Source organism: Phalacrocorax carbo, chromosome 20, assembly GCF_963921805.1.
Source record: "Phalacrocorax carbo chromosome 20, bPhaCar2.1, whole genome shotgun sequence".
Classification (NCBI taxonomy): domain Eukaryota; kingdom Metazoa; phylum Chordata; class Aves; order Suliformes; family Phalacrocoracidae; genus Phalacrocorax; species Phalacrocorax carbo.
The window spans coordinates 7,921,796-8,414,316 of record NC_087532.1 but is presented as its reverse complement, the minus strand read 5'-3'; the positions used below and the strand labels follow the sequence as shown (position 1 = coordinate 8,414,316).

Genomic DNA, 492,521 nt, shown 5'->3' with positions numbered 1-492,521 from the left:
CTGGAGCAACGCCTCATGAGAAATACAGTGGTTTTGCTGCCAGCGAGGCAGTCTGGTTGCTGCAGTGATTTGTAGCACAACTGTAACTTTACGCTTTTCTGGCAAAAATTTAGCAGAGGGTAAGTATGAGGTGTCCGGGCCAGGTTTCATACTGAGCTCCCCACGGTGGAGAGCTGGGGAAAGTCGGTGTGTGGTGTACGTGAAAATTGCCAATAGCTCCTGTGACTAAAGCCTCGTCTATACTCAAACCAGCGTGGACGGGGTTGTTAATTTTATTCTCTTGTTAGGGATGTGTTGGTTTGGAGATATGCCTTGTGCTCATCAGAGGCCTTTGCTGGCATGGAGATACAGCGGACCAAGAACCTGGCTGTTGGGGATGTTTCCACGTTTTTCAGGTTGGCACACCCTGCAGGACTCGGAATTACTTTTCTTTGGCAGTTTAGGACAACTGAGTGAGAATTACCTTGTGAGCGCTGAACTTTTACACCCCTCTGCTTTGGACTGAAGAGTAACTGCAACTCCATCCATGAGGTTTCCAAGCTAAACAAAACCAGAATTTCCGGTGCCAAAAAGCAAGCGAGTGATAGAAACCTCTGCTCCTCCTCCGTGAGGGGGGAGACTGCAGCCTTTCAGGCTTTCCTATTTTCCTGAAGAGTTAAAAAGCTGCATCAAGAGATCTGCAGAGGTAACGTGAAAGCCAAAGCTCGCTGAGAAACTGTTCTCTTGTGCTGTATTGCTGGAGCGGTTTGTGAACGCAGCGGGTCTCGATGCACAAGTATTTTTCTTTTGTGCCTTCCTCTGAAGTGAAAAAGCAATAACTGTGCAAACATGCTCTGTTTAAAACACCATCAAGTTGCTTTGGTATCAAAATGATGTTTGGCGAAACAAAAGCTCTGACGGTGGCTGGTCAGTATTTATTTTGTGCTGGGTGTGCCGATCGATCCAATGGGGAATGTAGGGAAGAGCAGCCTTTAGCTCACGGGTTTGGACTGGGGATTTTGTGTTAAACCCTTGTCCTGCAATGTCTCCAGCATAATTTCTGTGATTTTTTTTTTTCCTGGGCGTTGCACGTGGGGCCTTTATGTAGCGGTCCTGCAGCAACCAGGTGTTAAAAATGGGAGTACAGGTGATCTATCCTGTCCTAGGGTACTTATATCCTTTGCAGTTGTCATGTTCAGGTCTCAAATCACGTGGGGCTGGCTTTTGCAGCCTGTAATATTTTGCAGCCTGGAAGACTGAAGTCCTCTCTGTCTAGCTGGCGAAATGCCGTGTTTGGGAAAAACCCTTGCGAGGTGAGCAGCTCTTCGGTGTGTAGTCGCACAAAAGTTGGGGGGCAAGGGGAAGAAGGGCAGAAGCTGATGCTGCTGGGATTTTTCCCAACAACAGGTAAAAATAACCCCTAGGCATTAATTCTAAGACATCTACTACAAGTGACCCAGAGCAAGCTCTTTTGTGGTCCTGCGACAGCACATGGTGTTTTGGTTGCAATCGCATCGGACTCTGCTGCTGAAGAAAGGTCTGGTTTTGTAAGCAAAGTATTTTGAAGAGAAGTGAGCTTTTATATCTGTACGAATGGGTTCAGTGTAAACCACATTCCAGGGGCTCCTGAGCTGTGTTCACTGCTCTGCAGAAGGTAACTGGTGCTAACCCACCGGCTAGAGCGGCTGTATTTTGTGGCAGCCCCTATCCCCAGTACTGTGTGGATAAGATCACGACCATGAATTCTAGTGAGGAAGAGCTTTTGAAAATAAATGACTAAATACTGCATTTCAAAAACATGAAGGGAGTTTTTTGGACAGAGGCATCTTGTCATGAAGATTCAGAGCACTGACTGATTCAAAGAGGAAAGAATCAAAATCAGTAGTTTTATTAATACAAATCCCATACTTTGTGTTGCTTAAGATCCAGGCTTCGTGTCCAAAGCGTTATCAGCGTGTAAGCTGATATCCTCTGTCTTGGCAACAAATGAGCCCAAATATCAAACAGCACCAGTTCCTTCTTGGAGAAAATTATCCGTTGCATAAAACGTAATGGGTAAGCAATAAAATTAGGCCAGTAATTCAGGCTGGCTTAAAAATGAGATAAAAGCCTAGCTAGCAATTTGATATTCAGCTGCCTTACCATCATTTTAATAAATATAGTCAATGAGCAGGAAAGGCACGTAAATAACATTTTAGAATGACAAGATGGTGGCTGGAGCTGGCCGGCTTGAACAAAGAAACGCTCTGAGTGTTTCTAGCGATGTCCGAGAGCGCTTGTCCGGGTAACCTACTGTGGTTCTGTAAAAAGCAAAGCAAGCTGGATGTATCCTGGACACTGGTGGGGAATAATCGTTGCTAATGTGACCGCTCTAATTTGTGTCTGTCCTCGGTCGCAGTAGCTGGTCGGTGTCCCCAACTCCGGGGAGATGCGTAATGCCTCCCTTCCCACCTCCCTTCCCCACCTCCCGCTGCGCTGCTGCGGGCACAAAATGTGGAGCTCTTGCTAAGCCAGGAGCAAGTGTAGGAAGTCACGGTCTTAGCGAATACAGCCCTGGTTGCTGTCCTTGTTTGGTATCTAATCTTTGCTTTTTTAAATGTTTGGCAAGCAATCCCGGCGACACGTGGCAGCGAGCTCCGCCACTTGGGTAAGACGCCGCATTAAAAATGTACAAACTTGCCTTTTCAAGCGTTGTCTGCTCACTTCTATTTATTGACGATTCCTCCTCGATGCAAAGCTGTCTCTGGCTGTTTGTGTGGACCCCAAGGATGTTTTCTGATTCTCCTGCCCTTTTTTTTTTTTTTCCTCTAAACTGGAGAGCTGCTAACTTTATTAGCTCCTTATATGGCAGCACTGTTTTCTCACGCCTTTAATGGCTCTCTTTTGATCTGTCCCGTTCTTGCTTTGCTTTTCTTGACGTGAACATACTGTTCAAGCTGAGATGGGTTTATAACCTGCTCCCTCTTTAATATACGACCTAGGCATTTTAATCTACAAGCACCGATAAGAAACGTCCAAATGTTTTAACTGCGGGGTTGGCCGAGATGCCTGGCGATAGCCAGCTTCTCGCCTACACCCACCGCCCGGGTGCGAGTAATTTAAATTGTGCCTCGCAGTGCGCCAGACCCTGCCCTTGCATCTCCTGAAGGCCAAGGGCCATCGGGTGATGGAGAGCAGCTGAACTCTCCTCTTCCTCGGCTCTTTGCCCATCTGGGAAGGGCAGCAAGGAGGGATGCGTGTCCGTGTCTCGCCCTTGGATGCTCGTCGTGTTGTCACCAGCAGCAGGGCAGCAGGCTGGCGCCAATGCTCGTCCCTTCTGCGGCAGCAAGGCTAGTGTTGGTTGCTGCCGCGTGAGACTGGTCCTTCGTTGAGGCCTCTCTGGCCTGCTGAGAGGAGGGTTACGTTCGTTCTGGTCTCTTAGCCTGGGTCTGTGTTCTTTAAAATCTTGAAACGAGTTGGAGGGATCCAGTTACAGCAGCAGCACCACTGTGGTCGCGTGTCGCAACTGGGAACAGTTTCCCCCCAAAGCATTTGAAAAGTATCAGGATGCTCCAGAGTTTTGTTTTGCGTCACCGGCCAGGCTTTGTGCTCCTCTTCCAGCTGGCTTTCGCGTAACAGGAGCCCTTCACTCGTTTCAACTGTCTCTTCTGTCAACAGAGACGATGGCTTTGTTTGCGATCCCTGGATGTCCCTCCCGGCCAGCCCGCCGGCATGATGGCCGTGTGACGGCACTCACCCTGCACAAGGTTTCTCTGAAGGACCTGGGAGCTGCCGTGGTCTTCTCGTGTCCCTTGGAGGTGCCGCCCAAGCAGGGAGGGAGGGGAAGAACGGTTGGAAACAGCTGTCGCAGCAAGCACGCTCGAGCGGAGAGGGGAGAATTCGGCATCGAAAAGCTGTTTGATGCATGGTTTGGGTTTCTCCGAAATGGGTGCCTGTAGAGGCTGCTCAAGGTAGAGACATAGTGACTGCTCTTTGGGCTCCTGACCGGTTAAAAACAGAGAGCTAAACCCACCTCCACAGAGAAGAAACACGTGGTGGAAAGCACCGGTGGAGCGTGCTGGCAGGGCATTTTCTCCTATGCACGTGGCTCCGTCACATGTTTTAAATAATAGATTGTTTGCGTGCAGAATTGTTGGGAGTTTGGTGATTTTAAATAATCAGTAGATCTCAGGTTGGCGGAGCGGCAAAACGCCCGTCATCGCTGGGGAAACTGAGGCACGGGGCTGTGAAGGGATGGGCTTGCAGCCACCCGGCAGCACTAGAGGTGACTTGGGGTCCACCGAGGCTCGAGTCGACAGGCGTCAGCGGTCTGATTAAATGAGGAGATTTGCATGTTTGTTAAGCCAACTAGGGCTTGATGGCTTTGACCAGCGGTGGACTCGGGTGGCAAAGGCAGCAAAGCCGAGCGCCGCTTGCCCCGACAAATAAAACATGGTTTTAATCAATTGAAAAGTGCTGTCGGGAGGCTTTGGCCAAGGAAAACACCTAAATAACGGTCTGTTCTCTGTGGTGAAAGGGCTAAATGGCCTCTAAAAAGGAAAAAGGACTCATGGTCCTGTGTGCGTGTTGAGTTTTATCCTGACCTCACGCTGCTTGGAACCTTGCGGTGGTCATCGGCTGGGTGTTCTCCTTTTTGGGCTTAGAAATGTGTATTTTTATCTGTGCGGAGGCACGTTTTGGTGGAAAATGAGACACCCCCCAGCTTGAAAAAGGTTTAGCTCCCCATCGCGAAGCTGCCTTCTGAGCAGGGACGGGCGCAGCACGCCACTCAGGTAACTCTGCAAGCAGGGTAGTATTCACAATGAGCATTTTCTTTGCCCCGTTTTAATTAAAGGCCCCTAGAAAAACTTGGGGGAAGAGGAGGGGGATGACCCGCATCCCAGTCCCCTGTCTCTGCCAGCAGGCATTTTAATTCCTGCCATTCTTGGGGTGACATGGCCTCCCTGTTTTGGTGGAGGGGGAAGTATTTTGGGCAGGTGGAAGGATTTGGTGAGCTCCCCCCCTGCTCGGGGTTACCTATAGCTCTGAACTTTGGAGCTGTTACTGGTAAACCGGGCTACAGGCACCCGAACGGCCGGGCACAGAATTTTTATCTTGCTCCTGCCCATGGCAGCGAGCTGGGTTTTCATTCACCTGGGGGCCAAGGCGGTTTGTGACCCCCCAAGCCCGACTGCAGACAGGGTGCTGGGTACGCACAGGACATTGCTCTTGCATTGCAGCCTACCTTTATTTTTTGCAATGTGATGCCTTTATTTTTTGCATAGGCCTGTAGTTTTTTTAGTGCAGCCCCCTTTATTTTTTGCAAAGCACCCCTTTATTTTTTGCAATGCACCCCTTTATTTTTTGCAATGCACCCCTTTATTTTTTGCAACGCGGCCCCCATTTTGCATAGCACCTTTTTGACAATGCAGTCCCCCTTCATTTTTTGCAATGCACCCCCTTCATTTTTTGCAATGCAGCCCCCCTTTTTTGCATAGCTCCCCCCCTATTTTTTGCAGTGAACCTCCCTTTTAGTTTTGCATAGCACCTCTTTATATTTTTGGCAATGCAGCCCCTTTGTTTTTTGCAGTGCAGCCCTTCTTTATTTTTTGCATAGCACCCCTTTTTTTTGCAATGCACCCCCTCATTTTGCAGTGCAGCCCCCTTTTTTGCCTAGCCCCCCCTTTCTTTTTTGCAGCGCACCCCCTTTATTTTTGGCGGTGCAGCCCCTTTACCTTTCCCAGTGCACCCCCTCATTTTTGGCGGCGCAGCCCCCCCGCCGTCCGCGCCCCCCCCCCAGCTCCGCGCACGCGCAGTTCCGCCGCCCCCCGCAGCGGAGCGGGGCGTTTGCATTCCCGCGCTCCGCCTCCCGGGCCGGGGCCGCGGCGCGCGCCCCGGGGCGCAGTGCGCCTGCGCGGGGGCCCCCGTGTGGCGCTGCGAGAGGCGCGGGGAAGGGATAGGGGAGGGGGGGGGGAGAGGAGAGCAAGCGGGGCCGCCAGAGGAGCGGGAGCGCGGAGGGGGGGAAGGAGGAGGAGGAGGCGGCGGCGGGGGGGGGGGGGGGGCGCCGCGCTGCCGCTGACGGAGGAGGAGGAGGAGGAGGAGGAAGCGGGAGCGAGCGAGCGAGGGCCGCGACGGGGGGAAACAGGGAGGAAGCAAACCCGCGGCGGAGAGGGAGCCCGCCGCCCGCCAGCCGGCCCGCCAGCCAGGGGGCCCCCCCGGAGGGGATGGTGTCGTCCGCCGCCGCCGCCGCGGGGGGAGGCAGCCGGCGGCGCTGAGGGCGGCAGGGCCCCGCGGCGGAAGAGGCGGAGGGCGGCGAGGAGGAGGAGGAGGAGGAGGAGGCGGCGGCGGGCGGCGAGCGGCGGCCGGCAGTGCTGCGCGGGGGGAGGCGGCGGCGGCCGGGAGCCGGGGCAGGGGCGGCGGGCTCGCCCCGCGCCGCGCAGCATGGTCCGGGAAACCAGGCACCTCTGGGTGGGCAACTTGCCGGAGAACGTGCGTGAGGAGAAGATCATCGAGCACTTCAAGCGGTGAGTGGGGAGGGGGAGAGGGAAGGAACGGGGTGTGGGGGGTCTCCGCCGGTCCTTCTCGCGTCTTCGGGCCGCTCTCCCCACCCTTCCCCCGGGGAGGCCCTTTCCGCGGCTTCCCCGTTCCCCCTTCCCTGTATTTGAGGAAAATGAGGGGAAAAACCCACTAAAAAAACACGAAAAAAAGGGGGGAGGAATGCTCCCGCGGCCTGTGGAGAGGAGGAGGAGGAGGAAGAAAACAAAATCGTGTGAATCCCCCCCGCGCCATGGCGAGGATCGTCCGCAGAGGGCTGGCGGCGTGGACGGACCCGCGGGGCGACCTGCCGGAGCGGAGGGCAAAAAAACCCCAATAATAATAACAACGACTAAAAATAAACCGCAAAAAGACGGAGGAGCAGCGTGTGGAGGCTCGGCTTTCTGCGCGGAGTGGATTTCACGGCGAGGGGGGAGCGCCGTGCCTCGGAGGCAGCCCTACGCCTGGCCATCTTGCTTCTCCATTGCCTTTTTTTTGTTGTTGTTGTTTTAATTATTCAACATTTGGAGTTTTATCTCCTCCCCCCCCCCCCCCTTTTTTTTTAAACTGTGTTTTCCTCCGTCTGGAGCTACCCCGGCCCTGAGGATGCTGCCTGTGTCCCCCTCCCCGAGGTGCCGCGGACGGTGGGAACCGAAGCGCCTGCAGCTGCAAAAACGTGACTCTCAAAAAAAACCAAAAAACAAAAAACAAAAAAAAACCAAACCACACCACAATTCCACGAAGAAAACACCTCGCTCCCGGGATCTCTCCACGCGGGAAGCGCTCTGGACTCCTTATTATATTGTTTGGTGTTTTTTTTTTTTCCCTTCCTCTCTTTTTTCATTGCATAAATTAATCCTGCTCATAAGGAAGTAGTAGTTGTTTGCATGGTTGTATTTTTTTTTTTTTCTCCTCCCTTCGTCTTTTCGTGCGAGGAGGAGGAGGAGGCTTCTCCCCCCGCCGCCTCAGCAACACCTTTTTCCTCGGGAAATGCTCTCGCACAAAGTTGATGCCCGGCACCCCACGCTGGAAGCTTTTTTTTTTTGGTCTTTTTAGCGGGAGGGGAGGAGGCTAACGAGCCCAGGGTGGCTGCTCAGCTCAGGGTTGTTTTAACCCCTTCCAAAAAAAAAAAACAAAACCCAAAAAGGATTTTGAAGCTTCCTTTAATCTTCCTGCGTTGGAAAAATTATGGAGCGTCCTTAATAATGACTCACCATGGGAAAAATAGATGCGGTGACACGGAGGGGGGGAAGGAAGGTCCCTGCTGCCCCTGCCCGGCTCCTGGGGTGCGGAGGGGCCGGGGGGTTCCCCCCTCCCCCCCGGAGGTGCCACCCGGGCTCTAAAATGGCGGCGGGTCCCGGGGTCACCCCGGGGTGTGGGGGGGAACCCCCGGGGGTCTCCTCCGCCCTCCCGGCCTGAGCTGCAGCTGCAGCAGCAAAGCCCCCATCCCGGCGACCTCAGCGCTCAGAAATTACCCTATTTTTTAAATTGAGCTTCACCTTTTATTTTGTCCTCTTGAGCCCAGAAGGTCCGGGCCAGCGCGAGGGACGGGGCTTCTGCGTTGGAGGTGGTTTGTCTTGTCCATCAGTCTGGGTTATGTGACCCAGCGTTGTACAAAGAAAGCGTTTTTGGGGAAAGAAAAGCAGCTCTGGGTTGTTTGTTTAATTCCAGCTGTAGCTAGCTGAAGGAATAGGCACTCCGAAGTGGAAATTTGACATTCCTGGGTCTTATTTTGTCCAGTCCTCCTCCTTTTGTAAGATGTATTAAAGCAGGAAAAAAGTTGCTATGGTACTGTTGCTTAGAGATGGATGGGAAAAAATGGCAGGCGCTGAATTGTTAATTACCTTATTTTGGTAGTTTGTTTTTTTTTTTTTTTTTAAAACCTTTGTGAGTTGTAGTTGGAGGTTTGGGAAGGAGATTTGCAGCCAGGCAAACCCCCCTCATTTCTGCAATTTCTCGCTGTTTTTCAAAACTGATTTTATTTTATTTTTTTTAGCCGGGATTTGGGTGAGGCTGATCTCATGCAAGTAAACACAGTTAAAATAGGCTTCAAAACATTTGGCTGCGGGTGCAGGTACTGATGCACGGGGAGGGGGAAATGACATGCCACCTCCGCAGCCCTTTTGGGGATGGAAACACCTCAATATCTGTGGCTGGGAAAGGGGGTGTATGCCGAGTCGGGTCTCGGGCTGGATGTATAGGTGCTGTAGGTGGACAATGGAGCAAGGCTTTCTTTGTATGCTGGTGCTCGCCTGGGGGAAGGGATACGTTTCGCAGCGTGGTGGATATATCCATAGGGAAGGCGGCTGCCTGAGCGCGGAGGTGGGGGTGTGGAAGGCTACCTCCTTGGAAAGGACAATTGAGTTTGGAGAGAAAGTCTTTTCAGATGGAGCTGGGCTTGGCGAAACCCAGTTCCCACCCATCCCCCCAGCCTGAGAATAGGGCGAAGAGAGTGCGGAGGGGCTGAGCCATGGCAGCGGGAGGAGGAATTTGGGGGAAATACCGCTTAGAATCTCAGTTTGGAGGGTTGGGGAATAGTGTTACCCCTACAGCCCCCGTGCAGCCCACGGGAGTGTTTGTTTTTCCACTTCGCTTAGGAAACACTCTCATTTCCATATTAAAGCCTATACCCAAGCGGTCTTGCTGTTGCACAGTCTCTGCTAGGGGCAAGTTTGAGAAACAGAACCATTTTGTTTCTAAAGAAGCAAAAATTAAGGAAGACTCCTAAAACTTAAAACCCAGCAGATGTATTCAGTGCAAGGGGTTTGCTGCTTCCCCCCCCCCTTCAGTTAACCAGTTTCTGTGGGAGCCTTGCTTGGGTTTGCAGTCTCACAAGTAATTCTTTTAAGGAAGGAATTAAGGTGAAAGAGGTGTTTTGCAGAAACTGTGGGTTTTTGTTTTTCCAAACGCACTTGATATGTTTTGTTCAGTGTGAATTGAAATAACGCTCTCTGCTTGGGAATCCTCCTCTCAAATGAGAGAATATTGAAGCTGGTCTCAAGAAGCGCTGGCTTATGTGAGCAGTGTTATTTTTTTCCTTAAAAGCCCTTTTTTTTTTTTAATCTATTGTCTTGATATTAAAGGGTGTTGCGAAAGAATGATTTTCGTTGTGTTTTAACAACTTATGGGCTTTCTGTTTGGTACCCAGATGCTCCCTTTTCAAAAACTTATTTCTTAAGTGCTGTATTTTTTTTCAAATGCCTTAGTAAGGCATTCCCGAATATGAAAGCAGTCGGTGCCAGGATTGGAGGTCTGCCGTTAAGATGGAATAAGCAGCAAATCCGTGTTAGGATAGAGGAGATGAGAGCTCGGCGCTCGGGGAAGCAGTGGTAGCAATCATTTGGGTTTGCCTAATTAATGCTGTCTTGACTCGCAGGAAAAAAGTCATTCACCATCATTGAAACAGATGCTCGGCAGCTTGCAGAACAAGGCGACTAAATATAGTAACAGTTGTCCCCAGCCCAAGTGCTGGCCTTCCATATTTTTTTTCCCCTGTGTTTTTTTTCCAGTTATCTGAAAGAACGTGGCTTTGTCCCTTTATTGGTGTTTTAAAGGGCAGGAGGAGTAAAAGCCTCTTGATTATGAGCCATGTGACTTTGGTATGCCATCTCTTATTCTGTGGGGGAATTAAGATGTTCAGAGAGGCGACCAAGTCCAGGAGAAGCCCTGGGTTTCAGGAAACAAACGTGCTCCTTTAAAATTGTTAGAAATAAGTCACAGATCAGAGTGGTCTCGGAGGAGACAAACGACTGTTAAGGTTTCTCTTGGGAAGACGTGCTTTTTTGGCTGCACCTTGTTCTGATTTCTGTTCTGAGGAGACGCAGGGGGTACCTTCAGGAGAAGTAGTTTGCGTTTTAAACACAGCTGCTCTGAGGAGCAAAAAACCTGTCATAAGGGCGAGTACATGCTGGCTTTCGATAAGTTCTAGAGAACATTTGGTCAGTTTACAACAAAATGTAATGTCTTGATGGCTGGGAGTGTAAATTTGGCCTGGGAGCATGACATCCCTGTGCTTCCTTGCTCGGTCCGTTGCCACTACGGACACAGGTGGGAGTAGAGGCATTTTGGTCAGCTCCGCTACAGATTGTGTGCGAGGCAGAGCGGCTAAGATCGCTGCTGGTGTGCTGGCCTCGAGCGCTGAGAGGAAAAACCTCCGTGCCTAGTTAGGATGGTGGCTGTGAGAAGAGTGCCATTTCTGGTGCCTTTTTCCCACGTATGACGCCGGTGGGTCTTGCAGTGCCTTTCCGCGGGAACAGGCTTGAGTCGGAAGTAATAGCGCTCCGTTTTTTTCTAGTAAAACTCTCAAATATGTTCCCAGGGTTTTATTGCTTATAATTGAGTAATGGTTCTTGGATATCACTTGGGATGCAAACACATGAATGGTTCTTCTGAATCAGCTTCACATATAGCGATCTCTGTCCAGATGTATTTTTATTTGAGGAAAATACAGAAGTAAGGCAACAGAACGAACTATTGCTGTTTTTTTTCTTGATTCATATAATTTTTAAGTGAGGGTGTTTTGATAGATTAGGTACCTGCCTCTTCAGCGCAGAGCCTTTGAAGGGAGGGGGAAGGTAAAAATTATGCCTGTGCTTTGCTGAAGCCATGTCTAGAATGTTGGGCAGTATCAGGACATTTTTGTGCTGTGTTTTACAAACATCTCCAGTGAGGTAATCTTAGTTTTGCAGAACGTAAACCCCAAGAAAACGATGGGTGGACGGTTGGCAGGGGGATTAGGGCAAGGGAATTAGATTAATTGCCAAGAATGAGAAGGGGAAGAAAGGCGCGGAAGACAGGAGGCGAGTCCTGCCTCCTCGAGTCTCGGTCGGTTCTTAGTGAAAGTTGGCCTTGTGGTGTCTTGCCATTCATCAGTCGGGTGGCTGATGGGGGAGGTGCTGCTGCTGGTTCTGGTGGTGGCTTGTGTCTTTGTTTTCCACTAGACCTCCTTCAATAATTCTGATCCTGGCATAGGCTTACCACGCACCATAAAGCAGCCCAGGCATCACCTCTGGGGTGTACCGGGGGTGTTACCGAGCAGTGAGTGTCTGCAGCCACCTACTTCTTTTCCCGAGACTGAGTCACGCAGAGGATGGCTCCTCAACAGTTTAAGATTCATGAGTCCTCTGGCTGCTCCGGATTCTGCTCTTTGCATGCACTTGAGGTGGCAGCTTGTTGACGCCACGCTGGCCAAGGAAATGCCTATATAATTATTTAAAAGAAACTTAATGAAAAGCTGCGAAGAGCGCAGATTCAGACTAAGCTTCTATTAAGTGTTTTTATACACTGGGCCCTGTGAGGAAGACAGTTGATGTCACTTGGTTACAAAATTCTGTCATCTGCTGAACCTTTCTGGCACTGTTTATACTCTGAAGTTTTGTCAAAGGTCCTGGCTGTGTGTGTGTGTGATTTGACGAGAGCAGCTTCTCTCAGTTGTTGCTGAGAGCTGCTCCAAAGTGACGCTGGCTTTCAGTATTTCTTGCCCTTACTCTGAATTGCTTTGGTATGGTGATACTGTAATCGTAGCGCCCTTTGTCACAGATTGCAAGAAAGCAGGCTTTCGTGTTGAGAACTCACAGGCCTTGGGAGGCTTATGCAGCTGTTAAATCCACTCACCAAGTTAGAAGATGGGGTGAGAAAAGGCTTAAATTTGTTTTGTGATAGCCTTGTTGACTGGGTTTTTTCCCTCCTTGCTTTTCATAGGACAGAAAGTCGTGCCAAGTTCTCTGGCAAATGACCTTATTGCCGTCGTAAGGTGCGTCCAAAATTAGTCCTTGTCTTTGCTGAGGGCGAAGAGGTGCTAGCTGGCTTTTCATAAAAAAGGAAGTAAACATCCAAATAAGTAGAGGGCAGGTTGCAGGTTTTGGCTGAGTCGGTGAGTCAGGGTGAACCTGGGGCTCCTCAGGAGTTTTGTTTTGTGTGTGTCGCAACTGCAGGCTGTCTTGCTGTTGAGGTGGTTTCATGCTGTTGTAAGCTTGTGAAGAAGAGGAGGAGATGCTTTCTGCATATGAAGACACACCTGAGGAATAACGAATATTGAAGCAAGGTCTTCTGAAGCTGTTTGGGAAGGGGTGACCCACCCCTCTTGGCTGGTTTTAGACAACTAAGGGTTTCAGGAGAGTTGCTGGCAACAAGGATTTAAGTTATTGAGCTCCTAGTGGGGTGGGTATGTTCTGGTTTTGGTAGCTTCCAAAAATAAGAGCTTGTGAGATATTTTGCTTGTGTTTTTTATTAGAGTTCAGTGAACTTGCTGAGGTCTAAGAACGCCCTGAAACCAAAGACTGCAAGGGCAAACACTCCTAAACAATGAACTGAGGAATAAACTAGAAAATATGATTACTCTCTGTAATAACGTTCTGAGTTTAGCTGCATCTTTGGCATGCTGATTTGAAATCTCGTGGGAGGAATATGAGCCTGAAGATGGAAATTCACAGTATACAACCAGCCTGGCAGCTTACCTTTGCACGAGCCTTTGTAATGTTCTGAAGTCTATTGGAATGGTTAATGAAAATCAGACAAAAGCTGCTATTTTTTTTTTGTTGCCCGAGCTAACAAGTCAGTAGTGTTTCTGATCTTGTGCATCTTGGGGTAACGCAGGAGGTTTCACCTTTCTGTCTGCCTGGTGAATAATGGCAGCTCTGGTCTCCTTGAGTCTGAAAAAAACAACTCCAGTGCTGTTCTGCAGTAATATATTAAGATGTGATGACGACTTCTGTACGATGAATAGAACACAGCAACTGCTTTGGTTTCTGCATTTCCATAGTTATTGTTTAACCTACTAACACTGTGTAATCGTCCCGTGCAATCTGTAAAATCCTGCAGTGTGAAGATAACATCCTTTAATAAAAGAATAAACATTGTTACAGACTTTTCATAAATACACCAGGATATATTCCAGGGCCTGCTGCAGTCTGATCTGTTAGCTGGATAGAGTGAATGTGAAGGCAGTGACTCTGAATTTGGTTGAAACAATGTCCTTCTCGGGACAGATTTTTTGGAAGTGTGTCCTGTAGTGTTGCGTGTGGCTGGCCCTGGACTAGAGTTTGTATATTCGTGCCTTGTCCAAGGTCCAAACCTTCTTGGAGACTTGGGTGAGAATGCAGCAGAATTCGGATGTGAAAGGAACATCAATTTTCCGCTCAGACAAACTAATCATGGGAGATGAGCAGCAGCCTGTCTTAATGACCGCTTTTTGTTTAAAGACTCAGGCATCTTTTGAGAACAAAAGGGAGCTTTTTTTGCTTCCTTTCTCTTCCTCTTTTTAATTAAGCTTAGCAACTTAAAATTCAAAGCACTTAAGCACTTCTTTTTTTTTTTTTCTTTTTAAAGCACACTTAGATCTGAAGCTGAGCTTCCAGATCTGATCAGAATGCCCTGAACGTGCTCTCCTCTCAGCACTGAAAAGCCGGATAAGTCCAAGTGTTCTGGAAGGAGTGTGAATAGATGACCTGCACTGCTGTCTGTTGGATATCACAGGTGGCAGTGCCATCACAGTGTGTGTATGTTCCTCTTGGATATCCCCCTAGCCAAGCAGAGGAGTGTGGATGCCTCTTGTTATCCCCTGATGTGGTAGGAAACCAGACCTGGGTTCAGACCAAGTTCTTGTCACAAAGGTGGTCAGTTATGCAGTCAGAGCTGGATTTGAAGTATCTTTTAGCTCAATAAAAAGACTACTTCTAGCTTGTAGATTTTTTTTTTTTTTAGCAAGTGGTGAATCACCTTCAGTTTTTTTTTCCAGGTACAAAACTGAGCTGGTTGTATTGTCTATCCATGGGATTCATGAGAGTAACTTGATGTCCCTGTCACAGATTTCCCCAACTGCAGTGTACGTGTCTTTGGTGAGATGCTCGCCACTTCCGCGCGGCACAAAGCACTGAGCCGTGGTCCATCTGCTCTTGCTGCTGGTGTGAATACCTCCTGTCCTCATTAATAGTGACGGCTGCCAAAAAGCGCATAGAGGCTTATTTAAATGTTCCCTCTTTAGGCTCTCTGTGGCAGCTGTGGGTGACCTGCAGTAGTTAACAGGGCAAAATAAGGAAAATAAATTGCCAAGTTGTATGCTTAAAGTCATCGTCTTTGGAGGAAAAACAGTCTTCCGGCCTCATTAGCATCCTAACTGTGAGGAGAATAAAAGCTCAGGATGGATAAGTTATCTCCCTTGTATATGTAATCAACATCTGATTTAATTTCAGGGATCTGTGCTTGTATGTGTGAGACACTGCTTGTGGAAAGCCAGCCAGTCCACATCTCGACAGCTAACGATGTGCACAGTAACCTCATTGTAATCAAAGTCTAAATAAACCTTTGGTCGTAACTGAAACAACTTGTTGGAAGTATTAGTAGCAGAGAAGCTTCGCTACCTTTAAAAAATAAAAATGGCTTCAGCGCTGATGTTGTAGACGATACGCTGGTTGTGGGTACGGAGATACGCTGGGTTTTGGCAGCAGCTGAGCTCAGGAAGCATCTCTTCCTCTACATCCATTCAGAGATCACACTGTCTCGGTTTTACTGGCAGTTCGTGCTCTTGCCTAACTTGTGTCAGACTAATTTTTGAAAAGAAGCATTTAAAGGTGAAACTGCTCTTTGAAACTGCATAAAATTAGGAAGCAGCTTCCCTGGCAGTTACAGTGATGTGCCGGCTGTGTTGCGGATGGGACGATGTATCTGGTTGCTACTTAAACCGCAGGAGGAGCCCGGGAGGCCTGGTGGTGCCCACACACCTCGAGAGAAGGGTCTGCTGAATTCTTTGGTACGGCGAGGCCTCCTTCAGGTTGCCTTGTAAAAATGAGGTGAAAAACCTCACCTGCCATTGTGATGAAATTCAAGCTGGCCTGTCTTCAGCTCAGCTTTGCAAAATCATGACTTAGAGTTGCATCAAAAGAAAAGCCAATAAAATCTGGCTGGCCAAGGAGCTCGGTTGTGGAAGGTTTTAAGCTCTTGCCTGTGGAGAAACCGCCCAGAGCACAAGTAGTCACTGCAGGCGAAACACCTGAGTGTGACTGGCTCTTATGGGGCGCCTGTCGGCGGGGAATATGAGTTTCCTTGGGCTGACACCTGGCTCACGCTGAGTATTGCGCTGCCAGTTGCTTTAGTCAGAGGAACGAGCACTTTCTCCAAGGTGATGGTAGCGGTGAGTCACAAACCAACTAAATAACATTGGCACATCTGTATTTGGGTGACTGGCTGGCGTGGCAGTATGGGAGCGGCTGGCCAGCTTAAATACAGGGCTTGGTGGAGGAGTCTGGATGGGCTGGGAACTGACCTTTTTTTCAGGGTGGTGGGACTTTTTTTTCCTCCCTGGTTTCAAGATCGTACCCTTTTAGGAGTAGGTGAGCTGTTGGGGTTGTGACTTGGGACATATGGCTGCGAGTCCTTGGATCCAAAATGAATTTACAGTTGTCAAACGGAATTGCAGCGGGTCGCTTGTGCAAAGTGAGTTGTGGTTCAAGGCAGAAAAGGATCCAGTCACTTGGGATGGTCGAAGAAACAGATAAACTCTATTGTCTTCTGAAATATCATTTTCTGGAAAACGTACAAAACCTTGGAGAAGAAGTTATAAAGTTAGTGTGTGACTAGAGAAGTATGAACCAGGACTTAAAAAGCCTTAAGATGATACATATTTAAAATACTTTGCAGCGTGGCAGGGAGACCATAATGTTATGACTCTGCATTTTCCTCCATCTGTTGCTGAATACATGCAAAGCAGGGCTTGGAGAAGCAAGACTGAGATGGGGGATTACCCTTTCATGTAAGAATGTAAAACTTGATTAATCAAGAGATTCCCCTACAGTTGCAGTGCAGCATGTTCTTAAAATCGAATCCAAACAAATCCTAAAACCAGTCACACAAAAGATCAGGCTTGAGCAATTCCTCTGCAGAAGGCATTTCATGTAGCCTATCACCACTGGTATTTTTGAAGCAAATCTGCAGATTATGCTTTAAGCTGGAAGAAAAAATGCCCTGGAGATGAAATTCAGCGGCTCCGTGTCTAGCACGTAGTAACGTGATGCTGTGCATCTGCGTAGGTTGGAGGATGAAGAATCACAGTGCATCGTACTTGATACCACACAGCTGAACATGCAGTTTCTATGAATTTTTGTAACCTTTTCAGGCTTGTATGAATAGTCATATTTATCCTCATCTGCTTGGAGAGCAAGATTGATGTGATCTTGCCGTACATATATATCTTCCCTAATCAGTTTTGAAGCTGTTAGCCAGTTTCAGCTAAACTTGAAGGCAAAGGGGGTACTCACAGTCTCAGAGATACAACGTTCCTTTGAGTTTTGTGAAAACAAAGCAGTTTTAATAGAGGAGAGAGACCTGATTAGCGGCCCCATGGAGAGAAAAGCTGCAGCGAGAGTGCAACCCTTATTAGACATTAAAGAATCCACATGGGAGAGAGGTGTTCCTGACCGTGGGAAAAGCTGCAGTGGGAACTGGCAGTTATTGGACACCGGAGAATTCGACCTCAAGACATGCATCCATAAGAAATGAGTCTTTATTATTTCTGCTCACAAAGCCACTTTGATTTCTTTTTTTTTTTAATAACATACATACCAACAAGCCCTGCTGCGGACGCTTGCGTGCTTAATTGTACAGAAGTGACAACGAGGAAAAGTTCCTTAATAACCGAGCTTCTGCTGCTTTTCTGGCTGGCCGAGGTGGCCATGCGAGTGAGAAGCTTCTATCATTCAGCTACGTTTACACAACTTTAATGTGGTAATTTTGCGTTAAGCCCTTGATTACAGTTCGGTCAAGATTTGCCTTCTGACTGCAGCCTGCGGACGGTCTGATGCAACGCTGGGTTCGCCTGACGTTGCAGGCAGCGGAACTGCTGACTTGGGCAAGGATACTAAATGCAGCCCAGCTAGATGTTGCTGAGGTCAAGCTGAGGCTTTTTTTTTCCCCCCCCCTATTCATACAGCTTCGTGTAATCCCAGTGTCCAGGGTTCGTCTTCCCCTGTCCTCTTCTACAGGTGGAAATGTTGCCGGGACTCCTTCTGAATGCCGTTTCGTGTTGCAGGGGTGTTGCGGTGGAGCTGATCTCTCTCTCATGGGTGTATCTATATTCAAGTTTCACCTGGTGCGTACGCGCTAGAACACCTTACCTGTGGCAAAAATTTTTGTCATGAGGATTGTGGAAAATTTTCCTCATATGTTGACTGTTGGAAGAAGTACTTGCTACTGACAGTAGCAGTCCTGAATAAACGGTTTTAAATCCTCTGTTTCTATCCTCTCTGGTGGTACATAATAGTTTCTTTCATTTGTATATTAATACCTCAGTAGTATCCAAACGGTGACTTTGCAATAAAGACTTAAATAAAATGTCTTAATTAGGGATCACTCATACTTTGTGTCTTAAAATGGAGCATTCGGCTGAGCTGTAAAGCAAGAAGCGAGCGCTTATTTCAGCACAGAGTTATCTACCAGACTATCTGATATGTCGAGCATGTTGCTCTTAAATAACAGAGGTATCAGAAGTATAGGTGAATGTGCCTATGCTAGCTTTTTAATTTCCTACTTGGTCATCTCTGAGGGAGGGATTACGAGCGTAGACAAAGCCCTCGCTGTTCTCAGTGCGTGGCAGGAACACGTGCTGTATCTCATTAACAAAACCCCCGTTTGTAGCTGGAGTTGGGAGATTTCCCACTGAGTGCTGTTGGGGGCTAAAGGGAGCTGCGAAGCTTAACAGAGCTCTGGGTTTGACTCACCTGGGCGCTGGGGCAGGAGGGGAGGGTGAGGAGCATCGTGCTGAGGACTCGCCCTGCGCCTGTAAGCTGTCTGCCTGAGCTCTGTAACCTGGTCGATGGTTTCTGCTCCTGAATTTTGAGGTTTCCCTTGAAGATCTTTGTTGCTAGGAGAAGAACTGCGGAGAATGCCCTGGAGAATGTTGTTTTCCCCCTCCCAAAGGTCGCAGAGCCAATAAAGATCACTCTAAACAGGTTTTAAAGCATCTCAGATTGCAATCTAGAAAATTACGGGAGCTCGGTAATTAGGGCATGTTTCTGAATCATTGCTGTCACAAGGTCTGTTCTCGGCGTGGCTTGAAAACCAGCACTCCTTGTGATAGGAGGAGCATGTATTTTGCCTGGCGTTGGGAAGATTTTCAAAGCCTTGCATCCTGTGGATTTATTGCTTGCCGACGAGCTTTCCTACTCATGATCACTCAGAATGCTGTCCCGGCCGCTCATGATGCCTTATCGTTACAGAAACAGTAATTTTGTGCCGAGAAAGGTAGAATTAGAGAGACATTTAGTTTTATTTTTAGCAGCCTTTAACATGGCATAGCAGCTGCAGATAAGGAGAGCCAATACCATACGTTGCATCTCCTCTAGAGGCTGCTGGAAGTGCTCCATACGTTGCTGGCAGCCTTTGTGCTGGTACCCTAGTGGGTTTTGCCACTTAAACCTATTTCTTCAGAAAATGGGGGGAAGATCAGGTGTTTGGAGGAATGTTATGAAACTGTGCAGGTGGGTTCCTCAAAGAGGGGTGTGTGCATGTATATTAGGTAAATATTCACAGTATTTTTACCACAGTCCCAAATAGCCAGTTTTCAGTTTTCCAGCCAGATCTGGAATGCCTGTGCGTTGATGTGAGGGATTGCTGGTGGCCTGAGTGTTCCGCTGTGCCGGCTCTGTGCGGAGCGGGGTCCGGTGCCCTTGGGAATGCAGGCTCCTACCTTCAGCCGTGTTTGGATCAAGTCCTCGGTAATGAGATGTGGCATCGAGTTGTTCATAGTAAATACTGCTTTTGGTCTCCCTGAAGCGCAGCTGCCAGCGGAGGCCGGCGGCCCTCTGTACATTGCCATATTTGTCGTTAAGCATTTCAGATATCATTTGACAAATTCTCCGGAGTTGAGTGACACCGCTACAAAGACAAGCGACTGTAGTTCATCGGGTGACAGTTCCCTACGTTTGCTAAAGTGGATTTTAAGTGTAGTTTTCCAGGACTCTGGAATTCTGCTTCTTGTTTCTACCAAATATATTTCAGTTACGTGGCATTATTTTCATCCCAGCCCCATGCACACATATCTTTATGGTCTGTCTTCGGGTTTGCTGTCATACACCTGTATGTATGAAAGAGCCCAAACCCTATAATGCAGTCCGTGCATTTTGGGGTACCTTTTGTTTAAATTCCTTTATTCTTCTCTATCTATAAGCTCCCGAGTCTTCCTTCCACACTAGGCACATTTAAAAAACAATAATAAAATTTAGAAGTATGTAAATATTTTTTGTGGCAGTAAACTATGTGGCTGTAACGAATATGAAGCATGGAATATGGTGGTATGTAATTTTCTTAGGCCAAGCATATTATAACTATTATATGGTCTATTTTATTTATTATAGCAATGGCCTCATTATGATCGATCACAGCGCCTTGTTCTTTCAAACGCCTGTGTAAAGGCACAGGTCCCTTTGTGTTACTGGCTTAGGAACTCTCACGGGGTGAATATTGAGCATTGCTTTTGGAGGTGCTCTGGAAGGGATTGTCGCTGTGAAGTACATGTTGTTGGTGATACTGGAAGCTGGCGGTTAGATCGGAGCAGGATTTCTTTGGGATAGCTGTTGCCATGGCTTGGTGTCCGCAGTGTGGTGGGTTCTGCTGCTCTGCCACCGTGTTATTTTTTGTATTACACGGATGGGAAGTAGGTGCACGTGCTGTTGTGGTAGGGCAAGTTCTTGCACTATGGAGCGGATGTCCACGACAGCAGAAAACCCCAGAACTGACGTTAATGGAGTTCAACAGCCATCGGCAGTCTGGCTGAAAACTGCCGTGGAGCTGGCGACAGCAGTTTCCGCATCTGCACGTGGTGCATTTCCCTGGATCTGGAGCAGACCTGCTTCATGCAGGGGGAAAAGAGAGGGCCAGAGTTGCCCCAGCGCGGGGTCTTGGACCGATTTGGAGTTACAAATGAGGAGAAGAGACACAGACATCTGGAGAAGTATTATTTCAGGTCACATCACTTTGTTATGAAATAACAGCAATGCGAGAGGAGCGCGATTGGCCAAGAGAAGCTTCAAGCTGTGCGAGTGTTTTACTGAATAACGCAGGCCGGGGCTTGCCTGGGTTATATAATAATGGAGGAGGAAGGAGTTTGAGCGTGGCACGGAAAAACCATCCCTGCTTTTCAGATGGCTAAAGATATCTGGCTTTAGTCAAAGTGAATCCAAGCGGATCCAAAATACTCCGATGTCCTGCTGTATCAGGACGTCTTGTCAAATCATGCTCTTAATGAGCGGTGCAGAAACAAGCACAAAAGCTCCCACGTTATTTTTGATCTTGCAATATGTCTTGCATTTAGTAGTATCTGGAGCGTAACGTCGTGCCGACTTCTAAGTAAAATCTGAAGTTTTTGTGGGCTGGGATGTAACTGACCTTCAGAAGTGTGCAGTAATGGAAGGGGCAGGTGTAAAGGGTCCTCAGGAGCTCAGGGGCAGATCAGCATGAGAGCTGAGCAGGTAATAGGGTGTAAAGTGCAATTCAGTTGAAGTTAAAAAGGCGAACTGCCCTGATTTTGACCTACCATTTCCTATCGTGTAGGTATCATCCTGTAAAGATCCTAATCAGTTTATAAAATATTGCAGCTAACTGGTAACATTTGCTTACTAAACATCTGCTGGCCTGCTTTCTCCTAGTCCGACCTTTGTTTAAAATGCTTTTGCTCGGCAGCAGCAGAGACTGTGTGGAAAAATGACTGTTTGGAGTAAGCACCGGAGGTGAAACGGTTAACTGGAAATGGAAAAGCGAGGGTGCCGAGGGTGCAGATACCCCACGCAGGGAAAGTTGTAGGGTGAGGGATGACTCTGGCTGTGTCTGGGTGACACGCGCCCCTGGGGAGGAGGAACCAGCCTGGCCTTGCGTTGGCGGAGGCTGCGTTTCCCAACCCGGCCCCGCTGTCTGCTGGTACGGGAGGAAGAGCTGGGGAGGAGGAAGGGCTGGAGAACGAGGGAAACATGCCGAGCAGCCATGCCAAGAGCCCAGAGACATTTCAGCTGCTTGATTATAGAGGTGCTTTGATCTACAGTGAATAAACCGATAATGCTTAAATTATGAATTCCTTTTCTTTGTCTGAAAAGCTGGATTAGCGTGGCTTTGTTCGAGCAGTGATTATCGAGCAACTTTTTTTTTTCTGAAAGGGCCGCTAGGTCTGTGTTTACAGCTGGGTGCTGTGATCGTGCTGCGCTGGTGGAGGGGCTTGGTGACATAACAGCTCCCGCACGTCCTCGTCTCCTCTGCTTCTGGTTGGACTGTAAACCCCTCCGAAAATACGGCCTCGGCCACCTTTGTTACGGCGTGGAGCTAATGATTAATCGGCATGAGTTGCAGACGGGAAGAGGCACTAAAAAGCCTTGTTTTCGTTAGGGTCTGTGGATTCGGAGCTGAGCAAACGTGCCTCTTTGTTTTCTGTCGGGTCTGCCAGCAGTTGTGAAACGCAGCCTTCTTGGAAAAGGCTGACGCACAGGTATAAAGATACGAGGCGAAGGTTGAGAGGAGCTGCTCTGCGAACGTTACCAAAGGTCGTGGTGATGCCTCCCCTTGTCTTTTGTCCCCTCTTCCCAGCCCTCGGGATCCGGACAAAGGTTGCTCCTCCGTGTTCGCCTCCATCTTGCCTGAACATGCGATCCGCATAACAAAACGTGGCATTATCGCCGCCTCTCCTCCCCCGACCCTCCAGAAGTAACGTTTTGGTTGTGTGGTTTTTTTTTTTCTCTCCTTGTAACGTATTATTCTGCTGCAGTAAACCCGTCTGGTGATGCAGCACTGCAGATCTCCCCTCCTCTCCCCTCGATGCAGTCCTCCTCCTCCTCCTCCCAGCAGCATCTGCCAAGACGGGAGCAGCTCGGAGAGACGCCAACGGGTGGGGCTGGGTCGGATCACCAGACAGATTAATCTTCACAGTGGGGGACTGAAGGATGTGTGTAATCACAGGACCACGTTGGGGCAAGGAAAATGCAAACCTTCCTCTCCCAGCAGCTGTCCCTGAATGCTCAGGGCTCTCTCCTTGGTTTTCTTTCATCCCCCTCCCCCTGCTCCCTTTCTCCTCCCCCCGCCTGCCTCCCTCTCTTTCAGCAAAGACGATTGTCACAGATTATCCTTGGGGCTCATCAAGGGGACGGTGCAGGACGCCAAAGCGCAACACATATTTATATACCTGGATAACGGATGGACTAAAATGTGCCATCTCCGAGTGGGGTGGTTTAGGACCGTGGCTGCAGTAGAATACGGTAGTAGCCTCCCCCACCCATTTCTGATTTAGAGGAAAAACCACAAATAATTTGTTAATTAATGGTAACCAAAGTACATTTCTCCCAGTATAAAAATTAAGCTCCGGCCACAAGAGTTGTGTGTTTGAAGGGTGATTTTATTGATACCTGGGGAGCATATCACGTCAATGTTCTGTATCTTCTGCTCTTTCTGGGCAGCATTAGCTCAAATATTTGAACATTTTAATGCATTTCTGGATCTACAGCAGAAGAAAAATAGTTGGGGTCTGCACGTATGTTATAATAACACGTACGTGTTATGATTTCGGAATGAGGAAATAAAAGAATTGTCAGGATGGTGAGTGGGAAGAGTCTTTCAGAGCCCATTTCTGACGTAACTGGCAGGCAGCACTTCATCCTGAGTAGGCTGTGGTGACTGCAGTCGGAAAGCTCCATTAGGATCTTAGGTTTTCGGAGCAGTGCTAAGACACTATTTTTTTTTCCCCCCTGAAGACTGTAGACAAAATATGGGCTTGTGTTGCCAGAAACCAAATGTGTAAACACTGAACGAAAGGGAAGTCCGTGTTCTAACCAGTCACTTCTGTAACTACGTTATTTAGAAGAAAAACTCAACGGATGTGAGAGTTAGAGCACTCTGTCGGGTTACACCTTTCCCTTGCTGTCTGTAGAGAACCGGCACCGAAACTCCTGTTAAAGGGTGATGCTGACTCGGGCACCCAGTTATTTTTCATATTTTTTTGTCACGTTCATTCATGGCGTGAACATTTTTTCAAGCAGGCTCTTTCCTGTTTTCCTTCCACCTTCTTCCTTATTTGTTTCTTCTCTCTTTACATGTGCCACATCCAATTAGGCCATTTTTTTCACCACATAGGCTTTATTAACCATATCCTCTACTTTTCTGTTTTTTCTGAGTCTTGCCTTCAAGGTAAGATAACCTGATCCAGCCTTAGCAGAGTGCAGACTTTGAGAATTCTCTTTCCTTCAGTGCCATTTGCTGTTATTTGCCCCTTGCAGCTTTTAATGAGAATAAAAAATGACCAGTTTGGTGTCACAGGTCAGGAAACTCCAGAGAATGACATGGCACTGTGCTGTCCCCGCCGGTACAAAGGTGGCAGGCACAAAACGGTCAGGTGCAGGTGCTGACAGCATTGCTCCGCAGGCAGCTGTGTTAGCTTTTTCCTGTGTGTAGCTGAAAACAGCTTTTCTTTTTTAAGGTCTGTTTACATCTGTTCAGCGTTGTGCTGCCTTTGTGAATCGAAAGATTTTTTGCAGTAATTCTTCATAGAGTTTACAAATATTTCTTGATTAGTTTTTTTATTTGTGTGTGCCCCTTTCCCATTTGTCAGTGCACTCAAAAATACGTGTTTTGCCTCTTTTGTCATGGATTAACAGCTGCAGTTAAAGCCCTTGGGTGAGAGAGATGAGGACCCAAAACACAACCTGCAGTTCTCAGCCGTTTTAAAACATTGCTGTGTTTGTACTTTCCGCTTTATCCTTTCTGCTATGAGTTGACGCAAGTTATTTAAAAGCACTTTTACAGCGTGTTTTCTCATGTGCACAAACATGTTTGTTTGTATTTATTTTTTACGTAGACATTTACTCATCCGTAAGCGCCTGTGTTGCAATTACTTAATTTGACATACATTAAGTAGGGTGGTGTCACGTTCCCGTCGGCTTTCCTCAGTGTCCTGTTGCGTAGCTTGGTCTGTGGCCGGGGGGGCGTAAACCTGAACCCCGGAAGCAGCCCAGTCCGGGGGGGCCCGTGTCAGCCACGCTTCAAAAGCGCCCTTCGAGACAGTTGTGAATAAATGGGTCTGAGATCAGGAACGAGGATCAGAATGAAGTGTCTGGTTTTGGCGCTGAATGGATTAAACATAGATCGGAGTAGTGGAATTGCTATGTCAAGGTCATTTTTTTTCTTGAGAAAATTGTTGGGATGTCTTTATTTTTGCTTGTTGTGACACAGTTTGGTTTTAATTATGTCTTGCTCGTCAGATTAAAAATGAGGAGGGCTGCTCTAATTGCAAATACCTTTCTATTTCTTTGGCTGCTGTTGCTCTGTTGTTATAAAAAGGGCAATCTCGTGGTAGGCTAACCAAAAGAGAGGAGTTTCAAGTACAGCTTGAGTTGAGTTGAGAGATAATTACTATGAGAAGGTGTAAATGGCTTTTCCCCTCTACTTTTTGAAGACACACCTGCCAACCTCTGCTGTGCTTTGAGATTGATTTTCCTGCCATGTGGGAAGGGCAAAGGGTTTGAAACTGGTGTTGATTTTGCACGAGGCGATGTTATTAAACACAGTCATTTTCTACCAGCACTAACATACGTGCTCTGCTTTGCTTTTCTTCCAGATATGGACGTGTCGAAAGCGTCAAAATACTCCCTAAGAGGGGGTCGGAAGGCGGAGTGGCAGCGTTTGTGGATTTTGTGGACATCAAAAGTGCGCAGAAGGCACACAACTCTGTCAACAAAATGGGAGATAGAGACCTACGGACGGATTATAATGAACCAGGAACCATTCCCAGTGCTGCTCGGGGATTGGATGATACAGTTTCCATAGCATCTCGTAGTAGAGAGGTTTCTGGGTTCAGAGGAGGTGGGGGGGGGCCCACTTACGGTCCCCCACCATCACTTCATGCACGGGAAGGACGTTATGAGCGGAGACTTGATGGGTAAGTTCCAAGGTTTCTCTAGGCAGGTATTTTGTATTTGATATGGTGAGAAACACAAACTCATATCTAGGGCCCCCAGATGGATTTAAAATTTTGGGAATTATCTATGTTTCCTATTTTGGGTTGGAAACGGAAGTGATTTCTATCCCAGTGGCTGGTACCTTGTGGATCCATAGAGGATGTTTTCTGCAGCTGGTTGGATATCTACACTTGAAGTAAGGTGGTTTTAAGATGGAAGATTTCCTTTGGCCAGCATCGATATTGGAGTTACTCTTTTCTAGAAGTAACGATTCCATTTCTTGGATAATATTAAGGCCTTGCTCGGATGTATCCCTGCTGCCAGATGGAGCTATCTTACTCTACAACATGTGGTGAAGTTCTCTGTGGAGTATCTTCGGAATACTAGAACCTAAAATGCTGTGAAAGCTCGCTGCCTAGCTCTCAGTTCTCACTGTACGCAGTTGGTATGTTAATTGGATTGTCATCACAAAATTTCTAGTAGACTTTAATGATGCGGCCCCTTGGATTCTACAGACAACTTTTAGCCATGGAAATAACGCTTGGATGGAGAAGACCGAAGGCAGCTTGTGATGGTTCCATTTTGGATCTACATCATTTCCAAGTTATTGGGATTATTCTTTCTGATGGTATTGGCAAAAAGAGATGATGGACATTACTAAATTTTGGAAATTATAGTGTGTTTTTTTTAAATGCTGGGATAAGAACTACTGCCTTGAATTTATTGGATGGTATACAGTCAAGACGCCAGTAGCCATGGGGAGTGGATTACTATCTAGTCTCTTAAAAAAGCTCTTTGCTACTCCACATTAAACATACTTTAGTTTTAAGGACGTGGCACTAATACCAGTTTGTGGATACGCCAGTGAGAAATGACTGGGCTGGATGGTTACAAAGGCGGCTAGAGGATGCCTGCTGGCCAGCAGCGCCGAGTGCCCTCGTGCATTGGGTGATCTTCTACCAGCTGCTTGATTCAGACATAGGGCTGGAAATTAAAATAATGGATCTATTTAAGTGCCTTCTGTCTCAAGAAAGAAGTCTGGGGGTTTCAGAGTTATGGTTTCAGTCTGGGACTACTTCCTTCCAGTGGAATTTTTTTTTTGTCTTGTCACTAAGATTTTTTTTTTCTTGTTGGTTCATCTAAAATATCATTTGACACCCTTGCCCATTAAGAAGGTGGATTACCCCTGTAAGAGGGGCCAAAATTGGGGAAGTTATGTTCACAATTCTCTCCCTAGATTTAATTGGGAATATAGGTCGTGTTTCCACACTTGGAAAAGGTTGGTATGTCCTGCCCTGTGTATATTAGCCCCTCTCCTAACCCAAGTCAAACCCTCTCTTTCCACTAACTCCAGTAGCACTTAGTACTAATAGATAAATCAAAAAAGCACTGTAGCCATTAGATTTTCAGCTCTGCTAGTTCCTCTGTCTGTCGTCTGTGTCCTTTTCATGGATAAGGACTTTGTTCTTTTATGTCAGCTATATAGCAGTAACCCTCTAGAAAATACTGCTTTTTCTCTTACCTCATTAAATCAGCTTTCACTGATTAACACTTTGTAGGATGCTAAATGCAATCGTTGATGAAATTGTTGATCTTGGTCCTTCAAAAGGGGGGGGGGGGGGGGGAAGGAAAGACATGTTTCTGTGCCAGATCCTGAAATATCTTTCAAAATGCCATTGTTGTGAGCAAGAGATAATAAAAATAGAAAGGCAACAATGAATTTCAAGCAGATATATAAGTTAATGACATTCTGTTGCACTGGTTAGGTAGTTTCTTATATATAATTTGAGAGGAAAAATGCAGGCAAAAACATGAGCTAGCTCTGTAGAAAGCTTGAAAATGAGTTCTAATTGAACAACAGAGGATGAATATATTTAGGGGATAAAGGACCTAGTGATTCATTGGAGAAGAAATGGAAGTAACTTCCTGAGATGCTAATCAAAAAAGATGCGAATTCCATTTTCAGTTTATAAAAGATACCTGAAATACTTCTGCCATTTTAAATGGAAGACAGACTCGTGATGCAGGAGAGGAGGAGGAGGAAGCGCAAGGCAGAATTGGGTTATTAGGATTTGGGGGATTGAAGTGACTAATAATGGATTCTGAAGGAAGAATCTGAGAGAGAAGGCTGGAAAAAAAGGTTGAAATGTCCTTCATAAGATGGATAATTAAAGTTTTAAATTAACTTTGACTACCCTGACATATTTAGAATTTTGCAAGTATTTTTCAACCATTCAATGTAATAATTTTTCTATTTTGCGGATGTAACTTAGCCGTACTGTCCCAGTACTTGTCTAAATTAGACTACAAAACTATTCGTAATGTTTGTTTAACTTTATCTGCCAGTTTTACTATCTCTTTATTTGAGAGATTGCGCTAACTTTCGTAGAACATAGAGCCTTTCTCAATTGACTTACACAATGTTGGAAATACTGAAACAAAATGGACCTCAGCTACGTGCGGGTAGCGTGCTTGCGAAGGCAGACGTTCTGTGATTGCAGTAACAATAGCAGTCTCAACAGACAAAAACACCTACCGAAAAATGTGATTTATACTCCTTGCCTAGGGTCTTAGCATCTTTTTGGGGCCTGCGCCCTTGCAGTTTAAGTATTCTGACATGAGTAATCGAGAAGTTTCCTGAGGGTACGCAGCTTTGATGAGCATCAAGTGTAGCAGCCCGATAAAAGCAAAATTCCCTCTAAGAGGATGAAATATATAGGATGAGAACAACCACAAGAAACCCCCTGATTTTCTGGGCCTTCTCTATGGGTTATGCTACCCCTTTTGAAAGCAGCTTCTTACCTCTGGGTCATGCTTTGCACGGAGGCTTTCATGGCTACAGCCCGATTTGCAATGCCATTTTTGCAGAAGGATAATTAGAAGAGCTCCAGTAATTACCAAATTCCAGAAAATTTTTTTGAAGCTCTTAAGCAAAAATGGAGGGGGGGGGGAGTTAATTATGATGTCCACAAACATGAAGTTTTTCTTGTTTACTGAATTTAAAAGAAAAAGAAAAAAAACCAAGCACCACTTAAATGAGGATTCTGCACTGGAAAGCAGCATTTTTTTCCCGTGCAGGCAAGACGCTGGTCATGAAAGCCCGATATTGTGATTAAAATGAAATAATTGCTCAGCTTTATCGTATACGATTATAACTTTGGAGTCAAGTAAAATGTTTTTAAGTTTGTCAGTGTTTGCTTGATAGGTTATTGCTGTTTAGTGGAGAAGCAGTCGCAAAAACAAGTTCAGTGCTGACATGAATGTTTGCATGATTTGCTTTTAGTTGTGCTTGCCCCTCTCTGATGAAATATTTTTCCCCCTTCCTAAATGCAGGGCTTCAGATAACAGGGAGCGTGCTTATGAACATAGTGCCTATGGACACCATGAGCGGGGGACGGGAGGATTTGATCGGACAAGACATTACGATCAGGATTACTATAGAGATCCTCGAGAGCGGACTTTACAACACGGGCTCTATTATACTTCTCGGAGTCGAAGTCCAAACCGTTTTGATGCTCACGACCCCCGTTACGAACCTAGGGCCCGGGAGCAGTTTACATTGCCCAGTGTGGTACACAGGGATATCTACAGGGATGATATTACACGGGAGGTACGAGGCAGAAGGCCAGAGAGGAATTACCAGCACAGCAGGAGTCGGTCGCCGCATTCGTCCCAGTCCAGGACGCAGTCCCCGCAGAGGCTGGCCAGCCAGGCGTCCAGACCCACCCGCTCCCCCAGCGGCAGCGGATCCAGGAGCAGATCTTCCAGCAGCGACTCCATCAGCAGCAGCAGCAGTACCAGCAGCGACAGGTAAGGTCACGGCCGGTTGTTGCCCGGCCCAAAGCGACTGTCCCTTGGGTTTTGCGGGTTGTTTTCTGAGGCACGGCGAGGAGTTGTGAGCCCGGGCTGTGCAAATACGCGTTGCGTGGCAAAGCGTTACTCATTGACGTAGAAGTAAACTGGCGTGAAACGTAAAAAGATGAAGTTGGCATGAAACAGATCGGCAGGGAATGCTGTTGCTGTTGTTAATTATTTTCCATGGCGGCTCTGGGCAGCGTCCCTGAGGTGCTGGCTGGGCAAAGTGGGGGTGTATGGAGACGAGGCCTTGCTACGTCCCTGGCTGTGCAGTTGGAGAATGGGGCAAATATTTTACTTCCTTAAGTGAGGGAATAAGCAAATTTGAAGGTCCAACTACTTAATACAAGGATATATTTTAAAGTGCTGGGAAATGATGAGTGTTATTGTCCAGTTTCCTCCCATTCCCTGCTGCCACTAACACTGAAAAGGTTGATGTGTTGCTTTGCCATTCCTTTCCCACTGTTGCCTTGCAGCACAAAGGGCAGACCTGGAAGAATTAAAAAACCCCAAACAAATCCAAGTATGCATGTCCTAGAGATCCACCCGTGTCCTTGGTTCTGTGATAGCTGCGGTAGTTCTGTATTTGTGTGACTTCATCAACTATGTACAGGAGGAAAAAAGAAGAGTACTAGAGCGAAGCACTGGATTTCTTTTAATAATTTGAAAATTCAGGTTGAATTGTCTCTGAGGTATTTAGCTTTTTAAGCGTAAGTTCACCCTAAGACCGGAAACCAACAAGCTGCCATTGTACCTGGAAATGTTTTATGCTCTGTTTGGTGAAGGGTTTCCAGAGTTGGAAGTGTTTCCTTCACATACCAGTTCTTTTCCAAAACTGAAAATATCCATTAAGTAAATAAGTATATCGGTGTTGTGGTTCAGCCCCAGTCAGCAGCTAAACACCACGCAGCAGCTTGCTCATTCTCCTGACCCTGTGGGATGGCGGAGAGAATCGGAAGAGCAGAAGGAAAAAAAAAACCTTACGGGTTAAGAACAGTTTAATAATTAAAAGAAAATAATAATGATAATAAGTGATTATGATAATAACAATAATGATAATATAATAAAAGGAAAAGGGAGAAAAGGAAAAAATACCAGAAACACAAACGATACAACCGCTCACCACCTGCCGACTGACGCTGCCCGTCCCTGAGCCGCAATTGCTGCCTCCCTCCCCCGGCCAGCCCCTCCCAGGTACCGCACTGGGCATGACGTTACATGATATGGAATGTCCCTTTGGTCAGTTTGAATCCACTCTCTCAGCTGTGCCCCCTCCCCTCCCGGCTTCTTGTGCCCCCGGCAGAGCATGGGAAGCTGGAAATGTCCTTGACTAGTACAAGCACTACCCAGGAACAACCAAAACATTGGTGCGTTATCAACGTTGTTTTCATACTAAGTCCAAAGCACAGCACTGTGCCCGCTGCAGTGAAGAAAATTAACTCTATCCCAGCTAAAACCATGACACGGTGTAATAAATACTTGGTGTTCAATTATCACCAGGAATGGAATTTTACCACTGGCAGCTCTCTAATCAAGGTAATTATTCTCATTAAATCTTACCTGCTCCAATGTTGGACCTTCTGGAAGGGTTCGATGGGCTGACACTGGGGAGGGTGTGCAGAAGTGACGATGAGGGAATCAGTTTCTCCTCTTCTGATATCCCCCACCACAATGTCTAGAGAACCGTGCAAAGATTTATTTACTACTTCTTTTAATTATTGTTTTTCTCCTGGATTTAAAAATCCAGGTCCTGGCTTGGCTGGTGGAGAGAGGCGCACCTCTAGAATATTTGAAAAAACTTTTAGGCTGCTTGAAAGCCTTGTTTATTTCCAACACCTCTCTCTTTGATGATATCTTAATGCTTAGATAAAGACAACCTTTTGCCAAAGATCTTCATACTTACTACTGCTTAAAAAACATTGGTGAGACTTCCAGAGGTCTCAAAAAAACACAAACCCTATCCTAGAGAAGATGAATTGAAAGGAGGCCTGGTTATATTTAAGGTTTAAAAAAAATCCCAAGCTGGGAAGTAAAAGAATATCTCTGGTGTGCATTTGCTCGTTGCAGAGTGGATAGAAGGTGGTCCAAGAAACTCGTAATATTTTTAAAATGTCATTGTTGGAATGTCGAGACAGGATGAAATACTGCTCTGCATTTGAGAAGACTAAATATGATCCCACTGGAACAAAGTTTCAAGATTTAATCAGAAGATAAGCAGTGTCTGCTGTGCTTTAGCATTTCATTTTCTTGGCAATTTCTAGTTGTAGTAATGGAAAACTAGATGATGCTCTGCGAGGAAAGGGAAATAAACTTTTCTTATTAATACAGTAAATTCAAATTTAGTAGAGCAAGTAGTAGAATCTGGTGGATCATACTTCATTTTGAAGGATCAGAAAGGAGTTTCAGATGTTTCTGAACAATGAGTTAGATATTCATAAACATTTAACCATACCTTTAGTTTGTAAAGCAAAACCCCGCCTGGCCTTGAAGCCTTTTAAAGCACAAATGGATTCTTCTGTTTAATTTTTAACCCACTCTGAATTTAGCAACATAAATACGCAAGCCCCTCTTACCCGGTGGGGAGGGAAAGCTACCTCGCCCCTTTTTCCTGGCAAGGTGCTCACCCAGGCTGTGCTGCGTATTCGGGTTTCACACACCCAGACCAGGCAGAGATTTATTTGCACCTCCATACCCTGGGCAGTAAATTCTGGCTTGTCATCCCTGGATGGATTTACCAAATTTCCTATTCATTTTTTCCTTTCTAAAGTGGAATTTGTCTGGAACAACCAAGGGCAGTTTGTTATTGTCTGAAGAAATGTTTCTTGCAATTTCTGTAGTATTTCTCAGGGGTTTTAGCAAAGTGGAGATCCTCGTACGGCTTTTATTTTAAGTGGAAATGGCCAATTTTGTGACGCTGTGCAATTATTAAGGTCTTCATGACGCTGAATTCTTCTGAAATTGTATGTCTGGAAGAACTTTGTCACTCAAGTCTTGTCCTGTCTCAGCTGGCAGGGTGGAAAAGGCAAAACCAGTTGTGTCCACCTCGAGAGGTGGGTCTCTTACCCACGTTGCTGTGAGCGTCTGGGGACAAACACTGGAGCCTGTGAACGCCTGCGGGCGTTAAACGCTTGTGAGAATTTTTGTGCATGGCACCATCTGTCAGGTGCTGTGAAAAACGAGCAGAAAGGTGGTGAAGTTTGGGCTTCGTTCCTTGTGGTTTTCAAATAGCTTGTGTGAAGGAAATACGGCTTTCGTTAAAGGGAGGTGAGTTTCCTGGGCAGGAACATGAGGAAAGATGTTCTGCAGATTGTTTAAAAAAACCCCAAAACACACACATGAAAAAACCCCTTTATTTCAGAAAGGTTTGGAGTTTGTTGTTGGGTCTCAGCTAAGCTTAGCGTTAAATGTCCATTTGGAGGCCTTCACAGGGGATTTGTAATGGGAACTGCATAGTAGTAAGGTAGAAGATAAGACCAAAAAGAACATGGTAAAAATAAACCAGGTTCTCCAAAGCTGGGCTTTATTTGGTGTGTTTTATGGCCTCTCGGAAGTTGCCCACCAGGCCGAGGTGGGGAGGCCGGGGGCCATGAGCGCTTTCTGCGGGAGCTGCTTTCTCCTATGGCATCACCCGCATGGCTTTGAGGAAGAGTTTGCATTTTGAAGTTGTCTGAATGTTGAGTTTTTTCATTCCCCACCCCTGTTGTGGAAAAGGATCGTTGGGTTTTGCTTTTTTCGATCCCCTTGAAAGAGTAAAAAAAACCCTCAAAAATTGTATTTTAATTTTCTGCCACCAGAAGCCTTCATTTCTCTGTTTCGTTGATTCAAGCACACACCACAAATGACATATTAGCAAAAATATTTTCTGTACTGTGTCATGGAAGAAGCTGAACCTGCATGGAAGCTGTGGGATCCCATAGGAAACAAGCCAGATTCTGTTTGTGCCCTGCCCAGCCTCCTGAAAAAAACATCCCCTCCCTACCCCCACTTTTTTTTTTTGGTAGAAAATGATCTTTTCTAGGCTGCTTGTTGAGGTGTTGCAATGTACTAAAAAAAATTTTCAGTGCATTTTTAGTCAGTTTTGTAATGTCAAATGGCTTTACACGTTTCTTAGTGTTCCATGTGTTAGCGATTATTTTTAAAGCTTTGCTGCAGCAACGGATTGAACCGTGTGGCGCTGAGCAGTGGGACGTTTCACTCTTAAAAGCTGGGCATGTGGTGAAGTACCTTGTTGAGACGGGATTTAAACTTATTTAGAAAATCCTGGCAGAAGCATTTGATGTCCTATAGGTGATGTCCAGAACATGAAAAGTGTGAACACAGCATGCGTAAGTTTACAGATGAGTGACCTGAGATTTCCTTCTGCTTTCTTTTTTAAGTCATTTAAAAAGAGTGCTTATTCGGTTGTCTGATGTCAAGGATGCTGGAGGATTTACAAGTTAGATTAATTATTTCCTATAGCTTGGAATGTAAAATAGATCTTGCTGTGGAATTAAAAAAAGCAACTTCAGCTCAGATGCAAAGTCACTTCATTTTCACCAGGATTTAGGAGAGCCTAGTCATTCCCGTAGCGTGGAATTAAAGCGGTGGTAAGAAGTTGCACATATAGAAGTCTGAAAATGGATTTTTTTTTTTTTGGTAATGGTGATAGCTGTACTTAAAGTTTTAATGACAAGTGGGCAGGGCTTACATAAAGTAAGTAGAGATTGTTTTTTAATTGTAGATTTGTCTGTGATGAAATTCTTTCTGGAGCAATGAGTTACAGTTGGAAAGGAATACGTATGTGTTATTTTATGTGTCTTAATATTGAAATAAACTGATGAAAAATACTGCCAAGAGAATTTTAATCATGGGAAAACCAGGCTCCCTGAAACCTCCCGTGGCGGCTACAGTGTATTTTATTTTGCCGGGGACTTTCTTAGCCTGTCTAAACAACTGAAGTGAAAGTAGAAAAAAGTGAATTTAGTTTCATGACATAATGCAAACCTTTCCCTACCGTTGTCTTCATCTCCTCTTTCCCGCTTAGTTTGTCTGCCAGCAAGTGATGAATCACTGACTTAGAATGGGATTTAGGGTTTTTGAGTGGGTTGAGAGATGCCTCTGCTGGGGCCAGCTGAAAAATCAGGAGGAAGGAGGTTAAAATGTAGCTCTTCAGTCTTCATTTAAGAATCGGTGAGATGGCCTTTGCTGATAAGTAATTCCACATAAATTTTGCACTGTAGAGATCACCTGAATATTTTCTAATCTTTTCTGGTAGGATGACAGGGTTTTGAGCACGTTCCTATTTGTATGGGAAAAAGAGTTAGGCTAGGATATTAAAAAAAAACCAAAAACACACAACATAAAATTGCATAGAGTAGAAAGCCTGCTTTTCAGTTACCACAAAGGCAACAGTAAATCCTGCAAGAGTCAGGTGAAACACCTAATCTTTACCTTTTGTTCACATAAAGCCGTGTGCTGCTTTGATGTTCTCTCTGTGCAGGGGAATGTGGATCAGGGAAAGGAAAATTTTAAAAATCCAACTCAGATATTCTCAGGTTTTTGTTACCAACTGTCGAGCATTTTCACTTTGTTCTTTCTTGTGTTTCTGTTCATGTCAGCCTGGGCTGCTTCTCATCTAAATATAACCTAGATCATCCTCTTAAACATTTTTTTTTTTTTACTCTTGGGAGTATATCAAGTTTCTTGAAATTGCACACGGGCAGAAAATCTTCAGCTAGCTTTGAAAAAAGCCATTTTTGTGCTGAAGAGATTAACTACAGAAAGCAAACCTTTATACCTTCTCAAAAACGGCCGAAAAAGACTACCTGCACGCCCACTCATGTTTACACATAAACAGATCCTCCTGTGGAAGGAAAAAAAAAAAGAAAAAACAAAAGAAAAAACAAAGAAAAGTAACACATCGCCCGGGATCTCAGCTCTCCTCGCAGCTGGCGAGCAAATGGTGCCTCCGTCCCCTCGGGACGGGAAGCAGCGACAGCCCGTCCGTCCCCTCCGCCCGGAGGGAGCGAAGCCGCGCTCTCCCGCCCGAGCCCCGCCGCCGCCGCGCTGCTGACAGAGCGGCTGGGGGAGGGCGCCAACTCGCATTACCTCATCTGTATACTCTAGAGTAATCTATTAAAAATGTGCGTTGCATAATAAGATTTTTATCTCGCCCTGAAAATCCACCGCTTTCGGTCGCCTCCATAGACTCTGGTGGCGGCGAGGGCCAGTCCCGGCGCTGTAATGGCGGCGCGGCCGGGAGGTGCAAGGCAAGGCGGCCGGGGGACCGGAGCCGCCTCCCCCGGTGTTTCGAAGCGAAAGGCGGGTGTTTTCCTCCCCGCCGTGCCTTTGTGAGGGGCCGGGGGCCGGGGGCCGCGCAGCCCCGGGCCGGCGGCCGCCTCAGCCAGCGGGGCGGGTTGTTTGTGCCCGAGAACCGGTCTGAACCGGCGGGAACCGGCCGGGCCCGCCGCCGCGCCGCCCTCAGGGCGGGGCCGCCCCTCAGCCGCCCTGGAAACCCGCCGGTTAAAAATACCTCCGCTTTCTACAAAACCCCTTTTTTTTTTCCCCCTCCCTTCCTAAATAAAAAAATCCCCCCAGCCCCTAACGCTGGAGCAGATTTTGCTCTTCGGGGATGGTTTGTTTTCTCACACAGCGCAGGAAAGCACCGCGGCTACGTGGTGGAACAGTAGTGCCTGTGTAAAAGTGAGGTCTGAGGGAGGTAACTGGGCTCTCTCAGTCTCAACCTTTTAAGTTTTAGGTCGCTTTTTTATTTTTGAAACCTTCTTTCAGCGCCCGACGATCTGCCCGCTCTAGAAGTGAGCACTGGTTTCCCCACAGGAGGAATGAGCCCCCCAAACCCCCCAAAGGGGGTGGCTTTGGAGTCTGCCCCCACACCCTAACACCACCACTGCTGTGGTATGAGGCGGGTAGGTAGGACGCAGTTGTGAAATAAAAAGAAATTTCAACATTGTTAGCCTCTCTGGAAGAACCCATCCCCCATCTTTTATATGAATAGACAATAAAATCCTTTAAAACGTTATAGTCAAGTGGCTTTTTTATTTTATTCATAGTTTTCTTTGCACAAGCTGCCCAAAATAGAGTGGACGTTTTGCTGCAATTAATAACCCCCCATCCTCCGCAGTACTCCCAATAATGGTTGGTAATTGCTGGCTCTAAATGACAAAGCAATTAAGCCTCTTCCTAAATTTGCAGAAGTAGGTGTTTATCTAAATCTGCTCTGACAGTCTTTGTTTCTGTAGCAGGACCTAGAAGCCTAACTGCTGCTGCTGCTGCTTTTTCAAAGTGCATTTGGTTTCTTCGCCTCTACGGGCAGAGAAAAAAAGATTTACGTCCTTTTCCAAATTAATTTCAGGTCGGGAGTCTTAAAGGTGCACTGTGTTGGGGATGGATGCAAAGGAAGGGGGTCCTACAAAAACAGTCTGTTTTATTACAGTGATAACTATCAATATAATCTTGAACAACTTTATTGTTTTGCATTCTGTTAAAGAAAATTGATTTTTGAGTGCTGTAAAGGCTTCTTGCAGTTAGATCAGAGTTTTGTTAGCAAATATGAGGGTTTCTGGTAGCTAAATCCAGACCCTCATGTGAACTTGCCTTCTCCTCTGCAGGGGCAGGAAGATCTGTGTTTTAAAAACAACATGTTTAAGTCACCTGTGGACAGCTGCAGGTCTGCAGGAGCAGGAGCCGGTATCTGGTGTGAGGTTTGGCAATTTCAAGTCTTCCTAACCTCCTTTTTTAGGAATGGTGGGAAAAACCTGTTCTCCTCCTGAGCTTTGCATCGCGCTGTTCGTTAAGCTCCCGAGAATTGAATTTCTTCCCGCGGGCATGCTGCAGCCCAAGGAAGGTCTGGTGCTGTTGGTGGATTGGGTTTGACTTCGGGGTTGTGCACGCACACATTAACAAAATGGTCACTTCTAATTGCGTTTTTAAGGCTTTGATTTCCTTCCAAGTATTTTGCTTAATCATCTTGAGTAGGCTGAGGGAAGGAAAGAATTAGCTGAGGTCAGGGAAGTTGACGCTGCCCGTGTTAGTTCTCAGAAGCCAGGCTTAGTCGGAGGGATCCCGAAGGCAGGAAGAAATCTGCCTCCAGTTCTCTTCCTGCTGTATGCCGAAAGAGCAAGGGGAAACCAAACCCTGAAAAAGCCAAACAAAACAGAGAAACGGCGTAGTGCGATACACGGCTGCGTTGGGTGCCTCCCTCTGCGCAAATGGTCCAGATTCCCTTTTCTTTGAGAGAAATACAGCTCGGATGTGAATCATTGCTAAAATAGATTAGAGGGATCATAGTCTAGAAGTGCTGCTTGTCTCCACTGATGATGGAGTCTGGGCAGCTTGCATGGAGACAAGTCCATGACGGGCACCAGAAGGTGGGGGAGAGGATTCCCATCATAAAGACCTTTGCAATAACGGGCATTTTAATAATTTCTAATGAGTATTCACGGAGAGGGATGAGTAGCAAAAGAGGAAGGCTGTATTGAATGCTTCCTGAAAAAATACTGGTCATTATGATGATCAAACGAAAAACCCAGCCGCCGCCAGTGTTCAGTCATACGTGTTTCCATTAAAGCGTAGACGGAGCGTCTCTTTGTGTCTTAAAGGTCAGACTTGCAAATACAGCAATTTGGGTTTTTTCCCCAAAGAGGATGTTTCTGGCTCTGCCAGAGGCGTGGATGCAGGCACTGTAATGTCTTCGGGAGGGCTTCCCCTTAAAAGCGAAGGACTGGGAGAACAGCTGTCCTTGAGGTGTATTTGTGAGACCTTAAAAACGACTTCAGGTAGAAGATGCTGTGCTTAAACTAAGGTCACCAGGATGTGAATTAATGGAAAATAAACCTTATTGGGGAAAAGAAAAAAGAATATAGTCCGTCACTCTTTGCCCATTGAATTAACCCTGTAACGGATGCACTTAGGTTTGCCCCTAACGTCCGAGCATCGGGCGCAGTCCGGCTGCGGTGTTGCAAGCGCTGAAACCGCTAATGATGCCACCATGGTTTTAAGCATGAAAGCTTCTTAGCGGGTGATTAGATATCCCCCTCCAGATCATTACGGTCAGCTGGTAATGCCGCTCAGAGGAGAGGATGTGGCATGTTTACGAGTGGAAAATCACAGACTCAGAGAGAAGTGAGGGCTTCAGTGTTGTATAGAAACAATTTATATGTGCCAGGACGTAGTCCTAATTTTTTTAATCTTTAAGGGAAGCAAAAGCTGGGTTTCCAAGAGGAGGCAGAGGGAGACGTGCCCTATATAGATGCCATAATAATAAAAACCATGAAAACCTTGCATTATTACTTACTAAGTGCCTAACACAAGAACAAAAATAGCCCTTTTGGTGCATAGGTCATTAAGAAACAAGACTTCTCCGTGAATTCTTTCTCCTTGCAAGAATCCTGTGACAAAGGTAGGGGCCCCGTTCTTTCGTTTCCCGATGCTTACTGGGTTTCAGAAACACCCTGTCTCCTTCCAACTGCGAGCCCTCTCTCCTGTTTGGAGAAGTGAAACGTGGAGCCTTTCAGATACTTCTCTTTTGAAAAATGTCTGGGGTTCAGGGTGCAGTCGCATTATTCAGCTCAAAGCAATGTTTTTGGCTAGAAGACACTCAGAACTCTAGGATGGCAGCAGAAGTACCTTTTGGAGAATCCTTTCTACGAGAGGGAAGTGGTTTTCAGGGCCGTCTCATTTCTTCCACAGTTGCCTAATATTTTCCACAGATGTCCAGAAATCTTCATTGTTTTTATACCTGGGGAAAAAATACAAAAGCTTCGTCAAACACTTTAGAAAGGGGAATAATTAAGGCACATCTCCAGCAGATCCTGGCAACAAGGGCAGGCACCTATTTTATTATCTTTCATCCGTTTGAGAGTAGAAAGCTTCCCTAGCGAGACAACGTGTGAAAGAAAGGCGCCGTACTCCTTCTGAAAGCGAATTCCCAAGAATGAGCAGCACGGGCTCCCCACGGACAAATGGTGCCGGACTGGGCTGATGGAGAGATGCAAAGTGCCCTACTTAGTCCGGCTGCTGCAGGTTTGACCTCCTTGTATCATCTGACACCTCGTTTGGTAAGAGGTTGCTGCAAGATCTCAAACCCTCAAATTATGTAAGATTTACCCAGTTGCTTTGAAGTTAGTCCCTCCCTTCAATGTTTGTTTACCACCTGGTATGTCCTGTTGTCTGGATTGTGAAGGATGAATAGTCACAGAGAGGAAGCTATCGGGTTAGTACAAATTTTCTATTCCTCTTCGCTTTCTAAATGCGCGTGGAGCTGTGTTTATCCCTGTGTCGGAGTCTGTGAATACACCGAAGACGTCCTGTGCCGGTCGAGGCTTTGCTGGGTAAATGCTGGTGTGTAAATTTTCTGTTTGTTTGTTTGTTTTGAGATGGAGGGAAGTGAGGAGTGGCTTGTCGTGTTTCTTCAACAAATAGATGCTATCTAGCAATTATTTCAGAAGTAGTTTATGTTGGGTTTGCTTTTTAGTATGCAGTTTCCCTGCAACTTTTAGAAATCACGTGTGAAAGAAGGAAGGTGCTTAATTAATACTGTATGTGTGGCTTGCAGACTGTGCCTCGCTGTGCTGCTATGCTTTGGAGGTTTTAAAGTCTGCTCTCTGTCGGCGCTAAATCCCATAAGGGAAGCACGCAGGTGGGGCACGTGGGCTTTGCGTGTGGGAATTCCTCGGAGGACTTTTCTTCTGTCCCGTATCTCCAGCATATCAGCTGCATTGCCTCGTGCTGCTCCTCCTTTCCGAGCCCTGGTAACTATATGCTGCCATGTGGCGTGGAGGTCATCCCTGTAAAGGCAGTCAAGCTGGGGAGTTGTGAGGACATAGGGCATTTTTCATTTGCGTTTTTCCCTGCTTTTGCGTTTTTCCTGCCAGTATCTAAGTCCTTGCCCTTTGCTTTATGATCCCCGGTTGGCATGATGGAACTGTCCTAGGCTTTTTGGGGAGGGCAGCAGGATGTACATCTTAATGTGGTGGTCAACAAAAATGTCCCTGGATGTCTGCCCATGTGGAGGTTTCATCGTTAAATCATAACAAATACTGCTGGACTAAATTGCAACAGGATGCTTTTTCAGAAGTTACTCTGAAGAGACAAATGCGAGGATCACTCTCGCATATGATACTGGTTTGGTTTTTTGAATTTCTAAGGCTGGCATTACTCTATAGAGCTGCTCAAAAAAACGTTAAAGACACGCTTTCCCCACCAGTGTGATACATGTTCACTAGGCTGTAGCGCTTTACCTGCTTCATGCAAAGATCGTCCATTTTCTTCATTTTTGTGACTTAAGTGTTTTCTACCCGTATGAAATTTCACAGAAAGTTCTACTTTTAGTTGTATTTTTATTTGCATGTGGGCAGAAAATGAAGTAATTCCCAAATATAGTCCTAGCCAAAAGATCCATCTGTTCTCTGCATTTTTAAATGGCAAATTAATCCTTAGCATACAACTCATCAAATGTCTTCTCTTTTATAACGTATGCTGCCTGAGATCACAGAAATGACATTTTTTTTCCCAGGCCTTCCATTTTAAGTAGTCCTTTTATGTGAGAATAACAGCTACCGTTCCGGTTTGACACAGTGCTTGTGAGCATCTTCCAGTTGCTGTAGTTGCTCTAAAAAAGGGTATTAAAAAAAAACAACACAAAACCCTCTGAAATTACTCTTCCCTTCATCTCTTTCATGTTTCTTTAAAAGGCTGTAGAAGATAGAAATTCTGTTCGAAAAACACCCTTAATAAATGTACTTATTTCTGGTGGAGAACTAGGGTCGCTTTGTCCGTTTTCTCCTAGATTTTGCTCTTTGGACAATGGTGACCATTTTTAGAAGTACTAAACTTCCACAGCGTTATCTGCCGTAAATGGAATTTCTATATTAAGCTTTGCATGTTCCCAGTTTTACTTAAGAGGCATTGTTTATCAGCTGTGTATCTTGGCATGCCTTTCATTGCAACTCCCATCCGAACAACAATTCTATTTGTTTGTAAGAGAGGATGCACCATTTCAAAACTGCTCTGAATCAGGAATTTCAACAAATGGCGTTTTGTGTAACGCTAAAACAGTGCCTTGAAGAGAGAGGCGATGATCTCACCCGTCGTTTGGCAGGGCAGAGCGCAGGGTTAGGGGCTCGCCGCCTGCCCAGGCAGGGAGAGCGGCCCCGGGGAGTGGAAGGTAAGGAGCGGCCGAGGGTGGAGTGAACGGGGCATGCATGGGGCCAGATGGCAGACAGATGAGAGCTCTCAGGGATGTAGGGCATAAAAATAGTGCCAGGTTTGGGGTTTTTTTAAGGTAAGTTGTGATGCTTTTCTAAAACACGAAGACAGAATGAATCCTGTGGGTCTGTTTGCTGTGATCTGCCAGCAGCTTTATGTTAAAAAAACATTTATACCTCTCCAGGGCTGAAATAACCTGGAGGCGAATCAGAGCTGATGCTTTTTTGTTTTTAGCTTATGTATGAAAAAGGCTTTTCTGAAAAATGTCCAGTGCTCAACACGATGTCAGTGTAGTTAAGAGCAAATGCTTCTAACATCATATGAAGAAGTGTTTCTTCCTGGGAAATCATTTCACAGCGCTTTTAAGGCAAAAGAAGTTCCTTTTTACTCAAGTAAACATGTAGTAACATACTTCAGTGCAGTAGTGGTTGCATTTTAAATGACATTTTACTCTCCTGGCTTATAGACTGTACTTGCAGTAGGGTTGGTTTTGTTTGGTTTTTTTTTTTTTTTTGAAGATGCTTTGTAGATCCCTACACGACAGCAGTGCAGTTGTTGTTCAGCAAGCTGCCTTTAAATGTTGCTTTCTTAGTATTTTGAAAAGATTTGGCCTCCTGTGAGCCAGGAGATCAAGTTCCTCAGCCTGCTCCCTCAGTGATTCATTGAATGACCTTGGGCAAAGCCCTTGGCCTCCTCTTACCTTATTTTTCCATCTGCAATGCAGGGATGTTAAGACATACCTATCTCCCATGAGTCTTGGACTAAAATGTTGGGGTTTGGTTTTTTTGTTAAAAAAAGATTTCATATGCTCTGAGGTGACGCTTGCAAAATATTAATTTAGATCATGTGCAGAGAGCTGACAAAAGCTGTTTACTTTAACAGTATTACGCTAATTTTGGCCAAAGGGTTGAAAGCAATTTTACTTCGAGACCGAACAAGCTGTTCCTCTGCTGTGGCGGGGAACTCTGTTTTCTTTTAAAAGCCGCCGCGATCGCAGCCTTATCGGTGCCGGCAGCCTTGAGCGGCAGCTCTTCTGCAGGCAGATCCTGGTGGTGCTTGAAATAATTGGCTGAAGCCCAGTGTGGTCAGAGGGGGTGGGAATTTAGGGTGGCTGCAGCAGGACTCCTCACAGGGGCTGGTTCTTGACCCAGGGCTTCCCTTGATGAAGGTAATGTTAAAAAACAGAGGCTCTTCGGGCTCGCACATTCTCACACCTACCCTCTTTCTTCCCTCTTTGCATGGATGGAAGTGTAATTGTGGGAAAGCTACACCAAAGAGCTGGCTTTGTGCTTCACCCTCAAGGCCTTGATGACTTTAATCTTTCCCAGCACCAAGCTCCACCACCGTCGCTGTTTACTGAGAAAGCATTTCCTCCGGAGTTTCCTTTTTGAGCGTGAGCGGTCCCACCGTTTCCCGGGAGCATCCGTGTTTCGACCAGGCGGCAGCCGGGGAGGCAGGCAACTCCAGCTGCTCCCAAGCTCAACACCAAACCCATCCACGGCTGAGTTAACAGCCAGCGCGGGGAGCAGAGGGCTTGGATAACATCTTCCCAGCAGTAGCAAGCTGTTGTGGCTGCTGAGTTGGCTGTTTGCTACGTAGATAGGCTGATGTGTTTGTAACCAAGACATTTTGTTTTTTCCAGGTTAGTGTGTCTGATTTTTGGCTGTGTGAAGTTCAAGCCTGAGGACAGAGGGACGTAGGTCGAGGAGCGAGGTGATAACACCAACTGTGGGTTGGGCGCAGTCTCCAACAGCCAGACGGCGATTAATATAAACATACATATTTTTAGTGATCATAATAGATGATTTATTTGCAGGAAAGAATTAAAAGAAGCCCATGGCTGTCTTGAAGCTCTCAGAGCATGTGGCTCCAGGGGAAGGGTGGTTCTGGGGGTGAGGGTAGTTCTCCATCCTTCTGAGCAACATCTGTCTTTTCTGTGATTCATTTCAGCCTGCTGTTTCTCATCAAAGTTCAGGTGTCATCATAATAAAATGACTAAATATATTAATATTTATATATTAATATGTTCTGTCACAGAAATTAAAATGTGATATTAATAAGCTAGTCACTTGATGTGGGTTAAATACATAGCAAATATTATCTGGAGACTGTATCTCAAAAAACTTACTGGTCAAAGACTGAAAGAAGTACTGCAAACAGCCAGTGTTACTTGGCCAGCTGAAAGGCAGTGCGTTGTCACGGTTGTGTTGCTTTCCCATGGCCTTTAAACATAATTTAATTTAATTTCTTTCGATTTAGGATTCCAGCCTAGCAGGAGATTTCTTAAGTCTCATTTCTGGGTGTGGTAAGACAGAAGAAGTTGAGGGAAAGAGCATGTCCTAATTTCACTTGTCTGTAATATTTAATGCTCTTTCTTCAGAGCAGTAAACTCTTTGCTTTAATTTGTGATGTGCTTTTTGAGACTGTTTTCTGCTTACATGCAGCAGGTTGGGTTTTTTTTCCCCTCAGTAGGTTGTTTTATTGTAGCTGTGTGTTGTTAAATACTTCTGAGGCTGTGTGTGTGATATGTACAAACCAAAGTTCCTTGGGTGGCGAGTTCTCAGCGGCTTGAAAGGGTGCCAAGAATGTCATGCAGTCGCATCCCGGCGTGCTTTGTACTGCGAGCTCCAAAGGTGCTGGAGGCCGGGGTGATGGGCACGGGGTAATTACACCAAGAGGATACTAGGTGTAACACTCTGCTCTCTGGCTTGCTTTCTCCACCCTTTCATGCTGAGCGGACAGAGTCTGCTTATATACTTAGTTAAAATGTAAAGCTTTGTTAGGAAGTGGAAGAGCAGAGTTCAAGCTCTTTGTGGTATGCGCGTGTGGGCTGAGCCCCTTCAGCTGCTCGCCCATAGTCTGCAAAATATGGTAACGACTTGTTACCTCTTGATCTCTTCACACAAACAAACTTCAGATGTTTGACTGCATTTTCTGATATCTTTACCTTCAGGTTCTACAGCTCCTTTTAACTAAGGAAAAAACCTCCATATTTATTTCCGCAGACGTGAGAAATGTTTTTTTCTCCTTACAAATACACTGATGTGTGCAGGATGCATTGTGTGTACGAAACAACTACCTGCTGCTCCCTTGCATATTTAGGTCAGTGTTGGAATCAGCTCCAGCAAAGAGGTGCTAACCCTCTGCCCAGACCTCTTGAATTTTCATCGTGGTTATTCCTCCTCAGACGTGGCAGAACAGCCATCTGGACTGCTGCAGTGACCTGGTGTGGTCTGAGGGCTGGGTGTCGGCTGGCCATAATCGGGTCTTTTTAATTCTAACTTTTTTTTCCAGTCAAGATATTTGTGTGTTCAGGATACTTTGACCAATTTTCTGGTGCTGTTTTCCCAGGTCCAGGAAATCTAACTGGCAGTTTCTTTCCAAAGCCTATTGATGATATCTAAAGTATGACAAGGATTTGTGTCTTCTGGGTAGAGCTGATGAGCACACAGCGCTGTCACTAGCTGACTTTTGCAGCTGGTGTTTTTTGCATAGAGATCATCTATGGTGACTTAACTCGGATCTGGAAAGGGAGTGACGAGAGAAAAAAAAAAACGTTCCTGTTGCTTCTGACTGTACATTAACTTTGGATTTCCTGACCCGTCCTGGGAATCTGCTGCTGACATCAGCCGTGAGAATAACCTGCCGTCAGCTGGGACGCGTGCTGCGGGAGGTTGTCCTGTGTTATTGTCCGGAACAGATCTTTTTAGGAGATAATCTTTACTTAGAGATTATTTTGACAGGGTATTGAATCATAGCTGGTCTAGGCAGAGTTCCTGATGTCAGCTAATTTTGGCAGGAGAAAAGGTAATCGCTCTGCATATTTCCATAAAAAGACTCCTGGGTCATTTACCAGTTCTGGTTAAACATTTTTGAAGGCAGGTATTAAAAAAAACTATTTTATTTTTACTTTTTTCCCCTGCTGAAATTGGGCACACGGTGCCTTGAAAAATGAAAAAGGTTTCCAGTGATTTTAGGTGGCTTGTTTCTCAACTTGCCCTGACAATTGGAGGTTGGTTTGGTTTAGTTTTGTTTTTAAACCTGAAGTTCGGCCGCGCATCACCCATGGTGCACGTTGGTGCTTCTTTCTGCCTTATTTTCCACAAAGGCCACCGTGTTTCCTGCTTGCCACAAGGATGGTAGACACCAGCCTTACAGCTGACTCACTGTTCTCAAATCAATTCGCAGAAATGACAATTGTCCCACATTTTAAAATTGCAAAAGGGTAGGGCAGGTTGTGAGATCCCTTGATTCAGCGCAGCTGCCATTGACGAAAAGCAGCGGGTATCCTGTGACATCGACTGGTTTGGAGTCTCTTTTATCTCCTTTTTGCTGGGGAACAAAGAGAATGGCTCACTTTGTATTCTTTGCTCAAGTGCTTGCATTTTTTATGCATAAATGGAATGTAACTTCATAGTTACTGGAACTGCAAAATGCAATTACTTGAAAACGAGGTATTTCTGTGGAAACTGGTTATATGGGATGTGTGCACCAGGATTTGAAATGTCACCTTTGTAGTTGTAAGTAAGAAAAGGAAAATTCTGCGTGCTAGATTAGCTGCATGTACCAAAACCAGGCATATTTGGGGCTCATTTTTGTGAGCTGAACCCCATTGCTAGGTTCTCACACGTTGAATCTTCAGGATGCAACCCGTATGGATAAAATCTGAAGACTGGGTTATTAATAGATTTTTATATTGGTTAATGCACAATAGATACATAGATAAATACTGTGAGTAAGGCGGCACACATTCGATATATGTGTAAAACACTGTAGGCAATTATGTAGGGCAGATTAATATTTTAAAAGGGCTCGTAAACTGCTTGCAGTAGAGTGCACGCTTAAGAGAAGGATTTCATGTCCACCTCCTTATTAAAGTAAGAATTATCTCCAGCAGTAAAATCAACAATCTCTACTCTACATTGCTATGATAAAAGCTGGAGTGAAACTAATCTTAGAAGCTTTCTGTGCTGGACGAAAGAGCATCTGAAATCCTTCCTGGTTAAAACTTCCAAGTTTTTCATAAATGAGCGTACGTCACCAGAAAAAGTCTGCAAACCACCAAAGAGGCAACTGAAGCTGTAAGCCTGAGGTGTTTAAAAAAGCAAATTCCCAGCACAGGCTCCCTCTCGTTGAAAGGCGTGTGTTGTGACAGCTCAGGAGATCAGTTTTGCTGCGTGCTGGCATTCTGCTCCGCTGAGTTTACATGGATGTTGAAGAGCAGGTTTTCCCGTGTTGGGAAAAGGCTGTGTGCCAGAGCACGCTCTGCTTCTGGAAAAAATCATCACGCTTTTAATACTGTTAGCGGAAGTGCAAAATGAAGTTACAAAGCCATTTTCTTTGTCTGCCCCAAGACCTATTGATTACTCGAAATACTTTCAAGAAGGAGGTTATCAGAGCTGTTGTTTTAACCTATCTGTTATATTCCCAGGTTACAATTTCCCCAAGTTGTTTCTTCTAAAGTAAGGTTTGCTAGAAGAATTTTTAATAACTTACTTTCTGCAAGTTGGCAAAGGAGAGTTGTTTTCAAAAGTACTCACAGGGAGAAGAAAAGCCATATTCTCCTTTTAGTGTTCTGGGAACGTGTCCTTGTGCGGCTTACGTGCTTTAGCTTTGTGTATTTTTAAAGCTGGGGAGGTTGAAAAAGAGTTCTGTTTTCCTGCTTGAGACTACACATAATTCACTGTCAGATGCTTTATTTTGATTCTGCTCTGTGCTATAACGGGATGACACAGCATCTATAATTAACTCTTCCATCATTCTTCTGTTCACAGAACATAAAACCTTTGACTTTTGAATTATTATATCCACGTTTCTTCAATTGGAAAAGTGATGAGGCTTTCCCTGAAGAAAGGGGAATTGTTCTTGCTACCAGTTTTTTTTTTTCTTTCTAAAAACAGAGTCAGGAAATAATGAAGTTTTTTTCTGGAATGTCTCAGAAAGTCTTGATTTGCTGAGGGACACGTATCCCTAAAACTCCCTGGGGAAGTGGAAATTATCAGCATGATCTTTGTTTCTCGAAGTTGTGTGGAATTCAAACTCTTGTTGTAGAATTTGTCACCCTCTTAGACTGCTCTTTCATTGCTTGGATGTCTTACGGTGTTACCTGGAGATCATCTTTTTTTACCCAGTGGAATGCTGGGAATTTAACAGCATGTTCCATATTTTAAACATCCTCATTAAAAAAAAAAAAAAAAAAAAAAAGCTAAAAATAGCCTGTTCCCATTTTAAAGCACTGCTGAAATAGAAATTCAGTGCTGCCTCTTACTTAAAAGATACAGTCTTAGTGAAGTAGAATATTTAAAGTGCTTTAGGAAGTACGTAGTTGATCATAATACCAAGCGTCAAGACATGAGAAGGGAAAGTTAAAATGCACATGGGGCAGAGGCTGGCTGTGGCCCTAAAATCTTATTTTAGCCCTCCCCAGGGGAACGGTAAGCCACGCGGTACTGCTCTCAGCTTGGGAATTATTTTCAGATTCTCCCCACACGCATTCTCTGACTATATTTGTGTATTAAACTAAGTTTCTCTATTCCTTGCCAGTTTATTTCGTAGTAGAAGGCAATTGCTGATGTTACCCCGTGAGACTACTGAGGGGCTGTTCATGTGGGGCTGGGTTTGTCCTCCTTTTCCCAAGATGCTGTAGAGAAGTTGTTCAATTTAATGAGGACTTGAGGTGATCCAGCATTGCCAGAGTTAGCAGAAAGGTAGGAGGCAGCGGGAACGAGGTAAATGGGCAAAAGATGAAGAGTGAGCTGCAGCGTGCTTCACTTTTAGCAATGAAATAGTTTATTCATGCAGAGGGCCTGAAAGCAGGTTGCACAAATACAGGTGAGGCAAAAAGAAAGGTGGTTTACAAGTCTGGAAGGAAAATGAGGCAGCGGACGGGCATCTTGGCAGTAGGAAGTTCCAAGCTGAGAAGCACAAGGGACTGCAGGCTGGAAGGGGAAACACTATTGTAGATGAGGGAACAGGTTGGGTGGTGCAGGGCGGCTGCCCCGTGGCGAGCGTGTAGCTGAGCTCGCCTCGGAAGAGAAGGGCAGAGGAAGGGCTCAGTTTTTCACTCCTTTTCTGGCATGGCTTTATTTTCTCTCCACTCCCAAAGCAACGCTGAACCTTCCTCCTCCAGGGATGGAGGAGTAGGAGGAGAGTGTGTGGGAAAGGCACCGACCTGTGAGGTGGCTCGATGTCAGCTGGACGGGAGGGTTGTAAGGAGAGGGTGAGACTGCGAGGAGAGTTTCTCGTGTTTATGACTACTTCTGCATTTTTGACCTTTTTGTTTGGTTTTCTTTTGGTCTGCCGTGTTTTTATATCCTCCTTCCATTGTTTGTAAGCGTTTCAGGACAGAGATTGCCCTCTCTTCTGTGCCTCCAAATATAATGGGGCCAGAGCCCAGGGGCTTTTAGTAATGTGCCACAGCTCTCGTTACACCAAGATGTTCAGAAAAAAAAGCAGTTTTCTGGAATGTTTTAAGAAAAACGACTCTGTCGCTGTTACCCTGGCGTTATATAAACAGTATACCCGCAAAAAAGGAGTGTAGTAGAAGAGGTCACAAAATCAAATAATGAAAATGATTAGAAGCCTGAAATTATTTCCCTGAGAAAAGGCTAGAAAATGTTAAATGGTTTAATGTGAAGGGGGAGCATAAGAAGCCTATCAAGTAATTTAAGGTAAAAACAAAGAGAAGCTTGCGTCTCGTTTTTCTGATATGGTGTGGAGAGGAACATAAAAATTAGATGGAAAATAGCAAATTTAAAACTGACGGGGTTATTTTTATACGTGGCACATCTCCCCCCTCCAGCCTCCGAGCTAAAATTCCAGCAGAATTTTTTAGATGGCTGCTCGTGTAATGGAGAATGAGAGTCTCCAGGGTTATGTCAGACAAAATTATTTTTAGCGATGTTCTAAGCCCTCATGCCTCGGGGAAGAAATCAGCCACTGAAGAAGATGACGTGTCCCCACTGGGCAAGCTTTAATAACATTATTCTCTGTATTTCTTACTCTCCTGCGAAGCATCTAATGATCTGCACTGTCAAGAGTCGGCAGACTAGATTGACTCCCTGTATGATCTAATATGCAAATCCTGTTCTGCCATAATTATTGTTTATAAAAGATGTTCTTGGATCTGAATTCTTCATACCCTGAAGTTGGCCGTTGAGGCTGAGCCTGTAAATGGTATTTGCTGGTTCATACATTGCCTAGGTTCTTCTTGAGCAAAAACCTGCTGCGATTTTCACGCGTGAGCTTTTCCTATCATCAGAGGTACGGATCTTTTTAAAAAGATGTGCAGGAGGCAATAAGGAGAACTCTAGGGTTGACTCTCAGATTGACAGCAGCGCCTGAGAGCATGATAATAGTTCTTTTTTTTTTTTTTTGTACATGAGAGCTCTGAGGATTTTTAGGCTTTGGCAGACCTGCGTACCCTCTCTGTATTTCTCCAGTCTTCCCACACAGCTCCTAGGCTGATACAACATTGTATTACACTTAATTAAATCTCCGCTATTGTCACGGCGCGTAACAGGATCTGTCTGACATTTTACCCGTATTCTGTTTCCTTGACTGTCTCCTCTGAGGGCTTCGTAGGAGAATATTTGTAGAATGACTCTGAATTCCTGTGTATAACTGGGATCTGTTATGGAAACTGGATTTTCTGCATCAAGCAAAGGAGAGAGAAAGGCCTGCAGATGAGCAAAAACCCTGACATTTTGCTTTTTAATTAAACTACCTGTGTCCTCTGATCGCTTTGCGTCTCCGTGCGTTCATCTGTCGTTTCCTTCATGCTGTTTATAGCAGCGACTCCAGCAGCAGCTCCAGTGACGAGTCCCCAGCACGGTCAGTTCAGTCGACAGCTGTCCCAGCACCCGCGTCCCAGCTGCTTCCATCTCTGGAGAAAGATGAACCCCGGAAAAGTTTTGGGATCAAGGTTCAAAATCTTCCAGTGCGCTCAACAGGTAAATTCACTTGGGAAAGTGAAATAGGGAAAAAAGGACTAGGAAGCAGGTTAGGGACTGGTGAAATAACCTTTATTGTATCTTTGACATGGCAGCTGTGTGGTGCCTCCAAGGACAGGATTCTCTCTCTGCTTCTGCCTTGGTGGGCGAGTTGCTTAATTAGTGACCATCTGTGAGAAGTCCTGCGGGTCCCTAGTGCGGGTCTGGGGCTTGAGCGCTTACAGCTACTGGAGCTGATGCTTTGAAAGAGTAATGTGGATTTCCCTGGGGAAAATCCTGAAGCATCTCAAATTTTTCACTTAAAACTCGGGCTGTTTAGTCTTGCCGTGCCTCAGTTTCTTTCTTAATACAAAAATGCCAGGGTTTTCTGTTGCAGGGTTGAGAGCTGTAAAACACCCATGAGCATATTCATAATGGCATTGAATATTGCGTGGTAAATAATGCAAGAAACCACACACTGAGGAGTGCCCATGATCATTCTCTGTTCCCTGTGCTGAACGCAGGAGAGATCCCACAGAAAAAAAAACCAGCATGAGATCATTTGTAAAACAGTTGTAATTTATGGATACAAAGGCACTGACTGAATTACCATAATATGTATTAACTTCGAGAGCGGCATACCTCGCAATGTTAATGTTCTTTCTATAGATCTCATTTCTGTAGTATTCCTTTCATCTCTGTTCCAGGTGCCTCATCCTAGCTTTGGAAAACTGCTCTACGCAGTATCCATGTGGCATTATTAGTGAAGTAACGACGTTTATTTCTTCTTCAACTCGAATTGGATGCCTCTTAGAAGTAATAACCATACCCTGCCAGCTTTAGCAATAGACACCTTGCATGTGTAGTTTCTTGGGTTTAAAAATCAAGGCAAAGAGAAAGATCAGCCAGAAGCTTTTGACAGTGGCAAAATTAACACCCAAAATTAAAAAGGCACTTCTGTTGAACACTGAGATTCAGGTTAAACTGGGTGAAGTCACATTTCAGAAGGAAGATCAGATTTCTTTATGTCTTTTATTGTGGTATTAAATTGGTAAAAAAATATGTTTTTATAGTACTAATGTCTATTTGTTGGTTTAGATACAAGCCTTAAAGATGGACTTTTCCACGAATTCAAGAAGTACGGAAAGGTGACGTCGGTGCAGATTCACGGGGCTTCTGAGGAACGGTATGGACTGGTGTTCTTCCGACAGCAGGAAGACCAGGAAAAAGCACTAAATGCCTCAAAAGGAAAACTTTTCTTTGGCATGCAGATTGAAGTCACGGCCTGGATAGGGCCAGGTAAGGTCCATGCCCTTCTTGCACTGGACACGTGGCTGCTCTGGGCTTATTTGCGGACTGTTGTAAAGAGGCAGCATAGGAGTAAGAAATGTTAGAACTGCCTCTCTGCAGAAACATAATTTACAGAAACTGGGAAATACGCCAGAACAAATTCCAGAGCAAGATGAGTGGATGCTCTTAGGTCAAACAGGGAGAGAGTTCCAGTCTGAAACCTCAGAGAAGGAAACCTGCCATCCTCTCAAACAGTGAGATCTGTTGGCTGCTGGAAGAAACAATCTCATCTTCCATGTCTCAGCAGAGCAGAAGCCAGTGGGTGGTGTAAGCACAGCACTGAGTCCTCACAGGCTTGGTTTTTCTGCTTTTAATTAAAATGGCTAACGACGGCTGCATTTTTGAGGCTAAGGCAGCATAGCCCCAATGACCAACCAGTGAAGACTATAGCACTGAGCACGTGGTTGTTAGTCTGTACTTCAGTTGCTTGTTTAAAAATTGATTCGTGAAAACAAACTTCCATGTGCTGTTCCCTCCCAAGTACAGTGAAGTCTTATTTGAATGCATGGTAGGTGTTAATATTTGTTAAAAGAATACATTTCTAGAGAAGCACTTGGAGTATGCAGCTGCTTTTCTCCTGAGGATGCTCAGATTCCTCAGCACTCACCCAGTGGTAGGATGCAGAGATTCCAAATTCCATGTAAATAACAGAATTCACAAGTGTAGTACTGCGTATTTTTGTCAAAGACACTGGTTACTCTCGTTCAGATCGTATCTGCTTGTCAGGAAGTAGACTTGAACAGCCAAATTGATGTGAACTGAACCCACATGAAAAACACCTCCGTGCATTACAAACGCCTTGCATTCTTTTGCTTCTAGAAACGGAAAGTGAGAATGAATTTCGTCCTTTGGACGAAAGGATAGATGAATTTCACCCAAAAGCAACAAGAACTCTTTTCATCGGCAACCTGGAGAAAACAACCACCTACCATGACCTTCGCAACATCTTTCAGCGCTTCGGTGGGATAGTGGTACGTGAATTCTCTCTGCTAGGTGGGGTGTCGCTGCCCGTTCATGCTGCACAGACCTGTAAAATGCTGCCAGCAGTGGTAAATCTTAACGTCGGTGACAGATAATTCAGTCTTTATATAATAATCTGAGTCATTCGTCTTGATAGAATATATCTGAAAGCTTTTCTTTGTGTTTAGAGTGAAATCTTAGCTCATTTATATTGAGGGGATAACTTAGCAGTAGAAACAGTCCTCAGAGGATTTACAAGAAATACGTCTTCTGCTAGCTCAGAGTGTTTGCAGAAAAGCCTAACCAGGTAGCTGGGACGTGAGTATGCCTGATGTTATTTTCATGTTGAATCAGTGCAACTCTGTGAAGTCTCAGTTTCCTGTTGATTTCTGAAACAAAGGGTTTAGCTGCTGCGTGTGGAAGTAGCCATCAGCTCGCGCAGTCTGTGCCCTGACAGTAGGGCAGAAGAGGCGCAGAGTGGATGGATTAGCGACGACACCTGTGGGATTTGGGGTTTCAGCTGAGCAGGCCTATCTGAATGATAGAGCAGCAGTCATCCCCCTCTCCTCTCCTCATGCCACTTTCTATCAAGTCATATCAATACTGCATTTAAGAGAAATTTTCCAGAAAAGTAAAGTAGCTATCCACGGTCAGTTTAATTAATTGAACCTAGGCTGCAGCTCCGATAGTTTGTTTTACACGCTCACTGTGCAATATTATTCTGGTAGCTGTGGCTGCTTATGAACATGCTGTGCCTTATTCATTCTGCTCTGAAATACTTCCGTAACCATTGAGATATCAGTCACACGTACCAGGAACCCCATATATACTCCCCCCAAAAAAGAAGGGGAGGTGTGCTTCCGTATATGATGTGGACACATAAAATATTTACATTTTATGATGTCTGGCAGCTCTCATGCATCCAGCCTCTGCTCTATCCTTGACATTAACACTGATTTATGAATTCATGCAGTGTCTGTGGCGGCTTAAACCCATTTCTAATGTTATACCAGGAGAGCTGTCCTGATAAAGATGCTTATCAGCGGTAGTGGACTGTCGTGTAAATTGGCTTTTCTGTGAAATAGTGCTGTCCTGTCAACACCATTAATCAGTCAGAGTTTGGCAGCAGTGCTGCCTTGCACAGTTTCCATGAAAACTTACAAGCTCAGGTGCAAAAAGGACCAGCTTTATAACCTTTCTGATGGATAATGAGCAAAGTAATGATGTTTTATTTGCCTGTCAGAAGGAATTGCTTGCCCAGGGTGAGTGGTCAAGTATAATTTGCCACGGTTGCAGTAGTGCTTCAGACTCCTGGAAATGCAGTCCTCTATTAGTATTCCACTTAAAGCATTAGGCCAGGGCTATAGAAGTCTAATAGTTGTGTAAATCTCCCTGTTTACTTCTGTTTTCCCAGGTAAAGATCTCTTGGGTGAGACTCTACCAAACTTCTGCCTTGTGCCTAAATTTATTAACCATGAAATTAGCCTGTCCTGGATGTTGGAATGTTTGTGCTTAAATTTGTGTGCTGGCATCGGCACGTAGCTCACAAAGGAAACTTGTGCTATTTAAACAAATAAAACGAAACACTCCACCTTCTATTTTCAGCTCTGAATGAATCATAATATCATGAGTTTGTTCAGAGGCTTTCGGTACGTTTGCCAGAACTAGTGTTGAGCTTGAATGTTAACCAAAGGTCAACTCCAGGCTTGCTGGGTTTTAAAAATTGATTAAAATCAGCCTTTATTAGGCTTTTGTAGCTTTCTCATGACTGTGCTTACTTTTGAACGGGCCTGTGGTGGCTTGGGATCAAATACCAGCAGCGATAAAAGTTGAGGATCTTTTTTGCCTTTGCCGTGTCAGTGCCAAGTTGGTTCGAGGGACGAGTCCGGCATCACTTTCTGTTTCTAGGAACAGGATGGATCGTGTTTATTTGGAAAAGAAACCCTGCTTGCCTCTTGGCTCAGAAATGAGGGTCGGAGCAGGTTATTCTCTCTTCAGCTTTTGTGAGCGAAAATTAATCTGTATTTCTTTGATTCTGAGTTGTCTCTTCTTGACGTAATACTAACAAATGAAAGCCGCCATTTGTCGATCAGGTCAGGCTTACTTCTGTGGGGCTGAATTTAAATCTGCATTATGAGGAGCTTTCCCTGCGTCAGTAAGGATTTGGTTTTTGCCGTTGAGTGAGATACAGCAGAACAGTGAAGTTTTTAACTGCCTTCCATTGTTTAAATCCTCCCTCTGAAGAAAATGTTAATTAGAGAGTGCTTGCTATGCCGTGTGTGTGTGTCTCAAAGAAAAGTCCACTTAGATCTAACTGACACTGTTGAATGTCCTTTTTGGCCTGTTGCTGACTGTCCGTTGTTCTGTTCTGTGTTTTTCCCCAGGATATCGACATTAAGAAGGTGAACGGTGTTCCCCAGTACGCATTCCTGCAGTACTGTGATATTGCAAGTGTGTGTAAAGCAATTAAGAAGATGGATGGGGAATATCTTGGAAATAACCGGCTCAAGGTAAAGAAATCCTCCTGTGGACTGTATCCTTCTCCTCATTACTTCGGTTTACAACATCATAGGATATTTTGCAGCAGCATCGCTTCTGGAAGAAAAGTGTTTTTTAATGTGTGGGTCAGATCAGGGCATGGTGCTTTCAAGCACCACCATAATTGGGATTAATCAGCATTTTTGTTGGCTGTCTCAGCAAGGAGCCCCAGGATTGAGTAGACTCGGGGACTGACATGCCCTGGCCTTGAAGGCCCGCACTGGCGAGGCTGTACGGGGAGGCTGTACCGGTACGGATGGTAAAGAGAGGCTGTCAGTCCCCAGAGCCGTCAGCCTGTCACTTTCCAGACATTCAAATCCTAGAAGAAACAAATGTTGTCAAACACTGTATTTGTTTAAGCATGCAGAATTATTTTCATTAATTGCTATTTGATTTTTGTCTTGCTTGCACCTGCGCGAGATGCTAATTTTAGAAAATCGGTACAAATGACTAGCTTTCTTCAAATAACTCTTTAATTAGGCGTGCTCTGTTCAGTTAGTTTAACGCTTGTGAATTGTACTGATGGAAGTTTTGCCCTTTTGTGTTCAGCTGGGTTTTGGAAAGAGCATGCCTACAAACTGCGTGTGGTTAGATGGTCTTTCTACAAACGTTACGGATCAGTATTTAACTCGACATTTCTGCCGATACGGGCCTGTGGTAAAGGTAGGTGGGAGGCTTTGGTGTGTGGTTTGAAGTTGTTACTGTCTTCCTTTCTTCCCATCCTGTCCTTTCAACCCCAACTGTCCAGGGCTTTATAGCTCAGGTAGAGAAATTCTCTCTGGGGTGTAATTTGGCCGACAGGGCTCCGTAGCTTTGCACCCTGTTGATCCGATACGTAGAGCAGTCGCTTCTGGTGTTTTGAAAGCAAACAAAAAAAAAAGTCTTTTGAATGAGCCGAGATAATGAGTATTGGAAACCATTTGTTGCTCTTGTGCAGTACAGTCTCTCACCAATAAAATTTGTTTAGAAGGCTAACACTGGAGGAACAGCAGTCTAATTACGTAGTTACACGCATGCGTGCTAATCACATAATTAGACATAACTATACTTTTTTCATCAGACAAAAAAAAAAAAAAAAGACTTTTTAAAAGCAGTTAGGACAGTCACGCTGGCAACAGTACGTGAAAGACGAGAGAAAGTCGATGATTGTGCAACGCACCGGCATCACACAGCGGGAGCACGTTACCTGCCCCACTCTGGGTCGGTGCTAGAGGCTTACGCACATGCTTAAACTTAAGTGTGTGGGTTGTCCCGTGTATTTCTGCTGGACATCGATGTGCTTAAAGTTAAGCAGCGTGTGTAAATCTTTGCAGGATCAGGGTCTTGCCTCCTTAAAGGATTTTTGTGGGTTTGTGTTGCAGCTTTGACATTCTTTGTTGTAGCTGTTGTTGCCTGAATAATAAGTTTATGTTGCTAAAGGAAGCTAATGTTTGGAAATTGGGCATTTAGCAACTGACGAGTGGTACTGCAGACTGTGATAACAAAAACTGTTTCCATTTTGGGATTAAATGTTCCCTTTACCTTTTTTCCCCCCTAAAACACATTGGAAATTTTTCAAAAAACTGAAAGTAAACAAAGAGAAACTACAAAACTCAGTCACCAAAGGAAAAAAAAAAAGTAAAATACAGAAAAACAAAATAAAGGCATAATATACCTCAAGCCACAATATCCACAATTCAAAGCAGTCCCGTGTCCTTTTATTGTCTCTTCATTACAATATGCCTCATCAGAAAAGCCTGGAAATTTACCTTGCTAAAAATTATTTTCTCACTGGTATCCTCATGACTTAGGATTTTGTTGGGACTGACATTAAGTCCTGTGGATGAGGCTCTTATTTGGTTTTTGTTTTGTTTTTTTGTTTTTTACAGGTGGTGTTTGACCGCTTAAAAGGCATGGCCCTGGTTCTCTACAATGAGATTGAATATGCACAAGCAGCTGTAAAAGAGACCAAGGGGAGGAAAATCGGTGGGAATAAAATTAAGGTGTGCAGAATGACCTCCAAAACAAAACAAAAACAAAAAAGAGAGAGAAACAAATTGTATTTAGGCCTTACCCCTTAAATGCTGGCATTTGCAGACTGCCAGTCGAAAGGAATACTTAGCGGGACACGTATGTCCCACACATCAAAGGCTGAAACTAGTTTTTTTAGACTCGGCTTATCAAGATGTTAGGGTATCTTGAACTGTTACTTACAAAGCCTTTTCCAGTATTCTGCCGTTTGTTTCACTGAACTTGTCTCTCTAAGCTCCTGAGTGTTGGTGTCCGTGTTACTACCTCATTTACCCAAATCCAAGGCAAACTTTTGTCCGTTGTCAGGTTAGAAAAGCAAAATCTGAGGGTGCGAGTTCCTCCGGGGTAACACATCGCTGCATTTCAGCAGCTCCGTGCTGATGTCCAGGCTCTTGGCCTGGCCGAGGCGGTCTGCAGTGCCTTGTATGCCGTAGTCTGCTCTTGCAGTGGCAGCTCCTTCCTTGTCACAGATTTAAAAAAATAAAATCACTACTTTAAAAGAAAGAGATAGAAAGTTCTTCTTTCTGGAGCAACACTTAATTCTTACAAGGATGCCTTGGATTTGGGAGAATGTGGATATACCTGTTACAACTGTCCCATCAGTTCCACTAACTGGGGACGTGAGGTGTCAGCCAACCCTCTGAATTATCTTCCTCCTCCTCCTTTCTTCTCTCCTAAAGAGTGGGTAACGATTTCAAGCATGATCTCTCATCTGGTGTATTAACCCAGCAACTTCATACCCGTGGGGGTTAGGAGTTGGATATGCTGTAGTTTCTAAGCATGGTGGTTGAGTATAAGTAGCCTTTATACGCAGTAAACTGTGTGATCATTTCAGAGTTTCATAGCTTGTGTTTGTGGGTCTTGCTACTTAGCGACTTCGGAATAAGCAACACCCTTAACATGTGTATGTCTGTGCTCCGCTGCTGTGGTTACGCAAATGTCTAGGCTGATCTAAAAAAAACAAAAGAGGAACTAGAATGTTAAAAATACTGCATTATGTGGCATACACATAGCTAAATCCACTCTAATCCTTAATTTTTTGCATCAGCTATGCCTTTAGCTTCTTAATATTGTCACCCTTGGCTAGAAAACATCAACTCCTCGAGTAGCTAGAATAGGGAGCTGCGATTCAGGAGGCTTGGTTACCTTCCCATCCCTGCTGTTGCCTTGCTGTATTACCCCAGGCAAACCTGCTGTAGCACTGCGTTGAGGTGAAAGGGACTTTGGAACTGTAATTGGAGTCATAGTATTAAAAATGTCAATACCACGGTAATAAGGTATATTTTTCCTGCTGGTTTACTGAACAGAAGGCTCTGGCCTGGCAGCTACAACGAAATACCCCAGTAAGGAGGTAGTTGAATAGCACCACGCAGCTGCACTGAGTTAAGAGGGAAAGGTCTTTATTCCTGGGGATGCGTAGGAGCAGTCCTGAGAAGGGTTTGACTTTTTATTTGTTAAATATTATCATCCCCATTTTCAGTTCTGCTCCCATCTCCAGAGTCTGCAGCAGGCAGTGAAATGTTGTCAAAATGGGATGTTTCTCTCACTGAACGTGGTTTACCTTTTATTTTTCAGGTGGACTTTGCAAATCGAGAAAGTCAGTTGGCATTTTATCATTCCATGGAGAAAACGGGTCAAGATATCAGAGACTTCTATGAAATGCTGGCAGAAAGAAGGCATGTGTCAATATCTTTATCACAGTCCTTTACTTTTCCAGCATCGTCTCAAGTGCAATTAAACTTTCTTCAGGCCATAATTATTAAACACTTGCTTTTGTTCCTCCTAACTTCATCCTTCTCTCTAAAGTTCTATTAACAACATTTTAGGATATTTTTAAAGTCTTTTACCTCTTCAATATGGTTTTTTTAAAAACAAATTTAGGTGGTTAGACTTAAACTATGCAGACTAAAAAAGCAGGATATCACACATCTGAAGTGTGGTTGGTTACTGAAATTCGTACTTGGGAGGAGGTTTCGGCCGTCTGCCTGCTCTGTGTATTTAGTATCTGGTTTCTGTGGTGTGTCGCCAGGACACAGTTGTGAGCTGGTCATCATTTCTTAGGAACGCAAAGAATAGCTTATCTGTAATACCTTCCCGTATCCTCAAGAGAAGTGCATATGTTAATGGGTGTATATATAGTCTGATAAACTACTGCTTCTCGGCTGCTGAGCAGAGAGTAAAATTTGGTATTCCACCTACCCCTTTTCAACAGTTTAGTTTGTTAACTTGATAAAATAATTAAATATGAGTGAGGCTGCAATTTGGTTTTTTGCTATTTGGCATGAAAAATGTGTTGATGTCCTTGTGCAGCATCTGTCATGACAGTGTTGGGCCATTTTGCACATGCTGCAAAGGCTTGTCTTCCCCCTGCACGGCTGCTTAACCTCCGCAGACACTGGCTGAGAGCAGCCTGGCACAGAAGCGCTCGCATTTAGTGCTTTTTTTCCTTCAGTGGCTGAAAAAACACCCATGTTTTTATTACTAATGACTATGGGAAGCATTTTCTTTTCGTGTGGGTGCATTTTTTATTACCCTCAGAGGCTGGCTTAATTGTTAGGGTTCTGGTTTACCTATGAGTAAGCCCAGCGTGACACTGATTGTACCTGTGAGCTAAATAAATTCATTGGATTTTTGCAGCAAAACAGATTGGCCTAACACATACGCAAAATTGCCAGATTTTAAAAGCGAGGAGGGTTTGGAAATTGGCAATCAGGATTTGCAGAACAGAAATGAATGTGTGTGTTCCCCAGTCCTTGCCAGATGTTGTGATGTGCCAGCAAGCAGTCAGTAATAATTTCCTCTGAACTACACCATATTCAGAACAGAGAAGTGCAGTATCTTTTAAGGCACAGGAGTCAGCTGGGCTTGTCTTCACTGTGAAATGATTTCTGAGTAGAACACTGATTTCTGGAACAACGTGATGCTTGGGTACACGTTAGTCTTGCTTTTCCTTTTCTGTCATTATGCTCATGCAGTCGTAACGAGATACTTAGGAATAATGAATGAATCACGGAGTGACTGAGCAAGCTCTGCAGTGAGTCTTGAGATTCTGCATCTTCTAGTCCTCCTCCGAGCTCCTCCTGGCAGTTCATGGTCCCTTGCTAACATCTGCACTAACCAGTTCCTCTTAGGTTGTAGTTGTAGCCCTGTCTAAATAGGAAAAAGAACCACAAAACCCCCAAACAAGAAACATGATTAATTTTTTTTAACTTCACAGCTGCCTTTCACAATGTCCCACTTCTCTTGCAGAATGAGGTTTTTGTCCTCCATGTTTTGTTTCTTTGTGTTCTTTTTCAATTTTGTACCTGTGTCAAAACGTGAAGCTGTCAGCTTTTAACATAAAGCATAAACTGTGAAGCCAAAGAAAAGTATGTGAAATAGAGCGTGCAAAGCACTGTAGTGGTGGAGAATTGGAGCACCAGCTCTATGCCACCCCTATGCCAAAAAGGCAAGTTCAGTGTTATAAATGGCTTATTTTTGCTGTTTGGAGATATTGAGATAACGCTAATTCCTTGACTTTGCTGAATGCTTCCCGTGGATTCACCCGCCCTCATAAACAACCTGATTTTTTTTTTTTTTGTGACTTGGTCTGTAAATAGGCAACGTCAGCATGTCACATGCAGCGGAAGAGCTAATTTTGGAATTAAATCATCACTTACAGGGTTTAGCATTTTCAAAGAAATCTTGTTACCAGTTTACTGCTTAGTAATGGAGAGGTTCCGATCTCGAATTTTGACTTGACTTGTGTTTTCAGAGGTAGGTTTCAGGTTCTTGGATGGGGCGGTCTTCACCGTGACAGACTGCGCATGGGTGCACAAGGTGCTGTGTGACCTGAATTGAATGCGAGATTTGAACTTGGCAAAAACAAAGCAGTGAGGGTGGTGAAAAGATACTGGGCAGAGCCGTCAGGAAATGACCCGTTAACTCCTTGCAGTGTCTGATAAGCTAACGAAGTATTTAATCCACTGCAGACTGATGCATTGTTGTTAAATCTCTGAATGCAGCTGTGTACAGTTGCCTTGATGTGTGTATGAAGAAATTATCATAAAATGATAAAGAATTGGTAACACAGTACGTTGCTTGCGAAGGAAAACTAACACCTCTATTCTTATATTTAGCAGAGATGAAAGAAGAGGATCTTACGAATATGCCCCTGATCGTACTTACTATGAGACTGTTCGGACTCCAGGGACATATCCTGAAGATCCTCGGCGAGAATACCCGGCTCGAGGCAGAGAATTTTACGCAGAGTGGGATCCCTACCAAGGAGACTACTATGACCCACGATACTACGACGACCCACGCGAGTACAGGGATTACAGGGGCGATCCGTATGAGCAAGACATAAGGGAGTACAGTTACAGGCAACGGGAGAGAGAGAGGGAGAGGGAACGGTTCGAATCTGATCGGGACAGAGACCACGAACGGAGACCCATTGAACGGAGCCAGAGTCCGACACACTCCAGGCGTCCGCAGAGTCCTGGAGCCTCTCCCTCGCAATCGGAAAGGCTGCAGAGCGATTCGGAGAGGAGGATTTACAGCAGGTCATCGGATCGCAGTGGCAGCTGCAGCTCTCTGTCTCCTCCACGATACGACAAGCTCGACAAAGCCCGCGTGGAACGTTATGCAAAAAACGAAAAAACAGAGAAAGAGCGCGCTTTCGACCAGGACAGAGTCGACAAGGAGAAACGCTTGGTGAGAAAGGAGAAGCCAGAAAAATTAGAAAAGGAGAAAACCGATAAGCAAAAACGAAAAGCAAAAATCCATTCGCCCAGCTCTCAGTCTTCTGAAACGGATCAAGAGAATGAGAGAGAGCCCAGCCCTGAAAAATTGAAGGGCAACAGCAAACAAAGTAAAGAGAGAGGTGACAAAGAAGGGACAGCTAAAAACCGCCTGGAACTAATGCCCTGCGTTGTGTTGACCCGAGTAAAAGAAAAGGAAGGGAAAGTTATTGATCAGCCGGCTTTGGAGAAACTGAGGGCAAAGCTTGATAACGACACTATGAAGTCCCCACTTCTTGAACAAAAAACACAGACGTCTCAAGCTGAGCAAACCAAGTCTGATCAGTCTAAACTGGAACCTGTCAGAACCAAGGTACAAAAAGAGAAAGCCCTTGCCAGTCACGTAGAAGTGGTGGATAAGGAGGGAAAACTGAAGCCCAAAAAGCACTTGAAGATAGAGCAAACTTCTGAGGGGGCCAATGCGGTAGATTTAGACAAGTTGGAGGCTCGTAAAAGACGTTTTGCTGATGCAAATCTGAAGCCTGACAGGCAAAAACTGGAAGTAAAAAGAAGCAGCCAAGATGAGGAAGATGCACGCATGGTTTTGAAAAAGCAGCTTGATGCAACGGCTTCGTCTAGAGAAGCGACAATGTTAAGGGAAGGAGAATTGGAGAGAAAACCCCTGCGGAAGGAGGTGCTTAAAAGGGAATCTAAAAAACTGAAACTGGAAAGACTTCTTCCTGTTACTAGTCCCAAAGAAATTCAGGAGACTCTTACTGTTGGTGGGATCGGCATGCGTCCTACCCTAGATCTGCAGGCGAGGTTAATGGAGACACCCGATGAACCAGCGGAAGTTCAGGAAATCTCTTCTAAAAAACCGAATCCAGTAAAACCCCAGCATAAACAGGTGCAGCTACTAGACGACCAAGGAACAGAGAGAGAGGACACAAGGAAGAACTACTCTGGTCTTCCTGAAGAAACACCTGACCATAAACTTGGCCAAGAGAAGCCTCAGTCAACTGATACGGAGGAGAAAATTGGCATTGACATCGACCACACGCAAAGCTACAGGAAACAAATGGAGCAAAGTCGCAGGTTAAAACAGCAGCTGGAAATGGAGATAGCGAAGTCTGAGAAGTTTGGCAGTCCAAAGAAAGATGTGGATGAATATGAAAGACGGAGCTTGGTCCATGAGGTGGGAAAACCTCCACAAGATGTCACCGATGACTCTCCTCCAAGTAAAAGGAAAAAGACTGACCAGTTTGACTTTGAAATTAGCACTAAAAGAGAAAGAAACTATAGAAGTTCTCGTCAGGTGAGTGAGGACTCCGAACGGACATCCTGCTCCCCTAGTATCAGACACTTCCCTTTCCACGAGGACGATGACACGCTCGATTCTCCAAGGCTAATGCCGTTAAAGGAAACCAAAGAGTCGCCTAAAATAGAAGAAAAGGGCCTTTCGTACTCCAACATGACTGTGAGGGAGGACTCGCTGAAATTCAATCCGTACGATTCCAGCAGAAGGGAGCAGATGGCAGAAATGGCTAAAATAAAACTATCCGTGCTGAGTTCTGAAGATGACTCGAGTAGGTGGGAAACACAAGTGAAGCAAGAGCCTGGTAGAGTTGATATCAGCTTTCCAAGCAGCATCGTCAAAAGAGACAGCATACGCAAGCGGTCTGTCCGAGACCTGGAACCCGGGGAGGTGCCTTCAGATTCGGATGATGACAGTGAAAACAAACCCCATTCCCCGAAAGCCTCATCCTTGTTAGAGAGTTCCAGGTTGTCTTTTTTATTAAGGGACAGAGAAGAGAAGTTACGTGAAAGAGATGAAAGACTGTCAAGTTCCTTAGAAAGAAACAAATTCTACTCTTTTGCGTTGGACAAGACAATCACACCAGACACAAAGGCCTTGCTGGAAAGAGCTAAATCTCTCTCTTCGTCCAGAGAAGAAAACTGGTCCTTTCTAGATTGGGATTCAAGATTTGCTAGTTTTAGAAACAATAAAGACAAAGAGAAGGTTGACTCAGCTCCGAGACCTATTCCATCTTGGTATATGAAAAAGAAAAAAATCAGGACCGATTCTGAAGGTGGGAAACTGGATGATAAGAAAGAAGATCATAAAGAGGAGGAACAAGAGAGACAGGAACTGTTCGCTTCTCGTTTTTTGCATAGTTCAATCTTTGAACAGGACTCCAAGCGCCTGCAGCATTTAGAGAGAAAAGACGATGATCTCGACTTCATTTCTGGTAGATTGTATGGGAGACAGTCTTCCTCTGATGGGACTAACAGCGCGGCAGATTTGGTGCAAGAACCGGTGGTTCTCTTCCACAGTAGGTTCATTGAACTAACGCGGATGCAGCAGAAAGAAAAGGAGAAAGATCAGAAACCAAAAGAAGCGGAAAAACAGGAAGATAAAGAAAACCGGCCGAAAACACCAGAAACGGTTCCTGACAGTAAAGAACCAGAACATAAAACTTCCTCAGCGGTTGGTCCCTCTTCAGTCGCTGTCCTACCACAGGAACCAGCACCGGTTGCTTCTGAGAAGGTAGCAAATGAAAAGGTAGTGGTGGAAACAGCTGCTGTGAAAGAAGAAAAACCATCTGAACCAGCTTCTACAGCGGAGGAACAAAAACCTTTTCCTGAACTTGCTGCTCCTGTCAAAATCGAACCACCCGAGCAAACCGAACCCCTGCCAGTCGCAGAAGCTAGTAAAGAAGTTGTTGCTACAACCTTGGCACCAGAGGAGGATGCTGTGGCAACAGAGCATCCTTCGTACTTGGATACCAAGCCTCCTACTCCCGGAGCTTCGTTTCCCCAAGCAGACATCAGTGTAGATCCAGAACCTGATGCTGCCCAGTTGATCCCACCTCCGCCCAAGCTAGTTCAGAAGTCCGATGAGGCTGCCGAACCTAAAGAAGAAAACCCTCTGCCTTCTGCCAACGCTGATGCTAGTGCGAGTCAAAAGGTGGAGGCGGCTGCTGAGGTCCTGCCGCCCGTTTCTGACAATGATATGGAAGTCGAACCTCCAGTTGTTGTAAAAGATAAAAAGTCCTACAAGAGTAAACGCTCCAAGACTCCCGTGCAGTCGGCTGCAGCTAACGTCACAGAAAAGCCTGTCACGAGGAAGAGTGAAAGAATTGACCGTGAAAAACTCAAAAGGTCAAGTTCTCCCCGTGGGGAGATGCAGAAGCTTTCCGAATTGAAAGTGGAGGCAGAGAAGGTTTCGAGGAATGCTGCTAAATCTCCAAGTTCTGCTGCAGAGCCAGAAAACGTGGAGCCAAGCTTGCCAATAGGCCGGACTAGGCGCAGAAACGTCAGGTCGGTCTACGCTACCACTGGGGACAATGAAGGCCCATCTCCGGTGAAGGACTCCATGGAGGTCACTAGGTCCACTAGGAAGAGAGGGGAAAAGGAAACGCAGGAGACGGTGACAACTGTTCCTACGACCCCGAGGAGGGGAAGACCTCCAAAGACCCGCCGTAAGCCAGAGGAAGACATCTCACCAATAAAGACAGAACCGGTACAGCAAGAGCTGGAGGAGGCTGAAACTAAAGATGCTGTGGAAGCTCCTAAGCCTGCAGAAGGTTGGAGGTCTCCTAGATCCCAGAAGCTAACACACAGTCACTCATCAGCTGCTACCAGCCAACAGGGGAAGAAAGGGAAGAACGAACCAAAAGCTGATATTGCGGCTGAATCTGAAGATACTGCTGAAAGAAGTGGTCAGGAATCGAGCATTGGTGACAACGGTAATAAAGCAAAAGCCACTGAGAAAGAGCCAGCAGTGAGCGAGCAGAAACGTGAGAGGAAAGAACTGGATGCGGAGAAAAACCAGCTAGAAATCCCCACAGTTGAGATCATTGAGAAGAAGCCGGTACCGGAAAAGGTTACGAAATCCAAAAGGGGAAGGTATAAAAATACCAAAACTGTTGTAGATAAAGCATCTGTGTGTCTCAAAAATGTAGAAATACGCCTCAATGTGGACGAAGTCAAGGGCGCCCTGCGGCCAACTGAGGAAGAGGCAGAGCCGGTGGCAGTGTCGCCAGCCAAAATGAAGAGCCCCCAGAAAGATGACATCTTGCCACCCCATTTTGCTAAGAATGAGGTAGAAGATTCGTTCCCCGAAACAGAAAAGGAGGTGATGCGGGAACCAAAGCAGTCCCCTGAAGCTGCCCAATTAGCAAAACAGATCGAACTCGAGCAGGCCGTGGAGAACATTGCAAAACTCACCGAAACTCCTCCATCAATTGCTGCCTACAAAGAGCCGACGGCAGATGTGCCTGAAGTTCGTCAGGAGGAGGAAGGAGATAAACCCGCTCATCAGGCTAGTGAAACCGAGCTGGCAGCGGCCATCGGCTCCATCATCAATGATATTTCTGGGGAGACAGAAAGCTTTCCTGCACCCCCGACGTATCCCGCTGAATCAGAAGCTGAAATCCCCGCAGAGCCCTTGGTGTTACCGTCGCCTCGGGAGGAGATGGAGCCCGAGACTGATCAGGCAGTGAATAACATCTTAGAAACTGAGGCTGCCGTCGAGCCCACGGTGCAGACGGTTCCCAGCTCTGCCCCGTCGGCTGTAGAGACAGAGAGCAAGGAGGCCGAAGTCAGCTTCAGCGAATCATCCAACTCTGCGCAGGAGGCCGAGACCTTGCAGGAGGCTGAAGTTGCTCGGAAGGAAAAGGGCCGTCAGAAAACCACGCGGCAAAGGCGCAAAAGGAGCACGGGCAGAAAGGGCGACACTGCTGAGGTCAACACCTTTGAGCCGGAGAGGGTGCAGAGCAAGTCACCCCCCGCCAACGAAGTAAAGACAAAACCTGAAGAAGCCTCAAAGGAGGAAAAGCAACCTAAAACCACAGCTCAGGTGTCCATGGAGCCAAGCGTTCCCGATGCCAGCAAGGCTGCAGCCGCTGACGTTGTGGCCGTGCACGAAGCTGTCGCTGAGAGCAGCAACTCTCCAAAAGCGCCCGCTCCGGCTCCTCTGGACCTGGCCACCCCACCGGTTCCCCTCGATGAGGGAAGTCAGAGTGGGTTCAAGATACGGTCGCCCATGGAGAACGCACCCGTCACGCCGCCGAGCGCCCCAAATGCAGCCCTTCCTGCTGTCCCTTCAGCCGTGGCCGCGGCCAAGCTGCCCACCCCGGTGCCCACCGCCATCGTCCCCCTTCACTCTGGCGCTGCCAAGGTGCCAGAGTGGATGGTAAGGCACGAGGAACCCCGTGCCCATTCCACGCCCCCTCCCGCTCTCCCACCAGACACGAAGGCATCAGATATTGATACAAACTCCAGCACTTTGAGGAAGATACTTATGGAGCCCAAGTACGTCTCAGCGACGAGCATAACCTCCACGCACGTGACGACAACGCACGCTGAGCCGGTGAGTGCGCCTCGTTTGGAGGAGGCACCCCTCCACCCCGCAGTAGAGGCCATAAAGCCAGTTTCAGAGGAGAAGCCAGCAGTTCCCGTCACCAACGCCTTGGACCCACCAGTGGCCGAAGCACCGGTGTTCAGCGAGAAGGAAAAGATAAGTACTGTGATTGCTCCCAAAGCCACTTCTGTTATAAGCAGGATGCCCCACAGTGTGGATCTGGAGGAGGCTCCGAGGATCGCCTTGGTGAAGCAAGCTCCCCAAACCCAGACGTGTCTCGTCAACGCCCCCTCGCCGAAATTTAAGCAGAGGTCAAGCACAAATGATAACAGCAGGTTTCATCCGGGGTCGATGTCTATTATCGAGGAGAGGCCTGTAGAGACTGGGTCCAGTCCGGGGCTGCGGGTGAACACCTCGGAAGGTGTCGTGCTTCTGAGTTACTCAGGGCAGAAGACGGAAGGCCCTCAGCGAATTAGTGCCAAGATCAGCCAGATTCCCCCAGCCAGTGCTGTTGACATAGAGTTTCAGCAGTCTGTATCCAAGTCTCAGATTAAACAGGAACCTATCACGCCATCTCAGCCAACGCCGAAAGGCTCCCAGACCTCGGCAGGCTACGGGACTGTTTCCACCCATTCTTCTTTGGTACTAGGAACTCAACCTTACAATACATCGCCTGTTATCGCCTCCGTTAAACAAGAGCGCACTGCGCTGGAGAAGTCTGACTCATCCCACCTTTCTGTCCAGACTCCAGCGTCTCAGCCTGGTAAAGTCCTCACACAGACTGTAAACACTCCACCCGTACTCGTCCACAACCAGATGGTTGTGAACAAAAAACTGTCCGATCCAGCTGCCCTGAAAGTGGAGACCAAGACACTGCAGCCCTCCAACCTGAGTCCTGGAGTTAGTCCTCACCATCCTTCCCTCTCTGGGAAAATGCATCCGGAAGCAAACCACGTCAGCTCAGGACCCAGCACCCCAACCGACCGGGCTATTTCCCACTTGGGGGTCACCAAACAGGAGCCGCACTCGCCGCGTACTAGCGGGCACTCGCCATCGCCGTTCCCCCGGGCTTGTCATCCCGGCAGTACCTCATCTCCGGCTCTATCGAGCAGCACCCCGGTCATGCTGGCGCCGGGAATTCCCGTTCCTCAGTACATATCCAGCATGCACCCCGAGCAATCTGTTATCATGCCCCCTCACAGCGTAACACAGACTGTGTCCCTGGGCCATCTGTCCCAAGGCGAGGTGAGAATGAACACCCCTCCTCTCTCCGGCATCCCTTACGGCATCCGCCCTGAAGCGCTCCACTCCCCCCGAGCTGCTCTGCAACCCCAGATAGAGATCAAACCTCAGCGATCCAGCACGCCCCAGCCAGCTCCGATACGGGACATAGTCATGCCTCCTTTGTCTTCTCAGCATGCCCCCGAGGAGGAAATGCACTACCACCACACCACGGTGTGCAGGGGACCAGCCCCCGTTCAGTCCGACGTCCTGGTGATGCAGCCAGATTACCGTATGCACCCCACGAGCATCAGGCTCGACCAGTACAACGTCCCCCGGGACGTGAGGATGATCATGCACCCGCACATGGCCGCTGTGGGCGAGCACCACTCGGAAACGAGACAATCCCGAACGCCTGAAGGGGCTGTGAAAACTCCCCCCGTCAGCAAGACCCCACAGCCCGGAAAAGAGACACCAAAATCCTCCGAAGGCAAGATGGCACACTCTCCTCACAGCGAACCCCGGCTCCTCAGTGTCCCTTCCAGCAGCCAGCTGCCTGGACTGCCTTTGACGCAGCCGGTGGTGGTACCGCACGGGGTACAGATCATGCACCCCGCGGGGAGCTCCTTTCACGATTATCGGTCTGTGTATGGAGACATGAGGAATTACCATACGGCGGCGCAGCTCGGGCATCCTCAGTTCCCGGGTGCCTCGCCGATCGGGTTGCCTTCCCGGAGCATGACCCCATCTCAGGTGAGAAGTAAACCCCTTTCTTCTCCCTCTACCTGAAATCTGGAGTGCTTTGAGCTAATTACAGCCCCAGTGTGGCTCTGCACGGCCACAGGAGCCGAGTTTAGCTCTCTGTGGTTAGTCTCCAAGCCCTGCTTGAGTTCACAGCACAAGAGGAGCTATTTTTGTTTGGGAAATAGGGTTTGAACACTGCTTAGCTTTAGAGGAAGCCTTTAGCTTCCATTTTCTTAACTACACTCTGACTCCAACGAGAAGGTGTGAAGCTGCCTAGAGGTTCCTAGACGTAGAGGGGCTGGAGGGAGAACTGCCAGCATCAAGGTGCCACATGGGTCAGACACCCTTGGATGATGGCGTGGCTAAGGACAGGCTTGGGGCAGGATTCAGGGGATGCGTTTCAGCTCTCAGCTGTGAGGGGCTGCTGGGGTGGCTTTGGAAGGAGAGGCTGGTCCAGGTACCACCACAGCAGGGCTGGTTTGGTGGTGCGGAGACGCACTCAAGATTTCTCCAGCAGCAACCTGCTGGCGTCCTGGCAGCCTTGTTGAATTAACGAGTTCCAATATGCCCATGGCCTAAAATCTTTCCTTTTTCCCCTGCCATCTGCTTCGCAGGGTCTACCGGAGGGCGAACACTCGCACCCTAGCCAGCCGGTACGCAGCAAGACTCCTCAGATCCCCCAGGATCCCAAGGGCCCGCCGGCAGCAGGGCCTGAACAGAGTCACCACCCCACTGTAAATAGGCATGCGGCACCGATAGACCCTCATGTCCACCTTCAGAGGGCACAAGCGGACACGGGCCAGACCTCCTACCCCTCCCCCGTTGCCATTTCAATGAAACAGGAGCTTCCGTCACCACATCAACCTCAGGCGGTGCCCAAGCAATCCATGTTCATCCCGACGACGTCGGGTCCCGGGGCGCCGCCGGGGCTGCCCCTCAATCGCCCTGAGCCCCAGTCTGCTCTCAAACAAGAGCCGTCTCCTCACCCCGTTTCGCAGAGACCTGTGGATATGGTTCAGCTTCTGACGGTAAGTGTCACTCCGTCCTCTTCTCCTGGCCGAGTAGCCTCGTGCTCCTCATCCGGGGAGAAAATCTGACCCCCTTGCATCAAATGCTTCAGATGCGGAGAAGGCGATCGATCTTCTGTCTGCTTTCTGGGCTTTTTCTGTCCCCAGTGAATTTTAAGCTGTGTTCACGTTCATATGGCGTTTCCTAGAGTGTCAAGATAAGGCGCTGCTAATGCAGAGCAGCCCCTGTTTCTGTCATTATTGTTTCAAACAGCCTGCAGGCTCAGGCAGGCAGTGCTGCATCATTTTTACTGTCAGCTGTTCCTTTGGAAGGTTTTCTTCATGGGCAGGAGAGAGTGATGGTGTATTTAATTTGAAGAAAAAAAATAAAAGTCTCCCAAAGCCTAGAGTCTGAGGTAGAGGGAGATAGTAACAGGCACTGACGAGGAACTGAGGGTTGCATTCGGTGCTGAGTATTTCACGTGTAACATTGAGCAACTCTCCTGCTGCTGCTGTTTCCCAGTTCTCCCATTTGTAAAAGAGAAAACAGTGTTCGGTAACAGCCCCGCTCTGCCTCGTGCCGTGTGGGAGGCTGAAAGACTGGGAAGCGCTCTGATGTTACGATGAAGGGAGCCACCCAGGCATCTTAGCCAGCTGGAAGAAAAAGGACTGAATTACTGATATAGCAGGACCTAACCCAAGCCCGGATCAGCGTGTACGAGGAGTGATACGATCTTACGTCTGTACCAAGTCCTTAAAGCAAAGCAGTGGTGTCTTAATTGCCATGAAAGTATCAGAGGCAAATGAGCAGCTCAGGCGGGATTTAAGATCCCACTGTCCTTCATTTGCTTTCAATATTTCTTCTCTCTCTCTTTCCAGAAATACCCGATTGTCTGGCAGGGCCTTTTGGCTCTAAAAAACGACACAGCCGCTGTTCAGCTCCACTTCGTCTCCGGTAATAACGTCTTGGCGCACCGGTCCCTGCCGGCGCCGGAGGGAGGGCCACCGCTGAGAATCGCGCAGCGCATGCGACTGGAGGCTTCGCAGCTGGAGGGCGTCGCGCGCAGGATGATGGTGAGGGGTTGGGCCGGGGTGAGGACGCATGTTTGGGAAGAGCTAATACCTGCGTGCTGAAAGCTGGGCTGCTCTCACCAGCCGTGTAACAAAACACCACTGATTCTCCCAGAAACTTGGGCTCCTGTTGCTTGTGTCGTGTTATTTTGGGATTCTGGTAATCGCTGCGCGATTCCCTCGTCCCCAAGAGTGTGAAATACAGACCGCAAGTCGTGAGCTGTAGGTATTGCTCTGCGATCACAGAAAAGGGAATGGTGGAGTTGGGAAACCTTTGAAGTCACCTGGCGCCGGAATAAATTCCTGCGGGCTCCGACACATGTGAGTGAGGTGGAAAGCGGAGTTCAGGCGGCCGTAGAAATCACTGGTTTTCAGCCCTTACCACAATCTAGGCTGGCCGAGCTTTCAGCACGTCTTTTGTAACTTCGAAGGAGTTCAAAGCGAGGATTTTCCTCTGCAGATCACGAATGTGCGTCAGGAACGGGCCTGTTCCCAGCAAACATTTGAATTTCTGTATTTTCGTTCCAGGTGGAGAGCGATTACTGCCTGCTACTGGCCTTGCCTTGTGGCCGAGACCAGGAAGACGTAGTGAATCAGACGGAGTCACTCAAGGCTGCGTTCATCAGCTACCTGCAGGCGAAGCAAGCTGCAGGAATCATCAACGTTCCCAACCCCGGCTCTAATCAGGTATTGGCAGGGAGAGCCCTGAAATGCCGTAGATAAACTAAACTGATAAATAACAGGACCTACGGCCTTCCAACCCAGGTTTTCACTTAAAATTGTTGAGGTGCCTGTCTTTATCATCGAAATACAGCCCCCACGTTTACCATGCTGGCTCGTTACGTCACCAAAGTGCACCGACATAATTGATAAAATTAATGAAGACGAACTGCAAAGCCAAAAAAACCCACCCTAAATGTACGTTCTGTTTTTCACAGCCCTACATCTTCGCTGAAAACAAGCCAAACCCATTTTGCAACTCTTCTGGAACTAGAGCCCTTCTTTCTTCTTCACATCATACCCTGATTTTTCCAGGACACCTGGAGTTTTCTTGCTCTTTGCCACATAATGGCAAAATGTTTGGGTTTGGTGATGGGGAGCATTTATTCCGGATGCGTTGGTGCATTGAATCAGCTTGAGTCTGTTCCCTGGGTGTAAACAGCCCAGAATGAGGCATTGGCGTGTGGAACAACTGCTGAAATGATAATTAATGGGAATTATTTTTGTCTTTTGCAATAAAACCAGTTCTTACATCCCTGGTGTGGAAAAACCCCCCCACCTCAGGACCCACACCTGAGGCTGCCAGGCAGCCTCTCCCTTTTCATATGAGTCTGTTCATTTATGAGCCTTTAAACACCCAAAAACCATCCGAATGTCCCATTTTCATAGAGTAAATCACAGAATCACTAAGGTTGGAAAAGACCTCCGGGATCATCGAGTCCAACCCCAAACCCAACACCCCCAGGCCTCCTAAACCATGTCCCCAGGTGCCACGTCTGCACGTTTCTGAGCACCCCAGGGACGGTGACTCCCCCACCTCTCTGGGCAGCCTGTGCCAGGGCCTGACCGCTCTGGCAGGGAAGACATTTCCCCTCATCTCCAACCTAAACCTCCCCTGGCGCAGCTTGAGGCCGTTCCCTCTCGCCCTGTCACTGGTGACCTGGGAGCAGAGACCAGCCCCCCCCTCACTCCAGCCCCTCTCAGGCAGCTGCAGAGAGCGAGAAGGGCTCCCCTCAGCCCCCCCTTCTCCAGGCTAAACCCCCCCAGCTCCCCCAGCCACCCCCCAGCACACTTGTGCTCCAGACCCTGCCCCAGCCCCGCTGCCCTTCTCTGGACACGCTCCAGCCCCTCCAGGCCCTTCTTGTCCCGAGGGGCCCAAACCTGAGCCCAGCACTCGAGGTGGGGCCTCCCCAGGGCCCAGCACAGGGGCCCCATCCCTGCCCGGCCCCTGCTGGCCACACCAGTGCTGACACAAGCCCGGGGGCTGGTGGCCTCCTTGGCCACCCGGGCACTGCTGGCTCATGCCCAGCCGGCTGTCAGCCAGCCCCCCCAGGGCCTTCTCCGCCGGGCACTTCCCAGCCCCTCTGCCCCAGGCCTGGGGCGCTGCCTGGGGTTGGGGTGACCCAAGGGCAGGACCCGGCACTGGGCCATGTGAAACCTCCTGCATTTTTGGCCAGCCCTCACCCAGCTCCTCTCTGACACACCTTTCTTTCCTCCCTCGCAGCCTGCCTACGTTCTGCAGATCTTCCCACCCTGCGAATTTTCGGAAAGCCACCTGTCCCGCCTAGCCCCGGACCTCCTCGCCAGCATCTCCAACATCTCTCCTCACCTGATGATTGTCATCGCGTCGGTATGAGCTGTTTACCGGTTACTGACTTAATTTTTTTTTCCAAGGCCCTGCAGCAAAAAAAAAAAAAAAACAACAAAAAAAAAACAAAGCCCACAAAAACCACCAAAAAGATTAAAATAAAAATAAATAAAAAGAGAGAAAGAAAGTAATGAAACAAGAAAATGCTGCCAGACTACCAGCCTCCTGCCCTAACCGGCCTCGATCAAACTGTCGCTGGGTAGTGGTTCCGCTACCTTGTATGTTTACATATTGCTTTAGCTTACGGACAACTGATGCACTCAGCAGGCGGACTGGTATTGGGTTTCTGTGCCTCCTTTTGGGGAAAAGATAAAGGATGGCTTATTTTTTTTAACAAAAAAAAAAGGAAAAAAATAAAAAAGAACCTGAACTGCCTTTGCACTAAATTAGTGACTCGGACCTTTGCACAGTTGGAGACACGCTGTGACGTTCTGGATGTCTTGACACACATTAACACGCGCCGTGGACTAAACGCAGGACCTGGGGACTTCTGCTGAGATCTGTGGGTCAAGGAGCATTTCACACATTATCTTTTTTATTTTATTGGTTGGTTTTTGGTTTTTTTTTTTTCCCTTTGGGGTTTTTTTTTTTGTTTTGTTTTATTTTTTTTTTTCTGGATGTGAACCTTCCTCTCCTCCACTTGCCCCTGCTGCAGCCGTCTTCTCTTCATCTGGGATGTACAGTTTACACTGAAAAAAAAAAAAAAAAGAAAATAGAAAATGAAAAAACAAACAAACAAACAAAAAAAACACAAAAGGGAGAGCTATTTTCCTTCCTGGTGGGATATGCAGAACTCAGTGGGTGTGTGTATATATAAATATATATATAATATATATAAATATATATAATACTGACTTTAAAAAAAAAAAAATCAAATCCCCACAACATACATTTTTTTTTAATCTGTGCCAAAAATGTGTTTTCAGAGAAAATCTTATTTTCATACTCAGACTTTGTATTGTCACTCATTTGTAAGTGCGCTTCATTTAAACATGCCCCCCTCGTCTCATGAGCTGTGGAAGTGTTATACACTTGTACAAAAGACTTTCGCCCCCCCCCGCCCCCCCCTTCGCCTTCCCTAACACTTATTAATTTATGGAACTGTTTTTTTGGTTTTTTTTGTTTTTGTTTTTGTTTTTCTCAGCGCAGTTTTGTTTTGTGTGTCCATTGGATTACAAACTTTATTAAAAAATACAAAACACCTCGGCGCTCGGATCTCGTCCCTCGGCCGCTCGGGATGGGGGGGAGAGCGGAAGGACGGTCGGGGGCTCCCCCAGGAGTCGTCACCGCGCTCTTTAAAAAAAAGAAGAAAGAAGAACATTTTCTCAGCGGAAACGCAAATCTTTGGTTATTTTCCCTCGCCTGTTGGAACTAATTTGTTGGAAAAAAACAACAATGTTGCTAATTTTTTCCTATAAAATTCAAAGTTTAATTTCGCTACGCACCAACTACCCGCAAAAAAAAAATTCCCCGAATTCTGATATTCGCAGGCCTTTAAAAAACAACAGCCAGACTTCACGGTTCCATCACTTTTCCACCCAAAAGCGGGCCGTGCTCTGGCACAGGAGGGAGGCGGCGCCAGGAGCTGGTGGGAGCCGCCAAAACCCTCGGTTGCGTCACTGATGCTGCTGGGACTGGGTTTGAATCAAGAAGATCTGGTAAAAAAAAAAAATTTAGGAGAAAATCTGGGGTCTGGGCCCCGCCAGAGCGGCCAGCGGGGGTGGGGTGAGAGGAGACCTGCGCCCCTCCCCCGCCCCGCTGAGGGCCAGCGGGCTGGCGGCAGAGGAGCCTGGTTTGGGTTAAAAACCAGGACAAAAAGGGGATGTGTGTGTGTGAAATTGCTGGGTTTTGGAGCAGGGCCTTTGGGGCAAAAAAAGCCCGTTTTGCTGTGGGGTGATGCCAGGGTGAGGAGGCTGGGCGGGCGTCTGTCCGGCTGGACCTAGCGCTGTCCATGTGTCCCGCTGGGTGGCTGACCATGGCTGCATGTCCTGGCCATGTAACCTGCTCCCGTCTGTGTGTCCATCTGTCGGTGCCTCTGTCCCCATCCCCTTCCCCTGACCCAAGGCGGGGGGGGGGCGGGCTGCAGTCACACCCCCAGCTGGACACACGGATACATGCCCATCCAGCTAGACAAACGGACAGGTGTACATCCAGCTAGAAACGGGGCTGGGGCACAGCTGGTCGTCCAGCTGGACACACGGACATTTGCATGTCCAGCCAGACACACGGCCGAGGGGATGGATGGGTGAGTGGCTGGTGGCAACCCACAGCTGCAGGGGCATCCGGACACACGGACAGCTGTATGTGCAACCAGACACACAGACGAGCACAAATCCAGCTGGACTCACAGCAAATCGCACAGACGGACAGTTGCAAAGACTGACGGACACACGGACGGGCGCGGTACACTTGGCTGTGCGCTGCTCTTGCAGCAGCCAGACACACAGACAGCTGTGCGGCCGGCTGGATGGACAGGTGGCCACGCAGACAGATGCCTGCCCATCTGGTCTCGCATCACCATCCCCACCCTTCCCAAAAATGGGCTTTTTTGCCCCAACGGTCCCACTCTGAAAACCAAAAACCCTGCCCCCGCCTCCGGGCAGGGTCGGACTCCTTGCGATGCCCAGCCCCACCCCCAGCAGCCATGTGTCTGTCTGTCCGTGCCTATCTGTGTGTCCATCACCCATCCCAGGGATGGGGCGGGGCAAGGCCAGGCCTGATCTTGGCTCCAGACAAACGGATGGGGCACAGACAGACAAACATTGGCAGTGGGGGGGGGCAGGCAGTGAGTGTGCAGCTGGATGGGTGTCTGTCCGTCCAGACAGACATAAAACTAGCTAGACGTACAACAGTCGTGTGTCCAGCTCTACCGGTGACTGTCTGGCTGCACAACTGTCCCCATGTCCATCTGGCCACACGCCTGTCCGTGTGTCTGGATGGCTGTGCAGCCATCCATGTGTCCGGCTGGACATGCACATGGCTGTGTGTCTGTCTGTCCCCACCCCAGGGTGCTGAGAGGTTCTGGGGGACAGAGGGGGTTGCACGTCCAGCTGGATACGCTGACAGCTGCACGTCTGGCCGTGCGTCCATCCGTGCGTCCGTCACCTCCCATGGGGAGGGGTTTCAGGCCTGACCCTGACTCCAAGGGCCCCAGCCCACCCCCACGGTGGGTTTGTGCCCCTGGTCCTGCCCCGGGTGCCCTGAGAAGAGCCTGGATCAGGCCCCTTCCCCCCCACGGGCCCCGGGCCTGGACCTCCCCCCTCAGCTCCCCCCACGTTGGGGTCACACAGCCCCCCCAGCCCCTGCTCTGAGGGCAATGGGGCTGGAGCCAGCGCTGCCCCCCAGAGGCCTGAATCCTCCCAGCTCCCGGGCAGGGCAACAGGGACAGACACACGGACAGACGCACAGCCCCTGGCCCCCCTCAGTCCCCGCCTCCACCACAGCAGGTCATGGGGGAGACCCCAGCTGCGGCCCCAAACTGCAGGGCTGGGCTCTCAGCCCGGGGAGCCAGCAGCACCTTTCTGTCCTTCTTTTAACCCAAAAGGGGCTCTCTGCCTGCGGCCCCGCTGGCCCTGGGCGGGGCTGGGGGCGCAGGGTGAGGGTCTCCCCTCTCTTTCACCCTAAAAGCCCACTGGCAAAACCTGAACCACCTTTTCACCTCTATTGTCTCAATTATCCCCCTTTTCAATCCATCAAGCCCTCATTAGCAATTAAAGGAGTGTTTCGGTAACCCCTCCCGCCCAGCCCAGCCCAGCCCAGCGGCTCCGGGCCTGGGGGACCCCCTCCTTCCCCCAAAATCCTCATCTTGGGGGGGGGGGTCACACTGTGCCTGCAGCATCATCTCCCCCCACCCCACGAGCATCAGCCGTTAGAAAATATTGCAATTTATTCCATTTCTCTCCTTCCAGAAATACACTTTTTACACCATTTCCAAGCAGCTGTCTTTTAAATAAAGGCGAGGGGGGGTCACTCGGGGGGCGGCTGACCCTCCCCGGCTGTGGGCGCAGGGGCCAGGGGGGCGGCGGGGGGCTCGGGGGGGCCGTCCCGGGTTCGGAAGAGCAGTTCTCCAGCGGGAATGACCTGCTCCGTTTGCCAAGCGGCGGCGGTTCCGTATTGCTGGTAAAAGTCCGTGTCGGCCTGGAACATGACGAGGGCTTGGGCCGTGTGGATGCGGACGTGCTGCGCCAGGCTCGTGGCATCCAGGAATTTTTCCCCGCAGGAATCGCAGGCGTAGAGGATCTGGGTGTTGGGGTCTGCAAGGGAAAAGGGGAGGCGCTGGGGTGAGGGGGTGGCGGGGCAGGAGCCAGCCGACCCCCCTCCTCTCGCTTCCCCATCCCCGTCTCACCTGCTTCTTGCACTTGCTTCACGGCTTTGGTGATCTCGGCTTTAAGTGCTTCGGTCTCGTCCGCCGTCACTGCGGCCGCTACAGGGACCACTGTGGGGGGAGAGGAGGGGGAGGCGATGGCGAGGGGGGCACGGGGGGAGACCCCTGCAGGAGCAGGACCCTGGATTGTGCCCATCACGGTATTTAGGAGGGGACTGGAGCCAGGCTGTGATGTTTCCCCGCCACGGCAAAGGGTGCTGCACTCCACGGATAAGCCTCCGAGCCTCTTTGGAATATGGCTCTTGGGATCCCCAAGCTGCGCCCCGTGGATAAGCCTCACTTAGGATGGCTTTTAGGCCCCCAAAGCTGGACCCTGTGGATAAACCTCCCTTTTGGGAAGGCTCCCGGGACCCCCCAGCTCACCCGTGAGCTGCGTGACAGCGGTGGCAGCCAGCGCCTCGGTGGCCAGCGTCACCATGTCGTCGGAAGCCACCGTGACGATGTTGACCTCGTCTCCTTCCTCCGGCTCGAGGATTTTGATGCCCGCCTTGCCCTGGTGCACCGTCTTCACGTGGGAACGCAGGTTGTCCACCCGGTTGAAGCCCCGGCCGCACTTGTCGCACAGGAACGGCTTCTCCCCTGGGGATGAGATGAGGAATTTGAGGGTGGTTAGAGATTTAGGGGGTGGTTAAAGATGATGGGGGGGCTGTCGGGGAGCCCTGGGGATACGCACCGGTGTGGATAATGATGTGTTTGGAGAGATCGCCCACGTTGACGAAGGCTTTGCTGCAGACGGTGCATTTGTGGGGTCGGATATTATCGTGGTGGCGGATGTGGTTGGCCAGTTGGCTCGACTGGACGAACCTGGGTGAGGAAAAAAACCCCACACGTTCCTCACCACGATCCCCGTCCTCAGCGGTAACACCCTGGCACCTCCACCCACCCTCCACGGCCGTGGAGGTGCCCCCCAACATTCACGTGGTGGACCCTCACCTCTTGCCGCAGCGTTCGCAGACGTAGGGTTTCTCCCCCGTGTGCTGGCGCACGTGGGCGATGAGGGAGCTCGCTTGGGTGAAGGCTTTCCCGCAGATCAAGCACTGGCACGGCTTTTCTCCTGGAAGAGATGGGGGAGGGTCAACAACACAGGGATGGGGAGCACGAGGCTCCCCCAAAATGCCTCGGGGGGAAAAAGGGGGTGGCAAAGCTTTGTCCGTACCGGTGTGGATGCGGACGTGCCGCTGCAGCGCCCCGGGGTCGGCGAATTGGCGCTGGCAGTGGACGCAGACGTAGGGTTTCTCCCCGCTGTGGATCCGGAGGTGTCGTTTCAGGTTGCCTGAGAGCAGACAAGGCTCAGCCGCAGGGTACAGGGACACCGGCACCCTCCCTCCCTCCCCAGCGCCCCGGTAGCCCCATCGGGAAACCCCATCGCTATTTACGGAGCGGGGACCACAGGAGTGCCGCACCGCTGATCCCCAGCGCCGAGGATCGGGTGGCAACACGGCAGCGGGGAGAGCCAGAACAAGCATCCCAGTTCTGAGGGCACAGAGAGACGCTTCAGGCTCATCCAGACCCATCCAGCTCCACAGAGGATTGGGGAGATGGGAGGAGACGTCTCTATCCCTAGAAACTGGATCAAGGGCTCCTTCCAGGAGTGATCCCATGGGGGACGCCAGCCCGGCCCCACAGAGGGGGAGAAATTCATGCACCACAACCGTGGCACCGCAGTGAGAGGTTTAAAACCTCCCGTGCCTGGGATGAAATCCTTCCTCCGGCTCCGATTCCCCCACGGAGCGGTCCCTGTTCCCCCCAGGGCCAGCCAAACCTCCATCACCGGGACCCCGCCACCCACCAGCCCCGCGCTACCTGAAGTGGTGAACTGTTTGCCGCACTCCCGACACTTCAGGGGCCCGTCCGCGATGTGAATCTTCAGGTGAGCCTTCAAGTTCCCCACCTGGGGACAGCGAGAGGGATGCAGAGAACCCCCCCAACATCACCCCCACCTCCCTCCAGAGGGACCCGAACTGCCGTTGGGTCCGGCTTCCTCCCCCCCCCCGCCCCAATTCACCTGGTTGAATTTCTTGTCGCAGTGGGGACACTTGTGCTCCTTGTCGGTGTCGTGGGTCTCCAGATGCCGCATTTTCGAGGTGGGGTCGGAGAAGGAGCGCCCACAGTAGTCGCACTGGTACGGTTTCTCCCCGCTGTGCACCAGCTGGTGCCGTTTGAGGTTGCCGGAGGTGGTGAAGAGCTTGCCGCAGTCGTCGCAGCGGTATTTGGCCTCCCCCGTGTGCCGTTTCTTGTGGAGGTTCAGCAGGCTGATGAGGCGGTAGCTCTTCCCGCACTCCTCGCAGCCGTAGGGCTTCAACGGGCTGCGGAGGAGACGGGGCTGTCAGGCCGCGGGGAGGAACCGGCGTGCCGAGCTCTCACCGCCCCGATCCGAGCTCCACCACCCCAGCTAGACCCGTCGGGATCCCACAGGACGTCTGGGAGCAACGCAAACGGAAAGGACAGGGGCGGAAAGGTAGATCTCCCCCCAGACTACCCCACCACGCTGCCGGATTCACAAAGATTTGATGTTTTGCAGCAAAAGCCACATTTTTTAGGTGCTGCCGGCGTCTTTTTGTGGCTGGCGCCATCCAAACGAGCTGCTGGGAGCTTTCCAACCCTGCAGCGCCGACCTCTCCAGACCAATGCGAGAGGCAGAGCGATGCTGGCTGCGTACCGACCTCTTGCTCAAACCCCGATGCCCTCGGCCAGCTGCTGGCATCGTCACAAGCCCTTCTCCACCCAGCTCAGCCCGGCGGCACCTCTCAGTCCCCGGCGCTGCCGTACCTGTGCGTCTTCTCGTGGGCTTTGCACGCAGCCGGGTCGGAGAAGGCTTTGTTACACTCCCTGCAGGCGAAGGGTTTCTCGCCGGTGTGGATACGGATGTGCCGCTTGAAGTTGCCGGTGTGGGTGAACTCCTTCCCACAGTCCTAGGGATGGAGAGAGACAGGCGCAGCCGTGACGCCCGGCGGCCCCGAGGGACCGGAGAGCCCGCCCAGGCCGCGGCCGGCCTCACCTCGCACTTGTGCGTGACGGAGCCGTAGGCTTTCGACTCGGTCCTGTCGCTGTAAGTACCCAAACGCAGCAGACGGGTTTCACCCGAGTTCTCCTGCCCGGAGTCGGTGCTTCCCGATTCGTTATCTTCAGCATTTTCTCCGTTTTCTAAGCGGGGCTGCTCTTCCTCGGGGATTTTAACCTCCTCTTCGTCCTCTGGCATCATCTCCCCCTCTTCCTCCTTCCCTTCCAGCTCCATCTCTGCAGGCATTTAGAACACAGGGATGCTAGGGATCGGGAGCAGCATCAGAGAGACAAAACCCACCCGTATTTCCCAACTCTAAGCCTGGGTTTAAGGCTTTGGGGATTAGACCTGCCCTAGTGCACTCAGGGAGATCCCGGTACTCCATCGTACCACACAGGTGCCAAGACCTCTGCCTGGAGTCACTTTGAATTTCCAGGTTATCAGGCCTAAAATCCAACAGCCTGTGCAGAGAGAAGAGCATTTCCCAACCTCTCCAACCTCTGCCCCACAGGCAACCGCTCCTGGGGGTTCTGCGACTCGCAGGAGACACTGTTTGCACAGCAAGACTCAGGCTAACCAAGTTAATTACATGGAAAACAAGGGTTCAACCCTTGCCCTGCTTTATTTCAGCCCTGCTGAAGGGAGTGGGTGGACAGCAAAGTCTGCAAAGACCCAAAGACCGCCCCCGCTCACCAACACACCTCCCATTTCGGCACCCGGAGAGACGCTGCCCTTCGTCGCGGGGCTGCCACCGATCGTGTTCTCCGCCGGCTGCGGGTGGCTGGGAAATTCAGCGTTGGGGCCCTCCTGGATGGCAACACCTGCCCCTACAAGCAACGGAGCGTCTCGGGCATGCTTGAGGAGACATCAGGCTCCAGGCAGCAGAGCCTGGCAGCAGGACAGGGTGTGCTGGGGGAAACGATGGGGGATTTTGGGTGTCATTCCCTTAGGGGCTCACCTTCTTGGCCATCCATGTACTTCGCCTGTGCCTCGGGCTGTGCTGCTGCAGCCACGGGCATCTCTTCCTTCCCCTCCGGGTCGGGAGGAACCAGTTTTGTTTTGTCAAGATCACCCAGTGCTTCTGAAGTCGGCCTCTTGTCCTCAACAGTCACCTTGTCAGCCCCTGCGAGGGAAGAGGCAAAGCGCTCCAGCATTTGCCGCCTGTGCAGGGGCGCCCTGACGGCTGCCAGAGGGTTCCCAAATCCCGTAAAGGTTCAAGGAAGCATCAGTTCTTCAACTGCTGATGCTTCACAAGGGGATGAAACCCTGTCCAGACTCCCTTGCGCACCAGAGGTGCCTGGGCCATGGGTTTGGGCGGTGACCAGAGAGCGTGGTCGCTTCAGAGGGCAACTTCCAGCCTCCCCAGCTGAGGGATAGCGAGGAGGTTACGTACCGATCTCGGCGGGGGGTGGCTGGCTCTTGGCGGGGCTTTCTGCCGGCACGGTGAGGGACTTGAGAGCATTGCAAGCGCTAACGATCTCCTGCATTTGGAGGAAACCTGCCACAGCCAGCACATCTTCCACATTGTCGGGGTTTAGGCTTAGCTTAGCCGTGTACATGAACTCCAAAACCTGGCCCAGGCCTGCAAGGGAGGCGATGCAACCAGAAATAAGCTCTCACATCTCAGCTGTGCAATTTTGAAAAGCCCAAAGCACAGGAAATAACAGGCCGAGGAGCCTCCCTCAAACCCTGAGCACCAAACCGCTTCATTTAAGCGGCTCAGAGGGATATTGGATAACCCTCTGCCTACCTGCCGCATTGCTGATGTCGAGGTGCACAACGTCCTTCTGGTCGACAAAGAGCATCCTGAAATACTCGCTGCAGGCTGCCAGCACGGCTTTGTGGGCCTTGAAGTCGATGCCGTCCACCACGAAGGTGCAGTCACACAGCAAACCCAGCTGCCGCTGCTGGTTCAGCTGTTCCAGGACTTGCTTGCTGTGCTGGGGAAAATCCATGGCTGCGGGGAGAAAAGCAAACCCCAGGAGGGGCGTGAGACGGGTGCCGAAACCCTGATGCTGCGTCGGGAAGGGCCACGAAAGAGGACCACAAACAAAGCCATGGATCAACTGCAACCTGACCACCCTGTCTGTTAAAAAATGTGGCCCAAAAAAGCCTGATTTCAGCTCCTCGCTACAGCCACCCGCCTCCCCCATTAAATACAACCCCAAAACCTCTCCTATAACAGGCACAACACCAGCACGGGGCTGCAGAGACCTCACTGAACAGTCAATATATTTGTTTGCCATCCTAACAGCATTTAAAATACATTTATTGCTCTTCATCCGGCCCAAGCTCCGAGCGGGAACCCTGCTGCCTCTGCAAACGTGTCCCTTCAGTGAGCAGGTTGTGCCACCACTCCCGCCGAGGGCGCAGCGCGAAAAGCGTTCATGAAAATCTTTGAGCTCCTGCTCATTTTAGGCACTCGCATCATGATACTGAGATTTTAGTATTTTTATTGTGTGTTCGGAGGGAATTCTCCCTGTTCGAAGCACAACTTTGGCCGAGGAACGCTGGAAACTCCTGGGAACACTGTGAAAGCCCATTTTCCTACGAGGTCCTTGTTGGCAAAGGTTGAGGGGCACCACAAGCTTCAACTGCTGCCAGGCGTGGGGTTTTCTCCTGGGCTGCGGGGTAGAGAACGAAGGGTTTTCACTCAGCTTTGTTTTCAGAAGATTATTCCTCTGCAGGCTGAAGGGAGCATTTCATTCCTTGCTAGATGAGCGACGAGCAAGGAGGGAGGAGAAAGCAAACGGGGACTATCCACAGTTCTTGCTCAACCTGCCAAGGCCAGGAAGTCCCTAAGGCTCTGGATGCTGGAAGAAGCAAAGTTATGGCCAGAGAAATTCTTGGTTTCAATGCGAAGTCGATGCTCAGCGTCTCTCTGAAGGTTTCCAGCCCGTAACAGTTGCTTTTCCACTTTACCAGCTCTTAAAAACAGCACGGGTAGTCTCAGGTCGGGGAAAGGCGACAGGTTTGGATCCAGAAAACCGGTCGCTTCCAGGCAGCCATGAGCACATCCCTCCTCCGGATCCATTCGAGCGTGCCCAAGCACGCAGCAGGCGAGCACCGCGGGCAGAGGGAGCCTCCTCCTGTCTGCAGCGGGTGCTAGCAACGCGCTCGGTGAAGATCTTCCGCCCGAGGATCGATTTGGCTTCCAAAGTCATTCTTGGCAGGGATGGGAAGCCCAGACGCCTCCGACAGCATGCACGGAGAGAGAAAGTTTCACTCCCAAAAGATGCTGTTTATCTTTGCAATTAATAACCCGCCACAACTTTCCCCCAGCTCTCCAAAACATGGGATTTTTTTTTTAACCAAACACCCACAGCCTGTCCCAAAATACTTCCCTCGAGAGCCAGAAAATTCAATATTTGTATTAAAATCTGCCTAAACCCACACACACTTATGACCCTGTAAGGTTTGCAAAGGAAGCTCTGGAGAAAAAAAGTGGGGAGGATTTTCCCAGCAGGATAAACAACGCTGCCTCCCGTGCTTGGAAAGCTCTGCGCAGCAGGATCTGAGAAATCACGATGGTTTGATGCACTAAAAGGCTATTTTCGGTAATTTGTAGGAGGCACTTTGCATGTGAATGATGATTTTTATCACTCTCCAATTGGCCTCGCTGCAGCATCATGCCCGAGCTTTGCGAAGGAAGCAAAATCCCAAGAAACTCAACTCTTCCCCAAAAAAACTTCATCTTTTCTGCAGTTTCCTCCGCAACGTCACGTTACAGCTTCATCAGAGCAGGCGAGTGCAGCGGGGCAGAGGCTGGGGCGAGCTGCGTATCGCCCTCGTACCCGAACCCAGCGCCCCCCAGCAGCTGAGATGACCTTCGTACACTAAGATCACTGACTCCAAGCCTTAAAAATCCCAAATATCTGGATCAAAACACACACAGTGCACCCGAAATGCCGCCCTGGTTCCTTGCCACTGCTCGGGCAGGGCCAGTTTGTGGTTCCAGAGCCGAGATCTGTCTCCATCCCCGGCCAAATGGGATGTGCCAAGGTGGGGATGGATCCAGGGAGGGCAGATGCCAGATCAGGCACTGCTGCTCCCCCCGACACCAGACGAATTAGCCCCTGTTAGCGCACACCCACCGCTGCCAGCTGTTTAAGGTAGCGGTGCTATCTGAGGGCACATGACAGAGCTCCTCACCTGAAAAACAAAGATAAGCCAGGATTGGCGCCCAACCTCACCCTTGCGCCGCAAGGAGCCGAGGTATCCGGAGGACAGAGGCTGCGGGCGAGGCAGTTGTGGGTCTCCTCCAGAGTTTTCCCCCCTCCCGGTGCTCAGGTCAGTCTCTACGCAGCCATCCTGGGAGAAACGGGATGAAAAGCTCCATTTAAAAACCCGAACCTTGCGTGTTGAAGGCACCAAGGTCCGACGTCACTGACTCAGGACCAGGCACCCTGATTTCACCTTGTCAGGGGCAAACAAATGCCGTGTCCCCTCCCAACCTCTCCCCGATGTGGCTGTCGAGTCTCTCATTACCTGATTAACCACAGAAAAGCTTCGTTATGAGAACACCCACGCTCGCAAAGATAAATACAGCAGCTACTGTCCCGAGGAGCTTCCCACATGAGCTCTGCTAAGCTCCTTCACTTCTTAACAACACTAACCTCTCCCTGTCTCCCCATACCTGCCACCCGAGCACCTACCTATTAAAAACCACCCCAAAGCCTTGATAAATTGGAAAAAAATAGTGGTTTAAACATTGCCTTTCAATGCTGTCACCATCTTACGCTGAGAAGATAAAAAGGAAGAGGGGGTTTACTTTCTGCCTACCGTCATCTCCCTTCTTGTGTGTCAGCTCAGGGAACAAAGCAGCCCTAATCCTTTCAGTCTCTGCGAAGAGGAGTCTGTCCTCATTTCCAGTAACCGATTCTGCAACATTTTCAGTTAAAAAAAATAAAGTTAAGAGCTGATCTGACATTCAATGCCCAGATGTACTAATAATCCAAACTATGAAACACAGAAGGGCTCTGGAGTTCACGATCAGCAGCAAAACTGGAAGGTGAGCTGGCATTCAGCTGGAAGGGGGTGGAAAATAAACACAAGCAATGACAGGCTGGAAAAAAATGTGGTGGAAAGGAAATAAAAGGAGAAAGACACGAGGAGGGAGATGAGCAGAGATGCTCTGGACACCCCCCAGCAAACAGACACCCCGCAGACCCCTCAGTTATTTAGTTTTCAGGCACATGGATACGCTCGTGCAGCTCCTGATGCAGCTGTGCAGGCAGGGCTGCCCGCAGGTAACCGGAGCCCCGGGCTGCAGCGGGCAGGGAGCCAGCAGGGCTCCTGAGACGTCGCAGGACCTTGAGCTCTGCTGTGAAAACCGCCTGTTTCTACAGTGCCTAGGTGATGAACTCTGAAACCTTTGTCTTCTTGCAAAAAACCCTGCCTTTGGAATGCTGCCCGATCTCTGAAACTTCAGCAGAAGCTTCTGATGCAGAAATGCAATCAAGGAAACACGGCTTGTCCATGAAATGGGCCGTCTGCACCCAAAAAGCGATCCCTGCAGAGGGCACGTACAGCCAGAACGGGCTGTCATCACGCTAAAAAAGATGCTAGATGAGGAGGAAAAAAAAGCCTTTTTGCCTTGAGCTGCTGCGCAATGCTTTGAAGTTGGTGATGTCCTTGACAGACAGCTCGTGGGGTGCCAGGGGACTCGTCTCACGTGGCGTTGGCTGTCGGGGTGGCGTCCCCCACAGATGTCTTGCCGTGTCCCGAGGGAATGGCGGCTGCCCCACGCGTGGTGGGTCTCCTAAAAACTTTTCAGGCTCCCCTAAAATTCGCTCCTGACCTTGCCTCGAGTCACCCCACGGCTGCGTGGGGGGAGACGACACACATGTCTCCCACGGCAGATGCAAGCACCGTGGCCGGGGGGGCTGGCAGGACCCCAGCAGCCCCCCGTTCCCCCCCCGACAGCCGCCCTGAGGCTCAGCACAGAGCCCGGCAGCGGCTTGGGGGTGGGGTGGGGGGCTCAAATCAGGGAGAGAGGGGAAAGGGCTACCACAGCCCTCCTTGGGGTGCTAAGGGGATGGGGGGACACCCACGCAGCCTCCCCTCAAAAAACCAGGGTTCGCGCAGCGGGGTGACCCCAAAACCGGCTCCTTTTTGAGGGGAGGGGTGGCCCAGGCAGGGAACTAGGCCGCAGCTCCCTTCTCCTCACAGCCCCCATGCTCCCCCAACCCCTCCAGCCCCCCAGCTCCTCCCCGGGATCCTCCCCGGCCCTTCCCACCGTTACCTGCCATACCGGGCCCGGCGGGGGCCTCACACCGCCGCCCGCGACGCTCACCGTGACACCGACCAGACAAAGGGCGCCGCCATCTTGGCGCCGGGCGGAAGCGGCGTCGCCCTCCCCCGCCCACCGACGGCGCATGCGCGGCTCCCCGCGCCTCTGCCCGGGCCGCACATGCGCGGATGGGGTGGCGGGGCGGGTCACGTGGCTGTGCGTGTCTCCCCCGTCTCCTCAGAGCGCCGCCATGACAGTGCGGGGATGGCGGGCGGAGCGGCGGGGAGGGGCTGGCTCCGGGGCTGACCCCAGCGAGCCGCGGGGTTAAAGGGCCCTGTTCCGCCACGCTGGATGCCCCTGAGGGGTTTCGTTCCCCCCATAAGGTTGAACACATTCGGGCGTGTCGGTAGGCTGAGGTGTCAGGCAGCTGCTTGTGATGGTGGCTGGGTGTCTCCACAGGCTGTAGGCCCAGCCTTGTGTTCCCGGCAGGTCAGCGCAGGCCAAGAGCTGAAGATGTTGCCTAAACTGGGGTCTCTGAACAGGCAAACCCCTTCAGGCCGGTGTATAGGGCCTGGTGGCATGGGGCTTTGAAGGCAGCTGCTGACTGGCGTGCATTGTAAGGCGCTGGTGCGTTGGGCCTGGTGCAGGCAGCAGGCTGGAGAGCACACAGCCCCAAAAGCGTAACATTCCTATTCCTATCAACCTGTTTCCCCCTAAGGCTGGATTTCCCAGCCATCCTGTGAAAAATGAGCCCAAAGCAGGGCCATGCTGCTGTGGGGTGTGGTCAGTGCTCGGGCTCTGAGCTGTCCCTTCACCCGCTCCCTGGCCTCGAAATCCCCGTGCAAAACTAGCCGGCTTGGGGAGAAAAAGTAAGTTTTTTTTTCTTCCTCCTTTGGCTGGAGCTTGGTGGGCGAGGGCCACCCGGCAGCCTGTCGCCGCTAGATGGCAATCTGTGACCGCGGTGGGTGGCTCCCTGGATGCTGGGGGGCCCCGGGCACCCAGGGGTGGCATTTCGGGGCAGAGCAGACGCGTCCCATCGCAGAGGATCGATGACAGGGCATTGCCGCTGCTCCTTGCCCCCATGGCTCCAGTTTCCTAAGCTGGGCTGGGGGCTTTTATAGCCATTAAGAGATTTTTTTAATAACTTAAAAGATTTTCCTTCGCAGCGGCCTGTGGCAGTGAGTCCCCCGAGTGACCAGCAGTGCCAATAGGCAAACCACCCGAGGACACGATAGAAAAGGCGCGTGTGTTTGTGTGTGTCCCCGACGCTGCAGGTGTGTTAATGCAAGTCACGAGTCGTTAAGGGACGAGCTGACCTCAGAGCTGGAGCAGCAACACAAGTGGGGGCGGCGTGTGGTAGCTATAAACAGCCGCTCGCCCTGAACGGGCGCCTCGCTGTTGTTTGTACACACGGGGAGATGGAGCTGGGCCCTCGGGGGGGCGATTTGGGGGAGCATTTAGGCCCCCAAAAAGAAGCCCCTGGGTTTGGCAGCCAGGCTGGGACCTGTTGTCCCAGCTCATGCCGCTGCCCAGGTCTTCCCCTAGGGCGATGGGTGCGGGTGGGCGAGGGGAGGAGGAGGATTTGGTCACCTTCCAGGTGGGCCGGCGGCCGAACAGCTGAGGGAATGGCTCAGAAATAGACCGGCGGGGAAGAAATGAGTCACCCCAGGCTGGAAATAAATGGGGCCGCGGGCATGGAGGGGAGCTGGGGCGGCTCCTCGCCCACGTTTTTGTCAGGAGGGAGGAATCGCTCGTGGTACCCCTTACTGAGATGCCCCTTGGGGCTAAACCCACAGTTCTTTTGGGGGAAAAGCATCAAGAAAACCTTAGAAACTGAAGAGGCAGCAGTCAGGCGTTCTCAATAATTTATCATCACAAGCTGTATATACAGAGACAAGCTCTGGCAGAAGGTTGGGGAAGGGAACCTCGCTCCTGGTGGGGCTCTTGGCACGCTGGATCTTCCCCATCAACCCTCTCTGGCTAAAAATCACCAGAGCCAGGACTCCCCTCCGGAGCTTCTCCGGTGGGTGACAGGATGCGTCTCTCCACGCCGACCCCCTGCCACAGGTTGCACCTTGCAGGGGGAGCGTTCCCATCCCCTACCCCACATCCCACCTCCTTCCCTAATTACCCAAATAATTAACAAGGAGAAGCAGGGGAAAAAAGGGACCCCGGAGCCCTCAGATCTTGATCTCAGTCCGGAAGGTTTGCTGGACGTGGTCGGTGTGCTTGGCGGGCTGTCGCTGAGCCCGGATGGTCAACGTGCCATCGTCCCCCAGCGAGGACGACACCGACGTGGGGTCCACGTCTTCGGGGAGCTGGCATTTGTGGGTGAAGGTGTTCATGACGGTGCCGTCCGCGGCCAGCTGGGGAAAAAAAAATGGGTGAGAGAGGGTGATTTTGGGGTGCAGGTGGGGTAGGGGCTTGTTGTTCCCTGCCCTTGGGTGAGGCTGGCAGTGGCGCCTTGTATGTGGTGTTAATATTTATCTCCCCGAGGGGATGGGTGGGATGTGGGTGGCAGCTGGGGGGGACAAAGGTGCATTATTTCGGTTCCCACCCCTCCGGGAGAGGGGTGATTACAAGGCACGAGTTTGTTGGGTCTTGTGGGCTTCACTCCTGCAAAATACGGGGCGAAGATGAGGAAATGGTGAATTAAACCCCATCAGGGTTATGGCCAGGGCTGTTAGGAAGTCACGTGGGAGTCAGCTGAGGATTTTGGGACCCCCCCACGCTTTGGGGGTGAGTGGGGAAGGGAGGGAAGCACCCACCTTCTCGGCATGCACCTCGATCTGGTTGTTGGAGGTGGTGACGATGATGTCCTCGGGGGCGAAGTCACTGACGTCCACTGTGAACTGATAGGTGTTGCCCAAGGTCTTCACAGCGCCGGTGTTGCCAGGCCGAGCTGCTGGAGATGGGGGGGGTCACAGCCACGGTTTGGCGGCAGGGGGATCCCCCAAACACCGCTCTCATGGCTCCGATTCTTGCCCAAACCCTCCGGGACAGGGATGTGCCGGCGTGGCAGGGGAGAGGAGGCATCGCCGCCCCCCTCCTTTGCTCCCAGCCCTAAAAGTGGGGTGTCCCCCCCTCCCCAAACTCACCTGGGAACCCCAAAGTCTCGCCGCGGGGCCGGACGAAGCTCCCAAAAAGCTCCATGGTGCCAGCGGGCGACGCTGAGCGATGAAAGCTGTGCTCCGATGGGAAAGCAGCCGAGGATTTCACGGTCATCCACTGTGTAACCCCCCCACCTCTGACCCCCAGCTCCCGCCGGGGAGGAAGAGCAAAGCCCCCTTCCTCGTCCTCCTCCTCCCGGCAAAGCGGGAGCGGTTATTTCGAGGGGGGGCAGCTTGACGAGCTTTATAAAGCCTCGTTAAGGCTCCCGGCCGCCTGCCAGACCTCTCGTAAAACCGGCTAAATTTAGGTCTTGCGCCTGAGACGGTGGAAATTTTTCCCTTCTCCATCCCCCCCTTCAACGCCATGGAATGTGATGCCGGCATTCCTGCCTATTATTAAGGAATAATAATGATAATTAATTAAAATACTTATTAAATACTCCCTGCCCTGGGTTGTATTTGAGGACTGGGAGGTTGGAGGTGGCGGGGGGGGGTGGGCAGGACAACAACCCGGCTCGCTCTGGCCTGAGCGGGTCCGGCAGCTTCGTCAAGGTCGTTTTTAATGAGCTCGTTTGCAAACTCAGTCCAGCAGCAGCGGCCGAGGTGGGAGGACCGGTGAGGGGGTGCCCAAAAAAAAAGAAAGGAGGGGGTGTCCTGCCCCCCAAAACATCCCTGGGATGGAGTGCAACATCCCAGGGGGGCTGCGGGAAGAGGAGAGGGTGCTGGTGTCGGAGCAGAGCTGGAGACCCTGCCCCGAAGCCCGGAGGAGGCTCCGAGGTGAGACCCACACCCAAAGTGGGGGGATCTTGGGGGGTTGGGGTGATTTGGGGGGGGGTCATCACCCCGTTGCCCCCCCTCCCCCCCGCAGGGTGCCTGGAGTGGGTGAAGCGGCAGCTTTTCCGTGTCGGGGAGGATTGGTATTTCCTCTTCGTCCTGGGGGTCCTCATGGCCACCATCAGCTTCGTGATGGACGTGGTCACCTCCAGGCTCTACCAGGGTAAACGAGGGGCTCCTGCGGCAGAGGGGGGGCTTCACCCCGTGTTTGGGGGGTCACCAAGGTTGGGAGGGGGGTCTGGGGGGGCACATCTTCCCTCCCAACTCTTCTCCTCCAGCCCACCTGTGGCTTTACCAAGAAGTCGGTGACATCTTGGCGCTCAAGTACCTCTCGTGGAGCATGTACCCCACAGCGCTGGCAGCCTTCTCCACCGGCTTCTCCCAAAGCATCACCCCGCACTCGGGAGGTCAGCCAGCTGCACCCCGACCTCCCCAGCCACCCCCCCAAAACAGCCCCGCCCCGGGAGCAGGTGGACCCCTAAAATTTGGATACCCACCCCCAGGCTCTGGCATCCCGGAGCTGAAGACCATCCTGACGGGCGTGGTGCTGGAGGACTACCTGGCCATCCAAAACTTCGGAGCCAAGGTGGTGGGGCTGACCTGTGTCCTGGCGTGCGGCAGCACCATTTTCATCGGCAAAGTGGTGAGGAATTCCCGCCCCGCCCCCCGGCCCGGCTCCTGGTGTTGCCCGCGGTTTCGGTCGGCACCGGGGCGGTGGGGGGGGCACACACACTCAGCGCCGTGTCCCCCCGCCTTGGCACCCAGGGGCCTTTCGTCCACCTCACCGCCATGGCCGCCGTGTATTTGGGGAAGATGCGGACCTCGGTCACAAAGGAGTATGAGGTGGGGATGCTGCCCCTTCCCCAAAATTAATGGGGGCATTTCCCACATCCCCCCAAAATTGGGGGGGATTTTATTTTACACCCCTAAAAAAATCTGGGTTACGGCTAAGCCCCCTCCTCGCAGAACAAGTTCAAGCAGAACGAGATGCTTGTGGCAGCGCAAGCCGTCGGGGTGGCCACAGTGTTCGGGGCACCTGTCAGCGGTGAGGACCCCCCCCCATCCCACCCTGGGGACCCCCAAAGCCTGTCTTAAAGGGGGGGTGGGGTGTCCCCCCATTTTTGCAGGGGTGCTTTTCAGCATCGAGGTGATGTCCTCCCACTTCGCCGTGCGGGATTACTGGCGGGGCTTCTTCGCCGCGACCTGCGGCGCGTTCATGTTTCGCCTCCTCACCGTCTTCAACAGCGAGCAAGGCAAGGCAGGGTGCGCGCCCCTCCCCCTTTCCCCTTTACTTCCCCGGGGTTGGGGGTGGGGTGTAGCATTTTTGGGGTGCTCTCCCCCAAAACCACGTGCTCATTCCTCTCCCCCCTCCCCAGAAACCATCGTTGCTGTTTTTAAGAGCGACCTCAGGATTGATTTCCCCTTCGACCTCGTGGAGACCTTCTTTTTTGTGATTTTGGGGTAAGGGGGGGGGCCTGCCTGTACCCCCGCCTGTACCCCCACCTGTACCCCGCCTGTACCCCGCCTGTACCCCCACCTGTACCCCGCCTGTACCCCGCCTGTACCCCGCTCTCTCCTCCGCAGGGCCGTTTGCGGGCTCCTGGGCTGCGCCTTCCTCTTCTGCCAGCGCTGGCTGCTGGCGGCCGTCAGGGAGAACCGGCTCACAGCCAAGCTGCTGGCCACCGAGTCCGTACCGGGCGTCTGTCTGTCTGCGCCCTGTGTGTCCGTGTGTCTGCCCCATGCAGCCTGCCTGTCCCCGTCCCCCCATGTGTCTGTGCTGTGCAGCCTGCGTGTCTACCCTGCGTGTCTGTGTGTTCCCCCCCATGCACCCTGTGCGTCCTTGGGTGTCCGTGTGTCCACCCCCTGCACCTTGTGCATCGACCCCGTGCACCCTGCGTGTCCGTGTGTCCATGCTGCACACCCCATGTGCTGTGCGTATGTCCACGCACCCACCTCATGCACCCTGCATGTCTCACCCATACGCCTTGGTTGTCCATCTGTCCACGCCATGCACCCTGCATGTCCTTGAGTCCACTCCACGCACCCTAAACATCTACCCCGTGCACCCTGGGTGTCCATATTTCCCCCCTTCTCCATGCACCCTGGGTGTCCGTATGTCCACCCCGTGCACCCTGGGTGTCCGTATTCCCCCCATGCCTCCATGCACCCTGGGTGTCCTAGTGGCTGCCCCATGCACCCCATCTGTCCGTCTGTCCCTGCGCCCCCAGCCCTGCCTCTCCCCCACTCCAGCAAGCCCATCTACACCGTGCTGGTGGTGCTGCTGTTCTCCTCCATCACCTTCCCGCCTGGGCTGGGGCAGCTGATGGCCTCCAGGGTGAGTTGGGGGGAGCGTGGCGTTCCCCAGGGCACCCCAACACATCCCAGTGGGTGCTCAGGACGTCTGTCCGTCCGCCCAGCTCACCATGAAGGAGTACCTCACCTCCCTCTTCGACAACCGCACTTGGGGCGCGCTGGTCTCCAACGCCACCGACCCCACCGGCGTGGACCCTCGGGGGCTCTGGCAGGAGTGGTGCCACCCCTCCGCCACCATCTTCGGCACCTTGGCCTTCTTCCTGCTGATGAAGGTAGCCGTGGCCCCCCCCAGTCCCTGTGGCCCCCCCCTCCCTGAGAGTCGGTCTCCCCATGGGGATGACGGCCCCCCCCTTTTTGGCTGGGCTCTGCCCCCCCCCCCCCCCCAGTTCTGGATGCTGATCCTGGCCACCACCCTGCCCCTGCCCGCCGGCTACTTCATGCCCATCTTCATCTACGGTGAGTCTGGGCGTCTGCTGGGGGGCAGCCAGCCCTGGGGGGGGATGGGGGGGCAGCCAGCCCTGGATGGGGATGGGGGGCAGCCAGCCCTGGGGGGGGATGGGGGGGCAGCCAGCCCCGGGGGGGGACGGGGGGGCAGCCAGCCCTGGGGGGGGATGGGGGGAAAGGCCAGCCCCGGGGGGGGATGGGGGGAAAGGCCAGCCCCGGGGGGGGAGGGGGGGCAGCCAGCCCTGGGGGGGGACGGGGGGGCAGCCAGCCCCGGGGGGGGACAGGGGGGGCAGCCAGACCCGGGGGGGGGACAGGGGGGACAGCCAGCCCTGGGGGGGGATGGGGGGACAGCCATCCCTGGGGGGGGATGGGGGGCAGCCAGGGATGGGGGGGACAGCCAGCCCTGGGGGGAGATGGGGGGGGCAGCCAGCCCTGGGGGGAGATGGGGGGGGCAGCCATCCCCGGGGGGGGATGGGGGGCAGCCGGGGATGGGGGGGACAGCCAGCCCTGGGGGGGATGGGGGGAGCAGCCAGCCCCGGGGGGGGACAGGGGGGACAGCCAGCCCTGGGGGGGGACAGGGTGAAAGGCCAGCCCTGGGGGGGGACAGGGGGAAAGGCCAGCCCCGGGGAGGGACATCCAGCACTGGGGTGCATCCAGGATCCAGGGGGTGCATCCAGCCCTCGGAGTGGGGTGTACAGGGGAGGCATCCAGCCCTGGGGGGGGGGCAGGAATCTGGCCCTGGGGGCGGTTACAGGGGTTGCATCCAGCCCTGGGGGTCAGGGGGTTGTGTCCTGCCCTGGGGGGGCTGCAGGAGGGTGGTCACCTCCAGCTGCACCATTTGGGGGGGGGGGGGAGGCTGGGGTCTCCCCACCCTTCTTCCTCCCCCCCCCCATCATTTTAGGAGCCGCCATCGGGCGCTTGCTGGGGGAGACGGTGGCCCTGCTCTTCCCCCGGGGCCTCCATCTGGAGGGGGACCCGCGCCCCGTCATCCCTGGCGGCTACGCCCTGGCCGGTGAGTCAGGGGTGGGGGGGGACACCCGCGGGTGGGGGGCACCCAGCACCCATACACCAACCGCCCCCCCACCTCCCTGGTTCTCTACGACAGGCGCGGCTGCCTTTTCGGGCTCGGTGACTCACACCATCTCCACGACTTTACTGGTGTGTGAGGCCACCGGTTACCTGGGCCACCTCCTCCCCGTCGTCCTGGCCGTGCTGGTGGCCAACGCCATCACCCAGAAGCATCAACCGTCCTTCTACGACGGCACCATCATCGTCAAGAAGCTGCCCTACCTGCCCCGCATCCGCAGCCGGCACGTGGCGTAAGCCTCCCCCCTCCCCAAACCCCCATATTTTGGGGTGATTTGCTGTGAAATGGTGGAAATTTGGGGGTTTTTGTGGCTCACCAGCTCCTACGAAGTGGTGGTGGAGGAGTTCATGGAGCGCCGGGTGGTGGCCTTGGCCAAGGGTAGTGGCTTCGAGGAGGTGCTGGTGGCCTTGGATGCCTCCGCCGATGCCGAATACCCCGTGGTGGAGACTGCAGGTGGGATGTGGGGCGGTGTTGGGGGGGTGACCGCACCGGGGGGGACATCACCGGGCTTGTCCCCGTGCTCCAGGGTCACCCACGCTGGTGGGCACCGTCAGCAGAGCCCAGCTGGTCGCCTTCCTCCAGAGCCACGAGCACCCCCGGGCACCCCCGGGGCAGAAGGTGAATGGCAAGGCGGGGGGGGAAGCACCCCTCTGCACCCAAAAATGCTGTTTGTCCACCCCAAAATTAACATATCACCTTCCTCCAGCTGGCCACAACAGGGACGCTTGGGGACAACTGCGCCATCGAGCCCGTCATGCTCCAGCTCTCGCCGTGGACCTCCCTGCACCAGGTTTGGGGGGGGAACACAGGGCCAGGAGCCACCAAACCGCCCCCCCCCAGCTCTGTGTCACGGCGAGGGGACGTGGCGGGGGGTGGCTTTGTCCCCACGTGTCCCCGTTGTCACCTCCCCAAGGCCCATCACCTCTTTGAGCTGCTGAAGCTGCAGCGCATCTTCGTTACCCGCTTCGGGGAGCTGGTGGGAGCCGTCAGCAGGGTGGAGGTGAGGGGGGGACAAGGGGAGGGGGGACAAGGGGGGGACACAAGGAGGGGACGGGACCCCAGCCCACCTCCTCTGTCCCCTTGCAGCTGCGGAGAGCGATCGAGGAGCTCACCAACCCCAAGTGATGACTTCTGGGGACCCCAAGGGACCCCTCCCCAGGGATGTCACCCCTGGAAAGAGGAGGGTCCTGGCCCCCCCCCCCAGGGTGATCCGCTGCACCCCGCCAGGGGACCCCAGGAGTCCAGTCTGGGGCAGGGTGGGGATATTCTCCGGCAGAGTGTGCTCTTACATTAAACACATCAATCCACCAATGCACCCTCTTCTTCCTCCTCCTCCTCCAGCCCCGTGGGGTTCATTTGGGGGGGGTGTCACCCCCCCGATACCACACAGCAGCACTTGAAACCCCCCAAAATCGCACCCAGCCCCAGGACATGCACTGAAGTCCCCCAGTCTCAGTGACGCCCCCCCTGGACTCCCCCCTCTAATTATTGGCACATAATTATCCTTAATTATTGCAATTAATAAGGGTGATGGGTGCTTTGTGACTGCAAGATCCTGGGGGAAATGGGGGGGATAAGCCCCCTGCAGCTCGTGGGGCCCCCCCAGACAGGGGCACAGTGGTTTTGGGGGGAGCGGAGGGTGCGGCAGGCGCTAACGAAGATGTAATTAAGCCCGCCAGGGTGATTAGGCACAGCGGGGCAGGTTGGGTGAGGCGGGCATGCCCAGGCTCAGCCGGAGGAGGGGTGAAGCGGGGTCAGCACCAGGGAGACACCCCAAAAGGAGGGCGGGCGCTGGGCGAGGCGCTGGGGTGGGGCGAGGCCCTGGGAGTGGGGAGCAGCACCCACGTGCCCCACGGAGGGCGCTCGGTGGGCTGGGGGGGACCGCAGCACCCCCAGGTCACGGCACGAGGGTGCTCGTAGGGACCCCGGCACCCCAAAGGCCCCGCTCGCCCCCTGCCTCAGTTTCCCCATTGCCCTTACCCGGCCCCGCTGGAGGCCAACAGAGATAAGGTGGTGCCGGGTGCCGCCGCCGCGACGCACCCAAACCCGGTGTCTCGCCCTCCGCCGCCTCCCCGGGCGCTGCCGGACTTTGATCCGGGACCGAGGGTGGCGGCGGGGCTGAGACCGGCGAACTTGTGACACGCGTGGGGCCTCCAGCGGCCCGAAAGCCCCGGCGCAGGGCAAGACCCCACCCAAAGCGCCGCTTTCGCAGCGAGAGGCTGGTGTCCCCCCCCCCCGAAACCGCCCGCCCGTTTTTTTTAATGGTTTTGGAAAAAAAACAAAACCCAAACCTTTTTCCGGCTTTTTTCCACCCGGTTATTTGGAGGCACCGGGCAGCCGGCCCCGCTGCCGCTGCGGCTTGGCTTTGGCTCTGGGGGAGCGGCAGGTGATAAAAAAGCCAAATTCCTCGTGGGTTTTGCTGAGGAAAAGAGGTCCCGCACGGGAAATGCGCCGCGTGCAACCCCTCAGAAATCTTCATAAAAAGGCCCTTAAAACCCCTCTAAAAACAAACCCTTAAAACCCCTTTTAAAACCCTTAAACCTCCCTCTAAAATCCATTAAAACCCCTTAAAAACCCTCTTAAAGCTCCCTAAAACCCCTTTTAAAAACCTGAAAACCCCTTAAAACTCCTTTAAACCCCCTTAAAACCAGAGGGGAAAGCGCCCCCCCCCCCCTTTGCCCCCCAAATTCCTGCAAACCAGTGGGAAACAACGAAATTATAGAAAAAAAAAACAAAAAAAGCACATTTTTATTTAAATCAAAACCCCACGAAAATCCCCCAAACTCCTGAAAATCCATGAAAAACAAGAAAAAACAAAAAGGGGTATGGGATTTTTGGTGTTTTTTTTCTTTTTCTTTTTTTTTTTTTAAATTTTTCCCCTTTTTGCTCTCCCAGATCTGACAGGTCCTTTGCTTCCTCGCAATAAATATACAAAAATAGAATAAATTAGGTTAAAAAATAAAAGGTAACACTGGCAGATCAGCATTAAAGTGGGGGGGGGGGGAAACCCACCACATCCAAAAACCCGACGGGAGAGGAATAAATAGGGAGGGGGAAAAAAAGGGAAAAAAAGGCAAAAAAAAAAAAAAAAAAAAAGCCATTCTTTCGTCTGAAATGTGGGGAAAAAAAAGAGAAAAACACCCCCTCCCCCAGCCCAAAATGAGCTTGAAATTTAATTTTCATGATTATTTTGGGTTTTTTTTTTTTGCGGGGGGACGACGGGGGGGTGACACCAGCTTCATCCCCAACCCCGGGGATGGCAGTAATAATAATACTATTAAAAAAAAACCCCTTAATAATAATAGAAATAATAAATAAACCCCTCGGGAGGAGGGGGGGTGTCTTCATTTGGTTGTTTTCAAGTACTCTGAGGGGTGCGGGGGGGTGTTAGATGGGGACCCCCCCGGCGCCCGCCTGCTCCTGCAGCCCCAGCAGGCTGTAGGCGATGCGCTTCTGGTGCCCCGGCAAGCGCACCCCGATCTTCTTGATGTCGCTGGGAACGAGGGAGAGGGGAAAATAAATTAAAAATGAGGGTTATTGGGGCGGAAAGAGTCCGAAAAGGGTCCCGGTGGGAGGGGGGGGGTTGGGAGCATCCCATGGGGGGGGTCGGTCCTGCCCTGAGCGCCCCGTGGTGCTGGATCCAGCCCCAAAGACCCCCCGGAGATGGGGCCAAATCCTGCCCCAAAGATCCCCCCAGGGATGGATCCAGCCCTGGGCACCCCGTGGTGCTGGATCCAGCCCCAAAGACCCCCCGGAGATGGGGCCAAATCCTGCCCCAAAGATCCCCCCAGGGATGGATCCAGCCCTGGGCACCCCCCCGGTTTAGGGGAGCCCATCACTGCCTCCCCCCCCCCCGAACTGGGCCATTCCCGGGGGACAGACAGCCGGACGCAGCTCATCCCGACCCTCCAGCCGGACCCTGGCCAGGGAATGTCTAATTTTATCCCCTTCCCTCGGGCCAACAACGCCGACGCCACGGAAGCAGTTGCCTTTCCCAGCACGTCCCTGTCCCCGTGGGAGCCGGAGGGGACGCCGTGGGGACGCCGTGGGGACGCCGTGGGGACGCGGACTCACTCGCTGGTCATCTGCAGGACCTTCTCGATGGTGCCGTAGCCCGAGGCCATGAAGTGCTCCGTGTACTGGGGCATCCTGATGGACTCCAGCCACTCGGGGACGGAGCGGAAGGGGACGCCCTCCGAGCCACTGGTGCTGGGCAGGCGGATGGAGACCCTGCGGGGGGCGTGGGGGGCGTGAAATGGGGCGGCAATGGGAGGGGGGTGGGTGGGTGCAAAAACCGATGCAGAAATGGAGGGGTGCAAAAAGTAATGCAAAAATGGAAGGGCGCAAAAATCCACGGAGAAATGGAAGGGTGCAAAAGATCGTGCAAAAATTGAAAGGGGCAAAAAACCCCCCAGTGCACCAATGCAATAAAGCAACCCCAAAGCGTGAAGACGTGGAGATGCACGAAACAACGCCCCAATGCAAAGATGCAAAAACTAAAGGCAAAAGTCTGACGCAAAACGGCATGCAGGAAAGCAAAAGCATCATGCAAAGAGTGCTGAAAAAAAAAAATATGAGAGGAGATGCAAAAATGCCCAGATGTAAAAAAGAATGTGGAAATTTGACGATGCAAAGAGTAATGCAAAAAGCGGAAATGCAAAAAATAAGGCAAGAATGCTGAAAAAGCAAGAAACAATGCAAAAATGGCACAGGGAAAAGAAAAAGCTAAAATGCACAGATGCAAAGAAACAGGAAAGAACGCGAGAATGCAAAACTGCAAAGCCAAATAAAAAATGTGAAGATGTAGAAAAGGATGCAAGAATGTAAAATGGCAAAATCAATTTAAAAAAAGCACAAAGGCAAAACGCGCAAGGATCGAAAGACGCAAAAAGCAACGCAAGAATGCCAAGGTGCAAAAAGGCGCAAGAACGGGGAGATGCAGGAAGCGATGAGAGGATGCAAAAGCAATGCAAAAGCAATGCAAAAGTACAAAGATGCAAAACGGAGCGCAGGAATGCCGAGATGCAAAAGAGCACGCGAGAACGCAAAGGTGCAAAAAAGCAATGCAGAAAGGCAGAGACGCACAAAGCAACGCAATAACGCAAAGGTGAGAAAGAGGGCAGGAACGCAGAGATGCAGGACGCGACACAAGAACGCAGGATGCACTGAAGTGCCCGAATGCAGAGACGCACGAACCAATGCAAAAACGCAGAGATGCAAAAAGCAATGCAAGAACACCAAGGCGCAAAGAAGGACTGCAAGGATGCAAACCTGCAAAATAAAAAACCGCGATGCAAAAAGCAATGCAAAGATGCAAAAGTCCACAAGAGCACGCAACAGCGCAATACTGCAAATTGCAACCCCCTTCCTTACCCCCCCACCCCCGCCCCCTTGCCCTGCCCCGGCTCCCTCCGTAGCTCACCGGGGGTCAAAGTCTGCCAACGCCTTGAGGGACTCGGGGGCGCGGATGAGCTTGTCGAGGATGCTGACGATATCGGCGAACTTGGGGCGCCGGCTGCGCTCCTGCTGCCAGCATTGCATCATCAGCTGGTAGATGGCGGAGGGACAATCCAGCGGGGCAGGGAGGCGGAAGCCCTCGTTGATGGCCTTCATCACCTGTGAGGAGGAGGAGGAGGTTGAGTGATGCTCCTCCAAAAAAAAAAAGCTGTCTGTTTGCAAGAACACCCCCAAGAATTGGTGTCGGAGGAGGGTGGACGCTCACCTCGTGGTTTGAGAGCTCCCAGTAGGGTCGCTCGCCGTAGGACATCACCTCCCACATGACGATGCCGTAGCTCCAGACGTCGCTGGCGGAGGTGAACTTCCGATAGGAGATGGCTTCGGGCGCCGTCCAACGGATGGGGATCTTCCCACCCTACGGCAACACTGGGCTCAAACCTACGCCCCCAAACCCTCCCCCAGCCCATGAGCGAGCACCCCGCCTTGGTGGCGCTTACGCTGGTGGTGTAGGTGGCTTCAGGGTCATCTTCCAACACCCTCGAAAGCCCGAAATCGGACACTTTGCACACCAGGTTGCTGTTCACCAGGATGTTCCGGGCGGCCAGATCCCGGTGGACGTAATTCATGTTGGCCAAATACTTCATGCCGGCGGCGATGCCCCTCAACATCCCCACCAGCTGGATGACGCCAAATTCCCCCTCTTTTTCCTGGGAAAAGGGGAGAATCCGGCCTCGAATCCGTCTCTTGTCCCACCTTCCATGGTTCCACCACCCCGGTAATCCTGGCCTGGGGGGGGATGTTGCCACCAGGCGTCACCTACCCGCAGGAATTTATCCAGCGCACCGTTCTCCATGTACTCTGTGATGATCATGAAGGGTTTGCCTGTACAAAAAAACCCAAAAAGACCCAAAATGGGTAACCCTCCCCCCAAAAAATCCTCCCCCAAAACCTCCCCCTGCCCCCCAAAAAAACACCCCCCAAATTAAAACCACCAACCCCCCCAAAAAACCCAACCCCCCAAAACTAAAGAAGCCCACAAACCTACCAACCCCCCAAAAAACCCCAACCCCCCCAACCTCCCAACCCCCCCCAAAATCTCCAACCCCCCAAAAAACCCCAACCCCCCCAACCTCCCAACCCCCCCCAAAATCTCCAAACCCCAAAAAAACCCAAACCCCCCAACCTTCCTCCCAAAATCCCACAAAGAAACCCCAAGCCTCCCCAAAACCAACAAAAAACCCCAACTTCCCCCCTACACATTGTTGCTCAAAACACTCTTTTTGTAGAGTGTTTTCTGGGGTGTTTTGCAGGGAAACTGGGGGTTTTGGGGGACACACACGCAACACTCACACTTGGAGACGACCCCTTCCAGGCGGATGATGTTGTGGTGGCAGAACTGGCCCATGATGGTGGCTTCGCTCAAGAAGTCCACCCGTTGCTTCTCCGTGTAGCCCACCTTCAAGGTCTTGATGGCCACCGGCACCTCCTTCTTACCACGCTTCAGGGTCCCCTTGTAGACCTCCCCAAATTCACCTGCTCAGAGGAAAGGGGGGGGACACACATTTAACCCCCCACCCTGGTCCAATTTTGGGGCATCTTTGGGGTGACGAAGCCACCTGAGGACCTACCGGCGCCGATGACCTTCTGGCGGGTGATGGAGGACGGAGGGATCTCGGTGGTGAATTTGAGCATGGCTTGATTGGGGTCTTCGTAGGTGTGTGGGTCAACGTAGGTCTTGAGGGGCTTCAGCTGGTCTGTGGGGTGCCGGGTGGGGGGTCAGCATCCATGTCACCCCCGACCCATCCCCATTCACCCCACCATCCTACTGCTCACCTGACTTGGAGAAGTAGACGTCCTCGGCAGACTGACGTGGCCGTGACCTCCGCCTCCTGTGGAAAAGCAGTGTTTTGCCCCCCAAAATCACCCCACGTCCTTCTTTGGTGGTGGAAAAATGGTATTTTGGGGGGTTTTTTGGGGGTTCTGGGGGGGTGTTTTTTATCTCCTTACCGCCGGAGGACGTAGAGGAGAGCAGCCAAGAGGAGGAGGACGAAGACGACACCAGCCACGGAGCCACTGATGATGGCAGTAGATGCCATGGCCTCGGCACCTGCCGGGACAATTTGGTGGGGGGTTTGGGGTGAATCATGCCACCCCCTGGACCCCCCACCCCAAAATTCTGCCCCCGCCTTCGGTCCTCACCCTCGGGCAGGGTCTCGAACTCGTGCTGGGGGCTGTAGGCCCCGTGGCCGTCCGGGGTGAGCGCCTGGACCCGCACCACGTAGGCGGTGGCAGGGGACAGCTTGGGGAGGGTGACGGAGGTGCCCTCGCAGCGCAGCACCGAGTAGCTGTTCTCATCGACCTGGGGACATGGGTGGGGGGTACATGGGTGGGGGGTACATGGGTGGGGGGGGACATGGGTGGGGGGGGACATGGGTGGGGGGGGACATGGGTTTCGGGGTGGTGGGCTGAGGGCCTGATGTGGGACGGACCTTCTTGCTGTAGGTGACCTCGTACTTCCAGACCCGGCTCTGCTGCCGTGGTGGGACCGTCCAGGAGAGGATCAAGCTGGTGGCTGTCCGTCCATCCAGGCTCACCGATGTCACCCGGGGTGGCTCTGCCATGGGGACAGGGGTGTCACAGAGGTGTCCCCAAGATGGAGGGAAGGTAGGGGAGATGCTGGTGGTCCCTTACCTGTCTGGTTGACGCTGATGGTGGTAGCGGCTACGCTACGGTGGTGGCTGTACGATGACACCCCGTTCCGGGCTTCGACGGTGAAGGTGTAGTTGACGTGCGGCTCCAGGTCGGTGATGGTGACCCCCGTCCCCGTCAACCCCCGGGGGGGCTGCGAATAGCGGACCCCCCCGTCGCAGGGACGGCACTCCCCGCTCTCCGGCCAGCACTGCTCGCAGGTGATGCTGTAGGTGACGTCCCCACGGCCACCCTGGTCGGCGGGGGGGGACCAACGCAGCTGCACCGTGGCCCCCAGCCCCACAGCCGTGACACCTTGGGGGGGCGAGGGGGGACCTGGTGGGGCGGGGGGGGACAGAGAGCAGAGAGGGGGGGTCAGGGGAGGGGAGTGGCTGCACCGAGCCTCAGTTTCCCCTCCCAAAAGGTCACTTACGGGTGCAGGGATCGGCGGGGGGGTCGGCGGGGGCGCGGAAGAAGCCGTCCTGGCAGGGGCAGGCGGTGGCGGCAGCAGGGGAGGGCAGGGTGTGGGGCGGGCAGGGCTGGCAGCTGCTCGGGGACACCGTGGCCTTGAAGGAGCCGGGGGCACAAGCTGCGGGGGGGGACGACACACAATGACATCAGTAAGGCCCCCGAACCCCCCTCCCTACCCACTGCATCCTCACCCAGGTGGGCTGGGGGGGGGCAGGCATGAACCCACCCCACCGCCCAGAGTAGGAATTTTAGGGTATTTCACCTTACTTTGCAGTTTCTTTATTAATGGGGACCCCCCCCGCCCACCCCTCTCCCAGCTGAGCCCTACTGCACTCGCTGCACTAGTGATGCTCAAGGGGGACGATCCAGGATGGGAGAGTTTTGGTGCTGCCACCTCATTCCTCCAACCCCGATCAGGAATTTTAGGGTGTTCTACCTTATTTTTCAGCTTCCATTATTACTGTTGGGAGCCCCCCCCCCCAAGCCCCCCCCTCTCCCAGCTGAGCCCTACTGCACTCGCTGCACTAATGCCACTCAAGGTTGAAGATCCAGGATGGGGAATTTTGGGGCCAACACCTCATTTCTCCACACACCCCGCTGCTTCTATCCCCTGGCATGCACTGAGCTGGGGCATCCTCAGCCCCACCGGATCCCCCCAACCATGGCTCCTCACCCCCCCGCAATGCCAGTTTACCCCCCCCCGCCCAAGCCCTACCTTGGCATTTCTCTCCCACTTTCTCGTAGCCGGCGCGGCACAGGCACTCCCCGATGGGCACCAACCACTCGCCGTCGGCGTTGCAATGCAGCACCGGGGCTTGGTCGGCCACCGCCTCCTCCACGCACGTTCCCCGCACCTTGGCCAACGTCTGCGAGTCGACGCCGGCCACCGTTTCGGGGAAGCGAGCCATTCCCCGTAGAACAGCCGGGCATCTCTTGTAATAAATCCGAACGGAAAGCAACGCCACGCAAGCTCCCAAATCCTGGAAAGCCAAGTAGAAACCTTTCCGGCTGAGAGGTCCCGCCGACCGCACCTCAGTGTTGAGTTTAACGTTCCGGGAAGCAAAATCGTCCTGGACAGTGATTTCATCCGGAGCGATGGTGTCGATCTTCTTGAACTGTCTCTTTTGGAAGTTGGTGCCGTAATCCACGTCGGATTCGGCGTAGTAGAGGTTGAAGGTCTCCTTGCAGGAGCCGCTGCCGGCGGTGGGGAAGCTGTTGCAGTCACGGACGGTGAACTGGAGCTCGATGAAGATGCGTTGGGCCACCCCGCGGTAGATCCAGTTGGTGCGTAGCCAGTTCTCCTGCTCGCCCTCCAGCACGTTGCACACCGAGTAGATGTAGATCAAGGAGTCGTTCAGCACGTTCTGCAGCAGGTCCCACTGCCCCCCCCGAGAGAGAGAAGCGGGGTCTATGGGGGGGAAACTGAGGCAGGGTGGGCACTGCCTCCGCTCCCCATGGAGGCACTTGTCCTCATCCCCGTCGATGTCCCTGTCTTCATCTCCATGAGCGTCCCCATCCCCATGGATGTCCCCATATCTCCATGGAGGTCCCCGTCCCGATCTGCGGTCCCCATGGATGTCCCCATCCTCATGGGTGTCCCCATCCCCATCGAGGTCCCCATCCCCATGGAGATCACTATCTCAATGGAAATCCCCATCCTTCACTCCATAGGTGTCCCCGTCCCCAGGGGCGTCCCCATCCCTATGGAGGTCCCCATCCCCGTGGGTGTCCCCATCACCACTCCCACAGAGGTCCCTGTCCCCAGGGATGTCCTCATTTCCATCCCCATCCCCATGGAGGTCCCTGTCACCGTGGAGGTCCCTGTCCTTATCTCCATGGAGGTCCCTGTCCCCGCAGGTGTCTCTGTCCCCATGGAACCCATCCCCATCCCCGGTGTGGGCTCTTGGGGAGCTGCTGCGCGGCGGGGCCGGACGCCTGGGTCCCCGGTGGGTGCTCACCCCTTTGCCGTAGGGCTGGGTGAGCCAGCCCAGCTCGCCCTGCGCCTTGGCGAAGTCCAGCAGGACCACTGTGGGGAGAGGAGAGGGGGCGTTAGTGGGGTGGGCGCCAAGCCTGCGAGATGCCACCAGGACCCACGAGCGGCCCCGGGACATGCAGATGCCACCAATAGACCCAGATACCTCTTGGACCTGTGGATGTCCCTGAGACCCACAGATGTCCCCCAGGGCTCAAGGTCGTCCCTCAGGACCCACATACGCACCCAGGATCCATGGACATCTCTGGGACCCACGGATTCCCCCAGGACCCACAGATGTCCCTAGGACCCATGGACATCCAGGACCTGCAAATACCCCCGGGACGCACAGATGCCCCTGGCCCCATCAGATTCCCCTGCGACCCCCATAAGAAGACCCCCAGGGACCCTCCCCACCAAAAAGAGGGGAAACCGAGGCAGAGCTCTGCACCGTGCCGAGGCCGGGCAGACCTGCCGCGGCACGCCGGCTGCCCCGGCAAGGGCGGTGGCCAGATCCAGCGCCCGGGAGAGGAAGAGGAGGCCGCCGAGGGCCGGGAGGGAAGTGCTGACGGGTGGCCCCCCCCCCTTGATGAATCACCCCCCAGGAATGTGCCCGGACACCAGGTTCACTGGCAGGATGGGTCCCATGGGGGTGGGGGAGTCTCAGGGACGGATATGCCCCCCCTGCTCCGGCCCGCTGAGAGCAGGCAAACTCATCACATGCCCCAAGAGGGTAAAGCCTGGGGAGGGGGGAACCCCAAGGACCTGGTTGGGGGGACACACACGTGGCTCTGTCGTCCCCCCCGTCACCATGCCCGGGGTCAGGAAGGATGCCGGGGCGGATATCCCGGCTTTCCTGTGGCTGGAGATCCCCCCCCCACGCCTCCGGAGAGCGGAAAGCCGGCGGGAGGCTGGCGCGTGAGCTGAGTTGGTGGGTTCTCTGCAGGGTGTCCCCTCCCGACCCACCCTGGGGCTGTGGCGGGGCTGAGTCAGGGGAGAAACCCGGGGCTGCGGCTGTTGAGTCAAGGGGTGCAGCACCCACGGGCGCGCCCACGCCCGGGGCCACCGGTGCTGTTGGCACCTCCGGTGCCGTCACCGTCGGCACCTGCACCCCCAACCCCAGCGCCGCCTGCGCCCCCTCTGCTGTTGCTATTGCCATCATCGTCATCACCGTCACCATCCTCACGGCCATCGCCATCACCACCTGCAGCCCCTACGACACCCTCATCTTCCTCGGCCGCGCCTGCGTTACCACCTCCGCCCCCAGCCCCACGGCCGCCTGCAGCCCCTGCACCGTCACCGTCCCTGTTCCCTCCGCACGGGCACGGCTGTTGCCACCACCACCGCCACCACCATCACCACCACCGCACTCCGCAGCTGCATCCCCGTCCCATCCCCGGCTGCATCCTTGTCCCCGTCCCCAGCTGCATTTTCATCCCCGTCCCAACCCCAATCCCATCCCAATCCCATCCCCGTCCTCATCTTAATCCCGATCAAGTGCACCCCAATTCCCTCCCACTCCCACCCCAGTCTGAATCTCAACCCCAGTCCTGTCCCCACGCCAATCCCAATCTGAACCCCAATACCATCCTGTTCCCCCCTTACCACCCCCTGAACCCCCTCCCCACCCGGGGACACCCCAAACCTCAGGCCGGGCCGGGCAGGATCCGGCTGGGGCACCCAGCACCCCCCAACCTCCCCTTCCCACCAGATTTCCCCCTTTCCAAGCGATGGGAAGCAGCCCCCCCCCCCCCCGCTGTTCTCCCAACACTTTCCCCTTCTTTGCCCCAAACACCCCGATACCCCCAGGGATCCCTCCCGGGAACCGGCACTTCAGGAACGCGCCTCAAACCCTGCAGCGTGTCGGGGTGGTCGGGGGTCCCCGCCACAGGGACCCCCCCGCCGCCTGCCCCCAGCATTTAAAAACTCCTTGTTTTATTTTTTTTTTAACCCCATTTCTATCGTTATGGGGAGTGTTTTCCTTCCCAAACCACCCCCCAGCCCCCGATTTATTTGCATCGGGGGCCGGATCCTTCCATCTTTCCCTCAAAAAGCGACTGCTTAAACCCTTCAGACGGAGTTTTTAGAAACATTAATTTTCAAAAAATTAAATATATATTTTTAAAAAAAGTTACTTTTCCCTTTTTTTAAAGCAAAACCCCCCAAACTGAGCCCAAAAGCCAGCCGGGGGAGGGTTGTGAGGTGGAGGCCGGGACGTTCCTTGTTTTTCCCAGCACTTTTTGGGGTTTTCCTGACATTGTTTTCCAGCTCTCCGGGCTGGATCCTGCCCGGCCCATTGCCGGCCATGGGAAACGTTCCATTTTTGGGTGATTTTCCCCCCCTTTTATTTTTTTAAGTTTTTTTTTTATTAATCCCCTCTTCCCAACCATCCCGTCAGACTTTTTTTGGGGGGCGCCCGGCAGGATCCGGCCCCGGCTCGTGAGCCGGCTGCTCCGCCTGGGAAAAGTTGCCCAAAACTCTTGGTTTTCCTCCCATTTCACCTTTCCCCTCCCTTATTTTGGCTTTCCACCCTCCATTTTAGCTCCCCCCCACTTTAGCCTCCCCCCCCAATTTTAGCTTCTCCCCCCCCCCCATTTTAACACCCCCCAGTTTTAGCTTTTTCCCCCCAAAACGGACCACGGCAGCCGGTGACTCACCACCGCACCCATGGGTGCCCTTTGGGAGGGACGGGGGGCACCCCCCAATCACCCTTTATTTTGGGGGGGCTCCCCCAGCCCTCCCATACCTCTCAGCCCCCCAACACCACCAAACTTTCCCCAAACCCCCCAAACTTACCCCCAAATCCCCCCACCCCTTTGGGTGCGCGCCCAGCACCCCCCCACTCCCCCAGCACCCCAATAAGTGGGCTTTGGGGTGCCTCCCCCACCCCCCAAAGAGCGGCGCTCACCTTCTTCGGCTGCCAGGGAGGTGACGGCGGTGAGGAAGAGGAGGGTGAAGGCCGGGGGGGTGCCCGCCATGGCGGGGGGGGGCGTTGGGGGGCCCGGTGTGCACCCCACAACCGGCGGCACCCAGCGCTGTGGGGCGTGTGGGGCTGAGCACCCCGCTCCTGTTCATTCATGTCCGAGTGATGTCACCCGGCCACGCCCGCTCTTAAAGGGACAGGAGCTGCTCCCAGTACCCACCAGTATGGAACTGGGAGGCCGCGAGCCTAAGGATGGGAAGTTGGGAAGTGGGAAGGTTGGGGGGGTGGGGGGTGGGACACTCCCGTGCCGGGGGGTTTGGGGTGGGGGGGGGGCCCGGATCCACCCCGTGGCGCTGGGCTCCCGATCCCTCCCGCAGCACCGTGTCCCCCCGGCCCGGCCCGCCCCCCAGCTCCGGCCCCGAAAGGGTTAACGCGCCCCCCTCCCCCCCAGCCCCCTCCCCTTTCATTCATGAAGCGGCGTGGGAAGGGGGGGGCCCGGCAGCCAATGGCGGCAGGGGGCGGAGCCAGGCGGCTACTACCGGCTCCTCCCCCCGCCCACCAGCTAGATGGGCAGGGGGGAGATCAGTTGGGGTGCCGGCTGGCCGTCCGTCTGTCCAGCCCTCGGCCCGTCCGTCCCACCCCCCGACAGCGCGGGGGCAGGGAGGTTGGGGGAGGGAACCTGGCGGGGGGCGCTGCGTGGCGCCCCCTTTTCCCGCACCCTCCGGGCCGGAAAACGGCCGGACCCAAAATCGGCTTTTTCCGGCCTAAAAATACTGCCCGTTTCCCACCGCGCTGGGGAGGGGAGTCTACCCAGCCTGGGGCGGGGGGCTGGATCGGGCCCCAGCACCCCCCAAATCTTTCATCACCCGTAGCGGCCCCATCCCCATCATCCTGAAGCACCCCAAATCCCCCAGCACCCAAAATCCTGCAGCACCCCCTTCCCCCTCACCCCACAGCACCCCAGATTCCCATCAACCCCCATCCCCCCAAACACCCCGCCAGCACCCCCATCCCCACAACCCCGTTGCACCCCAAATCCCCAGCACCCCAAATCAGGTGAACTGGGGCACTGAGGGATCTTTTTGGTGGAAAAACATGGATTTTGGTCAAAAGGCACATTTTCACCCCCCACAGGAGGGGAGTCAGGCGGGGGGGGACTCCTCGTCCCCCGGGGTGACGCCAGCAGTGATCTGGTCCCGACGCCAGAGCCTCTCAGCCAGGGCGTCGAGGAGGGGGGCGACCCTGGCCAGCCCCCCGCGCCCCGCCCCGGCCCCCGGCCTGCTGCCCGCCCGCAGCACTGGCAGCCCCCACGTCCCCTCGAAGGCTGCCACGTCCCCCTCCGTCACGTCCGCCTGTGGGGACAGATCGAATCTGGGCAGGGGGGACACAGTCAAGGGAGACACCGACACCCTGGAAAATATCACCCCAAACCCCATAAAAGTAAGTGGGATCTGCCAACCCATCGGTGTAACGAAGTATGCACGTTCTCATCCTACCAAGGTATTGAGCGACAGGGTGCAAAACCGCTGTGCGGGGGACAAACGGTCAAGGGAGACACCGACACCCTGAAAAATCCCCCCTTGGGCAGGGCAAAACCCCCTAAAAATAAGTGGGCTCTGCAAATCCATCGGTGTAACGAAGCGTGAGTGGTCTCAGCCTCCTGAGGTGCCAAATGGTGCTAAATATTGGGGTGTAAACCCACTCATGGGGTGACACAGACCCTCCCCCCAGATTGCCCCCCCGCCCCGAAGGATACTTGGTGCCGACGACCACCCTGACGAGTTTTTCTTCTTCGGGGCCGACCACCCGGCTCACGTGGGCTGGCAGCTCCTCGAAGGACGAGCGGTCGGTGAATGAGAAGAGGAAGAGGATGGCGTCCGCCTCCTCCTTACAAGCCTGGAGAGGAGGGAATGACCACCATCATGGGGGCAGGGGGGGGTGTTCTCTGTGTCCCCCCCACCCCAGTTTGTCCCCCCCCCAGTTTGTGTCCCCCCCCCGTGACTCACGGGCAGGAGATGCTCAAATTTTTTAAGGGCTCCGTCTCCGCAATCCCAAAAATGAAGCTGGAAGATGACGGGGCGGCCGCTGGCCCGCAGCTTGGCCGGCCAGTACACGGTGGTGACCTCTATGCCTGCGGAGGGGGGGGGACAGACACACGGACGGTCACCCCGGCGGGACACGGCGGGGGTGCTGTGTGTCTGCCCCCCCACCCCGTGACGTACCCAGGGTCTCGTGGTGGACGGGGGGCACGGGGGTCCCCGCCAGCGCGGCCACCAAGGCCGTCTTGCCGACGCCGCTCTTGCCGGAGAGGAAGAGTTTGTAGGGGACGGTGGGGGCGGCCAAGGCGGGGGGCAGCGCTGGGCGCTCCAGCAGACCTGGGGAGGGGGTGTATGTGTTTTTGGGGGGCTGGCACCCCATTTTTGGGATTGGGGGAGGGTGGAAGGCAGGGTGCGGGGGCTCACCGAACACTCTCCGCTGGTTCTTCTGGAGGATGGAGTCCAGGTAGGGGCGGCCGGCGGGGGAGAGGAGCCAGCCCGGCTCCAGCACGGAGCCCCCCTGCACTGCCATGTGCCCCCCGAAACCTGGGGGTGCAGGGAACCCCCCCCCGCCCTTCCCCCCATGGGGTCAGTGCACCCCACAGCTTGGGGGAGCAGGGTATCCCCTTCTGACCCGGGAGCCCCGAGCCCCCCCAGGGTCCCAGCATGGTCCCAGGGGGTCCTTAACCCCCCCGCCTGGGGTCTCTGAACCCCCCCAAGGGGTCCCTGCCCCCATCCCCGGGTCCCTCTGCCCCCTTGGGGTCTCAGCATCCTCCCACGAGGTCCTTGACCCGGCCATGGGGTCTCTGCCCGCCCCCCCGAGTCCTCGCCTCTCCTTACGGGGTCCCTGCCCCCCCCGGGGTCTCTGAACCCCCTCATGGGATCACTGCCCCCCCCCCGCCGCGGGGAGCTGTGCCTCCCATGGGGTCCCAGCATCCTTTCATGGGGTCCCTGAACCTCCCTTCTGGGGTCCCTGACCCCCACCCAGGTCCTCGTCCCCCCTTTTGGGTCCCTGCCCCGGCTGGGGTCCCTGTGCCCCCCGTGGGGTCCCAGCATCCTCCCATGAGGTCCTTGACCCCCTGGTAGGGTCCCTGAACCCCCCCCGGGTCCTTGACACCCTCCCATGGGGTCCCTGCACCCCAAACCCTGCGGGGGGGTGCAACGCAGTGTCCGTGTGTCCCCCCCCCGTGTCTCTGTCCCCCCGTCAAATGGCTCGCTGCTCCCCCCAATTGCCTCCCCAAACATGCAAACGGCGTGGCAACGCAGCTCCCCGCACCCCCCGGGCTCCCCGCATCCCCCCAGAAGCTCTCTGCACCCCAAACCCCGCGGGGGGGGGATGCAACGACCCCTCCCCGCGCCATGGGGCCCCCCCCTTTCCCGCGGTCCCTTTAAGACGCGGCCCCGCCGCCTCACCTGCGGCGGCTTCCGCCTCGGGATGATGTCAGAGGGGGCGTGGCCTCGCGGCCACCCCGCCCCCTGGTCGCAGCGCATGCGCGGGAGGGGGAACGCGTGGAGCGGGGCAGACCCCGACCCTATAGCTTATGGGGGGGCTATGGGGGACCCGGACCCTACAGGTTATGGGCGTTCCCAGTCTTATAGGCGATGGGAGACCCCAGCCCTATAGGGGATGGGGGGCAGCCCTGTCAGCTATAGGAGACCCCAGCCCTATAGGGGATGGGGGTTGTCCCAGCCCCATACTTTGCCACGCTTTGGGGTCCCAACCCCTGATTCTGGCGATATCCAGCACCCCCCCTTTCCTGACCCCCCTTCCTCCCCCCAGCCTCATGCCCCCCTTTTTCCACCTCCATCCATGGCTCTGACATTCCCCGGTGGAAATACTGCCCTTTTTTGTTGCTTTTTTTACCTCCGAAGACCTCAAATCCCCCCTTTTGCCCCCAAACACACAGGGAGCCCAGCAGGGTTTCCCTTCACAGCATTTCCACCCCCCCGACCCCCTCCCCAAAAGGACCAACCATCTGTTTCTTTTCCTTTTTATTTGTTAAACTGCTAAAAATTAATCGGGATCGAGGGGAAGGAACCCATTAACAACCCCCCCCCCCCCAAATGTACACAAGATTTTAAATATCACCAAAACCCTTTTCATTCCTACGCTCGGCCGAGCCGGGGGCGACGAAGTGGGGGAACACCTGAGTCGCAGGGGGGGTGGGGGGAACCTCGCTCACAGCACCAGCAGCTCATGGGGAGGGGCGGGGGTGCACCTGTCAAAATTTGGGGTGAATTTATCATTACTGGCGCAGAACATGCCTTTCCGCGACCGACAGGGATGGAGGAGGGAAGGCCCCGGCCGCTCGACGGGTTTGGGACCAGTCGGGGGGATTTTGGGACCGGAAACCACGTAAGTGTTGGGAAAACAGCCCTTGAGGGGCGCTCCTCGGAGGGAGGACGTCAACCCAACCCGATCCGCCATCCATCCCGTTTCTGACTCTTCTTTATTAGGGTGGATGATAAGAAACGTGCAAAGGGGAGGAGGGAGTTGATGCTGAAGCCCCGACCGCCTTCCCCGCGGCAAAGCTTGAAGAGGAGAAGAAATGTTTCGTAGATCACCCTAGGTGCTCCTGAGGTTTTGGGGGTAAAAATTGCGTTTTGCCTTCCCTTAGGACAAATCAAATACGTTCGGGATTGGCGCGGGAGAGCCTGGATTGAACGAGAGATTTATTTACAGAGGTGGAAACGCCACAGCTGAAGTAAAGCCCTCCCCATCCCCATGCGGCTGGGATGCGATTTAAGGCTCCAACCGGCAAAAAGCTCAGTGGGGACGGAGCGGGTAAATAAAAGGGAGGGGAAAAGTGGCCACGTCATGGCACTGCCGGTTTGGGGAGGGTCCCTGCTTTGGGTTGTTGACCAAAACCTGGCAGAATCCACCCATTTTTCCACCCCCCCGATCACCTCGAGGGGAAAGGGAAGGAGGGAAGCGGTCCCAGAAGGACACACAGGTTCAATCCCTTCGGCTTTTCATCTGTTTTAATCTTTATGGAAGGAGGCACGTGCAAAGATGAGATGCAGTTACTGCTACCGGGGCTGCTCAGGCCCTCAAATTTACCAATAGTCATTCTTCTGGCTGCAAAAAAAGCCCCTGTTCCCAGGCTACAAGGTGCTGGTTCAGCCTTGAACAGGTTTGGGCTGTTGAGTGAAATGATGCCTTCAAGTCTAGAAGGGAACAGGCAGCCAAATTTCTCAGCTTTGGGGGAATAATGGATTTTTAGAGTAAACGGGGTGCTTTTTTGCTGATCAGGAGGGATCAGGGTTAATCCCAAAGCCTGATCCAGCACAGGGCAGGGAGGGGAGGATACCAACGCCCGGCTAATTCTTAACATTTTTGGCATTTTGACACAAAAGAACCTGTCCTTCCTTCTTGCGGTCCTGTACAGAGGACAGGAACGAGAGTGCCAGGCCGAAGGAGTGAGAGGCAAGAAAAAAAAAAGGCATCGTGTTTGTGTCGAGCAAAGGTTCGCAGCGCTGGAAGATTCCTGGTCGGGTATTGCTGTTGTTTTCCCTTATGGAGTCAAGCACGGAAATAATCAGTGCGTGCAAGCTAGCAGCCGCCTGCTGCCGGGGTTTGGTTTGTATCAAACCACTTTTACTCACATCCCGTGAGGAGTTTTGGAGACGTACGAAGCCTCTCAAACCCCTGGAAAATAAAACCAGCCTCGAGAGGACACCGGATGGCAGATTTCCCCACCTGCTCGGGCCAAAATCCTTGGCTTAGATGGCAGCGGCACGGGTCCTTCCCTGCCTGTAAACACGATTCGCTTTACTGGCGTCTTACCGGGAACCGGCGGGGCAGCGCTGGACGTTTTGCTGGGACTTTATTGGTTTCTTGCTCCCTAATTCACAGTTTGAACGCCTGCGTGACAGAGTAAGGGCTTGGGAAGGAGGGGGAGGAGCCGCGGGGAGGGAGGGGAGAAGGTGATGGCGGCGAAGGGCTCGGGCCGCATTATCTTTTTGCTCGCACAAAGTACAAGGCATTTGTTTTGGGATAGTATTTGACGTTTTGTTTCTTGTCCATGAGGCCACCGAATATGATTAACTCCCCTCTACCTTGCACCACCGTGTGTAAACTGGTTTCGGGCGGCCCCACCACCGAACTGCTGTTGAACACTTTCCATTTCACTCGTCCTTTTTCCTTGGTGTCTTTAATGTCCAGCACGTACATCTGCATGGGTTTGCAGTTCATGCTCTGGTATAAAGGCTTCCCCACGTTGAGGGACTGGGGAGGGTGGTGGCCCAGGCGGCGGGCGATGGGAGGTAAGGAATGGCCGTCACCTTGGGTAGAGCCCGGACGCGCCGCTGAGCCCGTCTCGGCACTCGGGGACCCCGGGGAAGAAGCCAGGGGAGGGCTCAACGCCGCAGAAGCTGAGGAGCCTTTGGAAGAGAGGGCTTTGACGGCCTCCAGGCTCCTCCGGAGCGCGCTGGGGGAGACAGCCCCTGGAAGGGAGCTGGCGACGTGGGGCGGCGTGTGGATGCCGTTGGTCTGCTCGGGGGGGTTCCTCACGCTCGCACCGACTGTCCTGCCCTCCACACCGTCCATCTGGCAGATGATGGAACCCGGTTTTTGTTCCCAACTCAGGTCGACGGAGCCCAAACGCAGGTCTTTCTGCTCCGGCAGCGATCCCCGTCGTGGCACCAGGGCGAGCCCCACTTTTAGGTCGTATCCTTCAGCCGCGGAAGGCGTGCTGGGCGATACGACCTGCACGGGGCTGTCCAAGGAGGCACCGCCGGCCACCGTGGCTCCGGGCGATAAACTCCCACCGTTGAGTACAGGGGAACTGTCCCCTCTGGCTGGGGAGAGGCTGCCTTCCCGGGATCCCGAGGGGGTCTGCCGCTGCGCTCGGGGTCGCAAGGTGCCCCAGCGGCCGTTGACGCAGGGAGCCTCGTCCGTGTTCCTGACGGGAGACTGAGAGCGGTATTCCCGCGTTTCGGGCACCAGGGCGGGCGGTGTGGCACTGATGGGAGAGGGACGGGAGTTCAAGCTGGGACTCAGCGGGGCTCTCCCGCTGGGAGCTTGGCTAAAGACCACAACGCACTGTCCTACCTGAAAGAGAAGGGGAGATAAGAGGTTACAAATGGCAGGATGACCCTTTGCACTGTACTGGGAGGGGAAAATAAGGGGGTACGGAGCATTCTGGGCAGGCAATAAAGATGAATGGATGTATATGAGAGAGCAGAGACCCCACCATGTCCGTACCCTGCAGGCAGGATGGCACCACAGCTCCGGGGCTCCGTGGTCTTCATTCTCCACCTTGAGCGGCTGCCACGTCCAGGGGTTCGCGTGCATGTGCAGTAACCAGGCGTCTTTAAACAGCTGGGAAGAAAAGCGTGACAGATTTAGAAGCCCAGTTTGAGATTTAGGAGCCTGGTTTGCTGCTGAGATCACTCCATCAGAGGTAGGAGCAGTGCTTTGCTGCTGCAGACAGACGAATGGTGACCCAGATCAGGATCTGACCACACAGGAGCGTCTACACCCTACTACGGCCATGGACAAATCCCTTCATCTCCATCTTCTACCCCAGTATAAAATCAGGGCTAATTCTTCCAAGGCTCAATTAACTTCGGCTCAGATAGCGCCTGGGGTGCTTTTTTCTTAATTAAAGCAGCTCTAGCAATAGCAAGACAGCTTCTCTGGAAAATTTACCGCGTGGGTGCCCAGATTTGCAGGATAAAATGCCACCCAGGTAACGTGCAGAGTCCCCCCTCTCCCCAATCCAGCACTCAGGGCTCAGTTACAGCGAGACGCATGCAGTTCATGCCCACGCTCCCCCCAGGATACTTACTGCATTGGGACCACCACAGCCACCGAGGATTAAAATGGTTTCGTTGTCTATCACGATCTGGAGGGGACAAAGAACAGCGTTTCAGGCCGGGAGAGATGTGAAGCCGCCCCTGGTGCTTTCGGCAAAGCCTACAAGTGCAGGCAGAGCCAGGTTACGGCTTCTCAGCCGTGCAGACGCTGCCCAATTTTGCCTGCCCTGGGATGAGGAGTGGAGCTGGGATGGAGAGCCGGTTTTGCTGGGCCCGAGGCAAAGTGGGATGCAGGGTTCACCCCACTGCCTTGTCCCAAACGGCTCACAAACCCGTTCCTCCTACAGAGGCAAGCAATTACCCTTCCTGAAGCTGAGCTGAATGGCAAGGGACTCGACACCCCTCTTCACTAAAGAGGTGAAGGTGGAAGGATTGTCTGGGGGGACACATGCTTGCAGCAATATTGGTTAGATGCTGGTGGTGGGTAAGCTAGTCCCTTAGCCTCCTCTTCCAGTGGATGGAGAGAAAGGCACGTTCAGGCACGACCCATCCGATCTGTTTTGGGTGCACTGCTAGGCCGAGATGATCTGCATGCTGGGCACCACTGACGGTCCTCTTGGGGACCCATAAAGGGAAGGCAGGGGTGCCAGCTGTGATGGAGACACCTGCATCGAGCTGGGTGACTCCCACGAGCTCCCTGCCTTGGGCAGGCAATAAAACAGGTGCTGCCAGACCTGTGCTTTGAGCGGGTACAACCCAGAGTGGTTCGAACTGAATCAGGAGAGCAGAGCGATCAAAAGGGCCCCAGGCCAATCCAACTTGTGATAACACTTCATTGATCTTAAATGCCACGGGGGATGATCGCTGGGTGAAAACAGCAATTTGTTTTCTAGAAATGCTCATTAGAGTTCTGAGTCATGTGCAAGACACGGCACAGTACCTGCCTGAGTGTTAGGGAGATTAAAAGTGCACCCTCATGGAACAGATGGCTAGAGAAAATAAGAGCCTGTCGGGCAAAGGCTGCAAAGATAACTTGGAAATTGGGCGCTAGCTTTCAGGCAACCTGCAGAGAGCTGCCTGGAAGCTGGAAATTAAGCCGTGTCTGGCTTATCTTTGGCAGCGTGTGTTGGTGCTGAGCTAGTGAAGGAGAGCTCACCTGAGACTGGCCACCTCGCGGGTGAGGGCTGGGCCCAGAGATGTTGGGCTTGGACCAAGCCCACTGCTCGAGATCCAGCACCCAGACGTCGTTGCTCCTGCAAGGATGAGACAACAAGCGTTGATGATACAACCAGGCCCTCCAGGTGTCTGAAGCATGGGTTCAGGGCAGAGTTTTAAGGCAGAATTAGTTTTTCTGCAGGCTGAAGCCTCAAGGGGATTTGCTGAGAGATGTGAAAGGTGCGCTAAGGCAGCCTGCAGGCCCCAAAACGCTGCAGAGATTTCCTTCCAAAACGCTACAAGCTACCCTGGAACCACTACAACACGCTTCTCACTTGCAGGAGCATTTGTCAGACACCCTCACCCCAGACTTACATTTGCCGAGATCCTAGCGAACCCCCAAAGACGATCATTTTGTCTTCGATGACACAGGAGGAGTGTCCCGCCATGGGAGGGGGGCCGTGGGTGGTCACAATGCAGTTCCACCTGGGGAAAGAGGGAGGAAGACATTCACCGTTGGGTCGGAAAGTGAAGTGCCAGATGAACAGCAAAATAAAAAGTCCCAGGGGCTGGCAAAGTCCTCAGGAATATTTTACAGAGGAAAACCTCTGGATCTTTGGAGGTTTCCCTAATAATAACGAAACTAATTAGAAATACAAATGTACTAAACATTTTTAAAGCATGACAAAGTCACAAGGCCAAGTTGGAAATACTGCCCCTTTCAATTAAGTTTGCCCTGAATTATTTCCAACATGGTTTAATTACAGCGTCCTAATGACACTGCCCAAAAGTGCATTGGATAATTGACACTTTTGATGATGAAAAGTTCTCAATGAAAGGGGAACAGGAACCATCGCCGCTTTGATACAGCATTTGCTCCTTTCTCACACACAAGCATCAGTGAGAAAGCCTGGTCTAAAACCAGCTGAACAGTGTTTAAAGGGAAAAGGAAAATTCCTGCCATCTCCGTGGTCACTGCTGGATTCTTTATTAAGAGTCCAGGAGCTGTAAAGGCAGAGAGCTTACTGAAATGGTGCAGGTACCTGCTTTATCACGGCTCCCTTGGAGGGCCACAGGAGCTTTGAGTTTGGACCATCGCTAAAAGCAGGACATCCAGGAGTGAAGGCTCTATCTCCTCCTTTCCTTAAAGACCTCTCTGTCTTGCAGCCAAATCGATTATGTGTTTAAAACATCCACATCCAGATTTCCCACCTGGCTGGAGGGGAACACTTGGGGAGTCTGGCACATTTTAGGCACAAGTCGAGAGCCATATGAAGTAACCACCACCCAAGAGGTGCCAGACAGGAGCGTGCCAGGTCTCTGCTGTTCTCTTGTATTCTCTTGTATTTATTTTTTTTTGTTTCAGTAAAAGCATTGCAGACACACCTAGGAGACCAAGCTTTCCTACAAGCCAGTCCCAGAAGGACACCCTCCAGCATTCCTCCAGCTGCATTACAGACAGATTTTTACAGGATCAAAGCCTGGGTTTCGAATCCAGATGTGCTCTTACCAGTTTTTGGAGGGTGAGTACGTATGGATTTCATCGAAGAACCTCTCTGGCTGGTGCAGAGGGTAAGGGCTTGGCCGCGTCCACCCACCGAAAAGCACAAGCAAGTCCTTGTAGACCACCAGCGTGGCCCCAGCCTTGGGCGAGGGGTACGAACCTGGGCAAGGATAGAGAAGGGGAAGGTTAGAAAACCACGCTTGAACAAAGCCACCGAACTCTGCGTCCATTTTACGGAAGCGTGACAAGACAGAGACTCCACTTCTAAAAAAAAAAAGCAGAAAAGAAGGCAAAATTAGAGTCGGGAGCCTGGGAAAAAAACCTACTGCCAATTTGTGTCATCGTAATTAGTAGGAGCCTGAAAGCACATCTCATGTATGGCAAAACATCTGCCACTCACTGGCAGGAAATTGCTAGCTTTCTAATGTATCCCTTGAAATTATTGCTTTAGCACTGAATAAAAGCAATAATTACCTCCAAATACCTAGTAACTTCTCCCCAAGAAGGAGGGAGAACGAATACCAATTCTAATGCATCCGGAGTCGCTCACGGCAGATCGCTCGGGCACTCACACACCAAACCTCATTTTTCAGGAAGCAGCATGATTAAACCCTGAACGCTTTGCTGTGTGAATTGACAGCCACTCCTCAAGTCCGCAGAAGGAAGCGCTCCTCTAAAAATTATTAAGAGATTTTTTGCCTTGTTCAAGGTTCAAAAGGCTGTGCCTGTGCCAAGGACCTCCTGAGCAGGACCTGCACAAGCAAGACGATGCGACTTGGGCTCGGTGCCATTGCGATTTGCTGTGCTCAGACAATGCCGTACGTCCCGAAGGATTTCCTGCAGCGCAGCAAAGCGCTGAGCTCACCTGCCAACCTGCTGCTGCTCCGTTACGACCCCGCTGCCCGTGGTCTGTGCCCTGGCCGCTGCATCGCTCCTTAAGCAGCTTGGAGCGAGAGCAACTTCAATGCAAGCAGTCCCTTTGCGAGGGCAGCTATCAAAGGATGGGGTCCATTTGAATTTATGTCAGGAAATCGGCCATGGTCTGCTGCAAAAATACAAACCCTGCCTGCTCCAGCAGCCAGAGGTGCTGTGTCACTACCTCGCTGATGTGTTAGGCACTGAATTACTTCCCAGGAAAAGCTAAAGGCTCTCCAGCCAGGGCTCGCGCCTGAGCATCCTCCTTCCCACGGCCGTCACCAGCACCAGGCAGACTCCTCCACCTCTGCAGTCACACGTTCAAAATAATCACAAATACATCACCCAAAAAACACGGATGCGCGTGCCCAGCTGCGGGAACCAGGGGCAGCTCAAGGGCAAGGCCGTCCACGTGGCCGCAGAAGCACCGTCACCCTCCCAAAAAGGCTGATACACCAAACCGACCTCTCTCCTCCGACGTCCTAATAGGACTCTGAGAAACATTTTTAGCAGGTAATGACATGCAGAACAGACTATTTTTAAAAGAAACCAGAGCAGCTATTTTAAGATGCTGCAGCTGAGAAAAGCAATTTGATTGCGATGGGTTCCAGGTGGTGGGTGGTAAAAGCCCAGCCAAAAAGCAAGCCCCGGCCAGACGCAGAGGAGATGGCTGCAGGGTCCCTGAGCCTTTCTCCAGGGACAAAGCACACCTTGCTGATGCTCTCAGGTGTACGGCTGTGGGGGAAAGAGGGAATGAAGTTCTGCAGGAAACAATTCTTATGCTGGGGCAGATATATAGCGTGGCCAGGGACTCCTTAAAGACTGCCAGAAGAGGGTCACATTTGGTTACTCTTTGTTCCCAGATTCCAGTTGTCCTGGCTTGTTCCGTGGCTGCACGCAATTCGTTAATCCACACCAGCAGGTTTCCAGCCTAAATATTTCCCCAGCAGAGCACAAAGTTGCTCTCCCAAGCCTGGCATCGCAAACTAGATCGCTAGAAACGATCCTATGTGACTTGTAGAGAATTGGCTGGCTGGGCTCCTCCATCGAGGATGCCACAGGGCAGCAGGGGGTGAAAGGTGCTGGGTTTCAATTTTTAAACAAAAAGGTTTAGCTAGAGTCATCCCAGGATGGAGAAGCAGATTGGTACTTTGCTCAGAAAGGTCTGGGTTGCTGCAGAGTGAGAAAAGCCACCCTCCTACTGCTGTAACCTGAAGGTCAACCCCAGCCTCAGACACCCAGACGGTTCCCAAATGAGTCAACAACGTAAACAGCCCAAGGCAGAGGCTAGCCCTGGTTTTTCAGGAAGCTTTGCCTGTTATTGGAGGTTGTATGGGTGTAAATGAGCGGAGTTTCATTCTGCAATGCAGGAAAAATTTGAATTTTACAAGCTAAGGAAGAGTTGGCCTCTCAAAGCCACCTCCAGCCAGACAGCTGGGGTATCTACAGATGCTCTCTGCAAGAGACGCACCACAAGCGTGTCGTACCAGAGGTGGCTTCAGTGATCGGTCCTTGAGTAGAAACGGGGGGACAAAGAGCGGCTGAAGCCCGGAGAATTAACACCACTTATCTCTAAAGCAGGGCAGAGCTGCTGGGTGCTGCTGCTGCCGTCCCCGGGAAGGGCAGGAGCATCTCGAGGGAGGCACAGCAACCCCTGCCCTGCCCAGGCGAAGGGGGAAGGCGACCAACCGGCAGCCTTTGTGACTTCAGGTTTCAAGTATGCGGAGGAGTGCAGGGACAACGGCAGCAGGAACATCAAAGGGACACGGCTCAATTACGTGGGGCCCCGTAACAACCTGCTCAAAGTCCGAGCTCTTTAGAGGATGTGCCGAGCCGCGTTTCAAAGGCTTGCAGGAACATACTTGACATGGGAGGGCTGCTTCCTCTCTGGGGTTACGCTTGCAAATGAAACGGCTTCTGTTCCTCACCACGGACCGAAGTGCCTGCCGAACATCGATAGCTGGCTTCGATGGCTTCACCTGCTCCCTTGGTCAGAGCGCAGCGAGGACCCTTCCTGGCTGGGTTTCCAGGCTCCACACCCTGATAACGCCATCCAGTCCAACATCAGATTACCTCTCCTTGGGGATAAAAACTCAAGCATGCAGAGGGTGCAGCACAACTAACTACTCCTAAACATAGAAGGCAACATCTCTTTTCAGCTGACACTGTTTATTCAGTCGCAACGAGTAGCTAAAAGCTGGTCTGAGCTATTTTTTTCCAGTTGATGGATTTTCCTGGCTCACAAAGCAGATACATACTTTTCAAAAAACAAACAAACAAAGATCTCTGGCTTCCATGGATGTTTGGAAGGGAAATGCTAGCCTCTGATCGCTTCTGACACAAGCTCTGGATGCTATTTAGTTAGGATCTGTCCTTATAAGCATTTTTTTAAAGCCCGTTTATTCAGCCCTCTAATGCAACCAGAGCAGCACACACAGAGCTCTGCGACCACAAAAGAAAAACCTGGCTGTAAGGGCACACGTAACATGAATTTCCAGACCAGCCTTTTACCTACAGTAGGCGCAGCCCCAAGCAACTCCACGAACGGATACCATGTGGAGCTTACAATAAAAACGAAGGGGGGCGGGGTGGGGGGAGGGAGAAATCACGCAGTGCCCGATTTGATGGGATTACCCAGATGAAAGGATCGGTTCAGATCGATATAGTTTGGGGAAATATTGTAAAAGAGATGCGCTGGAGCGGAGCCAAGGGTTCGCACAGTCTTGGGGGGAAGGTTAAGATATGGCAAGAGTTCTGGGGTTGTGTCAAGGGGATAAATTTTGGGGAATTTTATTACAGCAGATTTCTGGAGACAGGCGAGATGAGAGCTACTAATAACAACTGGGGGCCGTTACTGCCGGATCTGATGGATTTCTCAAGCCGCCTTAGCTCCAGCGAGACGATGCTATTCTGCCTAGACTCCCGATTCACTTTACACGCAATACCAGGATAAACAAAAACAGGCCCACAGCCACGTTTCCAATTTCAAAGCTGAGAAATTAAAGCGAGCTCCGTCCAGCAGCCAGTGGATTTCAATGAGTAAAGGAAGCCAAGCTCCCAGGTTCAAAAGCCGCCCGCAATCTGCACACCAAAGGCATAGGAAACCATCCTGGGGAAGGGCTCAGGGCTAACAGCCACTACCTGCACCAGCAAAAAAGGGGGAAGGCGATGGTCCTGCTCCATTGTGGCTCAAGCCACGCTGGAAACACAGCAGCTGCCGGCAAAGCCAGTCTCTCCCTGCGAACAAATGATGTTTGTTCAACAAATTATGTCCCGTCACAAGGATGCACTTAATTTGGTGGGTACAATATCAGTGGAGCACATTATAATCCCAAAGAAAAAAGCCAGAGGGAGACGCTGAACCTGCATAGTCAGGTATGAACAGCAGCATTTGCTGGTGACCAGTGCTCGTGTTTCCCAAATGGTTTGTACCTCTGCAAAGTCAGAGCGTTTCAGTAAAACCCATCTGCAGAAGAACAAAAAGTTTTGCGGGATTTCACCCCGAGGAGCTTGTGTTGCTTAGGGAGAGTCACAAAGAAGTGGTAAAAAGCAAATTCCTTTTAAGAAGGGGAAAAAACTGACCCAGCTGTCACAGCAGAAATGAGGCTTAAAAGGATGGCTTGGACTTACTGCACTCTGCCTCTGACTTACAAAAGCCCTGTCTCAGGCCTTTCCTCGGGGGAAGAGCTGGCTGTCCCACCGCTGTTTTAAACCATGTACATCTCTGGGGGAGCGGCATGCAAAACAGAGAGCTCATGCTCTTCCCTGGTGACTTGGCAGAGGGTGAAACCTGCTGCGCTGCCTCCGACTGACTGGCAGCAGCCAGCCCGATGCTCAGCCTGGATTTATTAGCCTGGCTTTTAGGGCTGGCAGAGACTTAAAGATGCCAAATCAGAGTCCTAATCCGGAAACCTCATCCACCCCAGCACCATCATCTGCCCCAGCCGAGGGATTACCTTAGCCTACTCTCCATCATGTGAAAGCCCGTCCCAGGCTTGCATGACAGCATGAAATCCCCAAATCTTTCCCCTTCAATGGGAAGGGAAACCAGAGAAGGAAAATACATCCCTCTGCTTCCCAGGCCAGCCGGGATTTTTCCGCAGCAGTCTGCAGATTTACCCAAAAGCTTTTCCCTTGCCAGCTCTTCGTGAGGTTTCACGAAGGGAAGACGAAGCAAGCCGGGGAGCAGCGGTCCAGAGGCCAGAATATGGCACGACCAGCAGAGGACGAGCATCCTGGCAATCCCAGCATTAGCATCAGATTTGGGAGATGCCAAAGGAGCGCTCCTATGAGAACTGCAGACATCTATCTCCTTGGCACATTGCACACTGGCTCTTTCCCCAAGTCAAACCCCAATATTTAAGACTCGCTGGTCAGCTGCCTCGGATCCAGCATCTGACAGTCACCTGTTTTTATCCCACAGACATTCAAAACAGGGCATTAGGACTACAAATGTTTTCAAGACCGGCTTTGACTGGGTCTGCCTAAACCTTAAAGCCTTTAAAAGCCAGGAAAGTATCATTTTCCCTTACCAAAGCCACATGTGATTTAGTGTTCCCTCAAATCTGGCTTAAAAAAAAAAAATCCCTGTCTACTTCCAAGCAAGGAATTCAGCTTTGCAAGAGTTTAAAAGGAAAATTGAACAAGATCCGATTTGTCTCCCCAACAGGGACAAAAAACTTTTGCAGGCCTACAAAATACCTCTCAGGTAGTGCAGGAGAAATATCTGTGCACCACTGCAGAGGTTTTTTTGCAAGTTAGGGGGGGTATGTAACCAAACCACAGCAGCCCCCTGATGTTTACACACAGAAAAAGTTTCCACCACGCTCTCGGTGGTGAATTTCCACCCTACAATGACACAGGCTCATGGTATAAGCCCAGTCAAACCCATGGTGTCGAACCAAAGCTCTGGTTTCTTGCAATCTTTACAAGGTAGAGGCAGAAATCCCCACCGGGGAGGATAAGTCACCTCCAAGCTTTTGCAATGTCAGAGTAATTTTTTTTTTTTTTAACCTGGGAAATTCTTACACGCCACGACTCCGAGCTGGATAAAGCTGTTGAAAAGGAGAGGCAGTGCCCTCTGAACCCTGTGCAACAGGATTACTGAGTCACTCTGTGCTAATGCTTGGCAAAAACGTCCTTACACAGCAAGTTGAGCAAACAGCGAACGAGATAAGAGTGCCAGAATGCCCCAGGGCTTTGCCCCCATCTCTCTTAATAGCTGCAAAGGAGGATGGCTGCAATTCATGCACCTCGATGCCACGGGAGAGGTTTCATTAGGTCTCTCCTGAGTGTTTCTCAGCAGCAGCATCACTCCAAGGTGCCAAGTACTCGTTAGGGTGAGGTCACCCCCTATTCCCCTTCGAAATCACCTCACCTGGTTTTGGGAAATGCAAATTGGGCCCTACGGTAAAGGGTGCTGCTGTTGCAAAAGCTGCCTTTCCCTCTAGGTGGGTGGAATCAAAACGCCAGCCAGCGATCCACCCCTCTCTGCTTTAATACTTGTTGTTCCCCCCCACCCTTAAGTGATACTGTACCCTGCAGACTTTCAAGCGATTTGAGTAACAGTCTGACATCCTACACAAAACAGCGCTGATGCTAATTAAAGAGGTCAGTGCTCAGAGAGAAAGGGTAGATCAGCTCCTGCGACTCCTCTTCCCTCCAGGAGGCAAACGGAGAGATGGAAATTGCTGTATCAGACTACCCAACGCCGTAATAACCGGCTAATTGTAGGGAAGGGACCGAGGTATGTGTGGGTTAGCGGATGAGCGTGCCCCGGCTCTGCTGAGCTCCACACTTTTCGCTCAAGTCACGCTCCTGTTTTGTTTGCCACAGCACGAGGGAGGCAGCAGAGGCACTGCAGACGTCGGAGAACCCCAAAATTACTGGTGTCTCAGGAAACGGCTACTGTATAATTTGGTGAGGTTACAGCTACCACGGGGCTAAAAAAACCTCAACCATCCTTTCTTTAAAGCATCCTGTGGGCATTCAGAAAAGTCTACTTGAGTAGAGTGCAAAAAGCTCAGCGTTAGGAAGAGCGGGGCTGTGCTCATCCTGAAATTTGCTGCAAGGAAAATGCAGCTACTTTCTGGAAAGCCTAACATCTACCTACGGAAAGCCCCAGTACAACAACACACAAAGGGATATTCGGTCCGGCTCTTTGCATCTCCCTTTTAACCAGCCCTTCTCTTGCTCGCTGTCCTCCCCCTTACTTTAATTTTCAAGCCATTGCTTCCTGCGCTATGCTTTCTTCACACAAGGAGTACGCTTTTCCCCCACTTGTTTTGGTAAATCCGGCACTTAATGCCAAACTCGCTAAATATTTCATGTCAGGAATAAATATTCACCTTTTGGACTGCTGACAAGCATGAGCTAGAGCTTTGTCATTCCGCATGCCTACCACATTTAAAGAGATTTTACACCAGATGCTTTTGTGAGAGATGTAAAATCAGGCTACGCAGTGCGAGGATTTAAAGAATCTTCGAAAGCACATCGTGCTGGCTAGGGTGTATACTGCAGAGTGAATATTGCATATGCCATCTTGAGTATTACATACATACTCTGGGTGGACAGGGTCCTTAAGGCAAAGGCACAACAGCAGCATCAGCTTAAAGAAGTAAAACCCTGAGTCGGGACGCATGCCTGCTGGCTGGGCTGCCTTGGAAGGAGCTCTTGCCGATAGGTGTCAGCACAGCCTGCCCAAAGCCTCCAAGCAGGACCTTTCCGAAGGCTCCTCAAAGCTCCTTCCCAGATGACAAGACTTATCGAGCCATGGGATAGCAGCGTTTTATTTCACTGACCCCAAAATGGAGCTGGCCCAGAAGGCGAATGGAGCTGCCACAGAGGGATGGTTTTGTGAGAGACCCGGGAGCAGGAAGGAATAACTCGATATAAAATGACCGGGGAGCTCATGGTCAGACAAACCTCCAGCACACCTCAGCACCTCCTGCACCTCTCGCTGAGGGCAGCGTCCGGGAAGACGGCACCAGCCTCGGGCAGGAGCCTGAACCAGCTATCAGCTTCCTCTCTGGTGCAATGCGTTAATTATATCTGAGACAACACCAATGTAAACAACCAGCATGTGCGGCTGGAGCGCCTGTTTGCATATTCTTAAGCCTCCTTTCCTGAAAAGGAAATAAAATAGGGAGATTTTGCAGATGCCTTGGCCAGTCTCACAGCCTCCTCACAGCTTGCAAATACCTTGGCTCCAGTCAGCCGAACTTGGATGAGCAGGTATCTGCAGGAAATTAAACTCTCCACAGGGCTGTGAAATCAAGCCTCAGGAAAAAGTCAGACCCCTGAAAAGAAAAAAAATGCTTATAGAAAAAAAAGCCTCTTGCAAAGTCAACCCTAACTTCTGCTTAGGGAAGTGCTGGCTTTGCGAGGCGGATGAAGGAGTACTGCAGGAGAGAGGTTTCTACTCATCATTTCAACAGCAGGTGCTCAAAGTTTCACCCAAATCTCAGGCATATGAGACATTCAAGTTTCCAAACTCACTGGGAGCTACTACTAGATGCTCAGCACCATTGAGACATAACTACTTATTTGTCTATATAAGGACTCTCAACCCCAGGAACCTATTTTTGCAGATCACGGACGACTTATTTACCAACAGGGCTGCAAATAGTTTTCCCCAATTTTAGTATAGCATGATTGTCAGCAGTATTTTCAGATGGCCCGGGGTCATGTTTGAAATGAGTGTGTACTACCCACAATGCTGAAAAGTGGCGTGCATCAGCCAGCCCTCGACAGCCAGCCGCCCTCTCCCTGCTCGAGGCTACCTTTGTGCTTCGCGAACGGGGACCAGGCTAAAAATTCTCTGCATCCGTCCCGGAGGCCGATAAAGGCAATAGTGGGAAAAATTCCTCCGTTAATCTCTGGAGGGATCTGCGCCCAGGGAGCTTCTCTCTGAGAATCTAAATCAGAGAAGGTTAAACCAACAAAGCCATTTTTCATGCCTTTCTGCTCGATCCACGCTGATAGTGTCTTAAGAAGGGCTGCTCCACCCAGAGAGACACGAGAAAGCTTCTAGACATGAATGCTGTACAGGCAGGTTTAAAGTCCCGAATAAATCTCCCTCCCTCCCGTCATCCAGGAGACAAGCGTATTACCAAAACCACTCCTTATCAGAAGTCTCTTGCTCTCTTGGATGCGCAGGCTTGCTGGTTTTACCACAGCAAGGTTGCCAGCTCCCATTTGAGCGAGCACTCCTGAAAAACCCCTGGCAGCTCTTCTGCCCAGCTGGGTGTCTCGTTTTGAACGTGAGCAAGAAAGGGTGGCAACCAGCTAGCTCTGGAGCGCAACAGGGAAGGGAAAGAAAACCAGCCTCTTTCAGGGCTATCTTGAGTGCAGCCTACACAGAGCCCCAGGCCCTCTATGTCAGAGATCTCAGTGAAAGAGATCCAGCATCCTATGGACTAAAACAAACCCACGGGCTCAAGGATGAACAGATACCTGAGATCTCCTCCTGCAGACTCCGTTTCTACACCAATGTACAGATGCTGGGCTCCTCCCTTGCCTTACAGGGAACCGCAAGTCCCCGGACTTGCATTGAGGCAAGAGGAAAACCAGATCATTGCTTAAAACAGCCATTTCCCACTTTTGTCCCAGCCTCCTCTGTTGCCTTTTCTCCTCCATATTCCCCCCCTACACATTCCTTCCACGTCAGGCCAAACTGTCCGAGGCAGGACAGGAGGGCGTCCAAAGGGTAAAGCATCTTTCCCTGTGGAAGCACCATGGTCAGAGATACACGCCTCGCTGACCTGCTGACGAAAGCAGGCGAGCCATCGCGCCGAGGAGCGCATTTCCCACAGCTGGGACTGTTTTTCCCCCCATGTTTTGCCTGCAGATAAAAATTTGCTGAACTTCCAACTATCACGGCGCACCGAGAGCGGGGAATGGGGGAGAGAAACCACCAATTGCTTTCATCTGCTGATGCAAAACCATCTTTACCAAGTCTCAGCACCACCGTGACAGCTTATTAGATGCAAGCCGGCTCTGCTGCTGCCGGCCCTGAGCCCTGGGCCCGTTCCCACCTCTGCGTGCGGGCGGGCTGGCTTCTTTCAAGCAATTCCTGCCTGCCTCCGGCATCGCATTCCTGCAATGCCACGCACTCAGATGCCGGAGAGGTGATGGCAGCAGCATCCCAGTGTCCCTGCAGACAAGGTGAGGACCAGTCACTCCTTATTTTAATTGCTGAACAAACTCTGCCCCCCACCCTCAAGCTGTAAGAGAGGAACGAAATTATGGAGTGACTTAATGACCTTTGCAGACACTGGGAGCATTTGGAAACGCTACGGGAACCCGGCTTGGGTGCATCGATAAGGATAACATACTCAATGTCGGCTGGGGCAGGCTGCAGCCAGGCACGATCAGGGGCAGGGGGAAGTGGAGAAAGCCATGCAGTGAGATAGTTTTCACATGCGGTGCTCAAGAATAGGAGGCACAGGTGGGTTTTTTAACCCTGGTGGCAGTATTCCATATCCATTTCCCATCACGCTGACCAGCTAAGAGTTTAAGGGCTTGACTTCTGAAGCATTTAAACAACCGCTCTCTCCAAGCCCTTGCCTTTTTTTTGCAGGGAGCAGATTACCAGGCAGAAAGCCTCCAAGAGCTCTACAGACCCCCAGGAAGAAGAGGAGAATCTTTCAGCTTTTCCTGCCTGGTTTGGCAAAGGTATTTGCAGGATAGATCCTTGCAAACAGCAGATCACACACCCAACTTGCATGTGTTTTCTACCTCTGCGTCCCTGGCATAATTCATGCAACGCTGCTGGGTCCATGGCGGCAGGGTGTCCATCCCGAGGGGCAAGAGCTACCCCGCATCCAGCGACGCTGGATGAGCGTGGTTCAGAAGACGACGGATCCAGGCAACAAAAAGCTTTCAGAGGTTAAACTGGAACAGCCAGAGAGGCCGCGAGACAGAGGACAGCGCCTGGTAAATCAAGGGGAGGGTAGATGCCTGTTGTAAACCTAAATCCACTCAGATTAGGCATCTAAACACCACCACAGAGCAATCCTACCGAACCCACACAGCGATGGATTAGCCTCCTGGAAACCAGCCCTCCATGCCCAAGCAGTGCTTTTGGGGAAAAAAACCCCAACAACAACAAAAACCCCCAAACAACTCCCCCAAACCCCCCACAAAAACCAAACCAACCAAAACCTTCACCTGCTGATTTTTCACCTCTTGCCCTTGAAATATGTCACAACAAAAATTTCATTAGAGGTATTTTTCAAAACCACCCAAGTGAAGAAAGGAACAAATTAGAGTCCCGTCTGCCTTGCACGGACTAACCGAGGGACTGAAAAAGCACCAAGAAACACCCGAGCTCTGTGGAGCCACAGCTCAGAGCCTGCCAAACAGGCTCTGGGCTTGCTCTCTGGAAGGGCAGTAATGAAGTTGAAACTCTATATTCAAGGATGTTGCTTCCCCTTTGGAGAGCAGGGCGTAGCTTGCTGTTTCCACACACAGCAAACCCAGCTGCCTGTGCACTCCCTGCAAAGTCGTGTTTTGCAACAGAAGTTGTTCAAGGTTTGCACAGGCGCTGTTTTCACCTGGGAGCAGCAAACTAGCACCCCACGTACCTGCAGCACGACGACCCTGACGTGCTTTGCAGCATTTCTATATGTACCACCAGCTAGCTTTAGTTACCAGGATTCTGCTTCAAAAGATGCACTTTGCCTTTTATTTCCACACTACAGCTTAACATTTTAGAAAGGCTTCATCCCTCAGTGCTCCTCGGCACTCCCAGCCCGAGAGAACACCAGGCTGGAGGATACGGCTGTCAAAGGCTACTACCATTCTGCTCCTGGTTACTCATCTCCTTGTAACCCTGTGGGCCCAAAGAGGGGAAAAAACCCTCAATGTGTTCAGTCAGAGAAAGCAATTCCAAGCAACCCATGCTGGGACAGCATCCGTCCCGAAGGATGGCATGAATGAAGCCCAGAAACTCGTGTTTTTGTTTCAGAAGAGCAGAAATTAGCTGTGCGATAAGCAAGCTCCGGTCAGGCAGCAGACTCACCGGAATTAAGGCAGAGTTTCCAATGGGGTCAAGTCACTCTGGGCTCGAGGGCGCAAAGAGCGTTTTGATGGCGGTGGGAAAGTCAGGGATTTTTTCAATGATAACACGGAAAGTTTTAGCTCTGCGAAGGCAGAAATACGCGCTACTGCTGCTGAACTCAAGGGCAGTAAGGAAGAGACAAACCAGATCAGGAAAAGAGCTGGAGAAAAAGTTTTCCTCTCTTCCAGGCTTTGTTCAATACCACGACAGCAGAAAGACGCCGTACATATTGTGAGGGATTTCCATCCGTTTCATTAACCTGTTCTACTTTGAAGTAGCAGCCACCCGCAGCCAGTAGCTGCAGTCATAATTAGAGACGTTATCCTGTGCCAGGTATCAGCTTTTCACTCCTTTTGATTCCCGGGAGGCCAGCAGCTACGACATGGCTTCAGCGTGCTCAAGGTGATCCCAAGATTTTAATAAAAAGTTAAGATGTGCCTTCAATTAAAAAGGGCCGTTCAGCACCGCAACTAATTCAGAAACACACGGGTACACGCAGGGCAGTTTGCAGTCCTCCCCTCAAGGGCTGCTGCGGAAATGAGTTGGGCTAAATTTTGAGAGTTTATTTTCAAAACCTGCTTCTCCTGGTTTCCTTCCTTACGTACATGGGAAGGTGTTTTGTTTGCTAAGAAGCATCTTGCAAATGGTGTCTCGGGGACCGGCGGCAGTCCACAGACTGAGAAATGCCCCTCTGGAGAGGCTACTGGCACGGCCAGGCCAGGATTTTGCAGGGCTTTTTTTTAATCCCCAAAGCAAGGATGTGCCGTAGGTCGCTCGCTACGTTACCGCAAGGCAAGTCACTCTGCAGTGGGAGCGGGAGAACTGCGGTACGGGGTCAGAGCGGAGTGTTTCAGTAACGAGCCTCAGCTGGTTAGCGCTATTCAGATAGAGAGATGCAAAACACAACCAAGGACTGAACAACCTGCACAATCTCAGGAGATCTTCAGACGCAGCAGGTTTTAAATCCAAAAGCGAGAAGGTTTCCACTAGTCTAACAACTGTTTCCTATTTAGGGACCCCAACGATCCCCTGGACTGCCCTGCAGCCATGGCTCCGCCGTGTTATTTACGCCGTGCGCGAAGGCGCCTCACCGACTTGCGGAGGCAGAGGGCTGGGTGTCTGCCGGCTCGCAGCCGCGCCACCGTGCCCCTTCCTTGGGAAGCCCAGTCCTTCGCTGGGGGACACATCTCCTTTCAGCTCCACAAATCTCGCATCACCGAGGAGGCCCTGAACAAGTAAGCTCGCCCTGGATCGGGACCAGCATTTATGAAACTTCACCGACTGTTTTGAAAACTTGCCCTTGTTTTCTAGAAGGAGATGATGAAAACAAGGCTTGCTTTTTTTTTTTTACCCCGCTCAGGGCAAGGTTTTTGCACAGCTTCATCAAGGGCAAACTGTTCTCCTTGCGTTCAGTGACTAACGGGCAGGTTTTTGGCTCCCTCAGCCAAGAGAGCCTCCCACCGCAGAGGGACCACATCTGATACAACCACCTCGGGCAGGTGACAGCAGAGTCTCTCCTACCTCCTTTAGGCTGTTAGTTTTGTTGACACAACACCATCAAAGGCACCTTCCCCTCAGCTCACAAGGGGAAACCCGATCCTCAAACTCCAGCGGCTCCCACTCAAAGCACAGAGGGGACCTGGGGGAAGAACAGAGCCAAGAGGAACCGACTTGGGAGAGGTTTTTTTTGCACACTTACTGCGTCGCGTTAAGGCTACCCAGGAGGTTTTAAGTGCAAACTTCGGGCTGAAGGTCTCTACTCATTTTCAGGCTAAAGCAGGGAGGATCAGCTGCTCTGATGTGGCTGTGTCTTGATGCTGTGAACATGGACAAAGAGGATCAGAGCATCTAACGGAAGTTTTGCCTCCAAGCCTGGTTTTATCCTGAAATCTTGAGAAAGAGCTGGAAAGCTTTCCCACTTCCCCAGCAAAAGTGAATGCAGCATAACTGCAGGGAGACAAAAACACCAGGAAACAAGTCCAGGGGAGCTTTACCCGCCCCGGAGGAAGGGTGGACGCGGGGCCGGCCGCATGGCGAGCCTTTTCGCAGCAAACAGGAAAAGCGGAGCCGCAAGTCTCCTGAACTCTGCTGATATCGGAGCGGGATATCACAGCCCGGCAGTGGGAAAACACGCGGCATCGAGGGAGGGAGCAGGGTCTTTGCAGCTCTCTTGCCTTCCCAAGGCAGCCATAGGGAAGATGGTAGCAAAGGGGATCATGCCTGGCTGAGGATGATGAAGCAGAAAAGGGAGGATGCAGAGCCCGCAGGACTTCAACTAGTGCTCCTCTTCCTGTGAAGGCCAGGTCTTTATATCATCATTCCTTACTTTATAAGCACAGTAAAAGAATCTGTTGGTTTTTTTTTTTAAATAATAAATCTTTCCACCTCTGTCCTGTAAGCCCCTGGGAGCACAGGCAAACTACCGACATTTTTCTCCCTGATTTAAAAAAAGGTATTTCCCAGTTTAGTGTAGGGTTCTGGCAGCCAGAGGCCAAGTGGAGGGCTCCTGAGGAATATAAACTAACAAATACAGGAAGGGAGAAAGTTTGCAGAAACACAGTCTGAAATAGCACAGGCAGGCCAGAAGGATAGCTGCCTGGGGATACGCTCTCAATTCTGCCGATAAATTATCCGCTGCAGCCTGAGGATGACACAAACAGGAGAGACAGATGACGGTAAAGGGCCTGGGTTAGTGCTGGTGGCTGAGGAAGCCTCTCCGAGGGCCTGCCAGCAGTTTTCATGACAGAGAGGTGGAAGGGATCCCATCAAGAGTGTTTCACAGACCCGCACGGAAATAGGACAAACCTTCCCTGCCACCGGCACAGCAGATCCAGGGCCAAACCCTGGGTTAGCAACTCCAGGCGTCAGCAACTCCATGCCAAATCCCTCACCACGGGAACCCCTGCAGCTCCTGCGTTACTCGTTGCATTAAGTCCTGGGAGTCTCCATTTCAAACAGGTTTTTATTTATTTCCTGGCTGTTTCAGCTGCACAAGAGCTTATTTCTTGGGAGCACCAGAGGTCTAGTGCTGCCAAAGTCAGTCTGCCTGCACCCTTGCTGCAAGAGCGGCGTGCTGCAGCTTGAGTTACAGAGGAGTCGAGACTAACCCTTGCCTCTAGCTGGATAAACAGACTCTAGCGTAAACCACCTCCAGTCCTCCATCAGTTCAGAACCGACACAGTTCTCTGTGCAGATAGGCTAAAAGTCAAAGAAGGGCCCAGATTAATTATGCAAATAAAGGCAAAGAAAGCATCCCCAACACACAGAGAAAGGCACCTGCCTCCCAGGGACCACCTACCCTGGGATAACACTGCAGGCTTCCCACATAAATACAGGCCATTAATTATTGACTCCCCTCCTGCTCCAGCAACTTGTATGTGGGAGTGAAGGAGGTAGAAAGTAGCTCCAAAGTGGCCAGAAGAGCTTGAGGGAGAAGAGTTTAGAGGCATTCCTGTTCACGTTCCTAAAATAGAGATCCTGCTGCCTTACCCTCCCCTGTAGAGCATTAAGCCCCACCTGTAAAAAGCGCTACATAAAAGCTAGGCATTAACTCTCTTGTTCTGCTCCAGCCTAATAAGCAGAAAGCAAATGCCATTGTTTTAGATCTAAGCAAAAAAATACTTTGAAACCTCAAAAATTAGGGTTTTTGGAAGCAATTATCTCCCTCCTTCGTCTCTGAGACTAAAGAAACATGGGCCAATTATTTCTTTGAAGGCTAAATATTTACTCCTAGATGAAGTGCAGCAGCTCAGGCTGGAGATGAATTACCCAGCTCTGATGTCATCTAATGCCCGCAAGTAAGAAAACCCAAACGAAAACAGGTATGAACAAACAACAACAAAAAAGGGTGTTTTCTCCTGGAAAAGCCCTTCAGAGAAGGGGAATGGGACGAAGCCGTTTCAGCTCACCTGAGCTGCGTCCAAGGCATTTAGCATGGCCCTGGCACCACGTTGCCGGTTCCTTTAGGCAGCCCTACCCAGGTCTCATTAGACAAGATGCCTGTGCTTAATGAGGACACAAGTAGAGCACAATCGAACCTCTCCAAGCTAGAACTGGCCTTATGGAAAAGGCACCATCTTATTCTGGAGCAAGACGTACCCTAGAGAGTCCATAGGGCCAGGTGTGGGAACTCCTCCTCAACCTCCACAAGCAATTAGCCCGCACACACATCAAGCATTAATCAATGTCAGCTTTTTTTTTTTAAAAAACCAAAAGGCAAACCCTCCTGCCTTATTTACATCTGACTCCCAAGTTTCAAAGCTCTCTGCTTTTGCCCCCTCCAGTCACTATTCTTTCCCAGGCAGCGGGTGCCAACCCTTTGGTTAAGGGCACCAAAAAGTAAAAAAAAAAAAAAAGGCAGCTATGTGTAAGAAACCACCACCGGCACAAGCGCAGGGTGACTCATCCCCTCTGAGGACGGAGGAACAAGAGCGCTCTCTGTTCGGTGAGACTGCCTGAAGTTTCAGTTGCGATCCCATCTCGCTCATGACAGCATACAGAAATATTTCCTCGGGGGATCTTCCCATGGGACTTAACTCTGACACATATTCCCACAGGACTCGTTCTTTTAAGAGTGTTATTTGTTAGTAAGTCAGTGGGAATTTGACTTTGCGAAATACCAAGAGAGTGACTGAGCAGAGCTGGGTGCCGGCGGCTGGACTCGTTAACGCGACTGCGAGTCGTGCCCTGCATTCAATCCGACGGAAGAACTCGCTGGGCTGCAAGAATAGATGTCCTGGGTCAGAGCAGAGGTCTGCATCGCCCGGTATCCTGTTTATGCTACCCATGGCCTCTTCTCCACCCTTAGCAGAGGGAGAGCTCTACGGCAGGGAACATGGAAGAGCAAGAGCTGGTTTCCACATCCATGTAGGCTGTGGTTTGTTTTCTTCCTCCATTTTAAGTCCATGACTGCTTAATCCTCACCTGTAGCCATCATATAGCGCATGTGTTGACGCAAAAATCAAACCAAAATATTAAGAGCTGTGTAGGCTGATATCCAGCGAGCAGCCATCAAGCACCAAGTTACAGGTTAACATTTCAAAGAGACATCCGACCAATTCCCACCAGTTATCACACCAGTACACAGAAACATCTGGATTTTGGAGGACTTCGTGTAAGTAGAAGTGTCAGACAAGAAAATATGACTTTAAACACTAACCGAGTAATCCACAGTACGTAGAGCACATGAAGCAGGGTCAGAGGGAGTCTGCACCCAAGCAGACAAGTCAGCGAGGAGTGGTTGGTGAATGCTGAGCTCCTCCTCTTCTTCCTACTCCTCATTAGATGTAAAGCTTTTGCTGAAATGGCTGATTTAATACCAACTTCCCCCCTCTTCCTCCTTTTCCTTTCGTACTTCCCTTTCTCCATCAAAACGTGAAGCTTTTGCCGAAATGGCTAGCTTAATACCGACCACCTCCCCCGCCCCGAGAGCTTCCCCCAATTCTTCTGCTTTTCTCAAAGTTATTTTAGTCAAATTCAGAAATATAAGGAAAACAAGCATGCCATGTGTGACATTTGGAGTACAAAAACCAGTGTGGGAAATCATTTGTGGCGTTTTCCTGCCCTGCTCAGAGCGTGTGGACTGCAGGAATGTACCTGTTTTCCCACGCTCTCCTGGTTGCTGTGGGTAGCCCGCATGGGCATGTCTCCTCCACTCCTCAAAATACCTGAAGTGGCAGCCACCGAAGTTATTAAAAATGAAATCTCAGCTTTGGGACAACAACCGTTACCCACGCCGGCTCTCGTGGCCGCAGGTAAGTGTCACACATCCTGTGTGGCACGAGCGCTGAGCAGCTGCTCCAGACTAAGAAACAACCCAGCGCGGTGCTGCAGGCACAAGGATACGCATAGTCTGCGGCAAAGAAAAGAAAGGATGTAACCTGAAAACCGGTCAGACAGTGATAAAAGATGTGGGGGAAACCAGGTTCATACCAGCCAGCCCTGGGGACGAGGTTAAGTTTTGATAAAGCGATGGGGGAGTTGCCCATCTGCCACCTCTCACCTGATGCCAGGGGCCGGATCCACTCCTTGCTATTCAGGTCGAGTCTCCAGAGGTCGTTGAAGGCGGCGTTACAACTGCTCTGCGTGCAGCCACCGAACACGTACATCGACTGGTTAGCGTCATAGTAACACGCACCTAGACAGAAAACCCAAACACGCAGGTTAGCCAATTCTCTGACCTTCATGTTTTTGGGTGAAAAAACCCAATCGTTTTCTTTCCCCTCCTGGGTTCCAGACGAGAGGAAAGCAGACAGGCTGCTGCAACTTCAATAAAACCATGGGCCAGCTTAGGAGTATCCCTGACCAGTGTAAACCTCCAGCAAGAACCTCCTGAGACAATTATCCCCTCAAGCAGAGCTCCTCATGAAAGTGCAAAGAAAGCCGCCTTAGAAGCTTGTAGTTAATTAGATTAGCTACGATTAACGCACTCAGCACACTTACCTTCTCTAAGCTAGTTCGCATAGTTTATAGAGTCGCCAAATTAGACTAAGAAACTGGCCTGTGTACTTAGACCTGGTCACTTATTCTCTTTTTCCAAACCTGACAGCGTTTCATCCTACCTCATTGCAGAAAAGCTCCACTGAAAAACACGCCTCTTACGCGAGCATTCCCTTTGCTCCTCACGGGAAAGGATTAGGCAGCGAGACCAGGAATGGGGAGGGAACGCGACACTTGACAACTCCTCAAAGACACTCGGGGAAATAAAGAGCTTTTGGCCCCAAACCAAACTCCGCAGCAAAAAAATATATGCAGTTTGGCAGTTAGCGTCCCGTGGTACCCAGGCACCTCTGACGAGAAGCAAATTAAACATAAGATAGAGCAGAGAGGACTTGCTTCTCCTCCAAGGCAGATAAGCTGAGCAAGATTCAAATGTGTTCAGAAAGTTAAACCCCTGCAATTTCTGTGTTTCCCTCCTCAAACGCAACAAGCCCCGCTGACTTCGTACAACGGCCCCTTGCCTTTCACCTTCTCGAGATCCCTGCAAGGCAGCGGCATCTCTTCCAGCTCTTGCCTCACGCATGAGAAGCGGGACGAGTGCCCGATGGCGATGCCGGAAGAGCAAGCTCGTCCTTTGGTGGCAGCTTTGACAGACAAACTCACGCCAGTTCCTAAGCTTGCAAGTGGGGACTGACGAGGGAAGGTGACTTCAGCTCCTGGGCTGGTCTCAGCCATCGGGCAGCAGGTTCTTCTGCCTCTGCACAACCCGATCGGCCGGGTGCTGTGCGCTCCGCTGACCTGCACACCACGGCAATGCGTTTGAAATTCAGTCCTCCCTTGACCTGACACAGTCTGAGAAATCTCAATTCTTGGGTTTTCTGTAATATTCTTTCCTTTCTTCCCCCAGAGCTTTGGTAAAAAGAGTACAGTGTGGCTGGCAGGAAGGGCAAGCTTGTTTCTGAAGCCTCGAGCTGTCTGTTGGGGTGTAGCTCTGCTCATTACTGCGCCTCCCAGGACGTATTTAATGGTCTCCAGCCACCAGGAATTCAGCAGCACACATGCGGATGGTCCCAAAACACTAAATCCTGCATGCAGGCCCTTAGCACCAGCCAGGGGAGCACCGGCACTCATCTCAAAGGACTCGCTGCCTGAATCCCACTGAGAACCAAAGCACCTCTCTGAAAAGCCCAGCTTCACACACAAGTGCCCTCAAAAAAAGTAATAAGAAAATTTAATATAAACCCTTTCAGCATGAGCAAGGCCTCCCCAGTGATTCCTCGAGCATCTATTATCAAGTCTAGCGAGGCGAAAACCTGCAATAAATCACATCTGTGCACACATGCGCCAGTGCATAGTAGAAAGCCGCAGTGTTTTATGCTCTGGGAACACTGAAGGGTACCAGCTGGGGCTCGGAGGGAGCAGGAGTCATCACCCTCGCGATGACAAGCGATATATTGCCCAACACGAAAAGCAAGAGGAAAAGTCAAAGTTCAAGTGGGCAGCCCATGGCCCCAGGCAGCATCTGGCCCTGGGTCTGAGACGGAGGGGAGAAGTACTTGTGGTTCTGCAGGAGCCCCTCCGCCGAGCACCTCCAGGTTGGGGATCACGCGCCGTCGTGAATAACCAGCACAAGGGAAGCGACAAGGTGAAGGATTAGCCTGCAAGTACAGCGGCTTCGATAAAAAGCACCAATATTTATTCTGTGCTGGGGCAAAAGCAGAGGTAGGTGCATGGCAGGGGTGCAGGTTGGCCGTTCCTTCCCTCTCTTTCCACCACACGTATGTAGCTGTTCACCAGTTAAAAAATAAAAATAGATCCAGATGGGCTGACCTGAGGGGACACAGGACTGCTCCAGAGCTTGTACAGACATAAAAGGCTTTTTATCTTTTTAAACAGCAGCGAGAAGATAGAAGAAAAGCCTAAAAAAGGAACATCTGGAATGAAAGGCTGAGAATCTACTTTTGGGAGCAAAAGAAAACGATTCAGAGCAAATCCCCATGTGAAGATGTCCCTGCTTCCAGCTTCGCTCTAGACCAGTATAAGCACGCCCCTGGTTTCCAATGATCCAACCCCGCAGCCCTCATTTTGCAGGCTGGAGGTACGTATTTCCAGCGTTAAAGAGCTCTCTAACGCAGCCCACCCATACGTATGCCAGCGATATTCATCCCGCTGCTCTGAATGAATCGCAACGCCGTAAACCGGCACATTCAAGCGCCTGCAGACAATACCATGGCTCGGCGGGGGATACGATGACGCCTGGTGGCCTTTGCAGAGGGTCCCTTTGTCTGACCTGGGGCTTGTCATGCAGATCCTCTATTGAAAAGCCACCAGCCCTCGTGCCCTTGGCTTTTAGTGACAAGTCCAGGGCGTTCTGCTGACCACACAGCAGGACAGGGGAGCTGGAGACACGGGGGGTGCTCGTGGGGTGAGACCACCCAGCTCTCCCCAGTGTGCATCCACGAGACATCCTTACGTGCAAGCGAACCGTCTCCATCTCAGCCCACATCTTGCCAAACTCTAATACACACCTACATGCCACGGCACATCGTTCCGGAGAGCTCTCTGGGGTGGAGGATATATAAATAGTGATGTAGTGGATTTACCTGGGCTGGGATCGAGGAAGAAATGCTGATTAACAGCATTTTTATGGCTCCTTACGGTTCGACTCCATCTCATTTTTACACGGTAAGACCCGTTGTAGGCTCCAATGTCACCTCCACCCAGGAAGGAACCAACCAGCACTTTGCACCCTAAGGACGTGCAATTAAAACCTGGTGCAAAGCAATGCCGCTGTTTTTCTGCTCAACCTTCCTTGAAAAGTTTAGTTTCCTTCGAAATCTAGTCACTACCTAAACCATGACAGGTTGAGAGCCTCCTACCTCCTCCCCACGCCAAACCTGTGGCAAGCACGGCTTTCACGCAACAGCACAACTCACTTCTTATTTTTTGAGGGGAGGTGGCAGATTTCTTCTCCTCTATTTGGATTTAAAACAGGCCAGCCAGACAGGCACCATGACGTCCACATGGCGTGTATTTTAATCCTAGACCAAAATAATTTAAACTGTGCTTTCGGACTACTTCTTAGCAAGCTGTTTAAAGCTGCTGAAGCAGAGGAAGACAGATCAGTTTGGGAAGGGGTGGGGGGGAAATTAGAAGAAAAAAAAAGCACAAGTGAAAACTCCAGTTTATACCAGCCTTGCAAAGGTGTAGAACAAGTTGGGGAGGAGAGTGCGAGTCCCTGGCGCCTTTAGCTCTTTTTTTGCATGGAAAACAACCAGCTGGAGACCTCTGGGTGGATTTTTAGTGGTTTGGTTTTTTTTTTTTTTTCTTTTTTAAACACTTAAGTCCCAGTAAAACTCAGCGTGTCCCAGAGTTTTAGTATTGCAGAGGATGGTATATCCTTTTAACTGGAAATGAAGAGAATAAATATTTCTGGTGTTTGAAGACACTGATACCCAAACAGATCGCAAAGCCAGCTTGATTTGAACGCATTCCTCTTTGCCCTCTCCACTGCACAGCAAAGCATCAGGGACTTTCACACGGAGCGCAAGGTAACCAAAGTAAGGATCAACTGCGAAGGGAAAACTGAATGCAAAACACATGCCCTTTGCGATAATTAAAGGGCACTGACTTTTAAAACCTCGACTACATCAAATAAAGTAACCCATCCAAGTTCAAAGGTCGTATTCCCCATCGGAGAGAGGGGAAAGAAGCTCGGCTATTGAAATACCATTGCTAAGCAGCCCTCGGCTCAAAACAGCGCCGCAGCTTTGCGGCTAAAGGTTGACAGCCCTCGGTGTTGGCGTTCCCAGGAGGACCCTGCCAAGCTGATGCTGCAAGCGTTGTACGTTGAACTGCTGGCACCGCTTCCTCCAACGCAGGGCTGGGTTTTGGAGGTAACCTCTCCGCGCCCAACCGCGCTTGGCACGAGAGCCGGCAGGACGGCGGCACCGAGGAGGTAGGGCTGCAGATGAAAGCGCCCGGTCCTGCCGGCTGGCACACGTGTTTACACCAACTACGCCGCAAGTTACGGCACGATAAAAATGCTCCAGATCTCAGAAAATTCAGCTCTGCAACTGCCTCCATGCCTTCAGGGTGGGGGAAAAAAAAAATCCTACATCTATCTCACTCTCTAAAACACTATTTTCCTGCTCCTTGGAGTCCAGGGACTCAGTGCAGCCAAAAGGCAGCGATATATCGAGCAAGGCTAGGTGATATGAAGAGCTGTAGCTCTGGTAGAAAAGCAGCCCATCCTGTAAAACAAACAACATTCCAGCTTTTACCTCTCCCCTGCCTCTCAGGGTAAACCCACGAAATTGCTTTAATTAGTCATCATGTTGGTGCCATGCTCCCCGGACTGCATGGAAAAAAAAATAATCAGTATTTAAAATTAGTCACTCTTCCATCAAAGGATCAATATTTCTGGCACAACGGTCAGCATTCCTCTGCTGCTTTTCCGTTTCTGCATTCCTGCGCCTTCCGACATCGCTTTCTGATTGCGGCCAGTTATTTAACCACATGAGTCATCGCCCTGCTATGGTATTCGTAGGTTCATACGTTAGGCCTAAAAAATGAGATGACTACTGCAAACTATACCTGGTGTTCGGCTCAAAACCCTATGCGACCAAGTATTTCTTTCTGTAAGTTTGTATCTAAAAAAAATAGCATTATTGATATTGTATGATGTTCTGCAGCTTCAAATCCTTTAGAAAACCTACGGCTCATCCGTAAAGTTTGTTATCAGTTGTTGTCTGATCAAAGACCTTGCCAAACCCTCCCTCCCCGTGAAACGTCAGTAACTGCCATTAATTATTCCTTATCAAACATTTTTTCCTATTACTCCCTTCGGAATTGATAGAAGACATAGTGACCTCTAACTATTTAGAATTCTTTTGCTTGTCCTTTTATGCTCCGTACCAGCACTTCTGGGATACTCCTAATAAATCCTGGGGGAGTGAGCGCCCAAGCTGCTTCTTTGATGCCAGTTACCGTTGCCTGTTGACTTCAAACGACTCATGCCTGGTAGATGACCTCTTCCCACAAAACCTGGCACGTTACTCACCCCTGAAAAAGGCATCTGTGAATCCTCCCTCACTCCCCCCCCGCCCAAACTCCTTTTCTTACTTCACCTTGGCTCATCATACCTTAGTATTTTAGGTCATAGATTTAGAGATTCAGTTTGAATTTTTGCTTTTAACCATTTATAGCTTTAATATTGGAATCTACCCACAAACTCACACCATTTTGCTGTAGGGGAAGCAGATACCGCAGATCTGGAGAACTGCTTAAAAAAAATGAGTTTAATTCAGCAAACAAACTTAATCTAGATTAGCTTTCTGTGCAGAGAGTGTGTTAATGATGCTTCTGTAGTGACCAAGGGCCGACCAGAGCCAGGACACTGCCAAATAGCAAGGCTAACACAGATTACACGCTCCGAGGGCAGCAGCTTTGGTAAGACAACTCATTTTGGATCAAGTACAACAGCGGCATGCTCAGAGGAAGCCCCCCGTGGGCAGCAGAATAAAGAGCACACAGCAGCCTTTGGTGCAATATTTGGGCCCTTTTTCAGGTCATTTCCAGCTAGCCTTAAAGCTCACCAGTTGCAAAAAGGTTGCAAAAATTGTGGGGGAAATACATGCAAATCTGCAAGTCATCAATAAGCGCTTTATTAGCACGGGTGCTTAAAAAAAAGCTGTAAGCAGTGGTGTCTTTTTTATTCTTTAGGAGGACAAGGAGATCTTTGAAGAGCACAATGACTTCACCAGAGCTTCCTGCAGTGTCTCCTGTACTTGTCTTGGCAGGAAGCTGCACATTGGTTGCTTCATAAATTATTACTTGGGAATATGAAAATTTTATGCCTGCTCGTTCTTGGAATTGCACCGCTTACACCACGTTTATTTACCTTTAGAAAAATGAAATTTGCTTTCTGGAAGAACCACCTCCTGGAGGGCTCAGACCCAGCGACGAAGCCACAAGGACTGAATTTTTTGTCCTATTTGACTATGTCACCTGGCAGAGCAGGCTGAGGCAGCTCGATGCTATTGCAGTACAAATAACAAGATTTAAATATCTTTCCCTCAACAGGAATGCTTTTTCTGTTCTCTTCCAGGAACTTGGAAGCAGGGCAAAAATTCACCCATACGTTAAGCGGCGTTGTCGACCGAATTGCTTACTTCTATCGGCAAATACGCCTGCCTCAACGCTTCTCGCGTGCAGCTCTGTGTTTTATTTTGAAGCAAGCCACACTCAGCCTTCTCCAAACTGTATTGCTCACAGATGGAGACGACCTGCTGTAAAAGCAGCCAGCGTACATCCGAGTGCTGCGCGTATGCGGACTCGCTGGCTTCCACAGCCACTGGACTCAAGTCACTACCGAGTGAGGGGACACAAAGGGGAAGGGGGCACAAAGCTCAGACTCGAAGGGGAGCTGCAGATGAAACCTGCACATAAAACGTGCGAAACCAGAAAGCACAAATCCCGCCCTAGCTCCATTAACACCTCCTAGGAGCAAGGAGCCAATAACCATGAGAAGCAGCTACCGAATCCCTGTTCTTGTGCAAAGCGCTTGTGTTGGCAGAGCTGTGTGTTACACCCACCGGTTGAAACTCCGACGCAGCGGCAGGCACGTGTGGCACTGCTAGATCGCGAGTGACACAGTGCAAACCCCTCGTTACAGCTTTCTGGTGCAAATCAGAGCTGAAGAGGGTGAGCAGAGCTTTTCCCAGCAGCTACTTACTGTGTGAGAAGCGTTGTGTGATGGGGGTGCCAGGGTAGGGGTAAGTGCGACTCTCCCACTGAATATTTCCTTCTTGCACTGCTTTGATAAAGCCGTGATAACACTGATGGGCCACACCTAGGGAAAAACAAGATGTCAGCAAAATTTGGGGCACGTTAGGAACAAACTATGCCTGCACAGTTGCACAAGCAGCGTGGCAGCAATTATAAAGAAGCCCTGCATTTAGATCATAAATACGCTGGTGGAAATTCAGAGGATTAAAGAGAAGAAAGAAGAGGGACTCTGCAAATCTGGAAAATCAGCAACATTCACTGAACAGATTCACTACATTTCCGGTATCTGTCAGCTCTAGCTTGGTAAAGCAAAGCCTTTGTGAAAGGTAAGCATGTGTGATGCCTTTGCAGAGCTGGTTTTCAGCCTCATCTGCTGCAGCACAAGCCTGCTGTCCCCTAATCACACCCCCAGAGGAGCAGCTGCCCTTCTCTTAATGGACCTTTGAGGACAAATATCATGCAATCATAAAGTTTTAAGAGTGTGCACGCAGCTACTCTACAGGAATCTAAAATAAATACAAGAGGAAACACTGGTGATAAAAGTCAGCGTGTCTTAGGTGAAAACATCCCTTCTTAGCTGTGTGAGGGAGTGGATTCGGCCGACGACAGCTCCTCCGGCGGAGCAGGCCAGCCCCAGAGCTGCAATTAATTCTGCACGTGGAGTACATGTGTCTGCGTTTGCGCCAAGAGGGGTCAGAGACTGCTCCCCGCGGAAAGAGAAGGGTCAGGTGAAGATTCATGGCTGCAGCAGCTCAGCAGATGCTCGGTGGCATCCGCTACGCTACGGCGGCCCTCACACTGAGGGTGCCACAACCCGCCAACGTTTTTTCCCAAGGATTTGCTTACTGAAAGCCCTGTGCCAGGAACACCACCAGCAAGAAATCACACTCTGGGATATAAAGCAGGAAGTTTTTTTTTTAAAAAAAAAAAAAATAAATTGAAGCCTGGGGTCCTCAAGCAGCTGGTCCCCGAGAGTCACACGGGAAATGTAATCCGAACTATAGGATTTCGTAGCAGATGTATCCTGACAAACAGGAAAAATTAACCAGAAGAAAACAAATCAAGCATTTGCCTCAAGTGACCTCTCCGCTTTGTGGAGAGCAGGTTAGCAATTACACTCCCTTCTTTTTTTTTTTTTTGCTATGATTGCTGCAAAAATGGCACGGCTGCCCAGCACCACTCACCCCCTGAAACCTGAGACTCTGACAACTCACTGCAACGCCATGCTGCGCCTCAGGCCGCTCATCCCTCCCCTCTGCTCCAGGGATGTTTCGCAGAGTCTCTTTTGGGGTGAATCACCAGGTGCTTGTTCATTCCAGCTGCATCCTTTGCATCTCTGAAGGCCACTCCAGGAAAAAGCACTCGTGAGAAAGTGCACCCAAGCAGCGACTCAAGGGCTGCGGACACTTGAAAAGCCTTTCAACAGGGGTGCGGGCTGCTGCTGACCCAAAATTATGCAAAAGGAGTAATTTTGTGCGATGCTCCCTTCTGAAGAAGCTGTGTTTTTTTTAACCTCCGGCCTGTTAAACTCTGGGCAAGGCAGAAAATGCCTGGAATCTGAGCAATGCTTTTACATGTGCAGAGAAGTCCACAAATTAGACATCACCCCACACACCTGCCAAAGGCGTTTCTCACCCGACACTCGCTCTGCATTTTCCAGAAGAAACAAGTTACCCTTGCGCAGCAGCGTGCCTCATTTCCTTCAGATTTAACTGTGGTCTCCTCTTAAACTGCCTGTTTTTTAATTAAGCTTGCAATCAAAATGTGTGTCCCCAACAGAAACGTAACAGAAATCATGCCGTGTATGCAAAAAATACTGAAGCAGATAGCTTTGCCTGTATCCTTGTCCCAGCTTTACCTACCTATTTGTCGTATCATATATATCTAGCATTAAAATATCCCCATAAGGCTTCAGAATTAATGCTGCACAGAGGCAAAGTGAAGTATCTGTATCTCAGGGCTACTCTTTCAGGAAGCGTGAATATGTAGATCTATATTAATGTAGATTTTATATACCACTTATCTTCAACAGAGCTGTAAGAACCAGACACGGTTTTGTTTCCAGCCGAAAGCGTAAGCTCTGGGAATGTTAATTACCGAGCAAGACGCAAACGAAGCACAATTACAGCCACATTAGACATGGGATGCCGGCAACGGGGGCTGCTGCGTGGTAGAGAGGAAGCCTGAATGCAAGGTCAACAGCGCTGCACGTCAGCAGCGCACAGGGAACATTCAAAAGCAACGTAAGCGAGCTGCTCTGTCGCGGGGGTTTGGGGGTTTCTCTCTTTTAAACTACAGGCGAGGCTGAGGGGCCCAATTCTGCGCCATTATTAGCAGTGCCTTCAGCAAAGCAAGCGACCCGACGGCTGTAGCTATTTTTCTGGCATTTTGCAGAAGTTGGATTTCTGAGTTTGAGGGGAAAACAACAGGCGAGGCAAAGCAAAGCCAAGAGCAGCTGGGATATGAATCTGTGTTCCCACAGTTAAAAAAAAACCCCACGCATTCTCACTACACCTGTTTGTACCTTTGATTAGTCGATACCACTGTTTGCAGACAAGGGCAGCAGTTTTGTGCTCCTGATAGGGTGAAAGGAAGGAGAGGATATATTCCAAAACCTCTTCTGGGAGCTCCAACATTGATCTGTTATGCCTTGTCTCCTCGACCTCCAGCTCAGCGTGCGGCTCATCGTCTTGCTCCATTGTCCCTTCGACCACGGCGTCTTCTGGATCCACAGCCATGAAACCGTCATCTTCACTGTCCGAGGAACTGGCCATGGCATTCCACTTCACAGCTTCACGGGGCCGAGGTGGGGGGAGGAAAGACAACAGTAAGGTCACAAAGAAAATTAATAGCATCAGATATGCATCTGCAAACCGTGCGTGTTACATCAAAGGTTATTGAGTTCTGCCCCTGCAAATTCCAAGTCGAGGACGTGGCTCGTGCAACGCTTTGAAGGAGCCTGCACATGATTTAGGAACAAGCCGTTCTCCATCAGTGCAACATTTTCCCGGTCCACTTCACCTCTCACTGCTCTCAGCCCTACCGTCGCCTACAGATGGTACCAGAGAGAGCAAAAAAATAAACCCGCTGGCGGAATTGCAGCCTCTCGAACCCCCGCTGGGCACGAGAAGGCATCACGCTGCCGCACGGGTGGTCCCAGCTGCTTTGCACCGCGGGGCCGGGCAGCGATGGGGAAAGGGATCCCCACCGAATCGAGAGCAACCCAAGGTGAGATCGACACCTTTGCAGCCCCTCCTTCCCTGCGAAACCAGTTTCACCAGGGAGCCTGCTTTACCCCAAGCAGCTTCTCAGCAGCATGCAGGGGGGGGAAATCCTTGTCCCATTCTCCCTTAACACCCCCCCCCTTTTTTTTTCTATTAAGTACTTGCATGCAGTTGCTTACTGACAGTAGGTGAGGAAAGAAATACTCCCACGGGATTTACTGCTGATTAAAGAACTGGAATATCCAGTATTGTATCTCCAGCTATTCAGAACATCTTAAGTATAAAATAACGTACCAATGACAAACATGCAATGAAATAAATCCATCTTAACAAGCGGCTGTGTCCAATTTGACCAGTTGGCGTGGCGTGCAGTTAAACCCATGCGCGTCGCTGCACAACAAATCCCTGGACCCTATTTCCAAGGACGCAGCCGACCTGTTTTGGTGAGAGCGGCGACAGTTTCCCCTTCCAACGCCGCTGGGTGAAGACCAAGGAAAGCAACTGCTCCGTGACTGCACATGCACCGACAGCTCAAAACAAACTAACAGCTCATGAGGACAACACAGGGGCTTTCTTTTCCAGAAACTGCAACCACAAATTCCCTTTTTATAACTTTTCCTAGCACAGCAAGTTGTAATGAAGGACCCAAAGCAGGGCCAGCTCTCAGCTCTTACGTTGCTCAGCACCAGTTTCTCCCAGCTCCATGAGGCAGAGGCTGCCCAGCCATCCCCAGGTCCCAGATCAACCAGGACGGTGGGATGCAGATCAACACAGTCCCACCTGCAGCAAGCCCAGGAAGCAAACCTGCTCCTCAGGAGGGAAGACCAGACACTGCTTTTTGCTCAACATATTTAAATACAAGAAACTTGCACCATGTTGGTCATAAACCCCATTATTTTACTTTTACTAAACACTCAGTATCGCAGAAAAGATGGCTGGAAGGAATTTAAGTTACCCATCTATCAGGAATAAATGAAAGCTGTTACAAGCTTCCAGTGATGCAACCCATCTTCCCCAGCTAAACCCAGGGTTTCCCGTCCCGGCACACACCAAGCTGGAGAGCCATGGGAATAGCAGACGGCAGAGACGCGGGACAGAAAAGCTTGCCGTGACAACTAATTCATGCTCAGAGAAATTACGTTCGACAGCATTACTCTCTAGTTTTGTCAGGTTCCCTGATGAAGCAGCTTCAGAAAATCCTAGGGGCTGTCAATCTGCGGCAGAAACCACGTCAAAATTAAACTTACAGTTATCATCTTAACAGATGCTCCGCGCGTTTTCCCCGTGTCAGAAATCCTTCTTAGAGTCAATATTATGACAGAGAAAGGCACAAGCGCTGCTGCTGCCAGCAAACTGCATTACGCAGCAGATAATACAGAAATTCCCAAAGATTAAGAAATGGAAAACTAAAGGGAAAAAAAAAGCCGAGCTGAACTAAAAATATAATTAAAAAACAGAGAATCAGGTCTTTCCCAAGGCAAAAGCATCTATCGTCATGAAGCGTATGTGCTGATTTCCATCTTGACACAGCATGGCAGGAAGCCAAAGGCTGCTGGTACTCCAACCTCGGGATGCGGTCTCGCTGGGAGCTGGGGAGGTCGGGGGAAGGAGGGCTGGTCCCTAGCTCACAGCTTGGGAAGACAGAGCAGCACATCTACCCAGGCGGAGCAGAAGGCGTTTCACACCCTAAAAACGTGCTAGAGAACCAAACAGAAGTGCATTTGCATCCAAATCAGGTACAATGGGACACCTGCGGGTGACAACGCCGAACATAAGCCTTGGCTCGACAGGTTCACACAAGACATCTGTTGTGTTATTAAGGTTTAAAAGCAAAGATTATGTGTGTTTCCCAACAGCTTTTATTTACCCTTTAAATAATGTCCAAAACCTGCTGGAGGAAGTCAGCTGAGAAGTGCAGGAACGATCACCCAGCTGGGAAGGGTTTCACCCTCCCAATTACTAAATCCCAATTCCAATCCTCTGGAGCAGACTTGGGAACGACACAACACAGCAAGTTAATCACAGGCACAAAACAGCTTGGGGGTTAGAAAAGCATCTCTAAGGCCAATTTAAAAAAGGCAGAAGGAACAGGGAAAGCCCTCAATGCCTCAAATAGCATGTGCTCGTGCAGATCTGGGGATGGAAAAGCTGCACCGAGTTTTCCCTGGTCTTACCAGACCACCAGATATTCCAGGTCTTACCACCAGATTTCCCTGGTCTTACCAGACCACCAGATATTACATGATCAAGTATAATATTAGTCAAATGCATCTACTTTGCTAGGTCCTTGCCTTCTAAACATTTGAGCATAAAAAATAACCATCCTCTATGTTTTCACACCCACGCCATGTTATTTTTCTTAAGGAAAACAAGACTAGCACTAAACTCAACTCCCAAAAGGCAAGTCGTCGTCAAAATAACCCCTCAAGCTTGACCTGCCACGGATGCAGATCCTGCTCTTATGGCACAGGAACAGCGGGCTGGGAATAGCCACCCCTGGACTGCAAAGCAGCAAAAGCCCTGTCCTATAACCCTGCTCCAACATCGAAAAAGGGAAAAGAAAGCCAGGCAGTCAGTAAGACTAAAGCACCCCAGCCAACTCCTGTTACCAATTATTCAGCAGATCCACAGGAAAAAGTCCCACACCAGTGTTTTTACTAGTAATCTGACAAGCAGAACAGAGCGTTTCTGTCCTGTTGGCATTTTGGGGGGATGCAGTAGGTGCTTTCTCATTCGTCCTGGCACTCTCTGCCTGCACCAAGCTGGACTTCACGAGCTGTACACGGGCTAAAATGGATCTCCCAGCACTTAAAAAGCCGCAGCGAAGGGATTTAAAGCAGTTGTGTCTCGTCCAAAAGTACATGCAATTCAATTAACTTGCCGGGACAGATCCGGGAGCCCTGTTCTGCTCGGATCGATCGCTGTGAGGGCCAACACGAGCCCCTTGAAGCATCATACTACACTTTGCACCCTACACCCGTCCTGGTCCCAGAGAAGTGCCTTTATATTCCAGCGGCAGAATAATTTTACGGCATTCAGAAATTAGCCTAAAGCTCTACCAAAGAGGAATCGCAGCTGCTTAAAATAATACGTGAAGAAACGCTAGAAGGGCAATCGAAACAGAGCTCCGCCAGTGCTGATCAAATTTGCCTGGCCCCGTCCTAAAAGCTGTGTCTCTGCCAGTTGGCAAAACATTTTATAACTCTTTTCCTCCTTTCAGAGCACTTCAATTTTCCCTCTCTCCCCTCCTGAAATTATTTAAGAGCTTGCTATTTATTCTGCTAAAGTAATTATCTGCTGCAGTGGAACAAAGAGATGAAAAATATTAAATGCAGGCAAAAAAACCACCAGGTTTAAGCACTTCTCGAAGCCTGGTAGAGCCATCAGGCAGCCAGGAGCCTGCTCCTGCAAAACCCCTCTCGACCCAAGAAGGTTTTCCTACCTGCAGGCATCTCTGCCGGTCCCATGGACCCCAATTCACAGGCGTGGGTGGCATCAGTGGTTCCCATCCTGAACTACCTCCTCGTCTCCGCAACTCTCAGCTGTTTTAAGAAGTGCTTGAACCCACAGGGGTTTTGACCTGGCTTTTTTTTTTTTTAAAAAAAGAAGTCAACAGATTTTTAGGGAAAAAAAGCCTCCAAGGGAAAGTTCTTGAATGAAAACAAGAGGCCGTGTAATAGTACTGAGTCAGAGCACATTAGTCATAAGGGAATGCTCATTTTCACATGCCACAAAAAATTCTCTCTCCAAACATAATCGTAGGAGCTCTGTTCTCACCCAGGGAAGGAAAAAAAAAAAGGTGTACGAAAGGGGCCAGCCCTGGCTGGATGACTGCTTCTGCTGGAAGGAGAAAGGGACTCTGCAGAACAGAACAATTAATTGCACTTGGCAACCAAGAGCTACGGCATTATTTTAGGGGTGGAAGAGAGCAACTCCTTCTAACCCACTCCAGACTCTTCCTCATTCTTTGCAACTGTTTATTCTGCTTCTCAACAGCCCCATCGGCACGGTGGGGTAGCATTCATGGAGACTTTTAGACCTTTTAGGCTTATTCTCTTACTCGGTTTAAAAGAAAAAAAAAGCCTATTCCACCAGATGGACACATTTAATATGAAGTCTTAGGCTGCTTTCCTTGAAAAAAATCCCTATCTGTATTGGAAAGGATTATTTTTGCATGATGTTTTATTGCTTGTCTCATGCAGCCGTGCCATCAAGGACTTCAATGGCAGCTTCCACCCCCAAACAGTTCAGGTTTTGCTACTACCGGTTGCCCAACAGAAGCCCCAAGCCCTTTTCTAGTGATCTAAGAGGAAAAATAAAGCACTATTTCCTAGGTAGAAACACACTATTTTATGAAAGCAACAGCACAGGGAGCAAAAGGTATGCGGGAGCCATGGGATTCAGGGAAGGGATAAACACTGTTAAATAACATGATGTTTCCAGTCCTCTAAGACTTGTACCAGTTAGAGCTCACCCATTTGAAAATCAACTGCTAGACAAGTTCAACAATGGGGGGAAAAAAAGCAGATTTTATTCAAAAAAAGAAAACAAAGCCTCTGGGAAACCGAACGATGAGCAATATCCTGTCTGCACTGCCATCGAGCATCGCGCCCAGATGAACGAGCAAGACCGCAGGGACACCTGCACCACGCTTTGCTTCTTATCCCTCCAAAACAGGCAATTACAAGTTCTTTGAAGCACAGCTTTTCCCTTTAGCTGCCTTTCAACAGGAAATTGACTTTTTTTTTTCTTTCATATAAGACCTAGCTTTACCCATGAAAATAAAGGTTTCTTAAATTCCACCTGCAAGTTTGAAAATTCAAATATATAACTTTCAGCACTACCTCCCTGCCGCGTGTTTTGCCTGTTAAACCAGTATTTTTCTATAGAGACTCCAGAGACGAATTCAAAATTACACTACTTCATTTTACAGCACCATATAACCTGCACCATACTGTAATGAAACTGCATGATTACAACTGAATTTTAATTGATATTATTGTAATAAAAAGGCTTAGAGAGTCACCAGAAATCCCTCCCACCCCAATGATGGGCCAACCGTCAGCTATTCTAGATTCCTGCTCATTTTTACTCTGAGCTTTCAGAAAAACATAGTAATGTAACATTACGCAGCAAGATTTATTGCACAAACAGCACAGCAACCTAAAAATAAATTCTGACTAATCTATCTTCCTACAAAATTAAAATAGTGAAAAGGAGAAAGAAAATTTGAGGTTTATTCTGGATTATAGGAATACAAACCTAGGTAGTCCATGTTCTATATATTTGTCTCTAGTGCGTGGTTCATGAGAACAAGAGGAAACATCAGAGGTTAATGGCGCCACACTTCAGGTGTACATCGCAAAATCTGTCCTTCAAATTCTATAATGGAGTAAACAGGACAAAAACCTCAGAACTGGCCTAAAAGCTTAATAAAATATTAACAAACCAAGAACCAGACCAAAAAGCAAAGGCACCAAGACTGCCTCCAGATACCTGTGCAGAATGCTGCTGAACAAGCCGACATCTCCAACATCCAGCAAAACCCCTCAAATGCATCCACAACAAACGGGATTTGGAGACTTTCTAGTTTCTTCTGACAGTATTATTACCCTTAAGCCAGCTTAAGTTGTTTAAAACCTGCTGAAATCTGGCTTGATAAGTGCTAGCAGCACAAAAGCAGCTGTTAGATTACTTATTTAGGTACTGCTTGAGCTCACACACATAGTGCTGGCCAACGAGCCTCCAGTTGAATCACACTGGGCATTAAATGCATTTATCCTTAGGTTAAAAGGTGATCTGGGTGGGCGAGGCATCTACACACAGGGCACCACCTCTTCGGGTTTCCCTGATAAAAATTCAGGCTTCCACGTGCACGCCTCCAGCTCTGAAATCTCAGTAATCGCTCAACGACGTTACATCCCTGCAACCAACCCCATAAATTCGCAAGTCTGAATATCAACCCTGGCTGGGGTTCTCCCAATTGAGAAAGGGTCATTCCAGCCACTGAGACCCAAATTTGGCCCATTTTACAAACCGTTCTGCTCTGGTGCAATAGTCGGCTGGACCGTATCTAGGTTTGCTCTTGTGATCCATCCGCTCTGCTGAAATCACCCTGAATTTTGTAGGGACGTAAATAAGTAGTATTTTGGGCTCACACACTCCCTCTACCGGCTCCCTGCAAGCTGATAATTAAAATTATTCTCGCCTGAACTTTTTCTAGCAAAACAAATAATCATGATTCATTTCAAAATGAAGGCAAAAACTGCATGCTAGCCAGAAAATGAGAGTGATCTCTAAACAAGCGAATATAATGCTTTGAGACTTGAAAATAGAGGATTTCACAAGAAGACATGCAGATGCTTCTGTTATAACACACACTGTCCAAGGATAAACAGTTTGCACAGCGGCTGTCCGGATAAAAACATCCGATGCAGTTTTCAGTACCTATCCAAACCTGCCTGCAATAATTCGTCAGCAAGAACTCCTGCTCAAAAACGCCAGGCAAACACACGATGGCAGATCCTGGAAGTAATTGTCACCTCCCTCCTTCGCTAAGACAGCGCAGCAGGTCTGGAGCTCATGGAAAGCTGCAGTTAAATTAATTATTTTGAGGAAAGCCTGTAAAAACGACACAGCACTCCTTAGTTTCTAGACACATGTTAAACCTACCAAAGCCACTAAGACTGGTTAATCTGTCTAAAGGTTTCAGGCAAACGAAGGCAAATTTACAGCCTAACCCTGAGGAAAACTGATCTAAAAACCAGTCTAGTTTTGACTGTATGAAAAATCAGTCTGAAAACACAACTCTGAAACATCATTTCGGGATTTATGTTTCCATATAGCCCCATTTCTATGTCCAAACAGCCCAGAAAACCTGCTCAGGCAAAATAACACCCTGGAGAAGGGTTTGCTGACAGAACCAGGAGGTACCCAAACGTGTTGGGTGACCTCATTCCCAGTTTTCTGACAGACTGCATTAGACACTTATTCAGTGTGGTTGGGATTTTTTTTTTTAAATAAACTTTTCCTTGCGCAGTGTAACCCGATGAATCCAAACAGCTGCTCCCAGCACAATTCCCACTAAACTGCTGCCCACGCGGAGGAAACCGCAGTCCCCGAGGTGCCCACGTGTCAAGCAAACACTGCCACAGGAAAGCAGCCCGCGGCAAGTGTCAGAGTCCGACCCGGCGCGCGACTTCCTTGGCCGGGAAAGCCCTGGATCGCGTCCACCTCCTCCAGCTCAGCCAGCAGAACAGGCAGCTCGGGAAGCAGCAAAATGTCATTTCCTACCGATGCATCGCTGGCGGGTGAGCTGCCGCTGCCTCTGCGGTCACACGATGGGGGTCGGACCTTCTTCCTCCCAGGTAGCTCCTCTGGTCTCCAAGATTTGGAGCTTTCTTGCCTTTGGCAGGATCTCTCCTCTCCCTTTCCTGTCCCATGAAACTTGGGGGAACTCTGGGTCTTTGAGACCTTTATCTTTTGGTTGAGTCATGCAGAAGGGGGCAATAAGATCAGGAATTAGCGTGAAGTTGTTTCAAAAAAAAAAAAAACCACACCTAACCCAAAAAACCAAAAGCCTGTTGAGAGACACGCAAACACAATGCGCTGCTCCATGCTACTTCCTTCAGAAACTATCAGCACTTCAAGAGACCTAAATAACCACCGGTATTAGCCACGCTGCAATGCTGCCCATGTAAATCAGGCAATCTCTTGTTGCTTTGAGCAGTAGGACAACCAGTCAAGATTTAGGTTTCCCACACTGCTGAAAACTCAGGCTTCATGCTTTGCTGCGGGAATGAAGAACACAGTTTTAGCGCTCAGGAAAATTAAGTTAAGCAAATGTTAGGTCAAGGTCGGGGTTTACCAGCGGGGCAACTTGTCATGCAAGGGCTCACATTCAAGCCTCTGCTTCCCCTGCCGTGACATGGTCTTTGGCTTCTCACACACGTGAGGGAGGAGGGGTGGGGAAGAATTTAATGTTTGTGATAGAGCAAAGTTATTTTGCAGTCCGGATTCACAAACTGCAACGCTTCTCTACAGACTAAGAAATATAAGTCATGAGCCTCCCCAAGACATTTCATTTGAAGACAAGCTCAAGGGTACTGACTTCCAGGCCAAAAAAAGAAGGATGCACTGGGAAAAGCCGTGTATTAGTGCAGGCTCGGTAGCCAAGGTTTAATTTAAATCGATATCCACAGCTTTCAGACAGACTGCTGACTTTGCAGCAGTTCGCTGATGCAATGTTTTTATCTTCGTTAGCAAGCAGGGTACCAGATATTAGGTATCTAATACCATCTCGACACGGATATTATCAGCGTATGAGCACTGCAAATGATGCTCTCCTCCCGATACCAGCTCCTAGCAGATGAGCTGGTCGGCCGTAACACGTACCGCGTGTTTTTGCAATGTCCACTTGTCTAATAGCATCAAATAAATTTGTATGCCACCTCCAAACTAGTTCGTGTAATTCCCAGTACAAAGCCTTTGATGAAAGCTGCCAACTACCGAGTTAACCATCTAGCAAATATTGCCCAGGAGCAGGGCTGGATCACACCAAAGAGAATTTAAAGGCAGATCTATTTGCTAAACAGCAATTGCAACAATATAGAAAATATTTTCTCTCTCAATGGTAGAAAAAAAAAAAAAAGGCATTTACATCAATATATGCGCACCCGGCCAGGAAACCCTCCGGCCACGTAGCACGTACCTGCCCAACGCAACCTTAAACGCCTTCACACATTACAAAAGCACAGTATCGGCGGGTGTCCCAGTGCCTGGCTCGTAAGCACCACAGCGGTAATTAATCCCATTTTATAGGTAAAGGAACAAAAGCTCCAAGAAGCCAAGGTCAAGCAAGCCCTCGACAGCACTGGGATTACAATACCGGAGGTTTCTGGCTCCCTGACCTGCGCTGAAGAAATCAGACCACCGCCTCTCTCTTAAGATGAGTACGCAGATAGCGCCAAGAGCTCCGTTTTATTTTTGACGGGCGAGCTGGAAACAAAGATACGCTAATCAAGACATAAAAGGCTGATGGAAAAGAGTAAGATTTATGAAAAGCAAGCACAGAGCTTAAGCGCTTGCCTCAACACCGTACAGAGGGCTCGAGCATGTGAATTCAGAATGTGCCTGAATTCGTAATGGGTTTTTTAGCAGAAGATATTAACTGGGGAGGGCAAACACCCGTCGTTCTCTGCAAATGTAAGACTACGTACCCCCTCGTCGCACTGTGTGACGCGGATGAGAGAGGAACTGTGCCTAAGGGTCCACGAGCACGACACGTGCGTGTCGGTGAAGGGCATCGCCAGAGCCCGGCAAAGAGGCAAACGGCGGCTTCAAGGCGGGACTGACTTTGAGGCAGCGTGTCTTCTCATCACTCAAAACCCCACGGAGCCGTCCTTAGCTCAGTGACTGGCAGTCTAGACAGCGTCTCTTTTATTCACTGTCAATGTGGTGTTGGTGGCGAGCACACGCTAAACACATTTCTTCCATAAACCAGCATCTGGGTGGGGGGGGGAAGCCAACCGTCTCCCAGCAAACAGCGGTGTCATTTGAAGCAAGCAGCGGAGGATTCCTTTAAATCCTTCAGCAGGTGAAGCAGATGGGAAGGGAAGGATAAATACTTTCCTCTTTGGTGATACAAGCGTGCACAACAGCCTGCAGGGTGGTGGTGATTGTAACCCTATTATTATAAAACAGGAAGGACTGCCCTACGTCCCCTCCGACACCAAGGCTTGAGAGGACAAAGAAATCGGGCTCAAACCACAGGGAAGATCCAGGCGCCTCAGCGTGAGGGGTTGCACCAGCAACACCACTGAGCAAACCTCGCAAGCAACTGAGCCACCTACAGGAAAATACAACCCTGTAATTCAATTTAAAACAGATTTCACAAGAGCTAGGGTTTGACCCACCCAGCAGACTGGATGAGGATTTGCTGCTGTTTCCATGCAGTTTAAGAATTTACGTTCCTTTTTCATAGGATTTTTTATTTTATTTTATTCCTCAGCTAATTAAAAAGGCAACAACACACTGAGAAGTGGAAGCATCGCCAAGTTAGGGGTGCATCACCACTGAGAAAAGTAAGGGTTATCTTTCTATCCCATATGCTGTACCTTAAGTCTAGTTGTTTAGTGAGGCTTAAAAATACTAGGTATTAAATACTAAGAAAGGAAAGAAAAACATAGATGTCAAATCCACATCATGTTAATACGGAAACAGAAATTCACAGAAATTGTGCTGGTTTTAAATTCATCCCTACCTCTTAACCATAAACTCAGCTTCCCCCCCCAGCCCAAGATCTCCCTTCGTTAACATCCCAAACGAGAGCGCTCCCACCACCCCAACGGGCACCCCTTTCTACCTGAGAAGCACATCCCGGCATCGTACCAAGCACAAGAGCAGGGCAAACCACGTATTATCACATACTATGAAACCCCAGGATTTCACAGCATCCAAGACTCAGATCCAGAGCGGGCTAAAGCGTCCCACACGTCCCCTCCTGAGCTGCAAAGCGCGGCTGTGTCTGCGGATCTGGTCACCACCGCTCCCAGACCAGGAGGTTTGCAGGAGTCCCCAGCAGCAGCTGCGATGGGGAAAGAAAACAGCCGGCCTAGAAACAAATGCAGGAAGGGCATGCACTCAACAGGACAGATTGAAGGTGGCTGCTCGACGGAGGAACTGAACTAAGTAATTGCGGAATGGATGCGACAACAATGGTAGAGAAGTAGCTGCTCTTTGGTTTTCTTGTTTAAGGTGTTTTGGGCAGGCACCTTTGCATGTTCGCAAAAGAATCCCACGTGCATCCAACAGCAGTGGAAAAAACAGAGATTCACTGAAAATATTTGACTTTTGCAGAATTATGCTTTTTTAAATAGGTTTGATACCCTGCATATGCTCAGCCTCCTCCCCTGGAAGCTCACCACAAGGGTAACTGCATCTAAGGTCTCCGTGATCGTTTGTTAAAGTGCAGATAAATCACTCATATCATTGCAGGCTCTCCAGCGTGATAAAAAGCCAGCTGTAACGATTAATACACATCACAGATTCCCCGATGCAAAAAGTTCTAGGATGGACCGTTTCTTCCCACACTCACCCCGACTTAGCAGCAAGGTTTTTATATTTATGAGCTGCTTTTTATCCAGACAACCCGAAATCTCTCAGGAAACCAGAGATGATCTTTTGCCTGCTGAAATATGTCACTTGCAGACAGACCGCACAGGTGGTAATGGCAAGAGCAATAAATTCTGCAGCTTCACCGGGAGCTCTGCTTAGGCAGCACGTATATCACAAAGTATGGATTTTACTAAGGTTACACTGTATTTTTTGGTAATGATTTGCAGCGTTCAGCGACAGCCTCTTGCTTTTACATCTCCAGTACGAGGCAGCCCGGCAGCAGGACACGTCCTAACATCGCCCCTTCGCAACTAACTCAAATAAAAGCATCTTTTCACCAAGCACGACTTGCTGCGGAGACCTGGGGTGTCCTTAAAAGCATCTTAAAGTGCCGACGGAGCTGTGGCCGCTGATCTGAAGTTTGACAATACCAGGGGCAGAAGGAAGCATTACCACAGCACATCAATATTAACCTAACGAGAAGCCCCAAATAAATTCCAGTAGCTTTACCAACTTACCTTAAGCCTTCAAAAGCCCACATTACTACAAAATTTGCACAAGCATAGAACAAGATAAGCCAGGCAAGCATGTCAAAATGAGTCTGAAACATACAAAGAGATACAGCATGTTCTGGCTGCCTGAACTATATTGGGGGGGGAATGAACATTTTAAGTCACAGATGTTTCAGTAGGTGTTCAGCTCGCAAAGATAAATATTTTAAAAATTGCCATAGAAATGAGGAAGCAAATACAGTCCACAGCATGGTCTGATGTGAATTAACCAAAGCTCTAGAAGAACATTTGCAGCTCTTGAAATAGCAAGCTCCCGAAGGCAAGATCTGTGTTTTCTGCATCTTGCTCAACACATGCCACAATTTTCAATGCGGATGTGTCACGCCGCTCTCCTTTAATCCAAGACACAAGTGAGTTCAAAAGGGATTTTGACCTGGATTTCTAAACTACATCAAAACCCTGCATTAGCTGTTAATGGCAGCACAGCCCAGATACCTTGATGTGTCTCTCGGGGAAGTCACCAACTGCAGACGGTCCCACTCAGGTCAGAAAACACACTCCAAAAGGAGCTCTTACCTGGAGAAACACCCATCGAGCACATTATCAGGGCCAACAGAGTCCTCTTTTCACAAGCTTTTATCTAGATTTGGCCCAAATCTGAGCCTAGCTGTGACTCTAACACCTTTTATAAGCCTTTGCAGACATCCCCACGCGATGCTGCATTTCAAAAGCCAAGGGTTTGAAGCTTATTTACGTTCAACTTTAAGAAAATTTGTTAGGGCAAAGCCTGAATCAATATTTTACAACAAAAGCCTGCCATGACTAAATAGACAGGGAAAAATAACTTCCCTCAGACACACAGCTCTGTTTACTCAGAAAGTGGGAAGCCTTTTCCAGCAGCACTCGCTCACATCCTGTGGAAGTGGCTGGAATTGGCAGCGGGCGAAGCAGGCTGCACCGAAACCCAACACCTCTTCGAAGCCCTGAAAACAGACCCTTACAACTCAGTCGCGTGCTGGGAACACACAGAGAACAGACCAACCCCATCCTCCCACTTCAAAGCTACAGCTGGTGTCCCTTCTTCTTTAAACGTGAAGGTTATATACATTAAACTTCCTGAGATTAAGGACAGGACAGTTGAGCACATCCTTGCTATCCCTGGGAACAAACACCCCCACCAGAAGGAGCCCGATGCAGCAGCCAGCAACACCAGTGGATTGAAATCCCCAAGTCAAAGGTAACGCATGTTCAACAGTGGCAATAACCCATCCCGACCCTTATACCAACCACAGGCAGGACAATAACGTTTGTTCTGCAGGCGAGATTTCTTCTAGGGCTTCTCCGACAGCCAAACAGAGAAGTTTTGAGTCCCAGAGGCTAAAGGCTGCAGTAAACTCAAGTTAAAATTTAAAATTCAACATACTGCCTTTAAAAGTCCATGCGAGTAAATCAAAGCAGGCTCGTAAACCAGTGCAATATCAAAACTGTACAGTGCCTTTCAAACCCAAGCGTTTCACTTCCCACTATGGAAAAAATGCTGCTTGGGTGGAGTCACCCGTCAGTTAAAATACCAGGTAACACAGCAGGAAAAACACACGCAAACATCTTCACTATGCGAAAACAACTGCTGGATGCAATTCTGCTTCTGCTAGAAGCATGCGGATACAAAAGCCCTGGTGAACAGGATTGAACCCGATGCAGTAACAACTGTAATTTCTCCCTCTGCAAGTGAGGCATCATCCCGCCTTGGAAATAGCTCATGATCCCACCCAGGATCTTGCTCTCTTCCCTCCCAGTTCTGACATCAGGAAAAGACCAACCCCAGGCACAACCTGAGGGACACAACCCAAGGAAAAGCCACCGGTATTTGGCTTTTCTCTGGCACCAGCGGAAGGAAAAGGAAGGAGAGATGGTGGTGGGAACTAGCAGGGCTACGGAAATGAGAAAATAACAGCAATTCTCTCTTAACTCTTCAATTAACATCCAGCTCAGAGATTTGGCTCTCTAGAAGGGCCAAGCCCGGGCTGTGACCGCTGCGTTGCGATATAAAGCAGTTTGTTAGGACACTGCAGTGTCATCACTGATTCGGGGCTTCACGAGGCCACCCGCGAGGCAGCAGATCGATTCAGGCTTTGGGCTCCACTGCTCTTGAAGGGCAGGGCGGGTAAAAAGACGTCGTTACACCCAGGTTACAAATTTAGGTCAGCAACATCTCAAATGTAATTTACTTTAACTCCCATCCCCTTTAGTAAAGGTGAAGACTTCCAGTTGCAGATCTACAGTATAGGCCAGTCTCACCAGTAATAATTAAAGCCATTTTAATACAAAAAACATCCCCTGCAATCAACCGGGCTATCTGACAAACAGAACACAGTCCTCACTTTAACCAACTGATTCACAGTACTGCAGACAAGCATTTCAGTTTGCACGACTTCTCTTTTGTTCTTCCTCTGAACATTAATTAGAGTTTAGCTTATTAAGAGCAAGATACCAAGGCTCTGCTCCTGCACTCCTGGTTCCTAAGATATGCCCTGTCCAATCTGAAGACCCAAACAGGCTTAAAGTGAGGCGCTTCACCGCACAGAGGTTTGGGCAGCATCTTGCAGGCAGTATGAGATAATCCTCCTGAGCGAGACCCGCGCATTGAGACAAGCCCCTGCAGTGTCTGCTCAGCCCAGCCCCATTGTGACAAAAAAATAGTAATAAATAAAGCCATTATCAAGCTACCGACTGGAGATTATCAGTGAAGACAATGGGGAGTAACACCCCAAACCCTCTTGGGCTGATAAATACCAAGCTCTCCACCACTACGGATTTAATACAATGCTTTCAGGACCAAAACAAACATATATATACACGTATACAGCGAGCAGCACGCGAGGCAGGAACGCGGATGTGAGTCGAGATGCGGATCTGCATGGAGTTATTTGGAGAATAACTGGAGACGGAGCCTCACCTTTGTTTTTACACACGGGAGACGTGATCCTTCGGGGCAGCCACCGGACTCCACACCCTCTGCCTTGGCGCTGCCCAACGCCAACGCAGGATTTTTGGGGTAAACCTAAGGATTATTTTTTTTTCTCTCGGTGGGTTTTTTTTCCGGGGGGGGGGGGGGGCGTGGGTGGGGGGATCGGCAGGTTTTGCACAGCCCCGGCGCTAAGGAAGACGCCGGGGCTGCCTTCGCCTCCCGCTCCCCTCCCAGGGCTGCCCCAGGCGAGCAGGGAAGGGGCCGCCCCCCCTCACCGGGACGGGCAGCCCCCGATGGGGGGGGCTCCAACACCCCGGGGGCTCTGTGCCCCATAGGGACCGTCCAAACTGAGGCAAGGGAGGGAAAGAGGGGCTCAAGCCCCCAAATGGGGGGTCGCCCCGAGGCGAGGCCTGTCCCGCCCTGAGGGGCCTGACCCCGCTCCCCGGGGAAGGGGCGCTGCCCGCCGCCGCTCCCGTCCTTCCGCGCCCCCGGGGGAGCCGCAAGGCGCCGCTCACCTGCCGCCGGCCGGCGCCCGCCGCGGCTGGGCCGGGTCCTCAGGGCCGCGGACCCCGGGGCCGCCGCGTCGCCCGGGTGACGGCTCGAACCGGCGCCGCCATCTTCCCTCCCCGCCGCCACCGCCGCCGCTCCGGCCGCGGCGGCGAGCACACTACGCAAGCGCAGGCCGGCCCCGCGTCACATGATCGCGGAGAGGGAGGGGTGAGAGGGTCACGTGGCACAGGGGCGCCATGATGGGAAGGTCAATTCTCCGCCCCATCCATAGCAAGGAGACCTTTCTCTGGCGGGGAGGCCGCCATGTTTGGAAGGTCTCGCCGGGGGCACGCGCACCGCACCGCCGCCATGTTGGAAGCGACGGGCGGGCGAGGCCGCCATGTTGGGCAGGTCGGCTGTGTGGAGAAGGTGGCAGGGCGGCTCCCTCTTCCCCCCGGCCGCCTCGCAGGCTTTGGCTGCCGCCCTTCTCACGCCTCAACCTTTCCCGAGCTCCCCTCCGCAGCCATCATCGGCTGGGGCCCGGGGGCCCTCCCTGCCCCCAGGGCCAGCACCTTCCTCGTCGCCCGCTGCAGCCCCGCCATCTCCTTGCCTCTCCACAGAGGCATGGCCACCTCCTGAGGATGGGGGCGAGGCGGGGATCCCCAGCAGGGAGAGGAGAGGGGACCCATTCCTAAAGGACAGACAGCGGGTGCCGGTTTCACCACGGCGTTGAGGAAGGGAGGTAGCCCTTGGTGCTGCAGGAGCCCTTCCCTGTGGGGGTACGTATCTGGGTGCACCGGGGTCTGTGTTGTGACACGCGGTCGCGCTGCCGAGTTGCGGGGTGACATTATTCCTCTGGGGAAGGGGCAGAGGAAGACGCTGCCATCCTCTCTGTCTTCTGCTGACCTGCATCTACCCCAGAGCTCAGCATCTCGGACGTGTTCCCTGCCGGATTGGACGCCCCAGATGCCTTGCGGGGGGGCTGGGATTACCTGAAAGGAGACGTGGAATTCATCGATAAGCGTGTAAGTAACCCCGAATTCACCTGGGCGTGTGTGTGCGACCATTAAGTTCATGTTCCCAAAAGATCCGCGATGCTCCCGCACAGTTTTGTGGGATGCTCTGTCTCGAACTGCCATGGCCGGGAATGGGATTTCTTACAGTGTGGGCAAAACCGGCAGGATGGAGGGAAATGTCCAAGAATAATGCCGCTGGGATGCTGAATAGGCTGTGGATCGAGCCAACAATGCCGGGCACTGGCTGCTTGAAAACATGGTTCCTGTTTCCTTCTGGAAAAATCCCAGAGGATGGGTAGGAGCAGCCCGAGGCTGCTGCACCCTTTCCTCCCACCCGCGCCGCTCCCGTGAGCCCTGCACCTCTCCCAGGGAGGAGAGACGCTGTCTCCCACCCCTCTAGGGTGCCAAAAAGTTTGAAATCCCAGGATATAAATCCCCCGGAGCGCCGTACGCCCCGCAAGACCCCGCTAGCGGCTCCTCTTTCGATAAACAACCCCCCAAAACTTGGCTGGGTGGGTGCTTGGTGGTTCCCTGCCCAGATTTTGGGCTTGGCAGGGGAGGGAGAGGCCGGGTGGCTGCAGAGAGGGCGAGGGCAAACCGCAGTGCTCGTGTCAGGATTCTTTTTTTTTTAAGCTGGAGTATTTATTTTTTTATTTATTTATTAAGAAGCCCGTCGCCATCTGCCGGCAAGCTGTGGTACTCAGGTGGGGTGCTTGGGAGAAAATGTAAGGATTTAAGGGCAGTTTCTGTAGCTCCCTATGCGAACGTTTGATTTTTTTATGGTGCGGGAAGGGGGGGTTTAACTTGCTTGGAACAAAATTAAATGCGATCCTCACCCCAGATACCTTTGTATCGCTCAAAGTAACATGTCGGTGTGGTGAATATCCTGGCTACAAATGAGGTAAACATAATAAATTAGTTTTATTTTGGGGGAAAAATAGCTGTTTTTAAAGATTGGAGCTGAAGAGGTCTCTCCTGCGCCTCTGGAGGCTTGAAAGTAGCTGGGGGCTTACGTGAAAACACGGTGATGGAAGGACACACAGAGACCTCAGTGCCCTCAGGAGGGACGCTGCGGTGAGTAGCCGGATCAACGGACAAGATTCACTAAAAATAGAGTGGCTCCTTTGGCCAATAACCCCTAAATTAAGGAAAAAAAGCACCAAAACCGCCAAGCCGTTTGAGCGTGGAACCGTACGCGCTGCTGACGCCGTTTGTGCACTGCTGCACCTTGGCGTGGGGTGCTGAGAAATGCGCTGGCTCCGCAAGGCGCGAGCCTGCAAGGCGCGAGCGTGCAAGGCGCGAGCGTGCAAGGCGCGAGCGTGCAAGGCGCGAGCGTGCAAGGCGCGAGCAACACCCCGCCTTTTCGCCCGGTCCTCCCGCCCCCCAGGGGGCGCAAGTGCGCTGCGCTGCCACCGCCCCGCCGCACGTGGCCGCAGCCGGCCATCGCGCACGCGCTCGTCACCATGACGCCTCCCGCGCTTTGCTCCGCTGTGCGCAGGCGCGCCGGGCTCGTGCCGGTAGGCGGTGGCGGCGCAGGCGCGCGGTGGGTGGGGGGGTGGCGGGTGGCGCGCGCATGCGCGGGGCGCGGGCTGGCGGCGGCGGCGGAGGGGAATTAAAATGGAAGATGAGGAGGTCGCGGAGAGCTGGGAGGAGGCGGCCGACAGCGGGGTGAGGGCGCCTGCCTGGGGCGGTGCGGGCGGGCCGGGGGCGGCAGGGGCAGAGGGGGAGGCGACGCGACGCTGGCGGCGCTTCGGGAAGGTGGTGGGGCGCGGCGGGCCCGGAGCGCCTGATAGGCCTCTTAAAGGGACCGCGGCCTCGCTCAGCGTGGGGTTCTGCAGCCCGGCCCCAGCCCCCTCTGCTCGTCTCCTCTCTCTCTCCCCCGGTGGCGGGGCTGCCGCGGGGAGCCCCTCCCTGCCCGTCCTTCTCCCGCTTTCTGCTGGGCTCCAAACCCACGCCTCTCCTCCCCCAGCCGTGTGGGGCTGCGGGCAGGGCGGCAGCGGCTGGTCGGTGCGGGTCGCGGCCGAGCCCCGAACAAAGCTCCCGCTGCCGGGGAGCGTGCGGTGGGCGCTGGGGGGATGACGGGTGGCTTGCTTCCTCTGCCGAGGGGCTCTGACAAAACGTTCGCCCTCGCAGGGCCTGTGGGGAGCGGAGGCTGGGCTGCGTGGCCGGGGTTCACATCGAAACCCATTTCTCCCCCTTGCTCGAGGCGAATGTGCTTCGTTAGGACAAAACGCGGAGAGCCTCAGCGTGGCCCAGCGTAGCTTCCAGTGCTGTAGCTGAAGTTCTCACTCGCTTTCATTAGCTGGCTCAATACCTGAAGTTTTCGTCACGTCTCCCCTGCTGGGGGACTCCGAAGCACTTCTGCGTGTTGCGCCTGCAGAATAAAATCATTATTTTAGCAGGAGCGTGGGCGGGTGATCTGCAGGGTATTCACAACAGCGTGACGAGAGAAGGGAAACCATCTCTGCCAGGCAGTCTCCTGTTTTATTAAATTCAGTGGGCTCGTTAACGATCAGAGGGCAGAAGGGCTTTGTAACAATGACTTGGTGAAAAGACCGAATTTGATTCTGGTCAGGAGATTGGGTTAGGCCTGGCCAGAAAGAGGGGAGCAAAATAGAGCCTGTAACTCAATGCCTTCGCCCAGGAGCATGAGAGATGCCAGCAGCAGGCTGGCAGCGCAAGCGAAGCGCTCGCCCTCGCCTCTTGCCAACACTGTGAGACTGCAGTCGTAGGAAGCCTCGTGCCGGGTGGCAGAGTTAATTCCAGTGCTCGTTAAATCATTCCATGAAGGGACATAGCTTGTGTCTCGGGAGCTGGTGATAGCTGTGGCCTTGAGTAATGGTTTAAAATTGTAGGGCTGCTCAAATCCCAGCCATCGGTTGTCTTTCCTCTTTGTCCTTTCAGCTTGTACCTTTTAGGTGTTCTTTTAAAGCCCTTAGAAGGAAAAAATCTGTCACCTGCTCCTTCTCACATCCTTTTCCAGTCCAAACTGCTGAGAATCTGTGTTCATAAACTCAGTGCTGTCTTGTGCTGCTGAGCAGAGAGATTTCCTGAGGAGCCACCGCCACGCTTGCAGCTGCTTTTGCAGTTGTTGGGGCTTTGGATGTCTGCAAAAGCAGTTGGAGCAACAAGGAAAGCGAGCTGTCTGCGGCAGGAGCTCCTCTTATGTAAGAGAAGAGATGAGAGCTGCCTTCTGGCATCTGTCATGGTTTAGAAAGGTTGTTTTCAAACCGTGACAGCAGGAAGGAGACCCTCTGCTGCTGATGGTGGCTGCAGGCAATGAAAAGCTAAGCAGGATGGAGCAGAAGAGAGCCCAACCTCGTTTTCTGAGGACCAAATAGATGCTGGCGCAGCCAGGGACCGCGAGCTCTCTGTGCTGCTACAGAAATCAAAGCTACTGGAGGTAGGCAGGTTGAGAAAAGAGGAAGAGAGGGCAGGAAGAGGCTCTGCTGTAGAGCAGGTGGCGTGACCGACTCGCTGGTTAGCAGCCGAAAGAGATTTCGGGTGCACCTGCTGTTCTCTGCGCCTGAAACCTTGCTGCAGTCATCGGGCCGGTGGGCCTTGGAGCTGCCCCGAAGAGATGGGCCTGCTGCTGAAGGGGCGAGAGGGAGAAATCATGCGCAGGAAAAGCGTATGAACTGGCCTAGTCCTGTCATTGCAGGGCTTTTTTTTGTTGTCTTAGGGAATTCCCTTTACTTTCTTCTTCCATCTGTATCTTATTTGGCATGAGGTGGCACGAGACAGATGCCAGCATAAAGGTGAAAGACACGACACTCTTGGTCAGTGCTCAGGAATAATATGTAATAAAACATAAAAGACACCAAGGGGCAGCTTTAAACACATAATCTTCTAACACTTTATGCAGTTGAAAACCTGAGTTGTCAATTTTTTAGACCCTTCAGCACACCCCTAAGGAAACAGCAGTGATGTAGCAGGAGATCCGTGGTGGGCTTCTGAGATATGTTGCGTCTCGGTGTGTAATTTTTTAATGTTCCACCCAGAGAGTTCTTTAGGACAGAAAGTACATCAGATTTTCAGCACTGGTCCTTTCTTGTGTGTGCAGGTGTTGGTGTTAGGCTGCGAAGTTCTGCTCTAGATCTTTAAAGAAGGTACTTCTTAGCAAGAGGCAGTTCTGGGCTGACCAGAGGTGCCATGGCCTCCAAGTTATAACATCACTTTGCTTACCTCTTGCAGATCTGCCTGCCAAAGCAGGCAGCACTAAAATCTCATTAGGTTGAGGGAAAACCCCAAAAAACCTGACACAGACCTTCCACTTTGGTTCAGTCAGTCAAATAGCTGTAAAACTGATCCTCAAGCATTTTTGTTTCTTTGGTCTTTAACGTGGCTTCTGTCTTTTAGCCTCTGTGTCACCAGAATTACCCAGTGCTTGCCAGAAAAAGGAGCAGCTCCTCGGGTACGTGCCACCCCCTGAGTTGTGCCAAGCAGATGCCTTCTGCTCCGGCAGCTTCACCAACCCCTGGAGTCCCGCAGGCACCGCAGTGTTGATGCTGGTGTAGTGGAACTCTCTGGGGCCTCTGGATCCGTGTTAGCTAAATGCTTTCTGATTAAATCTTCGAAATGACTGTGAAATAGGGAGGTTTTGCTTGTCTGTGAGTTACAGATGGAAAACGGGTGTGTGAATAACGAGCAAGTTGTCTAAGTTATGAGTAAGGATTGAAGCGCCAGGCTTCAAAAACCCAGTCTGGGTTAGTAGACACTAATATGAGTGGCTGCGTGGCTTGTTTTTTTCTTTTCTTAAAGGCTAGCTGGCTTTAGGGAAGAGGGAAATCACAAATGAGAGGTCTGCTTGTGACGCCTGAGTTTTTTTACCTGGTTAAACTAATAATTACGCATCAAGTGGGAAGCTAGGCTCCAAAGCTGGGTGGAAGCCCCACGTCCAGGGCCACAAGTAATTTGCAGCCCTGAATTGGCACTCTTCAGCTGGATTGATTGCTTATTCCTTCGCTAACTAGAATTTGAGTGCCTTCTTAATTAGTAACTTATTTCAAGTCAGAATCCGTGTAGATAGAAATATTAGCCTGGCAACCTTACAATAGTTTAAAAAAAGTGATCTCCTTGTGTCTTGTCTTTTTTTTCCCTTCAGTTTGCTGATGGACAGCTTGCAGGGCAGTTAGCTCCCAGCTGCTGCCTGCAACCTCCTCGCTGGTGCTTAAAACTTACCCTGCCGCAGCCCAGAGTCTAAGTCCCTTGTTTAGACTGCGCTTTGCTTTGCTGATCGCCATGAGAAAGAGAAAAACCCCCGACCACCTGATAACCGACTGCTCGGGGAGGATGTGAGCAGCCAAATGTGGGTGACTGAACTTTGTCCCTCGTGTGCGGGGATGGGGATTGTCGCCTGCTTGTGTCATGGCACTTGAGGAGGACCGTTCACCTGAGGTTTGCAGAAACCCCCTCGTTTCTATCGTCTCTAAATTGGTCGGTGTGCGAGTGGCAGAGAGGGCGGCTCGCCTTGGATTTCACCCTCCAGCAAAGGCACTGGTTATAAAGGGCCGAATTGAGGTTTTCCACTGGTATTGCTTTGAGTTGCTAAATATGATCAAAGTACAGAGAAGTCAAAAGTGAAATATTTCAGAGTGTAACGCTGTGACCTCCGGTCTGGTAACTGCTCGTGTGATCAGAGGCTGAGTTAGCGGGGTTTTAGCACGCAGGAACTGTACCCAGGAGGGAACCTGTGAGGATAACTGCTGATTTTTTGATGGTTGGCTGTGAGGATGGGTTTTGACTTCACGGACCAAAATGATTTTTGTGAAACTTTTACTGAATATTTGCTTGAGGTGTTAGTAATTGGTCAAAAAATTTTGAAACTGGGAAATGGAACTTTCTGTTCCTGCTGCTCCATGTTGCTTTGGCAGAGGTAGTTTCTCTGATGAGGCAAGTGATACTTGTAGGTCGAGAATGAACAGGCGCCATGAGACGGGGAAGCGAGTCTCGGTTTGGGGATATTGCAGCAAGTCCTGTATGGCCCTGCCCGGGTCACTTGGGGGCGGTCTCTGTTTCGTACCTGCTCTCGCAGACCTTGACAAGCACCTGGATGTGCTGACTGACCCCGTGCAGGGACGTGGGTGCAGAAGGCAAGGGTGACCCTGTGCATTAAGGAATGTACCAATGCCTTTGCAAAACAATGTGGAAATGAGAGGGCTTTTGGTACATCTTAGCCTCTTTTTTTTTTTTTCTAGATTCATAAGGGGTGTAAATATATTCCTGATCTGGATCTCCGAGGAGTGTCCGTGCAACCCGCCTGCCGCACGAGGTGCGAAGGCTGGGGAGGGAGAAGGAGCTGTGGCCCTCCTGAATGCCTTCCCCCCAGTCCATAACGTGTCTGCGGTGGGAATACCGTGTGGCGCCTGCCAGGCTTGTTCCCAAAAATACTCTCGTGTCTTGTTTCTCAGTATTCTAGCTGCCGAGAAGTGTTATCTACCTATGGAAGATGCAAATGCCAGCGCAGCTTAAAAGCATCTGTGGCTTTCTTGGGTACAGTCCACTGCCAGGATTTAACGTAAGCACGGTATCTTGGAGAATTAATTAGTGGAGCAGTCTGATTCCCAGTCGCCTCAGGAATTGGAATGTTCCAGTAATTAATAGAAGATTAATTTATCTTCAAAGGAAAGAAATAGGTAACTAATGAGGAGTCAGCTTGGAGATGTTTTAGGATTATCTACTGCTCTTTCTTGATGGTGTTTTTGGTGAAGCAGCGAGTCAGATATCTGCAGCTGTAAGTTGTTGGGTGCCCATGAGCAGCTTTGGTAACCTCAGATGTTAAAATCTAATTTCTAAAGAAGAGAACATTAGCCAGGCCTTGAAGTTTATCTCCTGTCCTTTAGAAAATGCCAGAGCATCTGGTGGTGCTTTTAATAAGCAGGTGAGGCTTTGTTTTTAGCGTTGGTGTGGGAGGCTGCAACTCTAGCCTAAACTCCCTCTTTCTGGGTTTGATCTTGCACGTTATTTGTGAGTGAGCGAGGGTAGAAGGCTGTGTTCAGGAGTAATTTCCAGTAAATACATCAAAGAATGTGGCTAATGGTTTTCTAGAGCTGCGTATTTGAAATGTTATCAAATTTCTAGGAGAGCACAGCTTCCTTTATCAGTGGCTATCCTGTGCTCTGGCAGGAGGGCTGGTAAGTATCTCCTCGACTTCTGCAAAGAAGCCAAATTTTGGAGGTAGAGGGCGAAATAATCCTGCTAGTGTAAGGGATCTGTAAGAAGCCCAAGTCTCTGCCTTCCTTCAGACATTCAGTTGTGGTTACTCACAACACTTGAAATAAAAAATAGCTAGCAGTTATCTTGTTATTCCTTTCCCCCATATCAGCAGAGCTTGGAGCTGCTCTTATTTAGTCTGTTTAGAGAGTCTTTGCTGGCAATGACGTGCAGGGTAATTCTTTATACGTGTCTGATGCATTACAGTTGTTCCAACAAAATTCTTTAGATGACAGCTAGGGCTGACTCGGGCCTCTCTCTGTTTGTGCTTTGCGATACACTGGAGAACCAGGTTCGCTTGGGATGGTGCCTAGACCCCCCTGTGAAGCCGTGATCCATAGGAGCCGACCTCCGCAGGGGCATCCCCTCCTGAAGGGCACGTTTCCAGGGTGTTGGGGGGAGCATTGATCTCCAACTCACCAATAACATTGCAAAATTAGCAGCTGTACTAGTGGGTTCTTATTTAGGATGACAGGCTGTGGGATCTCAGCAGCAGGTTTGTGTCTTAGTGTCTGTGTCTGTTTTCAAAGAGGTATTTTATTGATCCTTCTATGCATCGCTCTTTTTTCGCAAGGTTAAAGGGTAGGAAGGATGGCTATGATGGGGCTGGAATTCAGTTTCCATTACGTCCTCATCTACAAATGCGCCTTAAATGTCAAAGAACAGCGTCGTCTTCATGCTGTTTGTTTGAGTCCTTTTTAGCATCTAGACATAATAGCACTAAAAATAGTTTGTCAAGATTCTTTACTAATCTTTGGGGAGGGTGTTTTGAAGGGGGAGTGTAAATGAGGCTTACTTTTGGGTTATATAAATAAGTTTGTTTGGGAAATGAAAGCAAGGAGAGCCTCCTGAGAAGATTAATAACTGGGTTTTGTATGGTGTGACCTGGCCAGCTACTGGGTACGTGCAGCGTGATGTCCTTGAATGCCAAGTCTAATTGCCTCTCCTGTGAGCCGTGCCTTTGGGTTGTTGCAGCGCTTCTGGCACTTGCCCTGTAAGTCAGGTCCTAATTTTATCTCGTTACTCACACAGCTTGGTGACAATGTGACTTCGCAGTGGTAAGGGAATGACATCAGGAGACGAACAGATCTGTGGAGAGCGGCGGCAGGGATTTTCTTTTTTTTTTTTTTTTTTAATTAAAAGCAAGCCATGTCAAGGTGTTTCTGCTTCTCAAGCTTGTGAATTCAAGCAGTGCAACCCCTGTCACGATCTGCTAGCTGTGTGAGGCTGCGAATGTCTTGGGTTGTTTTTGCGGGGTGATTAGGGGCTGCCCATTTGAGCTGGCAATGCTCTCCATGTCTCTGTACCTACAATTCCAAACACAGTAGTATTAAACACCAGGAGTTTGCAGTACTGTGGCTTTTGTTGAGAAAAGATGGGGTCAAAAAGAAAACACAACTTCTAACACATCGAGAGGGGTGCGTGTGAGGTGGGGAGCTGCTTTTTTATGCTAGCCATTCACTTTGAATGCAAAGGAAAACTTTTTCTACCCAAGAGTTCAGTGAATGTCTGGAGGCAGCTGGAATCTGGTCAGCAGCACCGGGAATTACGAGGATCATGTAGGACTAACAGTTGTTTGGATGGGTTGAGAGTGATACGTGTATATTTGGTGGGGAAGATTGTTTTCTATTATCCTGCCAAGATTTCTACGTGTGGAGGAAGCCTCTTGTTTTGGAGAGTACATCGTGGTTCTAACAGCCGCTCACGTTAGAATTTAGAGGATATTTTAGCGGCCTATTACTTTGCTCCTTGGTGAGGAGCTCCCCAGGCGCAGAACAGCTGTTGAGCCTGCATGCGGTGGCTTATGAACCAGGGCTGCACATTCGCTTAGCGACTGCTGGTGATTACGGAGGGGTGAGAGGTGAAAATATTGAGTATTCTGCAAGGAGTGGTCTGCACAGGAGGAGGAAGGAGTGAAACAGACTGTAAAGGGCTCATTTGGCGAGGGGTGTCACGATGGCAGAGTTTGAAGGACTCCTTTGAGTAAGTGTGCATGTGTTGAGCAAATTAAAGAGATGTTTGGGTTTGTGTTTTTTTTTTCTGGTAGGGGAAGCTGCAGGTTCTGGTGTCAGAGGAAGTCTGGCACGTGTGAGGGCGTGGAGAGCTGTCCAGCAGCGCTCAGAGTCGGTGTGACAGTCGTGTTAATCAGAGTGTTTTTCAGATGCTGAGGTTGAACTGACGCTTTGCAATTACAGGATCTTGTAGTCTGATGTACGAACCGCGACTTTAGCCCCAGGGCTGACCTGCAAAGCCACCAGGAATGTAGAGCAGTGGCTTTTGTCAAAGCAATCTCTCCTCTGCCAGGAAGGAGAGAGGTGAGAGCGGAATGGAGCCTTCCTCGTGGCTACCATGTGGATCGTCATGCTTTGTGCCCCACAGTCCTCACTGTGGGCTGTTGAGCTTGTCTGCCCCAGTTGAGTGGTTCAGCACTGTGGTTCTGAGCCACAGCTGGCTTCGTAGTCACTGCAGTGCCGAACACTAAGTGAAATGAGTTGAGAGGCGCTCGAGTGTGCTTTCCCCGCCTCTCCGCCCTGTCTTCCTGTTGTCCCTCTCCCCCACGCGCTGAAGTATTTAATAAGGGATATTTAAGGAAGCCTCCATCCAGTCCACTGCTTCCAGGAGGCCCTGGGGAGGCACGGTTAACTAGTTGAGTTTGAAAAAGTATTTTAAAGACTCTTCTATAGCCGGATGTAACCTCTTCTGGCACGGTGTGGACAGATGAGCTAACCCCTTCCCCTTAATTGGACTTTCATTGTTTGCTGCCAGCCACTCTACGACGTCTCCATCCTTGCCGGGATATCCGTTTCCCTGCTGCCTGTCCCCGGACAGCCCTTATTCTGTCTTTGCAGGCAGCTGATGCGCATTTTCTCCACCCTCCTGAGCAGCATTGGGTTGGGATTTTCCTCCCAGTCCTCTTGAAGGAAACTGCAGGTGTGTTTGCCCTCAACAGGAGGCTCTAGCTGTGACCTGGCCTTCAGCTCAATGCCACACCAAGGCCCTGGCTGGTTTTGTCCTTACAAATCACCCGTCACCTCCCACTACAGAGTTTCATCAAAAATTCAGCCTCCCACCCACCATTTATCTTCCCTGAATGATTTGTGACTATTCCCTTCTAGGTGGAGGCTACCGTGGGCTTGTGTAGCTGTGTGACCAAGAGCAAACACCGTGGTTTGGTATTTGGTAGCGACTTCAGTTCATTTGCTGCTTACTGGGATTTCGGTGAATTGCCGTGCAAACCAGTTTCTTTGCTGGGTTGTGCCTGCTGTGGTTTTTGACAGCAGGGTAGGCTCTGCTGGCATCGAGCTTTCAGTGTAGTTAAGCAAACCGGCCTGAAAAGTAGAGCAGGTGCATCCTGCCAGAAGCTTGGAATTTCCTTCAGTATTGCCAGTTATCAGCTGGCGAAACTAGGACGCTCTCAGGTAGTGTTTTTCCTTCATTGATGATTAAATAAAACACATGACTGTCTCAGAGGCTCTTTTAATAGCGTCACAGTCGTGAGAATCTAAAGATACCAGCGAGGTTGGGGAAGGTTACCTAAAGAGAAGACTGGGGCTGAAACCTGGCTTTATTTTTCTATTCAGCGAGGTTTCTCTGCATAATTGCTCCGATTGCAAAACCTTTGCTAAGGCAGATGCGAGCCTCGGACAGAAGTTGACACGCTTAAAGCCACACTCTGTTGGCATTTGGGGGTGATTAATACATCTTTCCGCCGATTGATGACTCAGCAGCTGTGTTGCAAAGGGAAGGAGAAGCACAATAAGGCTCTGCTCAGCTCCTGCGAGTCCCTGGGTGCATGTCAGGCGGGGCAGGGACTTTTTTGTGAAGGAGGGTTATTGCTGCAAGCAGCAGGAATGCAGACCTGCCGGCTAGTCCTCCAAATGGCTTCAGGCTCTGGGGCTGAGCTGCCCCGCTGAAATCAAGCGTGTGGACTGATGTGGATCGCCCCGGCCGGCGGCTGCTGCTGCTGTTTCTCTGCCGGAGAGGTTTGGCGCTGGTTCCTGCTCGGATCTGGGAATACCTTGCTGTGTATTCCTGTGGCTCTTTACCCTTAATAGAGCTTTCTTGCCAGCCGAAGTCCTTAAAATGAAGGATGAGCGCCTCGCAGCTGCCCTTTCACCGTGATACGCAAAATCCACAGCCTGCTGTAGGTGTACTAATGGCGACGGTAGAATATACGTGGCAGCTTTGCTTCTCTCTGCCTCTTGATTTGCAAGTCATCCTCAGATGGAGAGACACGCTCTCTCTGCCCTCTTTATAGTATCGCTGTACAGGAGAGTGAAGCTAAATGTGTGCGCACACAGGCTCTAACTCCAGTCTCCAAGATGAGCCTTCAGGTTTTGATTTTTACTTCCTTCTTTTGTAGGAAATAGACAGACGGTTGGAAAAGAAGCTGAAGATCACGCAGAAAGAAAGGTAATGATGCTGCGCGGTTCGGTTAAAGAAGTAAAAACAAAACAAAGAAAACCCAACAACTTGTTTCCTGAGGTGCTGTTGGACGTCTGAAGGCCTGGGGAGCGGGAACAGCAGGGAAACAGCTTCAGATTGAGCAGAGCGCCCTGGGTTTGGGTTCAGAAAGAGGAAATCTCTGTCGTGCCACTAGATGGCCCTTTCGATCCATAGCGGGGTAGCGGAAAGCTTCTTGAGAGGGATTTTATTTCAGAGCAGGGTCTTCCAGACTGGATGTAGCTCCAGCTATGGGGAAGCCATTTGAGAAAAAGGCACTCAAAGGAAGAAATGGGTGAGTCAGGTAATCCCAGCTCGCAGCCCTAAATTGGCTTGCCGTGCCTTGCGTCAGTAAGACCTTCTTTTCCTGCTTACTTTGGGTTGGGGCAGGGGTGTGTGTGTGTTGTTGTTGTCTTCTAGCAGAAATATTTCTAATCGCTCCTGATGAGTCTTTTGTTGTTGGGATATTTTTTTTTCCCCTTTGATTCTTATTAGGCCACCTGAAGAGTCACAGCATGGCTTCTCTGGGACTTCCCCACAGAGAAGGGACCATAAAAAATAAAATAAAATAAAAAATTCAAAGGGTGAGATGAGGGTCAGGGCTGGCTCTGAGAAGTGAAATGGCAGGGCTGCAGCGGGAGACCGGGCATCCTGGTGAGAGGAGCCCTAAAACTCCTGGCAAGGAATGGAATCAAGGTGCTGTTACCGATATCTTTGAATAGAAGTGCTAAAACTTTTGCCAAGTGTCTGCTTCCCTTTGCTTCGGTCGAGTTTAAAGATGTCGAATGCAGCAAGGACTGGTTTTCTGTCTCTTCCTGAGCTAATCTGCAAACCTGCCTGCTGCTCTAGTTTAGGGTTACAAATATAATGAGGTCTTTAATTATTACAGGCTACCTCTTAATCACAGGAATGACATCTGACTGAGAGGAATTCACACACACAGTGAAAAACATGCTTGCTGTAGAACAATAAGTACCAACCAAATGTTTTTCTTTTAAACAGTAGAAAGTCAAAATCTCCTCCTAAAGTGCCGATCGTGATTCAGGACGACAGCCTTCCTGCAGGTCCTCCCCCGCAGATCCGCATCTTGAAGAGGCCGACGACCAACGGTGTGCTTAGCAATCCCAACTCCGCCAGCAGGCCGGCCTTCCCTGTGAAATCCTTGGCGCAAAGGGAGGCGGAGTACGCGGAAGCCAGGAAACGAATATTGGGCAGCGCAAGCCCCGAAGAAGAGCAGGAGAAACCCATTCTAGACAGGTGAGAGCAGCTTTTCGTGCTGCAGCAGCTTTGCCTGCGCTTCTTGCAAACACCTTCCTATCAGAAGGAGGGGGATGAGCCTCTTGAAGGGTAAAGTGAGGCCAGCCAGAAGATAGGAGTGGTTTGTTAGCAAGTGAGGCATCATAAATCTCAAATATGCAGGACTTAAGGGAAGTGCAAGTGCCTGATAAGGCTATAGAGGTTATCTTAGAGCCTTGGAAGAGCGTGCTGGGGGTGTAGAGAGGAGTGCGGACAACCAGAGTTATCCTGGCGGGAGATATCCTCGTCTTTCCTGAGGTTTTTGACTTAAAGGAGCTGCTGCCTGTGGGCAGGAGAGAATCACAGAATGTCCTGAGCTGGGAGGGACCCCCAAGGGCCATCGAGCCCAGCTCCTGCCCCTGCTCAGGGCACCCCAAATTCACACCGTGTCTCTGAGGGCCGTGTCCAAGTGCTTCTGGAACATCACCAGGCTGGTGCCGTGATGCCCCCCTGGGGAGCCTGTGCCAGGGCTCCACCACCCTCTGGGGGAAGGACCTTTCCGTAATGCCCAGCCTAACCCTCCCCGGCACATCTCTGCCATTCCTTCAGGTCCCAAAGACCTGAGAGTCAAGCATGAGCACTCTTAAATGAATGCAGGTTATTTGAAGGCACCAAGCTCGCCCTTTTCTTTGCAGCGCGGGTGTCGGCTACTCTTTGGAAAGACATGAAGTGCTGGTTTGGTTTTAGTGCTTCCCGTCCCAGGGAGCAACACGTGACGATTGTCCCGTGGCAGCGCCTGCCCACGAAGGCGTACAGCGTGCGCGGCCGTGCTTCCCCTGCCTCTGATCTCCTTTCTCCTTTCAGGCCGCCAAGGATCTCCCAGCCCGAAGACACCAGACAGCCCAACAATGTGATCAGGCAACCCCTGGGTCCCGATGGCTCACAAGGCTTCAAACAGCGCAGATAAACGCGGGCGAGCGATGCTGCTGCGGAAGGCAGGGTCCGCCGCCACGGGTCGCACTGCCGTGGCGGACAAACGGACTTGAGCAAAGGGAACTACCTGGTTTATTTGCACTGTGATCCCCTTTGCTCTGCCCACTGTGACCTTCAACCCCACGCACTGTGACCTCCCCTCTCCACCCACTGTGACCGGCAAACCGAGAAGGGCTGTCCCTGAGTCGCTGTGAAAGGAAAGGGGCTGAGGGGAGGGGGTTATTAAGGACTCGGAAGGGGTGCAGGGAGTCGTGTGTGTGCCACTTGGGTTGAAGCTAGCGCCAGCAATAACGTTTGTTGTACTCGTAACCTGGGATTTAAGGAAAAAAAAAATGGGAAGCCTCCCCAGACGCGCACGTTGTCCTCATCACTTTAAGAGCAAGTTCTGTTTTAAAGGATCTCTTTTATTTTAATTCCTTCCCCCCCCCCGTTTGTTTTCTGTACGTCAGACCAACGGAGTGCATGGGAAGGGTTTTAACTGTTTGTTTTAATTGAGAGAGGTAGTTAAGTGTTTGGAAAAAAAAAAAAAGTTTCAATGGATTTCTGCGACTTTAATGGTTCGGGTTTGGCAAGCTCTTGCTTCTCCTTCTCTATTTCTCCCACTGCCAAGCGTGTGGAAGCGGACTCCTGGATACCTGGCCTTTCCAATCGTCTTGGGAGCTGGTGGAGTCCGACCTAGTTTACGTCTCGCACCTGTTAAAGCTTGGCTAGTATTGTGTGCTGGCTGTGAGGAAAAGCTTAAAATACATCTCTTTTTTTTCTCTCTTTTTTTTTTTGTATTTGGGGAGAAGGGAATATAGACGGATCCCATGAAAACGCCTGCTGCCCGGCCGCTGTTTGTGGCAGAGGGCGAAGAGTTAGGGCTCCATTCCGAGGAGAACTGCCGGCACCGCTCTGGTCCGTGAAATAAATACGTGGGGAGGAAGCCCCGCTCCGCACGGCGCGCGCTCGTTGGGCAGCTGCCGCCCCGACAGGGAGCAGGATGTCCCAAGGGTCTGAACCCGAGTGGCTTAACGACGGAGCGAAGGCTCTGATCGATCTCTCCGTCACGGTACGTGCTGCGTTCGCCTCCGGAAACCACGGACGTCGGGGGAACAAAAACCGCCTTGGATAAAGTGGATGATTCCTTCATGGCAGCAGCTGGCTCCCCGCGAGGCTTCAGGGAAGGGATTTTCCTCCTCTGGCTTCCAGGAAGAGGACAGGGAGACCAGTGGTCCGCCAGAACGTGGAACTTCATCCCCCCGGATGAAGCTGACCTACCTTAATATCACTTAATATCGAGGGATTAGACGAACACTAAATGCTCTTCTTGGAGGGGACGGTACCTAGAAAACCATTTCTGGTTATCGGCGGATTATTCTGTACGGGCGCAGCCTTCCCTGCTGTTTTGTGCTCAGTAGGTTCAAGGGTAAACGAGCAAATCTTTGTCTTCTACCCGAAGGGAAGCGACCGTACAAAAAGATGTGTATGGAAATACGGCTTAAAAAAAAGCAACCATTACTGGTAAAATAAAACTACCTGTGTATCAAAAGTATCCGCTAGAGCGTTAATTAGCTGATGAAAGCTGATTAAAGCACCGAGGATGGTGGGGACGGGCGGGCAGGCGTCCCCCGGGGAACCCCAACCGCCAGTGCTTTGTTTGGGGGGGGGCGAGTGTCTTATATTTATCCCCCCACCCCCCTCCCGAGGCTGGGGGTCAGGGTGAGCCCCTGGGGGGGAGCGGGAGGGGAGGAGGCCATCAGCAATAACCCGAGTCACCACGCCTTTCCTTAATTATTACTGAAAATAGCTTTTAATGGCCAAAAAGCACCCCCCCAAATCCACCCGGTTCCTGGTATAGCTGGCTGGTGTTAAAGCTGCTGCCTCCTCCGGCACTGAAATCTCCATCTTTGGCACCAAAATCTCCCAGCTCCTCCATCGCAGCGACCAGGATACGTCCCGCCCGCGGGCAGGGCTCGGCGGCGTTCCTGCAGGAAGCCCCTTCATCCTGGGGAAGGTGGAGGATAAACACGGTACCGCGTGTTTTCACCCCAAAACGTGCACCGAAGAGAAAATGTTTTATAAATTGTATTTTAAATAAATGTCTTTAAACTTTTAATGACTTTTTTTTTTTCTTTTCTTTCCTGTATCCCCGTCTCTCGCAGGGGCTGCTGCAAGAGGGACATTTCCCAGCGTGAGTAGATGCTTAAAAATTCATCAGGAAGGTAAAATCTGGGAGAGTTTGGCCATAATTGGTCCGGTATTTACCCAAAAAGATGAAATTTCCCCCCATTTTTAGTATCGCTGGAGAGATGTGCTCTGAGAAGGGTAGGAAGTGGTGATGCTGGGAGGGAAGATGTGGTTTCCAAACCTGGGCGTGAGCTGTGACTGTGCTGCCTCTTGCTGTGGAGGGTAAAAGTGGGTTTTATTTTATTTTATCTTGTTATTTTTGCCATGTGGTGGCCTCCCTGCTCAGGTGTTGTGCTTTCGGGGTGCCTCCAGCCGAGGCGGGGAGGGGTCGGGGGGCGCTGGCAGCTCCCGCAGGCGCTGACTCCCTTTTAGTTCTTATTCGTAGAATTCTTTTAAAATGTGAAATCAGGAAAAAAATGTGATTTTTCGTGACTCGGAGTCAGGAAGCGGGAGGGAAGGTGCTGCAGCAGCGCGCCCTGACGGGCCGGCCTGGGAGCTGACCGTGCGGGCTCCCAGCTCCCCGCCCGCCGCTCCCCAGCACCTCCCTGCAGTGCGGCCTCCCGCCCGCCAGGGGGCGCCGCCGCGGCGGCTGCGGGAGCGCCTCCCCTCGCCCCGCGGGAGGGAAGGGCGGCGGGGCTGTGGAGGCGGGGCCGTACCATCGAGGCGGGGGCCAGAGCGGCGGCGGGCGGAGTTCCGCCGCGATGGCGGCCATGGCGGCGGAGGAAGAGGATTACGAAGCGGTGCTGTGCGTGAAGCCGGCCGTGCACGTCTACCGGGTGCCGCCGCGGGCCTCCAACCGCGGCTACAGGTGGGGTCTGCCCCTCTCCCATGGGCCCTGTCCCGCTGTGGGGTGCCTCTGCTCTCCCTCTCCACCCCCGTGGGTCATCCGGCCTCTGTCCCTCCTGTCATGGCGGTGTGCGGGGTCCCCCTTCTCCCCGTGGGGTGTGTGGGCCCTGTCCCCCGCCGTAGAGCAGCAAGACCTGCCTCTCGTGAAGTATTTCTGCCCCCCGTCCCGGCCCCACGCCCCAAGCGGGGTATCTCACTTCCCCCGTGTATTTTGGGTCTCCTCTCCCCTCAGTCCTCAGCCTGGACTAAAGCCTGTCCTAGCAGAGCCAAGCTGTAGCTAACGTAGCTCAGCACCTCCAAGAAACTGCTTTCGAGCTGGAGATTCTGCGGAAAGGGAAGCGAAACCTCTTGTGCAATTCTGGCCCAGTCGCTGCTGGGACCCGATGCCTGGCTTTTGCAGGGGACCAGCTGGTTTCGGGTGAAACGAGAGGTGTCGCGACGAATCCACCTCATTGTGCAGCGAGCGTAGGTGCAAGCAGGTTGTCGCTTGTGCTGCTTCGGTACTGTTAACGAGGGGAGTCAAGCGGATAACTCTGTGGCATGTTATAGGAGCATTAAAATAGGTCAGTGGTGGTGCCTGGCACGTGAGGGGCAGCTCAGACATCAGTTGCCATTTCCTCTTTCTCCAGAGCTGCAGAATGGCAGCTGGACCAGCCGGCGTGGAGCGGCAGGCTGCGGATCACGGCCAAGGGAAAGATCGCGTTCATTAAGCTGGAGGACAAGACCTCGGGTAAGGAGGAGGGAAGGTGACAGCTCACGCCCCTTCATGGGGAGGAAGATGGTGCAGAGACGTTCCGTTGTGGCATTGACCCACTCCCATTTCGCTTTTTCAGGAGAGCTGTTTGCCCAGGCGCCGGTGGAGCAGTTCCCTGGCATCGCTGTGGAGAGCGTGACGGACTCCAGCAGATATTTTGTCATCCGCATCGAAGACGGGAATGGTACGTCATGATACATGGGGGCTGGTTTCGGGGAATCGCCTCAGAAAGTCTTCATTGCCCTCGCTGCTCCTACTTGTGAAGGATTTCTGCTTTCAAGGGATAAATATTCCCTGGCTACAGTGGCAAAGGGACAAATTATCTCACTCCCACACACCAGCTGCACTCTGTCCTTCACCATGAATCAAAACCAGTTTAATTTTGCTACTTGGCGTTAGTGTGAGGATGCCTCTGTGTGCAGGATCATCACCGTGGTGCCAACCTCTGCTTTGACTTGTTTATATTAATTGAAAATCTGTTTTTACTAAGCCTGTACATGCAACCAACGCACCAAAGGTATCTTCGGTCCCGTATCTCAGTCTCCAGAGCTCCAGCTCCAGGTGGAGAAGGTGGCAGGCACGAGGGTGTGCGGGACAGGGTATCCCATCCCTCTTCCTCTGCTGCTTGGCGATTCCAGCCCTTACTCTTCCTCCTTCCCCAGGCCGCCGAGCTTTCATTGGAGTCGGCTTTGTTGACCGAGGTGATGCTTTTGACTTCAACGTGGCTCTCCAAGACCATTTTAAGTGAGTTTGTGCCTCTCCCTGTGTCCTCTCAGCTTGAATTTTTTTGCGGGTGTCCCCCAGAAAGGGTGGGGGAGAGGAAGCTGTGAGCTCCTGTCGCGCTTGAGCGGGCAAGCGTGGTGTAAAGAGGTGGAAACACCCGCTCCTCTGCGCAGCCTTTGTACAGGCAGCTCTCCCTCTCTCAAATATTGCCCTGCAGGCTCTCAAACTGGGCTTCCCAGGCCAAAATTGGGCAAATTCCCCAATTCCTTTTCATTTCTTCACTTGCCACCGCCAAGGGGCTGCTCCTGAGGGGCTGGGATGCTGCTCTGGCTCCTGGCGGGCAGTGGGGCTTTGGGGCAGGATGGGATGTGCTGCTGGCTGGAGGATCTGTGCGGCTCGAGCACGGACAGCTGCTCTTAGGAATCATTCCCCTGGTGCTGCCCAAAGTGTGCTGCCTCATCAGGCAACATCTTGGATCACATTCAGCGCCTTTAAAGAGCTGCTGTCAGGCAGAGGGGGATGATCTGGGTCAGGATTTGTCTGGGAGAGCCTCAGGCCGGTGGTTCACGAGTCCTTTTCTGCTTATTAATCCCTGCAGATGGGTGAGGCAACAGAGCGAGCTGGCCAAACAAGCCGAGAACCCTGATCAGGGGCCCAAACTGGATCTGAGCTTCAAGGAGGGGCAAACCATCAAACTCAACATTGCGGTGAGGGGCTTTTCTGGCTAAATCCACTCCCAACCTTTGCCTTGGGTGGCACAAAAGGAAGCAGCGGCTTCGCCCTGAAATCCCCGTGCAGGGGGAAGCCCGGTGCAGAGCTCTTTGTGGTAACGCCACATGTGGTGATTTGTAGGGGGGTTGTGTTACAGTTCCCAGTTACAGAACTGGGTCTGTGGGTTCACAGTGGGGATTTGGTGTAAAAAAAAAAAAAAAAAAAAAAAATCCTTGATTTGACCCCTCGTGTTCCTCCAGCGGTGGGATGTTGCAGCACAGGAGGTTTTTTTGCTCCAGAATAAAGCAATTTGTGAGCTGTGGCTGGGAGGAATCGCACTCTGGCTCTGGAGTTAAACATGATGCCACCCAAATTCCCTCTCTTCTTTCAGAACATGAAGAAAAAAGAAGGAGCAACAGGGAACACCAGAGCGCGTCCCGCGGGTCCTGGGGGCCTGAGCTTGCTCCCACCACCCCCCGGAGGAAAATCTTCTGCTCCGGTTTGTCCTTCTGGAGAGCGGCCGTCTTTGCTCTCTGCGCCCACCCAGCTCCCGGGCACCCCCATCACAGGTCCGTGGTCACGCAGCAATGGCTGTAAAGCTCTTTAGAGCCAGTTTCATCCATCAAAGTTGGGAAAACAGAGGGGGAATCTGGGTATAAGAGTGGGAAGTAACTCCTGATATTTGTTTTCTCTCTTCCCGACTTCCCTGGCTGCCAACAGACTCCCTCTTGTCCTGGCCGCAGCCCGCTGCTGCTCCCTCTGCCACTGCCACCGACGTCTGGGGAGACTTTGCCAAAGCTTCGGGGTGAGGCTGTGGGGGGTTTGTGGCGTGGGCGATCCCCACAGCGTTAGAAAACGCCCGTCCGGACCAAATCCCGCCGGTTTTGCTGAAAACCCCTGCGGGGCTGGGGGCCCTGCCCCATCCACACACCCGTTTGGGATTTGAAAGCAGCTCTGACAGCGCATGTTGCAAACTCCCCGAGTTCAGGGCCGGTCTGCGGGCGCTGCCTTCCTCTTTCTCCGAGCGCTGGCAGCGTGCCCCGTCTTCCGCCGCTGCTCTGGGCCGCTCTGTGCAGCGGGGAGAGTTTTGGGGTGACCCTGGAGGACCCATTTCTGGCTGCCCAGTTCCCTCCCTGTGTACTGCAGTCCCTTTTGAAGTCTAAAACCTAATTTTTCCCCCTCTTGCTCTCTCCCTCCCTCTCTTTCTCCAGGTCAGCTTCTAACCAGACTCAGGCGAACGCAGGCTGGGTTCAGTTCTGACCCTGGCCCCTCATCCACTCTTCCCCGCGCGGGTTCTGGGATCGTCACGATTCCTTCAGGACCAAAGCAGGGGCTTCGGGACACCCCGCTCCTGCCCTTAAATCCCACCCCCGGCATTGAAATGCCGAAATAAGTGCTGGAGAGCAAACGAACACGTGCCTTAAAACACTCCATGCCAGCTCCCTCCGCACCAGGGGGCCTTTTATTGTCTACCTGGATCACAGCAAACCCCTGCGGCTTCTCTGCTGTGCAAAAAAAGCCATCAGCTTCATCACCTTTCCTTAATAACGAGAGGTTGAGCGAGTGCGCAGAGCAGGAGGACTCTTGCTTGCAGCGCTGCCCCGATTCAGGTAATTCTCGCTAAAGGTTTATGCGATAGAGCCTCCTCGGAGTCGTCTCCGCTTTCTCCTCACGTATTTGGGCTGGATAAATCCTTCCCTCGGCGGGGAGCGCCCTCCTGGGGACGTCTCACCTGCGAAATCCGGATGAACGCCCCGCCGAGGTGCCGAGAGTCGCCCTGAGTCTTTTTCTGAGCGCTTAAGTCTGCGGTGCGGGAGGCGGGAGCCGGGCCGCTGCGTTTCCATGCTGAAATTGCAAATTCCTTGCTCTGGGAAGTTGTTTTATTTTTTCCTGCTCTATTTCAAAGGCAGATTTTTTACTTCTTTCTGCGGACATTTTATTAAGCGATATATGCAATGAAGGACAGAATGGAGTTGGTCTCTTTGACAGAGCTGGGGTTGAAATTCCTCTTTAAAACAAATAAATATTTTCTTACCTATTTATATTAAGGCCTTTCAACGTACAAAGTCCTGCTTATTTTTTGTCAGTGCCTCGGATTTTTATTATTTCCAACTGGATGACGAGCGTTTCCGTTTCAGAGCTTAACTTTGCCTGGCAGTGAGCATGCGAGCCCAGGTGACAGATGTAACGCTTCAAAGCGAATAATAAAATGGTTTTGATGCCAAATATGAATATTTCCCCCCCGCCCGTGCGGGCTCGGAGGGGCTGTGATGAGCTTTTGTGTTTCCCCCTCCTCGCTGGTGTCGAGGAGACGGTGTCGGCCAGCGAAGCACAACAGACGCTCGTTGCTTAGCAGTGGTTTTCTGGTTGTGAAGGACTGCGGGAGGGGAAGGTAAGGAAAGAAACGAGGGGGGAAAATGAGGTTTCTTGTGTCCCCAAAGCGAGGCGGGGGAGCCTCGCGGCAGCTCCTGCTTGGCCGGAGGGACCCAAGATGCCGCAAATCCTCGGTCCCGTCTGCCTGCGCCGCGCTGTCTCTCCCTCACCGTTAATCTGTGGCTCTCGGGGAGGAGAAAGGGCACTGTCCCGGGCTGCGGGGTTGGGAGGAGAGCGGCTGGGGGACGCTGACCCTCTGCAGGGTCGCTCGGGGTCAGATCCGTGGCTTATTTCGGGAACAGGATACCTCCAGCCCCCAGCACGGGGGATTTTGAGCTCGGGTTGGGGATTTTCTGGTGGCTTTCCTTGCTGGAGCGGGGGCAGGAAGCCCTTAGTTACCCCAGGGGGTAAAATTTGCTGCCCCCGGGGTGGCCGCGGAGGCTCGGGCACAGGGGTGACGCGTCCCCGGGGCGGGGGTTTAATGCCGCCTTGCCCCGTAGCAACCCTGGCACGCTCCACCCCGAGGCTTTTCCTGCCAGAGCAAAACCTCTGGGCTTTAATGAGCTTAGCGAGGGCCAGGATTTAACGAAAGCGCTGGCTTACTCTCTCCAAGGAGCTCCTTTCCCCTGGGGGAGCCAGCACCATCCTGCCTGGGGGGGACAGCGCAGCAAAGTAAGCACATTTCCACTGATTTTGGGCACGGGGAAGCGCCGGGCGTTGCTATTTTTTAATATTTTCCTTTATTTTGCTCATTCCCCCCCCGCCAAGAGCCTCGTCGGTTGTTTTTGTGTACAAAGCCCTGCTCGCCGGGGGGAGCATTGGGTGATATTTTTGGTGGGGGATGCTAAAACGTTGCTGCTCGCGGCCTTGCTGGAGGCGTTGGGACCCCCGAGGCGGCCAGGAAGAGGAGGGTCCCCAAGTCCTGCCGTCACGCCGGGAGGGGAAGGCGAGGATTTCGGGATAATCCCGACCACGCATCCGCTTTCCGCTGGCAGGCAACGAGCCGAAACGGAGCCCCAAAAACCCCACGAAGGGGCTTCGGGGCAAGGAGGCCACGGCAAGGGGGTGCGAAGGGCTCGGCGGACCCCGCTGGGGAGCCCATGAGTGAAGCGGAGCCCTCGGCGGAGGCTGTGGTTGAGGTGGGTCCCCCCCCACAGCGGGAACTGGCGGCCGCTCTCGCGGGAGCAGCCGCAGAACCACGGCGGGGGGGGGGGGCGGCAGGTTTGCGATTGCAAATGGCACTTTTGCAGCGGGTTTTGCAAGTGCAAATGGCACTTTCGTGATTGCAAATTGCAAATTGCAAATCCGCCCCGGCGGTTCTGCGATTGCAGCCGTGAATCCGTAGCGCTCTTGTGATAACAAGCACAAATTTGCAAGAGGTTTTGCTATTGCAAACGTAAATCTGCAGCGGTTTTGTGATTGCTGCAAATCTGCCGTGCTCCTGTGATCGCAAACACAAACTTGCAGGGGTTTTGTGATCATAACTGCAAATCTGCCGTGCTCCTGTGATCGCAAACACAAACTTGCAGGGGTTTTGTGATCATAACTGCAAATCTGCCGTGCTCCTGTGATCGCAAACACAAACTTGCAGGGGTTTTGTGATCATAACTGCAAATCTGCCGTGCTCCTGTGATCGCAAACACAAACTTGCAGGGGTTTTGTGATCATAACTGCAAATCTGCCGTGCTCCTGTGATCGCAAACACAAACTTGCAGGGGTTTTGTGATCATAACTGCAAATCTGCTGTGCTCCTGTGATCGCAAACACAAACTTGCAGGGGTTTTGCGATGGCAAACGTAAATCTGCAGCAGTTTTGTGATTGCAGCTGCAAATCTGCAGAGGTTTTGCGATGGCAAACACAAACTTGCAGCGGTTTTGCGATCATAACTGCAAATCTGTGGTTGTTCTGCAGTTGCAACTACAAACCAGCAGTTCTGCGATTGCAGCTGTAAATTGTAGCGCTCTTGCAATTGCAACTGCAAATGTGCAGCAGTTTTGTGGTTATAACTATAAACCTGCAGCGCTCTTGTGGTCACAAACACAAATTTGCAGCGGTTTTGGGATTGCAGCTGCAAAGCTGCAGCGGGATTTTTTAATTGCAGCTGCTAACCCGCAGTGCTCTTGCGATTGCAGCTGCAATTCTGTAGCACTCTTGCGGTCACAACTGCAAATGCGCAGCAGTTCTGCGATCGCAAACACAAATCTGCAGCGCTCTCGTGACTGCCATGACAAATTTACGGTGTTTTTGTGATCGTGACTGTAAAACTTCAGCGGTCTTGCGGTTGCAACTTCAAATCCGCAGCAGCTTTGCCGTTGCAAACACAAATTCGCCGTGTTCTCGCAACTGCACACACAAATCCGAAGCGGTTTTGCCGCCGCAAACCGCGTCGCTCGGCATGTCTGAGTTGCACAGGGCGCAGCGTTTGCAGCTTTGGGGGGGGGGGAAGTGCTTTTTGTGGCCTCGGCCAAGTGCGTGGGGAAGGCTCAGCCCAGCCCCCCCTCCCCTGCCGAAGGAACAAAGCAGCTCTTGGCTGCAAAGGGCATCGTGGCTCCATCCCGGGGCCGATCCCCGTCCCGCCGCTTCCCGGAGCCGCCCTGAGCGCCGTCCCCGTCCCGCAGCGGCCGCGGGGGCCATGTCCTCGCTGCTGTCCCTCCAGGAGGAGAACCGCATCCTGCAGCAGGAGCTGTCGCGCGTCGAGGACTTGCTGGCTCAGAGCCGGGCCGAACGCGATGAGTTGGCCATCAAGTACAACGCCATCAGCGAGCGGGTAAGTCGCCAGCTGGGTTAAACCCAAACCCACCCGTTTTAGCCCCAGAAATCAAGGCCATACAAGCCGTAACCCTTGCAGTCACCACGCTCACAGCGGAAGATTCTGTGGCATCTTGCAACGTCCCGGCGACGGGGATTTCGCTGCAGCGCACCCGGCTTGTCCGGACCCGTCCCGGCTTGCCGGGGCTTGCCCTGCGGGATGCACAAAGCACCCTTCTCCCTATTTTATTTATCCCGCTGCTTTTTGGGAAGAGGGGACCCCCCCCACGTCCCACCCCTCGCTTTTGCATCCCTTTGCTGTGGCAACGGGGCAAAATAAGGGCTTTGGGCAGCGGCCAGATGCTGAGCGTGGCTCCAGGGGAGACCCGCATCAAGGGGCTGCTGGGCTTTTTGGGGGGCAGCCCTTCTGTTTGTGCCTGATTGTTTACCAAAAAAAGAGCAAATATCAGGAAAATACCCCAAAGCGAATCGCCACCACTGTGCCCACGGGCCCGTTATCCATCGGCCAGCCTGGTGCAAAGTGGGATGGGGCTTTGCCAAACCCCCCCGGCTCAAAGTTGGGTTATTTTTAAAAACACCCCCAAAATTTCCTATTAATCCCCTCCCTGTGCATGTAAAGGAGGAGGGATGCAAAATTTGTCGGGGGGTCTCAGCTTTGGCTGGATGGGGGTTTGCCGTAGGACCACCCTGAAGCGATCGCTTTGTCGGGGGTGGGGCGTTGTGGGTGAAGTCGGGGGGCGCTCGGTGGGTGCTGGGGGGGGGGGGTTTCACCTCCCGATGGGTGGGTGGGATGTCCCGGGATCTGCCGCGTCCCATCGCAGCTGGAGCAAACCCTGCGGCTGGAGACGGGCGAGCGGGAGGCGGCGGAGAACCGGAGCTTGGCGCAGCACAACATCGAGCTGCGGCGGCTGCTGGAGGAGGAACAGGCCGCCTACAAGCGCAAGCTGCAGGCGTACCAGGAGGGCCAGCAGCGGCAAGCCCAGCTGGTGCAGAAGCTCCAAGCCAAGGTAAATCCTTTTTGGGGGACACGGGGACATTTTGGGGACCCCCACAGCATCGCCCACCCCATCCGCCCCGCCCAGGTGTTACAGTATAAGAAGAAATGCGGCGAAGTGGAGCAGCAGCTGCTGGAGAAGGCGACGGAGCTGGAGCAGGAGAGGCTGACGGTGAGGGATGGTTTTGGGGGGGTGCCCCTGCGCCAACCCCCCCCCCAGATTGGGGTGATGGCGAGCGGGCTGGTGACCCTGCAGAGCCAGCTGGATGTGAGCGGCTCGCAGCCCGAGGAGGAGAGCAGCAACGAGCTGGAGAACGCCCTGATCCGGCTGGAAGAGGAGCAGCAGAGGTGAGCGGGGGTCCCTGGGGAGCTGCGGGACCCCCCCGGGGGGCTGCTCCGGCCGCGTGTGACACCCCCCCCCCCCCCCCCAGGAGCACCAGCCTGGTGCAGGTGAACTCGATGCTGCGGGAGCAGCTGGAACAAGCCAACGTGGCCAACGCGGCGCTGAGCGAGGACATCCGCAAGCTGACGGCCGACTGGACGCGGGCGCGGGACGAGCTGGAGCAGCGAGAGGCGGAGTGGAGGCGCGAGGAGGAGGTTTGGGGGGACCCCGGGGGTGTGGGGGGCCCTGGGATGCGGCAGGGAGCAGGACGGGGGCTGGCAGGGAGAGGAGTGCGAGGCAGAGGGACGTGGCATGAAGAGAGATGCGGGGAGGGATGAAGGATCGCTGGGAGGGGTGCGGGACCACGGAGGATGTCGCGTGGAGAAGAATTTGGGGGTGCAGGAGGTGCAGCACGCGATGGGAGGTTGACGCGAGGCAGAGGGGTGCAGGGATGTGGCCTGGGAAAGGATGCAGGGGGGGAACGTGAAGCTGCGGGGAGGAATGTGGGGCCATGGGGGACGTTGCACAGAGAAGAATTTGGGGGTGCAGGGGACGTGGCATGGGCTGGGAGGGCGACACAAGGCAGAGGGATGCATCCCCCATCCCTCTCTGTTAAGGGTGGAAGGGAATCGGGGTGGGGGGCCGCTGGCTGCGGAGGACCCACGGGGAAAAGGGGTGCAATCATGGAGGTGTTGGGTGGGGGTTTGGGGCCCAAAGGGAGAGGGATGGGGGCCGGGGGAGGTGGGGGGGGCTGGGGGGGCTGTAAGGCAGGGGTGGCCGCGCGGGGAGGGCCCCCCGCTGCCGTGGTCTGTGACTCGGCGAGCACCGACGCCGCTCCGTCCCGCGGGCAGTCCTTCAACACCTACTTCAGCAACGAGCACAGCTGCCTCCTGACCCTCTGGAGGCAGGTGGTGGCCTTCAGGCGTCACTTCGGGGAGATGAAAGCCACCACCGAGAGGTCAGGGGGATCCCTGGGAGGGTGTCCCTGGAGGTCCCCGAGGACCGGGGGCTTCCCCAGGGATGGCCGGGCCCGATCCTGCGCCTGCCAACGCAGGGATCTATCGGAGCTGAGCCACGAGGCGTCGCGGGCGGGCAGGGCTGCCCACGCCGCCTGCCTTCACCTGGCCGCCAACCTGCGGCTGGCCGAGAGCCAGGCCGGCGCCGCGCGGGAGAAGCAGGCGATGCGGCTGGCGCAGCTGGAGGAGCAGCTGGCGGCGCGGGCGCGCGACGCCGACCTGGAGAAAGCCGCCCTCAGCGCCAGGTACCGCGGGGGTTTGGGGCGGGGTGGGGGGTCACAGGGGATCCGCTGCTGCCCGGTGTCTCGCCGCAGGCTGGCGGAGCTGGCGGCGACCCTGGAGCGCCTGCGGGCTGAGGATGCCGAGAAGGAGCGGGCGGTGGAGGCGCTGACCCTGCAGCTGCAAAACCTGGTGAGCGCAGGGCATGCTGAGCCGGGGGGCGCAAGGGTGCGCGCTCGGGCAGGGTGCGTGCCGAGCCGTGATGCGCGCTGGGGTGCAATGCATGGTACACGCCAGGGCAGGGTGCAACGCCCGGGGCACGGTGGGGCAGGGTGCGTGCCAAGCCATGATGCACGGTGGGGCAGGATGCGTGTTGGGCAGGGTGCGTGCCGAGCCGTGATGCACGGTGGGGCAGGATGCGTGTTGGGGCAGGGTGCGTGCCAAGCCATGATGCGCGGTGGGGCAGGATGCGTGTTGGGCAGGGTGCGTGCCAAGCCGTGATGCACGGTGGGGCAGGATGCGTGTTGGGGCAGGGTGCGTGCCAAGCCATGATGCGCGGTGGGGCAGGATGCGTGTTGGGGCAGGGTGCGTGCCAAGCCATGATGCGCGGTGGGGCAGGATGCGTGTTGGGCAGGGTGCGTGCCGAGCCGTGATGCACGGTGGGGCAGGATGCATGTTCGGGCAGGGTGCGTGCCAAGCCATGATGCACGGTGGGGCAGGATGCATGTTGGGGCAGGGTGCGTGCCAAGCCACGATGCGCGGTGGGGCAGGATGCGTGTTGGGCAGGGTGCGTGCCGAGCCGTGATGCACGGTGGGGCAGGATGCGTGTTGGGGCAGGGTGCGTGCCAAGCCGTGATGCACGGTGGGGCAGGATGCGTGTTGGGCAGGGTGCGTGCCGAGCCGTGATGCACGGTGGGGTGCAATGCATGGTACACGCCAGGGCAGGGTGCAATGCCCAGGGCACGCTGGGGCAGGATGCATGCCAAGCCATGATGCACGGTGGGGCAGGATACATGCTGGGGCAGGGTGCGTGCCAAGCCATGATGCACGGTGGGGCACGATGCATGTTGGAGCAGGATGCGTGCTGAGCTGCAATGCATGATGCACCGTGGCAGGATGCACGCCAAGCTGCAATGCCCAGGGCACGCTGGGGCAGGGTGCGTGCCAAGCCATGATGCACGGTGGGGCAGGATGCACGCCAAGCCAGGACGCACAGCGGGGCAGGATGCATGCCAGGGTGCTGTGCATGATGCACACCGGAGCGTGATACCCCAAAGCCAGGGGTGCGGTGCACACCAAGCCCTGATGCATGCTAGAGTGTGCTGTGCGATGCAGGCCAGGGTACGATGCATGCAGAAGCGTGATGCACGATGCCTGCTGTGCTGTGACGTGCACCGGGGTGTGACGCACGGTGTGTGTTAGTGTGGTGCGTGCTTGGGTGCAATGCACAGCGCACGCTGGGCCGCACACCAGGACGCAATGGATGACGTGTGCTGCAGTGCAGCGCACGCCAGGATCCGATGCACACCGTGGCGTGACACGTGCTGAATTCTGATGCTGCATAGAGGGTGATGCACGCTGATATATGATGCACGCTGAGCCACGATGCACGCCGGGGCACGGTGCGTGCTGGGGTGCAACGCACGCTGCGTGCCAGGGCACAACGCCACGTTGATGGGCTTTGCAGGAGGCCTCGCGCGCCAAGGAGCCGTCGCCGGCAGAGGTGGAGGCCTTGCGCTCGGAGGTGGAGCTGCTCCGTCAGAGGCTGCAGGACGTCACCCAGGTGCTGGGGCACCCAGCCAGGGGGGTCTCCTTCCCCACCTCGGTCTCCCCTTGGTAATGTTGGGGGGGGGGGCTGTCTCCCCGTGCCCTCGCAGGTGGTGCTGGCGGACGACCCCGAGCAGCCACCGCCGCCCCCGGAGTCCCCCCCGCGTGCCCCCGGGTCCCCCCGCCGCAGCCCCTCGCCCAGCGCCGCCGCCGCCGCCGTGCACGCCGCCCTGCGCCGCCGCCACCTCCAGCTCCAGGTGGGCGCCGGGGCGGGACGCAGGGTGATGCTGACGACGAGGAGGGTGATGAAGGCTGACCTCCCCTTGTCCCCAGGACGCCCGGGGCCAGGCGGAGGCCAGCCGGGAGGTGGCCGAAAGCCTGCGGCGGGAGCTGGGGGACAGCGAGCGGCGGCTGGAGACCCTGGAGCGGCGGCTGGAGCAGCTCAGCGCCGAGGCCGGGGGGTGCCGGCGGGCGCAGGATGAGGCCCTGCGCGAGGTGGCCCGCCTGCGCGCCGAGGCCGAGGTCCTGCGCAGGTACCCTCCGTCCGTCCGTCTGTCCCGAGCCCCGGCTGTCCCCGCGTGGCTGCCCCTGTGCTTGCTTCCTTGTGTCTGGCTGTCTCTCTGCATCCTTGTGTGTCCGTCCCTGTCCACCCATCCCATCTGTCTGTCTGTCCATTCCTGTGTGTCCCTGCATGTCCATCCATCCCCCTGCATCCTGGCCTGCCTGCCTGTCTGTCCATCTATCCATCCCCGTAGGTTTATGTCTGTCCATCTGTCTGTGCGCATACCTGTGCACCCCTCCACCCTGGCGCACCCACCCGCGTCCGCCCACCCCCACCTGTCTGCCCGTCCGCCTGTCTGTCTGTCCGCCTGCCCACCCGCGTCCGCCTGTCCCTCAGGGAGCGGCTGCGGGCGGAGGAGGCGCTGGCGGGGGAGCAGCAGCGAGCGGGCGCCCTGCAGCAGGAGCGGGCGCAGCTGCAGCGCCGGGGCGAGGGGCTGGAGGACGCCCGGGACGAGGCCGCCCGCGCCGCCGAGGCCGCCCGCCAGCAGCTGGAGCGCAGGTGGGGGCGCGGGGGGGGGCAAAGGGTGGGTGCTGCAAGATAGCGGGTGCTGCAGCGTCCCCCTCCGAATGACTACTGCAAAATAGTGGGTGCTGCAACGCCCCCCCTCCCCCGAGTGGGTGCTGCAAAACCCCCCCTCCATGGGTGCCCCCCCGGGTGCCGGCAGCCAGCAGCAGGTGGAGGAGCTGGAGGCGCAGCGGGCCGGGGCGCAGCGGGAGCTGCTGGAGGCGCGGGAGGCGCTGAGCCGGGCGGCGCTGGAGGCCGAGGTGGCGCGGGGCGAGCGGGAGGCGCTGGCTGAGGCGCTGAGCAAGGTGGGTCCCCCGATCCCCCCTCGTGCCCCCCAGAAGTGGGTGCGCCCAGTGCACGAAGGGGTGCAGCAGGCGCACCCCTATGCAGCGGGTGCATCCCCCAAAGCAGCAGGTGCATCCCCCATGCAGCGGGTGCCACCCAAAGCAACAGGCACAGCCCATGCAGCGGGTGCATCCCCCGTGTAGTGGGTGCATCCCCCGTGTAGTGGGTGCATCCCCCATGCAGCAGGTGCCACCCAAAGCAACAGGTGCAGCCCATGCAGTGGGTGCATCCCCCGTGCAGCGGGTGCATCCCCCGTGCAGCGGGTGCCACCCAAAGCAGCGGGTGCATCCCCCGTGCAGCGGGTGCATCCCCCGTGTAGTGGGTGCATCCCCCATGCAGCGGGTGCATCCCCCGTGCAGCGGGTGCATCCCCCGTGCAGCGGGTGCCACCCAAAGCAACAGGTGCAGCCCATGCAGTGGGTGCATCCCCCGTGTAGTGGGTGCAACCCCAAAGCAGCGGGTGCCACCCAAAGCAACAGGTGCAGCCCATGCAGCGGGTGCCCCCCCCATGCAGCGGGTGCCCCCCCCATGCAGCGGGTGCCCCCCCAAGCAGCGGGTGCCCCCCCATGCAGCGGGTGCCCCCCCATGCAGCGGGTGCATCCCCCATGCAGCGGGTGCATCCCCAAGCAGCGGGTGCCCCCCCGCGCGCTGGGCGCCCCCCGCCCTGGGCGCTGCAGCGGCGCGGAGCCCCGCCAACCCCGGTCGCGGCGGGTGCCCCGCAGGCGCAGGGGAGCTGCGGGGAGCTGGCGGCGGCGCGGCGGGCGGCGCAGGCGGAGGAGGCCCGGCTGCGGGACGCCCTGGCCAAGACGAGCGAGCTGGCGGCCGGGCTGGCGCGGGAGAAGACGGAGCTGAGCCGCAGCGTGGCCCGGCTGGAAGCGGAGCGGGAGAGCGGCCGCAGCCGGGCGCGGGAGCTGGGGCGGGAGCTGGCGCTGCTGCGGGGGCGGCTGGAGCGGGGGCGGCGGGCCGGGGCGGCCGAGCGGCAGGGGCTGGAGCGGGCGCGCCGGGCGGCCGAGGAGGGCTGCCGGGGGCTGCGGGCCGAGCTGCGGGGGCTGCGGGGCCAGCACCTGCGCCTGCGCCAGCACCTGGGGCAGGTGGGTGACGGGCAGGGCCGGGGGGGCAGCTGGGAGCGGGCACGGGGCGACGGGGAGGGGGCAGGAGTTAACTGGGCAGGGAGGGAGGGCGCAGGGGGCAACGGGAAGGATGCGCAGGGTAGCTGGGAGAGTGCATGGGGCGACTGGGAGGGTGTATGGGGCGACTGGGAGGGTGTATGGGGCGACTGGGAGGGTGCATGGGGCGACTGGGAGGGTGTATGGGGCGACTGGGAGGGTGTATGGGGCGACTGGGAGGGTGTATGGGGCGACTGGGAGGGCGCAGGGGGCAACTGGGAGAGTGCATAGAGCAACTGGGAGGGTGTATGGGGTGACTGGGAGGGATGGGGAGCATGCACAAGGCAACTGGGATGGTGTAGATGTGACTGGGAGGGATGGGGAGCATGCACAAGGCAACTGGGATGGTGTAGATGTGACTGGGAGGGGTGGGGAGGGTGCATGGGGTGACTGGGAGAGTGCATAGAGCAACTGGGAGGGTGTATGGGGCGACTGGGAGGGTGCATGGGGCGACTGGGAGAGTGCATAGAGCAACTGGGAGGGTGTATGGGGTGACTGGGAGGGGGCAGGAGTTAACTGGGCAGGGAGGGAGGGCGCAGGGGGCAACGGGAAGGATGCGCAGGGTGACTGGGAGGGTGCATGGGGTGACTGGGAGGGTGCATGGGGCGACTGGGAGGGCGCAGGGGGCAACTGGGAGAGTGCATAGAGCAACTGGGAGGGTGTATGGGGTGACTGGGAGGGATGGGGAGCATGCACAAGGCAACTGGGATGGTGTAGATGTGACTGGGAGGGATGGGGAGCATGCACAAGGCAACTGGGATGGTGTAGATGTGACTGGGAGGGGTGGGGAGGGTGCATGGGGTGACTGGGAGAGTGCATAGAGCAACTGGGAGGGTGTATGGGGCGACTGGGAGGGTGCATGGGGCGACTGGGAGAGTGCATAGAGCAACTGGGAGGGTGTATGGGGCGACTGGGAGGGTGTATGGGGCGACTGGGAGGGTGCATGGGGCAACTGGGAGAGTGCATGGAGCAACTGGGAGGGTGTATGGGGTGACTGGGAGGGTGCATGGGGCAACTGGGAGGGTGTATGGGGCGACTGGGAGGGTGCATGGGGCAACTGGGAGAGTGCATAGAGCAACTGTGAGGGTGTATGGGGTGACTGGGAGGGTGCATGGGGCAACTGGGAGGGTGTATGGGGTGACTGGGAGGGGGCAGGAGTTAACTGGGCAGGGAGGGAGGGCGCAGGGGGCAACGGGAAGGATGCGCAGGGTAGCTGGGAGAGTGCATGGGGTGACTGGGAGGGTGCATGGGGCGACTGGGAGGGCGCAGGGGGCAACTGGGAGAGTGCATAGAGCAACTGTGAGGGTGTATGGGGTGACTGGGAGGGATGGGGAGCATGCACAAGGCAACTGGGATGGTGTAGATGTGACTGGGAGGGATGGGGAGCATGCACAAGGCAACTGGGATGGTGTAGATGTGACTGGGAGGGGTGGGGAGGGTGCATGGGGTGACTGGGAGAGTGCATAGAGCAACTGGGAGGGTGTATGGGGCGACTGGGAGGGTGCATGGGGCGACTGGGAGAGTGCATAGAGCAACTGGGAGGGTGTATGGGGCGACTGGGAGGGTGTATGGGGCGACTGGGAGGGTGCATGGGGCAACTGGGAGAGTGCATGGAGCAACTGGGAGGGTGTATGGGGTGACTGGGAGGGTGCATGGGGCAACTGGGAGGGTGTATGGGGCGACTGGGAGGGTGCATGGGGCAACTGGGAGAGTGCATAGAGCAACTGTGAGGGTGTATGGGGTGACTGGGAGGGTGCATGGGGCAACTGGGAGGGTGTATGGGGTGACTGGGAGGGGGCAGGAGTTAACTGGGCAGGGAGGGAGGGCGCAGGGGGCAACGGGAAGGATGCGCAGGGTAGCTGGGAGAGTGCATGGGGTGACTGGGAGGGTGCATGGGGCGACTGGGAGAGTGCATAGAGCAACTGGGAGGGTGTATGGGGCGACTGGGAGGGTGCATGGGGCAACTGGGAGAGTGCATGGAGCAACTGGGAGGGTGTATGGGGTGACTGGGAGGGTGCATGGGGTGACTGGGAGGGATGGGGAGCATGCACAAGGCAACTGGGATGGTGTAGATGTGACTGGGAGGGGTGGGGAGGGTGCATGGGGTGACTGGGAGAGTGCATGGGGTGACTGGGAGGGTGCAGGAGTTAACTGGGGAGGGAGGGAGGGCGCAGGGGGCAACTGGAAGGATGCGCAGGGTAGCTGGGAGAGTGCATGGGGTGACTGGGAGGGTGCATGGGGCAACTGGGAGGGTGTATGGGGTGACTGGGAGAGTGCATGGGGTGACTGGGAGGGAAGGGGGGCATGCACAAGGCAACTGGGATGGTGTAGATGTGACTGGGAGGGATGGGGAGCATGCACAAGGCAACTGGGATGGTGTAGATGTGACTGGGAGGGGTGGGGAGCTTGCAAAAGGCAACTGGGATGGTGTAGATGTGACTGGGAGGGGTGGGGAGGGTGCATGGGGCGACTGGGAGGGTGTATGGGGTGACTGAGAGGGTGTAGGTGTGACTGGGAAGGGTGGGGAGGGTGCGCAGGGGGCAACTGGGAGAGTGCATGGAGCAACTGGGAGGGGTGGGGAGCATGCATAAGGCAAGTGGGAGGATGCAGGGAGTAACTGGGGAGGGAGGGAGGGTGCATGGAGCAATGGGGAGGGTGCATGGGGTGACTGGGATGGTGTAGGGGTGACTGGGAGGGATGGGGAGCATGCACAAGGCAACTGGGATGGTGTAGATGTGACTGGGAGGGATGGGGAGCATGCACAAGGCAACTGGGAGGGTACAGGAGGCAGCTGGGAAGGCTGGGAGGGTGCCCAGGGCAACAAGGGAGCGGTGGGGAGGATGCACAGGGTAGCTGGGAGGGTGTATGGGGCGACTGGGAGGGATGGGGAGCATGCATAAGGCAACTGGGAGGGGTGCATGGGGTAACTGGGGAGGGAGGGAGGGTACCTGGGGCAAGTGGGAAGGGGTAGGGAGGATGCATAAGACAACTGGGAGGGTGCATAGGGCAGCTGGAAGAGGTGGGGAGGATGGAAAAGGCAACTGGGAGAGATAGGGAGGGTGTGTGAGGCAAGTGGGAGGCATGGGAAGAGTGTACAGGGTAACTGGGAGAGGCAGGAAGCATGCATGGGGCAACTGGGAGGGTGAAGAGGACAACTGGGAGGGATGGGGAGGGTACACAGGGTAACTGGGAGGGATGGGGGGGGTGCACAGGATAACTGGGAGGGTGCATGGACTAACCAGGAGGACCATGGTGGATGCGTGGGGTAACCGGGAGGCTGGGTGGGGTAACTGGGCGGTGGGGATGCCCCGGCAGGCGGTGCAGGAGCAGAACGCGGCGGGCGAGGCGCTGGCGCAGGCGCGGGGGGAGCAGGAGCGGCTGCGGGAGGAGCTGCTGCGGCTCAGCCGGGCCCGCGAGGGGCTGGCCAAGGAGGGGGCCAGCCTGGCCGTCCAGCTCGCTGCTGCCCAGCGCCATGGCCAGGATCAGGCCCAGGAGGCGGCCGGGCTCAGGTGGGTGCCAGCGCAGGGGTGCGAGGGTGTCCCTCTGCCGCCAGACCCTGGGTTTTGGTGCTATGGCCAGTGGCGTTTCGGCAGGTCGGAGAAAGAAGGGCTGGAGAGCAACATCTTCCAGCTGCAGCAGCAGCTGGCCCAGCTCGACACCCGCAACCAGCAGCTGGAGGCCGAGGGCCGGACCCTGCTCCAGGCCAAGGAGGCGCTGGAGGGTGAGGGGTCCATCCCCAGCCCCCAGTCTGTCCCTGGCCATCACCCTGGCCAACTCCATCCATCCTCATCATCATCCCCCTCTTCGTCTATCCCCATCCATCCCCATCTTCATCTCCATCTCCAGCCTCATCTCTATCCTCATCGTCATCCTCAGTCTCATCCCCATCCACCCCCGTCTGTCCCCATCATCATCCTCACCCCCGCCAACCCCCATCTCTCCATCTGTCCCCATCCCCCTGCAACAGGGTCACAACAAGCCCTCTGCCACCGCGTTCCCCGTGTCCCTTCTCCTGTCACTTAACCCGTGTCCCCGCTGCCCTCCCGGGGGCCCCCCCCGACGGGGCGTGGGGGTCTCCCCGCAGCGGAGCTGGGTGCCGCGCGGCAGGAGCGCGAGCGGGAGCTGCAGGCCCGGCGGCAGGCGGTGGCGGCGGCCGAGGCGGCGGCGGTGGCGGTGGCCCTGCAGAGCGCCCGTGACGCGCACCGCGACGAGCTCGACCGCCTGCAGCGCGAGAAGGTGGGCGCGGGGCGAGGGGGGCGGTGGGTTTTGGGGTGCGGTGGTGGTTGTTGGGCAACAATGCTGATTTTTGGGGTGCAATACCGATTTTTGGGACGCAGTGTTGACTGTTGCGGTGCGATACCGAGTGACGGGGCGCAGTGTTGATTCTTGGGATGTGACCCTGATTTTTGGGGTTCGCTGGTGGTTTTTGGGGGGAGCAGGAGGAGCTGGAGGCTGAGCGGGGCCGGCTGGCGCGGGAGCAGGAGGAGCTGGCGGCTGAGCTGGCAGCAGCGCGGCGGCAGCGCGAGAGTGAGAAGCAGCAGGTGGGTGGCTCCGTCGTGTCCCCCCCATCCCAGCTCCATCGTGTCCCCCCCATCCCAGCTCCCTTGTGTCCCCCCCATCCCAGCTCCCTTGTGTCCCCCATCCCAGCTCCCCTGTGTCCCCCATCCCAGCTCCCTTGTGTCCCCCATCCCAGCTCCCCTGTGTCCCCCATCCCAGCTCCCCTGTGTCCCCCATCCCAGCTCCCCTGTGTCCCCCCCATCCCAGCTCCCCTGTGTCCCCCATCCCAGCTCCCCTGTGTCCCCCCCATCCCAGCTCCACTGTGTCCCCCCCATCCCAGCTCCCCTGTGTCCCCCCCATCCCAGCTCCACTGTGTCCCCCATCCCAGCTCCATTGTGTCCCCCATCCCAGCTCCATTGTGTCCCCCCATCCCAGCTCCATTGTGTCCCCCCATCCCAGCTCCATTGTGTCCCCCCATCCCAGCTCCACTGTGTCCCCCCCATCCCAGCTCCACTGTGTCCCCCATCCCAGCTCCACTGTGTCCCCCATCCCAGCTCCATTGTGTCCCCCCATCCCAGCTCCATTGTGTCCCCCCATCCCAGCTCCATTGTGTCCCCCCATCCCAGCTCCATTGTGTGTCCCCCATCCCAGCGCCATTGTGTCTCCCCCATCCCAGCCCTGGTGTCCCCCCCTGTATCCCAGCTCCGGGGTGTCCCCGCCGTCCCAGCCGCGGTGTCCCCCCCCGGCTGAGCCGTGTCCCCCCCAGGCGCTGGCGCTGCAGGAGGAGGAGAGGGCAGCGCTGGCGGAGACGCTGGAGGGGCTGCAGCGGAGCCTGGCCGAGGCCACGACCGAGCTTGAGCAGCAGCGGCGAGAGGTCACCAGCCACCAGGAGAAGGAGCAGGTGTGTGGTGGGGGGTCCTGGGACCCCCCCTGAATGGCACGGAGCCCCATGTGGCCCCCACTGCAAGCCCCTATGCCTGGGTGTCCCCCTCATTGCAAACTCCGATGCCTAAGCAACCCCTTCCCGCTGCAGCCCCCATGCCTGGGCATCCCCTATGGCCCCCGCATTGCAGCCCCCCAATGCCTGAAACTCCTTGTGAGCCCCCCCATTACACCCCCCCCACTTGCAACCCCCTCAACGACCACCCTTCTTTCAGCCCCCTAATTGCAAGCCCCCCCCCCGCCCCCACTGCAAGCCCCTTGCGATGGGGATGCTCAGGAGTGGTACCCGAACATCCCCATCCCTGCACCGTCCCTGCTGCAATCCCCGCCCCCCCCCGAGACCCCCTGTGCCGCTGGGGGGGCTCAGAGCTCCGTGCCCCCCGGCAGCGCCTGGCTGCGGAGCTGCGCAGCCTGCGGGCGCAGGTGGAGGAGGCAGCAGCGACCCACGAGCGGGAGGCGAAGACTCTTCGCGACCAAGCGACAGTGGCGGCCAAGCAGCGAGACGGTGCCCTGCGGGAGGTGAATGCACCCCACCCAGCCCCAGACCCCTTCCCACCCCCCCACATACCCCCCGCTAAGCCCCGGGCACCCCGGCTGCAGGCGGAGGAGGCGCGGGCGCAGCTGCGGCTGGTGGCGGAGGCGCGGGCGGCGGGGCGGCGGGAGCTGCTGGAGGCGCAGCGGGAGGCCCGGGAGAGCCGGGAGGGCCGGGAAGCGCAGCGGCGGCAGGCGCAGGAGGCACGCCGAGCCCTGGGAGACGAGGCGAGGGAGAAGGAGGCCCTGCGGCGCTCCAACGAGGAGCTGCGGGCGGCCCTGCGGCGCGCCGAGGGCGAGCGCATCAGGTGATGCTCGGGGTCGGGGGATGCATGGGGTAGCGTGATGATTTGGATGCTCGGGGTCAGGGCGGTGCTCAGGACGCGGGAATGCCCGAGCTGGGAGCTGCAAGTGGTGACAGAAACTTAGCTTTGTTCAGGGGCAGGGATGGGGCCCCTGTGCTCGGCCCTGGGGAGGCCCCACCTCGAGTGCTGGGCTCAGGTTTGGGCCCCTCGGGACAAGAAGGGCCTGGAGGGGCTGGAGCGTGTCCAGAGAAGGGCAGCGGGGCTGGGGCAGGGTCTGGAGCACAAGTGTGCTGGGGGGCGGCTGAGGGGGCTGGGGGGGTTTAGCCTGGAGAAGAGGGGGCTGAGGGGGGCCCTTCTCGCTCTCTGCAGCTGCCTGAGAGGGGCTGGAGTGAGGGGGGGGGTCGGTCTCTGCTCCCAGGTCACCAGTGACAGGGCGAGAGGGAACGGCCTCAGGCTGCGCCAGGGGAGGTTTAGGTTGGATATTGGGAAAATGCCTTCCCTGCCAGAGCGGTCAGGCCCTGGCACAGGCTGCCCAGAGAGGTGGGGGAGTCACCGTCCCTGGGGTGCTCAGAAACGTGCAGACGTGGCACCTGGGGACATGGTTTAGGAGGCCTGGGGGTGTTGGGTTGGGGGTTGGACTTGATGATCCCAGAGGCCTTTTCCAACCTTAGTGATTCTGTGTTAAAACTAAAAGGATGCTAAACTATCTTTAATCAGAAGAATAGACACTCAGTATCCTTGAAGAAGGGCTGAGAAACTGATAAAACTCACTGCACACAGGGTGACAAATCCGCTTTTCAGATAACACAGGGGACAGTGGGATGCTTGGGACAAAGGGATGCCCAAACTGGGATTCCTGTGGGGCGGCGCAGTGCCTCGGAGGGCGATGCTCTGGACAAGGGGATGCTGGAGTTGGGAGATACATGGGATAGTGCCATGGTTCATAGGGTGATGCTCGGTGTCGGGGTGATGCTCAGTCAGGGGGTGCTCAAGTTAGGAGATAATAGGGTGGTGCGATGCCTTGGAGGGCGATGCTCTGGGTCAGGGTGATGCTCATGGCGATGCCGGGGATGAGGAGGTGCTCAGGGCCAGGGTGATGCCCCTGGGGGGGTGATGCCAGCCCCTTCTCCCCCCTCCCGCAGCCTGAAGCGTGCCAGTGAGGAGAAGGAGCAGCAGCTGGCGCTGGTGGAGGACGGGCGGGCGGCAGCGGACCGGGAGGTGATGGAGCTGCGGGCAACCCTGCGGGAGCTGGAGCGCGCCCGCCTCAATGCCCGCCGCGAGCTGCAGGAGCTGCGCCGGCAGGTGAGGAGGAGGAGGATGGCGGGGACCCCCCCACCCATTGGGGTGCCACCGAGCTACCCCGTCTCCTTCTTGGGCAGGTGAAGGACCTGGACAGCGAGAACAGCAAGAGGAGCAAGGAGGTGGGCGAGCTGCAGGCACGTGTGGCCCTGGAGGAGCAGCGGGAGGAGGAGAGCCGCCGCGAAGCCTTCAGCCTCAGGCAGAAGGTTGCAGAGAGCGAGGCCGATGTGGAGGCCGCCAGGAAAGAGGTAGGGAGGTCCCCAAGGGTCCCCAGTGCTCCGTTGCTTGGTGCCGCGCATCCCAAAGCATCCCCCATCACCCCATGTCTCGGTGCCTGTTGTCCCCAAGCATCCCCATCGCCCCATAACTAGTATCCAGTGTCCCTGGGTGTCCCTGCCACTCCCTCGCTTGACACCTCGTCCCTGCGTGCCCCCGTCACCTCACTGCTTGGTCCCTTATGTCCCTGTTGCCCCACCATTCTCTGCCCTGTGTCCCTGGGGGGTCCCTTGTGTCTCTGCTCTGTCCCGTGCATCGTCCCTTTGCTCTGTGCCTGGTGTCCCCATCACCCCACCACTCTGTCCCCTGCATCTCTGGGGTCCCCCATACCCCGTTGCTCCATCTCTTACATCCCCAGGCATCCCACATACCCCATTATTCCATCCCCTAAACCTCTGGGGGTCCCCTATACCCCACTGCTCCATCCCTGGGGATCTCCCATTACCCCATTGCTCCATCTCCTACATCCCTCGGGGTCTTCCATCGCCCTGTTGCTCTGTCCCCTGCATCCCTGGGGTACCCCATATCCCAGTGCGCCATCCCTGAGGGGGTCCCCATTACCCCATTGCTCCATCCCCTGCATCTCCATCACCCTGTTGCTGTGTCCCCTGCATCTTTGGGGGTCCCCCATCACCCCATTACTCTACCCCTTGCATCTCCATTACCCTGTGCTCCACCTCTCCCATCCCCATCACCCCATCTCTGTGCACTCTGCACCCCACCCCTCCCCATCACCCCCTTTCCACCCACCCCAGCTCCAGCAACTGCAGCGGCGACTGTTGGAGGTGGAGGGCGAATTTCAGCAGCGGGAGAAGGACCTGGCCCGCAGCTTGGAGGAGGCTCGCGGCAACGAGAAGAAGCTGCTGGCCGATGCCCGCAACCTGCAGCTGAAGGTGGAGGCGGCGCGGGGCGAAGCGGCCGAGCTGAGCCTGCGTCTGAGCGCGGCCGAGGGTCGGGCGCAGGGGCTGGAAGCCGAGCTGGTCCGGGGCGAGGCGCTGCGCCGCGCTGCCGAAACCCGCCTGGGCGGCATCCAGTCTGCCCTACGCCGTACCATGGGCATCGGCCGGGCGCGGGCCGGCTCCCCGGGCAAGGGTGAGTGTTCCTGGGGACGCCCGGTGCCCCCACCTTGCTTAGGGGAAGGGGATGCATCCCGCTGCGGCACATCCCGCTGAGGTGCTCCATTCCCTGCACCCCTGGGCGTCCTCCATATCCCATTGCCCCATCCCCTGCATCCCTGGGGTGTGGGGGGGAGGTTGTCCCCATACCATGTTGCTCTAGCCCTTGCATCCCCATCACCTCACTGCTCTGTCCCCTGCGTCCCTGGGGTCCCCCATACCCACTGCTCCGTCCTCTGCATCCTTGGGGGTCCCCCATACCGCATTACTCCATTCTCTGCTTCCCTAGGGGTCCCCCATCACCCCATTACTCCATCCCCTGCATGTCCATCACCCTGTGCTCCATCCCTTGTTCCCCATCACCCTGTTGCTGGTTCTCTTGCACCCCTGGAGCCCCCCATAGCCCATTGCTCCATCCCTGGGGGTCCCCCATCACCCTACTGCTCCACCCCCTGTGGCCTTGGGGGTCCTGCATCACTCCATTGCTCCATGGGTGCATCCCATTGCAGCACGTCCTGCTGTGGCGCATCCCACTCCAGCTTGCGATACTCCCGTGGGTGCTGTGCCCCGTTCTCCCAGTGTCACCCAGTTTGTCCCCAACCAGGAGGGGGACCGGAGGCGTTGGGGAGCCCCGGCTCATCCCCGGACCCCGATGCAGCAGCCGAGCCCGAGGCAGTGCGGGCGGCCCTGCGGGATTTCCTGCGCGAGCTGCAGGACACGCAGCGGGAGCGGGTACGCTCTGCCTTCCCTCCCCTCCCCATCGTCCCCAAAAAGCCCCTTTCTCACCCTGTTTTCTCGCCCCAGGAGGAGCTGCGGGTGCAGGTGGGCAGCCTGGGCCGGCGGCTGGCGGAGGCAGAGGAGGAGCGGGACCACGCCAGTGCCCGGGCGCAGCAGCTCCAGAAGCTGGTGGCTGAGAGCGAGGAAGGTGATGAAGGGGTGTTTTGGGGTGATTTGTCCCATGCTGGCGCCTCTCCAGCGAGCAGGGGCTTTTGGGGAGACTGAGGCACGGGGGTGAGGACGATGCTGCCAGGGACTGCAGGATGCTCAGTGGGATTTACCCCATGCACGGCCCCAAAGATCTGGTAAAATTGGTAAAATCTCCCATGCAAACCCCATGAACCCCAGTAAAACCCCCCATGTGTGCCAGTAGACCCCAACAAAACTGGTAAAATTCGCTATGGATCCCCCATAAACCCCAGTAAAACTGGTAAAAGCCCCCCTGCATTGCCTCTAAAACCCAATAAAATGGGTGAAACCCCCCATGGATCCCCTGGAAGCCCAGTAAAACCCCCCCCGTGGATCCCCTGGAAGCCCAGTAAAACCCCCCATGGATTGGCTGCAAACCCAGTAAAACTGTTAATGCTCCCCATGTATCCCCCATAAACCAGAATAAAACTGGTAAAAGCCCCTGTGCATCCACAGTAAACCCTAATAAATCTGGTAACCCCCCTGTGCTTGCCCCATAAACCCCAGTAAAACTGATAAAAGTCCCCTGCATCTCCCAGAAACCCCAATAAAACTGGGAAAAGTCCCTGTGCGTCCCTTGTAAAACCCAGTAAAACGGGTAGAGCCCCTGTGCATCCCACATAGCCCCCCCGTGCGCACCCCGGTGCGGCGGGTAGCATCGGGGTGGCTCCGGCAGGGCGTCGCAGCGGTGGCGGGGAGCTGAGCGGCGCCCAGGCCTCGCTGCTGCTGCAGGAGGAGCTGCTGCGACGGGGCGAGCGGGAGAGGCAGGTGCTGCGGGAGAAGGTGACGGCGCTGGAACAGAGCCTGCACGCCGCCGAGGGCGAGCGCCGAGCCGCCCAGGTGGGCATTGCCACGGCGGGGCCGCAGCCTGCCCCTGTCCCCGTCCCTGACTGCTCCCTGCCAGCCCTCCGGTGCCTTGCAGGAGAGGATGAGCGCGGTGCGAGCCGGCGAGGCCGAGCTGGAGGACGCCAAGCGGCGGCTGGAGGTGGCGGAGAGCCGGAGCACCCGCCTGGAGCTGCAGCAGCGGGTGCTGGAGGGCGAGCTGCACCGCGCACGGCTGGCCCTGGGCGAGCGGCAAGCGGAGGCGCGGGTGATGCAAGACCGCGCCGAGCTGCTCCAGAAACAGGTGACGGCGCAGATTCCTCCAAATCTGTATTGCACGGATTTATTTTTTTTAATTTATTTTCTTCCGAATGATCATATTTAATTTTGCGATCGTTTTTGGGGTGTAGCTAGCGGAAAGCGAGCAGCGCGCCGGCGCTTTGCAGCTGGCGATGGAGCGGCTGAGCGCGGCGTTGGCGGAGAGCGGCTCGAAGGATGACGGACGGAGCGTGACGGCGCCGTTGGCCGATGGCACCGCGGCCCACGAGCGGTTGCTGCAGCTCCAAAGCGCCCTGGCCGCGGGCGAGCTCGACCGCCGGGCGCTGCAGGTGGGAGCGGGCACCCTCGGCTGAGGGGACGCCAGGGTGCCTTTGCTTGGGGGTCACCAGGGGTGTGTGTGTGTCCCCCATCCCAGGAGGGGCTGGAGGTGGCCCGGCGAGCGCTGGCGGAGGCGCGGGAGGAGAAGGGAGTGCTGCGGGAGCAGCTGCGGGGGCTGCGGGAGGAGCAGGAGGCCCTGCAGCGGAGCAAGGAGGAGCTGGAGGCACAGGTCCAGCAGCAGCAGGAGGTGAGGGGTGGGGTGGGTGCACCCCACGCTGGTCAGGGGCGGGTGAGGGGGGTCCCCAAATTCCCTGTTCTTTGTCCCCAGGCAGGACCCTGAGCCCTTTTGGCCCTCCTGGGCAGCACCTGTTGCACCCACACAGAACCCTTTGCCTACCCCCATCAGCAACTTTTGCCCCACCTATGCAGCCCCCTGCACACCTTTGTGTCCCTGTACAGCATCACTCCCCTTCCCCCCGCAGCATCACCCTATGGACCCCCCCAGGTAGCTCCAGCAACCTCTTGCCCCCCCCATACAGCATCCTTCACCCTGCCTTGTATCACCTTATTGCCCCCATGAAGACCCCTGCACCCTCCCCCCTGCCCCAGCACCCTATTCCCCCCATGCAGCATCCTTCCCCCCACCCTATGGACCCCCCGCAGCCCCACGCCTATGGGGGGGCTGTGGCTGACGCCCCCCCCGCCCGGCGCAGGCGCTGCGGCAGCGGCAGGAGGAGCACGGGGGGCTGCAGGAGCGGGTGGGCAGCCTGCAGCGTGCCCTGGCCCGCACGCAGGGCGAGAGGCGGGAGGCTGAACGCGTCGCCCTGCGCCTCGAGAAGGACAAGAGCGCCCTGAAAAAGACCCTGGACAAGGTGAGATGGCGGGTGGCACCCTTGGGTGCCCCTGGGGGTGGCCCCGTGCGGAGCATCATGTGATGCTGTGTCCCCTGGGGACAAAGGAAAATGCATCCTTGATGCCAGCACTGGGTGCAAATCAATTATAAAGCCCTAAAACCAGCTTGTTTATAGTGCGTTATTATTTTTCAAGCATAAAACATACTTTTTTAATATATCTATATACGTGCTCCATGCTGCTCCACGGGCAGAGTCTAGATGCACTTAAAATAGATCTAATGCATATACTTATATGTAAAAATACATATTTTATCTGCTATATTTTCTATGTAAAAAAAACCCACCCTATATTTTATCGGCTGGAGCAAGGTGTTCAGCAGCGGGGGGGGGGGAGCTGTAAAGCACACCCCAGCCCCCCCATTTCTGTGCCCCCCTCTCCCCCGGCGTGGCGGGGCGGCAGGTGGAGCGGGAGAAGCTGCAGACGCAGGAGGACTCGCTGCGGCTCTCGGCGGAGAAGGGCCGGCTGGATCGCTCCTTGGGCACGGCCGAGCGGGAGCTGGCGGCGGCGCAGCAGCGCATCCAGCTGCTGCAGGTGGGTGGCCCCTCGCTCGCCCAGGTGGGGTGGGGGCAGGCGGTGGCACCCGTGGGTGCTGCTCACCTGCCTGGTGCAGCCTTTCCTTGCAGCGCGATGGTGCCGGGCTGCTTTTGGGCTCATCCCCGCTCGGGGAGATGCTTGTATGGGGATGGGGCTGAGCTCTTTTTTAGGGCTCACACCAGTTCGGGGAAGGTGCTGGTGCTTGTACTGGGACAGCACTGGGCTCGTTCCTGGGCTTGTCGCAGTTTGCGTTTGCCTGGGGGACGCTGGCACACCAGCATGGCGCTGGGCTCCTTTTGGGGTGCTTCCCAGCTTGAGGAGATGCAGGTGCTTGCACCAGGATGGTGTTGAGCTCCTTTTTTTGGGGGGTCGTACCAGTTCAGGGAAGATGCTGGTGCTTGTACTGGGACGGTGCTGGGCTCATCCCAGTTTGTAGGGATGCTGGTGCTTGCACTGGGAGGGCCCTGGGCTCGTTTCTGGGGCTCCTCCCAGCCAGGGGAGCCACCGCTGCCCAGTTTTGGGGCGACAGCCACCCCTGCCTGCCCCAGGCGCAGGTGTCGGTGCTGGAGCAGCCGCCCCCGCCGAGCCCGGGGCCGTCGCCGGAGCTGCAGCCGGAGCTCGACCGCCTGCGCGGCGCCCAGCTCCAAGCCCAGCGGGCGCTGGAGGCGCGGGAGCGCACCTACCGCCACCGCGTCCGCGGGCTGGAGGAGCAGGTGAGCGGGGGGACCCCCGGGGGTGACACACGCGTGCCCCCCCCCTGCTCCCCCTCTTTCATCCCCTCTCCCTTTCCAGATCGCGCTGCTGAAGGGGCAGGAGCTCCACCGTCCCCCCACCAGCATTTAAAGCCCCTCCGCACCACCCGCAGAGACCGGCACAACTCAGCTCACTGGGGGAGGACGGGGGGGACGGGAAGCCACCCCCATGCTCCAAAAAACAAAACCACACTGATTTTTGTCTCATCATTCCCTTTTCTAAAGCAAAAAGCTGCACTTTACCAGCGAGATGACGACACTCGTGTATTTTTGATACAGGTTGGGGCCCAATGGGTGGTTTTTCCCATTTTTCTATTGCAATTTTTAACAAAAACTTTGGAAATACTCCTTTTTTTCAGCCCCAGGAGAGCCCTGTCTCAGCACCAGCCGAGCCACCTGATTTATTTCCCCCCAATACACGATGCACCTCCAGCCCTCACAAGCCCCGACATTCACCGGAATCTTAATTTTTCCCATTTTTCTAACAAAAAAAAAGCTACTCGAGGTTGGTGGGGTTTGGGTTTTTTTTGCAAATAGCAGGTTTTTTTTTTTATATTGCTGTTTTTGGAGTTTGAGGTTTTTACTGGTGCTACTGGGCAGCCCAAGGCTGGGGGGCTGAGCCAAGCTGAAAAACGCAGGTCGGTCCTGGCACTATTAAACGTGGATAAAACCCCAACCTGGCAGCCCATGAGGTTTTTTTTTTGGGGGGTGGGTGGCGTTTTGGGGATGCCCAAATGGGTGTCCATTAGGATACCAGGGTTGAGTCAGGTTCCTGAATAATAATAAAAACCCATAATAATAAAGAGTAATTAATAATAATAATAATATTACCACCACCACCGTGGAGGAGAGCCGCAGGGATGCATCGGAGCCATTAAGCATCATCCTTCTGGAGAGCTGCTGCCCTCCCTCTCCTTGTTTAAGCCTTTTTCAGGGGGGTTTAAGCCTTTTTGGGGGGTTGAGCGCCAAGGGCAGGACAAACCCCTCCTGTCCCCGAGGCTGCGAGCATGGGGAGGGGACGGGGAAGGACGACGGAGAAAACCACACCGCCCCCCCCCCCCCCAGACTCTTTGCTCTCGGCTCCAGGCAGCCCCCAGAGCTGAAACCCCTGAGAATGGGAGTAAAATCCCCCAACCCCCAACGCATCTGCCTGTTTTCTATAGAACTGGAAAACTGCCCAACATTAAACACTGCGCTGTAAAATAAACACCGTGCCCTAGAATAGCCCTGCACGCCCATAAGGGACCATCGACTCCAATGGGAGCTGCACCTTATAAAAACCGCACTACGCCCTGTATATACCAGAGACAGCCGCGCTATACATAAGAAAACTGCAGGCAGGAGAGAGCTAAATGCTATAGGACTATACAGTGTAGGAGACTTGCACCCTATGTGAGCGCCACGCTATGAGGAGAGCTGCACGCTGTACGGGAACTACATCAGGGCTGCCCCCTGTGCAAGAGCGTGCACCATATGGAGCTGTGCACCGTATAGAACTACACATGCTCTGAGAAATCTGCGTACTATACGAGAACTGCACGCTGTAGGCGAGCCCTAGACCCCTGGCTGCGCGCTGTAGGGGGTCGCACGAGAACCGCGCGCTATGTGAGACCGCCATAGAGCTGTGCCTGCTCTGTAAGCGCCGCACAGCATAGCGGGGCTGCACGCTATGTGTAAGAGCTGTGCGCCCGGGGTGAGCGTGCGGCGCAAAGACAGTGACACCTTACGGGAGCTACGTGCCGTACGAGAGCCCCGCGTGCTCTGTAAGCAAGCTACACGCTCCATAGGAGAGCTGCAGCCTATGCGTGAGCGCTACGCTACGCAATTGCCTGTAAGAGACCTGGAGAAACTCCCCAGGCCAAACCCTTAAAGCCCACACTATTATAAGTGACCCAAACCCCAACCTCCACCCTCCTTTCTATAGGGGAACCCCAGCCCCAAACACAGCACAGACCCACCCTCCACCCTTTTCTATAGGGGAACCAGGCAACACCCCAACTCAAACCCCAAAACACCCATTATTTTCTAGAAGAGATTCAGAAATTTGCCCCAAACGCCTACATACCACACTTTTTTCCATAAGAACTAGCCCCCCCAAATTAAGCCCCCTCCAAGCTGTGCTTTTCCCCCCAACATCTGCCCCCAAATCAGACATCTTACAAACCTCAAAACACCCTAAAGCACCCCAAAATCATCACTCACAGCCCTTCCTCCTGTGCCCAGGGCTGGAAAGTTGGGAATTGCTCAAATAATTGGAAAATACCCTGAGAAATGGGGAAAAAAACCCCACCCAAAATATTATCCATCCCCCAAAAATGGACACAACCCCTCCAAATAACGAGCCAGGAGCCAGAGCGACCCTTACGCTTTATCTCTTGGATACTCTACGTAGAAAATGGGGTGGCGGGGGCTCGCGCCACCCCCCCTTTACAATATAATAAAGAAAGTAATAAAAATAATACCCCCCCCTTTTTTTTTTTTAATTATTATGTGCACAAAAAATGGACTTTTTAAATGCTCTTTCATGCACAGTTTCTTTAGCACCACGGTGAGGATCCAGAGCGGGACGGGTACCTGGGAGAGGAGGGTGGGAAGGGGTTGGGGTCCCGGGGCTGCGGCCGGCGGAGGGGGGTCCCCTCGAGCTCAGCATCCGCCGCAGCTGCGGGCGCAGGACGCGACCACGGTCTGGCAGAGCCCGCTGGTGGCCATCACCCCGCACTTGGAAAACTTGTCGCGGCAGAGGTCGGCTGCGGGGATAACGGGGAAGAAATGGTCCGTGGGTGTAGGAAAAACAGAGGGAGAAGCAGCGAGGTGACCCCGCCGTGGGGACAGAAGGACGCTGCAAACGGTGGCTCAGCCCCCTCCCCCCCCCCCCCCCCCAAAAAAAAAAGGGGATCCCAGTTTGGCCCGCTGGTTGTGGAGCGATGCCTGGAGCAACTTCATTTGGTCCCTGGGATTTCCACCCCCACCCCACCATGGAAAAAGGGGTGACCTGGATGGGGACAACCCCAATTTGGGGCGCATTCCCCCCCCCCCCCCCTTACCTCGCAGCAGCTCTTCATGCGCGCACACGGTGCGGACGCAGATCTCCTTGTTGATCACGTAAACCCGGCGGAGGCTGGATGTGGGGAGGGGGAATAAAAAAACAAAGATTGGGGGGGGGGGGGGGGGGGGGCGGTTAGTGCAAAAGCAAAGGGGGTGCCCAGAATATAGAGGTGGCGGGGTTGGGGAGGCTCCCCCATGCTCGCCTGTAAAAGCAGATCTCGTTCAGGCACTGCTTGCAGGGCTTGTGCACGGAGTAGAGCCTGGTGCAGGGGTATTGCTCCTCCCGGCAGTCTGCAAGGAGAAAAGGCAGCTGGTTTCTAATGCGGGGGGAGGCCTGACGCCCCGGGGATGGGCTTCGCAGCCACTCCATGCCTTCCTCCCACCCTAATTTTCACCCCGGGGAAGCAAATCCTTGCCCTGGCCAGGAGGATGAACGCCCTCCGGGGAGCAAGGAGGGGGGATGAGCACTCACCGAGGGGTCCTGGCTCCGTGGGCTCAGTCTCGGGGACAGCAGCTGTGGGGAGAGTGAAGCACGGGGGGAGCAAATTTAGGGATGGAGCAAAGCGTCCCACTGCCCTCTCCCTGGGTTTTAGGGCTGAAGCATCCTTATGCTGGCGCCCGTGCAGCTGCGCCGGGGGGAGCACGGCTGGGCTAAGGGTGCGGGGACAGGACAGAGACCCCGAGCCCTGGGGTGGGGAAGGGGCCGGCGGCTGCCACCCACCTGGGGTCGGGGCCGGCACGATTTCCTGCTGGGATTGCTGCTGGGACTGGTACCGAAACTGCTCCTCGGGGGCGCGGGGGGTGACATCTGCAAGGACAGAGACAGTGCAGGCACAGCCCGAAATCCTGCCCCCCCCGCCCCGCCCCGGCATCCCGCAGGGGAACCACTTACCATGATAGTCGTAGTAATCCTGAATTTCTGGGGAATAAAAGAGAAAACAGAGCAGAGGCTGAGGATGGGTTTTAGGGAGAAAACATACCCCATGGGGGCCAGGACTTGGCAGTGAGCGCCCCAAAATTTTACAGTTGGTCTGAGTGACGGGAAAACACCCTCCAGCCACCCCAGAGATGAACCTGGGCAACATCACACCAAGGGCTTTTTCAGCCTAATAAAGGCTTAATAAATAATTGGCAGTGCGAGAAAGGGGAAAGGAGGCATGTGTATAAGGGGGGAGATGGGAAGGTCTTAGGAGGAGGTTGGAAATTTAAGGGGCAGGAGGAAAAGGATGGAGCAAAGGATATCAAAGCAGAAAGAGGCATCAGACTGATGTGTATTTGGCCAGAGAAAGCAAAAAAAAAAAAGAAGAAAGGAAAAAGGAAGGGGGAGAGAGATGAGTTCAGGGTGCTCTAACCTGATTGCTGGTCGTACTGGGAATATTGTACCGGCTCGGGGTAGGTGATGCCTTCAAACCTGCTGTACTGTCCCTGGACCAGGAGCGCTGCTGGGGAGACAGAGGTGGGGGGAGAGGCATCACTGGAAGGGGCACGGCCACCCCCAGCCCAGGAGTTTGGGGTTCCCTGCTCTGCCTCCACCTCTCCAGCTTCACATTGTCCCCCAAAATATTGTCCTGGAGTTGCCCGCAGGGGCACGCTGCCCGGAGAAGGAGATGGGGGGGGGAGGGCGGGATGCTCACCGAGAGGTGACCAGCACCAGCCCAGGATTCCTACGGTACCCAGGGGCAGCTGGGGGTGATCCCGGGCGATCCCAATGTCTCGCAGCACCCGGGTACCACAACCCCACCCGGAGATGGGGCCAGCACCCAGCTGCGCCCAGTGATGCTCCTGATACCCTGGGGTACCAGGGCGTCCCTGGCATCCCGGGGGGTTAATCCCACTGTGGATCCAGGGGGGCAAACGGGGTTCAAAAGGCACGAGCCGATGTAACCACGCCGGCAGCGTGCTTTGGGGTGGGGGATCGGGTCACCCACCATCCCCAGGGCACAGCAGGGACCCATTCCCGGGACACACTGCGATGCCCCGCGGTCCCTCCAGCCGCCGCATCCTTGGAAGAGGCAGCATCCGTGAGCAAAGCACCACCAGGAATGAGGCTGGGAGAGGACTTATCTTTTCTGCCCACTACCCCCTGTGCTGCCCCCCCTTCCCCAGGCTCCCTCAGCCTCGCCTGCTTAATGTTTTCCATCTGTTCGTTAGCCTTTGTGCCGAGCTGGTTTCGCCCAAAGTTTTCCTGGCTCCAGGCTCCCGGGTCTGTCACCTCCCTCCTCGTTTCCATCCCGCCTTTGCCAGCCCCGCAGGGGGTTACAAATGCAATTCTTCTGGATGTCATCCCAGTCCCGAGGTGCCAGTTTTGTGCCACCCCATGGTGCCACTTCCATGTCCCCAAGAAGGACTCACTTGGTGCCAAACCCCTTGTGCCCTCCGTGCCCCCCAACCTAGAGCCAGTCCCAGCCTAAATAGGAGCCTAGGGTGGGGTTTTGGGTTAATTTTGGGGTATAGCAGGGGATGAGGTGATGCTTGCCCCAAATGGGTGCAGGCACCCAAGCATCACGGGGTGGTGGCCAGCTCCTGGGCTTTAGTGGGGTGACACCTCGCCTTGGGGTCCCCCGGGGAGGGGGCGCTCACCTGGCAGACACAGCAAGAAAAGCCCCACCGCTCTCATCCTGACAGCAGCGATGGAGGAGCAGCGCGGGCCGGGATGCAGCCGGAGGCGTCTGGATGGGGCAGAGGGAAACAGAGGGGTTAGCGGAACAGGGGGTGGGACATGTGGACCCCCCAACCCCTCGGTTCCCCAGCCCCTCTCTGCCCCCCTCCCAGCACGATGCCCCTCACATCTCTGCCTGAGACGCCCCCAGGGGCTGACTCAAAAAAAAAAAAACACCCCACAAAAAAACCAAAACCCAAACCCTAAAAAAATAAAAAAACTTCCCCAAAAAAGGAAGGCTGGGCTTCCCGCCCCAACCACGCGCTCCTGCGGGAATTGCGAGGACCAAGCCCTGAAATATCCCGTGGGCAGGACAAGGGATGAGAAATGCCGGGATGTCTGAATCACCACCATGGGGGGAGGCATCTGGACCCCCCCCGGCGATAACAGACCTGACGAGCTGGAGGTTTGGGGCTCCTTTCCTGGGGTTTTCAGCCCCGCTCCTTGGCTAAGGGCTTGTTTTGGGGGTCCCCACCGCCGGGGGATGCTGCGTCTCTTCGGGCATCCCCTAAGTCCAAGGAGATGTGGAGGTTTGGGGGAGGGAAAAGCCACTTTCAAGAAAAATCCCGCGCCGGCCCTGGGGTTTGGCAGCCTTGGGCGCTCACGGCTCCCCGACGCTTTCCAAGCGGCGATTTGCATGTCGAGCGTCTGCTTTCCCCGGCGGGGAGATGGGCCAAGGCCGGCTGTGCCGCCGGTGAGCCGGGCCCCCTTCCCCGGCGCGGGCTGGCAGGGATGCCGGCTGCCCTTCCCCCTCGGCCCGGGCCAGCTCCAGGGGGAAAACTGGGGGTGGGGGTGGAAGAGAAATTATTTCAAAAAACCTTGGAAATCCAACCAAATGCGTTTTGCTGCCGAGGATGAAGCACATCGGCATTCCCGGCGCGCCGAGATGCCGCAGGGATGGGGAACCCCTCCTGGCACCCCCGGCCCTGCTGCTGCAGCAGGAGAACCAAGGCGCGGTTGGGAATAAGCGGAACCCCTTGGGATCTCACCCCTGCTGAGGGGGAACATCAGCCCCCCCGTGCCAGGAGGCACCCAGGCACCCACCCGGCTCAGCCACAGCTGGGTGCAGCACCCGGGATGGGAACGCAGCTCCGGCCCCAGCACGGTCCCTGCTGGGTTTAAGACCACGCCGGGGAAGGTGGGGTCAACGGGCCTGACTGCATCATCACCCGAACGTGGCATCCTCTAGCGACCGTGTCCTCACCATCACCAAAGCATAACACCTCCTAGGGACCACGTCCTGCACCACCACCGTAGTCCTGCATTTTCTAAGGACCACATCCTGCACTGCCACCCAAGGGGAGCACCTCCTAGCCACCACGTCCTCACCATCACCCAAGGGGAGCACCTCCTAGCCACCACGTCCTCACCATCACCCAAGGGGAGCACCTCCTAGCCACCACGTCCTCACCATCACCCAAGGGGAGCACCTTCTAGCCACCACGTCCTCACCATCACCCAAGGGGAGCACCTCCTAGCAATCGTGCCTTTGCACCACCACCAGAGTTGCACCTTCTGGGCACCACATTCTCCTCCATCCCCAGGCTCGCAGGTACTGGAGATGTTGACAACTTACTTCCAGACTCTTCCCAGCTTTGGGAAAGCCAGGAAGCTGGTCCCTACCTGAGCTGGGATCAGCTAACCAAGCTCAGCCTACAGCCAGGGTTTGGTGGTCCCAAACAAAGCGCCCAGCAGCGCTCCATCGCCCACCCACGGCTGCGCCTCGCTGGGACCCGGGTCCCCGCAAGCTCCACCTGCTTCCCACGGCAAAGGAAGCCCCAGACCCAGGTTTAACCGCGGCTAAATGTGTCCTGGGATAAAAGGGATTGCACGGGGATGAGCGAGATCAGCGCGCGGCTCCGGGCTTGGCAGGCGCTTGGGCAGGGGACTGGGAGGCTTTATCAAGCCTTAGCGGCTGCTGGCAGACCTTGGGTTTGGGAGAGCAGCTGGGTCCTGGCCAGGACTGGGCTGCAACGGGGGACTGGGAGGTTTGGGGCTATCTTGAGGTGGCAGAAAGGGGTTGGAGACGACCATCCCGACCTTCGCCGGTTCTCCAGATGCCGGGAAACCACAGGATGCGGGTGCCGACACCCTGCAGCCCCAAATCACCCTGACCCGGTGCTTGTATCCCACCCAGGACAGCCTGGGGCCGGGCGGGCACCCACCTCCGGAGGCATCCCAAGCCATCCTCCCATCGCTCCAGCGATCCCCAGGACACGGCCACACGGCTCAGGATTAACCTGCCCTGCCAGCCCCTTTTTTTGCCCCACAGCAATCTGCAAGCGCCCAAGGCTTCTCTCGAGGTCTAATTCCCCCTGAATTTCCCCTGAACTCGGAGATCTTGGACGGCGCTCGCGAGGTTTGGCCGTGGAACGGGGACAGACGGGTCACGTCTTCCCCCAGTGGCGATGCCAACATCTTCTCCTCCTGACGGAGGACACCGAAGCGCCCGCCGCGTCCCCCAAACCCAGCTGGGAGCGATGCCGAGGGTCGCCGCGACATCTTCCTTAAGCCCAAAAGTCTGCAAAGAGGGGACGGGGCCACCTCCAGCCTCCTCCTCCCCCCCCCCGGCTTTTCCTACCACCAAAGCAAGCCCGGTGAGATGCCCCGGCAGGGACCCGAGGTGCCCCCCCTGCCCCAAGCTCCTCTCCCCTCCGCGCAGGGGTCCGGCGACTCCAACCGCGCCAGATGTTTTTGTAACTGCACATCTGGGAACAATCAACCCCGGAGAAAGAACACCACAGTCTCTCCCTTTCATTCTGCTAAACCCCACCTTCCCCCAGCCTTTCCCCCCTCCCCCTGCTTTTTTTTTTCCCTTTTTCCTTTCTTTTCTTTTCTTTTTTTTTTTTTTTTAAGCTCTCCAGTTGCCAGAGAGTGGGAGAACAAAGGGAATACGAAAGGATTCAGATTTTTTTTGGCCCCCAACCAAAGGTGAAAAACTTCTTTCCCCCATCCCCGTTTTCACACATCGCTTTTTCATTAGGGTCCCGTCCCCCCCCAGGGGGGGAAAATAAATAGAAATATTAAAATAGCCCTTTTCTACAGTCTCTTTCCAGGATGGAAAAATAAAATATATGGCTTCCTTCAGACGTTATGGTATTTTTAGACTTTTTGAAGTGGTTAAAAATCTACTACAACAGCTGTCAGCCTGCAAGGATGGGGTCCCCCCTGCAGCTGCTGGCTCTTCAGCACCCCAAAAATAAGGTGGGTTTCTTTTTACAAGATTAAAAGGTTGAAAACAGCTTTTGAGAGCTCGCCTGCCCCGACCGCTGGAGTTTTTAAGGCAACTTTGCAAAGCGCCAAAGATGGGGTTCAGCCCCATCCGCCGCTGGGGGGGTCCCCAGCATCCCTGCCTGATGCGGGGGGCTGGGATGGGGGGGATCTCTCTGCCCTGCTCCTTACCGCTCTGGGTGTTAGTGCTGGTCCTGCCCTTGCCCACCGCCTTGGTCTCTTCTCTCTGCTTTCAAAAACTCTGAAATGAGAGTTAAAAAAAATCCACACTCCTACCTCCAACATGGGGGCTCCGCTGGGTCCTAATGCCACACCTGGGCCGGCCCCTTCCTCCTCCCAAACTGCTGCCTGCTAGGGGGAAAAGTTATAATAATTAAAAATAATAATAAAAAAATCAATAAACACATATCGATGCGATGGTTGTCAGGGCCATGTTTTTTTCTTTTTTCTTTCCAGCCAGATGAATTTTAAATTGACTGTAAAAGCAAGGAGAGAGGAGGATTTTGTGCGGCGCCAAGCACGCCGGCGCAGTTTAGGCCGGGTTTTGTGCTGCCGGAGGGTGAGATGAAAGGATCATGTCAGGGCATTGCTTTATGATCTCGGATAAACCCCCCCCCCCCAAAATATTTGGGATCCTGGGATCCCAATCACATCTCCTGGCTCCACGCTTGGCGTCAGCGCTCGATCTGCCCTCCCAGCAGCGCGGAGCCTGCAACCCCGCAGCAGATTTAAAGCTTTATTCCAGGATGGGGCGGGGGGAAATCCCCTTTTTTCCCACCCAGGCTGAGGATGGCGGAGCAGATCCGCAGCCCCTGCACGGCAGCGGAGCCAGCCTTGCTGACCGTGGGGCCCTCTTTTCCCCGGCTTGCTGGCGGCTTTCCGGAGGACGCGGGATGCCGGCTGCATCCTGGCGAGGCTGGGGATGCTCCCCGAAATCCCCCGCGCCCGGCGGCGACACCCAGCCCGGCGCTGGTGGTTAAAAACCTGCAAATTTTAGGCATGTTCAAAACCAGTAAGGGAGCAAACAGGGGGTGCTCAAGGGCTGGGATGGCGGGAGAAGCTCTCCAGAGATGGAATGCACAGGGATGGGGATGAGCAACGGGGAGATGGTGATTTTTCACCTGTGGGGCAGGATTGCAGCATTACACCAAGTCCACGACCAGTTGCGCCGAGGTACGAGCATTTCTGCAGCCAGGAGGGGGTCTGACTGCTCTGAAAACGAGGAGAAAACACAGTTTCAGACTTGAAGGAGAAACAGAGGGGTTTTTAAGGTGTTCCCATCTCATATGAAGCCTGGTTTTCCAGGCTGAAGGATGGATAAAACCATCCAAACGACTCCAAACACATCTAATAGCTGCTCCCATAAAGGTTCTGCCTGCCCCCAAATTCAGCATCGTCCTTGTCTCCAGCCCTGTTAGCCTCTAGCTAAGGGCAGGAGCTGCCTGGTAATAACGAAACGGACTTTGCAGACCCCCGAGGCTGGGAACACCCTGCCAAAACCAGCCAAGCAGAACACACTGGTGGAGGGGGAGAAACCAAGGTGCAAATGGGTCCCTCACACCCAGGTCCCTTTTGCTTTTAAAACTGCCAAGCACAGGCAAAAAATCTCCGAGGGTTGTGTGGGTTCCTTTTTTTTTTTTCTCTCTCCTTTTTAAGCTCAGGAAGCCTGGTTTAATAACTCAAGCCTTGGCTAGGATTTCAGGAAACCTCTTACCTCTGCTTGTGCCTCATTTCCTGATCTAATCCCCAGCTCCCGGAGGGCAGAGAGGCGCCGCTGGCGCTCGGAGGGGTTTAGACTTTCCATGCAGGCAAGTCCCCGCAAGAACCAGCCTTCAGTCCAAGAGCCGGGCTTGGAGGTGGCCGAAAAAGCCTTGGAGGGCGACGCTGACAGCGCATCCCCCTCCCTGGGGATCGGCTCTTCCCCTTTTGGGATGCAGCATCTCCATCTACCGGCTTTTCCTCCGCTGAAGGAGCGAGGTTTTGCAGTCTTGGCAAGGACACCTAGGTTTTTCCAGCAACTATTATTATTTTCTAGGAAACTCCAGCTGGAAACAGGCTCAGGGGTTATTTACTCGCTGATGCTCGGTCTGGGCTGCCGAAATCCCAGTGGTGCCGTCCCTGGGTTCGCACTCTGCTTTCAGGCATCGAGGAAAGCATCTTCCAGCCCAGATGTGGAATGAGGTGACCCTACTCCGTCTTTCACCTGCTCCCCATCTCCATCCAACACTCACCCACGCCGTCGACGCTGTCCTGCCCCAAGCAGTCCATCCACGCCAGGCAGCACAAGCAAGCGGTCAAGAAAATAGTGTTAATTTATTAGACAACGCTCACGACAGCACCATACAGAAACCGAAAGCCATTCTCCCGACTGCACTTACGCTTCGATGCACTGGAGTAGAGTTAAAAAATAAAAGAGATTTGGGTTCTTTTTTTTTTTTTTAATGCTACAAAGGTCCTGTCCGAAAGCAGAAGTGCTCTGCAGGAGCATCGCAAGCAGAGAGGGTGCCTGTGGCTGGTCCCCGGGTGCTGGGGCTTGAGCAGCATTCTTGGCAAGCCGGGGACGGGGCGGTCTGTAAACAGTTCCTACACATCTAGGGCGGCCGCGGGGGGAGGCGGAGGGGTTTTTTCTTTCACAGTGAGCAGAGATGCGGGGCTGGGGTGGGTGCCCTCGCCATGAGATCAGGGACCCTCTTCTTGGTGGTTTTCACCAGCCAGGAGAGGAAAAGAGAGGCAGCATCCCCCCTGCAGAACAGTACCGGTGCCCAGCACAGGGAGACGGGTCTGAGGCCAGCATGGAAGCAGGAGAGATCCTGGAGGAAGAGCTGAGCTGGACCATTTCTCCTCCTCTGGACTTTCTCCCCTAGTCTGATTCTCCAGCATCTCCTCTCGGCCACGGCTGCGGGACCGGTGTGTGCGGATTCACAGCTGCGATGCTGAGGGTCTGCCCGCGGGAGCCTGCCCGCGGCACCCCTCGATTTACCGGGATAAATAAAGGAGAGCATCCAAGGGCTGGCAGGCAGCGCTTGCCTGCGGAGCGGGCAGGAGGGAAGCCCGACGTGTGCTATCTAACGGTGATGGACATCTTGGGCGTAGCGAAGAGCGGTTCGTTAAGAGGCGGCCAGGATGGCTGCTGCTGGCTCAGCTCTTTCTCCAGCCTCTTGAAAAGCTTCTTGGACGCCTCCTTTCGGCGCAGCTTGCGGAGGCAGCTGAGCAAGCCGTGGTCCAGGGCAGTCTGCAGCAAAGATGTGGGGTTGGGGAGAGTAGGTTTTGAGGAGGCTGCGGACCCCGAGGAGAGGGCAGCGCTAATGCCAAGGTAAGCCCTGCCCCCTCGTGCCCAGTGCCCACCCTGGGCTGACCTACCTCCAGCACAAAGGCAGCAAAGAAGTTGAGGGCGGCGATCCCCAGCAGCAGCAGCTTGAAACTCAAGTCGTCAATGCCCTTCAGCTTCAGCAGAATTTTGGGGAAGCCCAGTGGGTAGAGGGTCAACCATATCATGAGGCCAAAAAGGAGGATGAGGACTACCAAGAAGAGCACTGAGGGCGAGAAGGAAGAGGGTTGAGGAGGAGATGAAGGTTTGATGTCCCGCCACCCACGTGGCCAGCATCATCCTCACCGTTGGTGTAGAGCGGCTCCCGAAACGGGTACCCTTTAGACATGGCGACGGCCAGGATGAGGTACTGGAAGCCCGTGACACAGAAGAGGACCGTGTTCTCGTAGTTGGGCAGGTTCTGGGGAGCCGTCACCGTGCTGTTCAGCGGCACGAACCTGAGCCGGGCAGGGGAGAAGGCAGGGGTTCAGGCGAAGCAAGAGGCAAGGAGAGGGTCTAAACGCCGACCCTTTGTTCTCCAGGAGCACACGGGAGCTGTTTGCTGCAAGGTGGCTGGATGCATCTTTGATGCCACCTGGCGTTGGCCAAAACCAAGGACAACCGGACACCTGGGCTTTGTTGCAGTCCTCTGCGCTGTTCCCATCACCAAACCCACACGAAGCCGGGTCCCTTACCAGCTCTGTGAGACGGTGATGAAGTAGCTGAGGACTTGCACGGTGATGAGCAGAGCTGTCTGGAGGAGCAGGCTGCCCAGCACGAGGACACTGATCAATGCCCCTTGGGGACGCTCCACCCCCAGCTCCTGGGCAGGACCAGTCCGACCCATCAGCACCGCCACGGTGGTGGTGATGATCAGGTCGAAGAAGAGGAATTGGAAGTCGCTGAGGTTGGTGTTGATCTGGGAAGGAGAAACCACCCGCTCTCAGCTGCGAGGACCCGTGGAGGGGCTAGGAAAGGCCCCGGGTTCAAACCCAGCCACGACAAGGTGACCCAAAGGCATCCCTGAGCATCGCAGGCATTCGGGCAACCGCGGGACCCACCGTGTAGAGCAGCAGGACGGACACGAACTGCACCAGGCTGTACAGGGCCATGTACTTAAAGACGCCGAAGGAGGTGACCAGCGAGCACCTGCCCTCGCTGCAGAGAGAAAGCGAGATTCACCCACCAGCCACAACACCCTTTCCATCAGTTGTCCCAAAGAGGGGACAGGGGCACTCACGAGAAGCCCCCGCCTTGGATTTTTATCTCCCACCAGCTCACCGGATGACGGTGGGCACGCACTCGATGTTGGCCACGCGGGAGGTGAACGGCGAGGCCACCGATGCCTCCGCCTCCGACAGCGAGATGCCCACGTCGGCTGCTTTCAGAGCCCCGCAGTCGTTGGCGCCATCCCCACACATCCCCACGCAGTAGCTGCGGTGAGAAGGGATCTGGTGTTTTACAACAGATGGGGGAAAGCCCTGGATCTTCAAGGTTGCACCCTTGTTTTTAGGATAACCCCACATCTGGGAGGGCAGGATGCGATTTCGCAGCTGCCAACCACTCTGGCACACACGAGATGTCTCGGGGCAGAGGACCAACCCCCTTGCCCTCCTCTCTCCTCCATCCCTTGGGGCTGGCGGGGCTTACTTGAGCTCTTGCAGGCTGCACACCAGCTGAGTCTTCTGGTCAGGCGACATGCGGGCGAACACAGTGGCTCGGATGAGGATCTGCAAAGAAGGGGAGGCTCCGCGTTCGTATCACAGCACCCCGCATCCCTGCGCACCCAGGAGCAGCCTGGTTATCTTCAGCTTTGCCAGCTCAGCAGGGCAGAGGGCATCTCGCACCGGCAAAAAAAAACCCTCAGGGCATTTTATCTTGGAGCTGTGAGGCTGCAGCATGAACCCCCAGTGAGGTCAGCCTTGCCAGAGGATTCCCCGCTGTCGGACTCACCTTCGGCAACACGTCGGCAAAGTGCTCGCAAACCACGGCGAAGGATTTGCCGTTCAGCGCGAAGTGGCAGGGCTGCGGCTGGAGGAAGCAGCCGTCCCGCTGGTGCGGACCCTGCCAAGGAAAACAACTACTTTTTCTGCAGCAGGGCTTCGACTTGTGCTCAAATCCCTGCTGAGCCCCTGGGCAGCGGTCTGAACTGGCATCCTCAACCCATGTGGAGCGGGAAGTAAAGTGGCTTCCCTTAAACCTCAGTTTTAGGCATACAAATGATGGTATTTTGGATAAAAAGTTTGTGTGACTGAGCCTTTCATGCCAAGCCTGGAGCAGGACCTGAGCAGCACGGTGCAGGCTGCATCCGATGAGGGTGTGTGCATCATCAGCTCCAGCCTGACGTGCTCCCAGGGAGAAACAGGAGCAGGTTATCTTCTCCTAAAGGAGGCATTTAATAAGGGGCAGAATTGCACCCATAATTCAGAGAATCACAGAATCACTAAGGTTGGAAAAGACCTCTGGGATCATCAAGTCCAAGCCCCAGCCCAACACCCCCAGGCCTCCTAAACCATGGCCCCAGGTGCCACGTCTGCACGTTTCTGAGCACCCCCAGGGACGGTGACTCCCCCACCTCTCTGGGCAGCCTGTGCCAGGGCCTGACCGCTCTGGCAGGGAAGGCATTTTCCCAATATCCAACCTAAACCTCCCCTGATGCAGCCTGAGGCCGTTCCCTCTCGTCCTGTCACTGGTGCCTTGGGAGCAGAGACCGACCCCCCCCTCACTCCAGCCCCTCTCAGGCAGCTGCAGAGAGCGAGAAGGGCTCCCCTCAGCCCCCTCTTCTCCAGGCTAAACCCCCCCAGCTCCCTCAGCCGCCCCCCAGCACACTTGTGCTCCAGACCCTGCCCCAGCCCCGCTGCCCTTCTCTGGACACGCTCCAGCCCCTCCAGGCCCTTCTTGTCCCGAGGGGCCCAAACCTGAGCCCAGCATTCGAGGTGGGGCCTCCCCAGTGCCGAGCACAGGGGCCCCATCCCTGCCCGGCCCCTGCTGGCCACAGCAGTGCTGACACAAGCCCGGGGGCTGGTGGCCTCCTTGGCCACCCGGGCACTGCTGGCTCATGCCCAGCCGGCTGTCAGCCAGCACCCCCAGGGCCTTCTCCGCCGGGCACTTCCCAGCCCCTCTGCCCCAGGCCTGGGGCGCTGCCTGGGGTTGGTGTGACCCAAGGGCAGGACCTGGCACTGGGCCTTGTTAAACCTCACACAACTGGCCTCGGCCCATCGATGCAGCCTGTCCAGGTCCCTCTGCAGAGCCTTCCTGCCCTCCAGCAGAACAACACTCCCGCCCAGCTTGGTGTCATCTGCAAACTTACTGAGGGTGCCCTCGATCCCCTCGTCCAGATCTTTAATATCTTTATCAACAAGAACTGGCCCCAACACCGAGCCCTGGGGACACCACTCATGACTGGCCGCCAACTGGGTTTAGCTCCCTTCACCACAACTCTCTGGGCCCGGCCATGCAGCCAGTGTTTTACCCAGCAGAGCACGCCTGTCTAAGCCCCGAGCCGCCAGCTCTAGGAGACAGTGTCAAAACAGAAATTGTCTCTGAGGGCAACAATGCTGGGAAAAGAGAGCCCTGCAAGGGCACGGGCGGTTTGGGCTTTACGACCCCGCCATACGTTGCCTCGGGACTCACCTCCGGCTGCTCTTCGCCCTGCGGGTGCTCGGCGAGGATGAATTTCAGAGCGGCGGGTTTATCGTGGCTGGGCGGGGAAGCGTTGACGAAGATCACCCGCTCTTTCGGCTCCACCATGCGGCAGCTCCTGGCCACGTTCACCGCCGTCAGCATGTTGTCTCCTAAGCAGGAAGAGGCGGTGGGGCTGAGTAACGGCAAGCGGTGTTTGCTAGCCGGCGCTGGCACGGTCTCGCGCGGCCGCAAGCCGAGGGGAGCAGCTCAAACCTGCCCTGTCGCCAGTCCCAGCCACCACAGTGACATTGGGGGTCCCTTTTCTTCCCTGTGTTTTGGGGGAGAAGTCCAAAATCTCCTTTTCTGCCCTACTCCAAAGGCAGCAGCTTCAAACCCTGGCAGTGCTGCTCGCCTTGCTCCAAAACACCTGAAGATGACTCCTACGTCCCCCCCATTAGCTGTGCAGTTCAGGGTGCTCATGAAACATCGACATTCGTGTGATCAGCAGTGAGACAGTAAGCAGTTCTACTGTTTAAACAGCCAGTTCCAGGTCTGCAGGTTTGTGCTGTATCCATGAAAAAGCAGCCTGGACCCCTCCACACCTGCCCGCTGCGAGCTCACCAGCAAGGCAACGCAAACAAGTAGCAGGGATGCATAAAACCAGGGTCCGGGAGCCCTCGCTGTGCCTCCCAGCTGCTTCAGGCCACCAGTTGCTGGTGGAGAAACCCTTCACCCCTTGCACAAGGGTCGTCCACATCCCATCTCTTCCCCGAGCCCAGCGACCCCGTTCCCCTCCGCGGGGTCACCTGTCACCATGACGGGGCGGATGTTGGCGTTCCTCAGGAGGTGGATCACGGGCGCAGACTCTGGCTTGAGGACGTTTTTCATGACAAGGAACCCCAGGAAGGTCAGGCTGCTCTCCACAGAGTCCCTGGTGGGATACAACGAGCCGCTCAACACCATCTTCAACGCAAGGCAGAGAGGATCAGTTGATATAAGCAGCTAAAACTCCATCTGGGGGTAGCCAGCAATTGCTTTGGTACGGGTCAGGGTTTAATTCCTTGCAGGCTGCTAGGAAGGGGCAGGCTACAGGGCAGCAAAGCATCCCGCAAAATGCTTGGAGCAAACAAGATCTAAACAGAGAAAAAAGTTGTTGGCACCAACCTTGGGAGCTGCAGGGCCTCCTCAAAGGTGGTCACTGTGCTCAGGGGTCTGCAAGCCAGACCCAAGACCCGGAAACCATCCGTGGTATAGTGTCGCAGCATCTGGGAGAAATCCACGGGCACTGCCAACCGCGAGGGGAAAAGCCAGGTCAGCCCAGCTCCTGAAGGAACCCGGGCTGCGCAGACCCGCCGAGGGGAGCCAGGGCTCGAGCTCCCCAAGGGCTGAAGGGCTTTGGATGCTCATCCAGGCTCCAACCCCCCCTCCCTGTCTTCTGGCTCCTATTTTCTTCCTGCCACATGGCTGGAGCTAATCCAAAGCCCTGTGCCTCTGGGAACTGCCCCGTGGCACCGCCGAGGATAATTCCCTCTGGGGACGAGCTGCAGGGATGCAGAGAGATGACAGAGCAGCAGGACCCGCTGCTTCTCAGCTGGGGAGCGATAGCGAGCCCGTCCCCCAGCACGTACCCGTCTCCTTCCTGCAAAGGCTGGCCACCATCTCCGGTGCACCCTTGATGTAGGCGTGGGCTGAAGCTTCACCGGGCAGCTTCACCAAGACGCTCATCCTCTGCAAGGAGGAGGAGAAGGGGAAACGCCGGAGGATCCCCAAGGGCAACTGGTGCTTCTGTGGAGGAGAGGGAGCGAGCGTCGGCCAGGCAGGAACCTCTCTGGGAGGTACAACCTCCCCAGGGGCTGTGAAGCACAACCGCTCTTCGGGGGTGCAGACCCAGTGACCTGAGTCACTCTGGTCCACGGGACCTACCCTGTCTCGCGGCTGTTCTTCCTCAGGCGGAGGCTTCATCACAGCCAAGACCTTTGTCCCGAACTGCTGGAGGGTGGGCAGCTCACCTTTCTCCTCATCCATCATCTCCAGGCTCTGAAACCAAGGCAGATGCCGAGATGGCAAAGCCCTGCCTTGCAAGCCCCCAGCCCCATCCACCCCACGGATAGTTTTAAACACCCCCTCTCTTGGCAGAGCAACGTGTGTGACACCTCCCTCTTTATAGATACGCAACTTCGCCCACCGCTTGTCTTACCCAGCCAGTGGACTCCACCATCTTGAGGTCCACGGGGTCCCCGCTGGGCTGTGCCTGCAGCAGCGAGATGGTGTGGCAGGTGGCCAGAGAGTAGAGCAAGGGACCGGCGGGGAGGCAGCGGGGCTCGTGGACGATGGGCATGAAGTGGTTGTTCTCCAGCGGGACCACCCCCCAGACATCCAGACCTTCCTCCGTCAGGGTTCCCGTCTGCGGGGAGAGCGTGGCGGGTCCAGACCAACCCCCCGAGCTGGAAACTGTGGACCCACGGCGCTGCCCCAGACTCACCTTGTCGAAGCAAACCAGGCGGATCTTCCCGCAGAGGTTGATACGGGGAGGGCTGATGCAGAAGATGCCGTGTTTCTTTAGCCTGTTCTGGGCGTAGATGGTGCCCACCGTCATTGCAGCTGGGAGAGCTGGGGGCACGATGACGGTGATGAGGTCGAGGGCACGGATGATGATTTGCCCCGTGGGGACCTGGCAGGCGAGGAGGAGGAGGGGTGGGCACTCTGATAGCCCTCACCCATCTCCACCCGCAGCGCCAGCCCTGCGCTCGAGGATTCACCAGCTCCAACAACCCTACCTGGTTCTTAACCAAGATGAGGATGCTGTACAGCGTGCCGATAAAAGCTGTGCGGGAGGGAGAACGGGCTCAGTTACAAAGCAAAGCAGATGAAGGGTGGGTTCAACCATTTAAGAGGAGTTTGGCTGCTCCCGGCCGTGCCTCCACGCTCAGACGTACCCAGGACAGAGAGGAACAGGACAAACTTCACAGCATCCTTGTAAAACTTGAAGCTCACAGGTTTGGGGTAGAGGATGGAGCTGATGAGATCCCCTTTGGCTGTGCAAAACCCTGCGGGAGAGGGGCAGAAGGTAAGCACGTGCAAAGTCACTGCTCCAAAGTACGTGGCTTAGTCCTGGTTTTCCCCTCCATTACCTGTGCGGGTCACCACGGCCAGCACTTCTCCACCCACGTACGACTTGGCTTGGATGACCTGCGTCCCGCAGAACAACGTGTGCCGCCTGTGCTCCTCGGGGGAATAGACGGTGCCAGCTGCCTGGCTGCCAGCCGGGAGAGGGGTTTTCATCACCGGCACGCTCTCCCCTGCGGTGAGGAACATCATGGAGGGAGGTTTATCACCCTGGGCAGCCAGGATCCAACCAGCCTGGATGGGAAGGGGCTGGCGTAGGGACACCGAGATATGAGGCTCGTCCTCTCCTCCAGAATCCCCAGCGAAAGCCGGGGTGGTGGAGGGGTGCAGCCCACTGGGTGCTGGGGCTCGCACCCGTCAGCATGCTCTCGTTGACCACGCACTCGCCCGTCAGCAGCGCGGCATCACAAGGGACCAGCATCCCGTCCGTGGGGAGGCTGATGCAATCGCCCGGCACCAGGTCCGCGGAGCTCACCATCATCTCCTCTGGAAAGAAGTGCGGCCGTGCTCAGGCACGTCATCCCGGCACCGTCCCGAACGGCTTCGTGCCTGGAGCCCTTGCTCGTCGCGGGCATCACACTCACCTCCGCTGGGGCGATGGACTCGGACACTGACCGACATCTTGGCCATGTTTTGCAGCGTGGTGCTTTGCTGCAAGGGAGGGAGCAGTTAGAGCTGCCCAAGGGCAGCTCAAAAAGCACAGCAAAGTATCCGTAAAACGGGTCTCAAAGGCTTGGGAATGTGGACGAAGGACAAGAAAACCTGCCCCACCGTCAGAGTATGGGTTGTCCTCACCCAGCTGGGCTCAGAGGGAGTTCAGCATCAGCACAGAGGTCAAACGGCATCAGAAAACGGGCTATTCCGCTAGAGCTGCTTGTCCCAAATAAACCCACCACCAACCTTCCTTGTCTCATAGAGCGACACCCCTAAGGAGATGGTGGAGATGAGGAAGATGCAGGCAGCGTAGTAGTAATAGGCGTCACAGACCCACAGCACGATGCTGAACACTTGGAAGATGTAGAAGGGATTGAGCACCTGGAAGGTAACAAGGAGAGAGAGCAGGTTTGTGGCGGGGGACCTTCCTCCAGCCCATCGTGAGACCTCCAGGCTTCCTGAGGAACAACTGCTTATGCAGAGGAGAAGCTGGCCCTTCCGTGGGGATGGACTAGCTGACTTCTCACAAACCCCACATCCTCCCCCACGCTTGTGGTCGGTCCTCCTGGAGATGCTCAGCCAGCTCTGCAGCTATCTGGGGATGCTCCTGCCTGAGCTAAGAGGCAGGACGGGTCCCCTCCACAGCTGTTTCAGCTCTGCCTTCTCTGGTCTCTGCCCAAGCTGCTTCTCCTGAAGTCCTCTCCTCGCCACCAGAGAGGGAGGGCCCGCAAAGCACTTGCGGTGAGGAACGTGGAGCAGGGGAGGGATCTGCCCTGGGACCGCTTGGTCTTTCAAAACACAGCCCGTGGATGCACACCTCCTCCACCAACAGCCTCATGTAGGACTTGACTGGCACCTCGATGAGGTTCGGTCCGTAGATCTTCTTTCTGCAAAGGGAGAGAAAAAGCAAAGGGGAGGCAAATGCGTGCTAGGGAAAGGCTGCGTTTCCAACCCAGGGGGCCCTCACGCTGCCCAGACCTCCACGGGAGCCTGGTTACATGGAGAGGGCAATCCAGGGCAACCCAGCACACCCGGCAATCCTCTGGTTTGAGGGCTGGGTGCAAGAAAAACCCCACGCTCCAGAATTTACTGGCCCCTGGAAAAGCCTCAGCTGTGCAAGATCCCCACCTGGTGTTGTGGTCTTGCTGGTCGAGCCCAGCCTGGAAGCGGTGGAGATCTGCGCAGGTCCAGCCTTCATCCAAGACGCTGGCAAGCCCGAGGGGAAAGAAAAATGGAGAAACGGAGTCAAAACCAGCAGGAGCCTGGCCTGGCAGAACAAACACCAAGTCCTTGGTGACAGAAAAGAAAAAAAACCCCTTGGGAAAGGGAGAGCATCTTGTTCCTCGGCATCCGCCGCAGCTCGCGGGCGCCAAGGAGGGGGAACAAACGGGGCACAGTTCGGAGCGCCGGGAGCGGCACAGCGTGGCGGGACCCTCCAGCACGGGGCAGCTGCCAAATGACTTTGCCCAGTTTCCTCGGCCCTCAAAGACGGGCAACATCAACAGCTTGGGGGAGAGCGGCAGCATGGCTCCCCCCGACCCAGCGCCCCGGGGGTGGTCTCCAAAGGCTCTGCAGCGCAGAGAAAAGCTCCAGCGCGGTGATGTGACTGCCAGCTGGGTCAGGACCGTTTTGGAGGGGGCTGAGGGGCCAAGGAAAGCGGCGGAGAGATGCAGAGAGGATTGCTGTGGCAGAGGGGACAGAGAAATACCTGACTTTGCAGTACGCCTGTCGCTGTTCGATCCAGATGTAGCGCATACCCTCGAAAAGGTAGTACCGCAAGGTGTTCTTCTGAGCAGAGCAGGATGGAAAAAATAAGGTGTAAGGGGGACACAGGGGCAGCTCCTGCCAAGGGAGAGGATTTATGGGGCGGCGGTGGGAAGGGTTGCTAGCCTTACCTCTTCTTTCTCATGGAGCCGGATGGTGTCCCGGCTCTCCTCCTCATCCGACATGCCGATGGCGATGCTGGTCCTCCGGTCCTCCAGCCTGGCCCCGGGGTGATGCTCCAGGCTGCTTGGGGTGCAAACCCGAGCATCAGTCGCTCCTCATCCGCCAGCGTCGCTGCGAACGCCCCCCTCCCTCGAAGCCAAAAGCGCACGCGAACCCCTGCGTGCCAGCATCGCCGCGGGGACGTGAGCTCAGCTCACCTGCCCTCGCCCAGCGCCTCTGTGCGCACGCGGGTGGTGAAGCACTGTCCGAATCGGTCCTGCAACACAGGCATGGGTCTGAGCAGAAGGAAACGGGGAGCTCATCACGTGCCCCCACTGCTCCTTCAAACAGGGTGAGCGTCGCGGGCAGGTAGGGAGTCCCTGGCCACCCGTCCCAGATGACAGCTGAGTTTCAGGGACAATAAAGAGAAATGCAAAGCCAGGCTGGCTGCTACGGAATGGGAAAGCTCAAAATTATTCCAGGAATTGTAATTTTTCCTGGAATTATTTGGCTCTGGGGTAGCACATTGCTTGATGCAAAGGAGATGTCAAACACAGTTAGGGAGGCGAGGGTGGCAAGCGGCAAGGAACATGCCCAGGGCCCTCCTGGGAAGCTGGTGGCAGAGCCCAACCTCAGACCCTTGGGGGCCCTGGGCCCCTCCGGGGACGTACCCTGATGATGACCCAGTCGGCCTGGCCGAGGGCACAGGGCTTGCACTTCGCCTGCACCTCCAGGCTTGGCTTCCAGTGGAAGAGGATGAGGAGCAGCCCTGCTGTCAGCACGGAGCAAGCGTGGCACAGCACCACCCGCCACAGCTTGGTCTGGTAGCCCGTGACCTCCTGGAAGAAAGGGGGTCACCTTTACGGGGATGCTTATTCATAAAATAAACTGAAATTATAACTATAAAGCATCTAAACCCTAAATTAATAAAAGCCCTAAGCCTCCTGGCGCGATTGAACACCAACCAAGTAACTTTTAGGCTGGAAAAACACCGTCCCGTGCTGGTGTTGCAGATAACGTGCGATTTTTGTGCCAGCCCTTCCCGAGCGTGCCTTCCTCCCCGCAGCAAAGCCCTCAGACCTACCATGCGGGATTTATCAGCGTCTCGCTGCAGCGTCCCGTAGCCCGGCCGCTGGTCCCCCAGCAGCTTGTCTGCAAAGCCAAAGAACAGGGAATCAAAAATAAGAGGAGCTGATGCGAGGGGTTATTTAGGAGATGCCACAGTGCAGCGATGGCATCCCTGGATGAGCCCTGGAAGGCGGCTGGACTCGGCGACCCCTCTGCCATCCGCCCTGGGCTCTCGGCAGAGCTGCTCGGGGCCACCTCCGCCGTGCAGGGGGATGCTGCGGGCACACGGTGCCCCAGCACTGCCCCGTCACCCTCCCGCCGCACGTGATGGTCACGTGGACGATGCCAAAGGACTCCGGGGAGAAAAGCTGGCACAAAACCAGCGGCTTAGCCGCTGGGGGAAGGGAGCAGGGCTGGTGCAGAGCCAGGCCAAGCGCAGGGAGAGCTCTCCCAGCCACTTTTCATGCTTGTTTGCTCGTTGTGTTTCCCCCCTGCACAGAGGACATGGCCACAAAATTTGCTTTTTCCACTTTTAGTGACGCCCAGCGTGGCTCAGCACCTCCCATTCCCACCGGTCTCTGCTACGCCCCGATGCCCAGCCTGGGAGAGGGGGATTGCCAGAGGCATCACTGTCATCACCCCAGGTGGGATTTTAATCGTCACCCTCCATCCCATGAAGTCGAACCCACTTATCCCCTAACTCCACTCCGGATTACAAGCCACGGTGTCCCAACTCTAGGATCTTGAGGCAGCAGCGGGGAGGTAACACGTGGCACAAACACCAAGCCAAGCCGCTAGTTCCCGTCCCTGGAGCTGGCAGGGCCAGGTTCACGTTTCCAGGAGGACACTCAGACAGACTTAATGATTTACACGCCGGGAGGAGGGAGCCTATCCACTCATCCTCTGCTGGAAAAGCCACCCCGGCTGGATTCCTGCCGCTCCCCGGTCCGACCCCAAAGCTCATCTGCAGGTGACAAAAGCAATTAATTAAAACCATCCCCTGGTTTTGATGATCACTAGGGCCAGGGTCTCCACCTCGCCAAGCAACCCAGCGGGAAGCTGGCTCCCAAAACGCGGCCAGTGCCACTCCAAGGGATAAGTTTCAGGTTAAGGAAGGGGGCGGATGCGCCGTGGGGATGGTTTATTAAAACAAAAGCCCTCCCAGGAGCCAAAACGAATGGCTGCGAAGCTTGCCAAGGGCCCGTGAGGAGGGGAGATGTCAGATCTCCCCGCTGCCAGAGTCAAACCCTGCAAAAAGCATCGACTCCAGGTTAATCGAGGCTGGGGGCAGGCGCGGGAGGGCGAGGAGGAGCGAGTGCCGCCCTTCAAAAGAGCGGAACAAAGGAGAGGGCAAGGGGGTGCCTCGCACAAAGGCTTTTCCCCAGTGACGTCTGCAGGGTTTGCAGGAGGTGGAAAGCATCCAAACAACCTGGAAACAACCCAGAAACAACCCAGCTTGCTTTCTGCACCTCCCCGAACCAGGCTGGGTAGCAAAAAGCACAGCCCACCTCTCCGCCTGAACTCTGTTGTTACCAACAACAAAATTATCACGACTTTCTTGATCCTATAAGCAGCAAGTCTTTTGGGGGAGCCCAGGAGCACGGCCACAACCGGCTCCGTCCTGCAGAGCTGTGGCTCTTGCACCACCCCATCCCCATCCCCGTAGGTTTTCTCACCTCCCGCTCCCATCCTGGCTGCTCCCCAAAACACGGCGAACGAGAAAGGGCTCTCGCCTTGACTCACCGCGCCTTACCCCACCGCTTGCGCAAGCGGAGCCGTCCCCGGTTGGGATGGGATCGCTGCAGCCGTCATCACCTGCCTGCCAGCGGACGTGTCCGGGAAGCATCCGGCGCTGGCGGAGGGGAGGGCGGAGAGCCACGAAGCTGCGCTACCAGTTTGAATCGCTACTAGTGGCCGCACCTTGTTGGCAAACACAGCGCAGGGGCACCCGGCCGTCTCTCCTTTGGCTCCCAAAGTAGGGGGGTTTTACCCCTGAGCTCATCTGGAGAGCCCTGGGAAGAGATTTGCTTCTGTCTCTGCTGCTAAAGGGGCATTAAAGGGGGTAAAAGAGCCAGGAGCGGCTGCAAACTCCGGGAGGGGTCAGCGATGCACCAGTGTGGCTTGCAAAGGGAGGAGAGGAGCCACGACTCCCCGCTGACGCCAGGTTTGCACGGCCAAAATACTGCCTGGAGTCCTTGCAGCTGCCTGGCTCCGAGAAGACTTCATGCCTTGTCTTGCTCCTTTCAGAAAACCACCACACGTTCCTGCTGTTGAGATTTGGGGGGAAAATTAGGGAGAAAGGTGCTCAGGACGCCCTGACATCTAGCACTTGTCCTAGCAGGGGAGGACGTACCCTCTGACACCAGGATGCGGAGCTGGAAACCTCAAGCCCACACGTCTCGTAGCACCGAACACCCCTCTGCAAAGCAGCCCCAGCGGGGACCGTTCGCACATGCCAGCACTGGTTTTTGCCCTGAGCTTTTGCCCGAGACGCAGCCTTTCCCCCCAGCAGCACACACCCCCCGAAAGCGGACGCATGCTGGTCCCGGAGACCTTCTCCACAAGCTCTTTTGCAGCCACAGCTCTTTCACAAGCACCTTTCTCAAAACAAACCAACCCCAAGTGGACTTTTTAGGTGTCCCTTCACTCTCGTGGTCCCTGCTGGATGTTCAGGGCTTCCTGGGCAGTGTCTCCCTCTCTCTATCGTCCCCCATCCACGCGTGCGGGCTAGAGGTCGCGCGCAAGAGGAATGTCCATGCAGGGAGGTTCCTGCTCCAGCCAGCAAGGTCTGGGGCTGTCTGGTTGATGGGATGGGGCTGGCAAGGTCAATCCAGGCCCTTGGAGACAGGGAAATGAAAAATCAGGAGGAGACAAAAGGAAGGAAGGAGGGATAAGGAAAGGAAAATGGCGTTTGGGTCACGTAGGACGAGATTTAACTCATGAGGATCTTCCAGAGCAGCCTTCAGGCTCTAGTTTGGGATGGGAGACGTCACGGCCGGCTGCAAGCCCAGACCCAGCGAGGGGGTGAGGTGAGATAACATCGCTTCTCCTGCCCTTTCCACCAAGCCAACATGAACTCGCCCGCGCGAGCCAACTGGAGAGAAACGTGTCGCCCTGGCCGCCACGCAGCCGGAGCAAACGTGTTTTACCAGGCGGTCTGGTCCTACCCAGACACGGCAGCATCCACAGGGGGAGCGCAGCCGGAAAAAATTCCAAGGCTGGAAGAAACAAAAGGATGAGACGGGCGCGATACAAGGTGGGGATGTGGAAGACAGGGATTCAGGCTCTGCCGTTGCCAGGAACCCCGGGGGGAATCGTTCTCCTGCGTCAAACCCTTGAGATGGGTGAGAAAATCAAGCCCTTGTAGGCGAGGTGCCCTCCCAGCAGCCCTGTCCACCTCAAACTGGTTTCAGTTCGAGTTTGTAGGGAAGGGTCATCCGTTGGGAGGAAGCTGACAGCACGGTCAGCATTTGCTTCACCACGTGCTGACGACAGCGGCTGAGGCAACAGCGGTCAACCCCTTCTGATGAGGCGGGTTTCTCCCCCGCCCTGCGCAGGCATCGCTCTAACCTCTCCTGCACCCGGTTTTGCAAGACCTCGCTGTACGTCAAAACCACCTGCCAAGCTGGAGAAAGCACTCAGCAGCTCCAGAGAGCATCCTCGCTTGGGCAACCACGGGCGAGGGGCTGGGGGGAAGTTTTTTGTATCCAAAACCTCATATTTTTCCCAAACTCTGGCTAAACAGAGGGCTCCCACTTCCCTTAGGAAGAAGGCTGTGCTCCTCGCAGCCCATCAGCCCCGTTTTGGTGTGTTAAGCCAGGATTAGAGCACCCCCTGCCTCTCAGGCCAGCCTCCCAGGCTGGCAGCGTTAAACCTCGGTACCCTTAAACTAAGAAGCACAGGAAGAAAAAGGGGTGAGGTTTAACCCCCGAGCGCTGCTACGCTGCAGATCTGGAGCAAAACATGAGCCAAGGGGGTCTGAGGGGCTGGGAGCGGGGTCAGCACGGCGGCAGGGACCACGACCCCAGCCATGGCGCAGCCGGGCAAGCCCACGGAGCGGAGCCCAGGCACCCAAAGAGCCTTCCGATGGGTGACCGGCCGCTTTGCGGTCACACTCCTCCCTTTCCTACCACAAAGCTCTTCCTCTCTCACCCTTGCGCCGCCTTCGAGAAACTCCTCCGCGCCAACTGGGGCAAATTCAAAAGGAAATGGGCAAAGGCTGCACGGGTTGTGCTGCTTCCGTATGCCCTGGGAAAGAGAAACGCTGCGGACACGAGGGACGCGGGGCACCTCAGACGCATTCTCCAGCGCGATACCGCATCTCTCAGCCTCTTCTGAGTGCCTGGGAGGCCTTTTTCTCCCTGCCAGCCTTGACCCTGCGAAGGGTCTTTCGGTTTTAAGATGACGCTGCGGTCAGCAGCGGTGCCGATAAGGCGCGCTTACCCAACATCACGTTACATCCTTTACTGGAGCACGAAAGCCCCGGGATAGCTCCGCTCACGGGGTCAGAAAGGCAACATGGTCCTTCACAACCTTAAAATCCACCCCCGTCTCCACGACGTCGACTGCAGAGGGATGCTTCCCTCCAGCTGCAGACCTCGACGAGCTCGGAGCCTCCCCGAACGCCGAGTCAGAGCAACCTGCTTGCGGGGAAGCGGCCCTTGGCGGGCTGCAGGGATTCAGCCGTGGGGTTCGGTGGTCTCGGAGCATCCCAAAGCAACGCCTGGGTTTTGCTTCCCCACATTTCACACGGATCAATCGGTGCACGCCTTAGCGCAGGGCCCCTGCGCCGATGTCGGCGGGAGCGGGGCAAAGAGCTCGGGTCCCAGCGGGATGCCGAGCACCCACTAAAGGCTGCAACATCCCACGACAGCAAACGCACAGACCTGGTTAGCCGCGGCCTCACGGAGCGTTTTCCCCACCCGCAGCACCCCGGGGCGTGCAGGGGAACTGCGGGGCACTGCTGTGCTCCCCCCTCGGCTCTGCCACCCCCAAACCGGCGATGCCAGGGAGGCGACAGCACCCCGCTCTGCGCCATCCCCTGCTCCTCCTTTTGCAAACCTTGCGGGAGGATGAAACAAAGCCAACCACAGCAAAATACAGCAAAATAAAGTGCCGCCTCCCCTCCCCGCGCAACCCAGCGCGCAGGCACGGCTGAGGGGGGATGAGCGCAACCCCCGGGGGCCGCGCAAAACGCAACGGTGGGGCCGCGCACGGTGCAACCCCCGGGGGCCGCGCAAAACGCAACGGTGGGGCCGAGCACGGTGCAACCCCCGGGGGCCGCGCAAAACGCAACGGTGGGGCCGCGCACGGTGCAACCCCCCGGGGCCGCGCACGGTGCAACCCCCCGGGGCCGCGCAAAACGCAACGGTGGGGCCGCGCACGGTGCAACCCCCGGGGGCCGCGCAAAACGCAACGGTGGGGCCGCGCACGGTGCAACCCCCGGGGCCGCGCACGGTGCAACCCCCCGGGGCCGCGCACGGTGCAACCCCCCGGGGGCCGCGCACGGTGCAACCCCCCGGGGCCGCGCACGGTGCAACCCCCCGGGGCCGCGCACGGTGCAACCCCCCGGGGCCGCGCAGGCAGCGCGCAGCCGGAGCTCCCCGCTGCAAGCCCAGGGGGAGGGGCGGTGCATCCCCTCCCCCCCCGCGCGTGGGCCCCCTAACCTGAGCTCATGGCGGGCGGTCACGCGTGGGCCCGGTGCGGGCACCCCGCGGCCGGAGCCCCGCGCGCACCCAGCTGCGCGGCGCGCGGCGGAAGGGCGGCCCGCGGGGGCTGCTGGGACTTGTAGTCCTTTAACCCCCACCCCCCCCCATAAAGCAGGGAAACACCCCGGATTCTGCTTCCCACCCGCGGGGCTTCGCAACCCCTCCCTGGCCGTGCAGGTCACACGGGACTCTGCCCCACGAGGGGGGGCTCTGCAACCCCCCAAAACAAAATACCCGGCGTCTTGCCCCAAAAAGGGCTTTGCACCCCCACATCTTGCAGGGAAACGCACCGGGCTCTGCCCCCACAAGGGGCTTTGCAGCCCCACACCTTGCAAGGAAAAGCACACGGTTCTGCTCCCAAAAGGGGCTTTGCAGCCCCCCTTGGTTGCACACCCCTGCACGCTCACCCAGGGGTCAGCAGCTCCCGCTGCACCAGTATTCCCTCTCGGAAAGCTGCAGTAAGGGGATTTGGAAGTCAATAACCAGGTGCAGACCCAAATCACACCCCTAACGCAGACCCCTCCAGCTGAAGCTTGGCTTTTTGGAGCTCCAACTGCTGCAAAACCACTGCCAGAAACACCCAGCACCTGCAGGAAGGGCTGCTCCTGCCCACCACCACACCCCACTGCAGCCAAAAAGCAGTTGTTCTCCCCTCTGTACCCATCCTTGCACAAGGGAGTTTTGGTTTCTTTCACGGGAAGGGAGATAAAAGCCCATGTTTTCTCTGCACGTGCCTCAGGTAGAGCCTGTGCTTCCTCTCAAAGCCAAAGGTGAAGCAGACTTTGTTAATCAGAAGAGAAACCCCTCAGCCGGTGCAGCAAGAGTCAAAAGGCAGGAAGGGGCTGCCCTCGCGTCCTCCGCGCCCTGCTGCATTTCCATCCAACTCGCCTCGGCAAGCACGCCTACTTTTTAAATAAAATAAGGCAAAACCCGGTTCCATTTGTGTTCAAACCACCCCCACACAGGTTCCCTAAAGAGAATAGTGGGATGGGAGGGGTATCAAAGCTCTTCATTCAAGCTGCTGATGGGAACTCTCTGGATTTAAACGGGGAGATGAGATACCGGAGCGCAGGGATGCAATAGGTGTGGGAATAGCAGTGCCCCATCGGCAGCGGGGTCAGGACCCGCACCCAGGACCAGCCCTCACCCACCCTTAACCACAGCTCGCTGGAGATAGAGAAAATAGGGGCAATTCGGGGACAGGGAAGAGCAGCCCAACACACACGGGTTTTAAGTGTTAAAATATCTGACCTACAGAAGTCCATGTCACGTAAGCTCTCAGGAACGAAGAAGTTCGCTCCAGGAAAAGAAATAAGTATTTCTGTAAGTGAGAATGAAGAGCGCAACATGAGCTTTGCTTCTCAAGACAGCTGCAAGGCTCCCGTACTGCAGGATAAATAAATGTATGGGGGGGGAAAAAACAGGGTCATTCTTGGGGTAAGCCTTCCCAGAGCCACCTTTTATGCCACCTCAATGTGCGCTTGCTGCCCGCTGGCAGCATTCTGGTTACCACGACATCTCAGAAGCAGCATCATGATGTTTCTAGAAGTTTCTACTACATCTAAACAAATAAGTCTATCGAGCAGCAGAACAGAAAACCCTTCCGATCTCCCCACCCCCCCCCAAGACTGCAAAGAGCTGCTTCAAGCAACAACCCACCGCAAACAGCACGAGTTTGAGAAATCTGGAGCTGAAACACCTTGTCCTAGAGGAAGGAGAAAAGATTGAGCCCCGCTCCAATAAATCTCATCTACTTGAGGACTTGGGAATAAAACTAAGCATCCCAGCAGGGCAGTGGCAAGACACCTCTTTCCTGGAGGCGCTGCCGCCGGTATTTTGCCACCAGCCTGCACCTTGCGAGCTCCAGATCCTCACTTTGCTCCTCACCAAGGAGCCCAGGGGATTTCAGAGCAGGGCGAGGCTCTTCCACCGTTCCCCTTTCCCAGCCACTTGCACTGTTTTCTTGCTGATCGCCACAGGGCTTACTGCCTGCAGGTCTCTTCCCACACAGGCACTCGCTTTAAAGACGTGGGATCAAGGTCATTCCAGAAATTTGGTCTCTGTTCGTCTCTGCTGTGGGGCCACTTTCACATCCTCATGCCACAGCAGAGCCTCCGAGGGGACCCCAGCTGCTCACACGCTCACAACTGCAAAACCACAGAGGTTTGGGATTCTACGATCGAGGCAGAGGCAACAGTTCAATACTGTTAATAAAGTAACAACCCTTATTTGTTCTTTACAGTATGTATTGTGCATGCAAACCTATGGAAAAAACGCCAGCTTCCTGCTGGAACCTTCTCTTGGTAAATCAGGTATAAATGACTCTCACACAGAGCGCGTTTCTGTGTTACACTTCCAGTTAGGGAACAGTATTACGCAGCGGTCGCCTTCTCTTTGTAAGTTGCCATCATCTTCTTGATCTCAGCAATTGCTTTGCCAGGGTTCAAACCCTAAAAAGGAAAAGTTTCAGTTAGCTCCTCTGGAAAGGAGGACCATCCTCCCCCCCTGGCCTCGCTCATGACTCAATCATGTGTCCCGAGTCACAGTACGCTCACAGATATGCTGCTGCTCAAGAACAGCTGGCAGAGGACACCCTTTTGATTCCAAAAAGCCGGAGCCCAGCCTAACACTGCGCTTCCCTTCAAGCGCTGGGAGGTTACAGGATCCTGAGGGCCAGCTCTGGACAGCCTGCTCCAGGCGGGGTGGGCATCGTGGTATGCAGAACCCCTCGGTTAAGGTGTGCTGATGCAGGTTTGCTGCGCTCCAGCCTCAATTTACAAGGGAAGAGCGGGCCAGCCCGGGGTAGGGACGCAGCGCTCCAGCTTGGAGCTCACCTCCTCTACCTGGAGGCTGAACCGCCAGCACTTCCCACTGCTTGAAGACGCTCATTTGATTTTGGAGGACTGGTTTTGATCAACAACACGAGGATCAAAGGCAAGAACGGGCGGCTGAGCGATAGGAATTTTTAATAAAGCTCAAGCGGGACTGAATTCAACATTTTGTAAATGTCAGGAGGTGACTTCTGGCGGCAGGGAACTGCCCTGTAAAACCTTGACAGTGACAGTACAAGGGATGTGGTTTTTCTCCTTGTCTGAAATAAAAAAAGCTGTGCATTGGAAGACCCCAGGGAAGGGAGCAAGAACACGAACTCACAGGATGAAAATGCTCCTCACACAAAAGCCAGCTAAGCTTTCCAAAGAAGGTTTTCTACAGTGTAGACACACATCATGTTGCAAAGGCCCTTAATCCTGCAGCACTGCTACCAAACCAAGCATGCCTAATCTCAAAATGAGAGGAGGATCACAACTGCCCTGCTGTATCGCCGTGATTACAGCAGCAGCGCTGCAGGACAGGGAAAAAAAACACACAGGAAATCACCCGGGTACACAGCTCGCCATGCAGCCTTTTCAGACAGCAGCCAGGATTAGAGCATGGGAGTGGAAGCGTGTTATTAAGCATAGATGAGCCTCAAACGTGAGACCCCAAGCCTCAATGACTATTTCCTTGCACTACGTGCATTCCTACATGCAGCCAGATCTTCAAGCTGAACCTTCACTTTCAGCTGAACTGGGGCTGACACCAGATCACAAGCTAGCTCCTGCACAAAGGGGGAGTTATCTGTAGTTGGTGAATCACTTTAGAAAAATCCACCAAAAAAAAAAAATCAGCTTGCAGTGCTCCTGGCCTGTCAACCCAGATCTCCAAGATCCCCTCTCCCCCTGTCTGTAATCCACTCAAACATTTGCCTTCATATTATTTCACAGCTCAAGGAGAATTACTCCCCCACCAGGTGCAAGCAAAGGCTGGCTAAAGAACAGCACAGCTGCCAGGAACCAAAACTTGAGATAATCCACCTGACAACAGGCACAAGGTCATTGCGAGACAAGGAAGAGGCATGCTCCGATTTGGGAGGGCTTGCTCAGCTCCCAAAAGAAATCCCAGAGAGAACAGACCACCTGGGAAATGCCCGACAGCAGGACACCAACGTAAAACACAGCCCCCCGGAGCACCGAAAACTTGCTGTAGTCTTCTCCATTACGCAAGTTGCACAACACACCCCAGCGAGCTGCCACTGTTGGCAGGTTAAGGTTGCACCGCGCAGGGGTTAAGCGCATTAGTCGCAAGGCTGACACTGCTGATCCGAGTACGCGAACTTCCCCGCACCACTTCTGGCAGCGTCCCTCACACGACCAGTGCCCCGCCGTCGCGCTTCCGAATCTCGGCAACTGGTTGTCAGAGTCACTGCCTCACTCACGAGGAAGAGGTGTTCCTACGATGTGTAATACAAACCCGGCCCCATCCTCTCCTACAGTCACGATCACAAGCAGGACTGCTGGTAACTCACTGTGTTCCAAAAGGCTAACGCTTGCCTTGGTTTGTTGAGGAAAACAAAAACCTAAGCCGATATTTTCCTATTGGTTTGAAACAGGGTGCTTGGAAACAAGCCAGTAACCCCAGAAAGGACACAGCGCAGGATGTAAACATACCTTAGGGCAGGTCCTTGTGCAATTCATGATAGTGTGACAACGGTAGAGAGAAAACGGGTCTTGAAGCTGTGCCAGGCGTTCCTCTGTGTAGTCATCTCTGGAGTCAATCATCCAGCGATAGGCCTGAAAGTCAGTGGCATTTAACACCCCAAATTCTTCAAGGTGTTGTAATCAGTGTGAGGTTTTAAAAGGAACACCTAACTCAGGAATTTTGGTCCAGGATCTGGCCTACATAATACTATCCCACCCGTGCTTGCAAATATTTGTACTGCTTCTAGATGTGGAGTCCCTCAGCAGTCCCACGTGACAAAGGGGGACTTTGTCCTTACCTGCATCAGTACCGCAGGCCCCAAGTATTTGTCCCCGTTCCACCAGTAACTGGGACAGCTGGTGCTGCAGCAGGCACACAGGATGCACTCGTAGAGTCCGTCCTGCACGGGGGTGGGAGAGCACAGTCAAGCCACTCCAGAAACCCACGATGAAGCCTTTTATAAGGAGGGGATTTACAGGGCACATGCTTCCCTCACCACCTTCCCCTCTAGCGACTTGCCACAAGTGGCTCCGAAAACCTTAAGCTGCAGAAGCGCTGTCACAAGGACATGCATGTCCCCTAAAACAAGACACATGCAACCCTCCCAACTTCACCACTATAATAAAGTACAGTTTGAACAAGAGGTGGCGGGGGGGAAGCACTAAACTGAAGAACAATGTGAAAATTCCTTGGTGTTCCTGCATTGCCTCCTTCCAGCCTGTCCCAGTAAGTGGCTGAGGAGAGGAACAGATACATAACTGATTAACAGTTTGAGGCCGTGTTACAGAGGTGAAAAGAGCAAAGTCTGCCCAGCAGCCTAGGGGAGAAGTTAAGAGCTCACAGATTAACATGTGCTTTGAGGGGATTCCCCAAGCCCTTACAGAACAGGAGTGGTGGGAGCCTTTAGCCACATCACCATTTTTAGGAAGATGAAGGCCTTTTTATTTCAGGGACTGAAGAAAAGGAAGTTAGAGCTACACGGAAGTGACACTGGGCAGAAGACAGTTAAACTCCGAGGAGCAGAGGTCTCCCAAGTCTCCTAACTCCATCAGCATCCCCAGGCTAAAACAGTCCAGTCTGGCTTAAATTATCTATTTGAAAGTTGCTTTTTGGTACAAAGGTCGCATTAAATTTAGTTTAGGAAGACACCAGATGCCAAAAACTCCTGGGAGCTTGTAGCAAGTCTTAGAGGAGGACTACTCCAATATGCTTTTGGAAAGACTTGCCAAAGCTACTTATCTTCTTGCTCTAAATTTTTCTTATTCCCGACTGTAACACTGCAAATGACTGAGGATTTAAAGAAAAAAGGCAGCAGTTTTTCAGCTGACTTTGTATCCAAGTTTCTCCAGCGCACAGGCCGTTCTCCAAGCAAGAGAAACTTCACAATGAGAGAACAAGCAAGTTTAATTGTGAGAAAGATTCAGGCAGCTCTTGCAGCCTCTTTTAGGTCTGCCTGTTTCTACCTGAATGTGATTTCAAGGATGCTGCTTTACGAAAATGTGACAGGAGAGTCCCTTTAGTGTTTACACACAAATCAGATAACATCATGAACTGGTGCAGTAAACGTTGTCCTCGGATAGAGATTCTTTCAGACTGTAAAACCCTGCAGTTAAGATGTCACAGCACCCGTCGCATGGTGCTGCCGGCATCTCGGGCACACGACCGGTCTCTTCATCGAATGTTAACTTCATGGCAAAGAGACATAATGGAAGAGTTTCAAAGATCGCTGCAGAGAATTAGGCTGCAGCTTGCGTATTTTCATTGAATCCCATTTAATCAGCCTTCCCCTTTGCTGTTCACACTCACCCCTCTTTTACCACTTGCCAAAACCTAGGCTGCCTGCCCACTTTGCCCCTACTCAGCGACAGCAGCGCAGCAACGATCACAGGGGAGCATTGACAGGCCGAGCTTTGAAGCGTGAAGCGACTGATGGATTCATCAAGACAGGTCAGAGGCAAAAGAGAAACTGCTGATTCAAGGATACTTACTGTGGCGGCCAAGGAAATCCAGACAAGAACTTACCTGCACTACAAGCTTTTTAAAAAGCTATTATCTCCCAGCTGTTCAAATGGTTCCTCAGATGCCCTTCAGCTTTATGCAGAAACTTTGGACCAATAACACTACGTTCCCTGAAAATTCCCTCCAAATAACAGCGCTTAAGAGAGACATCCAAAGACTTGCACTAACACATCACGCTCGTGTCTCCACATCCAAAAGAGTTTAGCTTTTACCATTAGTTTTTAGGGCTGTAAAACCCAGCAAGCGGCAGCAAGAGCACTACTTAGCGTGCTGCAGCTAGACCAGACAGACAGCGCTGAGCCTGACAGCCTACGTGCCAGCATAAACTGCGGCGCCTTATCTCCCCTGGGACGTTACAAGCCTGTAGCCTTCGCAGTGTTTTTACAAACACACAGAGTTTTGCAGCGCAGACAGTGGAAATGAGATCAGAGTCCCCGTTGCAACCATGAACGCATTTCGTTAGTGAACGCTACCCCTAGCAATGCAGGCATGCCATGACACTGCATTTCAGGAAGCAGATTCCACCTACGTTGGGTTTTGCACCAGGTGGCTTTGTCATTAAAGGACCTAGAAGCTACTGCATATAACATTTAACCCTGGTCTTATCTGGAAAGGATTTCAACGGCAGAAAAGAGGCAGTAACCAGTTTTTGACGGTCTTCTATGGACTGCAGGTACTGCTCCTTGCCCTGTTTCGACTCATCCTTCTTCTTCAGGTAAGGCTCGATGGATTTGTACTGTGCGTAGAAGTTACTCAAGTCCTGGGAGTCAAAAGGCAAAAAGGTCACATTTATTAAGCTGGAGTGAGGCATGGGAGATTGAAAATCTACTACCACTCCAACAGAAGGCGGCATTTTGTACCTCAACCTGCCACATTCCTCCAAATGAGGACAGATTTAGTCACTGCTGTGAAGCTCAGACCCACCCAAGCCAGAAAACACAAGCAGGAGCAACGTGAATGATGAGACCTGATCTTGCTTGGGATAACGTCCCAGCGTTACCCTTTCCAACCCCATCTGAACCCCACACTGCCTGGAACGGTGTCACCCATGGTTGCAAGCTGACAGCAGCAGATACTCACTGGAACAAGGTCCTTCACCACATACATGTGGGGGAGAGGGTAGATTTTAGTGACCTTGTTGAGATCGGGATCAATTCTTTTGATACAGGCCAGCGTGTTTCCTCCAGCAATGTTCATAGCGCAGGAGCCGCAGATGCCTGAGTGGGAGGGGGAAAAACAAAAACAGAATAAAGCATTAGATATTTACCCTCTTATCCTACTTGAGGAAGATCCTCTTGGCCTCAAACACGCCCCCCGGCTGCCTTCAAAAAACCCTGTACGTGACGAGGAAAACGCCAGAAGTTGCCATTGGGCCAAATAGGTTGTTATTTAAATAAAGAACAAACACAGGAGTCAACTTTCATTAAAGCCTAAAACACATTCTCAGCGTTGAACTTCCTTCCACAGCAGAAAACAAGCGGCTTGGACACTTCATCCCTTTTGCATCATTCATTAGCTGTACATGCTACTTAGGGTGGGGAGAACATTCGGCTTTGTTCACAAGTTTGAAGCACAAGCTTGTATTGATGCAAAGCAGCTAACGCTAAGATTGTAACATGGGAACCAGGCATATCCCACATCAGCCCTACAGTTACGGTCAAAAGCATCCCTGAAGGTCAGGAACATAAAACAAAGTCCCTAAGACAGAAGCTTCTTCCGTGCCTTCCGCAGCAGGGTAGAGCGATGCCATAAACTGCATTAATTAACTCCCAAAGGTGAGAGGACAGACACTCGCCAGAACAAACAGCATATAAATAGCTTAACAAATAGATTAAATGACACTACTAATGATCTCCCAGTAATAGAAGGATCAGATGTAGCCGAGGAAAGGCCAAGGTTTACAAGAAAAACCGCTGCAGAACCGTCACGGATACTGCTCAGGTCAGGAGCTCGGGTATCCAATTCAGACTGATGCCTAAAACATCGTATTAGAAAGAAGACAAATGTTGAAAGGGCAAAACTTTAATTTCAGAGGATTTGACAGATATCAATTGATATGAGTCAGAGAAATGCCACTGCTCCTCACGTTGGCGAAGCTAGCCCGCCTCAGCGCCTGATGCGTTGGCAATCCTTCCCCTTGCTGCCAGATAAAGGCTGGCACTTGAACAAGGCTATTCCTCCCACTCGAAAAATGGTTACAAGTATTTTCCAGACAACTGGAGAGAGAACCGGGGCTGCAGGCACAGGCCCACGACCATGCGACAGGAACGCGTGTCTGGATTTTTTTCCCCTGCATGGTAGAAAAGGGGCAAGATTGAACCAGTCCAGCTCGAAAATCTGTCTTCAGGTTCTCAACAAAAAGTATTCAGAGCAATTAGTTCCAGCTGCTTGGGAACAGTGTAGGCTATCCAAATATCAGACACCGAGAACAATCACACCATATGAAATTCCTCTGCCTGCTATGCAGATTCTACAGGAAACAGCTGCGTTAAAGAGTGCTTTTCATTTAGATCCAAGTCAAAACATCTTTAGGCATCAACTGCACCCAAATTTCGCGTACTCGCAAACCCACCCAATTAAATCAAAAGCCATTCCATAAAGGCATCCTCCATTCCTGCATTTCCACAACTATCATTTCAAGCTCAGCATCCCAACATTACCCATTAGGGTTTTTTTTGTTTTGTTTTAAACAGGGAAAGTCCCCTGGACAGGTAAGTTTTAATGCAGTTAAACAGATACGCTGATTTGTACCTGTACGAGAACAAGCCGGTAGCTCTGCAATGTAAAACCACCAGATGGCCTTTTCCTCAATCAATCATTTAGCTTAGTCAAAGGGCCAAAAAAACATTCCTGAAGCTATTCCTAGAAGTCATAAGTACTCTTGCAGTTACACCCTTTCTTATTTCCACAGCAGCACTAGATAAAGCAGCCCCTACAATTCATTCCCATTCGCCACATCTGCCCCCTCAATTTTGCTGTTGTAATCTCTCTTGCTAGATTTCCCTACGCAGTCCATCACTGGAGGGCAGCAAGATGAACAAGATTAAGACAGGAGCGACTGGGGCTGTTTAAGCATATTGCTCATAGCTCGGTGTTGTGCGATTACGCCCTGTGAATACGAGCTTTAACTTTACTATTCGATTCACTAAGGTATTTCATAGGCAGCAGCTGGAAGAGGACAGTGGTACGCTGCCATCTGCCCTGAGATCTTCTAGTAATTACACATACATTGTCAGCAGCAAACCGTCTTCAAGGGCAATCTTCAGTTTAGCAGGTTGGAAAATCCTTCTTACCTTCCCTACACGATCTGCGGAAGGTCAGAGTGGAGTCCAACTCATTTTTGATCTTGATCAGAGCATCGAGCACCATAGGCCCGCATCTATAGCAGAAAACAAAGTCAGCAAACCTGGATAATTCCCCCCAGTCTCAGGGCTTGATCTCTGGCATCCCAGCTAAGCAGCTCCTAAAAGGACTTTGATCAACTATAATAAAAAATACACCATTTCTGCCAATTCCAGGCAACAAGATGGAGCTATCTTGATCAGCAGCACAACCCATTTGCCTCAGCACACCTCAGGGTCAGTGTGGGAGAGAAACCCTTTCTTTTGCTGAGACCCTGAAGATCTGGCTCAGCTGGAGAGGGTTCAGACAGCACAACCGTAAACAGAGAGCTTTGCTACCAGTTCTCTCCCTTTGGGTCAGGTTTTAACAAGTCTGCCCATCCTCATTAGTCACAAGAAGCAGTGCTGCACACAAAAACAGTCTTGGATAACTTATGTAATTTTATATACAGCAGACAAGGCAACACCCAGAAATTATTAACTGGTGCAAGTCACACAAAAAAAATCTTGAGTTCTCCATCACATGATTCTTAAGTCTGGAGCTGTGTGGCTTTGAATCTGAAGCTTTCAGAAAGGGCTCGAGGTGAATTCCTCTGGCAAGATTACAGCAGCAAGCTGAGCTCAAGGAAATCAAGGCACATGTGCCTATGGGAAGGTTTCTGCACCACAGGGAAGACAGCAGCCCTTCACAGAATCCCAGAGAAGTAAGAGCTTTCTTGGTGATGGCTACATCAAAGCGTGCAGGTGGTTACTGCAAGTTTAACATAACCTGCAAATGAGAAGTAACTAAGTGCGAAGAAAACTCTGAGAAGAGTTGATAAAGCTTCCGCCTTATCTCCCAGGCCTGCGAGCTACTCGTAAAACCATTTCCTTTTGGAACATGCCCCAGATTCACCATGTAAATAAAGCTCATTCAAGCCACAAACACATTGAAGTCTTCAACACAACTGAGGGACACAGGTAAAACCTCACAGAAGTCTCAAAACAAAGTGACCATTTTACCCCCGACAGCTATTGAGACACTGGCATTCAGAGTACAGTTTTTATTTGCCACACTTGGCACTTACAGGTGAGGGAGGGGAAAATAAGCCCATGTGATCATAATAAGATTTGCTTTATCAGGAAATAACATTGATCTTACCCGTACTGAGGGCAAGGTGCTCTAACACAGCTGAGGTACCACCTCCCTGGCCACTCCAACAAGGTTTTAACAGCCCCTGGAGCTTAATGAGACTGCTGACAGCTTTAGTTGTCAGCTCAAGTGCTCCTCAACCACCTTCCGTTATCACTCCTCAGATAATCTGCATGCACACTCAGCCCCAGAACACCTGCCCGGCAGCAAAGTCTCTCCCTAATGGGGCATACTCACTTATTCAAATCCACTTCATACGTCTGCATGCGGGGCTTGTCCCCAGGCTTATCGGGATCCCACCTGTAGATGGCAAACTTCTTGATGCGGGGCGCCACCGCAGCTGCTGTCTGCGCTCCCCGGCACATCTGTATCCAAACAACAACAAAACAGCCCTTAGGTCCCTTCGGGTGGCTTTAAGCCAGGCAACAAAATGACCTGAGGCCACATGCTTTGGGGGCAAATGCTGCAGGACCTGACACTGTTTTGTGCTTGGGCACTCGTACTGTTTTTGGAAAATCCTCCCACGGATTTGCTGCAGTGCTGTACCCTGGCACACGCAACCATCTCGGTGCCAGGAATACCTTCTCCTCCTCCCCAAGGCAGAGGAGATAATCCTAAAACTAAGGGGCAACCCACAGGTGCTCCTGCAGGACCTCCTTCCTCCACAGCCCTAAGACTCTCCCTGCCCCAAAACTGCCCTCAGGAGCTCCCAGCCACATCTCTACCCAGTGCCAGGCCAACAAACCACCTCCTCCCAGCATTCCCCCCAGAAGCTTCTTCCCCTTCCAGACCAGCTGCCCCTTCTCACCTCTCCCCAAATTACTCCACATCACTATTCCTCCTGTTCCCACACCTCTCCCCAACCCCCTTTTTGGCTCTCCCCCAGAAAGAGATTCTGCACCCCCCGCAGTCTCCTACTAATCTTTATCTCCCCCTAAACCCCATCCCAGACCCCTTCCCACTCCTTTTTGCCCCAGATCCTCCCCAGCATCCCCCTCACACATCCCCATGCCCCCCCCTAAGCCCACCTCCCTTTCTCTTACCCACTTTGAGTCTTCTTCCCACCCTGTACCGCACCCTGGACCCCCTCCTGCCCCCCAGGCCCCTCTGCACCACCTCCAGCTTCCTCCCAGCTCCCTCTGCAATCCTTCCTGTCCCCCGAGCTCCCTCCCGCTTTGCCCACCCCAAATATCACACAGCCCCTCCCGCCCCACCACCTCCGCCCCCCTCACCCCTTCGGCTCCCTCCAGCCCCCCATCTCCCCCCGAAGCCCGAAGCCCCTTGCCTCACGCCTCCCCCGAAGCCCCTCGGCCCAGATGCCCGGAACAGGCATGCCCCAGACCCCTCACCGGCCGCGGGCCGCCCCGCAAGAGCCGCCCCGGGACGCTACGCCTCAAGGAGACTCCCACCACGGCCACCGCCATCTTGGCGTTACGCAGTTCCGACCCCGCTGCCCCCCGGAAGCGGAAGAAGCCCCCGTAGCGCGCAGCCTCTAAGAGGAAGGAGGGGCGGGGCTCTACGAGCAGCCATCTTGAGTGTGGCGGCGGCCGCACGGGAGGCGCCATGTTGAGTGTGGCGCGCCCTGTGGCAACAGGCGGGATGGCGGGACCAGGATCCCTGGATCCCCCTCCTTTTTGGGGAGGGGGAGACCAGTGCGGCCACCCATTGATTCCCAGCCAAATTCTTTCCGCAGGAGAGGTGTTCAGGCCCTTCTGCCTGCCCCAACACTGGTCAGGGCAAAATGGCAGGTGCTGAGGGCCACAATGGGGTCCCCCCACCCCGCCTCACCCTCCCTGAGGGCTTCCCTCCATTTCTCTCATGATTATCGCCCCTAATTATCTAATTTCCCGCCTCATTCCTCACAGCAAATTTATTTATTAACTGAATCGCAAGCAACACACGCTGAAAAAGCCACTGGGGGCGAGGTTGGAGGGGGAAGGAGGCCCCACTATGGCGTTACGTGCCACCATTTGAAGGCGAAGGGCTGCCGCTGGACGTTGGTGCCGCAGCGGACCTCCCCGAGCCTGCCGTCGTAGGAGGCCACGTCCTCGAGGAAGTGGCAGCGTAAGCCCAGCGGCTCCAGGAGGGAGCGGGTCTGCCGCTCCAGGCAGCATTCGCCACCCACCACGGGGCCGAAGGGTTTGGGGATGCCCAGGTCCTTGGCCAGGACGATCATGGTGACCTGTGGGATGACACAAAGGGAGCATCAGGACAGGCCTCTCCGATCAATAAAGCCAAGGGGAAGTTGCCGGCCACCCGCCTCCATCAGCCTCACCCCCAAATGGGGCATCAACACCATTTTTTGCAGCTGCCCTCCACCAGACCTACAAATTGATCATCATTTTCTGCCTTTTTATCATTAAAATACATCCCACGCCTTGCAATTTCACTGCTTTGAGAAGTTTTTGCCTCAGAACTACCCAACCACAAGCAACATGAAGCCACAAAGTTGTGTTCGACCCAGGCTTATCAAAGCCTGGCTGGAGATGTTTTCTTTTTCTGGGCAGCTGTAGATACTGTGCTCTTTTGGGATGACTTTGGGGACTCATCCTCGCTGAATAAGCTGCTTTTGGGGGAGGACCTGAGGAGCGGGGAGCCCCCTCACCATGTTGGGGAAGTATGGCACAGCTTTGCCTTGCTTGTCAAGCTTGAAGAGGGCTGGCACGTCGATGATGTCCTCCTCCATCAACCCCAGCTCCTTCTTGAGGATGTCCCTGTTCCAGTCGATGCAGCGCTGGAGGGGATGGAGAAGAGCAGGTTGAGGGGGCACGGTCCCCAAAACCATCTTACGCAGGAGGAGAGACAAAATGCAACACTACCCCTTAAGGGTTTGCACCACCCTGGGGTGGTTATTGCAAGAAATATGGATTATTACCAGAAATATTGGTTATTACCTGGACATACTGGTTCTGCTGCACCAGGATGTTATTGGAAAGGACCTTGTTAATGGTGACCCGTTTCGTGTCTGTCCCCGAGTACCCTGCAAATGCAACCCCCTGTCAGAATGAATCGGCACTGGTAGGAGCCTGGCTTAAAACAGGGCACAGGGGTGGAAAAAAAACCCCAGATCCTGATTCCCTGAGCTTGGGGTTAAGAATGCTGGGAGTCCCAATTCTTAGTTTATTGGGAAACTGCGTGGTAGGAAAACCTCTGCTCGTTGCAAAGAGCATTGGAAAGGTCCTATCATCCACCCTCCTGCCCACAGGAGTGGTTAGCTCCTAAATTTCCCTACTCAGCTCCATAAAACCAGAGCTACCACCTCCACCCCTTGTTTGGGGATGTTGAGTCCCAGGCAAGTGGCAGTAACCCAGAGGGACCGGCGGAGGTACGGAGGTCTTCCCCCAAGCCTGTCACAGATGGATAATGTTCAAAACCACGATTAAAGGGTGCCCAAATTGGCAGCCAAAACATCATTGCTGCAGGGAGGGAAGGCTAAATGAGAAAAAATGGTGTTGATTTGGGGTGACATGAGAGCCCCCCGGCTGTCCCTGCTCTGAGCTGGAGCTCTGCTGGCATTTACAGACATGATCCATCCCACCAAGCAAGCATCCCCTCCATGCTGAGGGCTTTATCCCTCCCGTCCCACTTGCTTTCCCAAAATAGGGCTTAAGGAGGCTGGGAATGGTGGGCAGGCGTCCCGCTTGCCAGCTGTGAAGGGCAACTGGGTGGGAAAAGGTCCTCACGTCCCCCCGATACCCGCACGTCGGTCAGGCGCTGCCGCCCTCAGGCTGGCTGCTCTGCGGGGCAGCTCCGGCTGTCTCAGCCCACATCAAAGCTCGGCTGAGGTTGCCCGCTGTCCCCTTGCCTTTGAACATGGAGGCTTCACCCTGGCCCTCCTTCTGCTTCTCCCGAAAGAGCTTGTAGCACGCCACGGGGCTGGCCATCAGCATCCGAAATCGCTGGGGCAAGACAGAGGGGAGAGCAGTCACTGAAAGTGGCTTATCTGAAGCCTTGGGGGACCTTGAGGGCTTATTTTTGCAAGGAACCTGAGCTTAAACTTTTAAAATTAGGCATCTTTGCTATTATTTAGTGCCTTTCTTAATGCAGTGCTGAGGGGATATAACTGACCGAGGTGCTGTGATTTATGCTGTTGGCAAATACCCACCAAACCACCCCCAAGGAGTTAAACTGCTGCTGGGCCAGGGAGGAAAACTGCAGCCTGGATGCAGCTGGGCCCAATCCTGCCCACCCCAGGTGGAGTGCATATAAACCCCTGGGAGGGTGTTTGTTGAAGGTTTGGATGAGTTGAGAGGGTGATTGAGGATTGTGGAGGGGTTTGTGCAGGGTGTGTGCATAAATACTCTGTTCCTGAACCATCCAGGTCAAGGCACAATTTCCCCAGGGGGAAAATCTTGTGTCAGAAGCAGTAAAAACTGGGATAGAGAAAAGAGGTAGTTTCTGAAAGCATCTAGGGGATGCTGAGCAGCTGTGAGCCCTGGCCAGCCTGTGTGAATATGGAGGTTTAAATTTCTTAGACTACCCTTGCAGGCCTCTTTTTTCTATCTGTGTAAATTACTGCTAAGCAAGTCCTATTTTGTGTTCAGAGCCCTAATTTTGGGGACAGGGTTGAAAACCCAAGCAAATACTGGCTGGGACTGTCAAAGAAACGAGCTTTGGAGTTTTCCCTAGGTATTATTCCCATTGGAAGAGAAACCATGGAGCAGCTTGGGGTTTTGGGGTACCTTTGCATCCGAGGTGGGCACAAAAGTGATGAACTCGTTGACTTGGCCCACGGAGAGCCAGTCGGAGTAGAGCTGCACGGGAGCCTGCACTTGCTGGGCATAGAGGAAATCCCGTACCACTCTGGTCATTCTCCTCCCTGCGGGTCTGGGGGCGAAATACCCCCAAGAGAGGGGATAAGGGGAATAAATATTTATGCAGCAATATGTATGTACAAAGGAATTGCTATCAAGGTGGAGGAAAGAAAGGAGGGTGCAAATGTGAAGGCAGTGATTGGGTGCACCCACTTTGTAGGGTACCAGATTTATAGCTAGCCAGGGAATGGCTAATTAAGGCCTTTAATGTGATTTTTTGGGATTATATTTAGGGGCAATCATGGTTCCTTTGCTCCCAAACATGTAGGTTTCCCATCTCTTACGTGGGGAAGCTGCTGCCGATGAGGATCCTGCCCAGGGGATACTCCTTCCCTGCCACGGTCACAGGCGGGCTGACCTCCAGGTTGCCGAAGGAGTCGAGACTGGTGATGGCTTCAAAGAGGGGCTTGCGGGTCACGTAGCCAAAGTCGGGGCCCTGGGGAAAGAGAAATTGCTGTGGGCTTTGCCCTGAGTCCCTGCTGCCTCGGTGCTTTTGCGTTTAACCTCCTGCTGGGCTCAAACCTGTTCCAGTGGGTGAAAATATCAGAGTGAAGCCTGTCCAGGGATGGGGAGAGGCTAAATGAAAGGCAAGAGGTCTCTGGGTCATCTGGGCTAAGTAATAAATGGCAAGTGCCAGGGCAGAGCTGGGGAGAGATCTCCTCTGCTATCCTGCAGCCAATATTTAAGTGTCTGCATTAAGTTAATTAGGTGCTGGGGTAGCCCCAAAGCTGAGTTTCTTGATGGCTCTTGTTGAGTAAAATGAACTTCAGGCCTGGAGGGTAAATCCACCCCAGGCATAAGAGCCACCCAAGGGGCCATACTTCACTTCAATCCTATTTAAGCCCTGATTTTCAGGACTTAATATATCTGGGATTTAAGGTGTTGTGCCCACAGGGGTAATTAACCCTTGGTTGTGATGTACCAGGGTCAAATGCCCGAGGGAGAGATTGCAGTGTTAAAAACAGGGTAAAAATGGTAGTGGTGGAACAAAAATCTTGCCTTGACCCTGTCCTTGCTCTCCGGTTCAAGTCGGTGTGGGCTTGGAGCTCACCCCATGGAGCTCATGACAGCCCCTGGGGCAAGATCAGGTGTCTGTTGGGTTTGCATTAAATCCCAATCACTCATTAGTGTTGGGTTTCCTTAGGGGTAAACCAAACATACAGGTCGGTAAAAATGAGCAGGGAGACCTGAGGGTGCATGGTTATGATCTAGAAGTTGCTTTTTTTAAAAAAAAAGTGAAGGTGTTTGGAGAAGCAGAGGGCTGCTGCTGCCTTTCCCTGAGGCACCCCATGCCTTTTTGGGGTGCATATCTGGAGGATGGCTGAGGGTCGGCTCTTTTCCCTGGGTGCTGCAGGAGGGACTGAGCATGAAACACCTGCTCTCAGCTTATTTCAGTTTAATAAACCACAGAGCTGGTACGGTTTCAACTGTCAAGACGCTGGATCATCCCAAGTTTGCAGGTCGCATCTAAGTCCTATCAGTTCCAGACTAATTTTGAGGGGCTAATTCCCTCTCATCTCCTTTTTCCCTGGCGTGGGGTCCCAGGGGCTTAGGGCTTGGCCTGGCCTCCTTAGGGAGGACGCGTGCATGTTGTGTTTGGCTAAGTATTCCTAGCTGGAAAATGAGATTGGAAAGATAGGAGTGGGGATTAGGGGAGGCTTCAAAGCAGAAATTGGAGTTTAATGTGTTAGCAGCTCCGAAGGCTGAAATTGCTTCTCTAAAAATGAAGCAAAACAATTCCTAAAGAGGGAAGGTAGGAGTGGTTGCCCAGCTTATTTGTGAAGGATTGGATCAGTGTGCTGTTCCCATCCTGCCTGATGAATCTGGGACTGCATGTACTCGTTTCAGGCATGAGAAATTATTTCAATGCTTTTGAAAGCGCTTAACCTTCCCCAAAGTGACGTGCAGCAAAAAAAAAAGGTGAGCTGTCCTCTTCTCCTATTACTGTTGGAGAGAAGACCAGGACTGAGGCTGCTGCCAGGCCCGGGCCAGGGGTATGGGCAGAGGTTTGATGGCTATTTGGGAGTGCCCTGTCCTTTCTGCATGTTGATACCTCAAAGGGACTGCTCAGTCCATTTTTTTACTGTGCTTGTCTTTGGGCTTTCCCAAATCACGCTGGCCAGGGTCACTGCTCTCCCAGGCAGCTTTCTTTGCATGCCCTGCCTGTGGCTGACCCTTTGCCTTGGCAGAGAAGCCCCACAGGGATGTTTTTGGCAGTTGGCTGCATCTTCTTCTCTTCCAAGCAAGTAAATTGACCCATCTCACCCTTTCCTTTCCTCTCCTGCTCAGGAGCTGCTGTGTATTCTCAGCTGCAGAAGAGGAAAGGAAAAACCAGCCCAATGCTCAGATATTCAGGGTGAAGAAATCCATTCCTGTCCCAGAACTTGGTGGGAGTCCTTTGTCCCCAGAGGCGTGAGGTCTTTCTTGCCCCTCTGATCCAGCACCTTCTGGATAAAAGGTTTTCCAGATGGCTGGGATGAGGATTAGGCTCTGATCTTTGGTTTGGGGGTGGGTGGGTGGGGTGAGGCGAGGCTGTTGGTGTCCCCCTAGCTGGAAATGGATGGGGTATTATCTCCATGCAGTTGCATGCAGTGGTGTTAAGCTCTAATTTTTTCAGGCAATTCATTGTAGGGCCTCCAAGGAGCCAAGTGCGAGTAGGATTTTAGGTGTGAAATAGGTTACGCATAAAAAGCTGCAAGCTGCTCCTCAGGCAATGTAAGCAAATCCTGCTCTTACCAGCAGCTCCTTGATGGGGAATTGCTCCAGTGGTCCATCTTGAGGGGAGTCCAGCACCACCGGGAAGCTTTTGTGGGGAGCGTGAGTGTAGCCAAACTCGATCTCATCCTAAAGAAGGGAGGTAAACCCACACGAGGCACATCAGCATGGAGGGAAGTCTTTGCCCCTTCTCCAGTGCCCGCCTACCTGCATCCAGCGGTCCCCACGGTTGACGTAGCCGAAGCAGACCTTCAGCTCACAGCCAGCCTTGTTCACCAGGTTTTTTATCTCCTTGACGAAGAGGTAGTTATCTTTCATGCTGGGAAAGCAGATGGCAGGAGGGAAGGGGATGAAGGGCTGCTGGAGGATGGGTATACCCTGCAGGCAGCTGCCTTTCCCTTTGCCCATCGCTTCCCCAGCCTCTCTTAGTGTCTCCGGGGAGACTGGGGAGCTGATGCTGGTTTGGCTGGGAAGGCATCATCCCTTGGCCTTTACCTGCAGACAAAGACGTTCACCGGTGCCAAAGTGTTGGGGGTCATGATCCATGGTGCTACCCTGAACACTACTGTGTCGGTGAAGATAGGTGTGGGGGGGATACCCTAGGGGAGGCAAGCAGAAATCAGGACTTTCTACACCCTGTTTACCACTGTTCCCCCAAATATCCTACCCTTCAGGTTATTTTTGGGGTAACTTAATGGGAACTGCTCTCCATCGAATCCCCATCCCCTCCTTCATGCCCCTTGGGCTGTTACACCCCTTCTTGCACCTCCTCTCTGCACCGTTCCCTCAGACCTCAGCCAGGGTCTCCAGGAGGCTGACGTGGATGGAGACGAGCCCAGGGAAGGTGTCATCGGGAAAGCGGAGCCCCTCGACGAAGAGGTCGAGCTCAGCAGCCCCACCGGGGTACTGCACGGTGTGGTACAGCTTCTTCTGGCCCAGCACGTGGATATAGCGCTGCCTGAAGAAGGGGCCTACAAGAAGAGAAGGGGGAAGGTGGGCAAATTCTGAACTTTCAGTGGTGGTTTCCAGCCTATTTTGCTTGTGTGCGAGGATGTACAGCAATCCCTCTGTGCCAGAGCTTCTCTGCCTCTGTGGGTTGATACAGCTTCATCTGACAGAAGTCCTTAAAACAGGAGCTAAGGGGCTTGCAATTTGCAGTCATGCACAAAGGTGGGAAAAATATCTCAGCCTTTCCTTGGATGGAGCAGTCATTGAGAAGGTGTTTTCATGGGGTTTCTGCCCCTGTGGTCCCCTCTGACCGGCCATGGGATGACAATGCCACCGACCCTTCTGCTGACAGACTGCGTCTGCATGGAGGGACGAGACCAAGCTACTTAATGGCATGTTTCTGGGCTGGATGAGGGCTTTTAATCCCAGTGAATAAACCACTGTGTCCACAACAAGCAAGATGGAGGGGAAAATGTGTTGTAGAGCATGTTGCCATCATGGATAAAGCATCTGGGTGTCAGGACACATGGCTTTTTTTTTAAATGCTACTCCTTTGCTGGATGACCTTGGATAACTGCCTCTATGTCCCTGTGCCTCTGCTTGTTAACCTCCAAAGTTTTCCAATTGATTGAGAAGAGAGAAAATTCAATGCCAGAAAAATTTGGAGAAAGGATGCTGAGGGCATGATTAGCAAATCAAAGCGCAATTCAAAGAGAGGACAAGGTCAGAGATGGAAAGAAAAGAACTTGCAGGGATCTGAAAAGCATCACAGATGAGGAGGAAAGGGCAGAGGAGGAGGTGAGGAAGGACTTACTCTGCACATAAAAGACTCCAACTTTGTCAGCATCGGAGACGGGAATATAGAGAATGATTTCGTACCCCCGGGGCAGGTGCTGCGGCCCTTCGGTCCTCAAGACCATCCGAGACATGTCCAGCAATTCTGGGTGCAAGCAAGAAAAACTGGGTGATGGGTGATTGCACCATGCGGCTCTGGCTGGTTTGCACGCTCCCTCCTGGGGTTTGCTTCTCCCATGCCAAGAAATCTGCTTTTCCCTTGCTACCAGCCTTCGCAGGCTGGAAAAACAACCTGCGGTCCTGCTAGCGAAGCTTGTGGCTTCTGCTTTGAAACAAATGCCTCCCACCCCCAGCCTTGGCACAGCTGGTCCCTGGCCTCAAAAAGTCGATGGGCACTGGCTCCGCGTGGTTTTAGTTTTCCAGGAACAGGCGGGTGTATTCCTGCCTGCCGGCTGCATGCCTTGCCCCGAGCTCCTTTCACCCGCACGGAGCATCCCTGGGCCAAGCTCTGCTGTCAGTGGCACCTCTGCTGTTTTTCTGGCCGTGCTTCATGCTCCTGCTTGACCGCAATTAGTCTGCATGGCATTAAAAAAAAAATTCCCATGTGGGAAGCTTACTCAGCAGCTCGGTGGAGAGCAGCTCATGGAAAAGTGGTTCCCAAGCAAATTTTCATCTCCGAAAAGGTTAAAGAGTGGGAATAACGGAGCATTTTTGGCTTATATGATATGTTTGGTTTTTTTTTAAGCTCTGTTACCTTCCTTGCTGAATACCCTTTCATCATTGCAGTCCGATGCCGGAGTGAAGGGCCTCTCCTTGTCACAGCTGACGAGCAGGATGGCCCTGTGTCCCTCGGGACCCCAGGTCCAGCTTGCCTAAAACACCCCGCTGGGGCTTAGTGAGCTCAGACTCTTGCAAGCCCGTGGACTTCCTGTGTAGTGGAAGAGGCTGAATTACCTTGTTGGGGTTGTCCTTCTCCACCACTCCGTCCCGATCGGCGTCGACGTCCAGAGAGATCCCTGGATGGGCAGACCCCGCCGTCACCCCAGGGTCAGGCAAGGTTGGGTGGGTGCAAAACCCCCCCAGACCCAGCAAACCTGGGTCCACCTCTGCCCCCACATCAAAACACCCCACTCCAAGGGACCGAAGGGTTGAAGAAGAATTGCTGCACTGCAGAAGCCTTCGTACTCACCGATGCCGGTGAGGAAGACCCCGGCTTGGTTGATGGGCTGCCCTCCCTCTGCATAAAAGCTGACTGTTACCTGCAAACCCCCAAATCCCTGGTTGGGGAAGGATGGTCTCCCTCCATGGATGTCCCACACCCCAGCACCCCACTTCTTACCTTGTTATCGTTGACCTCGGTGCTGGCCTGGCTCATGCTGAACCTCAGGACTGTCCCCTCATCCAGCGGCCACCGTGTCCCGCTGCTGAGGGCTGACCTGACCTCTGCTTGGCCCCGGCATGCCACCTCCACGCTCACCCCCTCCGTGTGCTTCACACCAAAGGAAACTGCCCCGGCCGGGGCCGCCCTGCCAAAATCATGTTGTATTTTGAGGTTTGCACCGAAAACACCTGGTTCTCATTGCAATTAATTTTACTCCCCAAAACAGCCAAGACTGGGCATGCTGGCGTCTCACCGCCGGCACCTTTCTGCCCTTTCCTTGGTGCCTGGGAACTCTCAAAGTATATTTTTTTGTTGTTTTTTTTAGGGCAGAGCATGCTATTTTAGCAAAATGAGTCTATTTTGTAGCCATTGGTGCAGATTAGGATCTATAATAATCACAGCTGAAGCACTCAGTGCCACTGGAACCCAGCTCTGGTTTGCACTTTAATGGAGGAATCTGTGTTTATTTTTCAGCTGGGGCAAACCCGGTATTTGACAGCTCATTGTAACAGTGTGGCAACCCAAATGAGAGACTTTACCATGGGAAACTCTAATTTTCAGGGTAATTTTATCCAACCCCGAAGCAGCTGGTGTTGCACTGCTCCCAGTCTGATGTGCCCTTGCTCTTCTCCAGCTGCTCTGCGCATCCCCTTACCCTCTCCTGGCTCCTTGTCCCTAATTTCCCCATCTTTCTAGGGCTATTATTTTTGGGATGCTTACGTCTCCCGAGGTGTGGGCTCCCTTTGAAGATGCACGCTCCCGACACCTGAGAGCTTGTGCCGTATCACTGTTACAGCATCGTTTATTGGGTTTCTGGATGCTGGCAGCCCGGCCAAACCCCCACCGGGGGGGGGCAGGAGAGGAAATCTGAGCACTTGTTTGCTGCTGCCTGGGCGTTTCTTAAGTTGTCAAATTATATTTAATTATGCATGGAAAAACTGGTTTGGTTTCCTGGTTTCTGGGTTTTGGGAATCCCACCGGGAGGAGATTTGACCCGGAGAGATGGCAGATGAGTTGTAACTGCTCTGCTTGGCTTGGATGTCGAGGGTGAGATTTGCAAAAGCAACAAAGACTAGAATTAACCATGAAATGAGCTTTTAAACTTTTTCCTTTGGGGGAATAATTATCTTGCAGTGCAGCGTTAGGTTGGTTTTAGGGGTGCAGGGCTGGTGTTGTGGGGACTTGCATGCTTTCCCAGGACGTTGCTTAGTCACTAGGTCTCGTTTTCCTTCCCTCTCCCAGCTGCGTCCCCTCCTTTGCAGTCGATCCCCGTGGCTCATCCCTCCGCTCTCCAGCAACTTTGAGATGGCACTAGATCAGTTGACTGCAAAGGGATCAAACCCATCACCGTCGCAGACCCAGGGTAAATACCATATCATGCAAATGTGGATGCTCGAAGCTTTCCTGGGACTTGTGCAGATTTGCAAAGCTCAGGGAGGATTTTGCCCACAAATTGCATTAAATCACAAGATGAGGGCTATGGATTTTGGGGGAGCAGGGGGAAAAGTGAGGAAGGGGGATTTGCAGAAGGAGAAATGGGGGGTAAGGGTGAGGAGAAAGGTGGAAGTGCAGAAATGGAGGGAGGAAGGGGAGCGTTGGGGTGTCACACTCACCCGTAGACATCGGTGGAGATGTGGGTGCCCAGCACGCACAGGGCCTCGATGCGGTTCCCGTGCTGCAGCCGGAGCGTGCGGTCGCCCAGCATCTCTCCGCACAGCAGCCCGGATGCCCTGACGATTGGCATGCACGCCCTTCCCCACCTGCTCCAGGTGGCACTGAACCCCCTGGCAGCACCCAGCTGCTTCTCCTTCCTCCCTGTCTCGCCTCCCTCCTCCTCGACTGGCCCCGGAGCAGATCAGTCGGCTTTTGGAGCTTGTAAAGTTTGCGATGGCAGATTTGCAGCCCCCACCCCAGTCTGAAGGGAGGGGGCGGTTGGATTGGACCCTCTAAAGCCCCATGAAAATGATCTCTGAGGGAAGGGATGGAGAGGGAGGGCGGGCGGCTGGCCTGCTGCCCAGCCAGCTCCCAGTCCTATGTAAGGAGCTCCCCCAGCTGTCCCCAACTCCCTGTGCCTCTGGCATCTCCCCGGCCCCAAATGGGGACGAGCAGCCCAATGGGGAGGGGATTTTACAGCGCTTTGGGTTTTGGTTGGCATTTACATCCATGGGGTATCCTCTCTTTTTTCTTTTTGCTCTCTAGGGAAAAGCTCTGGCTGCTCTCGGGAGGAAAAAAATACAATCTCCCACCCCTTAGGCTAGAGCAGGACACTCCTTTTTTTATTCCTCTGCTTATTTTCAGAGAAGGTGGGGAATGAGTTGCCAGCGAGGGGAAATCAGAGGTGGTTTTGCATGGTGAACCCGCTGCTTGCCACACCACAGCAGAGCACGTCAGGAACATTATTGCTGCCCACGCAGGCGTTTACATTATTTATGAACATCAGGTTAAATATTCATTTTAAAAACCAAACTTCTGCCCCAGATTTTGGAAGCCACAAGCAATTAGTGAGGAGCAGAAATGTTCAGATTGATGTTCCCTATTTATATCCCTTTCGGGCTCTTTTTTTTAGTGCTCTCTTCCCTCTGTGGCTGGGGTGTAGGAAATAAGCTCAAATCCAGTTTCTCATCTGAGGTAGATCCTGGTTTGTGGGGTTTTTTTTTGCCACAACTTGAGCAAATGTGAGCGAGGACTTTGAGTTGCTGAGCAAACGCTTGGGAACACACACAAAAAAGGCAGGTTCGCTGCTTTTCTACACATGTGAAAGAGATTTGTGGCAATGGGGAGATCTTATTAAATACTGTAGATGTTCTCCCTGAGGAATACAAGAAAATATAAACCACTTTCTTCCCAGAGCCTGCCTTTCATAGAGCATCGTGATCAGGGTGGCACCGCTGCTGTGCAATATGTGCCGGGGGCTTGTGTTAAATGACCCCCGGTTTAGACACCCTGACCCAGGAGCTTATCTGCTGGCAGCTGGAAGATGTTCCTTCTTCTGACAAGCGGCGTGATTTATCTATTTAACACCTGTCTATTTAAACCACCAGTAATAAGAAACACTGGTGAAAGGGGAACCAGAAAGAGAAATAATTTAAAAAGAAACACAAAAAGAAACAAAAAAAGAAACTGAAACTGCCTCATCTTTGCACGGACGGGCTCTGCTATCCAGCAAAGTATGAGACTTATTTTCTCTCTTTTTACCCCAAAGCAGAGCCAGCAGCTGGCATCGCGTGGGCTGGGGTTGGCCTTACCTCCCTGTGCTTTCCTGGGACCTGCGGGCTGGGGAAATAGAGGTGTAAACCCATCAGTTTGGAAGCAAACAGGGAAAAAGCATCTTCTGTCTTACCATTTTCACTTCCCAACTCCTGTGCCAGAGGATTTAGTGTTTCAGTTGTCAGGAAGGAAAACACATGCTATTTAAGTCCTCTTCTTCCAAAAAAAAACCCAAAACCCCAACCCCAAATCCCTCCCAACTTACAGAAAGATCGTGAGGTCACCCATCACTTGTGATTTTTTGGTTTTGTTTTTAAATTGATTGGAGTGTTTCTAGCAGCCCACAGCATTTGTTTGATACAGCTATATAGAAATATAAGTGTATTTATATCCCCTATGGTCCAGCTGAGGTGATGGTACGGGTAAAAGCCCCTGGCACTTGTCAGGCTGAAGGAAACATGTGGATCCTTAGGAGCAAGTGTTACCTGCTAGCAAATATGGGATTGAAACCCTGCTGGCTCTGGGGATTTTTGGGTGATCCTGGGGTTTTTGTGTGGCCCTGGCTGCCCAAGGGGATAGCAGAGCCTATTTGCTGCCACTGCACAGGTCCCTGTCTTTGAGGGATTGGTGTGGAAGGAGAATAGGGTCTTTGCAAGCCTTCTGGGGTCTCTGCAACCTTCCTGGAGACTCTGCAAGCCTTTGGGGTTCTTTGCAAGCCATGCAGGGTCTTTGTAAACTTCCTGGGTTCTGTGCAAGCCTTAGGGGTCTTTCAAAGTTTCTTGGGGCCTCTGCAAGCCTCTGGAGGTCTTCGTGGAGCCACTGCAGCTATGCTGGCAGTGCGGAAAATACCAAATCCTTCTTGCAGAGGCTTTGGCAAAGCGTCCACCCGTTGCAACATCTCATTTGGGGAGGAAGGAGTGGGGCAATCACGCTGCGGAGAGGTGGCTAAGGCATCCTCTCCATATCTGCATCCGGTGCTGGAGACAAGTATAAAGGACCTGCCTGTCCCCATCACAGCGAAAGCCTGGGCGACTCGCCTTGCGAGTTGCTAAATAAACCTCGGTTTATGCTGCAAGAACAGGATGTTTCAGGAGGCAAAAGTGCTGTTCGTGATGCAGGCTGTGTTCTGTGCTATCAGGTGGAAGATCAGACACGGTAAACCATCACAGGACGTGTATAGAGATATATATACGCACACTTGTAGATGTCTGGAGGTTCGTGGTTTCGTGGCTGTAGTCAATCTGGTCAGGGGAGTTCTGGCTTTTTTTTCCCTCTTTTAAAAAATCAGATCTGCCAGATTAGGAGCTGCTCTGCATAAAATTCCCCGCTGCTGATGGATCTCTGCCTGCCCTAATTTCGAGGACCTGGCAACAGATCCCAGCACTGAAGCTCACAAGCAACCCCAGCATGCTGATTCCTGAGGGTTTTCACGTGCGCATCATGTAGCATCTCCTCCCTGAGGACCGAGCCAGTGGGTTTTAAGCTCCGTGGGTTCTTGGTGAGGGGCTTTGGGGTGGTTTTGCGGCTCCCTTCCTGCAGGCACGTGCATTATTGCAACGAGTAGGAGGGAAATGTTTCCCCCACAGAGTCCTTTCAAGCTGACCTTTCACGTTTAGGAGGTGCAAACAGGTGCCCATCCCAGTTGAGCCATGAGGCACTGCCCGTTCCTGCCTGCTCTGGCTTTATTTTGGAGGAGGCGAAACCAACCTACAATCAGGGGATGAAGGAGCCTGGGCAAAGCTGAGCCTACCCGTGGCTTTATTGCTGTCTCTGGGGGAGGTATCCAGCGTGCCCCAGGGAGGGAGATATTTATAGGGCAGCAAATCTAATGCAAAGCTGGGGGAGAGTGTGGGCAGGGTGAGCGCGGGGTGCGTGCATGGCTCCAGCCCCAGGGCGGGGGGAAAAGCAGTTTTATGGGGTGCTTTGCTCTGGGATTGCCAGGTCTGAAGTCTCCCAGCAGGCAGATGCCTTTATTTTGAGGAGAAGAAAGAATGGAGGGGGATTTTTAGTGCCTTCTCACCCAGGAGAAGGCAGTTGCAAAGTCAGCTCTGACAAGACCTGGCCGTGGATGTTTTACCAGGAGGGGGACCAACCTCTCTTGGGTTTTACTGACTCTAAAAGCATTTTTTTACTGGTCCAAGCCTCCTGCCCTTCTTCCCTGGCTTTCAAGTGGGATGGAGAAGGCAGGTCCTGCCTGGGATGCACCTGCTGTGCTGTTACAGTGATGCACCTAAAGAAAATAAATCCTCATGCAAACCTGAGCGGGACTTGATAACTGGTTCCATCCCTTGCCCTATTGCAAGTAATTAGGCTGACATGGCTCTTAAAAGTTCCTGCCTAAACTTACGCATGCAGAGTGATAAATAAGGTGTAATTATTGGCTTAGGGATATTATCAGACTTTCCTTGATGCAGTGGCGGTGCAGGATGGGTGAGAAGAAACATCCTGAGGGAGTCTGGACTATTAGAGGGGTTGCTGGGGAGCACTGGGGGGTCAGGTCTTGTTCCATCATGGCTAGAAACAGACTGAAATTGGTGAAAAAGGTGAAGTGAGCCCCAAAAAACCAACGCTGACCAAGCTCACTCAATTTGATGGAGAGGCAGGTTCTCATCTGTCGTGTACCAAGGGATCCTAATAGCAACTTCTAGGGACAAGGTGTTATTAGGAAGAAACACTCAGCTCTGAATGGGCTAGATGACTTAAAATTGTCATTCTCCCTGTGCACGGGCATGTAGGTGCTAATAGCAGGTGGAGGAGGAAAAAGATGTGAGTGTAGGTACCACCCAGTGAAGACGAGGTGTGTTGGGCTTGAGCGAGCATCCGCAGTGACCGTAGCGGCTCAGAATGTGCCGTGACTAAACTTACAAAAAAAAACCCCAACCAAACCCAAAAACCAAAGAACCCAACCCCAAAATGGAGATGAGGCACTGTGTATCCATCCTTTCTGGCAGGTGTGATCCTGGGTGGCTATTGAGAAGCATATGTTCTCAAACCTTCTGTTGAAGCCCTCGTGCTTATTGGGAGCCCAAAACCACCATCCTCCACCTCCCTCCAGATTACAGACTGTACCAGCCTGACCCCGTGGGGATTAAGGTGTGTTCCCTGTCCGGTACAGGGCTCAAACCAGCCAAGCAGGATGTGATGCTAAAATCACAGCAGGCGGCAAGCTCAGCACTGTGCCCAGTCCAAACCAGTGTGACCAGCAGCCACGAGTGGGGAAGAGAACTTGCAGCTCTCTCCGGTAGAGATGCTGCCATCGCCAGACTCTTCCTCAGAGCATGTGATGAACTCCTCACCCCTCGTGCCAGCTCTGCTTTGCCTCAGCTCGAAGGGTTTTAGGGGTGTGTGAAGGCTTGTGCTCCCCTGGGAGGGCTTCAGAACCAACAAAATGCACGAGTCTGTGAACATCAGCAGTTTGGCTCATGCTGGCTTTTGGGAAACAGGATTTTATTTAAAATCTCAAGCAAGGCAAGGTCTTAGAGAGCCTGGAAATGCTGCTAGCACTCCCCACTCGAGCATCCTGGCTGTCCCAGCAGGCTTCCATGATCTTATTAAAGCCATGCTCACGTACGAGACATGGTGCTGTTGTTTTTTCTGCTGCAATTAAAGTCAGAAGGAGCCCTTTAATGTAGACTGGCCGGGAGATGTTTAAAGCAGCTGGTTTGATCTTGCAGGGGAAGCTGCGTGCAGGTCGCTGCTCCTCCGGCTGAGGACATGCAGCTCGGTGCAGTGGTGGGGACCGGTCCTTCTAGCTCCACTGAGCTTGCTTTGACCTTTTCAGCTTGCAAGGGGTCCTGCCGCTTGCAAAACTGGGTTTCTCCTGGCTCCAGCCCTCTCCCGCTCATTGCTTCGCTAGTGTGACCACACCGCCCCGTGTCCCCCTTGCTACAAGGATGAACCTTGTGTCAACGGGGCTGTCGGCGCGCTCTCCATCCCCATGCTGCCTTTTTCCTCCATCTTAACTGCCGCCTCCGTCCCCGAGCGTGGCAGAGACCTCCCGCCCGGCTTCAGCAGGATCGATTTCAACCCGTTTCCCTCTTCGCAGCCAGCTGAAGCCTCCTGGGATGGCCCGGAGAGAGATGGCTATCTCTGGTAGACAACATCTTCCAGTGATGGGAATGTTTCCCGTGGGAGCTTTCCTGCGTGCCCAAAAAACCCCAATTCCCCCAAAACACAAGGTCCAGGCAAAACACTGAGAACTTTTAATTTCCATGGAAAGCCTCTTGTTATTTTGTTGTTGTTTGTTTTTTTTTCCTCTTCCCTGCCTGCCAAATAACTAGTTTTCCCTGCACCCATTCCTGCCTGTTGCACTCCTCGGGAGTTGTTATGATGGGAAAGACTGACCTGAACAAACATTTCCTTTTGTTAGGCTTTATTCGGGCATTCCCTAATGGGGTAGCCGGGGCCGTGAGTCACCTGCGGAGAGGCTAGATGGAACATTTGGGTCGTTTTAAAGAAAATGCTTTATTTTAATGATACTGTATATTGTAATAACCCTAAACAACCACGTTGCACAACAGGAGGAGTTGAAATGTTTAATGCATTAATCTTCTGGGTCCTTATATGGAGCTGTAAGGGAATAAAACATTGAGAATAAGTCCTGAAAGAGCTCGCTGTTGAGCATCCCAGGGCAGGGCTGGGTGTCACCCACCCTGTCCTGCCCTTCTGCCCCTTGTCCCCTCCCTGGAGCCGCCTGTCCCCCCAGGGGGCTGCCTTATCGCCTCCATCTCCCCGAGCGGGGCGGCAGCTTGCTGGGTGGCGGAGGTGGAGACGGCAGGGTCCCCTGGCTGAGCCCCGTCATCGAGGGAAGGAGGAGTTAAATTCCCCTGCCTTTTAATCCAGTCGTGCTGGTTTACCTACAAAGTCAGGCAGCAGCTTCCTTCGCATGCAGCCGCCGTCCCCGGCACATCATGCCCCAACGTCACGTTGTGCAGATGTCCACCAGGCATGCCACCTACAGCGTCTGCGTGTTGGGTACCGAGGTCTTCCTCGATACACGCCGGTAAGGCTTGGGGTCGGGATATCCCCATGGTTTTCCATAGGGCTGATGGGTTTTGGGGCATCCCAAGGGTGTTTTTGCTCTTTGTTTGGAAGAGAAATGGGTGCTAGGGGAAAAGTCTGAGCTCATTTTCAGCCCTCGTCATGAGTTCATTCAAGAATTTGGCAAGCTTTTTTGGTGCACGTGGGACACATCCCGCTGGGTCTGTTTTAGGGGACAATGTCTCACGGGGAGCTGCACCCAGAGGAGGGACATCGGCTCTGGCAAACGTGAGGCGTCGAAGCGTAGCTGAGCCGTGACGGTTTGCAGGCAAAACCCATGCACACCCCAGCTAAGCGGGATCTATTTCTGGCTGTGAAAATATTAGGCAAGAGCAATTCAAGATGAGCAGCTTGGCCAGAGCTAAAATGGAGTAAAGAATAAAATGTGTGGCTCAGGCAGAAAAAATCCACCAGCAGGATTTGCATGGGCAATTTAACAAAAACAGATTTTTCCAGCATTAAATATGGGGGTTGCTTTATTGGCTAGATATCAAGGCTGCATTTACCCTGCTGTGACATTGTCATTATTTAATAAATCGCATTTATAATGATAGAGGCTACAGGTCAAGCCAGTCGGCATCGTATCCGGGGCAATTATCGGGGTTGTGTGTTGGAGGTGGGCCAGGACATGCCATTGTCCCCCCGAAAGGCTTCAGACTAAGCTAAAAAAAGTATTATTTTTTGCCTCAGCCAGGTGGGAATATATAAAATCTTTTATTTGCCTTTTTTTTTCCTCTGGATTTGGACTTAAAGCAAGCTCAGTTCCATTTAAGCATGGGGCCTGAGCCCCAGAATGGGCTGATTTGGCTCCTCAGTAACAAAATCTGAGCTTTGGTCCAAAAAAGCAGACGACAGATGTTCTTTCAAGTAAAACTATTGGATCGTGTTGTTCCTGGAGAGCATCGGCTGGGGGGAACTTGGTGATGGATGCGTCAGATTTTGACTGTGGTTTGCTCTGTTTTGGGGCAGAAAATGGAGCATGGTGGGAATCTGGTAGTGATGCTGAGGTGTGAGGCTGTAAAATCAGGACACATAGACCCAAATTCAAGAGGTCATGACATGCAACAATGTGCAGGTGGATTTCTGACGTTACACAATGTTAAATATGAGGGGTGACAAAGGAGATGACGCTTTGATCTCCCCTTGCAAGCTGCTGCAGGCACCGGGGATGCCATGCCAAGAGCAACACCGGAAATAAACCTCTTCTGTGTGTTTGGTTTTGTTTTTGTTCTCGCCGTTAAAATTTACCACCCTGTCCCTTTTTGTGCGTGGCCGGGGAGGCTGGCTCCCGATGGCAGACAGGTCGGAGCACTCGTGCTCCTGGGATGGAGGTGCTGGGGTTGTAATGAGCAGGTAGGCAGCACTTCAAAGGCGAGGGATGTCATGCAGGTGGGGTGCAAGTTCTCCATGCTCGGATTCAGGCTCTGCTTCAGTTTGGGCATCTCTTGAGTCAGGGCATGGTCCCCCGATAACCATCTCCCCTGGATGGTTGATATCAAAAATTACCCTGGCTCTTTGTTGGGGTTTTGTCACAGCATGCTGAAATTTTGGGGGTTTTCTTGCTGTTGTGGAGGGAGGTTGGATGCCCAAACTTCAGCAATTTGCAATCTAGGCTTAACCACGGACGGACGTGCCGAAGCTCCAGTGGGAGCTCTGCTTGCTCAACACCGCCACAGAGATAATACATATAAAATTCAGACGACGCGTTTCATCACCCGAAGATGGTTTCTGAGTCCTTTCCACCCAGTTAAGGTTGGATTTTAATTCCAGGTTCAAGTATTTGGCTCCACCGAGGAGAACAGGAGGGACAACTTGGTCTATAACCCAGCGCTGCTCTCTGTTTCAGGTCTACCCCCAAAGGTGCCACGTCATTTGATGTCCATGCCACCTCCGCGGTTACAGTCCACATCATCCACAGCCCTGTGACAAAACCCATGATTAACTCCAGGTGGCCCCTGGATCCCGATATAGAGGTGGTGGTGACCATTGATGTCACCAGTAGGACCGTCAATGACAATAAGGTTAGTTGCTTTTTATGTACTGAAACTAGAAAAGTAAGTAAAATTTTCTAGGAAAGAAGGAAGGATTATGGGCAGGCTTCAGCATTTCTAGATAACCTGTAGCTGACATCAGGTTCATTTCCACAGAAAAATCTCAGAAAGAATTGTGTAACTATTGTGTACAGAAAATGAAACTGAGAAGGAGAAGGATACATTTTGTGCCCTAAATATGAGACACTGGTGGTTGCAAAAGCTCGTGTCAGACACCCGATGCCAGGCAGCAAAAATACTCCAACTGTTGCTTTTGCCATGCCTGCTTTTGTGCTGAAGCAGGCACAAATGGTTCAGCTGAACTATGATTAATGGAGAATGGTTCGGAGGAACCCTCCAAGAGCTTGTTGTACCACGTTTGTTTGTCAGCCCTGTGAGTGGAAAGACTACTCAGCATGATGGGGCACTGGACTTGGGGCATGATCTGGTGGTGTCTTTGCAGGTTAAGATTTCATATTACGGACGGGAAGACAACGAGCTTTCGGTGGCTTGGTTGTATCTCACTTGCGTAGGTAGGTGTTACAGCAACGCTTGTTCAAACCTGGTCAACCCTTTCTGATGCCAAGATCTAGTTGGGTTCATGGGCCGGGAGTTAAGTGGGGGGCGCGGGCTGCCCATCTGCAATGTACAATGAAGGTTTGGGTGTTGACTGATGCTGACAAGCAAGAGGGAAATAATTAAAACGTTATTATCCTGCCTTATATGGTGCAAAAAAGACACAGGCTGGGCCGTGTCCCCACCCAATGCACACATCGAGCATCCTCCTCTGCTTGCCAAGACCATTGCGTTGGCGGAAGATGATCCAAAGGAGACCATCTCACCCACCTTTGGCCGGCTTCCCCCTCCTTGACCCCTGTTGCAGCTAGTGGAGAGGAATAGGCACCAGAGTGTAGTTGTGTGACCTATTTTAGAAGTTTAGGATGAGGTGAATCATTCCCTTGAAATGCCTATTTTCTTCTGCTGACTACAAAGGGAGTCTAGACAACCAGTCTGGATGCAGAGCCTTCCACTTGGATGGATTAATTACCCTAAATTTGGGATTTTCTAATGTGTTCCCATGACAGTCAGACCCGTGTCCTGAAGACATGCATATGCCTCCCAAAATTGCCCCTGAAGAGGCTGATGGTTTCCCACGTCCCACGACTGATGGGCTCCACTGGAGCCATCTGGGGTCACTGCTGTCCACAGGGATTTTGCCTTACAAATGCTCTTTGCCTGCTTAAATTTAGAGCTTCATTTCTAGCTTCTCCATGTCCTCCTCTCTGCATCAAGTAGGACAGCCTCTGCTTCAGTGCCTGTAGTTTCCACCCGCTGTATATCCGATTTGGAGGCGTTTCTGTATTAAGATAGGCTTAATACAGATTTAGGTAGGGTTTAGATGAGGTTGCTGGTAAACCTCTGCTCTATTGCAGCGGAGGCAGAGATTTGGGCCAAAAGAGCTCTGTAAGAGAAAGTCCTTCTCAAATGTTGCATCAAGCCTAGTAATTATTTAGGTGTCCACTCACGCATGGTGAAAATGCTTTCACGCCTCCGCCGTGTTTCGGCTTCATGAAAACACTACAGTCAACACGAAATTGGTGAAAACACAAAATATGCCATGAAGTGGGTATGCTCCTGCTGGGGGAACCAAGATGGGAGAAGATAAGTGGAGACCGAAGGGGGAAGGCCATGAAAAAGCCATGGGTTGGCTTTTCTGTCAGCATTTTGTTGGAGATGTTGGGTCTGGAGCCCCTCTGGGGCATGAAGGTGGGGTTGGTGGTGGATGACTCATGGCTAGCACTGAGAATGAGCCCAAAATGCCACCAAGAGCTCATTCCCCTGCCAGTGGCTTCCTTCTCTCTTGATGTTTCAGATGTATCCCTGGACGTGGACTTGAGCCGTAATGGCAGAGTAAAGAGCAAAGGGAAGGACAAGGTAATGAGAAGCTTTGCTGTAGGCAACATATGGAGGGTCAATGCAGGGTGTACCTGTTTGCAGACTCTTCCCCAAAAATCTCCCAGAGGGAGAGGGACTTGGGTGGTGTCGCTGGTGTCTGAATTAAGGCAAATAACCCGGCAAATTCTCAACCTACTAATTGAGGAGGAAAAGACTTTATTTTCTCATTCCGTGCCTAAATATCCTCCTCTCTAGTCCAGCCCCAAGGGTCATGTAGGAAAAAACACTCTGGGTTTTTTTTTTCCCCTTTTCTCTTTTCATTTTTGGACTTGAAACATGCCACTAAATGAGTCAGCTGCAAGTTTAGCAAACAGCAAGAGATTTGCCCCTTTGGCAACAAATCTGCATATGCCCAAGGACTTGCACCCGGGTAATGAGCCGCAGCCCAATCGGCAGCGCAAATTGTACATCGAGATGAGATGCATTTCTAGAAATGGCATAGCGTTGTCCAGATGAGGCCCGGCAGATAATCTCTGGCTTGTTAGAAGATAAGATCTGTTTGAAATAGTCTTTGCTGGCCCTGCTAGAAGTTGAGGTTAGGAAATTTAGTAGCTTGAAAGCATCGCTGCTGTCTCCCACCAGCCCAGACAGCATGCTGCGGGATGTCCTCCGAGCGTGCTCATGGCCGTGGGGTTTTCCCTGGTCCAGGGGGAGGCTGGGATGGGGGAAATCTTGCTCCCGTCCCCTTTGGGTGCTTCTCCTCCAGGCCAAGTGGACGTGGGGTCCGGATGGGCAAGGTGCCGTGCTGTTGGTCAACTGCGACCGGGACAGCCCCGGTGCGGGGGGCACAGACAGCAGTCAGGTGGACATACGGACCACTGCAGGTAGGGTGTCATTTGCAGAATGAGGGGACCCAGAAGGTCTCACTGGGTTGTTTCCCACTTGCAACGCCTCCATCTCCTCACTCCATGTCCCGTCTTGCCATCCTTTTCCCCTCCCCTAGACCTTCAGGACATGTCTGTCATGCTGCTGCGGACTCAAGGTCCCAGCGCGATCTTTGCCGACTACCAGGTGGTCCTGCACGTCCCTGAGTCGGATGCGGATAAAGTGCGGGTTTTCCACGCTATCCGTAAGTATTTCCTTCCTTCCCAGATATCTGTGCATGACCCTGAGGTGGGCAAACCCTAATTTTTTTATTCACAAAGGCTAAGGGCTGGGCCCCTCCGATTGCTGGAAACACTCATTTATAGCCAAAGCAACTCTGCTGTTGTAGAAGATGGGGTTATATGGAAAAACATCAAGGAAAAAAAGATTTTAAAAGGCTTTTCTCAGTGGGGTTGCTGAAACTTTGACGTTCCCGTGGGGCAGATAACCCCCACGTGGCTGCTGGCATCTTTTTGGTGCGGGTGATGACCCAACCACCAAAGCAGCCCATCTCGTCGGGCAGCGCATTTTGCCTTTGAACACCCCGGCAGCTGGATCCCCAGCAGCTCCCCGCTGAAAATCAGGTCAGGGAACCCAAGTATATCATTAGATGCTTAACTCGAGCCACACACCTTGAAAGGGTTGGACCTGAGGGTATAGAGTCCTCTTTGTACGAGGAAGATCAAGTGTGTTCCCCAGAGAAGAGGAGGCACACCCACTCCTCTGCAAACTACGCTGGCATCAGCCACCTCCTTGCTGGTGCCTCCTTCCAGCCCGGTGGACAGGTTGGTCACCCCGTCTTGGGTTGGGTATTTCGGTGTTTCTCCAGGAAATGACTCACACCCCCACTACAAACCCGTGTTGGGGCCGGACAAGCTCTCCTACGTGCTGGACCATGTCGGCAGTGGAGAAAACACCTTCTATGTTGAAGGGTTGGCTTTCCCTGACGTGGGCTTCTCCGGCTTGGTTTCCTTCAGCGCCAGCTTGCTGGAGGTACCCCATAAGGTACGTGAGATTTGCCCCATCCCCTGCAAAGTCCCTCAACACTGGGGTTTTCAACTGCCGCTCCCCGGCGTTTTCACCCCTCTCAGAATGCGCCGGGCACCCCAATTTTCACGGATACGGTGGTTTTCCGCGTAGCGCCCTGGATAATGACGCCCAACACCCAGCAGCCTATAGAGGTTTTTGTCTGCAGGTAAGAGGGACGTCAACCCCTCTCTCTCCTACCTTGGGGGGCCCTCCAAGGAGGAGCTTTTGACCGTTCCTGGCTACGTAGCAGCTCTAGGGTGAGCCAGACTTTATGTATGCTATACTAGAGGCAATATTTGGGTGGGGAGCCTGCTGGCACTGCTCCACTCATTGCAACCCCAAGGAGAAAAGCTGGAGGACCCTCTCCAGGGTCTAACCTCATGCAGGATTATTACCCAGCACATTTGGGAATGAGGAATGGGCTGCACGTTTGGGTCTGGGGGGTGTTTCTTGTGATCCCCCCTTGCAGCATTTGCTCCTTCCTCTCCCTCCAGCATCCAGCGGGGTCCAGAGACCAACGAAGTCTTTCTGGAAGGGCTCCGGGTCCTGCTGAGGAAAGCCAACTGCAAGCTGACCATCTGCTCAGAGGTGGAAACCCGCAGTGACCGCTGGATCCAGGTTATCAATCAATGCTTGTAATATGCAGCTCTCCTGGTCCCTTACAGGCTCCTGGGGTGTGTAGGGTGTTACCCTATGGCTGGCACCCCTGGGAGGAGGGATCAGCTGCATTGCTCAGGGAAGCACATAGGTGCTGAGGGGAACCAGGCAACTGTGAACTACAGCACAGGGAAATGCTGCTGCTGGTGGTGGCAACCAGCACAGACAGGGATGTCGTCCGGGAACCCAGTGGGGGTGTTCAAGAGGGGCCCCGTTGCAAGAGGGACCCCATGAGACATTACAAGAGGGATCCTGTGGGGTGTTGCAAGAGGTACCCTATTGCAAAAGGGTACCCCATTGTAAGAAAGACCCCATGGCATGTTGCAAGAAGGACCCCATTGCAAGAGGTACCCTGTGGGGCATTGCAAGAGGGACCCCATTGCAAAAAGGGACCCTCCAGGACATTGCAAGTAGGTCCCAATTGCAAGAGGGACCCCAGAGTGCATCACCGAAGGGACTGGGTGTGTGCTGGCTGGCCGTGCCCTGTGCTTCCTGCAGCATGCCCAAGCTCTGCCGTCCCGCTTCCCTGCCCAGTGTCGCCTCGCGTTGCTTTCCCAGGGGTGACCCGCGCCAGGTGCTGCAGTGCCAGGTGGGATGACACCCCCACAGGAGAGCAAGGCAGCTGCCTTTCTTGGGGTTAAGGGCAAGAGCTGGGCTTTGCCAGGTTTGTCCTATTTCCCGCTCCACCCTCACCACACGCATTGCGGAGATAGCTATCACCCTGCCAGGAGCCTTCCTCCTCTTCCTCCTTCTCCTCCTCTTCTTCCCACAACAGGATGAGCTGGAGTTCGGCTACGTGGAAGCACCACACAAGACGTTCCCCGTCGTCTTCGACTCCCCCAGGAACAGAGGCTTGAAAGATTTTGCTTTTAAAAAGATCCTGGTGCGTCATTGCATTGCCAAACCCCTTTTCTTCCCCCCAGATCCCCTGCCCAGGGGGTTCCCGTCACAAGCCCCCTCTTCCCCAGGGCCCTGATTTTGGCTACGTGACCCGCGAGCCCCCCGGGAAGAACGTCTGCAGCCTCGACTCCTTCGGCAACCTGGATGTCAGCCCACCGGTGACGGTGCGAGGGAAGGAGTATCCCCTGGGCCGGATCCTGATCGGCAGCCCCTTGCCTTGGTGAGATGCAGGGGTGCTTGAACCCCCCCTCTGGGATGCGGGGAAGCTCCGAAAACCCTTGCATAAGAAAGGGTTGCATGCCTCGGAGTGGAAGTTTGGGGCCAGTTCCTATCAAAATGGGAATCTGGGGCCAATTCCCATCAAATCCCAGTTTTAACAGGCAAACCGCATCATTATTCCTTCATGCCTTACGAAATGCTGACACCGCTCTGATTTTTACCCCCTCCCAAACCACTGGTGCTTTTGCTCCCATCGTACAGTGTTGCAAGCATCCGGGCTTATTTACCCCCGCCCTGCCCCGCTCCATTAAAAGGAAAAGCAGGGGAATCCAGGAAAGGGTAAAATCCTGAATAACTGGAAATTGTTTTGCTCTGGGCAGGCAGTGCTAGGCAGCCCTGCGGGAACAACAGCGCCCTGCAAAATCCTCCACAAAGGAGGTTATTTTCCTGGAAAAATAACAACGGGGACGAATCCAGATGGGGTTTGATCTGGGATAACAAATGGGGTGCTCCTACCCCAGCCCCGCTGCCAGCCGGGGGGCTAGCTTTGGTTACGGCGGCGGGTAAATGGCATTTTCCCAGCCTCGCCAGGCCCATAATTATCCCTTATTACAAGAAGTTTAATTAATGTTTTCCCAGCCTGCTGCTGTCTGTCTAAGAAAACTTCACCCCAGTGCAAAGCGCTGCGTAAGGAGCGATTTGAGATTCACAGGGATGGGGGAAGTTAAATCCAAAGGTGCCTGAGCAGAGAGGGGGATGCAGTGCACAGGTGTCTATAGATATGTATGGGCTAGATGTATAAAATTATATATAATATAGGTGTATTAATATATTATTATATCGCTATGTTGTATTAATATATAATAGATGAATGGATAATATTTTTGTATACATCAATATATTATATATTAATAGACAATGTAGCTAAATTAATAGATAATATATTTGTATATATTTATATAGATAATATAGATATACGTTGCTCAGGCTATTTCCAGCCTCTTCCCAGTATTTCCCATCAAAATGGGATGTGCAGGTGCATCTCCTCCCCTTGGCATGATGTTCAGGGGACAGGCGGGGGTAAATCTTGCGGAGGGGTGTGATGGCCGCCCACTTTCTCCTCCTGCCTCTGCTCCCCAGGGCGTCCGGCCGGCGGATGTCCAAGGCGGTCAGGGATTTTCTTTACGCCCAGAAAGTGCAGGCGCCGGTAGAGATTTACTCGGAGTGGCTGAGCGTGGGCCACGTGGATGAATTCCTCACCTTCGTCCCCGCTTACGACAGGAAGGTACCGGTCCCTGGAGCCATCTCCGCTCCTGCACTGGGTGGCTTCTGCAAATGCAACCAAAAAAAAAATAGCCCTTTTTGCGATGGCTTGTCCTCCCCGTGGAGGGCTGGGTGACGCACCTTCTTTTGGGGTGGCTTCCTGGAAAATGGCAAGTCCCTGGGTGGCATCCCGTGCACCCTGCGATGGTGGTGTCCCGTGCACCCTGCAACACCCGGGGCTGGGTTTGGAGTCAGCGTGGTGTCTCTTGGCAGGACGGAGGGATAAGATATCCCACCACCAGCAAAGTATCAACCCCTGCGCTCTCTCCCGCAGGGTTTCCGGCTCCTCTTGGCCAGCCCCAACGCCTGCTACAAGCTCTTCAAGGAGAAGCAGAGCCAGGGCCATGGTGAAGCCACGCAGCTTGTTGGTAAGGGAGCGGGCGAGGGCATCCCTGCGGCGTGGTGGGGACCACCGGCACCCCTCACCGGTGTCCCTCACTGCTCTGCTCTGGTCCCCACGCAGGGCTGAAGGGCACTGAGCGGAGGAGCATCGACGACATCCTGGCGGATGAGTCGCTGAGGAATGACAACAGGCACGTGCAGGTGGGTGTTTGCCCCCGGGGATTTGGGTGGATTCGCCCTCCTCGCTTGCCCATCTCTGCCGGGTGATTTCTGGGTGCGGGGAGCGTTTTTTAGGGATCCTGGGGAAGAGAACAAAACTGTGGCATGAGCTGCACCGTGCAGTGTGAAAGCAGATGGGCAAGAAAAGCAGCCATGAAGAAGCCAGACGCCGTTGGGTCACCCCAACCCGCTGGGAGATGGCTGCAGAGGTGTCAAAACCAAAGGAGAGAAGTTGCTGGGGTTGGGGGCGGGTTCAGGAGGTCGCTCAGAGGGGTGGGACGGGGTGAGATGCAACGGAGCAGGTGAGGAGGCAGAATGCAACAGGGGCACGCAAGGGTTCGTGCATGGGATCTTTGGGGGCTAGGATGGCCTGGGGTGGCAATTCCAGGTCCCCCCTCTCCGCAGCGCTGCATCGACTGGAACCGTGACCTCCTGAAGCAGGAGCTGGGCCTGAACGAGCAGGACATCATCGACATCCCCCAGCTCTTCATCCTGAAGGGCTCGCGTGCAGACGCCCTCTTCCCGGACATGGTGAGACCTCCGGCACCTCCTCCCCTCCCACCCCTCTTTTTCCATCCACACCTGATACAAACACACCTTTTGGGGGGAAAACACTGATTTTTGGTCCGGCTGCAGGTGAACATGCTGGTGCTGGGCAGGCACCTGGGCATCCCCAAGCCCTTCGGCCCACTGGTGGGTGGGCAGTGCTGCCTGGAGGAGCGGGTGCGGGCGCTGCTCGAGCCCCTGGGCCTCACCTGTACCTTCATCGACGACTACTTCTCCTACCACGTCCTCTCCGGCGACGTCCACTGCGGGACCAACGTCCGCCGCAAGCCCCTTGCCTTCAAATGGTGGCACATGGTGCCCTGAAGCGGCCGGGGATGGGCTCAGGCCCTGCAACCGCAGGTTAAAGGTGCATTTGGTGCATCAGAAAATGCAACAAAATAAAGTGTTTCGCCAATAAAGCTGCATTAACACTGAGGGCGCAGCTCTTCCCCATCCCCTGCCCTTTCTTCCTCGGCTGTTGGGTTGAAAATATTGTTTGAAACCTTTCTTTTGGTTTTTTTTAAGCGCATGATTGTTATGGGAACGGTGGTTTTATGGGATGGGGACAGCTACGGTGGGCGGAGGATGGACACGGAGCGTCTTCGGGAGCACGGTGCGTGCGAGTCAGCAGGCAAGGAGGCCGCTTTGGGGGTGTGAGGCCCCATCCCACTGCTAAAGGGTCTTATAGTCCCTTATCCCAGGCTTGTAGCTAATAATCCCCCTCAAAATTTCCTTATATCGGCGAAAAACCCACCTCCCGTGGGGGAGGCTGGCTCTTCGCCCCGGCACGGTGTGGGAGGCAGAGCCCCGTCCTCATACGAATCGTTTTACACCTTCCCCAATGAAAAAATTTCCTTTTCCCTTTGCAGCTGCCCCGGCCACTCTTTCTCTTCCTCTTTTCATTGCAAACAAAGCCTGGCATTTCCCTGTACCAACCTGGCACCCCTGCCCGCCTCTCCTGCCTGCCTTGCCCTGGGCATTGCCCTGTCCTTGTGCAACCCCCGCAGCTAAAACCACTTTTTTTTGTTGTGGCTTTGTTGTTATTTTTTTGAGCAATTTGCTTTTCTAGCAGTATTTTGTGAGGTGTAAAAGTATAGCTCTGCCTCGGTACAAACTGCGCGAGGCCGTGTTTGCAAGCGGTGCTGGAGAACCGAGGCGGGGTGTGCTCCCAAAAAAGGCCACGCATCCTGCTTGGCACCCCTTTTTTTGTACCAAAAAGATGATTTCTAACCCCAGAATCTCTCCGTTCCCCATGGTTACAGCTCTGCTGAGTTTCCCCAGCTCCGAGGAGCGATATTAAATTCCAGCAGCGCATGACCCTGCAGGGAGTTGGTGGGGGGACAGCTGCATTGGCAAAGGGCTCTCCCACGCCGAGACAATGATTTAATTAAAACAAAGACAATTAAAGCCGCGGTGGGGTCTGCTGTCCCCGCCGCAGGTGACATACCGACCCCCTGGCCCATGCAGCACCCAGGGGATGGGGCAAGCACCCAGCTTGCACCTTCAACCCCCTTAAAATAAGAATTAAAGCCAAATTTTCCAGCTAGGCAAAGGAAACCCTTTAGGAGGAGAAATAAAACCCCTCTGAGCCCGGCGCTGGCACCTCCCCAGCTCGGCTCTGGTGTCACACTGAATATTTAACGGCGTGGGTTTGAGGGTGGCCGGTCACATCAGCGTCTCTTTGTGCTGAGAGGGGAAAAAAACCACCCCTGAGCTTCTTAAAAAGAAAAAAACTCCTCGTGGGTGTCTTGGGGTGCTTCTCCCCCCACCGCTGATTCACGCTCCATCGCCGGGAAGCACGGCCGGGCGCCGCGCACACCCAGGCTGGAGGCTGGGAGCCCGGAGGTGGGATTAAGCCGGGCTTTGGTTAATCCCCTCCCAGCAGCCAGGCTTTATAAATCCCCTCGTGCCACCCGTAGCAGCACCCAAGGGTGCCCCAGGGGCCCGCCGGCATGGCCCAGCAGCGCCGTGTCCAGCTCTCCACCCAGCATCCCACCAGCACCGTCTGTGTGCTGGGCACCGAGCTCTCCCTGGATGTCTACGGGTAAGCGGCCACGGCGCTGCGCGGGGAAATAAAATCTGCTTTATTTTCCTGCTTTTATCCCATTAATCAAGCTGATAAAAATAGCTCGGGGTGGGGTGGGGGCGATGCGATGCTGCTGCTTTGGGGTGCTTTTCCCAAGGGGTGCGGAGCCCCGCGAGGAAGGGGACGCGGTGACCCCTCCAAGGGGGACATTGCAGGTTTTTGGGTGCACAAAGCTCCCAAGGGAGCTTTCGGCGATGCCCCGGGATGAGGTTCGCACCCCAGCTGGGGGCTGCTGCGTCCTCCAGCAAAATGGGAGCATGTCCCCATTTTGGGGAAGTGCGGAGAGTGAAACCACCGCGGTGCTGCTGGCCCCGGCGTCACCTCCCAGCACCGGCTGTTTTAGCTGCCTCATTGGCCCCGGCCCAAGTTTAAGTGCTTTTTGGCAGCAGGTTTTGCTTTCTGCTTCCTTAAAGCCCAGCTCAAGCCACAGCTTAGTTGGTTTTTAGATTTTCTTTACCGCATCCAAAGCCATGCACCGTCCCATCAACGCCGACAGCGTCCCGTCCTCTCCCGCTGGCCCCAGGGTGGGTTTCTCCCCTCCACCCTGGGGACGGATCTGTGCTTCCCTCCTCGAGGGCTGGGATTTGTGATCCTTGGCCCATCGCCCGTGGCCTCTTGCACCAGGGCGGAGCGATGCGAGCTGCAGCCTGCCTGATGGATCGTCGCAGCTTTGCTTCACTCTTAAGGGGGTGCACCGGGTCAGGGCTCGCCGCTGCCGTGGGGTGAAAGGCAAATATTTGGGCAGCCCCATGCCAAAATACCCCCCAACCGGCTCCAGGGTTTTGCTGCGATGGAATATCGCAAGAGTTGTTGCAATTGCACTTTGTAAGGTTTGTTGTGTTTTGCAGGATTTGTTGCAATGACGTTTCGCAGGATTAGTTGTGTTTTGCAGAGCTTTTGGGCAGGATTTGTTGCAATTGCATATTGCAGGACTTGTTGCATTTTGCAGGATCCGTTGCAATTGGATATTGCAAAATTTGGTGCATGCTGCAGGGTTTACCGCAATTAATATTGAGGGATTGGTTGTGCTTTGGTGGACTTTTTGTCCTGCTTTTGCCGGACTTGTTGCTTTTTGCGTCGTTTGATGCAACTGAATATTGCAAAATCTGGTGCATATTGCAGGCTTTGTTGTTAATTAATATTGTGGGATTTGTTGCCGTTCCTCTTGCAGGATTTGTTGCCTCTGGCAGGATTTGTTCTAATCGCCTCTTGCAGGATTTGTTGTAATTGCCTTTTACGGGATTTGTTGTAATCACGTTCTGCGGGATTTATTGCATATCGAAGGACTTGCAGTAGCTGCCTCTTGCAGGACGCATCGCGCGTTGCAGGATTCATTGCAGCTGCGCGTTGCAGGACGGGCTGGGTTTCGCAGGAGTCGCTGCAGCTGAGCTTTGCGGGATTGATCGCCTTTTGCGTGACCGGTCGCAATTGCGCCTCACGGAATTTACTGCGTCCTGCAAGTTCGTCTGCACGTGGCGGGACCGGCGTCGCCTGCGGACGGCTGCAGGCTGTATTATCCCCGCGACGCCCCGCACCGGGGGGCTCTCACCGGGCTTCCCCCCCACCCCCCAGATCTGCGCCCAAAGACGCCGTCGCCTTCCACGTGCAGGGGACGCCGGGCGTGAAGCTCTACGTCGTGCACGACACGCAGAGCGTCAAGTTGCCCTCCAGCGTGTCCCGCTGGCCCCTGGCCGCCGGCGCCGAGGTGCTGCTGGCCATGGATGCGCTCAGCAAGGACGTGGGTGACGAAAAGGTGGGTGCTGCTGCGCCGGCAGGATCCCGCCCTCCTTGGCACCGTGGCGAGCACCCCCTTCTTGTTGCAGGTCAGGATTTCTTATTTCGGGGAGGCCAGCGGGGTGCCTGTGGGCAGAGCCATGCTGTACCTCACCTGCGTGGGTAAGTGCGTGGTGGGGACACCCCCCACCCCACCCCCCCCAAACCGTGCTGCTGGTGGGGAAGCTCCCCCCACCCCCCAGCATCCCTCTCCCCGCAGACGTCTCGCTGGACACCGACGCCAGCCGTAGCGGGGCGGTGAACAGGACTCTGCTGGATAAGGTATAAAAGAGGGGTGGGAGCCCCCCAGGAGCTCCGTGGGATGGGGGGGGGGGGTGATGGCTGGTGGCCCCCAGCCCCGTTTCGCTTCCCCCCCCCCACTCCAGGCGACATGGACGTGGGGTCCCGACGGGCACGGGGCCATCCTGCTGGTGAACTGCGACCGCGACGACCCCAAAGCCGAGACGCCAGATAACCGCGACACCGCCGTCCGCTCCTACGCCGGTACTGGCACGTCCCATACAAGAAACCCCATTTTCCTATGTTTTTCCCCAAAATTTTCCTTTCTTACACCCCCTTTTCCACCCCAGACCTGAAGGACATGTCGCAGATGGTGCTGCGGACCCGGGGTCCTCGCACCATTTTTGCCGGCCATCGCCTCCTCCTCCACGTGGACTTCAGCGACGCCGATAAAGTCGGCGTTTTCTACGGCGGCAGTGAGTGCCCGGCGCCGGGGTTTGGGGGGGGCGGGTACCCCAAATTATCGGGGTTCAAGCAAAACGCTTGCAGCAGAGCAAGCATCTCTCCCGCAGCATCCAGCCCACATCCCACGGGTTTTACCTGTTGCACCGGCTGATTTTCCTCGCCCTGCGCGTGCTCCACGGGGTCAAATATGCCTTTTTTTGCAAGGTTTTAGCAAAAAAATTGAAGGTGTAGCGGTGCAGAAAAGGGGTCGGTTGTTTAAGGGGGGGGTCACACGCTGCTTGCACCCCCAGACAGCGTCGCGCTGGAGGAGTACAAGCACGTGCTGGGGGGCTCGAAGCTCGTCTACGCTGTCAAACCCAGCCGGCATCAGGAGGAGAGCGTCTTCTACGTGGAGGGGCTCGCCTTCCCCGACGTCGGCTTTTCGGGGCTGGTGGCTTTCCACGTCACGCTGCTGGAGAGCCCCGAGAAGGTACCAGCTACGGCGGGGTGGGGGGGTTTCGGGGTGAGCTGTAGCGGGGGGGGGGGGGGCAGCGGAGCCCAACTGCTCCCCGCCCCCCCACCCCTGCCCCGAGCCCAGGGTTTGCTGGAGACGCCGATTTTCACCGACACGGTGGTTTTCCGCGTGGCTCCGTGGATCATGACCCCCAACACGGCGGCACCGCTGGAGGTCTTTGTCTGCAGGTGGGTGCTGGGTGCGCGGCCGCATCCTGCCCGGTGCCGCGTCAGCCCCCCACATCCCATATTTCTTCCCAGCGTGGCAAACAACGAGGATTTCGTGGCGGCCGTGGGCGCTTTGGCCGAGAAAGCCAAGTGCCCGCTCACCATCTGCCCGCTGCTGGAGAACCGCCACGACCGCTGGATCCAGGTGGGTGCAGGAGGATGCCCAGCCCCATCCTCGCTCCAGCAGTTCCGGGGCGGGGGGCTTCCCCTCACCTTCTCCATCCCTCCTCCAGGACGAGGTTGAATTCGGCTACGTGCAAGCCCCTCACAAGACCTTCCCTGTCGTCTTCGACTCGCCCCGGGATGGGGGGCTGAAGGATTTCCCGGTCAAGAGCATCCTGGTACCTGACCCTTTCCTCCTCCCTTCCCCAGCAAGGCGTAAAGCTTTGCAAACCCATAAAAAAATAGACTAAATAACTTTATTTTCTTGCATTTTTGGGAAGGGAAGAGCTGGCACAGACGATGATTTGGAAGTGCTGCATTTTGGGTGCTTACAGCTTTTTTATTAACCATTATTGCCTTTTTTTAAAATATTATCACCTGGTTTTTCCCCATCCAGGGCCCTGATTTTGGCTACGTAGCCCAGCAAGCGCCGGAGGGTGCTTCCAGCCTCGATTCCTTCGGTAATTTGGAGGTGAGCCCCCCCGTGACGGTGCAGGGCAAGGAGTACCCCTTGGGCCGTATCCTGATCGGCAGCAGCTTCCCCAGGTGAGATGCGGGATTGAGGTTGGTTGCAAGCAAAGCATCACCTTGGACACCCCAAAACGGCAGCCCCCCATCCCCCCCCCCGCCTTGTGCCCTCCCAGATTCGGCGGCCGACGGATGGCGAAAGCTGTCAAGGATTTTCTCGTTGCCCAGCAAGTGCAGGCGCCGGTGGAGCTGTTTTCCGACTGGCTCTATGTTGGCCACGTAGATGAGTTCCTCAGCTTCGTCCCCGCGCCCGATCGGAAGGTAACGAGTCCCGGGGGTGGGGAAGGAAACTGGGGTGCTCCCTTTATACCCCCTCAAAAATCATCCCTTTCTCCCTCCCCAGGGTTTTCGGCTGCTCCTGGCCAGCCCCAACGCCTGCTACCAGCTGCTCAAGGAGAAGCAAGAGGAGGGGTTCGGCGAGGCGGCGATGTTCGGGGGTAGGGGGGAGGAGGAAAATGGGTGCATTTTCCCTTTTTCCTGCAAAATGCAATGGGGTGGGTGGATGCGTGGCACCCCAACCCCCAGCTAATGGCTGCAAAGTGCTGCTGGCAGCAAGGGGGGGGAACAGAAATAGGCAGAATTCATCCAAAGGCTGCGCAGGTTTGGTTTCCCGGGTTGGGATGGAGCTCGCCGCCGGCGCGCCCTGAAACGGGGGAGCTCCTGGCGCTGACCTGGGGCGTCTCGTCCCAGACGAGCTGGGGGAAGAATTCCTGCCCGGTTCTTTGTGCTGCAGGGCTGCCGGTGGTGCCGAAGCCGACGATAAACGAGATTCTCTCTAATGAAGCCCTCCGGAAATTCAATAATTATGTCCAGGTGAGGAAGGGGAGCAGGGGGCTCCTTCCCAGCCCTGCCTGTCCCTCTGTCCATCCCTCCCTCCATACACCCACGCCTCCCTCCCGCCGTCTCTCCACCCATCCCTCTGTCCATCCCTTTGTCCTTCTGTCCATCCACCCTTCCCTCCGTCTCCCCATCCCTCTGCCCCTCCATCCATCCACCCACCCATCCCTCCCTCGTCCATCCCTCTGTCCATCCCCCCATCCTTCTATCCCTCTGTCCATCCCTCCACCCATCCCTCCCTCTGTCCGACTGTTCCTGCATCCGTCCACCCCTCCCTCTGCCCTTCCCTCCCTCCCTTTGTCCAACCGTCCCTCTGTCCATCCCTGCACCTGTCCCTCTGTCCACCCCTTTGTCCTTCTGTCCATCCACCCCTCCCTCTGCCCTTCCCTCCCTCCCTTTGTCCAACCGTCCCTCTGTCCATCCCTGCACCTGTCCCTCTGTCCATCCCTTTGTCCTTCCGTCCATCCACCCCTCCCTCTGCCCTTCCCTCCCTCCCTTTGTCCAACTGTCCCTCTGTCCATCCCTGTACCTGTCCCTCTGTCCATCCCTTTGTCCTTCCATGCATCCACCCCTCCCTCCCCATCTCCCCATCCCTCTGTCCTTCTCTCCACCCCTCTGCCTCTCCATCCACCCACCCATCCCTCCCTCTGTCCATCCCTCTGTCCATCCCCCCATCCTTCTACCCCTCTGTCCATCCCTCTGTCCATCCCCCCATCCTTCTATCCCTCTGTCCATCCCTCCACCCATCCCTCCCTCTGTCCGACTGTCCCTGCATCCGTCCACTCACCCCTCTGCCCCCCCCCCTTGTCCACCCATCCCTCTGTCCATCCCTGCACCCGTCCTTCTGTCCCTCTGTCCCTCCGTGCCCCGGCACCGCCGCTGACCCCCCTCCCTCCCATCAGAGCTGCATCAGCTGGAACAGGGACACCCTGAAGCGGGCGCTGGGGCTGGCCGAGCCCGACATCCTCGACATCCCCCAGCTCTTCCGAGGCGACGTGGCCTCCGGCGCCAGAGCCTTCTTCCCCGACATGGTAACGCCGCGCTCCTCCTCCTGCCCCGACCCCCCCCGGCGGGTGAATTTGGGGCGAGATTTGCACTCTCAGCCCCACCCCCCCGCGCTGCAGGTGAACATGCTGGTGCTGGGCAGGCACCTGGGCATCCCCAAGCCCTTCGGCCCGCTGGTGGGTGGGCAGTGCTGCCTGGAGGAGCGGGTGCGGGCGCTGCTCGAGCCCCTGGGCCTCACCTGCACCTTCATCGACGACTACGTCTCCTACCACGTCCTCGAGGGCGACGTCCACTGCGGGACCAACGTCCGCCGCAAGCCCCTTGCCTTCAAATGGTGGCACATGGTGCCCTGAAGCGGCCTCGGCACCAACGTCGTTCCTCCTCCTCCTCCCCCCCAAACCCCTCTCCCCGGCCCCCCAAGTGCCTTCCGTGGCGGTGGCCCTCGGCCCGCGTTTGAAATAAAAAAGGGCTGCAGCTTCCCGCTGGCCTCCCCCTCGCTGGGTGCGAGGTTTGCAGCCCTCTCTCGAACGGCAAGAGGGTTTTTCTCCACTGGCTGGGTGACTCTGGGTGGCGGCCTGGCACAGGGGCATCACTCGCCCAGCACAGCAGTCGCGATTAAACTGGGTTACCGGGGGGGAGGGGGGGAAGTGGTGAGTGGGCTTATCCCGTCCCGTCTTGCTGCAGTGAGCCGCACGCAGAAATGCACGCGCAAAGAGATGCATCTGCATGCCTGAGCACCCCCACGTGCACAGCCGCGCGTGCGCAGAAACGCGTGCGGAATGCACAAGCACGCGTGCACGAACCCACACGCAGAGAAACGCACGCGTGCAAAAAACCCCACACGCGCACGCAGAAGCCCCACACGTGCACGCAGAAGCCCCACAGCGCACGCAGAAGCCCCACACGTGCACGCAGAAGCCCCACACGTGCACGCAGAAGCCCCACAGCGCACGCAGAAGCCCCACACGTGCACGCAGAAGCCCCACAGCGCGCACAGAAGCCCCACACATGCACGCAGAAACCCCACACGTGCATGCAGAAGCCCCACAGCGCGCGCAGAAGCCCCACACGTGCACGCAGAAGCCCCACAGCCCGCGCAGAAGCGGCTGCGTGCACAGAAGCCCCACAGCGCGCCCCAAACCCTGTGCCTGTGCACAAGCGCGCACACACGCGCCGAGGGCGCGCGCCAAGAGCCACGTGTGCACCACCGCAGGCGTGCACGTGCAAAAAGGCACGTGCAAGCGCAGCACGCGCCGGCGGCCGGGCACAAGACGCCACGTGCACGCTTTAACGCACGGGTACGCCCGCGCTGCCGTGTCTGCACCCCCGCCTGCAAAACTGGAGATACTGGGGGGGGTGGGGGGTATATTTTGGGGTGCCGCTGGCAGCGCGGTGCCCTCTGACGGCTGTGGATTTGCTTTTGGGGAGCGCGGGGGGGACAAAGCATCCCCCGCACGCCCCTTGTGGTCGACTTTAAATGTAAAACATTCAGAACCGGGGGCGGCTGCAGCGCGCGGCGCGGGGGTTATACACAACGACGGCGTTTATTTAAACATTTACTCCAAGAAGTATAAAAAAAAAACCACCCCACCCCATGAAGAAGAGTTACAGCACCAACCCAGGACCCTCCCGGCCGAAGGACCGAGTCCTTCCGACATCCTCGTGGCTTCCGACGATTTCCTTCCTCGAGCCTCCGCCTCCGCGCGCCCGCGGCCGGGACGGGGCGGCCGATGGGGGAGAAGTTTAATTCAGCCTAAAACTATTTTGCTGGCGGGCAGGATGAAGCAAAATGCTTTTTTTTTTTCCTTTCTTTTTTTTTTGAGGGTAAAAGTGGGGGTTTGGCGATTTCTCCACCACGGTTTATCGGAGCTGCGGCGTCCGCTCGTGCCACAACCCCCCCCAAAAAACCCTAAATATTGCTAAAAAAGCGGAATATTTGACTTTTCCGCCCAGCTGCTCTCCCTGTCCTGGATATTTTCTAACCCCCCCCACCCCGCCCCCCAAAAAAAACAACCCCAACCCCAAAGCAAATGAAAAAAAAACACCCCAAAAACTAAAAAAAAAATAACCAAACCCCCCCCTTTTTTTTTTTTAATTGTGAAACTCCCCGACCGGGCGCGAACGCGGCCCCCGAGCGCCCAGCGCGACCCCCCGGGGAGAGCGGAAAGGACTGTAAAAACAAAACAAAAAACAAAACACCACCAAAACCCCAAAAGAATTCAAAATAAAACCTAAAAAGTGAAGAATAAAAACAATAATAATTAAAAACAAATCCGAAATCACCCTTGGGTCGCGTGGGGGCAGAGCCGGGCTCTGCTCGAAAAGGCACCTCGTTTCTCCAGCACAGTGCACGGCGTCGCAGGAGGGATTTTGGGCCGATACCAGGCGGAAAGGATGAAGAATTACCGCCAGTTCGGGCTCCCCTCGTCATACCTGAGATCTCCCCGGGGGCGGGGGAGGGCTGCGACAGCAGGGAGGGGCGCCCCAAAACGATGCCGGGGACGGGTCTGGCCCTGGGGGGGCGGGGGGGATGCGGGATGGCGGCCCTCTCCCTGAATCCCTCCGGGGGAAGGGATGCTTGCGGGGGGGGACGGGGCACCCCCCACCCCCAAAAAAAACAAATACGAGAGCAAAATGGGGGGGGGGATTTGGGAAGAAAATGCCAAAAAATTGGAATAATGGGGGGAAAAAAACCAAAAGAGGCGTTTTGCAGCTGCTCTTCAGGTCCCCGGTTTGACCCCGAGCCAGCGGCCGGGAGTATTCGTGGCTGGGAAAAGGGGAAATAAAAAGCGATGCAGAAAAATACAAATAAAATTAAAATAATTAAAAAAAAAATATATATAGCACCCCCCACCCCGCCCCCCAGAATAAGCCTGGATGTGCCGAAAGATCCCGCCACGGTCGGGGGCCTCAAAAAGCCGTGGAGGGAGGGGGGCAGGGAATAACCCCCCCCCCACCCAAAGGCTTCGGAAATGGGAGAACGGGTCGTTCGAACCGCGGCTGGCTTGGGAAAGCGGGGGCTCGGGGGTGGGGGGGACACACACGCCGGGTCCCGGGGGCGGGGGGGGGACGGACCCCTCAGATGGTGCGGGGGTTGTACTCGGGCAGCTTGCGCAGCTTCTCCTTCTCGGCGTCGGTCTCGTCGCGGGCGATGAGGAGGGAGTGGGCGTAGCCCATGGCCACCTGCGCGCGGGGCAGAGGGGGGGAGGCTGAGGGCCGGGGGGGCCGCGCGCCCCCAGCCCCGCTGGTTCCCCCCCAGCTTTCATCCAGGGCTGTGACTGAGCACCCCATGCGTGTGATGAGCTGCGCACGGCCTCAGCCACTGTATTTCTTTCACGGGGGGCCTCACACCCTCCCTCCAGCATCCCATGGGTGTCATGAGCTGCATACAGCCTCAGCCACCGTATTTATTTAAGGGGGGGGGTACCCACGTGCCCTCCCTCCAGGGTCCCCCGCTCACCTGCTCCGTGTAGATCCCATCCAGCGTCTTCACCTCTTGGGCGGCCGTTGAGGATTTGGGCTTGTGGTCCCCGTAGCCCTGCCAAGTGCGCCCCATGGGGCGGGGGGAAGTCAGCAAAGGGGGGCGGGAAGCAGCCGGTCCCTCCCGCTAGCAGCTGGGGGTCGGTTTTGGGGTGTCAAGGGGGTGGGGGTCCCCAGTAAACCCTTCTTACCAGTTCCCCAAAGGTGGGCGAGGGACCCCAGCTGATGGTGCTCTCGTCCGCTGCCACGATGATGCTGCTCTTCCTGCAGCGGGGCGCAAGGCAGGGTGACCCCGTGTCCCCCCCAGCCACCCCCAGGCGGCTGCACCCCAAAAAACCAGGAAATTGGGGAGTATTTTGGGGGGGAGGGGGCAGGGTTTGGACTTACCCACAGGCCAGGCTGCGGATTTTCCAGCCGCAGAGGTCCTGCACGGCTTTGGGGTACATTGTGGACTCCCGCGAGGTGTTGGTGGCACCCCAAAAAAACAAACCGCCTGCAAACCCCGACACTGCCCGTCAAGCTACGGCACCCCCCGAGCACCCCCCAACCCCCCGCCCCCGCCCCAGACAGCAACGCATTTGCGTGAACGCCCCGAAAGCCCGACCTGTCTCGCTGACGGCGAAGGAGCACGTGTAGCCGGCGTAGATCTGCGCCGCCCCCCGCCCCGGGAAGTCGAAGAGCTTCACCAGCCGAGGCACCATCTCGTCCTTCTGCTCGGCGTGGCCCAGCCGCCCGTAGCCCCCGAACCCCCAGGAGAAAACGCGCTTCTGCGAGTCCAGGACGAGCTGGGGACGGAGAAATGCCCCACCCCACCATGAGCGGCTGAGCCCTGACCGGCTCGGTGCAGGGAAAGCTGCAGCAGCCACGATAAATGGCATCGATCGCCGTGTATTGCAAGGGCACCCTGCGAACCTCCGTCCTCAAACGCACCCTGCAAACCTGTCCTTAAACGCACCCTGCAAGTGTTTCTCCTGATATGCATGCTGCAAATATTGATCTTTAAATGCACGCTGCAAGTATTATATCCTTGCGCTCCAAATCCCGACCCTCTCACGCCCGCTCCAAATCCCGACCCTCTCACACCCGCTCCAAATCCCGACCCTCTCCCGCCCGCTCCAAATCCCGACCCTCTCACACCCGCTCCAAACCCCGACCCTCTCGCGCCCGCTCCAAATCCCGACCCTCTCACGCGCCCGCTCCAAATCCCGACCCTCTCACACCCGCTCCAAATCCCGACCCTCTCACGCGCCCGCTCCAAATCCCGACCCTCTCACACCCGCTCCAAATCCCGACCCTCTCACGCCCGCTCCAAATCCCGACCCTCTCACGCGCCCGCTCCAAATCCCGACCCTCTCACGCCCGCTCCAAATCCCGACCCTCTCACACCCGCTCCAAATCCCGACCCTCTCACGCGCCCGCTCCAAACCCCGACCCTCTCACACCCGCTCCAAACCCCGACCCTCTCGCGCCCGCTCCAAATCCCGACCCTCTCACGCGCCCGCTCCAAATCCCGACCCTCTCACGCGCCCGCTCCAAATCCCAACCCTCACGCGCCCGCTCCAAACCCCGACCCTCTCACACCCGCTCCAAATCCCGACCCTCTCACGCGCCCGCTCCAAATCCCGACCCTCTCACGCGCCCGCTCCAAATCCCGACCCTCTCACGCCCGCTCCAAATCCCGACCCTCTCACGCCCGCTCCAAATCCCGACCCTCTCACACCCGCTCCAAACCCCGACCCTCTCACGCCCGCTCCAAATCCCGACCCTCTCACGCGCCCGCTCCAAATCCCGACCCTCTCACGCCCGCTCCAAATCCCGACCCTCTCACGCCCGCTCCAAATCCCGACCCTCTCACACCCGCTCCAAACCCCGACCCTCTCACGCCCGCTCCAAATCCCGACCCTCTCACGCGCCCGCTCCAAATCCCGACCCTCTCACGCCCGCTCCAAACCCCGACCCTCTCACGCCCGCTCCAAATCCCGACCCTCTCACGCCCGCTCCAAATCCCGACCCTCTCACGCCCGCTCCAAATCCCGACCCTCTCACGTGCCCGCTCCAAACCCCGACCCTCTCACGCGCCCGCTCCAAACCCCGACCCTCTCCCGCCCGCTCCAAACCCCGACCCTCTCACACCCGCTCCAAATCCCGACCCTCTCACGCCCGCTCCAAATCCCGACCCTCTCACACCCGCTCCAAATCCCGACCCTCTCACGCGCCCGCTCCAAACCCCGACCCTCTCACACCCGCTCCAAATCCCGACCCTCTCACGCGCCCGCTCCAAATCCCGACCCTCACGCGCCCGCTCCAAATCCCGACCCTCTCACGCGCCCGCTCCAAATCCCGACCCTCTCACGCGCCCGCTCCAAATCCCGACCCTCTCACGCCCGCTCCAAATCCCGACCCTCTCACGCCCGCTCCAAACCCCGACCCTCTCACGCGCCCGCTCCAAATCCCGACCCTCTCACACCCGCTCCAAATCCCGACCCTCTCACGCGCCCGCTCCAAATCCCGACCCTCTCACGCCCGCTCCAAATCCCGACCCTCTCACGCCCGCTCCAAATCCCGACCCTCTCACACCCGCTCCAAATCCCGACCCTCTCACGCCCGCTCCAAACCCCGACCCTCTCACGCGCCCGCTCCAAATCCCGACCCTCTCGCGCCCGCTCCAAATCCCGACCCTCTCACGCGCCCGCTCCAAATCCCGACCCTCTCACGCCCGCTCCAAATCCCGACCCTCTCACACCCGCTCCAAATCCCGACCCTCTCACGCCCGCTCCAAATCCCGACCCTCTCACACCCGCTCCAAATCCCGACCCTCTCACGCGCCCGCTCCAAATCCCGACCCTCTCACACCCGCTCCAAATCCCGACCCTCTCACGCCCGCTCCAAATCCCGACCCTCTCACGCCCGCTCCAAATCCCGACCCTCTCCCGCCCGCTCCAAATCCCGACCCTCTCACACCCGCTCCAAATCCCGACCCTCTCACGCCCGCTCCAAATCCCGACCCTCTCACGCCCGCTCCAAATCCCGACCCTCTCACGCGCCCGCTCCAAACCCCGACCCTCTCACACCCGCTCCAAATCCCGACCCTCTCACGCGCCCGCTCCAAATCCCGACCCTCTCACGCGCCCGCTCCAAATCCCGACCCTCTCACGTGCCCGCTCCAAACCCCGACCCTCTCACGCCCGCTCCAAATCCCGACCCTCTCACGCCCGCTCCAAATCCCGACCCTCTCACACCCGCTCCAAATCCCGACCCTCTCACGCGCCCGCTCCAAATCCCGACCCTCTCACACCCGCTCCAAATCCCGACCCTCTCACGCCCGCTCCAAATCCCGACCCTCTCACGCCCGCTCCAAATCCCGACCCTCTCACACCCGCTCCAAATCCCGACCCTCTCCCGCCCGCTCCAAATCCCGACCCTCTCACACCCGCTCCAAATCCCGACCCTCTCACGCCCGCTCCAAATCCCGACCCTCTCACGCCCGCTCCAAATCCCGACCCTCTCACGCCCGCTCCAAATCCCGACCCTCTCGCGCCCGCTCCAAATCCCGACCCTCTCACACCCGCTCCAAACCCCGACCCTCTCACGCCCGCTCCAAATCCCGACCCTCTCACGCGCCCGCTCCAAATCCCGACCCTCTCACGCGCCCGCTCCAAATCCCGACCCTCTCACGCCCGCTCCAAATCCCGACCCTCTCACGCCCGCTCCAAATCCCGACCCTCTCACGCGCCCGCTCCAAATCCCGACCCTCTCACGCCCGCTCCAAATCCCGACCCTCTCACACCCGCTCCAAATCCCGACCCTCTCACGCGCCCGCTCCAAACCCCGACCCTCTCGCGCCCGCTCCAAATCCCGACCCTCTCACGCGCCCGCTCCAAATCCCGACCCTCTCACGCCCGCTCCAAATCCCGACCCTCTCACGCCCGCTCCAAATCCCGACCCTCTCACGCCCGCTCCAAATCCCGACCCTCTCACACCCGCTCCAAACCCCGACCCTCTCACGCCCGCTCCAAATCCCGACCCTCTCACGCCCGCTCCAAATCCCGACCCTCTCACGCCCGCTCCAAATCCCGACCCTCTCACGCCCGCTCCAAACCCCGACCCTCTCACGCGCCCGCTCCAAACCCCGACCCTCTCCCGCCCGCTCCAAACCCCGACCCTCTCACACCCGCTCCAAATCCCGACCCTCTCACGCCCGCTCCAAATCCCGACCCTCTCACACCCGCTCCAAATCCCGACCCTCTCACGCGCCCGCTCCAAACCCCGACCCTCTCACACCCGCTCCAAATCCCGACCCTCTCACGCGCCCGCTCCAAATCCCGACCCTCACGCGCCCGCTCCAAATCCCGACCCTCTCACGCGCCCGCTCCAAACCCCGACCCTCTCACGCCCGCTCCAAATCCCGACCCTCTCACGCGCCCGCTCCAAACCCCGACCCTCTCACGCCCGCTCCAAATCCCGACCCTCTCACGCGCCCGCTCCAAATCCCGACCCTCTCACGCCCGCTCCAAATCCCGACCCTCTCACGCGCCCGCTCCAAATCCCGACCCTCTCACGCGCCCGCTCCAAATCCCGACCCTCTCACGCCCGCTCCAAATCCCGACCCTCTCACGCCCGCTCCAAACCCCGACCCTCTCACGCGCCCGCTCCAAATCCCGACCCTCTCACACCCGCTCCAAATCCCGACCCTCTCACGCGCCCGCTCCAAATCCCGACCCTCTCACGCCTGCTCCAAATCCCGACCCTCTCACGTGCCCGCTCCAAATCCCGACCCTCTCACACCCGCTCCAAATCCCGACCCTCTCACGCCCGCTCCAAATCCCGACCCTCTCACGCCCGCTCCAAATCCCGACCCTCTCACGCGCCCGCTCCAAATCCCGACCCTCTCGCGCCCGCTCCAAATCCCGACCCTCTCACGCGCCCGCTCCAAATCCCGACCCTCTCACACCCGCTCCAAATCCCGACCCTCTCACGTGCCCGCTCCAAACCCCGACCCTCTCACACCCGCTCCAAATCCCGACCCTCTCACGCGCCCGCTCCAAATCCCGACCCTCTCACGCGCCCGCTCCAAATCCCGACCCTCTCACGTGCCCGCTCCAAATCCCGACCCTCTCACGCCCGCTCCAAATCCCGACCCTCTCACGCCCGCTCCAAATCCCGACCCTCTCACGCGCCCGCTCCAAACCCCGACCCTCTCACGCCCGCTCCAAATCCCGACCCTCTCACACCCGCTCCAAATCCCGACCCTCTCACGCGCCCGCTCCAAACCCCGACCCTCTCACACCCGCTCCAAATCCCGACCCTCTCACGCCCGCTCCAAATCCCGACCCTCTCACGCGCCCGCTCCAAACCCCGACCCTCTCACACCCGCTCCAAATCCCGACCCTCTCACGCGCCCGCTCCAAACCCCGACCCTCTCACACCCGCTCCAAATCCCGACCCTCTCACGCCCGCTCCAAATCCCGACCCTCTCGCGCCCGCTCCAAACCCCGACCCTCTCACACCCGCTCCAAATCCCGACCCTCTCACGCCCGCTCCAAACCCCGACCCTCTCACACCCGCTCCAAATCCCGACCCTCTCACACCCGCTCCAAATCCCGACCCTCTCACGCGCCCGCTCCAAATCCCGACCCTCTCACACCCGCTCCAAATCCCGACCCTCTCACGCCCGCTCCAAATCCCGACCCTCTCACGCCCGCTCCAAATCCCGACCCTCTCACACCCGCTCCAAATCCCGACCCTCTCCCGCCCGCTCCAAATCCCGACCCTCTCACACCCGCTCCAAATCCCGACCCTCTCACGCCCGCTCCAAATCCCGACCCTCTCACGCCCGCTCCAAATCCCGACCCTCTCACGCCCGCTCCAAATCCCGACCCTCTCACGCGCCCGCTCCAAATCCCGACCCTCTCACACCCGCTCCAAACCCCGACCCTCTCACGCCCGCTCCAAACCCCGACCCTCTCACGCGCCCGCTCCAAATCCCGACCCTCTCACGCCCGCTCCAAATCCCGACCCTCTCACGCCCGCTCCAAATCCCGACCCTCATCACGCCCGCTCCAAATCCCGACCCTCTCACGCGCCCGCTCCAAACCCCGACCCTCTCACGCCCGCTCCAAATCCCGACCCTCTCACGCCCGCTCCAAATCCCGACCCTCTCACGCCCGCTCCAAATCCCGACCCTCTCACACCCGCTCCAAATCCCGACCCTCTCACACCCGCTCCAAATCCCGACCCTCTCACGCGCCCGCTCCAAATCCCGACCCTCTCACGCGCCCGCTCCAAACCCCGACCCTCTCACGCCCGCTCCAAATCCCGACCCTCTCACGCGCCCGCTCCAAACCCCGACCCTCTCCCGCCCGCTCCAAATCCCGACCCTCTCACGTGCCCGCTCCAAACCCCGACCCTCTCCCGCCCGCTCCAAATCCCGACCCTCTCACGTGCCCGCTCCAAATCCCGACCCTCTCACGCCCGCTCCAAATCCCGACCCTCTCACGCCCGCTCCAAATCCCGACCCTCTCACACCCGCTCCAAATCCCGACCCTCTCACGCCCGCTCCAAATCCCGACCCTCTCACGCCCGCTCCAAATCCCGACCCTCTCACACCCGCTCCAAACCCCGACCCTCTCACGCCCGCTCCAAATCCCGACCCTCTCACGCCCGCTCCAAACCCCGACCCTCTCACGCCCGCTCCAAATCCCGACCCTCTCACGCCCGCTCCAAATCCCGACCCTCTCACGTGCCCGCTCCAAATCCCGACCCTCTCACGCCCGCTCCAAATCCCGACCCTCTCACGCCCGCTCCAAATCCCGACCCTCTCACACCCGCTCCAAATCCCGACCCTCTCACGCCCGCTCCAAATCCCGACCCTCTCACGCCCGCTCCAAATCCCGACCCTCTCACACCCGCTCCAAATCCCGACCCTCTCGCGCCCGCTCCAAATCCCGACCCTCTCACGCCCGCTCCAAATCCCGACCCTCTCGCGCCCGCTCCAAATCCCGACCCTCTCACGCCCGCTCCAAACCCCGACCCTCTCACGCCCGCTCCAAATCCCGACCCTCTCACACCCGCTCCAAATCCCGACCCTCTCACGCCCGCTCCAAACCCCGACCCTCTCACACCCGCTCCAAACCCCGACCCTCTCACGCCCGCTCCAAACCCCGACCCTCTCACGCCCGCTCCAAATCCCGACCCTCTCACGCGCCCGCTCCAAATCCCGACCCTCTCACGCGCCCGCTCCAAATCCCGACCCTCTCACACCCGCTCCAAATCCCGACCCTCTCACGCCCGCTCCAAACCCCGACCCTCTCACGCCCTCTCCAAATCCCGACCCTCTCACACCCGCTCCAAATCCCGGCCCTCTCACGCCCGCTCCAAATCCCGACCCTCTCACGCCCGCTCCAAATCCCGGCCCTCTCACACCCGCTCCAAATCCCGGCCCTCTCACGCCCGCTCCAAATCCCGACCCTCTCACGCCCGCTCCAAACCCCGACCCTCTCACGCCCGCTCCAAATCCCGACCCTCTCACGCCTGCTCCAAACCCCGACCCTCTCACACCCGCTCCAAATCCCGACCCTCTCACGCCCGCTCCAAATCCCGACCCTCTCACGCCCGCTCCAAATCCCAACCCTCTCACGCCCGCTCCAAATCCCGACCCTCTCACGCCCGCTCCAAATCCCGACCCTCTCACACCCGCTCCAAACCCCGACCCTCTCACGCCCGCTCCAAACCCCGACCCTCTCACGCCCGCTCCAAATCCCGACCCTCTCACACCCGCTCCAAATCCCGACCCTCTCACACCCGCTCCAAACCCCGACCCTCTCACGCGCCCGCTCCAAATCCCGACCCTCTCACGCCCGCTCCAAATCCCGACCCTCTCACGCCCGCTCCAAATCCCGACCCTCTCACACCCGCTCCAAATCCCGACCCTCTCACGCGCCCGCTCCAAACCGCGACCCTCTCACGCCCGCTCCAAACCCCGACCCTCTCACGCCCGCTCCAAATCCCGACCCTCTCACGCCCGCTCCAAACCCCGACCCTCTCACGCCCGCTCCAAATCCCGACCCTCTCACGTGCCCGCTCCAAATCCCGACCCTCTCACGCGCCCCCTCCAAACCCCGACCCTCTCACGCCCGCTCCAAATCCCGACCCTCTCACGCCCGCTCCAAATCCCGACCCTCTCACGCGCCCGCTCCAAACCCCGACCCTCTCACGCCCGCTCCAAATCCCGACCCTCTCACACCCGCTCCAAACCCCGACCCTCTCACGCCCGCTCCAAACCCCGACCCTCTCACGCCCGCTCCAAACCCCGACCCTCTCACACCCGCTCCAAATCCCGACCCTCTCACACCCGCTCCAAACCCCGACCCTCTCACGCCCGCTCCAAACCCCGACCCTCTCACGCCCGCTCCAAATCCCGACCCTCTCACACCCGCTCCAAACCCCGACCCTCTCACGCCCGCTCCAAATCCCGACCCTCTCACGCCCGCTCCAAACCCCGACCCTCTCACGCCCGCTCCAAATCCCGACCCTCTCACGCCCGCTCCAAACCCCGACCCTCTCACGCCCGCTCCAAATCCCGACCCTCTCACGCCCGCTCCAAACCCCGACCCTCTCACGCCCGCTCCAAACCCCGACCCTCTCACGCCTGCTCCAAATCCCGACCCTCTCGCGCCCGCTCCAAATCCCGACCCTCTCGCGCCCGCTCCAAATCCCGACCCTCTCACGCCCGCTCCAAATCCCGACCCTCTCCCGCCCGCTCCAAATCCCGACCCTCTCACACCCGCTCCAAATCCCGACCCTCTCACGCGCCCGCTCCAAATCCCGACCCTCTCGCGCCCGCTCCAAATCCCGACCCTCTCACGCCCGCTCCAAATCCCGACCCTCTCGCGCCCGCTCCAAATCCCGACCCTCTCCCGCCCGCTCCAAATCCCGACCCTCTCACACCCGCTCCAAATCCCGACCCTCTCACGCCTGCTCCAAATCCCGACCCTCTCACGCCCGCTCCAAATCCCGACCCTCTCGCGCCCGCTCCAAATCCCGACCCTCTCACGCCCACTCCAAATCCCGACCCTCTCGCGCCCGCTCCAAATCCCGACCCTCTCACGCCCGCTCCAAACCCCGACCCTCTCCCGCCCGCTCCAAATCCCGACCCTCTCACGCCCGCTCCAAATCCCGACCCTCTCGCGCCCGCTCCAAATCCCGACCCTCTCACGCCCACTCCAAATCCCGACCCTCTCGCGCCCGCTCCAAATCCCGACCCTCTCACGCCCGCTCCAAACCCCGACCCTCTCCCGCCCGCTCCAAACCCCGACCCTCTCACGCGCCCGCTCCAAATCCCGACCCTCTCACGCCCGCTCCAAATCCCGACCCTCTCACGCGCCCGCTCCAAATCCCGACCCTCTCACGCGCCCGCTCCAAATCCCGACCCTCTCACGCCCGCTCCAAATCCCGACCCTCTCACGCCCGCTCCAAATCCCGACCCTCTCCCGCCCGCTCCAAATCCCGACCCTCTCACACCCGCTCCAAATCCCGACCCTCTCACGCGCCCGCTCCAAATCCCGACCCTCTCGCGCCCGCTCCAAATCCCGACCCTCTCACGCCCGCTCCAAATCCCGACCCTCTCGCGCCCGCTCCAAATCCCGACCCTCTCCCGCCCGCTCCAAATCCCGACCCTCTCACACCCGCTCCAAATCCCGACCCTCTCACGCCTGCTCCAAATCCCGACCCTCTCACGCCCGCTCCAAATCCCGACCCTCTCGCGCCCGCTCCAAATCCCGACCCTCTCACGCCCACTCCAAATCCCGACCCTCTCGCGCCCGCTCCAAATCCCGACCCTCTCACACCCGCTCCAAATCCCGACCCTCTCACGCCCGCTCCAAATCCCGACCCTCTCGCGCCCGCTCCAAATCCCGACCCTCTCCCGCCCGCTCCAAATCCCGACCCTCTCACGCCCGCTCCAAACCCCGACCCTCTCACGCCCGCTCCAAATCCCGACCCTCTCACGCCCGCTCCAAACCCCGACCCTCTCACGCCTGCTCCAAATCCCGACCCTCTCCCGCCCGCTCCAAACCCCGACCCTCTCACGCGCCCGCTCCAAACCCCGACCCTCTCCCGCCCGCTCCAAATCCCGACCCTCTCACACCCGCTCCAAATCCCGACCCTCTCACGCCCGCTCCAAACCCCGACCCTCTCACGCCTGCTCCAAATCCCGACCCTCTCACGCGCCCGCTCCAAATCCCGACCCTCTCGCGCCCGCTCCAAATCCCGACCCTCTCACGCCTGCTCCAAATCCCGACCCTCTCACGCGCCCGCTCCAAATCCCGACCCTCTCACGCCTGCTCCAAATCCCGACCCTCTCCCGCCCGCTCCAAATCCCGACCCTCTCACGCGCCCGCTCCAAATCCCGACCCTCTCACGCGCCCGCTCCAAATCCCGACCCTCTCACGCCCGCTCCAAATCCCGACCCTCTCGCGCCCGCTCCAAATCCCGACCCTCTCACGCCTGCTCCAAATCCCGACCCTCTCACGCCCGCTCCAAATCCCGACCCTCTCACGCCTGCTCCAAATCCCGACCCTCTCGCGCCCGCTCCAAATCCCGACCCTCTCACACCCGCTCCAAATCCCGACCCTCTCACGCCCGCTCCAAACCCCGACCCCTACACGCCTGCAAATCCCCTCGGGGGCGCCGCGCCCGCAGCGCTGGGGGTCCCACGCCCCCCACCCCGTACCGTGTGGTTGGCCCCGCACGCCACGTCCCGCACCACCACGTTGGGGACGGGCAGGATCTGCCCGTCCTTGGTCTTCTCGATGAAGATGGCCACGCGGCGCGGCACCAGCTCGCAGTCGTACTCTATCCGCTGCGCCCGGGCGATGAACTTCCCGTCCGAATTATGCCCTGTGCGGTTGGCACCGGCGTGAAATCGGGGTGCCCCGAGGCTGCGCCCCGTCATTTCCAAGCCGGCTGCGCAAACCCCCTCTCCGCCTGCAGCCCCCTCTTTTACTTGCGGCTCCCACCCCGCTATGTTCGCTGGAGGTAAAGGGGAGGGATGCTTTGGTTGCCCAGATGGGGAAACTGAGGCAGGGAGCCTTTTTCCTCCCCCTCCAACCCTGTAACACACATAAAATTGTAGCAAAGCACCCCAAAAAAGCACCGTACCCAGCTGCCCGTACTCGGGGCACCCGAAGGAGTAGAGGTTGCCTTTGCAATCCATGATCATGCTGAATTCGGCCCCGCAGGCCAGTTTGGTGATGGGCTGCCCGTTGTACATGATCTGCAGGAAAAGCAGAAAACAGGGTAAAATAGAGAAAAAAGCCAAAAAAATAAATTAATTTCCCGAGGGGGGGAACCCCCAAAATCCTCAAATCTGGGGTTTTGTTTTAAATTCTTGCGCTTTATTTTCCCGCCGCAGCTGCAGATGAATCCCCGCCCCCGAGGGACGCTCTCGCAGCCCAAAGGGGTTTGGGCTCCGCTAGGGATTTTTCCTTTTTCCCAGTGAGAACCCCCCAAATCCGCCGTTTTCCCCCCCAAAACCGCGCGAGGCGGAGCAGAGGGAAGGAGCGGCGGTACCTGCGTAGGGCTGGGCACGGCGTCAGTCTGGTTCCCCAGCCCCAGCTGCCCCATTTTATTCTCCCCGAAGGCGAACACGGAGCCGCTCTCTACAACGCAAAAAAAAATAAATGTTTCGGGGCAAAAAACGGGCCGGTTTCGGCCAATTTGCCCCCAAAATGTGAGGGGTTCGGGGTTTTTTTCCCCCTCTCCCCCCCTCCCCGATACCTGTAAGCGCCAGCGTGTGGTTCCGGCCGCAGGCTGCCAGCACGATGGCTTCGCCCCCCAGCACCTCGATGAGCTTCGGGGCTTCCACCCGCTTCGTGTCGCCGTGCCCCAGCTGCCCTTTCTCATTGCGACCTGACCCCCCCCCCAAAAAAAAAAAACAACCCCCCAAAAATCCCTTTTTTTGCAGCAAAACGGGAGGACGAAGCCTCCCGGCGTCACGCCACGACGCACCCAGGGGGGGCTGGGTTTTTTGGGGGTGCTGCCCGCCCGCCCGCCCCCCAGCCGCTCACCCCAGCTCCAGAGCTTGCCCTCGGCGGTGATGAGCAGGCTGTGAGCGGCGCAGGGCCCCGACACCACGCTCCGCACCTGGATACCTGAGAGACACCCGTACCTGTGCGGCCCCCACAGGTTCTGGCCCAGATTACGATACGCAACTGTATTCCAAAAAAAAAAAAGGGAAAAAAAAGGAAAAAAAGAATGCAAGTGAAAAATGAATTAATAAAAAAAATTAATTAACTAGAAACGCGTTAAAAATAAGCAGGAAAACCACGGCAATTTAATATAAAGGGATAAAAAATAAGGGGCGGGTTCATTTCGCTTCGCAGGAGAGGCGGTGCTCGCCAAGTTCTGGCCCAGGTTACGACGCCCGACCGTAACGCCTCCCAAAATTAATGAATAAAAACATGAATTAAATAGAAAACGCATTAAAAAAACCAAGCGGGAAAATCTAACGCAATATAAAGGCGTGAGAAATACGCAGCGCCTTCGCTCTGCTTTGCCGGAGACCCGGCGCACCCCGAGTTCTGGCCCAGGTTATGCTACTGTAAAGCGAGCCCCCAAAAATATTAATTAATAAAAATAATAATTAAATATAAATGCATTAAAAATAAGCAGAAGGAATTCATTAAATATAAAGGCATTCAAAAACAGGCAACGCCTCTATTTTGCCTTGCAGGAGACCCCGCGCGCCCCGCGCCCCCGACGGCAACGCGCAGCTGGTTTAAAGCAACCCCAAATATTAATTTTAAAAAAATATTAAATATAAATGCATAAAAATAAGCCCCCCCCCCGAATTAATTACAACGTTAAAGGCATAAACAGGGGGAGGCGTCGCCCTGCGGCCCCCCGCCCCTCACCTTGCTGCTTAGGCACTTCTTTGCGGCCGATCAAGTCCCAGTTGGTGGCTCCGAAGATGAGGAGCTGCCCCCGGCACTTGGCGCCCTCGAGCTTCTGCAAGGGGCCGCGACGCCGTCAGTGACTGGGGCGCGGGGGGCATCGGGGCGCGGGGGGGCATTGGGGGCGTGGGGGGGCATTGGGGGCATGGGGGGCATCGGGGCGCGGGGGGGCATTGGGGGCGTGGGGGGCATCGGGGGTGTGGGGGGCATCGGGGCGCGGGGGGCATCGGGGGCGTGGGGGGCATCGGGGTGTGGGGGGGCATCGGGGGCGTGGGGGGCATCGGGGCGCGGGGGGCATCGGGGGCGTGGGGGGGCATCGGGGGCGTGGGGGGCATCGGGGCGCGGGGGGCATCGGGGCGCGGGGGGCATCGGGGGCGTGGGGGGGCATTGGGGGCGTGGGGGGGCATCGGGGGTGTGGGGGGCATCGGGGCGTGGGGGGCATCGGGGGTGTGGGGGGCATCGGGGCGTGGGGGGGCATCGGGGGTGTGGGGGGCATCGGGGCGCGGGGGGCATCGGGGGCGTGGGGGGCATCGGGGCGTGGGGGGCATTGGGGGCGTGGGGGGGCATCGGGGGAGTGGGGGGCATCGGGGGAGCAGGGGGCATCAGGGGCGTGGGGGGCATCAGGGGCGTGGGGGGCATTGGGAGCGCGGGGGGCATCGGGGCGCGGGGGGACACCGGGGGCGCGGGGGGACACGGGGGGCGTGGGGGGACACCGGGGCGCGGGGGGACACCGGGGGCGCGGGGGGACACCGGGGGCATGGGGGGACACCGGGGGCGCGGGGGGACACCGGGGGCATGGGGGGACACCGGGGGCGTGGGGGGACACCGGGGCGCGGGGGGGACACCGGGGGCGCGGGGGGACACCGGGGGCGCGGGGGGACACCGGGGGCATGGGGGGACACCGGGGCGCGGGGGGACACCGGGGGCGCGGGGGGACACCGGGGGCGTGGGGGGACACCGGGGGCGCGGGGGGACACCGGGGCGCGGGGGGACACCGGGGGCGCGGGGGGACACGGGGGGCATGGGGGGACACCGGGGCGCGGGGGGACACCGGGGGCGTGGGGGGACACCGGGGGCGCGGGGGGACACCGGGGCGCGGGGGGACACCGGGGGCGTGGGGGGACACCGGGGGCGCGGGGGGGACACCGGGGGCGTGGGGGGACACCGGGGGCGCGGGGGGACACCGGGGGCGCGGGGGGACACCGGGGCGCGGGGGGACACCGGGGGGCGCGGGGGGACACGGGGGGCATGGGGGGACACCGGGGCGCGGGGGGACACCGGGGGCGTGGGGGGACACCGGGGGCGCGGGGGGACACCGGGGCGCGGGGGGACACCGGGGGCGTGGGGGGACACCGGGGGCGCGGGGGGACACCGGGGCGCGGGGGGACACCGGGGGCGTGGGGGGACACCGGGGGCGCGGGGGGACACCGGGGACACGGGGGGACACCGGGGCGCGGGGGGACACCGGGGCGCGGGGGGACACCGGGGGCGCGGGGGGACACCGGGGGCGCGGGGGGCATCGGGGCGCGGGGGGACACCGGGGCGCGGGGGGGCATTGGGGGCGTGGGGGGACACCGGGGACGGGGGGGACGGGGGGGGACATCGTGCAGTATCAGCCCACCCCCAGCCGCCCCCCGCAGGGCCCCGCCCCCCCAGCGGGTGCCCCCAGGGCCCCGAGGCAAAGCCCCCCCTTGCAGAGCCAAACTGGGGGGCCTCTGCTCTTGGGCCCCCCAAAATGCACCAGTCGGGGGGGGGTCTGGAAACGGGGGGCAGGAGGGGCGTGGGGTGCAGCCGGCTGCACGGGGGTGACACCTTTGGGAGGCAGTGCAGGAGCACCGTTATGGGGCGCAATTTGGGGGGTGCAATTTTGGGGGTACATCTGGGGGGGGCCGGGGCCGTGCTGCGAAGGGGTGCATTAAGGGGGTGCAATGATGGGGTGTTTTGGGGGGTGTTGGGGCATTAATGGGGTGCGTTAAGGGGTGCAATGGGGGGGTGACGGGGGTCACTAAGGGGTGCAACGAGGGGGTGCATTAAGGGATACATCGGGGGCTGCAAACGGGGGGTGTAAAAGGGGGGTTGCATTAGGGGGTGCAATGGGGGGGTGCAACTGGGGGCGCAACAGAGGGGTGCAATGTGGGGTGCTATGGGGGGGTGCGACTGGGAGGCGCAAGGGGGGGTGGCATGGGGAAGTACATTGGGGGGGCAGTGGGGGGGTGCAGGGGGGTGTCTAATGGGTGTGTGTTAGTGGGTGCATTAGGGGTGCATTGGGGTGCAGGGGGGTGTAACAGGGGGTGTTAGTGGGTGCATTGGGGGGTGCAGTGGGGTGCAGGGGGGTGTAAGTGGGTGCATTAGGGGGTGCATTAGGGGGTGCATTGGGGTGCAGGGGGGTGTAACAGGGGTGTTAGTGGGTGCATTGGGGGTGCATTGGGGTGCAGGGGGGTGTCTAATGGGTGTGTGTTAGTGGGTGCATTAGGGGGTGCATTGGGGGTGCAGGGGGGTGTAACGGGGGGTGTAAGGGGGGTGTTAGTGGGTGCATTAGTGGGTGCATTGGGGTGCAGGGGGGTATAATGGGGGGGTGTAAGTGGGTACATTAGGGGGTGCATTAGGGGGTGCAGGGGGGTGTAACGGGGGGTGTTAGTGGTGCATTGGGGGTGCATTGGGGTGCAGAGGGCTGTAAGGGGGGTGTTAGTGGGTGCATTAGGGGGTGCAGGGGGGTGTAACGGGGGTGTAACGGGGGGCGTTAGTGGGTGCATTGGGGGTGCATTAGGGTGCAGGGGGTGTAACGGGGGTGTTAGTGGGTGCATTAGGGGGTACATTAGGGGGTGCAGGGGGGTGTAACGGGGGGGTGTAAGTGGGTACATTAGGGGGTGCATTGGGGTGCAGGGGGGTGTAATGGGGGTGTTAGTGGGTGCATTAGGGGGTGCATTAGGGGGTGCATTGGGGTGCACGGGGGTGTAACGGGGGGTGTTAGTGGGTGCATTAGGGGGTGCAGGGGGGTATAATGGGAGGGTGTTAGTGGGTGCATTAGGGGGTGCATTAGGGGGTGCAGGGGGGTGTAACGGGGGGGTGTTAGTGGGTGCATTAGGGGGTGCATTAGGGGGTGCAGGGGGGTGTAACGGGGGTGTTAGTGGGTGCATCGGGGGGTGCGATGCGGGGGTGCCAGGGGGAAACGCAAAGGGGCTGCCAAGCAGGGGGGCAAAGGGGCGGAGTGAAGAGGGGGAGCAGAGACGGTGGGCTGGGGGTGCGTCCGGGGGCGGGGGGGGGGGGGGGGCAGGGGTCGGGGGGGGGGGGCCGCCCTCCCGCCGCCCCGCTCACGATGCGCTCCTTGCTGTGCTCGGGCTCGCAGATGACCGCGCTCTGTCCTCTGGCCGCGCCGCCCCCGGCCCCGGCGGCCCCTCCGCCCGCCGCCCCGCCGGGCCTGCCGGGCCGCCTCCCGCCGGGGCTCCCGTCCCGCCGCCGCCGCTCCCGCGGCGCCTCGTCCTCGCTGCTGCCGCCGCTGCTGCCGCCGCCGCCGCCGCCGCCGCCGCCGCCGCGCTCGGGCCGCGCCCGCCGCCTCCCGCCCGCCGCGCCGGGCCGCCGCCGCCCCGCCGCCGCCGCCGCCGCCGCCCCGTTGCCCGCGGCCGCTTCCCAGGGCGGCCCCGCCGCTTTCCTCCGGGGCATGGCGCCTGCGGGCAGGGCCGCGCCGCCGTCAGCCGCCCGCCGCGGGGCACAACGGGGGGGAGCGGGGGGATCCCCCCGCCCGCGGCGCGTGGGGAAAGTGTAACCGGGGGGGACTGGGGGGGCGGGGGGGGAGGGGCGGGGGTGCAAGGGGGGTGCAAGGGGGGGGCGCAAGGGGGGGAGGGATGGGGTGCAAAGGGGGGTGCAAGGGGGGGCGCAAGGGGGGGTGCAAAGAGGGGTTGCAAGAATGGGGGTGCAAAGGGGGGGAGGGATGGGGGTGCAAAAGGGGGGTGTGCAAAGGGGGGTTGCAAAGCGGGGGTTGCAAAAGGGGGGGCGCAAACGGGGGTTGCAAAGGGGCGACTTGCAAAAGGGGGGGTGCAAAGAGGGGGTGCAAAAGTGGGGGTGCAAGGGGATTTGCAAAGGGGTGCAAAAGTGGGTTTCAAAAGGGGGGTGCAATGGGGGGTTGCAAAGGGGGGTTTGCAAAGGAGGGGTTACAGAAGGGGGTTTGTAAAAGGGGGGTGCAAAAGGGGGGTTACAAAAGTGAGTTTGCGAAGGGGGGTTTGCGAAATGGGGGTTGCAAAGGGGGGGTTGCAAAGGGGGGGTGAAAAGGCGATTTGCAAAGGACGGTTGTAAAGGGGGGTCTGCAAAGGGGGGGTTACAAAAGTGGGTTTGCAAAGGGGGGTGCAAAGACGCGGTTTGAGAAACGGGGGGGTTGGAAAGGGGCGATTTGCGGGGGGGGAATTTGCACGTGGGGGTGCAAAAGTCGGGTTTGGGGGTGCTCGGGGGGAGTGCGGGGAGACTGTTTGTAAAGGGGCGATTTGCGGGGGGGCGGTGCAAAGGGGGGGTGCAAAGGGGGGGGTTGCAAAGGGGGGGTGCGGAAGAGGAATTCACAAACCGTGGGGGGGTTGAACGGCAGGAAAACGGCCCGGAGACAAAAAGCCCGCCTCCCCCCCCGCAAGGGAAGTGCGGGGAGCTGTGCAGCGGGGGGGGGCACACGCGGGATCCCCCCTCCCTTCTCACCCCAACCCCTCCCCGCACCCCCACACCTGCTCTCGGGGGGGCCCCGCTTGCGCTCCTGCCGCCTCTGGCCTTTTTAATTTGCTTGTTTTAGGGGGGCTTTTTTTCCTTGGGGGGGGGGGGGGGGAGGGAGATGATGTTGGGGGGGGCGAAAGGGGGGGGTTGCAAAAAATAATCCCAGCCCCCTGCGCGGCCGGGGCCGCCCCCCCCGTCCCCATCATCCCTCTCCCTCCGTCTGCCCCCCCCCCCCTTTTTTTTTTAATTTCCCCTTTATTATTGCTGGTGAACAATGGGATCTCTGTCTGGCCCCATTAAACCACGTGGATCCGCCTGCCTTCTCTCGCTCTCTTTTTTTTTTTTAAAGGCTTTTTAAGCCCCCCCCCCCCATCCCTTTTCCCCTCCTCCTCCTCCCCCCCAGTTCCCTGCCTCCCCCCCCCCAGTTGCAAACCTGATTTTAGGGCGAAGGGTGCAGCATAAAGAAAGCAACAACTCGGGGCCTTTGCAATATTTTTGGTGGTGTTTCCTGTTGCAGAAAAAAGGAGGTAATTTTTTTTTTTCCCTTTCCTCCCTTAGCGCCCACCCACCAGATGCACTTAAAATGTAAATATGAGCCGCCAGAACAAATGCTACAATACAAAACAGAAACACATGTATGGGCAGGAAAGGGAAAAAAAAAATCATCCTGCTTTGGAGAGGAAGAGGCTGCAAAGTCCAGCTCGGCACACACAGCTCCATCTTTAGGACAGGAAGACTCGGGGAGGGTGAAAGCAAAGAAAGAGTGCAGAGGGATTCCCCTCCTGCAGCAGCAGCGGTGCACGCTCCCCGCTTCTTGCGGAGGGAATTATTTTTTTGCAAAGGAAAATGCACACCTCGTTGCAAAGAATAAGGTGGGTTTTTTTTGCCAGAGCGAAGAGTTGCAAAGGGTTTTGTTTTCCGCAAGAAATAAATGCACTCATTGCCTTCATTGCAGTGTTTTTTTTTTCCCCCAAGAAATAAGTGCACGTATTCCCTTATTGCAAAGTGGGTTTTTTCCCCCAAGAAATAAATGCACGTATTCCCTTATTGCAAAGTGGGGTTTTTTCCCCCAAGAAATAAATGCACGTATTCCCTTATTGCAAAGTGGGTTTTTTTTCCCCAAGAAATAAATGCACGTATTCCCTTATTGCAAAGTGGGTTTTTTCCCCCAAGAAATAAATGCACGTATTCCCTTATTGCAAAGTGGGTTTTTTTTCCCCAAGAAATAAATGCACGTATTCCCTTATTGCAAAGTGGGTTTTTTTTCCCCAAGAAATAAATGCACGTATTCCCTTATTGCAAAGTGGGTTTTTTTTCCCCAAGAAATAAATGCACGTATTCCCTTATTGCAAAGTGGGTTTTTTTTCCCCAAGAAATAAATGCACGTATTCCCTTATTGCAAAGTGGGTTTTTTTTCCCCAAGAAATAAATGCACGTATTCCCTTATTGCAAAGTGGGTTTTTTCCCCCCAAGAAATAAATGCACGTATTCCCTTATTGCAAAAAAGTGGGTTTTTTCCCCCAAGAAATAAATGCACGTATTCCCTTATTGCAAAAAAGTGGGGTTTTTCCCCCAAGAAATAAATGCACGTATTCCCTTATTGCAAAGTGGGTTTTTTCCCCCAAGAAATAAATGCACGTATTCCCTTATTGCAAAGTGGGGTTTTTCCCCCAAGAAATAAATGCACGTATTCCCTTATTGCAAAGTGGGGTTTTTCCCCCCAAGAAATAAATGCACGTATTCCCTTATTGCAAAGTGGGGTTTTTCCCCCAAGAAATAAATGCACGTATTCCCTTATTGCAAAGTGGGGTTTTTCCCCCAAGAAATAAATGCACGTATTCCCTTATTGCAAAGTGGGGTTTTTTCCCCCAAGAAATAAATGCACGTATTCCCTTATTACAATAAAGTGGGTTTTTGTCCCCAAGAAATAAATGCACGTATTCCCTTATTGCAAAGTGGGGTTTTTTCCCCCAAGAAATAAATGCACGTATTCCCTTATTGCAAAGTGGGGTTTTTCCCCCCAAGAAATAAATGCACGTATTCCCTTATTGCAAAGTGGGTTTTTTCCCCCAAGAAATAAATGCACGTATTCCCTTATTGCAAAGTGGGGTTTTTTCCCCCCAAGAAATAAATGCACGTATTCCCTTATTGCAAAGTGGGGTTTTTCCCCCAAGAAATAAATGCACGTATTCCCTTATTGCAAAGTGGGTTTTTTCCCCCAAGAAATAAATGCACGTATTCCCTTATTGCAAAGTGGGGTTTTTTTTCCCCAAGAAATAAATGCACGTATTCCCTTATTGCAAAGTGGGGTTTTTTTTCCCCAAGAAATAAATGCACGTATTCCCTTATTGCAAAGTGGGGTTTTTTTTCCCCAAGAAATAAATGCACGTATTCCCTTATTGCAAAAAAGTGGGGTTTTTCCCCCAAGAAATAAATGCACGTATTCCCTTATTGCAAAGTGGGTTTTTCCCCCAAGAAATAAATGCACGTATTCCCTTATTGCAAAGTGGGGTTTTTTTTCCCCAAGAAATAAATGCACGTATTCCCTTATTGCAAAAAAGTGGGGTTTTTCCCCCAAGAAATAAATGCACGTATTCCCTTATTGCAAAGTGGGGTTTTTTTTCCCCAAGAAATAAATGCACGTATTCCCTTATTGCAAAGTGGGGTTTTTCCCCCCAAGAAATAAATGCACGTATTCCCTTATTACAATAAAGTGGGTTTTTTTCCCCAAGAAATAAATGCACGTATTCCCTTATTGCAAAGGTTTTTTTCCCCCCAAGAAATAAATGCACGTATTCCCTTATTGCAAAGTGGGCTTTTTCCCCCCAAGAAATAAATGCACGTATTCCCTTTCCTGCAGGGAGTTTTGGCAAAGGAACGGGGCGCTCCTTCCTCTTACTGCAAAGATTTTTTGCGGGAGCAAAGAGGCCCTCACCTTCTTGCAAAGGAAGGTTTGTTGCGGAGGGAAGGCACGCTCTGTCGCAACAAAAAAAAGAGATTTTCTTCTCGCAGGAGGGAAGACGCGCTCGCTCTCCTCATTACAGTAATTTCTTTTCACCAGGAGAAGATTGCCGTGCTGGCAAAGAGTGATTTTGCAGGAGGGGACAGGCGCGTCTGCCCGAAGCCCCCTCAGCAGCTTCACGCGGGGACAGGGCGCCGTCGCCGCACGGGGCGCGGCTGCGGTTCGTGGTGCCCCTGCACCCCCGGGGGGATGCTGGTGGGCGCCCCCCGCCAGACCCCCGCCAACCCCCCGCCAACCCCCCGCCAGACCCCCGCCAACCCCCTGCCAGCCCCCCGCCAACCCCCCGCCAACCCCCCGCCAACCCCCGGCCAACCCCCGCCAACCCCCCGCCAGCCCCCCGCCAACCCCCCGCCAGACCCCCGCCAACCCCCTGCCAGCCCCCCGCCAACCCCCCGCCAACCCCCCGCCAACCCCCGGCGTTATTTCCGAACAATAAAACCCTGGTGGCGGTTTAAAGGGGGTTAAACCCAAATCTAACCTATTACTTACTGGATCAGGCGCGAAGCATCTCGGCGCGGCGATCTCCTGTCCCGCCGACGCCCGGGCGGGATTTGGGAGGTCAAAGGTTGGATGCGGAGGAATAGGGCGCGATGCGCTCCCCGGGGAAGGAGGGGAAGAGGCGCCGCGGCCTCGAAGCATCGGCACCCAAAGAACGCCTGAGCCGGTGCGACGTCGGGGTTTTTAAAAGGGCTTTTGCTGAGGAGGAATAATTTGGCGGTGGTGATTCCCCTCGCTGCCGGGATGGGTTTCGGCGTGCAGCCCGAGCGCCCCGGCCAAATTCCCCTCCCGTTTACCCCCTCGCCCCTATCAACCCCCCATTTTTGCCTTAAAATCTGGGGTATTTTAGGGACTGTTTTGCACTTTTTGTCCTAATTCCAATAAAAATGAAAATTAAAAGCATCACTTCCAGGAGGAGGGTGGAGGCTTCGTTTATTTCGGGATTTTCCGTGATACCGATAACAACGTGGTGTAATTAAAATGCTGCCAGCGCTGGAACCTGGCTGGCTGTCCCTAAAAATGTAATTTTTCCCCCCCAAAAACGCCCACTGGGTTATACAGGGTGGGTGGGAAGATTTCGAGGCGATCTTGGCAGGTGGCGCCAGGCTGTGGGTTAAACTGGTTTTTCCTGGGATAAGGTAAAACTGGTCTTACCTGCTAATTACTGAGGGTGTCTGGGATGGGAAGCGACTCACCTTGAATAACCTTGGCCTTGCTTTGCCTCCCCCAGTCCTGGCGCCGGCCGCGGGGCTTGCACCCCCGGCCGATGATATTTGGGGTATCCCTGGGGACGGTGATGTCTGGGGTGCACCCGTACCGATCGGGGAAGGGGGTTTGCAGCAAGACCCTCTGCAAATATCACCCCTTCCCGGGGGGCGGGTGGCTTTGGGTGCAGCGTGGGAATGGGCGCCGGGGAATTTGCATGCTCTGCCTGCAGCGAGGGAGCGAAAAACCAGCTGGTGCATCCGGCAGGAGATCTGCTGCAATAAATGCAAGTCCCTTCTCATGCTCCTTCTGCAGCTGGGTTTCGCTGCTGGAGGTTTGTAAGCAAGTTGCTGATGCTCTGGGAGGTGATTTATCCTCCGGGTGAGGCGTACGTGGAATTTTCCCAAGCGCTTAGTGCAAGCGAGAGGGGAATTTAAGGTCTGGCTTGCCTCCGACCGGCGGGACGTTGCAGGCAGGTGGAGGCTTGGGAGGGTTTTGCTGCCAAAAGCCCTGTTTTGCTGCGAATTATACAGCGGGGAGATGTGGAGGAAGCAAGGGATGAGCTAAAAAACCTGACCGCATGCCTTGCAAGCTTGCATCCACATGCCTTGCATGCTTGTGTCCTCCCCGGTGCGGGTTCGTGCACCTCTGAGGGGTTTTCGGCTGGGAGGCCAGCGAGTAAAACCAGCCCAGCTTCTCTCTTGCCTCCTTGCACCGTGCACCAAGAGGTCCGGCACCTTCGCCCGGGGTTTCCAGCAACGCCGTGATGCCACGGAGAGCGGCTTGTGGTGCCTCCCTGCAAGGTCTTTCCAAAGATACTCTGGAGAAGTTGGGACAACTCTTGGAGGAGGTGTCCCAGAGCCTTCCCCGGGAGGATGCCAGCAGAGGGCATCCCTGGACCGGCTCCGTCACCCCAGCTACACAGATCTCTAGAAATATATATATATATATATTCCCATGGAATGGTTGTACGTGAGTGAACACCCTCCCACGCGCACACCGCCCTGCCCCGTGTCATGGACAGGCGCACGGCGCATTCGCACAGGTATTGAAATGCCAAACGTTAAAAGTTCCTTCCACGCCCGTAAAAACAGGTTTATTGAGTTCCTGTCACATTACAGATTGTAAAGCTTTGTGGGGAGGGCATAAGCCTGCACAGGGAGGGGGGTTTTAATTTTTTGCTGGGGCAGGGTTTTGCTTGGGGTTTCCATCTGAAACCAGGCGTCGGGGGCTCTGGCAGGGGGTGGCGCAGGGTGAGGCCAGCTGGGCTCCATCAGCAGCACTGGGAGGCGAGGAGGGGCTGCTTATTTAAGGGCTGAGCGTGGCTGCAAGCTGCTTGCTTGCCCAGATATCCCGTGGGTCCTTTCCTGGAGGGGTGGAGGTCTGGATCCTGGATACAAAAAACCCCTCTGGCAGGCAGGATTGAATCGCCGTGACCACGGGTGGGTGGCCCCCGTCCCGCGCTGAGCATCCCCGATCTTTTTTTTTTGGGTGAATAAAACCACTTTGCTGGAGTTGATGGGCTTTTTTTTTGGCTAAATGGAGGTTACCCTGGGTGCAAGCAGGTGGTGTAGGAAATTGCTTCCAAGCAAGGAGCTGGAAAAGCACCCTTAATCCTTGCAGGTGTTGGCAGTCCTGCTGGTTATACGCAGCCCCGCATCTCGCAAAGGGGTCTCGGCTGGTTGCTGCAGCCAGGAGCCCCCTTGGCCTTGCAGGGGAGGTGATCTGCAGGGTGGTATTTTATTTTTAATTTATTTTTATTTTTAATTTATTTATTTCTGGGGGTTGTTTCAGCTCCCAGCACCTCGGGGTGGCCCAGCCCTGCTGACGCCGGCACCCACCCCTGGCTGAGTCAGCGCTGCCGGCGCGCTGGGCGCTGCACCGGTGCCAACACGCCGGCCGCGAGCGAGCGGCTCCTATTTTTGCTGAGCGCAGGGTGAGTTTTGGGGTGGGGGGGCTGGGGACACCCTCTGGGTGCCAGGGAGGTTAATACTCGGGGGTACCCCGGTGCACCCTTGCAAGGGGGGTTGCAAATTGCAGCTGGGTGCGCTGGGCGCCCGGGGAGGGGTCGCGCGCGTGTGATTTGGGGTGCGCACAGACTCGCCCCCTTTGCCAACACGAGCGCGCCGGCACGCCGTGCCATCGCCAGCCAGCGCTCGCTGGCCGGGAGGGTGGGCCCCCCTCTATCCGTGCGATGTATGGCGGTACCGTATAGACCCGGCTGCGGGTCCGAGGTCCCCCCGCCGCGGGAGCCCCTCTGCTCGCTGCTGCGCGCGCCCCGTGGGTTCATTTTCGCTCGGCCGGTGCCGAGGCAAATGCGAGCATCGTGCGAAGGGGTGGGCGCTCTGGGTGCCCTTTGCTCCCCTCTCTCCTTGGCGCGGCCTTTGCAGAGCTGCTCTTGGGGTGCAATAGCCCCTCGCTCCTTTGGGACGGCTTCGAGCTCTCGCTGCGAGGTTTCTGGGGCGGGGAACCTCCGGAGGGCTGATTCGTGGTGGAAATTCAGGCTGAAAGACTGGGAAAAAAATAACTTGGAGTTCCGTGATTGCTGCTAGGATGCTTTTGCTGCTACCCAGCCCCCCAAAAGTGGCCTGTGGAGGATCTCCTCCCTCCAAATACTGGGGCAGAGATGATAAAGTCCTCTCTACCACAGTGCTTAGGGTTTGGGTCCTGTTGCCACTTGCAGAGCTTTCCGGGCAGGGCTCAGCCCCTCCAGGGGCAGCAATACCTGGCAGGGCAGGGTTGTCATTACCCAAAGGAAAAGGTGGGGTTTTTTTTCCAGCTGCCTCCGAGTCATCGGAAGGGCACTGGGATTATTTGTCTTTTTTTTTTTTTGTATTGCTGGGCTTGTTCGGCTGGTTTTGAGCTGCAATAAACCTGACAGCTCTTCGGTTTGTTTGCAAGGGGTGTTTTCCAGCAGGGCCGGGCGGCGGGAGCCGGGGTACGCCGGCAGGTAACGCCGTGGCAGTGGCAGAAAACTCCTTCCCAGCAAGAAAAACACAGCCCCCAGCACGGATGGAATAGGTAAGACAGGTGCTGTTCATAGCGAGGGTATCGCATTTAAATAAATGCACGCGCAGGGTGGGCCTTGCATTGCTTTAGCTTGGCTTTTTGGTGTTTTTTTTTTTTGCTGTACAGTGTATTTTTAGGGGGGTTTTGGGGCCTGAAGAGCTGGCATGGGGGAAGTAGCCTTGAATGGGGATGTGGAGCCGTGTCTTGGGGCTGCTGGCCCCGCAGCAGGTGGCTCGGATGTAAAATATCCCGGATAAAATCCTCCTTGTCAGGAAATTTTGGAAGCTCCCGCTGCAAATCCTGGGCGGGTTTTGCACAGGCGAGGGGGTTAACAGGTCTCCCTGGCATACACGGGGTTAAAAGGCAAGGAGGGGGACAAATCCTGCTGGGGGGGGGTGTTATTTATTAGGATTGGGGAACACCAGGGGTGTAAATCAGAGCTGCCTGGGAGGAGGAGGAGGAGGAGGAGGAGGGGGGAGATGCTGCCCAAAATCCCGGCATCCCTCGGTGCAGCCGCTGGACTGCGGCTCCCATCCGGCTGCGAGCCCTCGGCCGCTGGGATCTGGGGGGGTTGGGGCGGGTGGGGGGTGCCAGCTGGGTGTCACCCGCCCTGGGCACCCCGTTGCGCCCGTCGGTGGGATTCATCCCCATCGGGCTGGGGTACTTTTCCCCCCTCCCCCCGACGTCGCCTCCCCGCCGGGGGCCTGCGCGGCCGATGCGGACACAAAGCCGGAGGAGACGCGGCCTTCCCAGGTCAGCAAAACCCACCTCCCCTCCCCTCCTTGCCCAGAGATCCCTGGATAGATATTTATATAAGTCCATATATATATATATGGGTATATAAAATGCGTATCTATAGGTAATTGCACCCTCTTGCAGGGGGAGGAGGTCATCCTTCACCTCCCCGCTGCCGCCAGCGACTGGGGCTTGTGTTATATATAGATATTTTTAAATTGCTTCTAAATATAAAAGCAATGGGGAGGGAGGAGAGCATCAGTACATTTTTATCGGTGCATCAGGCTTATCCCGCACCCATTCCCGGGCTTTTTCGCCCCATTTTCTTCCAAACTCTGTGATGGCTGCAAATCCCTCCCAGGTTTTCCCGGCTGGGGTTTGCAGCACCTGCGGGGAAGCTGCAGTTTCAGGGGGCTGAAAGCATCTTTCAGGTGGATTTTAACAGCGAATAATGGCAATTTCCCCCTTTTAGTGATAGTTTTTGGCCGCCGATTCCATCGGGGTGCAAGGTGCACGCTGCAGGGGCTGCAAAGGGGGCGAAGTCGCTGCAATAATTTTTTCCCTCTCTGTTTACACCAGTTTATTATTATTTTTTAACATATTCAGTGTGTTTTCGCGAGCTGCCGGGTTGCAAAGAGCAGGTTTTGCCCCAAAATACCAGCAAAAAACCCTAAATAATCCGCATTTGCAGCGTGGAAAACCCCAACGTTTTCTGGGGTGCTTGAAGAGGTGTTGGCAAAACAGGGAGAGAAATTAAGAATGCTGGGGAGGGTGATCTCAAACCCCGTGGTGTCACCGCTCGGTGCTGATTTTTGGGTCGCTTTTCAGCCCCAGTGAGGTGACCCCAGAGCACCAGCGAGAGGGAAAATCTCTTGCAAAGGGTGGGACGGTTTTGATTTGAAATTTTGCATTAAAGCAAACCCCGAAATTGTTGGGGAGTTTGAAGCTGGAAACACTAATAGGAAAAATAACAACCCAATTTTCTGCTTTTTTTCTTGTTATTTGATTAGAATTCTCCTCCCTTCAAATTCTTTTCTGGGATAGTTTTGCAGCGGGTGAGCTTTACAATTACTTTGCAAAGCGTTGAAAAGTGCAGATTGGGATGAGCATCGAACGGGGGGGGGGTTTGTTTGTGTGTGTGGCAATAAATAAGGCTTTTTTGTTGCGTTTTGGGTCTGTTTGCAAGAAATCTTTGCAAAACGGGCTGCATTTTTTTAATTTAAGTGCTATAATTCTGATTTTTTTACTGATTTCCCCCCCTTTTTTTCCCTGCATTTGCACTTTTTGCGGCGTGAGCTGGACAAGGGATGGATTTTTTCCGGTTCGTCGGTGATGTTGAAAAGGAAAACGGCGGCAGTTTTCCAGGTCTTGGGTTTTTAACTGGAATATTTGCAGGATGTTTGCCCAGAAGAGCCCTTTCGAGGTGAAAGAGGGGAAACACTGTGTTCAGGAAGAGCTTTTCCCATAAGCTGATGCCTTTTGGCAAGAATTTGTATAAGAAAATAATCACAAAATCGCCTTGAAACTTGTATTTTCACGGATTTTCTTCTGGGAAAAACCTTTATTTTTGGGGGGAAAAGTCCATATTTTGGCTCTTTTTAGAGGGAACTCCCCATCTTCTTGCTCTCGTTTCGTTCCCGCCGCTTGCCGAGCTGTCCCTTACTGCCGCCTCCACCAACCGCAACCGCGTCGGAGCACCCGGTTTGGAGGAATTTTGAAGACACGGGCTCATTTTTCTTCACCAGAGCCCTCATTTCCGCGCTGACGCCTTCAAATCTCCGCAATGAATTCCTTGGGAAACCGGGAAACAAACCGCTCTGCCCGTGAGGCACCGACAACAGGCTGCACCGACCTGATTAGGGCTGGAAAAAACTTTTCTTGCAGCAAATATTTGCTATTTTTTTTAAATTATTATTTTAAAGGACTGGGATTTGGGGGCGAAAACATCCCTGCTTTGCTCTGGGGACCGCGCCGCTCTCCCCGGCATCCCACGCGCTGGAAATAATCGGAATTAATTCTATTTTTCGGCCGAGGTGATGGTGGAAATCATTCAGGTGGCGAAATAAGCCATGAAAACACAGGGGCTGTCGGCTGGAGGAATTAATAAGGAGTCAGAGGAAACTCTTGGGAGACAAACTAATTCCTATTCCCCCCCCTCCCCATCCCTTATAAATAGCGCCAGGGTTATTTATAAGGAGGGATTAATGTGGCGGGGATGCGGAGAGGAGCAGGAGGGATTCCCAGGGTAAATCCTGGCTGCATCCTGCTGTGGTATTATGGATTTATTTTTTTTTTACCAAACCCCTATATTTAAGAAAAAAAAGGGGGTCGGTGGGATGGGGTGGGGGGCGCTTTAAGCGGGGACCGCTCCCCCGCGGCTGGCAGCCGCCCCCGGCAGCTGGGACCTGTCGCTCCGTCGCGGCGGCTAAAAATAAACAAAATAAAGCCAAATAGCTGCCAGCTTGCTAGGCGAAGGGTCGGGCTGGGTTTAGCAGATGGCCCTGCTTTTCTGCCTTTATTTAGATCGAGCTCTATTTATTTTCCCTCCCCGCCCGGGGTTGGGAGGGAGACGGGGCTGAACCACGGCTCGTGACGCCGCCTCGAGCTGGCTGGCGGCAGGGTGAGGCTCCTGCGGGCTTCAAATCCGTATTTTCCAAGGATGATATCGCACCCCTACGTCCTTCTCGGATGATATCGCGTCCCCACGCCCTTCCTGGATTATTCTGCATCCCCTTTTCGCTCTCCATGTCTGCTCCGGGGGCACCTCCTGGGCAGGGCGGCTTTTTCCCACCGGCTTTTCCCTCCATCCCGTGGGATGCATTTGGGTACTGGGATACTCCTACCCCCGCCAGCAGTTTTACTATGAAAAATTATGCAAAAAACCTCTCTTTTTAATGTCCTAAGACTTAATTAAAGGTCGTGGTGGGTTGTTTTGGGGAGCTGGTAGTTCTCCTCGGCGGCAGGCGCGCTCACAGCCGGAAAAATAGCCGGCCCTGGGACAAATCGGGCTGATGGGAGCTTATGTCAACTGTCAAAATGGGAAGTGACCTTCTCCTGCCCCTCTAGCGGGATAAAATCGGGACCCAGCTGCAGGGCCCGGCTGTCTTATCGTCCTCCCGCTCCCCTCTCTCCGAATGCAGAAGCGGTCGGGCTGCTGGAAGGGTGAACCAAACCAGTAAGCAAACTGGTTTCTGGGTAAAACCATCTCTGCTGGGTTTATTTTACCCGGGCGTTGTTATTTTCTCCCGGCTTTGCTTGTTTCTGGAGGCATCGCTGCAGAAATAAGGCGCTTTTCCCCCTCAGCTCCGTCGCACCTCCTGGTGGGGCCGGTTTATTGTGGATTTATGGCTTGGTTGGCATCGCATCCATAGGGATAAAACCCGGAGCTTGCGAAAGGGGGAGAGAAGGGAATCGCCTGCTCCCACGCTAATGGGAAGCGGATTAGGTGACATGTGAGAGCAGCCTTGGCTGCCAACTGCTTTCTGTTTTGAGGGCCAGAAAAAAGAGGTCAAGGAGGAAAAATAAGTGTCGCCAGGTCCTCCTCCCAACTAAGTCCCTATTCATGTGTTCGCGGAGGCAACAGGCTCCTTGCAAAAGTGGCTGGAAGAGGATATTTGTGGTGGCAGCGCAGGAGGGGAAGAAGGGATTTATTTTTATTTTTTTTATGGCTGAGAAAGGGTCAGTTGGGTTTTTAGCTCGGTGCTTTTGGGGGGTTTTTGCTGTGGGGCAGGGTTGAGCTTGCTGAGCACTTTGCAGCCCGGCAGCGTCGCGGCATCAGCTTGCCCACGTGCTGCCGTTGCGAGGGGTTTATAGCTCATTTTCCAGGTGCAAAGGCAAATCTGGGAGGCGATTCCGGACCTCAGCTCCCTCCTGCGGTGCTCTAGACCTACAGACAGGCACATACACGCGCTTAAATATGGCCCTGGAGCTGTATGGCTTGATGCAAACTCACACGGGGCAACTGCACCCGCGCTGCGCTGCGGCTCAGAGGGGTTTTGGCACAGAGGGAATAAGTAGATCCAATTTTTTTTTGGATCATCCTGGGTCTGTGCATCTTCTGTATCCCCCTCCCGGGGGAAAGGAGGGAGAAACGGTTGCTGCAGGTGGGTCACGGCCCTTTGGGGCAGGGTGGTGGCAGCCGTTGCGCACCAGCTGCTGCTTAGTGGAGTTTGGTCCCGTTTTGCTCTTTGCAGCCTCTCGGGCACCGTTTCTCTCCGCTGCATCGTCCCTGGAGCACGAGGGTCCCCGCGCCGTCCTTCCTCTTCCTCCTGGTGACCTTTCAGGGCGTCATGCCGGCTGTCTCTAGTTACCGGAGCGGATGAGCCATTGATCTCGAGGAGGATGCTTGGCGCTTCCCACGCTCCGAGACCTTCAAGCTTGATGCTTGGGGCTGGATTTGCTGCGCATGGGATAAATTTGCTGTGCACGGGGTGGATTTACTGCGCACAGGCTGGATTTGCTGTGCAAACTGGGACCTGGGAGCAGCATTTCTGCTTCCTTGCAAGCTTTTTGCAGCAGCCAGAGCTGGATCCGTCCGACCTGGGGTCTCCTCATGTCGCTTCCTCTCCTGAGGATGGACATGGGGGGCTGATCTTCCCTCTTAACCCATTTCTCCTCCTCTCCTGCAGGATAGCCGTGGGGAAGGGCCCAGGCGGAGCGTCCCGACCCCCTGCATCATGGCTTCGTCTGAGCGGCCCCCTCACCCCGCAGTAGGTACTGTCAACGCCCTGGAGCTGGGTTATTTTGGGGGGGGGCGCACCAAGCCTTGTGCAGAAAGTGGGGTGCATCACCCGGGGACATCCTACACGTCCCCATTGGAACCTCTCAGGGTCATGAAAACGTGAAGGGCTGTTGCATCTTGCGGGTTTTTTGGGGGTGATGCTCTCCCCTGTCCCCCGCCCCCCTCCCTCCTTGCTGGGGTACAGCAGCACCATGGGGGGACGCTGCGTGACACTGTTTCTGCTTGCAGGTGACCATCTCGCTCCAGAGACCCCCAGCCCCCTGCCCCAGGGGGAGGAGGACCTTGGCGAAGCCTTCGACTTTGAGGACAGCGAGGAAGAGGAGGAGGAAGAAGAAGACTCGGCCGAGCCGAGCGGCGAAGTGGTCCTCCGGGCACCCCCTCGCAGGCGGCGTGCTGCCAGCTCTGGCGTTGGTGAGGAGGGCAGGCGGGGGGCCCCGATGTCCCCGCCAGGTCCCCTTTGGGTGCCCAGGGTGGCACCGCTGCAAGCCTGGGGGCCAATGCCTTTTCCCTTTGCTCTTCCTCTCCACAGACGGGCTGGTGCCGGAGACCCAGGAAGGGTACGTGGGGTTTTGGGGGGGTTTGAGGGGTTTGGAGTGCCTTGAAGGGGAAAAAATAGCTTCGGGGTTTGTGTGTCGTGTCCACCCGCCCTGACTTGGCATGTTGCGGCCTCGTGCTGTGCCTCAGTTTCCCCAACTTCTCCCCATTGCTGGTGAAAGGGACTGCAAGCAGGGGAGCCTTGGGGTTTTGGGGTGCACCCTGCAGCCCTGGGCATCTGTGGGGGCTTTGGGTGCCATTGGGGGTCTGTGCTTCACTTGGGTAGTGGAGGCTTCCTCAAGCCCATAGTTGAGGAAAGTCACTGGGATGGGTGTTCGAAGCGGGCTGGTGTTCACCCCAGCTGCAGATTTGGGGTGAAAAGATGCGAATTTGGCTACGAGGAGAGCTTGTCCCCCCTGGTGGAGCATGCTTGGGGCATGGCGACAGGGGCGGGACCCCCACCAGGGATGGGGACCCTCTCCCCGTGCTACCCGATGTTGGTGCAGCCTCCTGCCCTGCAGCAGCAGGACCAAGGATAAAAAAAGCCATTTTGGGGTCTTTTGTGTCATCCCTGCGTGGGCTGCCCAGACTTATTTAAAAAGCCATTGTGACCCTAAAACCCAGGACCCCCCAAATCCATGAAGAAGCCGACCTTTGGGCGGGGGGGGGAGGGTGGCACAAGTACAATCTTTATTCTGTGCTTGTGAACCTCTGTAATAAGAACAGGGGGTGATGGGGGGGGGTGTAGGGCCTGGGTGCACCCGATCCCAGGGGATTTGCACCTGATCTGGGGGGGTTTGCACCCTGGGGTGCTCCCTGACCCCCTTCCCTGCAGGCTGCCAGCAGGGGTGAGCAATGGGGAGGCTGGTGGAGACCCCCACGCTGGTGCCCAGACCTGGAAGAGGAAAAGTGGCCGCCGAGGTGGGTTAAAATGCCAGCAAAAAAAAACCCTGCCAAGGCTTGGGAAGGATTTTTCTATCCTGGCTTGATCCTTGGGTGCTGACCTGAGTCCCTGGGGGGGGATTTGACCCCCAAAGGTGAGCACTTCGAGTTCCCGGTGGTGGAGGACGATGTGATCTATGACGATGTCCCCTGTGAAAACCTTGATGCCGAGCAGGACGGTAGGGACAGACCTTCTCCCCCAATTCCCCAGGGACCATGAGCCCATTTTCCAGCCAGGCAAACTGAGGCATGCTCCAGGAAGGAGAAGCTCATCCTAGAAGAGGATGCAGAGGGGGATAACCCCGGGAAAACCACTGGGATTTGGAAGGGATGAAGGCAGATGTGTTCCCAGAGGGGTTGCAGGACCCTGAGGATTTGGGGCGTCTCCTGTGGGTCCCAGAAAATTGCTTTTCTGGAAGGAAAAGGAGCTGGTTTTCGCTTGCCAGGCCTGGGGACGGAGCACAGCCTGATCTACGAGGAGGTGCAGCGCGGCGAGGGGCTGCAGATGAGCGAGGATTTGGGCTGGAGCTCTAGCGAGTTTGAGAGCTACAGCGAGGATTCGGGCGAGGAAACCAAGCCAGAGGCTGAGCCCGCCAAGCAGAGGGCATCCTTCCAGCCCAAGGTAATGCTTGAATTCAATTTTTTCCAAATATTATTTTCCTTTTTTTTTTTTTCCCTCCTGGGTTTGCTTGCATAAAGGCACTGGAGCGTCGAGCCTGGCTGCTCCCACAGCTGGTGAAGCAGAGGATGCTGCTGTTCCCGGGGTCACCCGTTGCAAAGCCAGCATGAAACTTCAGGAGTTTCGTTTCTTTATTTTTCCTTCCTTCCCCTTTCCTTTTGCATTTTGGCACTGCTGGAGCGTGGCTGCTGCATTTCCCCGCACTTGCTCCTTTCCCCGCTTGAGCAAAGTCGGATTTTGGGAGGATGCTGTCTGTACCGTGCCGCTTTGGGATGATTTCTCCTCCTCTCTTTTTTGGCTGCTTACCTGGATCTCTTCTCTGCCTTCTCTCGCCTCCTCTGCCTCCTCCTCCCGCCTGGTTTGCTTTGGGCTCAGCTTTCTCCAGACCTGAATAGACTAAAGGAGAGATACGCCAGGACTAAGAGGGACATCCTGGCTTTAAGAGTTGGGGGGAGAGACATGCAGGAGCTGAAGCAGAAGTACGATTGGAAGGTACTGTCCCTCCTCCGTCCCTTCTCCCTTGTCCTCCAAGTTTCCCAGGGAGGGGAAAAATCCTTCCTGGTGTTTATCCAGGCTGAATTAATCCCATTTTATCCCCCAGAAGAGGAAAAAAATTGAGTTAACCACTGCAAAGCTGCCTCTCATGTCCATCTGTCTTGCAGCTCCCCGTCCTCCAGCTGCCCAAACCATTTGCTTTTTGGGTGTGTTTTTTTTTTAAGGGGCGTTTGGACGAAGCGAGGTTGCCTGCGAGATAGATGGATCTGAGAAGGTTTTTCCCCCCGATACGGGGTGGAAATCAGGTGGGGAAGGAGATTCCCGGGAGGTGTAGAAACTTAGTGCAAAGCCTTTCCCAGTCCCAAACCCTCCAGGTTGGCAGTTCATGGCCAGTTTGGGCTGGGAAGGCGACGCCAATGTCAGCTTGGGCTAAAAACGCTGTGATTTGAGGTGTGAAAGGCCAACACCCCCCACTCTTTGCTCTCTCGCACATAAAACCCCGGCTGCAAGGAGGGGATGGATGCGCTTGTGCCGCCCTCCCCTTTGCTTATCTGCATGTTCCCGCTTTGCCTGCGCCTGCTTGCACTCAGCCCTGTCCCTGCGGAGGGAGGAGAGATGCTGGAGCATCCTTCTTCCTCGGCCACATGCCTCCTCTTCCTCCCCATTGGGCTGCATGGGGAAAATGGGGACGATGCTCGGAGGGGCCCGAGGGGACGGCACTGCTGTACCAGGACCTGAGATGGGGCCCCGGTGCTGCCTCGAGCCTCCCGGTCCCCCTTCTCCCCCTGCCCAGATGACCCAGCTGATGAAAGCGGCCAAAAGCGGCACCAAGGATGGTTTGGAGAAGACCAAGATCGCGGTGATGAGGAAGGTGACGTTCCTGCACCGGAAAGAAGCGCCGGGTAAGTGGGGAAACCCCTCCCTTGCTTTTGAGAGCTAAAAGATAACCTTTTTGGGGTTGGTTGTGGGTTGTTTTTTTTTTTAATTCATTATGAATCCTTACGGCTTTCAGCTTTTACTTTTTCTTATTTTCTGCGTTTTAAGCTCTTGTTTGGTTTTTCTCCTCCACTCTTTGCATCCCTGTGCAAGCTCGGTTGGTTCAGCTCGCTCCTTGCTCCAAGCACCCATGTCATTTGGGAGCAGTGACCCCACCACGCCAGCACCCATGGGTGCCCCCCTTGGACACAGAGCAGGATCTGCCCTGAAATACCGATTTTTTGGGGGTGTTTTCCTAACCCTCCCGCTGTTGCGTAGGGGATGGGGAGCGGAGGAGGAGGGTGGCGGAGGCGGAAAAGCAGCCGCCTGCCCGCTGGAGCTCGAGGGTCTCCCTGGAGCATCACGGGGGAGGTAGGATCCCGGCGGGTGGCCTCGCGGCTCAGCCGGGGCTGCCCGGGGGATCTGGCATGTGTGTCCTGGCCTTCCTGCATGTCCCTGACGCAGCTTAGCCTCGCCGGGGTGGGGGCTTAAATGCTTTTGGGATCCCCGGGGTGCTGGAGGGCATCCCGTCCCCGGGGTGCTGCAGAGCATCCCGCCCCCAGGGCACGGAGATGGGGAGAAGGAGCTCGCGGAGCTGGCAGCCCAGGGCAGCGATCCTCCCTGCCAAAATTAGGGAAGGAAAAAGGTCACCCGGCCGCCAGCACCCTCCCCTCCAGCCCCGCCGGGCCTGCCCTTACCGGCTATTTAGAGGCGACGGGGATGGGGCCGGGGCGGCCGTAGCGGGGCGTTGCGGCCATGTGGAAGAAGCAGCCGTCCCTGCACCGCGATGCTGCCTTGGCTCGCTCACCCTCCTCCTCCTCAGCTGCTTCGGCCTCGGGTAAGGGATCGCTGTGCTGGGCGGCAGGCGCTCGCCTCTCGCCTTCCCCATTTTCTTCCGAGTGCTGCTTTTGGCTCCTTTTCCCCTCCGTTTTCCCTGCTCACGCCCACCCTTGGAGTGAGAACGGGGGGCTTTTCCCCCAGCCAGGGTGGCTTTTTGGGGACAGGGAACCGTTTTTGTCCCCTCCCCGTGGGGGACCTGGCTCGGTCCCCGCTCGCAGCCTGACTCATGCTGGTGTCCGGTGACAGCGGCCGGAGCCTGGGGACAGACGCGCGATGCTGGGAGGACGCTGGGGTCCATCTCTCCTTCCAGCTCCAAACCCAAACGCAGCCCCCACAGCATCCCAGCCAGGCAGCTAAGGGGGCTGCGGGCTCTTCGTTAGAGCACAAAAAGTCTAAAAATTGTGGGGGTTTTGGCATTTGGTTGGGTTTTTTTCCTTGCAGGGGACTCGGAGGAGGAGGACACGGGTTTCCTGGAGGTCACGGTCTCCGACATGAAGCACCCGCCGCCGGAGCTGGGCCCCATGCCCGAGGGGCTGAGCCCGCAGCAGGTTGGTGCAGGGTGGGCTGAGGGTTCGGGGGGGTTCTGGAGGGGGGCACAGCTTCCCCTTGGTCCCGTGATTGAGCAACTGGGGAAAGAGCAAGTCAGCAGAAAGCGATGCTGCCGTGTCAGCACTTCTGCAGCGCGCTGTGCCCGCGTTGCCACCCCCGGTCCCATTTTTTTAGGGAGGGGGGGGGCCGTGTCTGAGCCCCGGCATCGTTGCAGGTGGTACGGCGGCACATCCTGGGCTCCATCGTGCAGAGTGAGCGGAGCTACGTGGACTCCCTGAAACGCATCCTGCAGGTGGGGGACCCCTTTTTGGGGGGGCTCGGGGGGGCGGGACACAGGGATGCGGGGATGCTGATGCACCGGCATCTCCCACAGGATTATCGGAACCCACTGATGGAGATGGAGCCGAAGGTGCTGAGTGCTAGGAAGTGCCAGGTGGTGTTTTTTCGCCTGAAGGAGATCCTGCAGTGCCACTCCATGTTCCAGATCGCCCTCGCCTCCCGTGTGGCCGAGTGGGACTCGGCGGAGAAGATCGGGGACCTCTTCGTGGCCTCGGTAGGAGGAAAAGTCAAGGGACCACTGCCAGCCCCCACCCCAGACCCATCTCAGTGATAGCGGGGCGGGGGGGGCTTGGAGGATTTAAGTGATGCAGCCCCAATCTGGGGTACCACCAGCATCCTCAGCATCGCTCCAACACCACACGAGCACCCCCATGCTTTGCTGACCCCCTTTTGCGGGGGAGCCCCACGCCATCGTGGCTTTCCTCCTGCCCTCTCCTCAGTTCTCCAAGTCGATGGTGCTGGACGTCTACAGCGACTACGTCAACAACTTCACCACTGCCATGTCCCTCATCAAGAAGGCTTGTCTCACCAAACCGGCCTTTCTTGACTTCCTCAAGGTCAGCGGGACCCAAACGCGGGCACATGGTGCTGCCGGTCATTGTTATGGGTGAAAACCCCCCCTTTTTCCTTTTTTTTCCCCCTTTCCCCCTGCAGAAGAGACAGATGGCCAGCGCCGACCGGGTCACGCTCTACGGGCTGATGGTGAAGCCCATCCAGAGGTTCCCCCAGTTCATCCTGCTCCTGCAGGTATGGGCAAGGGGGACCAGCACCCACCTTGCTTAGCACCCAATTTTTTGCAGCCTGGGTGCTGTGGGAAAGGTTTTAGCAAGGGAGACGATTTGGGGTTGGCAGCTTGGTTGCAGATTTGGGGACTTCCCCAAGGACCATCTTCCAAGCTTTGATTTCAGGGGTGCTGAAAGCGCTTCCAACTGTGTAGCATCCCCAATGGGACTGATTTTTCTGGGGTGTTTTTTGTCCCCCATCCTTTCCCCCACTCCAGGACATGCTGAAAAACACCCCCAAGGGCCACGCAGACCGCCTGTCCCTCCAGCTGGCCCTCACCGAGCTGGAGACCTTGGCAGAGAAGCTCAACGAGCAGAAGCGCTTGGCCGACCAAGTCGCCGAAATCCAGCAGCTCAGCAAGAGCATCAGTGACCGCAGCAGCCTCAATAAGGTGGGTCCTTCAGCCTCACCTCCTCATCCTTGCGATGGGTGGGTTTTAGAACTGGTGGTTGAGCTTTGCAGCTTCCACCTTTGTATCCGCGTTGGGGGTTTCGGGAAGCCAGGGTCCCTGTTTTTTCTGAAGGGATGTTGAGCAAAAGCAAATCTCGAGGCTGGCAGGGGGAAACTCCCCTCCAGGGAAAAGCAAGGATAAGCTGCTGTCTCATCTGCCTGATTTTGCAATCGATGGTATTAAAAAAAAAACCAACCCAACCCTAAACAAAGCTCTTGCAACACATCCTGGGCTGGGGATGGCCGTGGTGGCAAAAACCGCAGTGGGGCACCCGCCGGCTCAGCCCAGGGATCAGGATTTAGGGCCAGGGGATGGAGAGAGACCCAGAAGGGGCTGCAAAAGGACCACGGTGGTACTTCAGGGCTCTGCTCTCGTGGTGGTTGGATGCACAGGGTGAAAAGGGTTTTCGCATTGCGCAGCCTCAGAGCCTGTCGCGTGGCCGTCTCTGCAGAGCTCAGGGCTGTGCATGGCCCTGGCTGGAGGAAAATCCTTGCAATAAGGGAAAAGCAACCCAGATTTTGGGGCAGGAGGTTTGCAAGAGCCCGCAGGCTGAGCATCTCCACCCCTTCCGCAGCTGCTGAGCTCGGGGCAGCGGCAGCTCCTGCTCTGCGAGACGCTGACGGAGACGGTGTATGGCGACCGGGGGCAGCTCATCAAGTCGAAGGAACGGAAGGTTTTCCTCCTCAACGACATGCTGGTCTGCGCCAACATCAACTTCAAGTACGTGCCGGCGGTCCTAGACCCCAAAACCACTTTGCAAAGTGTCGAGGTAGCGGCCTTCCCCACCTCAGTTTTGGGCTGAGTGGGTTTCGCTGTCTCCACCCCAAAGGCATTTAAAACCACCCCACCTTGTTTCTGAGGGGGAACCAAACTGGTTTGGGCTTGCTTTGCCCCCCCCACTTTTGGCATGCCTCTATGCAAAGCCTCCATCCCCTGGTGCTGTGGGGTCCTGGAGCTGGTGCGGGCTCCGGGAGCCTGCTGGGACCTCAGGGCTTGGTGGAGGTTGATGCTGCAAAGGGGAAAACCCCACCTTGAGCTCTTTATTAATCGTTTTTCCCCTCTTCCAGGCCGGTGAACCCAGGGTAGGTGCCAGGCGTGGTCTGCTGTGGTTGCGTGCCCCACGTTTGGGGGTGCAGGCATGCACCAGTGCACGGTGTGGGGTTGCAAAGGGGGCTCGGTTTGCAATATGCATTTTGCAAGGGCTTGCAGGGCAGGCCGCGGCACCTGCTGGTTTATTCACGTATATTTGTTTTTTTGCATCCTCCCTCGGCAGAGGCCAGCTGGAAATTAGCAGCCTGGTGCCCCTGGGTCCCAAATACGTGCTGAAGTGGAGCACGGCCCTCCCGCAGGTGCAGGTGGTGGAGGTGGGGCAGGAGAGCGGCACCTACGACAAGGACAACGTCGTCATCCACAACGCCGGAGCCAAGAAGCACATGCCGGCCGGGCAGGCCTCGCACAGTGAGCACCCGTCCCTCGATCTAGTGTTGGGCTGGCTTCGGTGGGGTGGGATGGAACGCCCTCCGCGGACCTCGTTTCTCCATTTCTCCACCCAAGATAAAGTCTACCTGGGGCCACCGCGGCTCTTCCAGGAGCTGCAGGACCTGCAGAAGGACCTGGCGGTGGTGGAGCAGATCACCCTTCTCATCAGCACCTTGCACGGCACCTACCAGGTACCGACGTACCAAAGCATGGTCAAACTCATGATTTGGGCAGAACCAAGCATGGGCGCTTTGCAATAGCCACGCGGCTCCCCAGGGACCGCTGAACACCTCATCCTCCTGAACCCCATGGGTGAAATTTCGCGGTGATTCAGGCTTGTTTTGGAGGCATTTCCATGATTTAAGACTTTTCCCCCAGAACCTGAACATGACGGTGGCCCAGGACTGGTGCTTGGCCCTGCAGAGGATGATGAAGGTGAAGGAGGAGGAGATCCACTCAGCCAACAAGTGCCGCCTCCGTCTCCTGCTGCCTGGGAAGCCGGACAAGTGAGTTTGCAGGTGGTGGGTGGGCTCTCCCCACGCTGGGGAGGAGGAGGAGGCCGAAGACAAACCTGGTGATGCTTTCCCTACGCAGGTCTGGCCGCCCTATCAGTGTCATGGTGGTCTTCATCACTCCAAACCCCCTGAGCAAGATCTCCTGGGTGAACCGCCTGCACCTGGCCAAGATAGGACTGCGTGAGTAGCCCTGCGGTGTGGTGCTTGCCATCACCCCTGCTTTGAAAAGCCAAATTTGGGAGCAGAAGGAGGGGGGGGTTGCCTCACCCCGAGCATCCCGATGCAAAATGGGCGGGGGAAAAAAATTCAGAGCCAGGTGATGAAGAACATTTTGGGAGTTTGCACGCTGGAAATGATGGGAATTGGTAATTCTGGCTCAAAACGCTTTGCATTTTGCTGCTCTCGGGTGGCATTTCTGGGATGGTGTCGTGTGGTGATGGATTTCCATTGGCTCTCGTGCTGACGGTGTCGGGGTGAAACGGGATGGATTAAGCAAGGGAGAAGCCGCCTCTCCTGCCGCTTCCCTATCCCTATTCCTATTGAACTCCACCAGCTGCTGCAGAGAAAAAAAATTGTTTAATGGAGGAAAGAAAAAAAAAAAATTCATTTGAAATCCTATTTGAGTGCTCGGATCCCCCCGGGTTGGAAGGATTTTTGGTTCTCTTGTTTTTAACAGTTTATATGGTGGTTGTTTTAGGTTTTTGTTTTATTTTTTTTTTTAATCTGGGATGCCTGGGGGATAATCCTCTATCCATGAGTTAGAAATGAAAACACATTAAAGCCTAATGTGAAGAAACACATTAGGGTGGGGTTTTCCCCCCCCCCCCCCCTTTAAATATATTGTTTGGATTTGGGGGCTTTCTTTGCCGCTGCTCGAGGCGGTTGCTTGGCTGCGTGCTGTGGTGGGGTGCAACGGTTTGGAGGAAAGGGGTAAGATGTGCCCCAGGTCCGCAGATGACGGTGGTTTGGGGTTGGCGATGAGAACCCTGCACCCCAAATTACTAATTTTGGGGTCACATTGGGGAGGGGAGAGATGCTGGGGGTGTCTCGGCCTTCCTCAATCTCCTCTGCTCGCTGCAGGGGAGGAGAACCAGCCGGGCTGGCTCTGTCCCGATGAAGACAAGAAGAGCAAAGCTCCTTTCTGGTGCCCCATACTCGCCTGCCACATGCCTGCCTTCTCCTCCAAGGCCCTCGATCTGCAGGTAAGAGCAACGGCCAACCTCTTCTCCGGCCTCCCCAGTACCTCCTTCCCCTTTACATCCCTCCTTTTTGGGGAATAAAGACACAAATCCCGCGGCGGGTGGGCCGGCCGAGCTGGTTGCAAAGGCAGAAATTGGTGTCATCCATCCTTGACAATTGAAAATACAAGCCGGGCTTTGGCTGGATCCCCAGTTTTGGGGCACGCACTGATACCCTGCACGTGCTGGGGTAATTTGGGGGGGTGTTACGGCCCCCCCATATCCCGTTCTTCCCTGCAGCTTGGCGCCGTGGTGCACAACCCCGTGCAGTCCTCGCTGCTGGGCTTCTCCGCCGTCAGCACCTCGCTGCCGCAGGGCTACCTCTGGGTGAGCACGACGACCCCAAAATGGGGTCACGCTGGCTGCAAACCCCCCCCCTCAGTGCTCGTGGCTGGTGCTACCACCCATTTCCTCCTCTCTGCAGGTTGGAGGGGGCCAGGAAGGCGCAGGGGGGCAGGTGGAGATCTTCTCCCTCAACCGCGCCGTGCCACGGACGGTGAAGTCCTTCCCGGTGGCGTCGCCGGTGCTGTGCATGGAGTACATCCCCGAGGCGGGCGAGGGGGAACCGGCGGGCACCAAGGAGCCCCGACCGGCCACCGAACAGCCCCCCACATCCCTGCATCCCACTGTGTGCTTGGGGTTGCGGGATGGCAGGTGAGCCCACATCTACACCCATCCTTTGGTGCAATCGCCAGCACCAAACCTTGAGGACCGGCACGACCTCCTGCATCTCCCCCCTGTTCCCTCCCCAGCATCGCGGTCTACGGCAGCGTGGACACGGGGACGCAGTGCTTGTTGACCTGCAAAAGCCCGGGCATGCAACCCGTCCTCTGCTTGAAGCACAGCCCCGAGTACCTGTTTGCGGGGCTGCAGGATGGGACCGTGGCTGCCTACCCCAGGAGCAACGGTGAGGGCACCCCCGTGCGTGCTGTCGGACACCCTAAAAAACACGGAGCGGGAGGCTCTTTACATCAGTGAGACGTGCTGGCTGCTAAAATAGTGATAAATCTCAATTTTTTTCATTCTTTCCCCGCCACACACACTATTTCATTCTTCCCCCTGCAGCCCGGGGGGGCGCGTGGGGAAAGATTGCATTGCCAGGATGAATGGAGGAGGGGCTGTTTGGGGGAAAACGTGTGGAAAAATGGTCCCAGCGAGGGGTCGATACCGCAGCAAAGGGCTTGCTCGGAGGGTGTTTGCACACAGGGGTTGCAAGAAGGGCCCAATGCCGGGATGTGCAAGGACCCCTTAGAGCTTTTGGCTTCAAAAAAATCACCTTTTTAGTGCTATAGACCGAGCTGATCCCCTCCAAACCCCATCCATGCAAAAGCCGTCGTCTTTTTAGCTTGATTTTGGTTTTATTTTCACTGGCTGCAGCTCAGCCCAAGGCTGCAGCTTGCTCAAAGCCTTCCTCCCCAGGGACTCCTCGCCTGGGCTGTTAAGTACCTTTGCTTCATCGCTAGAGGGTAGGAAAGAGCCTCAAATAATGTGCTGCACTGGCCTATTTTTGGACAAACCCCCTCATTTGCTCTGAGACAACCCGCAGTGAGCGGCACCCAGGCCGGCCCAGAGCCGCTAAAGCCACTGAAATTGCATTTTGGGGAGCTGCCCGTCCCCTTCCCCACCTTAGAGCAACTCTGCAAGCCAATTAGTGAAGTGGCTTTGATTTCATTTCAGTTGCATGAATGCACGTGGAAGGTAGCAGGCCGCTGGCAGGGCTGCGGGGTGGGGTTTTTAATCTTATCCCCATCTTTTTGGAAGGAAAAAGCTTTCCCAGAATAGCTCATTTTTACAGGAAAACTAGAATTTGCTGGAAGGCGGCTCGGTTGCAGACTCCTGCCGATGGGAGCAGGGAGAGTGCCCAAAGGGCTTTTTTATCCCACGGATCTTGTGGTTTTATTTAAAATTTAAAAAATTGCATTGGAAATAAGAAAAGGAGAGGAATTACCTATTGAAGCTGCTCAGCCACCGCTGGTGGCGAATTCATCCAAATCCAGGTTGGATGCTGTTCAGAGAGACACTCCAGATCGGCCCCAGATGAATCGTCTCTGGAGCGTCGCTTCAAGAGCAAATAAATTAAAAAAAACCAAAAAAACAGAAGAATTTTTGGCTTTTACAGTGAGGGACGTGCCCGAGTGTTGCAGGGGGCCAGTTGTTTGCTGCTAAAAAGCTGTTCACACGGGGAGCAAAGGGGCTCTGGGGGCTGCAGCTGGGGGTGCGAGCTCCCCTCGTCTTTTTGGTTGCGGCATTAAGATGCTCGGAGGCGTTTGCGGCGACACTGGGGTCGTGAGGGGTTTGCAGCCGACCCCAGCTGCCATTTAGGGTGGTTTAAGCTGCATCAAAAGATGCTTTTTCTTCTGTTTTGCTGAGCATCTTCTCACACCCTCCTCCCCCCCCCATCCTGGCACCTCTGCTCTAGGGGGGCTGTGGGACCCGGCGGAGCAGCCCGCCCGCCTGGCCGTGGGAACGGGCCCCGTGCGAGCCCTCCTGACGCTGGATGAGACCCTCTGGGCCAGCTGCACCAACCAGGTCACCGTCCTCGACGCCACCAGCCTCTGCACCCAGGTAAGGGAGCGTCGCTGGGACCCCTGTGCCGCGCCCGCGGTGGGGTGCAGCGGTGGCTTGGGGGGGGATTGCACTGGTTTGAGCCCCAGGGCTGCACATCCCTACCTGTGCAACGCCCAAACCAACCCTTTAGCGCTGCTTTTCATCACTTTTGGGTCCCTTCCCTGCGACATCGGGTCACAGGAGGAGGATGCCAAGACATCTCCCGCAGCTGCATAAACAGGGAATGCTGAATAGTTCTTTTTTCCTTAACCCCCCCCACCTTTCTCCCTCCTTTAATTTTCACATTTAGTGCCCAAACTTAGTTTGCATGTATTAGCTGTCGTAAATCCAGCCTAACGGCGGTGCCGGGGATGAATAATGCATCGGGGACTGGATTCGTTTTCAGTCTCCGATTTTATTTATGACAGGAGCCGGGTGGGAATTTTTGCAGAAGAAAAGCGCTGGGGGAGGAAAAAAGTAGTGTGTGGGGGATGCGGGGGGTGGTGTGAATGGTATTTGATGGAGAGCTGTGGTCCTCGGTCCGCCTGGATGGGGCCGGTGACTTGGGAATAAACCATCGGGGAATAAATCCCACGTGGGGTAGGGAACAGGGGATCACCTAAAAGTCCCTACCCACCCCCATATTGTGCAGGCTTTTTGGGGGGATGGTCTATGCCGGTCCTCTCCAGGAAGGGGATCAACACCTGATCTGCCTTTTTAAAAATATATATATATTTATATATATATATATATATATATATTTATATATATATACACATAAAGTAAATTTTAAAGCAAAAAATGTTTCAAAGCCATAGGAGAAATGGAGGTGAAGTCGCTGTGTGCATGTTTCTCCCCCGGTGATTTAATCCTTCAGTGCTAATATGAGCGGTTTTTGTTGGAAAATCTGCAGCAGGGGCAATTTTTGATGCAAAAAGGTGCGTTTTCCTGCAGTTTGTCTCTGATAGAGAAATGCTCTGGTGGGGAGCTTGGGAAGCCGATGGATCAGGCCGTGATCCCCAAATAGCTCTTGCAGGGGAGCTGAGCCTTTGATCGCTGATTTTTGGGGTTGGAGGGAAGCAGGAAGGTCTCGTCCCACCTTGGGACGGATTTTGCAGAGGCATCTAGCCTGGGAAATGAGTCTTTTAAAAAAGGAAAAAAACCCTGGAGGGGTGGAAAAAAGCTGTATTATTAAAAAAAAAAAACCCAAACCAAAAAATAAATCCAAGGCGGGTTTGGAAATAGGCTGGTTTTGGTGTTCTCTGGCCAAGCCAGAGCTGGCAGGGAGGGATTGGGACCTCAGGGTCACTCTGGTCCCCTCCCCATGCAGGTTTGCAGCCCTAAAGCAGCTCCTGGAGAGAGCCTGAGCTAGCAGCAATTTTAGGGAGCAACCCTTTTTGCAATTCTCCTGTTGGCAGCAAACCTTCGAGGCGCACCCGGATGCGGAGGCCAGCGTCACGCACATGATCAAGGCAGGCAGCGGGGTCTGGATGGCCTTTTCCTTGGGCTCCTCCATCCGCCTCTTCCACACCGAGACGCTGGAGCATCTGCAGGAGATCAACATCGCCACCAGGACCACCTTCGTCCTGCCGGGTGAGCTCCCTGCCTCCCTGGCTCTTAACTGCAACTAAGGGGCAAGGTGGGGCATCGCCCCATAGGCGTGCTGCTCTGCTTTATGGCTGTGCCGATCTGCAGAGAAACCGTGCAAGGGATTTATCTGGTTAATGGTACAAAGGTCTGAGCTTGGACCTCTGGGATCTCTCCTCGTTGACTGCAGAGATGGAGCTAGTGGCCTCTCTGCACCCATGCACGCATCCACACATCCCACCTTTGCACCTCTGCTCCTCTGCGTGCACCTTATCCGGGCACCCACCCTTGCACGTGTGTGTGCATGCACTCTCCCCATCCTCGCACCCATCCTTGCACCCCTGCATGCAGCCACATACCCCACCTTTGTACCTCTGTGCACCCCATGCTCGCACATGTGCACGCATCCATGCTACTGTGCATCCCTGCACCCATCTTTGCACCCGTGCATCCACGTCCTCCATCTCTTGCACTTCTGTGCGTCCTTGCACACCCCAGCTTTGCACTGTGTGCCTGCATCCCCACACCCATCCTCGCCCCTCTTTGACCCGTGCCTGCACCCTCGCAGCCTGTCCTTGCACCTGTGCGCATCCACCCATCCCACTTTGCACCCGTGGGTGCGTCCTCGCACCCATCTTCATCCCCACGCATGCGCCCTGGCACCCTGGCACGCCTCCATGCATGCACCCCACCGCCAATGCCCAGCACCCCCTTTTCTCCAGCTTACTGCCCAGCACCAGCTTTCAGCTGCGTCCCCCCGTCCTGCTCCCACCCACCCTGGGCTTGCAAGCTTGTCTCTCCCCTTGTTCCAGCTACAGAGCGACATAATTGTGTAATTAGTTATAAGCACGATACTCATGTAAGTCGCTTTTTCTTTGCTTTTCTTTTTTTTTTAAGGACATGTTAAAATATTTATCACTTCCTTTTCTTCCTGGGCGAGTGAGCGCTGGGTATTAATGCGTTTTTGAACTCGTGCTCCCTCATCCTTTTTAACTCGACAGGTCATTAATAAAGTCCTCCCGGAGAAACCAGAGTTGCATCTCCGCAGATATATTGCTTCGCCGAGTCCAACGCCACGCAGCGCTACGTCCTGGCGATAAAATATTCATTTGCCCATTAGAAGCCTCACTTTTTTTCCCCCTCCTCTATTTATTTATATTTGTAGCGCTCTCCCTGGCACGGACGCCTTCACGCAAAGTTGCTGCTTGCTTTTTTTTGGGGGGTTCTGGAGTGCGTTCCCCATGAAAAATCCACTGGCGGTGGGTTCTGTGGGAAGAGGCTGCTGTAAAATCATCCCTCACCCTCTGTTTTTCCCCCCGCCCCGTCTCGCAGGTCAAAAACACGTCCGTGTCACCAGCCTCCTCATCTGCCAGGGCTCGCTCTGGGTGGGCACCGACCAGGGCATCATCGTGCTGCTGCCCGTGCCCCGCTTGGAGGGCATCCCCAAAATCACCGGTGAGCACCCAAAAAACCCCTCCCGGCGGGGATACGGTCTGCGTTTGGGCTCATTTTCAACAAAACCTCTCTTTTTTTGCCAGGAAAAGGCATGGTGTCCCTCAATGGGCACGGCGGCCCCGTGGAGTTTTTGGCGGTGGCGTTGAGCACCCTGGCTCCCGACGTGCTGAAGGGTGACCAGGAGGAGGAAGAGGAGGGTGAGGAAGAGAAACCCCCCGAACTGGATGGCCCGCCGCCTCGGGAAATGAGGAAAAAAGGGATTTTATTGCAATACCGCCTCCGATCCACCTCCCACCTCCCCGGGCAGCTGCTCTCGGTGAGGGAAGCGCCGGTCGGCGGCACGCCGGCACACACCGAGGAGGACGGCTCCATCTACGAGATGGCCGATGACCCCGACGTCTGGGTGCGGAGCCGACCCTGCGCCCGCGACGCCCCACGCAAGGAGATCTCCTCCGTGGCCATCATTTCGGGGGGTCGGGGTTACCGTAACTTCAACGCCGAATCGCCGCGCCGGGGCAGCGATGCCGACAGCACCCTGCTCATCTGGCAGGTCCCGCTGATGCTATAGCGCCCTGGGGACCCCCCCACCCACCTGGCACCTACCTCAAAAAGCCACCCAAAAGCTGCCGGGGGTGGTCCTGCCCTGGGTGCATCACCCTTTATTTTTAAGGAGGAAAAAAAACTGAAAAGAATGGGCTTTTCCCCCCAAAAAAACATCTTGTGCGTGTGGGAAGAGGGGAGTTTTTAATGGCAGGAGTGGCAACCTCCCTGCGGGCTTTGGAGGTGCCGGCTCTTCGCCCAAAGGCGTCTGTGTGTCTGCGTGTGAATATCTATATATATATAAATATATATATAAATATGATGTATATTATTACCTGTATAAAGAAGGAATCTGTATATATTGGGGCACTTGGAGATGCAGAAATAGCGGTGGCAGAGCTCAGCGGGTGCCGGCTGTGCTGAAACGGGGGTTTTGCTGAATAAGCCAATTTTTTTTTTTTTTTGACTGTGAATTTATTCGGTACCAAAATCCCCTGGTTTGGGGAGCTGAGTACGTGCGGTTTCTGGAGGAAAGGAAGTTCTGGGAGCATGGAAATAAATCCTGTAGGAATCACTGTGTTTCCTTGCAGTATTTTGTAACCTGGTTTGGCTCTGGGTGCAGATATTTTCTTTCCCTTGCTTCAGTGACAGCGTCCCAAGGGGTTAATATACACACGCTCGAGAATCAATAGGCTGCCCCAAAATGTTCTCTTTTGTCTCCTGTAGAAATGGTGTGGGATGGAGGGAAAATGGGCAGAAGGATGCAGCCCATCACCTGCATCTCTGGTACCCAAAGCTCTCTCTGTCCTCCACGGAGAAACCTGGGGCCAGGGAGGTGGAAACTTGTCCAAGGGCTAAATCAATTTATAATGCGATTCTCTAACCAGCTTCAATTTGATTTTCATTTGTAGCATTACAATTATCAGATTGATATTCCCGACTGCTCAACCTTGAAATGGGGCGGCGTGGCTCCTGCTGCTGGGGAGCGAAGATTAGCCGCCTTGCGCTGATTTCTGAGTATTTTTCTAATTAGCCATCAAATGTGCTTTGCTGGGTTTTTCTTTCTTTACCCTTAAAGTCTCTTCTGATTAGGTTTTCTCCCCATCTCGGCTGCGTGAAACAGCACAAAGAGGGTGGCCAAGTCTCCAGACCAGCCGCGCCGCGGCCAAGGGACCGGAAGCGTCCTCATGAGCATCGCGGCTTTTTCCACCCGTTTTTCCTATTTTCCGTTGCAGTTTTGCCAGCTTTGGGGCCGGCGTGCAGGAAAGCAGGTGGTTCTCAAGGGATCTCACCCCATGGCACGGGAGGCGGGGCCTATGCTATGTGAGTGCAACTGCACAGTTGGAAAAAACAAAAATATATATATTTATTGCAATGCTGTATCCAGCACCAAGTTTGCACTTTATTTAGCGAGGGGATCTTATAAAAACAATTTCTGGGACCCCCGATGCCGTCCCTTCAGGCTCTCCAGCCCCCGCCAGCCACCTCAGCTACAATTTCATTTAAAACACCCCAAAAGGAGGATGCTACATCGAGCTGTGCTGCTGCTTCGGGGCATGGAGGAGACGCCGCTCCAGATGTTCCCCCGCCCTGTGCGTGGCCCGATGGCACCGGGAGGCTGCTCTGGCGCCTGGGATATATATTTTTTCCCCGCCCCAAAGGACCGTGCTAGCAGACCTTCCCGTGCTGCTGACGGTGGGAATCGTGCTCCCGAAAGGAGAGGGGAACCACCGAAGGCCATGGGGCCGCTGCTGCCGCCTTAATGAGCCGCATCATTAACCCAGGCATGGTCTGACCCCAGTGTTGCCCTGTTTGGAGGCAGCCCCGGTTCTGCCGCGCACGGGGAGCAAATTCTTTTCTGTTTTAACAGCAAAGTGCATTTAGCACATTAAATGCAAATATTTCTATGCTGGTACCTTTTAGAAGATGGTTTTTGCACGACTTGAGCCCGCTCACCCTCATCCAAGCCGGGGAAGGGTGCCCTGCACCAAGACTTATCTTCCCAAGCTTATTATTTCTGTTGTTTTTGTTATTTTATTTATTATTCCCCCTTTTTGCTCCTCGATATTCTGTGTATCGATCCCTTCCTCCAGACTCATTATCTCACATGGATGCTAATGCGCCAGGGCAGCCGGCGAGCTTGTTGCAGGCGATGTTTGCAAACTCCCAGCAAATGCTGTTAAGCAGAAGGCTCCCTCTAACATCTGCGCTGACAAAAATGAATCTATAAAACCCCAGGGCTCTGGTTTAGGGAAGATTTTTATTTTTTTTTTTGCTTATTCTCTGAAAGATGCTGCCTAGGGAGGGCTACAAGGGGCTTGGGGCAGCACCCCCTGGCTTCAGAGAGCTTGCAGGGAGATATTTTTGGACTGAAAAATGGAGATTTTTGCTAACCTTGAAGGGTTAGAAATGGTCAGGGGGGTGGGTTGTTTCTTTTTTCAGATATGTTTAAAGGAGGAACAGGTTCATGACCCTCGTCCCGGGGGGGGTGCATCGTTCAAGCGTCTCACATGGAAACATCCTCGCAGCTGCTCTTGCAACTTTCTGGTTCACGCAAGATGAGAAGAGGCGTTTGATGTTCGGTCATGGCCAAAACCAGGTATGGACCATGGCGAGCTCCTTCCATGATGCTTTTAATCCCTGAGGATGCAGGAGCCTCCTCCCAGGCCAGGCACTTTGCCCGTATGCAGCTGGAGTTATCCTTTCCCACCCTCCTTCTCCGCCATCCCCTTTGGTTGGTACCAACCTCTGCCCAGACCCTGGTGGCCTCTTCAGCCCTCACCCATGTTGCAAAGAGGATGGAGAGCGATGGCTTCGTGAGCAGCTGCTGTCCTAGAGCCTCCCTGAGCGATTGAAAAGCTCCTCCTGGTTTGGGCTGGCCCGAGCCAACGCCACACGGCTCTCCCCGCCAGGGGATTGAGGACGTTCCAGTCATGCTCTGGGTTGAAGGTCAGGGAATGAATTTTACATGGCCATGCTTTCCACCTTGGAGCATGGTGTGGCGTGTAGGTGGGCAGAGAGCCATGGATATGCCGTGGCCCAGGTCCTGTGGTGGGACTGTGGCTTGGCCACCAGCCTGGAGGGCAGCTGGAGGCTGTTGGGATGAGCTCCTGCTGTGGGAAAAGGTGTGGAGAGCTTGGTAGGGTCCTTTGGCTTCTGTGGAGAGCTGCTGTGGGAAGGGCATGTTCACAGTGAGTGCCATGGTGCTAGGCCTCAAAAATGCCCTGGTGGCATCACCAAGGGTGTCACGGTGGTACGTCCCAAAGGTGCCCTGGTGGCATCACCAAGGGTGACACGGTGGTACGTCCCAAAGGTGCCCTGGTGGCATCACCAAGGGTGTCACGGTGGTACGTCCCAGAGGTGCCTGGTGGCATCACCAAGGGTGTCACGGTGGTACGTCCCAGAGAGGTGCCCTCATGGCATCACCAAGGGTGTCACGGTGGTACGTCCCAGAGGTGCCTGGTGGCATCACCAAGGGTGTCATGGTGGTACGTCCCAAAGGTGCCCTGGTGGCATCTCAGAGGGTTGCTGTGGCGGTGAGTCCCAGAGAGGTGCCCTGGTGGCGTCTCCACAGGGGTGTTGTGTTGTTATGGCCCAAGGAGGATGGAGATGTCACGCTCTGGCTGATGGGATCTCTGTGGCTTATTTTCTTCCCCCCACGGAGCCTGCTCTGCTGACTGACTGTCCCACTGCAGAGAGAAGCACGGCCAGAGCTCCCGTGTCCTTCAAGCAGAGGGTGCCTCTGCGGGGAATAACCTGGGTTATGAGATGGCTGAGCCGGCCACAGCCACTGGAGGAGAAACTTCCTTTTCACCCCAATATTTTGGCGTGGAAAAGAAATCTGAGAGGTTTCTAGGAGGGGTCCGTGGTCCAGCCGTGGGGCTGCAAAGGGAAAGCAGCCTTGCTGCGCCTTCCCCCGCTTCTGCCCCAGGAGCCGCAGGCAAAGCCCGTCCCTTCCTTGCTGCCCATCATCCCTCGCCATCACCTTTAATCAAGCTGGTTTGATTCCTGCTGGATTTTCTCCGTTCTTTGCAAGCTGCAGGTGGAAAAAAAAATAGAAATAAATGTATAATAATAATAATCAGCATAACAAACAGAGTGGGAGCCCGGGGGAAAGGAGCAAAGGAGAAATTGCTTTGAGCTGCAAAGGCAGGACTGCCCTGAAGCCAGGCTCGCCTGAGATTTGGGATGAGAAATCTGCCTTGAAAGGAGCAATTAAAAGAGGAAAGCAATTAAATTGCTGCAGAAAAGTGGGGTGCAGGAGCCGGGGTGGGATGGAGAAGGCTGGGAGGTTGCGCTGGTTTCTGCATCCCTGGTGATGCTCCTTGCTCCTGCATTTAGGAGCATTTAAGTAATGCGTGTGTATGCATTATATATTTTATGTATGTGTATATATATATATTAAAAAATATATATATATATGGTAGGGAAGGAGAATATTATTTCCACGGGATGAAGTTAGGGTCTTTCTGAAGGTGTTTGGTTATTAAGTCCTGAGGAAGTGCGGCGGCTGGAGGGCTTTCGGTGTGGAAATTATTCTAGCAAACACAACAAGTGGCTGCCAGGCGGGACTGACAGCAAGCTTTGCTTAAAAGTAAATACTTGACAAACCAGACCTGTTCTGTACATGTTTTTCTTGCTGTAGCAAGCGGTGAAGTCCCTTGGGCTCGGTTTCCCTCCCTGCTCGGTGGATGCCACCTCCTCGGGCACCCATCAAAGGGTGGTATTGCCCCCTTCCTGGGCACGGGAGGAACTTAGGGATTAAAATCCTTTCTGGTTATATTTTTTTTTTCCTTTTCCCCCAGGCTACAGGGCAGGAGAGGCTCCACTTTATCCCCCTCCCTTTGCTTTTGAAGGGGTGCAACCCCACCTCTTTATTTCCAGTGGTCTTTTTGCACTAATTAGACCTTAATTACAGCAATAAATTCATCTTGGGTCTGGTTTTCATGCGGTCTCTCTACCCCATCCTGCCTGGGGCAAGGAGCCCAGAGCTGGCATACACACATCTATATAATTATATATATTTATGAAAAAAACCCTCCATTTGGGATATATTCCTCCAGAATTCACCAAATTTAGTGTAAATCCTTCAGGATCTGGCCCTTAAACCCCCCCTGGGCCGAGCCCTGCGGCAGCAGAGGCTCCAACCTGCTTTTTGCAGCAGCCCCATTGGTGAGGACATCGTCACAACTGTGCTCCCTGCGGGGAAACGGGGATTTGGAGCGGTTTACATGGGAATCAGCTGGGTGTTTTTTAAAAAAAAAGGCATATCTGAGGAGTGGTTACACGTGTAAAGCAGCGAGAGAAAGGCTTATGCAGCACTACCTCCCTCTAAATATATATCTATATATAGTCAGTGGCCATAATGCACAAATGAATAGGCTGGTAATTGTCGTTCTCAGGCAGAGGAGCTCAGAGAGTCTAGTTTAACTGGGGGGAAAAAAAAAGAAAAATCCCTTTTTTCTTCTTTTTTCCTGGAATGGGAGCTCTGCTGGGTAGGAAGAAATTGCATTTCCTCTCCCATCCCTCATCCTCAATCTCATAAAAGTAGGTCAGGAAAGTTGCAGCATCCCTAATTTCCGCCTCCGCCCAGCTCCTTTGGGGGTCACAGCCCCGACCTCCCAGCGCTGCCCACCCCCACCGCTGCCTTCCCTGCTGTAACTTAAACAGCAATGATTAGCCAAATAAAATTTCCATCTGTTGAGGACTTTCCGGGAGTTATTACCAGCAATAAAAGCCCATGCGAGGCGAATGATGTATCTGACGGGTAAGTGCCTCCGTTATGAGCAAAAGTGACTTTTAAATAAGGTTACGGGCTTCCTTATCAGCCTGAAAAACCCCATTTTGGACTGTCTGGAAGTGGCGTCCCATAAATCCTGGGAAAAATCCCCCTGGGAATGGCTTTCCCAGGTCAGCTGGGGCGGATAAATGCTGGGAATTGATTGCTCCGGGCTGGTGGAGGAGGTTTTGGGTGCTGGGATGCTGCCGCAGCTCCGGGCTCCTTCGGGATGTGGCACCTTTTGGGACCGGAGCTTGCAAACCATGCCCACGAGCATCACTTCATCCCCTAAATGTGCTTTCTCTTCAACACAACTCAAGGAGCCGGCGTCCTTCGCTCATTCCTTTTGCTTATCTGACGTGACTGGAGCTGCCGGGCTTGGACGTGCAAATCCTCACACCCCCTCCTTAACTGAAGCGGAGGGTTAACGGCTGCGGCTCTTTGCACGCTCTCCCGGTGGGGAAATGGCTGCCTGCTTAAAAAAAGATGGGATGCAGAGCTGTTTTTCCAACCTCTTCTTGCTCTAAACGAGCTGGTGGCGAAATGTGACGCTCCAGAAGAGCGAGTGGATGCTCCCATGAAGCCTTTTTAAGGGAGGAGAAAGGATTGCATGCAGCAGGATGGGTGCCAAGGTGCTGAGCCTGTTGCAGGTGGATGGCTGGATGCTAAACCCAGCTGTATTTGCCGTCCTGCAGGAAAAAAAAGGGGGAAAAAAAGGGGGATATTTCAAACTGCAGCTGCACCTCTGGCTTATTTCCCCTCGCGCGCGTGGCCGGCTGCTGCGAAAGTCGAGCTGTGCCCGGGTCGCGCCGTTTCGACGTGTAAAAACTATCGGGGTGTTTGCACAGAAAAGCTTCAGCCAAACAAAGCTGCGGGGCGGGTGGGGGAGGCCCGACGGGGAGCAGCGGGATGGAGGCGCCTCCCGCAGCGAACAGGCAATATTTGCGCCCTCTTAATTCCTCCAAGTGAATTTTTCCTCAGCAATTTGGAAGGATTAAACCCAACTGAACAGCAGGTAATAATCCCAGGGCTGGCGAGTGCTTAACCAGCCAGTTGCTGGCTGCGTCCTCAGCCCGGCGAGCGAGGGTCTTCCCCCGCCCAGGGCATCTCCAACGCAGGCACGTTGCATCTCCTGCTAGCAGACAGGAGCTGGGTGGCAGCTCACCTGGGGATGCTTGAATTCCCCAGGATGCCTTTTATTCCTTGAGATTTAGCGGCGACGGGGAGCAATTTCTAGCTCCACACCTTTATTTTCTTACCTTTCGTAAGTGCTGAAGGGCAAAGATGCTGCAGCGTGATCGGTGCAGTGTGGCTGCGGGGGTGCGGCTGGCATTGCAAGGGGGACAGCGAAAGGGTGTGGGATTTGGGGTTAATCCCCTGACCCCACCTAGGAGGTATTTTGGCAGTGCGGGGGCTTGCAAAAGCCACTCTGCCGCTCGGCACTAACCCGGTTTGGGTTTGGCTGCCAGCCCGGTGCCCGGCTTAGCCGGGATGATGTTCAGACCCCGCTCGACGTGTTTTAATTGCCTTGAAACTGGCTTTATCCTCCCCCTTGAGCTGGGCTTTGTTTTCCCAAAGGAGCCAGGTCCTGCCCAAAACCCCCTGTTTTCTTCGACTCTGCCATGCGCATTGCTTTCACGGGGGATAGAAATGCAGTTGGGGCTCAACCCAGTCTGGGATTTGGGGTTTTAACCCAAAGTGGGTTGGGAAAACAGGAAAAAAAGGGACTAATAAGCCGTGGGAAAGCATGGAAAACATCCACCCTCCTTCCCTGCCCAGCTGTCAGCCCTGCCAGCACCCTCAGCAAGGTATTTATTTGAGCTTTATCATGCTGGTGCCTCCCAAATGGCTCTTCATCCTGCCGTTGCCCTGCCTGGGACATTTCCAAAGCCCTGTTTAAGGCGAGCTTTCTATCTTTTAGTTCATCTCCTGGCGGGCAATGGGGACTTTCCCTGCGCGGAGGTACGTTACTGCTCCGTGGGAAACTGCAAGGAGCAATTTAGAGGTGCAAGCAGCAAAAGCAGAGGCTGGATTTTAGGTGGGCCAGAGCCAGGCTGGAAGGGGGTTTTGCTAAAAGCTGACCCCATCCCGGCGTTTGCACGTCCCTGCGCCCCGCACGCCGAAATACCCTTTGCAGAGGGACAACCTGCAGCTTTGCTCGACACTTTTGCAGCTCTTGCTGGCTTTTATGCCTGCTGTTAGGGTTAAGGCAAGGCCAAGTGCCGCTTGCACGGGGTGAACGTGCTCTCCTACTGCCAATAACGACCGAAACCAGCTGCAGGCGTCGCCAGGAGCAAACGCAGATGAATTTCAGAAGCAAAATATCCCCTGTGGCATCTTTGTCTCAGGCTTATAGAGCAAGCAGGGGAGCTAGCGACCCACTGGCCTGCGGCTTTCAGTATCAAAGCCCAGCTACACAGCTCCGGCACAGAGAGCAGCTGTCTCGATCCTGGGAGTGATGATAAAAAACCTCCAGAAATTCATGTTCATTCGCAAGCTTTCTTCTGGGTTCTGCCCCTGGGGAGCCAGTGAGTGAGAGACATCAAATATAGCAGCAGAGAGGAGCTGAGCAGAGTAAATAAGCTCTTGTGAAGCTTGAAACTGAGTTTGGGTTCAGGCTTAGCAGAGCTGCTGTACAGATCCACTGCAAGAGCATCACAAATGGAGACAGGGACTCTGGCCACTAAATCCTAATTTATTCTTTTTTTCCTTCCCCTTTTTTTCAGCTAGGTGTTTTGCAGCAGAGCATCCTCTGCTGCAGGCAAAATAAATACTACCTGCTAATTACCTCTGCAGTGCAATACCTGTATCTGAACCTTAATGACTCAACTAACGCAGGAGCAGCAGGACCGCCCTGACCTCTGCTCCCAGTTGGCTCCTGCCTTACATTGAAGAAAAATCTTCAGCACAACCTCAGCTGACGGCTCAGGTTTTATCACTCACCATTAATTTTTAGAGACACCTGGCCACCAATAATAACCCCTCCCCAGCTGTTATGACTTCAGCTGGTTTTAATTTAGTTAAATGCAGTAGTGGGTGCAAAGCAGGGGTAGAAAGGTGTTCCTGTCCTGTGCACCAGTGATTTGCTCCTCTGGTTCTCCTGTCCCAGGTAATGTAGGTTTTGTGGTGCCATAAGCGGCTCCAAGGCAGGGATGAAGATGGGGCGTGGTGGGGTTGTTCCCATTCTCATCATTTTTGGTGACTTCATAGAATCCCAGACTGGCGGGGGTTGGAAGGGCCCTCTGGAGCTCACCCCGTCCCACCCCCTGCATGAGCAGGCACCCCCAGAGCAGGGGCACAGGGCCGCGTCCAGGCGGGGGGTGAATGTCTCCAGGGAAGGGACCCCACAGCCTCTCTGGGCAGCCTGTGCCCCTGCTCTGGCACCCGCACAGGGAAGGGGTTTGGCCTCATGTTCAGGTGGAGCTTCCCGTGTTCCAGCTTGTGCCCGTGGCCCCTTGGCCTGGTGTTGGGCACCGCTGGAAAGAGCCCGGCCCATCCTCCTGACACCCACCCTTCAGGTATTTATAAGCACTGATGACATCCCCCCTCAGCCTTCTCTTGTCCAGGCTGAACAAGCCCAGGTCTCTCAGCCTTTCCTCACAAGGGAGATGCTCCAGCCCCTGATCCCCTTGGCAGCTCTGCGCTGGCCTTGCTCCAGCAGCTCCCTGCCCTTCTTGGACTGGGGGGCCCAGAACTGGCCGCAGCCCCCCAGATGTGCCCTCACTGGGGCAGAGCAGAGGGGGAGGATAACCTCCCTCGCCCTGCTGGCCACACGCCTTTCCATGCACCCCAGGACACCGCTGGCCCCCTTGGCCCCAAGGGCCCGGTGCTGGCTCAGGGTCACCTCGCTGCCCCCCAGCACTCTAGCACGCTTGTCTTGACCAGCTGCTTCTCAAAGCAAGGGGAAGCCAAGCTCCAAAGCTCTTATTTTGCTCTTGGCCAAGTGTTTGAGCTTGGAAGTAGTCACCTTGAGTTGGGCGGAAGGGAAGCAAAACACTTGAGATATGTCAAAACACAGGCTGTTCAAAAGTAATTTGCTAAACTAACAATTTGGGCTGCGAGAAAAGCCGTGATTGCCCTCTTCAGATATCTTGGATGGGTTTGTTTTTCCTCCTGGCTCTATGCTCTCCAAGCAGGATTTTGGTTTCTGACTCTTCTTCCTCTGAAACTATAGAAGGAGGGGGAAGGGACCATGATTTCTTCCCCTTTCAGCCAATAAACAAAGATGCTGAAGCCTCCGTGACCACCTTGGATGCTCATCAGGAATATTTCACCCTGCTTTAGCCTTGCTCCCAGCCCATGCATGGCTGGGGGACGCCTCTTGCAGCATCACTGGGCTTGAGCAATTATTAATTACCTTGGTGGTGACCCAAAGGGGGTTATCCAGCCCCAGGGCTTAAATTATCCTTAAAAAGAGGTTTTTCTGCTCCTATGCTTGCTTGCAATGCCCTGGTTTGCTGAATTAGGGACTGAGCACTTGTAGCTGGCTGTCTTTTGCTACGAGGGCAGCACTGCCTTTCCTGTAGCCACTCTACAATGCAGAGTCGCTATAGGCGCCCTGCCAGGCTCTGAATTTGGGTTGGCAGGTTAATTTTAGGGCAACCCTCACTCCTGACTTGACCAGGGCTATCGGCGCCGGCTGCCGAGGATGCCGTTTAATAAGCACGCATCCTTTTGAATGCCCAGCTTGCTAATATCAGGTGTCATTAAATGGCACTTAAATGCTTTTAACATTTCACCCTGGCACGGCTCAGCTGCTTGTTTGCCCGTTCATGCTGACAAACACGACTAGTCTGCATCCAGCCAATTTCATGGTCTGATTCCTGCGCACAAGCACAATACAATAGTGTCCCTGGCTAAAAATAATGCAACGTACGCTATATTAAAGGCTGATTCATGATGTCTCTATGAAGCAGTTGCTTCAGTACCTTCCGTGCAAGCAGGGGCTGGAGGATGGTGCGATGGCTGAAGTGTATGCAACTCATGTGGTCTCGTCCTGGGCTTATTTAGCAGCGATACAATGATGCTGAGCAGAGCCCAAGGGTTCTCCTGCTCCTGGCTGCTCTTCTGGAGGATGCATTTGCCATGAAAACACCTTTCTGCTGCCATCCACCGTGCTGGTGGGCATGTGGGGAAGGGAAAGTTGGACCTGAGAAGCTTCACATCGTGTTTCAACAGGAGCTGGAGCTGCTGGGAAGAGTTTCCCCTTCCCAGGATAGGATATTAAGCAGCTGTCTTAATCAGGCATCATTGTTTGCAAGAGCTGGACCTCCGCACGCGTTGCTATTCCTGGTGATAGGGCTCTGCCAGCAAAGGTTGCCAAGCGAAGTTGGGTGAGCTGAGAAGTAGCTGCTGCCTTCGGGAAGCTTTGCTACAGTCAGAGGTTTGGGAAAGGGAGGCAACGGGGAGGGTGAAGCCAACCCTTGCCTTCAGCATGGCTCTCGGCGAGCCCCGCTATTGCTGGGGGTGAGGATGTGACCCAGGTTCCTGGCAGTCTCACCCAGAGAGGTAGAAAGATGTTTGGTGATGTGCGGTTGCATCCCATGCAGGACCAGCTCCTGCGCTCCAACCCCACCTGGGTCATTGCAGTCATGGATGGGGGCAACCGGGACCAGTAAGGCTGGAGAGCCTTGCCATAACTCCCCGTTTGCTGAGCAGGCAACCCCAAAACACTGGATTCCGAGTACTTAAATCCACCCGAGCCAAGGAGCCATGGCTTCCCCGGCTAATGAGGCTCGGTGAGCTCCTGGTACCCCCGATGAGGAAACAAAAAATAACTCAAGAATTTATTAGTCTAATTACATTTTCCTAATGCGGTTGACCCCAGCCGCGCAGTGGAGTGCTTATCAAAGCTGCAATCTCCCAGAGATTATTGGACTCTTAATAAGAGTCAATCGGTTGCTGTTCCTTTCAGGTTGGACGTAGCCGTTCCCTGGGAGCGCGGCGGCAGCTGCGGTGGCTTTGCTTTTGCATTGTGGTGCTGATGCAAAGGGCTGCAGAGCTTTGGGGGTGTGCGGGGAGAGGGGACGGAGATGCTCCTGATCAGGGAGGGTGGGATGGGGACCGCAATGTCTTGCACAGTGGGGGTAACCCCCTTGGGTATGGATTTGGGGGTCCTGGGTTGCTCACTGTGGTCTCATCCCTGGCTCAGGGATGTAAACCATCCTAATAGGATTGCAGGCTGCGAGCGGCGAAGGAGAAAGTGCTCTCGTAGGAGCCTCTCGCAGAAACAAGGCTTAAACGCTCTTTGTGTCAGAGCTTTTTGAAGTCCTTGTCAAAAAATGACAATTTTCAGGTTGTTAGCCAAAACCCCCCTCCGTCAAACCCCAATCTGTCAAGTGGACACGTCCGTTCCCAGCCGCCTTGACAAAGCCATTCTGATCCGCTGCTGGTGCCGAACCCCGAACGCCTGCACCGGAGCGAGATGCTGCCGGCGAAGCCGGGTCATGCTGCACGGTGGGAATTCGGGGGTGGAAAGAGGGTTTAAAAGGCTGGAGGGGGGACAAAAAAAGCAACGCCCAAGAGAGGATGGGGGTCTGGGAGTGAGGATGTGCCCAGGCGGAGCTGGGATGCAGCAGGGCAGGCACATCCTCGGCAGGGATTTGAAGCTCTGGGAAGGTCAAATCCTGCTTGAGGGGGCGAAAAAACCTAGTCTGAGAGTGGCCAGGTCCTTTGCCTTTGCTAATGGCCATGCTCTGCCCATGTTTAGGGGTGAAACGTGCCTGGGTTGCACCCCTGAGGGTTCCTTCTACTTCCCATTAACCCACATTCAGGCCAGAATTTAATGGGAACTTGAACCCGGGGCTGAGCATCGCAGCTTTGCCTCCTTCCAGCCCTCTGCAATTAAAGCCGGAGGAGCAAATGAAGATGTTAATGCAATAGGAAAAGTACTCGTCAAGACTGGCGTTAATGCCCCAGCACGGGGATGGTGGAGGCAGCGTTGGGTCTGGGGCTGTGTCTCTCCCTTCTCTGCAGCTGGGGAGGGGAAAAAAAATGCCTTTTTTTTTTTTTTTTTTATAACTGCTTTTCTTTTTTTGATCTGCTGAATCGTTTTCGGGGGTTTAAGGCTGCAAAGATCCCGCCTGGCTCAGTTTCAGGTTGCCTGACAGGCTATAATCTCCTCTTCTCCAAACAATGGACAATCTCTGAAATGGCACAAAATAGCCATCTGCAACTTTCGGGGGGCTTTTTCTCCCCTGCCAGCCACTGCCGGTGCTGGGTGGGGGAATTTCCCCTTTTTCTCCCCCCAAAAAGGGTGTTTGCTGGGGGTGGGTCTTGCTGCACACTGAAGCCCAGGGAGGGTGGATGCATCCACCCCTCCTGGCTGTTCAACTGGTTTATAACGGTTTTGGGGGTATCGGCTGGTAGATGCTGGCTCCAAGCCCTCTCTGGCTCATGGAGTCCAACCTCCTCACCTCTGGCTTGCTGAGAAAGGCTCTCCCGAAGGTTGTTTGGATGTGGTCCTAGCCCAGCCCTGCGGGGCAGGATGCGGCCCTCTGGGTTGGAAGACGGGCGCGGATGCTCCCATCCCACGCCCGGCCGCTTGCTTGTGCTTTGCAGAGGATGCAACGACGCAGTGACGGTGATGAGCGGCTGTTTTGGCCTTTTGGGGCTATTTCTGTCTCACTTCTTAAGCAAAGGGGCGTGGAATAAGACGTTATTGAATTTGCTTCCTCTGGGCTGGTTTCCTCCCGTCTTTATTTCCCTGACGCTCTGATCTCCCTTGAAACCAGCTTTAAGGCTGGTGGCTATGCAAGCTTAAACTCTTACAAAGGCTTATCCTTCCCATACTCCCGTTTTTGACAACTCTTTCAAGCCACGCAACCGCTCCGTGTCTCTCTCTTTCCTAGATAATGAGATTAATTACAGCCCGATTTGTGTTCTTTGCGCTGGTTTTGGAGGAACTGGTTATATATGTTGATGCCTTTGTGTTCCCCCTCCTCCTCTCCTCAGCTTTGGGCTCCTTAATATCTTGGCTTGGAGATAATTAGTGACCGGGAGGGTGGAAGATGATGGTGTAAATCTGCCAGGCTGGGAGCTGGGGGTGGTTTGGGGGGGATTTCTGCAAACCGTGTTGAGCTAAAAGCTCTTGCCAGGCTGGTAGGGGACGCTGGAGCAATGGCCATGCCAGTGGGTAAAGCCAACCCACAATGACTCTGACCCATGGCAAACCCATAACGATGTTGACCTCAACCATCCCATCGAGGTACGGGGCCACGTGCTGCAGCAAACCTGCACCCCAAGCCTCAGGGACGTTGGATCAATGGCCATACTGCTGGGCAAAGCCAACCCACAACGGTGCTGACCCTACGGCAAACCCACAGTGATGCTGATCCCAACCGTCCCAACATGGTACAGGGCCACGCGCTGCGGCGGGCCCTCAGGGACACAGAACAGCCGTTTGGTGGGATGATGTTGTCCCCACCACACCCTTGACCTTCAGGATGTCCACGTCCACCTTCAGCCCCATCCTTGCGCGCCCTTGCGCTCTAATTACCGTCGCTGTGTTCGTGTTACGGCTCAAGCCCGGGCTATTTCTCAGCACCAGCATCCAAGCCACGTGCAGCTGGGGAGAGGGTTAGCCGGTCCATTCATAATTACAGGGCCAGAGCCCGTGTGAACATCAAACCATTAGTCTAATTTGACTATCTAACAAGGAGCTGTGATGTTTTATGCATGGCGCCTAATTTTACCCTTGCAATCTCCTGCTATATTTAACATCATTAATCATTGATTCCCATGGGGCTGGAACCCTGATTAGTGTCAGATGTATTATGGGAGGAAAGGGATTTAAAATAAAACCCCTCGCCTTTCTCCTGTGGGAAATGAAGCCGGTTCGTCGGCATTGAGCTGCCGGTCCTTGGCTCGGTTGAGTCTGTGAAACGCGTCTGGAAGAGATCGGTCTTTTGCTGGGCTTTTTGATGATGTTTTTAGGGCAAGAATGGGGAAACACTGGCAATGGGGGACTGTTTCCCCCTATCCGCTCTCTTTCCCAATTTTATTAGCTATGTTTACATGGCAGGGATATCAAGCGATTAATTTTTAATGGCTTGGTTTATTGCGGGTTTGAATGGTTTATTGAGTAATTCCCACATTTAAGTGATTAATTCCCCAGGGTTGGGAGCGACTGGTTAGTGTTATGTTAATCAGGCCGCCTGGATGCCAAAGGAGGGATGATCGATCAATCCCCACCGCCAGCAACAGGGATGTTAAAATACCTCAAGGTGCAATGAGGTTAAGGGAAAGGAGTAATTAAGGCTCTGAGGCCCCTTTGCAAAGCTGGTGCCCAGCCAGCTGCTCCCACTTTCCTCCCGTTCCCCAAGCAAAACAACCCCCCCAATTAATTTGGAGACCCAACTCTTGTAGCTCAGTATGGCTTTGTAGGGTTGGTAACAAGACGGGGGGTTTTACGTGCACGTGGGAGATGCTGCTGCTCTCAAATCCTCCAACGCCTGAGCTGAGATCGATGCAAAACCTCCTCAAGGTCGAGCGTTTTAAGTAAATGACACTAATTACAGCGAGACTACTTCTTCTTCTGGCGTTAATTGCCGCTTGCGGGTGATGAGCCAGAGGGATGGGGGGATGCCGTGATGATTTAGGGGGGCAACCGGCTTCTGCAGGTGGCTGGTCCTCTGCCCATGAGGATCTGCTCTGCCAAAACTGTCTTTGCAATGAAGAAATAATTTGCAATGTGGGGCAGTGGATTGCCTGGGGAGATGCTGAAGACTGGTTTGGTCTATCAGATCTAATTTCTCCTCCCTGTGCATACAGAGGTGGAGGCTTGGGTAGCGTCTACCAGCACCTTCCAGCTTGCAGAGATGCCAAGGTCCCGCTTTCCCACCACCCCACTTGGTTTCAGAGGTTTATTTCCCCTTGCTTAACTGCATCCCCTGCTATTTAGCACAAAGGCTGCTCTCTCCTCTCCCTCATCTTTTTTTTTTCCTCCCCAAGCTGTGCAAAACCCACCTGCAAGGGAGGTGGGAAGGCAGCAAACAGGTGCTTTGCAGCAGATCTCCCATTGCTCCGGGGCTGGCAAGTAAAACAAGTGATGCGGGTTTATTTATTTCATTTTATATGTCTTTTTTTTTTTTTTTTTTTAACACCTCCGCACGGAAAAGGAGCCGTTTGCTGCCAGCCAGGCAGATGCAAGCTGCTAATGACGGCTGCCGAAGGCGCGGGGAGCCGCTGTCTCCTGCCTCATCAAAGCAGACAGAGGTATTTTTAGCAAAGGCTTTGCACTTGCACTGCGACTGAAGCATCGTCGGTAGAGCAGGAGATGTGCGTGTCTCCCACCCCCGAGGCTCTTTTTGCAAGGGACGTTCAGAAATCAAGCCCTTAATGAGTAAAAGAAAAGGGCTTTTTGAGGTCTTAATGGCACCGTGTGGGGAAATGCCGCTTTGCCACCGTGGGCTGTGGGTGAGGGAGGACGGAGATGCTTTTTGTCACCTCCGTCGAGGATTTAATCGATGCTTTTGGGAACACTGACTCTTCCGAGTGCAGCAAAGTCCCCCAGCTCCTCCATCTTCAAAGCACCGCCGTGCGCTGGGCACTCTGCGGTCACGCGTGCGTCCAGCCGGCGTCGGGTACCACCTCCTCGCCCCAAACTGGGTGCTTCCCCGTTTTGCCCTGCAGCTTGGGAGCATCCTGGTCTTGCTTTTTGGGTGCATCCCTGTGGGTCTGTCCTGCTGTGAGGTGACCATCGTGACCCGGGGAGGTGCACGAGGCGGTGGGGACAGTTGGTGCAACAGGGTCCCAGGCCCCGTTGGGTGCTGCTTTGGTACCCGTTATATATTTCCCACTAAACTACCCCAAAGTGGGAGTCTTGCGGCTGGTGGGTCTGAGCATCCGAGTCCTGGGCTGGGGGGGGGGATATTGGGACCTCCAGTTGCAGAGTTTTTTTCCAAGGCAGGAAAAAAAAAGAGAAAGAGGAAGAAAATATTAGCAAAACAAGGGATGCAATCGCATCTTCCCAACGCACAGATGGTGCAATTAGAGGACAAATCCTTTGCCGAAGATGATACCACTCCAAGAAAGCAAACAGTTCCACAGGGGGTCCTTTCCTTGGTTGAAAAGGCTGCCGGCAGCATGTAATTCCTTGATGGAAATTGTATATTTAAGTACTTACGATGGTTACAAGAGCAGCGGAGGACACGGAAATGAGCAATTTCCACCCTGGAAATTCCAACACAGCATCGTTTTGGGGTGCACAGGTCTGCTGGAGAAGAGGGACGAACCCCATGCAGATAACTTCAGGAAGCCAAAAATCCTAGGAAAAAAAAGCAGTATGCAGGGGCATCGTCGCCACCCGAGGCAAAGGCTTCACCTGGAGCTGGGGCTCGGGGTGCAGCGGGTGCCGCCTTACCTCCCTTCTCGCCTCCCTCCACCTTCTTGGGTCGCCAACTCGGGCTCCGGAGACCAAAAACAATTTCCCAACACTTTAAATTAAGTGCTTCCTATATGAGAGTTTAATTAGCACATTATAGGACAGTTACTGGGCATTAGGATTTTTTTTAATAATTATTAATATCGTATTAAACAATGAATTATCACGAACAATTAAAATTAATTACATTTCTCCAAGTTAATTAAATTATTCCTATAATAGGGAGATGAGTGTGCTCCACCATAAAAATTAGTGTCCCTCATGGGAGGGTCGAATAACATGTCACTGGCAGGAGTGGGGAGGGGGGTCGGCGCTCCCAGATTTCATGTCTCTCTCTTGGTTTCCCTAATTTCCCTGCTCATCCCTGTCCCATCATGCTCCGCCAGCTTGGATATGGTGGGTTTTTCAGCTATTTCTCCAAGGAAAGGTTAAAAACTGGTGTCTTTGCTGAGTCCTTCTATAGAAAAGGGGATTTTATTTAAAATATATGAAGATTTTTGTCGAAGCAGCTGGAGGCAGGTCTTGAGCGGAGGCTCGGGGGCATGCCCAGGGTCACCCAGGGAACGCTGTAGCAGAGCGTCAGCCCATGGTAGCACATTTCCAGTGCTGCAAGCCTCCGAACACCCATAATTCGGGCGGTTTTCCCCCTTGCGTGACCCAGCCTTGGTTATTCCAGCACCAACACGGGTTTAGAAAATTGCTCTTCACTGAGGAGGTAATTTTAGAGGTTCAAATTCCCCCATTCCCCATGAAAACAGCTGCAAGCTGCCTTGCACCAGGATCAGGCCATCTGACCTTCCCCGTTCTTGCCCGTAATAACTGTTATCCTCCATAATCGCTTGGAAATAACTCGGGGTCATTATGCACCTTCTTGCAATTTTCCCCCATTTATCCGACGGTGCCTTGGCCTGGCCAGGCGGGGATGGGCTGTAATGGCTTTATTTCATATTATTTTTTCCTTTCCTTTTCTTAGCTGGATTAACCCTTTCTGGGTTAAAAGATGGGATATTGAGGGGTTTTTTCCACTCTGCTGACAAGTTGGCCAGTCCTCTGCAAAACAAATAACCTTGGTGATAATTCGTATTTGGGAACGGCTCCCGTGCCTTATTTTTTCCCTTTTCTGAGTGAATTTGTAACGGGGACCTTAACAGGGAAGGAGAGAAAAAGAAAAGCTGCAAGGAATGGGAAAAAGGCATTTTTTTTCTGAGTCTATAACATCCCAAGATGGAGCAGTACAAATCCTGATGGGATGGGATGCTGCAATGGGGTGAAATAAGCGCTTTTTTGGGGGTGTATTTAGTATCTGGGGGGTACCTCAGTCCCCAAACAGCCTGGTTTTATCTCCCTTGCCTTGCTCTGAGCCTCTCCTGCTGCCAGATTCATCCCCCTGCCCTGGATTTATTTACTTCAAAGACTTTCCTGCTTAATGACTTGCTTTAAATTGTCCCTGTATTTACCTCATCTGTAAAGTTCCCATTACACAGACGAGGTAAAAAAAAAAAGCCCCTTGGATTCCCAAAAGACACATAAATGCAGAAAAATCTCACTCAAACCCAGCCAGCAAAGCACTTAAGCACCTCCGTGGCGATGCGGACACCGCTGCCGTGATTAGCCAGGACTAAGTGCCTAAATTTTGGCTGGATCTGGGCCGTTTGCAGCTTCTGAGAGATGAAGCAAGGACCACGGGAGCGAGTCCCCCCTGCCCAGGTGACAGCCCGTCCTTGTTTTACAGCCTGACCTATTTGTTTCCATCCATTGCACCACGCGAGCATCCCTCTCCTGTTTGCATCGGTGTCACTGAGGCGGTGACACGCATCGGAGCTGGGCAATAGGAAGAAGAAAAATCTCTATTAATAAAGCACTGGGTTTGCCGAGGATGGCCCTGGCTCTGCTAAAACCTTGTCTTTATTCCAGCAAAACATTGCAGTACCGTGTATTTTGCTTTGTGATAGGGTTAAACACAAGGAGAAAAGGCCATTTATTGCAAGAAAATTCTTTATTTTCCCTGTTCTCCTTCATAATACTGAGATTTGGACCTTTATAGAGCTGAGATAGGCACCTCAAACACCTGCCCTGCGTCATATCATGCTGCTCCTGCCTCCCTGACCATTTAAACTTAATCTTTTTAAAACACAGTAAGGGAGAGGAGTTTTGCAGCAGGGAAAGAGCATGAGTAGAGGGGCAAGGAGCTAAGCTCAGCCTAAATTGGATTTAGGTGCCGGGTTTGACTTCAGCAGGAGCTGGAAATCATTCCCCAAGGGGCATTTGCAAGAGCAGGGGTTGCTCCTGCTAAGAAGCAGCTGCTTTTTGCAGTTGCCCCTTAATTTTTGCAGCCAAATCTAAGTGGGGAGGCAGGAGCTTGTTTGTCCCAGGTGGGGCATCACCTGCAGCTCATCAGGAGCTGGTGGCACCGGTGATGGTTCGGGGCCGGAGAGGCTGCATGGGCTCCTGCTGCTGGTCATTTCAGTCTTTTTTACCCCCAAACTAGGGGCAAAAAGAGTTCTCCCAAGCCTGATCCTCACCAGTTGGCTTTGCCTGGGTGTGGGCTTGTGCCCGGAGGAGCTGAGATCCTGGAGATGCTGGTGTTGGAGAAGGAAAGCTGGGACTTGTCTTGCAGCTCTTCGCCTCCTGCACCGAAGGAAGCACGGTACGTTCCTCATGTGATTTAAATCCAGGATCTTTTGGAAATTATGATTTTTAGGAAGGAAATTTTTTGTGAAGTCTTTTGGCACAGGTGGGTTCGTGCTTTGTAGGGCCTTTTGGAGAAGGTGGGCTTCAGAGAGGGGGGTTCTGACCTTATCCCATGGGTTTTCCTTGCTGTGATGGGTTTTGCACTGGCTGCGTGTCCCACCGAGGGGGGATTCGAATTGTCTGTTTGGCTGCTCCATATATCCCAGCCTGGTCCGGAGCTTTCCCGAGCTGCTGGGATAAATGCATCAGCTGCGGTACCCGGGGTGGGGGACACATCCCTGGGGGCACGTTTGACGTCCAGACCTGCTTTTTGGGGTCCCCCAATGATACTGGTGTCCTGGTTTTTGGGCTCTGCTCTACTTCGCCCTTCCTTGGGTCCAAGAAAATGTTTAATTATCGGGGTCTGTAATTAGGGCGTTTACGTGGGAGGTGGGAAATGCTGCGTGGTGTCCGATCTCTGAGGGTGCATCGCACCCTGGGGCTGTGCATCCCTTGGGCCGCATCCTGCGTACAGCCTCCCACGCGCTGGCTGTGCTGCGCTGCACCACCTCACGCTTGCAATGCATGAAAGAAACCCCAGATTTAGGGGAAAAAACTTAAAACCAGCCTTTTTTTTTTGCCCCATTTGCACACGGGCGGCTCAGGACCCGGCTGAAACACCAGTGCTGGGTGAGGTTCAGCGGAGCAAAGCTGAATTTTTCCTAAAGCTCATCCCAGGGCAAGGAAACAAAGATTCCATGCAGCCTCCGGTTTTTCAAATAAAAGCATGAATTGGGCTACAAAGGAGGAAAATGGTGCATTTGCTGCAAATTTAGGTTCTTCCTAAATGCAAAATATCCTGGGGAATAGATGGGCAGGAACTGGTTGTGCCATTTAGAGCCGTGGCTAAAAGCTTAATTCGTTTTGCTAATGGGTGTGAAGGTAAATGGAAAGCAACGTAATGGTGCGGGTTTGCAGCAGGAAAGTCACGGGGCTTCTATAAATGGAGAGGAAAGAGTAATTAATGGGATAGTTTTGAGGGATTTGTAAGCTGGCTAATGGAGGCGTTATGGCATGACGTGCTCGTTTGGGACTTGAGTGGAATCGGGCTGGTTTTGTCTTAAAATAGCTGCGAGGTTGTTGGGTGGAATGGCAGGGTGCTGGTGTGGAGCCGGGTGTGCTGGGGACCTGCCACCAAACATGTCTAAACTACGTAGCCTGGCTTAGGGGCGATATTTTGAGATAAAACCCCCGGTTTTTCTGAAAGGTTAACTATCTTTTTTGTTATTTTCTGTGTGTCCTTCCTCGACCTCCCGCTCTGGCATGCCTCTACTTGGCTTCTCGGCACAATTTTCCTTCTTCCAAGCCCTGAGAAGGGATGAGATGGGGATTCCTTTCCGATGCTTGCGCTTCCCAGTTCCAAGGCTGGATATTTGTCCCCACCAGGGCTGCTGCAGACCCCAGATTTAGGTTGTACAGGGAAAATAGGCGCAGGTTTGCAAGGATGAGTGTGATTTTATTGCTCCGGGAGATCTTCTGCCTCTCGTGCCCAAAGCATCTCCCCACCTGCTCCGCCTGCCAAAACTGCTCTTGCAAATCTGCATTATATAGCTATTTTCTCACTCTTATTTCCCACCCTTGCACCAACCCATGGGGCTGGGAGGTGCTGGGGAGGGATGGCAGAATTGGACCCGGTTCCATCCCATTTATCCTCCTCGCCGCCCGTTTATACCCTCTGCACTTTTCTCTTCCTCTCTTTTCATTTCGCCAGAACACCGTGTACTTTGCTCGCTGCTGGATCAGCACAGGTATATATAGACACAGGTGGAGTTAATTTATAGACAGCCTTTCTCTCCTCACCCTTGACCGTGAGCATTTCTATCGGCGCTCCCTTGCTCCTACAGGATAACTTGCAATCCTCAGTTATTGTCTGCCTTTTTTTGTCCCCCCTACCTATAGTTTGAGTGTTTTTATACCGGCATCCTCGGCTCCTGGGTTGAATTGCTTGCTTTGAGTGTTACCAGGCGATGGCAGGAAATAAATGCAAGAACCAGGCTTTTTTTTTTTTTGGGGGGGGGGGGGTGGGGTGGGGAAGGAAGCATTGTTTCATTAAATTAAAATCCTCCAATGTAAATACACTTTCATTATCGGTAGGAAAAGCACAGACAAGGCAAATGAGACATTTTAAATATGAAAATGTCTTTATCTGGAGGTCTGCACATGCTGGGGGCGGCGGAATGGGAATTGCGGTAGGTGAAGCCATGGCTGGTCCTGTTGGGGCCGTATACTTCAGGGTTTGGGGAAAAAAAATGGATATTTCCACACTGCTCCAACTTGCTGGACCCCCGACGGGGTTTTCCTGGTGCTCTGCAAAAGGAATAAGGGGTTAAAGGCTTTGCAAGGGGCCGGGGGTTGAACCCACGTGGTGGACGCCGTGGCTTGGTCTGTCTGGATGGAGAAACTGAGGCCTGGGGATGCTCAGGAAGGGGTTTTGGGTGCCCCGTTGAATATATCACCAAGCTCCTCTTGGCTTCGATGCTCAGAGCTGGGGATGCATATTTTCTTTCTTAAGCTTAAATATCCCTTCCCAAGACCGGAGTGCATGCCCGCCTGCGGGTCACCGGCTCGGCAGAGGAGGCGCCGGCCCTGGCAAACGCCGGCCGGGATTTCTGGCGTGCCGAAGGACGGCTTCGCCTACTCTGGTTAGAGGGGAAAGAACTAAACAGTCCCTTTGGGCGCGCCATTTCATGCGGTAAATGGTTTAGCGGCGACTTGGTGGGAATTAGCTGGGCTCGGAGATAACGAGGAGGAATCGCCGTGCGTGGAGGGTCTCCCTGGTTATCTTCCAGCTCGGGCACGTTGTGGTTGAATTCCCAAGATTTTCTGTGCGATCACAAGGGGGAGAAACTGGCATTTCTCCTCCCAAAGCCTGAGCCGCTCGTGCAATGATGAGATGCCGGGAGCCTTAAAACCACAGTAATCACGAGAGCTGTCAAACGGCACATTAAAGTAAGTAATTACAAGCGTGGAGGGTTCCCAATTCTGTGCAAATTTTAGCTTAACACAATTTTTCATATAAAAAAAGAAAGGAGATTGAATAGATTGTGACTGGCTTCGCTTGCAGCGTGTTTTACACCTGCGTGCCTGGTGCTCCAGGGACCAATATTTGCCATCCCCTTCCTCCGAGCAGAGAGCTGAGACAGTATGGCACGTGGTCAGGAGGAAAAAACTAAGTTTTAGGGGATTTTTAAGCAGTACATATTTTTCTAGTCTTTGTGGTCACAAGAAGTTTAGCTACAGAGCCAAATGATCCCATGGTATTAAAAAAAACCCCTCAAATATACTCATAAGTGGTTCCGTTTTCACAAAAGGTCTTTTGATTTGGGAGAGAGAAGAGCAGCTTAAATTTTGTCAGTGGTTTTGGATGAACCTTTTTTTCTGCGGCGTGCCTTCGGAGGCAGGGAAGGGTGATTGACTGACAGCAGCGCCGCTTTGAAGACGTTTTTGAGTGATTGCAATAGGTTTTTATGTTCTGAAATTGTCAAAATGGAGCAGCTTTGTAGTTGCAAATGATTTGCTTTGGAAAGCGAAGCCGGTGATGGGAGGAAATTGAAATCAGGAATGAGAAACGTACCTGGGAGCTGGCGTGCCTCTAACTGGTGCAAATCCATCACCCGCTGGGGTCCTTTAACGCCAGCCAGGGTTTACGTGTGGGCTCGGGAGCAGACCCTGGCCCTCTTGGGGATGCTTCAGGTGACAGCAGGGTTTTCGTGGCCCCAAAAGCCGTGACGTGGCTTGTCTGTGGCTTTTTGGTCTCCCTCGGTGGCATGAATGGCCTGCTGAGGTTGCGGGGAGCCGCTAGCCCGTGGCTGCGCACCCAGCCTGCTATTTATGTCCCAATTTGGGGGCATTTCTGTGCACAGCAAGGAGGTAGCCATGTGCGTACCTCCTCCACCAGGATTTTGCCCACAAAACTTTCTCCTTTCCTTTTTTCCAGCAGAAAGAGGTTCGCTGGTGCTCAGAGAGCAGAAACCACTGGTTTTATGACGCTGCAGGCACTGGAAAAGATGCGGCTGGGTGATGCAGTGATCTACCAGCTTGTGTTTCGCCCAAAAGTCCCAGCATCCCAAAAATGCTTTGTGCAACCGAGCTCAAGAGCGTTGATTTACTGTTCAACCCTTGGAAAGGCTCCTGGGTGACCTTGATCATCTCCTCCTCCTGCTTGGCCTCTTATTTGGCACCTGGGAAGGAGAGAAGGGGAGAAATAATCCTCTGTAATTTAGGGATAAACCCCCTAATGGGGTCAGAGGCTCCGGGAAGACCCAAGTGCCCCCCGGGATGCTTGCGGGATGTGACGCAGACCCCATCCCCGCCTGCGCTGAGGCCTTCAGCGATGCTTGATACGCAGCCTTCCTGGCTGCGTACGCTGAAGGAACAGGGAAAATAAATTAAAATGAAATTGGGAGGCTCCTGAGTACGAGCAATGTGAGGCGAAGCCCTGTTTGAGGCTGTTTTCCTCCCATCTCAAATGCATGGCATTTGTACAGCTTTTGGATTTACCCGGTCCGTGTCCTGTGGATTTAAATGGCTTTGGAGAGAAGGAATATTTGGGGTGAAATGTTGCATTTTTTGAGAACAATTACTCAGTATAGGGCTTGTGCTGCCTGAGGTCCTGCCCCACCGTGTGCTGCATCTCTCCTCTCGACAGTATCCTTTGGTTGTGGTTTGTTGGTTTTGGTTGTGAGGGGATTTGGGGGCTTTGTGGTTTGGTTTGTGGTGGTTTCTGGTGGTTTTTTGCAAACCACCCCATGCTACACCTAATGCTCGTAATCCTACAAAAATAAGAGCGGTTTCCTTGTGGAAAGGGAAGACTCTGCTCACCGCGGAACACCGTGCCCAGACATGAGGATGCACCTCTAGGAGCCAGCACAAGCGCTTCCACCAGCCAAAAGCTGCTTTATTAAACGTATTGATTCCTTTATCGTTATTTAACCTTTTACTTCCCTTCTTCTTTGGCAACCAAGCTATTTGCCAAACGCATTTCACCCCGCTCTGCTCCAGCGGCGCTGCCAGACCTCACGGGATCCCCACCGCACGCTCCGGCAGCGTCGCATCGCTCTCCGCATCTTGCACATGAATTATTCACGCCGTTTGCAGGCTGCCTTGTGCAATCCGGAGTCATCCCGCTGCTGATTTTAAGGCGTCGTGACAGGTGGAGGACTGGATCGGCGGCGTTAATACGCGGGCGTGGGGCACGGCAGCGCGGCGGAGCAGATGTCGTGTAAGTCACAGCACGTTAGCGCTGCGATGAGGCATTGCGGTGACGCTGCGAAGATGATACTACCCTGGAGAGTAAATGGGGTGTAGTGGCAATCAAGGATGCTCTGCGCTGCAAGCACCTCCGATGGCCTGAAATCCCAGGCAGGACCTAAGCCCTGAGACGGGATGCTGCGGGAGGAGGGTGTGCTTTGCCTGGGTTTATGTGCCTGTGGTTAAGATTTTGCTACCGAAGCAGGTTGTGTGCCTTTCCTTAAGGATCAGCAGAGAGAAATAAATGCCTTTAGGGTGCTGTTATCTTGGGCTAATGTCCTTTCTCTTTGCTTTCCTGCTCATACACCTCTTTTTTTTCCCCTGGTTGACTACTAAGAGTGTGAAGGTCATAGCCAAGATGTGAATGTCTAAAAGACATCCCGGGTGGTGCAGGTGAAGCCCACCTTGCGTTTATTTTTTGGTTGGATGCCAGGATGGCCAAAAAAGTCAATGCATGAAAGGTCCGCTCCCCTTACTGCTTGCAAGCTGCTTGTGTCCCGCTGGCGTCTTTGTGAAGAGCAAGTCAACTGGAAGGAAGCAAAATCTTAAACTTGGATTCAAAGCAGGAGCCAAGCTCTGTTGGTGCCAGGTTTGGAAATGCTTGCTTCTGTTGCAGCATGGGGGTTTGTCTTTGCAGCCTTCCCACCTCATGCTGGGTGGCTCATATTATTTCCCTCTCCTTCGCAGGAGGATGGGATCTCGTTCAACACCATAACCAGCATCCAGGGTCCTGGTGAGCATCTCCAGTTGGGTTTGGGGGCCTCTCACGTGAGCTCCATACCTGGCAGAGAGGGATCTGAGGAGGAGATGGCATGTGGTTTTGCTCCAGCTCAGCTGGCGTGCCAGAACCCTCATTAGAATTGCATGAGCTTGGCAGTATATAAATATGAAACTTGGACAAAGATGTGGTCTTCCCCCCCTGCCCCCCCCGCCAAAGTACAGTCAATTCCTTCAGCCTAAGTAAGAGCATCTATATATAGCCATGGGGAGATGCTTAAGTATTGCAAAAGGCTCTGCTTGGGGGGTGGATGCATTCACCAGGCAGGAGGAAAAGCCTCCAAGAGCTGGAAATTTGGGGCTAAAGACCCCCTTTTTGGTTTTTTTGCATGCTGGCTCTGCAAAGGCAGCTGTGACTCCTCAAGCACCTGCGATGATGCCTCTTTGCTTTGCTGAAGAGCTGAAGGAGCCCAGCAGCGCCCAGTTTGGAGGAACTGAGGGTTTGGGTTTAAAAAAAACAAAAAGCTTGTTATTTAAAAGAGGTATCTAGGAGAAGCCGAAGCCCATAATGGGGTTAATGACTCAGCCACTGGTTCCCTGCGAGCCGGCAATAACCTGATAAATTGCTGAGTACACTCCAGCCTGCTTCGCCCGAGTCCCGGCTCAGGTTATTTCCTGCACGGTAGAGACCTCCAAGTAGGTCATTACTGCCTAATTACTGCCTAAACGCTCTCATTTGTCCTCCCGTTGTCAGCCGAGGCACGGGCTGTGCCACCAGCACGGCGGAGATCCCTCCTGGCCTCATCCTTCTGCATTTCCCAGGCCGGCATAAAACAGGGAAGGGAAAATAAAAGCAAGTTGTTGTGGTTTTTTTTTTCTGCTTTGCAAATAAAATCAATTCCGTCTCAGCATGTGCTAGAGCCTGGCTTGGCTTTTTCTTTTCAACGCAAGCTGAGTGCATCGTGTCTCGCACGCTCGCAGCGGGGCTTGTCCCATATTCTTGCTCGCTTCTCTTGCCCCCGTTCGCTTGGGTGCGAGCAGCCGCCGTCAGCTCTTCCAGCCAAAAACGCTGCCAGTTTAGGAATATCTTCCCAGGTTTCATGTTATTGGGGTGGATCATCAAGCTTTGCGTGGGTTTGGAATATTTTTCTTCTAACTGATGGTTAGTTTTTGGTTTTTTGGGGTTTTTTTTTGTTTGGCGTTGTGCTTGCGGCCCGGCTTGCTGTCGCTGGGTGACAAGGTGATGAAAGGTGCTCCGACAAGAGGGTGAGGAGATGATTCGTGCAGGGGGAAAAAGGTGGGGGGGGGGGGAAAGGGAAGAGGAGGGAGGGGAGGAGGCCGCAGAAGGAATAACAAGGTGTTGAGATGCCACTTCCCTGCCAGCACTCGCCTTGATTATCCGATTGCGCGCCGCCTCCCCCCTCCTCGCGTGGCGCGATTAAACCCCTCCTGTTTCTGGTGGATTTTCCTATTTTTACATATATATATTTTTATGTTATATATATAGAGGGAGATATATACAAGGAAGAGCCCTCTTGGTGCCAGCTGCTTCCATGCAAGGTGGGGATGGGGAAGGACGGCCGTGGGTCTGGGGTTGTCCCTTCCCCACCTCAAACCTGCAGCACGTCACGCAGCGCAGACGTCTCCAGGAGGGCTGCTGATGGCGGAATACCAGGCAAAATGAATCTTTTTGTTTTGAATAACGTGGGTTTTTTGCCTCCTCCCCCAATGGAGAGGGTAAGAGCTTTGCAGTCTAAGTTAACAAAGTTTCGTTTATATGAATAATAGCCTTGCGCAGAAGCTGGACTGTGGAAAATGGTTTTTAGGACTCGGGTGTCCATCCATGGGGCAAAGTGTGCAAGGAATTGCAGTCATATCCAGGGGGGTTATTTTCCCTGCCCTTCCCTTGGGAATCAGTCAGTAGTCGTGCCCTGGGTCTAATCCTCCGCGGGGTCCTTCACCTGGGTTTCGGGGAGCTCTTGGCTCCCCAAAACCTGAGCCAGCAGCATTGGTGCACCCCGATTTTACAGCAAGAAGGAAAGTCCATGAAGTCCAGCCTCCAATTCTGTGGCGTGACAGCTTTGCAAAGGATGGGGTTTCTCTGCGTGGGTGAGGAATGATGCAGAGACATGCAAATTACTTTTATTATTATTTTATTATATTTTCCCCCTTTTCTTCTTACCTTGCACTTTCCCCAAGCTGTCGCTGGCAGCAGCCTCCTCCCCAAGGCAGCGGCACCTGTCTCCAGGATTATTTTTACCATCTCTTTTTGGCATCGCTATCTCCTCCCGCACAAAACCATGTCCTATAAATAACTCCAGCCTGCGCTCGTGCTTGCTCTCCCCCCCTCCCTTGTATCGCTCCATCTTCCTTTCTCCTTGCCTCGTCTGTCCCTTCGTCTGCGGAGAAGAGATGCTTTAAGAGCCTGGAGAGGGGGCTCGTCTTACCCAACACCCTTGTGAGCCTTTAAATCAGCTGCATCTAAGGCATGTGGGGGATATCCTGTAATTAGATTATGTGCAGAAAAACCCAGCCTAATTTTCTCCTCAAACCACTCGTAATGATCAATTCATACACGGGATTGACTTTAATGTCTGTCCTCCCTCATGGTCCCAAATCCAGGCAGCTCCTTCCCTTAAGATTTCCCCCCAGCCATGTAGTTTCCTGGTTTTCCACCCCCCAAAAAACGTGAAAGTGAGCTTTTCCTGAAGGAAAATGCTTGTAATGATATTTTTCAGCCCTTTCTGTGCACAATAAAGCTGGGCTCAAATACCTTAGAGGGAGGGAAAAAGCGGCACATGGGTTATGAATGGGGCCCTTTGGCCTGTGGGAATACATAGGATTTCCAGAAATAATTGCTGAATCCAGATAAACACGTAAAGCTGCAAGAAGTAAAAATTACCCCGATGTAAGGATGTTAATGTTTGGGCCCATTGGGAAAAGCTAAAATGAGCTTGAACTGGGGGAGCACGAAGGATAAATCCGCATCCGAGTAGCGGAAAGTTTGCACCCCATGCAACGGAAAATCAGTTTGGGAGACTAGTCAAAGCCCTGGGGATTGCACGGATTGCAAATTCAGCTTTTATTTTGGATTTTTCCAAAGGGAAATTTGCTGGGGCTGGTGGCAGGGGTTGCGGTAATCAAATGCTGCTCACGCGCCCTAATGAAGTGCCGAAAGACTCGGCTCTGGGCTCGCGGCAAATTAGATCTGGATTATTGGAGCAATGAGAATTGAACGATCTGAGATGTTATCGGAGGGGGTGGGAACGCCTTGCCTTGCCTTGCAGCACCGAGTGGTGTGTATTTAATTACCTGGAAGAAAGTAAAAGGTATAAACCCACCTCCCCCACCCCCAAATCCGGGCTTGAGGAGGATGAGACGGGAGGGACCCTTCCCCACGGAGGCGATGCTGGGCGAGCAGGGATGCAGCAGCTGAGACACGTAAATGGGGCTCTCTGGGACATCTCCAGATTTCCATGGACTGCACCTCTCCAAATTTGCTGGCAAAAGAGCTTTTTTTCCCAATTTCTAGCTGGATTTGGCTCCATGCTCCTTTCTGAGAGGTGCTTGGGCATTTTTGCGTCCTGGTGAGTGGGCCAAAAGCCTCACGGCTGGGAAACGCGACGCGTAAGCGTGGAGGATGCTTGAGTTTCCCGGCAAATACCCCCAGTGCTTCTTCATCAAATTAGCACCCAGTTCAGCCCCTTTCACATATGGGTGCTCACCCGTGCGTCAACGAGCAGGATCCGGCCGGCCTCTCCCCCTCCTCCCTCGCAGCCGCAGCCCCTGGGGAAGGAGGGCACATGGGAGCAGCCTCTCCCTGCCCCATGACGGAGGCTCGGAGCTCATTTAAAAGCAGAGAGCAAGCAGATTTAATTAAACATAACCTTCCCTTTAGCAAGAAAATAAACCGCCTTCTCCTTATAGAACAATCAGTATTTACAGCCCCCCCCTTGCTGTGCTTCCCCCACCTTAACGCTTCCCCTTTATTATCTCTGGCTGGGAACAGGTACCATTTGATTTCCATAAATTAGCATGAGGAGTTGAGGAGGGAGGGGGAAGAAGCAAAAAAAAGCTGGGGGAAAAACGGTCTTTTTAAGCAATGAACTCGCTACAGAGAAAGAAACAACAACGTTCCCCGGCTGGAGGAGGTGGAAAATGATGCTGCTTTTCTTTTTTTTTTTTTTTTTTTCTTTTTAAAGTTCACCCGGTCCCTGGTGTTTCTCGGGAGATAAAAGCTTTCGCCGGCCTGGGCAGGGAGCCAAAATCCGTGTTTATCTGAAGACAAATATAAAATATGATCTGCACGACAGCCGCTAATTCCTTGGTTTGAGTTTTTTCTATTTTATTATTTTTTTTCGCGGGGAGGATCCACCACTCTCCGGCTCTTCCGCGCTGGGGAAATGTCAGCTCGACGCTCCCCGGTGTTTCGGTGTGAGGCAAACCCCTCCGGTACTCCCCGAGGTCAAGCTTTGAGGATGGGATGCAACAAAACCTGGGGCTTAGGAGGCTCATTTTGCTTCCAGACTGGGTTTTGCCAGGATTTAGGTGAAGCCCCATCATGTGAGCATCACCCGGCTGGAGAGGAGGGTGCTGAGCACTGAGGGCCACGGCGGTCCCCGCTCAGATGTGCACTTGGGTAGTGTGAGTTCAGTAAGTCAGATTTATCCATGTTAGATATATATTGAATAAAAATGACTTAATGTCAAAGTCTGGACAGGTGGAGAAGGCTGAATCCTAAACCTGACCTTAAAAAATGCTATTTAGCTTTGTTGTGAAGGTGACCTGCTTGGCTGGAAGATTTCACAGCTAATTGCTGGTGACAGAGAACCGTCAAAATCTGGGAGTTTTCCTTTTTATTCCTGGTTTCTGAAGTGGTTACACTGGAACTACAGAGCAAGGACGTGCTGTACTCATCCCTGTGGCTTCATCAAGCCCCTTGGTCCGCCATTTGTGGGCCTCGGGCTGGAGCTGGCGCGCCAGCAGCCGGTGTTCCTCTGGAAGGATGCCGCCGCGTTGCGTTCACACGATGCCGCCACGCAAAGCGCTTCCAATCGCAAGAAATATTTGCAATCGCTGCTTTTATGGCTCCTTCCATCCGCTTTGTGGCCCAGCAGCGGATAACTGCAAGGCAAAGCTGGACACGCGTGCTTTTTTGGGTGGCCTTCCTCCTGATGATGGTTTATAGGGGTTAAGAGCTGGGAGAGAGGGCTTGGTGTCAAGGTGTTGGGATGAAGCTTGTCCCCACCCCTTGGAGCCTGTCCATCGCCACCGGCTGCCTGTAGACGATGCATCTTTGCGTATCTACAGGCTTGATGGCGATGGAGAACATCGCGCTCTAAACCCCACGTCTAAACCCCCTACAACCCATCCGAGATGTCCAGATAAGAACCAGTGAAGTGCCCTGATGAAAAGCTGGTTGCAGAAGAGCAGCTCAGCGGGTTTTTCCATCCCAGGTGAGAAATTGGTCCCTCGACCCAACTCGTCGCCGAAACCCGGCTGGTTTTTGGGCAGAGGTGGACGTGGAGCAGCTTTGGGAGGGGGGATCGCACCGAATGAGCTGCTCCCTGTTTCCCTTGTCTTAAGACCATTGTGTTATTATTCTCTTACGTATAATAAAACACTTTACGCGTAGAAAGCGCTATCTGCAGTGCATCTGTTTACACTCTTATCCTGAGCCGTCAATCAACTGTCCTGATTATGTAGGTGTGATTGACGGGTGCGTGGAGGTGACATCAAATCTGCTCACAATATTTGGGGGGGATAATGAATGGCTTGCAGTGATTTATGATGACGCCAATCAAGGCGCGTGGTCACGTCAAAAACCCCCGGGCTGTTGCTCAGCCCCCGTCTCAGCAGCATCCTTAAGGCAGATTTAAATCTGCAAGATTACCAGTGGTTCAAAAGTTATGGTTTATGTGTTTTGGTCTATTTTGAGGATGGGGAACATGTGAAACAGCTGAAACATGTAACTGGATTTGAGGAGTTGTTATAAGAGCACCAGGACTCAATCTGCTCTCACCGAAGAGGAAGAAATTCCCAGAAAGCCAATTTAACTGACACATCTGAATGAGTTTTTAGTTAAAGTCGCATGTAAATGCCATTTTCTTCTTTTAAATGACCTCGGTGAAAGACGGCTAACCTGACATCGGCTTTTTGCCGCCTGGTCAGGCCCGTGCCTGTAGATGTTTAGAGACAGCAATTACCAAAGGCAGCTTCCCCCAGCGCTTGCTCACGCCGCGATGGAGGGAAGCCCTTTGGGGGCAAGGGTAGGAATATTTCTAGAGGGGGTTCTGCTGATCTTTCTCCCCCTCTGAGGCATTTTGGGAGGTGCTGGAGTATTTTTCCAGCTCTCCTTTGGTTTTCCCGGCTGAATTTTTTTCCTTCCCCCAGAAGACTTTAATTTGGGCTGCCGTTTGGGGGTGTTTGTGGAGATATTTTTCCTTTTTTATCTGGGCTTGAGTTTGCTTTTCCCTGCAGAAATGTGGTTCTTGAAGGCAATGGCAGAGAGAAAATGAGATTTTTAGAGAGATCCCCCCACCCCTAATTCTCCCCGTGGTCCCATGGGGGCACGCACCACCCGAACACAGAGGAGAGCATCCCATGGGGAAAAAAAAGGAGAAAAGCATCATCTTTTGGACAAGAGAGAAAAAAAAAAAAAACAAGGGGTGAGGAGCTACAAGCTGGAAAATGCCATTTTTCTGGTACACTGCTGTGCTCAGCATCCCCCAAACTACCCCATTTTCCCCCAATTTGTAGGATGCCGGCTCATTCCTGAACTTGCACTCCCTGTTTTTTCTCTTGGTCCCTATCTATTTTTATATATGTATAAAATAAGCATGTACAAAATATATAACTAAATATATATAAGAATAAATATGTATAATTATATACATACACATCTCACCGCATGTGCCTGCAATTTCTCCAACCCTCTTTTTATTATTTTTTTTTTGTAAAGGGAGTTGATTTTTTCGCTTGATAATCCTTTGAATGTCGCCTCTCTTCCCCACACAAATCCCCGCAGCTGTTAGGACTTCAAATCCTTCATCCATCAAGAGAGGCAAGGAAAAAGGCGGGGGACCGGGGGGGGAATGAAAGAGCCGCCCGGCACACACAAAAGCACCAGAGCCTGGAAAAAGGCGCCGGCGATGCGGTTGATGCATAAACCGGGGAAAATTTCTGGCACTCGTCGTATCATTAATCTGTCTAAAGTGGCTTTGATCTCTTCTGCTTTAATTAACTTATAATTATAACGTGATTACATTATTTTTTTTGGTGGGTGAAGCGGTTCTGCGGCGGGGCGGGCTCTGCCCGTCTCTGTCCCCGTGGGGACGGGTGACCCTTTCCAAGGCACCTCCGTGCACGAGTCCCTTTGCACCTGGCACGTCGGGGGGGGCCCTGCTTTAAGATTCATTTTTCTTGAGCATCCCATGGGGACTCGAGCTCCAAAATACCTTCAAAAGAGCCGTTTAGCAAGAAAACACTCACGGCGGTTTGAGTGTTGGGGTGAGCCGTCTCAGCACCGGCACCAGCAGCCGTCGCCCCGGCATCTCCCGTACCCAGGAGCCGCTGAATTTGGGATTCTCGGCCAGTTTGCTGCGAAAACCTGATTTCTGCAGCGATGAAGTGATTTGGGAATTGGCCAAATTTCTAAAATAAAAGGGCAAAAGAAGTTGGAGGGGAGGTGCGTGGGGCTGCCCCAAAAGCTGTGCCCTGCGCTCCTGGGGGTCTGGGTGACAAACAGCCCTTCATAGGAGTAACTGCCGTGGGAATGGATGGGCACCGGCTCGTGCTCGTCGGTAGCTCGGAGGAGTTTTTAAACTTTATTTTGGGGTCCGTTTACCTCCTTTCACATCTCTGCGTCCTCCAATTTCTTCATGAACCAGAGGGTGGATGTTTGGCTTTTCTAACTGGGACGTTTCTGCTGCGCAAATTGGTTTCCTTTAGGAAGAATTACTGGGGATTGCGGGGCTGGAGGTGCAAAAAGAAACCCCAAACCCATCCTTTTTGCAGGCGCTGATGAAGTGCGTTTGCCCTGGGAAGGGGAGAGAGCCAGGCTGATGTCGGGTGATATCCCTCTGGGCTCCCCAAAATTGCTGTCGCGGCTGCTTTGCACCAGCACCGGGATTTTGGTGCTGTGAGGAGCACAGAGAATGCAGCAAAAAGGGGGATTTGCACATAATTTTTTGCAATGATGAAACGCTGCTTTTATCTGCGTTTTCCCTTGGTTTTCCATGTCACGCTGAGCTGATGGGTATTAGAGCAGGGTCAAAGGGACACAGAACTGTGCTGCCTTCCTATGAAATATGGGGGCATTTAGCAGCCCCTGCTAAATCCAGAGCCTGAATTAACGTTGGTTTTGGCTGGGGTATTGCTCGTTTGCCACGAGAGCCGTCTCTCCAGCCACCCCCAAACCCTCGAAGCACCGGGGGCTGCTCCCCACCTGCTTTCTGCTCCTTTTTTTTTTTTGCCAACGCATGAGCGGTTTCTGCATCCAAATTGCAAATTAACGCGGGTGGTCGAAGGAGCCGCTATCGATCCGCTTTGTGCATCCGAAATTCCGCGTGCTGGTCCGTGGAGGCAGATGCAGGCAGGAAAATTAGGGGGTTTAGTCAGTAATATCTTCAGCAACGAGGTTTGGCCGTGCCGGTGGACGCTCTGCAGGGGTTGTATGAGGAAAGCAAAAACGCATCCCTCCAAAAACCCCTTTGGCATAACCAAGTGCTAAAGGCAGGACTATTTCCTCAGAAACTTTTGTGGCCGAGAGCCAGCGATGATGGTTATTTAAGGGATATACCACCAGCCGGAGCCTCCTGGGCCGCCTGCGTCCATCTCATCGTGTAATCCCCAGCCTTGTGTCTTGGAAAAATAAATTATAACTCATGGTTGCCTCGGCTCTCCTCCGCCTTGCGGTCAGTGCCTGGGCGTACGTGGATCCGGTGGCAACAGCAAGAGGATGCGGTTTGGATGGGTGGGAGAGGAAAAGTGGGATTTGGATGATGATTTGCATGTGGAGAAGAGTGAGATTTAGGTGATTTCAAGCTATTTTCATTGATGAAAGCATCTTGCCCTTAAGTCCACGGGCTGTTAGGCTCGCTAGAGACAGGACTGACCCGCGTCGTTGCTCGCCTGACCGCGCCGCGATGGTCTGTCAGTCTGTCTGCACCGCAGCCCCCGCGCAAGAGGAGAGGCGGCAGCGGCTCCGGCTTTCCTGCCCAGCTCAGAAATTCAATTAAAATGAAACGCCTATTGATTTTGCAATCAGCATTTCAGGAGGACTCTTCTGCTCGCTCGCCCTGAGATAATCAGCCCTGCAGGAACGCGGGTGCTGCGCGGCTCGGGGGGCGCAGCGAAAAGCAGTTGCACGTCTACGTTGCGTGCACGGGGTTGTTTGAGATGAGGACCATGGCCAAGACACGCAGCTTGGCATCTCCTGGGGATATTTGATGGAAATATTGCTTTTGGGCCGTGGAAAACTTAGCTGTTTCCCTCCCATAAAGGACCTTGGGGTGCAGTGGTGTCCTGGCCCCAACCCCAGGTCATGGAGGAGCCCAGTTGGTCAAAGCTTGAGGAGTCTGGGGTTGTCCCCAAGCGTTTGGAGGACACCAACATCAGCACTGGGGAGGCTGAGGGACCTGGTTGAGCTACTCCAGCTGTGCATACCGGCAGCTGGCGAGAGCGTGGGACTCTCCACCAGGAGAAATGCTGCACGGTGCCCATTTCCAAGGCTGTGACATCTCGCCAGAAGATGTTCATGGAGAAAGCTGCGACGAAGAGCTCATTCACACCTCACAGGCTGGGAAATAGGCACCTGCCAGCAGGAGAAATACCATTATCTCACCCCAAAATTGTATTTACTGTTGGCGGACAGCACTGGGGACCACTGTCGGGTGACACGGGAGAGACAAAAAACCAAGGGACAGAGCTTGTCCCCATCATTGGAGCCACCCCTGCTTCACGCAGGCGCTGCGAGAAGGGCCCGCTTATAAAAGCATCACTTGGGTGCGTTAATATAGTAGCCTTATAATTTGCAAAATCAAGAAGCTGGTTCTTGAAGAGGCATTTGTGTCCCCAGGCAATTCGTGTCAAATCCAGCACTGGAGAGGGGCTTGCGTGGAGGTGGCAGAGGGCTGGTACCTCTAATGGGAGACGCCTCGATTGAATTATAATCTATTAAAAAACAAATCCCAGTACGTTGCAGAAATATTGCTGGTTTCACCAGGATCCTATTTGGGGAAGAAAGGTCCGGAGAGAGCAGAAATGCTTTGTTTCATCTTTCCCCCACCCTCCAAACTTAAATGCTTTATTTATTTATTTCTCCCACTTTGAAGCATTTGGGTTTCAATGTGGTTTCAAAGACATAAGCTGACGTTTCAGAAAAGCCTAAACCGATGCTTTCGGAGTTTTCCTCCGGAGAGATGGGGAAATCTGGATTTTTTTTCTTTGATTTTTTTTTTCCCCCCCTTTGAGGACATCAGTGAAATCCAATTTTCGCGTCTGTGGGGCGTGAGTTTCTGAACTTGGCAGTTATCTGCTCAGGAGAGGTGTTGCTCATCGTTCAAAAAAAAAAACCCAAGCCACCCGCTGGATTTCTCTGAGCTGCCTGCCGCACACAGGAGATTACAGGTACCCCCAGGAATTTGTAGCAATACAGATCACCCTGCAAGGGGAGGGTGGAAAAATCCTCCCTAGAGGAAAAGAACCCAGCTCCCGAGCTTCTTTCCTCTGAGCCCAGCCCTAATATATATATTTTTGCATGAGATTAATTCACATTTTGTTGGTTCATGTGTTGCTTTTGCTCGGGGAGCAGCTCCCAGGTGGGTTTGCACCATCAAGAACAACTTTAACCCATCGCATGGCTATGCTGAATTAAATGAAACCGAGTCCCACCTGCGTTTCTGTTCCTCTTCTTGGGACTAACCCCTCTTTGATTTATTGTGGATTTGGGATTTATCGATACTTATTGACAGACTGTGATCTGCCAAAGGCAGGCAGCAAATACAGAGGGGCCGTTCCCCCGGCGGGTGTAAACTGGTGTCGCTCCTTAGCAATCAACGGGACCTGGGGGGATTTACACCAGCTGCTGCTGCAACCCGTAGCAGACCAAAATTGACCAATTTCATAATATTTTACATGGATTTTTGCACCCAGCTCCATGGCAGTGTGTGCGGGGATGGGGAGGGAAAACGAGCATTTTCTTTCATTACCCAGAAACGTTGGTTCTTGCACAATTTGGCCATCGTTGATGGATGTTGAATTAAGCTGTGCTCCTCCTAAGGGTACTGGGGCATGGAGGGACCACTGGATCCCAGTGAAAATCAGGTTATTTGGGTGGCTGAGGCTGAAATAAGACCCTGAATGATGCTATTTGAGATAAAAAGGCTCTGAAATTCCCCTTTGGTGCCCGTGGTGGGAGATACACCAAAAAAAACCCCATTGCATGGCCAGGAGAGATGGGAGCTCTCAAACACAGCAGCAACTTTAATAAAAAATGATTTGTAAAAGGCAAAAAATATATATATATAATATAGAAAGCTGAGCTCTTGCAACCTCAGCGTAAATCCTGGGGTGAGCTGTTGCAGGGTTTCGCAACTTGGCGCCGAATTAAGCGGCAGATCAATGTTATTTATTTTTATTATTATTTTTTTTCTCCCCAAGCAGAATTCATAATGTTTTATAGCAAAATCAATAAGAATCTCCATGAATAAAGCAATGGCATGGTGTAGAAAAATGAGGGGGGGGACCAAAGCCATCCAAGGATACATAATGATCAGAGGAAGGGGTTTTGGGGACCAAGCGTGATGTTTGGTCCCAAAATCACATCCCAACCTTGGCTCATCCCTGGGGAATTGGGACCAAACCCAACAGATGGGATTTTTTTAGGTGAAACAGCTCCCGTAGCTTTCAGCCCTGATTTCCTGCTTTTTAGCCCCAAAATACTTAGTGTCCTGCCTCTTTCCTGCCCTTGGGAAGGAACTGTGGGATGCTGGGCTTCTTCACGAGGTCGCTAGGAAAGCGTTGCGTGCTTTTGCCCTGAATATTCATACCTCTGGCTGCGGCTTGCAAGCGGCCGTGGGGTGCGGCCAGGCACGGGAGGGGGCTGTTGTGAGCTTCCCAAAAGGCTTATTTTTAGGAAATCCACCTTGAATCCATGTCGCGTGAGGTTTAGCACCCAGGAGATGGCGGCACGTTGCATTTTTCCCCTTTAAAAACACCCCAGAGCATCAAAATATCCCAAGGAAGGACGGGCGCCTCGGGATTTCGGGTCAGATTGAGACCGAGGATGGAGCTTGTTGTGGTGTTCTGCCCAGTGCTTGCTCGGCTGAATCTCCCAGAACTTGTTAAAAAAAAAGAAAAATAAGATTTTTTTAGTCTGCAAAGGCATTTACAGGCTTCGGCTTATGCCTGGCGAGATATCGCCTTCCCCAGGAGATAGTGGTCGGGAGGGAAGTACGGCATCCCTGCTGAAACGTGGCAGATAAAAGGCAGCAGGCGCCAATGGAAATGCGGGAAATTAGGATGGAGAGGGGATGCTCTGGTCCCGCCACCTCCTCCCGCGCCCCGGCATCTGCTCAGCCCTCGTCTCCTCCTTATCCATCATGATTAAACCTCAAAATTGGCCAAAGACAGGGAAAAAGGTGCCAATTAGAAGCTTTATTTCGGCTATCTGTCTTCCTTTCAGGCCCTCGGCTCGCCGAAGAGGGACCGGCGGCAAATGAAGAAAGACTTAAACGCCCCCAAATGACTTCCAAAATGTTTAAATAAGATTTCCATCAGTCTTTCCCCTTTTTGACCAGGCGCTTCAGCAGGCTGGGAACAGGATGATTTACAGCCTGCGGCTCCCTTAATGGGCTCAGCATCGCCCTGGCGGCTGCAGGAGGAGGAAGAGGTGGAGCACGGGGCTGATGAAGGCTGAAGGTCAAGGGAGGGGGGTTTCAAACTTGGGGAAAAAAGAAAAAAAAAATCCATTTAAGGATTTTTTTTTTTTCCCAGGCACCTGTGCTTAAAATTTGGGGTCTTTTTCCTTTGAAAAATTAAAAAAATAAAACAAAAGAAAAGGTGGGGGAGAAGGGAAGCATTAAATGGTTGAAGCCACAGTGAAATGCATTGATTGAACCGCTTGGTTTTTTTAAAAAGCTTTTATATTCAGACTTTCTGGAGTTTTTATATATATATTTCCCTCTGATTCGGGGCAGAAGCATTTATCAATATCCTGCAGAGAAACTGCTCCCCCAGTCCTGTCCTCCTGGGGCAAAGCTGGGCTTTAGGAAGCAGAAACCAGCAGCATTTTGTGACAGAGGGGCCCATTTATCCCCAAATTTGGATTAAACACAGCATTTACACCACCCAATTAGCTTCTTTCTATCACCTATATGCTTTTTCCCCCTCTCTTTTTTTTTAATCCCATTAAAGACAAAGTTGAATCTGTATTAATAGGATTTGCCAGGGCTGGCCGTGCTTGAGCCCCCTCCTTGCCTTAACGCTTTGCCTTTAAAATGTCTTTTTTTTTTAATCCCGGCTTTTGCTGCTCTACCATTGCCAGAAATAACGTGCAAAAGCAGATATTGGGGGAAAATTGGGAAAATCGTTGCACGGTGGGTGACTGCAACCACCTCCGAGTCTTGGTGATGGGGGAACGTTGGGAATTTGTGGAAAGATGGGATTTTTTTTAAAGGCTGAAGGATTTCTTTGCCTCTACCAGCCCCTTTTGCCCACGGCGCTTGCGGAGCAATGAAAGGAGAGCAAATCCTCTGGTGACAATTCCCGAGCCAGGATCATCAGTAACAGGAGGGAAAGTAGCCGGAATAAATCTTGTTGGGAAATTAAAGCTGCTTAGGAAGAGACAGGAAGGGTCGAGGGGGAGAAAAAGGCCGTTTATGGATTTTAACCTTAAATGAGTTAAGCCCAAAGAAATGCAAAGTGGGGGTTGAGATAAATGCAATTTTGCTGTCTGGGATGAAGGCACGAGCTGCGGAGCCACGTTCGAGCGTGTCCCTGCAGGCTTGGTTCATCTCAGCCCTGATTTATGCGAAGTTTAGCGTCGAAGCTTTCCCCAGCACGCTCCTCCTGCCGCCCCTCGCCTCCCTGAGGCCAAACCCACCTTCTTATTTTCTCCCCCAGTTCACCCCTTTTCTCTCACGGCCTCTCCACCAAATTGCATGTTGACGTTAGGGTGGTTTTGAGGTTCAGAGAGCAGCTTTTTGGGTTCAGAATGAGGCTTTTTGGGTTCAGAAGGAGGTTTTTTTGGGCTCTGGAAGCAGAATTTGGGAGGCATGGAGAGGTTCATGGTGGGGCTTTTTTCTGTGCTCACCATCAGATTCGGCTCCTGAGCACGGTGAGCAACGTAACATCAAGTTGGGGAGCGGAAAAGCAGCCTCCCCCAGGCTCGTGGAGGTCGGGGGGCTGCTCCTTCCCCAGCCTGCAGCGGTGAAATCCTGGGGGGCTTTTTTTAGGTGCTGGGCTGAATTCAAGCCAAGCGTGGGCCCCCTTTCTCTTCCCCCAGGGAGTTTCAGCTGCCTGTGGGTGCACGAGGTGGATTTATCCATCACCAGGTTCTAGTGGGATTGGTTCCCCATCTCTTTTCCTTATTTATAGGCAGCCTACGGGGGCTGGAAAAGCTTAATATCGTGGGGTTATATAATGCCTTGCATGCCAAAGTGCTTGATAAGGTGGGAACGGCTTCACCCACCGGTGAAAAGGAATCGCTGCGGGAGTGGGAAGCATCTCAGCATGCAGCGAGCAGCCGGGATGCTGCAAGCAAGCTTTTTGGGGAGATTTCTGCCAACTTTGTGTTGTGGGGTAGGGTTGCCTTTCCCCGGTGTGGGATGATCTGTTCCATCCGTCCCCAGCAAAGCCGGGGTGAGGGGTAGGGTTAACGGTGCCGACGTGGAAAAGCAGGAGGGGAGTTGTTTTGCAGGAAGGTCGGGGGGTTTTTTTTGGTTTTTGCAAGAGCAAAGCAATATATATTTACGCTGGGGTGACAACAGGTCTTGTGTTACTGTAAATTTGAGACCACCAAAGATAGGATCTTCTCCCTCCTTTAATTAACCTGAGCAGAATTGAGAGCAAGCGCTGCACAGGAGAGGCGCCCGGCTGATTCGGCGCCCTCAGGAGCTGTGGTTTGGGCTCTCTGCGTTTCAAGGTTTCAATTTTTTCGCTGTCGAGCCCTTGGCAGCGATGATGCTCTGCCAGGAGTAAAGGGCAGCGACGCAGACCCAGAGGGGAGAAGGGGCACCGAGCCTTGACACCTTCATCACAGGGACGGGGTGCAGAGAGCTGCCAGTAACGGGAAGATTTCCAAGCACGGAGGAATTATATTAACCCACTGGGGGTTAAATTAGTTGTTCGGAGATGAGGGATCGATGGGCTCTGATCCTAAATGGAGCATTAATGCATTAGCAGCAGTTCTGCGGAGCAGCAGCAGAGCAGCGGCAGCCCTAATGTGATTTCCCAAGGCTGCGGCCGGCTGCCTGTCCTGCCCACACCCAGCCCTGCCTGCTCTGAGATACCCAAGACTAAATTCCCCCTCTCGTGTCATTTAAGAGGCATTTCTTAGCTTTTGGAGGTCTCTTGCACCCGGTCGGTTTTTTTTTCTTCCCCTTCATGTTGGGATGCCTGTGAAAAGGCGTTTACCTAAAATATTTTCCCTCCTCATAAATCAGCTCAGTGCGTCCTTGCCCGAGCAATGCCGAGCTAATTACAGAATTACTGCATGATGGATTTTAAAAAAAAAATACTCAAAATCGGACACAATTTCTAGCAGAGGAATTAATTTGGCAAATGTTTGACTTGGGCACTGTCATCCTACCCTTTCCTTCTCAGTGTCAAAACCAGCGCTGGCTAAAAGGACTCTGAGTAATTTCCTATTAATCAATCTCTTTTTAAGAGGAGCTCAAAGAACGTTCAAGGCCAAGGATGGAAACGAAGGCACGAGGCCAAATTAATCCCCGGCGCAATGTTACGGACTCCAGCGAAGGCAGCAAAGCACTGAAGTTGTAGGAGGCAGAGAGGAGCTGTGTTTCCCAGATTCCCTGGAGCACAGTTTGCCTGGAAATATTTCCAGGGCAAGCCGAGGGGTGGTGGAAAGACCGAGCGATGCTCGGCCGTGGTGTTTTGCTCTGCTCCCATAGGCTGCGGTCCAGCAGCAAATGTGTGGGTACCTGGGTTTTAGGGCTACTGATGCAAGCAGCATCCAAACTAACGATGGTTTTGATTGCAGCGATGGCGTCTCTTCCAGGGGGAGGCACAGCCCGAGCTGGGAATAGAGCTGTGAAGGATGGCGACAGCGAAACGAAGCTGAAATAGCAAAGAGGATGATGAATAGATGAAATAAGAGGTCCAAGCCAGATGCTTGTGCTGTGAGGGAGGCAGTGAAAACCCCCATTGCAGGGGATGCCTCTGCACTGGATGCTGCTGCAGCCTTGCAGTGATTTTGGGGGGGGCATGTGGAGGGAGATGGGGAGCACCCTTGCAAACCCCAGTTTTCCAGGGAACAAACCCACCAGCCCAGCTTCCATCCTGCTGCCTCGAGTGGCTTTTGCCGCCAGCATGGGGCTGTGGAGGGTTGAGTTGCAAAGGAAGCACTGAAATGTGGAGCGATCCTGAGTCACGGGGAAACGGGGCGAGCTCGCAGCGTGCTGGGGCACACGGTGTGCGTGGGGGAGAGCAGCTAAATCGGGCTGTCAGATGACTCACAGCACGAGGGATTTGCTCCGCTGCCTTGGAGAAATTTGCTTTCTCCAGGTTACCAAAGATCAAGCGGAGAAGAAAGGCGCTGGTGATCTCCAAATGGAGATATGCAGAAGGGTGGCTTTGCCCTGGCCGCGTTTCCAGCCTGCACAGCTGCGGGTTGGTTATTTCTGCTTGGGTTTGGGTTTTTTTTTTATTATTTTAGTTTATTATGAAGTTTCTCGGAGCTGGAAACAAGACCTGAAATGAGCAGGGATTGGCCGTTTGCGGATGTGGCCAGGGATTCGGCCACAACCTTCAGCATCAGCCCAAATTACTCCCAAGCCCTAAAATCCTGCCTTTAGGTGAGGTCCCTGCTCGCGGCTCGACGCCCTTTTAGTTATTGGACTATGAAGTGTCTCGGCTGGGCACAATGGCAAAATGCAAAGTTGATGCACTGCTTACGGAGAGAGCAGGATTAAAGGATGAAGAGGGGAGTTTCTGCTGGATATTTGATTTTTCTTGGCAGTGCTGTTGCCCAGCCCTGCCCTCTCCCCGGGGAGGAAGGGAGCAGTTCTCCAACAACAAGGAAAACAGTCCACTTTTGTGCCCGGCCCTTTCTTTTCCTTGGCTGCCGGAGGATTTACCAATTAAACGGTTGTTTAGGGCTCTAAAACCACTAATCAGATCTGCCAAAAGCCTTAATGAGAGCTTTTCACTTCCCTTCCTCTTTGTTTTAGGCCTTTTTTTTTTTTTTTTTGGCATGTTTAAAGGTTCATTAAAGACCCACAAAGGACGGCAACGGGTTTCTCAAGCCACGCTCCTATCCCCAGAATAATTGCACTGGTGGCTCTTGCCCAGCCTTTGCTGCTGCCACTCACTAACCTGCCCACTGCCATGCTGGTGGGAACTGGGGATGGGATGCTTTTCCCTGGGAAGCATTTTGCTCTTCTCTTCCCTTCCTCATTCCCCCCCCCCCCCCCCCCCCTTTTTTTTTTCTAATTTTGGGCCTTTTTCCTCCTTTTCTCTTCGTCTTTGCTATTGTGCGCCAAAGGCTGCGGTGAGCCCTTAGGGAAAGGGTGTTTGGAGCACGTTGGGTTGGCCCCATCCTTGACCTCCAAATTCCTCCTGGACTTTTTGTTGCTCTCATTCCAGCTCCTCTCACTGTTTCCAGCCTTGGAAACTAAACCTCTCCCCAAAGAGCACGAGCCCTTCAAGGGTAGCAGATGGCTGATAAGGAGGAAAGTCGTGGGCAGAAGGATGCAAATGATCTTGGACGTCTTTGCAATATTCATCTCGTCAAGGCCATGCTGCTGGGGAAATGCATCGTGCGGCTTGGTGTCTTGCAGGTTCTTCCCTCTGATCAGCCGGGTTTGGGGTATTTAATGAATATTTTATGCTTTTGCAACGCTTCTAATGGCTCGGCTGCTATCGCGTCACACGTTAACAAAATATTAAAGCTCTGCAAAAGGTGTTTTGTAACATCACCCAGGCTTTTCTGGAGATGCTGCTGCAAAACAGAACCCACCCCCCCACGTCCGTGGGCAGTTTTGCAATGATATCCTCTCTGTCAGCTGGAACAAACCTGCAAATGTCAGGATGTCAGAATTTCTCCTGGGATTGAAATTCCATGTTTTGACCAGCTGTAATTATTGGGTGTCACCGTGTGCTGCTTGTGCCATCCGAGCGCGTAGGTGTTTCAAAAATATCAAGAAAACAACAATTTCTTGTGGGGGTTCTTTAGCTTTCAAAAGTTGGGCTTATTTGCAGCAAAATGGGATCTGCCTGCATCTTGCTCAAAGAAAGTCTCGCTCCCAGACCCACTGCCAGCTCTTAAACGTGGTGCCGAGCAGATATATTTTAATATTGAAGGGGAAAACCATAATAATGTATGCAAAAAATGATGAGGAGTTTCTCAAAGCTACTTATCAGCTGCAAAACTTCACCAGCCCTCTTCAAAACTGCAAAACTCTGCTCTCAGATGAGCATATTGCACATTTAATTCTCTCTGCGTTGCTAGATCTCCTCTGCATTGCTAGGCGGCTTAAGATACTTTAATGTGTGCGGCAAAGGCTGGTGGTGACACATGTAATTAAGTCTTGCGGAACACCCTTCAACAGTAGAGATCAAAGCAATTTGCAAAATAAATGTGCGTCATTATCTCGACTTTACAGGGAAACTGAGGCTTAAAGAAGGGAAATCTCCCAGCAGACAAAGACTTGGAGGCAGGCAGGGGAAAACAGGACTCCCAAATCTCTCTTCTGCTGACAAGGCGGAACTGCGGAGGGCTAAAATTGCTGGTGAACGTGTTTGGTAGCCTACGAATGACGAAGGCTCTGGTGGGGGAATAATTCAGCTTGAAAGAAGAAATGGATTGAGATGCAAACAGATTCTCCCCCCAAAAATGACAGCTTGAAAGAGGGACTTGGCTTGCTGCGTGGGAAGCTATTTTAAGGAGAGAAGTCAGTATTTTACTGTGGTGATCCAAGAAGTGGTGTCCTGCATGAACAAACTCTGTTTGTCTCTGGGTTTCATGCTATGAGTTGGGGTGAGCCAAACTGTTTGCATCCCATAGGCTCTACATCACCCCAAAACTCCTGCTTGATGCCTTGGTAGGGCATCTCCATAGACCATGTCTCCAAGATGACATGGAAATTCAGGATGAATCCAGGTGCTGGCTTGTTCATGGCTCTCCATGACCACGTTGGCCAAGTAAGAGAGGACCAAGCCAGAGGTGTCCCTCGGGTCATTATTTCTTGTCTCTGTGCGGCGGTTATTTTCTCCAGACCGTATTTCTTGTTTATAGTCCTCACTGAGCAGAGCTGGATGTGCCACTTGCTCACCCAAGGCTCTTTGTTTCCAAAAGCCCTCAAGATAGTACCCCGCGCTTTCTTTGCCGTAATTAAATTTTGCTTTGCAACCACCAAAAAAAAAAAAAAAAGCCTCCTGACAACCAGTGAAAAATAATTAGCAGCACATTGTGTCATTAAACACTAGACTTTAATTAAATTGCATAGAGATAACTGCCTCTAACGACTGGAAGTCTGGAGCCTCGAGACAGCCAAGCGCTCGGCAGAATGGAGAAAAAGACCTCGTAAAATAAATACGAGTCAAGTCCTTTCCCCCGACTGATGAAGCACCTGCCTAAGTAGGGCATCACATTGCATCTTCCACCTGAAAATAGCCCCTTTCCCCCCTTGCTTTTCATCTCTTCGGAGCCAACGGACGTTTGTCGAGGTTGGGTTTCATCATGGGAGGAGATGCTGCTCTGCTCGTGTTGGCCTCCCCGTGTTCGGCAACCTCTTTTTCATCTTTGTGCCTTGGGAAAAGGCATTTCCTCTGGGATGTGGGGTGGCTGGACCTGGGCCGACTGTGACAGCGGGTCAGTAGGGGTCACCCACAAAACTGCAAGCTCATGCAAGTAGTGGCTTTGGTGGGTTGACTACAGGGAGAGCTTCTTGGAGTATCTAGGTCACCATGTCCCGTTGCTTGTCCGCGTCCTTGATGGGCTTGAGCTTCTCTGGAGGGGTTGAAATCTTAAAAGAACACATCTTCAAGGTCGGTTTGGGTCTACCCACATCTCCAAGCTGATTTCCAGGCATGCAGTGGCTTTATTACCTAGCTACAGGTCTCTCTGCTCGGCGTACGCAGGTTGAGTTTGCAGCACTCATGAACTTTGTGGGGTTTCTGTGCATGTTTGCTGGGTAAAAAGGTGGCAGTTGGATTAATATTGAGGGTAGAAGGTGCCCCCGGGTTTGTGCTTGCTTTCTGAGCTGAAGAGTGTTATATTTTTCTAGTATTTTTGCCTTGCCCTCAACACAATCGAAATTCCCCCGTCGCTGGCCCACCCCTACGTTTTATGCTGACTTCTCCCAACCCGGGTGCAAAGCAGAAGCCTTCTTCCGCGTGAAAATTTAATTACTGCTTTCTCGCATCTTGCTGCCAGACCTATAAAAAGAGGCTTATCGGGAGTGATAAGCTCAGCGTCCTCGGGAATCGCACCGTAACTCATGCACGGAGCCGAAATGCAAAGGGGCAGCTCCTTTCGTGGCCTTTTTCCAACCGCCTTCTCCTGGCAGTGTTACAGCCAGGCACTTTCATGCAAATGCCCAAGGTTTTGGTTTTGATTTTTTTTTTCCCCCTTTTAAATAAAGTAGATATCATTAAAATTCCACTGCTCCTCTCTTGCTTTTTGCCGTGTCTTTCATCCTCACCTCTTCCAGCCATAGTACCATTCCCCTCCCGCTATTTCTTTAGCTGGAAATCCTCTTGAGAGAAGGTTTATTTTGAAGAGATCCCGTTGCTGGTGTAAAGGAGCAGGAAGGATCCAGCCCAGGCGTTGCTGGTGACTCCTTCCTCACTATCATGTTGCAACATCCCCGAAAGCTGCCCCTTTGTGAGAAGATGTCTAGACAAATCTCCAAAGAGCTCATAAATAGAGAAAGCAAAAGGAAAGCATGATACCTCCTTGGTAAAAGTGAGTTTTCTGCAAATTCCTCAAGGTGTTTTTCCTCCTCAGAAAAACTGCCCGTTATGGACCAAGGTCGAGTCTCCAAAGAAAATAGTCATGTGCCGAGCAGGACTGTGGATGTGCCCCGAATTGAGACAGGCGCCGAGCACGATGCTCGCTATAAAACTGCTCAAGGAGGGCAAGGTCTCCTCGGAAGGCCTTGAAAAAAAAACCCTTAAAAAGCAGAATTCTCTCTCTGAGCTCGAGGCGAGGGGGTTGCGCTTGTGCAAAGCAGCCGGCTCCCATCCCCTCTTGGCTTCTTCCCCCGCCTGAGCTGGGTCATGCTCTTTCCCTCCTGCCTCCTCGTTGCTTCACAGCAGGTCGTGGCTTTGATTTATTATTGCTGGGCTTGCTGAAAAGCACCGGGGGATGTGGTGCTCCAGCTCCTGTTCCACCAGGGCCAGCGGAGGAGAGAAAGCTCCATGCGGTGCCAAAACTATTATTATTTTTTTTTTTTTTTAAAACCCATTTTTATGAAAAAGAACTTTTTTGTTTTCTTTTGCTCTAAAAAAAACCAAACAACCAACCCAGGTGCTTGTTTCTCTGGCTGGTGGGGGAGACGCACGGGACCCGGCTTCGCTTCTGCATCGTTTCAGGTCAGCTCCATACATTTTTACTTGCAATATTTGGCTGCCAGTACCACGGCATGAGCTGACGCTGAGTTGTGCAACCGACCAAACCCCTCCTGTCTCGACAGCCCTGTTGTTTCTCTGTGGCTCCTTTTCAAGGTCATTTTTAGGCTCCTTGCCCCACGTGATGTAAAACGCAGCTTCTCTCAATTTGCTGCTGGCTCCGATGCACGGACGTGTTTCCCTCCCCATGCAAAGCATCTCCGCCTCTATTGTTTTCTGGAGGATTTGGGGGAGGTTTTAGGGTTTGCTGCCACAGGAGCAATCTGGCAGGAGCAGGGCCCCGCGGACCTGCTCTCCGGCACTGGCAGGGACGGGCAGGAGCTGGCTGGAGGCAGCGATGGCCCGTCTGGCAGGGCTTTGCGGGCAGGCAGGTGGCTGGCAAGGGGAACGCTCGGTGCTTTCAAAGAAAGGGGGAATAAAAAGGTGTTTGGATCATGCTTGAAAAGTTTGCAGGCTGGGAAGTCCAGTGTTTACTCTGGGTTGGTGGAAGCATTTTCTTCCAACCCTTGCCCAAACCTAGTGATTTAGAGGGCAAAAACACCGAGACCGTGGTAACTGGTTTCAACGTTGTACGGGATAATCCTGTAAATTGATGGCCTGGCTTCAAATCCAAGCTGTGCTCCTATTCCTGCCCTCTTATACGGATGGCGACCTTCCTTGGGTTTGGGAGTTTTGGGGTGAAAAATAGGGAGAAACCACAGCGTGCTCAAGAGCATGGAGTGATAAGACACCTACACACGCTTGCCTGCCCGTTCCCATTTCAAGGTTTGCTCAGTGTTGTATTTAATTTGGGTAGCCTGGGGGTAAAATAGTGATTTATTCCTTGGGGAAAGCATTTAGAAAGTCTGCCTGCCTTGGAAAAAATGACTTCTGAAGAGCGATCATGAAGATTGGACTTATTTATCAGCGAGGACAGCCTGGTGGGATGGGTATTAAGGGTCTGGGAAATACAGAAGAGGGTAAAGATGAGAAACCAAGTGCCAGCGATCTGGGAGTGGGCTGAGGAATGCTGCAAAAACCCATCGGGAAAACTTGACTTGATAAAAGGAAAATTTCACGTGTCTGGTCCGTAATGAGGTGCTCTGTTGTGGTTTTAGCTGTTTTCTCTTCCAGCTCACTTAAATTTGGACCAGTGCGTGCTATGTTATGGTGTATTGGATTTGCTTTTCAATGAGAGAAGCTTCCCCGCCGCCGTCAGAGGCATTTCTTTACCCTGTTTCCAGGCAAACTTCAGCTCTGGTTTATTCTGCTCTTCTCCAGGTACTTGGCAGTGGATGGATTTAATACTTAACTACAGCCTATTCGTGCACCTCACCTGCCCAAGGAGATGCGGGGAGTGATTTGCATATTTATTAAATATCTTTTAGTAGGGTACACAAGCCGCATTGCTACATCTCACTTACGATGCTGGGAGGTGAAATAGCGATGGAGGGGGGGGAAAACCCTACCGCAGAAGAGCGTATTAAAAAATATCGACGGTAAAATAAGCAGGGGGGCTCCAGGAGTCAGGATCTTGCTTTTTTCCCTCTATTATTTACCCCTCTCTGCTAAACCTCAAGCAGCGAAACCATCCCGGTGCTCCCAAAGGAGCCATCTGGCGTCGGAGCAGGCGTGGACGGGCGGTGCGGGAAGCGCCCAGAGTTGCGTTTTTAAGCTCAAAAGACCTGTGCTCTGCTTGAAACATGTTGCTTAACGTGGCCTTAATGAAGAAGGAGAACACCTGCAGTGAGGGGATGCTCTTGGAGATCAGAGGGTGATTCATTTCGCTGAATCTTTGATGCCTGCCGCGCGGTTTGCTTTGCGTCTGAGCTCCGGCTGCTTTTGCATCTGCCGTGGGCGAAGGTGACGGGCAGCGCCCAGGGTGGGAGGCCGGGGTTGTGGGTTTGGGGTTTTTTTTCCCCAAATTTGGCAGCAATTCCTATATTCCGGTGCAGCAACAATGAACCACTGAGTCCTCTTGGACTCGCCCCCAAAAGACTTTCTTTTATTTTCATTTTTGCTTTGGTCTCGGTAAGCAATGAGCCATCCTGTAAGGTATTTAGTGGCTCCAGTACAGGACTGTTGGACAGCCTGTTTTAACTGGTTTTCCCTAAGGAAACCAATCCTGTGCGACTGCTCCTTGTCCCTCCTTGCGCCTAAAACCTGGAATTTGGGGCCAGCTTGTTCCGTCATCTCAAAAACCCCCGTTTTGAAGCTTTTGAGGCAAAAAGCATCCTTTCCTTTTCCCTCACCCATCCCTCACCACTGGGAAGACGCGCACTAAAGAGATGTTACAAGTCCCATCATGGGCTCGCCTTGCTGACCTGGATGTTGAGGAATTGACTGACGTATCTTCAATTTGGGTCAAAACCGAGGGGTTTTTTTTGCTCTCCCGCTTGCAGCAGTGCTTGCTAACCCGGCTGCTAGGAGAGCTTGCATAATTCACCTTTCTTCCGAGGCAGAGAGCAAGCGCATTGCTGCGGGGCGGGGGGGGGAACACACAAACAAGCAAATCCCATTTACACCTTTGGGAGGGAGCCTCAAACGTGTAGAGATAAATGGAAAACTTGGCCAAAAACTTCCCCAGCGCCCGAATTTCACCTGTTTGCCTCGGCGTGTGTGGCCTGTTATCTGTATTTCTCGCTGGGTGACGGACAGTGCTTAAAGTCAGCGTCTAAAGCAGAAAACACACGCTCTTTTCTGAGATGGATGGATGTCCCCTGCTCCACGAAATCTCTTACGTGCCCAAGGTGATACAGACATTGTAACAGCTCCCCTGACAATATAGAAGCGATTTATAGTTGCTTCAGACCTGCAGATTTATGTACTGGGGAGGTAAACCTGCCTGAAAGCAAAGCGGGTCTAGGGATGCTGGGGGCGAGTGAGGAGGAGGAGGAAGGTCTGGATGATGCAGCTGGTGTAGGTCTGTCCTGGTGGCGTTAGTACAGAGGGTGACTCGGAGCAGAGGTACGCAGGAACTGCAGTGAATTTGCTGGAAAAAATGCAATTTTCCCCCTGGCAAAGGTCAGGCTGGGGGGCCGGGGCAATCCCTCCAGGCTATGAATGCTAGGAGGTGTGCTGCGAGGGGAAGCAAGCCTCCTAATACGGGATGCAAAGGAAATTTAGGAGGCACGGGTGAGATCTGGAACGAGATGACAGCTGAGGGAGGCTTGGGTGATATTGCTTTTGCAGGAGTGTAAACAGCCAGGCAATGCATCCGACAGCATCTCTGTTTAAACAGATGTCGGCTGCTGTTTGCTCCTGTGGAGTTGGGCGATGAGAAGTGTTGAAAAGCCGCTCACCCCAGTGCCGGCCAGGATTACCCCCAGATGAGCCCCTCCGTCACGGAAATCCCTCTGCAAATGAATTGGGGATGTATTTGCCTTGCTACGGGCAGGGAAACGGGGAGGGGAGAGGCGGGAGCCAGCCACCCCCCCCCGTTCCTGCTGTGCCAGGCAGACGGGCGAGGGCTGGAGGGGACCTGTCTCATCGCATTTGGCTGGGTCCCAGTGAGCTCTGCCTTCCCAGCCTTGGCTTTTCCCAAGGTTTCGGGCATCTGCGGAGGAGCTGAGGTCGAAAGGGGATGCAGGCAGGGCTGGAAAGGCTCCCGCTGCCATCAGCATCCCTTCTCGGTCCCTGTTAGGGGAGGAAACACCGCTCGGGGATGAACCCACCTTATTCTCCAAGACACAGACCTTTTATTACGCAGCTTTTCCATGCAAAAATATATATATTGTCCTATTAACAACCTGTAAACCTGCAACCTGTGTTGGATAAGCCCCAGATCAGCCCCCCAAAATACAAGCAAGCTCAGGCACAGTAAAGCAAGGCACCAGATGCGAAAAAGACCTGACAGCCTTTTGCAAAAAGTGATAACGACAGGCATTGGTAAATAAATAAGAGAGATCTCCGCACCTGAGACGGCAGCAGGGCTGGGGTCTGCTGACCTTGGCATCTTTGCTCCCTGAAGGGAAAAAGGCTTTATAAAATACTGGAAAATATTGGAAAAGCGGGATGGGAGGGAGATCCGTGCGCTCCCCGAGCCGCCTCTCGCTCCGTTTGCAAGGCGAGCAGCCCCGAAGCGCGGCCCTGCCAGCAAAGCCACAGCGGGGGAGATCGTCGCAAAAGGTATTAAAATCCCAGGGGCTTAATTGATTAGCTCCCCATAGCGGGCGGGCAGCTGCCCTCTGCTTTTGAAAGGCGTTTGTCCCTCTGTCCATGTTTCTGTCCATCTTCCAGATCTTCCTGCAGAGCAGCTCTCCCCTCTGGAGTGTCTGAGAGCTGGAGAGCTGCTCTGCAGGGAGACCTGGATAGGCTGGGGGAGTGGGCCAGCAAGAGCCTTATGAAGTTCAGCAAGGAGAAGTGTAAGATCATGCACCTGGGAAAACATAATCCAGGATTGCAGCACAGACTGGGATCCACCTGGCTGGAGAGCAGCTCTGTGGGAAGGGACCTGGGGGTCCTGGTGGACACGAAGCTCAACATGAGCGAACAGTGGCTGCTGCGGCCAAGGAGGCCAACGGGATGCTGGGCTGCATCAAAAAGGGCATCGCCAGCAGAGACAAAGAAGTCATCATCCCGCTCTACTCAGCACTTGTCAGGCCACACCTGGAGCACTGTGGGCAGTTCTGGTCCCTGCTGTACAAAAAGGATGTGGCCAGGCTGGAAGGGGCCCAGAGAAGGGCCACCAGGATGATCAGAGGACTGGGAAGCTGCCATACGAGGATGGGCTGGGAGAGCTGGGTTTGTTCAGCCTTGAGAAAAGGAGGCTCAGAGGGGATCTCATCCCCATGTACCAGTACTTAAGGGGTAGCTACAAAGAAGATGGAGCCTCCCTTTTTACACGGAGTCCCACGGAGAGGACAAGGGGAATGGACACAAGTTGCTCTTGGGGAGATTCCGATTGGACATGAGAGGGACATTTTTCCCAGTGAGGACAGTCACCACTGGAATAATCTCCCCAGGGAAGGGGTTGGCTCGGCCACGCTGGACACTCTCAAGTGTCAGCTGGACAGGGTGCTGGGCCATCTTGTCTAGGCTGGGCTCTTCCCAGAAAGGTTGGGCTAGATGATCCCTGAGGTCCCTCCCAACCTGGGATTCTGTGATTCTGCTGCTGCTCGAGGTTGGAAACACATAGCATGGGCTGGATTGGAGCTGGCAAGGTGCTCCGAGGGGTTTTTCCCATTGCACGGAGCAGCAGCTGGGTGTTTCCTGGCTTTGCACTGGAACTTTCGCTTGTGAAAGTGGCCCTGACCATTAAGGTAGAAGATTTATTTTTGTTTAACAGCTGCCAAGTGCCCGCTCTGCAGAAGCAGGCTGGGGCTTTGCAAATGCTTGGGACCCGCATTCCCTTCCCCTCACAGCACCTCCATCCCGAAGGATGCTGCCTCCACCCGCTGGTCTCATTGTGCCCCCAGCATCCCCACGCCAGCACTTCAAGCCCTTCTCCTCAGGCAGAAATCAATCCCCCGGTGCCCATCCGAGGGCAGGCTGCTCTCCCGGAGCCCTTAAGGCATATCGAGGATAAATCTGCAATTATTTCTCAGCCCCCAAATTATAGGTATCTGCGGTTTAAATCCCAAGTCCTCCTTCCCATCCGTACAGCAGCTTTGAGGCTCAGCTGTTTGGCTCTGCTTTCTTCCTAATTGCTCGCCATACCTCGTTGTGACCGGGAAATATTATTTACCCCTTTTTCTGCTCTTTTCTGGGCTCCTCCGTGCCCTGCCAAAGTCACCATCAGACTCGAACAGGATCCATCCCCAGGGGCTCATATCTCGGCCAAAAATCCCCATGGGAGGCTGTAGGTAGCTCCAACCCAGTGCCGGCTCCATCCTTTACCCCCTCAATTACATGGTAATGCATGTTAAAATTACAAATTTATTTATAGCCTCTATTTTTTCCTCCACCCGCACCTCCACAATTTTTTACAGCTCATCCACCGTAACAAATTCAGCTTCATAAAGGGAAGGTGGGGGTTATTATTGCCTTATGGAAATAAACAGGAGCAGCCGATCTTTATTCCCAGGCCCGGCATTTGTCTCCCTGAATGCTTAACACGGTCTCGGTCGACACTTCGGATTTGTTCCAGTCGCTAAAGACGGCGACAAGCTCGGCTCGGGGCGGGGTTCCCTCCTTCTCCTCACTCCTTGTGTCGGCTTGCAAACCCCCCGATACTGGTTTGCTGGGGGGATGCTCCGTTGCAAACCCCCTGTTACCTGTTCGCCAAGGTCGTGCTCCCCTGCAACCCCCCCATTAGCTGTTCAAGGAGGGATGCTCTGTCGCAAACCCCACTGATATTTGTTCTGCAGGGGGATGCCCCTTTGCAAACCCCCCGTTATTTGTTTCCTGGGGAGATGCTCCATTGCAAACCCCCCATTAGTTGTTCAAGGAGGGATGCTCCATTGCAAACCCCCCGTTATTTGTTTCCTGGGGAGATGCTCCATTGCAAACCCCCTGTTATTTGTTTCCTGGGGAGATGCTCCATTGCAAACCCCCCCATTATTTGTGCAACCTGGGGATGCTCTGCTGCAACCCCCATTATTTGTTCGCCGAGGTGACACTCTATCGCAGCCCCCCCCATTTTTTGATCACCGGAGGGGTGCTCAGGAAGCAGGCGGCGGGGACGCATGACCCCTCTTTTTGCAAAACTCTGAGGTTTTGGGGTGCTTTTCTTGCAACCAGCTGTAGGAGCAGAGGGTGCTGCTCTGGTTTTGGTCGCTGCAAGGAAAACCCGGCTTGTGCCGGGAGAGGGTTTGCCCCGCGTTTGCAAGGGCCGAGAAGGGGAGCGGAGCCAAGGGGACGGACGCAGTGACATCTGTGCAGCGCCCCATTGCTGGCACCACGGGGTTGAGATGCTCCGAAAGCCAGCAGGGTTTTAGGCGTTGCCCCGTGGTGTGGTCCCATGGGTGCAGGGGTGATGGGAAAGGAGGGTGACGGCCACGCTTTGCTCTTATTTCTCCACTTGCTCCTTTTTATAGCGGTTTTCTTTATTTCTACTCATCTCGTGGGGCGAAAAAGCTGAAGCGAGTGTTCGGCGTGGCCGCCAGCATCAGAAAAAGATCCTAAAATTGTTGCTTAATATATTTTTTAACCCATTTTCAAGGCTGAGGGGCCCAGACTGGGCATTAGTGGGGTTTTCTGGAACTGGGATTATTGGGGGAAAAGGGGGAAAAAGGAGCATTTTTGTCTGTGTCTGGCATTGCTCGATGGCAATTAGTTTGGTGAAGATGGGGATGGACGCAATCCCCGGTAGCCTAAGCAGAAAGAAAAGCCATGAGGCTTGTCCTGAGCAGGTTTTGAGGCCGTTTCACCCATCTATTTGCAAACAGCTTCATTTTAGAGCAAAAAAGGCTTTTGGGGGGAGACTGGAGAATGGTATTTTCCATCCTCTCTGCAAGATGTGTGGGGACGGAGGTGGGAAAAACGCCATGGAAAGGGTGCCTGCAACTTTTAATCTTATTTATATCCACCCCGTGGCTGTCATCAGCCTATTTATACAGCTGCGAAGACGTCCTCTCGAATGTCTTATATGTATATATATCTGTGCATGTGCATTTTTATATTTATATAGCTCCTAGGAGGATTCATTTAGCGATGGGAGATGTTTCCTGGCGGGTGTGTTTGGAGGGGATTTAGGGATGTGGGCTGATGGAGGTGTTTTTGGGATGAGCATCCTATTAAAAAAGCAAAATATTTCTGGTGGTGGTTGGTGTTAAAGCAATTTTTTTTCCCTTTCTAACTTGGAGATGCTGCGGGAGCGTCGGGTACATTGCGTAAAGCACAGCCTCAAATACTGCAAGTAATTTTAGGGCCAAATCTGGGGGAGAAGGATTATTCTAGGACGGAAGGAAAATATTAAGGTTTCTGGCAAATCATGGGTTTGGGGGAAAAATGGGAGGACCTGAAAGGTTTGGTCTCAAAGGCAGCTGAAATGTTTCAATTTTTTTTGTTGTTGTTGTTTGTTGGTTTTTTTTAAGGCAGAAGTTAAGGGATTTCCATAACAAAATGTTCTTTCCAGCTGAAAAACTGGAACCCTACAGTTGCGGGGAGGAAGAGAAAGGCCACACTAATCCTTTCAAAATACTCCCAATTTTTCTAAACACATGACATTCAAGCCCAAAAACCCTCTCTGAGCGACTTACAGGCATGAAATACTGCAGTGTTTTTAAAAAATTGGGTTTTTTTCAATCCCCCAGATCTTCATTTTGGTGGAAAACAGCAAATCCAGCCTTAATATTGACTCACGGGCTTGGGGGAAGGACGGGGCCGAACATACGGGCACTTATATTCTGAATTTTCCCACGTAGAAGGGATGTTTCTCCCTCTCGTGTGACCAGGTATTTCGCTATAGGATCCCGTTTTGGCGCATAGATAAATGAAACAAGGACTTTTTAAATGTATTAGCCACCAGCATGGATTTATAATTATTATTATGAAAAATAATGGAATAATTATGGCCCCAAACACCAGCTCTGGGAATTAGTCAATGCGTGGTGGAGGTAAAGCAAGAGGCTGGGTTGAATAATACCTTAATTTTGAGAGATTTGGTGCTAAAAGCACATTTATGCATGTTTGGGCTGTGGGTTTGGGGGCTCTGGGGATTAATCCTGCCCTTCTGTGTTGATGCTGGGGCATATTAATTATAGATTATTAATTAAAGCGTGCTTGCTATGAAAAGCCCCTTGCTAACGTGATGATGCTCTTTTGCTCCTCATGGTTTTCCACAGCTCGGCTTGTCAGGGGAGGAGAAAAGCATTGAAAAAATCGCTTTAATTCCCTCCTGCCTCGCAGGGCTTGGATGCTTCATGTTACCTGGCTGGAGCGGGCTTGGTCGAGGGCATTCAGTGCTGAACGATATGCTAAAAATAAATGCAATGAAATTTTTTAACCAGGGAAACGGCGCTTTGGCTCCAGCTGCTTTGCTAAGAAAAACTTCTGGCAGGAATGCCGGAAAAGCTGCATTTTGGAACCGTCAGTGTTTCATTTTACAATGGGTTTTTATTGTGTGAAAAATGGATGTTGCGGGTGGGAAAAGCCAGACCTTGGGCTACTGCGGCGAAGGAAAATGTTTTGGGTTAAAAGTGGCGGCATGGGTCATCCCATGATGGCGGGTTTTTTTGCTTTTTGACTGCTGGCATTTCTATTTTTGATGGAAAATGGCTTGCGAGGAGAAAAAATGGATTATTTGAAGTCAGGCAATTGTAACTTTATTTAATTTTGCCCCAGGTTTCAAGCCATCGAGGGATGCAAAGAGGGACGAGCTGGGGTTTGGGAACACGGTATCGGGGTACCTTTTTCCGTGGGGTAATTAACCGAGGATAACGCTAACGGGAATGGTCCGTGGCTAGTCACCCCCTTCGCGCCGTGGCTTCGGTCATGGAAAAGTGGATGGGAGAAGGAGAGGTTTTGCTCTCCGGGTGGGGAATATCTCCTCTCCCTCCCGATGGCTTTGCAGTAGGGACCATGGGATGCGGCCGAGACGGGCCGCTGGGACGCCGAGGGGTGCCGATGCTCTTGGGGCGAGTTGACGCTGCTGTAGCTCGTAAGCCACGGAGCTCTGGCGATCCGGGACGAGAGATGAGCGGTCGCTGTGTCACTCTTTGTCACACAAGTTAACTCCTCGTTCCAGCTCCGAGCAAGTGTTTTCCAGCACTATGGATGGTGCAGGATCCGGGCGTCGGGGACCGGCTGCGATCCCGAACGCGTTACGTACTGATTTCCCACCTATGGGGAAAATTGGGGTTATTCCAGGCTGGCCGGGGACTTTCTCCACCAGCTCGCTCTGCCGAGGGACATCCCCCCAGTTTGGGGTTCGCCCCATTTTGGGAGGCGCTCAGCTCCCTGCAAAGGGTGTGGGGCAGGGGGGGCCACGTGCTCCTCTTTGCCTGTTTCCTCATTAATCTTGATTACAGAGCCCTCGCGCCCAAGTTAATTTTCTTGTAGATGCATATCAGTCATGTAGCTGGGAATCTCTCAAAAGCTAATGAGGAATTGCATCCTCGCCACGTTATTAGTCGGCTAATTAGTACACGGGCTTCTTCTGGAAAGGTCAGGAAAGAGGAGCTGAGAAATTTTGCCTTTCGGAGCCTTTTTTGTGCCGAATCGGGGTCACCGAGGACAGACAGAGGAGACTCGCTGCAACAGTCTGCCCTGGATTTAAGCTGCTCCCAAAGGATGTTGGGCATGAGGCTTTGGACCTAGTTTTCCAGGCTGGATCTGTCCCTCGTGAGGATGGGAGGGACAGGAGGATGACAGCTCCATTCCAAAATAGCGAATTTTTTCAGGGCGTGATGCCTGGAGGAAGTGATCCAACCTTTTGCAATGGGATGGGGCTGCGAGGAAGCACGTATTTATTAAAAAAATATGAATAACCCCTCCTCATGGTCCGGATGGCTGTGTTTGGCTGGGAAAAGAGCATCACTCCCCATCTGCTCGGCTCATTTCATGCCTTTCCAGGGGACCGAAGCCCCCAGGGCTGTCAACTGAGTAGCTTTTACCAGCCGCTGTATTCACACGAAATTAAAACCCAGGCAAAACTCAAGCGAGCCAGACACCCAATGCAAACGGCAATACTTCTATCCACCAATTTACATCACTTACTGTCTCCTTCAATGTCCTGGCATCCGGCTGATGGCCCGCATGCTTCTCTCTGGGTTTCCCCGTGCTCAAATACTAAATCTAGAGGCTGCCAAAGATGCTTTGCCCCAGGAAAACAAGTCCTGCTCTAAATGTTTTGGGATATTTAGTTTATGTTTCCCCCACTGGGCCATTGCTTTTGCTCCAGGGGAAGGTTGTGTAGCCAAGAGGCAGAGCCAGAGCTGCAAGGGGCCAAAATTCAGGTTGAAAAGGCATGGGATATTTTTAAATTTTATTTTAATTTTTATTTTGCAAGGAGATATCTCAGAGTGCAGCTATTAAACCTCCCTTTTCTCTGGACAGCCCTTCTCCATCTAGAGCCTAAAATCTTCACCTCTTTATGCACCTCACCTATGGGTTTCTGCATCTGAGGGTGGGAAAAATTGCTCCGTGCACCTCCAAAGGAAAGTAGTGATAGTCCGGCTTGCTGGGCGTGGGGGCGAGAAAGAGGGATGGTGAGCGACGGAGCCGGGGGTTTGCGGCTCAGCACGGCAAAGGAAGAAAAGGAAAAAAAACACATCTCGGTGGAGGCATCTTGGAGCAGCGGCTCTTACAGAAGCTGACAGCACCATTTGGGGCCAGCGCGGGCTGTTAACCCGGCAGAGCGGCTTTACAACAACAGCAGCGCGCTTGGCTTGGCTGAACTCGGTTTTACCTCAGGGTCAGCTAGTTAGGCTGAAGCTTTTTTTTTAGGGTCCGCTGAGTTTGCTGGGATACGGCCCTGCGAGCGCTGGTTCTTCCTACCCTGGCTATTATATTCCTGGGAGAGTAAAGAAAAGGCACTGTCTCTCAGGGGCATCAAATCCACGATCAAATAAAGCGAGATTTGATTTCCAGACATCTCCATGCAAGAATGAACCATGCTTTTTCCTGGCAGATGAAAGGCAGAGGGGAGAAGGGAGAGAAAATCCAGCTCACTCAAAGGAATTTCAGCAACTAATTGGTTTTATTTAATTTTTTTTTTTTTTTTGCGCTGATCTACACAGAACCTGATTGCTTTCAGCGTGGTTATTCAAGAAATGAGCTGTGACCCACCAGTTTTCATCGGACTGGTGTCACTGGTGGTGCTGAACTCTCAGCACAGGGGCTGTTCCCCATCCCCATCACAGAGAAACCTTCTGCCCCGGTGCTTTTTTTTGCAAATATAAGCCCCAAAAGAGGATGCTGGAGGGTTTTATTTTTTTGCATGGGGCTAGCTTTGTGCTGCGGAAAATGACTTTGGGAAGCGGTAGGGCTAAGCTGGGCTTGAGGGCTGGAAGAAAAGGTGTTGGGGTGATGGGTTGACCACATGGGACTGGAAAAAAAATCAAAAGCAATTGCACGAAAGTTGATTTTGCAAAGAAACGGTGTGTGTTTCTGGAAAGCACTGCTGCTAAGGTGGAATAGCAACAGAAGGAGGCCTCCAACCTCGAGGAAAAGCTTCCTCCAGCCCCCTAATTTCTTCTGCCAGCAGCTGACTGCGAGCCCCAGGCCAGCCCGCTCCCTACCTGCGCTCTTCATAAACACTCACATCGTCCCCTATGTCCAGGAGCTAATTAAATCCAGGGAGCTGGAGGAAAACAAGGTCATGTACGAAGCAGGGCCACGGAGAGGTGTGCATCCCCGGCTGCCGTGTGATTTGGGGGGGACCTAATGGCTCCGGGGCTGGATCCTGCTGCTGGGGGAGGGGAATTGCTGCAGGAAGGGGGGTCAGATGGAAACCGCTGCCCCAGGGCTCTGTCTGGGAGCCTGCACCCCACCCCCTGCCTGCACCCCACCCCCCTGCCTGCACCCAGCACCCTTCCTATGCCCCCCATCCCGGACCGTACCCCCCGGCCTGGATTGCACACCCCCTCCCTCACTGAGCGCCCCCCCATGCACCCCCTCCCTAAACAGCCCTTCCCCTCCTGCACCCTCCAGAACCCCTCGCACCCCTTCCTGCACCCCCTTCTGCACCCCGAGCCCCTCATACAGGTCCCCCCTCCTCCTGCACCCCGTCACCCCGCCAATACACCACCCCACCCCCCACATACCGCGTTGCCCCCCGGGACACCACCCAATCCCTCCTGCAAACCCCCGTCCTGGGCTGTGCATCTTCACCTCCATACACCGCGCGTCCCCCCCGCCCTTTCCTACGCCCCTCAATACGCCGCGCAGCCCCCCATATACCGCGCAGCCCCCCATATACCGCGCAGCCCCCCCCATACACCGCGTTAACCGCCCCCCACCCGGGACCGCGCATCCCCTTCTCCATCCTGCATCCCACTCTGCATCCCACCCCCATATACCGCCCGCTCCCCCCGCACCCCGCTACAGCGCTCCCGCCCCCTCCAGCACCTCCCGGGGGCCGGGCCGGGGCGGGCTCAGCGGCGGGGGGGGGCCGGGGGCGGGCGGCCGCCAGTTCGCTCCGCTCCCGCTGCAATAAATCGGCTTAAGGCGGCAGCGCGGCGGGATCGGCGGCGGGTGCGGGTCGAGGGGCTGGAGGCGGAGGGGGGGGCAGCACGCACGGAGCCCCCCCACCCCACCGTGATGCCCGCCTGCCCCCCGGGCAGGGGGCTGGGGCGCCGGTGAGCCCCATGGGGCTGCCCCCCCCGCGGGCATCATGCGGACGATGAGCCCCCTGCCCCTCTGCCTGCTGCTCTGGGACCTCCTCGACCTGGTGCTGGGTGAGTGTCATCTCTCCCCCCGCCCCCAACCCCGGGACAAAGGACACCCCTCGCCTCCCCCCCAGGCGCTGAAATAATGGGGTGTCCACCTGCATCTGGGCTCTGCACCCCCCGATGCTTAGGGGGTGATGGGGGGGCTCTGGAGGGTGCAGGCACCCGGTTTGGACCCTGTAATAGGACACTGGTTTTGGAGCTGGTAACAGGGCACTGGCTAATGGAGCACCTGCTTTGGACCCATTAATGGGGCACCCCCTAACAGGCTGCTGGTGTTGGACCCGTTAATGAGGCAGTCGTTAATAGGGGACCTGTTAATAGGGCAGCCATAGCAGGGCACCTGCTTTGCACCCTGTAATTGGGCACCGGTGCTGGGGGACCGGGTGAGAAGGCGGGGGGATGCTCGTCCCTGAGCCAGCGTCACTGGGGGGGCACCCGTATCCCCCTTCCCTGCTGCTCCGTACCGGGGCTCTGGCTGCAAGTGCCAGCCCTGCTCGCTCTGTACAGGGGGGGTCTGTGCCTTGGGGACCACCATGAACTACAGCTTTTTGGGGGTGGTTGCAGCACCCAGGGGCACCCCACCCCACCTTTTGGGCATGCAGGGGGTGCCCCAAACCCCATGGGTGGGAGGAAGGGGTACACGGTAGGGAGAAGCAGCCCCCCAAATCCCTGCTGTCCCAGGGGTTTGCAGCTGGCTGAGCTCTGAAATGAACATCTTGACTCCCTGCTTTGCTCCGCTGGGGTTTTTAATAAGAGGCCCCCCCACCCCATCCCTAAAAGTGGGGTTCCCAGAAGGTGAGAATTAATGGGGCAGGAAAGTTTCCCTTCCTTGCGTCCCAGAGGCTGAGGGGTAGCCGTACAATTTATTTTTTTTGTGCATTTGAAGACAATCTCCCTCCTTTTCCCCCTTTTCCCCCTTTTCCCCACGTGTCCCCTTCCCCGCACCCCCCCAAATCATCCGCTGCGGGGCCTCAGGTGGCCGCTCTTTAATGAGCACAGCGAGACCCGGCTGCTCTCCGGAGGCTGAGAGGCTTTGCCGAGCGCTGGGTGACAGAGGGACGAGCAAAGCTTGCTCCATATCTCTTTTTTTAAATTTCTTTTATTTATAATGTACTTTTTCCTTTCCGGAAAGCCGCTGTCAGCTGCTGCAGGGCGCGGGGAGGGGGAGCGGCAGCCGTACTCTGCGGGGTTGAGCGGGGAGAGGTTGACACAAAGGAGCCAATTCTTCCCCGGCATCGCGAGCGGCTCCAAAATCATCCCTCAGGGACCACGGAACCCTGAGGTAGCCAGAGCCTGGCTCGGATTTGGCTGAACACGGGGTGGGAAGGCATTGTGTGTCTCCTCCATCCCTCTTTGCCATCCCCCTGATGGGTTTTAGGTGCTGCCGGGCTGTGGCTGCTGCTCTTTTCCCCCTCCCCTGGTTTGCTCCCTGCATCCCGAGCATCCCACCGGCATCGTGCCGCCGAACAGCACACGGTCGATAACAAAACCTGTGCGGCTCGGGGCGGGAGGGGGAACTTGTGCCAAATCCAGTCTTGCCTCCCACCTGGATCTCCTCTCCACCTCCACTGTGGCTTGAGGGTCACAGGTAGATAATTTTCAAGGAAAAACGCATTCCCCCGGGCTTCTCCCCCACAGCAAGCTGTCTGTCACCAGCGCATGGATTGTTTTTCCTTCCTTTCTCTTATTTTTTTATCGCTGCAAATCAGGCGATTGCTCTTCTGCTGATTTGTGAGAGCGGCCGAGCGGGTATGGGGAAATCTGTGTCCGAAATGTGCTTCTGGGGCAGGGGGGGGAGAGGTATAAGTGTTTTTGTGGTGGGTCGAGGCGAAGCCGGTGGCCCCAGGGTGGGGCGGTTTTGGGTTACGAAGCGATGCAGGAGGAGGGTCCTGGCATTCGGCAGGGTCTTGCGGGCAGGTTCAACGGGCAGCGCTTGGGTTTGGACATCCACAAGCCAGGTTTTGGCTCTTAAAACCATGCTGGGACTTTGCTGCTTTCCCGTGTCCTAAGGATCAGCTGCGTTAATTGTCTCCTAGCCCTCGGTGGAGAAACGCTGTCCCAGAAAAGCCAGTTTGTACTCTGCTTTTTCAGAAAACAGCTAAAAATTGTTGCAAAAAGCCTGGTTTTGGGGTGGGTGCGCCCATCCTGATGCCTCCCTTCGCTCCAGGCAGCAGGAGGCTGTGGAGGCCGAGCGCTGCTCCCGAAATTCGGCGGGCAGATGGCTTTTCCGTGGCTGACGGCATCCTTGGCTGGAGCTGCCGGCATTGTGGAGGCGAGGGAGGATGTGCCCGCAGAGGTCCGTTCCCTCCCCATCCCGGCACTTCGCTTGCAAGGGATCGAGCAGGATCCGGCCACATTGCCTGGGAAGATGCAGCGGGGCCAACAAGCAAACTCCCACTGCTCCTCCCTACAAGAGTATTTGCCCTTCGTGTCTGCCATGTGCCTCCAAAGCCGTTTTGGGGGGAATCTCGCCTGTTCTTTTTATTGTCACCTCATATATTGCACGGTGCCGGCTCGGCACCCCATCGCTGCTGCACCTAAAGGGAGCAATGAGGTCCAGCTGCCGGCACGGAGGAGAGCACCGGGGATCCATCAGAAACGCTTCCCATCCTGCAAAGCATCTGCGCCTTCGTGGGAGCATTTTGGGGGTTTCCATCCATCACCTCATAATGAAAAGCCCTTTTATTTACCCGAACGAAGCTGCTTGCTTCCTCGCTGCACGGTAGGTCGGCTGGATCCTTCCCAATGTGTTATACATCCCTCCAGGGAGCATCACCCCTTGTAATACAGCTTTTTTCCTTCTAACAAGCTCAATTTCTCCCCTTGGCCAGAAAAAGCTGCCTAGGGCAGGGCTAAGTGGGTTAAGGAGCCGTCAAGATGAAAAAACACGGGTGTGTGGAGGAGGCAAGCGCTGGACCACGGAGGATAATGATGGAGCCGTAGCCCCGGGGCCCCCCTGGTTTTGGAAAGCTGGGAAGCCCCAGCTGCAAGCAGGGTGATGGCTTCTTGGCATCGCTGAAATCAGGGCTGGCTGATTAGCCGGCGCTCAGCTTGTCGCCTGAAATATGTTCCCATAAAATGTTCATCGGGGTTTGTTTTACAGCCGTGTAAAATCAGAGCTGTGTTTTGCAAACATGAAAGGGAGGGCTAAATATATCGAATTTTGATCTCGGTGAGATATTTATCTGAGCGGTTTGCTGCGTTCCCTCCTCTGGCACCTCCTGTGATGGAGAAATTCAAGTGCAGCTCCTTATTTAAAGCTGCTTATGGGTTTTCTGGGCTTTGCCCCGAAAGGGCAGGTTTGCTGGGGCTGGGGTTTGTAGGGACCTGCCCCTAGGGATATGCCCGTGCTGCTTCTCCAAGCCAAAAAACAGCTTGGAAAAAACCCTTTACAGTTATCATTTTTATCAGCAAGGTGAATTTCTCCCCCTTCTCCTTTCCCAGGGACTCCCCGAGGCTTTCCCTCGCAGGGATTTTCCCAGTTTGCTGCAACCCCTGGGGCAGCTCCTCCTTGCAAGCCTGGAAAAGCTCCTTTCGCTCCTTTCCATAGGAGAATAACAGCGTGCGGCTCTTGCCGAGGCGATGGGAGCCACCTGCTCACGTCTCTGCTGAGCTCATTTAAAGGAAAGAAGTGTTGGGTGAGAGTTTGTGTGCTGGGAGGGTGAGAGGAAAGGAGGAGCGTTGCCTGTGCCACGTGGGAGCAAAACCTGCTCTAGTTCACCTGTAAATGCACGGCACTGACCTGGAAAGCCATCCCACACGCCCTCTACCCTTTTCTACTCATGCATTTCCCCGGCAAATCTTGCATTCAGCTCAGGATCACCTCTTTTTTTTTTTTAATTCTTTCCTACCATTTCTGTGAATTCTGCATTTCTACAAAGCCTGTGCTTTGCTCTCCGGGTAAATCCAGGCCACGCAGGCGGCCGAAGACCCTTCTGAAAATCCTCCTAACCATGCTAATTGCCCTTCCCCAATTAGCCCAATTTTTCTCTTCCCACCAGCTGCGTTTTGTAGCAGTTTTAGAGCTGCCAGTTTGAATGCAGAGCTCTTTAAAAAAGCTTTAACACAGGAAAGGATCTTCCCCTTTCCTTGTACCTTTCCCAGTTAATCAGCATCTTCAGGGTGCGGAGATATTCCGGGCTTCGTTTCCCTGCAGAAACCCTCATGCATTAAATCATGGCTGGTCCCTGGTAGCCCCTTTGCATTTCCGAAGCTCCCCCGTATGTCAGAGCTCAGTTTTGGGGTATTTACCTCCCAAATTCCCTTGCTGCAACAAGTCATCCCTTGGCATTATTAGCACCCCCAAAACTAAGCCTAGGGATGCTGTAGGGTTTGGGTTGGGGATGTTGCTCCCCTCTCTGCTGAAATAAGGACTTGTGTTACAGGTCCTGGTTTTGCTTCTAAGAGCCTTGAGCTAAGCAGCCTGTGCTAAATGCAACGTGCTAAATGCAACGTGCTCCATACTGTGTGCTAAATGCTATACGCAATATGCTAAATGCTGCAAACATCAGTCCTCGTGTATGCCCTGTGGCCTCTCTGGTGCCCCCAAGCCTGTCCAGGCGAGGGCTATCCTGGCCTTTCATCCAGGCTTGAGCAATGTGGAAATGCAGCTCAGCTCCTGCATTGATGGGTTTTTATGGAACATCCAGATGTGACCTTAACCACTCTCATGAGCTCACAAGCCTCTTTCCCATGCAGATGTTTCAGGGCTTCTCATGCCCCAAATGCCTTTTTTTCTTTTTTTTCCCCTTCTTTTTCTGGCTGTCATTGCAGAAATGGTCTTTTCTGTCAGAAAATGCTTGATTTGGAATGCTTGACCAGTGCTCGCCTTGCTCCTTTTGCCCAAGTGCTTTAGGACGTGCTGATGAAAAGCTCTCCACAGTGTTGGGATAAGAGCAGGTTTTATTTAATCCAGATGTGCTAATGGCTCAGGGGTTAGGCTGAGACAGGGGTGAGGGTCATGCTGAGGCTCCTGCAGCACTTGCCAAGGGAAAAGCCTTCCAGGGAGGTGGGGATGGAGCTGAAACCTTGCCCCGGCAAGGATGGAGATGGCTGGGACCTGCCTGGGACCACATACAGGGAGGACAGATCGTCACCCCACTCGGGACCCACCAGTGATGGGATTTCCTTTGTACTTTGGGGTTTTTCACCTGTTTCCTATGAGAAAACCTTGACTTCAGCGATGCTGAGTCGGTCTCTTTGCTCAGACATTGGCGATGAGGAAAAGCAAGGGAAGGAGCCCCCAAATCCCTGTTTTCGGAGGCAGGAGGTGCAGCTCTCGCCTTGCAAACTTCCCGGCTCCTAAAAGAGCCGAGCAGGGAGGATGCAGCTGATGTGGCTGGTTTTGTTCCCTTGCCAAGCTGCTCTCTTTGCCCTTTTGTTTGCTTTCTGCTGAGGCACTTGGAGTACTGATGGGCTTGTTTTTAACTAATGACTGGCGCTCACATTATCTCTCCCCAGCATTATCTCCTTCCCACTTTTCCCATCTCCTTCCTAAAATAAACCGTCAATCACGGGCTTGTTTTCAATGCTTTTGGGATGGGATTTGCCACCCCAGTGCCAAAGGCAGGAGGGCTCATAGCAAAGTGCAGGGACAATAACCCACCACTGTGGTTCCCTCTCTGGAGTTATTATTTAAAATTAGGTTTTAGGGTCTGCAGAGCCATTTAGACCGAGGAAGGTGTGTGCCCCACTTGTTCTCCCTCTTAGCTGGCTGAGAAGTGGGGTTCATCCCCTCTAAACACTGCGTCAGAGCCCTCCCCGATGTGCTTGTCTAGTGGGGTCACCTTGAGCCCTTTTGGGGTGACTCTCCTTCCTGCGTCCCTGCGATCTCGCAGGGTCAACGCTCGTGTGTGTGCAGCAGAAGCCAGTGCTGGAGCTGGTCCTTTGAAATGCAATTAGCGCTTGTATTAGCTAGAAGGAAAACTATCATTCATAGGGTCCTGACAGCCCCATCGAGGGAGGTTTGGAGCAGGGAAGGAGGTTTTTCCAGCTCTCGGATGAATCCACAGCAAAGCCCTGCTTGCCAGAGAAAGCCCAGAGGGGAATTTGGCTGCTGCCTTCGCAGGGGTTCAGTCCTCGACTCCGAGGAGGTTTGGGGAACATCAGGAAAAAACACATTTCCCAGCAGAGGGATGTTGCAACCCAATGGAAGGACGATGCAGTGGTGGAAACGTGGCATTACCAAGCCCTTCCCAGCCTCTGGACCACACATTTCATTTCTTCTAGTGCCAGGAGCACATCTCCATCTGCAAAACCCTTCTTGGCTGAAAGACTGGGTGTCTCAGAGGCATTGCAAAATGGAGCAGGGGAGGCAGGGATTTAGTTCCTCTCCTGCCCAAACCTCTGTATAATTTCCCCGTTTATATAATGCCTTCAACAATATACTTCGGAGGGGAGGGCGAAGGGGATTAGCAGCGGTTATTCCAGCCCCGCTCCGCCTCCCTGTGCTCGTAGATAAATCCTGATGCTGCATCCAGTCTGCCCAGGAGAGGGACAATGGGAGCTGGAGACCCCCCTGCCGGGACGCACCTGCTTTATACCTGTATTTCTACCTATTTGTTTATTTGTAAAGGAATCTGCTGTGACGGGGATGGGCTGGAGTGACGCAGGGATGCTCCGTGACGGAGGTTTGGTTCTCCCCAGGGGAGCAAAGTGATGGGTGGGAAGCAGGGTGACGGGGGGCACATGGTGAGCGGCACTCAGGTTCACTCCTAGGTGGACTGCCGTCCATGGAAATGCCATTTTTTTTGGAGATGGGTTTCATGGATAACCCTGGATTTGCTGGTAGCAACGTTGCTTTTGATGCTGCTTGTGCTGGGGAGGACGCCTGGCTGGTCCCTAGGGTGTGTTTCCTCCTGGTGCTGATGATACTTGAAATGAGGAAGATGATGAAAGGGGCCATTTTGGCTGGCAGTTGTCATTGTCACGGGTGCCAAGCGACGGCTTTGGGACTTGCTGGCTCCTCGCCGAGGGACTGAGATGGACCATAACAGCAGGAGGGGTAGAAAAAGGCTCCAGTTCAGCAACCACCAAAAGCACCAGAATTGCCCCAATTTTGAGGTGGAGAGATGTGGATGAGATGAGCTGCCTCTACCCTTGTGAGCCCCCTTGTAGAGATGAGGCACCTTCTTCATCACGAGTTGGCTGTTGGCTCTGTCTTTCCCTCTGCAAAAAAATTTCCTTGGTTTAGCTGGAAATGGTCTGGAAGGGGATTTTAATGGTCTCGTGATTTAGGTTTCCATCCCTGCTTTGCACCTCCAGAGAGCAGAGTTCAAAGCTTGGCTCTAAGTCATGCTTAGGAAAATTTCCAGCCCAAACTCAGGCAGTTTCTTGATGTACCATGATCTGAGGTACTTCTTCTGCTCCATCAAGCACCTTTCTCATATTTTGAAGCCCAGAAAAGCCCCATTCCCTGCAGATTTAGGTTCTGCACAAACTATTAGAAGAGGGGGACCACACGCACAGGCTTTGCCATCCCACCTCCATGCCCCGCTTGCAGCACCGAGAGCACCCCAAGAGCTGGTGGTTGAATTTGGCTGGGCTTCTTGCTTTTCTCCTAAAGATATACGTGCAAAGCTGTATTGCAGAAGGACACGGTGACTCAGAGCAAGGTGGGAGGATTTGGGCAACTTTGCCTTGCCCAGCACCCCAAAATATATACAGCAAGCTGCTGGGGAGCGGGGATTTTTTCCATGGAGGATGAATAACAGACTAGATCTGCTGGTGGAGAAGGACCATGTAACGGGTAGATATTGCTCCAGAAAGAATGCAAAAGATGTATCACCAGCAGAAATAAGGCTGGGTGATAACGCCACTGGTTCAGCTTCCAGACAGACCATCGTTCATGGAGAAAAACCTCCAGCACTTCGTCTCCGCTCAGACCGTCTTCCCTTTGCAACTTGATAATGAGATATTTTCCATAAGTGGTGGCTCTTTTTAAGCTATCTTTGTGCCTTGTTGCATTACTATGGCTTTTTTTCTAAGGAGGTTCTTACAAGCAGTTGATGTATGCAAACTGGCTGGCAATAGTTGGGTTTCCTCCTGACGGAGAGTGAATTTACACCACTGTAATTATAGCAGCGGCGTGGGAGTGTAGGCAAGCCCGGTTTCCAAATTAAACACTTCTGCTCCTAGAAATGTGTCTTTAAATTTTTTATTATTTTTTTTTTTAAGGAGTGGGAAACCACGTGTGGTCAACTTCATGGTGGGGAATGATTCGGAGGGGGCAGGATTTGGGTGCGTGGATGTTAGGGATGCTCGTGCCTCTGGGTACGTTGGCATGGACCACCCTCCTCTGCCTCCTGATCTGCTAAAAGCTTGCCTCTGCAAGAAAACAACCCGACTCTTTAAAATTGAAAGGCCTTATTTAAACAATGTTATCTCTCTGGTGAAGGGAGAGAGCATATTGAATGGTTATATTTAGTGCCGGGTGTAGGACAAAAGCAGATGCAGAGAGATTTTTAACGCGAGAATGTTAATCACTTATGCCACACTGCCTCGGAGACGTATAGATATAATTTTTTTAAAAATATATGCAACACGCTCGTACTCAGACACCCGTGTACTTGCTGAGGGTGAGGATGGAAATCAAACATCCCTCTTTGATTTGCTTTTTGACCTCTTTCCACCCCAGAAAGCCCATCCCAATGGGGCAAAGCGATGTGACTCTGGGAGCTGGGGCCCTCCCCGAAACGTGCAGCAGAAGGGACGTGCTTTGGCTCTATGGGTGTGCGCACAGCCCCCTGTCTTTCTGCCCCCCCAGAATGGGATGGGGATGGGAAGGAGAGCACTTATAGGCTTGCAAATGGGCTGGTTAACAACCCCAGCAGTGCTCTCCCCCATCGGCAAGCTGCGAGGAAAGCCTACCACATTACCCAGCCTCTATTACCCACCCTCACGGGAGCACTGAATTAAAGGAAATATTTTATGATCCTACGCTTCGTTATGTTTTATTAAAAGCAGAGCATCAGCCTCCCCTGCCACATTCATCAGATCAGAGGCTCTGCTGGGTTTTTTTTTCCCTCCTTCCCAAGCTCTTGCTGCCGTTTTTGTTGTTCCCAAAGCATCCGACTGCTTGGGTTGGCTGTAGGGCCAGTCCAGGGTCTCCTGGCAGAGGAGAGAAACATGCAATAGGGTGAAAAAATGTGGCTGGCTGGTTTATCTAAGGATGTTCTGTATCCAAACTGGCTTGGGGATGTGGAGTCATGCTGCAGAACTAGCTGGTGGATGCAGGAATAAGGGTGGACGTGGGAAACTGGAGTCAGGGGGAGATGTCACCCTATGGAGGGATTTGAGGCACGGATGGAGATGAGCACATCTGCATGAAAAGATGCTTGGAAAAGCCTCCCCGTGGTTTTTGGCTTTGCTCCATCTCAGGGTGGTCGAGCCTGGGCTGGGAGGACCTCCAGGATGTCAGGTTTGGGGGGAAAAGACACCAAAAAACTGCAGAGGTAATGAGCAGGGCTGGGAGTTTGCTATATCAGCCTTCGAGATCAGCGGCAAAAAGCCAGACAAATATTGATAGCTGGGCATATCTGGAAGCAGTTGGGAGAGAGAAAGGTATTAATTAGCAGTTATTTCTCAATGGTGCAGAGATGGATAGGGATTAAGGTAACAACCATGTGCATCCTCTCCGTGAGAGTGGAGAAGTAAAGGTAAATCAGCGTTATGAATCGGTGCTGTAAGAGGGAGATATGTTTTAATCTTATTAGCGGCGCGGCATTACTGCGAGAGCAAAGGGATTATTAATCATGGAACGTAAATCGGGGAGAAGAGGGTAGCTTCAAATTAGCAATCCTGCTTTGTAGAGCGAGCGCTGAGAGGGGTAGCGGAGATGGAGGAGAAAAGGCAGTGGATGGAGGCTCAGTCTGGAAGGAGGTACCAAGGGAAAGGGCAAAAAGCCTTCCCTCCACCCCTCTGTTCTTCCCTCTACCCTTCCATCCATCATCCTTCCACCCCTTCCCTCATCTCTCCCTCCCTCCCTCTACCCCTGTATTCCTCCCTCCCTCCCCCCACATACAACCAGCAGAAGACACCAGCTGCCTCCGGAGTGCTCTCCGTGTGAGCAGAGGGGTTTGCAGTGGTGGAAAAAAAGGAGCAGGGTGGCTTTGGCTGCTTTTTAGCACCCAACTCAGCTAATGATGGTGCTGATCTGGCAGCCCCAGGCTCCCCCGAGGTAACTTTGGGGGTAAAAAGCTGCACATCACACTCTAAACTGGGGGGGGGGGGGAAGTGGATTTTGTAGTGCTTGGGACTTCTGCCCAGCACCAGGCTTTATCTTCCCCTTTCCTCTGCCTGAGGTTGTGCCTTTGGAGAAGTTGTTCAGAAGGAAAATGAAAAAAAAAAAAAAGAAATTATTAATAATAATCCCTTTCCAGTTATACGGTGCAGGAATTGATGGTGCAGGCAGAGATGGCTCAGAGCAGACACCCAGGGAAGGAGGGGAAGAATCGATGGCTGCCTCATTTGTCACCAATCAGAAATATGGGCTAATTTGATTTCCTGCAAATAGAGAAATAAATAAGCAAATTCATCATCTGGGTCACGGTCACCTACTTCTCCTGGGCCACCTTGGAATGGCAAAACCCCACCAGCGCCTCGCCGGGACTATTAACTTAGTGGGAAACTTGGCAGCAGCATCTAAACCTAAATCCTCATCTTCCTTCTTCGGTGAAATTAATTATTTTTCCCCTTTGTGCCCACCCCGAGCCTGTGTATCTGCCGCTAATGCTGGAAGAAGAGAACATTTAGGGAGGGTTGTGGAATTTCACATGGGAAAATTAAAAACTAGGCTTATTTTTCTGAGGAGTAGCATCTCTAATAACCCTGTGCTGGTATTCCAGGATGGGATTTTTGCTGGACCTGTGGTGGGTTTGTAAAGGGTCTTGCTTTCCCCCTTGCAAGTGGGGAAACTGAGGCACAGAGCAGGACTCGCTCCAAAAGGCATCCTTCAAGCAGCTCCTTGCTGCTTCCAGTTCTACTAATTAGCCCTGACTGGGATTATGCTCCAGCCTAGATTAATGCCATGAGCCGTGGTTTCAAATAATTAACTCTCGATGTCCTAATCCTCACCCCGACAGAGGGCAAAGCAGCAGCAAAGCCATCAGCTGCTGCCGGCAGGTCCCTCCCCGGTTCGCCCAAGAAGTGGACTGGGCTCTGCCAGGGGCTCGGCATCTTTTTTCCCAGGTTTCAACATCTGTATCCAATCCATCAGCTTTGGTCTGGGGCTCTAACAAACCAGGCTGGGTAAAAATAATTTGCATTTTTACTCCTGAATTGCATCTCCAGGATGGTTTTTGCTCGGCGGCGCTTTCAGCGCTGGCTGGAGATGAGACCCTTGTTCCCAGGTGAGGTTCTCCATAATGCCCCATGCTCAGGGGCAGCATCCAGATGTTGCATCTACCTGATGCCAACACGGGAGAGATGCCAGAAGGTATCTGACTGATGGGGAAGAGGATGCGTGATACAGAGGATTCCCTGTCGTCTCTCCACCTGGCTGAACACAGTGACTTGAGGGATAGGAGGAACAGTGACAAGTTCCTTGCCCGGCGCAGCAGGCGCGTCTCCTCCGTGACTACCCCACTGTCCCCGGTGCCCTTGCGTAAAAGGTATGAGGCTCTGCAAGTGGAACCGAACCATTGCAAGGATGATGGTTCATCTAGGTTGGAGGTGGTGCTGAGGTTAAGTCGGCCTACGCCTTCTGTCAAAACTAGCTCTGTGTGTTAGGGAGTGTTTGGATTGTCTAGAGCTTAATGATGGTGATGAGAGGGTCAAGTGTTTGTGGGCGAGAGTCAGGGGGAAGGCCAACAAGGCAGGTATCGTGGTGGGAGGCTGTTATAGACCACCCTACCAGGATGAAGAGGCAATAAAATTACTCTGTAAGCAGCTGGGAGAACTCTCACAACTGCTAGCCTGTGTTCTCGTGGAGGACTTCAGCTTACCAGCTGTCTGCTGGAAATACAATACAGCAGAGGGGAAACAGTCTAGGAGGCTCCTGGAGCGGGTGGGAGAGACCTTCCTGACGCAGCTGGTGAGGGAGCCGGCTAGGGAAGGTGCCCACTGGGCCTGTGTTTGAGAACAGAGAAGGACGTGTGGGTGATGTGACGGCTGGAGGCTGTCTTGGGCTCAGCGGTCGTGAAATGACAGAGTTTTCAGTTCTTGGAGAAGTAAGGAGCGGGGCAGCAGAACTGCCACGCTGGAATTCCGGAGGGCAGCCGTTGGCCTGTTTAGGGCAGTGATCGACAGCCCCCTGGGAGGCAGCCCTGATCGGCAAAGGAGTCCAGGAAAGCTGGACATTCTTCAAGAAGGGCATCTTAAAGGTGCAGGAGGAGGCCATCCCCGTGAGCCGAAAGACGAGCTGGCGGGAAGGTGACTGGCGTGGCTGAACAGAGAGAGCTTTGGCTGGAACTCAGGGGAAAAAGGAGAGTTTATGACCTTTGGAAGAAGGGGCAGGCAACATGGGAGGACTACAGGGATGTTGTGAGGTTATACAGGGAGAAAATTAGAAGGGCCAAAGCCCAGCTAGCGCTCGATCTGGCTACTGCTGTAAAAGACGATAAAAAATGTTTCTATAAATACATTAGCAATAAAAGGAGGGCTGAGGAGAATCTCCAGCCTTCATTAGGTGTGGGAGGAAACATAGTGGCAAAGGATGAAGAGAAGGCTGAGGTACTTAAAGACTGAGGCAAAGAAAGCACTAATAGTAAGACCAGTTGTTCTCTGGGTACCCAGCCCCCTCAGCTGGAAGACAGGGAGCAGAATGGAGCCCCCATAATCCAAGGGGAAATGGTGAGCGACCTGCTACAGCACTTAGACACACACAAGTCTGTGGGGCTGGGTGGGATCAACCCAAGGGTACCGAGGAAGCTGGCGGGAGTGCTCACCAAGCCACTTCCCATCATTTTTCAGCAGTCCTGGCTAACTGGAGAGGTCCCAGTTGACCAGAGATTAGCAAATGTGAGACCCATCTACAAGAAGAGCTGGAAGGAGGATCTGGAGAACTGCAGGCCAGTCAGCCTGACCTTGGTGCCAGGGAAGGTTTCAGAGCAGATCATCCTGAGTGCCATCACACAGCACGCACAGGTTAACCATGTGGTCAGGCCCAGCCAGCATGGGTTTAGGAAAGGCAGGTCCTGTTTGACTAACCTGATGTGCTTCTATGACAAGGTGACCTGCCTAGAGGGTGAGGGGAAGGCTGTGGGTGTTGTCTGCTTAGACCTTATTTAAAGCCTTTGACACCATTTCCCACATCATTCTCCTGGAAAAACTGGCTGCTTATGGCTTGGACAGGCATATTCTTCATTGGGTAAAACACTGGCTGCATGGCCGGGCCCAGAGAGTTGTGGTGAAGGGAGCTAAACCCAGTTGGCGGCCGGTCACGAGTGGTGTCCCCAGGGCTCAGTGTTGGGGCCAGTTCTCGTTGATAAAGATATTAAAGATCTGGACGAGGGGATCGAGGGCACCCTCAGTGAGTTTGCAGGTGACACCAAGCTGGGCGGGAGTGTTGATCTGCTGGAGGGCAGGAAGGCTCTGCAGAGGGACCTGGGCAGGCTGCATCGATGGGCCGAGGCCACTTGTGTGAGGTTTAACAAGGCCCAGTGCCGGGTCCTGCCCTTGGGTCACACCAACCCCAGGCAGCGCCCCAGGCCTGGGGCAGAGGGGCTGGGAAGTGCCCGGCGGAGAAGGCCCTGGGGGTGCTGGCTGACAGCCGGCTGGGCATGAGCCAGCAGTGCCCGGGTGGCCAAGGAGGCCACCAGCCCCCGGGCTTGTGTCAGCACTGGTGTGGCCAGCAGGGGCCGGGCAGGGATGGGGCCCCTGTGCTTGGCACTGGGGAGGCCCCACCTCGAATGCTGGGCTCAGGTTTGGGCCCCTCGGGACAAGGAGGGCCTTGAGGGGCTGGAGCATGTCCAGAGAAGGGCAGCGGGGCTGGGGCAGGGTCTGGAGCACAAGTGTGCTGGGGGGCGGCTGAGGGGGCTGGGGGGATTTAGCCTGGAGAAGAGGGGGCTGAGGGGAGCCCTTCTCGCTCTCTGCAGCTGCCTGAGAGGGGCTGGAGTGGGGGGGGGGGTTGGTCCCTGCTCCCAAGGAACAAGCAATAGGACGGCAGGAAAAAGTCTCAAGTTGTGCCAGGAGAAGTTTCTTTTGGATATCAGGAAATATTACTTCACTGAAAGAGTTGCCGAGCACTGGCACAGGCTGCCCAGGGCAGTGGTTGAGTCACTGTCCCTGGAGATATTTAAAAGACGTTTGGATGTGATGCTCAGGGACACAGTTTGGCAGAGAACTAGCAGTGTTAGGTTAATGGTTGGACTCACTGATCTTAAAGGTCTTTTCCAACCTAAACGATTCTATGAATCTTTTCCATGTCAGGTTGGAAAGCTGAGCCTGTTGCTGGAGTAGAGGGTCCGGGCATTTGCTGGTGGGAAAAAAACCCCGTTTCCAATCCTTTGCAGCTCAGGATTACAATATGGTATTGCCTTCTCCTGCCACACTTAACTCAAGGTTAAACCCTATATCTGTACTGGAGGTGGGGGGGCTGGAGATCACCAGACCCTGCCGCCCTTGATTAAAAATAATGCTGCCTGATTAAAAATAATGAAAAAGCAGAGGGAGTGTGAATTTTTAGCCTGCAGACACCCTGGGGAGGCTGCTAAGTTTGCAGGGTACCTGGGCATCCCGGCCCCGAGCGTTAACCCACGCTATGCCCAGGCACTGGGGAGGTATCGTGCTCTATTGCAAGATTTTGGGGGGGATACTGCACTGTCCCACAGGCATTGCATTGAATTTGGTGGCCGGCAATTTCTCCTGCTCTGCAAAAGTGGGACTGTAGGAAAATTTCTCATCCAGTGAGCTCAGAATTTGCTGGTGAAAGACAAGACCCAGCTGTAACTGTCCATGGAAATACGTGAAATTACTGCACTTGGAGGGGTGGTCCACAGTGTGGCATGGGGGAGAGCCGGTAAAGCAATAACGGGGTAAAATAAGAAAGAATTGGTTGGTTTTTTTTTAAGCAGGTCTTGAGGTTCATTAGGCTCTGCGATGAGGTGCTATTAGAAAAAGGAGAGAGCAGGTCTCTCCTGGGAGTTATTAGCAGAAGTGGCATCCAGGAGGGAATTATTGCTCTGCAGTTGAGGCTGGGGTGTGGCAGCAGTTTTGGGTAGAAAGCTTTAAGAAAAATCCAGCTACCATGGAGGAAATCTGCAGGAGAGCGAGAAATCCTGTGGGAACTGGGTTTACTTAACTGGGGAAGGGAGAACTTGGGGCCAGAGGGGAGGGATGAGTACTCAGAGCCAGTGCAACACAGCGTGCTCAGGGATGGGCGGCTTCTCCCACCCGTTGCACCTCATTTTGCCAAAATCTGTTGGCTTTAGCTCATGGGATGGGAATAAAGTTGGGGTGCAGGCAAGCCTGGGTTTAGAGGAATCTGCCTTAAATAGCTGGTGCGGGGTTTTTCAAACAGCATGAATGGCAGGCTGTGCTGCCGGCAATCAGCCCCTATCTGCATATATGCATACATGCAAATGAAAAGCACGATCTTCATTTAAAAACCAGGGCATCTGGGGTTGACCCAGTTGACCCAGGTGTGTTTTGGGCTTCATTTTGGCATCAACAGCTGCTCGAGCAGCAGTGGAGAGGTCAAGAGGTGCCAGCAAAGCCATTGCTCCAGAGCAATGGCGCCACCGGATTTTGGGGGGAATTTCACTCTTCTGGACTCAGTTTCCCTCCTCCATGGGACAAGACATCGTTTAGGACTCTGAAACCCCCAAAAAACACCCAGGATAGCTAAATCCTTAAATAACCAGTAAGTGGGGAAAAAGGAACAAGACTGATGAGCAACATAATGATGACAAACATCCTCCCCTTCCAGCAAACCAAACCCAGCGACCCGTCACAGGTCACGGCCACCAATTTTAGCAGCTATAAACCGCAGCTGGGTGTTTCAGCACTGCGCTAAAGCGTTATATTTTAATGGCAATATCAGTAGTGTGAAGACGCGGTAGTAAAATATACTCCTTCCCCTGCCCCCAGCATCACGAGGAGATGCAGGCATGCTTCGTAAGCTGTTGGCTTTACGGCGATGCGCTGAGCATGCCAGCAGCTGGGGGGGGGAAGGAAATTATAAATAAAACTTTACTGCGCTACAGTAAATGCTACTAAACATACTTCACGTCTGCGTGGCAGCGGGAGATAAATATTCAATCTATAATCTATGTACGTGCCTTCCCAGCCTGTGCAGGGGGGTCTGGTAGCTGCTAATGAAATCCGATATATCAAGAAGCCTTTCAATGCAGCAAGAACAACCCTGCTGATAATCTGCGAGGGGTGGTGAGACCCATCCTCTTCATGTTGACTGCTCTTTTTTGGGGTTGATTTATGGGGTTTTTGGGGTTGGGTGGGTGTTTCTGAAGTGGCTGTTGGTTTTGATTGGGTCTTTGGCCTTTCTCCGTGTGTGTGCATGTAGAGGAATGTTCATCCAGGGGTAACCTCAGTCTTCAGCCTTGCGGGTGTTGAAATATTACCCAAGTGGAAGATATTTCCCATTCATCCCAGTAAGGTAGCCCTAAAATCCTATGGTTCCCAGTTGTCCAGTACCTGTTGCTGAACCTCCTTTTTCTTGCATTCACTCCCAAATTGGCACCTCACCATCTGGAGCATCTCTTGTTTTGTAGTCAATGGGTTTGGTTTTGCAGTGGCTCATGTCTCTCGGGGTGGGCAGGTTGTGGACCTTGGCTTCATGACTGCAGGATCACGTCCCCGACATTGTGTCTCTGAGTTTGTCTCTGGGAAATCGCCTGATTTTTAGGTTGAGGGATCCAGTGAGTGTCCAAATGATGCATCCCAAGTCATCCCAGGTGTTTGTAGCAGGGCGCGAGCTTGTTCCGGCTGAAAGCTCCAGCCGTTTTGCCTCAAAACTTCCATCTTTTTACTGGAATGACTGATTTCCCAAGGATTTCAGGCAAACGCCTTGACGGAGATGTAGTACAAGCACTAACTTGGTGCTGCGAGTAAAAGGAGCTGAGCTAGAAATGGGCTTTCTCATCTTGTGCTCCGATGAGCTGGAACAGCCTTGCCGATGAGCCTTCACTTAGAAAAGGCACAATGAAGACGTTAAAGCGGGTTTTGTTTCGGTCTGTGCCCAAGCCACGTAGCTGATATGGATGACTCTATCCACCATGGATTTGTTTGTTAGGAGACACGCACCAAAGGTGACGACGAGCATGTAAAAAGCTGGTGTTTGCATCTATTTTATTAGCCAGTGCTTGGTGATGGATAGGTCTGGTGCTTGAGTAGCTGACAGAAGGAAACAGGAGAGGGAAAGGTGGAGATGCAGGAAGAAGGAGATGGAGAAGGGGCAGGAGATGAGTACTGGAGCGGGAGGAGACACCACAGCATCCTGACGCTCCCATGACCTGAATCATCCATTGCATTTGCATGCCCAGATTGGCCCAAACTCTCCCTTTTTTGTGTCTGAGGTCATTTACTGTGCCGCAATTGTGCTGATGTACATAAAACCCCACTGAGCCAAAGCATTTGTAACATGTTTGTAGCCCAGCATGATCCATATTGAGCCTCGCTCTTCATTTCTCTGCAGCCTGCAGTGTTGCCGCACCATACCAGGGCTTAGCTATAGGCACTGGTATATAAGAGCTGCCCTTAAGAATGTAAAATTTACTGTAGTGTTCATAATGAGGACAAAACTGGTCTAAAAATTGATTTTTCTTAAGATCTATTGACATAACTCTTTCGGAAGCCCTTATGTGATTGCATGGTGTTGAAGATGCTCTCAGTGATGCTAAGACGGCTGCTTGCAAGTGATGTTGGGTACCATGGCACAGCACAAAATTAGGCTTTATTTATTTTTGGTTTTGGCTAGGATTTTTTCTTTCCAGGAGAAATCCATTATTTAAGGAAAAAAGCAAAGCTGTGGGCAGTGTTCAGAAGTCCCGTCTCAAGTGGGTTTTGTCACCAGCATTGAAGTCGTCGGAAACTGGTTTTGGTTTTTGCATTACACACCCCAAAACAAAGCAAAAAGCTTTGAATTGGGACGTGGTGAGAAATTTTGACCAGTAAAGCTTAAAACTCCCATCATTTTGTAGAGTTTTGACAGATTTTGATCATTAAATCCGAACTGCAGCAGACCCCTGAGGGTCTGGCTGTCCCCAGCTGCCCCAATGAAGTGGTTTTCTCAGTTAATCTTGGTTTAAAAGGGGTCGAAAGGCCAAACCGGCCACGCTCGATCAATGTGTTGATTAAAAGTATTGATTTACATTACAAAGAGCTAACAAGGCACAAGGTGCATCCATAGGATCTGTCATGTTCAACACACCTATTGCATCCTATTTAGCTAGAGAAAAACGTGCCAAAGCATATTCTGTACATGCTCGCTGTATATTCTATACACCTCTCCCTGTCTCTGCAATTCCAAAGGACTGAGGGGCTGGTTTGGTCCAGCAACCCCCATACAGAATAATTAGAGGTACAGCTGCAAAGTGTTTCCTCCCACTTATGCAAATGGATGAGGTAAGAGGCATCTAATTAAATGTTTGTACTTTAATACACCGCGGTGTGAAGGAAGATGAATTTTAATTACCAGCTCTTAATTGTTTGGTCGGCCTGTTAATATCCTATTTACACAGTATTAATACAATTTGCTCTCTGCCAGCAGGGCTCTTCCTCGTCATGGGTGATGCCGGGTTTCGTGGTTTTATTTCATGGAACAGCCCCATTTTGCAAAAGCTAGCCCAATTTTGGGGTGGGCAGCGGTGGGTTTGGGGTTGCTCAGCCCTGCTGGTGCTCAGCTTTTTGTTTTCTGGAGGAAAGGCTGGAAATTCAAGCAAAACTCAAGCAGTTCATGCCTTTAGAAACACAAGCGGGCTCCCTCCAAACCATTTTTTTCCTATGCAAAAGGATCGTCTCCTTCGGAAGCACGATGCCGGCTCCATCTGTCACATCCCATTCCATTCGCTGCTGCTAAACCTGTCTTAAAACACTCCTCCATTTAAAAAAAAAAAAAAAATCAGTGCAGCAGCTTTCCAGGAGGAAAAACTCAAGATTCAGCAAAATTTGGCCACTCCGGATTGGGACAGATGTGAATCCTTCACCGGTTCTTGCCCCTTGCAACCCTCCTGGGTTAGCAAGGAGAGGCAGCAACACATTATAATTGTAAATTGTCCTGGAATATCATAAATAAGGCACCGCCAGAGCTGGGGATGGAGGGAGAAGGTATTTGCTGTGCTCACAGGAACGGGAGCAACTGCCGGCGTTTAATCTTTAATGAACAAGATGTTGCAAAGTGCTGCAAGTCAAAGTGCGTTTGCTTAATGCTCCTCAGCCCCAGCGTGCGGCGGGTGCCATCCGTGTCCCGGGGCTTCGCGCACGGCCGTGAACCCTTGCACACTGGTGATCTCCCCTTGTGCAAACCATCATCTTCCTCCGGCGGAGAACAGGGAGCAGGATCGTTCCCCACTTTGTTTCGGGGATGATTTGCAAGCCTTTGGCACCCCAGCTGGCACTTTTGCAAGGGACAAGGTGCCGCCTCAAGCAGCAAATGCCTTAAATCCTCGAAAATGATGAAGATCAGCCCTGTGCTGATTAGGGGGATCCTGGTCCCTTTTTCTCCTCTCCCTCCTTGCACCCCAAAATACCATCCTAGCCCCGGCTTGGAAAAGCGAGTGCCGGAAGGCAGTAGAGGAACTGGTGTGAATTATGTATGAGCCCCGCTAATCACGGGCTGATTAAAATGATGATGTGTTAATATTATCTCTCCCCGGCGCCTCTGCCGAGGGGGACGTGTTGGCACCTGAAGGATGGGGGGGACACAGTGGGGGCAGATGGGACAGCTGCGTCCCCACGTGTCCTCTCCTCCGGCTCCATCCTGATGCTCTGATCCCTGGAAACGCCGTTTGACTGTCCCCCAAATGCAAGGACGGCGACAGGTTGAGCCTCGGATGTGTCCCAGAGGCGCAAAGCCCGGCATCGGTTAGCTTTTTGGAGCGTGCTGGGGGGTGAGAAATCGGGGAACAGGAGTGCTGGTTGATATTAATAAATTAATGTTTAATTTAGATGTAGCTTTAAAAATACCAGGCAAGTGGAGAAGGCATGGAGGGGTTGCTTTGTGGTGCTGGGACTTGCTGAAAGGCTTCATCACCCCGAGGTTTTCAAGGGCAGCCAGGGATGCTGCGGTGGGTTGCCCTTGGGTGGCTGCCACCCCCCCACCCAGCCGCTCTCTCTTCAGCCCTACAGGGGGCACCTCAGCCGTTCCGGGGGGTTCAGCCACATGTGCTGCATCCTGAGAGATTTCCATGGAGTGATTCATTGCTCTCGCGTGCAAAAATCCTTGGTGGGGTGCTCAAACGGGGCAGAAACGGGGCTTTCCGCCAGCGTCTCGGTGGAAGCACCCAGCCGCGTCCTCCGCTTGCACGGCCGGGGTGAAACCTGCCTCCTCCCTCGCAGCTATTTTGTAATTGAAAGCACTGAGCATGTTACAATGTGCTCCTTTTATTAATGTGTCACTCCTGATTTAAAAGGACATTTCATTTCTCTCTCCCTTCCCCCTCCCTTTTTTTTTTTTCCTTCCTTAAACTGGATGTCGCAAGAATTCCCACTGCTCGCTAGCAAAAATACTCTTTTTCTCTCCAGGGATGCGATCTAATCAGAGGGCTGAATTTCCATAGGTCAGAATCTAATCAGAGGGTGGCCCGGCGCAGCTTTCGCTATGAAATACGTCTTATTTAAAAAGAGCAAAGGGGAAGGAGAGGAGCCTCGGGGTTCAGAGCTGCCTTTGGGAGGCTGTTAACACGGAGGATGATGGAGATGTTGGGCTGGGCTCCTTCTTTGGAGGTGCAAACCTGATGTTCAGCCCTGTTATAATAGTCCTTAAAATTTAGCAATACCTGTCACTGCTGGTTTCTTCTCCCCAGTAAATCCAAAAAAGGGACCAAACTGGGGATTTCTGAGGACCGGTAACACTTCACCATCCTCCGCTGTCGGATAGCAAAGGGAAGGGGGGGGCGAGGGATGAGTTTCACATCAACCACAGCAAAACAGCAGGTTTTGGACAGCTCCATCTGGATTCCTGCTTTACTTTATGGTGCTTGGCTTTATTTTCCCTGCTTTTCCCCCTCTGCTACGCACATCCTGAGCATTTTGGGGGCTGGCTTCTCCAGGGACCATGCATCTGTTTCTCTCTGCTCTCCCTCTCACTCGTGCTCTTTCCCTCCTTCTTTTCCCTGTCTTCTGGTGTGATTTTGCTCTGAATTTGGGCAGCTGATGCTCTTCGAGTGGGGGGATTTTCACTTTCCCTCCCCCTCCAGGCACTGCTGGGAGTCCAGCATCAGCCCTCTGTGGGGTCCCCATCCCCCCAACACCAGTGCAATAAATCACGGAGGCTCCAGAGCTTCGGCTTTACCATACAGGAGCTGCTCTGGAGGACAAGTGCAGGAGCACCCCGTGGTTAGACTCCACTATTTTTAAGGAGCAGATGTTCCCCCAGCACAGCTGAGCCTGAATTACCGGGCGTAGAGGTGGGAGCTGGTGGGCTGCAGCCCTGTTGCCATGTCAAAGTGGTTTTGCAGCACGTAGAAGGAGCAGAGCCAAAATAAAGCCCCTGATTTGGCTTTTTTGAGCTGTCTGGAAGAGGCAGCTTGGGGATGTGCTTGTGGGGGGATTTGCTCGGGTAAATGCTTGTGCCAAAGCATTTGCTGCACATGGGTGCAGGTGAGTGGCTGGGGCCACGCCAAGCTTGGCCATTTTTGACTTTAAAAAGCCACCAACCATCAGGAGATGGTCTAAGCACCACCAGAATCCCCGGCTGGACTGGGATGGGGTTGCTGCAGAGGGGCACAGGGTCTGAAACGCAGTGCCATGGGAAGAGGGATGGAAAACCATTCAGAGATGCTGCAGTTACAAGCCGGCAGCTCCTGTATCTCAGTAATTCACAGGCACGAGGGAAAAAGCAATCTTAGCTCTGGCTTTGTCACCCGTCGGTTCTGTTGCTGGCTTTATTTAATCACCCTGTTGATCCATGCCAGGGGCAGCAGGGAGATGTAATCTCGCCCGGTGGCTCCCAACGCTGGTTGATGAAGAGGCAGAGCTTTTCCGCACACGTGGAGGCTCCATCCCCAGCGCGCATCCGTCCCCGATTTCCTTCGGGCAGATGCCACCGTGCTGCAAGACGTTTGCTCTTCCCCCTCCCTTTGCTTTTGTGCCTGTTGCTCATCTCGCTTCTGGAAATGTCAAAAGCAAAGCAGGGGGAATTGGGGCACCCGCTGTGAGACCTTGCCTGACCTTCCTCGCATCCTTCCTCCTCCTCCTCCCCCTCTCATCACTGCCTCTCTATAACCGCAAAGCCCCGAATTCGAGGGGACCGCATGCTGCATTGGCAGCCGCAAGGAATTAATCCCCGCTTTACCGTGCTAAAATAAACCCTGTCCAGGCAAGGAGAGAGGCTGGAAAGAAGCCGACCCCGAATGAGCGTGGCTGCTGGTGAGGATTTGGGTTGCTGGCGGCAAGGAGGGAGGCGAAAGGCTGGGGTTGCAAAGGTGCAATGTTAAAACCCAATTGCTGTGCACCGTTTCAGGGCTGAAAGCAGCCCGTAGTTTAGCCCCCATCCCTGCTGGGCGCTGCTGCCTCCCATGCGCCCGCTGTGCCCTGCTGCAAAGCGCTCGCCGGCATTCACCCCCACCAAAAAAATAATCCACTCGGTTCCAAATTTCCTTGCAGCCTGTTGATTGCAGCAGCAAACCCGCTTTTGCAGCCCACCCCTAAAAAAGCAGCACAAAGAGGGTTTCTTGAAGCTTACAACCCCTTGCTCAATATGCTGGGCCACGCTGCCTTGCTGTTGCAGCGGGCACGTGTGCGTGCAGCGTGCTCTCCCGCAGGTCGTGGTTGAGATTTATTGCAAAAACACCGGCAACTTGTTTTACAAGTGATGCGAGCCTTGAATTGCTGGCTGCGGGACATATAAAATCACTTTTCCCTCTTTCAGGGGATCTTCTGCAAAGGAGTCTCAGTTTCTGCAGCCCTGTTTCCAAACCTGCTCCCATTTTGCAGGTGCTCTGGGGTTTTTCAGCATTGCTTTTCCACCTGAAGCAAGAAATAATTCTAAAAAAAATGGATTTTTGCAGTGGGTTAAGGGCTGTTTTGGGGTGCCCTGGTTGCAGAGGTGTCAAACGGGTGCAGTCAGGGCAAGGATGCTAAAGAAAGGCTTGGATCTGCCGGGCTGTCAATCTGGCATCTTCCAGCAGCTGGAGGAAACAGAGAAAATAAAATAGAAATGTAATTGCCTGCCCTCCTGACCCTGGCTGCTTCATGCTCCTGCGATAGTTTTGCAGCAAGTCGAGGGGAAACCAGGAGAAAACAGCCAGATGCAGCTGCCTGTGCCCTGATTTTCCCCATTACAAGGACAAATCCTGCATCCAGCTATGGGGGAGATGGGGAAGAAGCAGGCTGTCAGCAAAGGCTGGGCTGTAAAACCACAGGCTGGGCTTTGAACATCCTCCGATTAATCTGTCGGGCCTGTTCCTGGGAGAAATGAGTAATTTAGAGGGTTTTAAAGCAAGCCTGCGTGGAGGAACTTGGTCTGCAATGGGGAGACAACCAATGTGGGGCAGACAGTGGAGGCAAAGTCAAAGACGATGTCTTGGTAAAAAGGATGGGCTTCAGTTTGCAGGTGGGAAAGGCGGCCGGTGGGCTCGGGGCTTTGTGTGTGGGTCAAGGCGAGCCTCAAAATCTGGGTGCCAGGGGTTTATTTGGATACACGTGGGCAGTTTTGCCAAGCTGGGGAGAGAGAAGCAGCGAAACAGTCAGTCCTTGTGTTTTAGTGCCATTAGCTGGTAAATAAGGTCAGGAAGGATTTTCCCCAGCTGGTGCTTTTTTGGTGCGTTGGGAGCAGCCAAAGTTCATCGCTGCAAGGGGGCAAGATGCCACACTGATGGGCTTGCCCATGGGTTATCCGTATACGGGACGGAGCCGGTGTTTGCTCCCCATAGCTGAGCTAGTAATACCATAAAACCACTTGAGAACAGTATTTTAACCCCTGACCCATCCTTCCCTGGTAGCTCACTCCCCTTTTTCTCCTTTTTTTTGAACTTTTCCAGCCTACCTGACGGTCAGCATCGAGCCGCTGCCTCCCGTGGTGGTGGGAGATGCCGTCACCCTGAAATGCAACTTCAAGACAGATGGGAAGATGCGGGAGATCGTCTGGTACCGGGTAAGCGGCGCCGGTGCCTCTTCCCTGCCCTTGGGGTCGGGGACATGAAGCCACCCAGCTGCTTTGCTCCTGTACAACAGAAGGTCAAGGCTGGATGGTGGAGAGAAAGGCAGACGGCGCTCTCGCTGATGGGAATATCGATTCAGCGAAGCAGGCAGGCAGGCAGGCTGGCCTTTGAAAACCTGGCAGGGGGAGAGACGTAAAACTGCTTTGCAATCATCCTGAGGGCTCCGTGAGGCTTTCTGCAGGTGTTTTGTTATGTTTTCCATGTGGGTTTGGGGTTGGCAGGCTCAGTTTGGTGCTGGGGGCTTTGCACCGAGGGTTGGTGCCGGATGAGGTTTGGGAGGTGGGGGCTTGGATCAGCACCACTGTGCAAAGAGGATTTTCATGTCGGGTGTAGATTATGCAAAAAAGAGGGTGGTTTTCGTGCTGTGGAGAAAATTATGCAAAATTGAGGGTGTTCAGGGCTTGGGGAGCCTCCCCCAAAAACCTTTTCCCTTCCGGTCCCTGTCCCCAGGATACCCAGGGATGTGGGATGCTGATCTGGAGCAAAACAAGATTTATAGCATCTGATTTTATTTGGGGAGGGGGCATTTGGAGGCCATAGCTTTCCCCGCCACCAGCACCGAGCCTGGATCCAGCCTCAGGTATAACGGTCCAGAGCAGTATTTTTGTCTTTCTCCGGGGAATCTCAGGATAAACTGCCAAACAGAAATAAAACCCCCACAGCGGTTTGATCAGAGAAAACTTAGAAGTATTGCAGGACAGGAAAAACTCTGCTCTTCGCATGCACGTTTGCTCGCAGAGGAGGTGGAGAAAGAGCTACCTGGGCTGGTGGCGGCAGGTGAAGTGCCCACCCTTCGCCAGAGGGTAGTTTTTCTTGATTTTACTATCTTGTTTCTGCTCCCTGGACAAGGGGGATCTCTGCCTTAGAGCTCTTCTTTGCATCCAGGCAGGTTTATAAATAGGAAAAGGTGCTCTCTGGACTGACGTATATTCAGGTGCTGGAGCGTGGTGCGTGCACAGGAGTATTTCCATTGAGTCTTGGCTGCTGCTTGCTATAAATACGTGCATTTAAGTGTGCAGGGGATGCAAGCAGAGAAATATCAAAAGATAAACCAAAAACTGCCCTGAACCCTAAATTGCAGCTTGCAATTGGCTTTGTCTCCCCCTTATTTTGGGGAGGAGGCTTTTCGCATGGTGCTCCTTCTGCTGGCGCTGCCGTCTCCACCAGGTTTTTCCTTCCCTTTTCCACTCAGTAATATTGGATTAACCCACTTTCTCGTGAGCTGGGGCTGGATTTGCATAATCCCCCCCTGCACGGAGGGACGCTGGAGCCCTCTGCAAGAGGATGACGCGCTGGGGCGGCCGAGCAAATTACACTCCGAGAAACCACAGAGACAGTGGGAGGGGAAAAAAATAACCCAGCTTTTATTTTTATCACTGCAAATCCCCCTTTCTTCCAGGTTTTTTACCCCCCCCCCTTTCCCTTTTTCTCCTTTCCCAGGGAGCTTCCTACATTCAGAAAGTTGGGTTTTTCATAGGACATCTCGGGATCTCCCAAATTCCCTCCTGATTTTAGGGGGGTTTGCCCCTTTTTTCCCGCCAGCTTGTTTCGCTCATGGCTGTTTGCAGCCGCCAAACGCCCAGTCGCATCTCCCCTGTGCGGGAGGTGACCGGTGGTCCCGGGCAGGCCAGGATGGAGATGCTGGGGCCGTGCAGTTACGCTTATACCATTCGTAAATCACCCTGACAGCATCTTTGTGCGCGGCTCCGGAGCAGTGGAGCGGGTGGTTGTTGGGACTTGCTGGGGCTCCAGTTTCCCTTGGTTTATTTTATAGGGAGCAGAGCGAGCTCATTGAGTTTAAGGATGCAGAACTGCTCCGGGGTGCAGGTCAAGTTGTAGCGGGGAGGGAAGGCAAAAGAAGGGGAGTGTGGCAGCAAACTCGGCAGCAGTTTGGTGTAGGGCATAGGGAGGGTGTGTAACCCACCAGGGTGCATGCGTAACCTATGGGGTGGGTGCGTGACCCTTCAGGAACATGCATGAATAACCCATGGGGTGCGTGCAAGACTTATCCGGAGCGTGCGTAACCTGTTGGGGTGCAGGGTGGGTGCAAAACCCATGGGGTTTGTGCATAACCCATGGGGTGCGTGTGCAACTCGTCGGGAGCGTGCATAACCCGTTGGGGTGTGTGTACGCCAAGGCTGAAGGCTGCAAGGCATAAAGGGGCTTCTTAGCACGGGTGAGGCAGGTGAAAACCCCACCGAGAAGCACCGCGCTGCAAACCAGCACCCCCCAGAGCCCCTCTCCAGCTCCCGGGGAGCCCCACGGCTGAGGGACAGCGAGCAGGGGTGGCAGCAAGAAGCAATGTTTTTCTGCTGTCAGAAAACCCCTCAGCACGAGCCGCTGCTCCAGGTCGCTTGAAATGTAGAAGACTCGAGGAGATCTGGGATGAGCAAAGGGGCTTTTTCACGGCGTAAACAGGAACATATACCATCTGCAGAGGTGTTAATTAACATCCAACTTCCCCCTCTGCAGCAAATTCATCTCCAGAAGGTGTGATTTGCCCAAGAATATGTGCAAACATGGGTCCGAACCCCTTGCACGTTAGGCGAGTGCCCAAAACCCCTTGCAGGAGACGAGCGTGGTGGCATCCTTGCAAACGAGCTTGTAATGAGTCCGGGAAGACACAGAGCTGTCAAGCTGTTAGCTGGCTCCCATCACAGGCGTCTCGGGGGTCGCGCTTGAGACCTGATTAGTATGGTCACTGCCACGCCACAGCAAGGGATGGGGAGCGAGAAAATTACTTTTTGCAGCAGTGCAGAGCTCTTAAAAAAAATAATACAGAAGCAGGAGAGGGAGGGAAAATCCTCTGAGTCTCTGTGCTGGCTCTGTACACACATCTGGCAGCGGCAGGGGAAGCAGCAGCCGGCAGCAGCCAGGCTGTACACACAGCCGGGGGCTCGGATGAGATGATGGTAATTGCAAAAAAGTGTTTTGCAGATTTTTGGTGGCAGGCGAGGGCCGGGCATGATTCCCCGGTGGAGAGCAGTGCTCCCACGCTCGCCGTCCCTCTGCCTGGCGGGGACCAGGGGCTTGGCCTGGGGAGGTAGAGCAGCGAGCACCGGGGATGGAGGGGAGCCCTCGGTTCCAGCGGGAGTTGCTCTGCCTCGGTTAATTAGAGTTTGGTGCTCAGTCTAATTAGCAAGGAGAATAGCTCAGAGTCAGGACTGGCATTGCTCTCCGTAGCACCCATGGTATATGGACATTGCTCTCTGTAGCACCCGTGGTGCACAGGCATTGCTCTCCGTAGCACCCATGGTATACGGACATTGCTCTCTGTAGCACCCGTGGTGCACAGGCATTGCTCTCCGTAGCACCCATGGTATACGGACATTGCTCTCTGTAGCACCCGTGGTGCACAGGCATTGCTCTCCATAGTCCCCGTGGTGCACAGGCATTGCTCTCCGTAGCACCCGTGGTGCACAGGCATTGCTCTCCGTAGCACCCATGGTGCACAGGCATTGCTCTCCATAGCACCCATGGTGCACAGGCATTGCTCTCCGTAGCACCCGTGTTGCACAGGCATTGCTCTCTGTAGCACCCATGGTGCACAGGCATTGCTCTCCGTAGCACCCGTGTTGCACAGGCATTGCTCTCCGTAGCACCCGTGGTGCACAGGCATTGCTCTCCGTAGCACCCGTGTTGCACAGGCATTGCTCTCCGTAGCACCCGTGTTGCACAGGCATTGCTCTCTGTAGCACCCATGGTGCACAGGCATTGCTCTCCGTAGCACCCGTGTTGCACAGGCATTGCTCTCCGTAGCACCCATGGTGCACAGGCATTGCTCTCCGTAGCACCCGTGTTGCACAGGCATTGCTCTCCGTAGCACCCATGGTGCACAGGCATTGCTCTCCGTAGCACCCGTGTTGCACAGGCATTGCTCTCTGTAGCACCCATGGTGCACAGGCATTGCTCTCCGTAGCACCCGTGTTGCACAGGCATTGCTCTCCGTAGCACCCGTGTTGCACAGGCATTGCTCTCCGTAGCACCCATGTTGCACAGGCATTGCTCTCTGTAGCACCCATGGTGCACAGGCATTGCTCTCCATAGCACCCGTGTTGCACAGGCATTGCTCTCCGTAGCACCCGTGGTGCGCAGGCATTGCTCTCCACAGCACCCATGTTGCACAGGCATTGCTCTCCGTAGCACCCGTGGTGCGCAGGCATTGCTCTCCGTAGCACCCATGGTGCACAGGCATTGCTCTCCACAGCACCCATGTTGCACAGGCATTGCTCTCCGTAGCACCCGTGGTGCGCAGGCATTGCTCTCCGTAGCACCCATGGTGCACAGGCATTGCTCTCCGTAGCACCCGTGGTGCGCAGGCATTGCTCTCCATAGCACCCGTGTTGCACAGGCATTGCTCTCCGTAGCACCCATGGTGCACAGGCATTGCTCTCCGTAGCACCCATGGTGCACAGGCATTGCTCTCCGTAGCACCCGTGGTGCGCAGGCATTGCTCTCCGTAGCACCCATGGTGCACAGGCATTGCTCTCCGTAGCACCCATGGTGCACAGGCATTGCTCTCCGTAGCACCCATGGTGCACAGGCATTGCTCTCCACAGCACCCATGTTGCACAGGCATTGCTCTCCGTAGCACCCATGGTGCACAGGCATTGCTCTCCGTAGCACCTATGGTATATGGACATTGCTCTCTGTAGCACCCGTGGTGCACAGGCATTGCTCTCCGTAGCACCCATGGTATACGGACATTGCTCTCTGTAGCACCCGTGGTGCACAGGCATTGCTCTCCGTAGCACCCATGGTATACGGACATTGCTCTCTGTAGCACCCGTGGTGCACAGGCATTGCTCTCCATAGTCCCCGTGGTGCACAGGCATTGCTCTCCGTAGCACCCGTGGTGCACAGGCATTGCTCTCCGTAGCACCCATGGTGCACAGGCATTGCTCTCCATAGCACCCATGGTGCACAGGCATTGCTCTCCGTAGCACCCGTGTTGCACAGGCATTGCTCTCTGTAGCACCCATGGTGCACAGGCATTGCTCTCCACAGCACCCATGTTGCACAGGCATTGCTCTCCGTAGCACCCGTGGTGCACAGGCATTGCTCTCCGTAGCACCCATGTTGCACAGGCATTGCTCTCCGTAGCACCCGTGTTGCACAGGCATTGCTCTCTGTAGCACCCATGGTGCACAGGCATTGCTCTCTGTAGCACCCATGGTGCACAGGCATTGCTCTCCGTAGCACCCATGGTGCACAGGCATTGCTCTCCGTAGCACCCGTGTTGCACAGGCATTGCTCTCCGTAGCACCCATGGTGCACAGGCATTGCTCTCCGTAGCACCCGTGTTGCACAGGCATTGCTCTCTGTAGCACCCATGGTGCACAGGCATTGCTCTCCGTAGCACCCGTGTTGCACAGGCATTGCTCTCCGTAGCACCCGTGTTGCACAGGCATTGCTCTCCGTAGCACCCATGTTGCACAGGCATTGCTCTCTGTAGCACCCATGGTGCACAGGCATTGCTCTCCATAGCACCCGTGTTGCACAGGCATTGCTCTCCGTAGCACCCATGGTGCACAGGCATTGCTCTCCGTAGCACCCATGGTGCACAGGCATTGCTCTCCACAGCACCCATGTTGCACAGGCATTGCTCTCCGTAGCACCCATGGTGCACAGGCATTGCTCTCCGTAGCACCCATGGTGCACAGGCATTGCTCTCCGTAGCACCCGTGGTGCACAGGCATTGCTCTCCGTAGCACCCATGGTGCACAGGCATTGCTCTCCGTAGCACCCATGCATGAGCGCTTCTCTCCATAGCACCCATTAACGAGCCCTTTGCAGGTGAGGGGACGTACACTGTGACCCCTGTGGGTCCCCCGCATCCCATCCGCAAGCTGCTCTCCCCACCCTTCATGCAACAGCCCTTGTTTCTAAGCCGGCATCGGTGCGTGGGGGTCGCGAAGCGTTTGGCTCCCGTGAGGGGACTGTCGGGCTGGTCCCTGCCCGGCAAATGCCCCGGAGCTCCAAACCCCGCGGCCGTGGCAAGCGGGGGCTGATGCATTACAGATGTTGGCGGCGCCACTCGGCGCCTCCTGATCGATGGTGACAAAGCGCAGTCCCCGCGGGGGCTCCCTCTGCCACTGCCCATTAGGAGAAATGAGATGTTACAGCCCTGGCCGGCGGCTCCCGCCGTGGCTCCGAGCGGGAAATGTTGCTGGTGACAGTGATAAAGTCGCTGCTCGCAGCAGCACTGGCTCCAGGGGAGGGGGAAGACGGGGTGGAGGAGCCAAGCGAAGGGCACCCGATGTGCTGAGCCTGTTGCAAGCCCTTGCTATGGCAGGCGACGCTGCTGGGAAAGCCTGGAGCAAAACTAAAAGGCTTTAAAAATTTGGGGATGGTGTTTTGGGGATGCGTGGGAGGAGCCAGGCTGCACCGGGATGCTGCTTTTTACCTCTCGCTCCTGGAAAGCATCTCCCACCTCGCCTCTTCCAGCAGCAGAAAGTCACAGCCCCCTCCAAATTTTCAAGCTAACCCAATTCACGGCGGGTTGTGCCTCCAGTTTACAGGCCTGCTCCCCTTTAGGGAAAAACTCTCGAGTTTTAGAGCTGCGGAGAAATACTCTAAAATCTGAGCAAAGCCGCTGATGGAGAGATCTCGGGCCAGTAACTGCAAGAGGCCTGACTCGTGCCATTCATCTACAGGCTGGCCGGGTCTCCTCTGCGCCTCGGAGATGATAATTTAAATGTCAGCATGGGGAACTCTCTTAATTCCTCATGCTCAGGCGGGGAGAGAAGGTCACAAGCATCAGCACGGTTTATTGAGCTCTCCATTACTGCTGGGCGAGGGCACTGCTCCGGCTTCGGGAGGCAGCGGGGAGCCCGGGCTGCACCTCCCAGAATTGCACGACCCTCTTGCGATATTGATGTGACTGTACGTGTGGTTTAGCGATGCTGGAGAGTGGGTACCAGCGTGGCTGCTGCCCTTTGGGGGATGGAGGTGGGTCACGGTGCTCACTCTGGGATCAAACCATGCGGGTTTGGGCAAAGAAATCAACTACTCCGTACTTTTTTGAAGCCGGTTTTGATGCTGGTGGTGTTTTGGGTGGCTCTGAGCAAGGTAGGACGAGTGGTCCAGCAAGTTCAGGGCAGGAGGAGGGATTTCAGCCGGCTGAGCTAAATGCAGATGCTAGAGTGAGCTGGGGAGGGAGGCAGGGAAAAAAAGCTAAAAAGGGGGGGTTTCAGCATGACGCATTTCTCCCAGCGGCTGCGACATGGGATGCTGCAAACCCCGGTGCTACCCTCCGAGCACACTGAGCATCGCAGCCACCCCCTGCAACCCCTTTAGGGCATTTTCCCTCTTGCCATAGCAAGCGCTTGTTGCATTTGCTTGGGGAAAGGGTGTAAATTCAGCCCGAGGATGAGGATGCTTGAAGGAGTCTGGACCAGAGCCCAGCAATGCCCCGTGCCCCAGGGTGCTACGGAGGACCCCTGTCCTTCTGCAACCCACTTTGTCCTCCAGAATCCCTCCCCCGCATCCCTCGGTCCCCCATCCATCACCCCTGGATGCTTATCTAACCCACCGAGCATCCCGGCGAGAGGCTCTGGCAATATTAATGGTGCCGGCGTATTTTGCGAACAGCAAACCGCCGGGTCGCCGGCGAGGTGAGAGCGACGGGGGGAGAGGCAGGAGGGGGCTGCCTCTGCGACAGCGAGAACGAGCAGGAGGTTAATGTCTCCCCGCACAGTGGCAATTGCCGGGTTTTTGTCAGGAATAAGATTTTTACTGGGGTTTATAAATAATGCAGCAGGCAGCCTCAGGCTGCCTGGGCTCGGCTCTGGTGCCTTAAATGTGCTTTTTCCTCTCCCCGCGCCCCTTTTCCTCCCGCTCCTCGGTGTGGGCACGTAATTCAGGGCAATTGCCATCAGATACTGCTGAATTATCATCAGGTTTTTTTTCCCCAGCAAGAAGCGTTGGGCTTGCCGCTCCCGCAGCCCTGTGCATTCACCAACAATTTTACGTGTAGCTCCTCTCCAAAAAACTTGACCCCAGGGCACAGATAAAAGGCTGAAAGTAGGTCTAATCCCTGGAGAGAGGCTATTTTCTATGCGCCTTTTCATAGGAGACTATTAACTGTCTGTAATCCCCTGAGGACGCGACTGGGCTGCGGCATCTTCCCTTGCTGGGCATCCTCGAGGGGCTGCGAGGGGTCCCAGGGGGCGAGTGGTGGCACAAGCGATGCTTCGAGCTGCATTTTTCCACTCCCGTTCTTGGATCTACCTCGACGTTTTTCTGCCTTTGCCCACATCTGTCCAGATGTTCTGGGTAACCCGTGCCCGCAAACTCCTGGGCCGTGGGCATCACCGCCACCTCTCCCCATCCCCTGAGCATCCCTCCGTGCAGCCCCCGCTCTGTTACACCCCCAAAATAACCCCTAGAAACCCCTTTGAGATGACACACAAAGAGCTTCTCGATCCGGGAGCAGCTCCAAGCTTTCTCCCCAAACCCACCCTAGGGCGTAAATAAAAGCCGGGAAAAATCAAATGTGTCCTTGAAAACTTCCCCTTGTTCCCAAGGCCGGAGATTTACAACTCCGATAATTCTTCTTGCAGTTCTTTATCCCGTCTCCGTGCCAGCGTGTATTTTCTTTGCAATAAAAGCCTCAGCCTCGGCGAATAAATTTGAAGAGTTGGTTTTAGCGACAGCTTTTTTTCCCCCCCTTCCTTTTCGCCATAAAAAGGGGAAAAGAGAAAAATTGCGGTGAAAGTTGAGTTTTTCCCAAGCGGAGAGAGAAGTGCTGGGTGGGGAGAGTGGGGTGTCCTCCTGAGAGACGCTGGTTTTGGGGGGTTAATCCCCAAAATCCCCTTCTCCCATACCTGGCCTTTAAAAAAAACAGACTCTGCTAACCCTCTGATGGGTGGATCTGAGCTGTTCTAGCCCCAGAATGCCCATCTCCCACCCGCGGTGCTTTCCTCCACTTTTTCCTCCTTAACTTTATACTAAACCTCGCTCCTTGCAAGAGGGGGAGATAAATCTGAAGGCATTGGGGGACACAGGGAAGAAATGAGTCCTCCTCAGTCCTAAAAAGAGCCTTTTTCCACTTAAAAATTACAACTCCGGCGAGCAGCAGGAGATAGGAGCTGGTGACGCAGTAACAGGCCAGAACCGCGCGGGTTTTGCTTTTAATCTCAGCAGGCTCCTAATAAATAAATAATAGTTATTGAATCTTAATAAAATATTAAAAATACGCATGTTGAAAATAAATACATTAAAAAGAAAAGTGTTAAAAATAAAAATCTTTTAAAAAATTTAAAAAAGCAGGTGCAAAGCTGCTCGTGCTTTTGCAAAAGTGACCGTGGGCAGCTCATAGAAGTTTATTTTTTTGCAGGTCACTGATGGTGGCACCATCAAGCAGAAGATCTTCACCTTCGATGCCATGTTCTCCACCAATTTCTCACACATGGAAAATTATCGGAAGAGGGAGGATCTGGTTTACCAGTCCACCGTGCGGTAAGTCACCCCAAAATCACCTCCTTGGACGTGTCGGCTGCTTTTTAATACCTATTTTTAGGAATTTGTCCCCATTTCGGGGCAGTTGAGGATATTACGGCAGTACTCTGCGTGTCCTCTTTGGCTGTCGCTGGGGTTTCATTGCACTGCGAAGAAATTCTTGTCCCTTAATGCGCCGTCACCAAGTACCTGAGGTCTGTCCCTATGGCCCGGCTTGTCCCTTGGGAAAAGGTGGCATCGGCGGAGATTTCCAGGGGTGAAAATGGGCAGAGAAAAACAAGGCTTCGGAATAACTAACTAACTAGCTAACTATATATATATATATATATATATATATATATATATATATAAAACAGGCGGTGTGGAAGCTTGTCTTTGCTTTTCTTCCAAGTGCGAAATCACTTGCAGGAGTGTCAGCTTTATTACTAATTACACACTTGCTTTATTGCTGGTGTTATAAAAACAAAACTGGAGCCTGAAAAAAATGTCAGGGGGAGACTTAATTCAAGGCAAAAAAAGGCTCAGGTGATGTATTTATTTTTCACATTTTTTTTTCCCTTTGTTTCTTTTTTAGATTAGAATTTGCTAATTGGATTCCAAAGCTCATTTTTCTCCAGCATGGGGTAATAAAAGTTCTCTATATGGTGGGGAAAATACAGTCATTTTCTCAAGGTGATGTGATGCTTTGCACCTGCAAACGTCCGTGTACAGGTTGGAAAGGGCTCGGCATGGCTCGTCCCATTAGGTGCGCACGCGTGCAAGTGTGAAATTCTTTCTAGTTCTTTAGAGTTTGGACTTTTTGGGGTATTTTTGCTGTTTTTTCTGCTACATTAAGAGCTTTTTTTTTATAAGCAAGAGCAATTGTTTTAGGTGTCTGCATGGGAATAAATGTGAATTTTGAGTGGAGAAAAAGCAGGAAAGCAGGGCTGGAGAGGAGGTGATCAGGGGTTGCTTAGGAGATGCTCAGAGGTTGCTCAGGATGCTCAAGGGTTTCTCAGGAGGATGCACAGGGCTTGCTCAGGGGATGGTTAGCAGATGTTCAGGGGTTGCTCAGAGGATGCTCAGATGACGCTCAGGAAGGTCAGGCAATGCTCAGGGTGCTCAGGGGGATGCTTAGGCCATGCTCAGGGGTTGCTCAAGCAGTGATGAGAGGCTGCTCAGGGCATGCTCAGAGGATGCTCAGGAAGATACTCGGGGGGTGCTCAGGAGGATGCTCAGGGGGTGCTCAGGAGGATCAGGGGTTGCTCAGAGGATGCTCAGGAAGATACTCAGGGGTGCTCAGGAAGATCAGGGGGTGCTTAGGAAGATCAGGGGGTGCTTAGGGGGTTGCTCAGGGGTGCTCAGGAGGATCGGGGGTGCTCAGGAAGATCAGGGGTGCTCAGGAAGATCAGGGGGTGCTTAGGAGGATGCTCAGGGGTGCTCAGGAGGATCAGGGGTGCTCAGGAAGATCAGGGGTGCTCAGGAAGATCAGGGGGTGCTTAGGAGGATGCTCAGGGGTGCTCAGGAGGATCAGGGGTTGCTCAGGCAATGCTCAGGAAGATACTCAGGGGTGCTTAGGCAGACCAGGGGGTGCTCAGGAAGATCAGGGGTGCTTAGGAGGATGCTCAGGGGGTGCTCAGGAGGATCAGGGGTGCTTAGGAGGATGTTCAGGGGGTGCTCAGGAGGATCAGGGGTGCTTAGGAGGAGGATCAGGGGGTGCTCAGGAGGATCAGGGGTGCTTAGGAGGATGCTCAGGGGGTGCTCAGGAGGATCAGGGGGTGCTCAGAGGCTGCTCAGGCGATGATCAGAGGTTGCTCAGGGGGATGTTCAGGAGATGCTCTGGGGCTGCTCCACTCCTTGAGTTCTGTTTTCCCATGTCGCACAGGCTCCGCTCAGCTGCTCCTCGGATGTTGTACAAATTTCTGACACGACTAATTATTGTTTAGAGAATGTTTTGGCGGCTTCACGAATGGATTACACATTCCCTAACTCGACAGCCTTGCTTTCCTGCCATAAACCCAGCAGTTTCCCTCGCCGCTGGGTTTGGCCAATGCTTTCCTCTAGCAGGTAGCACCAGGAAAATCAGGGAATTAAACCAGAATAAAAGATCCCCCTGTGCACGGCGTGAGCCATCCCAACCACGAGCATCCCTTGAGCAAGGGACAAGGACATCGCACCATCCTGGCGAGGCAAAGCAGATTGGGTTTTTTGGCTCAGAAACCGCCGTTTTTCTCCCTTTCACCACATATTGTAGAACTAATAGAATTTGTGAGCAGAAAATTTCGCCGCCCTAGGACCAAGCACTTAAAAGCATCAGCAACCGTCAGCACGGCGCCCGCAAATCATCCGTGGAGCTGGGGATGTTCGTGGTAAAAGTCTTTTCACGCGGTTGTTTTCAGAGGAAAACAGCGATATGCCTGGGGAGAAAGGAGATATTTCTTGGAGAATCTGAAAAGAGCTTGTTTTCTGAATCACTGGCTTGATGGTTTTTTTGGTGGGGGGGGATTCCTGCCTTATTTTGGGCTCTGGTGAGGAAGAAGAGCAATATTGGGAAGGGTTTGATGATGGGTCAGTCACTTTCCGGCTGTTTCCACTCTGGTTTTCTTTCCCTTTCATTATACCCTTCTGCATTTTCAGCTTTTTAAAATCTTTTTAATGGCACGGTCACGTCGGTGCCGTCCCACGGAGCGTTATCCCGGGCGGCGCGGCTCTTATCTGTGCAGCGCAGAGGGCTGCCGGGGCTGCCTCTTTTCATACTGGCTTTGAACGCCGCCTGCTCAGATCTGAAGAGAAAAGCCGGGAGATATCCAACCCTGGATTTTTTTCCCCTCCTCTGATTAAAAATGCACCCTTGTCAAGTAAGGCACTGCTTTATGAATATCTTTTTTTTTTTTTCTTCATTTCCAGCATGCTTAGAGGGCACAAAGGACACGACGGGAAGCGTTTTGGCTTTGCAGGGCTGGTCTCCGCTCTCTGGTCCCTACCAATTGCGGAAGCCTCAGACTGACCCAGTTAGGACCATTTTATACCCAAATCCATGTACAAACCCAAAGGGCTTGTCCCTTGCAGCGAGGGGCAGCCGTCGGGATTGAGAGTGTCCCCAGCTTGGCGGGGACCGAAACCGCCGGCACCGCTCCTGCGTGCCGCTAACGAAGGGTGTGGATGATTTCCCATTCCGTGCGTGGGTAATTAGAGGCTGCAACAGATGGCGGAGACTTAGATGAAAGCGTCGTGGCCGTTAAAAGGAGCTGCCAAGCGACTGTTCGCTTCGATGGGGGCTTGTTTGTGCCGGCAGGGGGCTCGCACGGTGAGGAGGCACGGGAAAACAGCCAGGGGCCTTCGGAAAGGGTTCGGCAACCCAGCATTGTGTTTCCTCCCTGGCCGGGGAAGCCCCGTGAGGTACATGCCTGGGTGTAGCCAGAAAAGTGGGGTTTTTTAAGCTGGAGGTGTCTTACTGGTTGCTCCGTGTGGGAATTGTCCCCGTCCTTAATGCTGTGGTGGGATGTTGCTGGTGAGGTGGGATGATGCTGCTGGACAGTGAGGAGGGATGATGCTGTGGGACGGTGAGGAGGGATGATGCTGTGGGACGGTGAGGAGGGATGATGCTGTGGGACGGTGAGGAGGGATGATGCTGTGGGACGGCGAGGTGGGATGATGCTGCTGGACAGTGAGGAGGGATGATGCTGTGGGATGGTGAGGAGGGATGATGCTGCTGGACAATGAGGAGGGATGATGCTGCTGGACGGTGAGGAGGGATGATGCTGTGGGACGGTGAGGTGGGATGATGCTGTGGGACGGTGAGGTGGGATGATGCTGTGGGACGGTGAGGAGGGATGATGCTGTGGGACGGCGAGGTGGGATGATGCTGCTGGACAGTGAGGAGGGATGATGCTGTGGGACGGTGAGGAGGGATGATGCTGTGGGATGGTGAGGAGGGATGATGCTGTGGGATGGTGAGGTGGGATGATGCTGCTGGACAGTGAGGAGGGATGATGCTGTGGGATGGTGAGGAGGGATGATGCTGCTGGACAATGAGGAGGGATGATGCTGCTGGACGGTGAGGAGGGATGATGCTGTGGGACGGTGAGGAGGGATGATGCTGCTGGACAGTGAGGAGGGATGATGCTGTGGGACGGTGAGGAGGGATGATGCTGTGGGACGGTGAGGTGGGATGATGCTGCTGGACGGTGAGGAGGGATGATGCTGTGGGACGGTGAGGAGGGATGATGCTGTGGGATGGTGAGGAGGGATGATGCTGTGGGACGGTGAGGAGGGATGATGCTGTGGGACGGCGAGGTGGGATGATGCTGCTGGACAGTGAGGAGGGATGATGCTGTGGGACGGTGAGGAGGGATGATGCTGCTGGACAGTGAGGAGGGATGGTGCTGTGGGATGGTGAGGTGGGATGATGCTGTGGGATGGTGAGGTGGGATGATGCTGCTGGACAGTGAGGAGGGATGGTGCTGTGGGACGGTGAGGAGGGATGATGCTGCTGGACAGTGAGGAGGGATGGTGCTGTGGGACGGTGAGGAGGGATGATGCTGCTGGACAGTGAGGAGGGATGATGCTGTGGGACGGTGAGGAGGGATGATGCTGTGGGACGGTGAGGAGGGATGATGCTGCTGGACAGTGAGGAGGGATGGTGCTGTGGGATGGTGAGGTGGGATGATGCTGCTGGACAGTGAGGAGGGATGATGCTGTGGGACGGTGAGGAGGGATGATGCTGCTGGACAGTGAGGAGGGATGGTGCTGTGGGATGGTGAGGTGGGATGATGCTGTGGGATGGTGAGGTGGGATGATGCTGCTGGACAGTGAGGAGGGATGATGCTGCTGGTGAGGTGGGATGATGCTGCTGGTGAGGAGGGATGGTGCTTCTGGTGAGGAGGGATGATGCTGTGGGACAGCGAGGTGGGATGATGCTGCTGGACAGTGAGGAGGGATGGTGCTTCTGGTGAGGAGGGATGATGCTGCTGGACAGTGAGGAGGGATGATGCTGTGGGACAGTGAGGAGGGGTGATGCTGCTGGACAGTGAGGTGGGATGATGCTGCTGGACAGTGAGGAGGGATGGTGCTTCTGGTGAGGAGGGATGATGCTGCTGGACAGTGAGGAGGGATGATGCTGTGGGACAGTGAGGAGGGGTGATGCTGCTGGACAGTGAGGTGGGATGCTGCCGACTACGCAAGGTGGGGTGATGCTGCTGGACCAACAGAGTGGCTTCTTTGCAGCCAGTGTGAGCTTTTCCACCTCCAGCAGCACTGATCCTTTTGCACATCTCTTCCTCTCCTGTTTTATATATATATATAAAAAGAATCCAGACAATAGATCGATCGAAGCATGCTCTGGGTTTGCTTGGAGTTTGGGCTTTTGATGCTTTCTATCCGCCACGCTTTGCTACAGCCGTTACATCGCCCAAGAGGTCTGTAGCATCCAGTGCCGAGTCTTTAGCAGCAGCGTTTCGCAGGCGCTCGATGTCCATGCTTCGCGGGTTTTCGCTCTCGGCGGTGCCTTTACCTCCCATACGCTTCTCCTTTCAATAATGCAATTACTTACCCTCCCGAGGAGCTGTCAGTGCCAGTAAACTCCAGCTGCTAAATCGCATTACACAGCTCTCTCCTGCAGCCTTTGCAGTTATTAATAGTTTATCGATCCCCATCACCGGCAAAAAGCAACCCCATCCGACGCCTTGATATCCGGATGCCGACCGCCGCATCCCCCAGGAGAATGGGGTCGGGATGGAGGGGGAGCAAGTGGTGAGCCCTGTCCTTCCTCCCCAGCCTCCCCGAGGTTCGCATTTCGGACAACGGTCCCTATGAGTGTCATGTGGGGATCTATGACCGAGCCACACGGGAGAAAGTGGTCCTGGCCTCCGGGAACGTATTCCTCAATGTGATGGGTGAGTGAAGTTCCCGGCTGGGTGGGACCGGAGGGGAAAGGGCTGTGGGGTCTCTGGGTTGGGGGCACAACAGGGATTTGGCTCATTTTCCCATCCCCGGGGATGGGGACGAGGATGGGGATGGGGATGGGACAAGGATGAGGATGGGCATGAGGATGGTGATGGGTGGGTGTCGAAGATGCCACGCTACCGCCCCGGCTCTCGGCAGCTCCTCCGACGTCCATCTCGGTGCTCGCTGCCGACACGCCGGCGCCCTTCAGCCGCTACCAGGCACAGAACTTCACCCTGGTGTGTGTGGTCTCCGGTGGCAAGCCCGCCCCGCTGGTGAGTCCCCAGGGGGTTTTATCTTTTGTATATATCTATGAAGCAAACATAAAAAAAATATATAAAAATATATAATACATACGTGCTGCTTTTGGAGGCAAAATAAGGCAAATAGCTGCCTGCTACCCGAGTCTTGCCCTGCAGCATCTTTCCGTGGGGACCTGGGGAAGGAGCTCCACCCAAAGCTACCCAAGAGAATGGGATGCTGGGGATGTCCGGGGTGGTGGCTGTCCCCACCGCGCTCACCGTCCCTTTTGTCCCCATGCAGGTGTACTTCAAGCGGGACGGGGAGCCCATCGAGGCCACCCCGCTGCCCGAGCTGCCGGCCGGCGCCGGGAGCTGGGCACCCCGTAACCTCCTTCACCGTGACCTGGATGACACTAAGGTGCCAAAATCACTGGCGGCCGAAGGGGAGGCGGGAGGCGGGCGACCCCTGGCCACGGCAGACCCCCCGCGAGGGCTGGCGGCCGAGCGGGGTGCTGCCACCGAAACCATCCCCGAAACGGTGGTGAGCCGGGAATTCCCACGATGGGTGCACGTGGCGGAGCCCATCTACTATTTCCGCCACACGCACGCGCCCGTCAGCGACGGGACGGTGGAGGCGCGGGCCACCCTCACCTGGACCCTGAACCCCCAAATCGACAACGAGGCGCTCTTCAGCTGCGAGGTGAAGCACCCGGCGCTCTCCATGCCCATGCAGTCCGAGGTGACGCTCGGTAAGCACGGCCGCCGCGGCTGGGTTGGGGGGTTTCTTGGCTTTTTTGTACTTTTTGCCTCTTTTTTTTGCAAAGCTTTTGCTTTTTTTCCTTTTCTTTTTTTTTTATTTTTTTTGCTTTTTTTTCACTTTTTGCACTTTTGCTTTTCTTTTGGGGGTTTTCAGGCACCCGCGGGCCAAAGCGGGGTGCCAGGTAGGGGTGCGCAATCATAGGAGGCGTGATGCCAGACCTCCACAAAAGTAGAGGTGAGGGCAGTGGGTTTTGGGGGGACCATCAGGCAAGAGAAGGGGTTTGTTGTGTGTTGTAGAGGAGACAGAACGTGGGGCAGCTGTGTGGGGCAGGAGGGGCTCCAGGGAGCAGGAGGGCAAGGGCAGTTTTGGGGTGGGGGCACAACAGGGTTGGGTGCTAGCAGCAGGGGTGCTTGGTGGGGGGTGTCCTGGGGTCTATGCTGTGCCGAGCCCCTCGTGCGTGGGGCTGCTGCCCACCAGGTCCTCATAGCCTCAGGGTGCCCCATAAAGAGGAGCAAGGCCGGGCCCTGCAGAGGGGGGTGCTGAGGGCTCCCCAGCCATGGGGGATGCTGTAGGGTGGGGTTTGCCGGATCGATATAGGGCAGGGGTTAGGAGGGGCTGTTGAACCAGGCAGTGGGGGTTTGGGGTGATGTGTGGGGCTGGTAAGGGGGGAATCGAGGTTACTGGGGTATCACAAGGCAGTGATGTCAGAAGCACGGGGTAATATGGGCACAACCCTAGATTTTTTGGGGGGGTGCTGTGCTGGGAGAAGGTCCCTCCATGAGAAAGGAGTGGTGTGTGCACATAGGGAGGAGGCATAGGACCGGGGTGGGGGGACAACAAGGGGCTGAGTTTGGGCGGAGCCAGGGCTGTGCTGGGTGTAGGAATGAGCAGGGAGGGGGGTGTTAAAGGTGGGGGTGGGGGCTCTGTTGGGCGACCTGGTGTTTGGTGGGTCTTTGCCTTGACTGCCTGCAGGGCAGGTGAGGATGTTGGTAGCCCCTTAATGTTGCCTCCTATGGGGTGTAACTCTGGGAGGGGCTGGGAGGGAGGAGCTCCTCTGGACTGGGGTCATGTTGGGGCAGGGGGAGACACCTTCATCCCATAGTGGCATCACCTCCATCCATCTATACCCAGTCCCAGGAGACCCAAGGATATGATATGACCCTTGTTGGCCATCACAACCCGACTCATCCCAGAGAGGACTGCTGGTGAGGGGCCAGGTTGGGCCCTGCATAGGGGCAGCCTGCGGGGCTGATGAGGCCCCAGCTGTGATAGGGTGGTGGGATTGAGGCCAGGGCTGCTCCGTTGGCTCCCAGGATGCCCGGGACCCTAGAAAAGCAGAAGCTCCTCAGGTCACCATGGGAGCTGGTGAACAGAGTGGGGCCCCTCACTTTTGCCCCACCTTGGCTGGTCAACTAGCCCCCAGTAAAGCTGGGACTTCCCTCCCTTCTCCTGCTTCCCCATTAGAATAGTCTGAGCTCTCCACCAGCATTTCCCCAGCTTCGGGGCACCCTCATGGTTAGGCTGCTCCAGGCTTCCTCCCCTCGAGCTGGGTAGAGAAGACTGGGCTTTGCTCCTGGCCAAGCTGGGCACTTGGCTCGCTGCATCAGCAACGATACACCATATCCTGGAGAGCCTCTTTGTCTTTCCACCTGTCTCTGTTATGGGCTTCAGAGTGCACAAGCCTCTCACTGCTGATGCTCCTTCTCTTTTCCTTCAGCTCATCAACCACCTCGATTAGTGGGAGGTTGGTGGCAATGAGGAGGCCAATGGAAGGCTAGCAGTCAACAAGGAAGGCAGCAGCTCTCTTGCTAATAGAGGGCCCTCCATTATCTGTTCCTCCCCATTGACCATTAAAGCTCCCTCCCAGCGTACAACCAGACAAAAATTAACCTAAAAGTCCTGCATTTTCACACCTTCTGCAGCTTAGGTGTTCACTCTGGGGCACCCTGTGAGGCCAAGACTTTGGTGGGTTGTCGCTTCATCCTCAGTGGTTCCAAAACCTTTAATGGCAAAGCTCACCCCACGCTGCCCCCCGCAAATCCACGGCCCTCCGCATCCCCTAAGATGCCTCCAGCCTATGCACCTCACTGGGCGCCCCACCACCACCATCCGCACCCAGGATTTTGGCGCCATCACAGCAGATTCCCCCATTAACTCTCTCCCTGTATATAAATAGTATATATATACACTATATACGCTCTCAATAAACATCACATTGAAACCAAGACAAACCACTTGCTTTGGTACAGAAAGCTGTCCTTTGGTACAGCCCATAGCATGGAGGATTCACCTGTAGCCCATCATCCCTGCTCCAACACCGGAGGGCCAGATCTTTCATGGCTATTGCAGTCCAGGTGCACACCTGTGGTCTCCGGTGTGTGTCCGTGTGGAGCATCCTGGGGCGTGGATGCCCTTCCCGAGGGCAAGTGTCCACCACCACAGACTGATGTGCTTTCTGGCAACTCTTTGTCCTGCTGGGATGATGTCAATGCTCAGCCTGCCCCATCCATGGCAGCGCTTGATTCTACGAAGGATGAGACACCCACTTTCGGCAAAGCACACCCTCCCTCCTGCCCGTTTTCCCTTCAAGACTGCAAAAGGCTCCTTCCATGCAAAGCCCAGGCAGCTCCTGGGGCTGTCCCAGCCCACCCACGGCCGAGGAGGGACGTGCATGCACCTCGACCCAGCTGGGAGCAAAGAGCAGACTCGGCGTGCTGTCACCCCACCAGGGCTGGCTGCATCACTGCCTCCCCCTCGACGCACCAGGCAAGGGCACCCCAAGTCTGGTGTAGCAGAAGGGTTTCCCTTCTCTTTACAGGGCTGTCCTTGGCATTTTGTGCCAGCAAGGCTTTGTGGCTGTCTCCCACGCTAACAGCACTTGTGCTTGACTCACTGAGGCCACCTTGGCCTGGGGATGCTTTTCCGAGGTGCCCATCTCCCTGGCTTCAAAGCAACCTGACCCCTCTTGACCCGTTTCTGAGCAGACAGGGGCTTGATTAGGAAGTATGCCCTTCACCATCAATGCATCCCATTACAGTTGTCTATCAGTCTCGCAGTTTTCCTGTTCATCTGCCTGTGGGGTCCTTGCCTACCTGTCTATCAATCATTTGGATGTCTGTCAGCCTGTCCATCAATCACGCAACCATCAGTTCCCCCTGGCTGGCACATACCGTGCCACCCTCTCGCCATGATCATTCATCAAACCATTAACCCCAGCCAAGGGCACCCACTGGCACCGGGAACCCCTCGCTCGGCTGATGTCCCTTCTTGTCCCTTTGCAGTTGCTCCCAAAGGCCCGAAGATCACGATGACCCCGACGAGAGCCCGTGTCGGAGACACCGTGCGGATCTTGGTGCAGGGCTTCCAGGTCAGCATCCCCATCCTTCCCCACTGCCGTGGGGTGATGCTGTGCCAACGGACAACCTTGTGTCCACATCAGCACTTTCTGGGGTCGGCTTGGTGCACCTTGGGTTGCATCACGGTCCCTATATTGGTGCACCTCTGGGCGTTCCGGCTGTACCCTGTCCTTGCTCCAGGCGTGAGGCAGGGCTTACTCACCCCCTACACCCATCTCACAGCCGCCCCCGTCTCCCCACAGAACGAAGTCTTCCCTGAGCCTCTCTTCACCTGGACGCGGGTGGGGAGCCGGCTCCTTGACGGCAGCGCCGAACACGACGGCAAGGAGCTGGTGCTGGAGCGTGTGCCGGCCGAGCTGAACGGCTCCATGTACCGCTGCACTGCCCAGAACCCCCTGGGCTCCACCGACACCCACACGCGGCTCATCGTTTTCGGTATGGCAGCACCGCGGGGGTCACCCCTCCCTCCACGAATCCTCAGTCATTTCCCCCCCACAGTAAAACTGTCTCTCTGCTATTTCTTTCTCATTAGAAAACCCAAATATTCCCAGAGGAACAGAGGACTCCAATGGTAAGTGGTGGTGGGACTGGTATTTAGAGCCAAAACCCCCCAGGGCAGGAAGGACCATGCAGAGGGCATCCCTGCAAGCCCTTGCCCACCTCTCCTTCCCTCACCCCAAGCCCATGCCCTTGGCAGCGGGGATGTTCTTGCAGCAAAAGGGGCCCTGTGGATGCTCCCCGCAGCATCCCTGACCTGCTGCCCCCCCACCCTGCCCCACACGAGTGCCATAGCAAGTACAGGAGGGGGATCCACCCCAAAAAAAGGGTGGTGACCCCATCCTGCTTTGAACCCAAGCGACGAGACGCGGCTCCCTAAACCCCCCATCCCCTTCCTTCTCCCGCCAGGTTCACTTACTGGCCACTGCGGCTTCAGACTAGTTTTGGCGCTCACCCTAACAGTGATCCTGGAGCTAACGTGAAGCTTCGCCTGCCTCTTCCTCCTCCTCCTCTTCTTCCTCCGTATGGCTCCACCTGGCATCCACACCTCCGTCAATCAGTTCTCTCGCTCTCTTCTTTTTTTTTTCTATACTATTTACAGTCTCAGTCTCTTTCTGTCTGTGTCTTGGCTTCCTCAGACAATTTAATTAAAAGGAAAAGGAAAAATCTCCCCTGGGAGAAGGCTGTGCTTAACGTTTTGCCTAGTTCTGGGGTACCCAGAACCATTTTGGGGTACCCAGAGGCCTTGGGGGGGGGGAGGTGTCTATTATGCAAAGGCCAGATTTCCCCTGGAAAAATCCATTTACACTATTCCCACTGCACTGAGCTGCTCCAGGTCTCATGTCCCTGGGGTAGGGACTGCATGTGTCCCTAGAATGAGGGACACTGGGGACGAGTCCTACACATGGGTGGTGGTGCTGGGAGCCCGAAAGCTGCGGATCACTGGCCTTATACCCCTGCACCTTGGTTGGGGCAAATCAGCTTTACTGGAAGACGGGAGCTGTGCGCAACGCTTGTCCCGGGCTGGACAGTCAATCTCTAGTGACAGGCGGCTCCCGACCCAAAATGTCAGCGCTCACACATGAGCGGGCAGCATGCGTCCCGTCGGGCAGCGCCGGCACGGAGGCACCAGCCCGGTTTAAAGCTCTGCGCCCACGTTTGGTCCATGTCACCCTCGCCATCCCTCTTGGCTAATTGTCACCATGGAAACAGATAACAGTGCAGCGTGGCCAAATCCTGGCCATTCCTACAGTACCCTGTGCTGCCGGGCACATCCCAGTATGGTGTTAATCCTGCTGCAGGACGGCTCTTTGCAACAAGCAAGTGGGTTTGCCCCAGTCCTGCCCAGCGCTGGGGGATGTCAGCAGTTTGCCTGGCTGCTTCCCCTCCCCACAGTGCCCTGAGAGCATCCCGCCCCAGGACAGGATCCCTGGGGAGCAGATGTTGGGGGAGAGGAGCCTGAGGACAGGGTGCTCCCCTGCCTTTTCCTCTGGGAACTCTTAATCCTAGAGGATTAGCCAGCAACCATGCAGCGCTTCATCTTTCCAAAGCCCCGTAAGAGTGCTAAGCATTATTATTACTGTTATGATTAATTATTATTAAGCAGATTCAGTCCCTACCATGCTCCGTTGCCAACCTCGCTGCGAGCGATTTCCCAGCCTCAAAGGAGCCGAAGAAGCACGCATCGGCTCAGGAGTTTCTTCCCATACGCCATAATTTGGGCTGGCAGCAATGCGGGCACAGACTGGGGCTGCCGGGGATGTAGGAGGATCAGCAGCTCCACTTTCATCCCAAAGCAACAGCATCTGAGCATCCAGAGCCCATTGGACCAGCTGCCTGAACTCCCATCGTGCTCCCTCACCAGCCAGTTTCCCTGCTCCAGCCCCATTGCACCTCCTTGAATGAGAAGGGAACCTTCATGTTTTAGGAGAACCTTTATTTTTTTAGGGAAATCTGTGTGACTGACTTTACCCCTATGCTGCTAAGCAGGCAGGAGAGCCCCCCACCACAACACAGTTGCTTCTCACCCTCCTCGCTGGATTGGAGATGCTCCAGGGGCCCTCATCCCAACGTGATTAAACAGCCATTAGGCCTTCTCGCTTCAAAAAATGGGGATTTACAGACGCCCAAACCTCCATTTAAATGCAAATGTAGTGGTTTTAGCCTGGAACCATGGAAATGAGGAGCATTAGAGAGGCAGTGCCACCATCAACCCGCTCTGCTTGGTGCCATCTCAAGAGCAGCGTGACCTCCCCATCTAGCAGCTGGGAGAGGACTGGTGCGCTCGGAGGCCCCGCATCCCAAATCCACCCCTCTGTGTGCAGGCAGGCTGCTTAGCTCTCCCACGGTGATGGCTCAGGCTATAGGATGGGACCTTCTCAGCACCAGCACAGCCAAAGAGACGACCGAGGGGACCCGGGAGTCTCCTCATTTTGGGCAGAGATGCTGCCTCCTTTCCCTAAGAGCCCCCAGGCCAAGGGCCGCAGGGCGCTGCCACCCCACCGAGGCAGCAAGCCAAAGAAAACCTCCCATGTGCTGCTGGACCCAGCCTTCACCTCCTGCCCCTGTCATCCTTCACCCGCCACCTACCAGCCCTGCCTCCCCATCCCCATCCACCGTCCTGCAGGTAATTACAAAGGACATCAATTAAATGCCTGGCTCCCCCCTACTACACACCCTGTTGTTTGAGGCCCTGGCAGTGAATAATGCAGGAGGCTGGAGGGGGAAAGAGCTGCTCAGGGTGTTTCATTATTGATGAGAGATGACAGATCCGCGTCTGACAACCTGCCTAAGAGATATGATTAGCTTGTAAAAAATTAATCGCGCTTCTTAGGGATGACGTGAGCTGAAAACCCCAAGGAGCAGTGTTATCGATGTTCCCTAATTTCAGGGGACTTTGAAAAGGTTTTAGCAAAATTTGGAGGGGGCAATTACATTCAATTAGAGTCACAAGTGCTGAGACGTCATGGCTGCATCCCCTGCTCCCTTACACTGCCGCTCATACTCGTCACCGCAAGACACGGATAAATATGCATGTTTGCATGGGGAGCCTCCTTCCCAACTTCATCCCCCACAGCTCGAGCTCAGCAGGCGGGCTCTGGTCCCCCCCCCCATCCTGCCATTTGTGAAGGCAACAGCACCCAGAGCACGCTGCCGGCCAAAAATGCCCTTGCCTCCCCTTGCGCTCCTTGTTTCACCATCCCAAGGTCCATAAAAACCCACGGGCGATGAGGATAACAGCTCTCATCCCGGCAATAACGCCGGCTGGGCTTCTGCAGCCCAGCCCTGCACGGCTCAGTGAGGTGGCACATCCGAGCCCCCAGCCCTTTGGGATATCAGGGTGGGGATACACAAAAACGGGGGTGCTCTGCCCGATGGGGCTGGGAATGCCGGTGGGAGTGATGGTGGGCTTTGCTTGGCGCTTCCCCTGACTCCCCACCTCATTACCAGGCACAGTTGCTGCTGTGGCCGGGTTCACAGGGCCACCAAGCGCATGCATAATTCACACTTCCCAGCTCACAAACGCAAGGATCTTGCAGAGCTACCTACAGCGAGAGATGAAGATCCCAGGGTCATGGCCATTCATGGGTGGCCAGACCCTTTGCCAATTAGCCAAGCCCTGAAACACATGCCCAGCCTCAATGCATGGCCCCGTTACCCCAACTCCAGCCTCAGCTTCGGGCCTGGAGGCAAGAGGAATACACCTTCCCTGTGGTTTTGGCCAGACCAAGCCCCCCAGTGACGGACTTCGGGTCCCCATGCCAAATAGGGTGGAGGGAAGCAGCTGGGTATGTTTTGGCTGGCGGTGTTTTGGTCTCTGGCTCAAGACGCAACCGAGGAGAATGCAATAACCCAGCTCTTAATCTAAATATCCTCATTCCCCCAGCCTCTTTACTGCTGCATTTCCTCGCGCTGCACCCATACGAGGTGACAACTTCCCAAACATCCTCCTAAAAGCCGCTGGTGGGCTGTCCCCATTCACAGCAGGGATGTGCTCAGGGGTCCCCAGCTGCCAAGCCAGCACAAGGAATTTAGCCCTCCCCGCTTCGTTGCCATCATCTTTATATATATACACACACACTCACATATATATAAACTATTGCGCTATTTAGCACATGGTCCTACACCTAATGAGCACCCATGGCAAGTCTAGTGGCAGATATACAATGGCCCTTCAGCACCACCGAAGGTCCCCATGTGAAGCCATCCAGCGAAAAGCAGCATCTCAGCACTTGCAGATGCTGGTGATGGTGGGGAACACGGCCCAGGGAGGTTCAGATGCTCCCCCTCATCGCAAAAGGCAGCTCCCGGGCTCGTGCAATGGCTGGTGAAGATCAGCTGCCGCACAGGAGGTGGTTTGGGAGGCTGCGGATGCTGGGCGTGAGCTTACGAGCACCCACCAACTGTTAAAGACCCATGGCGAGACTGCATCCCACCACACCGACCCATGCAGTAAGGACCCATCGCACCCACATTTCATGCAAGGAGTTGTTTTAGCAGCCCCTCGGCTCATTTCTCTGGCAAATCCCACCGGATCAGGACCAAGCTAGCGGGGAGCGAGTCCCTGCATACACACAGGAGCAGCTGCCCACCCCCACCCACAATTTGGCTGTTTCTTTGCCGCCTTGTAGGGCCTCATTTCTTTATGCATCTCTCAGCGTGCGAGATGTTCCCCTCGGGGAAAAGGAAATTAATTTTATCCCTTTGAATTCAGCTCGCTTAGCACAGTTGTGGAGGGATGCCAGTCCCCAGGCCCCCGCCTCTGCTCCCCGCCGCGGTCCAGGCGTGGGGACCCAGCTGCCTCAGGGTCGATGGGGACAACAATTCCCCTAAATCTTTGAAATTCAGATCAGAACCAACATCTTTCCAGGGGGAGAAAGAAGAAAGCGTGACACTGTCTGGCATCCTCTGTGCCTCAGTTTCCCCGCAGCGACTCCAGTCCCTGCGGACATCCCGCACGCAGCAGCACATCACTTCAAAACCGATGCCTCACATCTCTCCCATCCCTTCCCATCCCCAAATCCTTCCCAGTCCCAACGCTTCTCATTTTTCTTAGTTCATCCCTCTCCCCATGCATATGGATGCAGGTCTCTGAACATGGTAAGCCACCAGCTGCAGGTTCACTCCTGCCTTTATTTGCTCGTCAGTGGGGGATTTTTTTCCCCCTCCCAAAGCCCCCAGTGCCTCTTTCTCCAGCTCTTAATTCCCCTGCCATTTCCAGGCTGGCCTCAAAGAGACCCCGGCACCTTTCGGGCTATTCGCCATCACCCTTCATTAGCCAGCGTGCTGCAAATGAAGGCCACCGAATTAGTCACCCGCGTCTGCCGGAGCAGCTGGTCGGTGTCGGGCCAAAGGTCTGCCCTGGCTCCAGGCTGCTTCTCCCTTCCTTCCCCATGCCCGCACCCAGGCATGAGGGACCTTTCCAGGTGAAACAACTTATTTTTCCCTTCCATTGCGTGATCCCTTTTAACTAGCAAAAGAAACGGGGAGGCAGCACCACCGGGCTGCTCGGAGGAGATACTTTTCCTCCCTTTGTGCTTCCTTTTGCTTTTCTCTGAGCCTCTCTGTTTACCGGGCTAATAAAGCCGGCTCTGTGCTGCCAGCGCTGGGCTGCACCTTTTCCCTGGAGCCCAGCCCATACCAAACATGCAAAGCTTGCCCGGAAACCTCCTGCCAGCTTTGTCCGCTCAAAGTCACCTTGCCCCAAACCTTCAGCTCCTTGCTCCGGGCTCGCTCGGCAATCATTAATCGGCTTCTCTGCATTCCCGGCATGGAAATGCCCCAGCAGATAACCCTGCCCTGGCAGTCCGACATGCAGCTGGCTGGCAAGCTGGTCCTCTCCGCCGCCGCTCTGCTCCTCCTGACTTTGGCGTACAGGTTTTATAAGTCCCGCTCGCTTGCCGGGGGCAAAATCCCACCGGCCGGGGCGGGAGGAGAGCAGAGGGAAACCGCTGCCCGGGACGGGAGCGGGGACGGGGACGGGGATGGGGACGGGGACGGTGCGGCGGGGCTGCGGCGGCGGAGGGCGCTCGGCCAGGAGGAGGCCGGGAGCGTCGGTGGCAATGCGCGAGGGAGCGGCCGAGCGAGCGGCCCTGCGACGTGGGATCGAAGTCTGCCGAGGGGTGAGGAGGAGGAGGAGGAAGAAGGAGAGGAGATGGTTTCTCGACTAGGGCTGACTTGCAGGAGACCAGAGATGGCCAGGAGGGGAAGTGAGCTGGGAAGGGAGCCGGGAAGCAAGCTGGGACGTAAGTCAGGAAGCCATCCAGGAATTGAGCTGGGAAGCGATCCAGGAAGCAAACCAGGAAGCCAGTTGGGAAGCAAGCCAGGAATCGAGCCGGGAAGTGACCCGGGAAGTGATCCGGGAAGTGATCCGGGAGGTGATCCGGGAAGTGATCCAGGAAGTAAGCCAGGAAGTCATTTAGGAAGCAAGCCAGCAATTGAGCCAGAAAGCAATCCAGGAAGCAAGCCAGGAAATAAGTCAGGAAGTGAGCCAAGGAGGCAGTCAGGAAGCAAGCCAGGAATCGAACCAGGAAGGAACCTGGGAAGCAAGCTGGCAAGCACGCCAGAAAATGAGACAGGAAACGAGCTGGGAAGAGAGCCAGGAAGTGATCCAGGAAGGCAGTTGGGAAGCAAGCCAGGAATTGAGCTGGGAAGTGATCCAGGAAGCAAGCTAGGAATTGAGCCAGTAAGTAAGTTGGGAAGCAACCCAGGAAGTGAGCCAGGAAGCCAGTCAGGAAGCAAGCTGGGAATTGATCCAGGAAGAAAGCTGGCAGGCAAGCCAGAAAGTGAGCCAGGAAGTGAGCCAGGAAGTGAGCTGGCAAGCGAGCCAGGAAGCGAGCCAGGAAGTGAGCCAGGAAGTGAGCCAGGAAGTGAGCCAGGAAGTGAGCCAGGAAGCGAGCCAGGAAGCGAGCCAGGAAGTGAGCCAGGAAGTGAGCCAGGAGGTGAGCCAGGAAGTGAGCCAGGAAGTGAGCCAGGAAGTGAGCCAGGAAACGAGCCAGGAAGTGAGCCAGGAAGTGAGCCAGGAAGTGAGCCAGGAAGTGAGCTAGGCAGTGAGCCAGGAAGTGAGCCAGGAAGTGAGCTAGGCAGTGAGCCAGGAAGCGAGCCAGGAAGTGAGCCAGGAAGTGAGCCAGGAAGTGAGCCAGGAAGTGAGCCAGGAAACGAGCCAGGAAGTGAGCCAGGAAGTGAGCCAGGAAGTGAGCTAGGCAGTGAGCCAGGAAACGAGCCAGGAAGTGAGCCAGGAAGTGAGCCAGGAAGTGAGCTAGGAAGTGAGCTAGGCAGTGAGCCAGGAAACAAGCCAGGAAGCGAGCCAGGAAGCGAGATGAGCTCTTATGACCCTGGGGATGCGGCCGAAACACCGAGCAGCTGCAGGGAGGAGGGCACGCTTGCCCCAAGCACTGGGCTTTCCCCCGGGATTGCTAACACCCAGATGGCAGGTGACGGATGCACCCAAAGCACGGGGCAGGATTTGGCCAGCAGAGGCATGAATCAGGAGGCTGAGGGGTGCAGGAGGACGATCCAGACCCTCAGTGTCATCTCGGACCTGGGACTTACAATGATGGCGAGCAATGCAGGGTCAGACACCTCCTACTCTTTTTCCTCAGTTGCAAAGATCCAGGTGGAAGAGAACTACATTTTCGAGCAGCGGGGGAAGGACGGGGCTGGGCAGCCAGTCCCTGGCCTTAAAAGCAAAATCTATGACTACTGTGTCCAGTCCATCTCCCAGTCGATGTCAAAGAAGAGGTGTCTCCCCTACATCCCTCTAGGAACATCCCAGAGCCACAGCTTGGAGGAGGTCAATGAAGAGCTGCAGAACTTTGCAATCCAGGATCTGGCCCCGACTCCAGCAATGCAGGATCCCACCACCTCGTCCATAGTTTCACCACCTGCAGGGAGCTTGGAGATCTCCCCTGAGCCACCATCTCCTGGCCGCAAGGACAGCATCCTCCGTATTGCAGACAGCCCCCACCTCCAGCTGCCCATGGAGGGTTTTGGGGTCACGACGCCAGCTGGCACAGCACCTGCAAGCCCCCAGCCAAGGCTGGTGGCCAGCCCTGACCTCTTCCAAATGCCACCACCCACCCACCTGGACCTGGGGAACTGCTACGAGGTCCTCTGCATAGCCAAGGCGCAGAAGCTCAGCTACCTCCAGGAGGCCGCCTACAAGGTGATGAGCGACAACTACCTGCAGGTGCTGAGGACAGCCTCCATCTATGGCCGCCTCAATGCCGGTGAGCGGGAACTCATCCTGCAACGGAGGATGAAGGGGAAGATGTACATGGCCGTGGCAGATGTCAATGTACAGGACCCTGGCCTCCAAACCAGTCGCCTCTGCTACTACGACGACAGAAGGGACTGCTGGCATCACCTCTGCCACGTGCCGCCAGAGGTGGTCTCCCGGGGGTGTGCCATGTGCAGCATGTTCAATTACCTCTTTGTGGTGGCCGGCTGTGAGGGTGTGGGCCAGACGCTGAGACCCTCCAACCGTGTCTTCTGCTATGACCCCCTGACCAACATCTGGAGGGAGATCTGCCCCTTGAACCAAGCACGGCCACACTGCAAGCTTGTGGCCTTGGACGGCCACCTCTACGCCATCGGCGGTGAGTGCCTTTACACGGTGGAGCGCTACGACCCCCGCCAGGACCGATGGACCTTCACCGCACCCCTGCCCCATGACACCTTTGCTGTGGCCCACACGGCCACGGTGTGCGATGGGGAGATCTACGTGACGGGGGGCACCTTGCGCTACGTGCTGCTGTGTTACGCCACCCGCTCGGACAGCTGGCGGGTCAGCCCGGTCAGCGGCAGCAAGGACAGAACGGCCGAGATGGTGAGTGCCAACGGCTTCATCTACCGCTTTGATCTCCACCGCAGCACAGGCATTGGTGTCTACCGATGCGGAGCCAAGGCCAAGCTATGGTACCAGTGTGCTGCCTACGCCTTGCCCAACCTGCCCAGCTTCCAGTGCGCCGTGGTGGGCAGCCTGGTCCACTGTGTTGGCCGGCACTTCCACATATGCTTCTTGGCTGACCACATCTCACCACGCTTCGGGACCAAGGAGCTGCAGCCCTTCCCATCACCCCGCGGCAGCCTTCTCCCAGCTGTCCTGGTGCTGCCGGAGGGAGGGATGGCGCAAACGCAGGTTTGAAGGATCCATGCTGGGGTCTCGTGCCACAGTGCTTGTGGCTCAGATGTGACATGATGGTGAAAGCTGGTAGAAGAAGCCACCAGCTCACATTGGACCACATAGCATGGGACCAACACTACCAGGGAAATGTTACCCACACCTGCCATCACGCAGGCATCACACCAGTCCCCACAAGTAAGGTTGGAGACAAATTGCCCTTCGATGCTGCCAGTAAACCCAGCCTTGAAGACACAAGGAAGAGCAAAGGAGGAGCTGGGTGGACTTGTTTGCTTAGAGGTATTTAAACATAGGCATGCTTGCTCAGATGCAAATAAACCATGGCTCGCTGCAGGCTCCCAGCTGTGCACTGCCCAGTAAGTAGCTGCTTTACACACCAGGTGTTTAATATTGACCTGGACACGCAACACACAGGGGATTTTAGGGTGGAGAAACACAGCAGGGAGGTTTGATGCCTAACGATGTATCACCCAAAGATCAGCCCCATCCACATCAAACCAACATTGAGCCTTCAGGCTTGACCACACACAACACCCAAGGGTTGGAGCCTGGGGGCCAGTGGGTACATTGCGCCTACCAGTGCCTTGTTATCTGTTACCTTATCCTCAGCACAGAAAAAAAAAATATATATTTATATGCACGCAAAGTAAATAGGCACTATAGATTTATAGACAGCTGGTCTTAAATGAAATTAAAGCAAACATTTGGTAAAATTAACCATGGGCTACTGTTGTGCATCATTTCAAGCTGTAGCCAAGCCTAATGGGAACAAAGAGGCTGATGCATGTTTTACATCACTAATTACTGCACAAACAACATCTCTGAAGAGGCAACCAAAAGCAAAACAGGGCCCTGTATGCGAACAGCCAGTCTTTCATCCCTTTCCCTAGGTTTCACCGACCCCACTCCGCTGCCTCTGTGTCCTGCCAACAGCCTACTTTGGGTAATTGCATTTTCTTCCCCTCTAGTTGTTAGAGAAATGGCTCGTCATCTGTCATCTGTCAGGCCCAGATGGACAAAAACAGCTCCCAGATGGACAAAACCCTCCTGTACCTGCCTCCTTGGTGGCAGCAGGTCATGAGCACGTACTCATGGATGTGCTTGAAGTGCTTGGAGCCAAGGGATGGTGCTACCATTTAGGCCTTGCTGCTCATGGTGGCTTAGGAGAGCTTAGGTTAGTGTTCTTTCAAAGTGCTCCCAAAAGTATTTGTTACTTCTCGCCGTCACTGCCTGGAGGCCTCGTGTTTCTGCCTTCAAGGGCTTCCTATGAAGGTCAGTGGCAACCATCCATGTTGGAAGACCTTGGGAAGCTGTGTTAATTAACCCTGCCACTGAGGCTTGCTCATTAGCTGTAGCACATTGCTTCTGCTGATGGAGGTGGGTGGCACATCCTCTCCTCGTGCTAAAAGCTGCCATGGTCCAGCCTCTTTCACCCGCCTTGGGGCCTCCTCTTCCCGCCCCACCAACAATGTGCTGGGGCTGCAGCCTCCTGCATCCCAGCAGCTCTCTCTTCTGGGATGCTTGGGCTGGTGAACCTTATGAATCAAAAAAAAAGTAAAAATTAATATCATTATTATCATTATTATTTAACTCTCTGCTATTTAGCTACCTCCATAGCTGGCAGTCAAAGCAGCGAGCTCAACAAGAAGGACTCATGCATGCTGCAACACATCTCTACTTCTCCCGCAGCAAAACCCAAGTACTGGCTGCCTCACGGGAGCAGCCCAGCCCCTTTGTAACCTGCAAAAGCCTCTTGTCCCCATCAGCATCCCTGCTCCAGCACTCATCCCCTTCGGCATCCCTGCCACAGCAGGCTGGGCGCCGGGGAGCAGCGGGCATGCTGGCTGGGTGGCAGCCGGGTAGCTGGAGCCCTTCCAGGTGACAGCTTGGGTTTTTTCATCCCCAGAAAAGCTTTCCTGGGATCCTGCCCTTCTCACTGTGCCCCTGCTTCGGCATAGTATTTCAGCTTTCCTTTAACTCCTTGCTGCCAGGCCACAACCTTAAAACCCAGCAGCTTTTCCTCATTCCCCAGCGTGAAGGTAAGCGATGAATAACAATGACCGTGGGAGGGCAGCTCCCCCCCCGCTCCTGCACTCTCCAATATTAACATGATTTGCCTGGGGAGGCATTTTGGAGATTAAAACCTCTGGGGACATCCCGTGCTGGAGCACTGTTTGTTCTGCAGGGAAGGGCGACCAGGTTTGGAGCAAAAAGCATGCAATGATCCCGTAGTTGATGGTGAAATGACTTTTGGCTGCAGTTAAGGGAAAGCAAAGGGTAAAGGATGAATGCAAACCAATACTCAGACCTGGATTATAGTTTTTTCTCCCACATATCAGCGCAGGGGAGGAGCCTTTGGAGGGCTGGTAGGCATGGTGGCCATGGCGGCATCACTGGCCAGCTCCTGCCACCACCACTGGATCCCGGTCGTTGATTTCCAACAGTGCCGGACACCCACCGCTGTGTTTCTGCTGAGGGGCAGTGGCTTCAAGCCCAGGGCTTGCAGCTCTTGGGGTAACCGTAAGACCATCAAGAAGTTTCAGTGCAACTTGCAGCATCAGGATATTATTTATTTTTGCTGATTGTGTCGGCAAAGCTGCGACGATTTACAGGGAAAAAGGGTTGGGAAGCAGGCAGTGTATCCTAATAAAACTCCACAGTGTGCACCATGGAGCTACAAACCACCCTGAGCAAGCTCGAGTAACGATAAAGACTTAGAGATCGTAATTAAGCCATCCAGGCTGGGGGTTTACCTGAGGGTCCTGCTCTTGGGAACCTCTTCCCTTGCTACAAGACTGGTCGTTACAAACTGAGACCCTCGCTGTGTCGGGACTGGCTGCTGGAAGAGAAAACACAACCACCACTGGGCTTGTGAGAGCTGGGAAAACTGCTTCCCACCACCCACTAGCAACTCTTCCATCCCTATAATTCTCTCAAGGGTGCCACCGAGGATGCTCGCCAGCAGACAGCTCCTTCACCACCAGCGCCAGGACACGTCGCTGCCCTCGGAGCCCCCCTGCCTGGTTTATCTCCCAAAGGAAGGGCGCAACCACTAAACCACGCTGCTTTGCAACCAAATATAACCTTTATCCTAAATTCGGTGTTTTCTTCTAATCAGGAAGACCCATTATCTACCCCCGCCACGTTTATTTAGGCAATTACATAGTTTAATGTACATTGATTTAGATTCTTAATTTTTACATTTTTGATTATGATAAAAAACAGGGAGTGACGCATTTCTTATTTGCTCGGCGCTCTTTTTTCCCTTTGCAATGTGCCAGGCTGCATGCGAATGGAAATTGGAAGTCAATTAAAGAAGTGCAAAACCAGCATTTTAAAATCTTTTTTATTAGTTAAACACGGCTACCTTCAATGTGTCAGCTACAGCAGGGTGGGGAAAAAAAACCAAAAAGCAAAAAAAGTGAGCTTATCCAGACATGTTTTGCATTTAAAACCGACATGATACATGAAAGAAATATTAAGCATAGTGAACTGAGAAATTAAGTATCTTGTTCCTGACAAGCAGGAGCAAACTCGTGTCGGTGGTTGAAGAGCCAGGTGGGAATTTAAAGTCGGGGGAAGGGAAAGAGCCATCGCAGGATCTCTAGGTGCTGGTAAGGGAGGTGGCACCTCTCAGCCCCTGGCCGTGGTTTCTCCTAGAACCTCTGGAGAGCTGCCTACAGCAACATCTATGCTGCTGTGGGATGTGTTGCCATGAGGAGAGCCTCCGTGAAATGGTTAAAGCCAAGGAGAGATGGCCTGTCCTCTCCCACTCATTTCTTTACCCCTCCTGCACCTAATCCAAGCTGACCACCCATGCACAGCCACCAGCAGCCCTGCGGTGGAGCAGATCCTGGAGGCACCAACCTCAGCCTTTCTCCACTCTTGTTTGCAACCGGGAACAACTCAGTTGTGTAGACAGGGAGCTGCACCCAAGCGCCAGAACCTTGTTTACAAGCAGATGCTAACAAACCAGGGCGCAACACGACCCCATTTCTTGCAAGACCCAACGAACCAGGGCTCAACACGACCCCATTTCTTGCAAGACCCAACGAACCAGGGCTCAACACGACCCCATTTCTTGCAAGACCCAACAAACCAGGGCGCAACACGACCCCATTTCTTGCAAGACCCAACAAACCAGGGCTCAACACGACCCCATTTCTTGCAAGACCCAGACCCGCTTGCCTGGTGCCAAAGCGATGTTTCTTGGCAGCATCCGCAAGGCACCGCTCTGGGAACATCAGCCAGCTCCTTGCGAGCGCGGAGAGGTCAGTGCTAATGAAAGATGCTATCACAGAGCCGGCGTCCGGCCAGACAAACATAATTAGCGGTATTTGCAGAAGACAAACCTTGGTGAGGACGGGGGGGATGGGAGCACACCCCCTTGTGATCATTTTGGGGAAAAAACACGGTCATTTGGAGGCCTTCCAAGCTAGAATAACAGCCTCGCCGATGACTATTTAATTAAAACCCGCGCGGCGTTCGAAGGGAGAAGGGCTGCGAGTGAATAAGCGCAGTGATAAAATATGCATCGACTCCAGCATAAGTTCTCCCTCCCCGGCACAAACCTTTGCTTAAACTGTTGATGGTTTTTGATTCACAAGCTCCAGTGAGGAGGGAACATTTGGCAGCCACTATTTCAATCCCACCGGGAGTTTTTCCGGGGGTTATAGCCACGCTGTAGTTTAGGATGTGTCAGAGCTGGCATCATAAGCACAGATCAGAAATGCTATAAAAGGAGGAAAAAAAAACCCAAAACCACACTCCTGGCTGGAGTTCCGCATCCTGCGAGCTCTGGCGAAAGGGCAATTATTTCTCCATTACTGAAATAAAATCAATAAAACTCATTTTTATTTACAGAAGAGCCAAAGAGGGGGAGCAGGGAAAACTCCTCGAGCTGCAGAAGGGGGATTGGCGTGGTTATGGTTTTCAGCTGGTTTTCAACCAAAAACACAAGGCACTGGGTGGTGAGTTCAAGGCAAAAAGCAGCAGTTGGGCTCTTCTCAGCTGCCTTTCATAGACCTTACTGAAAATCTCCCCAGGGACCTTAGAGGTGCCAACCCTGGGGTGAGACCCCTCACCCCAAGGCAGCCTGGGGAGATGCTCTCTCTCAATAAGCTACCTTCTAGCTAAATAAAACCAGGTTTATTACTATATCAGCTATTTTGGTTCATCGCCCTCCTACAACATGCCCTGGGCATGGAGAGGGGGTGAACATGGGGTCTGGGGACAACAGACTTCGTGCCAGGCCACTGCCCCAAAAATAACTCTATTCCCATCAGGGCAAATAACCTTTTAGTTCGTCACTGTTTTCTGAACGGGAGGATTTTGGGCGATGCTCAAGTTGCTTCAAATCAACATCATTTGTTCAGTTCACACCTCCCGAATGCCAGGCTCGGCTTTTGGCAGAAATTCCATTTTTGCCCCGAAATGAGCAGCCTGGCAAGGCAGTGCAGGGTTTGTGCTGGGGCTGGGGCTGCCCGCCTTCCCCAGAAATAGTGACATTTACATTTAGTGTTTAGTTCCATCCCAGCTTGCAGACCCTGACTGGGGGCTGAGCAGCAAAGCATCACCTAAACCCTGCTTGCAAGAGCATCCCTCACCCCCTGAAAGCTCCTTAACCCGTGACAAGGGAACGAGGCACCCCACCAAGCCCCTCATGGTGGACACAAGGACACAAGTCATCCTGGGTCCAACCCCAAGGAGACCAGGCACCGCAGCAGTGTGGGATGCTTTGTTGCTCCATGGCCAAGGGATCACCCAACGAAATGCCTCATCTCAAGCCAAGGGGAATCCTATCCCTTAGGTCCTTCTAGTTCAGGATCTCAGAGTCCTCCCAGCTTGTTGTGGTTTCATTAAATCTCTGCTTTGCTAACAAAAGGACAGCATCATGCTGGAAGCATCCCTGCCAGGCTAAAAGGAGACAGAGCAGACATGCGTGGGCAGCCGGGAAGACCATCCAGCCTCATCGCTATTGCCCATCAGAGCCAAACAGGAGGACCAGCCATCCCGTGAATGGTCCAGGACAGATGGGAGCAGCGAAGCGTATCAGCCAGGCAGGGATGGGGTGAGCAACACAAGTCTGAGCAAGGGGTTGTCTCCCTCCAAAACAGCTCAGAAAAGGCAGCTTGGTTAATGCTGCGGGAGGCTGCAGTCCCTGGGTAATGCTGTGGTCCCTAGTTAATGCTGCAGGGATGCTGCGGTCCCTGGTTGATGCTGAGGGGATGCTGCAGTCCCTAGTTACTGTTGCAGGGATGCTGCGGTCCCTGGTTAAAGCTGCAGGGATGCCGTGGTCCCTTCCCCACCTCCCTTTGCTTGCAAAGGTCGTTGGGGCTGCCCAGGGCTATGCACAGCTCCAGGAAAAAGCAGCCTGGACACAAGACCGGAGAGGTAGGTCTCAGGGACTTACGCACCTGCAGTGAGCTGCATCCTCCACCTTTGTGGCTGCTCTGGAGCCACCAACCCCACCAGACAGCCCACGGGAGCCACCCTGAGCAGACCCCCAATGCAGCTGCCTCTGCAGCAAGTACTGGTTTTAGTCCAGTTAGTTTCAGTGAGGCATTTTGAAGACATTGTTACCGGTTAGGAGGCACCAGTGGCAAGAAACCCTCTCTCTGAGCTGCACGGCAGGCCCTATATGCAGCTCACAGCACGAATATGATGAAGGAAATTTGCTGGCAAGCCACGCGAGGCCAATGTGATGCTTGTAGCAGAAAAGCACCCGGCTCCATGCTTCTAGCTGCTGCTCAGACTCAGCTCATAGCCCAGGGATCACGCCCTACATGAAAACCCCTTAGCTCCATCACCTCCAACTCCCACAGGCTTTTTGCACCCCCAGCATGGACCTTTACATGCCACCTGCCCGTACCTGCTGCTTAAAGCCCTCAGCTCTGGGCATGGAGGATTTTTCACTCCCTCCATCCCACTCCGCTGCCTTATCTGTGGGCGGGAAGTGAGCACCAGCCTCGGCATCAGCCGGCGACGCAGCCGAGCTCGAAGGCGCTCAGACTGGCCATGCCTGATAAAGGGCTTAGGGCTGGTGCCAAGAGCCAGCGAGGCTGTGGGAAGGGTCCCAGGAGGGGGCACCCTGGCTCCATCCCATGAAAAACCTGTGCCTGGGGCAGCTCAGCTGGGTCCAGGGTTTCCCTTCCAAACAGCAAGAAGCTTGCACTTGGGAAGCTCTCCTCCTCTTCCTCTCCTGGGGGGAGGAAGAAGATGCTGGAGGACGTGGTGAGGGCATGCATTTATTGCAAGGGCATCGGTCCCTGCATTGTCCCTATCGATACCTGACAGCTGCTCAGGAAGCAGCTGGAAAGCCAAACAAAGAGAAAATTAATATAATAATTAATCAATAGAGATGCCTTCCTCATGGGGAAGGAGCTGAGCGACTGGATGCTGGGTGGAATTAACATCCCAGTGTGGCTTAAGAACTAAAACCCACTGGAGGCGGAGGCAGGAGCGCTTCAGCTCAGCCACATTTTGGCAGCAAAGGGGTTAATCTGCCGCGGCGATGGATTTTCGGTGCCCGCCGTCAATAAACAGGGCAGCAATTATGTTGCATTTCTCTGATGGCTGCGGATCTTTAGAAAAAGGAACACAATAGCAGTTCACTGAATCTCGGTGACACGCAAATTCGATCCGTCATGTTGCTCACAGCTGAGGCTTCCCAACTCTGCTGCCGGGTTTTGGGGGTTTTTATGTTTAAACCTTCAATAAAAAGGTTTACATTGGTTCTGTGCCACCGCCACCCCCTCGTTTTCAGTGGGAGGCATCCAGGTTTACGCCTCCCTCTCTTAGAGCAGGATGAAATGCCAGCAAAGTGGCATTTTTTTTACAGCATGCGGTAGAGAAACAAACAAAATATTCACACAGAGAATTAAAAACCTCAGGCTGGAAACAGGTTTGCACTTGGTTTCGTGAAAATAGAGCCTCTTTTCTTCTTTTTCCCCCTTCCCAAAAAAGAAGAAACTTAACCAAAATATCATTTCCATCACAAAGCAGCACTGTTTTGACTCCCAAAGAGCACTACTACCATTGCAAACAGTGCTAAAACATCCAAGTCCATCTTACCATGGGTCAAATTTTGCATCAAACCTGGTGGAAAGAAAACAAATTAATTCTCCCTTTTTCGTCTTTTCCAATTCCCGGCCAGAAAATCAACACAAAATTCAAGAAGTCAGCAAGGTTAAAGGGAAGCCCTCCTGATTTTCCATTGGTTGAATTAATCACATTCCATTTGAGGCTGAAACTTTCCGCAAGCCCCAGTATGTGCTATTGATTTGCAGCTGAGAAACCTCTGGCCCAGCCTTTCCAGCTGCTTCTCTTGGAGGTGAAACATCCCGGAGGATTTATTATACGTGCGTATAGACAGACATCCCACCACCGAGGCTGCGGGATGCTTCGGGTGACCAGCGCCAACCCAGCCGCCTCGCCCCTGCGGTACCCCATCCCCCGGCTCCCTCCTCGCACTGGTTCACAGGGATGCAGATGCGGGACGCCGGCATCCCCAGCCCTTTGCTCCCCTCCAGCCTGGCAATGTCACACCTGCACTGCAAACCCACCAACGAGGGTTAAAAATAATTTCACAGGTGAAGGCAAGAAACACACATGGGGAGAGTCCCAGACACCCAAAACACCAAATCAGCACTGCCGGCTCCATATAGAAACCAGATTCCTGCAAAGAACAGTTGAATTAAGGGGGTTTGGCTCTGCACTGCCATAGGTTGTAATAATTTTTCACGGGCTCCAAAACCCGGGCTTGCCCGGGTTGGGAAGGGCATGTTTGCCTGCTCTGCCTTGTGAAAATGATGCCCTACGAGTACAAGCACCAGCCCTGGGGGAGCATCTGCCTGTTGCACCCAATTTTGGTACTTACTGGCAGGAGGATGCAGCTTTCCCAGCTCGGCAGCATCCCGCCGGTACCCAGATGCTCACCCTGCTTAACTCTCATTACTACCCTCCTCGGCCATGCAGGATGAATCCCATGGCCCTGCCAGGGGCTTGTCCGCAGGAGCAAGGGAGATGCATCTGGGCGGTTGGATGCCCAAACCCCTGCTCCCCCCCAGTTTGCAACCCCAGAGCCCCCCCCAGCCCGGGGTTCACAGCCTGACACCCGGCCGGGACGAGGATACGGCCACACCGGCACCAGATGTGCTGCGAGGAGATCTCCCGGGTTGCTACGCAGCTGCTCTCCCCACTTTTCTTTGCAACCAAATAAACAGAGATGAAGCCATAACAGCCATTTGCTCAAAGAAAATCATCTGCACCAAGCCAAGCATCTGAATTTTTTTTATTTCTGCATGATAGGCCTATTTGGAAAGCTTTTTATTTGTAATTAAAATGCAGCCATTACAAGTACTGCGTTTCCAGCTAATTGTTTTCTTTTTTCCCCTCCCTTCCTTGTTTGGGATGATAGACGAGGGCTGAAATAACAGGTCAGGATGGCTGGGAAAAGCACCCGTAATAAAACCAGCTCTTAGTAAAAAAGGATCATACCCTGATGATGCACGGCTGTGCTTTCTGACTTGCCTTTCTCCCCCCCCTTTCCCCTGCCTGCAAACACAAGCTCATTAGGGCAGGGTGGCTCATTAGCAGGGCCCTGTCTGCCTTGATGTTTCCATCAGCAACACGAGGGCACCGGGCTGTTTAAGCCAGTCTATAACCACCAGGCGCTGCAAATACCTTAATCCGCATCAGGCAAGAAACACAGCTCTGCAAACCGTTGGCTTTAAAGAGAATAAACAGGAGTAATGTGGAACCAGCCACCTAACAGCCTGCCCCCCCCCATGAGCTGAGATGTTTGGAGCCATCCCGAGTCCTTTGAGCCACCAGCCCTCTGGTTCCCTACAGAGCAGGGGAAGTTTTTCTCCTTCCCCACCTTTTTCCCAGAGCATCCAGCCTGGAAAAGAAGATCGGTGAGCTAAAAAATTATGCACTGCAGCATCCAGCTGCTTGCAAGGGTTATTTGGATGGGTTAAGCACGGCAGCAGACGGGCGATTCTCCGCCAGGACGGGCAGGGAGAAGCCTGCAGCCAGCAGCCGCTTCCATAAACATGAATTTTGGGCCAAGATTTAGGACGAGCATATGCAGGGAGATGAGATACGGGATGATTTGAGGTGAGCCAGGCGGATGGTGGAGAGTAACAGGCCCTCTTTGCTTCCAGCATCCTCAGTAAGTCACTGCACCTCGCTGCGATAGAGCATCTGGGTGGGGAGCAAAGCTCAGATCGGGATCAGGAGAGTGGAGCCGCAAGGTCGCTGCTCTTTTAGCTTAAATGTGTCACTCCAGGCTATTGCTGCAGACGTCCAACACCGACCCTGACATTGACTGGATTAACTGACTGTGTAAATGCATCAGCTAGGGATATATTCCTTGGGTTTTTTTCAGCTCAGCAGCACCAGAACAAGGCTACTGCAGGGGATGCAAAAAAAGGGACATGGCACTTTTGAGGTCTGGTCCTGCCCTCAAATTCAGGCCACCGAATCCCAAGGGAAAAGGCCAGAAACAGCCACCAAGACGGAGAAGAGCAATGGGTACAAGGCTTGGCATCGCAGGAGCACTGAAAGGGGGAGCGTCCCCAACTTGGTGCAGTAAATGAGACCTGGAAACCTCATCTCATCCCTTAGGGGCTCATGGGTGTCTCCCAACCCCTCACGGGCTGGGCCAGAGGGTTGTTAGGACTTCCAAGAGCTGGAAACCAGGGAGGCCAGGCAGCTCCTCACGTAAAGTAACTTCTCTTGGTCCAGCAGTAAATTTTGGCCAGGGCAGAGCTGCAGGAGGGGGCCCCTGAAGCCACCAGCAGCACGAGCATCACCAGCCCTGTCTGAATGCGTTAGGCACTTCTGCCCCTTAAATGGCAGCAAGATGCACTCAGAGCCACCTCAGCACTCCAGTCACTTCTGCTTTACAGCCTTTTTTTTCATTTTGCCATCTCTGCACCAGCCCTTCCACTTTATTTTCCTTTGCTCTGCTGCAGGGAAGGTGCAAAGTTGCCTCTTGGGGGACATCAGCAGAACTGAAACCCGAGGAGTGGAAGAAAAGCTGAGCTGGCTTCAGGTTAGCCTGAAAAGTTTTGCAGGGGAAGGATGCAGCTCTGCATCCCCACTGCTCATGAAAAAGGTTTGGGTGGATGCTCAGGGGGTTTTGGGGTACCCCAGTCACTCCTGCATCCCCCTCTCCTCCACTGCTGCTCCATCCCTGAGTTCCCAAACCAGTGGCTTGCAGCAAGAGCCAGCCTTGGAGGGTCGTTATCCTTCTTTGCAAATGAGCCACTGGAACGAGAGGGGAAAAATGGATGGATGAGATATTTCAAAAGGCATTGTACCAGGATATGAGGAAGATGGAAATTTCTATCTCCATCCTGACAGGCTAACACATATCTCATGGAGATCTACCAAGCACTGAAAGAGCTCCGCAGGGGAATCTGAACATGGGCAAAACCACCTCCAACGCTTTCTTCTCCCACTAGACCACTGCACAACGGTCGTGCCTCTATCTGAAGGGCCAAGGTTGGAGATGTTTGCTCGTTTCCTATTCCGAGATGTGGCCTTCAGGGTCTCGCTTCACCAAAAAGAAGGAAAATTCCTCTGTGCTGCTGACGTCCCTCGCACGCGACCCCAGAGCAAGGATGGATGCCATAGCAGGAGGATGCTGACTCCAAACCAGCCCCCAGACGCTGTGCCCGAGCCCCGTGCAAGGGGGTCAGACTGAGTTCCTAAAAATTGGCTGCTTGGGCAAATGCCCAGCACGGATGGGGGGAGGATGCAGAGCAGCAAACCCTAGGTCTGGTTTAACAGCTGAGGCTGCAAACACCTGATCTGCGTCTTCCCAGGGGCACCGTCCATTTGTCCACCCCCCCACCATCCCCATCATCTGCTGCAGCCTCCTGCTTTCAGCACGGTTCACTGATTAATTACTAATTAGCAACTGGTTTGTGTCACTTCCCTGCCTTCGCCAGCCAGCACCGGTGCGAAGGTCTGGCATGGTCCAGGCCATCTGTTCAGGCCCCGAACTCAGCACTGCCGCATCCCATTCCTGCAGGAGCGGAAAAAGAAAAGAGCCAACTTTGTGCTCAACCCCTCCGCCCCGCAGAAGGACAGATAGGCTGTGGACAGACGGGAGACACCTCTCTCCAAGCCCTCTCTGGCTGCTGGGTGCTTCTGCAATAGAAATTTACATCCTAAAGCCTCTGAAGCCTTGCTGGAGCTTGGCAGAGGGAAGCACGCGTCTGGGGGCAGGCAGCACCGCAAGAGGAGGATTCCTTAGGGCAGCTGAGGACTCCCCAGCAATCAGTAACTAACAGCACTGGTGTCACGGCCACGATGCTGGAAGGCAGTGCCATTCTGAGACCCATACACCGGGCAGTTTGGCAGTAATATCAGCCAGCAGCCGAGCATCCCTATCACCAACTTACGCCACACCGCCTCCTCTATTAACACCTTTGCCCATCATGAATTATTTAATTGCAGGGCCAAAGGCATGCAGGAGCTCCCAAGAGAAAGCTGACAGTCCTCATCGTAACCATCTTAACAAATACACCCAGGGCACTGAGGTGGTCCCCAAGTCTGCACCAGTGCTGAGGGTGGTACGAGCAATGCCCTGAGTGATGGTGGTAAGGAGCAGCGAGTGCTCTGTGGTCCTCGCCCTCCCCTGGTCCCTTGCCCAGGCACCCCCTGCTTGCTCCCCTCCCAATCCTTGGGCTGTGCTGACCCCTCCTGGGCTGCAGCCTGCACAAGCAGCCGCCTCTCCTTCCTTCCCACTATTAGAAACCGGAGAATGAGTCCCAACCTGCTCCCAAAAGTGCTTCCCCTCCCTCTAGAGAGCATCCAGGGGCTGCCCTGAGACCAAGGCATCCAGGCACTGCTCAGCCTCGATGCTCCCAGCGTGCCGGCCGCATGCCAGGGGTGGGATGGGAGCTGGAGAGCCCCTTGCCCACCAGAAGACATTGGGAAGACCACAGGATGGGTGAGATGTTCATCAGGTTTTCTAGCTCCCCCTTCCCAAAGCAATAATAAAAGGAAGAGTAGGAGAACAGCATCCACTGATAACGGCCCTGGACCACATCCTGCAGAAACTCCCACCAGGCACTGGGGTGAGCACCAATTCAGGGGGGACCATGGCCTCTACAGCGTGAAGCAGGCAGATGCTATGAGGAGGTAGAAGTTAACAGGCACATGCAGTTTCCCTCTCCCAAGACCCCCCACCGCTGACTCCCTCGTCTCAGTCATTTGCCCTCAAGCAAGATAATGAACTCCCGAGCACAGCACTGAGAGAGAAGCAGGCACTTGAACGAGAGCTCTAACAGCGCCTGCCAGAGAAATCATTAAAAGTGAGTAACAGACTTCAGAGATCAGTTGCAGGAGAAGTCTAAATCCGTACCTGCAGCCTTTCTGCACTCACTAGTGAACTGCTGCTTGCAGAGGTAATTTAGCATCAGCTGAATGCCCGGCAGCTAAGCAGCCACACGGAGATCCACCGATGGATGAGTGCCAGTCAAGGGCAGACCTCTTGCACATGGCACAGGGAAACCCAAACCCCCAGGTTGCTCCCCATGGGTACCACATCCCGCCCCCCTTTCGGCCCTGGAACCCCGCCAAAACACAGCTGCTCTGCTTCCTTCCTCCCAGCCCTGGTGCCCCATGAGTTCTGCAATGCCCTCACCTCCCTCTCCCGCAGCCGACACGAAGGATGGCAAAGCAGTTCAGCAAAGCAGATGTTTGCCACCTCCATGTGAAGCAAGCTATTTCTTTCTCCACACACCCCCAATTCAAATCCAAGCCCTCCGAGGTGACCCCTGGTTGCTGTTTAGAGGCATTTGGCTAAAGTTGCTTTAAGTCAATACCTGCATTTCCATTCCTTGGAGATTCATAAAGGGACAAAGACCAAGAGCTGGTGAGAAATGTGGCCTTTTAGGGGTTTTAAAAGGGGCAGCCACCTGTCTGCTTATGATTCAATAAAGTGTTGCAGTAGTGGGAATTTATGGCCAATAAAAACCACAGAGCACTGATCAGAGATGTCTCCAGTAGTTTATAAACACATAAACCCACACCATCCCCTTCCACACACCAGCGCTTGCCCTCAGTGGAAAATGAATGTGCCTTGAAGAGGACATGCCTGAAAATTCAATCGCTCTCACTGGCCCCAGGAAGGAAGAGCAAACGCTGAGCATCCCTGTGGTTCCCTGGGACACCGGGCGGTGCAGGAGAGGGACCCAGCTTGGTGCGTGCCCTCAGGGCAGGCTGCGGAGCTCCTTCTTGCAAAGGGCATTGGGGAAAAATGAAGTCACAAGTGTCTTTTCCAGAGGGAAGCAGATACCAGCTGCGGTTCACTACATGCGGAACGGCTTCAGATCCTGTCCCCAGAGTAACACAGGTCCTAGATAAAAGAAAACTGCTGAGGTCAAGGTATCTTTTAACCAAACTCCAGGTACTGTTGAACCATCCAGCCCTGGGTTGAAGCACTTTGCAGCAGAGCTCCTGGAGCCAGCAGACAAGGCTGGGAGACCCAGACTGAAGCTTTTTTCCACCCTCAGGGGCTCTAAACTTTATAAACAGGGTATATAATTGGATCAGGCCAGCCCATCTCAGTGTGGAGGTCTCCTGCCAATGGCCAGGACCCTAAAGCAGAGCTGGGGACCCTAAAGCAGAGCTTGGCCTGCGTCTTGCCCCAGATATTCCCAAAGGGGGCCAGATTCATTAGCAGTGTGGTATTAGTGATTTAAATGGAGGATCTTCCCTAAGAGAAGCAACAGTGAAAGGAGGAAAGGAGAAGTAATCAGGCAGCCCAAGAATAAGCATGAAAAGAGGTTTTAAGGTTTGCTGAGACCACAGACCAAGTCACAGACTGTCCCTCTATCACTGCAGCTTCCTCCAGAGAGCTTTTTTGTCAGCTACTGTGACAAAGTGCAATATCAGATGACAATTTCTCCCTGCCCAGGTAAGTATTTGACTGAGCAGAGAAGCCAAAACACTGCTTTGCCCCAGCCCTCCCATGCACACATTAGAGGTGCTAAAAATGCAACAACCCTAAACCAAATGTCACAGCAATGGGCTGAATGCACTCCGAGACTGCGCTGCAGGAGAAGACACACCGTGGCATCAAACGTGGCTCAGGATCTCCCCCCAGATCACCATTCTGAGCATCCTCACAGCGCAGCCCAGCTGCCAACTGCTGGCGGGCTGTTCTTGCCATCTAGTGGCTCCTCGCTTGAGTGCAAACACTAAGGAGGAGGTTCCCACACACACAGGTTCCATCTTTAAGCAACATGAGACCAGAGGACACATGGCCTTTTTTTTTTTTTTGCTTTTCCATCCATATTTTCTCCTACTTTATTTACAGCTTGGGCCCTTCAGAAGTTTTCTTCTTTCAATCTTACTATAGTCAGTGTTTTTCTAAGGTTTATTACTGCCGCAAAGGTTTGCGTGTTTCCACAGGAAAAACTTGAAGGTACAAAAGGACACCCTTGCGGTTGGGCAAGAAAACTATAATGCCAAAAATCTTTTAAGCCACACAGTAATTTGTGTCCCACCACGGTGTGGCCTAGGCTTCCAACACTAAGACCCTTATGTCCTCTTCCACTCTACGATAAAGAATGACGCTCATTTCTTAGCACTATTCACCCCATATACAAAGGAAAGGGCAGAGTACAGCTGTAGAAAACCACTATAATTTCTATAGATTTTGGTCAATTTATGATCTGATCCTTGGCTTTAGGAGGGTAAGGCTGATTTAGAGGACCACGAGACCCCATGCACAGTATGTTATGTGATTTCATCTCTCCCAAGAGCCCCGTTCAGCCCAGAAGTTGTCGGAAAGAGCTCGTCACAGCATACTAATAAGCCTTTTCACAGGCAATAGCTTGCCTTAGTCTGCCATCATGTAGCTTGTACTGGAAATCACTATTTGACAAGGCTCAGTGCTTACTCAGTGGCATATTCTTCCTATCAACCCACTCAAAACCATGTTTAGGAACAAGATAATACTTGCTGCTGTTAAGTGAGCATGCAGGAATACTCCTCCTCCTCCTCAGTGTGATGCACCTCACTGCTTATTTCTCTATGTATTTTCCTTTTTAAGCAGCCAGAAAACAGTCAACCCCTTATACCCATCTTCCAAAGCTGTCATCGGGGGCAAAAACAGACACGACTTTGCTGTAGCTGCTCACTAGAAGGAAAACAAACACTAAAATAAGGTTAAATACAAGGAATGGGAAGCTTAGAGAAAATACGCAGCTTAGCAAATTGGTGAGGCATAGCCAGATAGGTGAGAATCAAAGGGCACCTCTGTGCACAAGAAAGGAGAGATGGTATCACCTGGGATAGTCAGAAGGGGGAAAGCATACAATGTACTGGGGAAGGCAAGAGGGGGAAAACCTCCAGCCAGTTTCATCTGGAAGTTTCTAAAGGCCGTCTCTCCCCAGAGCCTTTCTCCCTTTAACCACCAAGGCTAGGAGCTGACCCAAGTTATTGGTTGTCTTGAAAGCAATGGTCGCTTTGGCTCTTATTTCCTGGTTTGATGGGAACCTCCACTGGAAATGAAGCCTTGAAGCAGCCTCTGGCAGAGCAGCGGGTTGGGGCACAAACATGACATCTCTCTGTGCTCGTAGTCCCCAGTGCAGAGGAGGTCACTGAGGAAGAGAGGCAGAAGACTCTCAAGGGCAGCCTAGAGAAGATGCCTCAGATACGATGTTGCAGGCAGGAGCACCCCTTAGCCAAGGCTATGTAGACATGTTGACCCCACCTAGGATGCACTGATGGAAAGAGCATCTTAGTCTGCTTCAGCAAGCCAGGAGCAACAGTGACTGTAGCCTAAAGAGGAGCAGAAGAGATGCTCCTGTAAGCCCCTTTTGCACTCCCTTGAGTGCCAGCGCAAGATACTTCAACCCCAGTTTCAGAAGAAACCCTGAAAAAAGCAATAGCTCTTCTCAACACTGCAATGAAGTGGGTTTTAATCAAGACCAAGGAGAAGTTTTAGGTCCAGTTGCCTTTTCTTGAAGACAAGGATACACAGATGGGGAAGCGAGCAGTAGAGCCAAATATTGTCGTTTCTGTCTTCAGTCCTGACTTGTTTGCAACACAGGAGCTTGAGCAGGACAGCACACGGTGCTGTTAGCTTTTCCTGAGGGCACACCTGCCTGAAGTAGGGATAAATGCCCCATTTGCGCTGAGCTGGCTGAATGCAAGCTGTGGGAGCCAAGTCAATGCTTTTGGAAGCAAAGAAAGCCACGTCCCCTCCCTTTGTTCAAAGAGTCCTGCAGGTTATTAAGGGGTACATGGTCAGGCAACTGTTGTGCTATTTCTTTGCTCTGAGCTCAATGTACAGGATATATTGAGAGAGTCACCTCATCTTGTTAAAACAGTCCTCTCCAGTGTCCCTCCCACCCTTTGGCTACCGGGCTCCGAACTGTCAGATGAGCAACTCCAGTGCCAGACCTAGACATCCAAAGCTATAAAACCCCTCCACAGCAGACATTAAGCCAGCACCGATCTTTATTACCAACCCAAAGCTTTTAAGAGGCAAACTTCTCTTTCATAGGATTATGGAGACCTGACTTGGTGTCCATAAGGTCTTGGGACCAGTGGCTTCTATAGTAGCATTGACTGCAAGCCCCCATGAGTGATGGGCCAGATCTGGAGAATCACTGCTGAATATGGTTCAGCACCGTTTGGGTCCATGATATATTTCAGGAGAAGCCAAAACATCTATTTATAGGCTTCTAACACTGGCATCTGAGATAGCTCTGAGAACTTCCCATCCTCCCCCAGGGAGGATGCATGCCTCCCGGGCTGCCTTTAATGTGAGATTGTTTGAAGAGATGAAAAAGCATGTTACAAGCTGGGAAAGTGATGCTAGCGGTATTATATTTAACCAAGCTATATATTCCAAAGGTTAGAGACTTTTACGCATACGGAAACCAGCAGCTGCATTGCCTCACCATTCCTGCCTGCGAGGAATAACTCGCTTGGAGCACATCTTAACCAGCTAGCTCTTCTCAAGTGAGCCATCAGTTAGACATCTACTTCTGCGTCCTTTACCGAGGTCTTCCTCCAAGTACAGAGGGACCCGGTGCTTACACAGGAGCTAGAGCAGCAGAGCACTCATTTAAAAAAAAGAAAAATAAATCAGGATTTAAAAATCTGCTGGAATAGATGGTTTTCCCCCACCCTTTTCCCTATAAAGCAATGCAGCTCTACTCATAACCAAAGGAAAGGCTCTCCTGTACAAGGACGACTACACCCTGTATCCTGAGCTCCAACAGGAAGGTTTTTTCCTGAGCCGGACGAAGCCTAACTGCCCATAAGCACAGCTGGCAGCTCCTTCACTTGACATTTATCACTACCCACCCAAGTGAAAGCAAGATTCAAGCAAGGGTGGCAGCACATGGCTGACCTTGGAAATTTAAAGGCCAGGGAGTTGTCAAATAGCTATTCTCCTGTGGCCAGGCATGCCTCAGTGGCACTGGAGCAAAACCAAGCAAATCTGGCACCCTCAGCCTGTGGCATAAATCTGCCTGGCTCCAGTTCACTTATTCAAGTACGCTGCTTCACCAGCCAGAAAGTTTGCAAGCACAGCTATAATTTACAACCCCTGAGACTCGCTTCCTTATCTTCCCTGCAACCACTGATCTCCACCAGCTGTATGTGTAACAGCGTGCTGTGATAAAGAGCCTCACACAGCTACCCAGGAGGCGGGGGCATCCCATGCTCTCCAGCTGAACAGGAGATAAAGACATCTTTCTCCCCATTTTTGCTTTTTTTTTTCATGGAAAGTTATTTTATTGCCTGGATATGAACCTTAAGCGATGCACAGCAAAGTGATCTGGCCCTGGGAAAGTGGTCAGAAATAGGATAGAAAGCTGTATTGTGCTGAGAAGTATATAGAAAGAAGTCTTTCTGCTTATTTGGGTGAGCTTGAGATGGACATTACTGGCTGGTGCTGGGCTGTGGAGAGTACACAGAGCTGCCCAGAGCAGAAGGAAAAAGCAGAGATTCCAGCACCTACCCAGAAAATATGGTCATAAATAATAAAACAGGGTTTCCTGGAGCCACATGAGGCCACATTTAGAAGCATGTTTGAATTTGAGGGGTTTAACCCAGATGTCCATGCCCAGTGTTTTCTCTCCAAGGGAAGGGCTTTGCCTCAAACCACGCGGGCAGAAGGGCTTCACCCCATCTGCCTACGCCCCAAGTGCCTGCAAGACATGGCCTCTGTTATCCGTCTACACCCCATCATGTGCACCACTATGCACGTGTCAATATAATAACCCACCTCATCATCTAGCAAAGGCCCCTGTGTTCGTGTTTTTTCTACTACACTATTTTATCTAATGACCAGAAGGCTTCTAATTTATCTTGCCCATTTAAGGCTTCCCCCCTGCTGACCCAAATTTATTTCATGTCAGTCCAAAGGACTCCATGCAGACAAGGGCTCCCTGTGAAAAGCCAGCTTTGATGTCTCCCTGACATCTTTCTATCATGTGTCAGCAGCATCCACCGTGACCAAGGCACTACAATAACAAGTCTATCAAGTGCAGAGGCTGGGTCACATGCATGGCTGCAGGGAGAGGAGATGAAGAGCAAAGTCATTATAAATATCTTCAGATCGCTAATTATTCCTCTTCCTTACCCTTATGTATATGCAAGCTCCATTTATCCAAGCCAGACACCAGACCAGAGGCTACACACAAGTCAAAACCTGGGTCAGGGTAACTTTTTATAGCCTTGAGGAGGGACAACCTTCTCCTATGGAGCCATTTCTCCTCGTCACATGGCCTCCCCTCATGACATGGATGATCTATATCCGCTCACTGGCACGAAGCTTTTATCACCAACTGGCCTGTGCAAGTCTGTCCCATAGGCCCAGCGGCAGCGCCAGACTTTCTTCAGAACCTCTGACTGCTGAAGCACACACAGCAACAAGTATTTTTGCAAAGAGCAGGTCTTCTGACATTAATAAAACTACCTGAATATAAATGGCTACACCACAGGCTTTGAGTACCGGTCTCGTGTTTGTCCCTAGCTAGTGATGAAGTGCCCGAGCACAAATCAGTGCTGTCACACCGCTGCAGCAGGTTTTAGATAGGTTTTCTGCCCCAATCCTGCAAATACTTTGCTAAGCTTACAAGCAGTGCTGCTTACTTAGAGCTAAGCACATGTACTTAGTTACTGACTCATGGCTTAAAGAAATCAGAGCCAGACAATGGCTCAAGTTATTCTCATGTATATGACGACTTCTAACACACAGATAAATCAGCTTATTTCCACAGTGCGACCACAGACCAGAGATGAACATGGCTACTGCTCCTGCTCTTTGTGCCGTTAGTGTTCATGGGTGTGAAATAAACTCACACCCAACCTCAGAGACCCTTGTTGACAGCTTCTGCTGCCAATTCCTCCAGACTCAACGAATTTCAAGTGCCATCACAGCACCCATGGTGCTTAACTGTGATGGACTGCTCCATTTCAGTGGCCATGTGCTTGCCAAACATCCCTGGCCATGACTTGGGGCTGATCACAGCTACCTCTGAGACTGAAATAGAAACCATTTCGTCTGATAGATGTTTATCTCCCACATCCCTTAGCCTGAGGCTACATGACACGAGCCAGGGGAGACCTGTGGGCTCAACAGCTGTTTGTTCAACAGGCAGCATGCTAATTAGGGGCAAACTTCTCAGAGGTTATTGTGGTCCAGCAAGAGACCAGAGGGAGGAAAAGAACCACAAATGTGACTTGTATACCAGCTATTCTCAACTAGTTTGACCGCCCTAGCCCACCTCCAGCTGTTTTCCCACCCAACTGGGTGTTTGATGTTCTTACTGCAGCATCTCAAGGTTGTACAAGCCTCTGGCTCCATCAGCTTGATTCCCCAAATTGAGACTCAGGGTCCCCCAGGGCAGGACATAAACCTTCCCTCCCACATCAGTGGAGGCTGTTCCACATAGCGTGCACAAGACGGATGACAATAATTTGGGATATATCCTGGTTTCCTGGTGATTAACTGTACAAAAGCTTCATGAAAGATACCAGATCAAGCAGCCCTGCACTTCAGAAGAGTCAGAGCCCCAAGGCCCAGCCTCTCTGCTCAGCCCTTCTCCAGAGCTTGCCTTCGTAGCTCAAAGCATCTTCCTCCCTATACCTCATCAGCCCCAAAGCATGCAGTTAGAAGCAGTGGCTACCACAGCATCCCTGCCACCACCTTCCCTCAAGCCTGTATCTTGCCTCTTAACCTGATTTCAGTCCACTTGGTAGATACCTGATGGATTTACTCTGCTTGTTGGACCTGTTCAAGAGGTGCTTCCGCTGACAGAGGAGGCTGCTGCTTTCTGGACCCTGCAGTTGGTGCTTATGTAGGTTTAGACATGCCCCGTCTGCTCAGAGCCCAGGAAGTTGAACGCTGAGGCTTCACAGGCTGTCCAGTGAAACCAAGCGAAGCAGAACACCAAGGACAGGAAGAGCAAGAGGGAACCAAAGGATTTTGTCCTTTCCTTGCTTAAGCCACAGGTAGCAGTTGAAGAATGATTGCCACTCAGCCCAAAGGGAATAGGAGAATTTCTTGTGGAGGGTTTGGTTTTCTCAACTTCACAACCCTCTGTACCATCTGCCCCTCCAAAAATAGCAGGTCCAAAACCTCTGCCCACCTCCAGCCGCCTCCATCCCCAACAGCCAAAGATGCTACTCAGAGCACAAACGCACGTCCCCTGGCCGCCTGTTGGGGTTAGAGATAACACCTTGTTAGCCAACCCCCGAGCATGAGGGACATGCACATAAACCCAGGCACACGCTGTGGGACTGCAGGTGGAGGATGCTCCTCGTGAGGCAGAGATGCATCCCCCCACCTGCCAGCCCTTTCCACCTCTCAGTTTCAATGCGAGAGGTCCCCACCTAGCTCAGTTTCTCATGTTCAGCCAGCTCCGACCTTCACTCTCGCCCAGACTGGATGAATACAAAGGATATTGTTCACCAGGAGCTCATCACCTTGCCAGACCACTCGTTTTTTGGCAGGAGACACCCAACCTCAAGCAGTGATGCTGCTTCCTGCTTTCAAGTGACTCTTATCATACTAAATCATGATAAATAAAAACCCAAACAGCAGCCCAGCATGCAGCCTTCATAAGCTGCTGCAGAGCCACTCCAAGCCTTCTGCATCAAACAAGCAGACAGTGTGACAAGCGCCTTTTTCTTATGGCTGCACCTTATTTTTCTCCCCCCTCCTTGTGTTTCCCAGCTTAATATCCATTCACACTGATCTCTGTGCCCTGACACTAACGTGACATAGCAGGTGAGACATCTGTCTTCCAAATTCGCCTGCTCCCCTACCTCCCTTTTGACATAATCTTGGCACGGGAGACCTACCAAAAAATCCTCTGTTGGAGAAACAAATGACTCTGCCTGGGAACAGGAGCTGCAAGTAGGAATGAAGGGCATTTCTCACAGCAGCTGACAAACACCCCCAGCCCCCGTTTCCAGGGCTGGAGGTGTTGCAGGTGCTAAGCAGAGGACAGGATTGAGTGGAGAAACGTGTGTGGTGAGCCGGGGGAGAACGGGGCTGTGTGTTAGGTGGGATTTCACTTGTCATTATTCACTCCTGTGTTACAGCTACCAAGCAGGGCTGTCAGCTGGCTTCGCCCATCTCCCACACCCCTCCAGCCAGACAGTGATAAATGGCACGGGAGCACTCTTACCAGCATCGCTATTTCACGCCCCTAACAGAATCCACATGAACCTCCCTGCAACACATCCTCGGAGACCCCCGCGCTGTGCTTTGCTACCTCCATGAATTTCTGATGGCAAGGAGGGGAGGTGAACACAGCACCCCAGATGCATCCATCCCACGCCCAGTACCAACCTCTGCTGCGACCTGGCACAAGTCCTTCTGTGCACCTCTATCACCCCCACAAGGATTTTTATTCTATTTGGGCAACTAGGTCTTCCAAAGATGCAGCCCAGAGGTTTTTTTTTCCTCTTGTTTAAGCCATTGCATACCACTAACAACAACAAACACCCATCAGTTGAGCAAAGAATGCCAACACTGACTCATATGATTGAAGCCCTGTGTGCATCTCATTAGCAGTAAACATCCCGAGGCTGTCTATAAATACATTTCCAGTTATGCAGGAGGACCACAAAGTACGTTGCCAGCTCCCCTGCGGGATCTGAGCTGCAGATGGGAACCCCCTGCCCCACAGCAGAAATGCATCTGCCCCAGCAGCACCGCGTTTCCCCGCTCTCCATCCTGCAGAGACGCTTCAAGCAGGATGCGATGAGCAGCAGGAGCAACACGAGGATGACAGTTCCCAGCCCAGCAGATAAAGTCCTCACAGATGTTTTTCCCCAACAGCACAGGCGGTGAGAAGCGCACAAAGCACCCACCCTGCATGAAAGCCCAGATCCGGAGGTGGCCAGCTTCCCAGCGCCTGCCTGGTGCTTTGATGATGCCGAGCATTGCGGCAGATCAGAGCTTATCAGGGCTTTGTGCGGTGCAGTGATTTGGGGCCACCCGGTATGAAGACGCAGGACTCTGGGTCTCCTCCAAAGCCAGCAGCACCTTGATGCATGCTCTTCCGTGGAGCTACCCAAGGCAACAAGTCCTGCATCTCCAGCAACATCTACCCTCGAGGCCTCTCTCCGTAGCTGCTTGATGGCAAGTGGTGGAGATAACACACCAGCGAGTCATCTCCTGGCCTGCTGCAAAGGGAGCTCATCCACCAGTTCCCCCCAGCCCCTGCCCTAAGGCAGCTGGCTCTTTCCCAGTCGCTTCGGTCTCGGCTCAAAGCCCTTGCTCCTTGCCTTGCTGCTCCGTTGCACGACTCCCAGTGCTCCGTTTCTCCTGGCAGACAAACTGCTCTTTCCCCATCCCAGCTTTTAGACCACAGCCGCCACCATCCATCCCCTCGCATCTCCTCCCTCATTTGCTCCTTCCTTACCTGTACATCCACACAGATGGCTTGCTACAAGCTTTGAGGGGCTTTTTTCCCCCCAACATCTGTTATTTCTTCCCTGTACATGGGGCCACCCATCTTAGAAAACAACATAAACACACTGAAGGACACAGCTCCTAAATGCACTAGGTCAGACATCTCAAATGCCTCAAAGTTGCTGAAATTTGGCCTTTTAGAAGGCAACAAGCACAAGCCAAGTTTCCTGTGCTAGAGCACTTGTGGGTCTGGCAGCGTTGGTCTGCAAGCAAGTACACATGTTGTAGGAACTCATGATTTAGTTTTTGTCAAAAGGTCAAGTGGGAGCGAAGGGTTTTTAAATCAATTATCATCTTGTGACCGTCGCGAAGTGTTTGAAGTCAGTCTGGGGAAGGGGTACGGGGTGAAACTTCAACCTTTGGCATCTCTCTCCAGTGTTTAGGACATTTCTTAACAGGATTTGAAAACACAAAGTCATCATTTGAATGCACAACACCAACTCTGAAGCGAGGTTTCTAGCAAGACCAGGCAGGCGGAGAGATGCGCATCAGGCATTGTTTGAAAGGAGCTTTGCCCTTGGAAGCCAGTCCCATTTCATCACTATTCCTTACATTTCTCTTTCCAGACTAACCCCTCTCACATGGACCAGCCTTCAAAGAGAAATGCCCGGATCAGAGCTTTTAGCCCACAGTGCAAGTGGTAAATGGATATTTATTCTGTTTCCATTCTTAACACTTTCCTACAATGAGATGCTTTCCACTCTGCTGCTCTAACACTAGGAGCTTAGGCAAAAGATTTCACCCCTTTAATTCATTTTCCTATACCTTAGTACAGGAAAAGGTCTACCCAGATGAGGTGAGTTTCCCTTTTTCTATGTAGATTAAAATAATCTCCCCTTAAAATAACTGAAAAGCCTTAAGGGGCACTTCCTCTGCCTTTTCATGTGCTGAGACCTTCTGAAGCCAGGCAAGAGTACTCAGAACTTACATGATGGAGATGTGGTAGACATGACTTGCTTCCGTAGCACCAACACAGACTTCCCAGCCATTTTTAGTGTCTGTATCTCCATAGGAAGGAAGAGAGAAGAGCCCCATCACAAGGCAGCTTTCTTTCTGCTCCAACACCATTAAGGAAGGTTAGTGGCGAGCTAGGGTCTACATAAGACCTTCCAGGTCTGACATTTGCTGCATTAACAGTGGCATCAGGCAACCCATTAACTCCAGAAGGGGCTGGAGCGATGAACCTGCGCCTCCTCTAACCAAACCAGACTTTCTGGAGAGATTTGCTTTCCTCTGACCCTCAGCTCTCAACCATAGCTGATATATCTATTGGAACTTCAGTGCTCTACACCCCAACAAAGCTGCTTTCTGACTGTCTGTCTTATTTTGCACTTGCTCAAAAAAATTAGCATCTTAGTGTAAGGACCTTATTGCCATCGGTTTTGATGACTCCTGCATGTTGATGCCTTCGCTGCAGCACTGAGGGGCTCTGCTGTGCCAGAAGCGAGGCTCTCCGGCACACTCCATTCCAGCTATTCCCCACACACAAAATCCAAAAAGCAAAAATAAGCCAGCAACATTTCACCTCTTGGTCTCTGGACTTTGCTTTAATCACTCCTGTTGGCTGGTGAAGGTCAACCACGAATCTGGCAAGTTCAAACCTAACCTTGACCCAGACCTGACCCAGAGAGACCCGAGGGCAGGCGGGACGTGCTCACAGTAGCTGATGGCGCCGGAGGCAGAGCGAACATGAGCTTGATGTTGCAGAGAGGGATGGCAGCGTGCCCAGGGCAGGGTGAGCCGGTAACTGAGAAATGCGGTGAGACAGCCTCACTCTACCTGACTCATTCACCTTCAGCAGCTTGGCACAGGCTTTCAGCTCTGAAACACTGCAGGGCTGTTTTCACTGCTGCTGAAACCTTCTATGTAATTATTATTTTTTGAATGAACACAGGTTTTTTCTGGACCTTTTAGAAAAAATCCACTCTTACCGTTATTTTAACTGCTCTTGTTGTATAAGCAAAGCTTTCAACTTTATAGCAGCTAAACAAAGCACAAGCTCCAGACATAACTTGGCTAAGATGGTTTAAGAAGGGGTTTGGGGCTAAGGTGAATAAAAGCTTGGTCACGCATCATGCTTTGCCTCCTTCTGCATCTATAAAAGGCCTGAGCTAGAACTGGGTCTGTTTTTCCAAGTCACTCACTGACAGAGCAGGGTTACAACCAACCTGTAGGACTCCAACCCTTCACAAAGCTGTCTGTGCCAAGAGGAATGCAGCTAAGCTGCAAAAACAGGTCCCACAACACTCAGTTCTTCACTTTGCAGAGCGTGACACCTCTGGAAGGTCCTTCCCAGCCTCAGCTCCCTCCTGTGTTGCAAGTCCATTAGACGTTCATTGATGCACGCTCAAACTCTGCTTGGAGCTCCTGCTAGAGGCTGCAACTACACTCAGCACCCAGTAATGCCTCATCAGCCTTGATATCAAGGCTTCATTGCCTAGAAAGAGGGCCAGGGAAGAGTCAAGGCCACCCAATACGCTGTCCAGGGCACCCAGACAAGGATGCCCAAAGGACTAAGGGGTTACGTGACATTCAGCCCATCAAAACCAGGAGCTCTGTGCTCCAAGAAGCAGGACCTAGGGCTTCATCATTGCTAACTGCACCAAGTCCAACATTCTCCAGCTCCACAAGGTAATTGGCACCAGAGGAAAGTCTGACAGATCTCATTCACAGACAAAATACTAAGGCCTAAGATACCCTTTCTCGGGCTTTCATGCAAACCTAAGGTTACTGAGGGGGTTTAAGGAACACTCAGGTACCTTTCCCCACTGTCACCTCCTGCAATCAGATACTCCAGTAACAACAGCATTAGAGAAGGCAGGGCAATGCCGGCTGCGTATCGCACCCCACGGACTGCAAATCAGCCCTGGCCCGTCTTCACTGCACACAGGTGTCAACCCATCCAGTGTGTCGGGCGCTTCAGGAAGGGTCGGAGCAACGAGGACTGTGTTTTAGCACTTAAGGACATCAGTGACAGCAATACCCGGGTGACGCACCAAGGACACTGCCAAGTGCAAGAGGGGCCATGTACCTCCCACGAAGGCCTCTGCAACCTCAGGCTTCTGCTGCGGCCTCAAGGAGCTTCAGATTCAAGCACAGCAAAAGGCACGCTAAGAAAGACTTAAGAAGGTCCCTGGTCAAGTCTGGGTGATTACCTTGGAAATCCACCCTGTTACAGTCCTAACTGTAACCAGAAGAGACTTCAGGGAGTCCTCAAGTTTGCCAAACTCCAGACTGCAAGGAAAGCATGCCTTGTACCTTGTAAAATGCCAGTAGAGGAAAAAAAAAAAGTTTAAATACAGTGGGATCAAACCAGAAATCGCAACACATGCTTCACCAAGCATGAGGGTCTGCAGGAAGCTGCTGGCCTCGATCCCAAGCCAAAAGATTGCCCAAACCATCCTGCATCACAATTTAAATGTACCACTTCTGGCCTGCCAAGGGAAGAAGAAGGGTTAAATGATCTGCTTTTGGCTCCACTGCGTTGCCCTGACACAGAGCATGCAAAGCCCAAGCTCCAAGAGCCCCAGACATCCCGTACTGGAGCCTGTTGCCCCAGCCCAGGAGCCGAGCACCTCCCTCGCCAACCAGTGGTGCTTTGGAGGGACACACTTTTAAAGCTGGTTTGAAAGAGACCCCTTTCTCTTCCTTTCCTGAGGGTATTGAAAAATCATTATCAACAGGGGGGGAAAAAATTCCTCTTTTCATTCTCTAAAATTAACATGAGCTCCTCTAAATGCTCATTGTACTGGTTCGATTTTTCACACACCCTGGAGTCTAACCATGACAAGGGGAGACACAGCAGTGGTTATGACCCAACTTTCTGGCTAATTAAGAAGCCTGTCAAAGAGCAGCTTCTCTCCCCGGAGAGCCCAGGGCAGGAAATGAGTGACTTCCCACGGCACGTGAGCCAAGCTCACGGCTCGTCTGCGGACCTGCTGCACTCCCAGCTCCTGATTTGCAAGCTGAGGTGGAGGGAAGGGTGACCACCCCACCCCACAGCACCCAGAGCCTGCACACAGACCCCCTAAGCATATTTTGGCATGCGTCAAGGGAAGCATCAGGACCAGGGAGGGTCCTGGCCCTCCCAGCCCCTATTCTGAGCCACTGTTTTCAGTTGGTTGCATCAAACTGTGATAAGCAGAAGAAGCACTGAGGTTTTTTTCTGTCAAACTCAAATCAAGTTCTAATTCAGCAAAACACATGAGCACCTGCTTTAAAAGCAAAGTTATAAGTCAATGTCTGCTCAAGACCTGCCAAAAAAAACACAGAACAGAAATAGGCTCAAACCAGACCCCTAAAGCCCTTGGGGGAGGAAGAGAAAACCTTGTCACCAGGCTATTCACATGTCCTTATTGCAATGGCCTAACCGAAGAGCAGTCGCCTCCCAATCCCACTGGAGTTAGGCTAAACTCACTGTCCCCCAAACTTGTGCTGGGGGCAGCTGACCTTGTAGCCACCCCAAAGAACCCATTAAATATGTGGAGATTCCCCCAGACTGTAAGTGGAGGAGACAGACAAACCAGAGGCAGAAGGAAAAGCTCAAGCAGTCTGGAGAAAATGAAATCTCAAATGACACTAAACTTTTAGGGAAAAAAAAAAAATAATAGAAAGCATCAGGTTACTTCCCTCCCTGTTTCCTTCCAAGTTTTCCAGACTACAGGAGCAAGAGTGCAGGAGCAAGCCTTGAAGGAGCCGGTGGCTGTGGGACCCCCAGACAGTTCAGCCCTAAACCCAAGTCGCATGCACCAACCCTGCTCCAAGAACTCGGTGAAATCCAATTTCTCCAAAACATCTTGTTCACCACTACAGGCTCCCTGCACCTGGGAAGAGAGAGCCAGCGCACCCCAGACCTCCACATCCCAGTGATGGGGCCATAATGGACCCGTGTCCAGCCTGGAGCTGCCCGGGAGGATGAGGATGGCTGGGGGTAAGGCAGGAGGGCACCGCTCCCCGAAAGTTCCCGGCCGAGGCCACGGGGTGGCAGCAGGCATCTGCCGATGGCGAGCCGGGCACCCGGCCAGGGCCCGGCCCCCCGGAGGCGCAGCCGGTGCGATGCTCTGCCCCGCACCGCCTCCGCGCCCCGCAGCCGCCGCAGCGGCGAGGCACCGAGGAGCGGGTCTGATCAGCTCCAGGCAGAGCCGAGAGAAGGTCTTCCCTCTGCAGCAGGGAAGGCCGGCATCCCCTCGCAGCTCTGCTGGCGCACAGGCTTTGCTGCCCTGAGCACGGCGCCTCACTGCTGCGGGAGAAAGGGGACCCCCTGGCGACCTCCATGTGGCAACCCCCCAAGGACCCCCAAACCCCCTCCCTCCTGTAGATGCCCTAGAAGGGCTGAAGGCACCGTGGCCAGGAGGGCAACCAGGCCACCAGCCTCTTCTGCTCTCTGCGTGGCCCTTTTGGACTTGGATTTGCTGCCAAGCTCCTGACGTACCCAGATGCTTCACCACGTGCTAAGCCGACACCATTAAAAGGACACCGATATATTCTTAATGCTACAGAGGGACTTGAGCTGGAGGCCCACCTTCACTGCCCAAGGAGCAGCAGCAAGAACACGGCAGCCTGCAGCTGCCCCAGGCTCTGCAAAGGGCTGGCCTTAGGGGCAGAAGGCGCAAGGAGGCTTTTGAACGCTCCTCTGTCCCTTGATAAAGAGTTGTGTCTGCGGCACAGCTCTCAGACCACGCGCTGGTCCTGCTTGAGCCGCAGCTCCAGGCACGTGCCAGGGCTGCATCCCTCAGGTCCTGCACGAGCCGCAGCTCCAGGCACGTGCGTCCCTCAGGTAGCAACATGGGACATGCCAGGGCCATCAGGCTGGAGATGGTGTGTGCAGATTAAACAGTGAGGGGCCGCAAACCTTCACTGAGAAGTTTGGTGGGTGTGTTTGAAGGCACCGGTGGTTGGGTTGGCACAGGAGACAGAGGGTTGGAGGCACCAGAAAATTCCATCGCAGACCCCCACATCACTCATCCCATTCCCCCTCTTCTCAGGGCCATCGGTGAGGTTGGGACCCCAGCAGCGACGAGCCCGGGCTGCGAGAGGGGAGCTGCCAATCCTCCCCTTCCGTGTGTTTCCCAGCAGGACCGTGCGGGTCCTGCCTGCCTGCACCAGCGAGCCTGCTGCTCGCCACAATGCCCTGTTTGTTGCACAACAGAGACCTTTAAACATCAAGGCAACATGACATTTTGGAAAGGAGAGATCTTAATAAGACATCTGAGCTTAATCATTCCACCCCTGTCAGAAATGCACTGTGATTTATCACCAAAAGCAAGTGTGGGGACAACATGGTGCAATGCCATTGAAGTCGATAAAAATGTATGCCAGGCTCTATTTCCATTCCCATTCACACGCCAGCCCCTAGAGTTTTTATTAGCAATTTATTTTCTATTCCACTCTCAATGCATTGGTTATAACAATGTCTTTCGACTTCGCTGGAGCTGGGCGACTGCTGCTGTAGGGGAAAAGAGCATCGCAGCAACTCCCGTGCTGAAACCAGCTCTATCCCGAGACCTCTTTGGCATTACAATATGGCAAATATACATCCAAATCGTGATTTTTTTGCTAGCTGTTGTTCTTTGGCCCAATAGGTCTCGCCCCATTCAGGAAAGCATCTTCCCAGGGAGGTGGGGTGAATTAAGCCTGGACTTCAGGGTGCTTTTCTAGACTTATTTCCAAGCCTGGTCTTGGGAAGAAAAGCAGATGAAATGTTGAACTAAGTCAGGTTCTGACTGCAGGGGAGCCAAGCCAACTGATAACAAAGAACCCTACCTTCTAGATTTAAAAGCTTGGAAAAACAACTGATTTACAGGGAGCAGCTGGCTATCCTGACTGCCCCTGGTCTGCCTACATGACTGTCTCCTCCCAGCAGCACTGTTTTCTTCATGCCCTGCAGCCACAAAATACCTAACTACCTCCAGTGGGCTGCCTCCCCTGGTCCATCAAAACTGCTTTAAGCACAGCTTAAATCCCCCTGAATTTCAGACGATACCCTGGAGGCATCCATGACTGCTGACTGAGCAGGGATGGAGGCGAAACACGCTGCCGAGCCAGCACCGGGAGAAGGCAGGGTTCCTGGCAGAGGCCTCCAGTGCCCATGCAAGGTCTACATGGTTTCACCAAAGTCCAGGAGCCGGTTTTGGAAGGCTCAGCTTAAAGCTGTGCTATGATTTCCACTCTGCCAGCCTTGCCTAACAGCAAAGACTAACGCAGCAAGGTGCTGGGTACTTTTTACATCTGCACAGCCCAGCAAGGTCAGCCCAAAGACACACACCAAAGCAGCCAGGGGTTGCGATACAGCTGTGCATCGCACCGCCTTTCTCACCTTCACTAGGCGTGCGTTTCCAGGGCCTGATCCATCAGAGCTACCGCACAAAAGCTTTAAGTCTTCAGGGGAAAAGAAAACTTGGCCAACCTGAGGCTTTCAACTCCCCAGGAAGAGCGCAAGACCATGCATAAGCCTGATTTTAATTCTGTACAGAACCCAAGCCCCCCTCCTCCGAGGATTTCCACCCTTTAGAAGTTAATTCCCCAGCAACTTTATTTTAGAGCAATTTTCAGTTCCCATTACACCCGCTGCGCTGGGTGATAAGTGTGCGGCTCGTCCACTATCTAGCTCTCTCCAGCCTGGGAAGATAGCTCTACCTCTCCCCAGAAGAGCGGGGGTGACGTTAGGGAAGTGGGTCTATGGATTATGATAAGGGAACGGGTGGTTTTATATGCTGAGCAGCCTTACTAACTTCCCTCCCTTTACCTGGCCTTGCGCAGGCTATTTTCCATGCTGCTCTATCTCCTATCAATAGGAAACAGTCAAGTGCAGCCAGCACGTTAGAGCAAAAGACCCTTCTTTTACAGATACTGCATCATCCAAGGCTAATATAACCATGGGCTTAAAAAATTATGCAGGTAATGGCTTAAAAAAAATATCCAAAACCAAAAAAATGTGTCTTGAAGACAGAAATATTTTAGTTTTAAGGGACAGAGAGGGAAAAAAATTAGCTATTTTACTGTTCCAGGAGAAGCAATCATTTCAGAGGCTTGTTAATTCATTTTTTCCTAATGCTGAGAAATAACTTGTGAATGTTAAATACCGGCATTTAGGAGAGGGCCCCCGACCCTGCCTTCCATTAGGCTGAGCATCCAGCCAGCCAGAGTAACTGTACTGAAGTCAACGGGTTACTTTGGATTCTGGCCAAAATAATTCAGATCAAAATCTCCTCCCCTGTTTTTGTTACGGTGACCTGATCCCGCGCCACCGCTGTCCAGGGAGTCAGGTATTACCATTACGTGGGCATGGCCCTTCTCCCAGTGCAGGGCTGGCCATCTCCGCAGGCTTTAATGGTGCCAGAAACAGGAGGCCACTCTTCAAATACTTAAGTATATTGAAAGCACAACAATTAAATTACCTGCTTTCAACAGTTTGTCACCTATGTCAAATATTAAAGCAAAACAATTGATTATGGAGAGGAATTAAGAGGAAAGAATAAACACCTCCCCTCCTTTCTAATGAAAATTCAGGAAATTAGAATTGACTCTTGGGAAAAAAAATACCCTCCTGACTTATTTACTGGGTTTCGCAGTGGATTTTTTCCCCCTCCTACTTTACAGTGCATTAGTGACTAGACTGTCTTTCATCTCAGGCTCCTGAACTGGCTCAACTAATAGAAATTACGTTGAAAAGTCAGCACCAAATTAAAGCAAGCCCCCACGAGCTGCACACCGAGGGGCTCTTTTGAGCCAACGTTGATCCTCTGCTTCTTTACCGTTAAATATAATATCATGTTCCCTCCATTGCTGTTTTCAAACACTTTTTCAGACTTAAAGCCAGTCTGCAAAGGATCTAATGGACTTTGTATGCAGTTGACATCTCAGCACCAGACTCAACTAAGCCAAGAGCATCTTCGATGTGCTGTGGCAGATCAGAGGCCTTGCGTCCCCTTGGCCACGCACAAACAAACCACCGATCTATATGGGCTCCGCGTGGATCGAGAGGATTTATCCTACGGATTGGTGAGCCGGCTGCAGGGCTTGCACCGAGGCACCCACCACCCCTCTCCGACTCCAGGTCCAGGTTGTTGCACCAGGGACGGGGAAAACCCAGCCGGGGAAAGCGCCCCTTGACTTCTCTTCCCCAGACAGCGGTTCAGATGTTGATAACCCAGGGTTCCTATTAGATTTCAGTGACAGCCGATTGCAATTTTAATATCTGTTTAATTATTCTTCTGCCAACCCAAGCAGCAGCGATTATTGCATGAGATTAAGCACTACGAGGCTGAGCCGCGTGCAAATTTCTTTCTGTGTTTCTGAAGACTTATCTTCTTCAGACAAAAAAATTATGCATTTCTTAGGCTGGGATATTTTTTCCCCTTTAATGTTTTGTCTCACTGTGAATTGGTGTAATCACTATTATAGGATGAGAAAAAACGGCTAGAAAAACACATTTTAAAAGGAAGACAAAACACCACCGAGTCTCACATTAGAAAAGCAAACAGCTTCACCTCGAATTTAGCAAGGTCTTACCGCAGCACTCTGAAAATACTTGCAGAAGCAGGACATACCGCTACTGCCTGCCTGGGAAGGAAATAAGCCCTCATCCCAAGCACTTCTGGGCAGAGATGGAGACACAAGTAGTTTTCAGGCTCCACATGAATACAACCAAACGCAGCTCCAAGAGCTCCGGAGTGGGGGGAGCTGCTCCTCTCCACGCAATATTGCTCAAGGTAATGGCATCGCATTAATCTAAATCGATATGAAATCACAACCTAGCATTAAACTTACATAAAACTAACTAATATGGGCACTTTTTTTTTCCATTTGAAAAGTACCTGGCCATCAAAGTTATCACCTACAAGGAATAGCTCGGCATTGCTGAGAGTCTTAAGCCTGCAGAGAGTAGCGGGGTGCAGGGGTATGCCTGGGCAGGGGGTGGGAGCCCTCAACTTAGTAGCTAATAAAACATTTTCCTCCCTATTGTGGCAGCCTCCTCCCACCTCCTGACCTTTTTCCTCTTGGAGTAATTAGAAGCTACCTGGTGGGAATGAAAGAGGGGAATTGGAGGTTTGCTCGGTGGGATTTAACCTTTCCTTCCCCTGGGCTTGTTGTTTCTCTCTTCCTCAGCACTGGAAGCATCCAAAATTTAAACTGGCTTTCAGGAAGAGATGCACCAGGGAAACCGCAGAATTACAGCTCTGGAAACTCAGGAGCAGATCCTGGGAGGATCTGCAAACCCTCATTGCCCTACAGAGCTTGTGGACAAGACAGCAAGGAGATAACAAAAATATTACCCTGCTTTCACTAAAAGGTCCCATTAAAGTTAGAGAGATCTACAGCAAAAGGAAGAATTAAACCAAGTCCCTCAACCAGAAGGACTCTCTCTCCTACCACAGCAAGTGAAGCTTGCAAACCAGCCTCCTTAGAAGTAAATCATGTGCAGCAACAACAGCTTGTTTTGCTTCCAAACCAGCTTGTTTCAGGCTCATGCTACTCACCTAGTGATTTTTAGCTAAATATTAAAAATATGTAGTTAACATAACAAACACCCCAGGGAGCTCAGTCTCTTCCTGCACCCGCATCTTTACCTGCATTGCTGACCCGCAGGAGCACCCTCTGCCAAACCCCTCCTCCAGCACAGGGCTCAGAGCAAAGAAAGCCCTTCCAGCTTGTCTGGAGCCACCTCTAGAGCTCTGACCTCACTTAATCACTGCAAAGTTACTTACTGCAGTGTATTCCTTCACCTGAGCTGCCCTCCCGGGCCTAACCTGCCTCAGAAACCCCAGAAAGGGGAAAGCAAGGAGCAGCCAGCTCAGCCACAGAAAATTAAGGGTAAAAAAATACATTCCTTTTGAAAGAAACATTAATTTTTTTAACTACTTTAATAGAGTTGCTGTAGAAGATCTACCTTGAGTTCAGCAACCAAGAACACAAACAGCAAAGCTACAAAATTATCAGCTTTCAGAAGAAAAAAAGCTAAAGAATTACATAATACTTACCCTGAGAGTGGAGAAACCAGCCCAGAAGGGAAAAAAAAGCTTGCAAGGCTTGATCATTTCTGTTGCTTTATGGATACTTTTTCCCTAAACTTGCTGCTAACCTTAGGAGTAATTTTAAGATTTACATGAATAACTGGGGGTAAGAGCTTCCTCCATCTACTCGCGCTCATTGGGAGCCCCAAAGCAACCACCCAAACCCTGAGCACCTCCCCAGTCAGCCCCACACACGACCACGCAGGGAGCTCGCACACCCAGGGGGGCCGTGCCCTCTCCTACGTGACCAGTTCCAGGGAGGGCTCCAGCGCTGGGAACGACAACGGCTCCAGACCTTCCCTTCCCGCGCCCGGGCGGGGCCCTGGCCTGCAGTCCTTAGGACGTGCTTTATTCTACACCGTTTGAGCAAAACCGGTGTCATTTACGGTGTTTTGCTACATATCATGGTGAGGTTTGTTGGCTCTAGTTAAGCCGTGAAGGTGTGTTGTGGCTTTTTAATTCTCAATACTGTAACTAAGCATTAAAAGAGGGTTTCTAGCTATGTTATTTTTTTTTCTTTTCTGTTGCTGTAGCCACACATTTGTGCAATGTTATTATTGGCAACAAAGCAGCTCCACTTAAACAATACTAGAGCTAAAAACCTGACCTAAACTGAAATGGGGGAAAAAAACCCAAGCAGGTTTGATACTTTTTTTAATACTTTAAATGAAGGGCTTTAAATGAGGAGGGTGATGTTGGGGTTACAGCAGCAAGCCTGATATAATTATGTAATTTTTCTTGAAGGCTGGTATGGTTTTTATGAGTCTAATATTATTGTTATTGCTTGGTTTCTATCAATATGTCGGTTTGCTGAGTTGCTCTTGTGCTTCTATACAGCGTGGTGTAAAGGTGTGCTGGTTTTAGGGCACCACATGGTTACAGTCACCCTATGCGCTATATAGAGGTGTGAAAAAGTACAGTGCTGAGCTTTTTATTCAGCTGTCTGTGTCTTAATTCCTCTTTTCTTGAGGAAAACCTTTCCCATCAGAAAGGGAAGCATCTGGTACAGCCACATTTGGTTTCTCACTGCCACCAGTATGAGCTGTCTAGAGATGCTCTGCTTAAATGGTGCCTCTGAGAGCAGGACTGGTGGTGTTAACGTCTGTGTTTGGTGAAGTTTTTCCTTAAATATCTCTATATCCTTGCCTTCATCCTCTTCCTCATGAAATCCGGGGTTGTCTCAGCTTTCCAGCTCAGCTGCGGCCAGGTCCTACCTAATTACATCTCACCTGGTGGAACAGGTAAGCTGTATCTGCAGCTGGTATCAATAATTAACCTTATTAATTCCAGCCAGGGTGAAACACCCCAGCTGTGAACTGGGGGCGGGGGGGGGGAGAAAAAGGGCTTTTCCTGTCCATCCCTTTCTCCTCTCTGATGAGAGGAACTGAGGGTGAATAGTGCCATGGCTTCAAATTCAACTCTTTTCAGGGCACAGGTGAGCTGGAAACTATGAGGGAGAAGGGGAAGAAACCTTTATAAATGCACTTTTTGATCTACCTTAACAACTGCTATATAGAATTAAATGGAATTCATTTCTGTGATGAAGGAATTAATGGCAATATGGAGAATCAGGCTCAGGTAGGGGACTTGAATCCAAAGAAGGGAATAAAGCCCTGAAATTCAAATGAAAAAATTATTATATAAGCATAAAGGGAAGCTATTTTACACCTGTAAGACTAAATGTATAAATATGAAGCAACCGCTCCCTCTGGGAAGAGAGGGTTGTGCCTTTAATTCACCCAGACAAATACGCAGCTTGGCTCCATCCGATTCCTTACACTTCAGGAAAGACCCAACCAAACCCTTTGTGTTTGCTCCCCTCCACGCTCCGGACTTCTTGCTGCTGCAATGGTCTCCTCTACGCTGGCAGCCCGCTGGGGCCAGAGCAGGCTGCGAGATATGAGCCCCACGCTCTGGTTTACCTGGCTCTCAGAGGGCTTCATCAAGCTCGCTGCTCCCCTTGGAGCACATAAAGGCAGAGAGCAGCTTCAGCTCCCAGAAAAATCAGACAGCTGCGGAAGCAGGGAGAGTAGCTGGGCTGTTACGTACAGGCATGCGGGTGAGGTTTCCTTGCCCCGCGGTGTAAGGAAGGAAGAGTGATGTCTTTATGGGGGTGAGAAATGTTCCGGCCCTTAGTACTGGAGTGGGACTAATCTGGGAACAGGTGAGGTATGAGCCAGCTAACAAGGGATTTGGATGTATATTCAGCGCGGAGGCAGCTTGAATTATTTGAGGGCAGGTGCTCTGCTTTCTTTTGTAAATCCATCTTTAGCATGCCTGAAGCTGGGTGTCTCAAAGAAAGGCACCCTAAAATCACGACTCCCCCCTTGCTCCCAGACTGTCCTCTTTCCTCTTAAAGCACGGTGGCCCCTGGGTGCCCAGCCTCAGTGTTTTCCCCCTGGCACCAGCTGTGTCCCTTGCCACCTTCTCCAACAGCCTCTTCCCTTGAAATGCATTACTTGCTAAGCTCCAGGAAGGTGAGGCAAATCCCCTCTTGCTTGCACCCTAGTCCTGCTCCAGCAGCACCTCTCAACGCGGTCGTTCCCCCTGCGTGGTCAGCTCCCATTTTAGTGTGTTATTGCTACTGCGTAACACGGAACAAATCAACGCGCGGAGGGAAGTGTTCGCCCTGTCTTGAAAAGCCACATGATATGGGAAGCGAGGCTGGTAGGGGGAGTACAGGAATCCCGTTGTATGCAGGGAAAACCCAATTAGTCTGTGCGCCCTGACAAAAGTAGAACTGAGCCTTTTAGCAAGGAGTAGTTAATCTTCTTTAGAAAAAGTAAGCAGGGACTACCAGTGGAATAGGAGTTGGTGCGGTACTGTTGAATATCTCTAAAGCCACTTATAGGTTCAAAGAATGAACAAGGCCATTGCCAGCCTTATTATTTTGATTTGTTTAATGAAAATACTTTGCTCATTCCATAGATGTTATGCTTTGATAAGGTAATTGTTCAAGGGCGCAGCTTACATCCTATTAATACTGCACTCTGGGCAAATTAAACCTGACCCAGTGGAGAGGCAGATCCAAGGAGCCCGGTGGTGGTGTGACACTCTGCCTTTTGTTCAGCATCCTGATGGGGAGCAGAGTTGGAGGAGTTTTATTCTTGGGTTTGGGTCTTGCCTTCCCTGGGGGGAGAAAAAAATAAAAAAAAAAGAAATTAATTCCCGTTACATGCACAAATGAACAGCATGGCTAACCCGGCTCCTCGCGAAGCCGCGGGGTCAGCGTTGACAGCGCAGGAGCACTCTGTGTTAAAAAGAAAAAAAAAGTGCAAACTTTTCCTTTAGAAAGAGTCCTGGAAGTGGAAACGGTTTCATCCCTGATTTAGGACTTGAAAAACCCCGTGGTCTGATGGCCCGGAACTTTTTCCCTTCTTCAGCAATGAAGTTAAGAGCATCTCTGGCAAACAAAAAAAAGAGCTTTGCCCTATGAAAAGGGAGGAAGAAGAAGAATCAGAGACCAGCGTGGCGCGCACTGTGCAACCTGAGGGCCTGCTCTGGAGCTGGGGAGACCAGCAAAGACCTTACATTTCCCTTCCTTACCCTGTCTTGGCTTCTTCTAACCTACCTGCAACCAGCAGCAGATCCTAGCACTAACTGCAGTTTGGTTTTCGCCTCCAGCCCCCTCCGAGGAGCTCCAACACCTGGGGACACTTGGGGTCTTCTGAGACGCGGGAGGGCACTTCTGCATCAGCGGGGCAGGGATGCTGCAGGGGGCTTGAGAGGGATCAGGCACCAAATGTCTGCACCTAAATCCCATCTGCTTCCTTCGGCGGCTGCTGGGCTTTAATGCAAATAAGAAAAATTAGAAATTTTTTTTTGTGGTGTCGAGGATGTGCGGGGCTTGGCTTCCCCGGTCCTGGGCCAGGAGCTGCTCTTCCAGCTCTCGGCCACTTTTTTAACCAAGCAGCCCGTTTTTTCCTGAGCCTGCCTTTGCTGCAAATATTCCTGCTCTCCTTTCTGGGTTTTCTGAAAAAACAAACACTTCAGGCTGAATGTGTTACTCTGCCTTTCACGATTTCTTCAATGGTCATTTTAAAAAATGCGGAAGTCCCTCAGAAATATTTTTTTTAAATCCTCGGTTTTCAAGGTGGATTTATCGCCCTTTAAAGAGAGATTTATTGGATAATCGCTTAAAAAAATAATGCTTATTACTCCGGGATCTCAAATGGAAAACCTTCCCACATTAGTAATCTTCTTGTAATTGCAGAAGGTAGCAACTTTTCATTAAATAATTCATCCCCGGGCGGTTTTTTTTTTTTTTCTTTGCATCCTACTTGTGGAGGGGGAGGAAAAATGGTGATCAAATTCTTCAGGTTTTAGTTGACCACATGAGACGCATCTGACTTATTTTCTAAGGAGATTTCTCATCTCTAGATCTGCATCGCTCTAGAAATGGGATGGCATCCCGAGGACAAAAATAAAAAAGAGTAGGACTTTGTTTTGAGGAGAATTATAATTAATAAAAATGGATGATTGGGGTCGCTCACCTCTGGCACAGCGCTCATGCCCAGGGGTTTTTGCTGGGCAGGTTTAACCAACCTGTGTGCATCTTTTTCAGGTCGAGAATTGGATGTACAGCCCTCTTCCCCCCCCGCCTTATCCCCCCCCCCCAGCCTGGTGATTTTAGCCCCCTCCAAGGAGACACTGAACAACTCGCCCTGGAAAAGCCCCTTCCTCCCTCGCAGGACACGGGGATGGATGCAGGGGGTGAGGGATGCTCCTAAAAAATAATAATAATAAAAAAAGAAGCCCACCCCATCCCCTTCTGCTCATGAGTTGTCTTTCAGCGCTGATTTACAAGCCGCTTCTCCAAAGGGAATAGCGATATACGGCATTTATCAACCAGAAACATACCTTAGGAAACCATGGAGATGCGCAGGGAAAGGGGGAAAGCGGGGAGGAATTCTGCCCCTGTTCCTTTAAGCAGTTACTTGCTCCTTTCCTGATTGATGCTTGTTTTAATCTATTGCTCGCTGCTCCCAGGAGAGAAAAGAAGGGGTCTCTCTTTTGTGAACATGGGTAATGAAGCAGAGCACTGGGCAAAAAAAAAAAAGAGGGGAAAAAAATTTTTAAAATTAAAGAAGGGGTTCCCCCTTTTTCAGCTGGCTGCTTGGGCGCGCAGGTAACACCCCCCGGCCCCCAGCCCTGCACGTGAAATCGCCATTTCACCCCTGCACACTCCTTAATTGTTAGAAAAATGATTTGTGAAATTGCTTTCCAGCAGGAGTGTGTGTGTGTGTGTGTCCCTCCCCTGGCTGCGACAGTCCTCTGTCCCCCCCTTGTCCCCCCCCTTGCCCCCTCCCGGGGCAGGATCAGGGGCTGCTGCCACATGCCAGCGCATCGCTTCAATAAAAATTAATAATAATAATAATAATAATAATGGCAGCTCTTTGCTTAGTGGCTGCCCGGAGCTGGCAGCAAGTGCTGGAGGAGAGAAAGTGAAGTGGTTTGGGGTTTTTTTTTGTTGTTGTTTTTGGGGTTTGGTTTTTCTTTTGCCTGAAAGTGTCAAATCTTACCCCAATTGGAGGGGGACGGGGAGGGCGGGGGGGAGGGAAAACAAATGCTGTGTTTGATGTGAGATCTTTTTCTCCCGGCGAGGTAACCCTAGAGCGGCGGGGAAGGCAGGGACTCGGGCTCGGGCTCTTTAGTTTAATCTTCCCCCGGTGCTGAGAGAGCAGAAACATTTAATTTTCAACTTTATTCCCAGGCTCTTCCCCCCCAACTAAGCAAATGAAAGGCAAATAATTGAATTACTGCCGCGCTGGAGGAATGCGGTGGGGAAGGGGCTGCGAGGGGCTCCGGGCCGGTCCCGCTCAGCTCTGCCCCTTCTTTTTCTGCCCAAAACTTTGGGGATTGGGCTTTTGGGGGGCGGGGGGGGGAGGCTGGAGGGGAGGAAAGAGGCTTTATTTTCGTTTGCTCGAGCCCCAAAGTCGGGCTTGTGCCGGGATTTGGAGACTTTGGGAGCAACTTGACACCTTGGAAAAATTTTCCATGGGTTTGGGGGTTCTTCCCCCGCCCCGCCCCGTGGTTTTTGCAGGGTTTGGGCGAATTTTCGGCGTGAGAGCGTGAGAAAACCAAAGCGGGGCCGCGCAGCGAGGCGGGTGCGGGTTTAGGCTGAGCTTTGCGGCTGCGGGGAAAGAGGAAGAGGGTGAGCGATGAAGATGTGGCCGGACTGGGAGGGGTCCAGCCAGGGCTTTAATTTCAAAGCAAAAACCAGGACCGGGAGAAGGAAAGAAGGAGGGGGGGGCTGTTTAGGGGTGGTGATGCCCTCGGGGGGGGACAGGGAAGAGATTTAGGGACCACATTTGGGGGCCAGACGGGTCAGAAGTGTCGGTGGCTGCTTTATCCCACCTCACCCCCCCAGGATGCTTTTTTGGGGCGTGGGGGGGGGGGGGGGGGTTAGCTTCCAGCGGTTTGCACGGCAAGTCCTTTTACAGCTGCAAACAAAAGGGTTCGCGAGCCCTGGCGTCATGCCCCGCTGCGAGGAGGATTCCTGCCCCGCTCCGATTTTGGGGGGAAAACATTGGTTATTTGTTCAGCCCGTCCCGGGTCAGCGGCCGAGCGGTTCGCGGGAGAACGGCGGGGAGCCCCGCAGCCCCCCTCCCCGGGGCTGCCCCCCCCCCCAAATGGTACCAGCGGGGCAGCTCGGAGCCTGGCTCTTAATTAAAGACGTGGTGTTAATGAAGGAGGGGCGGGGGGAGCTACCTGGGGCTGGGCAAAGGGGGCGGGGGAGGGGGGCGAGCCTGGCCCCCGGGCGAGCGGGGCAGGACGAGCCGCCCCCATCAGCTGCGGGGGGGCGGGTGAAATTGGGTCCAACCCCCTCCTGGGGGAGAGGGCGATTTTTTCATTATTTTTTTTAAATTTTTTAAATTCTTTTTTATTATTTTTATTGTTTTATTATTTTAATGTTTTTATTTCAATTTTTAGTTTACTTTTTAATTTATTATTCTTTTCTTTACTTTTTAAATCAATTTATTTTTTTAAATTTATTATTATTATTTCATTTTTATCCCTGCTGCAGCCCCCGGGCCGGGATCAGCCCCCCCCACCCCGGGCCGCCCTTACCCCACCGGGACCCGCACGGATGCTCCGGGCGCGCCCAACTTTCTTAGGCAAAAAAAAGAATTTAAAAAAACAACCAAAACCCCAACCCCCCCAAAACCTTTCCTAAACTTTCTCCTCCCTCCTGTCACCCCCAATAGGTTTCCAAACCGGGGGAGGGGGACCCCAGCTTTCCATCATAAGGATGCCAAGCCTAGTAATGAATAATAACATATTAAAAATAAAGAAATCAATGAGTCGGAGGCAACGGCGGCTCCTGCGCCTGGGGAAGCTGCTGCCTCCCATCGGCCCCCCCGCCCCACCGCGGTACCCCCGGCCCCGGCCCCCAAGAAAAGAAGGGAGCGGAGCCTATCACAGCCGCTCGTCCTCCCACCGCCCCGGCCTCGGCGCTGCGACAACTTCCAACCCCCCCCCCGACACCCCCCCTTCCTCCTCCTCCTCCTCCTCCCCCCCCCCCCCCAGCACGAGCATCCCTGAAGAGACAGGCACCAACCACTTCAAAAAAAAAAAAAAAGAAAAAAAAAAAAGAAAAAAAGCGACAACAACAAAATCAGGGGGAGCCCGCCCGCCCCCCCCCCGCCCCCCCCGCCCTAAGCCCAGCCCAGCACCGAGGCAACTTCGGATGTGTCCGCTGCTCCGGGTTACATTCCTCCGGAGCGCCCGCTCAGGCCGGTTCTGACATAGCCCTAAAACTTTAAGAGGAATTTCTGGTGGGTGATTTCCCCCCTCCCTCCTTTTCCCACCCCCCCACCCCCCCATTTTTTTTTATTATTATTTTTTTTCCTTGGAGCAAAGATTTCTCCCTTGTTTTGCAGCCGCGGGCTGGAAGAGAGAAGCGCTTCGGCTCCGAGGAGAGGCATCCCCGCATCTCCCCCCCCCCGCCCTTCTCGGCTCTCCCGGGGCCAAGGGGTGCCCCCCCCCCCCCGGTTTGGACGGGACCGCTCCATCACCCCGAACCCCCCCCCTCCCCAAACCATGGCAGCTCTCCCCGGGACGGTGCCTCGGATGATGCGCCCGGCTCCGGGGCAAAACTACCCTCGCACAGGCTTCCCCTTGGAAGGTAGGTCTGGGAAAGCACCTCGCTAAAGCGCTCCTGCCCCCCAGCACCCCCCCCCAGCACCCCGCTGTAACGGGGGGGGCCGGGCTGGGCTGCTCCGGGTGGGGGGGGGGGATGCAGCGAAACTTTGCAGCCGGGGCGGGGGGGGGGGGGTGTTCCCGACCCGAACATCCAACTTCCCGCCGCTATTTTGCTCCTTCTCCCGGCTGGAGCTGCTCCGTCCCCGCGAAAATACCGGCTTAGAGCTTGTATTTTCATTTATTTTAACCCCCCCTCCCCAACTTAAAGCAGCTTCACGCGTCCCGCAGAGGTTTTTTTTGGGGGGAGGGGGGACAGGTTCTCCTGATTTGGGTTTATTTTTTAAATTTTTGTTTTAAATCTTTGGGACTTTTGCAGGGTTAATCTTCCCGGAAAGGTGGGGAAAAGCAACCAAATTAATCGTTTTCAACTTTAAGAGGGGAAAAAATAAGATTAAAACCCCTAAACTGGGAGCACCGGCTGGCTGCGG

The 492,521-nt window shown here is 53.5% G+C and overlaps 21 protein-coding genes and 2 long non-coding RNA genes across 61 annotated transcripts in view; 12 read left to right on the top strand and 11 right to left on the bottom strand.

Moving 5' to 3' along the window:
* The window catches only part of LOC135316530 (uncharacterized), a 5,235-nt gene extending 4,387 nt beyond the window's left edge, over positions 1-848 (top strand). For both annotated transcript variants that reach the window (XR_010375787.1, XR_010375788.1), the window contains exon 2: positions 1-848. This exon is cut by the window's left edge and continues 1,642 nt beyond it. This is a non-coding gene — a long non-coding RNA (uncharacterized LOC135316530).
* Positions 849-6,044: 5,196 nt separating this feature from the next.
* Positions 6,045-73,820, top strand: SPEN (spen family transcriptional repressor). Of its 5 annotated transcripts, none has more exons than XM_064470028.1 (15): positions 6,045-6,482; positions 25,067-25,387; positions 28,740-29,216; positions 50,256-50,416; positions 51,494-51,694; positions 52,565-52,716; positions 55,090-55,215; positions 55,793-55,906; positions 57,112-57,225; positions 58,829-58,929; positions 61,375-69,313; positions 69,919-70,332; positions 71,191-71,385; positions 71,911-72,069; positions 73,607-73,820. In XM_064470028.1, exons 1-15 carry the CDS (start codon positions 6,400-6,402, stop codon positions 73,736-73,738), a joined length of 10,689 nt encoding a protein of 3,562 aa, XP_064326098.1. In that variant the 5' UTR covers positions 6,045-6,399; the 3' UTR covers positions 73,739-73,820. The 5 variants fall into 5 exon arrangements, with proteins under 5 accessions (XP_064326098.1, XP_064326097.1, XP_064326100.1 ...); XM_064470027.1 differs by having other exon boundaries at positions 61,372-69,313; XM_064470030.1 differs by lacking the exon at positions 57,112-57,225.
* LOC135316528 (uncharacterized) lies at positions 22,832-35,649 on the bottom strand. Of its 3 annotated transcripts, none has more exons than XR_010375783.1 (3): positions 34,692-35,649; positions 30,822-31,550; positions 22,832-30,193 (listed from the first exon to the last, which is right to left on the bottom strand). It is a non-coding gene; the product is annotated as an uncharacterized LOC135316528 (long non-coding RNA). The 3 variants fall into 3 exon arrangements; XR_010375784.1 differs by having other exon boundaries at positions 30,822-30,936; XR_010375782.1 differs by lacking the exon at positions 34,692-35,649 and having other exon boundaries at positions 30,822-33,213.
* Positions 73,821-77,618: 3,798 nt separating the features above from the next.
* ZBTB17 (zinc finger and BTB domain containing 17) lies at positions 77,619-87,531 on the bottom strand. Of its 4 annotated transcripts, none has more exons than XM_064470034.1 (17): positions 87,389-87,531; positions 85,918-86,016; positions 85,329-85,446; positions 82,886-83,092; positions 82,529-82,717; positions 82,094-82,258; positions 81,837-81,962; positions 81,133-81,371; positions 80,904-81,046; positions 80,140-80,440; positions 79,938-80,025; positions 79,291-79,407; positions 79,068-79,188; positions 78,808-78,938; positions 78,498-78,713; positions 78,096-78,185; positions 77,619-78,025 (listed from the first exon to the last, which is right to left on the bottom strand). In XM_064470034.1, exons 2-17 carry the CDS (start codon positions 85,921-85,923, stop codon positions 77,670-77,672), a joined length of 2,613 nt encoding a protein of 870 aa, XP_064326104.1. In that variant the 5' UTR covers positions 85,924-86,016; positions 87,389-87,531; the 3' UTR covers positions 77,619-77,669. The 4 variants fall into 4 exon arrangements, with proteins under 4 accessions (XP_064326104.1, XP_064326103.1, XP_064326106.1 ...); XM_064470033.1 differs by having other exon boundaries at positions 87,380-87,520; XM_064470036.1 differs by having other exon boundaries at positions 77,619-78,003; positions 87,380-87,520.
* Positions 87,532-89,215: 1,684 nt separating this feature from the next.
* On the bottom strand, positions 89,216-90,817 carry HSPB7 (heat shock protein family B (small) member 7). Of its 2 annotated transcripts, none has more exons than XM_064470292.1 (3): positions 90,466-90,817; positions 90,136-90,272; positions 89,216-89,733 (listed from the first exon to the last, which is right to left on the bottom strand). In XM_064470292.1, the coding sequence occupies exons 1-3, from the start codon at positions 90,590-90,592 to the stop codon at positions 89,548-89,550; spliced, it is 450 nt and encodes a 149-aa protein (XP_064326362.1). In that variant the 5' UTR covers positions 90,593-90,817; the 3' UTR covers positions 89,216-89,547. The 2 variants fall into 2 exon arrangements, with proteins under 2 accessions (XP_064326362.1, XP_064326363.1); XM_064470293.1 differs by having other exon boundaries at positions 90,136-90,269; positions 90,466-90,810.
* A 217-nt stretch (positions 90,818-91,034) lies between these two features.
* On the top strand, positions 91,035-96,466 carry LOC135316582 (chloride channel protein ClC-Kb-like). 3 transcript variants are annotated; one of them, XM_064470267.1, is made up of 19 exons: positions 91,035-91,254; positions 91,346-91,474; positions 91,590-91,718; positions 91,815-91,954; positions 92,077-92,154; positions 92,278-92,356; positions 92,439-92,564; positions 92,688-92,772; positions 92,896-92,997; positions 93,562-93,646; positions 93,729-93,896; positions 94,011-94,080; positions 94,970-95,080; positions 95,174-95,387; positions 95,475-95,608; positions 95,682-95,773; positions 95,862-95,945; positions 96,069-96,155; positions 96,242-96,466. In XM_064470267.1, exons 1-19 carry the CDS (start codon positions 91,155-91,157, stop codon positions 96,278-96,280), a joined length of 2,052 nt encoding a protein of 683 aa, XP_064326337.1. In that variant the 5' UTR covers positions 91,035-91,154; the 3' UTR covers positions 96,281-96,466. The 3 variants fall into 3 exon arrangements, with proteins under 3 accessions (XP_064326337.1, XP_064326339.1, XP_064326338.1); XM_064470269.1 differs by lacking the exon at positions 91,346-91,474; XM_064470268.1 differs by lacking the exon at positions 92,896-92,997.
* Positions 96,467-97,871: 1,405 nt separating this feature from the next.
* Positions 97,872-109,602, bottom strand: EPHA2 (EPH receptor A2). Its single transcript, XM_064470072.1, has 17 exons — positions 108,652-109,602; positions 105,730-105,797; positions 104,487-105,150; positions 103,734-103,889; positions 103,304-103,636; positions 103,102-103,226; positions 102,812-102,971; positions 102,620-102,719; positions 102,446-102,501; positions 102,241-102,366; positions 101,963-102,145; positions 101,433-101,494; positions 101,110-101,319; positions 100,878-101,027; positions 100,578-100,771; positions 99,230-99,385; positions 97,872-98,648 (listed from the first exon to the last, which is right to left on the bottom strand). The coding sequence occupies exons 1-17, from the start codon at positions 108,719-108,721 to the stop codon at positions 98,543-98,545; spliced, it is 2,919 nt and encodes a 972-aa protein (XP_064326142.1). The 5' UTR covers positions 108,722-109,602; the 3' UTR covers positions 97,872-98,542.
* Positions 109,603-109,743: 141 nt separating this feature from the next.
* Positions 109,744-112,208, bottom strand: CPLANE2 (ciliogenesis and planar polarity effector complex subunit 2). 2 transcript variants are annotated; one of them, XM_064470663.1, is made up of 6 exons: positions 112,116-112,208; positions 111,129-111,276; positions 110,889-111,041; positions 110,673-110,797; positions 110,423-110,562; positions 109,744-110,037 (listed from the first exon to the last, which is right to left on the bottom strand). In XM_064470663.1, exons 1-6 carry the CDS (start codon positions 112,191-112,193, stop codon positions 109,809-109,811), a joined length of 873 nt encoding a protein of 290 aa, XP_064326733.1. In that variant the 5' UTR covers positions 112,194-112,208; the 3' UTR covers positions 109,744-109,808. The 2 variants fall into 2 exon arrangements, with proteins under 2 accessions (XP_064326733.1, XP_064326734.1); XM_064470664.1 differs by lacking the exon at positions 110,889-111,041.
* A 471-nt stretch (positions 112,209-112,679) lies between these two features.
* FBXO42 (F-box protein 42) lies at positions 112,680-162,819 on the bottom strand. 3 transcript variants are annotated; one of them, XM_064470631.1, is made up of 11 exons: positions 162,660-162,819; positions 162,133-162,237; positions 146,850-147,116; positions 144,273-144,389; positions 137,100-137,234; positions 119,128-119,281; positions 117,993-118,103; positions 117,619-117,715; positions 116,495-116,551; positions 115,909-116,025; positions 112,680-115,755 (listed from the first exon to the last, which is right to left on the bottom strand). In XM_064470631.1, the coding sequence occupies exons 3-11, from the start codon at positions 147,097-147,099 to the stop codon at positions 114,658-114,660; spliced, it is 2,136 nt and encodes a 711-aa protein (XP_064326701.1). In that variant the 5' UTR covers positions 147,100-147,116; positions 162,133-162,237; positions 162,660-162,819; the 3' UTR covers positions 112,680-114,657. The 3 variants fall into 3 exon arrangements, with proteins under 3 accessions (XP_064326701.1, XP_064326699.1, XP_064326698.1); XM_064470629.1 differs by lacking the exon at positions 162,133-162,237 and having other exon boundaries at positions 162,660-162,791; XM_064470628.1 differs by lacking the exons at positions 162,133-162,237; positions 162,660-162,819 and adding an exon at positions 150,992-151,091.
* Positions 162,820-165,188: 2,369 nt separating this feature from the next.
* SZRD1 (SUZ RNA binding domain containing 1) lies at positions 165,189-179,064 on the top strand. 2 transcript variants are annotated; one of them, XM_064470638.1, is made up of 4 exons: positions 165,189-165,317; positions 175,225-175,274; positions 176,310-176,561; positions 177,405-179,064. In XM_064470638.1, the coding sequence occupies exons 1-4, from the start codon at positions 165,267-165,269 to the stop codon at positions 177,505-177,507; spliced, it is 456 nt and encodes a 151-aa protein (XP_064326708.1). In that variant the 5' UTR covers positions 165,189-165,266; the 3' UTR covers positions 177,508-179,064. The 2 variants fall into 2 exon arrangements, with proteins under 2 accessions (XP_064326708.1, XP_064326707.1); XM_064470637.1 differs by having other exon boundaries at positions 165,190-165,317; positions 176,307-176,561.
* Positions 178,901-184,968, top strand: NECAP2 (NECAP endocytosis associated 2). 2 transcript variants are annotated; one of them, XM_064470633.1, is made up of 9 exons: positions 178,901-179,036; positions 179,678-179,737; positions 181,178-181,278; positions 181,382-181,486; positions 181,965-182,046; positions 182,624-182,732; positions 183,128-183,305; positions 183,457-183,541; positions 183,948-184,968. In XM_064470633.1, exons 2-9 carry the CDS (start codon positions 179,715-179,717, stop codon positions 183,994-183,996), a joined length of 732 nt encoding a protein of 243 aa, XP_064326703.1. In that variant the 5' UTR covers positions 178,901-179,036; positions 179,678-179,714; the 3' UTR covers positions 183,997-184,968. The 2 variants fall into 2 exon arrangements, with proteins under 2 accessions (XP_064326703.1, XP_064326702.1); XM_064470632.1 differs by lacking the exons at positions 178,901-179,036; positions 179,678-179,737 and adding an exon at positions 179,855-180,510.
* Positions 184,969-185,110: 142 nt separating this feature from the next.
* On the top strand, positions 185,111-209,787 carry CROCC (ciliary rootlet coiled-coil, rootletin). Of its 11 annotated transcripts, XM_064470621.1 has the most exons (36): positions 185,111-185,128; positions 186,105-186,248; positions 187,729-187,877; positions 188,701-188,886; positions 188,962-189,045; positions 189,130-189,221; positions 189,305-189,470; positions 190,107-190,213; positions 190,310-190,516; positions 190,586-190,682; positions 192,178-192,273; positions 192,368-192,514; positions 192,591-192,790; positions 193,156-193,317; positions 193,484-193,628; positions 194,390-194,758; positions 198,149-198,342; positions 198,427-198,554; positions 198,918-199,069; positions 199,273-199,374; positions 200,097-200,231; positions 200,660-200,791; positions 200,873-201,111; positions 202,251-202,410; positions 202,488-202,655; positions 203,439-203,775; positions 204,403-204,530; positions 204,603-204,723; positions 205,441-205,604; positions 205,687-205,890; positions 205,997-206,194; positions 206,281-206,430; positions 206,897-207,055; positions 207,498-207,629; positions 208,181-208,345; positions 208,425-208,621. In XM_064470621.1, the coding sequence occupies exons 3-36, from the start codon at positions 187,743-187,745 to the stop codon at positions 208,473-208,475; spliced, it is 5,412 nt and encodes a 1,803-aa protein (XP_064326691.1). In that variant the 5' UTR covers positions 185,111-185,128; positions 186,105-186,248; positions 187,729-187,742; the 3' UTR covers positions 208,476-208,621. The 11 variants fall into 11 exon arrangements, with proteins under 11 accessions (XP_064326691.1, XP_064326683.1, XP_064326682.1 ...); XM_064470613.1 differs by lacking the exon at positions 185,111-185,128 and having other exon boundaries at positions 186,014-186,248; positions 187,767-187,877; positions 205,441-205,547; positions 207,440-207,629; positions 208,425-209,787; XM_064470612.1 differs by lacking the exon at positions 185,111-185,128 and having other exon boundaries at positions 186,014-186,248; positions 187,767-187,877; positions 206,281-206,412; positions 207,440-207,629; positions 208,425-209,786.
* Positions 209,788-210,740: 953 nt separating this feature from the next.
* MFAP2 (microfibril associated protein 2) lies at positions 210,741-217,663 on the bottom strand. 3 transcript variants are annotated; one of them, XM_064470635.1, is made up of 9 exons: positions 217,596-217,663; positions 214,010-214,098; positions 212,782-212,871; positions 212,322-212,348; positions 212,151-212,237; positions 211,902-211,943; positions 211,633-211,720; positions 211,429-211,502; positions 210,741-211,131 (listed from the first exon to the last, which is right to left on the bottom strand). In XM_064470635.1, exons 2-9 carry the CDS (start codon positions 214,044-214,046, stop codon positions 211,028-211,030), a joined length of 549 nt encoding a protein of 182 aa, XP_064326705.1. In that variant the 5' UTR covers positions 214,047-214,098; positions 217,596-217,663; the 3' UTR covers positions 210,741-211,027. The 3 variants fall into 3 exon arrangements, with proteins under 3 accessions (XP_064326705.1, XP_064326704.1, XP_064326706.1); XM_064470634.1 differs by lacking the exon at positions 217,596-217,663 and adding an exon at positions 217,491-217,566; XM_064470636.1 differs by lacking the exon at positions 217,596-217,663 and adding an exon at positions 217,491-217,566 and having other exon boundaries at positions 212,782-212,868.
* Positions 217,664-219,613: 1,950 nt separating this feature from the next.
* Positions 219,614-236,781, bottom strand: ATP13A2 (ATPase cation transporting 13A2). 6 transcript variants are annotated; one of them, XM_064470623.1, is made up of 29 exons: positions 236,691-236,781; positions 231,041-233,861; positions 230,628-230,795; positions 230,175-230,233; positions 229,926-230,040; positions 229,739-229,818; positions 229,159-229,236; positions 228,848-228,917; positions 228,277-228,411; positions 227,961-228,027; positions 227,731-227,862; positions 227,382-227,549; positions 227,187-227,297; positions 227,028-227,074; positions 226,733-226,921; positions 226,448-226,654; positions 226,174-226,287; positions 225,879-226,035; positions 225,415-225,535; positions 225,057-225,181; positions 224,260-224,420; positions 222,580-222,690; positions 222,277-222,356; positions 221,908-222,060; positions 221,688-221,784; positions 221,322-221,545; positions 220,933-221,084; positions 220,680-220,852; positions 219,614-220,551 (listed from the first exon to the last, which is right to left on the bottom strand). In XM_064470623.1, the coding sequence occupies exons 2-29, from the start codon at positions 231,041-231,043 to the stop codon at positions 220,381-220,383; spliced, it is 3,468 nt and encodes a 1,155-aa protein (XP_064326693.1). In that variant the 5' UTR covers positions 231,044-233,861; positions 236,691-236,781; the 3' UTR covers positions 219,614-220,380. The 6 variants fall into 6 exon arrangements, with proteins under 6 accessions (XP_064326693.1, XP_064326694.1, XP_064326695.1 ...); XM_064470624.1 differs by lacking the exon at positions 236,691-236,781 and having other exon boundaries at positions 231,041-233,291; positions 233,642-236,336; XM_064470625.1 differs by lacking the exon at positions 236,691-236,781 and having other exon boundaries at positions 231,041-233,288; positions 233,642-236,336.
* A 2,176-nt stretch (positions 236,782-238,957) lies between these two features.
* On the bottom strand, positions 238,958-249,220 carry SDHB (succinate dehydrogenase complex iron sulfur subunit B). Its single transcript, XM_064470055.1, has 8 exons — positions 249,092-249,220; positions 247,980-248,107; positions 246,563-246,648; positions 244,350-244,486; positions 243,913-244,029; positions 241,549-241,650; positions 241,220-241,342; positions 238,958-239,182 (listed from the first exon to the last, which is right to left on the bottom strand). The coding sequence occupies exons 1-8, from the start codon at positions 249,164-249,166 to the stop codon at positions 239,105-239,107; spliced, it is 846 nt and encodes a 281-aa protein (XP_064326125.1). The 5' UTR covers positions 249,167-249,220; the 3' UTR covers positions 238,958-239,104.
* Positions 249,221-249,690: 470 nt separating this feature from the next.
* Positions 249,691-260,192, bottom strand: LOC104048530 (protein-arginine deiminase type-2). Its single transcript, XM_064470054.1, has 16 exons — positions 260,009-260,192; positions 258,354-258,540; positions 258,204-258,273; positions 257,969-258,030; positions 257,769-257,886; positions 257,034-257,159; positions 256,064-256,242; positions 255,767-255,870; positions 255,479-255,590; positions 255,293-255,400; positions 252,841-252,992; positions 252,425-252,569; positions 251,548-251,641; positions 250,637-250,722; positions 250,348-250,476; positions 249,691-249,924 (listed from the first exon to the last, which is right to left on the bottom strand). The coding sequence occupies exons 1-16, from the start codon at positions 260,137-260,139 to the stop codon at positions 249,691-249,693; spliced, it is 2,037 nt and encodes a 678-aa protein (XP_064326124.1). The 5' UTR covers positions 260,140-260,192.
* Positions 260,193-266,512: 6,320 nt separating this feature from the next.
* LOC104048532 (protein-arginine deiminase type-1) lies at positions 266,513-277,051 on the top strand. The gene is made up of 16 exons (XM_064470264.1): positions 266,513-266,604; positions 268,489-268,663; positions 269,136-269,205; positions 270,546-270,607; positions 271,335-271,452; positions 271,572-271,697; positions 272,322-272,497; positions 272,584-272,687; positions 273,016-273,139; positions 273,954-274,061; positions 274,147-274,298; positions 275,438-275,582; positions 275,895-275,988; positions 276,084-276,163; positions 276,587-276,712; positions 276,818-277,051. The coding sequence occupies exons 1-16, from the start codon at positions 266,513-266,515 to the stop codon at positions 277,049-277,051; spliced, it is 1,986 nt and encodes a 661-aa protein (XP_064326334.1).
* A 1,476-nt stretch (positions 277,052-278,527) lies between these two features.
* On the top strand, positions 278,528-285,069 carry LOC135316581 (protein-arginine deiminase type-3-like). 2 transcript variants are annotated; one of them, XM_064470262.1, is made up of 16 exons: positions 278,528-278,771; positions 280,386-280,566; positions 280,637-280,709; positions 280,807-280,868; positions 280,973-281,090; positions 281,177-281,302; positions 281,582-281,760; positions 281,869-281,972; positions 282,045-282,156; positions 282,245-282,352; positions 282,571-282,719; positions 282,818-282,962; positions 283,045-283,138; positions 283,435-283,514; positions 284,441-284,569; positions 284,663-285,069. In XM_064470262.1, the coding sequence occupies exons 1-16, from the start codon at positions 278,680-278,682 to the stop codon at positions 284,894-284,896; spliced, it is 1,986 nt and encodes a 661-aa protein (XP_064326332.1). In that variant the 5' UTR covers positions 278,528-278,679; the 3' UTR covers positions 284,897-285,069. The 2 variants fall into 2 exon arrangements, with proteins under 2 accessions (XP_064326332.1, XP_064326333.1); XM_064470263.1 differs by lacking the exon at positions 278,528-278,771 and adding an exon at positions 279,475-279,638.
* Positions 285,070-286,981: 1,912 nt separating this feature from the next.
* On the bottom strand, positions 286,982-306,342 carry RCC2 (regulator of chromosome condensation 2). The gene is made up of 13 exons (XM_064470541.1): positions 306,096-306,342; positions 304,289-304,638; positions 300,935-301,028; positions 300,089-300,232; positions 299,799-299,930; positions 299,592-299,680; positions 299,181-299,295; positions 298,753-298,919; positions 288,628-288,808; positions 288,411-288,516; positions 288,215-288,287; positions 288,004-288,081; positions 286,982-287,726 (listed from the first exon to the last, which is right to left on the bottom strand). Exons 2-13 carry the CDS (start codon positions 304,631-304,633, stop codon positions 287,622-287,624), a joined length of 1,629 nt encoding a protein of 542 aa, XP_064326611.1. The 5' UTR covers positions 304,634-304,638; positions 306,096-306,342; the 3' UTR covers positions 286,982-287,621.
* A 7,222-nt stretch (positions 306,343-313,564) lies between these two features.
* Positions 313,565-334,894, top strand: ARHGEF10L (Rho guanine nucleotide exchange factor 10 like). 3 transcript variants are annotated; one of them, XM_064470537.1, is made up of 28 exons: positions 313,565-313,649; positions 318,260-318,344; positions 318,601-318,783; positions 318,902-318,929; positions 319,742-319,827; positions 319,944-320,027; positions 320,295-320,470; positions 320,903-321,019; positions 321,816-321,924; positions 323,279-323,385; positions 323,601-323,678; positions 323,760-323,939; positions 324,166-324,282; positions 324,380-324,472; positions 324,726-324,899; positions 325,534-325,679; positions 326,233-326,417; positions 326,514-326,629; positions 326,817-326,944; positions 327,033-327,133; positions 328,034-328,155; positions 328,432-328,518; positions 328,616-328,845; positions 328,944-329,098; positions 330,611-330,756; positions 332,157-332,331; positions 333,658-333,780; positions 333,864-334,894. In XM_064470537.1, exons 2-28 carry the CDS (start codon positions 318,308-318,310, stop codon positions 334,346-334,348), a joined length of 3,768 nt encoding a protein of 1,255 aa, XP_064326607.1. In that variant the 5' UTR covers positions 313,565-313,649; positions 318,260-318,307; the 3' UTR covers positions 334,349-334,894. The 3 variants fall into 3 exon arrangements, with proteins under 3 accessions (XP_064326607.1, XP_064326608.1, XP_064326609.1); XM_064470538.1 differs by lacking the exon at positions 320,903-321,019; XM_064470539.1 differs by lacking the exons at positions 313,565-313,649; positions 318,260-318,344; positions 318,601-318,783; ... (4 more) ...; positions 320,903-321,019; positions 321,816-321,924 and adding an exon at positions 322,610-322,835.
* A 60,083-nt stretch (positions 334,895-394,977) lies between these two features.
* Positions 394,978-440,431, top strand: IGSF21 (immunoglobin superfamily member 21). The gene is made up of 10 exons (XM_064470037.1): positions 394,978-395,251; positions 419,341-419,453; positions 428,861-428,982; positions 434,737-434,855; positions 435,064-435,179; positions 435,448-435,895; positions 439,188-439,273; positions 439,505-439,697; positions 439,795-439,833; positions 440,169-440,431. The coding sequence occupies exons 1-10, from the start codon at positions 395,188-395,190 to the stop codon at positions 440,240-440,242; spliced, it is 1,374 nt and encodes a 457-aa protein (XP_064326107.1). The 5' UTR covers positions 394,978-395,187; the 3' UTR covers positions 440,243-440,431.
* A 4,984-nt stretch (positions 440,432-445,415) lies between these two features.
* On the top strand, positions 445,416-449,619 carry KLHDC7A (kelch domain containing 7A). The gene is made up of 2 exons (XM_064470191.1): positions 445,416-445,882; positions 447,362-449,619. Exons 1-2 carry the CDS (start codon positions 445,531-445,533, stop codon positions 448,903-448,905), a joined length of 1,896 nt encoding a protein of 631 aa, XP_064326261.1. The 5' UTR covers positions 445,416-445,530; the 3' UTR covers positions 448,906-449,619.
* A 42,137-nt stretch (positions 449,620-491,756) lies between these two features.
* The window catches only part of PAX7 (paired box 7), a 107,866-nt gene continuing 107,101 nt past the window's right edge, over positions 491,757-492,521 (top strand). The window contains exon 1 of the mRNA XM_064470290.1: positions 491,757-492,016. Within this exon, the coding sequence (XP_064326360.1) occupies positions 491,932-492,016 (85 nt within the window). The 5' untranslated portion in view covers positions 491,757-491,931. The remainder of the gene's footprint in view (positions 492,017-492,521) is intronic.

Coding starts and splice junctions, on each gene's coding strand:
- RCC2 (XM_064470541.1), bottom strand. CDS start 304,633: ATGCCCCGGAGGAAAGCGGCGGGGCCGCCCTGGGAAGCGGCCGCGGGC. Junction 298,920..299,180: donor CCCCGAGTACGGGCAGCTGG/GTACGGTGCTTT, acceptor CCAACCGCACAG/GGCATAATTCGGACGGGAAG. Junction 287,727..288,003: donor ATGGGATCTACACGGAGCAG/GTGAGCGGGGGA, acceptor CCCCGCGCGCAG/GTGGCCATGGGCTACGCCCA.
- ZBTB17 (XM_064470034.1), bottom strand. Junction 80,441..80,903: donor GCCCACGAGAAGACGCACAG/GTACGGCAGCGC, acceptor TCTCCTCCGCAG/CCCGTTGAAGCCCTACGGCT. Junction 78,026..78,095: donor GAAGCAAGTGCAAGAAGCAG/GTGAGACGGGGA, acceptor CCCTCACCCCAG/CGCCTCCCCTTTTCCCTTGC.
- HSPB7 (XM_064470292.1), bottom strand. CDS start 90,592: ATGACCGTGAAATCCTCGGCTGCTTTCCCATCGGAGCACAGCTTTCAT. Junction 90,273..90,465: donor CGAGACTTTGGGGTTCCCAG/GTGAGTTTGGGG, acceptor CCCCATCTCCAG/CAGCTCGGCCTGGCAACACC. Junction 89,734..90,135: donor TCGAGGTGCATGCCGAGAAG/GTGGGTGCTTCC, acceptor TTTTTTCCCCAG/CTGGCCGCGGACGGCACCGT.
- MFAP2 (XM_064470635.1), bottom strand. CDS start 214,046: ATGAGAGCGGTGGGGCTTTTCTTGCTGTGTCTGCCAG. Junction 211,503..211,632: donor AACGAGATCTGCTTTTACAG/GCGAGCATGGGG, acceptor CCCCACATCCAG/CCTCCGCCGGGTTTACGTGA. Junction 211,132..211,428: donor GCATGAAGAGCTGCTGCGAG/GTAAGGGGGGGG, acceptor TTATCCCCGCAG/CCGACCTCTGCCGCGACAAG.
- EPHA2 (XM_064470072.1), bottom strand. CDS start 108,721: ATGGCGGGCACCCCCCCGGCCTTCACCCTCCTCTTCCTCACCGCCGTC. Junction 102,146..102,240: donor CCAGAAGGTCATCGGCGCCG/GTAGGTCCTCAG, acceptor TCCTCTGAGCAG/GTGAATTTGGGGAGGTCTAC. Junction 101,495..101,962: donor GGAAGGGGTCGTCTCCAAGT/GTGAGTGTTGCG, acceptor TTTTTTGTACAG/GCAAACCCTTCATGATCATC.
- LOC104048530 (XM_064470054.1), bottom strand. CDS start 260,139: ATGCCAATCGTCAGGGCATCCGGGCTGCTGTGCGGAGAGATGCTGGGC. Junction 258,274..258,353: donor CCGAGGTCAACGATAACAAG/GTAAGAAGTGGG, acceptor GGGGGTTTGCAG/GTAACAGTCAGCTTTTATGC. Junction 256,243..257,033: donor TGGAGTCTTTTATGTGCAGA/GTAAGTCCTTCC, acceptor CTCTTCTTGTAG/GCCCCTTCTTCAGGCAGCGC.
- ARHGEF10L (XM_064470537.1), top strand. CDS start 318,308: ATGGCTTCGTCTGAGCGGCCCCCTCACCCCGCAGTAG. Junction 318,345..318,600: donor GCCCCCTCACCCCGCAGTAG/GTACTGTCAACG, acceptor TTCTGCTTGCAG/GTGACCATCTCGCTCCAGAG. Junction 328,156..328,431: donor CCAAGGCCCTCGATCTGCAG/GTAAGAGCAACG, acceptor TCTTCCCTGCAG/CTTGGCGCCGTGGTGCACAA.
- SZRD1 (XM_064470637.1), top strand. CDS start 165,267: ATGGAAGATGAGGAGGTCGCGGAGAGCTGGGAGGAGGCGGCCGACAGC. Junction 165,318..175,224: donor AGGAGGCGGCCGACAGCGGG/GTGAGGGCGCCT, acceptor CTTCTTTTGTAG/GAAATAGACAGACGGTTGGA. Junction 175,275..176,306: donor AAGATCACGCAGAAAGAAAG/GTAATGATGCTG, acceptor TCTTTTAAACAG/TAGAAAGTCAAAATCTCCTC.
- SPEN (XM_064470027.1), top strand. CDS start 6,400: ATGGTCCGGGAAACCAGGCACCTCTGGGTGGGCAACTTGCCGGAGAAC. Junction 25,388..28,739: donor TATGAGCGGAGACTTGATGG/GTAAGTTCCAAG, acceptor TCCTAAATGCAG/GGCTTCAGATAACAGGGAGC. Junction 71,386..71,910: donor GCGTCGCGCGCAGGATGATG/GTGAGGGGTTGG, acceptor TTTTCGTTCCAG/GTGGAGAGCGATTACTGCCT.
- NECAP2 (XM_064470632.1), top strand. CDS start 180,404: ATGGCGGCCATGGCGGCGGAGGAAGAGGATTACGAAGCGGTGCTGTGC. Junction 181,279..181,381: donor GCTGGAGGACAAGACCTCGG/GTAAGGAGGAGG, acceptor TCGCTTTTTCAG/GAGAGCTGTTTGCCCAGGCG. Junction 183,306..183,456: donor CCCGGGCACCCCCATCACAG/GTCCGTGGTCAC, acceptor GGCTGCCAACAG/ACTCCCTCTTGTCCTGGCCG.
- SDHB (XM_064470055.1), bottom strand. CDS start 249,166: ATGGCGGTGGCCGTGGTGGGAGTCTCCTTGAGGCGTAGCGTCCCGGGG. Junction 246,649..247,979: donor TATGAAGTGGATTTGAATAA/GTGAGTATGCCC, acceptor TTTCTGCTATAG/ATGCGGGCCTATGGTGCTCG. Junction 241,651..243,912: donor TAGAAGACCGTCAAAAACTG/GTTACTGCCTCT, acceptor ACCCCCGTGCAG/GACGGACTCTACGAGTGCAT.
- IGSF21 (XM_064470037.1), top strand. CDS start 395,188: ATGCGGACGATGAGCCCCCTGCCCCTCTGCCTGCTGCTCTGGGACCTC. Junction 434,856..435,063: donor CGTATTCCTCAATGTGATGG/GTGAGTGAAGTT, acceptor GGCTCTCGGCAG/CTCCTCCGACGTCCATCTCG. Junction 435,896..439,187: donor GCAGTCCGAGGTGACGCTCG/GTAAGCACGGCC, acceptor GTCCCTTTGCAG/TTGCTCCCAAAGGCCCGAAG.
- CROCC (XM_064470610.1), top strand. CDS start 186,210: ATGAGTGAAGCGGAGCCCTCGGCGGAGGCTGTGGTTGAG. Junction 194,759..198,148: donor TGCGCCAGCACCTGGGGCAG/GTGGGTGACGGG, acceptor ATGCCCCGGCAG/GCGGTGCAGGAGCAGAACGC. Junction 198,343..198,426: donor CAGGAGGCGGCCGGGCTCAG/GTGGGTGCCAGC, acceptor GCGTTTCGGCAG/GTCGGAGAAAGAAGGGCTGG.
- KLHDC7A (XM_064470191.1), top strand. CDS start 445,531: ATGGAAATGCCCCAGCAGATAACCCTGCCCTGGCAGTCCGACATGCAG. Junction 445,883..447,361: donor GGATCGAAGTCTGCCGAGGG/GTGAGGAGGAGG, acceptor CTTTTTCCTCAG/TTGCAAAGATCCAGGTGGAA.
- LOC104048532 (XM_064470264.1), top strand. CDS start 266,513: ATGCCCCAACGTCACGTTGTGCAGATGTCCACCAGGCATGCCACCTAC. Junction 269,206..270,545: donor GTTGTATCTCACTTGCGTAG/GTAGGTGTTACA, acceptor TTGATGTTTCAG/ATGTATCCCTGGACGTGGAC. Junction 271,453..271,571: donor GGACATACGGACCACTGCAG/GTAGGGTGTCAT, acceptor CCCCTCCCCTAG/ACCTTCAGGACATGTCTGTC.
- ATP13A2 (XM_064470623.1), bottom strand. Junction 228,412..228,847: donor TGAGGCTGTTGGTGGAGGAG/GTGTGCATCCAC, acceptor GTTACCTTCCAG/GTGCTCAATCCCTTCTACAT. Junction 227,863..227,960: donor AGTCCATCGCCCCAGCGGAG/GTGAGTGTGATG, acceptor ACTTCTTTCCAG/AGGAGATGATGGTGAGCTCC.
- FBXO42 (XM_064470628.1), bottom strand. CDS start 151,058: ATGGGAACCACTGATGCCACCCACGCCTGTGAATTGGGGTCCATGGGA. Junction 118,104..119,127: donor TACTCACCCTCCAAAAACTG/GTAAGAGCACAT, acceptor CTCTTTCCCCAG/GTGGAACTGCATTGTGACCA. Junction 116,026..116,494: donor GCTGTGGTGGTCCCAATGCA/GTAAGTATCCTG, acceptor TTTTCTTCCCAG/CTGTTTAAAGACGCCTGGTT.
- LOC135316582 (XM_064470267.1), top strand. CDS start 91,155: ATGGAGTGCAACATCCCAGGGGGGCTGCGGGAAGAGGAGAGGGTGCTG. Junction 91,255..91,345: donor AGCCCGGAGGAGGCTCCGAG/GTGAGACCCACA, acceptor TCCCCCCCGCAG/GGTGCCTGGAGTGGGTGAAG. Junction 96,156..96,241: donor GAGCCGTCAGCAGGGTGGAG/GTGAGGGGGGGA, acceptor GTCCCCTTGCAG/CTGCGGAGAGCGATCGAGGA.
- CPLANE2 (XM_064470663.1), bottom strand. CDS start 112,193: ATGCGCTGCGACCAGGGGGCGGGGTGGCCGCGAGGCCACGCCCCCTCT. Junction 111,042..111,128: donor GAACCAGCGGAGAGTGTTCG/GTGAGCCCCCGC, acceptor CCCCCTCCCCAG/GTCTGCTGGAGCGCCCAGCG. Junction 110,563..110,672: donor AATTTGAGCATCTCCTGCCC/GTGAGTCACGGG, acceptor CCTCCTCTCCAG/GCTTGTAAGGAGGAGGCGGA.
- LOC135316581 (XM_064470262.1), top strand. CDS start 278,680: ATGGCCCAGCAGCGCCGTGTCCAGCTCTCCACCCAGCATCCCACCAGC. Junction 278,772..280,385: donor CTCTCCCTGGATGTCTACGG/GTAAGCGGCCAC, acceptor CCCACCCCCCAG/ATCTGCGCCCAAAGACGCCG. Junction 280,567..280,636: donor AGGACGTGGGTGACGAAAAG/GTGGGTGCTGCT, acceptor TTCTTGTTGCAG/GTCAGGATTTCTTATTTCGG.